Source organism: Colletotrichum fructicola (assembly GCF_000319635.2).
Source record: "Colletotrichum fructicola Nara gc5 chromosome Unknown KSG_Nara_v1_contig05, whole genome shotgun sequence".
Taxonomy (NCBI): Eukaryota; Fungi; Ascomycota; class Sordariomycetes; order Glomerellales; family Glomerellaceae; genus Colletotrichum; species Colletotrichum fructicola.
Window position 1 is genome coordinate 4,813,241 of NW_027094055.1, and position 520,006 is coordinate 5,333,246.

Here is a 520,006-nt window from a genome sequence, read left to right on the forward strand (position 1 = left end):
GATGATGACATCAACTTCGTCCGATATGCGCGACGAAAGGGACATGAATGCCCGCCAAGGTTTCAATAACTCAGCCCAAAAAAAACCTCATAAGCCACACAAACTCAGAGCCCAGCGCGCCGCCCCTGGATCGATCTCGTTATCGCTACGTTACTTGCCGGAGAGCGTAAAGATCTAGATCTAGGCACGCACAATCTCACACACGCCCAGAAAGCCTCGCGAGCCGATGTCTTGAGTTGCCGGATGTGATGTAGCTCAGGAACAAGGGGAGACGTTGCGTTCGTCAGGGAGAAGTCATCCATATCGGACGAAGGAGTCATCGCCATCATCATCATCATCGTCTAGGTTCAGGACACTCGCATGGCGCTATTCAACTCCGTGGAAAGGAAAATGGCATAACCTGCAGTTGACGCTTACCTCCGCGCTCATTATACCCGCGATATCACTCCTATTCCATCAAACTTCAAGCACGCAGCGGCAACTCCAGCCCGTCACGCGATTCCACCCGGCCGGGTCCCCAATTCAGCACGCACGCACGCTCCGTGACAGCTCTGACAGGAAGAAATCCCCCAACCAGAGATCCGGTGCCATGCCATGCATGCAGGATCGCAGGAAGACGCAGTGTCTTCTACTGCGGTAGGATCGGACCGCAAAACAACAGGCAGCGGCATCTCTATCCGGACATTTAGGCCCAAGCCCACTTGGCGACTGACTCCCAACATCCCATACATCCATCCAAAGAAATCCAGGTTGGAGAATGGAACAGGAAAAAAAAAGGGTTTCGAAACATTGGAACCCAAAAATGCACAGACGTCTTCGTGCCCAACACTTGACAGAACCAAGAACTACAAAACCCCAAGGTCCCTGCCGGTATGGGTGTTGCGAGATGCGCCCGACACTGTGTACATGTCAAAAGTCATGTCATCCCACCACTGCTTTCTTGCTTCTTGCGCAAACCCCACAATGTTTAATGAAACTCGAAACGCACCGCGTCGAGGAAACAAGACGGTCGAGATTGGAAGGAAATGCATGAATTTCACCCGTTGATCACCACGAGGGAGAATGGCAACTGTAAACAAAAGACCGGACGAACACCAAATGGTCAGGTTACTCCGGCCAAGTCCAGAACTCTGGGGTAAACACCAACTACTGGCGTGGCAAGTACATCCTTTGCAACCAGCAGACATGCCGCCGCATTGCACATCTCTAGGATTTGGTTTCGCTTTCCGCAGAAGAAAAAGGCAAAATGATCTGCTAGGCCGCAGTAGTCGGTCGCATCTGGCTGGGCATTTCCATGGCGTGGGAGAAAAGAGCGATCTCTCAGGAGAAAAGAAGCTTATTTCCCCCATCGAACTCGATTGACTTGCAGATTTGCAATCGCCAATGTTGCCAATATGCTCCTAGGCGTCTTGGCTGCTCCGAGTCTCCCGACGGTGGTGCAACAGTCGGTTGGCTGTCATGGTTTCGTCGCAGCCGTCCGCAGGGAGGCACGAAGGCGGACAAGATGCGATGATGGTGACTGCGTAGGAAAAAGTGTTGATGAAAGGAGGGAAGACGATGAAGTGTCGTCGCAAAATGACCCCTTCAAGCCAGACGCCGAGCCGACGCCTGCCGCTCACTAACAGCAAGCTAAGTGCTGAAGATGCTATTTCCCCCTTGCGCGCTGTTGCCCTGGGGAAGCCAAGAAAGGGCCAAGACAACAAAAGGGGCCTGGCTTGAGTCAACAGATAAACAAATCAACACAGGCAAACCTGCACAGCAAATAAACACCTCTCACACGCTCCGAGAGTCCAACCGATCTCTAGCGGGTAGTCACCTGCATGACACTGACACTCAATAATTACACTGGGTGCCCACACTGTCCCCAGCGTGAAGCGTCCCGGGACCTGCGGTGTCTGTCGAGAACGGTGCGTAGGTGATCGCAATTAGTGTCCGCAGCGGTCATCCCCCAAGATGACTGAGTTAATCCGCTTCCAAGCTTGCTTCTAGAAGGGCGGAAGCACGAGGAAGACGGCGGAGGAGGCGGACGGGCGGATGGGTTCTGCTTGCATCGCTGTCGTCGCCTGTGGAGAAAAACACTTGACCAATACGCAGTTTTCAATCGAAGTCCATCTGGGCCGTATGGGCGACGGTCGCATACGGTACCGGGAAGGCGCCGGGAGGAGCTGGCTGCATCTCTGGGTACTGGCGCCATCTTGATGTCTGGTCTCTGGATTGCCGCGGCTCGGTCGCTGCAAGATGGAGACCCCAATCAAAATGCCAGATCCATTGCATCCCATCCGTCCAACGCGAGCAAAGCATTCGGCTCCGTACCGCCCTAAAGTGCAAGGTCGGCTCGAAGTGTGGAACATCGGACAGGACTTGCGTGCCAATGGCCTTCCTTCCGTCGAGCGCTACCTCACCGATAGCTGGACGGAGACTTTCCGGGCTTCACTCCCCCAAGGTACGAATACCTCACGGGGTAATATGGGCCAGGCCATCCTCACGATGGGTCCCAACACCGACCGCAAGAGGGAAACCGCGGCACACAAACCGGCCCTATTCCCGGCAGGGAGCAAGAGCTCAGTGCCCACTGACTCGTCCCCTTTCTCGTGCCTTCTCACGGTACGGGGCGGGCGGGATCCCATAAGCCATGCTCCATAGCGACGAACCACAGCAAGATACGGCCCGTAATCGTTAGCCAACGGCAACTCCACGCTGTGAATGTGAATCCTCACCGCTTGATGACGATGTGCCGTATGGAATGTCACCTGGTAACTCCCGGTGCCGTCGCCTCTCGTAAGACAAATCCGGCCCCATCCCAGCCTCGCCTGGGCTGCCCTGCACCGCTGGTCTGTCTGAGCGTGCAAGATCCCGCTAGAAATCCAACGTTGGATGTCCATCTTGGCTATCGAGTCCCGAGTAAATCACATCGACAAAGAATTTCGTTGTCAAGAAACTGTAAACAGGCTTCTTGACCGGGTTTCACTTTCATTGGTGTGTTTCAGGAGCTTGCCTGGCTTGCTCCCCGAAGCTGTCGGTGGTGAGCTGTGCCGTACGCGTGTGGCGCGTATGCGACCTTGCAGGCCGCAGTCAGCCGCCTCGATGCGATGCTGTGCTGCGCGCGTCGTCCTCGACGTTCCATCGCCAAGTAGCGTAGCGAGTCGAGCCGACGAGTCGAGTTGCGCCGTTTTTCCAACGACGGCACAACGTTAGCGGCCGACTCAGAGACTCTAGCAGCATTCCAATTTTTCCTTCCGGAAAGATTCGAAGCGTCTTGGCCGCAGCTGCAGCTAAATTGTCAATTCAGGTACGGTGCAGCGCGTGCTTGGAATGTCTCCATTCAGACTTGATTGCTTGTTGTAGTCAGACGGAGACTCAATCTCGAATTTTGGCTCAACAGCAGTCCACTTCCACACCCCTCCAGGCAGCCCTGCGACGACCTATGACGTCCATCGTGGAGGCATCAGACGCATTGAGCAATTTCAATCGGACGAGATGAAGCGACGTGTCGGCAGACTGGGAGGATCGCCCCTTCTTCTCGTTAAGAGAAATCGAAATTTGACTCCAGACCCAATCGAGCCCTATCAGGTTACGCGCCGGTTCCGTGGTGACTGATGTAAACAAACGCGATGGTATCCATTTCACCCACAGGTTAATGTCCGAAGATGCCAGGGTTCATGGGCGCAAAGACGGTGACATGATGCAAATGAGGAAGCATGCCAACCGTGCCCCCCAATGACAGCACAGTCTGGCACCAGCGATTTAACCCTTTTCGCTTTAAGCGCTTCAAAAGCGTGCCGTATCCGTTGATAATTCAATCCAACAAGAGTAGAGAAGCTGCTGCGTTGATGGGGGATGATCTTGATCCAAGACTTCCCAAGTCCAATATTGACATTATCGATTCTAAGGTTGCTCCGCTGCTCCTCAGCCCATGGTTCTCCACCGACGAGCCCACGTCCGGAGGTGGACGGGGGGATGGATACTGGATCACCTCATCACCCACAAGAATCCAGATGAACGCTGTAAAAGCTGGGTTCAACCCCAGCGGTCGCGCCCAGAAGACCCTGCTGGACGGCGGCATTCAGTGTGCCGTGCGCTGGGGAAGACGGCGTCGCGTGTAACCATGGCCGATAGTCTGGCAGCTGGATCGGGATTCGTGGCGTGGCGGGACCGAGCCTTTATCGTGACTAATCCCTGCGTGTCATTACGTGCAAATGTGCACCAGCAATGCACAAGAGTAAACGAGATGACTGAGAGGCCCGAGTCCTAGAGGCCAGTTGTGCAACGACGATAGGGGTGCTGATCGCATTCACGAGAAGCAGACCGTCTCGCACGCCATTGTTGGAGGTTGGCGATTGAGCATCGCCAAGTCGCCGGCCAAGAATTCGAGGATCAGTTCTTCCCTCGTAAATGGCATCAGTGCGTTTAGATGGCCACAGATTGTTTTGGGGTATTTCTCGCTCAATCCCCTCATTCCCCCACGGTTGAGCGGAAGTTTGCGGATGGGACTCGATAGCCAAGAAGGATCATCTATACTTGGAAATGGCCGTGTCTTAGAAACTTGCAAACGAGGCGGTCGTGAGTTGGAAAAAGGCGCATATCAGAATGCGGAAGAGGCTGTCATCGTGGGCGGCCAAGACTTGTAAAGAGACGATTCGTTACAGGCCCCGACCTTCTCCAACTTCACTAGAGCCGACTGACTCGGAATGGGGGTCATGTAGACCCGAATGACGGCCGAATGAGGCTTCGACCGGCAGGCTCACAGCAGCAAGCGCGGGAGAATCAGGGCCGTCAAATCCCCGCACTCTACAGGATGCGGGAGCCGAGGCACAGTGCAGCCAGGGCGATTCGAGGGACGAAATCGGGGGGAACAAGCAGCCGGGGGGCGTTTCCGACCTGTGGTGGTGGGTAGTGGTGCAGCGGTACAGTGGTGTGCCCCAGGCGGCCAAGACCAGGTGTGTGGACGATATGCAAATCATCCAATCCGGCTGCAAGATTTGAAATGGCTCATCTCTGCCGGCTCAGGCGCTGCGTGCTTCATTGCTAAGAATGGAGATGTGGGAGAGCACAATGACGGCGGTGAGAAAGCGCCGAGAGTCTCCACGAGTCCACGAGGACAATTGCGAGGTAAGGCGAGCGAAGGCGAGAAATCTCCAGGCTCCAGCTGTCCAGGTTCGCAGCAGGTTACCGCCGTTGGATTCTGGAGAACCAGACAGGCCTGGCGAGAACACAAGGGCTCAATGTAGGCCCGGGCGTCGTCCGTGGCCACACGGCAAGGCATGGCAGGCTGGGATAGTGGAAGTAGCCGTGTGTAACGAGAGAGGCGTATCCGTAATTCGTGCCAGTCTCTCGGTGAGCTGTTTCAGTGTCGGCGAATTTGTTCAAAGCTAGGAGTCCCCATCGAAGTGGCTGTCAGCCGGATGAGTAAACGGGCAGGCGGCTCGGTAGTTCCAGCGCGTGCGAAGGCAAAATGGCCAAGCAGACCGAGGACGAGCGTGGAAGACTGGATCCCCCGGCCTCCTTAACGGCGAGACCGAAGGCTGACCGACACGGCTCCGATCACAAGGTTGGCGAGAACTGGTTTCTGGAGATGCGCGCCTCGTACGGAGATAGTTCAAGCGTCGATCGGGTGGAATTCCCAGAAAGCTTAGGTCAGCTGTGTGGTTCGCGAGGCGAGGCAAGAGGCGTTTGTTAGTCACGCTGCTATTGTTTAGTGGTGGGTGCGAAAGCGACCTGTCTAGTGGTGCGGATCGGCCGGAGCGGCGACGGCTGACTGAGTAAAGGAGAGGTTAGGAATTGAAAGCCCTTGTCGGGATGACGTAGAGGCGCGAAACCCTTCCTGATGGACGAGGCTCGGAGAAGGGATTGGGGCCATCGGTGCGATTCCGACTCGGCATATCTGCTGGTTCGTGATCCAATTCTGAGTTGGGCATGCCAGCTCAGCAAAGCACAGGGCAAGGCAGAACGTCTGGCCGGGATCCATTTCTATACTCAGTACAATGGAGGCATCGGTATTCGGTAGTGCCACAGGTACGGAAACACAAGGCCCATGTTTTTCTTGCCTGACGAGCGATAAGCTGGAGCTCGAGGTGGAAAATCAGCGAGGGTTTTTTCCGCAAACAATGGGGGACCCTGTATGCATGCGAGGTGCGGTGAACAGTGGGTAACCGTCCCGTAGCGCGTGCCTGATAGTCGAGAACACAACGTGGATAATGTGTATTAGCTCGCTGAGGTTATTCTCCGCCGGTCCAGATGGCGGATGGTCTATGGACGAGGCCGAGCATCGAGAACAATTCGATACGGGCCATTACGGCTTCAACTGCCTCCTGGAGAGTGTCTTTGAGAGGCATTTTTGGGGTAGCTGCTGCACTTGCTGCAGGACCTAGCCAATGCCGAGAGTCGAATCCCACGTTTCCCCGGGCTGGAGAAGCACCCAGACCAGAGTCGCGCAGCAGGACGAGACCGCGTCGAGTCTTGGCCTTGGGGAAAGCGACGTCGTGGGCATCCCGAGCCTGTCAGGTCATCGTCCTGGCCCATCCACAGCGGGGCGGGCTGGGCGAAAGCTCGGTTTCTCGTTCGCCGGGATCGATGTTAGATGGGCCAGCGGAAGGGATTAGAGGTGGGCGGGCGAGATGGTGGGGATGGCAGCTTTCCGCTTGAGGGGAATACTGGACGGATACGCAGTATGCAGCAGGGTAGGTAGTGTACCTGACCTTCTCTGCCAGCCTCCAACTCCATCATCTCCATGGAGGACAGGGTCTCGGATTGGGGATTTGGGGAAGACCAACAGGGCCTCGGCGATGGACGCGGCTGGCACGTCGTGGCAGGACGAGAGAGGCTTGGGGTCGATAGTGGGATTTGAGGTCGGTGTCGTCGTTCGTGTCGTCCGTACACCGCGGTAGGTATCCGCAGACTGGGGGAGGTCTGTCGAACGACAGGCAACGGTTGTGTGTGGGCGTGAATTGTGGATGGCCCGACTTGATGGATTGACCTGAGCGAGGAGCGGGATGTGTTAGCGGCGACAGCGGTGCTGGCGGCGATTGCCCTAGCACAAAAGCAGACAAGACCAAGTCGTTGCGGAATAGCCGCCCCAAGAGCCTAATGCTAAGCATTTTGCAAGACTGGTGCAGGTGCAGTAGGGCGGGTTTGATAGTGGCGGTTGCCGGTAGCTTCCACCCGCAAGGTAAGGAAGGCCGCCCTTGTGTAGGTTGCTCATGAGGGCACCCACAAGACGGGCACGGGTAGTGCGCGATCTGTCACTGTACGTAACGTCGAGACATCAGAAACATCCGTAGGTGCAGGAATCGAAATGCACGCATGTCCGGAGTGCCTCGCATAGCGCTCTTTTTGTCATTCGTCAGTCCTGTAGTGAGGCGCAATGCAGCCTACGGAGGAAGAAGACACTCCCGTCCACGTCTAGCGCCCAAGGGATGGCCGAGGTGCCGAATTCAGTATACGGAACGTCTGTGGTTGGACAATGAATGCCGTTCATCGGCTGCTGCTGCTGCAGAACCAGAGGAAGAATTCCGTCAGTTGAGAAAGAAAAAATCCATCCGGACATCCAAATGACAGACCAATGAACGACACAGTACGTATCGTCCAACACAGGCCGCCTTACCCGTAGCTGTTAGCCAGCAGGGCGGCCACTGGCCAGTCTCATTCGAGCCAAGACTCAGGAATTGGACAGAAAATGGCGCTCCGACAGTGCGGATACGGTGCACGGTGGTGGAAAAGTTTGAAAGGGCCGTTTCCTGATAAGAGACGGGACGATTGGCAGGTTTCGATTGATTGGGGGTTCGCATTCGCAGGGCGCTGGGCAAGCCAAAGGAAAAAAAAAAAAAGCTGGGCATCCGGCAGGGTTGATGACGGTCGCCTTCGACTCCCAACTCCCATCTTCCCAGCCACCCCAAAGAAAGCCTGTTGTCAAAGCTCAATCACGAGCAGCCAGGGCCCCGGAGTGGTCGACGCTCATGACTGGCAGCGACTCTTGGAGAGCCAAAAGCTTGTTGTGATCCACTTTCCTGGAGTCATGGACAACGACAGCGACGACGACAACGATGGGAAGAAGATGTCGTCTGGACCGTGCTGCTGTCCTATCCTTGAAACTGTGTGGATGCCGTAATATCCCATGTCGAAAGATGTCCAGGGAAGATACGTACTTCAATTTTTTCACAACTTGCACTAGTAGCCGTGTTAGTCTGAGACGACAGAATGGCACGCGGCGTGTAGTCCGCGATGCGTGTGTGTGGTGACTGACTGAAGAAAACAGCGACTGCAGTCCAAAATCTCCATCCACAAAATCCCGGGCGGGACAAGCCTCGTGGGAGCCAGAATGCGCCAATTGGCGTCGCATTGTTTCAATTGAACCGGGTGAGGCACTTAATGACCGTTGGATAGAGACATGGACCGTTGCTGTGCTGATGCTGACCGCCTTCCGTCCGCCCATCGGTTGTCACTGTTATTGTCGTCGTCGTTGTCGACCTGGTCATGTTCCGTCAACCCATGAAACCGTCCAACCAGCCACCCATCGCGGGCGTCAAAGCTCACGGCAGCGGTGCGGTTCCATTCGGGCGGCAAGGGACAGAGTCGGAGGCAAGCTGATGACAGCCACCAGCCGTGGGCGGCGCACGATCCAACGACTTGAGACGAGACGAGGCCGACGACAAAAACTCCACGGTGCAAGGCCTGCGATTGGGAGCAGTGTCGTCATTTGCAGCCACGGTGCAAAAATCGCGCAAGCTGGCCTTCGTCTTCCTACCGGCTGACCTTCGTACCCTTACAGGCGAGCGACAGGCTGCGCAGGCGGCAGAATGTGCCCGTGTGCCTGGGCAGTCCCGGAGACCCCAGGAAGGGAAACAACGCGGAAAGGCCGCCTCGAAGGCGAGTGAAGGATGGTAAGGACGACGGCAAAGACAAAAAAAAAAAAAGACGCAGTAAAAATCGAGCAATCCCGCGGCAGGGCAGAGGCTAGGCAGTCTGGTGTAAAGGTACGGAGAACAGGATGTCAACAGGTACGTGCGATGGAAGAAGAGCTTACCTCAAAATTACCTACAAATTGGTGTTTAACCTTCACTGCTTCTTGGTAGTCAGACCTGGACAAGGTACCGCCGAGACCAGGTAGTGCTGCGTAAGGTGTACGTACCTCTGGCGTTTTACCTCAACCACGCTCACCTTGCCCAGTCGGCGACTCCACAAGCTCGAGGTGAGGAAAGGAACAGCAGCCGCGGGCACACCTTTGCTGGCCGGCTGCTCCCCACGAGTGATGAGCGAGGTATCACCGACAGTCAGCGAGCCAGTCACAAGCCTCGGGACTGTGGGGGTTGCGGCGTCGTGGGCGAGACGGGTGACTGAGCAAAGAAGAAGAAAAACCAAAAAAAAAACCGATACGTAGCCTTGGTCGTGTTAGTGCGGCGAGAAGCCGGTTCGCCCAGTAGAAGAGCATCCATACCTCTTAGGAGGGGAAAAAAAAAAAAAAAAAAAAAAAAAAAAAGGGAATGAGGGACCACCTTCCCACTTCAAGCACACGGCGACTCCACCTGTGCTCCCACTGAGCCCAGGTGCCTACCGCTGTGCTGCATAGTACCTTACCTCTCCCCCCATGCTCTCAGTGACATTGTCCAATGAGCGGTGTTTCTTCCGCTGGGAAACCTGCACCTCACCTGGTCCTGGGAACTCTGGCCCGGCGAGTCCATGTGGGGCGCTGTACTTTGTTTACTCGCGAGATTACCTTGTCCATCCCGCCAGCCGCACTGTGATGCACACTGGCCGGCTTGCAAGTGTGTGCGCGCAAGGGTCCCCAAGGAAAAACAGGCCGTCTGGGTGTTTGCATGGCCCTGCCGACCGCTGGGACTGGGAGCTTTGCCCCAAATGTGCCATCCCATCCGCGTAACCGCAGGGGAATCAGCACGGAAAAAATCCCAAGCACCCTCAAGCTCTGGCGCAAGATGACGGCGTTGTTGGCCCGTGGGTGCTAAGCTTGAGGCGCTGCTCCCTCGCTCACTCATCGTTCGTCGTCACCTCCACCGCCCGCTGCTTCAGCTGGCCCGTAACTAGATGGTTTTCCGCAGTATCTGTCATTCTCATCGGGCGGGCTGTTTGCGGCCTTGACGGTTCTTCTAACGGGAAAAATCCGCCGCCATAGCCAAGCCGGAGATACCCTCAGACACTTACAGCGAAGGGAAAAAAATATCTTGCTTCGTCGTCTCGTACAAACAGGTCCGTCGTCTCAAACTTCAATCCGTACTGTGTTGCAAGCTTGTACCTGGCACCCCCAGGCCATTGTATCCTAATACATTTTCATAGTTTAACTAGGTTCGTTCAAAGAGGTTTCTCTCGCGCTCATCATCAATCAATCCTTCCCTCGTCTGGATGACTGACTGGGCCCCCAGGCGAGGTCAGATCCTGACTGGTCTGGCCAGTCTTGGGTCCTGGGTCCTGCTCAGTCGAATGCTGTCCCTGCCGCGTTGTGCCCGCCGCTGATGGATATCGCGTACCGTGAACCGACCAGGGCGTGTAGCTTCTCCAGCTTCATTTGCCTTCTCCGCGACCTGGCCAACAGGTACCTGCCTACTTTACCTTGTCTGGAGGTGGAGCCTTTATCGTGGACCTGGACCTTACCTCACCTTCCCTGCACCTTTTGTTTCTTCTCCCCTACGGAGGACGTTGCCATGCTGCTACCGTTGCGTTGCTGCCATTGACCTTCCTTACCTTACGGCGCGCGTGTTAAGGTCTGGTCCGGTATTTGGCAGCTCTGCTTGACATTAAACATGCCTCGCGCAATGGAGCCATTGTCTCCTTCCATTTGGCGCTCTGAGCCCTGTGCCTGTCATGTGTAATAATTCTAATCGTCAGCTTTCCAGGGAAGCGAACACGTCCTGTCCTGGCTCTGGCCTGGCCTTGTGGTCCTGCCGAACCGCTGCCGCTGCCGCTGCCGCCGCCGCCGTCCGCGGTCCATGGCCGTCCATCGCGTCGCTCTTTCCTCGCTCCTCCCTCGCTGTTGCTCAGAGTGCCCGAAGGACCTGTGTGAGAGAGAGACACAGAGGAAAAAAGCGGACGAGCTAGCAATACCGTCGGTTGCGGGTACGTAGAGTGGGTACCTCTCTGGGCCGTGGATTCACGGATTGGCTCTTTGGGTTGCTCTTTCCCTTTTCCTTTCGCTCTGCCCTGGGTCAGTGTCGGCCGGATAGCTCGCTCGACATGCTCCACGGCCCACGCCTTGCCTTCCCACACGCCCACCCACCCCAAAAAGGTCCCATCTCATCTCTCAATTCACTCCCCCGACCCACACCTCCCGCCTTGCAGACACACCCTCTACCACGGTTGCACCTGCTGCTTGTTGCTGTTGCTGTTGCTTCCTTCGCAGTGCTGCTGCTGCTGCACCACACACACATGCACATTGATGGCCCAGTCGTCGCCTCTTTCTGGTGTCGCTCGTGTCTCTCCCCCCAAGCCCGCACTTTCTTTAAAGTAGCGAAGCTTCCGCACCTTTACAGCCGTGCTTCCTTTCTCTTCTTTTTTCATCACCCACGAAGGCTGCCTCTAGGTATATAGATCGCCTTTCACATTCGTGTGGTGCTCAACCTCCCCCCCTCTCCACTCTCCCTCTTCTCAATCACCTTTCCTACGCGTATCCTGCGACCAAATCAGTATTTCTTAGGCTTGTCCTAGAAACCAGCAGCGCCTCGCCGTATTACGGAATACCTACCAATCTCAACACCTATTATTTGCGACCTATACCCTATTCGCGCATAATAGCCTGAGCAGAGCTCGTCTGCCTCACACCAGTCGCCATGGCCGAGTCAAACGCCGCGGCGCCGGCCATCAACACGCCCATTGAGGGCCACAGATTCGACGAGAAGGCCCCCGTCGAGGCTCCCGCTGCCTCCAAGGCCAAGGTCGAGGAGGAGGAGGAGGAGGATGAGGACATCGATGCCCTTATTGAGGACCTCGAGAGTCAGGATGGCCATATCGACGAGGAGGAAGAGGGTACGTTGCCATCCCCGTGTAGCTCCCCAAGTTCACAGCACTCGCTGTCAACCTGGCTTGGCCTACACACTCTCGTCAACAACGGCATCAGCTAACCCAATGGCTCGCAGACACCACCCCTGGCACTGGCCGTGTCGTCCCTGAGGACCAGCTCCAGACCGACACCCGCATGGGTCTCACTGAGGCAGAGGTTCTCAACCGCCGCAAGAAGTGGGGTCGCAACGAGATGGCTGAGGCCAAGGAGAACCTTGTCCTGAAGTTTGTATGTCGCCCCGCCCACCTTGTCAGTCTGCCACGAACCATTCGCTAACCTGGCTGCAGTTCATGTTCTTCGTCGGACCTATTCAGTTCGTCATGGAGGCCGCTGCCGTCCTGGCTGCTGGTCTTGAGGACTGGATCGATTTCGGTGTCATTTGCGGTCTTTTGCTGCTTAACGCTGTTGTCGGTTTCGTTCAGGAATTCCAGGCCGGATCTGTAAGTCAACCCGGCCCCACACCTGGCATGCGTTGCCAAGGGTTTCCCAGAGCTGCATTGCTGACCCCCACCCTAGATTGTCGCCGAACTCAAGAAGACTCTCGCCCTGAAGGCTGTCGTTCTCCGTGACGGCACCCTGAAGGAGGTTGAGGCCCCCGAGGTTGTTCCCGGTGATATCCTCCAGGTTGAGGAGGGTACCATTATCCCCGCCGACGGAAAGATCGTGACCGAGGATGCTTTTCTCCAGGTCGACCAGTCCGCCATCACTGGTGAGTCTCTGGCTGTCGACAAGCACCAGAACGACTCTTGCTACGCTTCCTCCGCTATCAAGCGTGGTGAGGCTTTCATCATCGTTACCGCCACTGGTGACAACACCTTCGTCGGTCGCGCTGCCGCCCTCGTCAACGCTGCCAACTCCGGCACTGGTCATTTCACTGAGGTCCTGAACGGCATTGGTACCATTCTCCTGGTCCTTGTCGTCTTCACTCTCCTCATCGTCTGGGTTTCCTCCTTCTACCGCTCCAACGGCATTGTCGACATCCTTCGCTTCACCCTCGCCATTACCATTATCGGTGTCCCCGTCGGTCTTCCTGCCGTCGTCACCACCACCATGGCTGTCGGTGCTGCCTACCTCGCCAAAAAGAAGGCCATTGTCCAGAAGCTTTCCGCTATCGAGTCCCTTGCTGGTGTCGAGATTCTCTGCTCTGACAAGACCGGTACCCTGACCAAGAACAAGCTCTCTCTTGCCGAGCCCTACACCGTCGCCGGTGTCGACCCCGAGGACCTCATGCTCACTGCCTGCTTGGCTGCTTCCCGCAAGAAGAAGGGTATGGACGCCATCGACAAGGCTTTCTTGAAGTCGCTGCGCTACTATCCCCGCGCCAAGTCTGTCCTGTCCAAGTACCAGGTTCTTGAGTTCTTCCCCTTCGACCCCGTCTCCAAGAAGGTTACCGCCATCGTCCAGTCCCCCGCCGGTGAGCAGATTACCTGCGTCAAGGGTGCTCCCCTCTTCGTCCTCAAGACCGTCGAGCAGGACCACGAGATCCCCGAGGAGATCGACCAGGCCTACAAGAACAAGGTTGCCGAGTTCGCTACCCGTGGTTTCCGTTCCCTTGGTGTTGCCCGCAAGCGTGGTGAGCACGGTGCCTGGGAGATCCTCGGCATCATGCCCTGCTCTGACCCCCCTCGCCACGATACCGCCCGCACTGTCAACGAGGCCAAGGTTCTCGGTCTGTCCATCAAGATGCTTACTGGTGACGCCGTCGGTATCGCTCGTGAGACTTCTCGCCAGCTTGGTCTCGGCACCAACATCTACAACGCTGAGCGCCTTGGTCTCGGTGGTGGCGGTGACATGCCCGGTTCTGAGGTTTACGACTTCGTCGAGGCTGCCGATGGTTTCGCCGAGGTCTTCCCCCAGCACAAGTACAACGTCGTCGAGATTCTTCAGCAGCGTGGCTACCTCGTTGCCATGACTGGTGACGGTGTCAACGACGCTCCTTCCCTGAAGAAGGCCGATACTGGTATTGCCGTCGAGGGTGCCTCTGACGCCGCTCGCTCCGCTGCCGACATCGTCTTCCTTGCTCCCGGTCTTGGTGCCATCATCGACGCCCTCAAGACTTCTCGCCAGATTTTCCACCGCATGTACGCCTACGTCGTCTACCGTATCGCCCTGTCCATCCACTTGGAGATCTACCTTGGTCTTTGGATCGCCATTCTCAACCGTTCCCTGAACATCGAGCTTGTCGTGTTCATTGCCATTTTCGCCGATATCGCCACCCTTGCCATCGCCTACGACAACGCCCCCTTCTCCAAGACCCCCGTCAAGTGGAACCTGCCCAAGCTCTGGGGTATGTCCGTTCTCCTCGGTGTCGTCCTCGCTGTCGGTACCTGGATTACTGTCACCACCATGTACGCTCACGGCCCCGACGGCGGTATCGTCCAGAACTTCGGTAACATGGATGAGGTTCTCTTCCTTGAGATCTCCCTTACTGAGAACTGGCTGATCTTCGTCACCCGTGCCAACGGCCCCTTCTGGTCCTCCATCCCCTCGTGGCAGCTGTCTGGTGCCATCCTGGTTGTCGACATCCTCGCCACCCTCTTCTGTATCTTCGGTTGGTTCCAGGGCGGCGAGCAGACCTCTATTGTCGCCGTTGTCCGTATCTGGATCTTCTCCTTCGGTGTCTTCTGCGTCTGCGCCGGAGTTTACTACATGCTCGAGGACAGCAAGGGCTTCGACAACCTCATGCATGGCAAGTCCCCCAAGGGCAGCCAGAAGCAGCGTTCGCTCGAGGACTTTGGTAAGTTTATATATCCCACCCCACAAAAGGTGTCATGTTACAGAACCCTAGCTAACTGTTTCACCAGTCGTTTCCCTGCAGCGTGTCTCTACCCAGCACGAGAAGTCGCAGTAAAGAAGGATGTCTCTTCAGAGTCGTACTTCATCGGCTCTGGGTGCTCTTTCTTGGGCCGCATAGACATTTGGCCTTAATCAACCGGAGGAGGAGTGACATCGCCTTCTCTTTGTTTAAAACAGTTTGATGTCGACCTCATCGGTAATTACTGTGATTCGAGTGGAGGGGGAGAATACCCTAGTAGTGCGCATAGACCTAATACAAATTCGTAAAATTTATGATAACCCTCTTTGCCCTCAAGTGACATTATGTGTTGGCTGGTTGGAAGGATTTCGATATCGGCCACACATGTCTTATTCGATGACATGTCTTATTCAGTGGATTGAGACAAGGTACATTTTTAAGTCAATATGTATCCCATCGAACATCAACGTCTTCAAGGTCCGGGTATTCCATGTGTATTCAATTGTTTTATTCTCTTGTCATTCTAGTCATGTGCATTTTCTATTGAGGAACGACAACGTCCTTAGAAGTATCTAGCTCCTCGTGTCTTCTCAAGTCCATGGGCCGGTCAAGCAGGGGGACGACGTATGGGTCGAAGGTCTTCCAGTAGGGGTTCTCGAGGTGGTACTTTTGGCTCTGTGGTCGGAGTAGACAAGTCAGTCAGGCTGATCATTGACAGCCCAGTGGGCGTGTATTTGGGGAGGAAGGGGAAGAGAGAGGTGGCTTTGACTTACAGCCTCGGTCTCGAATCGCTCGACGATAGTGAAGGACCTGGGGTCGTGGACGTCTTGCATGACGAACCAGCTGACGGTCTCCCTGTCCTTGGAGTAGACGCGGGAGGCCTCGACGAGCTTGGCCTTGAGGCGGTCGACGGAGTCGGGGTGGTCGTTGGCGTGGAGGTGGACGGTGATTGTGTAGACCATTTTGGCGGTTTTCGGGTGGTTGAGGAGAGGTTGGATAGGTGTGGTGAGGAAGAGGTTTTGGGCAGGTAGCTTGGTGAGGTGGAAAGGAAAGGGGAAAAGGGAGCTTGGATAGCTGTCACTGGCCTTGGCGGGAAGTCTGGCGGAGGGGTGGAGGGGCAAGCAAGCAAGCACTCAGCAGAGGCGCCTCAGAGGTGGAGGGGCGGCGGGGTGGGGAGGAGGGGTTTGAGTTTGGATCGGTGTGGATGGGGGTTTCTGCCCGTTTTTTCTCGTGGAACGCGTGGAATGTCTCTTAGGGGCGAGGTGGTGTTGGTCAAGCTTGGCTTCACGGGTAGGTGTCTTGAACATTGTGTGGTTTCTTTTTTCTCACTATGGTACTTGGGGCTGGTTGTGTGTAACTGTTAGGAATGACTGGCTTGGCGATGGTTTCAATTTGGTGTTACGGATGTGAGGAGGCTGAATGGTTGCGAAGGTCACGACGAACGCCCTGGAGGTTGGGAAAGACATTTGGCTGGCGCCTCTTGATCCTCTGGCCATTTTCTTCTATATCTCATTCGCAAGTTCAAGCCGCAAAGTCGACCGTTTGATTCCACTGAGATGCTATGCTAGACGTTTGTCCCGGGAGGTTGGTCACTCACCAGATCGCCGAGAGCCCCGTTCCACGGCGCGGGAAGCCGTCGTCGTTGACCGTCGAAAGCCGTTGTCAGACTTTGGCATGGTTCTAGATGAGCTAATCGGAATTACCAAGATCATCAGTAACGCCGCGCCTCGGAGCCGCCTAGTCCTTTGGTCAGAACTTCAAGACAACGGGGCGTCGGGTGTGTGTGGGAGAAAGATCAAGCCTTCCCTAGCGGGCCTTGCCCGAGTTTGGCCGTTGATGTTGATGGCTGCTTGTTCGAACAAGCGGAGGTTGGGGAAGCTTCTCCAAGTGGACTTTGAGGCTGACCGGGGTAAGAAACTTGTTCTAGTGGAAGAGCGACCGATTATTCCAGCGAGACCGAGGAGATGCCGCGCAGCTGGGTGTAGTGTTGGTTTGGTGATCGATGGTGGTGTGTATTGAGCTAAGTGTTAGTCTCGCTATTTCCCCAGGGAGCGATGGCCGCCGCGGTTCGCAGTCCTGGTGCTGCGCGGGCTGCATTCCGCCTCCACACGCACAGCATTTGGGGCTGTCACACCAGCGGAGGTTTAGAGCAAGGCGGCTTCTAGCTCGCCCACGCCGGGCTTACAGCGCTTCAATGCAGTGTACCACACCCTCTTCAGGGCGTCTCCGAGTGCTGTGTTCCAGGTTGGAGTTGTAGGCCGGCGCCGGTGCCGAAGACTGCCACCACTATCCCCACTTTTCCCTTCCCTTCTTTTTTTCTTCCACCTCTGCTGGTGGTGTCCTCCCCCGGCCATTCCTGCCGCTCATCCAACTTCATCGAAACCCCGTTGCCGTACCACCCTGCCAGCTCGGCGCCACCGACGCCATCTTCTCCCGGGGGTGCTCTACCCTCTGTCAGCTCGTCGACGACATCGTGCCGCAAGGCCCATGCATGGAAAACCCCCAAACCACACGTGCAAGTGACGATCTGCTGGAATCTGCTTTGGTGGTACACACCCTCTTGCACAGGCGGGCAACACACTCACACACTCACATCACCAGATTGGCTCACAGTATTTTTTACTTAGCTTGACAAACTGTGCGCCACCCTGTTTGGATCAAAGGAAGCTAGTTGGATTTTTCTTTCTTTCTTCTTGGTGTTCTTACCTATTGGGGAAGCACACCCTACTCCGCCTCCCAATAACTAGGACTCAAGTCATACCCTGTGCCACTCATCCTGGGGCAGGCACTTACTCACCGACCTTTCACCTTGGGACCGACGTCCCAGTGCTACGATTCTGAATCTCACCAAGCCTCGGAGCCGGAGAGAGCGCGACGCTGATTACGGCGCCGAACACCGACGCCATGGCACCCCAACAACGGATGCAAATCCCTGGATTCTACTATGGTGGGCTACCCGCACACCCACCCCGCCCAATACCCCCGGGGTGACTTACATGGACAAACAAGAAACAAACCGGCTGACACAAGACTTCATAGACGAGGAGAAGGGAAAGTACTTCAAGATCGAAAAGACGCAGTCGGCGCCGCAGAACGCCGCGTGGTCCGCAGAGAGCGTCAAGCGGCGCAAGGTCAAGCATCGCGAGGCCAAGGCCGTCGCGGCGCGCCAGGAGAGGCTTAAGCGGCACATTGTCCGGTCCGCCGTGCTCCGGGACCCGCTCCTCGGCGGATTCCTCGAGGCCGAGCTTGGCGTCGTGAAGAGAGAGAGAAAGATCCGGAGCGGTGGCGGCGGCGGCAGCAGCTTTGGGGTGAATGATGTCCCTGCCGCTGCGTGGGCGAGGGGGTTGACGGACAAGGGGGATGTGCCGTTTGTGCCCAGCTTCGCGACGGGGAGGTTTCCCAACATCCCGTGCTTTTGGGTCAGTGGGCACGACGACAAGACGGGGCTCGGGGTTGCGTATGCGAGTGAGTTGGCCCTCGTGAGGTCTTGGGTTGGTGTGCGTATGCTAAAGTTTTGCAGCTGTTGACGAAGAGACTGTGATCGGGTCGTATATACCCACGAACGAGAACGACGAGTATGTTGGTCTGGTGATCTACGGTGTCGAGATGCTGACATTCGCAGGATATCTTTCAGTACAGATGCTTCCAGTCGTCCGGAGCATCGGCTGTCGCATCGCCATGAGATGATTGGCTGCCCTCAGATCTCATCCATCAACTATCACCCTAACTCACACCGTATGATCATAACATCACGGGAACCGAGCAATAATACGAACCTCTACCTCTTTTCACCGCCACGGTCTGCCCCAAACGACCACCGGCCGCAGTGGTTGCTTGACAGGGGTAACTTGCCCCCTATGTGCCGTTCACAGATCCCATTCACTGACGCACCTACAGCTAACAACCTCCGTCACATCTCCTACCGCAGCGGCCGCCACGAGGGTGTCGTAAACTCAACAACCATAGGACCGCCTTCCTCGTCCAATCTGGTCTGCGTCATCGGCACCAGCTTCGGCCTGCTCAGACTCATGGGCGACGAGCGCGTCAGATGGCTCGGCCCGCCCCGGCCCCGCCCCGGTCCCCCAGAGGGCGACTTCTTCACCTCGTCCTTCCTCCCGGACAACCCCAACGTCCTATTCGCGGGCGGCCGCAACCCCACCATAAAGCTGATGGACATGCGCACGATGTGGGACGCTTGGGAGCTCCTCCCCATCGGGCCCGTCGCGCACCTGGAGGCCGTGAACCCGCACCAGTTCGTCGCGGCGGGGCCGCGGTCGCTGATGGCCGTGTTCGACATACGCTACCGCCGCCTGCTCCCGAACGGCGTGCGGCCGGTGGTCGAGTTCGAGGGGTACAAGAACGACGCGCACATGCACATCGGCTGGGCCGTCGACGCGGACGCCGGGGTCGTGGCGGCGGCGCACGATGACGGGGCCGTGGGGATGTATTCGCTGCTGTCGGGGCGGAGGCTGCGGTGTCCTGCTGTGGACGGGATCAAGGGCCGGACGCCGATTAAGAGTTTGAGGTTTACGGCTATGCCGGGGAAGCGGCACAAGAGTTTGTTTGTTGGGTTGGGGCCGAATTTGAAGATGATTAGTGTCGGGGCTTTGGGGGCGGATGATGAGTGTTGATGGGTTCAAGAGTGTTGTAGGATAACCCGAAACCGGACAGATGATGATGAATGAAACAGATTCTGGAGCCAGTTATTAAAAGATGAGTGCAGGCTTGAGCTAAATACCTTGGGTGGCATGCTGGTGGTGTTTTTGATGCGGAGGTGAGACGTGATGCAACTACGGCGAAGACTATACATATCGGAATCTACTCATGATGGTCTTTGCAGCAAATCCTACGTCTGAGACGTCACCCATTCTTCTCGGTCAGCAAGGCCACGCAATCTGACCTCTTCACAAGACCAAAGTAGTAAGTCCAATCTCTGAAGAATTTCAACCCCTTGCCTCAGGTATCGTTGGATACCTGGGCGAATAGCCGAGCGAGGATGATCAAGGCCAGCGACGAAGACCCGCTATCTATGCAGAGGTCAGCATCAGGCTCGTCTACCCTTTACCTTAGCAGAGTTGTCGTCTTTCACATAGCGAACCACGGCAGCCTGGCACACCGATTGTTTTGGTTGATGGTCTAGAACCTTGAGCATGGCACTGCTTAAGTACCCCCCACATCGGTTGGCGAGTGCGTCTTTCGGACGAGCATGTTCGGGAGTTTTGGTGGCGAGTATAGATATTTAAGTGACATCGGGAGACGATGAAGATGAGCAAGGCAATTCAAGTCTGCGCTGTTAGGTAGGCAGATTGCCACGAAAGACATGTCATGAGGACAGGCTATATCGCCATCCATCCCTCTTCATCTAAGGGGCTATATTATGCCCATGCGACCACGCCTTTTACTGTATGATTTGGTATCTCTACGCGAATACTTGGACAAGGATGAATAGCGTCGACAGAGGCCGAGGTCTTGTTGTCTTTGGGCCATTGTGGTTTTGTTGCTTTACTTCTCGTTCGATGGAAGATGCCTGCTCTGCATTGAAAAGTAGCAACTAAGAGGAGGTATCCATTTTGCTGAGGAAACTCTATACTGGGCATGGATGTAGCTTATAAAGACATCAAGAGAGATTCAGTGTTGTTCTATTAAAGGATACAGCGGCGCGAGATTGTTCGAATGATAATCTCACTTTCAGTCTCAAAAGTCTGGACGGAATCCGGATGTGTCTGTGACCTCTATATGGGGTTGAAACCTGGCCGCGCCTGAACGAGGTGATACCTTTTTCTCGTTGCTATTTATGATGTCAAATTATGTTTTACTCCAAGATCTTCTCTGTCTGATGCTGATTCTACACAATACTCCGAGAGCTATGATGACAAGCAACAGCCGCTGCAGCGACGTCCCTTTTCTAACCGCCGTAACTGTCCCTGATACAGTGGATGTAGGGGCTGCTCCTCGACTTCGGAAATGATTCTGATTCTCTTTGAACATCTTCAGTTACTTCTCGCCAGCGCAGGATTGAAGCAAATCTATCTGGAGAGGTCCACGGATTAGAGCTTAAGATGGGCTTTCGAAGACAGGATCTAGAGCGCTGTCATATTGTTTCCGAGACCTTGGTCAGACTCACCAGTATTTCGAAAGACAGCGACGCCCTTGGTTACCGTGATATATATGCCGTCAAGTCCTGAAATCGCATTTTGCGAGCACAGCATGATTAGGGCTGGCAGTTGCGGCTTTCTGGTGTGAGCCTCGGTCGACAACTGAGAGCGGTATTACTATGATCGTCACGCGCTATTCGTCTACCCACGACCTGCATAGGGATAAGATTTGAACCTCATCTTCTCTGTTGGGCCATTCATGCCCGAATATAGCTGCGGCGAAGTAAGCTGATGATTTCGAATCTGTGTTTAGATAGTGAGGGATAGACTGCTCTTAGTTGTGCTGGTGCCTCGAACTTGAAGAGAACTCCATGGAGATCACAAGTTTGATATGACTGAAAGTCAGTGTGAGACTTCCTAGTCTCATTTTCTTAAATCGAGCGACCGATGTTGTGTTGTCTTGACATCTCCATGCAATTCCGTGTACTCTGCTCGACCTAATTGGCCCGTTATCGTAAGCGATCGATATCACAAAAAGACTTGTCCGCTGGTAGAGGCATGTTCTTCCCGGAATGAGAGCAGATGATCCAGATATGCGGTCTGTCATTGCTTCTCTAAGCCTCGACTGCTGTTGTCTGATGTCTGGAGTCAACTCCTTTTCGAGAGACTATATCTTGCCAGGATTTGTCATTAGAGCTCAAGGGGACAATCGCATGTGTCTCCACGGCTTGCTACACTCTGCCAGCTTCATAATCGCCGACGGCAACATGCCCCATTCGCAACGTTGAGACTTCTCTCAGTTAGATAAGCCAGCGTTCCCGCTACTGTTTGTGGAGTATTCTATGGATGGAACCGAGGACAAGAGAGCCCACTGAAACCAAGCCTGCCGTCTGGGTTCAGCATCACAACATGCAGCGCAGTACTAACATTGGAGACGCGATTCTGCTAGTGAATATAGCATTGATGGATTGACCAGGAGCTCATTTGTGGTCGATTACAACCGGCTTTGCTTGAAGTTGTCTTTTTTATTATGATCCAACAAGCCCGATTCGTTCTTGACGAGGTCAATTTGTGTCTCTGAACTACCAAGCTGGAAGGTTCTTGACAGTTCTATTTGTGTCATTTGAAATGGACGAACCAGACAATACCAACACCGGAAAGCTATTTCCTTGCTTGAGCCAGTCTTTGTATCCAGGAAAAGATCTCAAACATGGACGAATCATCGGTGTATGCATCCACAATCCACAAGAGCTGTTTATCGTATTATATGAAACCATCCTCTGCCACTGTCGGAATTGTCTACGTATTTGAACGGTGTACATGCCCACCGTTCATATCGAAAGGGAGCAAACTATGCTTTCCTGTAGTCATCTGACTTCTAGATCCGCTATTGGAGCGTTTCACTGCCGAAGAAAGCTGTGTTTGAGAGCTTGATATCGTCTCATTAATTCGCGTCTGCTGTCTCTATAGCTTAGCACAGGGGCTAGAAAGACTTACATTTGTCAAAACTTGGCCTGAAAATCTCGGAACAGCTATAAATCTGCGATGCTATTCATTGATCTCAACTGCATAAATGTGCTTTACTTTGCGAAGAGTTCTTAAAGCTTGAGAGCAGATGGATATATGTTCAATATGATCATGGTGTATTGACAGCGCTTATGCAGGGGCCCTTGCTTGCAGCCTTGTGAGATATGTTACGTGTGAAGCAACGCAACACATGAGGAACGACGGAGATGCCAGAGAGAGCCACAGAGTTTGCCTTTGGGTTTGACATATAGAAAAGGGCGCACGCCTGCCGATCCTATGCTGAAACCATATGAACGGGTCTTTTCTGGAACAGCGATAGCGGCTTCACCGGTATTGCGTTTGTTGTTACTTTGTGTACGCAGAAGATGAAAGAGTCTTTATAGTATTTCTAGGATTGTAAACTCACCCTTCCTTGTGATGCAAGTTGCCCATCAGCGGTCGATTTGGCCCCTGACTTGCAGATACGACTCGAATACTGCGCAAAACCATTGATCCCAGTTGCCTTTTTGTCTATCAAATGGCTCCATCTCAAATAACGTCGACTCTATATCCTCACAATAGCAGCCTCCCGAACCAACCTATCCCCAAGCCCACCCACAACAGCCGCATTAACAAGCACCGTCGCCCCTCTCCCCCTCCTACCGCCCCTCCACCAAACGCCAATACACGCCCTCACCATCCTCGCAAACGCCATGAATCCCCTTCCCCCCTTCGACACGTCCAAAACAACATCCTCCCACGCCCCCTGAACCTCGTCAAACCCAACGGCCTCAACCCCATGCCCGCAATGAACGTGCCCAAAGACATGCAACCTGGGCCTCACCCTCCACAACTCTCTCAACAGCATCTCGCACCCCCAGTTCCCCCGCGGATCGTCCATGTGCCCCTTCGGCGGCGCATGCGTGACCAGCACATCCGTCCCCGCAGGAACCCTCCCCGCCCATGGATCCAGCGGCCCGGACCGGGGATACTGGAACGCCCAGTTCCCTACGGGCTGCCGTACACTCTGATCTCTCTCGTCTTGCCCCCGTCGCCGCCTACCGGCACTTTGAGCGTGGCGGACGAGCAGTCGAGGTACACCACATCCCCCCAGTCCACCTCTCCCTCCTCTTCTCCTTCCCGCAACCTCTCGTCGAGACAGAGGTCATGGTTCCCCGCCACCACGGCCTTGAACCGATGCTCCTGCGCCTTGATCCAGTCCACCGTCTCCTTTAGCTCGGCCCGCGTCCCCGAGACGGTGAGGTCGCCCGCGTGGACGAGGATGTCGCCCGGCGGCAGGCGCGGCCGCGTGTTGTGCGTGTCCGAGATGCAGACCACCGTCACCGCGTCGTCTTCGCGCGGCACGATCGGGAAGGAGACGGGGAAGAAGGTGGAGAGGTAGCGTGCGATGGTGGTGATGGGGGAGGCGACGAGGCGGTCCCAGGATGTTTCGGGGGGACGGTTGAGGATTGCGTCGAGGCCCGATGTGGGGTTTCTGAAAACGCGCATTGTGTGTGTATGTGTGTGTTTCTATGGTAGAGTACTGATGCACCTCTTGTAAGATTATATAGTAGATTGGATTGTTGTATTTGAAGTGGTTTTTCTACTTCATGGGTATCCAATGTCAGATGTGTGCTGCCTGGCCTGAAGACAGGCTGGCCGACTAATAAGGCCAACTAAATCCTGACCACGACACACAACCCATTGCAAGATGTGGCTGTGTCATCATGAAAGGACTCAAGAGCAGTCATGTTTTCGGACAAAGTTTTGACTCTTGATATTTTGTTCTGTTCGTGGTGAGCTTTGTGCTCTCACTTTCAAAACCGCGTGGTCGGTGGAGGGATGATACTCATGACATGATTGTGACAAATCACCCGATATAGCGGGAGCACAAGATTTCGTTTTCTTAGAAGACGTCGTCGGCATTGCTTTAACCAGTTGACACAGACGAAGTTGAAATGGAAAAACAACGACAAGCAGTTCCTTTGGATCTGACAAAGATGAGTAGGGTTCTTTTGTGAGGTACTGGCGTAGGGGCTGGGTGGGTAGCACTGCCCCTTGTCAAATCTAAGTGCCGACCCGGATGAAGTATAAAAACAACGAACCATGTGATAACAACAGGAAAAACTGACGAGTTTGTGGTGTGAATTGACGCAAAAGGCAAAAGATTAGGTCCATCCAGGATTCGAACCTGGGCCTACGGAAGAATCTGGGTGTGAATCAGAATCCGACGTCCTAACCAACTAGACTAATAGACCGTTGGAACTAACGGAACAACCTCGTTTGTTGGAAATCCAGGAGCCGCATCGTAGCCTATGTTCTCAACATTCGCACCGCCCAAGTTGACGCCGGAGCCTTCATCCCATTCCAAGCAAGTCGATAACATGCGTTGGTTCAAAGAGGTTGCTGAGTTGAACGGTCGACAAATATCGTGCCGCCATGACGGCAGCACCACAGCATGTCCCCTATCGACCGTCGTTCGCCTTTTTTGAGTAGCCAAGTAAGAGGGCGCCCACCGTCTTATGTAATGCGAGAGCTGAAGAACCCATGATCAAGAGTTGTATGCCGTTGGGTGTCATCCCGAGTAACGAAAGATTCTACAAAGTTGTAAGACTCCCCAAACGCCAAACCATGCTATGCGCCTTGGAATCAAAGACAAGAAAACCAATGATGGCCAGAACGTAATGCCTGGCCCTCAACTCAACGACCCCCCCCCCCCCCCCCCCCAAAAAAACCCCGCCAGACCTTTTTCACAAGGGCCCCCAAGCTCATTTCAAGATAGCAATCAACAGAACCAAGATAATGATGAGCACAATGATAGCAATCATCTGCTTGCTCTCCCCCGCGTCCCTTGCGACCTTGCCCAGCTGCCGCCTCGCGCGGTCCAGCCGTCCCTGGTGCCGGTCCACGACGCCGTCGACCTCGTCCAGCATCGCGACGTGCGAATCCAGCTCGTCGCCGATCTGCATGCTCAGCTCCCGCTGGCGCCCGATAGACTCGCCCAGCCGGTCGAGGTGATCGTCCTGATCGCGCATAATTTGCGAGTGGTACTCGTGGATCTGCTGGTTGTCCATGCCCTCGGCCTGGTCGCGGTACCCCGCCGAGTCCGTCGGGTCGTCGCGGTAGCGGCCCTCGCCGAAGAGGGCGGCCGCATTGGGGTCCTCCGCGGCGGCGGGCGAGTCGGTGAAGCGTACCGTTTTGTTCGCGGAGCCGCCGGCGGGGAGGCCGCGAAGGGAGCCCTTGAGCGGTTTCGTGGACTGCGCGGCGGCGAAATCGGGAGAGAGAGACGGGTCGTTCGGAGATGTGGTAGTGGACGAGGTGGACGGGTTCGAGAAGCCGTGGAATTGGGATGTGAGGTCCGAGAACTGCTTTTGCAGGGCGGGGAGGGAGTCGGTGATGTTCTGAGCGGCGCTGCATTGGATCACATCTCTGGTCAGCGCATTTTTCTTTTTTGCTGATAGTGATGTCGGTGGAGAAGGTCCGGAACATGACGTCGCTTGACGTTTTGGAGATATGAGGGTCTCTATGTCGGAGAAGACGGGAAGGGTTACCTCTCATCGCCGGCGCCTTGGAGGCGCTGGACCTCTGAATCTAGAAACTCCAGGCCATCGTGGAACTGGTCCAGCGAGCGTGAAATATGACCGTCCTGCGTGTCGGCGTCGAGGTTGAGCGACTGGGCGCGCTGGCGCTCGAGGAGGGAGAGCTTGATGTGGTCGGCGAGGAGGTAGAGCTGGTTCAGGCTGGACATGTTTGCCGCTGTGTGCCTGTGCCCTCGGTATATAGTCTAACGGGAAAGGAAGGAAACAAAGAAAGCGGCTTCGATGCCAATTGTACGACTCCAACACTCGACGATGCGGTCTTGCTTTCAATCTGGACTGCGAAACACGACTCGGACGTGGGTAGGGCGGATGTGTTGAAGATTTGGGGTTCTGGAGGTGTTCATGCAGGCGACGCCTGAACGGGGACGGGGGTTGAGACACCAAGCGCTGAGAGGCCATGTGGAGGACAGTCCGCCCGGCGCCCAGCAGGTCGGATTACGTTTGCGGTGCAGGCAGCGGCTTTGCGGTTCCTGCCATTTGCAGGGATGCACTCGCCCGCCTGCGGATTTAGGGTGTCTGGGGCGCCCCGGGGTAGCGCTTCTGGTGAGTTGCGGTCGTCGGGCTTAGCTGGAGGTATGAAATGGGGCAGCCTAGAGTTTCCATTACTCCCGCTCTGGACACAGTCTAGACTCACATATGCTTACAGATGTATCACTGCTCCAACTTCTTTCGTCTTTTCGTCTGCTCACTTCTGCCTTGTCACTGATTTGCGTACGTGTCGCGCTGATACGTAGCGATGAGATGTTAGTAAGTTTTCCTCTTCGTCTTCCACGCCTGCTCCAGCAATGGCGCCGCAATGATTGTTACTTTGCATCTCCGCCTTGACGTTCCCTTTGGACTTCAGTAAGCGGACGTCGAATTGCTCTGTTTCGTCTCGGGATAAACACAGAAAGACCACCTGTCCACCACAAGGCAACTCTGTTAGGAGGCATATTGTCTCATTCTATCAATGCGTCTACTCTCAACTCCTTCACTCCTTCACAAGCATTAACGAATGACGGCCCCCTCCTTGAAAATACCGTCCAGTCCTTCGAGTATATCGCTGCCACTCAACACCCCAACACCACCCATCGGGGCGTTCTTTCTGTCTTGCCAAACATCGTGGAACTTGACGTTCTCATCACTTGTAGCCATGACGATGCTCCCTTCCTTCACGCTCCGACTTCCCTTTTTTGCATCAGCTGGTGCTCCAGGGTACGGAATGGCATATAGGACACGAGCGCCATTGTCCAACGCAACAGCGCCAATTTGTTCGCACGATGGCCAACTGAATACAGCGATTCGATAAGGGTGATCCGGTGTTGCGTACCCAAACGTAGCCACGATCTCGGGTCGTGTCGTGGACCAGATCAACGATGTCACCTGTGCCGATACGGCAATGGTAGCCAAGGCGGTGCCTGTTCCCGTGTGCCAAAAGTGAATGCACTTGTCGCTCGACCCGCCCCCCGTAGCGATGAGAGTCTCTTGCCAGGGGCAAAAGGCGATTGCCTTGACTGCAGCACCATGCCTCCAGCAATGCTTCTCTGATCCGCGAATAAAGGTGGTCTGTTCATCTGCCTGTCCTTGAACAAGGTGGCCGCCGTTGCCTCGGACGTCTGGCTCCGCCATGGCTTCGCTCGCAGATGTGCCGTAAAGAAACGACTCCAAGCTCTTGGGTAACCAAGAAAACCTGCTTTCGGAGCTGTTGCCGGCGATTTCTGGTGACCTCGAGCGGACTTCTGATCTTCGACCTCGGCGGACGGTCTCGTTGGATGATGTGCTGCTGCTGCGCTTGCGTGTTTTCAGCATCTTCTCAATCTCGAAGTAGCATGCCATGTTATCATTGGATCCGGAGACAAATTCACGGCCACTCGGTGCCCAAACAAGACCGCATATCTGCTGAGTATGAACTGCAATAGTCGCCACCAGTGTTGCCGTGCCACCCCAAGAGTCTCGGCCCACTTCCCATGTATGTGGCCACTCGACAACGTAGTAACAGATCTGGCCTTGTTCGTTACTGACGAGAAGGTCTTCCGTGGGCACAAGGCCACCAGAACCGTTTGGGTTTTTGGACGGTCTCATTGTTACTGTTGGCCGCTAGCTGACACAGCTGACTGAGGTTTGTTGCCTGAGCGACATTCGCGGTAGACTCTCGAGTAGGGATATCAGAGTTATTTGACCGCCAGCTCTCCCGATAGCGAGGATGGCTTTGCTCCCTCCCACGGAGGAAAAGGACAACGAAGTGACCCAGCCTTTGTGATGGAAAAAGTCGATGGGAACTGCGCCAAATTGCTCTGTCCATCCGTATAAGGCGCTGCCTAACCCGACAGCCAGAGAACCGCAAGTTGGTGAATACGCCAGCACGGAGCAGTAGTAGTCATCTCGGAGCCCAGGTGCGTCAAGTACTTTGTAAGACGTGGTGGGTAGATTGTGCTGCACTGGCCGTGTAACTGCAGGCGGTAATAAAACGTCAGCAATGCAAAATGCACGCGTAGGCAGGAAAACACTTGCCGGTATTCTTCTCTGGGCTTACCCATTTTGTTCCGGTCCAGTGCGTTCTTGATTCTAGCTGTGCTTGCTGGCTCTTTTGTGTCAATGTTCGACTCAGCGAGGGGACCGGATGCTCAAAATCGAGCAGTCTCTCAACCTGGTTGATTTGCAGAGCATCGGCGACGATCCCTTGGTTTCGCTCATAATCCTCTCTTCGTTTGACACGAGAAGTGGCGAAATTGGTAGTGAACAGCCGCGCGTTCGTGCCACTCTCAAGATAGTGACCACGGCCATCATCTACGGCGGTTCCAGGAGGAGGGGCTGGACCGCCAACGGTCCAGACTGTGCCGTGGCCATCCGGGCTCTGTGGAATGACAGACAGAGCCGTGGGAACTATTCGTTGTTAGTATCTTGAAGAGTCGGCCGTTTTTGCAGCTTACTTGGGTAGATCGAGTTCGATATGGATCGAAAGTTGGATGCTAAAGCAACAACACGTTGTTGTGGCCTCTGGAAGGGATCCGACGTGGCACTTTGATGCCTCAACAATCTCTCTGTTGGCGAAAAAGAGTCGAGATCTTTGGTTACCCGGATCTTTTCGGAGGACGGCGTGGCAGGGTCTCGGCGAGGAACGAAACGGTCCGGACTGTGCAGAGAGCCAACGCTGCGAGGCGATGAGCTGTTACAAACCCGTGGCCTTTGGGATGGCGTTACTGAAGGCGATCTCGGGTGATTGGGAGACACAGAGCCCAACTTCGGTCGTCGTATAGTTGACGGTGACACGTGCGTGCTCTTGTCATCTTCCGACCCTCTGTCTCCAGCTGCTGAGCCGTCTACAGACAGGTGATAGTCGGTGCGATCCAGAAGGCGTCCACTCCTGTGCGGTGTCTCATTCTCAATATTCCAACCATAGTCTTCGGGCGAGTCGTCAGAAAGGTACCCGGAGTCCCGAGAGCTGTTTGGTAGTCTTGACTTGCCCCGAACTTTGGGGCATCGACTCATTGTTCAACTGAGTGGATGCTGGCCGCAATGTTGGTGACTGGGAGAAGGAAGATGCAAGGGAAGTACTAAAAAATTTATCAGAAAAAAAAGAAATTCGTAGTTGAAGAATATGGGGATCGATGCTGCTAGGTGACAGTCGTCAAGGACCACAAGACGAAGCCGTCATACGCACGCCGACGAATATTTGATGGATGAACGATGCCGAGTCGACGACGGTACCTAGGGGAGAGAAGGGTTTTAGGAGCGGAGATGGAGGAGAGAAGGGGAAAATTCTGCATTTTTGGGAATTTCCATCACTAGATAGATGGTCCCTTGGCTCATCCTGCCTAGAAGGTGCCATCTGCATACGTGAGGCAACTTAGGAATGAAAGGCAAGAGGCTTTGTGACGCTGGTCAGGGAGTTGCCGCCTCCCAATCTCCAGCGTGTGTCACATGAAACCCATTTTGATCTGAAGTGTTACTAGAAGTGCAGACAACTACAGGAGTCGCTGCTGGCAGGAGAATCATGAGAGGAGCTTCCACTTTGTCACCACCTGCTGCTGGGAGGGAGATGACGTTGGAAATGGCTGACAGAAGCAGCGCGACACAGCGCAGCACACGCGGGTCGGTGCCTTCTTCACCGGGAGCTCGGGCCAAAGTGGCTAAATGACATGCCTAAACGAGACAACTCTGGGGACCTGTCCACCTGTCTCATCCGCCAAACGCCGCCTGGGTGGTGGGGAATCCCTGTCGGCTCATCCAACGCCCGCATCAGCTTCAACCGCCCAGAGCTCCCTCACCGGGACATCTTTCCGGGCTCTTACACCTCCCCGTCCGCCCTTGTCGTCTCCATTCCCAAGTTTATTCCGCTCTCCTGGAGCATCCAAGAGTTCCCCATGGACACCGTAGGTTTCACCACCTTGCGACCCTCGGCCCCATGCTAGCCAGCTGGCCTTTCCAGCATTTCCATCGCCTCCGTATCTCCCAGGCCATCGTACTGATACCTCATCATCGCAGCACGGCGTAGCCCGCACAGCCCGGAAGCCACGCACCGAAGCACAGCTCCAGGCCGACCTCGCCAAGATCGCGAACCTACGTTCTCTCGAGGACAGCCTCCTCCATGCCGGCCCCGATCCCTCCGACCCCGAAACCTTCTCCCTCACCACCAAGCTCCTCCGCCTCAACCCGGAGCATTACACGGCATGGAACGTCCGCAGGCGCTGCCTAACCTGTGGATCATTATCAAGACCCTCGCCTGGGCCATCGCCGTCGGCGCCGCCCGCGAGTTCATCAGCAGCATGCACTCAGTTTCCGTCCTCCGCCGACTCGTTGCCCTCTTCCTCGACCACGACCCAGCCCGCCCCCGCGTCCCAAGCGGCCCCAGAGAATGGGAAGAGTGGTACAACAGCTGACCAGACACCCGATGCGCCGCCCCAACCCAACAAGGCTACTCCGAGCGAGGACATTATCATCACGCTCAAGAACGAGCTGACGTTTACGATACCCCTCCTACTCGAGTTCCCAAAGAGCTACTGGATCTGGAAGTACCGCTCGTGGCTGCTCCAAAAAGCAATCGAACTCCTGCCGAAACCGACAGCTCGTCGCATATGGGAGGAGGAGCTAGGCTTGGTGTCCAAGATGCTGACCAAGGACCGCCGCAATTTCCACGCCTGGGGCTACCGGCGGACGGTCGTTGCCACCTTGGAAAGCGAGGTCTTGGATGGGAAGAGCATGGTCGAGTCCGAATTCGCATACACCACCAAGATGATCAACGGCGACCTTTCCAACTTTTCAGCATGGCACAACCGCACAAACTTGATACCCCGCCTGTTGGATGAGCGCAGCGCCGATGATAAGGCTAGGCAGAGGTTCCTTGAAGACGGTGCGACACCTGGATTGTATCAAAATGGCTTATTTGGCTAACTCTGGCAGAACTGCATCTCGTACGCGAAGCGCTAAATGTCGGCCCCGAGGACCAGTCCTTGTGGTACTACCACCATTTCCTCATCTTGAACTTGACAGAGTCAGACCGCGGCCCCAAGATTGCCCGGAACCTTTCACAGGAAGAAAGAGCGACTTACGTAAAGCGCGAGATTGAAGATATCAAGGAGCTAGCAGAGGACTACGACGATGTTGTAGGCATCTACAAGGCGCTGTTGGACTACACTAGGACGTTACCGCAGATTGAGGGACGATCTTTGAGTGATGACGAGACTGATGACCTCAAGAACTGGATGGCTAAGGTGAGGAAACTAGACCCCATGCGCTCAGAGCGGTGGAGCGATCTTGAGAAAGAGTGCGGCTTGGTGTAAATCGACAACCAAACGACTGATCAAGTACCATTATGAATTACAACGAACTAGATGTATAAGTACACATGTCATATGTCGATAAATATCATCGTACATCATCCCGTGATTTCATTTTCCCTTACGCAGTGCACTTGCCCTTGATCAGGCTTGCATTCTCTCCAACCAGTCCATCGAAATACGCCAGCAGCGTCTCGACAGGAATCATGTTCATCAAACCCAGCGACGGGTTCGATGACTTGAGAACCTGCCCGCTCCAGAGGACCCTAATGTACCACCCGCTCTCTCCGGCTTTCGCATCCGATCCAGCCGCTCTCTGGGCAACAGCTGCGCCGTCGGAAGAGCTCTTGGCCTTCTTCTTGTACAGCTCAAACACAACCTCGGAGCCCATGCCCGGCCAGACCATCTTATCGAGCTGCAAAATCGACAACAGCCTCGAGACGGAGCCGTCGTGCGCGACGTTGTGGAAGTAGATAGTCTCGCTCTGCCCGGCCACCACAGCGCGCAGATGCGTCGCCAGCTCGGCCACCCACACGCCCCAGTTCGCGACGCTGGCGGCGAGGGCGTCGGGGCCCGCGTCGCGGTACATCTGCGAGTACTCCCAGTGGCCGAGGCGGTACACCGCGTCCGCGAGCTCCTGCGTGACGCACGTCGTGCTGTTCGCGCCGCCGACGAGCTTGCACGGCAGCGGCTTGTCGTGGCACTGCCGGGCGGAGAGGTTGTCGTAGTAGTGGTCGAGGCTGGCGTGGAAGCCGGCGTCGTCGGCGGGGACGCCCGAGATGTCGTCGAGCGTGGCGTAGAGGGGCGCCGCGGCGTCGAGGTGCTGCTGCCAGGGGGCGTTGGCGGACGACTTGATGCGGGAGAAGAGGGCGGCGCCGGCCGGGCAGGAGTACTGCGGCTCGAGGGAGTCGACGCCGGCGGCCTGGATGCTGAGGCCCGTGGAGGCGGCGGTACCCCACATGCCGTTGACGACCATGCCGGCGACCTGGCTAGTGATCTGGTTGTTGGTGACGCGGTACTTGACCTTGGCGAGCCAGTCGGCGGAGCCGGCGGCGTCCTTTGGCGGGAGGAAGCCGAGCAGGTCGTGGTAGACGCCGAAGAGGTCGGCGCCGTGGACCCAGGAGTCGTCGAGCCCCTGGGCGGTGATCTGCGGGAACTGGCAGGTCCCGATCCAGCCGGCGGGGACGAAGGGGTTGACGGGGGAGATGTAGACCTTCCAGTAGGTCTTTGCGGGCTTGTTGGCGGAGGCGAAGGGCTCGCCGTAGTAGAAGAGGCCTTGCTCGTCGCAGTTCCACTGGTAGGATTCTACGGGGAAGGCGTTGGAGGCGTAGGGGGTGCGTTTGTGGTGGCGGTGGATCTGTGGGAAGTGTGAGTATTCTTCGCTTCTGTGAGATTGTTTGTAAGGCAGTGAGAGAGAAGAAACAAACCAGTTCGACGTATTTGAGCTCGTACTCATCGCTCGCCTTGACGTACTCCGTCTTGCGCACGTGGGGCATGTTGCACCAGTTATACTGCCCGTACTTGTCGTCCGGCGTGGCGGAGGTGTCGTAGATGAAGCCCCAGACGCCCTTGCCGCTGATCACGGAGGTGAGGTTGTTGACCTCGGAGCTTGCGGGGGCGTGCCATGTGAGGTCGACGCCGCCGGCGCCCGCGGAGCTGTTGCCGCTGGCGGTAGTGCCGGACCCGCTGAGGGCGCCGGAGCCGGTGCCGAAGACGGCGAGCGCGGCGAGGAGGGAGGAGCCTGCCTTGGGCGCCATGACTTGGGAAAGGGTGTACTCGGCGAAGATGATGAAGCTGGCGACGAGAACGAGGGGCTTGATCCAGGCGGCGGGGGAGGCTAGTGGCCTGCGTGGGAAGCAAGGCGAGGAAGCCATGCCATTATTTATATGTATATATGGTTTTAATTTTTTTCGTCAAGGTCATTTACGATAAAACCATTTGGGATTGGGGAACCTTGAGTGGGCTTGGGTGTATCCCACGTGGGTTCCTCCGGGTGAGGGTGGTGGTGAACGGAGAGATAATGCAGCCAGGCGCTATCGTGCAGGAACCAGGGGTTCACTGGCGTGTCTATCCTGCGGGGGCGGTATTGTCTTGCAGGATTGTAATTCCCGCCGATGGATGTGGACGTATTGTCGACTGTTGGAACCTCGCCTGGAGGTTTGGTGCAGTTCTGACGGTGTTGCATGCGACTAACCTCCGATGAGCGGGAGGCGAGAAAGATGTTGAAGCTTGTGTGGGGAGGTGCGTGCACGTGCGGCAGGGGACGCGCCGAGTGGTTCGCGGAGCTCAGGGGTCGGACAGGGGCGGGCGTGTCCACTGTGACCGTTTATTTCGGCGCCCAGACTGAACCTAATCTCGAATTGGGATGGGATTTCGCAGCGGTCATCACTTGGTGGTCAGATGTGTTCATTGTAGATTTGGAGATATCTCTCGGCTTTCATTTTTTTTGACACGCCGAGTTGGTCAAGCGCCGTGCCGGGCCCCACTCCGGTGATTTCGGTCACACAGACCCACATTCATCCGCATACTCCGGGTATTCCTCCTCATCTGTCTCCGGCTCGTCATCCGGCTTCACAACCGCAGGGACCACCCGCCGCAAATATTCCACCTTATCCTCCGGTAAGTCCACCACCACGCAGCCTCCCCTCCCACCCAATCCCACCAGCATCTTGACAACGTCGTCCCACGTCTCATGGGCGTCGACGAGAGGAAGCTCCGTGTGCCCCAGCAGTCCGCCGCCCAGGTCCCAGCGGATCTTGACCTTGAAGTAGGCCTGGATGACGGCATGCACGGGGCGCAGGTGCTCCACGATGAACGGGACGGTCGTGTCGGGGTTGCACATGAGCATGATGGCGGCCTCGCTGAGCAGGTATAGGAAGTGGTACATGCCGTAGCCGCCGGCGAGGTCTGTGAGGCGCACTGGGATGGTGTTGTTGCTGTCTTTGAGGAAAGAGAAGCGAACGAGGACGCTGCGGTGCGGTGCGGCTGTGCGGCTTTCGGGGTTGGTGGTGCTAGGGGCTGGGGTTGCGCCGCGGAAGATGTTTTCGCTGTCGATGCTCTGGGATTCGTCCAAGGAACAGCCGGAGCATGACGAGGAACAAGACGATGAGCACGACGAGGAGTCATCTAGACGTTCTCTGCGAGAGGAAGATTTCTGAAGACTTTGCGCCAGCTCATGTTGATTTCTAGCTTTGATGTAAAGTTGGTTGTTGATGGTTGATCACTGTGAGTTGAAGGTGGGAATGTGAGTCTTGAACTGACCCTTATAGCTGGAAGCCATGATGTCGAGCGGGAGTGATTCATCAAAAGTTCGTCACATTTCTCCTCTCGATCTAGTCACCAAGACTACCCAGCTCCACGATAAAGGGTTTACTCGGCTGAGCTGTCTTTGAATAAAGCCACACTGTCGGTTTTCTGAAAGAGCGGCGTACCTGAAAAGTGATTGAAGGAGGTTGTCTTTTAGTCTATCATAAATCGATTCTACTAGTCAGAGTGACGTTCCAAATAACTATTGAAGAGGAGCACTCCTCTTCAATAAAGTCCGACGTCTCACTGGCTGAGACTGTCATACTCTTTGAAGACTGCAAACCCTTTGTGGCCTGCAGTTGTGGTCTGAATCCTGAGAAAGATCACGTAGGTAGGTTGGAGAAGCAAGGTTCTTTTTGTACACTCTGCTATATTTCTTAATATGTACAAGAAGGGTAATCGTTTCAAGGCCCAATACTTGCGCCCGACCGTTCCCTCATCATTTCGACGTCTCATATCTCAATACTTCATAAAGGTCGTCATCGCATTACTGCGTCAATTGAGCGCAAATCCTCCTGACTCGCTTGCCCTTGAAAAATAGGAGGACGCCCAACAAACAAAACGCCGCACTGACGGCGGCGTAGATCCCAAACGTCCGGACCGGGCCGAGGTTCGTAATGTACTCCGTGGTATGCTTGCTGAGCCCGAAACCGACCATCCCGCGGGTGACTGGCAGCGCCACCAAGATCGCGCCGGCGAAGCTCGGGTGGCTGTCGATCAGGTACGCCGTGCCCACGGTGTTGACCCCCATCAGCACGATGAGGTAGCCGTCGACGACGGACACGATGGCCATCCAGTGGTAGCTTTCGGGGTTCTTCAGGACGTAGCCGTACAGCACCGTCAGGATCAGGGCCGTCACCATGGGCAGGATCCAGGCGAGGAGTCGCTGCTCCGGCTCGTGGATGCCGTGGTTCCGTCGGGCGGACACGCGGATGACGTAGTCGCTCATCCAGCCGATCACCGGGACGCACAGCAGGGCGATGAAGATTTGGCCCAGCTGGATGAGGGAGACGGAGGTGTTGGCCCAGTTGTAGGGCGGCTTGACGAGCACCTCTGCGTAGGTCATCTGGATGGAAACGTCGATGCCCTGGAAGAGGCCGTTGTTGATGGCAACCCAGAGAACATGGGGAAACAGGAACACCTGCCCGATCTGCTTGAGGCATAGCCAGCAACGAGACCAGGTCGGCTTGTGGACGAAGATAGTCAGATTCGAAGCAAAGGTGCGCTTCTCGAATCGTTCGAGATCCAGACTCGGCCTATCGTCCGCCGTGGTGTACTTCGGCCCCGGCGACCGGCTTCGGTCAAGGAGCCCGGCGCCATTACTGCTGCTCTGCGCGGGCAGCAGGTTGCTCGTATCAGTCGGCTGGGTCCCCATGAAAGACTCAATGGACCGGTCGTACGCCGTCTCGGGGACAAAGAAGTAGGTCAGGACCATGGCGACTCCCGAGAGGCCGGCGAAGAGCCAGTACCACGACCGCCAGCCCAGAGCGTCGGCCATGTACGACGACGCGATCACCAGGCTGGAGTTGAGGAGGACCTCCGCGGACGCATAAACCTGGAAGACGCGCGCGCGCTGGTGGAGAAAGTAGATGTCCTGAGGCGTTTGAAGTTAGCCGACGACCCAATATAGCTCTCAACGCGGACGCTTTATGCCGTGTGTGCCATACCTGTAGGATGAGCAGAGCCAAGGCCTGGCACTGGGCCGCCGCGAAAGCTGCGACCATGCGCCCGCCGAGATGCCAGTAGTAGCTGCGGTTCGTCGCGCAGAGCACGGCGGCGAGGAAGAGCAGGACGTTCGATGCGAGAATCACCGGCCGTCTGCCCACCGCCACGGCGATGGGCATGGAGACGAGGTTGCCGAGCCCCAGGAAAAGGTTTGGGAACGTGAAGAGGTTCGAAATTTGGTCTGGGGTGATGCCCTCGCGGTCGTAATCCGGCATGATGTACACAATCAGCGCGGAGAGGGCGGTGATTAGGCATACGCCAGATATTGCGTCTGTGAGGACCACATTGTGAGTCTAGGCCTCCGGAAATTGAATCACAGTTTGATTTTGGTGCCGGTTGACTTACACAGCACGATGATCGCCACGATGAGTTTCTTGTGCCATCCTGGGAGATTGAGGGGATCTGCGCATCGTCAGTCAAAAAATGTCCGTAACTCACACAAGAGTTTGTCTAGCTTGTCTCTGGGAGATTGCTCAATAAGTCAAAGACGTACCTCTCGGATTCGCGCTCGGAGTTGGAATAAGAATCACACCATCTCCCACAGTCAGCGTCGCCGTCCCGTCAAAATATCTTGGCCGCATCTTCTCCTGCTCCTCAGTCGGTTCAATCGCAATATCTTCGCCAGAAGGGCCCTTTGCGCACTTTTCAACGTCAATGTCACGGTGATGTTTCTGAGCCCCATCGACAACGACCTCAGGAAGGGACCCCGAGGGGTCCGGAACTTTTTCGGAGACCATCCTTTCCAATGAGAGGTCGCCCCCAGCCGAGCCGGGGCGCGGGCCCGAGATCTCAGGACCCCTATAGTTGAGGGGATAGCAGATGGCTGGGCGGAGGGGAAGTGGGCTGGCTTGGCCCAGACCGCGTGCTTTAGGAAATACTCCGAGATTGTCACGACGTCGTGCACAGGCGGCGTCTCGACAGGTGTTTGGCGGTGAACCAGCTGCAACGCATGAGCCAGCACTACTATGCCTACTGGTTGCCACGGCGGGGTTTTCGTGTCATATTTATTCTCTCATTACTCGAGCCGTAATATGAATTGCCGTGGTCTCTTTGGCAAAGGAGGGGTTACTCTTCACGATCTGGCGGGAACTCTACTCTCGTTCGAGGGGAGTCTATAATGCCAAGCCAACATCGTGATACAGGCGAACCGCCGAGTCGGCACCTACGCCAAAAGTCTGTATTCTCGAGACAATGCGTTACGGACGGTAAAGACGAAATGCCATACCATACCGTAGTCCAGTACGAGGTAAGGTGCGGTGGTGCGCGGACGCGCGGGTAGGACGGCAGAATGCCATTGTGCTACCGGACGGCGGTTCCATGAAAGCCAGGACATGGCTGCTTTATCGCCAATGTGTGGTAGCTGTCGGTGTTTGCCTGTATTCGTAGTAACGCGATCACATCAGCAACCTACTGAAAGTCAAAAAAGTGGTCGCTCACCGACAACGCTTAATAGCGTCGCATCGACCACTTTTCAAGCTCGTAAAATAAAGTTTGAAGCGCAACGCTTGCGGGGCGGTCCTGATACGTTTCCTCCACGCCGGGGTCTCCCATGAAGCCGTGCAAGCCGAACGGGCGACGGCCTCGTTCCGAAGCTGTGCTCTTCCGGCTTCATCCTTTCACCCCTTTCTATCGTCTTCCCTCCGTTGACTCGCCATCACGAGAACGACAAACAGCCTGTCAAACAGATCAGAGACGGCCTCTGCGCGCTCTGCAAGCGAGGGAATAAGAAGGAAAAACCTCGGAAACGACGAGAGCTTCCATCCCGTCGGCATCAAGCTTCCCTCTTTGGTTTTGGCCGAACTCCAGTTTACATACCTTTGCTCCCCTCCATCGCCGATTGTCAAATAGAAGGCAGAAAAAAGACAAATCAAAGATCAGCAAGCTTCTTGCGATCCGGACGGACAAGACGTCAAAACTTGGCCGAACCAGGGTTTTGGCAATGCTCACCAAGAACAAGGCGGCAGATGGGGATGATGGGATCCGGTTGTTGGATGAGAAGGACTTTAACACCGCCATCATCGAAACCTCAGAATGGCTTCCATCGGATGACAAGCGTTCCGACGAAGCTACCCGCTTTCTGGACCCTGAGAAGGCGGACGTTGACGCCGCCGGCGCCGATCACCACCCCGCGCCAGAAGCTTCGCCGTCCGAATTAGACGGCCGCGAACCATTCGATCCCATCTTGTGGTCCGCTAGGAAGCGGTGGACTCACATCTTAGTGGTCGCCTTCATTACATGCGTCACGTAAGTCCACACCTCCACCATACATGGCCGACATGCAAGCGGCGGGCGGCAGACCGCCCTCTAGACTTCGCGCCATCCTGCACCGTTGGTGTCAAAAAACGGAACCCCCGCGCTAACCGCGTGTCTTGCTTTTTTCTCCGGGTACAGTCCCTTAGCCTCCGCCGTGTACACGCCGGCGTTAGACCAGGTGATCCGCGACTTCGGCATCGAGGACGACTCCTCGCTGGCGCACCTGACGGTGTCGGCGTACGTGCTGGGGTTCTCGGCCGGGCCGCTGCTGATTGCGCCGCTGAGCGAGGTGTTTGGCAAGAGGCCGGTGTACCAGGTCAGCAATGTGCTTCTTCTCCTCTGTAATCTGGGCTGCATGGTCGCGCCGTCGGCGGAGTGGCTCGTCTTCTTCCGGTTCCTGGCGGGATGTGCCGGGGCGAGCCCGATCACGCAGGGCTCCGGGACAGCGACGGACGTGATGCTGAAGCATGAGCGGGCGCGGGCGTTATCGGTGATGGCGTTCGGGAGCGTCTGCAGTCCTGCGGTCGGGTCTGCGCTCGGAGGCGGGATTGCGCAGGTCTGGGGCTGGAGGGGGTGCTTTGGCTTCTTGGTTTTTATGGTGAGTTGCTCATGACGAGGCGGACTGATGGGCGTCATCTCATGTTCCCCAACTTGATGGAGCCATGCTGACTGGATGAAATAGTGTTTGATGAGTACCATTCTCACGCAGGTGTTCATGCGCGAGACGTACTTGCCGGTGCTTCGGCGAAAGTACGCCGCAATGGGCATTGTTGGTAACGTTGACGGTGAGGTGGACGAGAGCAAGACCGTTGCACCGAAGCCGTTGCGGTCGCTGCTCTACAAGGCGGCCATCCGGCCTTTGACCTTAGCCTTCGAGCCTAGTATACTGCCGGCCATCATGGTTACATCGTTCTTCTACGGCCTCCAGGTTTGGCTGTATATCGATGTGCCGATGACTTACAAGACGGTATATGACTTCAACACCGCCGAGGCCGGTCTGGCATTTGCCGGCATGGGCGTCGGCATGTTCACCGGACTCCTCATCTTCGGCTTTCTTAGCGATGTCGTGGTTTCGAGACTTGCGCGCGGCGGTGATAGGCTTCCAGAGCACCGACTCCCGTTGCTTAGCGCCGCTGCTCTCCTTGTCGTGGCTGGCATGATTATATTTAACATGACTGCTCGGCCGGGCGTGTCCTACTTGGTGCCCCTGTTGGGCGACTATATCATCGGCAGCGGGCTGTTTGCCATCACTGTAAGTTGGTCTCCGTGATGTTGCCTCTTTTGAGGAAATGACGGCTGACTTCTGGCCGCAGATGACATCGGCCGTATACATCATTGACCTTTCACCCCAGCATGCGGTGGCCACCAGCGCCTCGCTTGCTCTTTTGAGATACCCCTCCGGCGCATTGTTTCCGCTGGCGGAGCAAGCCTTGGAAAATTTGACCAGCAACAGCACCGCAAAGTGGTTCATCACAGCCGCTGCGGTTTCGACAGTGCCGCTTGTAATTTGGCTGCAGTACAACTGCGAGGGATTCCGAGCTAGACTTCGGGAGTCCCTCTGAAGGATGACATGTTCTCTTTGCGTTTGTCTGTCTTTTTCGGCATTTCATTTGACTGATACCCACTCGAGTTTCCAGACTTCAGAAGAGCACTGCATTAGAAGGAATCAAGCATGAGAAAGATATCCACAGCATGGGTTTGCGTATAGATAGACAGGACTACTCGCGTATGGAGGAGAAAGAAAGAAAAAGCTTTGCGAAGAAACAGAAGCATGTTTGAATAGGGTGTGGAAATGAGTTGGACAGTACAGGTAGTAATAGCAAGATTCGTCGTTCTCCGACGATTATATAGAGAGAACTCGGAATACGACTTGATTTCCACGGGAAAGCATGATAAGAACGGCTTCGTTCAAGGAGCTCCCCACGATGACTGGCGACTTGGAGGGTCTGGCATTGAATATGCCCTTCAAGGATGAAACTTTATATCGGTGGTGCATCCACATCTACACCTCTTTGGTAAATAAGGTCACGTCACCGTCTTAGGTAATATCCTGATAGATTCATAGATTGCTGGGTCGAGATGGATTTCTGCTCCATCCGAGCGACCTGCAACCAATGGCAACGACACTAATCGCATGGACGTGGCACCCGTGGAGCTGGATTGCGCTAGGCCCAAATGAAACCAATTACATCGTCACGCGGCTCTTTCAACAAGCTGGGAGACAGGACGACCAACGCTTTCCCCACGTGTTGCAGCCACCACGAAAACGCGGGATGCTATTCCAGTAGCTTAAACATCATCCAGCACGCCTAGGTACCCTGATCCGCGCGCATCGCGATACCCCATCCCGATAAGAAGTCGCACGCGACCGCATTCTGCCACCATACCGCCCCAGGCACCCCAAAGCAATCCCTCCTCTACCCATCAACCAGGCTCTGCGCCGCCAGGACTTCTCATTGACCTCGATAACCCATCATCAGGCCTTCGGGAACGGGGAGGGAGTTCCGCCAACAGCCATAGCACCGCCGTTGCGGACACCGAGAGCTTCGAGCTCGACGACTACAAGCCCATTGCCGAGCGCAAGACCGCCGACGACCGAGCCGCCCGGCGCGAACAGAAGAGACTTTGGAAGAAGCAGTGGCTCGAGCAGCAGGACGACATGAAGTTCTCCCACAGCATCCAGTTTAATGCTGTTCCGGACTGGAGCAGTCATTACATTGCCTACAGCAACCTCAAGAAGCTGTGAGATTCCAATGCCTTCCCCAACCGTACCCCGAGGTCTCAGATGACTAATGACTCGCTGTAGGATCTACCAGCTCGAGAAGACCGTCCACCAGACGAGCGCAGGCGACGCGGAATCGAGACCCCTCATCCGAAATGAAGAACCGGAAGACGTCTTCAGCCGCGCTCTCGGCGTAGAGCTGGAGAAGATTTGCTCCTTTTACGTAGCCAAGGAGGGCGAGCTTCTGGATGAGGTCAACCAGCTGCTTGGCGACGTCGGCAACTTCTCTTCGGAAGATGAGGAGGAGAACGGTGGGCCTAGACGGTCGTTCGGCAGCGGACACCGACCGGGCATGTCGGGGACCAACGGCAGAAGATCCGAGTCGATCGATGGCAACATGGACGACAGTGATGACGATGAGGACGACGACGAGACCACCGGTCTGACAAAGAGCCGGTCCAGCCTTGGTGGAGGCAGGCGCAAGACAGCTCCCAACCTCGGCCACTCCACGACTGAGCTGACGGCGTCCACCGAGCTGACGCTGGGAAGATCATTACGACGTTACAGCACCACGCAGGACGAAATTCCGGACCAGTCCTTCCTCTACTCGTCGAGCATCATGCTCAAGAAGCGTATCATCAGCCTCTATGTCCAGCTCTGTGAGCTTAAGTCATACGTGCAGCTTAACAGAACGGGTTTCCGCAAGGTGTTGAAGAAATTCGACAAGATCGTGGACAGGGAGCTGCGCCCCAAGTACATGAGCACCCACGTCGATTCTGCCTACCCCTTCAAGGTGGAGAGCATCAAGACGATCGAGGAGAACATCTCCAAGATGGAAAAGGCATACGCTGAGGTTGTCACTAATGGCGACGAGAACCTCGCCAAGAGAGATCTGCGGTCTCACCTTCGTGAACATGTCGTCTGGGAGCGAAACACTGTCTGGAGAGACATGATCGGTATGGAGCGCCGTGCTGAAGCTGCCAGCTTGGGCAGAACCCTGCTGGGTAGAGACGGTTTGTCCGGCGCTCGACGACTCCAAGGAGATGACGAGCTCGCCCCCGTGACAAAGGAGGTGGTTACTCCCGTGGGACGCTTCGTCGTCCCGACCTGGGTGGCCAGCACGCCCCTGCTTACCCTTCTGATTGCGTTTGTCATCTTCTTCCTGCTCCTCTTCATTCCCATCATGGAGAAGCCTGAGCAGCAAAACTGTTTGGCTCTGATCGTGTTCGTCAGTATCTTGTGGGCTACGGAGGTGAGTCCAATGGTCACAGGATTGAGCGGAACAGAGCTAACACACTTCACAGGCCATTCCATTATTCGTGACTTCACTTATGATTCCCTTCCTCTGCGTCGTTTTGACTGTCGTTCGCTCAGAGGACAAGCCGCACAGGAGGCTGGATTCCAAGGCTGCCACCTCGTACATCTTCTCGGCCATGTGGACACCCGTCATCATGCTTCTCCTGGGTGGTTTCACCTTGGCGGCGGCATTGTCTAAGTGCAAGATTGACAAGCGACTTGCCACGTTTGTTCTGAGCAAGGCGGGAACCACACCCCGGACGGTTCTCATCGCCAACATGCTGGTCGCTGCTTTCGCGAGTATGCTGATTAGCAATGTTGCTGCCCCTGTCCTTTGCTTCTCCATTATCGAGGTTAGTCCAGATTGCCTGATACAGACGTGAATCTTACTGACACTGTTCCCAGCCAATGCTGCGCACATTGCCTTCTGAGTCCAACATGTCCAAGGCGGTCATCATGGGTATTGCGCTTGCCTCCAACATTGGTGGCATGCTGTCGCCCATCGCATCGCCGCAGAACGTGGTTGCTGTTGGAATCATGAAGCCGGCACCTACTTGGATCCAGTGGTTCTTCATTGTCATTCCCGTTGGAGTTGTCTCGCTGCTCGTGATCTGGGTTCTGCTTCTCATCACATTCCAGCCAAGCAAGGGAACCACAATTGCCCCCATTCGTCCTGTGAAGGAGAAGTTCACCGGCATTCAGTACTTTGTCTCCATCGTCACGATTGTCACAATCGGTCTGTGGTGCGCCAGCCATCAGTTGGAAGGCGTCTTCGGAGACATGGGTGTCATTGCCATCATCCCCATCGTTCTGTTCTTTGGTATTGGTATTCTGACCAAGGAAGATTTCAACAACTTCCCGTGGACCATCATTATCTTGGCTGCCGGAGGATTGGCTCTGGGCAAGGCGGTCAAGTCATCTGGCCTGCTGCACACCATCGCCGGCGTGGTGACCAAGGAGGTCGAGGGCATGAGCCTCTACGGAGTTCTTGTTGTGTTCTCGTCCCTGATTCTCATCATTGCCACCTTCATCAGCCACACGGTCGCGGCTCTAATCATCTTGCCTCTGGTATTCGACGTCGGCAGCAACATGGACGAGCCTCACCCCAACCTGCTCGTCATGGGTGGTGTACTAATGTGCAGTGCCGCTATGGGCTTGCCTACCAGTGGATTCCCCAACATGAGTAAGTCATTTCGGAATCCTTGCCTTGGACTAGAGTTAACTCTTCGTAGCTGCCATCATGAAAGAAGACCCGACCGGCCAGAGATATCTCCAAGTGAAGCACTTCATCAGCAGAGGTGTTCCCAGCAGTATCCTCACACTGGCTGTCGTTGTGACCCTTGGATACGGGCTGATGAGGGTCGCTGGACTAGACTAAGGGCTATCCCGTACACATTTCTCACATACACATGCTCGTTCATACACGTGTCACGGTGCATCTGGCATCGTTTTTGTTTTGCGTACACTCGGAAAAGGGGATCATGAACTCGGAGATATCGGTTCTCGGATGAGTTCAGCACATAGATACTGGCATAGATAGCACTGGGCTGGATTTGGTTATTTCCTTGGGACTGCCACGTATGCAGCGCATAGTTTCGAGGGAAAGTTAGAATGGCGTGTCGAGATACTTCCTACGAAGCAGCGTGCAATTTCAATTTATTCATCTATCCAAGCATTTCTTCAATAGTTGGAGCTTCATTCAAGCTGCAGTCGAAAGTAAAGTGCCTTAATGCATGTGACGGATGTACAGCAAATCCCGATGTACCACCGACCAATCAGCAGCTGTTCCCAACAGATGTTGAAGGAGGTGGAGACTCGCTGCTTCAAGTGGAAGGGTAGCAGCGGCGCTAGTCCCAAACGGGCGGCAAAAGAGGTCATCGGCTCCCTTGTGGGGACTTCGTCCTGACGTACGGCCGACGACTACGGCGTACCTTACCTACGTTACCAGCAACAAGCATCCAGCCATACCCGAACCGAAGCTCCAACATCTCTCCCGCGCGCGCCATCATGAACGCTTCTCTGCTGCAGTGACGAACCGGCGCAAACGAGACGAACCTCCCTACTGATGACGGTATACTGAATATTTCACACACTCGCCTTGCGGCCCGGCAGTCGCCATGCTCTCAGCATTTACAGCGCGGCCGATCATAGAGCTAAAGCAGCGGGATAAGTCCAAGATTGAGACAATCCTCGCGCATGGTGCGTCGTTGCCCCAAATGTAGCCCGCCTCCTGCGTGATGACGCCCCCCTCTAACATATTATTTCACAGGCGACCGCGTCTTCGTCGGCCTCAACAGCGGTGCACTCCGCATTTACCGCCTAAACGAGCTGCCCCCTCCGTCACCGACCCAAGCCAATGGCTCCCAGCCCTCCGCGACGAGCCCACCGCCGCCAGCCAACAACAACAACCTCAACACCGCTCAACCGCCGCAGAAACCGACGGACCTGTTGCGTGAGATAGATAGATTCTCGACCAGGGCGATCGAACAGCTTGCTATTCTTAAAGAAGCTACTACCATCGTATCGCTGTCCAACTACTACGTCTCGCTGCACGACCTGCAGACCTACGAGCCGATTGAGCAGCTTCAACGAACGAAGAATGCCACCTGCTTCGCTGTAACCTCGAACATCGTGAAAGATGCCGCTACCGGAATACCAGAGATCATCAGCCGCATGGCTGTTGCCGTCCGTCGGCGGCTGTTGTTATGGAGCTGGCAGGAGAGCGAGCTTAGCCCCGACGTCGGCGAGATCACCCTGCCGGAGTCAATACGAACCGTAACATGGGCCAGCGCGACGAAGATCGTCTGCGGCATGAACGCCGGCTATGTAATGGTCGATGTTATAAGTCAAGAGGTTGAGGATATCATCAGCCCGGGCTCTGCAACGTCGGGTCAACAAGCCAGCCGCTTCGGAGCGGTTAGCAGCGCGGGTATGGGTTACATGGGTCTTGGAGGATACATGCCGAAACCCCTTGCGGCGAAGCTGTCCGAAGGCGAGCTATTGTTGGCCAAGGATATCAACTCAATGTTCATCACCGATGAAGGTAAGCCGGTTGAGAAACGGCAGATACCATGGCAGGCGGCGCCGGAGCAGATTGGATACTCCTATCCCTACATTTTAGCTCTGCAGGCACCCTCGAAAGGGTCTCTTGAAGTGAGGAATCCAGAGACATTGTCGCTGTTGCAGACCATCTCTCTTCCTGGTGCAGCGCAGCTTCACCTTCCACCACCCAATCTCAGTCTGGCGCATGCAGGCAAGGGATTCCACATTTCTAGCGATCGATGTGTGTGGAGGATGGGTGCCACCGATTACGACTCGCAAATCGATGAGCTGGTCGAGAAGGGCAAATATGACGAGGCCGTCAGTATTCTGAACATGCTCGAAGATGCTCTTTTGCGCAATAAGACGGAGACCCTGCGGGAGGTGAAGATGCTCAAAGCAGAGATGCTCTTCAAACAAAAAAAGTACTATGACGCCATGGATCTGTTCAACGAAGAGGACGTCCACGCCCCGCCTGAGCGTGTACTGAAGCTCTTCCCGCCTTCGATCGCGGGTGAGATGTCCGGATGGGCGCACGGTGCTCAGGAAGAGTCGGGCAGTGACGAGAGAGATGGCGAGGAAGAAGTCCATGAAAAAACCAATGGTGACAAGTCGGCCAAGGACGAACCCAGTGAGAGCCCGGCTTCCCCCGCGAGAGGTGGCGGTGTTGGCTTTGCAAAGCTTTTCATGGGACGAAAACAGGCACCCGCACTACCGCAGTCGGACACGGCTTCCATCATATCTAAGAGCAATGCGTTGGACGTCGAAGAGACCGACAGCATCAAGGGAAGGCTAGCGGAGGACAAACCTCTTGAAGGTGACGATCTTCTGGCAGCAGTCAGGACGCTGGCTGGTTACTTGGTTGGAACGAGAACACGCCTACAACGTGTGCTTGACCCCAGCACCGGCAAGCTGAAGCGGTCAAACACCAATGGCTCGACCGAAGACGCGATGAAGGGCTTCATGTCACCAGTCCACGGCGAGGAGACGGGAAGCCAACTGGAGGGAGAGCTACTGAGAACTTCAAGGATGGTTGACACGGCTTTGTTCAGAACGTACATGACGACCAGCCCGTCTCTGGCCGGATCTCTCTTCCGACTGCCCAACTTCTGCGACCCAGACGTGGTGAACGAAGCGCTGCTCGCTCATAATAGGTACAACGAGCTTGTGGACTTCTTCAGCGGCAAGAAGCTTCATTCTCAAGCGCTGGAGCTTCTCAAGCGCTTTGGAACGGCCGAGAAGCCCGACGAGACCGCTCCTGCTCTGCACGGCCCCCAGCGGACGGTGATGTATCTTCAAAACCTGCCGCCGTCAGAGATTGATCTGATTCTCCAGTACTCTGAATGGGTATTGAAGGCGGATCCAAAATTGGCCATGGAGATATTCATCGCTGACTCTGAGAATGCGGAGACCTTGCCCCGTGGCCGGGTAGCCCGCTTCTTGGGCGGCATCAACCCTTCATTGGAGGTCCAGTACTTGGAGCATATCATCAACGAGCTAGATGACACGACCCCAGACTTCCACAATCGTCTAGCGGAGTTGTTCATCAGACAACTGAAGGAGAAGAAGAGGGATGACGAGTGGGATGCAGAAATGGAACGCTTCGTTGCGTTCCTCAGAACAAGTGGGCAATATAGTCTTAGCAAGGCATTTGGTCTCATCCCGCGAGACGGTACGTTTGACCACTGTTTGCCGGACTTGATGGTTACTGACGTGATGCAGATCCGGCCTTTTATGAAGCTCAAGCTGTCGTGCTGAGTAACATGGGTTCGCACAAGCAGGCATTGGAAATTTACGTCTTCAAAATGAAGAATTATGCGAAGGCCGAAGAGTAAGTATTGCCTTATTTAACGTCTTTGCATTGGCTAACCTGCCCAGGTACTGCAACATGGTGCACAAGTCAAAGGAGTCTGCGTCGTCGTCGCCAGACCGATCACGGTCCCCGGATCGATCGCGGAGACCGTCTTCAGCAGGCGACGTCGAGGACTCGACACCATCAATCTACCACACATTACTCTCTTTGTACCTGACGCCGCCGCCACCTCACAAACCCGCCCATGCGCCAGCACTCGAACTTCTCTCAAGGCACGGTTCACGTCTCCCAGCAGCCTCGACCCTCTCGCTGATCCCCGATGACCTTCCCGTCCGAGACCTTGAATCCTACTTCCGAGGCAGGATCAGGTCTGCCAACAGCGTGGTGAACGAGTCGCGCATTGTTGCGCGGTTGCGAGACACGGAGCTGGTATCCACGCAAGCCCTGTTGGTGCTCGGTGACGGAATTCCTGGTGGGCAAGGCGGACGCAATAGAAGGGTGGTGATCACGGAGGAACGCCTTTGCGGTGTGTGTCACAAGAGGCTCGGTGGCAGCACCGTGATTTCGGTATTGCCCGATAACAGCGTCGTCCATTACGGCTGCTCGAACAAGACGGCGTCGCACAGGCCGCAGAGCTCGCGTGCGGGAAGTTGGGCTCGTAGGTTTTCGTAAGGGGTGTGCTGTGGGAGTAGGAGGAGCCGGGTTGATTGGTGCTGGGAGTTGGTTTCCTTCGTACATATTGGTATTTGCATAGCCAGGGCAAATGGGGAAGCGGCAGCATGATACAGCAATACCCCGTATATAAGGTGGCAAAGAATGTACGATGGCGCTCTGAAACGAGGCGTTGCGTTCGTTTTTCGTAGCTTCAAAGTTTTTCTCTCTTGCTCTCTTCCTTTCTCTCAGTCGTCGTTGGGAGGCGCCTCCTCGCCGTAGTTTTCCTCCTCGAGTGCCTCGTCGACGGCGGTCTTGGAGCCGTTCTTGCCGGCCTCACGCGCCTTGTCCTCCTCCATGCGCGCCGTGAGCTCCTTGTTGATGCTCTCTTGGGCGGTGTTGATGGTCTCGCGCAGGGACTTGAGGTAGGCCGTCTTGTCTGAGACGCCGGAGGTTGGCGCAGCGGGGATGGACTCGGAGTGGGTGAAGGGGTCGTTGGCGGGGGACTTGTAGGTCGCCGTGAACTGGAGGGCCGGAGCGGCGGCGGTGCCGTTTGTTTCTGATGCCATGGTTCTGTCGGGTCTATTTGGTTACGGTTGGTACGTCAAAGTTTCGCAGTTTGGACGAGCGACGGGAGTGTCAAGGCAGGAGAGCGTGGACGAGGGCAGGGGGAGGGGTGGTTGGCGAGAAAGGGCGATCGTGATGTGTGTCGTTGGAGGGGGAGGGGTCGGAAAAAGGAAGCATGGGAAAATCAATTATGACGAAAATCTGGCGCTGTGCGGCTTTGCGGGTGCGGCTCCCTCCATTCCAGTGGTGGTGGTCCTCAATGTTCCGCTGAAGATGGGGACTGTCTTTTTTTTTTTTTTTCTTGCGCGCAATGACGCTGCGGGGTTACCTTCACCTGTTGCTGGATTTTAGCACCGAAACGGCAAGGCCCAGACACCCACCAGCCAGGCTAGCGAAGGCCAGGGTCGCAACCCGGCGACGGTGCCAGTGATCCAGCAGCACAAGGGGCTGGGATGAGGTGAGCACCTAAGAGCGGGGGATGCTGTTAGTCGTCGCGGTGCCTTGGTTTTGGGTTGGTTCAGCCGTCCAGGGCGTCGGTCCTTCACCGCAAACGAAAACGTCGGCCGGCTTCCCCTTGGCAACGGGTCGCTTATCCGTACTCTGAGGTGCGTTGGATTGGATCCGGGTTGATATCGATAGGAAGGATAGCCCGCATCTTGCTTGCTTAGACCCGAGCCAGACTTGCTTTAAGGCGCACGCGAGACGACCCAGACGAGGGTTGGCCTGGCCTGGTGTTGTGCAGACGGGATACACTACCTTGTCGATTATCCTGCATCAATTCTCGGAATCGATCCTGTCTATCTCACACGGCCGCCCTTGAGGCCCTTGAAGCCCTTGGACGCAATCAAAATCCACTCGTGGTATTGGATCGCTCATAACCACCACCCTTCCTTCTTTCCTCCCTGACCTCGTATTTTTCGACCCTCTTACATCACCACTTCGCTTCTGCCAGCGCCCTCGCACCTTTCAACTCCTCCCACCTCGCCCACCTCACCTCACCTCACCTCGCCCACCAAGAGACGAACAACCAACACAACCACCCACCACCCCTGCTGTCGACAGCAACTCAGCAAGCAAACCTTCGAGGGCCGCCCGATCTCGAATCGTCCCAATTCTCCCAAGATGTAACAGACCCCTAACACATCCACGACAATGCAACCAGCACGACCCCCGCCCCGAGCGCCGGGCAGCTTCAGCCCTCTGCCGGGCTCGACAGCTTCCTCCTCCAGCGCACCGCCGCCGCAGCAACGTCCACGACCTCCCGCCCGCGCCGACTCCTCGAGCAGCGAAGAGAACCTCGCTATACACTTCGTCAAGCCCCGGAGCCACGCACCGAGCGCGCCCACCGCCCCCTCCTCCGCGACGCCGATATATGCCCAGTTCACTTCCCAGGCCAACTCGAGCACCGCGAGCCTGCAGAACTTCTCGCGCCCGACCGCCCAGCGATCCGGCACCACACCCGGAGGACCAGCAGGTCCCATAGCAGGAGGAGGGGCAAGCGAAGGCAGAAACCATGACCTGAGCGTCAACACCCACATCGCATCCGCCGCCGCCCGTACCGCGAGCCCCTTGACGAAAGGCCACTCGAGGAAACATAGTCAGACGCCCGGCCTCTTCGACTCGACCCTCCCATCCACGAGCACCTCGAACCTCTCCCAGGTGGGCATGTCACAGCCTGCCTCCGTCGCATCGTCGTCTACACACCAGCACCAGGTACATCACCACCACCAGCAATCGAGTCCGGCCCTCTCAGCCAGCCAGATCGCGGCACAAGCCGCCGTCCTGCAGCACCAGGGCAACCAACAGAACCAGCAACAACTACAGCACGCTCGACAGCGGTCGCAGACCGTACCGAACCCCAACGGCGGCGACGCCGTCGACAACGTGAGGAGGGGAAGCGGCGCGAGGGGCCCACTCAGCCCGCCTATGCTAAGCCTGACAGAGGCCAGCGCTCCACGAGAGAGTGGTTTTGGGAACCAAGGATACCACAACGGCCTGCTGGGTACTTCGGCCGCGACGACCGCAGCGAACGCCGCCTTTCCACGGTCGGGGCAGACATCACCGGGTCTATCTCAGTCTCAGCAGCAACAGCCTCAACAACAGCAGCAGCACATCGCCCACCAACAGTCACAGCATAGCCCAGTTCACTCCGTCCATCCTGTTCATCCCCCGCCGCAACTCATCCCCGATCCGAAACCGGCGAAGCCAGAAAAGTCCAAGGTGAAGCTCTTCTCCCGCCCTGTCAAGATCGGCACCAAGGGCGATCCCAAGGACAAACCGCTCCCGAGCCCTAGCAAGATCGGCAGCGCGCTCGCATCATTACAGCGCGGTAATTTCAGCACCAGCAGTCTGATCGATACCAGCGGCCAGTCCATCTACAATCTCAATAACTCGTCTTCTGCAACCATCCGCGCCGTGCCCGAAACGCCCACCATGGAGAAGCCAGAAGGGCGAGAAAAGGAAAAGAAGCATCACTTTCTGTCGCGGCAGAAGCACAAGCTCAAGGACGAATTCCACCTCCCGCTGTCGTCCGCATCGAGCAACTCGAAACCCACAGACCCCAGTGCCCCGTCGAGTTTATACAGTTTCAACTTACCCCCTAGTCCGGCCCCGACTGCAACGTCGTTTGGCAAGGGACGTCGGGACAAAAAGACTGAAAAGGAGAGCAGCGGCCTCGGCGTCGAATCGAGTTCTCTTCCATCAGAATGGCCTGGGCCAAGCAGTCTGCCAAGTCTGACGCACCAGTCGTCGTATCTCTCGGAACCAATTGATGCAGGCAAGTACGGCCTCAACAGCATGGCGCTCGATGATGCATGGCCGTATCTCAAGGCGAAGATGCTCGTCATCTTTGAGGGCGAAGATTTGCGACAGCCCGTGGAAGACTTCAACAAATTGGTGACACTGCACATACAATACTGCATCCAGCGCAGATCGCCGAATATTATCCTGGAGGACCTGCGCGAACTTCTTGCGACCGGCTTTGCCTCATTGGACCATACCCTCAGGCGCACTCAGGAAGACAAGGTCATTCCGGCGCTGGTGGAGATGTGGCTCATCACCTACACATCAATTTTGCCATACATGCAGGCCGTTTTCCTTCCCTTGGATCTCGAATTCTCCGGCTGCGGCGTCCTCATGAACCCGGACCAGGCCCGCGACTTTTGGGGCGGCGTCAAGGCGGCTCCGATGTCTACCGATGCACCGCATGTAAGACCGGCCTCGGCCGTCTTCGACGTTCGCCGCATCGTCCTGACCGCATACCGCGACATTGTCATCCTCCCCCGGTACGAATCACTCAAGACAATATTCTCTCGCCTCTCACTCGAATTCCTACCTTCGTCGTTTGCCTCAATGGCACTCGCTTCTCCCCTCCCGGATCCTGCGCTCTCGTCCAGCCCCGCCGACACCATGAGCATGATGCGTCCAGGGACGGCAATGAGCCTTGACCCGTCTGTGGCAAGTTACAACTCCAACGCGACGACCCTACTTGGCGATGCAAGTTCCGGGGCTGGCGGACGCAGTCGTGGTCTCAGCAACGTCAGCTACGCCAGTGCTGGTAGCGATGGACAACTCCGGCCCTTTACCCGTGAGCAGAACGTCGAGGACTCGAAGCAGGTCACGGAGATGGTCGGTCGCATGCTGCAATGCATGAGCATCCTCGCCAGCCTCGGGGACGTCGCGGGAGACGGCAACGACGAGGGGAACAGGCGGATGGAGGAGCTCTGCCGGCTGCTCAAGCTCAACTGGCTCGGCAGGGGGCGGACGGGTAGGAACCGCCGCGGTATCGTCGGAGGCAGGCGGCGGGATATCCCCGAGTCTGTACGGGAAGGTTTGCGCGTGATTTAGGAGAGGGAATGGACTTGATGGGTTATTGGGGTGGTTCACAGAGGGCGCGCGGTCGCAGCGCGCCTTACTTGTCATTCGTTCTGCTTGGCGTTTTTGATGAAAGTTGCAAAAACAAAACTCACGGTGTATGGCTACGGCCCCCGTGACGGGATATACCTCGCGAAAAGAAAGAGTGTTTGCCTCTTTTTTTTGTTTTATGGGATTTTGCGGGGTGGGCATTGGTAGTGTTTCTTTTTGGGATGCATGGCAGTTGGGGATGGTTGGCATAGATGAATTTGAGATTATTCCACAAAGTGAATGATTGTTTGGTTTTGATGTATAAGATGTCTGTATGATGTGCGAGGTGAAGTGAGGTGAGATGGTGTGTGGTTGGGAAGGTGGCTGCTTGCTGGAGATGAGGTCTTGAATTGAGATCGTGAAGTGAGAAGTGAAGGACGTCCTCTGTTGTGCGGCATGGACGATAAGAACGTCCGTCATCGTAATCGCGAAATGTGAATTGGTCATTCTGCGAAATTTCAAATCGTAAACGTCGACCTCCTTGGGTTAGGTTTTTATACGCCGCGTCACGATGCTGTGTCGCGTGGAGCTTGTGGACGTTGTGACGATCACAGAGGCCTCTATCTCGAAGATGGATCCAGAACGAAAGCAAGGCGTATTGTAGCCGCCCGAAGTTGGCGACGCGTCATCATCATAGTTGGGGAGAACTCTAGGGTCAGCAGTCACATTGGGTCTATCAAGCAAGCATATGGGTCACGATTGAAGCAATCTTGAGTGTGAAATCATGGTTTTTATTTTCTACAGTAGGGGCCACTGATGGTTCCTTGCACGCAAACTATGCGATACAATGTTTTCCTGTTCTTTCCACTTGTCAGCGATATTGCTCAAAAACTGAGATTGCTGAAAAGTGAAGGTGAAGGTGAAAGTGTCAGATAGTGATTACTGGCAAGTAACAGGCTCTCCTGCGACGGAGTGCCCGAGTAGACTAGACTTCTTCATGGTCGATTCGGTTGGGAAAAGAAGACATGTTGATATAATATCATCATTCGGAGTTTGGGGAGATGTGCGTGAAGGGAAATTTTGCTGGTGGCTTACCTGTTAGTAGGAGGCACAGCGCAGGAACCCCGAACGCTCTTTGATCTGCTCTGCATTGAGCTTTTGTCAGGTGGTGTGAGCGATCGAGGCCTGCGCTGGCCGGGTTGGCGTTGGTGAGGAAGTATGGCGTTGGATGATGGGGAAAGGAACGAAGCTTGTGATGCGAGGGAAGAGATTTTATAGATGCGGCTCACGATGGGAATTGTGGGGCCAGGTTCGGTCGAAATTTTTCTGGGGCACGGGCCTTTGGTCTAGAAATCTGCTTCAGGACTGGGTATCACGTGGTCGGCTTGGACCATCAGCTTTAGACCGAAGGTCATGTGATTTCGATCGGAGATTAGCGCCGAGGAGCCGATGTCTGGAACTGGGGACTCAATGGATCCCCCGCTTCCCCCAAAATGAGGTAAGCTGATTGGATCCCGCGCGGCCCCCTCTCTGGGTTCATGTCACCAGACGATGAGAGGACTCGATGAGGGAAGACAGCGAGAGACAGAATGTGCGAATGGTGTGTGTCCGGGTGGTTCGGGGAACACGTGGTTGCCATTGAGGGACGCAAAAGGTAGAAACGGATAGGGCAAGACGACGCGATTCCAGCGGTCTGTTCTGCGAGGGCCATTTGTCATCTAATGAACGGGGAGGATGGGAGGCATTTTTTTCCCCTCCTTGCCTTGCTGCTGCGCTGCTCCCGTCGGTGACCATGACAAGGCAGAACCTCCTGCCTCCTGCTTTGCGACAGATGCTTCAACCCCTTGGGACGCGCGGGTCGCTGAAGAAAGACAAAGCTTGCTTTGCTCTTGATGCATAAGCCGCCTGATCGCCGACCGTTATGGATAGAGGCATATTCCCGCGTTTAAATGGAGCTTCCCGCCACCTAATTCCGGCATATCCATGCATACTGTGCTCGATAGATGCGTAGCGTACCGCTATAATGGAATAGGAGCCCGCTTTTCCCATCCAAAGAGGGCAAAGGGCGGGTTCGGGCTGGGAGGTGCGTCTGGCATTGGCAGTTTGGCATGCTGGCCGCCCGCCCACCTCTCGCGCTTCCTTGCCGTCCCTGCTCTGTTCCTGTTTCCCCAGCCCGAGCAGCCATCCACCCATCTGCTGTGCTCTCTGTCGTCTGCTGTCTGCTGTGTCCTAGCAGCTGTTGTAGGGAGAGCTCTCTGTGACGCTGCAACCTGTCTGCAACACCACGTTGAGCGCCCCCTCCAATCACCGCCCCTGGGCCGAGTGTCTGATTCCTTAATTTAAATTTTTTCTGTCTGTGAATTTTTGATGTGTTTGGCTTCATTTTGTTCTTTCGGGGTTCCGAACGTCAACTTCGTCCCGTGTTGCGTTTTAGACACAAGAGGACGACGTTAGCTTTACACGACACCCACCCAAAAGACGAACGGAAGGCATGGGACTTTCGGTTTCGCTGTCTGCCCGCTGAGCAAGAAAGACGTGGGCAAGGGGAAAAGAAGCTCGGGCAGCCCACTTTGAGTCTTTGCGTCCCTTCTCCAGCCCACCGGCTAGCCAGACAGACAGCGACAGACACAGACGGACAGCCAGCCGACCCCAGCGCGCTGGCACCGCACGCGCTACGGATACGCTGCCACGCTGCTGCCAACCTTACCACGCTACCCAGCCCAACCCACTCAACCCCCCAAAATCCGCAATTCATCAGGTCCAGCTACCTAGTACCTTACCTCTGGACTTGTACCGCATCTCGCTCACTCTCCCGTCTTCCTGGTAAGGCGACGCGCGAAAAAAAGGCTTGTTCCTGCTCGCCAGCGCAGCACATTGCAGTGCTCATCTCTCGCTGTCTCCCGGTCTCTCGACGTGTGCAATAAATATCGGGCTTGTTGGATATCTTACAACATAAACCCGCCGCCGCGGCGAATGTCATCGTCGACGACGTCTGCGCCTGCGTGCTGAAGGAAAAAGAAAAAGGCTCTGGGCCTCGTCGTCTTTTTCCGTCCACCCACTCACTCTCTCACGAGACCTCTCAACCCACTGAGTCTGTCCGCTCGCTTCGCCTCACCTCGCTCCCGCTATCTCGCGACCCTTCGACACCACGTCGTCGTATCTCTGACTCTCGCACACTCTCTTTCTACTGTATCTGCTCTGCCTGTACGGGCCCCGGAAACCTTTACCTTTGCGATAAACCAACAACTCCATTTTACCTTCTCCGTCGCCACGCCACGCTTTTTTTCCGACCCCCCGACTCGCTCGTCGCCCGTCAGTCTGTCTCGCTACCTACCTCTCTGTCTCTCTCGCTCCAGCAGCTCGGGCTCTTCCACTTTCGCACACACGCACACCTATTCCCTCTCTCTCTCTTCCTCCCGCAGGCTTCCCAGTCCCAGGCCCAGCAAGCACCCTTCTCCCCCGTCATCGGGCTGCGTTAGTCGCACCCACCCACTCCCCGAACCCTTTCCCATCCAGCTCTTTTGTTTGTCGTCGCATCCCCGACCAACTTCCCTACCCAAATTATCCTTCTTCCCGCCCCCGTCCTCCGTCCTCCGTCCTCCACGTCGATCATCGATGCCTTCTCGGTTCCCTTTCGCCTGTTGACCCGGCCGCCCAAAACTTGCACCATCACGACGGGCAAAAAACGACTTGCTCTCCTATCGCAAACCCCGATAACGCTAGTCGAAACCCGCCAGCCCACGCAACCCGCATCCGCGCGATTGAGAGACCACTCTCCCGCGTCTCGTAAATCCCGAACGCCAGCTGCCCCCATCGCTTCTTCGCGTCGCGCCATCGCAACCCAAACTCCAACGCTCGCATCCCACCACGCCCGCAACGCCCTCGTGTTTGCTTTGCTTCGCGGCCGCCGATTGCCCATTTCTATTCGAGACGAGAGCCACGTTCGGGTGTTTTCTGCAGGCGCATGAGATAGTGCGGAGGGAAGAGACGTCGATATCCACGCCGTGGATTATCGACACGCTGAAGACATGATGACGAGTATGGGACCATCGTTTGCAGGTCATCCTGCCGGCATGCAACAACATCCAGGCGTCCCAGGCCATCCCATGGGCCCGGGTATGCCTCACAACCCAAATCAGCAAGGCCCGCCGGGCGGTGGAATGCCTCACCAGATGCACATGGCGGTATCAGGGCCTGGTGGTCAGGTCAATCCAAACCAGTTGATGGGCGGCATGCCGCCGGGTGCTGGTGGTCCGAACGCTCACGCTTTGCAGCATCTCAACCCCCAGAACCCAATGTTCCAGCAGAACCAGTTCGCCCAGAATTGTATGTTTGACGGCTCTCCGCGTACCCTTTCGTCCTATGTCCCTCCCCCCGCTGACCTCGACGTACAGTCAACAACCCGGCCGCGATGGCGCATGCCACCCAAATGGCGCAGCAGAGGTTATTCCAGCAGCAGCAGCAGGCTAGGCAGGCGCTCATGGCCCAACAAGCCTTCAACGCGAACATGGGTGTCAATGGCATGCCTATGGGCATGCCCATGAACCCCCAGATGGCGGCCCAGATGGCGGCCATGAGGCAGGGCATGCGGCCGGTATGTATAGCGCGCCCGCGCGGGTGACCAGAATGTTGACAAAAATCTACAGCAGGCGCATACTCCCCAGGCCCAGGCGATGTTGGCACAGCAGATTGCTCTCCAGCAGCAGGCTGTCGCGCAGCAGAACCAGCAGATACAACAAGGCCAGCAGCCCGGCCAGCCGGTCCAGATGAACCCTCAACACATGCAGCTGCAGCAGGCGCAGATGGCTGCCTCGATGCAAGCGCAACAGCAAGCTCAGCAACAGCAGCAGCAGCAGGCCCAGCAGCAACAGCAGCAACAGCAGCAGCAGCAACAACAACAGCAGGCGCAGGCTCAGCAGCAGCAGCAACAGCAGCAACAACAACAACAGGGTCAGCAACCTCCAGGCCAACCTCAGCAGCCGCAACCTCAGCCCCAGCAAACCCCTCAACAGACACCGCAGCAGCAGCCCGCGCAGCCTGTCAACCCGCAATCTGCTGGTCAACCCACTCCCTCGCAAACACCAGGTCCACAACCGAATCAACAGCCGCAGCCTCCCCAGACTCAGCCTCAACCGCAAGGCCCCCCTCAAATGCAACCTCAGCCTGGACAACCTCAGGTGAACCCACAGCAGGCTGCTGCCGCTCAGGCCGCCATGGCCAACAGCATGGCTCTCGCGCAGCAGGCCCAGCAGCAAAGGAGGGAAGGAATGAAGGGACATTGCTTGCTGAAGCTCATGCAGTTCAGCGAACACTTGAGCGGTTTTACTGTACGTCGCATTTGAAAGTTACCGCAGGCATCGTGCTGACTGACTTTTAGGGATCCAAGGGCAAGGACGACCTCACGTACTGGAACATGTTCGTGAACCAATTCTTCTCCACCAAGGGTGTCTTCCGTCACTCTGTCCACATCACCGACATCGAAGATCAAGCCGACAAGCAATACGAAATCACATACCCCGCGCTTCCACGATACTTCCACACGCACTTCGACAGTGGGGTTAAGAACATGCAATTGATCATGGAGAAGGGCACCACGGATCGACCGCTGCCTGGGGATGGCCACTGGATTGAGAACACCAAGTCGAGTCTAGTTTACTGGTTCGATAACGGCTCTCATGTAAGTCTGGTTCCGTCTCTCTGTGATGCCATTACTAACTCGGATAGCTTGTCGCAAACGGTACCGTCCGAGCTCATTTCGACGCGGAGCAGAAGATTGAACTCTTCGAGTTCTTGACAAGCAGCCACGAAGAATACATCTCCCGCAAGGCCGTCATTGAGGCTGCGAAGCCCGTACATAACTGGGTCAAGGAGTGGCACAAGGTGAACTCCCAAGACAGCAAGGCCTCTCCGGAGATGAGCAAGAAGGGCAAGGCCAGGATGATGAAGTCCCCGCAACACCCCCCTCCCGACGCTCTAGTGGACCTGCCAGAATCGGCTGTGAAGAGGGGCATGGGCGTTACGGAAGCTGTCTTCCAATTCCTCGAGGTAAGCGTCGCTCACCCGTGCATGCATACGGATCATCGACACTAATGATGACGTGCAGATTGCTGAAGTGATCGGCCAAATGAACCCTCTGTTCTCCTACTGCCATGCTCACAACAACCTCGGCCCGTACGCCGCCCTCGAGCAGTACGTCAGCCAGATCAACTCCGCGCCGCAAAATATGAACGGCCAGGCCATGCCCGGCCAGGGCCCGCGGACACCCAGCTTTGGGCAGTTCCCAATGGGCGCGAGCCCAGCCCAGCCGCATATGCAGCTTCCTGGGTCGCCTCATGTCACCGGTAGCCCTGCTCCGGGCCATATGCAGGCACCCGGCATGCAGATGCAGCAGAGCCAGCAGGGAACCAGCTCCAGCGGACCTAGTGCGAACACATCTCCAGCTTCCAACAAGCGAAGACGTCCCTCTGGTGTAAAGATGGAAGAGGACGGTTCCTCCGCCCCTACACCTGGCGGCCCTCAGGTGAACGGTGTCCAGAACAAGGGCAAGCCGCCCACGCCGCGGATGCAAAAGAGGCTGAAGGGTAACCCGGCGTAACCTTGAGGATCACGTCGTCATCAAGGTTCTGCTCTAATACGAGCCTGGTTGTCCAGGCTCAGTAATGCCTTTTTTATGTCATCATTATGCAGCATGGCGGCGTCTAGTGCTTGGCTTTTTGGCTCTGGGATTCTCAGGGCTGTTCATATTGCGGGTGTTCGGCAAGCATATCGGTCGTTCGGTGCTGGCTGGCGATCATACCCGACCAAAGGTCCTCGCGCGTTCTCGTTCGATGGCCAGATCTCAATCTCGGGGGGCAGGCAAGTTCCTGCTCGTTCACGAGATGAGACATCACCAATTGTCTGCAGCGCACTTGGAGGTCTAATAACGTTAACGGCGCACTCGTGGTTGTCGAAGGGAGCAAGGGCAGCAAGCTGTCGCCCGTCCCGAACGAGACGCGCAGAGGCTAATCCGAGGTGACATTAAATGTTGTCCGATTTGTGCCTCCACACACACAAAATCAACCTCCCCCTGTACGATATCATGCTCGACCTATTGTCCAGATCGGGCTCACTGTTTCATGTTTATTTTCCCTACCTCTTTAGGTCGCGAAGCTGTTGATCCTTGTTTCCCGCCCAAACCTCGATAAGTCTTACCAAACGTCTCATAGTTGTATTTGGCGAGGAACTAGTTTTGAGAAAGGGGAGGGAAAGATGATGGGTTTTTAAAAAAAAAGAAAGTTTTGTGGAATTTCCTGGCGGAAGTTTTATCAAAGGGCGGCGGAGGGATCTGGTGTTTTGTCGGCGCAGTGTCTCTTGTCTATTGTCTCTCAAACGTGCTTTACTCTTGCTATTGCTCTGCGTACCTCTCTCGTCTTTTTGGTTTTTTTTCAAAGTTCTTATCTCAAATACCTAGTCTCTTGTCGGAAAGGAATATGCATACCCAGATTTTTGACAGGAAAACTTGATTAGTTATTGTCTATACGCGCTTTGGTGATGCGTGAATCTAATTTGGTGATGTAAGTGGTCTGACGGTCGAATCTGCCTGGAAGATTTGGTAAGTTGGAGGCATCCAATATTGAAGGATAAGAGAAGCTCGCAGGGGCAGGCTTCCAGCTTGCAAGCTGCTCTCTGGGGGGTCCCAACGCCGAGAGATGGTTTGGTACTTCAAGAATTGGAATATCTCCTGATATAAATAAATACTTGGGGTTTCCTTCTTGAGGCTGGACACCGACAAATTTGGTCTTTGAACCAGTCGTCGCTTCAAGATGCTCAACGCTCCTCGGGAAGGGTCGAAAGCCAAAGCTTTTCTCGACGTACTCAAATCCGAGGCCGAGGCTACTTGGGGTGGTAGCTCAGGCGATTTAGTTGAATACTCACTCGGTTGTAGAGGGTGATGGAAGACGAAGGGGAGGGGCAGGGAAGGTTGTTTTGGTGCTGGGAGCCCCTCGAGTAGGTTTTGCCCCGGGGATCTGGTTGTACTATAACGGAAACGCAGTTGAGAACGGATCGATTGGTTCAATTTCGCCAACTTCTGCGGTATTGCCGCTGATATTGACAAGAGAAGGAAATGGTAGCAAGGTCTTGTTTATATATCCTAAGTGGGGTTGTTATTTTCAGGTTGTGCTTGGAAGGATTAAGAGAACGTTTGAATGATGGGGATGCGAACGTTTTCCTCTTTAGGCAGAATCAAAGACCTGCTGAGTTGGGTCTTGAATGATGTGTCCTTCGTTCTGCATCGGAGCATCTGAAATCAGCTGTCCATGCTGTGGGATCCTCGCGGTCGCGTCTCTCATGAAGTCTAATCGGTTCAGTGTTGTCTATCTCTTACATCCCGAGAGTATTCTCAGGTACACATGGAGACACTGTTCGTGAAGTTGTCTACGTTGCCGCTCCGGGCGTGGTAGGCAGGCTGACTGGTGTACGAGCAGTACTGCGTTGACTTCAGATTGGTCGTTCCTGCCTTCAGCTTCTCACCATAGCATTCATTGCAGATCGCGGCAGCATTGGTTGGTGGGAGATCTGGGTTTATACATGCCATCTGACGTAGGGCCGGCCGGATTTCATAATGTCTTACTAGGTATATACACATATATAGGTATATATGTATGCAAAATCCTAAAGGGAAGAGGAGAGAAATAAGAACGCAATCCTTGCGAGCGATGGCGTTATCTGCACGGATTTTACTTCAATGTCTCTCTGATAAGTTTCTCACAAGACGTCTCACTTGTGGGGGAGGAAGTAAGGGTATATGCTCGTCGCTGCCGGAATACGAAGATGCGACTGGGGGTGACGGACGAGGGAACAAGATGATGCGCCTTATGGTTTTCTTCGAATAGGAGATGTGGCTGGTTTTGATGGAAAGACAACGAGGTTTGAATCTGAATTAGAGAAGTCTTTGAATCATTGTCATTTCTCTTGTGGGTGCGGTGGTGTCTGACGATGGCAATGCCAATTTATGTACTTCTCATGGAATGTCGGCAGCTGATGACTGACGCGTGGTGATTGAGGACCTGTAGCTATAAATTTCCAGTAAGAAACCCAAATAGCTTTTGAGACAACATGACAAAGATGTCTACCTGGTGTGACTAGGTCCATTGCCAGGAGGCATTTTCGTTGCGCAGCTTGTGAGGATTATTGTACCCCGAATTGTAACTTGCTGACATGTGCCTCTTTTCTCCTAGTGATATTCTTTGAAACAGAACCGAATAAGCCCCTGGAGATAGAAACGAAGAGAAGTTGTGTGCATCTTATGAAAACGCACTATATCTTGGCTGCTGGCTGGTTGCTGCAGCAGTCAGTGCTGATGTCTGTGGAGTTGGGCTGCCACGCTCGTTAAAGACAACAAGCCCACAAGATCTACCTATCCTATCATCATGCAGAATCGAAACGCAATTCGTGAAACCAAGAAAGCTTTTATATTGCAAGACTGTGTTTTCAACAGTCCGCATGGTTGATCGCTCTAGATGTATGTGGTGACGGTGGGCAGTATGAGGCAAGTGGTCGTGATATGGCACCAGTGTAAAAGGGCGTCCAAAGTTCTAAACTGTCTTGATAAGGCCAGCAATGGAGTATGATCAAATGAAAGATGGTGTCTTTTGCTTCTGAAGCTAAGACAAGCGCAAATATACTCCTCACTTTCAACGGTAACTAACTGCATTTTCAGAACGAGTGCCCCCCGAGTGTTCTATTTGCTGTCATCGAATACATAAGTAGTGACGGGAGATAAAAGAGCTTAGAGAGTGCATCTTTATATTTATATTAGATCAGTGAAGGCGCTGAAATGCGTGTGAGGCAAAAAATGGAAGGAATCAACCGAGGCGAAGATGGAAACATTGTCTTGTGCCTTGATAAAAGTAAAGACGCCTGTGTCTTTTATGTTATTTGCGTTTTTCTTTAGATTTAGATCTTAGCTAAGAGAAAAGCACTATGCAATTAGCTAACAGGTCCTCCGCGTATGGAATCACCCCACAGACAAATCAGTTTCGAACGTCCGCGCGTGTAAAGCCGAGCAATTCGGGTGATCCTAACATCCCGCATCCAATACGTCGAGATGCTAGAGATGATAGCGTACTCTTTCATTACTGTAGGTCTCTACAATCCTCAGCAAATACTATCTGTAATTGAAGTTTATTGGTTAAGCATTCCCGTTGGCACGACCGAGCACTTTGTGCGGAGATGAATCGTTTGGGACTTCCTAGGGTGCTCATGTCCAGTCTGCTATGTATGTATCGCTAGGCACTTGGTCGCGCGGCCGATTTTGTATGACAAATGTTCTCTTTGATTGTAAGTCTTGTATATGTAGATTCCACCCGTCATTATGGAAAGGGAGGAGCTCATAGAGTTGATTCGTGTCGTTTTCTGCGCGGCAGGGTTCATGATGCGGTGGATAGTATTAAAGCTCAGGTAGTAAAAGTCCGCCAACTTCCGAGAACACCAGCAATGGGGCATAACTGGACCCTCTTTACGAACGACTAGAGTCTTAGCTGGAGTCAGCTGCAAGGACCTTCTGTCATCGCATGTAACAATAGGCAGTTGGCTTTATCATGGGGACAATGGTTGGCAGAAGTATGGTATTCGCCTTATTGATACCAAAGTGATGACCGACGACGACGATTGACGGGTAATTGCGTATTTTCTTGTCCCCGATTTGCTGAGATCGTGGGCATACGTGTAAGACGGACAGATCTCGACGAATCAGACGTATAAACAGCGTGACCGACACTCTCTATTGCGGTCCAGTATACAAGAACACACCATGCCTCAGGTTGTATGTTCTTGATGCAGCTTAGGAGCAATAAGGCTGACACAGGAGAGAGGGTATTTAATTAAACAATGACCAGTCTTTTAGGATTTTACAACAGACCAATCAGTTGCTGATGATGGTGGATGTGGGGTAGGATCGTTCGTTCGCCATTGTACCTTGCCTAGCCTTCATACTTGATGTGGTCTTGACGTACCACACACATGTCGAAATGCTGGAACTCCCTGTGATCTCACTCAATTCTATTTGTCTCTACGGTCTGCGATGTATTCTGCTTGCGATCAAGGATACTGATCGAGAAAACCCGTCAGCAAGAACCCAGGATGCGTTGCCGATGCACTGCCTATGTCCATCCAGCGACTCTGGAGCTCAATCAGAAGATATCGAGCCGGTTAGATTGTTGGGCCATCTGATCTGGGTTCGCTGCGATCTAAAGGTTTTATACGTGTCGGTACAATTCTTCTTCGCCATGGAAGAGATGTAAAACAGGGGCCTTGGACAGAACGAGTCCGCTGTCTGACAAATCTTGAATGTTGTGGGCGGTGACTGGCTTTCAAATACAAATATATAATGCTTCCCAGACCTACTGGGCGGGCGCGAACTTCCTCACCATGATGCTTCGCAGGCACGAAAAGATGAGTCTTTTGTGGAACAAATCTTGTCTCTTGGTAAGAGGACATCTTAAAAAAAAAAAGGATCTCCTACGAGTTCAAAGTATGGGTTTTAGATCCTCTGGGACAGCTGAAGAGGGCGCCCCGAGATGTCGTTTCATAGCCTCCTCCCAGCACTTTCCGCTGAATATTCCTCGCCCCTGGTGGAAATCATCTCAGAATACTTGAGACGCAACCATACAACGAAAAGAGCAGATAGCAGGTGTGGTATGTGTTCTCGGCGGCATGCCATCTAGCTCTACTCAGCTTTTGTACAGCTATTGCCAATAAAAGAGCGACTAGAAAATTTGGAGCAGCCAGATGAGGGGCCGAGTTCGACATTTATACTTGGTGCAAGCCGAGCATATCTGGGCGGATGGTTGCCTCACGGGGGTTGTCACAGGGATTACCGAGCGTCTTCGAGCTATAGTTTATACTCAATAATCTCTTCGAAACCAGCGTGCTTAATCCTATAACCTAGCTAATAACCTAGCTAGTTAACTTTTACAGCCCAATGTCTTTCTTCCTAACCACAGGCATCAAAGTGTTTACTCGGCCGTAGGCTCGGCGGGGGCATCTTCCGCAGCAGGAGGCGAAGTAGCCGGAGCAGCGGGAGGGGTGACTACGGCAGGCGTCTCCGGCAGGGTTATAACCGCAGGCAGAACATCCCGTCCGTCAACATCCACAATGACGATCAGCTTCAGACCGTTTGGTCCTCCAACCCACTCCAACAGTCCTCCCAAAGCTCCCTCCGCGATTCCATCGAGCCGAGCCTCCCTGACGACGTCACACACAACCGGACGGCCGCCAGAAACGTTGACTGTCGGGACATTGACGTTGATAAAGCCAATCTGACCGCCGACGATGACCTGCTGCTGCTGCTGTCCTCCTCCCATACCCATCATACCTCCGGGGCCGTACGAGTGCAGCCAGTTGACGCCGTTAGCGTAGGTGAGGGCCAGAGGCCAGCCGGGAGCGCCCATCTGCTGCTGCGGCTGCGAGACATAGTAGTTGATCAGCTGGGGAGGCTGGTAAATCGGGATGGCGACGGTGTTGGTGCCGAGGTTGCTGGCTCCGGGGAGGGACGCGACGTGGCCGTTGCGCGTGAAGAAGAGCGTCACCTGCGCTTCCACGACTGGGTCGGCGCGGCCTATGCGGACGACGGAGTTGCGGACGAGGGTGAGGATGTCGGTCTTGGTGGCGGCGGTCGGGCAGAGGCGGAGGTGGAAGCTGCGGATCCAAGGGGGAGCGCCGTTGGGGGGCAAGGAGTAGAGGTGGGTTTCGAGGATGATGTGGGGGTCGGCCATGTTGACCTGCATTTCGGTTTTGTTAGTGAAGCATTCCTTTGTGGAGGGGAAAGAAGAGGATAATACCTACGATTGGTGTGGGATTGCTTTGATGTGGGAGCTGTGGTGATGATTGATGCTTGGTTTGAGGCTACCTCGATATACAAGGCTCTTGGGAGATGCTTTTGGAAACTTCGACGATAATGGATGGTTTTTCAAGAGCGTGACTGCTTTATCTACCTCAGTTATCATTGAAGGCACGTAAACAAAGTCGCCCCAGCGATGGGAAAGAGTTTTCCTTCTTATACGGGGCTAGGGGCTTTGTAGTGATTCAGGCCGCGAGGTATCGACTTGAGATTTATTCACAATCCCGCAATCTGGTGCAGTAGTCGTCCACAGCTTAAAGTAAGGATACAAATGACAGGGTGTCTGAGGCATGTCCCTGAAGAGCGAACCGAACGCATTGCTCTCAATCATCTTGAAAGCTACTGTACCGCCCTCGTGTGGTCTGGCTGTCGACAAAGATGGAGATATCGAATGTTATTTCATTTGTTGGCTCCAGTATAAAAATGAGAGGAACCTCTCTAGATGATTGCCAAAGTGGCTATGATAATGATAGAAGACTCCATGTTGGCCTTGGTAAACTAGACGTGTGAAGCTTAAGCGAAACCAAAGAGAGAGGATATTCTACGCTGCGTGAAAGAATTACTGTGAGTGCTTGATCTAAAGATTTCTTATCTTTACTCCGGTTCATCATTATGGGCCTTTTCATGCCTGCGTGATCTGGGGTGTTGTCTTGCTCCGTATCTTCTTTGATCATGAACCTGGTTCTTATAGCATTGTCTGCAAGTCGAAGAAGAGGTCGAGCAGACTGGCTTTATGTAAGGAGAGGAAACGTCAGTTTGAAGGTATCCCTGCCGAAGCTGCTGTTGTGTTTCCCCACGGATAGGAATGACGCAATATGCATCTCGGTTGGCATGCTCACCTGCAAAGAAAAGCGCTATCTACTTATCCTAAACAATCTCAGTTGTCAATTCGCAAAATATTGTTACCTTGAAACCTCGTCGAAAATCCAGACATGGGGTGAGTACTGCTCTTGCTCCCGCCGGGAAATTTCTCCCAATTGACCGGAGATCAGGAGCCCAAATGAGAGCCCCACGAGCGAGAGCCCTTTGACAGGCCGTTGCGCCTGCTCCCACGTCCGCTACACCCTCTCCTCATCCCCGCTCATCGTCCACGCATGTCATTGCACGTACTGCCAGCGGGAGACGGGCACCTCGTTCGCGCTCAACGCGCTGTACGAGCCGGACCGCGTGCACACGACGCTATCGACTGGTGAAAGCGGCGAGGAGGCAGAGGCGCGGCTCCTGCGCAAAGGCATCCCGACCGCGACGTCGGGGCCGGAGGGGCAGGTCATGGTGCGGTGTCCGGAGTGCTTTACGGTGCTGTGGAGCCATTACTCGGGAACGACGAGGAGTCTATTAAAGATTATCCGGGTGGGCACGATTGATGGACTTGTGGATGGGGAGAAGTTTGTTCCGTCGGGAGGATTGAGACCGCATGCGCATATATTTGCGGGAGATGGGAGCAGGCGGCACAGGTGGTTTGATATTCCAGAGGGGGGTGTGGTGTTTGAGGAGTACGGGCCCATGGAAGAATACTGGCCCAAAGAAAGCTTGGAGAGATACACGGCTTTCTCTGACCGAGTGAGCTCACAGGAGGAGCAAAAATAGCCTTGACGATGCAACTTCCCAATCTCAAGTTTGCGCCCGATTCCGAACAACCGACGCCTCTAAGCATTAGAGCATTTTTGTCATGATAAGTTCACAAAGTCCGGCATGGGACGCCGAAAGCGGGGCCGCGTCCGGACTTGAATCCCGCACATGTTTCCGGACAAGCCGCTCTTGCTTCTACCAGAGAGCGAGCCGAATCGGAAAATAAGTAAGAGAAGAGTAGATAAACCGACCACCCCATGAAGCTGCTTCGACAGCATTCTGCCGGATGATGTTATCCAAGGAGTCTTTTGAACCGGTCAGGGACTGGGTGGATAAGTCAGCAAGAGCGTTAGTCAGCAGCCCTTCTGGCACCTGCCAGATTGTTGACATAGCAACGCGTGACATAAACACCAAAAAATATCCTCCCGCTTCCCAAGCCCACCTAACCCCATTCTTCCGTCACATGCGATTGCGATTGCAGAATGCTGCCAGTCTATCCTCACGTCGCTTCGAAACGATTTAACGATTTGCACAGCATAGCACTATATCTCAGCCACGATGTCGTCGGCATTCGAATCTTCGCTCTCCGCGAGCATCAACCGCCAGTCCCTGATGGCAACCCCATCGGTCGCCGACACCCTCCCGAACGCGAACTTCGGCTTCGACGAGCTGCGCGACCGCATGAACAAATTCTCTTCACGATTCGATGGGTTTATCGAGCAAGGGCGCAAGCGCGTGTTGGAGGAGAGGAACGAATTTCGCATGAACATTGCCGAACTCCAAGGTACGTTGGGCCGCCAGCATTCCCGCAGTGTCGATGCCCGAATGATGCTGACTGACTTGTCTCGCAGAGGACCAGCGCATGAAGAAGAAGGACATTGAGATCCTCCAGCACAAAACGAGCACACACCAACAAACCGTCCAGAAGGAAAAGGCCGAGACGCGCGAGATGCAGGCCGCCATCGCCCAGCTGTCGGAAGAGCGCGACAAGCACCTGGCCACACGAGACGCGCTGAAGAAGCAGATCGAGGAGACGCAGAAGGAGATCGACGCGAAGGTCGCGGCGCAGCGCGCGCACGCCGCGCAGCTGGAGGCGCAGTCGCGATTCAACGTTCCCGAGCTCGAGTTTTGGCAGCAGAACCTCGGCCTGCGTATAGAAGGCGCGGGCCAGGACGACCGGCTCAAGTTCATCTACAGCTACATCGACAGCGAGGACTGGGACAGGGAGGCGTGGTTCGAGCTCTCGACGTCGAGCAGGGACTACGATATCCGGCACTGCAGGCCCAAGCTGGAGCGCGAGCGCGTGGAGAAGGTGCTGGACCAGCTCAACGAGACGAGAGAGCTCGCGGTGCTGCTCAAGGGCATGCGGGAGCTCTTCGTGGAAGCGGTCAAGGCATGATGTTGTGCCGTATGTGTCTTTTGGTGTTTCTGGGGTGGAGGGAGTCTGGAGTAAGATGACGATGTTTGACGATAACGATAATGGCTTTTTGGCTTTGAATGGATACCCAGGTTGGCGGGGGCTGGCTTTGGCTCGAACGCTCGGCGGATTAGCATTAAGGCTGCTGGTCTAGAATAACAATGTTTTTTCCTTTGGCTTCCCGTGCTCCTTTGGTCAGGGTCAGTCATATGCGACACACTATTGCGAGGAGAAGCTTGTGATAGGACGGCCAGTCCGCGCCCTACGACGGAGCTTCCATCCCGACGCCACCCTCCCAGATGTCTCTGACTTGATTTTTCTTTCTAGATGAGTGTCGAAGATGTTTGCATAAAAGCCTGGCTGTCGTCGTGTACAACCCATCTTAACCTGCATAATTCAGATGAAAGTCTGTGCATAATGGTCTCTTGAGTCTTCCCCCCTTTCTTGCTCCATCTTGCGCTGTTGAGTCTTGACCGCCTGTTTCCTCCGCTGCGAAAACGAGGAAACGGACAGGTCAGTCAGTCCGGTCCTGACAGCGAACAAACCGCATGAACCGGCAAGTTCCTGGCACGTTCTGCAGCTATGTGTGTGTCGTTTTCGCGCTATGGGCGTCGAGCTGATGCCGCTTGTACGACTGCGAAGCACACACAAGCTGTTGTAGGTACTGCTAAGGAAGGTCGCGTTGTTCCAGCTGCCTACCTATGCTCTGTCTGTACAAACTCTAACCCAAACCATCTTTTTTGAGTTTTCGTCTCCCCCGCCCTCGAAATTTAGCTGATGTCTGGGAATCACGAGGGTGGAGGGGGGAAGCTGGAAGAGAGCGGAAAGATTAGAAACAAAAAAAATTGAATTTGTTTAAACATCTGGCCAGCTGCATCCGGAGTTCCCAAGAGTTGAGAAAGAAGCAAGGCCCATCTCTCCTTCAAAGATCCGCAAGCCCACCAACCCTTGTCCGCATTTTGCAGTAACGCGAGAAATGCCCGAGGCTAGCGCAAATCAGCACCGTTTACCGAGCTGGGCCATGACTCGGGATCTTGGCCTTCCGTCGCCGTCCCTCGGTTTCTGAATGATTCATTATCACCCCATTCCATTCGCCTGTTCCCGTCCGTCGCGCTGCTGCTGCGCTCAATCCAAGGCTCCCAAGCAAGCAAGCAAGTTGATGTGCAGCTGAGCTGAGAGTGAGTTGAGTGAGTGAGAGCGCACAGCAAGCCAGCTAGCAAACCACCCCCGGAAAACCCGCCCCTCAGATCATACCTTACCACATTTTCCCACCCCCTCGTCGCACCTTGACCAAGTTTTTTTTATTCGTTTCGTTCCGTTCCTGCTGCCCACTGCTCCGCTGCGCTGCACCGCACCGCCGGTCCTAGGGCCTGTTTGTTTGAGTGTGGTGTTTTGTTTGGTTTCCTGCGGCGGCCACCAGAACAAGGGAGCCGCAAAAAAGCCAGGAAGAAAGTATCCAGGGGCCCCGAAATTTCTTTCTTTTGTCAAGCAACCATACCGCCCACACGGCGGTATTCAACCCCTTGACCCCCGTACCAATCGTCGCACTTCCTTTTCTGCTCTGGACTCCACAACTGCGGGATAAGTCCTCTATGCCTCACGGCCGTCGCCGCCGTTGCGCGATCACGGCCAAGACCCGGCTCCCTGACCGAGAGCGGAGCTTGACCTGAGTAGGCTTCGGGTATAGGTACCGCAGGGTGAACCCCCTCCCTATCGGACGCGGCTTACTATTCCCGGGGGACCCACCTGTGCTTGCTTGCACCGGCTCCGTGTCCGACTTCTCATATGGCCCCCGATGCCGTCTCCCACCCCAGTCCCGCCGGCTCCGTGACCTCGTCGGTAACCACCACCGTCCTAAACAGCAATAACAAGCGCAGCGTCCCGGACTCGCATTACAGCCCCGCCGGCGGACATGGAGGACACGCCGCGGACTCGGGCACCCCGACCGGCGGGGCCGGGCCCGGGACCTCGCCGGCGTCGCAACCGCCCGCCGAGACGGGCAAGAAGCGCAAGACCGGGCCCGGGTCCAGGGGCGTCGCGAACCTGACGCCGGAGCAGCTGGCCAAGAAGCGCGCCAACGACAGGGAGGCCCAGCGAGCCATTCGCGAGCGCACGAAGAACCAGATCGAGACGCTGGAGCGCCGCATCCAGGAGCTCACCTCCCAGCAGCCCTATCAGGAACTCCAGGCCGTATTACGCGCCAAGGAGGCTGTTGAGGCGGAGAATGCGGACCTCAAACGCCGCCTGCAGGCCTTCATCACCTCCATCCAACCGCTGATCTCATCCACGCCAGCGGTCCAACGTAAGCCCTCTCTCTCTCCCTGCATATTACGGCACGGTCCTAACCGAGAACCCGCAGAACCGCCAGATCCTGTGGCCTTCCCTTCCCCATCTGGAAGCTACTCCCACCCGGTCCACCACCCAAACGGGCCCATGTCCGCCAACAACGCCTCGACGCCCAACAGCGCCGCCTCGCCCGCCTCCCTGGACCCCACCGCAAACTGGCAGACCTCCGGCGGCGGCGGCGGCATCCCGGACCTCTCGCCCCCAAACCACATGTACGCCGCCGGCAAGATGCTCAACCAGCAACGCCAGGACCTCCGCCACGGCCTCGACCTCGGCCCGGAGCGTCTCGGCCTCGACTTCCTCCTCGACTCCAACGCCCGCCTCGGCAAGATCCAGAGCGGTGCCAACGGCGCCCAGGACTCCCCGCACTACCACCACGTCCCCATGAAGCACGACTGGACCGGCGTCGGCCCCGTCTCCCACTCCCGCAGCCCCTCCCTCTCCGGCCCCTCCACCTCCGCGAACAACGCCAACAACAACGCCAACGCCAACGCCGCCGTCCACACCCCGCGCTCCTCCCAGATGGACTACGGCCCCGCGCAGTCCACCCCGTCCTCCGCGCCGTCCGAGCCCTCCCGCGCCCTCGCGAGCTACTCCGCCGAGGTGAAGAACTGCGGCCCCACCTGCCCGCTCGACTCGCTCCTCCTCGACTTCCTGCACGAGCGCCGCCAGCGCGCCGCCGACGGCCTCTCCGCGCACGAGGTCATCGGCCCGCGCTATCCGTCCGTCCTCTCGCTGCTCAACCCGGCCAACAGCAAGTACTCGCACCCGCTGTCGAAAGTCTTCACCGACATCCTGGCCACCTTCCCGGACCTCTCGGCGCTGCCGCAGCGCGTCGCCGTGCTGTACATCATGTTCCTCATCATGCGCTGGCAAATCTCGCCCACACAAGAAAACTTTGAGCGGCTGCCCGACTGGGTGCGCCCGCGCCCGTCGCAGCTCTTCACGGAGCACCCGGCCTGGATCGACCACGTACCCTTCCCCGCGATGCGCGAGAAGCTGTGCCGCGACTATAACCCGCGCGAGTATCTGTTTGACAACTTCTTCGTGCCCTTCACGACGACGCTGAGTTTGAACTGGGGGTATGAGGACACGGATACGCTGCTGCAGGTGCCGGAGTCGGACGAGGTGGTGATTAACCCCGTGTTTGAGAGGCATTTGAGGAGGATTGAGAATTGGACGCTGGGGCAGGCGTTTCATCAGACGTTTCCCAAGTTGGCGGGGACGTATAACTTGAAGATGTGAGCGTGGGTGGAAGAGGCGGGATTTTGGGGCGTAAGATAGGGGTTATACTGTTTTACCCCTGAATCACACAGCACCTTGTAGGGATATATGGGGATCGCCTGGGAAGCGGGCGGTCATACCCGGCGTTTTGGCATGATGTTTTTTGTTGTCTAATTATACGGGCGTAACCCCATGGCGGCGTCTGGCGACGTTGGGCGGGCGGGTTCGCATTTATGGAGAATGTAGCGTGGGTTATAGGGAGGGGAGCTCAAGCTCTGGCGCAGAGGACGGTAAAAATGGCATTGATTCGAGTGTTGACTGTCACATCTTGAAGAGCGTGTTGCATCGAGACCTGCTTGATGTTGAACCAATTTCTGAGACCTAGCGGGGCCTGACATTACATCTTGGAACGTGTTGAACAATGTTGCGGATCACGGCATTTTGCTTCAACATTCCGCCAGTACCGGGCAAGCCGATTATATAAGTCTACGTGATAGCTGCCTACTTTCTTCAACAGGGGTAAATGGTGTAGAAGCTTTCTCGTTGCGCAATTGGGATACTGAAGACAATCCTGCTGGTCCAGGACGAAATCGCATCGAAACCGGTTGCTTCGCTGGAGTACGTCTCGAATTATTGCTCTCGCCGTCCAGTATCAGGATCTTCTTATTGTTAAGGTATTCACTTATCCTCCACCTCAGATAGCATCTTGTCGGGTGATGGCTAAGGAAACAGGGAGCCAGGGAGTCACTGCGCTTGGTGGCAGATCGAGTGCTGTGGTAAAAGTGTCAGTTGAGTGGAAACACCTCAATGGCGCTTTGACAAAGATACCGTAGAAATCGCTCGGCTTATATGAGGGTTCGATAAAAGGCCTCCTGCACCATGCAGTAACTTCCAGCAGCAACGCGTAGGCTCCGCAAAGACGTATGTTGATGACTTGAGAATGCTTGCGTAGCAACTTGGGCGATCTGGATCAGCCAAACGCAGTCTTTGATATACTGCAGCAAGATAAATACGGCATCATACTTTGTACATGTAGAAACCTGGAGGAGACACACAATGAAAGCCTTATGATTGTCATTGCCCCATATTCAACGATAACTACCCTTCAAGACACCTCTTGGTCTCCTTCCCCTGATCCGTCGTGTTGGATTCTTTCTATTCAAATCTGGCTGGCGTCGTCGACCATCCCTGGGATTTATTTCGATATTTCGTATTCTTATGGGGTTGACTAGTGTGGGCGAGGTTGAGACGTCCCTGAACAGGAGGGTTCTATTGGAATACCATGTTTGTTAATGTGATAGAACCGGCTTTACTCACAAATGAAGATTGAATCGACAACTAAGGCAGGGGGTTACATTGCCTGAAGAGCTGACTGTTCCATGCACTTGAACCAATATATACTCCCACACTAGCGGACGGAGGTTTTGGGTAGAGTGCTTCCATGGTCTATGGCACGAACACGAGAGAGAAGCGGACTCGATGCTTTTGCCAGCCTTGCCGCTGCTCTTTTAAATATGGTAAACAACAATTCATATGCTGGAATCAAAGTTCTCCTAGATGAGAACAGGAACTCATGCTGTGAGCATGGAGTATCTCTGATGGGACGTATGCCGGCGAGTTCAGAAACTCGGATGATTCCTAGAGCTAAATGCAATCTTGGGCGAATATGCGGTTGACATACGAGGAGGATGTCGAGACCGGACAACGGGTGTGGCGCCAAACGCGACTCCTGGCAAAGCAGTCTGGTAAATCATGGGCGGACTTATTGCGCCTATCCTCATGTTGATGCGCTCATGCAGGTTGCGTCCCAGAAAGCATTGTTCAACTAGCTCCGATGGTGCTTTCTATCTCTGCTGATACCTTGTGTGTGGGATGACGAGATTTTTATATATACTTTCTCAAAGGATGAGCTCTGATTGTTTGCATGAAAGCCGTTATTCCTCCTCGGCATGCTGGGGACGCAGAAAGACTCGGAAACTCCATGTATGCCGCGAGCAGCCTGCACTAGCGAAATGACGCCTGAGTACCAGTGTTCGGATTATAAAATAGTGTCAAAATTATTCAATACCTTTCATGACACAATAGTTGTTCAAAAATATCCCCTCTTTGAACTTGTCGTTAAGTCACCAAGACACCAATAGCACCGCTTGTCAGCACCCGGGCGTCCTCGAAATTTCCGTGCCAGGACGGTTTTATGACTTCGAAGCTCATCATGCATTATTCAGTGGAGTAATAGTGACGGACATCTAAAGACGACAGAAAGCAGATCCGCGTTGTCAGAGAAGCTTCATGCGAAATACCCAGCCCATACTAAGCCACTTGCATCTGATAGATGTCCAATCCAGAAGCTATCACCGTTCACAAAAGAGTCCACGAGCATTGCGCTTGTCTTGCAAGAAAAATAGATTGTCCACAAAAGAAGAAGATTTTTATATGTTTGGGAAAAGGCTCATGCCGAAACAAAATCCGGCGTGGTAGTTACTGTGTGCGCATGCTCTATCCCAGCAAGCTTTATAAGTTAGGATCCGCTCGGGAGACAAATGCAAGGCTTAATGTTCTGTAGGGAATCCCGTGATAGCTAGGACGTCTTGCGCGGTACATGATCTCGACACACGACCAAAGCAGAAGTCACATTGAAACATCGTGGCCTATGTACACGTTGTTCTGATACACCGAAGGCGTAATAATGGCTCGATTAAGACGACAATCACGACGGACGGAGCCGCGGTCTCAATTTCGTAGTTGGCCTGTGTCCTGATGCCGCTTGACATGATAACCAAAGTTCAAGTTATCGTCAACTCGCAATCTACAACGTGAAGGACGACATTCGAGTGTCATCTAACTGCAAGAACAAACTCTAGCTTGGAAAACCTCACTTTATAGACTTGACATTGCGAAGAGTAGACACCCGAGGACAGACGCTCAGAATGATTGAGGAGAAACCTCATTGCGCATCTCACATGATGATAGCAGGTCGCGCGTGAGATAGCTATAAATCGGCGATGATACTAGGGTCTTGAGACTCTAAAATGTGTTGCTCTACGTAGCTCTTGTTTCAGCGGACGTCTTAATACAGGACAACTTTTCCCTAACTGAGGAAAACGCGTCACAAGCCCAGCATCGCGGGAAATGGATGGCACAAGAAATACGAGTATACGGGGGCGATAAAAAGAGAAAAAAGGTGACGAAAGCTGCTTCCACGCACCCACTGTCGGGTTTCAGAATCGATCCTGGGATATGGCCCACAGCTGTGCGACGGAGGACTCACTTTCTGTCGAACGCTCTAGACGAAAACTCGATCGGAGGCGTACATTGGTTGCTGAAGGCTTAGCTGGAGACTTTCAGTAAGGCTTTATAGTAACTGAGAAGTGAATCCCAGCTTGTGTGGATTCAGCAAGACCTTTGGACGCATCGAATTGCGAGTTCGAACCGGACAGCAACCCAAGGGCCATGCTGTATAAAAGCGTGCCACGCAGGCATTTTTTTATATTCGAGGCGGCAATGGTGTGCTCTGGGATCCATTCTGCAATCGCTAAGAAAGGACCTTACATATGTGGGTGAGGAAAAGGTCCGTTTCAGATGTTGAACTGTACATGGAGGCTGACGCCTGGCCGGAACTTATACCACAGGATACACGGGGGATACCGCCATCGTCGGACGATGGGATCGAGAAGTTGGGACGGCTGTTGGTTTGTGTGGCTTGACAAGATTCAGAAGTTCAAAGCTTTCGTTCCAAGTTGGAGGAGAGGACAAAAAACATCCAAGGGGTTGCATTTTGTCGTCTGGTCACTCGATCTTCCGCCACGGCATAATACATCCGGAGCAAGAGACCTTCAGAGCCGAGACCACCTCCATAGAAGGAGATATAAAAGTTGCGGATAATCACATCATGATGTACGATCCACGCGAAATACGCCACGTCGAACCCTTCACGTGCTGTGTCAAGAACTAGTGAAACTCCACTGGAGGACGACCAGCATCCTTCCACTTCAAGACTGTCGGTCTGGCTGGACATGGCTGCCGTCAGTCACTGGTCTTGCTGCTTGTGTATTCCAGCTTCATGCACCAGGGCTATGGAGCGGAGAGCCGTCGGAGTTGGGACTCATCCAAGTGGCTTTGGCTATGATCGCCTTTAGCATCCCGGGAAATTTAGTTGGGACTGATAATCAGCAGTCACCCATCTGCCTCCAGAACATTTTTGGTTTTCGAGTTAGCCATTCGTTCCATATGCTGACTTATAAATAGCTAGGTCTCTGTGAGCCCGAGCCGTCGACTATTAAAGTTCAACGCTGGCGAAGGATGAGCTTCGAATTGAGCGTGTCCAGGGCCTTGAAGTACTTGCTGCAAGCGCAAACATCACCAAGCACATCATATAGCGTCGTTCGAACTGATCAATTCCAGACCCAGGCCTAACATGCATACAATTACTCCGGCCCGAGAACCCCGTCCTCATCCGCATGCAATCTTTTCATAACAAGCCCAGCAATCCCAGACAGCCGTCTCTCACACGCGATTCTGTACACTCTATGCGTCTCGTCCTGTTCGCCGTTGCGCGCACATGGCATGGGGTGGGAAGCGTACCAGGCCTTGTCAAGACCATACAAGTTGGCATGTGACAAGGAGGCGTTCAAGCTGGAATCACAAAAAAGCAAATAAGCAAACAAAACATCCATCATCCCCTCGACAACGTGTTTTACAACCCCTCGCGCATGCTCGTACCGGCCTTACTCGTCTCCTCGGCAGCCTTCTTGGTGCGCTCCGCCAGCGTCTTGGGGTCGACGCCCTCGGTGTTGCGGTCCGCCTTGAGGGCCTCCTCGCTGTCGGAGGCAAGCTCGGGCTTCCAGTGGCCCTTGCCCTGCTTCTGCTTGTGCAGGGAGTCTTGCTTGTGCTTCTCGTGGTCGGTCTCTGCGTCTGTTGGTTGGTTAGCTCAGGTTCGTTTCTTGGTGGAGGAGTGGTGAAGGCAGGGCTGATTGGGAATGGGAATGGGGCTTTTGATGCTTTGGGGATGAAGTGATGATGTCGTGAACGGGTGGGACATCATATGCAGTTAGCTTCGTCATGACACCTTCATAGCAGGTAGGGCTTCTCCCTCCCAGTCCTCCAAACGATTGGGGGCGCAAAGAAGAACTTGAAGCAACTTACGGTTCGCAGACTCCTTCAAGCCCATGAATCTCGTCGTCGAGAAGGCGGCGGTCTGTCTGCCGACGACGAAAGCGCCACGGGCGATGGGGGTAGAAGCGAGGACGAAGCGGGAAGCCATTGTGTCTATTTCGTTTTTGTCGTCTTGTTGTGATGTAGTATTACTTTTGCAGGCTTGATTCCTTTCAATTGAACTTATCCAGTAGGTGTTAGAGCAAAAAAAGAAGAAAAAATTGAGGGAATTAGTTTTTGAAAGAGACAGGAATGTGGTTTCCACGATAATGACGATGATGCGCTTTCCGTCAAAGAGCTCTGCTGCTGCTGCTGCATTACCTAGGCAAAGACGAGCTCTTCCCATCGCTTTTACCCGAAAGCACTGACGTCACTATCATCGCAGCTACCCATTCCGTGCAAGTGACATCCATTTGCAGGCAAGAAGGCCAGAGGTGCGCCCCGCAGGCCCAGGCCCGAGCTCCAATGTTGTGCCTTGCTGACCATCGGATGCGGAAAAGGGAAACCATGTGGAGTTGATTTGTCCTCCCACCCTGCCCAACTGCCTCTAAGCAATTTGCAAGCCCCTCCCACCCCCTGGCCTTCGGCGTTAACAGCTCCTGACAGCTGGTCGGAGCCGGTCACGTGATCTGATCATGTGAGCAGTGGCCAGGCCACAGAGGTCCTCGTAACACAAGTCACAGCTGACTTGCAAGAGCGGGGCAGATTCTTCAGCTGAAGCGTCATGTCACGTGATTTCACTGTCCACCGTCAGGGGCAAGCGCAAGCACAAGCACTCCCTCCCCCGCCGCCCCTTGCTTGCCTCACCACGCCCAGCCCCTGCCGGCAGCTTGCAGAGGGCAGAAGAAGCAAAGACGACAGCAGCAGGCTGCGACCTACCTACCTTACAGACCGCCTTACCCAGCCTACCTAGCTAGATATGTGCATACCCAGCCCGTCTCCGTCTCTGTCTCATCCCCGGCGGCTACATTGTTCAAGACGCAAAGCTCGGGGCAACCGGGGAGATTCTCAGTCTCCTTTCATTCTCGCACAAGGAGAGTCAGACAGGGCCGGTCACTCAACTCCCCTTCCGCCTGAGCTTGCTACGCTACCCCTCACTCAGCTGCTCCGCCCCTCTCAACAAACACACTGCCATCCAGAAGGGCCAAAAAAAGGGGGCGGGGTGGGTTGGACGTACAGTTTAGCATATTACGGTAGCAATATTCGATTGTTCAATTTAAACGTCTCATATCACCCGCATATCTGCTCTGCATGAACGGAGGAGTGCTGCCAGATCTCAGGGGGAAAAGATGCGGGTTTCGAGTTACCTCTCAATGTAGCGTAAGCGCGGGGGCCGTGGGGTATCAATGTCTTGACTCTTCTTCCCTTACCTGCTTCTGTGCATGAGTCCCGAGCCAACGAAGGTCGTCAGCCAGCGAAGACAATCCGAACCTCATCGTCCAACAGGGGACCGAACATTTGCTGACATCGCCCGTGTTCCGAATCCTCTACAGCAGATAGCATTTCTCGCAGCTGCATGCACGTTGGGGCGGAGTACGTTATCACTCAGCGCAAGGCTCGATCACATCACCAAGAGAACACCGAGGTTGAGATGAACATATCGTATATTGCATTTGCGCCTTGCTGGCTTCGCGCCATGGGATCCGACACTTCAGGTCTGATCCCCCCGTTGAACACCCTTTCACGTCTTGAGCATTTCCTGTACAACCACCCAAAAAAGGTATCCCTTTCTCCAGACCCAGTAAACCACAAGAGCCATTTATCGTGTCATGCCTGCTCCCCAGAAACAACACAACGTCTCCAAAATATGCTCGCGAAAAAGTGCTCCCAGACAAGGTGCGAGAGAATCCACCGCCCAACACTCCCCGATGTCCCTGGAGATGCCTGTAAACCCCGTGACAAGAGAAAAGACCCTCCCAGGAAGACCAAGCAGTAGATGAGAATGGTCCATCTTCGAATAATGAAAATAATGAGAAGAGGCACAAGAAAGCAAATGGGTGCCGCCCGATCCCCTTCCCGGGAAGGTTCACCGCCAGCAGACCACCCGGACCGAAACCATGACCAACTCCACCTTTTCCCAAAGGTATTTCCCGGACCCCGTTTCCAAGCTTTGGAGATTTGCCGCAAAACAATAGCAACGCATGTCTTTGCCCGCCACCGCCCATTTGATATTTCCCAATGTTGTGAGCCCATAACAGAAACACCCGTTGCCCCCGCTCCGAATAAGTTGCTGTAAAAAGACACTCATTCTATATGTCGAGATAATCTTTTTCGGAATGACTTCGTGACCCGTCGAGCACCATGATGACCAACTGATATTTTTGAAAATCATCTTGAAAATCAAAAAAATGGAAGTCGTCCCCGCTGTCCGTGAAAAAAGATGCCGAGAATTAATTATATCCGAGAACTCCGCCGAGGTGCCATCAGGCACCGATGCAATGTCGTAAAAATGCAAAACCACCCGTGTGGGAACGCCATTCGTGCAAGTCCAGCCTCACCTTGAGAGGTAGGACACCGAATTGATTTTTGTCGAATTTTTTGTAGTCGAAAGTCCAAAAAAAGGAAAATGGTATCGATAACTTCTCGTGTCGCGCCGTGTAAAGCCTCGAAGGAATTTTGCCGGTTAAACAAGGGTATGTCATATGAGGTTGTTTATACAGGAGAAATGTTGAGCCAACAGAAGAGCAAGACCACACCAGCGGCCCGCCCAGAACCTTGAGGTACCCAGCCCGCAAGAGAAGCCATCGATGCCAATTTTTTTTGTTCGGTGCCCACCAAGATGATCAGCAAAAATGCCGAATAAGCAGTAGTTTTACACAACAGCATGCGTCGGTGCAGATGGCAGAAGGCGCACATCCCGACCCTCTGTTACGAGAGCGAGACGCGGCTTCCTTACCACCTGCGCATGCCCTGCTGCATCCTGGCGGGGGATACCGAAGGCGGCGGGCTGGACATCTGGATGCCCGTGGCAGGGTTGACGATGGGGATGGCGTTGCGGGCGCGGGTAGCGGACGGCTGGTGGATCTTCAAGCTCTGGTGCTGGTAGGCGGGAGGAATGAAGGCGGGAGAAGAGGAGTTGAGGGAGAAGCCGGGAGCGACAGTCTGGGGTTGCTGCGTAGGCGACGACTCCGGGGAGTTACTCGCCAGGGAAGAGCGTTCAGAGGCGCTGATGGAGTGCATCTGCAGTAGGCGACCATGATTAGTCACTGGATCAGGAGACCTAGATCCAAGGCTCCGAGTCACTTACGTCGCTGTCGGTCAACAGGCCAGGGCAAAACTCCATGTCGTCCTCGAGGTCGAACGAGCGGCCAGCCTCGAACTTGGTGCGGAAAACGTTGATGGAAGCGGTCTCGGTCAGCTCCTTCATGCTGCGGACGCCGCGGAACTGCTTGTGCGCATTTTGGGAGACGGAGAGCCTGGGCTGTCTGCGATTGCGGCCGCCGTGGTGGTTGTGGGAGGCGCCGGGGACGGCAGGGGTAGGATGCGCGTGCTGGTTGAACTGGTAGTATGAAGACATTATCTATGAATCTGTCGGGGTGTATCGGAGATGTGTAGAGATGTCGTCGTGGTTGGAGGTTGGAGAAGCGGTGCCGTTTTGTTGGTTGGGGGAGGCGGAGTGTGTGCGTGAGTGTGCGGTGTGTGGCGGAAGTGCGGTGGTCTTATGTGGGTGAGCCGAGCTTTGCGGTATTATTGCAGTTTTGAAACACAAACAATGAAACTCGCTGAGTCGATGAACGTTGTGCGAGTAAAAGTGTGTGTGCGTGTTGAAGAGATATAGATTGGTGGTATAAAGCAATGCTTTTTTGTCTTTTTGGGAGGAGTGAAATTGTTGTATGTGTATATCGTGGGTGTTGAGTGAAATGGTTGGTGGTCGAGGTGAGCGGAAAATAGGTACGGTAAAATGGAGGGGGAAGAGAGATGTTGAAAAGTATCGGGAGAGAGGAACCCGGAACAAGCGATGGTTTTGTTGGATCGAGCAGGCAGTCGAAAGGGTGGGAGGAGGGTGGACAGGTGCAGGCAGGCGAGAGGAGCGAGGAGGGCACGGAGGGCAAGGAGACCGGGAAGCACACTGGGCAGTGGGAGGGATGGGGGGGCGGCGGTGGACCCACAGGGTGCCCAATGGGAGATGATCAGAGGACAGTGCTCTGGCGGACGATACTGTGACTCCACAGCTTGACGCCATACGCGATTTCGCCACCCTGTTTCCATTGGCCGGTAGATCTCGAGCTAGAGCCGCCGGGGACTAGCGCGGTCTAGTGCGCTGGTGTAAATTTGGGGCGTGGCGCCGGCTGCCGTCAACCCTACCAGTGCGACGGACAGTATTGGTGGGGCATGGCCTGGCTCTGGCTGTATTTGGACACTGGGACTGGGGGGGGGGAGGACACACCCAGGGCAGCAGCGACTGGGACCAGGACTGTGACCGGGACTGGGAATTGGATCATGGATGGGTGGATGGGTGGACGGTGAGTGAGCAGCGGAAAAGAGCGAGAGGTGGGAGGAAAGCATCGAGTTCACAGTGTTGTTGCGTGTACTCGGCGAGCCTGGGAGGTCCTGGTGAGCCGGCAGTCGCAGCGATGGCAGGAGGACAGGTACTTGCATCTCAGCGACGGTACCTCCCTCCTGCCCACCCACCTTCTTTCCCAGCACCGCCGCTGCGCCGTTGTGTTGCGTTCCAACTTTCCACCGCACTGCACAATGCTGCACCTGCAACTACTGCAACTGCACCCTTCACAGGCAGAGAGAGGCAGACCTGGAGGCAGACGGTACTTCGTTTGCACTACTGCACAGTGTGTGCCTGGCAGTCACCACCGATGTGCCAACTGGGATTTCAGGACCCTCCTTCAGGCACTCTCGCTTTTCCTCAGGTCGGAACATGGACGCAGGGCCAGCTGAGGCGTGGCATGCAGGTACTGAGTCTGCATCTCGCAGACGCACTGTGGGCCTTCACACTTCACAGTGCCTGCCTTAGCCACTTAGTACGTGGGTAGTGTGTCCATGTCTCGCCACGACTTGTGAACCGAGAGCCAGCCGCCCGCCCGCCCGCCTGCTTGTTTTTGTGCTTGTGCTTAGGTTGTGCTTGGTGGTGCTCGTCTTGTTGTTTACCTTCTTCCAGTTCGGTACCGTACAGTTTACCGCTTGCGGCCACTGGAGAAATTGGCTGCCCACACCAGTCATTCCAGAACCCCATGGGAGCCAGCGCGATGGGGATGCTAATGTGCCGTACGAGACGGTGGACGGAGAGCGGGAGATGAAAGACCAGGCGCTGAAGGCGCAGCGCCTCTTTTGGGGTATTCCTCCTCGAGTCCTCTCTCCCTCCCACTGTCCGCACTCCATTCGCCGGTCCCGTCCTTGTCCGCGCCGTCTCGTCTCTTCTGGGCGTGCTTCCCCTCCCACTGGCAGTGCCCGCGGTGCAGCCTTCCTCGCCTTCCTTGTCCCGCCCGTCACCTCAGCGCGGGCTGGTGGTGTGTGTGTTCCCAGCGACATGTCTCTCCTTCGAGATCAACTGACCATGCGCCTTTTGCTCTCGGCCCTATGTGTGGTCCGACCAACGGATGTCTTGCCCTCGTCCAGTCTTCGCTCTTCCGCTTCGGCGTCCCTTTCTTTTCTCATCGTGCCATGCAGCCGGCGACGATCTGGCTGGAGGCGACAGTCAGCCCAGCGTGGAAGAGCAGAACGCCAGAGACCCTCCGACGTCGTCCGGATTCCACGTCTGAGGTGGGACGCCAGAGAACCCAACCCCGGACGGGCTTTGTTGTTGTTCCAGAGCTGGGCCTGCCAGTCAGAGTTCAGCAAACTTGTTCGATGCTGATGGTTCCGCAGTGCTGTGCTGTGCTGTGCTGTGAGGGAAGCGCTGCAGATGCTCTGCTTCGTGCTCGCAGGGCAGCACAGCGCAGCGCACATTCGTTCTCGAACTCGAGTGCCCCAAAAGGCCAAAGGCCGCTGGTCCTTGATACACTAGAAGTCAACTGCGGCCACTGTGACCCCAGGGGCATTAAGCTGGCGCAGTCTGATGTTTGGAAACACGAGAAACGCAGCCTAGTGTTTCCCATTCCATGCTGGCTGGAGTCTCCCCCCAAGGACCTCATACTCGGCTGGCTTCATGTCGTCCGCTCACAGTGTGTGCTGGTTCAGTTGAAACCCTTCCCGACCCTCTCACCTGGGTGACCCCCGGTCGGTCGAATCGAATCCCAACATTTGGGGACGAAAGATGACGGACGAGGGAACTTGGCAACTTGGGAAGCAAAACATTGGCACAAGCACAGGGCATCCCGCTGGTGGCTGATGACTGCGTGTGCAAAGTGGGCAGATGGCACAGTTCATGAATGAACAGTCTGCACTTGGAACAGCGCAGCGGCAGCGGCAGCGGCAGCGGCAGCGGTAAAAAGAGCGGTAGCGCAGGGTGCCAATCCAGCCACGGCTCGCCCAACGAAAGCGAATCGACACTGTCTGTATCAGCCCACCGTTGCACACACTGTGGCTCTCATTGGGTACGTATACATGTGTGTGCCTGCTGCTACTGCTGCCGCTGCTGCTGCTGCTTCTTCTCCTGCTTCCCTCCTGCTGCTGCTCTGCTGTGCTGCAGGTGGTTAGAGCCCGGGGCTGCATAACGAACAACGAGGCAGTGAAGGGAGGGGGGCTGTGAGCCACTGACAGCCAGGCACTGGGTGGGGATCGGGTGCCGCTATGACTGGTGGCTAGACCCTGGTCCGACGGTGCAGTTTGCAGTTGGGAAGGGCAGACAATAATAACAGAGAGAGAGAGAGAGAGAGAGAGAGAGAGATGGAAGGGAAAAACCTGAGAAATGACCCGGTCCTTGGCCAGCGGCCTGGATTCGGAAACGTGGCGGACACTGGCGGCTGGCACGCTTGCTTCAAGCGACAAGGCCCTGGTCCCGACTGGCTGTTGCGGCCTGCCCTGTCACTGTCGTGTTGTGTGTGGTGTGTGAGGTGGGCCTGACTCCTTAGGCATCAGGCAAGTAGCCTCACAGTGTGCGCTTGCCACATGCACCTCCACTGCACCTGCACCTGCCCTGCACCTGCTGCACCTGCGACCCGCCCGACGAGGAAGTCGAAGTCGAAGTCGCCCTCGATCGCGGTACGTACCGAATCTCACCCACCTCCACCTCCTCCTGCCTTCGAAGCTCTCTGGGTCTGGCCACAGACAGCACTAACAGCGGGGCAACCGTCGCCATGTCGCACACACACTCTCACACCGCACACCTCTCTGTCCCTCTCTCACACCACACGGTCGTCACCAGCTCTCTCACTCACCCTCAACTCACTCATCATTCACACGCAGATCTCACTGAAGGTTTCCTGCCGCCCCGTCATATCGTCACTCGCACCTGGCCGGCGCCCGCTCTCCGCCTGCCCCTCCCCCTCCTCACCCCAGCATCATCCGTCAGTGGCTAACTGATAAACATGCCATGATGGACTTCCTATCGATCCATGCTTCGCTTCTGTCCATTCTTGCGACTTTCCATCTCACGGCATACATCATGGGCATGGAGACGGCACATGGCCGAGCAACCGGATTGGCACTCGACTGCCGACCGATGCGCTGATGCAAGCAAGATTCGATAGACATGCAATCCAAAAGATACAGTTAACCTCGACATGCCATGCCTCACGCATCAACCTAATGTTCCGGTTGTCGACGGCGGCTTCCACTCTGGGAATCTTTCCACCCTCGGCGCCAACGTCTTCTAGACCAAATCTGCTCTCCAGGGAACGTCCCATTCCAACAACCGTCCAGCGTGGGATTTGCTGCGGCACCCGTGTCTTCCATCGCATCGAAGGCTGCATGAAGCGGACGGGCCTCCTGCGCGACCATGCCAGTAGCCACCCGGGGCAGACCCTGGAATCTGCGCAATTGGCTGTCTCTCCCACTGTGGCACAGCATCTCCCTCCCTGGAGTCCCTGTTCCCCCTCTCGCTCCTCGTCAATTATCGAGGGCTGTGAAAATCCCTGGCTGGCTGGCTTGCTTGCTGGATGCCCCTGCGCTGCGGAGAGAGGCCAATCTGCCAAGATGGCAATCGGGCAGGGCAAGGCAGGGCAGGCACGGCTGGGGCATGAGGACGGGAAACCATCTTGAGACACCTGACGATGCCTTCGTGATCTCCCACTATGGATCTCGTCAGGGCAGGGAGGGGATTCCAGGTGACGAAAGGGGGGCGAACATTCCCATGCTCCAGCCTGCCTGCGCAGGCGGTTCGCCTCGTCACCCCACGCACGGCGCTCGCCTCTGCCGTCACAGTCTCCGTCTCACCCGTCCCGTCGCCGCCGCCGTCTTCGCCTTGCGTGGTGCGTGCTTGTTCTCCCGCCTCAATCTATCGTCTACACTTTGTGTTCGGTATCAGGCGTCCGCTACAAACATGGGACTTGCCCATGCGACGTAACGAGGCGTCTCTTCCGTTGCCTCTCCGTTTCCATTTCCGCGGGGTAATTCGTCAATGGCTCCCGCGCTTTTGGCGCCTAGGACGGAGGGAGGTTGGTGCTAATCGGTGACACAGTACAGTGCTCGCCAATCACTACTAACTAACCAGCGGTTGACCAGGGCTCAAAAGGTTCCTGGATTCTGTCATCCTCGTGCCTGGGTAGGCGGAGGACCCTTCCAGCAGCAGGCAAGACCGGTCCCGTCCAGTGCTATTCAGGGCTGGTGTTCCTCGATCGAGGTTGGATTGACGCTCTATCCTTGGTGTTGATTCTGCCCGGGCCATGTCTTGCGAAGGAGCGGAGCCTTCACAGCCCAATGCCTGGCAGCCTGCAGCAGGACAATACCACCACAGCGAATCAGCTCTCTCATCGGACAGGGCCTGGACGCTGGGAAAAGAAAGTTGGAGGTGTGGGGATGGTCGTTGTCGACTGCCATTGAGTTCGAACTGCGTTATCACACAGTTCACATCCTGATGGGCGAAGCGTCCAATCCCCTCTCGCCGCCCTACACCTACAAGCACCCAAGCTTCTCTTGGGGAGGTGGGAGAAGCAAACGATGACAACGTCGGGTAACCTAACCTTCTTTTGTTTCCAGCCTCTGGAGGCAGGCCCAGCCTTCTAGCTTGTCGACCGTGCCCGTCATCCACCATCCACCAACCAACCTTGCCGCTACATGCAGTACGGACGCCCGCGTGAAACTACCAGCGTGCCGTGTGCAAGTCGGCGTTGGGGGCGGTTCATTGAGTGTCGGTACGACTGAACGGCAGGCAAGCCGGAGGTTCGAATGTCATCGTTACTTTCTGCGCGGCGGCACGAGACAGGCCTCACCCCACGAAGATCTGTCGTGGGTCATTGTTCTCGTTGGAGGACGGAGCATTGTCTGCCCATTTGCATGCATCAGGGCCCAGGGAAGGGAAAGGGGTGGCAGGGAATCCGAGAGGACGAAAGCCACATGCGTGGCAGCGGCACCCAACAAGGTCGCGGGGGAAGATGTGCTGTGGTTGGTTTTCCCACTGCCACACCGCCATTTTGGCTTCAAGGTTGGACCAGACTTGGATCAATGGATCCAAGACCAGCGAGATTTTGCGCATCGCCTGCTGCGGCGGTTCGTGGGATGGGGATTTGCTGTCTCACCAACATCTTTCCCAGTGTCAAACCCCCGGGTTCTGCGTCTGTGTCTGCCGTCGGTCTGGGGGGGGGGAAGCTTCGACCATCCCGCCGCTCTCACCGTTGCTCGCCTGTCCTCCCCTCCCCTCATCTGTCCATGTGGTGTACAAGAGTCATGACCAAGACAACAGCTGAGGAGCTAGAGGTACGGATAGTTGGAGAAGCTACAGTACGAGGGACTGGTTCTGTTAGACAGCTGGGCGCAGCTGCGTGGAGCGGCGGTTGCCGAAGAGCGTAGCTTAGATGCTACTGTACCAACGAGGAAGAAGCAAAGAAGCAGAGGAATGCGGACGATTTGTTCGGCGCCGCCAGAAGAAGCCCGCCCAGGCGACCGGCGAACAAGCCCCAGAACCACACACAAACCACCCGACGACGCATCTGGCATGCCGGCAGCAAGCAACTTACCTTAAGCTGGTGCATGTGGCAGCAGCCATGCCACGCTTGTGTGGTGGGGCAACCTGCCAGCTGCACAGTGCACCGGCACCAGCATGTCTTTCTCGCAGTTCGACTGGCTGGTGGGCTGCTGAGAGACAGAGAGAGATGGAGGGAACTTGGGAAGGGCGAGCCCAGCCCATGTGTGTCTGCTCTGCCCATCACCGGCTCGCCAGCACCAGCACCAACACCCAACGCTCCCGCTCCGCTTCCATCCGATGCAGCCCCGGCACGATGCAGGCAGTTCGAGGGCGGTGTCGCCTTGGTTCGCATCTGCTTTGGGGGGTTTTCTGTTGCTATCTTCGGAACGCCGAACGAACCTGCCGCCGACTGCGACTCACACGACAGCGCTACTTTTCTTCATTTGCATATTGTCTTTACTGCACCTGCCCGGCAGATCTCTGAGGGCCTGCATTATCGTTCCGAGTCTGGCGCATCGTCCGCCCCTCCTGAAATCTAAATCGGCGGTCGTCCCTCTTCTTTCGTGCGAGTGAGACGGGTTCGGGCCTGCAAGGGGCGCCCCAGGTCCGAACGACGTCACGTTCTTGGGCGCAGCGGAGGAGGGGCCACGCTGCGCTGCGCTGCGCTTCCTGGGCGGCGACGCCGACGAGACTAGGGAGCGACCGACCCGTTGCGATATCTTGAGCTGTTTCCGTGTTTTCCCTTTTGTTTACTCTTGCAAACCCGTGCGATAGTCAATCGAGCGCTGCGTAAGCCCTTTAGGATTCGGCAATATCGAGTTCATTTAGTCATGCCGGGGTCTTTGATGTCGAGTCAGGGAGCTCAGGGTACCTCTACAGAAAGATGCACCGTAGACTACCGAGGTTGGGGGGTTTAGGGCGGGGTCCCATCATCCCGCACCTCCGTGCGGCGACGGGGCCCGACCGTCCCACACCGGCGCAACCGCAACCGCAACCTTGACGTCCTCCCGTGAACATTCTTCCGCAACATTCTCTGTCTCCCAGCCTTGCATTTCCCACTTCGTAGACGGGCACTAGCGACACACTAAAGCTCCCGCCCGCAACAACAACACCAAGAAACATGCGAGACAGGCTCCTCGGGGGCGGAGGCCCAGACCTCCCGCACCTGGGCCTCGGGCTGGCGGGCTTCGCGGCGGCCGTGGCGGCGGCGACGCTGCTCATCCGGAGCCCGGCGGCGTCCAGGACGGTCATCACGCCGTCGCCGGGGCGCGACCGGCGCAAGACGGCGCGGTCGCCGCGGTGGACGGTGCTGCCGCGGCTGTCGACGCTGGCGCGGGACGAGCTGCCGTACCCGCCGGACGTGTTCCCGGGCGCGCGGGACGTGGACACGTCGTACGGGAACCTGCGGGTGTACGAGTGGGGGCCCGAGGACGCGACGGAGAGGGTGCTGCTGCTGCACGGGATCGGGACGCCGTGTCTGGCGCTCGGGGGCGTGGCGGGGGAGTTTGTGAGACGGGGGTGGAGGGTGATGACCTTTGGTGAGTTGCTCGCCCTTTTCTTTTCAGAAACATGTGCTGAATGTTGGATGGGCAGACTTCTTTGGGAGGGGGTACTCTGACGCGCCGACGGATCTGCCGTACGACTCGCGGCTGTACACGACGCAGATCCTCCTGGCGCTGGCGTCGTCGCCGCTGCGCGGGTGGACGGGCGACGACGCGTTCCACCTGCTGGGGTACTCTTTGGGCGGCGCCGTCGCGGCGGCGTTCGCGGCGAGCAGCCCGCACCTCGTGCGCAGCCTGACGCTGGTCGCGCCGGGGGGGCTGATTCGCTCGGCGGCACACGTGGGCTGGCGCAGCCGGTTCCTGTACAACTCGCCGCTGCTGCCGGAGGGTTTCAGGAGGTGGGTTGTCGGGCGGCGGCTGGCGCCGGCGAAGAGGGCGGGGGCGGGGGATGTGCCGGAGGCGGAGGCCGTGGACGGCGTGGAGGAGGCCGGGTGGGATGAGCTGCGGCTTGTGGGCGGGGGGCGGATCGGGGAGGTTGTGGGGTGGCAGCTGGCGGCGCACGAGGGGTTTGTGGGGAGTTATGTGTCGACTATACGGGAGGCGCCGGTGTATGACCGGGCGGACGAGGAGTGGCGGGTGCTGGCGAAGGTGTTGGAGGCAAGGAGGGAGGAGGGGGATGTGGCCGGGGCCGGGTTGAGGAAGGGGAGGGTGTTGTTCGTGCTTGGGGAGCGTGATGAGATTGTGGTGCCTGGGGAGACGGTGTGGGATGCGCGGAGGGTGTTGGGGGAGGACGCGGTGGAGGTGTTGGTGCTGAAGGCGGGGCATGAGGTTGGGGTGACTAAAGGGGAGGAGATCGTGGATGGGGTTTTGGCGGCGTGGACGAGGGAGTGAAGCTAGATTGGATAGACATTTTGGGCGTTGGCATTTAGATCGGGGTTGTGTTTCGTTGGCTAGAGGTTGCGTGCGTATCAAGAGTTGTTTAGATTTTGTTAGAGTACTTAGATTAGAGTCATCAAAGATGCGGCTGAGTTGAGCTGGAGACCCTTTGCGCGTCCCCCACGTGGAGAGGAATGTGGTGTGGTAGGCCGGGAGGATTGCTAGGGTAGGTTTCTTGTAATGCCGTGTCTTGGTCGAGAGATCTGGTGTCTCATCGCCCGGACGGAAGGGAAGGCTCGTCTGGAGGGACCGAGGGACCAAGGGACCTCTCCATTCCACGGCCCGTTCATGGAGCTTTCGGTCCGGGGGTTCAAGTTGTGTGGGACTGTCGATCAGGGTCTGGTGGCATATTGGTGTAGGAGAGCACGCTTTGCAACTCTGCAGTTATGTTGATGTTTCTTTGGGGAGGGTTTCAAGACACAGTATGAAAACAGCTACAGTATTCAGGATTCTTTTGGAAGGCTACACAGTATATTATGCTCAACGGTGGAAGTCAAAGCTCCTGGTCCCGAGACTCCCGACAAATCCATGCGGTTTGGCGACTGAACATGTGAATTGCTATACTGAACCAAATTCCCAGGGGTATAAGCGGAGGGACAACTATCAAAAGACCGTCAAATATATCTGCCCACTGCCCTTTCAGGACTACCACCGTTACGACAACGAAGAAGTCGGAACTGAGGAATACCGCAATAATCACGTCTTGCCAGGGATCGTGGCATCTGGCGCTGCGGAATGAAAATGTCGAGACGGCATATAGAGCGAGGAAGAGCAGGACTAGTAATGCGTCTGGTTCTGACCAGCGAACCGCTGAGACTAGCGGGGCCCAGGTCTAAAGTTGTTAGAGTTCCAAGAGGGCTCGAGTTCACGGCAAAACCAACGTACCAGATTCCGCTCAAAGATGGACTCGTGTCCAGGACGCTCGAGGCTTAACCAGCCGCTGACCAAGGGGAAGATGAGAAGGGATGATGCGAAGGAGGTGAAACCTGCGGATGCGGCCCGGAAGTGACATTGCCTGTGTGCATGGTCTCCATTTTGAGTCTTCGTGCAAGTGGACGAAGTGAGGTTCTCTTCAGCATCACCCGGGGCTTCTGAGGTGGAATGGTCGTGAATGAGTGGCATGACGGTATCCGCAGCGTTGTGCACTTCATGAGCTCGGCTCAGAGAGCTCATAGCAGAGAAATATGTGGTCTTTGAAATGAAGTGTCACAACTATACCACTTTGCTCTCACAATTTCTGGAATTCAGACAGGAAGAAGACGGAAACTTTGCCAGAATTTTCGTATTTCCTGGAGGAGAGCTGAAGGTCAGCTGTGAGAGCCCAATCAGCCATGAGGATATCTGTAAGCGTTGAGTGGAAGTCGTTCAGGCTGACTTTCTACCGATGCGGTCGCTGTTGATTGGAGATCCTTCATCATACTCAGCCGCCAGACGCACCAACGCGGCGCGAGAGCTTGGAAAGCGGAGTCAACTCTCCCAACAGGATTAACTTGCGGACTTGTGGCCTTATCTCGCAAGTCAACCACCAGGGGTCCTCTAGGTTTCCGAGCCTACTGCAATTGTGTCCCTAACCTCCGCGCGGGATATCGTGTGCTGGGGATATCGCGGACTAGTCCGCAGGTCCAGCCGGGTTAGCGCAGAATAAGGAGCCGGTGGACGGGACCGGATACTTTGAAGGAGCCGCGTAGACACGATAATAGGAAGCTACAGAGTATATAGATAAGTTTATGCCATTCAAGTGTAAAGAAGCGCTCTTTCCCCCACCCCGAAAACCTTCTGTCAATATTGCATCTTGCATAACTCTACCCCTCGCGACGGGCCCGTCGTGAAGTATATTTAAGGGACCAACCATCTGATTGGTTGTGGTTGACAACTCTACACGGATGCCTTTCCCCCATAGCTCAACAACAAATTTCCATCAAGCGCATCAAGAAGTCTTGTCCGTGGACCCTGGACAAGCTGGGAAACTCCAACAATCCCATTCGGGCAGCAAGCATGATTCCATCGTCGGCAGTTTCGCTAGCGCCAGACTACGACCCCGCGCTGGTTAAACGCGGGATGCAGCGCGCGAACCCAATACTCTGGAGCGGCGGGTATTTGTGACCCTATCATAGCGACGTCCACCCAGCCGTGGCCTGGCCGGCGATGGCTTCGTTGGAATTCTTTCGGTGGACGCCCCGCGCGAGTCACGTTTGCGCCGACGGAGATGGCTTCCTTTTGGCGCTATGCTGAACTCAACGATATGAACACGCAAGCCATGCTTTTGTCTAGAGGAAAAATACCTCGGAAATCAGTGAAGTTATCCTTTGGCTTACGCAGGCCTCACTCGTTGCGGGCGATGATGGAAGTCAAGTCAGGTATAAGAGAGAAGGTAGTTGCATTTTCCGCAAGTTGTGATGGCATACAAGCAGAAGCACTACCATCATCTAGACGATCTACTGCTGAAACTATCATATTCTCAACGGAACATATCATCAAAATGCTTAGACTCTGGAGTGTCATCCTCTTCTTCCTCCTCATCGGACCCAGCTTGGGTCTTCCTCCCCTGCGCGGGATGGTGCCGAGAGGAAGGACCAGGCCTCACCCGAACACCGCAGGCTCTACGAACGAAAAGTTCCACAACTGCAACGCGTATAAGTGGGATGTCTACCATGGTGCAAGCCCGGGTAGCGGCAAAGGAGTCCAGGAGAACTGCTGCCAAGTAGCTGGGTTCACGCCGCAGAAAGGCTCGAAGATCAAGTGCTAGGCGTGACATACTTGGCTAGCTACTTATTTGGTGGACTTAAGCCACCAATCAAGAGCTCAGGATGAGTTCTCATGTTGATGGAGCCGAGGGGGATATACTTTGGGTGTTTGGTGGCGGCGAGAGGCTTGACAGACGGCTGGAGCTTAGGTCATTGAGCCTGGGGATCCGGACGGAGTGTAAATTGGCTTTCCTTTAGTAGTTGATTTATATGAATCGGGATGAGACTCTGAAGCCTTTATGTTCATTGCAGGCTGAGACAGACCAAGACATTGGTCAAGGACCGGACTTGCCTATGTTCATCATAACGCAGTAGCTTCTCATGATCAAAGTCCCGTTTTCAACCTGCTCAGACAATAACCTGAATTGCCGAAGAGCTCCATCGACGTCGGTCTGCATGCGTAGTGCCTCGGTCTGAAAGCTGAAGCCGTCGCTGGGTTGATAAGTCATGACGCACCAAGCGCGGGGTGAGCACCTCCTGGCTTGACACAGAAAATCGGGCTGTGTTCAGCTTTCTCGAATCTGCTGTTTTCCCTTAGACACTTCTTCTGACTTGGATAGATTTTGATGCCAAAGCTCATCATCAGGTAGAATACTTAGATCATCCGCAAATCACTCATACTTGGGCCGCTCCGCTTATTCCCGGAGTCGCGGCCCCGCATGGCCCCGCACGGCGCCGGCTTCTATCTCGCCGGCGACGGCATCCGGGGCCTCTCTGAAACATTGACTGCAGTTTCAGCTGCGAAGGAGTCTAGGGTGCTGCGTTAGCATGACTGAGTTTTAGAAGAGGTAGTTCTCTAGTGACGGATGTTGCTGAGCTCGGCTGGGGGACGTAGCTTTCGTTGAGTTGCTGCCTTTAGCCCGGGGATAACTCCTATCTCTTAAGCCAATGAAGCTCAGGTGAGCCAACTTACCGCCTCGAATAACGAATCCATCACAAATCTCTTATCTCTTCCCGCCCTTTACGAAACATCATCATGATGAGTCGTCCTTCACAGAGACAATATCATCGTGAGTCATTTAGGATAGTATATATAATTGAGAGTGAAGAGAAGAAGAACAAAACATACCAAACCAAGATCTCCCAAAAGCTTTCCCCAAACATTTCATCGCAATACTCAACACCATGGAATATCCAACAGTTGCTCTTATTACAGGAGCCAATGGCGGGATTGGCCGTGCCGTTGCCGAAATCTTAGCGGCGGACCACCACTACCATGTCGTCATTGGTTCTCGGAGCCTTGCTACCGGTCAAGATGTAGCTGATTCACTGAAGTCTCGTGGTCTGCTCGCGTCAGCTGTACAACTCGATCTCACGGTTGACGCAGACATACTTGCTGCTGCCGCCTACATTTCAGAAACATTTGGCAAGCTCGATGTTTTGGTCAACAACGCCGCTGTACACTTTGACGTGAGGCACAGCCTCTCCGTCCGCGAGCAGTGGACATCCACTTTCGCCACAAACGTCGTCGGCACTGCGGTTTTGACCGAAAAACTCTTATCGCTTCTTCGCAAGTCCGAATTCCCGCGGATCGTCTTCGTCAGCTCTACCAAGGGATCGATGGGCGCAGCGCTAGACACCACCTTGGCGTTCCAAGACCTCGCATTCAATCCGTACGATGCCAGCAAGGCCGCGGTCAACATGTTGACTGTCGGCTATGCTAAGGTACTGAAAGATGTTGGAGGAGTTGCGAATGCTGTCTGCCCAGGATTGGTCGACACCAAGATGACAGCATCTATGGGCGAAGAGATCTTGGCAAGTCATGGGGCTGCCTCGCCCGAGCTGGGCGCTAGGAGAATTGTAGAGATGGCTACGTTGGAGAAGAGAAGTGGGGTGTCAGCGACATTTTCGAGTAGAAATGGGACTATTCCTTGGTAAGACTTGAGCACCAAGACCATCTCATTTTTCATGCCTGCTTTATGTATATATACTTATCAAGATGCTACCCCTCAAACATGCTATGACTCTGCCTGACCGTTGCCCCGCCTAATACTCCCCATCCTCCATTGTCACGAGACCATTGATGTACATATGCTTCACAACAGGATATGTCGCTAATGCGTAGTTGCTCTGACGACTTAGAACATAGTGTGGCGTGACTCCATGAAACCGTTCTACAGGAATGACGTTCCAATCTGGCGTGAAAGCATGTAAGAAATAAGTTGCTGTCCAATCCAGGGGCCACGATGACTTGATGGGAGTCCAGTCAATTTTGACTTCTCCATCATCCGCTGACGCTGTTAATCCGGCGTCCATGTCGAGCTCCAGAGTCTCGTTGTGTAGCCCAAATAACTCAATCGCGTCCTCCGGGTTCCAACCAACTGGCGCAAAAGCTTTACTGTCCAGGATGAGCACCTCGCCTGGTTCGCGAACCAGACTCTCCGCAACTCTGGTCAGGCACCAATTGCTGTGTGTTGTCCACCCGCCGTTGTAGACCTTGTGCATATTTTCCATCCATAGCTTCGTCATCTTGGCACCCTTTTTCGACATGAATGTGCCGCTATTCAAGTTTTGGTCTATCTGTCGCCCCCCGACAGCCGTGAATCTGCTCTTGCGCAGCGCAGCCACATCCCGTAACACCTGTACGTCGAAATCAATGTACACACCGCCATATTCATGGACGGCTTTGACTCTCATAAAGTCTGAAATATGCTCTTTATATGCCAATTTGACTCCTTTATTCGTCTTACGCGGGGCGTCCATCCATTTCACTTGAAGACCGGGCATCGAGAATATTCGCGCAGCCCACTTTCCGGAGGATCCGTTGCGAGCGCGGTCGATTTGAGCTTCCTTGGCGTTTGTATGGAGATATATGGTGTGTGGTTTCAGATAGAACCAGGCTGAGTACATCGATAGGTATTGTTCGAAGGCGAATTCAAGCTCAGAGTCAATGTCGTAGAGTGCCCAGACAAAGTGCACTTGGTTTGGTATCTCGTCCTTGCCTCGGAGGATTTTACTCGTGAAGTTGAGACTGGTGTTCGATCGCATTTTCATTATTATCAACGAGATGCTTATGAATGAAAGTGTAAAGAGTATGGGCAATACTGCACGGGGAATGGGCGGGCCTCTGAATAGGGATGATAACCACATTGTGATTGGAAGTGACAGAGGAAGGATTGAGATGACGGGCCTTGTAAGGGAGGTGTTCGTCGAATTTAAGTCATCACGTAAAGCAGCTCAAAAGTGTCGTGAACCTTCTGAATAAACTTCCAGACTAGGTTTCGGTCATACTTCAGTAGCCACAAAAAGATCTCCGGATGTGCCGTGCGCATTGGCGGTGGTGCGGTATCCCACCGCTAGAAGGGGAACGTTGAAACTCACGGGCGAAGATGACGGGACATGCACTCTGTGGTTCTTTCAGGCTTATAACTTTTGGCATTCTCTGAGGGCTAATCGCACGTTTTCATGGAAAGTTACACTGTGGAAGGAGAAGATCGAGTTCCGGGTGTAGTATGACACTCCGGGTCTCCTACACATTTGCAGTAACGTAGACAGTCTGAATCACCGTGCTTCGTGGAGCGCATCGCGACTTTCTGGAGGTGCTGGTTGCGGAGACGATCGCCGAGCTCGAGGTTGATGTCGTGGACGGTAGCAAAACCGCTTCAGCCGTCTGAACACTTCCACTCAACGTTGAAGAGACAAGTCCTCCAACGGGCTGTTCAAGAGACGTAGAGTTGGAGGCGAGAGTCGTCGTCGCTGCAGGCACCGTATTTCCCGCCTCAAGAGTCGAGGTGATTGCCGGGAGAGTCCAAGGAGTAGCAGTCGGGGCAATGCTGACACCATCAGCCGTGACGTTCGCCGCAAGGGGCTGCGGCCACACGGCAGGGCCGGGCATGGTGTAGTTCACAATCCACGGGCGGTACATGTAGAATTCGATACCAGGCTCGTGGCCGGTGTACAAGCCGGGGATCTTGACCAACGGCCCCGGCACTCCGGAGGCGCCGCTCGCATTCTCGACCTCGATCTGCGCGCAGTTGAAGTAGAACTCAGCCCCACCAAAATCTCCCGCTCCGTGGACGCCGATATGTTCAATACGGAGGAGATACTGTCCTGCTGGAGTCGCTTCGGGCAACTTGAAGGTGAAGTTGCCGACGTCATAGGCACCCCACTGGATGCCCTCGCTGGAGAATGTCTTGGGGCCCAGCTCGAAGATCTTGAACCAGTCGCCGGAGCCGTCGTACTCTCGCACGTCGCCCGGAGCTTTGGAAAGGTATGCCTGCATCGGGCCGGGGTGCTGGATCCGCCCGCCGAAGTTGAGGCCGAACCCAACCTCATCGCCGGCCTTCACCTTGTAGACGCCGGTCTTGCTTGCATACTGCATGGAGTCAGTCCGGCAGCGGAGGTCTGTGCTGTCGTATCCGTTTTTCAGGGGCATGTAGCCCTGGGTATTCTCGCGGACATATTCGTTGTAGCCAGTGAAGTTGCCGTTGACGATGAGGTGGGGGAAGAAGTAATGAGCGGACGCGCTGGAGATGGTAGCGGCTAAGCTAAGGAGGGTGGAAGACCTCATCTTGATGTGAGGTTGGAATGGAAAAGACTGTAAAGGATGGAAATGAATGGATAGCCAATGGCTTGACCGGCACAGGAGAGGATGAGAGACCAGAAGGACGCTGACCTGGCATCTCAGTGGTGTTTCTTGGTTATGTAGTGAGAACACCACTCCATACGACTCTGACTGCCGGCCTCCTAATTGACTGCCATGCAATCATCACCTGTACCTGAAAATGCCGGTTGGTCCTGTCATCACGCAAGCCGCCGACATGTTCATTTGACGTCTATCGTTCCGTTTCAAGAGCAGCCGGGGCTGGAGCGCACCCTTGAAGACGTAGGCGAATGGGCTTCAATGAAGTACGCGCCTCTGAGTGACAGCTCGTTGACCTAAGAAAATTCCCCAGCGAGGCGCACTAGGCTAAGTTCAAAGTGGTTGATTAAGAAGCACATCAATGGGGCATCCCACCGGCTGTCATGGGCGGCCCGCTTGGCTAGTGTATCCTTAATATCAAGAGCCTCTTGTCCTGCATGAGCCACAGCGCCTCTCTGATAGGGCTTCCAGAAGCGCTCTCCGTACATTGGGTCGGATGCGGATAATCGTGAAGGAAGACACGAACATGAGGTCACTCTGCCACTGCCAGTGTAGGCGAGATAGGGGGCATCAGATTTCAAAGCTTACCACGAGGCGCGGCTTTGCCTGTTAATCGTATGTGATCAAGAGGAGTATGTAGCATTGCTGCCATGCCCTGAGGGGTATGTCTGGAAAAGTTCTTTGCGAGCTGAGGAAGAACTAAAAGCGCTCGTAAAGAGTGAGCGAGCATGGGCTTTAATGATGTGCCCGCAAGCGAATTTTTCTTCACTACATCTCTTCTTGACGATCAAGATTTAGGTTGAGTTCTGTCTTCGCAACGACCTTATCTCTTCCTCGTATCCTTCGAGGTCCTTCTCTGCTTTCTCCCTGTCCCATCCAGTACCGTCTCCATCGGTGCCTGGCCATCCAGCATCTCTCATTATCTGTCTCCTCCTCAAGTCGTCCTCGGAGGGGTTGTCATTGTCGTTCGGCTGACATGCGTCGCCCCGAAGAAGATCCGGCGTCCAGTTCATGATTCTGTACTGCTCCTTGCGAAATTCGAAGAAGGTCTCGATGCGGTAGGTCGGCATGCATTTCCATCCCTCAGGCCCGTATTGGTCTGCATCCACATCGTACATATCCGCATCCCAATCCCAGGCCCAACCGGGAAGATCACCGTCGTTCTTCCACAGTATTACAACTCCACGCTTGGTGTCAATTAGGAGAGTCCATCCAACCTGCTCCTCCCAAGCTGATGCAAGGCTCACGATGTAACCCGGAAGTCTACCCTCTTCGTTGTCCAGCTCGGCGGGCTCGAGAGCAGGCCATTTCTTGATTTCCTCACAGAACTGGCTGTCGATATAATCTCTTGGCCTAGTTGACTTTAGGATGCATGGGTCGATAACGAAATAAGGAATGTGCCTCAAGAGATCAATGACCTCCTTCGTCTTACCCAGGCCGGCGAAAGATTCGTACGTGATTTGCGGCCAGCCGGTTGGGGGTGGATATTCCATTAGCGCCGCCTCTTCTCCATGCAAGCGTACCATGAATTCGTAAAAGGATGTGATGGCTTTGACGGTAGCGTCGTGCGAGTATTCAAAAGACTGGGACATGTTCGAGAATTCGGAGCAAGATAGGTATGGAAGGTGTCAAGAAATGAGGCTAACGATGTTGGTAGGGAACTAGCTTGCATCTGCTATAAGTTTAAGGGTCGCGCGAAAGATTTGAACGCGAGCTGAAAGAGAGGAAGTTGTCGAAATGAACAGTTGTTCATTTTTTGGTTGGTTGGGTATGGCCGGCCGAACCAACAGAGAGGGGTGGCTGGAGGCCAGGGGTAAGCTGTTGGTTGTCGTCTGGACAGTTGGAAGGTAATTGATACCGCCTTGGCTTCGAGGGTCACCGATATCCAACACTTTGTGAATGAAGGAAATTATGATGTTGGCACAGATGTGATTAGAGATATGGAATCAAAAAGGTGCCATAGTGCGCAGTTATTTAGCGGCTGTTGGAAACCCAAAGAATGCCCACAGACTTGTTTACAGTAAGTTGACTTATGGTCAGCGGGAGCGAATATGAAGAGACGAGACCCAAATATCCTCCTTGAACCAGTCTTTGTCTCGCACCCTCCCTACCTGCATTAATGAATCCCAACATGAGCCTGGGGTCCGTTCAATTATCAGAAAGTGATTGCTCTGCTTCAATCAACCACAGTCTCTCTGGGACGGTGGTGAGGCTTGTGCGTTGATGACGGCGCCGGGCTACTGCGCCTCCGCCCCGTGACATGGCCACGATCGCTGCCACGATCCACCTCATTCCCTACCACAATGCCGACATCCATCATCTTGTCCCCTGAGATTTACCTAAGCCGTTGCCTCCAATACAAACCCTCAGAATGTGCTCTTGGCCAAGACAAGCTTGGTTCTGCGCCAGATGAAGGGCATGAAGACTTTGCAGCATTTTGAACTCCAGATCAACGCCCAGTGAAACCAACACAATCAACCCGTCTCCCATCTTCCCAAATTCTTGAAGTAGTCTCGGCTGGTCTTGATGACTGCCGAGCAGAATTACAACATCCCAGCCCTACCACTCCAGTTCCTTCTTATCCCCACCACCGCAACCTCCATCGCCATCCACGTTCTGCGGTTTCCGCCACTCGTAAACCCCACCTCTTTTGTCAAGAGCGCTCTTATCCCACGCAACCTGCTGCATGGCCCTCTTCACCCCGACATCCAGCAAAGAATCGCTCTTCTTCACCGGCCCGTCGCCCTTGTCGAGGAAGCGCAGACGCTCGTCCAGGAGAAGGTAGCTCCCGGCCATCGTCTGGTTATCCTCCGGCACGTAGCACGGCAGGTGTTTATGCCTGTCGCAGAAGGTCCTCCACTGCTCCTCGGAGATGAGAAACTTCCGCCCGTCGCGCACCCGCGTGTCGTCCTCGTTCTCGCCCTCGATGATCAGGCACTGGAACACCTTCCAACGGAACGGCGCCAGCTCCGCAATCTGCGCCGCCATGTCCTCGTCCAAGTTGTAGATGTTGACGACCGTGTTGAGCTTGAACATGATGCCGTACTCCCGGCACCACTCCGCGATGCGGAAGACCTGCGCCACGTGGTCTCCGTCCGCCTGGCCGTTCTCCCCGCGCCCGATCGCCTTGTTCGTCTCCCGGACGAACGAGTCGCACGAGATGGCGAGGATGTCCAGGTACCGCCCGTGCTCACGGAGGAACTTCTCCTGGATCTTGCTTCCGTTGCTGACGATGCTCACGCTCTCGAGGTCTAGATCCTCTTTGCAGTACCGGAGAAGCTCTCCTAGGAACTTTGGGTGCAGGAAGGGCTCCCCGCCGGCGATGTTGAGTTTGCGCATGCCGGCCTCCTTGAAGAGACGCAGGCCGCGCTTGGCCTCATCCAAGGGGAGGATATAGCCTGAGGTGTTGGTGTGGAAGCAGAACCCGCAGGCGTAGTTGCATTCGCGGGAGGGGAAGTAGTTCACGGAGACCGGGGCGTCCGGGTCATCGGCCACCTGCGACTTAGACTTCTCTAACGTCTTGTCGCCTTCAGAGGGATAGACTTGGGATGATTCGGCGCCGCGCCGACGTGAGAGATAAGCTACTGTAGCTGCCGGGACCGCAACGACCCAAACGAAGTATGGAATGGCGAAGAAGAGCGCCAGTGCCGCTTCGGCGAATGATGTTGATATCCCCATCCTGCTTAGGCAACCTCGCAACCTCTCAAAGGAGGTGAAGGCTTGGAGATTTAGATAGCTGATCGAAGCTCGTTTGAGCCAGCTCTTGTTTCTGAGCAACTGTCGTCGATGAGTGGAGAAACAAATCACAGCCGATGCGGTTGTCCGAATGTTCTTTTGCGCCCTTGCACTGGAGCTTCAATGGATAGACCAGAACTAGATCATGAGAGTGCCAGGCGATGGCATTGGGGGGCGTTGTGTAGTACGACTATACGTCTGTTATTCATTCCTCGTTGTCTCGTTCAAATCGTTAATTCCGCCTTCTGCATGACCCGTGTTGCACCCATTGCGCCTCGAATTTCGGATGCTGTTCGCTTTGAACCTACTGGTCTGGATCGACTAGCTAGCTTTGCGAACTCATGATTCGCAGCTGCAGGACAGACGCGGCATCCTTCATCCTAACAGGTCATCTGACTTCACCTGGCAAAGCCATACAACAATATTATCTGTGTCGACGTAGCTACCGCGATGCTTACAAGTAACATTCCTGCTTGAGTATCGTACGATTGGTTGTATGGACAACTCTGAGGCTGTGCTCGCTTCACTTGTCAAGCCCCCGTGCTTTGACGAAGCGATTGATCTGCTCGCGAGTGAGCTTGTCGTTGTATTGCTCTTGACATTCGTAGAAAGAAATGAGCTCCTGCGTGCAGTCAACCATGGCGGTGATGTCGACACTACTCTCAGCTAACCAGGCACCATAACGCTGCACCCGGCCAAACCTAAGATCCGGCTGCTTCTCCTTGTCCGCGGAGTTCGGGGTGCCTGGGGTCGGAGGCAGTCCAGGAGCCCTGCCTTGGGCCTGGGCTAGGGCCGCACTCGCAGCAGCAATGCCCGCCGCCGTTGGCTGGTTCGACCCTGACATGCTGGACGACGGCCTGAGGACCAACACGAGAAGGATTGCAGTCAAGGCAATAGTGTGCGGTGGATACAGAAGAGGAAGGTCTGTCATGTAGTGGTCGTTGATGATGGACCAGCCCAGCGCAACGTCATCCTGGGTCAAAGCCAGCTCTTGCTGGTAGTTATTGAGTGTGCGGTATGGTTGGTAGACGATGAGCTGGGAGCTCATCTCGGATATCATGAAGAACTCGCACTCGCCGAGTTTCGAGGTGTCGAGTCCGAGGAAGTCAGGCCACAACGAGCGCGCCTCGCTGACAATCAAACGAATGTGCTGTGGGCACTCCTCCATCTTACAAGCCAGGTAGAGGGCGGTCGCTACGACGAGGTATGGGTTCGTTCGGCGGATTTCGACCTTTGTGTAGAAGCGCTTGATGTAGACCTGGGCGGTGGCCATGGCCTGTTGACGGACAACCATTCGTTTACCGAGGCGATTAACCTCTGTGGTTTGAGTGAGCGAAACAGTCTCGGCGAAAAAACGCGGGAGGGAACAAACGTTGGTTGAAGTAGACGCCTAGGTGCCGCTGCTGCGGGAGGGAGAACATCTGGACGAGGTCGGCATTGTCGTCTTCCAGCTTCTGTCGCACCGCACCGAGGTCGTCTTTCGAGAAGAGCCAGAAGCGACGCTGGGTCGACTCCCAGTAGTTGGCAGCCATGACGACCTGGAGCAGTATCGATTCGAGCCCTATGTCATGATTTGCGTCTCAATTGCACCGTACAGCCGGTTGACAGAGGTGCCCGGTTGGAACGGAGGAATGCAAGGCTGAGGGTTGAAGTTAGAGAATGGCTGCGAGGCTGGTGAACACTAAGAGGTTGTGGCAGTTCCTACGTCTATAGGTAGTGTGGCGGTGCGCGTCATCCGATAACGATAAGATGGAATGTGCCGCGGGACGGGCAGACGGGAATAGAGGAAGCCGCTGTCACTGGACAGGGCAGCCACAGAAGCTTTGGAGCACTGAAAGCTCCGGCAGGACTGCTAATTGGCGGCAGCTGATTGCCTCGTTTGTCTCGCCTGTGGGACCCCGGCACCCTCTGAAGCCCCCCATGTTGCCGAGCTTTTGACGCTGTGGCTTCTGCGCGAACCACTTGCGGCAGGCGGGAGCGGGTTCTACTTTTTCTTGGTCGACGCCGCACCTCACGATCCCTCCTACGTCAGTCCTTGTGACTTGCAGCATGCAAGTGTCGCGACAACACCTTTCCCAACCCGCCATGTCTGAATGAGACAAAACATACATACCGAACCCCCCGCGAGCGACTTACCTTACCGATAACACTAGTCGTCGCCCCATGACTCCCGCGTCGAAACCGAAGCCCCGACTCTACTGCCCTGCGCCCTGATGCCGCTGCTGCCATGGGCGTGACAGAATGGGTTGCCGAGCTCGAGATGGACATGGAAGAATCGCAGAACCAGCGCGATAAGCGCGTGGAGGAGCTCTGGAAGCAATTGGACGTCCAGGGCACCGGCTACCTCGACTTCAAGGGGCTGCAAAAGGGCCTGAACAGGATCGATCACCGTCAGCATCTTTCTTTGTCCGACGCTCCCGTGTGGGATGGTACTGATGTCGCGCTGCAGCTATGAAGAATGCGGAGGACATGTTGCGGCGGATCATGACCGTTGTCGACACCAACGCCGACGGCAAGATTCAATACGAAGGTGAGCTGCGAACGGGAGTTTTGAGCTGAGGCTGGAGCTCGTTGGCTGGGTTCCCCTGTCTTGGGGGTCGAGGAGAGCTGCTAATGGGTGTTGATGCCAGAGTTCCGCACTTTCGTCGAGCAGACCGAGAGGCAGCTCATGATATTGTTCCAGTCAATAGACAAGGATAACAATGGACGGCTGGACAAGACGGAGCTGCAGGAGGCCTTCAGGCGGGCCGGGCTGGTTGTGCCGATGCGCAAGCTCAGTGCCTTCTTCGGAGACATCGACATGAACAACGACGGCTTCATCAGCTTCGAGGAATGGAGGTGAGCCTGATTCCCCTTGCCTCAAGGATTCTCCTTTTCGTGTCAGAGATGATGGGCTGGAAATGACCGAAATTTGGTCCCATGTGATGGCGGGGCCTCAGGGGTTGTGATGTTTTCGGTGTAGTTCGGTGAGGGTGGAGACCGAGATCTCAGGACGCTTCGCCGACACGCCGTACATCGTGGTCCCCTCCAGACCCCATCTGTGCAAAATTGGCAGAGGAGCAATTCACTAATAAGGCATCTCCGATAGGGACTTCCTCCTGTTTATGCCAACGCAGAATGCCCATGCGCCGCTCAAGGCAGTGCTGGACTTTTATTCTTCCATTGTCACTCTCACGGCTGAGGGTGATTCGATGGTGTCGGAGGAGACACTTGAAGGCTTAGGTACGACCGGCTTCCTTCTGCAAACCCTCTTTGGATCCATTTTGAGGATCGCATCACCTTCGGATCGTGAGACTCCGGCCGAGCCCCTCACCGACACGGATGGCCCGATGGTGCCCTCTCAAGAGGACAATCCTGACATTTCGAAAATTCCTACCTCATCAAAACCAGCACAGCAGACTTCACCAAGCAGCTTCAGAGACCCTACCGCGACAATACCGTCAATACCGACATCAAAACACCCGACCATCACCGACAGCGTGGACGTCGACATGGCGGCGGCGGCGGTCCTCCAGGCCGGCGCCAAGGCCGCAGACGAACAGTATACCGGCCTCGCGACCATTCGAAAACTCCCCGGCGTCGGCACCTCCCAAGCGAAACCGGTCACTGGCTCCGAGCAAGGCTCCAGCTGCGATGCAACTGCTGAACGCAAGACCAAGAGACTGACTGACTTCGCTCCTGATCCAGGTTATTTCATCGCGGGTGCCGTCGCCGGAGGACTTTCGCGAACTGCCACCGCCCCTCTCGATCGTCTCAAGGTGTACCTGCTGGTCAACACGCGAGCCACCACCGAGACTGCTGCCACCGCCTTGAAGCAAGGGCGACCAGTAGATGCTCTTCGCAATGCCGTCCGCCCCTTTGGAGATGCCGTCAAAGATCTGTGGAAGGCGGGCGGCATTCGGAGTCTTTTTGCAGGTACGAAATTTGTCAGTCGCGGCGATGCTGCCGGCGTCCGAGTCATCTCTCGGCCCAGGGTATCGCCGTTGAAGCTTGTTTGCCCGATGCATTTACTGACCGAGTCAAGGCAATGGACTCAACGTCATCAAAATCATGCCCGAGAGCGCCATCAAATTCGGATCCTATGAGGCCGCGAAGCGTACTCTCGCTAAGCTCGAGGGCCACAACGACCCCAAGCAGATCAACGGATGCTCGAAATTTGTTTCGGGTGGTGTTGCCGGCATGGTTGCCCAGTAAGTCTAGCCCGTTTCGATCGCGATTGTTGCTGCTCGATCCCTGCCAACTCAAATGTTTCCATCCCATTGGTGCTGGCTTTTGTCGCTGTCACTGTTTCATTGTTATATCCGGCTTTGTTTACTAACTGCAGGCTCTCCCAGATTCTGTGTGTATCCGCTTGACACGTTAAAGTTCCGCCTCCAAACATCAACAGTCCAAGGCGGCCTCACCGGCAATGCACTCGTTCTTGATACCGCCAAGAAGATGTGGCAAGCGGGTGGAATGCGTAGTGCGTACCGCGGTGTCACTATGGGCCTGATGGGCATGTTCCCTTACAGTGCCATTGACATGGGCACATTTGAATTCCTCAAGACTTCGTACAAGAGGTACATGTCAAAGTACCGAGGCATCCATGAGGAAGATGTCAAGCCAGGAAACATCATGACTGGGCTTATCGGAGCCACCAGCGGAGCCTTTGGTGCATCGGTGGTGTACCCACTGAACGTGCTGCGCACCCGTCTCCAGACGCAAGGCACGGTAATGCACCCCGCCACTTACACGGGCATATGGGACGTCGCACACAAGACGTTGAAGAACGAAGGCATGCGAGGCATGTACAAGGGCCTCACTCCCAATCTTCTCAAGGTTGCTCCCGCCTTGAGCATCACTTGGATTGTGTATGAAAACTCAAAGAAGCTCCTCGGATTAGAGTGAGGTACCGGGTAGAAAGGAAAGCATTGGAAACAGGGGGTGGTTGGTTATCACGACAAAGAAACGCTCAACTCCCGCGGCCACGAAAGCTGGGGAGTATTCTAGGAGCGTCATATGGAGAGGGAAGACTATGGGACGGCGTAGGAGGAATGAAATAGCCTGGTCGCCGATTTGAGAGCGGCTCATGATACAATTGCTTGAGGAACATGGCAAGTTGTCATGGCGTTTGGAAGACGTGGAGGCGAGATACCAGAAGACTTTCTATTTAGATTGCCCAGACTTGGGTGGCTACTACCACGGCGTAAGAGTCGGATATACCAAAGATCTGTGCCCAATCCGGTTGAGCGCTAATAGTGCAAAGTGGATGATGACCACGTGGAGACGATGCTTGTTGAGGCTATCGTGACGACGAACGGGTCCTGCATTTTGTGTGCCGACCGGTCGGTGCCTAGATCTAACCTTCTTCTCGCGATCCGCTCATTTCCCCTCCCCCAAGTCTTCAGATGGCAGGCCGGTGACGTGGACATGGACCTCGGCGTCATCGTCTGCCCTACGAGGACCAGAAATCTTCAATTTTAACCCCGACAATGGATAAGCTTCATCAAGAGCTTACGTGCGATCGTCGTCATCCCGCGCGTCGAGCGCTCCGTCCATGAGGAAGCTTGATTGACGACATACCCCATCGAGGTGCAGATGCGGGCACACGACTGTGATTCGTAACACCGTCAGCACTGAGCAGAGAGGGTAACACACATTAAGGTATGTATGGCCGGCCGGCCGACCCCGGCTCGGAGCGATAACCGAAGCGGCCAGCATGGGAACTTTTGTCAGCGTAATATCGGGGTGAAGATGGTCCACCTCCACCACCTTGCGAAGTGATTGCGAAGAAATGTCAACTGTGAGAGAATGAGACAGAAAACAGACGAGTACCAAAAGACATCAGCTTCTTCCTGCCGTAGGCATCCAATCCCAGTCGACCGCTCTCCCAACAATCTGACAGAAGTACCCTCCGTGCCTCTTCACAGTTGCTGTCGGGCGCGGCCCTGCTCCACCCCTCCAACTCTGTCCAATTGAGTTTGATGCTACCGTTAACCAGCTTCCTGTTTCGTTTTGGGCGCACAGGCGTGTATCACGCAAGCCTACCAAACCAGCGTATTCGCAGGCGGCAGGAGTCAAGCATTTTCTGGCGGTGGTGCTACTGCGTAAGTCAAGCATCGCGGGGCCCGTCTTGCTAAGACAAAGAGTCCCCGCCTCCGCCGTCCACCGCTGTGTCGGTACGCGGTCTCATATCTCCCTGATCTGCAGGCTGACGAGTCGCCCCCTCCTTTGCAGCAGTCATGTCGAACATGCTGTCGCCGTATCGGGTACAGGCGCCGGTGGGAAAACCAAACACTGCTGCTATCGTAATTTTTCTGCGAGTCCCAAGGTAAGGTATGCGTAGTGTGTCTTGCGTCTTCGGCGGTCGCGGCTGGATGACCGACCGGGGGTGTTTCTGCATGGCTATCTCTGCTCGTAAATTCGCAATCGCACGGCGGGTGGTTGGGTTTGGGTTGACCGATGTCGACGCCGGTTAGCCGCAGAAGGAACGGGAATGGACTTGCCGCCTCATTCAACGGTCCTGCCCGTGCCGCCGCTGTATCTCTAAGCCGACTCTTTTCCCTTTCTTACATTCTTCCCTCCCGAACTTCCCCTCCTACGTACCTGCCAACGCTGGAACACGCAACTATCGTCGTCTTCCTCTGCTTTCCCATCACCACCAGCAACGAACCCCGCCTTACGACGACAGCTTGCGCGCATTGTTTTCCCTTCTTACACAATTACAATTCGCATTGTAAGCTAAGCCGTCTTCAACAAGAAATTCTCCGAGGAAGTCGAAGCCGTGCCGTTTTGGTCTTGGCAGTCCGTTTTACCCGTCCCTCGACACTGCGCGTATCAGCCAAGCCCGTTGCGATTCAGCACCTGTCAAACCTCTTGTCAAAGGAGGTGTGAGAGACGGGACTGACCGTTCAGACCCTGAGGTTACCGTCGCAGTTTGTTTTGGGACGAATTTCTGAAGTGGGTGTAAGGGGCTGCCGTCTCAAAAGCCCAGCGAAAAAGCTCAAACAGTAGCTGCAATAAGCTGTGACCCCGGCATTGAAGAAACAGGGAGCGTAGTAGTAAAGCAGAAACCATCTGAAGGTAAGGTACACACACAGACACACAGACACACAGGCACAGGCAGTCAGGCAGTCAGGCAGAGGGAGAGAGGCAAGATCGAAACGGTACACAAATAGAAACAGGCCCTGCTCTTGGGCTGTTGCCGTCGCCATGCCGGCCCCGTATTCCGACAACCTGTACTCCGCCGACGACTCCGATTTCGAGGTCCCGGACGACGACCTCGACGTGCACCTGTCGCCCACAGACGGCTACTTCCAGAGCTCATCGTCGTCAGCGGACAACCTCTACCCTCCGCAACAGGAACAGGAGCTGCAGCAACACCAATATCATCGTCGTGACCACACCACCGACAACGTCACCGACGCGACGCTGCCCACCTCCGCCGGCGTCCCGCATGTACCTAACGTCCTCGTCCAAGATCCCTCTCTGCAGCAGCAGCAGCAAAAGTCCTCAAAGAAGGACAGCGAGGCCAGGGAAGAGACGAGATTAAACACCTCACCGCATACGTACGATCGCGGTACCTCGTCGATCGACAACGACGACTACCACTACGACGACGGGTTCTCTTCCATCGGCGACAGCGTAGCCACGCCGTCCCACACGACGACGTACACCTCCCACGCCCAGAGCTCGTCGTCTTATACGCCGTACTCGCCGTCCACCGACACCCCGCTGCGCACTCCCAGGACACACCCAAGAAGGAGCCTCTTCTCCCATACGCCATCCCTCTTCAACAACCCGCGAGAGGCACCGCCGGCTTACACGCCCTCGCCCACGTCGCCGCTATCGTCGTCATCCCCAAGAGAGTTCAGGAATTACCAGACCTTCTCCCCCGTAGTAGCCATGGGGGCCCCAGAGGAAGCGCGGCACCTGCTGGGCCGCGACCCCGAAAGCATGGGGGGCGATGAGCCCTACCAAGACGACGAGAGGCCGCTGCCGTGGAAGGACAGGGTACTTAAGAGGTTCCCGTGGGCGTCGAGAAGGACGCTGAAGATGGTGCTTTTCGCCCTGTTGATGTTTTCCATCTTTGTCGGCTTCTTAAGTATGTTGAGCGGGACCGTGAGCCACTCGGTAGGTGACATTCTTTTCCAAGACTTTTGTTTTCTATTTTCATCGAAAAGTTTGTCTCTCAATCTAACGGACACCTAGTCTCCCTCAAAGGAGCCCGCCAAGAACTTCGACCCTGTCACCGGCCTCCCAATCAAAGATGGGCCCGAAGCTCCTGCCGAGCCTTCCAATCCCACCACGCCGTCGCAGCCCGGCTCCGGCCCAGCCAGACCTCTCCCCTGGCGACCTCAGTCCGCCTGCGCCCAGAACGAGCACCGTTTCGAGACCAGAGTCTTCGACGTCGGCTTCGACTCGTCCAAATCGCTGAGCGTCCTCCAGACCGTCCAAGAAGGCAAGCAGCCCTCCCACGGCGGCTACCGGCCCGACATCACCGGTGACATTGTCGTCCGCCGCCAGCTCTCCGACAGCCCCGGCCCGTCCGTCGAGGTCGAGGTCGTCGGCAACGACGAGCGCCTGGACGTCGAAATTGAGTGGGACGCCAAGATCCAGCAGCTCCGCGTAAAGGCCCCCGTCGCCATCGAATGGAGCCAGACCTCGCAGCCGTGCATGGCCATCCGGGCCACCGTCTGGGTTCCCGCCGACGCCGAGCTCAACCAGCTCACGCTCGCCGCGCTCCACCTCGGCGTGCGCTTCGTCGACGACCTCGCCGTCTCCGTGAAGGACACCCTCGAGATCAGTACATTTGCCGGCGACGTCCGAGTCCCCGGAGGCACCGCCGCTGATACGCCTGCCTACCGCCTCGACGCCCGTAACATCGTCGTGCACACCATCTCGGGCGACATCGCCGGCGGCTGGCCCCTCTTCGACTCGCTCAAGATTCGCTCCGAATCGGGCGACATCGCCGCCGCCGTGCAACCCAAGCCTGTCCTCGAGTCGCGGCCGCTGCCTGCCGTGCTCGAGGTCTCCTCCGTCTCCGGAGACGTCTTCGTCAAGCAGCCCCTCGACGAGGCCGCCAAGAGCGCCAAGCCCGATACCGTCATCCCACCGCGCAACTACATCACCACCATCGAGACGAAATCCGGCATGATCCGCGCCTGGGCTGCCTTCAGTACCGCTGCCGTGATTGAATCCATCTCGGGCGACATCGGCGTCACCCTTCTCCCAGTCTACGACCTCAGCCTGCTCCCGTCCACGACCGCGGCGGAGCCCGAGCTTATGACCAAGACGAAGTCGGCCAACATCGCCGTCACCGTCCTGGAACCCCTCTGGGTCGAAATCACAAAGACGCTCTCCCGCGGCGAGAGGGAGAAAGAGAGGGCGAACCCCAACCTCCCCGTCGACATCCCCACCAACCCGCTCCCCGTCCCTGACATCCCCGCCAAGATGCCCCGCATCCCGCATATCCCCAACATCCCCTTCATCCCCATCGGCGCGCGCGACCCGTACCGCAACTTCCCGGGTTCCGACCGCCGCTGGAGCGACCTCATTCCAAAGAGAAGCAGCCCTCCTCTCACCGAGGTCTCTTCATCATCCGTCAGGCAGGCAGTGGCAGCGCCCCCGCCCATGCGCCACCTCAAATCCGTACACGACACCATTAGCGGCAGCCTCAAGATCGTCTACCCGGCCTCGTGGGAGGGTGCCATCGACGCCACGAGCGTTAGCGGCGACATCAATATCCGCGGGCAAGGGGTCAAGTTTGACAGCCACACGAAGATTCCCAAGTCCGTCAAGGCGCACAAGGGCCAAGCGTGGACGTGTTCCGCAACGCTGAAAAGTGTAAGCGGCAGCGAGGAGCTCATCATCGGTCCGGCGTGAACTGCCTCGAGGAGTTGAGGCTTGTTCCGTAATATTGCATACGAGAAAATGAACGCAAGGAGGGGAGGGGTATCCAGATATGCGGGAAATATGCTGGATGAAGAAGCAGACATGAGAATGCGGCATATCATATGAATAATACCAGTCGTTAACAATTCAGGATTTGGAGTCTTTTTTGGTTGGGGGGTTTGCGAAATACCGGGCAAAATCATGACCCTCAATATCTTTTAGTCTAAATAAATCATTTCATATATACCTATATTCATAAGCCATGTGTCCAGCTACATCCCGCTGAACCAGTCACGCACTCGCGCAAAGGGGGTATCATTTTTTGCAACAGCCTCTCTCCCAAACTCCATATCCATCGGCCCTGACGCCGCCACCCTCTTCCTCCTCCTCGTCGTCCTTCGTCTACGCGGCTTCTCAACCTCCACAAGCCCCCGAAACCGCTCCTCGTCCCCTTTATCCAACAAACCCCACTCCACCCTTCGATACCTCGCCTCGACCTTGACCCAGCGCTCCATCCCCGGCAAGTGCACGCCCAGCGTCGGCAGCGCCAGCATCCTCAACACCTCCTGCCCTGTATCCTCGTCCCTGTTGACCGCATACAGCGCGGGCAGGGTATACCGCACCTTCCCCGGCGCAAATCGCTTCAGCGTGCCCTCCAACCTGACCCTCTCTTCATCACTCCCCAAACTCTCGCGGAAGGCCTTAGCGTGCTGCGCGGAGAAGGGCAGCACCCTGAACACGGAGCGCACGCGGCCGCGCACGCGGACCCAGAAGCGGCCGTCCCAGAGCTGGAAGCGGCGCCATTTGTGCCAGCCCGGCCCGGCGTGCGCGGGGACGGGCAGCGGCTCGCGGTGCAGCTGGTGCAGGAACTCGAGCTGCGTGAGGCCGTTGGCGGGCAGCGTTGTGGCGTGCCCGTTGGCGTCGATCCAGGTGCAGCCCGGGCGAGGGCCGGGCGGGAATTGAGGGAAGTTGCGGTTGACGCCGGCGCTGGTTGTGACTTGGGTCACGGACGGGAGCGGTTGCAGGGAGGGGTAGGGCTCGCGGACGAGGTACCATTTTGAAGGGGAGGAGCCCGGGACGGGGAGGAAGAGGACTGCGGCGTGGTTGAATGCCTTCCGCGGGGAGGGAGATGGGGAGGGGTAGAGGGCGGGGAAGAGGCGCGCGACGACGGTTTGGAGGGAGGAGAGCTGGGCGTATGGTTTGTCTGGGGAGACGAAGGAGAGCAGGCGGCGGACGATGAGCGCGGCGATGGTCCGGCGGTGGGATATCCGCGCCTCGCGCCTCGCCTTGGCAGCATGTCTCCGTCGCGGGGGCGGCACGGCCATGGACGGCAGGCTGACGACGAGGGTGCCCACGTTCGGCTCAAAGTCGCCCTCCACGGCGCGCAGCACCCACCGCTCCGCCTCGGCCTCCTGCGCGCGGATCCGCGCGTCGCATCTTGCCGACAGCCGCAGCACGTTCTCCTTCCGCAGCGCCCGCGGGAGCGCATGCCCCTTGACCATGTGCCGCACCGCGTTGCGCAGCGTCAGCGTCGGGTCGGCGTTCGTGCGGTCCTCGAACCAGCGGATGTTGTGCCGCTCGCACGTCGCGCGCAGCCGGTCCTTGCTGAACCCCAGCAACGGGCGGTAGATCATCACGCCCGCGTCCTCGATGGGTATGCGCGCGAGGTTGCGGATGCTGCTTGCCGCCCTGGCCCTGGCTTTCGCGGAGGCCGTGGCCGCGACAGGGTCCTGCTCCGCGTACGGCGTCTCGTGCCAGCCGAGCTGCAGCCCGGCGCGCAGCTCGGCGGCGGAGAGGGCGAGGTCGAGCTCGGAGTGCAGCTCGGCGCGGACGTGATGCCAGTCGCGCTTCGAGGGGCGGAAAGAGACCATCGGCATGCGCAGCGCCTGGTCGTCGACGTGCCCGGACTCGTGGACGCCGTGGATGTCGCCGCACTCTGGTATGGGCGCCTGCGGTGCAATCCCGCGCAGCCCGCGGGAGCCGTGGCCGGCGAGCAGGCGCATGAGGACAGTCTCGTAGTTGTCGTCCTCGTGGTGCGCCAGGAACACGCTCTCGATGTGGCGGTCGCGGCAGACCTTCCCGATGGCGCGGTAGCGGGCTCTGCGCGCGAGGCTCTCGAGGTTCGGGGCCTGCGCGGGGTCGCCCTCGACGCCGAGCTGTTTCCAGACGACGTTCTCGACGACGGGCTGGATGTGACGCAGGGCGCGGAGCTCCTTGGCCACGGCCTGGGCCTCGTCGGCGGACTCGGGGCGCAGGCCGTGGTCGACGATGACGGCGGTGATTTTGGAGAGGGGGTTGTCCGCGATGCGCATGAGGGGGTTGACCTCGCGCAGCTGGTTGAAGAGCGCGGCGAGGGCCATGGAGTCGAGGCCGCCGGAGACGGCGAGGGCGATGCGGCGGGGCTGGACGACGCGGGCGTGCGGGAAGCGCGGGGGCGCGGTGGCGCGGACGACGTTGAAGAACTCGAGGAAGGTTATGTGTTTCGGGACCGCCGGGTGGAGGAGCTGGGATGGGGTGATGAGGGACGACATTTTGGCAATGACATCGTTGGTGGTGTTTGTATGGGTGCTGGCGTGTGTAGTGAGGTAGGTGGTGGTTCGGAAGTGCGTGGTCGTCGGCGGGGAGTTTCTGATCGCGACGGGATCGTGAAGTTGAAAAATGGCAAAGTGGGATGGTGAAGCTTGACAGTTGCAATTGGCGAATCAACGCTGCGAAGCTAGCGTGGGACGAAAGCTTTCCCGGGCGCTCGAGGCAGCACCCGAGCTGGACCTTGCTCAGAAGGACCCCTGCCGATATTTTTTCCCTTACGTACAGGGGACGAGGCCCGAGGAGGGGACCGATCGAGCTCCGATATCACGGCGATAGCGCAGCAGACAACGAACCCGCCCGCCGCCAGCTTGCACTTACTTCCCCCCCCCTCCTCCCACGAGCGATGAACACGACGCGACCTTGACCTCCAACCAGGCCTCGGGCCTTTTCCTCAACCACCACCCCACGAATCTCCCGTCCTTCTCGACGATCCTGCCGAAAACCAGCTCCCCCGCGCCCGAGCACGCGACACACAGAAAAAACCCCTCCCCCCAAAGAACCTCAACATGTCGTCCGCAAACCCCCCCTTCACAACAGCCCTCCTCGCAGGCGCCCTCGCCGGCACGACCGTCGACCTCTCCCTCTTCCCCCTCGACACCCTCAAGACCCGCCTGCAGTCCTCCGCCGGCTTCTTCCCCTCGGGCGGCTTCACCGGCATCTACCGCGGCATCGGCTCCGCCCTCGTCGGCTCCGCCCCGGGCGCCGCCTTCTTCTTCTGCACCTACGAGGGCTCCAAGGGCGTCATCCAGCGCAAGCTCGCCTCCGCGGGCGACAAGAAGTGGACCGACCCCGTCTCGCACATGCTCGCCGCGTCCCTCGGCGAGGTCGCCGCCTGCGCCATCCGCGTGCCCACCGAGGTGGTCAAGCAGCGCGCGCAGGCGGGCCAGCACGGCGGTAGCAGCGCCGCTGCGCTGCGGGGGATCCTGAGTTTGTACTCGACGAGCGCGGGGCTTGGCGGCGTGTGGCGCGAGCTGTACCGCGGCTGGGGCATCACCGTCCTGAGAGAGGTGCCCTTCACTATCATCCAGTTCCCGCTGTGGGAGCGGCTGAAACGCTGGGGCCGCGAGAGGAAGCAGAACAAGAACTGGAAGCTCGACGGGAAGCAGACCGAATACGAGGTCTCTGCGGTCGAGAGCGCGCTGTACGGCAGTGTCGCCGGTGCGGCCGCGGCGGGAATTACGACGCCGCTGGATGTACTCAAGACGAGGGTCATGCTGAGCAAGGAGAAGGAAAAGGTCGGAGACGTTTTGAGGGGTATTTATCGACAGCACGGCATCCGCCCCTTCTTTGCGGGAATAGGACCGAGAGTCATGTGGATCAGCATCGGAGGTGCCATCTTCTTGGGAAGCTACCAGTTCGCGGCGAATACGCTTACTGGAGCGGTGCTGTGAGGCGGAGGAGACCTGGTGGTTGCGGACCAAGGAATGAATATGCATTGGAGGCCACTCAACGTGCCTCCCGCCTTGTATGATACGAGCACTTTGCCAAAGAGGCCGTGCTTGCCAACTTTTCCGCTATGTACATTACTAAAAACGCCTAATACCCGTGCTGATAGAAGTCATAGAAACGCCGGGCTGCTTATGCCCGAATGAAGCTTGAGCCACAATTCCCTCTCTGCGGATGGCCTCGAGCCTAAGCTGTCGCATTCGGAGGCGTCTCAGTGCCCTGCGAGGGGGCCGGCTCGGGTTCAGGGGCTGCAGCAGGCTCAGGTGGCGGGTTCGGGATCTCCTTGCGCCCGTTCGCCTTGTAGTAAAGCTGGACATCGCTACTCCCTTTCCAGATATGGGCGCGGAGGGTTGCGAGGGTCATGGTAATAGGTAACAACTGCGATTGTTAGTAACATCCAGCCTTAACAAAGGCAAACCAACTTACCTGGTCATTGCAGTAAAGCTCCAAGTACTCGTGCGGCATGAGAGCGTCTGGCTCGGGGTTCTCGACAGGCGTCTCGATGCGTTCAGCGACATATGCCAGGATCTTCTTCACGCGGAGCATCCTGTTGGCGTTAAGGCGATTGTTGCCGTCCGTGGACGCAATATCCGGCAGGCTGTTTTGCCACGGCTGCAAGACGAAGGAAACCTTCACAGGCTCCTTCGGTGGAATCTGATTCTGAAGCAAAACCTCGCCGAGCCACATCGGGCCCCGCTCCTCAAAGAGGTCAGTTCCTTGACCAATCGTTTCCACGGTTCCTTGGTAGATGTTGGCGCTGCCACCGGTCGTCTCCTCCTGAAGGACGACTTTCGTTCCGGGAGGCAGCTTCAACACAGGCGTGTCATTGGGCAGGCTTGGCGTAATCTTGGTCTCAATAAGCTTGTCCGGGTTCTCGGTCAAGGACTTGTCGTAGTCGTTGCGGATCTTCTGGATAGCCCCCAAGAAACTGTCGTCAACCTCCTTCTCGTGTGTCGACGATGCTTCAGACTCCTCTGCCTTCTCGTCAACGACAGCAGGCTTCTCTGGCGCTGTTGTAGAAGCCGAACGTCCAATCTTCTTGCTTCCGAAGGACATCCCCATCCCCATGCGGAATTTCTTGCCAAACGGTGTACTGGGGCCCTTTCCATTAGCATCCTTCTCTTTGTCCTTCTCGTCCTTCTTATCCTTGTCTTTCCCCTTCTCTTTCGAATCTGCGTCGGACTTGGCATCAGCAGCAGGCGGTTGTTCTGTTGCAGGCGTGGCTGGCGCCGCGGTAGGCTTTGAAGCACCTTCTATGGGGCCAATAGCACTAGTGAAGTAGTCTTCTTTCTCCGTAGACGGACGGCTGAACTGGGATGACTTCTTGTCGAGGGGGCTAGCAGGGGTTGCAACTCCTTCGGGAACATCCTGAAGCTTGCCCCCTGCGCCAGGTGTAGCAAGGCCAATAGCCATGCCGGGAGTCATCGGGTACTGCAAGCCATTTGCTCGGGGAGTGCCCGTGTTCTCATCCCACGTTGGAGAGCCAGTGGGAATGGCTATTGACGATGGCGGGTTGGCACGGCTTGCTGCCAGCTTACGTTCTACCACCTCGTTGAGAGTTTGACGATACGCCTCGTCACGCTTGATCTCTTCGTCGATCAAGCCAGCAAAGAGATATCTGAGAACCCATTTACCAAGGTTAACTGCAACTGGTTAGCATCCATCAGTTATCAATGTGGGTGAATCTTACTTCTCTGGTCTTCTCGGAATTCGATAGGCTCCTCCAAAGTCAGCTCATCCGCGTACATCTCAGCATCAAAGCAATTATATGGTTCCAAGACAACCGTAAGACTACCGGAGCTGATGTCAATGGAACACCACGGTGCAACTGCCTCCGTAGTGTTAATCTCAGGTTCGACGTCTTCGAGATGCCTTTTGCCAAAGCTTTGAATAGGCTCGCACTACACAAGTTAGTCGTTGCAGTTAACTTCCTTCCAGCCCACGCACCTTTATCAGGTCCCAGAGAAGAACATCGCCTGCCGTATCCAGCGTCAAGACTCTTCTCCTATCATTCAGAAGCTTATGCTTGACTAGTCCGAATTGGCCCTCGATGGTCTCTTCGGGGTTCTGGTTTATGGGTATGGGCTCCGTTCCCTGCGGAGCATTTGCGCCTGCCACAGGAACGGTCTCGGGGGGAGGATTGGTCGGAATAGGGAAAGCTGCCGTGTTGGAGATTCTCAAAATCGACCTTGGCGAGATTTCCTTCTTCGAGGCATCCGCTGGAGGCGGGCTCGAAGGTTGCCTGGGTCTCGAAGCCGTCGAAGCGGCCCTCTGCCGTCTGAATGCCTCAGGGAGTTGCAGATCTGGGCCAGTATCAACATTAGACCACCTGTTGATGGATGAGGTATTTGTCGCCGTCCAGATGTAGTCTCCCGCAGCGACGACTTTGCTGATAGAGTGAGACTCGTGCGCGACAGCAACCGAAAGGCCCTCGTCAATGTCCTCGAAACTTCCCCGCACGTCCGTCTTGACTACGAAACCTGCGCGATCACTGCTGTAGAAGGTGCCCAGCTCAGGGTCGTCTGAAAAGAGTGACCAGACGCTGTCCTCATGCATTGTGAACGTGTACATGCAACGACCGGCCGTGACACTCCACAGCTTGATGGTGTGGTCAGAACTGGCAGTCAGGACCTTGTCGCCGGCCTCGTTGAGTAAGATGCCGCGAATGGTGCCCGTGTGACCGACAAATTTGGTAACCCTGTGGCCAGATCGGGGGTCCCAAAGGCGCACCACCGACTCGGGTCCGCCGTTGGCCATGATGTTGTGGCCGACACTCAGAGCGTAAATAGAACCCTTCTCAGCGACTTCATCACCCTTGGTATCAATCTCGAGAGTCTTTCCACCGCCGTTGAGATCCCATAGGTATATCTTGCGGTCGAAACCGCCTGAGGCAACCCAGTTGACCGAACCGCCTGGGGGTGTAGCCACACACTTGACGTAGTCGGCATGCTCGCCGATCTTGGCCGCGTTATCGTTCGTTTCGGAATGTGGACGCCATACCTTGACGGTGAGGTCGTTGGAGGCAGTGACGACGGCGGAATTGTTGTTTGCGAGGACAATGTCGTTGATCCAGGACATATGCGCCTGGGTCTGGGAGCGAAATGTGGTCTTGGGCTTCTTCTCGGGCGGGGGTGCGCCGCCCTTCAGGTCGAGGCCGAGGTCCCAGGCGCAGACGACGCCGTCGCGGGCGCCGGAGTATCTACATATCGGAGCGAGCCCGTCAGTGCCTGTCGACGCAAGGTGGGCTTCGAGGCTTTGGAATCGTGTATCGGGTGCTTACAGAATGCCATTGTCCTTGTCGACAGCGAGGCCGTTGACGCCGAGTCTGTGGCCGCCGCCCTGGGAGCCAGCTGGGAGCTCGAGGACTACCGGGACGTCTACGATTAGCACGACTGCCAAGATGTACGGTGGGAGCACGGCAGAGACGACAATCTCGCGATTGCAGAGGTCTGATGCGCTCGACCGCGTGGACGTGCGGGGTTACGTTGTCGGGCTCGGGGCTGATGCGACGACAAGCGCGGCGGCAGCATACGAGCGGCGACAGCGAAACAGCACAGGCGCAGCGGGAGTGGCAGAGAGACATACCGTAGCTGATCCTCTGGCGCGCCTTCTTGGCCATTTCGAGCGGTAGGGCGGGGCCGGATTACTGATTACGCATGCAAGAAGGTGAGGATGCACTGTGATGGCGATAACACGGTTATGGAAAGCAAAACAGGCAGAAGAAGCAATGGTACTGGACTGACGATGGTGATGGTGCAAAGATGGAGGTTTGGCGGTTAAGGGTACGTAGGGTATGATGTATGGGCAGGCGGCGGTTGGATGGGATGGGCACATCAGACGGGGCGGGAGGATGGGGTGGGCGAGGCTAGGCAAGGCGCACCTCCCGTGTGGTGTCGGTGTCGGTGTCACTGCTGGTGGTGGTGCCCATAATCGTGTTGGTGCAGGCGCATGTCGAGTGCTGTTGGTGGTGTTGGGAAGGATCCATCCATCGCTGCGACCTGAGGTCGGGGTAGGTACCAGGGAGGTGCAGCGTGCAGCGTGCTTGCTACCTCTGAGTGTGAGTGCGCGTGGATGAGGAGTGGGCGGGGTGGGTTTGGCCAGATGCAGGAGCTAGGTGAGGTGGGCAGGGGAGGGAAGGTACCGATTTTATCTTTTCCACGGGAAGCGAGACGTGGACTTCGTCATTTGCATCTCTGCTCCTCCCTCCACGCCCCTGGACAATCAATCAATCTACTCGAGCAATTGAGTTTGTCTGCCTGCACCCTCAATGCCCCAGGAACCCACGCATGTGTTATTGGACCCTTCAGATCGCATATCGCTGCTGGCTGGCTGGCATGAACTCGACGGGACGAACATGTCAGCTCTGGTTCTGGTTGCATGCAAGCTTTGCGTTTCCATTCATGCGGTTCGCTAGCCAGGCATGGCAGACAGGCAAGGTATGTACCTTACAGAGAACACCACCACCTCAGCATCAATCAGCATGACATGACCGGGGGCACGTATCATTCATTGGATTCGTGCAAACACGCATGGCTCGCCGCTAGCGCCCCCAATGGTCCCAGGTGTCAGGTGCGGTCCAATGCTGCATCAGCATCAGGACCCTCCCAATGTCTCCCCCTCAGGTCCCCTCTGAAGAACTGTGCAACATGCATCGGTGGCCCAAAACATGGCGCTGGGAACTAGTCCATCTCCATTCGACGAACCATTCAATCACCTAGATCAAGCTCAACCCCAAGACTCCAGTCACGTTCCAGAAGCACAAAGATGCGCATTGTAAGTTCATTAGTGTCCCTCTAGAAGGTGGCAGGTTGCTAGTGTCCGAATGACAGAAATGCCAGTGGCTGGGGAGCAGCCAATAAAGGCTGGAAAAGGGGAAGAGCCACCCGAAAAAAAGCATGGACCGCCGATCCCCCTCCTTCCTTCCTTCTGCTCGGGTCGGTCCAACGCCTACCATGCCTTCAAAGTCTCCAACGGAAGCTGCCCACCGTCGCCGCCGGTCCTGCCTGCCCCGAAAAGCTGGCTCTGCAAATGGAAAGTCCATGTGGGGCTGTCATCCAACCCGCCCCTGCCCCGAGAGGCCGGCCCATAATGCCCCGCGTTTTTCCTCCGTGTCACACTTGCTTCTGCCAACTCCCAACTCCATCGTGAAATCCAATTCTCCTTTTTCGCATCCACTCCAAGGCCATTGAGTTGTCGATATTTCTCGATGCCCCTCGAAACATCACAAGCTTCCGTAATTATCCCGCTAACATGTAAGCGAACGTTGCGGTGTCTATCGTAGACATGGATTTCCGATGTCGACACTGCTGAGGCGACCAACTCAATCGTCCAGATCCATACGCTTCGTAGCCGCAACGAGCTGCTGCAGTCCAAGCACGCTGTTCCGAGCATTTTTCTCGGTGACCGCATCGTCCGGAGCGGCATCCCGGGCACGGCGGGCGTCCTCTGCACCCATCGTTAGCTCCAGCTTCTCCCTCTGCGTCAGCGACATCTCGATAGCCTCTTACCAAGCAACTGCTTCAGCTCCTTTTCCTCGCGAATGCAAGTCTTGCAGCGGCCGGTGACGGGGCGGGTTGCCTTCTTGATGTTGCCATCGCAGAGGGGGTGGGGGATCTGCTTCGGCTGCTGGTCAGGCAGGTGGATCGTACGCTCGAGGGTGAAGTTGCGCGACGACTGGAAGAGGGAGCTTCCCCGGGCCGAGGCGCACTTGAAGGTGTTCTGGTAGTGCTTGTGCATGCACTCCACGTAGAGGGTCGAGATGATGATGCACATCTTAGCGGTTGGAAGGGTCTGAGGAGGTCGGGTGAGGTGGGGAGAGGAAGCGGAGGTCGAGGTGAGTGAGTATCGTGAGGCCTCAAGCTGCTGTCGTTGTTTCCTTGGGCACCTGAGTAGTATGTGATCCAAGGGCAAAGGCAAGCAAAAAGATTTGTTCAAGTGGCAGTGATGGGTTTGTTCCCGTTGCGCTGTTGCCAAATCGGAAGGAGTGACAAGTGGGCAGAATCTCAAGGTGAGCTCGAGGTGAGCCTGGACTGGCAGACCATGCTATTGTGAATACATCCTGCGTATTCGTTCCCATACGACATTCACCACTTTGTCACCTATGAGAGCTTTCCATAGCATATACGAAGGTAACAAGACAGCAATGGCCTCAAAGGAAAGACTGGCTGGGAGTTGCAATTCTCAATCACCTCAGGTCAGGTCTGGTACCTAGAGACACAAGGAAAACATCACAACTCCATTTTGACGAAACTGCTTGATTAGAGCCATTATGATGCTATATGAGTCTTCAACCACACTGACTATAAGATCTTAGGTCCTCTGCTGACCGACTCTCCAACTAAGACCCAACTGAGCATCAGGGGCAGATATATATTTCGACGAAAGTTAGCTCGGCATGCAAGATAAATCACGGGCTAAGCTTCTCTTTTTATGCCCATGTCTAAATCAATATTTTTTGGGCATGATGACATGCCTTACTCTCTCCTCCATGCCATCAGTCCGAACCTGGTCCACCACATCAGAAGCCCGGGGAGTCGTCTCCCTTATTCCGCTAGGCCTCCTCAGCAACGGCCTTTTCCCCGAATCTGAGGGAAATTGATGTCTCGTCGTCGTCTGGAGCAAGATGAGATGGCCGTCTAGGCCCAAATGGCTTTCCGGTCTTGGCTGCAGATGTCGTGATTGCCCGAAATTAAGCTTATATCCTCATGTTTTGGAGAGCTCAAACTCTCGTCTTAGCGTCCGGGACCCCCTTCCCTGCGCCCAATCTAACACCAAAATCGCGACATCTGAAAGAGCCCCGCGGGTACGTGTTCCGCCAAAGAAATTATATACCCTCTGCAACGGCCAAAGAAGTGAAGCTTGGGATATGCGCCAGCGGCGACATTGACAGTCTAAGATGCCATTCCACGATCACGTCCGGGGTCCGAAACCAGCCCCGAAGATCTAGCGGTCCCCGGGTCTCATTCTCCCACAGCATGCTCCCGTCCCCACAACCCGCGGGCTGTCCGCAGAGGCACGAGTCAAGCGGAGCCCGCACCAGCGCCTCGAATACAGTGAGTCCTCGGCATAGCCATTGCCTTATCGCGACTCTACCTCCCTCGATGAGTCGCCAGGAGTCCTGCAAAGATCTCTAGAAAAGTTGCCAAAACGAACGTCAAGTATCGCGACGAGAGCAGAATTTCTAAAGGCAATTTGAAGATTATAGAACCGCTGAGACGTCATCACGTATCCTAGCTCAACCCTGCCAGCCGCCCCTCCGGCGATGTCTTGCAGGGACAATCAGAACCACGACAGATTGTCGCCATCCGATCATCCTTCCCGCTTTCGCACGTCAGATCGGACCTGCCAGGTATCAGGTCCGGCGTCGTCCCATATATTTAGCTTCCGTGTTTAGTGTGGGAGCCGGCCTGCCGTGTGGGAGCCGGACCCCTTTATCGGGACCTACTCCAGCTTTTCGCCGGCCGGGTCGAGAGAGTGGCGCCGCTCGCACGGCAATCACGACGGGGCATGATTTGTTGCTAACAATAGGTAGATTAAGGAGTAACTCAGTTTGCGCTTTTTTGTAAGAATGGGCTTCGATAGTTGGTAGATAAGAGGAGGAGAAGTCGTCTCTTGCGATGCGTAGTTCTCAGCTTCGTTGTCTTCATCCTCTCGTCGCCATCCCAACACTCGTTTCCATTCGTTACTACATTCTTTTGCATCATATCGCCTCACGCAAAACGGCCTCAAAAATACGCCAAAATGAGATCTGCTGCCGTCCTGTTGTTCATCGCCTCCCCCCTCGCCGCATCGGCTTTTATCGTGGGGGCATACGAGAACATCAATGGGTGCCAGGAGGCCTGCCCTGCATCTGTAAGTAACGACACACATCCAGCCGAGCCCAAGATCTCTCTCACGGAATTTGACTGATAATGTTGGCTTTGGGGGAAATTTAGTGTGATAGCTTTACTTATGATTTCCTGAACTGCACCCTCAGCATCTACCCCGACAACCCCCAGTAAGCCTCTCATCTCCTATGCATTGGTGCCTTCGTAGTATGGAGCGTTGTGCTAATTAATTACCTCTGTAGCGCTTACTGCAACTGCAAAGAAAGACCTGCGAAGAAAAGATCTTCAAGAAAATAAGACGAGTCACGGCTTTGATCGACGCCCCCAGCAACGCATCAATCGGATCGCTCGGTGTCGCGTTCGGTATTTCATGTGGGCTTCTTCCCACAAATTTAGCTTCCCGTCATATTGGATGGGATCCGCCCTATTCCCCGAGGAGATGGACTTTCAGTCCTTCTACTATATGGAATTCGTACACCGCTCGGGCTATTGTGAATATGGAAATGGCGAAACGTGGGACGGGGCTGGCGGCATGAATCGTTGTTTTGTTGATACGGGTCATCTTTGCGGAGTTTGGGGAGTTTACGAGATCTCCTCGGGGAAGGGAATTCCGATGGCGTTGATAAATAGGAGTCGTTCGTCGTCGTTGTTCGGACAGATAGTCTTCATCCTGCACGCGCAAATCATATTCTTCCTCCAAATCATATCGAAAACTATTCCATCTGTCACCATGAGATCTTCCGCGCTTCTGCTGTTCATCACCTCGCCCCTTGCCGTCTTGGCTTGGACTGGCCAGGTTTACACCACCCAGACTCAGTGCCAGGCGGAGTGCCCTGCAGCTGTGAGTTTGGACACCTAGAAGGTCTTGCTGGGTGTGTTGCTGATGCTTCGACAGTGCTCGAGCCAAAATGGCGCGTATGACGGATGCTCCGGCCCCGGTGTTGCTCAGTCCAAGTAAGTGTCCTAAGCTGGTGTTGGTGTCTTGGTTTGCTGATTATCTCTAGCGTCTACTGCAACTGCAAATAGAGAGATGTGGTTGACGAAGGGTGTGAAGGAGATGGGGAGGGTGTGACTAGGACCTTCGACTTCGTGAAGCACTTGTACCTAGTCCTCATCTCACACTCAAATGATCTAAGATATTTAAGTCCCGATTTGCACCGCTTCTTTCACTCAAGCCACACGCAAATGAATGGCGTTGTTGGACTTGCTGCTTACATGACCCATACTTATCGCCTGCCGATTTACCTCGTGAAATGCCGCTCCAGGATATCTCAGAGGTTTCCTTTCAACCTTGTTGAGGCGTGGTTTATGTCGTCATGAATACGAGACGGACAAAACTGCCACTGAACGACAATATGAATGGCTGTCTCCTTACACAACGCATGGACAAGGTCCGTTCAGGCAACTTAGTAGAGGTGGCCGAGGTTGGCTCATGACAAGTCACTCGGTCCAAAGATGAAAACGATATCACCAACAGTTTTCCACTCGCAATTGTTGAGGTTTTGGAAGTACAAGGAAATCGGGCATCAATATATACTGCCAGAGGTATAGGAAGCCCTTGCCGAAGATGAGGGTTCGAGGTCTACTTAGCTTCCTTATCGCGGATGCCCTATTTAACAAGAACCTCGCCATATTTTCTGATTTTCCTAAACCAAATGCACGGTTTGCAATCCAGTGCCGCAGAGATTCTGAGCCAAAAACGGTATATGGCCGTGGGTGACGAACAAGAGTACATCTGGGAAGACATAATGCTCAGACTCACACGTCACCATCTGTCGTCTATTAGGTCGATCAGTACACCAAAAGTAGAGTCTGGAGACATTTGATGTGTCACTCGCATGAGATACTGAAGGTTAATCTCCGCACGCGGTCTGCTCCGGTCATGCCGTGGTCACCTCTCGAGCCACCAGCAACAACGTGTATACCGACTTCGTGGGCTCCGCGAGATTCTTGCCAGATTTCTCCAATCACGCTCGAAAGACCAATTGTCCTGCTTCCACCGAAAAGAAGCTTAACAAGAAGCTTTAAATAGGGAGGGGAATCCCCCGGCAGTAATGCCCGTGGTGAGAACAGGTACGAAAAGGACAGTGCAAACTTTACATTCACCTATATTACACTCGAGATCCATTCAAAAGAAATGGGGTTATACAGTGAAATGAAGTTTCAAGCTCGTCAGGGAAGGAAGACGGCAGTCATCAAGACCTCAGATCCAAGCTATCTTGAAGCAACCACGAACTGCGCAATGTCAAATCTACCACGAGCCCGTTCTGAAAGTTATAAATGTAGAAACTAAGAACTTCAAAGAGAAATCAAACCAATGTAATCATATTCCATTCCTGCTTCTCCATCACTCAGTCCTGTGAACCCGCAATTACGTCTCATCAAGTCACGGTCCAATCCCTGCCTGGGTAATGATCAACCTTGCGTCAGTCTCTTACACTCAGTCTTCGTTGATTACCTCCCAAATAAACACAAAGCGGCAGAAATAGACGGATAGGATTGAGAAAGCCAAGAGTATGTCAGAGTGGGACACACGGCTACGACGCAGCGTGCGATGATGGTGAATGGGTATACATGGAACTGGCTTTTAGCTGCCTACCAGACTTCACACCCCAACCAGACAGTTCCATTGTTTGGCTCACAAATTGTAAATGCATAAGAAAGCCTATTTTATACAGAGGAAGCCTGAAAGCTGGAGTTGTTTGCAAACTAAATACTGGTATATCAAGGGCTCTGCGACATCGGTCAGCGGGTTGTTGTTGAAAGAATCATGTGACCATCTGGCATTCTCATTTTCCGAAATGAACTTAGCTAACGCCAGCATCAAGAGATCACAGAGATTCCGGCATGTTGGGCTAAGAGTGTGCCCTGAACCCTTCCTGCAGCGCTGTCTTCGTTGGTATAATCCACTTGACCATATCTGTATACACCCAAGACACCAAAGACTTCCACATGGTCGACTTTTGAGCTATATTTTGAAGATTCCACGCATGAGACATCTGGCAGTAGATGACGACATGGTAACAGAAGCCACAAAGATAGGTTTGCTGAACTAGCGTTGACTGAGTTCGATGGAATTTGGCTGCAGTAACAGCGTTCAGATCTAGACCTTGCCTTTATATTCCTTTGGTAACTGAGGTGGGAGAAGCAAGCACGCTGAAAGATACGCAGGAACCGACTGACTACCTAATCTTGACGTTGAGGACATGATAGTAGGTAGCACGTCAGAATTAATCCATATGACAGCGTACTTGGCTATAGTTTCCCGCACAACTTCAGATCTACTGTCAGGCGATAGCCTGGTCACACAAACAGAACTCTTCTTTGGACATGTTCATCATCTTGATCATCGATGGTCTTTCCTTCACACAGCTTAGAAGCGTACTTGCCACAGCTGTCAAAAACGCTCGTCGGGATTCATCAAACTTGACACTTCAAGCCGAAAGCTTCATTACAATCAAAAAAAGATAGCACCGCGACTCCGGTCTAGAAGCAATCTTCACAAGCTGACAAGGAACTTGTTGTGAGTATCAGTGAACCGACAGCCGTCTTCCCTTATCTCGATCTTGGACGGATGGCACTGCAACAAGCCCATCCGGTTGAAACAAGAATGTCAGGAATGAGAGGAAGATTAGAAATATAGGTCAAATGGTCGTTCCAGACGTAGAGACCAGGCCACGTCTTTCGGTCCACTGGACTAGACGTACACGCGAGGCATACCCTCCCCACCGAACCACTGGCTGTCGATCTCACTCACAATCCGGAGTCTACCACAATCAAAGGAGTGAGAGTTTTTGGCTGGAATAGCAAGGTTCGTGAAAGGAATCCGATCAGCGCCGGCGGTACTCATCAGCAGGATACTGTCGCCACGCAGTGAGTCGGTTTTCATCGTGGCTAATTGCGGGGGTTTAACTGTACGAAAAGATGGAGAAGTTTTATGTTAATTCGACAAAAAAGCGACTTTGTAGCAGCTTACTGACATGTTTCGGGGCATGATCCGGCAGACCGACCACCATCCGGCTCCGGGAGTCGGAGTGGGGCCGACCCGGACGCCCTCCTCAATCACGAGGGTCAAAGGGTTTTACCAATATTATATAAGACCCAGTCGCATGGCAAATGAATTGAAATCTAAGCAATAGGAGTCGGGAACATTTGGTTGTTTGAGCCTTGATTTCTTCCGCGTGGACATAACCAGAGTTGAAGAAGAGGTGCCACTACAATTTCCAAAATCGTCGCTGCCTACGCCTTGTCCCTCGCTCCAGCCGTTTGGCGTGTATTCGAGAGACGCACAATGCGACTACGGAGAGGCTCATAGTCATTTATGGGTTCTAGTAGAACGGTGTTTCTTTCCGGCAGGCTGAGATGAAGAGCAGGTTGCGGACTTTTAACAATCCTCAGTTGAACCTTTCATTTGCGGCGGAGCAGGTGAACTTTTCCGTGCGGATACGCTCTTATACTCCGGAAAAAGATTTATGCTAGACACCAAGCCCTTCAAGATAGCGCCGAGAAGCCTCTCAGATCATCTATAAATGAGTTCAACAGCAGGCCGTTGTCAGCACGAACGCAGCACAATGATCATCGTCTGAGGCTTAAGCTTCACGCACTGCACGGAGAAATCCCATCTCATGCATCATCGCGCTATGCTTCATTCCGAACGTTAAGCGTAACACTTAAGAACTTGAGGTTTTAGCTCTTTCCCCTGGCGTCCGTCATAGGATAGGTATTACAACCAGTATTCAAGCATTCATCACCACGGCTAAGTTGGCCTCGAAAGATGGTGATAGGGCATTGCGAGACAGGGTCACTCTACGGACAAACAAGCAAATAGTGAGATCAGCTTTGATTGCTCAATTTCTTGAGACGGTAGAAAGGAACCGTCTTATATACTATTTCCCCCACGCCTGAGTGGTCCAGGTCAGTCATCGCCACGCCGTTGCTGGAGTACACAGGCTCGCGGCAAAAGCCTGTATCCAGAGTGATATGGATAGTAGCCAAAGTCACACGTAACTAGATGGAGCAAAATATTGGTCGAACCCGTTCTCGTCTGCCAGAGGTAGATGCGAATAGAGGCAGATGCGAACCGCACCGTATGCCCTGTTCTTTCGGGAACGGCTACTAACGATCGTCACATCAAGTCTACCACAGCAGACAAAGGCTGGTATCCAGGACAGTGTTCACGGGGTATTCCTCAACGACACACCACAGAAGCCACTGGCGGACGATGAGAAAGCAAACGGGCTGACATCGTCCTTCCCAAGTCTCAGGAAGCACAAAGCCCTCTCACGCTCACTTCTAGATTTCTTCAGCATACAGAAACGGTCTATCTTCCGAACGTCATTGCGTGGCGTTGTTGAAAGAAGACTCATTGGTGCCCCCCCTTTTATACTCGGCAACAAAGACTCGTCCTCCGCCCTCTAGCACCGGTCATCGAGTTCCCACCCCGAGCTTCCGTATAAAGGTTGAAGCAACAGAACAAACACCACCGGAAGCAACGGCAATATTCTCATCGACTTCGCGTTGCCGAATTCGTGGTCCCGCAGAGCAGACAACGCGCGCTCTCATCCGTACTGACAACCAATCCAAGAGCACCGCAGGAATGGCTTCACCTTATCTGCGCCAAAGTAGGGCCTATATCTGTGTCTCCCGTGTTTTCATGCAAAATACATGTGATATATCGATGGTAAGAGACGCCACCGCCGCTGCGAGCATGCGAGTGAGTGAGTGCGTGAGCGCATTGCTTACAGGGTTCAGTCAGCCATGCTGCTTGCTTTGAGGAGCAACGGTGTCGCGAATTCTATCGATCTGTCCCGTCACCAACGAGAACGCAAGATCGTCGGCTTGGAGACGAAATGATTATGCTGAGCTACTGCCCTTACAAACGTCTTCCAGCCCTCCATCCGCGGGTACCTCTCAAGTCAAACCCGCAGGATCTGTCTCATGAAGAAAAAAAAGTCCCAAATTACCATTTTAAAAAACTCGACGCCGTGCTATTTTCACAGTTGGATGCCTTGCCTTCCTCTTTTCATCTTTCACCCCTTCTCCCCAATCTAACTCCTCTCATCTCACCTCTTCTTATAATACCCCCCACTCCCCTGCTTCGGCTGGCTCCCATACGCCCTCCGTCCCTGCACCTTCTTCTCCCCGCGCCCGCTCGCGCCCACCGTGACGTCCACCCGCGGCGGCACCGCGAACCCGAAGCTCTTGGCCACCTTGGCCAAATCCAGCTTGTTGACGTCGAACACCGTGCGCAGCGAGTGGCTCGCGTACGCGTGCAGGTAGCTGCGGTAGCCGTCCTTGGCGCTCTTGTTGAGGTAGTAGTTCTGCGTGATGAGCTTCTCGAGCAGGCTCTGGATGTTGGCGATCTTGTTGGCGGGGAAGTCGAACTCGACGACCGGCACGCGCGCCTCCTTGAGGTGCGTGAGGAAGCCGACCTCGGAGGGCTGCAGGAACATGAGGCTGCGGCCCTTGGAGTTGGCGCCGCGGGCTGTGCGGCCGACGCGGTGGATGTAGTCGCGCGGGTCGTCGGGGGGGTCGACCTGCACGATCCAGTCGACGGCGGGGATCTGTCGGGCATTTGATTAGCACGTTGTCTCTCAAACCAAGGTTAAGAAGGGGGCAAAAGGAACTCACATCCAATCCACGCGCGGCAACGTCAGTGCAAATCAGCGTCCCCTGCTTCGCATTGCAAAACTCGAAAAACGTATTCGTCCGCTTCTGCTGCTTCTGCTTTCCATGCAAATCCAGCACCGGCAGATCGATATAGTTCAGCAGCTCGGCGTGGTACTTGACCGAGTTGCAACTGCTGAAGAACACAATCACCTTCTTCTTCAAGTTGCGCTTCAAAAAGCTGAACAACAACAAAAACCGCTTGTCCGCGTCGCAGATCACGTAGCCCTGCTCCAGGTTCGCCACCGTGCTGTGCTCCTGCTTCTCGTCGACGTTGACGTACAGCGGCCCCGGGCGCAGCGAGATGCGCGCGAGGTCCTCGACCTTTGTCGTCTGCGTCGCGGAGAAGAGCATCGTCTGGCGGTCGTCCTTGGGCAGGATCTTGACGATCTGGCGCATCTCGTCCTCGAAACCGATCTCGAGGATGCGGTCCGCCTCGTCGATGATGAGCGACTTGAGGTTCTTGAAGACGAAGGGGGTGTTTTGCAGGTGGTCCAGCAATCTGCCGGGTGTGGCGATGAGCAAGTTCACGCCCTTCTGCAGCTTGTCCGCCTCGGCGCGGCGGTTCGCGCCGCCGATGACGATGCCGTACGTCTGCGAGTGGTGCGCCATCAGCTCCCGCGCCACACCAAAGATCTGCAGGGCGAGCTCGCGCGTGGGCGAGACGACGATGACGCCGGTGCCGTTGCGCGGCTTGAAGCGCAGGGCGGAGAGCATCTCGACGGCGGGGATGAGGAAGGCGAGGGTCTTGCCGGAGCCGGTCTTGGCGGCGCCGAGGACGTCCTTGCCGGATAGCAGGGGCGGGATGCCGCGGCGCTGGATCTCGGTCATCTTGGTGAAGCCCATCTCGCCGATGGCCTTCATCGTCTTGTCGGAGAGGTTGAGCTCGGCGAAGTCGTGGGCTTCGGCGCCGACCTGGGGCAGCGTGAGGGCGTCCGCGTTGGGGATGTCGGAGGTGGATTTGGGTGCGGCGGCGGGGGCCTTGACGTCGTCGTCGAGGTCTGAGCCGGCGCCGTCGTCGTCTTCTGCGTCCTTGAAGTTCTCGTCGGTCTCGGCGGCGTCTTCCTCCTCCTCCTCGTCTGACTGCACCTCCTCGGCATCCTCGTTCTCAGAATCGTCGTCGGAGGCGGGCGCGGGCGCGGTGCGCTTCAGCTTCTTCGACTTTGCGGCGGGAGAGGGTGCTGCTCCGGAAGAGGAGCGCTTCTTGGACGGCTTCGAGCCATTGGCGTCGCGGAGCTTGCGCTTCTTGCTGCTGGCGGCGGCGTCCATGGTTGCGGTTGTGTGTGTGGTGGTGGTTTGGGGAAGCTGCGCTTGGGCGGGAGGACTGCAACTTTTGCGAGCCGCTGGTTTGGAGGGTCTCAATGGGAATTTTTTCTTATCGGGGAGAAAATTTAGTGGAGCTCCTTTTGCGATAGCGGATGTGGTTCATCCGGTCCGATGATGTGCGGGGCAGACTGGGGCACGTACCTCAACCAGAGCTCTCCTCTAGCACACTGTCGCTGGTTGTTGAAATTGAACCGGGAATAGGATGAGGAAATTGAAGATTTTTGACTCTTTTGGAAACAAATTTCGAGCCTTTACGGTTCAGCAGAGGGTAGGGCAGAAAACCTTATTGTCGTTATCGACCTGTTTTCCAAGCCCGGTTTTCCACCTTGAGAGCCTCTCAACTGAATAGAGTTATGCAAGTTAAGTATGCAATGGGTAGTAAATCATATTGGATATCTAGCTGGATGCATATATAAGACCACAAAGTCGGCGTTATACGTGAAATCCGGCGCATGCTCCGGCTTTGCACAGTGTACAGGGTCACAGTGCCGGTCTGCAAGCTGCGAATTCCACAACAGATCATCCAATCAAACGCACGGCAATCAAATCCAGTGCTCCACGGCGAGAGTCGCAGGTATTACTACAAAACAAACGACCTGACGTTGCCTCTCGCATCCGATAGAGGCCCGCGTCTCTGATCTTATGACACTGATAGCATTGTGGACTTGAAGGTGAACAAACTAGCCTCTCATTAGGCACGACGCCCATCTCAGATATGCAACGGTCATTGTTACATAGATACAACTCTCGATGAGAAATAAACTGGGTGAAACGAAGGGGATCAACCATAAAAGAAAGCCCTTCGTCAACCTCGGTCCCAAAAGAACCTCTATGCCTATGCCTCCCGCCACTACCAAGAACCATCGATGCATCCGGCGGCCTCGTGCCAGAGACTTTCATGAATCCTAGACTTATCGTAGGATCTCGAGCAAGAAAAGCAGGCATTGACGAGGGCCAATGTCCAGGGGTCACCCAATGTCCGAATCTGCGAGACCATCGCGGAGCACGACGGACGACCCGCCCGGAGGCCAGTAAGCTAACATGATATTTCCATGTGAGAATGATTGTCGGACACGCCCGCCTTTGATATGCCGCCTCCCTGCGTTTTTACCGCCGAAAATGTTCCTATCTGCGTGTGTATTTTTCTTTTCGTCGTTCCTTAAACGCCGTGGGATGAGAGAATGCCGAGTTGGAATGGAAAGGACATTGTCGTCGTCAAGTGAAGAAAAAGGAAATCCGCCGCACGCTCTTTTGGGACCCGATGGCCCCCGTACGCCGATCCGCTCATCGCCTCAACTTATTTTTTCCTGCGTCCAGCCTTAGTCAAACTTGCTCTTTCTCATCATGATTCATGTCCAATTCGCTCTGGTTCACGTACACTCCGCCGTCGGGTTCTCATGCTTGGCCGTGGAGCCCTTGCCGCGCCAGGTGCTAACAGCCGGAATGTTGGCCTCGTAGCGCACCTCCTCGGTTCCATAGGCACGCGGGGTGAGCTTAATGAGAGTGTGTAGCGGCACGTTCATCCACGGGCTGTCCGCCTGAGACTTATTCATGAAGTACGCGTAGATGCAGCGCAGGACGGCCTGGTGGGTTACGATGAGGATGTCCTCGGAGCGCTCGAGCTCCATGATGATGGGCTCGAGGCGGATGACGACGTCGCGGTAGGACTCGCCGCCGCGGTAGCGGTAGTTGTACTTGTCCTCGTCGCGGGCGGCAAAGTCCTCGGGGAAGCGGTCCTTGATCTCCTGGTAGGTCAGTCCGTCGCACACACCAGAGTCGAGCTCGTCGAGAGCCTTCCACTGCAGTTGGTTGTAGTCGGAAGGAAGGAAGCGGGAGGTGGCGATGGTGCGCTTCAGTGTTGAGGTCCAAACGGTGAGGGGACGGTCGTCCTGTAGATGTGAGCGTGGGGTGAGATGCGAGTGCGGGTTTACTTACGCCGACTGATTTCCTGACGAGCTCGGGAAGTTTCCTGGCATATTGCTCACCACGAGGCGAGAGCATTGTGTCGCCGCCAATGCGGCCGTCCAAGTTGTACATGGACTCTCCGTGCTGTTCCATGTCAGCGTAATTCCACTCACCAGTCACAAAAGGCTCACTCTTGATAGCCAGATGGAACGAGGCCGGATGTGAAGGTTCATAAGGTAGTAAACGACACGACTCTGCAGGTAGTCCTGGATGCGGTTGATGATGACCTGCTTGCCGACATCCATGATCTTGAGGTACGTGTACTCATCCTCGTCGCCGTCCTCGTCAAGCGACTTGTACACCTTTTCGTAGTTGCGGATGCGGTTGCGGAAGTCGAGGGCCGCCTCCTCGGGGTCCTGGCCCTGGTAGTCGGGGGAGGTGAGCTTGACGTCGCGGATGTTGGCCATGATGAGGTTCTCGTCATCGCACTTGCTCTCGACAAAGAGGACTTCGATGCCCTCCTTGGTGCAGATGTCGAGAACCCACTTGCGGCGCTCCTTGGTGGAGTTGGTGGCGTCGAGGATGCCGATGACACCGCCTTGGCGGAACCAAGCCAGCATGTCCTCGATGGCCTTCTCGGCGGCGGCGCGACGTCTCCGCTCACCCTCTGCGTTGTGAAAGTCAAAGAAGTCAGCAGAGGGGTGGGCATCCTCCTGGCGGCGGTAGCTGCCGACGTTGAAGGTCTTGGCCTTGATTGAGAGCCATCCCAGATACCGTTGCGCTGGAAAGGTCAGTAACGATTTCCTGAAAGTTGGGGTCCCCGAAGCGCGAGTCGTGCCGAAGCTTGTGTGATGGCATTGGAAACGTACCTTTTTGGGCGATGAAGCTCTTGCCTCTGGCGGGCAGACCGACCATGACGACACATATCTTGAGATCCTCCACCTGGATGCCGATGCCGTTAGTCTTGGCTGATGGCATCTTGACGGCTTGCCGACGTGCACGTTTATTTTGATATATTGCAACGACGAGAGAAACAACAAGGAGCGAGGCGTGAAGAAGACCATGCAGAAGCGAACAGAGACAGCAGAATAAGAAGGCGCGAGGTTGCGGCGGGCACGGAAGGCAGCTCGCGTGATGGTTCCAGCAGAGGCGGTAGCTCTACGCCCAGAAAAGGCGGGACCCCCCGGTGTGAGGTTCGGGGGAGGGTGCGGTGGCCTGGAGCACAGCCGGGGTGGAGGCACTTCTCGACCCGACGACAGCTACAGCTCCCAGGTGCTGAAAGAGCCGCTAGCAGGGGACAGAGGAAAGACAATGTGCGCTGGCGTGAGGCAGGACTCCCAGGACAGCTGGTCAGGGTCCTTGTCTGTTTGCGTATGTATGGCCGTATATGGTATACGTTGGAAGCGTGGGAATGCAAGTGTGGCTGTTTGATGTTGTAGAGAAGTTGAAAGAAGATGCACGGGGTGAGGGGGCAGATTTGAGAGTAAAGTGATCTGATGGCAGCACTGTGATGTGAGGGTGGAGGGAACAGAGTAATGAGTGGGCGAGCAGCGTGCACGAGTCTGGAGAAACGGAAGGGGACTGAGAGAGCGGTACGTAAAAGGAAGCAGGGGACGCCGAGAGGCTATCCCGAGGGTAAGGTAGCGTGAGTGACTGAGTGACTGAGGTAGGGTAAGGTAAGGTAGCTGCGAACCACCGGCCAGAGTCAATACTAGCTGCTGCTGCTGTAGCAGTGACTGGACTGGTTTCTACCTAGACTTGACACCGGGCAAGAGGGAACAGCAGAAAAAGGCAACAGCTGCCGCCATGATAGACGATAGCCCACCTTGTCGCATCAGTCCGGTGTCTCGTCAGGTCAGACAGAGGGCGGAACTGAGAGTCAAACCCACTGGGGCGGATTCACAGACTTAGGCGCACCAGCTACGGACACAGCTGTCGCACTCTGCAGTGCGCTGCTTGCATGTTTCCATGTTTCCTTTCCCTGCAATCGGGATTCCCAGGAGCAGCAGCAGACGCACCAGATCACCACCCTGCAAAGACTGCTGACTATTGGACCATTCCTGCAGTGCAGCATGGCAATCTTTGACATGACCTTACCTTACCTTAGGTAAGGTAGTGAGTGTACGCAGTATGGCAGTCCAAGTCCAGGTCCTGCAAGGTGAAGCCTCGGCGTGGCCTGCCCGCCCCTCCATCATGACCCCATGCCAACTCCAATCCCCCCGTCCGGTGCCCCTCATTTTGGCGTTCCTGTGCCCGCTTCTCTCCGGTCCCTGAACTTTTCCAGCCTGGGGGTGGGCGGGCAGCCACTAAGCAGCCCATCCAGAACCTCTACCGGGCCTCCATCTCCTTGAGAAACATGCACAACGTGACAGCTCCAAGCTTCAGCTCCCCGTCCCCGCATTCAACGGGGACGTCTAGCAGCGCTCATCAGCCAGTGAAGACCAGCTAATTCCTGCACTTTTGCTCAAGTCTCTGGCCCTCACCGAACACAACCGAGGTGGAGATCAGCCCACGGCCAAATACACTCCCATCCGACTCGCCAGTCATAGCCGGTTCGTCAGGAGAGATGTCGGGATGCATTACTGTACGCGTGCTGCAATTGCCTTTGGCGATGACGGAGCCACAGCTGCAAACGAAAACCGAAGGAATCCCCCCGTGTCGCGACAGAAAAAGTAAAACACTGGAATTCCAATCCCACTTCCAGAAACAATAAGAACTTCCCGTTCCTTCGACAACTTTGCCATTTTGCTTCTGCTCCCAGCCAACATGCATTTTTCCCCCGTCCGATCATTCCCGGCCACTACCGAGACAACGCCGGCCGTGCAAACATGTAGCCGGCAGCAGCAGCACTCTGCTAAGAAACTGGGAAAGACCTTCAGACAGCAGCTCAATTGAGCAAGCCAGCCAAGCTTGGCCACTAGCACCTGACACCCCCACGTACAATTCGCCAGGGGAAAAGGTCATCCGGTCCAAAGGGGTCTCCTGACCTAGGCCGAGAAGGAAAAAAATATGGGAATTGGGATTTACACCGCTGCTGCTGCTGCACTTGCGCAGCTGGTAAATTCTCACCACCCACGCGCGTCAGGGGCTTTTCCTTTATCCTCCTGTTGCACCCCCACTCCAGCCCAGCCCAGCCCAGCCCGGGCCTGGGTATGCTGCTGGCTGGCCCTGCTCCGAACCAGCAAGTCCAGCCGGCCGGGACGCGACACGGGGGCGGCCCAGCAAATCGGCACGATTGCCAGATCGTATCAACCAGCAGAGCCTTTTTCTCAGGGGTCGGGTTTTCCTCAGATGCCAGCGAGCCCCCTGCCTGATTGTTCACACCGCCTGAGCGCAATTGAGAAAACAGACTGATTGCTTCAATCGGGGGCGAGAGTGACGGGAAGGATGGAAAATCGAGTCCCTGAATATCGGAGGCTCTGATGCTCTGAGAACCAAGTGGCTGCTGCATAACTCACTGAGCTGCACCTCACTGAGTAATGCCCAGGTAGCAGAACGGGACAAAGATGAAAGACAGACCGGAAAACGGTTGAAACCAAACACTCTCGAAACAAACCAACAGAAGGAAATCAAAGACTCATCGTACCTTGCTAAAGCTCCAGGTGTGCTGCCTCCTGGGCTGTCGCTTGCCGTCCACCAGGGGCGCACCCGCCGGGATTACTCCGATACCCATACTGGCTGAGGTGCTGGTCCGATTTGAAGGCTTCGAAATTTCCGAGGCTCCGGAAACGCTTCGCTCTTGGCCTTGCTGTCAAAAACTCGTGCCCCGTTGTCGAACCTCCAAATGCTGCTGGGCTTTTTTTTTTTGCCGACGAATAGCGGAGGATGTCGGAGGGCACAAAGTGTCGGTCGGTGCAGCGAGTGCCGAATAACCGCAGCACACACCGGGCGGTCAGGGGCGGCTGATCGTGAGGACGAGGAGGCGGGCTACAGAGGAGCTAAAGCGCAAAAGACAGCGGCAGGTGAAGAAGAAGAGGTATTCGTGTCCTTGGAGGGGGGATCTAGGCGTCGCCAGGCAGAGGAAGTCGGTGAGGGCGAAGGGATGCAACAGGCTTGGATCACGAACTGTTGAATGAAGTGGCAGAAATCGGTGCCCATGAACCGGTGAGGTCACACCCGTTATCGATAAGACTACAGTGTCTGCGATAAGCCCACCGTCGCCACTCCGATAAGTCCCGATCCGGCCTCTGGTTTCAGCACTGTCCACTGTGGAACGCCAGTTGCGCTAGGTTTGCTTGCCTCCCGTCTCTATGAATGCATCTGGGAAGCTACACTGCACAGCTGCAAAGCTCTCTACTTGCCCAAAACATTACTGAACCGGGCAAGGCAGCTCCATTCATGGACCATGGATCGAGAGCATCACTCATCAAAGGAAACATGAGGCAAGTGGCATGCTTAGACTGAACTCTACCAACCTAAGGACCTATCTAGCAACCGACAACCACATCTCTGGCAAAGCAATTTTCCTGGTCCCACAGACCCCAGAAGCTTGGAGCAAATCAATCTCTCGACAATTCTGATCCGCGATATTATAACTGATGCATCTCATCCACACCTAGCTCTACTCGTCAGAAAAGAAACCGTGACTCTTGAACTTGTTAGACAGACACACGATCCGGACCAATTGAGGCCTCGGGCGTAGGACCAAAGGTCTGTCGGGAGTAGAAGCGCATCTGGGCAGCGCCGACGTCGAAATAAGCCTCGACGTTGTGCAGGAAGACTGATCCGAGAACATACGGACCAGTAGCTCCAGTGGTGATGGCGATCTGGCAGTATCCAGTGAGCTGATCCTTCATGTTGCGGAAGATGAGGTCTACAGGGTTGATCCAGAAGCTGTTGCCCTCGATGACAACCGCGACACGCGGAGCAACCGCGTCGCAGGGTGCGAAGTAAGAGCCGTACTGAAACATGTAGATGCCGCTGGGGGAGAATGACCTGGCAATGGCCTCTGCGATAGGAGGAGGGACGAACATCATGGTGGTTCCCGTGTCGACGATGTAGGGGAACTTCCTCTCGTCTGTCGTTGTTCCCCACTTGATACCATCGACAAGGATCGTGTAGTACGAGTACTGCCAGGCGGATTCTGGTCGCTCAGTGTTGATTTGTGTCTTTCGGCATGTCAGCTGGGGTTGCAACCATTGAAAGGAAGACGAGGAAGGCGACTTACGATGATGAGGTCCGTGTACGCCGTGGGACTCGAGATGGTGACGCCAGTGCGGCCACCCCAAGCAATGACACCAGAGGAGTTGCGGACGAGAGCAACACTGAAAGAGTCTGCAGAGAGTCCTTGCTGGACCATGCTGGTGAAGAAGGGCTGGTACGGCACCTGGAAGGCAGGACGCTTCTCGGTGGCATCGCCAGTGAAGGCACTCGTGATGGAGGGGTAGGCCATGCCAAGGATGCCGTTGGTGTAGTTGTTGCCGTACCAGTGAGTGAGATTGGCAAGACCAACCTGCTGCTGTTGAACGACGATGCCAGCGACCTCGATATCGCTGTACCCCATGGGGCCCGACGCCTTCTCGCCTGAGCCGTAGCTGAGTGCGAAATGGATATCCTCGACAGGGCCATACTTGAACCCATCAATGAGGTCAGGGCCAAAGGCGCATGCCTCCTGAGGGTAGGCAACGGTGCCCGTCATGCTGACGCAGGAGAGATTGGTGCTGGCAGCCCAGGTGTCGCTGCTGCCGGTGTCGAACAGCATGTTGAGGGGCTTTCCATCCCAGATGACCTCGATAGAGTATTGGGTGCCATAGGGAGTCAGGGCAGTGATGTTCTGGTAGGCATTGGAGAGGTCCTTGGGCTGAGCAGCTTGCAGGGCCGTGGCGGCATTGTGGCCAGCGACCTTGCCGCGGAAGGCCTTGAGGGGCTGGGTTCGGCCGACGACATCCTCAGCAATAGGCTCGCGGTGAGCCTTGATACGCTGGAAGCTGATGCCCTTGAGGGGGCTGATGATTTCGATGCTGTTGGTCTTGTGCTTGTCGATGACAGCAGCGTTGGCGGTTAGTATACCAACTCCCACAAGGGAGGAGAGGATATGGGCGACCCTCATGGCGATGAAGGGCAGAGGGAGTTGGAAGGAATGTACAAGAAATGAGTGTCTGGTGGAACGAGAGAATGAACAAGAGAGTGAACGAAGAAGTGGCTCAACAGCTGGAATCTCTGGATGAGGCAGCTGGAGAGAGGGAAGTGATGGGTTGCGAAAGAGGAGATTCGGAATCTTGGAACGAAGGAGGGAGGTAATAAGGAGGGGTCGAGGGAAGAGAGAGATGGAAGGTACGGCATCTACCCAGTCAGCTCTCGGGCAGTCGCTTCCTCCTGAGTTATTTGTGACGCCGGGAAGGCGTGGCTTGCGAAAGGGGGAAGGGGCCGAGAGGGTGGTTGCCGTCGCGGAAGTCACGATAGGGGCGACCCTGCGCCTGTCTCGTTTGGTAACGTCGTCACATCCGGGAGGAGCTCATGGACACGGCAACTACTTCCCTGCTTGTCGTAATACAGGTCCTTACTGCCTCAGGTAGACCCAGATGTCTCCCTTTCCCGGTTCATCTTCATATGACATAGCTAACCCGTGCCCAGTCTTCCTCCATCAGACGCATCACGACTTAGGAGGCAATCAATCACTACCGAATGTCCGTTTGTTTGTCATTCGACTCCTTTCTGTCGCCGCACTCGTCCCGAGCTCGCGGTCCAAACTCGTCCAAGTCAATCGGGCCTTTGGACTTGGGACCGTGCAAGTCCACTCATCCGTTTGACGGGATCACGGAACGAACGGGGCTGGCCGCGAATATGTACCCGACTCTGGAGTTGCACATGTTCACAACACGAGCTGTGATAGGACTCAAGGTCCAGACCTTTCAATCATTGCCGCTTAGACGACTGGCCGGTCGGGAATGCCGACTTCACTCAACGGCATCTATGTTAATTGCCGCCTCGAAGCAGTCACGAAGTCGGTCGATTTTCAGAAAGCAGCCAACCTAATGTACCATCCTCCAAACAACCCTGGAATTAATTCAAAATGGCATACGCAGCTCTCAATTTCGGTTCAATGTCTACGTCCGACGTCCAGCCGTGGTGCCCACGCTCAACGGGAACCTGCAGCTGCCGTCCGAGGTGTCATCCAGGGGCGAGTGGCACAGGACACGGCTTTCAGGGTATAAGCAATCAAAATTTGGAAATAGCGAAGACTTCCAACGGCGAGGCGTCTGGGGTTTCTGGCTCTTCTAGGGTATTCTGGCACACTGGCAGCTGCAGCCAGGGTGACCGTGGTGCAGACTCATGACCAAGCAAATATCCCTTGCCACCGCTAAGTAAGGTAGAAACCTACCAGACTCCGCGAGGCGTACTTCCACATCCGACGGCTGCGTTCTGCGCGATTTGTTTGTCATTCATGCGGCATGCGAGACGGCGCATCGTCCGCATACCTTTCCCTCTGCCGCGCTAGTAGACACGATGTTCTCCCCAACCTGTCACAACTACTTCCATGTCACCAACGGAGCTTCATCTGAACTGAACTGACTAGTACGGGAAACGAGGCTGACTGATGATTCAAGATGTTGTTAGCTGGGATACCGTTGGTAACTTCGGGTGAAACAATCTGTCCTTCACATGGTTTGAACTGGGCAGCACGACTCCGGGTAGAATTGATGCTATCTTCGTACGAACAGTTGCCATGGAACGACTTGTTATGAGCTGCCACCCTGTACTCAAATTTTGACATTAATTAAACGTCAAATTGTTAACTGGTTCAAGCCTGAACACCGCTCAATCGCCAACTTCATGGTCCTGCAATGACTAGTGGTCGGAGCGTTTACCCCAACTCGCCGAGGCGGCCGTTGCTGTCTTGCCGCCGGCCCGTTGGGTTCAAATTTCCATATCAATCCGAGCCATTCCCCTGCTACGAATTGCGATCAGTGGATGCCTAGAGTCGTAGACCCATTCTCAACAGCGATCCTTCAGAGAATCCTCTAGATTACCGTTGAGGATGGATTCGCAACCCCGCCGACCAGGGGTTTCAAGCCGAAGCAGTTGCCGGAAGGGGTAACCTTGCCAACCTTAACAACCTTGCCATGACTACACGTCCCAAGAAGACACAACTTAAGGCTGAACTTGCAGCGTCTAAATGCAACTAGTGTCTCGTCCATGACCTCAGGTCCACTACTTTATATCCGACCTCACTCCCTCCACATTCCAACTCATCATCATCCCCCATCTCACTCCAGCACATCCGCGGCCGCACATCGAGAGCCAAAGCATCATCCACCATGGCCTCAAACCAATTAAGCACCCAAGGGGCTCTCCCACAGATGAGGGCCCTCTCCCCAAACACATTCCTCTACGAGCCGCCATCGGCAGCCCCGGACCCGGGCTCCCCGCAGCTCATCGCCATCTTCGCCTGGATGTCCGCCCAAGACGTGCACATCGCAAAGTACACCTCGCGCTACATGGCCCTCTACCCGACGGCGCGCATCCTGCTGGTCAAGTGCCCCTTCATCCACACGCTCTCGGTGCGCATCGCCAAGCGCGAGATCAAGCCCGCCGTCTCCGTCGTGCGGGCCCTCGCGGACGCCACGCCGCCCGGCGAGGCGAAGCGGCCCCAGCTGCTGCTGCACGTCTTCTCCAACGGCGGCGCGTCGAACCTCTCGAAATTCTTCGAGCTGTACGCCGCCGCCGACCGCGCGGGCCGGGGGCTCGGCAGCCTGCCGCCGCATGTGAGCGTGTACGACTCGTGCCCGGGCGGGTTCCACTGGATGCGCAGCTACCGCGCGCTGTCGGCGGTGTTCCCGCGGTTCCTGGCGCCGCTGGTGCACGTCTTCATCGGCTGGTTCTGGATCTTCCAGGTGCCGTTCGGCGGGCGGCACGGGTTTCTCGGCAGGATGTGGGCGGCGCTGAAGCAGAAGGCGCTGTTGCAGAGCGAGCAGCGGCGGGTGTATCTGTATAGCCGCGAGGACGAGATGATCTACTGGGGGGATGTTGAGAAGCACGCCAACGAGGCGCGGGAGGTCGGGTTCAGGGTGGGCAGGGAGAGGTTCGAGGGCAGCCAGCATGTGGCGCACGCGAGGACGGACGGGGAGAGGTACTGGGGCGCTGTGAGGGAGTTGTGGGATGGGCGGAGGGATAGCGGGGTTGTGATGGAGCGGGAGGTGAAGACGGAGGCGCCGAAGGTGGAGGAGGCAAAGGCCAAGGTCGTCGAGCCTGATTTTGAGGTTGTTGAGAAGGAGGCTGTGAAGGAGCCGGTGAAGCCTGAGGTCGAGGTCAAGCCTAATATTGTGAAGGCGCCGGAGCCGGCAAAGATCGAAGTGCTTCAGCCCACGCCTGTCAAGCCGGAGGTCAACCAGAATGAGACCGTGAGGAAAATTGAGTTGGCGGAGGAGTCTGACCTTCTCAAGCAGCCCGAGGTTGTCACGGAGGCCGAGATTAAAGAGGCGGAGGTCGCGAAGATGCCGGAGCCGGTCAAGGTGGAGCCGCCGAGACGGAAGAAGCAACCGACGCCGCCTCCGACTATTCAGTGAGCATCTCGTTTGGCCTCATTAACGACATTTTTGCATAGAATTACACACTTTCGTTTTATATATAATTTAGATTGAAAACAACAGTTGTCTATTTGCAGAAGCAGTGTCTCATGTAATCATTCAAGGTGCCGATGGCCTTGGCCGGTTTGACCTTTCTATTGGCTTGGTATGCAACGAAGACGGCTCACTAGCAGAAAGGAATCGCGATGTCACCCCTGCTGAAGCCAACAGCCGTCATCGAATCACACGTCACAGAGGTGGCAGCTTCATGCAGAAACCTGCAGGCAGTTGGTGGCTTAGATGCCTGCGACTCATAAGGCATTCTTGGTGCGCCAGCGTCGCGGGGAATGTTACAAGCGGAATCTCCCGCCCTGAGTAATGCTGATGCTCATCCGCCCCAGCCTGACTTTCCACCCTCCATCAACCAGAATTCCCGCCAGACCCAGCAATGTTTACGAGGCACGACAATGTTGAGATACGCCTAAAAGTTCAGTAACAACGTCTGGGCAGACCCACAGCCATGGCCGAAGTATTCGGGGTTGTCGCGAGCGCTCTCGCTGTAGCAGAGCTGACAGGCAAATTCGGTGTCAGCATCGTCAAGTTGAAGAAGCTATGGGATGAGATCCAGGACGTTTCCGAAGAGATGAACCGACTTATGAGACGACTCGAGGTTTTGAAGCCCGTTCTGGCAGAGATGGAGGCTGAATTCGTACAGCAGCGCCACAAAGTCTACCACAATAGCGCCGCCAATCTCAGCATCGAGTACTGCCGGCAGGCTGTCGATGATTTGGAGAGCTTGGCGGAAGACTTGCAAGCCAGGATCAGTGCTGCAAAACGAACGAGAAGAAAATTGACGAGGCTGAAGGTGTCTTTCAAGAAGGACAATATCCGGGAATTCCAGGAACGAATAGATTTTGCGTTGCAGCTAATCTTGCTATCGCAGCAAACCTATATTATGTGGGTACCAGTAATTTTCGCTGAGATTATGAACAGCTTCTCACAAACTCTTGCGGCCAGTGCTGTTGTAAAGTCTCCGCCTGTAGTAGAGCTGGTTCAAGACCCAGAACGAAAATCATTGAACACTGTTATGGGTGACTCGCAAGAGGTGCAACCCGCCACGAGCAGCTCCGTTTGGTTCGGAGAGAAACGCCCAAGCGGATACGAGATGGGCCCAAAGCCTATTCCATGGCAGAGAGCTTCTTTCTTTGGAGGGTTAAAATACAAGCAATCTCAGAATTCCTTTTACCCATACCGGACCGGTAGACTCGCTGAAGCACAATTTCGAAGGACCACACTAACGCATTTGTAGTGCATCAACTCTGCCTACAGCTCCCCAAGTGGATATCTCAACGAGTTTTTGACTTGCAGACATATCGTTCCAATGTCGGCTGGCAAATCTGTCTCAAAACGTGGGTTAGGAGGCCTACCTATTCCGGGACGTTCCGTGATGTCTATGAGGGCAAGCTCTCGGATGTGGAGAGGGCCCTAGCTGTGGGTGATGCATCATTACTAGATCGTGATGGAGACGGAAGAACACTACTTCATGTGAGTCAATGACAATCTGATATGAATGAACAAAGAAGTAGCTCATAGAGATGTGCAGTATGCAGCTTTGAGTGGGCATCTAGACACGTTCAAAGCATTGCTGAGCTGGGGTTTAAGCTTTACGGAAACCGATGATCTTGGGTTTGCAGTCTCTCAGTGCGTCAAAGTAATGGGAGTTGCTTTTAGCAACGCAGTTTTCACTGAAATTGTTAAATTGATGTTCGACGCGGAAGCTCTTGAAGAAGAGATCGACGCAATATTTTCTGGTTCTTGGAATTGCAAAGGTTATATTTTCCCCCTTTGCATCTGGAGTGTTCCCGGCACTTTCGAAATGATTGTTGGGAACCGGCGCGAAGAATACCTGCAGTTGCCTCCTCAAGTTCGGTTTATACACCTTTCGTGGTGGGATGTCAACCCAGGTGTTCTACCAGAGCAACTAAGTATGGGCGCTGGTGTTAGTCCGGCTGCTTTGAGGGCAGTCGATGGATGTAATGAAAACCACACCTTCGATGCGTATAGCATGGAAGGAAAGAGTCTGCAAAGTTTTGCACAGTCATATTTCGACAAGATACCTATCGGTCTCTGGGATGGCATGGATTCAGGAGGACTTGCGGATGAGGAAAATATCCATCTACGAACGTTTGACGGATTTCGTTCCTGGCGTAAGCTTGCGCGATGGTATCTTGCTGGAATATCTCTGCGGGAACTCACTGAGTTGAGGAGAGTCGAGCGCGACGACTTGACGCCATTTTTCTCCGGCCTTTTCTATGCGCCTTTTAACTGCCTACACATATGGCAAGGTTCACGCCGCGCACGTCTTCGCAGCATCCGCTGGATCATGCAAAGCGTATCTCGAGCCATGAGATTTTGGTTGGAAGACGTGCAGTCTGCGGGCATCAATCTAGAGGAGTACGGCAAACGCGAACTCGACATATATATTTTCATTCGAGCTCTTCTCTCCGACATCGTCGAGGCGCACAGCTGCTGCCAAGATGCCATATATTTGGCTGGAACATGAGGCTGGCCTCGTTTAAGTATGGTCCTCGACCTGAGGACTGGCACCTTATCTGGGATGTCGATTCGGATGAGTTCGCTGGGGAATTCTGGGATCTTATTGAGAATCCGCCACTCCGCATTCCAGGCGGGTGGGTGGATGATGCCTAGACAGAGGAAGTAGTTGAGCAAGACTGTGAAAAATTCTTGTTCCTGTACTTTTAGAGCAGTGGCTGAGTGACATCGCTGCTCTCGTCTCTCGCCTCTACAACGTGTGGAGAAATTACAATAGACAAAATGGGTTGTATTGTCTCTTCCGAATTGATGTAACCAAATGGTGCAATCGCCGTATTCCCAAACATCACGGCTTCTATATGCTGGAGCTTTCCAAGTTTGTAACATCACTCGACGATTTCGAAGCATCTATGAGAGGGGTATTCGCTCGCAGGACGGAGGATCACCAAGAAAACCTGTCGTATCCGGCTGTAAGAAGGCATAGGAATGAAAACAAATGTCTTAGCTGTCGCAAGTCTTCGAGTCCGGAGCAGAAGCCTAAGAAAAGCAGATGATCAACGTGGATGATACATGCAGTTCCTACTAGCAGTTGCAACTAACTAAGATAAGCCGCTGACGTTTCCTCCGGTACTAATCTCGGATGTTTGTAGTCGCTCGTCCCAGCCCTCCCATTGCTGACTTCTAAGCGGAGTCCCCGCTCAGTATCATTCCCACGATCTTTACTGATATCCACCGCATTACAAAGGCCAGTATCATCCGCTTCAATAACCCCAGAGCTGTCCAACATAATAGCTGCAATTACCGGGTTGCTAACTGTCATTCCGTCGGAGCAGTTGTCGAGAACCAACACCAAGAAGCCAGATAAGACGAACAACATACTGATAGACAACCATGAAAGAATTCTCACAGGCGAAACCTCCGCCCTGAGAGCCTCCACTGGCTCCCAAGCTCTGACTTCGAGTCTCCCGATCCCGCCCGGGGAGGTGCTAGTTGAGAAGCCTTCTGTTAGTGCAAGCCATGTTCCTTGGAAGGTCCGAACGAGCGAGTCGCGGAGGGCCTGTTCCAAGTGCCCCATGTAGGTTTCTGGGTCACTCATACGTAGGGATGCCACAACTGTGTGAACCTCTTGCATCATAGCAAATACCTCTTGGGTAAGGTTGTCCGGCAGCACCTCGTCGTTCGTAGAAACAATGATATCTGAGCCGATGATGCATGAGGAATTGGGTGATGCTGGGTCAGCTTGGTTACAGCGTGTGACTCCTGCGCTGATTTGGAGCTTAGCTACAGCCATGCAATCGGAACGGTCTTCGCGACGGCTTTTAACAAGATGGATTCATGGGGCAGGGGGCCATATTCAGTGTGATTGGTGTAGCCGGTGCTCTTATGACAAGCGCACTCCTTCTTCTTGCCTCCGGAAAACAAGTAGATGGCGGCATATTGGACTTCGTGCAAGACCTCGATTGCCTCGGGCAACGCCGCGGTGGATGGCACTTTCCAGGGCTGGTGTTTCAGAAGAGTTGTTGCCCCTATGGCGACTACATTGCAGTCAAGCCTCCAAGTCCTGTCCCTGCAGGGGTGACACCTACCAATCATCTCGGCCGCACGAAGCCCATAAGCGCATATGTCGATTTCAGCATGAGTGAAAAGCAATCAAGTGCGCCTTTGCGCGCAAGACGTTTTTGCGCACATAACAGTCCTATCGTATCCATTTAGCAGTCTGGGGTTGGTTCGCCAATGGGTTGCATACACGGGTGTCTATTCGACACCGCCTCTCCAAGATCTCATTCGCCAGATGTTGGGCAGAAACATGCCGCATCCAGTCATACGTTAGAGACGAAAGATTAAGGCACACATCGAGCGGCAGGCTGCGAATGGTTTACGCGCCCAATGATCAACGAGGCGTATTTGTGTGGCAAGGCACAATCCCCTAAATATTGACGTCCCCGCTTCAGATCTATTGCTGGGCTTTAGTTATGAACTCCTTTCCTCCTCTAGCCCATAATCTTGATCATTCACGCATGTCTTGCACCACCACATCCGCCCAGAAAGTTATAACCTCGAACTGAGAAACGAAAGTCAACGTAATGGCTGAAGCACTTGGATTTCGCTCAGGTTCCGTCACCGCGGTTGAATACCTCCCTAAAGATGCCTGCAGCCTGAGAGATCTACGGGAGCAGTTTCAAGACGTTACTCCGGAGGTCAGGCTCATCCTGCAAACACTTGAAATGTTGGAGAGATCTTTTCCATCGATCTTTGAAGGCGGAGAGGAGGAGGCATCAGACACGATAATCAGTATTCGTAGGCAGTTACATCTTCTTTCAACAGACCTACAGAGGCATACCATCGAAACGAGAGCGCCGAGACAGCCCATTCAGAAGACGAAGATCGAAATTTCGAGAGACTTACTCCTAGGCTACCAAGAGAGACTGAGCCGCATTTACCGAGCCATATGTCTTCGTCTTCAAGCCGCAAATCTCTCAGAAGCAGTTTTCAAGCCACCACTGCAACCTACATACTCAGAAACGCTGGAATGGAGTAAGGATCGTTATGAGGAGATCGTCCATCCAATTGACTGGCAGCCGGTCTCTTTACTGGGGAGAATCTCGTACAGACTCTGTGCTCATCCCCAGCTTGCTGGCACACAAGGTTCGCAAGTACATTCAGTCACATTAAATTGCTGTTGTGATTAACCAGACTTCATACAGTCATTCAAGCTCGAATCCAACTCCCTTTGTGGATGTCAGGCATATCATGGGACTTCGAGGCCTACAGAAATGTCAGTTGGAACATGACACTGAGATCATGGGCCACGCGTCCGATTAACTCCACACTATTTCAATTGGTTTTTAAGGGACAGTGGCCAGGCATTCTTGACTACCTTCAACAGCATCACATATCTCCGATGGATCGTGATGAGAACGGATCGACGTTGCTACATGTATACATAGCCCTTAATCACGTCTTATCAAACAGGTGTTAACATTCTCAGTAGCTCGCTTTATCCATGGGTCATCTTCACGTGGTGATCAAGTTGGTGGGAATGGGATTTCGCCTGACAGAATCCAACTATATCGATGATAACCCTTTGAAAGCAGCAATTCTGAATTGGAGCAGTCTAGAATTGCCGGCAACTGAATTGCTGAAGTTATTCAGTTATGTTCACTCTCTCGGCAATTTTGATGGGTCTGTTCAACATGCCTTCATCCCGAGACAGCAAAGCAAAGAACCAAGCATATTACAGTATTTTTTATGGAAAGTTCCGAACTTCCTACAAGTTCTGGTTGGGGAGAGAATGGACGCATATTACACTCAGCTTCCTTTAAAGGCTCGGTTTGCGTCTCTTGATTGGTCTCATGTCGATCCCCGCGTGCTTTTGAGAGAGATTGCAAGAGCGGAGGGATTCGGCCCAGCAACTTTCAGAAGAGAAGTTATGTTCGGCAATTCATGGGAATCATCTTCCTTTTCCACCTTCGTTACAACATACTTCATGATGGCTTCCGACACAATATGGATGTCTGAAAGTCAAGATATCGAGCATCCTCACCCTGTTGTAAATAAGTTCAGGGCCTGGAGGACACTAACAAGATGGCTGTTGGAGGGCATACCGATATACGATCTATGTGATGAGCACACTTACACTACACCCCTTATGAGAGGATTGAGCTACAGCGTCCGCCATTACGTACCAGCCCTGCGGCCCTTGCCTCGCGAAAAGCGCCGGGGTCGTCGCAACGCATCTCGTGCCATGACTTACTGGCTTGAAGACGTTGAGGCCTCAGGGATAGACCTCATGGAGTACGGCAAACTCGAACACGAAATGCGGTATCGTATTGCCATTTCGGAAGACCATGGCACATCATCGTGCGACGATGCATGGTGGTTATCTGAGCCTCAGCCGGTTTTAAGGTCTTTCGAACCCGAGTCAGAAAACTGGTCGATTTGGTGGGAACCATCTGCGTATCAGTTTGCTGGCGAGTTTTGGTACACGATTGAAAATCCTTACTTGCGTATGCCAGGGGCATGGTTGGCCGATTCCTACGACGAGCCTGATTCTCATTTCTCATACGACGAAGAACATGGCTGGGACAGTCTCCACGTTCGAGAATTGCATTTCCCTGTCGAGAAACTTGCGAAGGCGTTGGATCCGACCGATATACATAAAGCACTTTCGACAGACCACGAAGTCCAGAAAAAGGATTCAGCACTGGTGTCAGAAAGTACAGATCCTGGAAGGATTTCAAGTGGTCCAAGTCGCCAAGAGCCCTACCATGGTACGGAAAGCGAGTCTCAAACAATAGTCGACAAACGCAAAGCTTCCAAGACACTGAGAAAGGAGGGAGAGAAGGCCACATATGCCTCCGGCAATGGCCTCTACAGACTGTCCACTTGGGCTCAGATTACGATCAATGTGGTATCTCAAGCTCATAAACACGAGATCACCAGAAAACACTTCAGTTCAGAGATATGGAGGCTTGTTCACGATTCAGACTTGATCATCGAAGATAACCACCAGAACCTGCTGGGTGTTCTCGTTAGTCTCTGGGTCTACCTTGCTGTCGTCGATAGCAGTATGATTGCAAGTATGGTCTTCGCCAACCTTCTGCTTCACAAACTCAAAGAACGACTGGGCCCAAAAGATTTCGCAGGACGCGTCTTTTCTCGTTTAGCAAAAGCTTCGACTACACGGAGAAATATTTGGGGCCTTGTAGAGGAGTCTCGCCTTGTTTCTAGTCACACTTCGTTCGTGGATCGGAGAATCAATGACACCCGCTTGGGACACGAATTTCTCGAGGACCACCACCGCCGGTACGATGTCGCGAAAAAGACCATTCGAAACATTCGCCAATCATCGCTCAACTCTGGACTTCTTCCGATACATCAAATCCTGTCTTTGCAACTGATCGATCGCGCTCTTTCATCTTGGTCACATTGCGGTGGCTTGCAGGTGCAGCTGGCTCGGCCAGAGCAATCGCGCATGGAAGTGGCCTTGAACATGATAACCAAGTCGCTCCCTATCCACGGATATGAAACTCAAAAATTTTGGAAGCCAGCTTTGGCGCGAGGGCATGGGAACAATTCTTCATGGAGGCCTTTTTGCTTCTATGATGACGCGGCGACTTCTGTCTTGGTGCCTGCGTGGGTCTGTGCAAGGACGATCAAGCAGACCGGGGAACAAATTTGGTTGCCGATGCTGGTCGGGAATCTCAACGAAGCAAAGAAGTCATCAACACACTACATTATTCCTTCAGGCTGGGTTTCCCGAAAGTTCACCTTCATTGCAGCGGCAGGCCACGCTCCTGCTGCTAGAAAACTTCACCTAGAGGGCTATACCGGTAGCCGTTCGGTTGTTGCATCATCGCCAAGTATCGGAGAATCATTTCAAACATACCACGCGGAAGGCGAACTTCTAGCCTTCAGCAGTGACCGAGACTCATCCAGCAGCTCCATCGAATCCGGATTTGACAATCTACCGCGTAGACCTACAATCGAAGATGAGAAAAGCAGAATCGTTGACAACGTAGTCAGCCAAGTTTTACAAAACTTGGATGACTATCTCAAACTAGTCAGCTTGGCAGGCGAGACAGAGAGCTCAAGTGAAATTGTCCTACCAAATAGATCTAGAGTACCTGATGATAGTCGAACATCTCGTTTGACGGATGCTAAAAGAAAACGAAACGCATCACACAACAAGAGAAACGGACTGCAAGACGAGGATGAGGAGGACGAAGAAGGGGACGGTACATCTTTGCCGAAACGGCAAGCCCGTGAGCGTGATTCGTCATCCATAAGATATGCTTGCCAATGCTTCAAACACAACCCGCGCAAGTACAACAGGAGACCTTGTTCGGGGCCCGGTTGGTTAACAGTTCGCCACGTCAAGTAAGTCTAATCAAGCACACTTTGGTACTCGACTGACTTTAGCACAGAGACCATCTGTACCGCCACCATAGAGCTCCAAAATACATATGTCAAAGATGCCAAGGAGTCTTTACATCCGAGCCCGAAGTCGGCGAGCACGCCAGAGCTCAGCCGCCCTGCGAGGCAAAAGATCCTGTGCGCCGAGACGAGTTCAGTAGGGAGCAGGAAGAGCGAATACGATCACGTCCATCACGGAAGGCAGATGAGAGGCGCACTGAGCGTCAGAGATGGGAAGACGATTTTCGAATTCTCTTTGACGTACCTGACGATGATATCCCAACTCCTTGTAAGACCTTCATACCCTTCTTTGGTCGTGAAACTGCTGACCTGTTCAAGATTACGACTTTGACATGGCTATCTTCGAACGCGAAGAAACATTCGATGAATACGTTCGTCATGAAATCATGCCCATGCTCCGGTCTCATCTCGAGACGGAGGTAACCAGGCTGTTATCGGATATCGAACCAAATATTCTACGCAGGGTGGAAGAAATCATCAGGGGTTTACAGGCTCCCCTGAGACGCAGCTATTTGTTCGACCAGCAGCAGACACAAAATGCCCTGGACACGGGAAACACGAATCAGTATGCAGGACCAACCCAAGCGGCACCTTCCAATACTTCAAATGAAGTGCCAAGAGGAGAGCAGACGGTACTCTCATCAACTGCCCTCGCGGGAGCCCGAGAGAACGACAACGGCTTATGGGCCTCTACCCAAGGTGACGGAGTTCTTCCTGACACAACATTCACGGATGAAATGATGTCAGTGAACATGCCTCCAGACTTTTCAAATCTTGATTTGCAGCATCAGCAGTTGGAAGATTGGGATTTCCTTCGTGGGGCAAACAGCACCGGGCAGGAATGGGATTTTGATTTCACTGGTTTGTATGAGAACACTTCGAAGCCGAATGGGTGGTGAACATTTGACTCCCTGCCTGTATATATCGGCTTAAACTCGCGTAGGATTCGAGGCGCATTGAATTTTAGTTTTATCCGGCTATTCACTATCTGTAACCACTCGTAGACTCGACATATATGTGTAGACCTGAGTCTTTCCGTCGGCTTTAGCTAATAATTACGGGCGTCTTTCCGGTTCCAGATCAAAGCCGTCTAGCTCTGTTCTATGGCCAACAAGGTGCAGCTGACTCAGAGGGCTGGCGTGTAATATGTGGAAGTTTTATGTTGGATGGCACAAACATCAACTGGTATCATTACCAGACTGACTTTGGTGGGCGTAATGATGCATTTATTGGGGATGGCGGTTCGTCTAGAGGAACATAAAATTCCACTTGAGACTAGCCGAAGAACAATTAAGTTGCGATCTTGAAGACATGTCTAATTGGGTCGTACATCGTCAACACGAAGTGCGTTGGCTTTGGATCGAACTTTTGATTAAGCTATTCATCAACTGCCGTTACTGCCGCCACACGAGATGCCGTGATACCTCACGTCCATCGAGATGCGCACATCGCGGGGATCACCCGCAAGCCAAGCCGGCCGGCTCCCCTCACTAACAGCCCCTCCCGATCGCCACGCCACTAACGTAGGCTAGGCCTCCTAGACCGCGGCCCTAAGGGTATCCGTCGCTTTGCCCCCAGACACTTTTCTGATCGCATTCAACAGCTCATCAATTCCCTGTTGCATCTTGCTGCTGCCTTGCGAATGAACAAGAAACATCCCGTCTCGCTGCTTATCTTCCGAGATGAGGATTCATGCGTCCCTATCTTCTTGGTATCCATGCGAAATGCCAAAATGCAACATCGCTGCCCAACCGAAAACGCCTTCTTTCACTGCCAATGTACTCCAAATGCTGGTGTCCTTGTACCAGGTCCCTCCAATAAACGCCTTTGCCCAAATCCCGAAATCGTATCCTTTTCTCGGCCATCTTCCATAAAGATCATCATCATTACCTTCCCAATCAAGCTTCTCGTATCCCCCCCAAACCGTCCCAAACTCACGTCCTCGCCTTCTTCTTCCTCCTCCCCTCCCCCTCGTCTCTCGCACCAGACCGCTTATTCGTCGACCCCGGCGCTGTAGTTGTTGAATGTGATGATGCTGACCCAAAACCGTGCTGTTGTCCCTGCTGCTGCTGGAGTTGATATTGGGCGTACTCGTGATATTGCTGGTGGTAGTGGTACTGCGCCGCCTGGTATTGCTGCTCCCCGAAATCCATCCCGGCGACGCCCTCGTCCTCGCCGGCGCAGGCGTCGCACTCCTGGTCGAACGCGTGCGTCTCGACGTCGACGCCGCGGCGGCAGCCCCCGAACTCGTCGGCGTTCTTGGCCTCGAGGCAGGAGAGCTGCTGGGAGAGCTCGGCCCACGTCAGGGACTGGTTGCAGCGGGTGCATGTGCCCGCGAAGAGGATGAGGCGGCACATTGCGCCTGGTGTGTTCTGATTGCTTGACGAAGACTATCCTGGGATTCGTTGTGTGAGGAGAGTGGTGATGGAGAGGTTGAATTTGTCGTCGAGGAGGACAGCTAGGACGACGAGTGCCGGAGGAATCAAGGGGGAGGAATATTAAGAGATGATGAGTATGCCAATTGTACCAATTGACCGTCTCTTGGCCTGAGAATCTCGAAAAGATAAAACAACAACGGCGGAAGAAATGAAGAATCGAGTCAACTTGGGGGCGAAAGGCACCCTTCAAAAGGCGCGACAAGGGCCAGCCAGCTCTGGGATCGACATCAAGGGGGGGGCCTTAGCACCTGGTGCACATCTCGCGGAAAACGGGACGGGAGCAGGGGGTGTGCTGTGGCAGGGGTGAGGGGTGTGTTGCTGCGTGTTGGTGTGTTGGTGTGTTGGTGTGTGGGTGTCGACAAGTGGAGGAGGAGGGAATCGCGCGATCAGCCGCAGAGAGGAATAAGATTGATCGAGCAATATGCAAGACACAAGACACGGAAGCAAGTCGAACAAAAGCAAATCTACGGTTCATAAAAGTAATTATTTTCAATACGATAAATCAGAAGAAAAAGCGCCGGCGCGCGTGCAAGGAGACGGACAGTGGCCGCACATGCAGCAAGGCACATGCACCCGCACCCCATCAACCGTCTTGCAGCAAACGCCCCCGGCACTTGGCCGTAGGAGGGAAAGGATGAAAAAGCTTTTTCTTCTGGTTTGCCCTGTGTGGGATGGTAGGGCCATTTCCCCGTCCAGTTGACTTCCCTGCTCCGGTCATTGACGGATGTACATCAACACTGTCAGTCAGCACAACCATGTAGCTATGTGTGTGTCTGAGTAACGAGAATGTGTGCGGTCGGGGAAAGAAAGGAAGGAAAGGAAGAGAATCACCAAGGGACCTGTCGCTGTCTCTCTTCCAGCTGCTGCCACCACTCGGCGATCCAATGACATCTCCGCGCGGGAGAAGCCACCTCCGTGAAGCCCTACTACCTACCCTCAGACATTGGAGCTAAGGCAAAGACAATGTAGGCCAGGACGGGGTACACTGGCCGAAGTCGATGGCACATTCCGGGCCTAGCTCTGCCTGCCTGTCTGTCCCCCAAAAACTCACTGACATACCATTTCTGAGTCGAGATAAGGTGATTTATGGCCAGAGTGGCAGCGGACGGGGCTTGCCCAACGGCGCTGAGACAATGGGAGCTCCTCCCACGAACGGCCGGAAAACCATTCTTCGAAGCGTTTTCTCTGTTCGTCGATGGAAAAGTCCAACCCCTCTTTTTGCTCTTTCTTCCTTCGGACCTTTGCTCCGTTGTGGCGCCTCTCTCCGGCGGGCGAGTATTGGTTCACCGGGGTTTTCTCCGGTCAGAGTGTTATGTTGCTCGCCAACTCTGTCAGAAGTGTATGCAAAATCAATGCGTACGCCTTCTTGAGAAAAAGACACATCTGACAGCAACAAAAAGGGGTTTGAAAGATGCCTGGACATGTACACAGTAATCACGGATGCGAGCTTAAGAGATCGGACAAGGAACTGTAGGGCGGGCGAAGCGTTCGATGGGGGGGGAGAGGGAAAGGGGGGCCGGATGCCAGGATGAGCATGGATCATGCGGCGAGCAATGCTTCAAACCTTCCTGCATGGCAGATTTGCATGGCTGCTGCGACAAGGATGAAGCTGTCTCGCAAACGGCCGAGAACCTCTCCCACCCGCCTCAGTGCTGCCCCCCTCCCTGTCTGTCTGTCTTTTTGTCCCCCGCCAGAGTGACAGCCAAGCTTGCAACCCCCCCCCCCCAGCTTTTGCCCTCCTGCGCACATCTCAGGCGGCACAGCAATTTGAGAAATAACAATGCTATATTTAATTCCAATCGGTTCGTTCGCTCGTCTTGGCTGGCCGGGGACGCCTGACCAGGATACACAACACCACAACCCTAAATCGACCTGCGTGATGGACCTTCTGCCCAACAGCGTCGCACTGGCGATTGCAACTCACATGCACATCTAGGAGCCCAAAGTGATCTTTTTACCTTTGCGCATTCCCCAATGTCACGAATCTATCTCTCGTCGAAGAAGGTTGAACTTCTCGCTCGACTGTGGTGGGGCGGCGCGGGATCGCCCTTTACACTTCCGGCGCATGGCAAGCAGCAGCAGCAGCAGCAGCTCACTGCGTCGGCCGCCGCACGTGGCATCACGGACATTACCTGTTTCGATCATGTCTTGCGGGGGGGTTGATGAGGTTGTGTCTCTGTTGTCTTCTCGGCCGCTAGCTAGATAGCGGAGGGCCTATTTGTTATTCCCCCAATGCAAATTTGTGCAATGCGATATTGCAAAGTGAGAGGGCGTGTGGCAGGAATTGAGATTGAGAATTGGTGACAAATTGGGGTTGCATGCGGCACACGTCGGAGGATGGCGGGATTTGTGTATGAGAAGTCTAGACCGCAGACGATGATACGACGAAGGGGCAGCTCTCTTATTGGGCGATAGAAAACACCATCAAAGATGAAGGCTAAGCCGTGTCGTGTCGTTCGGCCGTTTGTTACACATAAACGACACCTCGTAGACTGTCGTTCACGTCAAAAAGTTCGTTACTGCTTTTGCCAAGGTCGTGGTGTCATCGAACAGACGCTCGTTCGTCCGCCTTCTCGCTTATCGTGTTCGTGCCGCCGCAGAAACATCAGGCTTGAGATTTGCTTCTTCTGCGGCCAACATCTCGCGTGGTGTTTACGTGCATGTAAGCCAGATGGAGTTCTCACTCTGCCGTGAGTTTGTACGGTGGAGAGGCGGCAGCACCTTTCCACGTCTGGGCGGGCGCTGTTTCTTGCATGTGAGAGAGATGTCTGTGCCGTTCGGGAGCAGGTTCCGTGATGCACGCCAGCCCAGGTCTGAACGGGGCAGGAGTGTCAGAGATGCAGAGGACAAGATGCCTCAATGTCGAGGTGATCAGAGGGGGAGAGAGGATATCATGGGCCATGGCTCTTTGGATTATTCCCGGTGTTCACGCGCATTGGCAGGGCACGTTGAAAGCACACTTTCCCAACTCAAGATGCTGGCGTGCCGCCTTTCGCGTGGTTACATCAGCCAGATCTTCACCTTTATCAATATGATTTCCAGATCCCACCAGTGCGTAAACTTCCACACACAGCAGAGGAGCTGAAGCGTTTGGCATGTGAGAGCTCCTCCTCCTCCCCCAAGTCTGAGCTTCCGTATCACCTCGCTCCTGATTCGCCTCCTCCCCCCGCCGCTATCTTTTGACAGCTGCGGCGCGCCGCGCGCGGATGCCCAAAGTGGATGAAAAGCTACCCTGAAAAAGCCGGTTCATGCGAGACGTGATCCCGGTTTGACAGGTTGTATGGGCCGCGGGCACGATCGTTCGCCCTTGTCACCAAAGTGTATCTCAACAGAACAGACAGAGAGATGGAGGAATAGAAAGGATTGATTAGGTTAAGGTTGTGGAAACGAGCGTGGCTTGACAGATTTACCTTGCAGATGCAGCGATGGGGTGCTAAGGTAGCCGCCGCGCGACGACGAACCGTCCGAGTGTGCTCCTGGTTCAGTACCTTTACCTTTACTCGCAGAAAGATTCACGTCCTTATCTCACTCACTCACAGATGCGTTCCTCGACGAGGAGACGGATGTATCCCACCGGATGTATGACATTGCAGTTCCAGCTGCCAGCTGCAGGTACCTGAGAAACGAAGCACGCACACACAAAACAGAACCAAAGAACAGACGGTGCGTTTTCGCTCGTTTGCCTATCTAATGTATCGAATCGTGCAGCAAACGATGAGCAGTCGATGCAAGGGTCTGGGCAGAGAACGACAAAAGGATCTGGCCCGCCTCGCTATCGCTATCCGCGGATGCCTCGTTGCTCGATCCGCCCGGTTGTCTGTGTTTTTGCGTCGTCGCTTATCGGAGGCCTGCCTATGAGGATGTTCTGTCTGCGCGTGTCCGGATCGTGCTTGCTAGGATTTTTCACATGTGAAAGGGAAAAAAAAGATCAGACCCTCTCAGATCCTGCAGGTGGTCGGTGTTGGTTTTTAATCGCAGTCGTCGATGCTACAGAATGTCATGAATAACCTCTGAGAAGGAATTTTGCGAACGAGTACTGCTGCGCTGGAAGACGCCGCCCGGGCCTGGATCATGTATGAATGTTACGAAGCAATAGCATCAACGAATGCACGCGTCACGAGAGGAATGTTGGGTCTCGCACCGGCAACCCGCCTCGCCGTCTCGGATGCTGCCGAGGAGCCGGACGTGTCGCTCTGCGTTCCACTGGACACTGTGGACGAGTGAGCGAAGCGCGTGTTGACGCGTGAAATCATGAGATTCGATTGAGGCGGAATTACTATTATACAGTGTGCTTTTTCTTTTCCATCGTCAACCCGCCTGTCCTTGCCAACCTCATCTGCCGTAACATGGAAATGGGGAATCAAAAAATTCAGCTGTAGCATGAGAAAGGAAAAAAGACGGTCTGGTATCATGTCCACAAAGACCATGGAGCTGCACTGAACGGAATACGCATCCATACGATGAAGGACGTCATATAGCCTTGCTTGAGGTGTCATTGACGACGCAAACCCACGTAGAGATTCAACCGTGATACGATGCTGGTGTGATGGAATCACTCGGCGAACGAGTTGAACGGCAGTCGAGATGATCGCTTACGCCGATAGTGGCAGTCGCAACTTTCCTCAGGCACCAAAGCCCAAGCGGTATCTTGCATCATGACCAGCAGGAGTGTCTCGGAGCTTCACCATGGCCACCTGCGAAGGGAAATATTCCACGATAAACGAAGAACGCCACCGGTGTCAGATTCTGGAGCGTCCAAGTCCGAAATAGTGTTCCAGCCTTCACACAGGCGAAAAGAGCGTGCATCAAGGACATTTGGCAGGAAACCCATGTCGTCGCAAAGCGTCATTACGCACCGTGTCCATGTCAGGGTCGAGGGTCCCGGTCATGCCAGTCAAGGAACATGTGCAAGCGAAGAAGTGCCATCATCATCGTCAAGTGTCGAGTGAGTTCAGTGCATCGGAAGTCAACGAAGCAGGACCATAGGCAGTCCTTCATCTTCCTCCTTGTTTGCGATTCCCGGTTGTTGATGTGTGTCCAAGTATAACAAGTAGGACGCTGTGCTGTTGCAAGTCCAGCGGATGAAAGTTATCAGTCGTCGAGAATGAGAATGAATCGTAAAATGCGATGCGACACGCCGGAGTCAAGGGCATGTGCACCGCTTCAGTATACGCAACGCGAAAGGAAGCATCATGTCGAGTCCATGGCAAGTGATCAATCACATCACGTAGGCATGGTCTCCACGAAGTGGGCGCACGCTCAGTGCCTCCTCTATGAAGCTCCCGGGGGTGCAGCACCTGGCTGGCCTGCTGCGCCGCCTTGTTGCTGTTGATATACGAGGGACTGGTACCACAAGGCAAGGTAGTTCTGGTAGCCTCCGTCTGTTGATTCATTAGCCACTATCACGGGTGCCGCAACACGTTGACATCACTCACACTGGGCATAGGGGTCCGCGCCATCGGCTCCGGCTGGAGCTTGCGCAGCTGGGGGATTAGTCGATCCTGATGCTGGTGGGTTAGATCCCTGTTGAGAGTAGCTTCTGTCACTGTAATCCTGGTTCTGGCGACCGCGACCACCACCGCCGCCTCCGCCACCGCCTCCGGAGTTCTTCTGACGCTGCGATATGTTAGCATCTGTATGCTCCTTCAGTATCTATGCCAACTTACAACGGCATCAACCTTCTCTTCGATTGCTTGCTTTGCACGGGCGATGCTATCGCGCGAGCCGATGAGAGCAATTTCGCGCTGGACCTCCCCTGGTCCTGAAGATTGGGCAACGTTGATCTTACATCCGGTACCGTTCTGCATGTCCCGAATGGTTTCACCACCTTTGCCGATAATCATACCGACAGCCTCGGAAGGAACGTAAATAGCGTCGTGAATTTTGTCGGGACCTCCAGCCTGCGGGCCAGCATCTCTCTGATGACCACCATCCTGCCTGGGCGGCTTCTTAGCCGGGGCGGCAGGCTGGCCGTCATTTCGACTATCGCTGTCCACAATCTCCATGATGAGATCCTTCGCTTGAGCAGCAGACTCTTGCGAACCAATGAGATTGACAGGTCGAAGGCCGTTAACGCTCTTAGACTCGCCGACAATGTTGATGTGGCAACCAGATCGCTCCTGCAAGTCGCGGATCGTCTCACCGCCACGACCAATAATGAGGCCAACGGTTCTATCGGGCACCATAATCTGCATACAATCTTCGCCGTCTCTCAAAGCAGCGGCGCCTGCGGCTGCTGCTGCTGCACCTGCGCCGCGGTTGTCGCGAGGAGCTCCCTTCGGGTTCGCAGCGCCGCGGTTGATGGCCCCCATGCCGCTGTCTTCAATGATGCGGTTGATGGCGGTCTTCACCTCACTGCGTCGAGCCCTGGGGCCGGTAATCTTGCACTGGCGGAAGGGACCATTGTCGCTGGACGGGAGAAACTGCACCCGGCAGCTGGACTCGGATTCTATTCGGCGCAGATTCTCGCCTTGGCGACCAATGATCAGTCCAACGAGACTGGACTCAATCTGGATAGTCTCGGCGTTGTCATCGCCGCCGCCGCCGCCGCTGGCTCGGAGTGGTGACCGTTCTCTGGCGTTGGAGTTGCGCGGCGAGAAGGCGCGACCACGGGGGCCTGGACTATAGGACCGTTCGCGACCGTAATCGCGAGGACGTTCGTCGCCGCGTCGTTCATCTCTGTACGGGTTGAAGTTGTCGCGGAACTGGTCGCGACGGTTGGGAGGCGAACGAGATCGCGAGCTTCGGTGGTAGCCTCCACGAGAATCCTGGCGCGGAGGCTCGTTGGAGTAGACGAGGGGTCGGTCGTAGGAGGCAACGCCCTTCTCAGCGGCAAAGGCCTTAGCTTGGGCGATGGCGTCGGCGATGCTCACAGTGCCAGAGTTGACGGGCCGGATAGAGCTCAGATCGAGACTGCCGCTCGCGGAGGGCTGAGGCAGCTGGTAACCTCCGCTTGCGCCGTAAGGAGGCGCACTCTGCGGCATTGGAGGGTATGACGGAGGTTGGGCACCGGGAGGAGGAGGGTATCCAGGCGGCATGCCAGGCTGGGATTGGGTGGGTGTCGAGGACGTGCCTCTTTGTGCTGCGCCTATCGAGGCGAGGCGTTAGTTGGGGATGTAGACAAGGCGCGGTTCATGTTTCGGGTACCTACCTAGGGCAGCAAGGATGGACGAGATGTCGCGGGGTGGTTCGGCCATGTTGGCGATTCTTTGATGCTTCACGATCAATAGAGAGGATGGTGAGTTGTCAGGTCAAAGGAAGTCGTGAGGTTGAAGGTCTCGTGGGTGCGCGAGTTGGATTTTCAGTGCGACACGATACGAAATGGGATGTGGATTACGAGTGGGCTTGATCAGGTGATGAAGGACCGCCGCAATCTCTTTATTGTCGCGATATCAGAGGAAGACAAATCAATGCAGTATTCTTCTTGGACGACGCGATGATGACCGTACTGATGTTGGAAACCCGCGACAATGCCCTGATGTTGTCGGTTGGAGAGGAAGAAGGGCAGGGCAAGCTGAGGGTGAGAGTTGCAAGGTTTGACGTCTGAACGAGACCGCCTGCCGAAAACAGAATGCGCCGACCTTCAGCTGCGATGCGCGACAGGAAGGAGGGTCCAGGGGCAGGGCGGGCAGGAGGTTGGAGAGTGGCCCCTAGTGAAAATTTGGAAGAAGCGGACTTATGTTGCTCCTTGCCGTCAGAGAATGAGGTACTGGCCCGTGCATCTGCTTAGCTAAGAAGCGGGAAGGTGCACGTGCCCTCGCCCAAGTCGTCGCTTCTTCAGCGGCGCAGCTGCCTTCCAAGGCCGGCGGTGAGATAATTGCGGCCAAGTTTTTGTGCTCAGGAAGCTATCTACCTACGTCACCTCTGTCCAGAGCTTCCGTGACTGACTGATTTCAGTCAGGCAAGGCGCAGTCAACTCCGGCTCAGAGCATGAGGAGCTAGGATGACTGCCACTCGCACGCCTGAGTGAGCAAGAAACTCCACGTGAGTTTGCGACACTGCAGACGATCCAATTCATGCCTCGCATGCAAGATGCGGCCAGTCAGTCAGTCTCAGGCGACTCAGTCCGCAGCCATGTATGGTGGTGCAGCAGCCCACGCATAGCTGCTGACAGACTGGACCGAACGGCTGAATAGACCATCATCTTACGATACGAGATTGTTTAGACGCGCCGCAGCTAGAGGAGGACCATCCGAATATCTCATCTAAATATTCGTCTTACGGCCCCGTCCCAGAGACCGCAAGCGCCGTCCTCATCGTTGGCGGTTCGTCGTCCGCAGCGTCTGCAGCGAAGCGCCCAACGTCGCAGAGCGCGGGCCACCAGCGGCCAATCATTCTCTCGTAGCGTCAAGACTTGAGACGACCCCACAGAACAAAAGGAAGCACGGGGCACTGGTGAGTTCTTGTTTGGTGGGTCCATCGCCAGTTGCCGCAAGAACCCTCCGATGGAAATGCGCATCGATGGAACACTGAGCAGGCAAGCAAGGTCCATGGAGGAATGCAACTGACTGTGCAACTACCTACCTAGCCGGTGCTTTCGGACACCTTCCATCCTTCCTTCTTCCGATAGGTGATGGTTAGCCGGGGCAGTAGCACTGGAGGAAGAAACTTGGCAGGTACAATGTGAATGAAGTCAAGGTGCCGCTACTGCCTTATCAGAGGTGTACCTGCCGTGCCTGCACCTGGTCCTGCACTTGCCTCGATGGACCTGCCTGCCTAGTCTCTCGTACCTTACCTGCCTTACCTTACCTTAACCCATTTAGACGAACTGCCTGGGCATTTGAAGGGAGGCACGATTTGTGGGATTGCCTTAAACTTTCCTGCCGTCTGACCAAGATCAGCCTCCAAAAGACCGTTCCTGTCGCAAACCGGTTTTTGACCTGCCGTGGTTGTAGTGGCAAATGCTTGGCACTGAACATCAACCATGCCCCATCGCCCACCCGCGCCCATCGCCATCGGCCGACTTGCCTTTTGGTGGAAAGGTCTGCCCAGCAAACACATCCACACTTTTTGCCAAAACACCAAGGGTCCGTTCTCCATTCTTGCCCGTCGCTTGCCCAGCCAGCCAGTCTTTTCTCCTCTTGCCATCTCGTTGCAGGGGTCGTACCTTAGCGGCGTGAGCCGAATGGCGGCATCCGCATGACGATTGGACAAAATGTTTGTTCAGACGATGGGGGCCCCCCTGCAGGCGCCAGCCATCCGCCGCCTCTTTTCGTTCGCTGGCTGACGATCTTTACTCTGTTCCTGCTTTGCTCTTCCCAGTCACCATGACCCTTCGTGCAGAACTCCCCGGAAATCCAGCAAATTCAGAGAATTCCAGACCACCCTAGCCAGGACAACTCACCGTTTCTCTCGCCCGCATCGCACCAAAGCCCATCTTGCAAGGTCCGGCACAGCCACCGGCACCACCTGGCGTGACTCGCGACGGGGATGCGACTGGGCTTGAATCTTGACTGGGCAGCTTGTCCACGAGGTTATCGACGAGGAGGGAGGTCGAGAGGGCGCCCGGCGAGGGTGGCACGGTGGGCAGCGCCGTTGCCCAACAACCTTGCAGATGCCCTGAAGGTGGGCAGCTCTCCGCAGAAATGCCCCCGGCTTGCCAATGGCGTCAGAGTGCATTCTCGCCGGGAGAGCTTTGAACGAACCGGAGCCTACGAACGAGACCGGGTTCTGTTAAAATGCCATTCCCCTCTGCTGGCACCCCCGAATGGCGACTTGTGGAAAGATGGGCACCATTCGTCTGTCGCTCCGTGGTGTCCCCTTGCTCAGTGACTCAAACATCCATTTGTATATCACCCGCGAGTTCGCCCCATTCACGAAGCCGTCGACTGCTGGCTTAGACGAATGCTGGTGCTGCTTTTGCTTCTCGTGATACCACAACACCACCTCACTGCGCAAGTCAAGTTTCAAGCAACGAGCCTTGTCTTTCGACGAGACTCTTGTAGGAGCAACACACTCAACTCGGCACACACCCCGTAGTTATCATTTACCCTTCGCCAAGCGATCTCAACCCAGCTCAACTCTCAACCCGTCTCTCACATCAGCTCCAGCTCGGCCGCCAAGCGGAGCCGCAATACGAGCCTCATCGATCGAGTCAATCTATTCCGTGCGGTCTGATACGGCTACACAACATCGAGAGTCCCGTCCCGTCTCCCGGAAATATCGCTTTGCCTTAGCAGCGTTTGGGCAACCGCTCATCGCGACCCCGGACGGCGTCTTTGGTTGGCTGAGAGCAGCCGTTGAGCGCGCTTAAAAAAGGCTTCACCCAAGTCCTCCACCTCACCTTGCACCCGCACCCGCCTCTCTGCCTTTGCCTGGTGCCGCCAAACGGACGAAACAAAGGCTTGGGCCAAGTCCAATTTCCTCAAGGCCACGGCCAAAAGGGCCTTTGCAGGCTTTATTCCTTCTGCCTCGAGGTGTGAATCAAGTAAGCAGTCTTTCTTCTTTGATTTCGGGACCCATATCCCCGTCCCCCTGCTGCTGCGTGGCTGCTGCGTGATCCCACGGCCTCGACCTCGACCGTGTTAGTCGTGCCTTCCTTTTATTGTACTTCCTTCCCATTCACGACTCCCTTCTCTGCTACACCTCTCCCAACCCAAATTCAGTGTTCTTCACCTGCACCTCAAAGACCCCACAATGGATTCATAGAGAGCTTGTTCAGTACCAGTGCTTGACGAGATTCCTTTGTCAATTTCCTTCTTTCCTCTTTTTTCTGTCTTTGCCTCGACGAGTGATTCACCTAATTCAGTCACCACCACCTTCGACACATAATCCTCTCTACTTGTCGACCACCACCGCCTCCTCTCTTTTGGGACTTTTCACATTTTTTTCTCTCTTCTGCTTCTACTTTTCTGCTGGCCACGAAATTTTTGCATCAAAAATCTTACACCATCGATAGACTCAAGATGTTTACCTCGCGGAAACAACAAGAGGCCTACCCGGCCGTCCCCGACTCCCTGAGGTCGGACTCGCTCGAGATGTCGGAGCTTAGAAAGACCCAACAAGCTCGAGCCGACACCTCACCCTACATCACGCCCTATCTCGGCCTCAGTGCCAGACTTTCGCAAATCTGGATCAACCGCTGGACGATCCTCCTCTTGCTCGTCCTGCTCAGAATCATCATCCTCATCGCCAGCTTGAACGACAATGTCGACGAAGCCAACGCAAAGGCACTGTCTGCCTGTACGAAGGTGGAGGATATCGGCAGCGCCATGGCTTCCATGCCCCACTACCTTTCCGTCGGTGTCAACGAACTGTCCGCCAAGGGCATCGAAAAGACCCTCGATGGCATGGTCGCGGTGCTAGGTCTGGTCATCACCGGTGTCCAGAACCTCATCATCTTCGTCATCAACATGATGACCTCCATGTACACCTGCCTCATCACGGCCTTCGTTCACGGTGGTCTCGACGTGGCTTCCGATGTTACCAAGAAGGTCACCGATGCCATGAACAAGGCTATTGGCTCCATTACCGACACCATCGACGACAAGGCTAAGAGCTTGCAAGACGGTATCAACAAGGCGGCCAGTGCCATCGAAGACTCCGTCCTCGGCAAGGTTCTCCCAGACTTCCCCAAGGTCGACTTCACCGGCCCGGTCAGCGATCTGCGCGATATCAAGATCGACACCAGCGGCTTCGTCAGCGATCTCAACAAGCTCAACAACGACCTTCCCACCTTTGAAGAGGTCCAGAACATGACTGCCGAGGCCATCTCTTTTCCTTTCAACTTGCTGAAGCAGACCGTCAACGACGCCTACGCAGGCTACAAGTTCGATCGTTCTGTCTTTCCTGTTGCGCAGAAGCAGGCACTCACGTTTTGCTCGAACAACAACAACATTTCTGATTTCTTCCGCAATCTAAGGGACAAGATCACCAAGGCTCGCATCGCTTTCATCGTCGTCCTCTCCATCCTGGCCGTGTTGGTCATTGCTCCCATGGCTTGGCTCGAGATTATGCGCTGGAGACGCGAGCGCAAGACGGCCAAGATCATTGCCAACGGCCAGTACGACTCGATGGATGTCGTTTACATTGCTTCTCGCCCCATGACTGCGACTTATGGCGTCAAGATTGCTTCCCACTTCAAGGGCAAGCGCCAGATCATGGTTCGCTGGGCCATTGCCTACGCCACGTCTCTTCCGGCCCTCTTCGTCCTGGCTCTTGCTATCGCTGGCTTTTTCTCCTGCCTGTGCCAATACATCATCCTCAAGGCCGTTCAGAAGGAGGTACCGGCCCTGGCCAACCAGGTCGGCAACTTTGCCGGCGAGGTTGTCAACACACTCGAGGGCGTTTCAAAGGAGTGGGCCGACGATGCCAACGGCGTCATCCTCAACACCCAGAACGAAATCAACAATGACATGCTCGGATACGTCACAAACGCGACGTCAGCGGTCAACGACACCCTGAACACCTTCACAAGCACCATGACGCTCGGCCTTGAAACCGTCTTCAACGGCACCATCCTGATCAACCCCATCAAGGACGTCGTCCGCTGCACGATCGGCCTAAAGGTTGAGGCTGTCCAGAAGGGCCTTACGTGGGTCCACGACCACTCACAGATCTCGTTCCCCACGTTCGACAACGACACCTTCAGCCTCGGCGCTCAAGAGTCAATCTCGGGCGACTCGGACCTCAACACGTTCCTTGCTTCGCCATCGTCCGTGACCACCGACGAAGTCACCGGCGCCGTCACCCACGTCACCGACTGGCTGGAGCGCGGCATCATCCAGGAAGCCCTCATCTCTACTGGTATCCTCCTCATCTACGTCATCATTGTTCTCATCGGTGTCATTCGCGCGCTGGTGGGCATGGTCGTGCCAGACAAGGGCCGTGCTGAGGGTGGATTGAGGTATACTGGAGATGACCGTCCGGCCATGAGCCCGAGAAGCCCGTCGAGATCCCATGGCAACGACTCGCGATTCCCGCAGTTTGGCAGTGATCATTCTGCGGTCGATGACGAGCACTACTCGAGAGACATCCGAGACGAGAAGACGATCAAGAAGACCAGCATGGGGCGCGCGCAGCCCATGGAAGGCCACGAGAGGTCGAGCTCATACGGCCACTTTGACACTGCGTCATCTACAAAGTTTTAAGACGGTATCTATGTCGACAAAGAATATCGAACATGCAGAAAATACAACAAGAAAAAAAAGACAAAGAGGTTGGAGACCTTATACCTCCGGCCTGGCTGGATCTTAGCCGAGAGATACCCCTCATTTTACGACAGGTCTGAATAATACGAAGAGCATGAGATAAAAGGCGTTGGATCATGGTGGAATTTACCCCATGGTGGGGACAGGGAGGGAAGGTCGACTCAGAGATACCAACGGCTCAGTTGCCGCACCGTTTGTTTTCGATTCTACAACGGTTCTCATATTTTGCGTTTTGATTCCGCCGGAACGATTTGGTTCGTGGCAGCTTTGCTAGCTACCAGAATGTCTATTCGGTATATACCACTAGGTAGTTGAAGATTGAATATACTGCTAGCTGCAACCAAAAAATCTCAGGTGTCCTGATGGCCGCTGTGTCGTGATGAAACAGACGTGAAGTTCGCCGGCGGAGTTGGAGCAATAACACTCACCAACCACGACGGAGACGGAGCCGTTCGGGATAGACGTACCGAGGCGTCCTACAGTATTGGATGTGTGGGACATGATTTGGAGTCCGCGGCCATTGCCTGCCGGAGCGGCGACGGGCCAGATGGCAAAGTGATGTCTTTGAACCTCTTTTGGGCATCTCCGCCCCGCCGCCAGGGCGAATTGCGCTGTGGTGGGCTCCGCCGCTGGATGGCGGGGCAGGGGCCTGCAGGCCAATTGAGCCACTCAGGAGGCCAGGATTTGGACAAACAGGCCGCTTGCCGGCATCGGTGCGGTGGCGGGTGTGGGGTGCAGCTGGTCCCTGGGGGCTCTGAGGACGCTGTATCTGCGCAGTATCGTCACTACGGCGGGCAGCGGCCGACTTTCCAGCGGTTTGGGGCAGCCCAAGCAGCCCTGCGCTCAAGTCGGAGCTCCCGTCCGTGTTCCATCGACTCTGGCGCTGGCACCGTCCCGCCTCCCTCCGACCAGTGACTCCCCGATCCCCCTCCCCCCACGCTTGTCGGAATCATTCATAAAACTACCACCGCCTTTCGAACTTCCTCCAATTGACCCTCCACAAAGCGACAGCACCGAGTCAATTTCTTCCGTATACCCCATTGACAGGTTCATATTCAACATGGAAGGTCTTAGGCAAACATTCCAGCGCTGCAAGGCCCAGGGCAGGGTGAGTCTTTGCTGCTTCCCCCGGTCTCGTGCCCCGCGATCGCAATCGAGGGGACCCCGCGGTCGACACCGTCACCGCCGAGACGGAGCACAAGAATACTGAACTGACGATTTGAACAGTCTGCGCTTGTTACCTATGTTACTGCTGGTTACCCCACGCCGCAGGACACGCCCGGCGTCCTGCTGGCCATGGAGAAGGGCGGCGCTGGTAAGTATTGCCCCTTGTGCTGGGCCGTCGAAGAGGACAGTTACTGACACCGCGCAAGACGTGATCGAACTCGGCGCTCCCTTCACCGACCCAATTGCCGATGGCCCCACGATCCAGACATCGAACACTGTGAGTAGCACCCGCCAAGCAGCTTTTGAGGGCGCAGCGAGGACTAACATGCGCAGGTTGCGCTGCAACATGGCGTCACGATCGAGTCCACCCTCCAGATGGTCAAGGACGCAAGGAGTCAGGGCTTGAAGGCGCCCGTGATGCTGATGGGATACTACAACCCCCTCCTCAGCTACGGCGAGGAGCGCCTCCTGAACGACTGCAAGAGCGCCGGCGTCAACGGCTTCATCGTCGTCGACCTGCCCCCCGAGGAGGCCATCTCCTTCCGCAAGCTCTGCACCAAGGGCGGCCTGTCCTACGTGCCCCTGATCGCCCCCGCAACCTCGGACGCCCGCATGAAGATCCTCTGCAAGCTTGCCGACTCCTTCATCTACGTCGTCTCCCGCCAGGGCGTCACTGGCGCTCTCGGCTCCCTGAACGCCAACCTGCCGGACCTCATCGACCGCGTCAAGAAGTACAGCGGCGACAAGCCCGCCGCCGTTGGTTTTGGCGTAAGCACCCGCGAGCACTTCCTCAGCGTCGCCCAGCTCGCCGACGGCGTCGTCGTCGGCTCCCAGATCATCACCACCCTGCAGAAGGCCGCCCCCGGCGAGCTCTTCAACGACGTTGAGAAGTACTGCGCGTACCTCTGCGGCCGCAACATCCCCGAGGGCGCCGAGACCAACCGCGAGGTCGGCATGGTGGAGGCCATGGCCGCCGCCAAGGAGCCTCAGAACCCGACCGTCGACCACATCACCGCCGACCAGGACAGCGAGCTGGTCGCGCAGCTCGCCGCCATGCACGGCAAGATCCCCGAGCGCTTCGGCGAGTTCGGCGGCCAGTACGTCCCCGAGAGTCTCATGGACTGCCTGTCGCAGCTCGAGGAGGGCTTCAACAAGATCAAGGACGACCCGTCCTTCTGGGAGGAGTACCGCTCGTACTACGAGTACATGGGCCGCCCCGGCCACCTGCACCTGGCCGAGCGCCTGACGGAGTACGCCGGCGGCGCAAACATCTGGCTGAAGCGCGAGGACCTCAACCACACCGGCTCGCACAAGATCAACAACGCCCTCGGCCAGCTGCTGCTGGCGAAGCGCCTCGGCAAGACCAAGATCATCGCCGAGACGGGCGCCGGCCAGCACGGCGTCGCGACGGCCACGGTCTGCGCCAAGTTCGGCATGGAGTGCACGGTGTACATGGGCGCCGAGGACGTCCGCCGCCAGGCGCTCAACGTGTTCCGCATGAAGCTCCTGGGCGCCAAGGTCGTCGCCGTCGAGGCCGGCAGCAAGACGCTCCGCGACGCCGTCAACGAGGCCATGCGCGCGTGGGTCGTCGAGCTCGACACGACGCACTACATCATCGGCTCCGCCATCGGGCCGCACCCGTTCCCGACCATCGTGCGCACGTTCCAGTCCGTCATAGGCACCGAGACCAAGGCGCAGATGCTCGAGAAGCGCGGCAAGCTGCCGGACGCGGTCGTCGCCTGCGTCGGCGGCGGCTCCAACGCCGTCGGCATGTTCTACCCCTTCGCCAACGACCCGTCGGTCAAGCTGCTCGGCGTCGAGGCCGGCGGCGACGGCATCGACACGGCGCGGCACAGCGCCACGCTCTCGGGCGGCAGCAAGGGCGTGCTGCACGGCGTCAAGACGTACATCCTGCAGGACAAGCACGGGCAGGTCGCCGAGACGCACTCCGTGTCCGCGGGCCTGGACTACCCGGGCGTCGGCCCCGAGCTGAGCTCGTGGAAGGACAGCGAGCGCGCAAAGTACGTGGCGGCGACGGACGCGGAGGCGTTCATCGGGTTCCGCCTCATGTCGCAGCTGGAGGGCATCATCCCGGCGCTGGAGTCGGCGCACGGCATCTACGGCGCCATCGAGCTGGCCAAGACGATGAAGAAGGGCGAGGATATCGTCATCTGCCTGAGCGGCCGCGGAGACAAGGACGTGCAGAGCGTGGCGGACGAGCTGCCGAAGCTGGGACCCAAGATTGGCTGGGACTTGCGCTTTTAGATGAGGTGTGTTTAAAACGGGGGGCTTTTCACGACGAATGGACACAAAAACATTTGCAGGCGTAACGAGGGGATATCCATTTTACGGGGATGGGTTTTCACGGGCAATTCTGGGAATATAGCATTGTAGACCACAAAAAGACATAAGGGGGAGTTTCCTCCGCAGTTTTCATGAGAAGGTGTTTTGTACATATGATACAATGAGTTCTTTTTAATTCTTCCTCTCTTCGTGACAACTTGCTTCTTCCGCAGGCATACCGAATCATATCGTCCTATCAGACGGCCCGGCGTTCTGCCCCTCAATGTGCACCTCCTCGTACGCCTCGTCAAGCGCCTTCTCCTCCTGCGCCTCCTCGCCGAGCGCGAACCCGCCGGCCTCGGCCCTCCTCAGCGCCTCCTGCATCTCCAGCGAGACGCGGATGTGCTCCACGCGGTCGTGGTACAGCTTGTTCGGGTCCTCGCCCGCCCTGTCGGCGCGGATGGCGGCCCAGCTGCGGATGGGGATCAGGGCGGAGAGGTCCGGCACGGGGGCGCCGTTGCTGGTGGTCAGGGTCTCCTCCGAGACGCCCAGGCGCTCCCTCTCGGGCCCGCCGACGGACTCGCGCCAGGCGGCGGAGTTGATGACCATCCAGCGCAGCTTCCAGCCGCTGGGGCCGAGCTCTTTGACGCGGGCGGTTTTCGTCTTGGTGACGTAGGCGTCGAGGCCGCCCTCCTTGCGGATGGTGCGCAGGACGCGGATGGTGAGGCGGGTGCGGACCCAGGCGCCGAGGGCGTCGGACCAGAGGCGGCGGCGGTGGACGTTGGGGCGCCAGGTGCGCGGGGTGATTTGCTTGTGTTTGGGGGCGACGTTGTTGCCGACGCGGATGCGGGCGGAGCCGTAGAGGCCGGAGTTTGATTGTTTGTAGATGAGGCGGGGGCCGAAGGGGTACGGCGGCAGGGCGTCGGAGGGGAGGTTTTTGATGGGGATCGTTTTTGTGAGGAGGGTTGGTGTGGAGGAGAATTGGCGGAGGGTTTGTGGTGTGAGGGCGGTGGGTGTGGGGAGGGTCCCTGGGCGGAGGAGGGAGAGGCCGCGCATCGTGGGCGAGGGTTGTGAGGTTCGGTTGCGGTGGAGGAGTGCCTCGAGGGCAGGCGGGAGGGAGGGGGGTATCGTCGTCGGTTGGCGGGTGCTTCGTGATGTTCGAGGAATGGAATTTTTGGAGTTGCAGCTTTCCGTTCGGGCGGGCTGATGTTCCGCCCGTTGGTTGGAATTGGGGGGTGTGATTGGTTGGAGGGGCGGCTTGGTGGGGGCAGCGGCGAGGAGCTGGGTTAAAGTGGAATCAGGTGATTGCGTGTGGGTTTCGCGACCTTATCGTTGGGCCGGGAGCCAGTCCGTACTACCTTCGACCCCACGCCAGCCTGACGTAGCGAGCAGAGACTACCTAAGTTTCAGTGACATTCCGACAACCACAAATCAATTACTTTTACTCCGGTCAAGAGCAAGTTGGAAAGTCATAATGCTGCCCCCGGTGGAGGAGTCGGTCCTCCAAAATAACCCCGAGTTCGCGGCGCTGCATCACACCCTCACGACGGCCATCCTCAACCCAGACGGATCGTCAAAGAAGCCGTATACCAAGGAACAGTCCGCAATCCAAAATGTGCGAATGCCCTCAGTTTGAACCATCGCCGAATTCCAGCTGACATCACCCCAGGAACTAGCAGACCACACCTACACAACCGCAAAAGACCACCTCCTCACATCCGCCATCTCGACCACCGCGCCCCCGGACCCGAAACCCGCGCACCGCTCGCTGCGTCCCACATCCACATCCACATCCCAACAACCACCCTCACAGCCTTCACAGCAGCAGCAACAGCTACCAGAGCCCCTCCTCGACCTCCTCCTCCTCCTTCCACCGCTCCTCACCTCTCCGACCCCCCTCGACCCCGCCTCCGCCGCCATCCTGCTCTCCAACCCGCCCTTCTCCCAGCTGCAATCCCTCCTGCCCCAACTCGGCGAGCTCGTCTCCTCCACGCTGCACACCTCCGCCGTCTCCCTCGCGCGCATCGCCAACCCGTCCACGAACCCCTCCTTCCTGCACCGCACCGTGCCCGGGCTAAACGCGACCTACGCCAAACTCGAGACCGACGTCGCAGCGGCGCGGCACGCCCTGGCTTCGGAGCGGCTGCGCGCGGCGGCCGCGCTGACGGAGCTGTTGGACACGCACGCTGGCGCGCTGACGCTGCTTGTGCGCGCGCTGGAGGCGAAGCACGGGCTGGTCGCGCGCAGCCTGGAGATGCGCGCCGCGGAGACGGGGCTGGAGGCGCAGCGGGCAAGGGCGGAGGCGGAGGTGGCGAGGGAGGGGGTCGTGAGGGAGGTGTATTCGCCTGAGATGGTGGTTGCGCTGGGGAACTATGAGGCGCATTTGAGGGATGCGCGGATACGGTTGGAGGGCACGGTGGCGAATTTGAAGGCGGAGCTGGAGGGGTACGGGGTTGGAGAGGAGGGGAGGGGGGATGGGGGGAAGGAGAGGACGTTGAGGGAGATTGCGAGGAAGTATCGTGAGTTGGAGAGGGAGAGGGACGAGGCGTTGAGGGATTTGGAGAGGTTGGGGAAGGCGTGAGGGACATTGACGGGGGAGTTACGGAAAAATCGAACAGATTACAAAAGAAGCAGAGGTCACGGTCTAGGGAGACGGATTATAAAAGACGTCGCTATATTGTTACACAGCTGGGAATGCGTGTGTGGTCTACCTGTGGTGCGCCAACGTTCTATATCCGCCAGCCCGGTTCAGTCCTGGCTTTGCTGAAAGAGAAGGCCTCTCCCCTTTTCGTGTTCGTTACAGTGAAACACACCCTGTTCTTTTGGAAACCGAAGCACCCCATGTCAACAGAACCCCCATGATATCTCTTTTTTTGGTGAAAATTGTGCAAGCTACAAAAGGGCAGCGCTTAGCCCTTGACCTTGTAGATGGCCTCGGCCAGACGGCCGACGTTGCCGCTGGTGATGCCGGCCACGGAAATGCGGCCGTCCTTGGTGGCGTAGACGGAGTGGTCCTTGGCGAGGGCGTCCATCTGCTGGGGGGTCAGGCCGGTGTAGGCGAACATGCCGATCTGGGAGGTGATGTGGGACCAGTCGTGGGCGGAGCCGAGCTTCTCGAGGTTGTCCTTGAGGAGGGCGCGCATGGTAATGATGCGGTCGGCCATGCCCTTGACCTCGCCGAGCCACTGCTTGTTGAGGGCGGCGTCGTTGAGGATGGTGGAGGCGATGCGGGCGCCGTGGACGGGGGGGTTGGAGTAGAGGGGGCGGACGAGGATCTTGACCTGGGAGTCGAGGCGCTTGCGCTCGTCGGGGTCCTGGGCGACGATGGAGAAGGCGCCGACGCGCTCGCCGTAGAGGCCCATGTTCTTGGCGAAGGACTGGGCGAGGGCGATGTTGTGGCCCTCCTTGACGAAGTGGCGGACGGCGAAGGCGTCGGTGTCGGTGTTGCCCGAGGCGAAGCCCTGGTAGGCCATGTCGAAGAAGGAGTAGTGACCCGCGGCCTTGACGGCGTCGGAGATCTCGCGCCACTGCTCGGGGGTGGGGTCGACGCCGGTGGGGTTGTGGGCGCAGGCGTGGAAGAGGAAGATGGAGTTCTTGGGGGCGGCCTTGATGTCGGCGAGCATGCCGGCGAAGTCGAGGCCGATGGTCTTCTGGTCGTAGTAGCGGTACTTGTGGACGGCGAGGCCCGAGTCGGTGAAGACGGCGCCGTGGTTGGCCCAGGAGGGGGTGGGGATGTAGATGTTCTTGGCGCCGGGGAAGTGGCGGGCGAGGAAGGCGCCGCCGATGCGGAGGGCGCCGGTGCCGGAGATGGACTGGGTGATGGCGAGGCGGTCGAGGGCGGAGGAGTCGGGGCCGTAGGCGAGGACGGCGGCGGCCTTTGTGAACTCGGGCACGCCGGTGATGCCGGCGTACTCCTTGTTCAGCTTGGCGGCGACGACCTTCTCCTCGGCGGCGCGGACGGAGGGCAGGACGTAGGGCTTGCCCTGGTCATCGCGGTAGGCACCGACACCTGGGGGTTGTTAGTGAGTAGTTGTTGGAGTGGTTGAGCATCGTGGGGGTTGCGTGTGGAGGTGAAGCTCGTGACAGCTTGTCCAGAGCTCGCCGGCTGAGGTGTGCGTCATGGTGGGGAGGCATTCGTACCGAGGTTGATCTTCTGCTCGAAGGTGTCGGCCTTGAAGGCTTCAGTGATACCTGTTTGGTAGCGTATTAGCTTCAATTGGGTTCGTGGCTGCTTGCGGGACAAAAAAAAAGGTGAAGCCGCGGGAAGGTGCGTCATACCGAGAATGGCCTGTTCGTCGCAGCAAAAATCGGCCAGTCAGCAAACGAGGTCGTTTTTTTCCCACGGGAGAGGCAGCTTTTTCGCAACATGTCGGTGTTCAACTTACATCCTGCAGGAATTCGTTAGCAATCGTGGCGCACTCAATTGGGGCATTTTGGAGTCGGAGCGTATAAGACATACAGGAGGACCTTGGGGGACGTTGGCCCAGGTAGAGCCGGCACGGGCGGCCATGACGGGCAGGGCGGCCGCACGGCGGACGGCGGCTTGCCTGGTGGCGATTCTGGCGGTGGACAGCATCTTGAATCTGGGGTTCTTCTCTTCTTCGGGAGATGAATAGAGAGAAAAAGGGAAGAGGGTTGAAGATGGAGAGGAGGAGGAGGAGTTCGGGAAGAGGTCGAGGTTTTGCTCGGAGGAGGGTGACGAACACAAAAAAAAGACTCCGAGACAGCGAAGTGCCGAAAAAGCAGCTGCAGACGGGACACACTGTCACACTAAGGTACTGGGTACTGGGTACTGGGGGGTGGGAGTCACTCTGAAAGAACTGGACACAATGGAAGCAAGGAACGGGTATGGCGTGGGTGGATAGGTTGGAATGGTCTGACTTGTGACTCTGCGCCTGAACCCGTGGGTGGTGCGTGGTGCTTCCTAGTCGGTCGGGCCACAGCCCACCTACTTTTCTACCTGAGGAGGAGCAGCAACTGCAAGCACCACCGCTGCCAGAGAGCTACGGATACCTAAGGTATGGACTGTTCAGCTGTTGGAGGGGGAACTTCCATCATCCATGACCTCCACTGGAGGAGGAGGGGGCCGGTCCGGTGCGACTCCGGCCCTTGTGACCCCACCTTTTTTGCTGGAGAATCATCGCTGAAGCTTCAGTGTTCTCTCAGATGCACCACTGAAGCAGGCGACTGTGGATCGAGTCATGCGGTGCCCCCACTGAAATCGTGCAATCGCGGGGAAGCGGAGTTTCTGTATCGCCGCCTTCCGCCCTTACTGCCTTCATGGTCTGTGCGCAATCCCACATGGGGGCCCACGAGGAGCCAATTCCGACCACTCTGAGCCGCTGTTTCCTGACTGGAGCGCATCCGGCACCCTCCTCTCTCAGTCTCTCTGGACACATGGTCCGGCTTCGGATCTTTTGACCGTTCTCAGCTGAGGCTCTCGTCTCGAGGTTGCGCTTCGTCATGCCCCCCAGGATCGGGATTGTGCGCCCTCCCCCTGCCGCTGCTTCTCAGATGAGCCACTTCTCATTCGCTCGCTTCAATGGGAGTTTGCATGCTCGGAGTTTGCAACCTTGCTTTTTCGGACTTTGCCATCCGGTCCGCCGACCCAGCACCCGCGAATGCACCGGCTTCCCTCCGTGTGCGCGGCATGAACCCCGAACGCCTCGGTTTCGCTAATGTCACGATGCATATCTCATACAACAGTTCACACTCAAGTCAGCAATTCACGGGGTGTGGGTTTTGGTATGAGAATCTATGTTTACGCCTAAGAATTGCGCGGTTTTGTTCACTCATTTCTGCAAAGGAAGCTGAGAAAGTGCTCATCAAAATGACACCACGCTAGCTGTATTCCATCGCAGTGCCCCGAACACTGGGCACAAGACCAAACGCTGCTTAAGCCGCAGCAGCCGGCGTCTCCTCCTTGGCTTTCTCCGGCTTGCGCGCGTAGACGAGATGTCTGGAAAGGAAAACACATTAGCATGGGCGTTCGTGTGCTCGTCGTGAGGGAATCACTTACAAGTCGATCCTAGGCTGCAGCTTGGAGTCCTTGAGGGCCTTCCGCATCTCAGCCATAAACACCACAATCTCGGCGTACTCCCACCCCATGACCTCCTTGGCGAGGAACGTCCCGAAACCCTCGAGACCTTGGTCCAGAAACTCCAACAGACACGCGCCGACCTGGTTCCGTTAGCATCGGCCATTTCGATCGAACGAGAAGCGCAACGCCCCAGGCTCATGCCTAGGACTGGGACTCAGAACTCACCTCCTTCAGCATGGGATCCTTCGGCCACGGCCCAATCGGGACAGGCCACTTCTTCTCCACGACGTCCACGAACCCCGCGGCCTCGAGGTTCTTCTTGATGCCGTGGTCGCGGTGCTGCTTCGCCGTCTTGCCCAGGCGGTCGAACGCCTCGAAGAACAGCCGGCCCCACCGCTTGAAGACGTGGTCGTCGTCGAGCTCCGGGATCGCCTGCGACTTGAGGTCGATGTCGAACTCCTTGATCTCAATGTACCCGGCGCCGGGCTTCAGGTTCGCCAGGGCCTCCGCGTAGAGCGCTGGCCAGTCCGCGACGCAGCCCTCGAGGTTGCGGATGTGGATGAAGTCGAAGTGCTCCGCCGGCCAGGTCCACGGCAGCTGCTCGATGTCGTCGATCTGGAACTTGCAGTTGGGCGGGACCCATGTGGGCTGCGTCGGGGAGACGTCGACGCCGATTACCTCTGCGGAGGGAAACTCGTCGGCGAAGTCGCTGGCTGTGCTTTAGCTCTGGACTTTCACCGTGATACTTGAAGGTGTTGGAGACTCACATGGCCCAGATGCCGGTACCAGTGCCGAGATCGAGAACTCTCTGGCATTCGACTTCATCAGTATGCTCTTCTTCGAGGGTGATGCATATCCTCAGCTCACCTGCGGCTTGTCGCCAATTGGCGCAAGGAAGAGCTTGTCGTCGAGGAACAGCGTCATCCAGTAGTGGCTGCCCAGGTCAGCAATCGAAGCATCAGCATGGAGAGCTAGGCGACTCACTTGATCTCGAGCGCTTCGCCGTGCTTCTCGTCATTGGGGCCGTAGTAATCAGTCTTCTGGGTGTACGTGCGGCCGTGAAGGCGGCGGTATTCGGTGATACTCTCAGAGAGCGACGCCGTAGATGATGTGACGACACTGCATTAGATGAGCATACGGGAACGTTCTTGCGATCTTTCCAGAGCCATACCTCTCCGCGTCCCCTCTGGTCTCATCCTCAGTCTCAATCGCGGGGTCCTACGCCGACTTGCGGTCAGCCCAGCCTCACCCTCTCACCACCACATCATCATCCGCCTCATCTTGTCTTCACACTCACCGCCGCGATCGTGCCCTCAGCGGCGGGCGGGCCGGTAGCCGCAGCAGGTTGCTCCGCAGAGGCCATCATCTTGTCACAGTTTCGATTTGAGAGTTCCGGTATTCGACTGCGAAAGAAGAAAGCATGAAGAACCTCGCGCGACGGCACAAAAACCCCTCTTTTTGTTGTTGGTTCGCATTCCGGCGTTCTGCATCCTATGGACCGGGGGGTCCAGTCTCGCCAAGAGGAAGGCCGATTCCCCGGACGAATTACACAACCCTGGCCATGCACTCGGCTGGAGCATTTGAGCCGCTTCGGGAAGGCCAGCGGGGAATGAAGCCTTATTGGGTGTTGATTGCAACGCTTGCTGCGTGGATTCCGAGACAACTTTGGCGAGGTGTTGGGTTGATTGGGTACTTTGGCTGTTCCGACACGGTGGTCCGTTGCGTAGCCTGATTGTTTTGCGCAACCACGTCAAAGAATAGCAAAGCACAGCATCGCGCGTGCCATGAGAAGCTGACTGCTACAATAGGGGGCGATTGAGATGGAATGGCCAGATGTACTTCCATACCACCACTTCCTCACCAAGACGACGCTCTCAGGCCTAGGTCAGCCCGCCCGCCCGCACGCCCGCCATGAATCTCACGCGACGATGAAAAAGAGGGAATCACGAATTGATATTCAAACCTGCCACACCCTCCCTACATCACCTATAATGTGAACCCTTGAGTATCATCGCCACCTCCGGGCAGTACATGTCGATATCCTCCTGGTGGTCCTGCTGAAACTTCTGCACCTGGTGATACCCCAACGGCTTCTCGAAGTAGTACGTCTCGACCGAGAACTTGCCCGCGACCTCCGCCTCCGGCACCTTGCCGCCCCTCTCCTTGACCTTGTGGTAGAACCACTGGTCCTCGTAGTTCACCTCGCCCGCCGCGGCCGGGTCCTTGGCCACCCTCGCCTCGAGGTCGCGCGCGATCTCGAGCAGCATGCCCGGGTTGCGCAGCGACAACCCGCCGTTGTACCCGAACCCGAAGCCGGGGCGGATGGGCGCGCCGATGAGGTCCCACTCGAGAAAGTCCTCGAGGCGGTGCGCGGCGTTGGCGCAGACGATGCTGTCGACCTGGAACATGAGCACGCGCGCGTAGGACTGGAGCTGCTCCCACAGCCAGGTGCCGACGAGGAAGGCGGAGACGGACTCGTGCGTCGGGAAGGTGGTGTTGGGCGGGAGGAACTTGACGATGATCTGGTTGGCGTCGACGGCGCGGCGGAAGGCCGGGGGCGCCTCCCAGGCGGCGTAGTTTTCCCAGTCGGTGACGAAGGAGATGGGCCAGTCCGGGCCGATGACGGATGCGAAGTGCATCATGATGGGCACGATGTTGGGCACGTGGGCCGGGTCGGTCTCGACGAGGAGGGCGGTGTATTTGGGTGCCGGGGGGGGAGGAGGTGGCGGCGGCGGCTTCGCGGCTTCGGGGGCCTCGTATGAGAGGGGCTCTGCGTCGAGGTCTGAGATGCGCTGGCTGGTGAGCTGGATTCCGGCGCGAGGGCGGTCATCGCCACTCGAGGGTGCCGCCGTGCCGTCGTGGTGCTGGAGTTCGGGTCAGCTGCTGAGCGTGAGACGAGGGAGGAGAGGGCAAGACAAACACTGAAGAGCAAATCCCATGTTCCTGTCATCAACAGGAACATGAAGAAGACGGCTACGAACACGAGAGGGTTCGGACGGCTACTGCTTCCGACACTCATGGTCGCGGCCGACTGGCGGGATCTCGGGGGAGGATTGAGTTGAGGTATGGGAGAACAAAGAGATCACCAAGGCGGGAACCTTCGCACGCGTGTAGTTGGGTTGAATGGGCTGCCCAGGACGTTAAATAAGTCTTGGTTCCCGGCACATGCCATTCGAGCTCGCCCTTGGAACTGCCTCGACCAAGTGGGCCAGCGCGTGCCATGGTGCCTCTTTTCGAATCATCTCCTTAATCCCTGAGACATGAAGTCCCTGTTCCTGCTAAATAACGTTTGTCTAGTTATGAAGGGCTGATGCAGAGGCTGAAAATCAGAGATCCCATTCGTGACCATCGCCGCCACATAATGCTTCCGGCCTCTGTCCCGCGCTCACTCTCGATACGCTTAATACTTCCCCCAGCCAGTGATTTTGCGCGATGAACATGATTAAAGATCTTCCACTGCCAGCTGTCTCTAGCGGGAACCAAACGTTTCACGTCTTGGGTAGAGGGATACTCGTGGCATTCAGGAGCGGCCGCGTTGGAAAGGCAGAGAGAAACGCCGATGGGGCTGAGAATGTAACCCGAGTTAGCAGTGGGGTACCCTTCCGGATTTCACTCTACTGACTAGGTGGATGGAGCTGGTGAAAGATAAGAGACCTTCTTCAAAGATTTCGTGATGCACCGTTTCATTTATTTTTGATGTCGCTCGGCGCGCATGTCTCATTTTGCCACCTCATCACCGATCTTCGCCAGCCGGTCTAGACCTGTGCGGCTATCGTCGTGCGATATCTTGAGAACTCATGTCTCCCTCGAGCCAAAGAGGCTAGAGTGCTCTAATTCAGATCCGAGGCAGGAATCCTGCGTGTACAACTGCACGTACGTTGACGTTTCTCGAGCGCTGTCCTTACAATGATCGAGGCAAACAACCGCATCGAGTGGTGCCTAGCCTGCCTGCTTGAATATGCTTTCGTGAATGCCCATGGCTCGCAATCCAATCATCATAGCTGTCCGTCATGAATTGATGGAGGACCGTATCCTCTCAGACCCTTCTCCTTAACGAGGGCCAGATATCAGCGCGCCAATTTCGCCAACAACTTTCAGCAAGCCACGATATCCTAAGTCGCAGAGCCTTCACGCGCATCTCCCCAGACAGGAAACTTAATTCGCTGCAGTGCGCGATCGAGTCAAGATGGGGCTAATCCAGACACACAAGCCATCCAAAAGCCACCAGCCATCTAAGACAATAGTTCCCCCCTAGCCACATCCATCCCTGCTTTTGCCCCCACGGCTGCGGCGCTTTTCTCATTCCTGTTGTCTCCCTCAAAACGTGGAACGCCCTCCATTATTGAATATGAGCGCATTCCTGGTCGATTGAACAATTTGACCCCCTTTTTCGAGGCACGAAAGGGGGGGTCTTTGCTGATGTGTAGTCATTACGCGTACGCTGCAGCTGTGTCGCAGGACGTGAATCTGGAACGCTGTTGGCATCTTTGTTCTTGCGCGATAAGCTGTCGAGTAATTTCCGTCGTCATCATGCTGTCGTGAGCGCTTTATGTGCCCCGTTTGCGGCGACGAATGTGCCCTTTCGGCCGCGGTGCTGGAGACATGTACTCTACATCTGCTCATAAATATGTCACCGCCCAGATTTATTGTTCATCTTACTCATTGTTTGACTGATTTTGCGCTCAGAGCTGCCATGCGCACAGGTGTGTACAGACTACAGCCGGGCTCAATGGGCATACAACTACCCAGCTCTACATGAACCTCTCGTCGTTCGATGACAACAGACTGTGTGCCGTTTTCCCCCTGGCCTTGTCTGAGATTGTCGGACTCAATGCTCGCCCACGAGGGAAGACTACAGTGAACCAATGAATCTGATTTGTATTCCGTCCAGATTCACGCAATATCCTATCCCGAAATGTTCTATGTCATCTGTTTTGTCTGTGAGATGTAGTTATGTTGGTGTCTGCAAGCTCGCGCCTGTCGCCGCAGGCTCTACTAGAAACAGCCTTCATGCGCTTGAAGCCAGCCTAGTGACCGCCGCCCTTTCCCGGGAAATTGTGACAGCAAGGCTTGTCGCGAACCTCGAGTTGTTCTCTGCATTTCGGTGTCAGATTCAGTCGATATCGCAAGATATACCTATGGATGAACTGCTTACTCGGTTGGAGTCGGGGCGGCGAGGACCGCAGACACCATCATGGCTGCGACGAGAGTGAAATATTTCATCTGCGAATGATGTTAGACAGACCGCGGTGGAAACAAGAAGAATGGCTGAGAGTCTTGGGCAACTGACGTTGCTGGTTGAGTAAGTCAACGCCGCAAAGTTGTGGTTCAATACCGAATTGGGTGCTTGTTCGTCGAATTGATTGGATCAGGGCTCGAAGTTTGAATGTACATTCGGACTTTAGTCTGGTATTTAAGCCATCACTTTGTACAGATTCTTGAACAAGAATTTACATCTCGGCAACCTGAAAGCCCGATTGCGACCTTCACCAAACTCTAATAGAACCGTTGATAATGCACAATACGGCTATGCGGGTGCCCTCGTGCACATATCCTCATTCCTTGTGCACCGAGAAAACATCGCTTAGGTCTTTGGCGTTTCGACAGGTATAGAATTCTCTTATTTTCATTGGAAAGAGGAACTCTAAGCGATGTTTGTCTGAAGACGCTTATCCCCGGACAAGGACCAGCTTTAGGAGTTAGGTTTTGCAACACGAGTCGGGACGCTTCCGTCCTGTCGAATATGGTAATTTTCTAGGAACGGAAAGCTTGGGGTTCGATTGCTGACTCGACGGCGAACGCCGTCTGTGAGATGGCACGGGGGAGGTGCGCGACTAAAGTCCATGGAACCTTTGGCGGTTCGGTAGAAATTGAGAGTTGGCGGTCCTGGCGTCTTTGGCATTGGGTCCTCGGGGTTGGGGATAGTCGATGAGAAGAGAATGGCGTGGTTTTCTTGAATTTCTAGAAAAGACAACTTTATGTCACGTTTGATGTGACATAGGGAGCCGTGAAGCCGAAGGCATGATGCTTGCATTCCGCGGCACAAAATGTGTGCTGTCCGCGAGTCTTGGCCCGAGTTAGTTGCTTGGAGCTCTTCCGTGTCTTATCAACTTTATTGCCGATGGGACTCATCCTGGCCAGTATAATATCCAAATCAGCCCAGCCAAGCTTATTTGATCGGACTGCCTCAACAAGAACTTGACTTCTGGAGACATCTCGCTGAAACGGAACCTCCGCGTTGAAAGTCAAAGTTTTCCGGACAGCTCGTGATGGAGACACGATCGTGGTTCCTCGCTTGATAGAACAGGGGTTTAATTGGACTTGTATGGATGTGCAATATGCATGATTCAGATACGGGCAACAATACGACTGGTATCAAACGATATGGACTCGCCTAGATTCGTTCACAAACTGAGGGTTTAAGTTAGAGGTTAAGTTAGAGGTGAAAGTTATTTTGAGCAGTGGATCAATCACACGATCAACGCCGGACTAGGTAAGTTGGAAGCCTTCATAGTCGTTATGCAGAACATGGGTATTCTGTCGGGGCGTCTTAGACCACACCTAGTCTTCGTCGCCCGTGAAGCCACCACGAGGCCGGTCAAAAAGCCTGCTAGTTGCTCTCGCTATCGCTTTTTGTATCGCTTTTTGAAGACCCCATTGGGCTCTGTAGCTTTCCAGGCCTGGTAGATAGCTAGCCAGGACACTCTGCTTGGACGCTCACAGCCCTGCCTAAGAGTTGTGCCTGTTATACGGGTCCTCTGGCTGTATCGCGCTTAGGCCAGGGCTCCTTTCTCTGTCTTCTTAGGTCTTGTTCTAGACCAACCTCTGTGATTCAAAAGCCGTGTCGACAAGAAGGCATCGACCTGCAGAAGGCTTCGGAATTTGCTGAGCGCCTCTGGTATCTAGAGCGCGTGTGCGTGGAAGGAAGGGTGCGCTACATAGTAGCCGCGTGCCCCTTTGAGGCTCAAGAAGGATTTGCAAAACACATAGGCGTAGCCAAAGCATTCAAGGTCCCGAGGTTAGCAGGGTGATCGGCAGAGCAAGTTTAGGGGCACCGAGAGATGCCAGAGTATGTGCTGGGGAGTGTATCAGAATTGTGTACTTGGAGAAGATGCTCTTAACAATCATTAAGGCCTTGAGATGGAGTTTGAGGGTGCGGCGGGCGGCTAGTTTGGCACGCCCCATTATACCATCCTGTCGCCGTGGGAGGTCATCGAGTCGGCGAAACGTCAAAGAACCCGCGGACGTCTTCAGTGACACCCAAACCCCCGCGCCCCCTAAAGACCCAGGAGCTGTAAACATCGGACATCTCTGGCGACACCCGTCCGAATTACTCCCGATACTCTCGACCTTGGTTCTCTGACTGGCCTGTAGCTCTTTCGCTAATCTGGCTCTCTCTAGGTCAGGTATAGAGAGCTGATAGGAGACCAAAGACCAGGCGCAAGATGGATACAGCCAGACGGGCTGGATCAGTCAGAAGTTAAAGAGTAGCTAGAAAGCCTGTATGGAACTAAAGAGAAGAAGATGGCCGGACGGTCTACTTTTATCTCTGTGGGAAGAACTGGACAGCTACAGGATCCTGGCGCGGTCTGTAGCGAGTGCCAGAGACAGATGTGTCTCCAGCGACCGGAAGTCCTGGATGCCGGCATCAATGGCTCCAGACGGTTGCCTCAGACGCCCGGACGGAAAAGACACGTAGGAATCTTTTCGGGCGGTCCCTTACGAGTTTGCCCGGTGGGTCGGAGTGGCATGTAAACGGGAGGCCCTAGTTCTGGGACGGACGGTGACTGCTGATGCGGCACTCGTGCTGTGGGACCCGGTGTTGACTTCGGGGAGTGGTCGGCGGGCAGCACAGGAATCAGTGACGAGTCTGGAGTTGATCCAGGTAGATTTGCCCTGCCGGAAATTTATACACCATGCCTCGTGTGCAATCGGGACTCAATTGCGTGGTGGACGGCCTGGCTTCGTGGCGCGCCAGTGCGGCCCCCCGGTGCCCGTACTGCGGGAGAGGCTCCGGATTGTTCGGAAGGGACTTCTTGGCTTCCGGCGGGGCAGGGGGCATCAGGGCGCACGGAAGCACATCAGGGTCCTCAGAGCTGCATCAGGTCATATCTAGATTGGTTAGAATCGGGACTAGGAGACGGAGGCCGGGGCCGGGAGAGGTTCCGGACTGCGGGAGGTGCCCCGACTGACTGGAGCGGGTTTTTTGACCGGAGGTGGGTCGGCGCGCTCCGGCGCATATTGAAGCACATCAGAGCCCCGAGAGCCGTACCGGGACAGGTCGGAGCAGGTCGGGGTCGATACCGGGTGCCGGAGCCTGGAGCGAGACCGGGGGCGGACTGCGGCAGGGGGCCCAGATCGGTCGGAGCGGGTTTCTTCGGGTGCAGTGGGGCAGGGGGCATCAGAACGCATTGGAGCACACTAGGGTCCTAAGAGCCGCATCAGTGCATGTCGGGGCAGGTCGGAGCATCTTGGGGCCGGGGCGGGCGGATGCTGGAGTTAAAGCAGACTGCGGGAGGGGCCCCGAACTGCTCGGCGCAAATCTCTTGGCTTACGGCACGTCAGGACGCACCAGAACGCATCGGGGCACACGAGGGTCCCGAGAGCTGCACTGGTGCACGTCTGTGTCAATCGGGACCATGGCCGGGAGTGGCAGTTGGGGCCGGGAGCGGCTACGGACTCCGGACAGGCCCCAGATCGTTCGGTGCGGGTTTCTTAGAAGGTGGTGGGGCAGGGAGCATCAGGACGTATCGGGGTACATCATATCCCTGAGAGCTATATCGGGGCACGTTGTGGTGAATCTGTGTCGATAGGCGTCGATCGGGGTGGTGGCCGGGACTGAAGCCTGGAGCGGGAGCGGCAGCGCGGTTGGCAGTGGGACAGGGCGCGTGGGGTTGAGACCGGAGTTGGGTGGGCACTGGTGCGGCGAGCGAAGATTGACAATCCACAGCGGAGGAAACCCACAATGCAAAGCCAAAATTGCGGGTGGGTGGCAGGGGTTCCTAGTCCGCATGTGCGCTGACCAATAGGACAACACGCGTCCGACGACGACTTTTGCTCGTGGGGAGGACACTGCGCCAGAGACTGTGGAAGAGTCTGGCTGTTGGACACGCTTCCGTTTGCCTCGGGAAGATGGAGGCTCAGAGGCAGCAGCAGGCTCAGAGGCAGCAGCAGGCTCAGAGGTAGCAGCAGGCTGAGACCAGACCCAGATACACCGGCAGACCTGGAAGAACCAGAGTCAACGTCGCGAGACTGTTCATCCCGCCTCCCATGAGGTCGTAGAGACTTTGCATACGATGGCCAGGCTGGCGGACCAAACTTGGCGCAAGCAAGCAGATGCAGTCGGCGATTCCGGTCCATGCAATTGACAGACTGCGTGCAATGCTCCTCCTTGCAGGCAGCACACCGGGGGACCGTCGAAGTGCAGGCGCCGTGGCCGTGGCCCCGATCGCCACACCATCCACACGTGGGGTCTTCATCCTTGTCTGGGCAGCGCTTCATCATGTGGCCGGCCTTTTTACAGTGGAAGCAGTTCATCCCCACCGATCGGATATCGATAGGCCTGTGAACGTTCGCATTAGCGGTGCCACGTTACGGAGAGGGAGAGGAAGAGAACAAACCGTAAGTGAGCGTACGAGTAATCGATCAGAAGCCCTTCGCCTTGAGTTCCACCTTCGTTTTCATACAGTTCAAGCAGCCTATCGGCCTCTGCCATGTCTGTGAACTTGGCAATAAACCTTTGGCGTTTTTCCCTGAACATCACCGAGAACTTGTCGGAATCCAACCCCAACTCGGCGAGCATCTTCTTAGCGTCACTGGCGTGGGTATGGCGGAAATCGCGACCACGAAAGAAGAGCTCCACGTAGTAGTGCTCATCGGCCCGCTGGAAGCAGCTGACTGGGGTCTCACTACCAAGCGCCTTGAACATATCCTCCTTGTTAGGCGTGAAACTTTTGGCGGCGTCTGGGGGTTTGAAGGTAAAGTTGACGTAATCGTCGTACACAAAGATCTCTCTGACTTGGTGGTAGACGTTGTCAAGCTGCTTCAAGGCTTTCATCCACCCGGTGTAGTAGCCGGTGAACTTTTTCCGGGATTCAGCTGGCTCAAAAGATGTCTTGACAACGCACTCTGGCCTGCGGCTCGCGAGCGGCTTCATGGCAACATCCATGGCGGTGCTGCCATCGCCCTGCGGCATGGTACGATCCAAGAACACTTGGAAGAGACGTCTGAAGGCTGCGAACTCTTGGTGCAGCTGGCCGTAGCCAAACTCTTGCTCATTGGCAGGCCTTCGCTTGGGCTTCTTCTTGTTTGCTCGCCTGGTGGTGGGATTTGGAGCGTTGTTTGCCGGTTTGTTGGCAGAAGCCTCGGGTTGGTCGTCTGGGGTTGCATCTGCCATGGACACGTCGCTCGCTTGATATTCAGATTCGTCGTTGTCGGACTCCGCCGGTGGAGATGCCACGCTCGTCTTCTTACTCCTTTTTGGAGGCATCGTGGTGGAGGAGGTAGGTGTAGCAAGGGTAAAGACCAGGGTTGGTCGAAAAGACAGGTGCGTTGAGTGGAAGCAAGAGTTGAAGGCCACAGAGAGACACAGAGAGGAGGAAGGAAGAAAAAGAAGGAAGAACGGAGGAAGGATGGGAAGGAAGGAAGAACGGAGGATACGGAAGCAAGAGGGGAAGGCCGCAGCCGCAGCTTTCTTTCTTGTCGAACCCTCTGGAGACTTTGTCGCTTGGCCAACAGCAAATGAAGTCCAAGTTGACCCTTGTTGCCGTCCACTCAACCTCCTCCACCTCTTTGCGGTGAGGTATTACACTGTATCGACAGGCGGGGCAAGATTCGCAGCTCTCCCCACCGCAACCCACCGCAGTCTTTGCAGCGGACCGCACACACGCCGCACTGCCTACCAATTGCCAGCGTCACCGCCAGCATCACCGCCAGCATCACCGCCAGCATCACCAACAACATCACCAGCATCATCACCTCCGGGCTTTGGGTGTGCAACGTCCCGCTGAGCATCATATCCTGTCGATTGATTCGGCGTCATCTTCTCGCCCTCTCAGTTTACGCACGCCCTGAAATCTGGCCAAGTCGCGTCGTGCCAATCGTCCCCAGCCGCTGATTTCAGCGGCTGGGGACGACTCCAGAGCTGCTCGCCAAAGCTTGTCGCCGCCCACCACATCGCAGCGTGGCAGTCAACCCTCACGCACACGTCAATCCATCTCCGAGAACATGTCTGAAGTACCGTCAGACGACCAGCCGGAACGCCACGGCTCTGCCGCCCCTGCCGGCGCAGAGTCCGCGCAGTATGACTTGGTGCCCCCCGAGCATTATGAACTACCCAACTTGAGCCACGTCATGGAAGAGGTATACACATACACATCCCATTCCTCTATTTCCGCATGTTTGTCTAACCCGATACCCTCCATAGGACCCCAGGACAGGGACTACTCGGCAAATGCTGGACATCTTCTCTTACAATGTCAACAAGATGGAATCCAAGGTCAGGGACCTGGGCAAATATGCCAAGGGGTTCGAACGTGACATGCGACCAACCATCCTCATGATTCAAGATCCTCCGTACAACGTTGCAAAAATTCATCTGCCAAAATACCACCTCGTAAGCAAAAGTGACTGGATACGACCCAAGTCTGACAAGGACAAAGACCAACAAAAGACTTCTCCGACGGCCAAGAACAAATCCAAGAACTCCCAGGACGAGGAAGACGACGAAACAAAGCCTGTTTCCAGAAGGGTTGCCATTTATGTTTCCACGGCAATACATCCGAAGTCGTGGGAGGTCACTTGGGACGAGGGAGTGAACAAGGGATACGTCGCTTACATGCTCCTCCGCTTGCTCGACGGCTCCGAAGTGTATTTCACAAATTTCTACAACCGCAAGCCGGGAGAGAGCATTGACCTTGAGCACCTTTTCAACACCCCAGCCCCCGGACTCGGTTTCGACGTCCTGGGTAGCAATTCTGCCATCTTTTGCGATTCAAACGCCCACTCCATTTGGGATCCTGGCAGCGAGCCTGACAAATGCGGCAGATACATGTCGCAGGCGTTTCTCGAACGCAGCATGGATATCCTACCAACATACAACAAGAGAAAGTTCACCTACAGGCGCAAAGCGGCAAAACGAAAAGAGGATGTTGCAACCAACATTGACCTGACCGTATTGGGAAACGTGATTCGGCATCAACTGGTCAATTGTAGTGTTGAGAGGCCGCGCGAAATCAAAAACAGTTACACAGACCATGCGGTCATCCACACCAGGTTGAACCTGCAAGTCGACCGACGCCCTCGGAAGATGTACCGGTTTGATAAGGTTAACAAGGAGGATTTCCAGGATAGCGTCAACAAGAAATTGCAGCTTGCTCTCGGTGACCCCGAAGCCATCCCTGAGCTTGTCGACTGCAACGCTGCAGAGGCATTTGCACAGAACCTCTGTGAAGCTTTGATGGAGACTGTCAAGGACATGGTGCCGACCGTTGACCTCAACGCATCAGAGACCAGGAATCAGCATCCTCAGCTTGCCGAACTTATAGAGGCTTTTGACGCAGAGCTGCATGCAAATCGGGCCTTACACGATACGCGTCGAGACAATTTGGCATATGACGAGCGTTACGAGAAGTGGGAGGCTGCGATCGAGGAAACCAACAGGTTTTTGACGATTGCCAATACGGTTGCGTCCCGCAATCGTGCCGCTAATCTGTCTGAAGGCCTGGTGAGTCTTCACAAGATAATGGCTCAGGCTCGCAGGACGGCACTCACACAGATGCCTCCCCGCTTGCAGTATCTCAAGACCGCCGACGGTACCTTCTGTCAGAGCCAAGCAGAGAATGCTCATGTTTTACGTAGCAAACTATTTGACGAAACCAGCGATTCTCTGCCCCCGGCGGGAGAGGCAACAGCCTTGGGTCAGCACATCGAATCTCGCATGGAGGCCTTAGATGCCAAAAGATCAGCAAGGCCCAAGGCAAAGCCAAAATTTCGGCCCTGTACATACAAGAAACGCGAGGGAAAGCAAGAGTCTCGGCATCGTCAATCCTCAACGCCACCACCCCGCTCGACACCTCAACCGTCTCGGCCCTCTCCCGAACCTCTTCATCACCCTTCTCCCTCTGGTGCCGCCAGTCTTCCCGTCGAGAACGATTTTGATCCTCCCGATACCAGTACAATCGTTTGCGCATTTGATACATACTCTTCTGTTTCTATCCCGGGTTCGCTACTCACGCATGAAGAACCTCCGGTTCCTGGATCCCCGCTTTCCAACATCGACATGTCAACCCAGGACGACTGTTCGATGCCCGATGCAGACAGTACCACATGTGGCGAATCTCAACATCCGGAGCCCTCTCCCAGAAAGGGTCAGAAGGGTACAACATCCAGAGCCCAAGGGGGCAAGAAAACCGCAAAGAAAAAACCTCAAAGGCGCGTCAGCATGAATGGCGGCAATCGCTTTGTTCCTCCTGCCAGGGAATCAAGGGTTCTAAGGTCCAACTCAAAGCCTGGTGGCTGGAGGGGAAACGTCAAGCCTTCGCAGCAAAAGCCTCTTGACCACCCAAGTTCAGACAATCTAGCTTCCGACGTCCCTAGCAACCAGATGGCTAACGCATTAGCTGATTCGGTGTCATCCCAATCGATCGACTCTCCCTTCGCTTCCGGCTCTCCCTCCGCTCCCAGCTCTCCCTCCGCTTCCGACCCTCCGCTATCTGCCGGTTCCCCTCCCGTATCCCAAAAGGCCCGGAGCAGACCTAAGAAGAAAAGGATCTCTCCCGAGGAGCGAGAACGGTTGGCTAAGCTGAAATCGGAGCCCCCTCCCAAGCTCAACCGTCAAAAAGTTCGGAAGATCGTGAAGAGACTGCCTGCCCGCAAAGCCCCTGGCCCAGACGAGATTCCAAATCCAGCTCTGAAGATCGCGGTAGACGTCCTGTTGCCCTATTTGTTGCATCTCTTCAATGCCTGCATCAAGTTCCACTACCACCCGGTCTGCTTCAAGGAGTCAATCACTATCGTCATCCCAAAAGAGGGGAAAAGTGACTATACAGATCCGAAGAACTACAGGCCCATTGCGCTGCTTCCCTGTATTGGGAAGGTTCTAGAGCGACTCGTCGCTGATTACATCAAAGAACTTGCTATCAAGTACGACCTGATCCCGTTCAGCCAATACGGCTTCGCTGGAAAGAGCGCTCCCAAGGCAGTTGAGCATCTGGTCAGCGGGATCGTGGACGGGTTCTGCGCGAGAACCACTAAGAAGAAGTGGCGGACTAGCCTGTTGGCTCTTGGCGTGTCTGGCGCTTACGATCACGTTAAACACCTTGAGCTAATCGACATTCTCATCGACGTGGGCGTGCCCAAATGGCTTGTGCACTACATCAAGTCTTTCGTCTCTGACCGTTCCACCTCGGTTGTGCTTCCAGGCTTCACCTCGCCCAAGTTCTGGGTCCGCATTGGCATTCCTCAGGGGAGCCCACTGTCTCCGATTCTCTTTGTCCTGTTCACGGCACCGATGCTGCGGATACTTGACAACGAGGCAAAGCTGGGTCGTTCCAAGTACATCCTCACCAGTGCCTCTTACGTCGATGATACTTGCATCATGGTCACGTCTACGTGTTCCACGTTCAATTGCAAGAAGCTGGCCGTGGTGCACAACAAGCTGATATCCTGGGCACAACCACGTGGGCTACTATTCGATCCCGCCAAGTACAAAGTCATGCACTTCCGCCCACGGAGGGGAGGTAATGGATGTCTTCCTCTCTGCACAGAGCTGCCTGAAATCGAGCACTTGGACGAGAGAACGGCTCTTGTGCGGGAAGCCAAGGAACCAGCAACGAACAAGGACGGCAACCTCCGTGTCCTAGGCGTCTGGTTGGACCACCAATTGTCATGGAAGTATCACGTCCACCAGGTAAGTTATTTTCCAAGACACCGACATGAGCCCAGGAGGTCTGTGTAATATGTGCATTGCTGACCTCACTGTCAACAGATAAAGGAAAAGGTCAACCGGAAGATGGACTACATGAAGCGGAAGATCAGCAGCGTTTCGAGCCCGTCATTGCTGAAGATGTGCCAACTTTACGCGACTAGCATCCGTCCAATCATTGCGTACGCCTGCCCAGTCTGGTTTGTCGTCCCCAGCATAGAGGCAAAAGGTTACGGCCTGAACCAAACGTTGATCGACAAGCTCGATGCCATTCAGACCGGCTGCCTCCGGGTCTTTGCCGGCGTGTTTTCCAAGACATCAAGCCTTCCCCTCCACAAAGAAGTCAACATGGAGCCGATTGCTGTCTATCTCCAACGTATGGCAATGAGTCATCGTGCCTGCAACTCCATGGCCGAAGATGGCAAGCTTCTAATCGGAAAGACAACCAAATTCCCTTTCAAAAGCACCAGGAGCCCATGCTTCCAAAAGCAGCCGTACTTTAAGCTGTATCAAGCAGCCTCCCGGCTCGCAGAAAAAGCCAAGGATCAATACCTGAGCAAGAACCTTCCCGACGTGTGGGATAATGCAGTCGATCGGCGCATCGCTATCAACGAGTACCTCGAAGCGCAATATGATACTCTCTGCAGGTACATCTGGTGGTGGTTCAAAGAAAAACGAAAACGACGCTCAACCCGGCAGTCGTGGTACGGGACTCATTGCCACCCACTCGCAACCAGGGGGGACTGGGGCGCTTCCAACCTCAAGCGCCACCAACACTTGACCCGAGTTGAGAGCACTATCATCCTTCATTGCAGGACCGGTTTCATCGGCCTCAACTCCTACCTGTATAAGAGGACGGTATGTAGAACATTTTCATTCTTCTTTGCCCTTTCACTCTTCTCCCTCTGTTTTCCCGCGCGTCGCGCGTCCAAACCTCGTTGTCGGAGCCTCGATCATTGCCTGGCTAACCGTTTTCTTCTGCGTTGTAGCTCGCCGACTCACCCATGTGTCCCTGTGGCACCAACACCCACACCGTCGAACACCTCTTCTTCGAATGTCCCCTGCTGGCCAACGCCAGACGCAACTTGCCCGTCACGAAGTGGACAGTAAAGTTGATCGAAGGCCGGTTTGGTCGTTGGGCCTCCCGAAAACGCACCCTCGAACAGCTGACCGACGAGCACCCCCGCACCATGGCGCAATGGGCCATCAAAACCTTCGGGCTCGGTCAGTTTGAGTGGACAAGCCGATACATGGAGACTGGTCCATCCATCTCCAACCCGTATCTTTAACGCGCAATCACTTACATTCCTTCTTTTTCCCTTCTTTCTTTCATGTACGCTTTTGCAAATCACCGCGTCACCGGCACCTGTTTCGAGGTCGCCAGAACCTCTTTCGAGGTACTGCAGATTTGGGATCTCTATCGAGATCACTTCTGTCTCCAGATCGGAGACCAATCAGTTTGTGAAGAATTTTTTTGTGAATTTTTGTATGGTCAGTTGAATCTTTCTTCCCTTCTAACTTTCCTTCCGCAGTTGTATGGTCAGTTGGATCTTGTGCTATGAGGTATCCTTGGTTCGTTGCGAATAGCTACAGCTAACGCTCAGTTCTCTCCAGACCAGGGATACATGAGAGGTCCCCCTTACTCCAACCACCCCCTACATGTCTAGCAAGTGAGTGCCGTATCCTTCCGCCATCAAGCCAAAAGACTGATCTCTGTCACATACAGACCACCCTCATCAACTACTGCTCCATCGAGCTACAGTGCTGCCTTGAGTTCCGCCAACAGGCTCTCTTGGTGAGTAAAGACTTTGCAAATATGCTCGCTGCGACAAAATGTTAACATGTCCAAGCTTTGGATGGTTCAACCGGTTTACTTCGCGATACTGGTCGTCGGTCATCTCGTTGTTTTCGAATGCTTTGGCGATGTCTTCGAACTCGTTGAATATTTTGAGAAGAGATGGATCATTACGGCCGTATCGGCGGAGGATGACGTATGCCAGTAGGCGACAGAAGAGTAAGAATATATATCTAAGGTATATTATCTTTAAGCTTACACAATCTAGACAATGCTTCTTCAAATTTGTTGCGGTTCTGAGGGAAAGGGCGTTTGCTTCGAAACTTGCAGACATCATCCTCTTTTTCTCTGATGAGCTGGGTGAGGCTGTCACCGCTCTTGAGGGTAAGTCAAGCTACCCTTATTACTATATACCTATTAATTTCTGGATGATAGTAGCGGTCACAGAGGTAGTGAATGTAGTATTGCTTCGGCATTTTGGTGTAATGGGTTGTGGCAGCGTGAAGAGGGAGATGCCTGCCCCCTGGTGAGTTTGAGAGTCTGTTTTCCCCCTCCCTCTGCTAAGCTAATCATAGTAATCGAGGCGATTCGCGCTCTCTTCATATACCCCCCATAGGTGGCCATAGAGGTTTCTCTGTGAGTGAGTTTCCCCAATCTTTGTTTGCTTCGCCATCTGACTCACACAGAGCCCAGGCCATCCTGGCCCTCGAATATTTCCCCGTGAGAGTCATACGGCAGTCAACAAGGTGCGCCTCCAGGCGGCAAACTGCGAAGAAGAAAACTTAGAAGGGAAGAAAGATTCATATACGTTGCCGCGTACATTTCTCTTGGTTTGGAGCGCCGTAAAGTCTATGGTTTTGAACGCCGTAGAACTCCCGGAATGGTTCACCCGTTACAGTGGCCACTTTTTTTTTTAAGTCCTGTTTCACACAGTGCGAGACACTGTTGGCCACGACTGTCTGAGTCAGGCTCCTGGAACGGCGTGGGCGATGGCACAGCCACGAAAGGGTGTGACAAGGTCCTTCGGCAAACAGCCATTGCGCGAACCTTGAGGTCGTTCTTTGGTGGCTGGTCTCTGGGGCTACAAAACACTGCTGCACGCACCCAATTCTCCGCAGCGACAAGCTGGCTCTGACCGCAAACCACTCTCTCAACTGCTGTTATCCAGTCGACCAAAATGACAGCCCCGTCTCCCTTCCTCGCTCTCCCGCGAGAAATCAGAGATGCGATATACGAGCACTACGTCGCAATCCCGAGCGGATACGTCTGCGATCCTGGTCGATTCGCCGCAAGCGCGCGAAAGATCAATATCGCCGGTCTGTTGAAGGGCGCCAACGACCAGCCCATCGACCTAAACCTCTCCTACACCTGCCGCCTCATCGCAACCGAAATGCATGGAGTGGCACTGCGTATCAATCCTATTACTTTCACGACCGTCTACTCTGACGACCTTCGCATGCTCGCTTTGCGTTTTGACATGTTGCTAGGGGAGCTGGAATGGCATCAAAAGCATCTGTTCTATTCTGCCTGCCATACTATTGCCGAGAAAGAATCCTACAAAGAACTGAAGTTAACATATCCGCAGTTCGCTTTCCTGCTGAATGCGATCGGAGATGAAGGCGATGAATTTCGTGACGGCGATCTATATCAACTTGAGTCGTTTGGCGAAGCACCTTCGGCACTGTCAAAATTACTCAAGCAAGGACTTCGACATGTCGTATGCTTAGACACCGGTCGCGACGCTCTTCGCGGCGTCTACGCCCGCGTCGAATCATACAGACGCGATACGAAGATCCATGACATTGACGGTATGGCTAAAGATGCGTCAGAGTTCTAGGACATTCCACAAGACAGCAGACTCCAGGCCATGGCTGCTTACTGGCCCCATGGGGAGAAGACTGGTTATATCGAGGACGTGATTACAAAGAGAGATCGAGTCAAGCACCGCTTCTCAGCAGCTGCAGCTGCGATTCTTTTCATGGAGTCTTGCGATCGAACGTTGCGAATGCAGCTGCGTAAGATTGTTGTGCGCGAAGATCGCAAGGCGGTTGGTCATCCTGCGCGTCACGCACAGGGCCTCATTCCGTTCTGCCAGGAAAATCCTCTGCTTATCGTGGAGCGCCGGGTTGACCTGTGGAGGAATGCTATCCGATCTGAATCTCACTACCGGCCAAACCGCCATCACCCGATGAGCGACTACACTACCAACAGACGCGACTGGGTTATCGAATCCGACGTCGTCAGCGACAACATACTGGTTTGGATCCTGGAAGCTTTGGCGCTTGCGCCTGCAGGCATGCCAGGCAAGTCCTTCTCCCTCGTTCTGGACGCTGAGCCAGCACCCCATCTGATGACCCAAATGTTCCAGGCAATTGTCCAGCGCGACGCTGCCTGGCAACAAGCCTGGGACGAATCAGTAAAAAGGGGCATAATCAAGGAACCATCTTGGTTGGACGGTGATCCGTGGGATGAATATTATCCGAGCTACACCTTCAAGCATCTTCCACAGGCACTGCGAGACATCGCCGAAGAAAAGTCGGTCGTGCGGTGCAACTTCGACATTGGCGAGCCGTGGGACTTTGAGAGATTGGTTCGAGAGCACAAGGGCTGGAGTCACGCCAACTGGGCTAAGGGTTGGGCAGATGAACGTGAGCGCAAGATCTGGGAAACCGAGTCTCCGTTGCTGTCGTGGAAAAGTATATTGGAGGAGAACCTGCTCCCGGTACCTGACGATCATGTTCACTTCAGCTATTCTGACAGAGGACTCGATCTCTGATGGCAATGAAACATTTCGCAGACGGCACTGAGATGACTAAGATCATGCCATATCAAGAACCAGAAATTGAACATTCAACATACCAGTCTAGATGTGTGGCTTCTGAGATTGAAGTTGGACTTTTGGAACTCACATCGGCTGCGTAATGCGGAATGCCGAACAAGATCTGAGATATCGTCAAGCGAACGGCGTTGGTACCCATGCACACCAGACCCTTCGGCCGTGAATGTCTATGCATGATGACCTTGGGCGTCTCGACGCCGGCGGCCGGTGGGATGATGGAATGATTTTCAGCCTGCCCCTTGCGGTGTAAGGATCTAGATGATCGTCCCGCGAGAGGAAGCCAGCCAGCTCCCACAGTCGACCAGTCTCCAGCAGAAGAAGCCCACCCCCCTCGACGTGCCAGCTGGCCGCAACCGAGCCGCGCTCCGTTCTTCGCTGGTACGTCTGCTGGGGCGCAACTTGGCGGAGCGCTTGTGCCGCATGCGTGGTGTTGTGCGCGCTTGGGTTCGTCGACTCTGGTTGTCTTTGCATCGCGAGCGGATTCAGTGAGAGGGGGTGGTGTATGCGTGTTTCTTCTTCTTACGGGACAAGTACGCAACGGGAACTAGTGTTCAAGTCCGCGAGATGGGAAGCCCGCCTGCGCGCGACAACCGTACACGTATGCACGCGCGCGTCTTCTCGGTCTTGCGCTGGTATCGTGCCGGTCGAGACTCGTGCGGCCTAGCATTTTGCGCGCCTTTGGGCTTCTTTGCGGGTTGCATTGCCCTTTGCCTTCGTCTGCGGACGTGAGGTGGGTTGAAACTGGAGGAGGGGGGGTGTCGGTGACTTGGCCGCTCAGAGATGTTGACGTTGGAACTCCTCTCTACGGGCCCATCCCCCTCAGCCCACCACATCGGGCGTTGTGCTTGGCCCCAAGACGCTCCACGAAGAGTTGGGCCGCAGTGAAGCTTCTCCTAGGGTTGGAAGGAGAGCTCGGACAACGCGCCTTCTCCGAGCTCGGCATAGACTGGCGTGCCTTTTTATCCGGGGCCGTCCGGCGCGGTTTGCGGGCCTCGGTGCCTCCCTCACCCCACTCGGCCGCGCAACCCCGAGGAAGCGTCCTGGATAGAGGTCATCGACCGGCTTTAATAGGTACACTTAATCCAGTGGTGTAATTGGTAGCAGGGTCGCTTTGTATTTACAAAGGTCAGGCGGTGCGGGTTCGAATCCCGTCTGGGGAGCGAGATTGCTTTTCAAATATCCCTCTTTTCAGATAACGTCCCTGAGCGAAAGCCCGGACGAGGCGGAAAGCCTGCTGAGTATAAGTGGGAGGCTCGCTGTTTTACCCTTTTTTTCTAATGCTTTCTTAAAAGTTCTAAAATAATTAATCTATTTAAGTAGGGGTGTTTAATCTAAGTTTCGTAATAGTCTTAAGTAGCCTAAATAGGGGTAGTCTCTAAGGAGCGCTTTACTTTATATAATAAAGATAATAACCTAAATAGTATAAATAGCAATTAGATATTAATACTAACTAAAATAACGTTTTGCTTTATAATAGCATGACGGACTCTTCTGATAATATCACTGCCGTTAGCGTTCCTAATAATGCTTCTTTTACTCGCATAGAAGTTGTGCGGCTTGATGAGAGAGCTCTTAAGGCTTGCGACGACGCGGTTCGTCGTACGAAGCAAAACCATTTCATAGCTCTAATCAGATGATGTGACCCAATGCTACAGTACAAAAACGAATGTATCAAGCCGTGGGGAGGCATCACCTACTGGGACCTGGACAAGGGCGTCTCGCACCTGAAGACGGTCAGCAGATGTGTCGTGCAGGCCAGGCAGTGCATCAGGACCACCTGTGACGGGACGTCGGCTTCAGTCTTCTGCAATGATAACACGTACGCCATTGATATGGCCTGCAGTCACCTCGCGAGCATGATCCGGGACGTCGTGTTTGGCTGCGAGACGACTACGGTCAGCGGTATCTTCCAGCCGTCTGCTCAGCGGTTCAACGTGAACCAGTGGAGAGGTACAACGTCATCACTGCCACATGCCGCTTTTGCAGTTCCAGAGGTCAGCCTGTTTGAACGTTTTGGCGGGACTGAATTTGATGTGAAGGATGAATGGAGGGGTTTGTTGCGGTTACTTTAGGGCTCAGCTCGTTAACATAGTACAGCCTGTCTCATATAGAAGAATGTGGATGTAGGATGCCGTTGGGAATGCTATTGATGAGAACTGAAACTTTAGCGAGTTGACTAAATACAGTTGAGAGAGACTACTTTATGGGGAAGCCCTCTGCTATGACATAACTCTGCGTTTCCCAACATGACCAATTCTTTAACATCCTTTGTTTGGCTACGAATTCGGGGACTCTCTCTTGATATGGATGGATAGAAATCATGATAATTCAACTTTTGCGTCTAAAGGAAAGCAGCTCAAAAGACTCGTTCGTTGGACATCCGTTGTTAAGGCACTTCTCTTCGCTCTTGCTTAGGTAGGCAGAAGGCCAGATTTGAAAGGTTTGGCGAGTTGCTACTACTTCAGCAGTCCCTCGAGTTTCATTGCAGACATATATTAGTGGCGGCTCAATGAAACATCCACAGTGACAGCCAGCGGTGAGGCAGTTCCAGACCTGGCTTGCCTACGCTGTTCAGGTTCGTGGGCCACGTTCCCAGGACCGGACATCCACACGGTCTTTGTTCCGGAAATAATTCAGATGTGTTGCCTTACTGCTATGGTCATGTGATTGACTTCGACAACACCAAACTCTGCTTGATTTGGGCCGGGGATCCTCCTGGAAGGTTTCGATCGTCAGATGAGCATGCGGTCAGGTACCCATAAGGGGCGTCCAGCGCGCCGTGCTTCGTCATCGTTAACTCAACAAATAGGTATTCTCATCTTCGAGACGATAAGATACAATGAAATCATATTGATCTAAAGTGATGTCACTTTCTTCCGACTGATTTAATATTCGGATTCTGACAGAACTCACCAGGACGGGATGGCATTGCCCGAAACCGGTCGGAGTCCCAGCGAGGGGGTAGATTTCAGTCCGAAGCACAGAGCCTCTCCCCTAACCGGATCAAGGGCAGAGTCCCATGTCAGCTTGATCGACAGAAGCCAATCCTCTTACTTTTTCAGCTCCCTGCTAATGTGGAGGTGGATCCTGTTGCTTTGCATCGTCCCTGACTAACGAAAAACCGTTTTACTCCTCCGCAATTGAGGCTCCGCGCGTGCCGCACACACCAGCGCGTCCTTACTCATACCTCATACCCCAAATTCTGCCCAGCTCCTGACCGGGCGAGCCTCAAGAGCCTCGCGTTTCTCGGGATACGTTATTCGCGTCTGGTACGCAAGGTTCTCTGGGGTGTCCCGCCCCCGCGCTTGAAACACCGCCTCGCCAAGTTCAGCCCCTCCAAGTGCCGAAGTCGGTGCTACTCCGGCTGCCTTTGGAAACCGATCCACTTGTTCTAGACCTTGGATAAGTAAACTGAGGTCGTTTAGGTGCTCGTTTTCGACAATCTTCTGTTCAAGGCGCTGAAAGTATCAGCTGGACACGATTCGTGAGCCCGGAACTTCAGATAAGGGTAGCCTTGGAGAAGCTCTCAGGGCGAAAGACAAAAACGAGGCCGCACAGCTGAATCTCGGCCAGATGCCTAATTGGGATTTCGTCAAATTCTGATTGTAATCTTCCAAGATGTCGGTAGTAGCTGCCGAGCATGGAAGTGCGCGTTGGTCACTATTGACAATACGAACCCGAGAGCGCGAGGAATGCATGCCAGTTTTTGTCGGCGAGACGCAAATGCATATTGTCTCCCGCATGAATGCAAACGATCACGATCCAAAGCTGATTGCTATCTCATGTTCTACTGGTCGTTCAACGCGTCTCCCCATTCAATCAATTCTGAAGACATCGTCGACCAGGGCACCGGGTGGGATGTCTCATAGTTTACGAGCGGAGCAAAAGGGAGAGATGCGATAGGTGAAGTTCTCCCCCCCAAAATACCCCCTTCGTCTGGAATTTTCCAACCCGCATCAAACAATCAGCTTGGGCCAAGGGTCCAATGGCATCGGCCATTTTTCATTTGAATGACTTCACTCCAACCCGAGCCTGCGGACATGATGGGAACGCCGGCTGCGATGTTTGCTTAGTCTTTCTCCGGATGAGCCCTGATTTAAGCAATAGCGTGAACTCCTCCGCACTCGTCGGCCAGCAACAACCTTGGCAAAGTTGGTCTAGACACCAGCAAAGATATCGATGCCCCTCTTTCGACCGATGCATGGCAGAAGCTTCTGAATATCTGGTGCCTTGTCTCTCCTCTTCAGTGACGTAGAGAGGAACGTCGAATTGGAGGGTACACCCGGTACTTCACGAACATTCCAATGCGAAAGCGACATCTTCTTTCATCACAACCCTTCACATATCACCTCCTTCTTCTCAAGATGGAGGGTTGCGGCGCAGGTAAGTATGTCGAGGGCCCCCGACAACATATAAGACCTGTGCCACGGCTCTTGCTACCCAGCACACCCATTATATGAGTGGTTCCCGAGGGCAGCATCGTAGTGACGAAGACCTCCCCTGCAGGTGACGATTCAAAAAGTCTAAAGTTGCGAATCTGCCAGGAATTTCCAGACACCTCATGGATTCATGACGACCCAAACCGTGGTCACCTCTCGCTCCGATAGGCCGCGTTTCATGATGGTGGCCTCAGCACCTACCAGTTCGTGGAGAGCAGAGTTTCCCCACGGGGCGCCCCATCGATATGCCTGTTATATACACATGGGCATGGGTTTGATCAGAAACTTTTGTGCCACCATACTGAACCCCGCGTGGCATCATGCCCGACCCCGGTCGTGGATGGGTTGAGAGAAAGTCCCCGCCGAACCCTGGTGGAATCGGCGCGCGCAAACACGCCGACTTTTTGCGCTGTCGATTTCGGCTCTTTTGTCAATTTGCGGGCTGTATGGCCGTTTCTCTCATTCTGCCCATGCCCCCTTGTTCGATCAACAGTTTACCGATGCAGTTGTAGTTGCCTCGGCGTCACGGCTTGTGAAAGTTTCTGACTTGACTATTTACGTGATGGCCCGTCCCACGACCTTCCGCGCTTCCGACGTGGGAAAATCGTAAGGAGTCCAGATTATCAGCGTTTTCGGATACCCAACACTACCGTAGTACCTCGCTATACGTTTTCCTTAATCGTTTCTCACATTTGCCACCATGAGGCTCTCGGTCATCATCCCATTCTTCCTCTGCCTCTTTGACGTGGTCTCTGCCGAGATGGCAATGCCCGTCGAGGCGGCAAGAGGCGGTCGCGGTAGAGACGACAAAGCGGACAAGTGCGGCAAGAAAGGATGCAAAGGGAAGGGCGACAAGGAGCCCGTCAAGGGCGGATCGGCGGCTCTGCAAACACGCATTGGAGATCTCCAGCAAAAGGTCGCCAACGCTAACGACAGCGTCGTACCATTCAAGGGTGGCAGCCTCAAGGGTCTTGTGGGGCTGCTGAAGGTTAATGAGGCTGTTGTCGAGCTTGGTAGAACCATCGATCTCGGAACCAAGACCGCAGAGAACACCGATGTATTGCCGGCAAATGAGTCGTAAGTCCCAGACAACACCCGAACACCGCCGCGAAGCCTTGTGACTGACGAATGGTTCTCTTACTTGCAGTACCACTATTGGCACGCGTTTCTTGGCCCTTCAACCGGACATCAACAACCTCCTCACCACACTTGAGGGGAAGCGTCCTCAGTTTGACAAAGCTGGCTTCAAGATCCTTGATGTCAGAAGTCTCATCCGCGATGACTTGAAGATTCAGTCAGATAAAGCCACCGACCTCGGCGGTGCCGTAAGTTTTCTGTTGCTTTGTTGATTGTGCCAGTGCTAACCATCATAAAGTTGACGAAGATCCTGGACCGTAGCCTCCAACCTATTGCACAGGGGGTCATTGACCAGATTCAAGGCAACTTCACCGGTGCCATAGATGAGTACAAGGGTCGCGGAGGCAAGATCAAGATCCCAGCCAAAGCCGTTCCCGCGTTGTCGGACCTACTTGCGGGCGTTGCTAGAGCTCTCGGCATCGGCGACAGGGACAGGTCGGTGATGATGGTGGCCGGCTTGGAGGCTGAAGCTCTCCCGTTCCCGGCAACCAACTTCCCCAACGCCGACGCTGCAGCCATGGACATCAACACCTTAGACACTGCCCAGGCCAACAAGGAAATCGAAACATTTCAAGCTAGCGTCTCGGAGGAGTCGCTCTCGCGCCTCGGCGACGACGAGAACGACCTCCGTGGTATCCCGCCGCTGGTACTGGCAGTCTTGCGCCGCTACGAGGTTATCTGATATGGAACCATGAAGCGCCTGAGCGAGGATCACTTTTTTAATGTTTGGTATGATTGAAAGCGAGATAATTATAGTGCGACTCTATGATGAACGCAGTAATGAAATCACGAACTGTTTTACTTGTCCATGATGGTGTCACCTCATGTTCGCAGTACTGTCACTGAAAGTCTTCTAAACCGTCACTGGACATGCCTGTGGCACAATCCAGAGGATTCGTCGTGATATCTCACCGCATCCGTAGCTTCGGATGACCATCTATTCACCAACGCAAGACCGATCGGGTCCGTGGAAAGCCGCAGAAGTTGCAGGCACTTGGTGGTTGTGGAAGCCTCAAACCTACGTGTGTCCGCCAAGGAGACGATTAATACTAGACCACCGCATCTTGGCAAAATATACTTGTAGCTGTCTCTGAATCCCCGCACGCGGACCCGTCGTCCGGCAATGAAGGTGTTGAGTCAGACGTCATGAAAGTTTCCGCCAGCCAGGAACCGACTGACTTTTCCAAGATCCCCTCACGCGGAGCGAATCCAGATCAGCCAGTCACAGTCGCCGGCGTCAAATTGTGTTCACCTGACCCTCCCATGCGCCTGCGGAAGCAGCCTGAGCTAGACCACGTTTAAACTGGAATTAGAGTTGCTAGCGTGGCTCTAGACGGTGCCGATGGAGAGAGATCTCGGATGAAAAAGAGGGGTAATGAGATGGAGGCGGCTGAGAATGGCCAGAAAGAGGGAGTGATATTTCTCCTATTCTGCCGGTCTGTCGATCGGAATGGAATAATGACGTTAGCATCCCACCACAACCCGGCCAAACCGTCTGAAACTCAGGACGCTGGTGGTGCGTTTTAGACTTCTCGTCACCGCTTTTTCTTCCCTTTTTCTCCCTCTGCCGTCCGCGTGACAGATTCTTCCGCCAGCTCGGTTCGGTCTTCGGTGTCCGTTCACCCAGCCCGTCTGATCTCGGGGCTCTTCGCAGAACAGCTGCAGTGCATAAGTCAACGTGGAAGCCGGCCTGGTCCGTGAGGCCAAGGTAGACCCTGGAGACCGCACAGCCGAGTGCTACCACGGATACTGATAATTACCCCAGAAGAGAATTGGGTAAACTTGTCCGCTGCCCTCCCTCCACATGGAGCCTTGCCAAATGGACGCAGAAGGTATCGGCTCGGCCTGGAAGATCATCCCGGCGCTTGATTCGCGGGACATCGCAGCCACGGTCAAGTTCTACACACGCGAGCTGGGGTTCACCCTGGGCGGAATGCAGTCCGACAGCGAGGGCGATCCCGATGGCCGGCCCAACTTTTGCTCGGTTTACGCAGGCGACAAGGCAGCCGCGAACCTTTATTTCTTCCGGTGCGAACCAACCAAGTTCGTGCCTGGACGAGCATTGATAGCTTTGGGAACGGTTGGTCTGGACGCTTTTTACGAGTTCGTGATCGCCAGGGGCACGGCGGAGGTGGTCGAACCGATCCGCGATACACCGTGGGGATACCGGCAGTTTGCCATCAAAGACTTGGACGGGAATCGCTTGACCTTTTTCAAATTCTTAGAGGGTGGGAACCCGGGAACCGACTGATCTCCAGCAGCAATGCCTAGAGGTCTTTCTAATCTGACTGGATAGTTTACATGTCTGTTCTTGGTCTCTCTCAATGCCAAGACAACTAAGATTACATTCGTAGGTGTGTTGGAAGCTGGTCTCAAGGCTGATGCGCATCAAGCTGGTCATCTGGATAAGTTGAAGCGGGAATGTCGTGTTGGCTCGTCTGTCCTGGGTAAACCAAGGGTTCCCAGTCGGGCACAAAGTACCCAAAGAGGTTCATTACGTCAGTTCCCATGAAGGTGTTGGGTCCCATGGGGAGCCCCTCGATGTCCATGGGACCTCCCACCCCAGGTGGCCCTGATCCAACAGCCAGATTCATCTGTAGTATCCCAGATTAGCATGAGGAGTGTTGTGGGATGACGGAGAAGCTATGACGTACCTCCGAGAGATCAGCAGCAACATCCATGGCTGCGAATTCCTCAATATCATCATGCGGCAGAGACCAGTGAGGTTGAGAAAACAGCGTCTGTCCGGTGTCTGGAAGCGGCTGCTGCGTTGCGCCGCCGGCTATGCTCTGGCCGTTGACATCGCCAACATACGTTCTTGCGATGTGTGCGAACTCGCCAATTATCGAGCCCGGAATGACACCCTGGGACACATACTCCAGTTGGCTGGCGTGACCAACGACCATATCGAGCAAAGCGAGGTTGGATGCAACCTGTTGCCCTTTAGGGTTGTGGATGACAAGGTCGAATAGAACGAAGAAGCCCGTAATCGGAATACCTACAAGCATCCTGTACAAAACGAGGGTGTAAGCTTGAATAGATTCTCAAGAAGAGATTACGTACCACATGGGTGTATAAGGTGCCACCTCAATAAGCGACGTGAGTTCTAGAAGACATCGAGAAGTCTTCTCCACCGTCTTGAAGACAGTTTCTCTCCTATCATGGTTTGATGGTGGCAGGTGACGAAGGGCCATCCTCGAGATGGTCTGAAGAAAGCTGTTGTAGAAGAAGTGCATGACAAGAGCTACTGCCTGCGTCTCGGAGGAAACGGGCAAGGCAGCAGGCTTGATTGAACCCCCTGGTCTGAAGCCATTATCTGGCAAGGCAGCCCTCCAGTCTTCGATTTCCTCGGTCAACTGGTCCACAATGTCCAGAAAGTATTCGTCTGCATTGTCCGAGACGCCAACCGAGAATAGTGAGGTATATGCTCGAGATAGGAGGCGAGCGTAGCGAATGAAGGCGACAAACCAGTTGAAGTCTCCAAAATAGGATTCGGGCGTGCTGGGAATAGGACAGGAAATATCGCAGTCGCTGAAGCCCTTCTGACCGTTAGCCCAGGGGCCGATTGCGGAAGAACATTCTGGGTCCAAGTACTCACCGAGCTCCGACCATGATGAAAGCTGGTGACCTTTTCTAGGCCATATAGGACCCAGAAAGTCTTTCTATACGCCTGCGTTGCATAGTTGCTGAACCTCGCTTCCGCCAGGTTCTGCGCTCTTCTCACCGCCTCTGATATAATAATGTGATCGAGTCCCATCGAAGACATCCCCAGAGAGTATATTGTCATGGCTGTGAGAGCCTGCAGTGTGGTGAGAGAGTCTGGGAGAAGCATCAGATCAGTGAAGTTGGCCAGAGCGGCCGAGAATAGTTCCCACGACTCTCCCCTCCCTGGCTCGTAACTGCCTCCCCCATCGTACTGGCTTCCGAGGGCGAGGACTGTGTAATATAACGAAGTCCATGATTTGCTCCTAGGTATGGTGTTGGGTTGGCCCTGAGCAGCTGCCGTGGCTTCAAAAGCCGCGCGGTCCAAGAAGGGGAAGCGCGGATGGACGCGTTCGAAGTACACTATGCTCAGTCAGCTCGCATTCCAAATTTGAAAACTCTGAAGAATCGAAAAAAAAGTCGCACGTTTTATGCATTGCAGCACTCGGGCTCTGTCGTTTAGACATGCGGGTGGTTGCTTATGGTGGGCTGACAGATCGGTGCTGAAGTTGGAAGCACTTCTCAAATGATGCTGGACGGTGCTGGATATTCGTGCAACCAGTTCGCTCACTCTGTCGTGGCCGAGGCATTGGGACAGGGACTTCAGTCGAGCTTCCGAGAAGAACGTGAGGCTGCTGTCACCGCCGACTGAAGGTGGCATAAGCGATGATCCTGTATTTCGATTCGGGTTGAACGCCCATGGCGGACGGCACTCACCGAAGACGCCGTTCCCCTTGGTTTTGTCTTCGCATCAGAAAAATCGCATCTTATTTTGGGGGGATCTCGGGTGTCTCACTTTGACAAAATGCGATCTGCTAGGGTTTGTCCTGGTGGATGTGGACTCCTCCGCGCGTTCAATGACACGATCCACCAACAGATCCGGGATCCGGTGCGGTCCGGCCCGCCCAGCATCGGAGGATGCGGACGGCGGAGTGGGGTCCGCATCCGAGTTGCTCGCATTCGGTGGCTTCGGTGATGGTGGAGTTGCGAAGTCTATGACGGAGACGGTGCAGTTTTGGGCACCATCACCAGAACCCTCAGCACCATTACTGATAGTCATGAACTGTCGAACTACTATATGCGGCATCACGGTCAGCACCGTATAGGGGCGTAACAAGGGTATATGCAAGCTGGACAACCCGTAATTGGTAGAGGTATCTTACCATTCGGTCGGCGGCCTAGCTTCCTCACACTGAAGATGCACTCGGTTTTCCGGCGCTTGAGTTCCCAAATAGTCAACATCTCCCGAACCCCATACCGAATCAGATCTCGCGACAGAACTTACGACGCAGTTGGCACATGGGCCCGGCGATCCTAGTCATCGATGATGTCAGCTTTGGTTCACCGAGAATTCGAGAAATGGCAGAGTCAACCGTACCGGAACAACGGACTTTGCGATTAGTACACGCATCGCAGGACTTGTGAGTTCTCGAGTTGGCGACTTCGGTGGTCATGCTCGGTAGATCGCGAACCCTTTGGGATGAACCTCAACGGGAAGCGTACGGGGGAATCGAAACCTCGGGTTTTGTGGCGTGGGGATACTGGTGGCTTTAGACTGGGAGGCCGGGCCACAAAGCCACGCGAGTCGGACGCGGCCTCGGGACCGATTTTCCCAATCCGGAAGTGGGTCCCGAGCTTCGGGTTCTCTAGCAGAAACTCACCGACCCCTATGTCACGACGCCAAGCGTTCTACAGGTGGCTCGGGTCCAAAGCGACGAATCAAATCTTGAGAATACGATTATTGACTTTGAATATTCAATGCTAGGCTAGTTCTTTACAGTTGACTTTTCCAGTAGCCACCCATTCGTCCGTCTGTTACCCACAAGCCCCTAGTAGATCGCTTCAGCAATCGTGTAGACTGGGTACGGCCAAAACAACACGACTGAGAAAACGCCAACGTACCTGGTCAAAAAAGTCAATATTTCCTGATCTCTCGTTTCAGAATATCCACGGGTAAACCTACTGTGCGACTCGCACTCCAGCTTTCTTGATTAATTTTGGCCAATCTCCCGGCTGAGACTGAGTCCTCTGAGGAAAAAGCTCGCGAGAAAGTGGCTGTGTCGAGGCAAAACGTGCTTGAAGTACTGGAAATGGTCTGTGCGAGAGCTGTCGCGCGAACCTAGCAGCATGAAGACTCATTTTGAGATTGATCCGAGTCGATTTAGATGATAGACTTTGTGTAGTTGAAGCGCAATCGAGGTTGTAGATTGATTTCTTGCCAGCGTTTCATTTTGAAAGTTCCACGGCCGCATTGCTCTTGAACATTTATATTCAAATCGTCCATAGATGCCAGATGCCGACAGAACGTCTTGGTCACGCGAACTAGCACCTGGCGTTGTTCGGCGTCTGATTGTTCGACAACCGATGGGGAACAGTCATCTTTGGGTCGCCCAGCCGAAGCAAATGATTCTAAGGCACGCTGAAATTTCAGAGCAGATGCCGAACACTCATACGCGAAGCCAAAAAGAGTTTGCCCGGGGACTTACAATTTGATTTCGGGATGCGGAAGCCGGGATTCACGGTGGTACGATTCTCTCGGTGATGTGGGTCCAACGGTGTTTGCCATCACCGGACTGTCCGGAGGAATCGGGGTCTGTCCGGAGGTTGACTGAGATAAAACAAGCATTTTCAACCCGAAGGTCAGCTTAGCAGGGTGTCATTCCTATTTTTAGACGCGCTTGCGGTGCTGGATTCATTTCCGTGACCCGGCCGGCCTTGCGGCTCTTCATGGCATACATCATCAATCACCCAGCTAAAGCTCGCCAAGCTCAGTGATGTCGGGGCAATGATGCCTGCTTACAGATGCCCGGAGTTTATCTGCTAAAGGACGGATAATAGTTTTCTACATAAAAAAATGAAGTTTTCTTTATGGGCAATCTTTTTCTTTATTTTTTTCAAAGGGTTGTACCGTATGCTGATGGCCGCCCTGTCAGTCGCAGTGGCCAACAAGAGGCCGCCAGACACAGGGGTGCGCAAGGCACAGGCACCTGCACAGGTTGGCTTTGACTGAGTGAATGATTTGAGACCCAAGGTATTTATTTCTCTGCGATGAATCGATTTTGCAGATCGAAACCGGACCACCCAGGAACACGTACCACCCTCTTTTTGCTTTCTATGCCATCTCGACGTTCATGCTTCCTCGTTAGGGCGGAGGCGTAGAGTCGTGAGTGAAGGATTGAAATCCATGTTCATGAGCCCCATCGGCTTAGGCGCTTTCACTGAAGATGTTCGCCACAGTCCACTTCCAATACAACGCTGACCGCAGCCTGCTTCTTGCGAGCATTGTCACCTCCAATAGCTTCAGTTTCCCATCATCTTCAAAAGTTCTACGAGGAAGGACCATCATGTTGTGAGTTTCCAGGTACTCGTTTGCCTGAGATCTTCGAGTAAAGTACAATATCAACTGTTTCTTTCTTGTCGCGAATACAAGTGGTCGTGACTTCAACGCCGACGTGCAGGAGAGGAAGTTGGGGTCCCCGCAGAATACGTGCATGTTCTCCACAAACCTCTGAAGGCCCAAGGACGTCAAAAGATCTCCAGACATTCACATGTTACTGTGTGTTTGCGTGTATTCTGCAAAGAAGTCCCAACTATCAGAAATATGAAATACCGTCGAACCTCAAACAATTCCGTGATACGATATGGTTATCGGTAATTATGCACCGCCGAGAAATAACATAACAGCGTGAAAAACACGTCCCTTGAACATGAGATTGTTCAGTTGGTTGGACCCATAACCTTGCGGATTTCTCCACTGGAAACGGTTAGACTCATGCATCCCGCTCATGATATTCCACCGAGCCCTTGTGAATACGCAGTCTGATCATGGCTGCAGGCTAACGCTTACGCAAGTGAGGTTGCTCAACAAAAGTCTCGTCTGAAGTCGAGAACCCCCTCCCTCCCCTCACTGCTTTCGTCGCCGCTGGACTGTTGTGGCTTTATCCCTGCAGCGCCGAACTATCATCGAAAATGTCATCTTTGCAGGATCTCGACGATGCTTTCAACTACGTTATCGTCGGTGGCGGTACTGCCGGCCTGGTCGTCGCCTCAAGGCTCACTGAGGATCCTGAGGTCCGCGTCCTGGTAGTGGAAGCTGGGTCCGATCAGAGTGCGAACCCTTTGGTACTGACACCCGGCCTTGTGGCTGGCTTGTATGGAAAGGAGGAGTATGACTGGAACTTCACCTCGGTCCCTCAGGTATGTTCGCTGAGACGTTCTGCCGCTCAAATACTCTTGGGTGGTGCTGACTCTTAACAGGCAGGACTGAATAATCGTCGGATCAATCAGTCTCGTGGCAAGATGCTCGGCGGAAGTTCGGGTCTGAATTTCATGCTGATGCTCTACCCGACTAGGGGTATTCTTGATGCTTGGGGTGCTCTGGGAAATGACGGCTGGGACTTTGATTCTCTTGCGCCGTATTTTCGAAAGTTTGCCACCGATCATCCGCCTCCACAGTCGGCGAAAGACATTGTCGGGTTGGGCTACCACGACGACGCCTTGAACGGAAATGGTCCTCTGCAAGTTTCCTTTGGCGAGGGATACGGCGCTATGAACACGGCCTGGATGAGCACCTTTGAGAAGCTCGGGCTGGGCATGACTGGAGATCCGCGCGGTGGCAAGGCTTTTGGGGCTTTCCAGAACCCTTGCAGCATTGATCCGGAGACCAAGACTCGAAGCTATGCGGCAAACGCCTATTATACAACTGAAGTTTCACGCAGGCCGAATATTGTTGTATTGACGGAGGCTTTGGTGAAGAAAATCAACTTCAATACAACAAGCGGCGATGCTGTAGCCACTGGAGTCCAGGTGGTTGCAAAGAACGGAGAAGAGAAGGAAATCTCAGCCAAGACCGAAGTCATTTTGGCAGCAGGAGCGCTTCAGACTCCCCAACTCCTAGAATTGTCCGGTATTGGAGGCAGGCAACATCTTGAACGCCACGGAATCCCCGTCATTGTGGACAATCCCAACGTGGGCGAGAGCATGCAAGATCACCCTGTCGTCTGCCAAAGCTTCGAGGTCGGCGACGGCGTGCCCTCGGGCGATGTTCTGCGTGATGCCAACATTCTGAATGCCCTCGTTGGTCAATACCAGGCGACCCGAGAGGGTCCATTGGGTCAAAGCACAATCAGTTCAGCGTATACACCACTCGCTGATGGCAGCGGCCTCGTCCAAAAGGAAGGGAAGACAAATCTCTTCGAATCTCACAAGGATCAAATTGAGACCTCGGCAGCTAAGCTTGTGCGCTCTCTGGTTGAATCTCCGGACGAGCCGACCTGCCAGTACCTCCTATTCCCATCCCAAATCACGATCAATGACCACCCTGCGAACATGGCCGAGTACATTCTGCCGTCTCATCCGGACAACTACATTACGATCATGACGGTGCTGAACCACCCTTTCTCGCGCGGCTGCGTGCACATCACGAGCCCTGATTTCAAGGACTTGCCGGCATGGGACCCGCGATACAACGCGAATCCCCTGGACCTGGAGCTGCTTGCACGCATTGTGCAATTTGTTGAGAAGATCGTGGGAACGGAGCCATTTGGCGGTCTCATCAAAGCTGGGGGCAAACGCTTGCCTGAAATCAAGGGGAGTGACCTGGAAAGTGCGAAGGAGATTGTGAGGCAGCGGCAGATCTCCATTTTCCACGTTTCGGGAAGCTGCGCCATGATGCCGCGCGAGCAGGGTGGTGTCGTTGACGAGAGGCTGCGTGTCTATGGCACGAAGAAGCTTCGCATCGTGGATGCTAGCATCTTCCCCATCGAGCCTTCAGGAAACATACAGAGTACTGTATATGCTGTCGCGGAGAGGGCAGCCGACCTAATCAAGCAGGACAGGAATAGTGCGAAGAACTAAACACTTTGGGGTAGATGTTTTCCATCTGTAGTGGATCAAAATATAGAAACCTGACCATGAATACGTGAAGTCTATTATTCAATTCGTAGGCTAGAAGCTTAATCTTAGAGACATTGAAGAGATTGATGAGAGTCAGCTCGGGGGAAAATGACGGACGGTAGCACGTGCATCAATGCGGCAGTTGTGTAGCTTGGTGGTGTGTGATGTAGAATTTCCGAGAGCACGGTCAAGGTTCTCAATAGATATCATTTTATCATTCTAAAGTAGGCTAAAATCGCTCTCAAGCCGCTAAGTTGTCATCGTCGCGTCGTCAAATGAAGGTGGTGTGTACCTTGCAAATATGACCAAGTAAGTCTGTCTAAATTCCATCCAGAATTGAATGGTCATACCCCAAATCCAGTTTTCCAAATTGCGGACCTCAGAAGTTTAAATGTTGCCAATCTTCCCGATGAGAAAGTCGACGGCTTCGGGAACCCGTTTCACGTAGTCCAGATGAGAGGGCTCTACCTCCAAGGTGCCTTTGCAGACTTCGTCGGCATCATTACAAATAATCTTGACCCTATCTTTCGGAAACTTGGGAATCTGCCCCTTGTCCTGGGTGTTCTGCGTATCGCCATAAGTGATGACGCCAAGTATTCTGTTCTTGGTCGAGTCCGAAAGACTCTCGATTGATCGATGGGCCACAGCGGCTCCCTGACTGCAAATGCTTGTGTTATTACCTTTTCATGCACTAGAATACCATTAAGAATACGAATAAGAAGGAGGCTTACCTATATCCTCCAGCCACCAGCTTCGCATTCGGACACTTTGAGGCGGCATCGTTCAGAAGCTTCCTCATCGTTGCGACGCCGTCAGGATCGGCGCCGCCAGGGAGGAAATTGGGAGTAAGTGCTGCAGCATAATCAACTCCTTCGGTCGCTACTCTGTTATCCCCGTACTTTTTCTTCAAGCCGTCTGAAGTTGGGGGTCCAACGGTCGAGCCCTGGTGGAACGCTTTGACGTCAGCTCCGTCTGATGTTGTCGAGCTATGCGAATACGGACGCCTCAAAGCGGTCGCGCATCCGAGTCGGGACGGGCAACTCACCATGTTTCCGGTCTCCACAGATCCACGGGCGAAGATGAAAATGACATCACGGCAGCCGCCTCTGGTGAATTCTTTTGCTATTGTGCCAGTCTCGCGTGTGTCGAGCTTGGGTGCGGTTTCGATCTCTTTGCTGCTGATGGGATAGATAGGGCTGGAGAAGGCGACGGAGGCGAGAATCAGAGGGATGAAGGCCTTCATAGCGGTTCCTGACAACTTGGAATCTTTCTGAGACTTTGGTCCGTGGTTGGATGTATGCCGACGTTTTGTCCAGTTCGGAAACTTGAAGATGTCTAAAAGACACAAGTATTTGCTTCACAAAAACATACCACAGCGTCCGTGGTCAGACGCTTTGCCTTTATACTTGAATCTTTTGTATTGGTGTACGATGTCTCGCCGCAACGTTAGGTCATGATGGCAAAGTTGCGGGGCCGGCATTGTACGCTTCACCGAACATCATTCAAGATTGGCTCCAGGAAGGCTATGCATCAAGCTCCCGACGGGAGAGCATGGACGGAACGAACATTCTAGCGGTGACCATCTCAACATAATGGCCACACATGGAAAAGGCGGCTTCGACTGACAGGAGGAAGCACATGGGACGGGTCCTTCCGTCATTAAGGCCACCTTCCAGGGATCCCGGACGAGCGGGAACTCGGTTGTCCGAGCCTCCAAATACCGCCTTTTGCGTCGCATGAGAATCTGTTTTAGGAGACGTATTCGCGGAGAACAGGCTAGAACCAAGGCAAGATTTGTTTTTGAAGAACGCTGGGTCGTTCTGCCCTTGTCTTGGTCGCGGTGATGTCAGTGCCCTCTACCAGCCACGACCTCCATCTGACTTCGACATCCAATGACAACAGCCAACAGCCCTAGAACTCTAATGCCATGGAGCATTAAAGCCCAGTCAAACCACGGACTACAGTCGTTTCCGACCCGACTAACTGCATGCAGCACGATTGCAGGGTCCTGTTGTGGTGCTTGCTTGTTGATGTGTTGAGCATAGACGGTGTTCGTCATGTTCGTGGTGTCAGCTAAAGAAAAATTTAAGAAACAACATGTATCCGATATCCTTTTGTTTCGTAATCATGTGGATTGTCAGAATGACTACCTGGACAATTTGCCAAATCTTGTCAATACGAGCGTGCCACGTACAATTCAAGCTAAGTTGAAGCCGTGTGGTAGGCGCACGCTAACCTTGAGGAATAGCAGACCAGTTGCAAGCAGGGGGGTAACTCAAGACTGATTTCAATGTCGAGAAGTCAAAGGTTTTATGACCTTCGCAAAGCAGAATGGTTGATGTAATTGATCTGGCAGCCCCGGCGCTCGGGATAGTCTCAGACTCGTGGTTGATATTCATGCTTCTTTCTATCACCCTCGCCTTTTCTGAAACACTACTGGAACTTTTCGACTTAATAGCTGAAAAATAGCGCTCATCGTTTGAATTGATATCCATTATGATGATAGTCTAGGTATCCGCGGAGGTTTGGGTTCTGAGAGGTGCTAGTTCTGTACGCTGAACAACACTAAGCAATTGGTCGGAATCGTCAGAACTTCTTCGTAAGTTCCCTTCGTTTCCATTGGGAATCGACTTCAAGGTTCTTCAATTCTGCAAATTTGACGCCCTAGGCAAGTTTACCTTTTACGATTATCACGTCAACCCTTATCAAAAAGCTCATAATACCGAGGATGTACTCTACTACCAAACAACCGGGTCTCATTGATGCAGGCACTGCAAGCCAAGAGGAGCACATCTAAACAGGTGTGAATCGTCGTCTCAACTTTCGGTTCAATCAGCGCTCATCAAACAGATCCTTCCTTTTTCCCAGACAAGAAACGCTGGCTTAGAGACAAGAGGAATATTCAGGTCTTGAAGTCCGGACCAAGCACGGTCGAATTAGCACCGCTGTGGGAAATGGCTTCCACAGTCGACAGCAGAACACCTCACGGCGGGAGTTAAGTATTGTGAGTAGTCGAAAGATATCATCAGCATATATAGTTCTGCATGTCTAATTAAATTGCGACCGACATGGTATGTTGGGCTGTAAAGGCGTTTGAAAGCGGCAAGGAACCTGAGTCAATCCGCTCGGTTGTCTCCGTCTCGCCAACTTCCGAGCACATCGTATTCAATAAAACCTCCTGTTATCCGTCGCAAACACGGGGACTTAAGAGAACGTATCGCTTTTTCCCGCAGCAGAATCCGCAGGACCACCACAGTCCTGAAAATTAGCGCAGTTTGATTTGGTTTCAATAGCTGAACCTTCACCCCTTGATGCGTCAGACCTATCACGATCATACAAGCGCGCTTACATGGCTGAAGGTATATAAAAGGAGTGATTGTGACCGACTGAGTATCTGCGATTTTCTCTGGCGCAAACACATCAAAACCATCGCCATCATGAAGTTCACTGCTGTCGCGTCGGCCATTTTCCTCTTCTTGGGGGCCGCAGCTGCTGGTCCAGCTGAAGCATCAAACAAACTGGTTCGTTTTGGTTCTTGTATGGACTGTTTAGCACAAGCTGACTTGATGCTTTCGAGTACTCAGACGGAACGACAAAACTGTTCATGCTGCGTCAACGGCGTGAGCACGTTTGCTAGCTGCAATGGCTGTTGTGTTACCTCGTCAGCTTTGGGAACCTCCTGCGCAGGCAAGGCTTGCGGAACGTAAGAGGGAGATCCGCGACTGGTTGAGGAGGAATTCACGCCCGGACTGTTCAATGTGCACATACCGAAAGCAGCGCGTAAAAGTTCGCTACCATGGACTTTTAGCTTTTGTCTTTCAATTAGAATCCAGAATCAAGTCTCGCGGCCTGAAACCTTAAGCACTGTCAAATATGCTTGATTCGAAGCAGAATAAACGGTTCTATCTTGGCCAACTACCCAGCCATTACCTGCCAACGCCCCGCGAAGCGGAGGTGGTCATTTGCCTCAAGTGTAGTCATTGGCTAGACACCCTTGAACGCTGCTTATTGAATTGATAAAGGCAATGAGCGATTCTTTACTTTGTTAGGCAGCCTGATTGGGTTGAAAATCTGCCTGATGAAGGCGCAGATGCAGGTGCATACCAGTTTTGACTACACTGAATGGGATCCCATTCTTGTCCTGCAACACATATCTCTGAAATTCAACACAAGGCCGTTCTACTACTATTCTACCTACACGATCTGCGGCTCATCATTCACCAACAACTTGGAGCACGATATTATTTGGGCCAGTATCGAGGGGTCTGCATACCTTGAATCATTAGAGGCTCTTTTCCGTCCTGAACGCCGGGGAAATCTCCTACAACTTTTGCTGGGAATATTTTTCAGGGTGTGTAAAGTCTCCCCAGCAGATCTCAATCGAGATTTCTGGGATAGCTTTGAAGGGAGCTGTGATGACAAGTTCTTCGTTCATGCCTTGCAACTTCTTGAATTTGCAATGTCTGGTGCAGTTACACCTCTCAAGCTAGCAGCAGCGCTGGGGGTTCCTGACTTATGCAGGGCGATTGCTAGCAGGATGGGTGATGTCACTGATTCGCATATCCAAGTCTGTCTTTGCTGTGCAATCCAGGGCATGGGGATCTTCACAAGCCAAGGGGACTTGGAACAAAGGTTCCTCCCAAGCTTTGCGGTAATTACTGAGCGAAGGCGCAGGACCGTCAATTATTTCTTGTCATTCAAGAGAAAGACTACTGGTGTCATCCAACCGGAGTGGCCACTGTCATGTGGAAACACACCTCTACACCATGCGGTCTTCGTCGGAGATGAGGGTGTTGTCTTGACGTTGCTCGAGTATGGATTCGATGCAAGCACAAAGCAGACAAGTCCTCCTTACCGCGATGCGATAGACCAAGCCATATGGTTGAAGCGGACTCAGATCTACGCATTGCTCCTGCGGTACCAGACGAACCAAGATTCGGTGATGCAACAATTTGGGAATGACGGCAAACATGTCATAGCAAGCAGCATGAGCGAAGACGTTACTTCCAGCCCAGCAATCCACCCGTCCCCGACTCTTCTGGCAAGGGCCATTTCACAAAACAACGGGGAGCTCTGCATCAAAATCATAAATTCGGGTATTTCTATAAATGTAGACCTTCCGGGTTGTACCAGCTGCCCGCTAAGGCCGATATTCAGGGCCATAGAGTGTGGTCATTCGAACCTCGTTGAGTTGTTTCTGAGGAAAGGGGCAAACTTGGAGGATTCTGCATGTCTTGAGCACCCACTTGGCCTTCAAAACATCCTTCTTCTCACAATATTCCACGGATCGAATAGGAGAGTTCTGCAAATCTTGCTGGATGCCCTGTTAACACAAGGATCTCATGTGCTAGATGCAGCTCTCAATCCTTTCCACGTTGCAGCGTTGACAAATAATGCCGAGGCATTGGACTGTGTACAGAAACACATTCAAGAGAAATTTCACGCATATTGGTACGTTAGAATTCGTATGAAACTGCCGTTGAATGGTGCTTTCAGAATTTCGTGGGGAAAGGCTATGTCGCATTGCTTCACCAAACTGACAACAGGGACACATGTAGGACATCTTATCAACATGTTCCTTGGATCCGGGTGAGGTCCATGAGATCTTTTCTTTCAGCCGCAGTCAATGCAAACTGCTTCTTTACATCAGAAATGAGTGATTGCTGGCTACTTGACCAGAGGTTCTCTGGAACACCCTTGCACTACGCAGCAGCCCGCGGATTTGACGAAGGCATCGTACGAAGGCATCGTACTTCTCATTTCCTATGGAGGGGACATCAATGCACTGGATTACCATAACAGATCTCCCCTGATCATTGCAGCGGAGGGTGGTCAAGATAACGTCGCCATTAAACTGCTTGATGCTGGCGCTGACACACATCTTTTTGATAGCATGTCGCGCACAGCACTCATGTGGGCTGTAAAGAACGGCAATAGGGACCTCATTGACTTCCTTGGCAAGGATAAGCTAGCTTTGAAGGCTACTGACGACTACGGATTTACAGTTTTGCACTTTGCAGCAGGACTAAGCACCACGGCAACGAAGATGTTCCACCATTTTGTCGCTCAAGGTGTTGACCCGTTGTACCGCCTCCATCCAGGAGCCCCGAATGCTGTCAGCCATGCGTTCGACATCGCCTCTGGGAATCCGAGTCTCATGGCTTTCATTCTTAATTCTGGCCTTCTCGCAGGAACGGAAGCAGATGATCCCATACAACTGCTCTCGTGTGCTGTGAAGGAGAATCACCCTCGATTGTTGCGAAAGCTTTTGCGAATTATGTGCCGGTACGGAATGCTTCAAATACAGATCAATCTGATGACACACCGAGACCACAGCCCGCTGTGTGTCGCCGCAATGGCAGGCAACATATCCTGTCTGAAAGAGTTGATCAATGCGGGCGCGGATATCAATGCGGAGGGCTGCTATCAAGGGAGCGCTTTGATGGCAGCGGCAGCGCACGGCAGGCTTGAATCTATAAAACGTCTTGTGCGGGCGGGAGCATCTATTGAACATGTCGATGACCAAGGTATTCGTCGTCATGCTCTAGACGTTGCTTGGCGATATCGTCATGCCATATCATGGCTTCTTGTAGGAAGATTACGAGACCAAATCCGGCTGACAGCCCAATCCTATTGGCAAGATGACCAGAATGCTGCTGATATCGTCAAGCCTTGGAGTGGGCCTTGCAAGGCTGAATGGCGCTTGACGGGAGATAAACGACGGCGAAGAGATGAATCGAGGCTGGACTATCTTTGTTTGACTGAGCAATTCAAATACGATGCGAGAGGGTTGATCATGGTGTAGCATACGGTGTAATCTTTTCCCCCGACATCTCTGCAAGTATCTTTTTGTGTAGCCAGTTTAGTATCAAGCCTAACTCACCTTCTCCCTTTTTGTTCGAGGGGCTTAGACCGAATTAGTTTTACTTATGCTCACAAAGAGATATCGAAACATGTAGTCTAATTCACCTAAGGGACGATTGTGGGGAAATACTCTTGGGTTTTTAGTTCCGAATACCACAGCAGAAGCCGGCATCGTAAACATCCGCCCTCGCTTGGAAGACACGGCTCATCTCATACATCGTCGGACTTCAGTTTAAGCTTAGATGTCGAAATTGAAGGCCACGTTGAAGATCGAAATTACTTTCGGCGCTAGAGGGAGCAAGGAGTCAGGACCCCAGCACTTCGCCAGCCAAGATGGGATTGACTCGCGGGAGCATTTAGAGTTGTCGCTGCTGTAAATTAATCGTGTCCCACTCTTTGGTGCCGAGCCCCCTTTCCTTCGCGGCCAAGCTTTTCTCCGGCGGCGCAGCATCCACAGGGGCAGTGCGTCAGAGATATTGCAAAACGCCAGCCCGAGGGAGGAAGCGAAGAGGCCTTGACTCTTGAGTCCGAGGGCGTTGTCGCTTGTGACTCGAATAAATGATGGCCCGAGGCTTGTGCATATCCTTCTGAGAGAGCCTCACATGTGGCAAAGCCTTACCGTTATTGGCATCCCGCCCCCTTTCATTTGATGGTTGCACGCACACCAGATCACGAAGTTGCATCCACTGGATGCCAAGGAACGGATGGGCAGGCATCACCGGAGGTTCGGCACCAACTTCAAACGGGCTTGAACGGGGTGTGACGTCGTAACATTTCACCTGATGTTGGCGGCACCGCACGGAGGATGGGTGTCTGCGTCGAACAAACACAAGATTTCAGCCACGGAGGCGCAAAAAGGAAGCACTGCTACCGTTCTCGAACAGGAGAAGGGAGGAAAGAAAAGCCCAGGGGACGGTTCGTTCGAATTTAATTGGGCGGGGACTGTGCGTGTGGGCAGATACAACATTGATTGAAGGCTGGTTTGAGCTTTTTTGCACCGGGCGGCGAAAAAGATGCGATTGTCCGATTGAGGGCCTGTCAAAGTAAACCTTGGCGTTCAGTAGAGTTTGGAACGAATGGCAGGAGAGCATTTGTAGTAGCATTCCGCCCGTTTTGGTCTCTGGGTCTCTGCTTTCCTCTCATCTTATCCCCATTCAAATTCTAGTCGTTTGAGAAGAGCGAATGGACTCTGTTTTGAGAGGATGGCTGCTGAGACTGATTGGCGGAAAGGATCAGAACCGTTGGCTCCCCCGTACTCGCGTAGTGCATTTCGCAGTGTACGTGCTCTCTCGTACAGGACGAACCCCGGCAGCCCCGTCACCAAGAAAAGATCAATACGGGACAGCCGATCTGATCTTCTCAGGCACTGGCGGCGACGGCGTGGGCGGGGAGAGGACATTCTGAAACTGTGCGCCTCTCACGACTTTTGGTGGCTGGCGGCGATGAGCCCTGGAGTGAAGAGTACAGCTGCCAGCTCTGCGAAGAGGTGGACCCTTGTTCCGGCCGGGCCGCCCACATCGGCACCAGGGCTGCAGGATTGCAGCGAATCGGGGGTCCGGGACCGCGGCAACAGCGGGGCGGCTTGGCGGAGAAGGGATCCACTGTTCAACGTATGGACCCATTTAAAGACCCGCTTAACACTTGGTGTGGACCGGGGCTTTATTGGGTCCCCAGCAAAAAAGGTGTCGCACCAGCGTCTTTTGGGACTTCTTGGCACCAGGTCTGAAACGGTGAAACACCAACAACACTGCAGGGCCTCGCGTCTTCTTGCCCTCTTGCCGCCGCCGCTGTCTTGGACCCTCCCATTCAGTGCCATTCTCCCCTTCAACACCCCCGACGACCTCGCGTCCTGTAACCCTTCTTTGGCTCCTCCTCGCGCTCCGGACTTCCTCTCGTTTCCGCTTGCCCACCCGGAGTGGGCACTGAAGAACTGCAGTCCACCACCAGTCCAATGTTCGAAGGGGATGGATGGATGGTTCGCAGCAGCGCTTCCTGATGCAATGACAGACAGCGGCTGCACGGGCGCAGCAACCACCACCACAAGAAACCTTAGACCACTTTAACGACAGGACGTTGCAGGGGAGGGGCTTCGAGAGACGAGACCAACCGGCGGTTTTGGGCCACGCAAGGAACACTCCTCCCCTGGTCACCTTGTCACCTTGCGATGTGACGGCGCCCTCACTTGGTACCATGCCTCACCTTGGTCTTTCTTACGTTATACATACGGCCACTTAGCACCTCGCCTCCTGGCCCTCGTTCCCGTTCCTCGATCTCTGCATCGAAACAAAGGGACGTCACCCCCCTCTCACTCCCTTCCCTCCCCCCATCTTCGATCCCCTCCTGTCGACACATGGCCAAGATGAGGTGAAAGCTTCCAAGTCGACATCAAGCTTTCACTTTTCTTCATTCTTCGCCTTTCCCTTCTTCACGGGCGGTGCCCACTAACTTTCTTTCATTCTGTCTCTACAGCTGGGCTGCTTTCTGTCCGTCCCAACACGACGACCTACATATCTCATTTTTCACCCTTTATTTTTGATCACGCGACCATCGAAACAGCTTCACTATCAGTTCTCGGGTTGGATACTCAGGTCATTTGAAACTCGAGCTTGGCACTACGACACCATGGAGGCTGTGGCGAGAAACATTGTGAGAAGGTAGGACTTCATGGCATCACAACGACATCTCATATGACCGGCGTGACTAAATTTTCACAAGGCGTATCCCCCGCCGCCGGCCACGCTACCAGAGAGATGACTTGCGCATCGAGATCCGCGACGACTCTTCCGATGGCGAGGACTCACCCTCACCAGACCACTCGAGCTTCCCGCCGGGCGTGAGCAAGACTCACTCACCAAAGACAAAGACCCATTCGCCAAAGACCACGGACCCGCCACCGCCGCCGCCGCCTCCCGTCCTGGCCCCGGCCAATCCCACCGGCACCGACGAGACGACGACCACCTCCGAGTCCATCACGCCGTCCAGCGCGCCCTCCCGTGAGCCCTCGCGCGAACAGCCCCGGCCCACGTCTTTCCCTGCCGCTTCTGCCACCCCGCCGTCCAGGACTAGCAGTGTTCCTACCGCCCTTCCCGAGAGCCAGTTCACGACGACCAAGCCGACTCTCGCACCGACGGGAGGCACCACGAGGGGAGGAAACGAGATTGGGCTTGGCGACGATAGATCTTCAGATGCAGGATGGACGCCAACTGCCATCGCGTTCGGGACCATTGGTATGTCACCAAGATGAAGCAATCATCCGTGTCCCTCATGAGTACCAACTAACATCCTCACCAGCCATCGCCGCACTGTTCCTCGTGATAGGCTGGGGCCTCTGGTGGTTCCTCAAATACCGCAAACGCCGCGACGCCCGCCGCATGTACGAACGCTCCATGTCCCCCGACGGCCACTACTGGAACCCCGAATCGACCTTCTCGCCCTCCCAGCAACAGCCCGCCCGCCGCGCCCCATCCAGCATCATGGCCGAGCTCATGGGCGCCGCCTACGCCGCCGAAAACGGCTCCGCCGGCGGCGGCTACCACCCGGACGACCGCAACTCGCTCACCCCGCAGGGCTACCTCGACGAGAAGAAGTATGCCTCCGGCCGCCAGCTGCCCATCCTCGAGCCCGCCCCCGTCCACCAACCCAACGTCCGCAACTCCATCGCCAGCTGGATCCGCCGCCACCACCCGCTCAAGCTGAACCCCCTCTCCGGCCGCAGCAGCGTCTACTCCTCCCGCACCATGGGCGCGAGCGCCCAGAGCGTGAACGCGCCGCCTGTGCCGAACGTGCCTGATGCGTACCGCCCCGACAGCCAGCAGGCCGGCAACGCGAACAGGTACACCGCGTCGAGCAGGTACGGCACCGAGAACCAGTCCGACACGAACTCCATTCTCTCCCTGTACGAGAACCGCCAGCCACCGGCGGCGGCTGGGGGACAACAGGGCCGACCGCCGCAGCCGCTGTGGCTGGAGACGCCGCCGCCGCTGATGCACGGCGACCGCGGCGTCTCGATGGCGCCGACGGAGGCGACGGAGAGCACCTGGCGCAGCTGGGGCGGGGGGGTCAACCACCCGCGCGAACAGGCGCCGCCCCCGCAGACGCCGCGCCGCGGATGGATCGAGAAGTGCATCAAGTTCGGAGGACTTAAATAATGGCTGCTGCTGTCTGTACAACAAGGGACCTCCACTGTCCGGTGAATTCGAAGGACGGTCCGCCGGGTGTATCATACGGGAAAAGGTGTCCCTCATCGTCTGCACATACTACCGCTGCGATACCACACAAGCTTCATCCCATCCTTCATACCATAGTGTTAAATGCTGTTTTCCCGTGTGCATATTGAGACAAAATCAAACAAAACGTATATATAGATCGGTTATGGGAATAATCGAAATTTTCCAAACACAGTCCCTTTTGCTGCACCGTCCATGCCGTGATTGACGTTACACAGCGACGTCGTGCCACACCATTTCAACTTCACATCTTCCAGACCCACCCACGACCTCATTTGGTATTCGCAATACACGCCGCCATAGTCGACCCCCGCTGCCCGTTCAACGCCGCTCTCAACTCCGTCTCAAAGTCCTTCTCCCACGCCTCCTCCAGATACACCGGCGCCCACCCCAGCCTCTCCCTCGCCACAGTCCCCTTCGTCTTGCGATGCCCCGCGTACCCCGTCTCCGCGACCGCCACATTCCCCGCCGTCGTAGCCGCCGCGTCCTCAATGCTCCACTCGCGTATCTCCGGCGCCTGCGGGCCGTCCTCGAGCGGCAGGTTGCCCGTCGCGAACGCCACGTCGAGACACTTCTTCGGGATCTCCGCGGTCAGCGTGCGCCCGACGGCGGGGAAGATGATGCCGCCCATGCCGGAGGGGACGTTGGCGCCGCTGTTGTGGACGATGTCGCGCACGCAGAGGACGTAGAGGTCCGCGAGGTCGGAGACGTGCACGGTGTCGATGCAGCCGGTGCCGTCGCCGACGCGGATGCCGAAGCCGTGCGTCAGGACGAAGGACATCATCACGGGGACCATGAGGCCTGCGCGGTTGAAGAGGCCGGAGCCCGTGCCGAAGATGCAGGGGGCCTGGATGGAGGCGGCGGAGACGCCGGTCTCGGAGGCGGTGCGGAGGACGACGAGTTCGGCGGCGCGCTGGGGGTACCACTCGCGCCGGTTTTCCGCTTCTTCGAAGGCGAAGACGGATTGGGAGTTGGCGTCGTCGTGTTCGACGTCGGGGCGGGGGACGCCGCTGAGGGGCCGGTCGGCGATGTTGGAGGTGCCGGAGGTGTGGATCATCCACGGGGTCGTGCCGGGGCGGTGGTGGGTCTTGCGGCGCTGGGCGAGGCCGAGGACTAGGGCTTCGGCGGAGGAGGGGTGGAAGCCGGAGGCGGCGTTGATGACGAGGTCGTGTTGGGAGGCGAGGCGGGTGAGGGTTTGGGCGTCGTCGAGGGAGGTGATGTGGACGGGGCGGACGCGGGGGCCGTAGGTTGCGGTGAGGAGCTCGGCACGGGACGGGGAGGAGGAGGGGCGGTTGCCCGGGCGGATGGGGAGGGTGATTGGGTTGGAGGGGGTGATTGTGGTGGTGAGGTCCGGGTGGGCGAGGAGGTGGTGGAGGACGGAGCCGCCGACGTAGCCGGTGGCGCCCATGAGGAGGATCTTTGGCTTTTGGGAGGGCATTTTGGTGCAGAGGATGTGCTGGGCAGAGAAAAGGAGACTGACTCGAGCCGGTAGCGGTGCGGTCTTCCCAGGGGCGAGGTGAGCGGTTTTTTATCATCTCTCCCGGCTACCTAGCCCTCGTCGCTGGGAATCCTCGAGGGTTCAACCAACACCTACCGCCTCCACCATATCACCAGACATGCCGCCCGACGCTGTTGGCGCTAAGCGGGCGCGGGCGATGGGTGTATGCACCGGGACATGGGCCGCGACCCGCCGTGTGGCTCCCGGTGGCCGGTGTTTGGGCGTTGAGCGTTCGTGATGGACCGGGGCGCTGAGTCGTCGCATGGGCCAGAGGAGCGGAAGGACCCCGGTCTGCTGTCACATTGAGGGCGACCCTGGTGAGAGATCCACTTTCTGCAGCGGATACCCGAGGCCCCCTTTGCGCGCAGTTGGATGGAGGGGGGGAGGTGATGGATCGCCGGTGGGAAGGACGGGTGATGGCAGGTGGGTTTGGCAATAGTGCGCGCGAGGGGGGATGGTGGTTGCGGCCGTAGGAGGATGGAGTTGGGGGTGGAGGCGGGTGATGAGGATGCTGGGTGCCGGTGATGGGACTCGTATTTGGGGGATATTGTTCTTGATAGACGGTCTTGGTTGTTAGTGTGCAGTTTGCGAGGACGTTGGGGCTGGGGGTGGCTCAGGTCGGGGTCGGGGTGAGGCATAACCGGAAGTGAGTGGCCGTCCGGCCGGTTGAAGTTGTTGGGTGAGTGTGGAAGTGAGTGCCCAGCCAATCACAGGCGATGAATGGAACTTCCAACCTTGGTACGGATATCTCATTATGAAATCATGTCTGACGCCGGTGTTGTCAACTCGCTGATTATTTAAATTAAACATTACCAAATACACCAGTTCACAACCCAATCTTGGCAGCCAGATAATGCACCGCGACCTTGGTCGTCAGCGCCAGAATGCCCGTAGCCGGGATCTTATCATCGTCAGACCGTCTAGCCCATCCAAGCTCGAACGGCAGCCTCTCATTCTCTGTTCATCCTGTCAGCTCTCACATTCTCATCTCAACCCAGGGCACAGCAAACTCACCAAAAAAGTACACCGCCCAATCCGTCCGCGCATTTCCATCCTCATAGTCCCCAAACAGGCCCAAGTACATCGCCGTCTGGCCCAGACTATTCGTATACCCGTCCAGCGGCAGGTTAAACTCGGGGTTCACCGCCTTGGCCGTCTTCTGCCGCGCCACCAACGCCTTCGCCGCGTCGCTGATGCTGATCAGGTCCGCGGGCCAGTACGACTTGGTCTCGTCGAAGATGGTCTGATTGAAGGACCAGTTGTCGCCGAAGTGGATGTCGGCGCGGCTGAGGGAGGCGTCGTGCTCGATGAGGTCGTGCGTGATGAGGTCGCTGAGGTGGAAGGTCTGCGCGTCGCCGGTGGAGGAGGCCGTCAGCGCCTTGTTGCCCTGCAGCCGGAAGAAGAGCTTGGCGTCGTCGCGAAGGTTGAGGCCGGCGTGCATGCCCTCGATGAGGGCGTCGACGGAGATGTTGCGCCCTGTGCGGGGGAGGTAGCCGTGGTTTGCGAGGGAGTTGAGCAGCGGGCAGGGGGAGCGGACTGTGTGGTGGGAGTGTTAGTTGAGGGGTGCATGGGAAAGAAGGGGACGGGGGACGGACGGTCGTTGGCGCCGGCTGCTTGCCATTGGTGTGCCGCATCTTGGCCGAGCACGGCGGCTGTGAAGAGAGCGAAGGACAGGAGTGAGACGCGCATTGTGATGGTTTGAGGTGAAAGAGTGACTGGTAGTTGGATCAAACGAGAGAGACTGTGTCCTGCACCCAGCAGGATCGACATCAGCCCAGCGGGACGCGGGAACCGGAAGCAAGATATGCTTTTTCTCGTTTCCCCCTGCGTGCTCCTGCTCCAGGGCTGATTTCTGATCGGCGGACTCTCCGATCTGGGGAGGCCGGGGGGCACATGCCTAATTGGGTGCGGGGCCCGCCCCGGGATGCCCGAACCGCCGCGGCGCGACGGCCGAATTCACAGTGGTCTGTGGGTCCGGACCCCGTATTCTGGAAAGCTGGGAAATTGCTTCAACTTAAATTGAGTGCGCCGCGACCAAACAACGACCGCGCATTTGCAATGCCTTGACTCGGGAAGTGGTTCCACCACCTTCTTATTTTAGAGGTTTATGCTTGTGTGCTTTTTTCCTCTTTCCTATTTCAACGATGAAATTGCTGGGCTGAGCCGATGGGATCGTGTTTCTCGGCGTTTGTGTCCGTTGTGGAGATGGTGTGGGTACGGCAAAAGTGTTTGCTTCTTATGTGGTGTCGTTAAGAGTCTTGGCCAGCTGAGTTCGGGCCCGAACGCGGTGCTGAAGAGTCCGTCGCTGAAATTCCGCCCCTGAGCTTATATTAACATAGCTTGGATGTTGATGCACGAATGTGCATCTTTATTCAACGATCTCTTTGTTCACCTCATCCAATGCTCTCAAGTGAGTGACCGTGTACGATCAAAATAGACGGCTTCAACTTTTCCTACTGTAGTATAACATAAGCTATCAGCATTCTACAGGAGCCAACGGTTTGTATGGACGCGACCTCGCAAGTGTATCCCGCGTTGAAAAGGCGGGGTGAAACTGAGTTCGGGACGTTGGAGTCGGCGAGCTGGGTCACCGGTAAGCAAACGCCCGTTGTGCCGTGAACCGCGGCAGCTTCGGCAAAGTGGGTGCTCCACCGGACCCCGGGTCGGGCTCGGGGCAGGCCAATTGCACACGCTGATTTCGGCGACGATAACGTCGCTTAGGTGTTCGCGATTCCATCGAACCAATACTCTAGATAAGAAGTCGCAAGTTGCTGACTGGCTGAGAGCTAATGCAAAGATGGCGCACATCAGACAGGGGGCAAATGCACCGTCATTGTAGTGAGTTGCCTTGCTCCGCCACCTTTCCAGCCAGAAGTCGCTGTCAGCCTGAATGATCCCATTGGGGGCGGGGTTGGAGGGGAGAACATTGGTTCGCCACGGCACGAAAGAACCGAACATGGCATTGCATGGCCCGGATAATTAGATGCAAGTAAGAAACTGCAACACGCGCCAACCAACCAACAACCCCCATGTGATGTCTCATGCAGGAGGCGTTTCTGGGCACATAAGGCTTTCCAAAGGGCTTAGTACGAATTCCATATACTTAACAGTAGCCCCGAGCCCTCTTTGAACCAACCTTATCGGTATTCCCTCCTCATGCTTCGAGATTACAACGCCCCACATTCGGTTGGTCGCACCCCGACCACGATTCTCAATCATGGCAGATCCGCTGTCAGTTGCCGCTAGCATTGCTGGTCTTATTTCTGTCGCCGATGTCGTCTTTACTCGTCTAGTGAAATACGGAAAAGCAGTGAATAATGCCGAAAAGGAGCTCAAAGAGCTTACTAAAGACGTCAATCTGCTTGGTGGTTCGCTTGACAGCCTTTCTCGCCTGGCCAGAGCCCTTGAAGATGGCTCCTTCAGCAAGAACCTTCACATGGACTATATTGACGACTGTAACGAGATGTTGGAGGAAATGAAAGAGAAGTTGGGTAAGGTCGAAGCGGACTCTGCCAAAGGGAAGCTATTCTGGCCCGGGAGATCCAGCCGTCTCAAGGCGTGGCGCGAAGATATTTCCCGTCATCAGCGGTTGATCAACGCCGCACTGTCTTCAGATACGCTTCAAGCATTGTTGCAAATACTATCGCACGAGGACCGCCAACTGGAAGAGATTCATTCAGAGATCAGAGGCATAAGAAACATCGTCAGCCGAGTTGACAAAGATTCGAGGCATTCAAGGGAGGAGTCGAGACGTTCAAAGGTGCAGGCTTTCTTTCTCAAATGTAACCCACAGGAAAGCTATGAGATGAGCCTGCGCCTACGGCATCCGCGAACTGGTCTCTGGCTCATCAACCGTCTTCCTCAGTTCCAACGCTGGCTCTCGGCACCAAAATCGAATTTATGGCTGAAAGGAATACCAGGCGCTGGTAAGACGGTCCTGGCTGCAGCTATCATTGAAGCAGTACTAGACAGGAGCACTGGCTCGATCGCCACGGCATTTTTCTTTTGTGATTACAAAAACCCAATTACGCACTCTCCTGAAACAATCCTCGGTGTTCTCGCCTTCCAGCTTTCTATACAGAACGACGACGCCTTCACTGTCCTTTTGCAATATTACGATGAATTGAATCCGAAACAGGGGCTCCCCAAAAGTCCTGATGTGCCATCGCTGAAAGTGCTGCTGCAAAGCGTACTTAAAATTTACGATCACGCATACCTCATCATTGATGGACTCGACGAGTGCGGAAATATGACTGAGGATGTGGTTGACGTGCTGGTTGATACATTCGAGGAAGCGGACAACGTTTCTGTCGCCCTACTGAGTCGTGACGAGGACGGCATCCGAGATCGTCTCAGCGACTGTTGTGTTCCGATAGACGTTGCTGCTCATAAACACGACATCATGGAATACGTTACAGCGCAGGTGCAAGAGAGGATACGAGTTGGGAAGTTGTCGGCGTACGACCCTGAGTTGAAAGCCGAGATAATTCAAGGACTGGTGGATGGAGCTAAAGGAATGTGAGTTGACAAGGGATCCTCGTTTCTTCCTCTCGCCTCAGTGGGTTTTACGTTGCTCACAATCACACACAGGTTTCGCTGGGTATCTTGCCAGCTAGATCACCTCAAAGATTGTGTTTCCGACCAGGACTGTCGAGATGCACTTCTTGCACTCCCGCCGACTCTTGACGAGACTTATGCACGAATTTTGAGGAGGATACCCAAGGGCAAGCGACGGCTCTTGCAGCTAGCCTTACAATTCATTGCATATGCGTCACCTAAACTGACAATCCGTCAATTGAGAGAGGCTCTCTCTGTGCCTGAAAGGGATACGTTGCTCGAGTCGCGCCAAATCATTCACCTGAACGCCATCACAAAGCACTGCAGCAGTCTCGTGCGAGAGTCAAGTGATGGGCAATACTTGGAGTTCTCTCATTTTTCTGTCCAAGAATTTCTGAAGACACTATTGTCACAGGACCCCGATCTGGTTGGCTTTTGTGTTTCGGAAAGTCTATCGCATCGTCTGTTGGCAGTTGAGTGCCTGAGATTCCTGCAGCTCCGCAACTTCCATCGCCTACGTTTCGACCCGGAGACCGAAGAAGAAGAGATTCAAGACCGAGAGGATGATTTCCCATTTTACTCATATGCTGCCGAACACTGGCCGAGCTATGCAAGGCATTCATGGGATGACGCACAAGTCCTGGATTTGGCGAAATTGCTTTTTCATCCAAACAAATCGCCATACTTCACCTCATGGGCAATTGCTTTTGCTAATGCCATTGGCGATATCGCCGTCGATGTGGTAACCGCCGATTTCGTCAACCCTAGTTTCACACCTCTTCACATGGCTTCGGCACTGTCTTTGGAGGAGATTTGCTCTTTCCTCATAGAACAGGGCGCGAGTGTGAACATAAAAAGCGAAGCTGGTTGTCCTTTGCAATGCGCCGTTCAAGGTTTACTGTTCATGTCAGCTAGCCGGGATGATTGTGACGGCCGCATAGCAAAGATAATGGATAGGTATCATGGGACAATGGCCTCGGAAAAGACACTCAAGCGTTTATACCACGCAGGGGCTTCTTTGGATACTACCTCTACTCAGATCTACGCCGGGGAGAGCCTGCTTGAAGTTGCATTCCGTTCAACGCCGTTGAGCGGTAGACTATGTGTCGCGACTATGCTGATAAACCTCGGTATCCCTATTCGCGACAAGGACCTTGGTCGAGCAAACGAGATGTTTCGAAGGTTCAATGGCCGGTGTCCTGACGAGTACGAAGAGAAATACATGTTGAGCCTGCAGCCATTCATTGAGTCCCTTGATCAGCGAAGCGAAAAGTCGTCGGCCACTCTCCGCTTATGCTCCTTAGCATGGGAGGCGGCAATACGCGCAAAACTGGCATTCACGTTTGATGTCATGGCCATTGACACACGGGTAACTTTGACATTGGAAGAGCTGGAGAAGCAAGCAATTGCAGCAATCGCCGGCTTCAGTCCGCAGGCTTTGCAAAAGATCATGTCGGACCCTCGGTTCCAAGCGCCAAACGTTTCAGATAAGGGCGGAAATACTCTGTTGCATTTGGCTCTAAAGGATTTCGGCTATAACCCTGAAAAAGCCATCGAGATCACGAGACTATTGCTGAGTGCTGGTTGCGACATTCTTAGGACCAATGACTACGAGCAACAACCTCTCCATGTTTGGGACAACAATATGATTGAGGAAGAGCAAGTGACGTGGCCATCAGATTCGTCTCGGCAAGTCTTCCGAGAGTTAATGCAAATGATCACGGAAATGGGCGCCACCTGTACCTCACGCGATGCAAGAGGAAAGAATGCTTTACATTACCACATCATTTCTCCCTATCATCTTCAGGCGGTTTTAGACGCCCAACCCATCAAAAACATCACGGCAGCTTCAGAAGCCATTAATGGAGACGGATACACCCCCTTGACCCTATCACTCAAACTAGGCTTCTTGGTATCCGCTTCAATTCTTATAAAGACGCTAGAGATGACTCCCCTTGTTATGGCCAGTCCGATCCCGATCCTTGCTCTTGCTGTCAACGCCAATGCCTCCGAGATTCTTGACCTTCTCATTCCGTTGGCCTCCAAGTCGGATCTTGAGTCCGAGAGCCCACTCCATCATGTGGGCCCAGGTGCAACGGCGAGCAATATCCGTCGGTTGAAAACCCTGTACTCTGATGCCTGCAACTGCCGCCTGCATGGCAAAACTCCGTTGGAAGCTTACATTGAGAGGTGCCTCAAGCAAAGTGTGGCCGATGGAGTCGACCAAGATGTGGTGAACGAACTTTCGCTATTGGAGTCTGACAACGCTGACATTTCTGACGACTCAAAAGTTTGGGAACGATTTGCGCAAAGTGCTGCAAGTAGCGAAAGCCAGGAAACCGTAACATCTGCTGGGATGTCGCTATTACGAGTCGGCTACATGAGAACTTTCGAAAGGAAGAGCGGAATTTCCGGGATCGTTCCAATACTCTCGTCGTTCAATGGTTTCGAAACCACTGTTGACCTACAGCCGATTTCAACGGAGTTGATTTGCCTGATTCTTCACCAGACTGAGAGAAAGACTCACGTTCGAGAAGAACCACAAATGTCACGGCTACTTGGCGCCGCGGCTCAGTCTTTAGATTTTGAACTCGCTACTCTGCTTCTCACTAGCGGAGTGAGCGTGCATCGACGTGTTGACGGCCTTTCTGTGTTGGAGACTTATTGCAACAGTCCGCCTGACGTCTCAGACACCCAAAGAGCCAAAAGAATGTTTGACTTGCTCTTGGATCATGCAGAAAAGGAAAAGCTGAACGAGTGCGATCCCAGAGGAAATGGCATGGCAGCGATACATCTTCTTGCAAAGCCAGGGACCGAGTGGATGGTTGAGAAGTTGGTTCAACGGGGGGCCGATCCAAACCTTCGAATCAAAAGCCTACAGCCCAACACCCCGCTGGTGCATCACTTGTGGAAAAGAAGGCCAGATCATGCTTTAGCACTTTTAAGCAACGGAGCAGACCCAAGTATTGAAGGATTTTGTGGCTTGGAGGCAACTATTGCCTCTGCTGCGATGGGTTACGTGCAGGTGCTGGCTGAAATTCTTGCGAGAGACAACGCCAAGGATAGATCACTCCTGAAATGGGGAAGAACTTGCATAATGGGACATAAGGACAGCCTCGGCACAGCTACTTTGGCTCATGAAGAGTTCAATGGCCTTCATGCTGGGGCTTGTATGGGAAGCAGTGACGTCATCAAATTCTACCTCGACAACAACCTCATTGGAAATATCGATGCAAAAACAAGCCAGGGTTGGACACCTTTACATTTCGCAGCCCATAGAGGACATCTCAGTGTTATCAAAGCGTTGTGTAGTTATGGCGCTAATGTTAATGCCCGATGCAAGACCGGAAGGTCACCTCTTCATCTTGCCGCAGAGAAGTCACGGCTGGCATCGGCGAAAGCGCTGGTTGATGCGGGAGCCAAGCCTTTTGCAGACTTTGGCGGCTGTAAGCCGTCTTTTTACGTCGATGCGACCAACAGCCAAACTTTAAATGAATGGATTCTTTCGATCGAGAAGGAAGACACCGATGAAGGAGCTTCGGATCATTTGGTTGGCTTGGAAGCAACAAGCGGTCCTGCGCTTTCAGCCATATGTGCGACTGCCATATTGGAGAACCATACGCTCAAGCTAGAATTGTTAGCAGCAAGAGCTTTTGACTTCGAATCACCCCTCAGTGCATGCGGAGGTTGCTCTGCGCTTATATATGCCATCCAGCTAGGCAAGGTTGACAGCATTCGATGGCTCTTACAACATGGAGCAGTCATTACACAGCCTGTTTTTTGTGGGCCACAGGGACGTACCGGGTTGCATGTGGCTCTAGGAAAGGCCGCATTGGCAGAAATCCTTCCCGACTGTCTCACAAACTTTTCTGTCAATGGAGGGCGATTTCTGGGTCAGTCTCTCAGCCTGATTCATGCGGCTGTGATGGGAGATAATGTGGAGGGACTAGAGCACCTTCTCCAATATCTGACGAAAATAGCACGCACGAATGATAGGCAAGTCCCGAAGAACGGTGAACACGAAGCATAGACTAATTCTAGCGTCTAGGGGAAATCAAAAAGCCTCGGAAAATTCCCAAAACTTATTAGCGGCTATTCTTGGCGAATCTGATGTCCAAGGGCTCACACCGCTCATACGTACGGTTCGTCACAACAACCTTGAAGCTGTCCAAAAGCTCCTCTACTTCGGTGCTGATGTCAATGGCACGGCATTGAGATCATTTGAAACCGCAATACATGAAGCAGTTCGTGTTGGAAACATTGAAATCATTTCGCTTTTGATTGAGAAAGGCTCCAATTTGGAGTCGCGCAACGTAGATGGGCTCACCCCCTTGCTGGTTGCAGCATCACATGTCGACCGATCGGGCCTGGGGATTATTCACGCCTTGCTTGACAGCAAAGCCAACAGAGATGTATTGGACCACCGCGGTGGATCGGTCCTAGATAACCTTCAACTTTCCTACCATCATGCGGAAGCTTGTGCCATTTTTGCGGAATTTGTGAGAGCTGGTGTGAACCCTCACAAATCGATGAAATCTGGCATTTCGGCGTTCCACGTGGCATCAAAGTGGCCTAGTTTTGCTTCTTACATTCTAAACTCGGAATTTCGCCTTGAAGAAAGTATACCGTATAGCTGGGGCTTCTACGATTTCCCGCCTATGTGGATTCACACTGCTCATCGATTCTTCCGGAAGAAGTATGGGATTCAGGCATTGCAGACATTTGCCAACATGACACCCCCTGGTAGTTGGAGCCCCTTGTGCTTATTCGCATCTCAGGAGAATGTTAAGGCCATGCAAAACTTGCTTGACTTGAAATGTTCCTTGAACTACGAAGGATGCCCATTCGGATCGGCTTTGATGGCTGCCTGCTCCCACGGACGAATAAAATCTGTCGCATTTCTGGTTCGGCGCGGGGCATTTCTGACGTACAATGGACCGAACGGGTATTGTTCTGCATATATCGCCGCCAAACATCATAAGAAGATACTGAGCTGGCTGTTGGTTTGGAGATTCGTTGACCAAAACAAGTTGGATAGTCCATGTGACTTTCCGGATGCTGGGGAGGGTTGTCAGCCTGCCACTTGGAGAGGTCCAATCGAGGTGGAAGTTGTCATCAGCGGAGACTTGGAAAGGTGGCCGTGGGAGTCGTCTCGAGCTTATTGGTCGCGGCTCCAGAGAAAAAAGCTATATTGGAGAGGGAAGGTGCCACCGCTGGACCGAAAATGCCACACGAAACGACTGTCAAAGCTCATCCCACTCGAGAAGGTCCGGACACATCCCGACGGCTATGACAGCCCGAGGGCCCCGCAAATTCACGGAAATGGCGACTCAACTCAGGACGACAAAGGAGATATGATATCCCAGACGATCCCTAAAATGGTGTTCGACGGTTTGCTCTGGTACACACCGTGGACTGCGTAAAACTCACTAGGTTCCTCACACATTCTCGGATTGTATTCTTGCAAGCTGAAAACTTCGTCAATGGCTGGTTTTGCTCGCTGGAATATTCATATATAGTTAGACATGATAATAAAACCCTCAAAAAGGTAAAGTCATCTCCCAGCCGTCTGGCATGTTCTGTACTTTTGTTAATTATTACATTAAGTACACATTGCTCTCAATATCTGACGAAGCATTAAATCTCACGTCACAAACCTCAACAGAACGTTTCTGATTTTGTAAAAAAACAGATCGTAAAACATTTGTCACTGATCTGCGCCATGTATCGTCCACGGTGGATACTGATTCGTTTGATAGATTAGCAAGTGGAGAGTAACGATTATAGCCCAACACTTGCGTCCGTGAGTTTCGGCATCCAAGCGAAAGACCGGTGCCTTATGAGTTCAAGATTCTTGCGCGAAACACTGAGAACAAGGGTAGTTAACATTTACACAGATATTTTAAGAAACTGGCAGCGTTGATGGGAATGAGACACGTCAGAGAATAACACATTTTGAACAACATGATATACCCAAGAGCTAACAAAGAAATGCGTCGCCACTAGTTCAAATTGTTTTTACTATTGACACAGTCCAGCTCTGGGCAGCTCACCTGAATTGATGATCTTGAAGTGGGACCCCTTGACAGGCCGGAATCTGAACTGTTCTCGTTCCGCCTGTAAGGGCGTGGGCAGCTCTGGTATGATACTGACACACTCTAGCCTTGCGAATGGGGTATGGCCGTTTGAGGATATGTCCTCCAACTCGTCAAGAAAATCCAGTTGATCAATCCTATACAACTCTTGAGATACTGGATCATGCGGTCTATCAGATCTCGCATCGTCCAAATCCCACAGCTTTATGTCCAATATCCTCAGATTTTTGAAATGATCCCTGAGAAGCCCAAAGACCAGTCGCCAAGGACCCTTCTTTGAATCATCTTCGAAGGCCGCTTTGCGGGCATCAATGACCACGTGCTGTATTCTTTCACATAGATCTCGTGGCATGGGCCATTCTTTCTCTGTGACGTTCCGTTTTCGAGTGACGAGGACTGGTCCTGGGCCCTTGTGGTCGCCAGTCCAGCTGCGCTCGGCTTGCATCGACCCGTTCCAGTCAACCTCCACAAAGTCCTGCGAAGAATTGAACGGAATAGAATCTGGCTGCGGTTCTCCATAGTAGGTGATTGCCAACGCTCTCGTCTCTCGGCTGACTGAGTAGAGAGGCACGCTCGACCACGATCTGTACGGTTGAAAGTGAATTTGCGGCCCTTCTCTCCATTCCAGGTCGATAACGACCTTGCCCTGCATGACGGTAGGAGTCTGCGACATGAGCATGATCTTGTCTCTGAGCTCTTTTGGCAGGTCCATGAACACTGGAAATGTCGTTAAAGCGGGTCGGCTTGGTCCATCATTGGTTTCGTGGCTTTCATCGCTCGGCGGGTCTACGACCATCTGGAACGGTCGATAAGATTTTGGTAGTCGTTTGGGATGGTAGGGGTGGCATCGCATATGTCTTCGTGCCTTGAGAATGACGTCGGGCCATCTCTCGCGATTTGTCGAGTTAATTGCGATTTCAAGGTTGCCCTTAATCTGTGGTTCAATTGCATCGTATAATTCTTCCGATGACGCTTGTGTCGCAGGTTTGCTCTCTCGCGGAGCAATAAACTTGGAGAAAAATGACTTCATTTTCAAGCAGATGGAGTTCAGTATCGGCGGTGAGGGAATGGTCGGCATGGGCCGGTCTCGAAGGCAGGCGGGGTGTCGTCCTTTTATTGTCCCATTCTTGTCGACCCTTCAGCTGAAGACACGTTGACTTGAGTCAAGTCCTGCCAAGGCAGCACTTGAGGCGACATTCGGGCAGGATTACTCATCCTCTATTGAGGTAAACTGTGGTTTCAAAGCCTGTGGGCCGTGGCAGTGTACCTGGGCGTGATCTTCGCCATTGTAATGCGCCCACCGGCAGCCCCATTCAAGAGGCATGGTAGCGAGAAAAACGCCTTACCTGGCCCTTTGATAGCGATAGGCAGTTTTGTCTTTGCACTCATGCAGGCGAGGCATCAAGCAGGCCTCCGCAATGACCGATCAGACGATGAGTGTTCATGAGCGAAGTGATGTTGACTTGAAGCCTCTTCCACAGCATCAGTCGCTCTCAACATGGGTATAACGAATTGGCAAGAGAAAATGATTGACTATTGTACGAACTCAAACGTGAACCCAACGTAAAGTACTTAAATGTCGAAAACGCCAATATACATCCTCCGATTATCTACAAGTTCCCAATGGTCTTGGTCTTGTATCCAACTACGGGTAGCGGAAGCCGCAACAGCAGACTGCTTGTAATGACGCTGAGGCTACTCAAAGCCATTGCAAGTGCCGCCCAAACTGGATCCAATCTCGTGTTACTTCCGTTCGTCTTGATCGGGTACAGGACACCTGCGGCGATAGGCAGAGCAACGAGGTTGTAGACCAAAGCCCATGCAAAGTTGAACTTGACACGTCTGAACACCGCTCGACTGAGACTCGTGAGTGTGAGAAGCGTCGCAAGGCTAGAGTTGATGAGAACAAAATCGGCAGCAGAGATAGCGACGTCGGAACCTGAGCCAATGGCAATGCCAACGTCTGCGACAGTCAATGCAGGAGAGTCATTGATGCCATCTCCAACCATGGCCACGGTCGGCCGCCGGTACCTGGAGTTCCCAATGCCCAGAAAGGATTCGACCTTGATCTGGCTCTTCTGCAGGTACTCAATCTTCTCTGCCTTCTGCTCAGGAAGCACGCCGGCGATGATGTGGTCCTCCGGGATGCCGACCATAGCACCAACAGCTCTTGCGGTCTTGGCGTTGTCTCCAGAGAGCATCCACACGTCGATACCCTGCTCTCGTAGAGCATCCAAAACCGGCTTCGCCTCTGGGCGAATAGCATCCGAAACAGCGAAAATGGCTAGAGGATTCCATCTAACACCGTCGTCGGACGAGACGAATTTGCCAGCAGCGAGAACCACGGACTTGGCTTGGCTCTTCCAACTGTCTAGTTTCTCCAACGTTTGCTCATCAAAAAAGGCTCCGTGATCAGCCATCAGGGCTTCATTTCCAACAATGATCTCGAACGGAGCCGAGAAAGAAGCGCCTGTAAAGGTGCCCTTGATACCCTTTCCAGGAACCTCTGTAATGCTTGTTGACTTGAAGCTATTCCGGCGTTGAGGTCCGCAGAAAGTGGTGATAGCTTTGGCGATTGGGTGGCTGCTGTTGCTCTCAAGCTCCACCAGGCAGCCGAGGATGATGTTCTCATCCCAAGCACCCTTTTGGGCGTCGTCGATAGCGAGGATACGGTGGTCAGTGAGCGTGGGTTCTCCACCCTCGGTCAAGGTGCCAGTCTTGTCGAAAACGATGATGTCCAGGTTACTGGCTTCCTGAAAGGCTTCACCTCCGCCCTTGGCCAGAATGCCATGCTTCGCAGCAAGCCCGCCACCGACAAAAAGTGCAGTCGGAGCAGCAAGACCAATACCGCATGGGCAAGCGATAACAAACACGGCTATGGCGAATTGAAGAGACCAGAATGGCCAACCTCCAACAACGACATCTTTGTAGTCTGCTGGCAGGCGACCCGCAAGTCCAAGACCAAGCCAGATTAGCCAGGTTGCAATGGCGATGAGTGTGACGACTGGGACGAAGTAGCCAGTGATAGAGTCAGCCACACGCTCAATCGGAGCGCGTCGAGCCTGGCCATCCCGTACGACTTTGATGATCTGATCGAGGAGGGAATCCCCAGAAGCGCCGGTAATCTGCATGGTGATCGGGCCACCGTTGTTGACGGTGCCAGAGTAAATGTAATCGCCCAGTCGCTTCTCCACAGGTTTTGACTCGCCTGTTAGGCTGGACTCGACAAATTCGGCGTTAAAGCCATCGATGAGGACACCGTCCCATGGCGGTGAGCCACCATGGACAACTCTCACTCGATCGCCGCAGTCAAGTAGGTCGACGCCGATGGTCTTGACCTGACTCTCCCCGTTCTGATCATCTAGAAGCAGCAGCGCGTCCTTGGGTCTCAAGGTCCCCAACTTTGACACTGCTTCACCAGTCTTTGCCTTGCTGTAGGCTTCGATCATGCGACCCACTAATAAGAACAGAGTCAAGAAGACGACGGCATCCATGTGCGAAGGTCTGGACTGCATCTCCATATGATGATTGTTAGTCGCCGCGATGACAATCTCTGCGATCGAGCTGAAGTAGGCGATGGTTGTGGCGAAGCTAACAAGCATGTCCATGCTACCAAAGCGGTAAAGACGGCGCAGAATGGGAACAGGGCTGCCAGGTCGCCAGAGGGAGTACAGTTCCTTGATCGCCCGTCGATGAAAGACATCGGCAGCAAAGAAGTAAACAGGTGTCGCCATTATCAACAGAGACCACTCGGCTCGCGAGACACCATTGAGCGGCTGCATCAGATAGTGTCTCCCGTGGTTCTCTGGTGACACGAGATTCATGTAGACGATGCCGATGATCAGGGTTGGAATCGCGGCAACGAAGCAAAGCAAAACGCGAAGCATCAGACGAAATCGTGTGCGGTGCATCATCTGCTGTGACCTCTCCTCCATGGTGGGTGGATGGTAGACCGTGGGTACGAAGGCGCCGTCAGTGCCCATGATGGACTCGAGGATAGCCCTGACGGTGAAGTCTGGAGCCTGAGGTACGTATGTGACTGTGAATATGGGGTTTTCGAGTGTTCCCTGTTCTTTGACCGACAGCCTATCCCCGAAAGGTGAGAATGCGGCCAAGACGCGTCCTGGGCAGTGTGCACAGTACATGCCGGTGACTCTGATGGAGAGTACTCTGTGGGAATCTTTCGACTGATCACTAGTGACCTCTATAAGATTATTCGGAGTGGCTTCGTATCCAAGATCCTCAATTGTAGAGACGATGTTGTTCAGGTGGCTCTTATCGTGGAAGTTTACCACTGCGCTGCTCGTGACGAGATTAACATTGACAGACTCTGTATAGGGCAGCTTCTCTAGGGCGCCGGTCACCGTTCCAACACAAGAGCTACAAGTCATACCCATGATGGAAAGCGAAGCTTGCCAGAGATTATCCGTAGAGCTCTCAGCAACCTCTTCCACCCGTTCAAGTGTAGGATCGTATCCGAGAGACTCGATGATGTTGACTAACTCGTTCGTTTTGTTCTCGTCGAAGAACTCGATGGTAGCCGCGCGTGTGATAAGACCGACATTGACGGATTGGACCCATGTCTGTGCTTCGAGGGCACTCGTAACATTGCCGACACAGGAGCTGCAAGTCATTCCGTCGATCGATATGATGGCTCGGTGCAGCTTCAAAGATTGGTCGTTCCCAATAGCCACTCCGGATATGGCTTCTCCATGACCTTCGAGTTCCTCCTCGCGGCATTGCATGCAATGCTCAGCATGTCGCCTTTGCTTTTCGTCTTCGTTGATTTGTGTGCCTATGCAACCGAGGGCTTCGTAAAGACGACGCAGTAGGGACACGGGGACTACAGCATTAGGAGGCTGAGGCACACGGCCTGACTCGGGCTCCTGAACTTGGGGCCCGATGATGATGCTGTCAACTTCATACCCAGCGTCTGCCAGGACTCGGGAGACTTTCTTCGCGGACAGAGCTTTGTCGTGTTCAACGGTGACACTGTGATTGATGATGGAGGTAATGATGGACTTAGGCGAAGGGGTGAGCTCCCGAAGCAGCGGCTCGATAAAGCCGGTGCATGTTGGACAGTGGATGTTTGGCACGAGGAAAGTTGTCTCCTGGACAGCCGCCGAACGGCTTGTCTTCTTGGAAACCATACTAAGATGGTTAAAAGAAAGTCCCAGATTGCCTTGTAAGGGAAACAAAAATGATTCAATGATGAATGGGAAGGAACAATTTGATGCTGAAATTTCACGAGAACGAAGTTGAGGACAGTCAAAGGATTGTATTGTAGAGGATATGTTTGAAACCAGGCCCACGTATCTATAATACGCAAGCCGGATGGCATGCTGTCTGTGGCACTTGACACTCATTCACTGATACGTGGACACAACGAATCAGCCATTGCATGTGCCATTTTGCGGAGTGAAAGACAAATCGATGTGATTGACTGAAGATTTGGTTGCCTGCAGCAAGCCGTCCAAACTGTGACCACGCCGCAAAATGGCCTGTTCCTGGCACCCTCTGGGAATAGATACAGCCATGAGGGCTTTGTGCGTCCAGTACAGCAGTATGTTGATGATACGAATGACACCTCGGGCGACCAATAGCAGAAAGCCACCTCATGAGCCATTTGTGCGGGATCATTCTACTGTTGGGACCAAATGACGGTCAGTTCCACATTGCGTCAAAGGACCTGGAACCGGTGGGTCTTTGAGCGTTTTGTGCTTCCAATCGTTGAGGTTGCCGATATTTAGCGTCGCAGCTAAGGCTTGCTTACCTGCATAGGCAGCAGGGGTCACATTCCCCGAATGGCAGGCGGGATTTGGCTTGCATGAAACGATATCTTAGTGGGCGGAGGATTCTTTGGGTGCAGCGTATGCGAAGATCACATGAACGTCACGGAACAAGGAGAGGCACCGGGGGTGATACCTCTAAGTCCAGCCGGACTGCGGAGTCGTGTGCACCGGAGCGGGAAGAACTCGAATTTCGTTACAGCAGAAGCACTCAGTATGAGATTCTCAAGCATTAAAATAAGGTAGTATTCGGCAGCCAATAAGCACCAATAGTTGATTCACACAGACAGCAAAAAGCTATGCTGTGGGCGGTGATGGGCAAGGGTCTCTGTGATTGGGTACATGCATCCTGATCGTCTTGCGATTTCCATGTTTCACGAGCCACTAAGCTTCTACTATCCAGTTTGTTTTAGAGTTCTGAGAGTTCCAGCAACCACTCTGGTTGCACAGCACCTTTTGTTTCGAGAAGCGATTGTCCTGATACGTATTCGTATCAAGCAGACGTATTATCTTGTTTGCATATATTTTGTCCATGTCCGGGCGCGTTCGGACGAAACTGGGTCCTCTCGAAGTTGGAAATGACCAAAAACACCCAAGAGTTGGCAACTTGTGAAGTCTGCGAAGAAAAACCAGCCTCCCTATCAGTGTCCACTCATAATCCGACAAACAACAAATGCAAAGGAAGTGGTGCAGCAAATCGCTACAGCCGCTTGGGTGCAAGAACACAGCCGTTGTCTCCGGGCGGCCGCGACGAGCACAGCATGCATCGTGGCTTCTGGATGTATCGCGGCATGCAGGGCGCCTCGTTGTTTCTTCTCGGAAGCAGACACAGTGTCTGTGGTCAAATCGTCATGAGTTGACCGTCATCGAACGAAATGTGTGGGCAGAGAAGCCCATCTCCGTGTTGCTTCTCGAGGTCCCTTAAGCGGCTCCTCAAAAGGTCTTTGGTGATCAGCTGGTTCTGTTCAAGCTCGCATGTTTCGATTATCCACTCCAGCTGAGCCGTCTCAAGCGCATCAACAGTTATCCGCGGTGGAACCTCACCTCTAGTTGCGCTGAATCGCTGTACGCACTTGGGACAAGCCGGCACAATCGTCCGTGGCATCCAGTTGTTTGGCAAGGTCAATGTCTCGCATGACGGCATATTTTTGTCCAATAACGGCATATAGCGATGCGGGCAGATTTGTAATTTCCCCTCCCAGGCCATACAACTGGGTCGAGCTGACTTTGCCTGGGCCTCGGAGTAGCACGCCAGTGAATGTTCTGTGTTACACCCATTGCAGAAGACCGGCGTCCAAGAGCGTCGTTGAATATAATCGTCTGGCAAACATCGGTGTCGAAGAATCGAACTTTGGTTGGCGCGGCAATCTTGACAGAGATGGTCCTTCATGAGCAACCTTGCCGCTTGCCGCCACTCAGGCGAACCGTTTCTTTGGTTGAATTCGATCATAGACCCCCGAACATCCACTGGAATACGCTCGTCTGGCTCAAGATCCGTTGGCAATCATACGAGTTCCTTGTGCAAGTATGCCAGCTTTCTATCCGTGAAGAGCCGCCATAACATCCGACAAGTTTGCCTAAAGAGATACAGCTGAGGTGGACCGGGGCATCCCATTATTTCCAGGGTCATTTCGGTTAGAAGTCGACAAACAGCGCTGTGCTGCTAGTTCAGGACTTCTTTCTCTGGATTATACGGTACGTATCCAGTATAGACCAGCGTAGGGTCTTGGGGGGTGAGGGGTTGCCGATATGGTATAAGCAAGCCTCCTGGTGCGTAGGGCGCGTGAGATTCATCGTGCGTCTTGCCTCGTCGTCTATTTGACCTCAGTTTCTTTAATAGGAAAGTCAAGTACTTGCGCATCAACATCATGTGGTTTGGAAGAACTCTGAGAAAAGAGAATGAAGGGGGGACTAGAAAAACGCTGCAGACAGGAAAATAGTCTTGGCCCGTGCCACAGCGCTGCTTTATACTACCTACCCTACTATCCCTAGACCTTGATGATGGAGTCTCAATTCTGTGGCGAATCAGGGATGAGTTCAGGTGCTTTAGAAATCTGATGTATTGAGTCTAAGAAGTACTATCGGCTGGCGAATCACCTTTTGAGTATCTGTAGACTTGCAGCCTCCTGGCGAAGTCCGCGAATTTGTAAAACACACTCTCTAGGACAAACCGGCAATTCCCATGGCTCCAGGGAAATATAGGAGACATTGTAACTGCGGCCGTGTATTCCATCATATTCAGCATCCATACCAAGTGAATTTCCTGTTCATTGGGCCGCCACCTACTGAGTCTGGAGGTTTTAGCCGGATTGCGAAGTCCAATGTTTGGTAGCAATAATCGTCTAAGCATTGATCCTTACCACAGTGCGCGATCTCGATGTCCTTAGTTGTACATCGATACAACACTTTTATCGAGGTAAGCATAGAATCACAATCTTCCTTGAGCGAACTCCCGCAATTAATTGCCATTAACTTCAACTTGGCGTTGAATTATGCAGAATTGGTCTTCGCCTTTTTCAAATCCTCAATGCAGTCGCTCCTAGGAAATGGTTTTCCAAGAGAGCGCGGCCGTCAAGCCAGTGAACCGTGCAGAGAGACGTTCAGCATCTAAAACCGAAAGTCCGGTTCCGACTCTTCCGCAGTTGAGGCTAGCCTTCGGCTCCGGGTGACGAGTTGCATGCTACTTTGACGGCAGGCATGGCGGCGTTCAGGTTAGGTGGAGAATGTGGGAAAGCCATTTTTCCACATTCGCTCGACGCCAAGCCGCTGGTGGGAGCACTTTTCCCACATGCGCCCACTCCATCTCTGTGAAGGGTCATCAGAGACGAGCGAAATCCATTCTGATCGCAACTTCATTAATAGTAGTCGAGAACTTGACTTGTTTCTATTCAATTATGGTAGTATGTCGTGTAAAATGCGGGGTTGCGCATGGCGATCGATACAACCTTATCCTCGGCGCAATTCGTCAGGGGCATCTCTCCGATCCGTGTCCCCCGGTTTGTTGACAGCAAATCTCCGAAGGTTTCGTCAAGGCTTAATGTTTAACCAGGAAACATGAATCGTTTATATAGCGGGCGGTCAAACTCATGTTCGACGCCGGGGACTTGGTGCATTGTTGGCCGCCCATTTCGATAAGTTGAGCACGACAACTTACTGCAAACATGAGGACCGTCGCTTTTCTTGGGCTTGTTGCCGCTGCTGTTGCTACTGACCATGGCCCATCAGTAAGTCCACCGTTACTCGACCCCTTGGGCTCATGAAGACTGACAACACGCTTTCTTGATAGTACGGCGGCACTGGCCCTTACAAGTCGGTATGCACGCGGTGGCCTTTATCTTGTGCCTTGATGTCGACTAACATGAATGAAAGTACTACTTCGAGGTTGAATCACTGGCCAATCATAGCTTCTACCAGCCGCTAGAATCCGCAATTGGTTCAAACCTCAAGCTGCCCGTCATTGTCTGGGGTAATGGCGGCTGCAAGCCTTGGTAAGAGCGTCCGAAGACTTTCAATAGAATTCGTGCTAACATCGACGTAGTATGTCCGAAGTAACACTCTTCTCTGTCGAATATGCCAAGTACTAACTTGGCGAAGTCGGTCTTACCTTCAGAGGATTTCTCGGCGAGGTAGCGTCCCACGGTGCACTCGCCATTGCTACAGGACCAGCATATGTCGACCCAGAAACCTACGTAGAACCTCCGAGTGACCCTTCAGTCAACGCATCCGGCCAGAATCCAGCTGCTCTTACTGCCGCTATTGACTGGGTTCAGGCCAACGCTGGCAAAGGCGATTGGAAGCACATCGACGCCTCTCGCATTGGTGTGTGGGGACAGAGCTGTGGAGGTCTCGAGTCCTACGGCGCCGGCCTGAATGATTCTCGTGTCAGCCATATCGGCATCTTCAATAGCGGTCTTCTGAACGAGACCTCGAGTAAGGAGATTGCAGGCAGCCTCAAGAAGCCTGTATTCTACACGCTTGGGGGACCGACTGATATTGCCTACACAAATGTTGGTTGCCTTGACAATGGTTTCATGGGCATTCGAATGCTGACTTCTTACCAGGGTGAGCGAGACTACGCAGATGTTCCTGCGGGAACCCCCGCTTGGAAAGGAAACCACGATCTCGGCCACAGTGCTGCCTTTGATGCTCCTAATGGCGGAATCCCAGCCATGGTTGGTACCCAAATCTTGCAGTGGATGCTGCGTGGGAACGAGTCGGCGAAGGCATGGTTCACCGGTGAGGGTCCTAAGACTATTGGTATCAACGATGTCGTCTTCAAAGACTTGGACAACATCAAGGTCACTCCTATTCAGTAAATACTGGCCGCCCGTTTCCGCAAATATCAAATGACGGATTAATCGTCAAGTCCGTGTATAATCTTCTGATATCCGTGCATAACTTAGCAATCAAATTCTTTCCAGTTATCATGCACCTTTGGATCAATAATTCCGTTCGCATCTCGAAAGTAATGATGTCACACAAATACTAGAGGCGTTTTCTGCTGAAAACCCCAATTCACAGCCAATGTGCCCTTTCAAGGACATCAAACGACAACGTCCCTCAAGTGATCACTGGTTTGTGTAGGTCAGGACTTGTGAATTGCCCAAATACTTCCGTCAGCTTCTCGGTGAATAGCCCCTGATGATTGCTTAGCCCATGTCCCGAGCATCTATGCCGATTTCGATAATATCGCTGCCCCACTGCCAAGATACGTTGGTCTTTTCCCACTTTGTGGGAAGGACCCGATCATCCGGTAGTGGGAAACCACTACCACACTACCCCATGCATGAATGGGATCTCCGCATTTCTCAAGGTCAGCTAATGTCGTCAAATCCGTGCTAGATTATGTTGATCACGCAGGTGCTACTAGATGTTTGGCTTTTCGAAGTGCTCGTAATATGTGGGTGATAAATCTCAACAGGTGAGAGACGCAGGAATCGAAAATGATGGCCAGTCACTCTTTCTTGACATGTTTTGTCTTTACGTTCTTACTACTCGTTATTGTTCAGCCATCGATTGCCGTTCCAGTATCGACCACTAATGGCACAGTTATTGGCGTGGACGATGCTGTCAACGGTGTCCAGAGATTTCTGGGTATCCCCTTTGCGGAGCCACCTGTCGGAGACCTGCGGCTGCGACAAGCTGTATCTCTGAGAAGGTCTTTCGGCAATTTACGAGCATACATATTCGGACCTTCTTGCTACTCTGCGAGGGATCAAGGCAATTCGAGTGAAGACTGCTTGACGCTCAACATATGGAGACCAACGAATGCGACGTCGAGCAGCAGCCAGTTGCCTGTGTTGGTCTGGTTATACGGAGGCGGGCTGACAAATGGTTACACCGTATGTCATTGTTCTAATGTGATGCACACGCATGAACATATTTCTTACGCAGAAATGTTTGTTAGGCCGATCCCAGATTTGAAGGAACTTCTGTGGCACGTATTTCTCAGGATATTGGCAAGCCTATCATTCTCGTATCAGTAGTAAGTTTGTAGTAGACTATCACCAAGTCCTCTGCAGCGGGAGAGAGGCTGACCTGATGCTAGAACTACAGACTAGGCCCCTTCGGTTTCTTGAATGGAAAGGAGATGGCCGAACTTGGTTTGCTCAATATTGGTACTGAAACGTCAAGTTACTGCATATCATCTTCTACTATTGTATCGTAGTCTGACATACATCCAAATCACAGGCATGCTTGACCAACGAAGGGCGTTGAGTTGGATCCAAGAGAACATCGCTGCCTTTGGGGGCGACCCCAAGAAGGTCACCCTAGCAGGTGAATCGTAGGTTCTGGCAGAGTGGTTACTCTTGATCGATCGACTAACATCAAACAGAGCCGGTGCGGTGTCTATCTACTCCCATATGATGGCATATGGTGGAAGGAATGACGGTCTCTTTCGCGGGGCTATACTGCAAAGCGGCGGAGCATTTCCATTGACGCCACCAAATACGACTGCGTTTCAGAGCACATTTGATTCACTGATAAATGAAACTAACTGCTCTTCTGTTGTCAACGGAAGTGCTTCAGACAAACTGGATTGCATTCGCAAGCTGCCTGTTGAAGAGTTCAGGGCAAAGGTGGGATCGTCGACTGGACAGTCGGTTGATGGTGACTTCACCCGCACATCTATTCAGCGAGCCCTCCCCGCTGGACAATACATCAAGATACCCACAGTTGTTGGAAGTAAGCTTGACTACCCTAATAGGTTATGTCGAGAGTAGTATCTGACAATGCTCAGCAAACACCGACGAAGGTACCACATCGGCGCCGACCGGCATCAACACAACTGAACAGCTCTTTGGTTCAGTAGGTGAGTAATGACGACACCATGGGGCGCGCAATCCTATCATAGTGCATCTAACGCGAATCCAGCTCAGGGCTACTTCCGCCCGAGGTTATTACCGAACGAGACGGTCTCAAAACTCATCAGCCTGTACCCCACAAGTCCCCAGTTAGGATGTCCGTACAACACTGGAAGCACTCAGTTCACATCTGGGCTTCTCGACAAAATGGCATGCTCTATCTTCGGTGACATAGTCCAGATTGGTCCAGCGCGGATGATTGCGCAGACATTGGCTCGAGATGGCGTTCCCGTTTACAGATATCGCTTCAACCACTTACAGTCGAACACCTCATTAATGACGAAAGGTATCGGAACTGGGGTGGAGCAGCAATACGTGTTCTCAAACTTGATTCCAGACCAGCCTTGGGACCAGAGCATGGCATATCAGATGTCAGCCTCGTGGATCAGCTTTGCTCATGATCTTGACCCGAACACGGGGGTCTCCGGTATGTACTCCTCATACTGATATGTGCCATTGAATGGACGCTGAGAAAAACAGGAACTGGACTGCCTCTTTGGCCACAATACGGCAATGAAGGAAACAGTATTGTGTTCAATGGATATGGCTCATGGATCGAAGCGGACACATATCGAGAACCTGGTGTTCAGTTCATCATTGACAATGTCCTGACCGATGGCGCATCGTAGACACGGCGACAAGCGAACTCCTTAATCACCATACGGAATGTCGCAACTTTTGTAGATATTACAATCGGTCGCTTCATAGAGGTTGTCCCCCGTCAACTACACCGGGCTTCCCATGCTCCAACCACCTCTTCCATCTCTCGCGTGACGCCCCAGTGTTGAGAAAGACTGTGCAGCAAAATCCGAATCGCGCTCAGCTCATATACCAAGTTCCGAGCAATCCATCCTGGGGATTGAGGATTGACGTTGTTCGTGAGAAACGCCAGCGTGTCTTTCGATACATCAGCCGTCGCAGACGTCGTATTTTGTCCCGTGTCATCTAGGCCTTGTAGAATAACCATGCTCCAGTCCACGGAGGGAGGAACTAGGACCTTTGACAGCCCAGGAAGGGCGAATGAGCTGAACGTCGTGGCCGCCGCAAACAATGCCCCCGGTAGACATGTGTCGTGAATAATTCCAAGAGGAATCTCAGACGCAATCTTGTGGATCTCCATGGCATGAAGCAAACACTTCCGTGCCCGAAGACCCTGCGTCCAGGCATTAGGGTCTATCCTGCTCGGCTCTTCGCGCTTCTTCCCTCCAAAGATGTGCTGCGTGATGTTGTAGTGGTAACACATTCTTCTTGCTCCACGAGCGGTACTGACAACTAGGTCGAGGCAGACCGCGTGCCATCGCAGTAAGCCAATAGTCTTGTCTGATGCCGACAATGTCGTGCTCTGGGCAAGATGGGTTCGCAGAGTTACCAATGCTTTCACGGCTCCAAGCTTCTGAGCAATCTGTGCCTGCGAACCCTTGTTCAATCTTTCGAAGTCATTTGTAAGTGACGCCAGTATTTCGAGGAGAATCCTGATGTTGAGTAGGCCCGGCAAGCAGTAGACTGGGCCCATGTGTGTTCCGTCAGGAACGAGCGAGTGATAGAGGTCTGAGAACCGATCTGGCCCACTACCCGTGTTGTGGCCGCGAGATACCATCACCTCGATCCACTCGTCTACTGTCTCAGCAGCAAAGGCGTCTTCGTCCGCAGATAGCGGCAGCGAGTTTGTCGCTGACCAGGTGTTGACAAGATTCCCACTGAATTGCGAGACCACGCCGTCAATGATACACAGGCCAAGCAGCGTTCTCAATTGCGTCTCCCTCGCCGCCCATGATCTCCAAGCGTGCATCTTCGTCTCGATGGAGTCATGAGTCTGTGGCAAGGTCTGTCGGTAAGGCACGAGGTCGTACATCCCACAGTACTGCGCCCAATGCATACTGAGGCCATAGAAAGTCTGGCTAGTCATTCTCAACGTCCGGTTCTAGACAAGTGATTAGTCATGGCGGTGTTTATGCAATGGTTTGAAAGTAATCCACTCACTCTGGACAGAGCTGCATAGATCTGACTCAATAACGCCGTGAGAACGAGCTCAACTCCACTGCACGCATCGTGCTCTCTCTTATGACCGGTCATTTCGGGCCATGAGGTCGCAATTGCTGTGTATGCAAGCCTCCACAGTGCTTCACCCTGATCACACGCTGGTCAGAATCAGAATATCACAGAGATACTACTGAGTTGCTTACTTTTACTGTAGCATCTTCTGTCCCGAGGAACAGAGAACCAAGAGCGATTGCGTTCAAGAGGAGTGGAGCCGAACAGTCCCGGTACACGAATGTAGGGCGGTGAATGATCGGAAGTATGGGTACGAACTTGGTAAAGAACATATGGAGGCTGCTGTCGAGGAATCGAGGGGTTAAATCAGAGAGTTCTACATGAGAGGTAACATTGAATAGCTTGAGGGCGACGAACCTCAGTCAGCAGGCCTACTTTCAACATCGAAGACTCAGTGACCTGGGTCATCAGGAAGACTATCTTACCGTGTTCGTGAGTATTCCATTGATAGTCTGCACCGCACGGTGCCCATCCTCTGCGAGAGCAAGCTCATCGCCATCGGCAGTACTACTGAGTCCAGCAGACTGCACATCTTGGGGCTGATAGGCTGAGGGTATCAATCCAGGCATAGACTGGTCCCACGTCATCCCATCCGCTGACATCAGACTTTGGAAGAGTTCTTCAGAATCAGGCCAAAGAAGAGACGAAGATGCGACATGATGGTTGTTGCCCTCATGGTCTGAAGCAGACGCTACGCTGGCATGTATTGCCTGAGAAACTTGAGGCGTCACATTGTGTAGCGCAACGTTCCCGGCTGGGGGCTGAAAAGGATGAACTGAGGATGAGGCACCGCTTGCAACTCCGCTCAGAGTGGGTTGTGGCTGGGCTTCCTGCTTGTGTCCTTTGACGTGTCTGTTGAGCACATCTCCACGGGAAAAGCACCTATCACATATTGTGCATTTGAAAGGTCTTGATCCGGTATCTGAAGTGGAGGTCAGAATCTGGAAGACTGGGCAGAAAATCCCCTACGCGTAGTGGATGTTCCTAACGTGCTCGACTTACGGGCTCTTTCGTGTCTCTGAGGGAAAGTTCAGCTGAGGGACGTCATTGGCCGGCAACAGTTGCTAAGAGCCTCTCACCTTGAGGTGTTCCTTCTTTGTGAACCTCCTTCGGCAAAAGGAACATTCGAAATTGGTAACCGGGGCCGTCTCTCGGGATTCGTCGGCCATGGCGGTTGCGTCACATATGCATTTCCCACATGTGCGGTGGCTATTACGAATGTGTTGATGGAGAGAAGAAGAGCTTTTTCCCCAACTTCCCCGCAGCCCCCGCGACAATTGTGCAGACTGCAGCAAATGCCGAAAATCACGCTAAAGAGCCGATGGTGACAAGGGTACCCCTTTCCCACATTCACCCACGGCAACTCACCCACCCAGGAGTGTGGTCTTTCCCACTTCTCCCACACGGGTGAACTCCACATTTCCCACCATCGAGCTGGGTTACTGAACCTATGGGGCACAATAACACGAACAGCCGATTTGCGACGGTCTTCATCTAAGCAATATTGATATGATTGTGCCTTGATGAAGTTCAGGCCGAGGTGCTGAAAAGTCCGTGCTGAGAGCGACCGCCTTTGTGGACTGAGTCAGGGGAACTTTGATATCGGTATCTAGACTTCGGATATCTTGAACCTTCTGCTCAAACAAGTTAATCACGAGACATGACCATGCGGAAAATGAAATTCAAGCGTGGTTAAAATTCGTACGGTTGGTATGATTGCTCTGTATATCATTTACTGAGACGAGACGGAGTGTTGCGTACTTCCCGTCCGACTGGTTTAAAACTATTGGACGGATTTGTCTCCCTCAGTGTCGCCGAATACTTCGCAACCACCGTCATTGAACAAATCTCATGGGACAGCTAATAATCCCCAACTCCGGCATCCTTGAGTACTGCAACTCACCGTCCACCTCAAAGTCTTTCGTGCTTCGAAGTATCACGCGGAGGACAATGTCAAGAGCCCTAGTACACAATCAATACGAACTCCTCAAATTCCGTGATGGCTGATAGACTCACAATCTTGCAAGTGGCATGCCTGCACATCTGTGTCTTCCCCTTCCGAATCCCATGTGCGATGCAATGTTCTTTCTATGGAGAATAAACTCGTCGGGATTCTCAAATACTTCTGGATCACGATTGGCCGCTGTATAGCACAGGGTGATTGGCTCTTTGGGATGTATTGTCTTGCCATGAAGACAGACTTCCTTTGAAGTCGTCCTCGCAAAGCCTCGATATGGGCTGTAGAGTCGCAAGAACTCCTCAAGTGCGGCTGGTATGAGGGACTCATCCTCCCTTAGTCTTTTCTGCAAGCCTTTGTCCTTGGAAAGGTGGTTGCATATGGAGCCGATGAGAATAGGGGGCGCGACAACACCCACCACCAAAGATTGTCGGAGGCACCCGCTGGAAGACGGTAAGAAATGCAATGCGTTGGTATAGCATGGGCCTTACATGAGATGTTCCTCCTTCAAAGGATGACCCTCAGCATCTCGCTCTAGGAGTAGTGAAGACGCTGGGTCTTCTTCTGGGTCCCTTGGATGTATCCGTCGGTCGGCAAGGAGTTCTTGTGCGATTTGATACATTTTCTGTGAATTTGTCGTGACCGTCTCACTGTCCTGCATTCTCCAAGCATTCAGCCAACTTGCGGCAGTGACAGCCAGCTTTGGAGCAACATCGGGCTCGAGATTCAACCATTCGGATTCCATGCGAGCAACAAAGTTCGCTGCAAACTCAGCACTGATGTCTCCACGGCCCCGGGCTATTAGAGGCGCGAGCTCCGCTTCCGCATGCTTCTGCAATGGCTCCCGTAGTCTTCTCAGTCGAGCTGGCTTCACTGTGCGTTCAAGCGCAGTTCGGAAGGGGGTATGAGCTGGTGCGTCAAAGTTCAAAGGCGGTCTTCGGATGCCTCTAGGATCGCTTGGTACAACTGCCCTGACACTCGATATATACGTTTCTGAATCCAAAGCTGCTCGTTTAACGTCATCATACCGCGTGAGAAGCCAGTATCCCCCATACTGACTGGTGTGAATCAGGGGACACTCTTTTCGAAGATATCGGTACTCTTCATAGATCTTGGCGGGGTCGTTGCTGATCACTGCAGCTGACTTATCGATGTCAAAGGGTATGCTGCCCCCTTGGGCCTGCTCTGAGATGCTAATTGCAGCCATACCAATCGTTGGAATCTCGTGACCAAAAGATGAGAGGATGTTTGGTTTATAAAAGCTTGTCGTTGGTTTCTGTATGGTTGGAATGGCCCGGAGACGTGATCGAGCAAAAGCTGAACGCCCAGCGGCACAGGTCATGTCTTGCAGCACGGCCTAAGATCAGACAAAACCTATTGACAGACCTTCACTATAACATCCGGGACTGTCTGAATCGCATTCCACTGCAAGCTTTCGGGTCGTCGAATAGCGAAGTCATCCTCGGCTTCGATGTAGGTGGCCTAGTGGGTGGGAAAGTGGGGTGGTTGTGCTGGCCGATGTGGGAAAACGATAGCCAAGAAATCTGAACAACCTACTGAACAGCACAGCAAGAACGTAGACGCAGATGATTTATTCTTTCTAAGATCGGGTTAAATCTAATAGGTAATCCGGGGAAAATCTGGGGTTGGTGTGGAGGCAATGTGTGATCAACCTGGCACAGCTTTATGCCCAGGCCTCTCAGTACAAAAGGAAACAGCCCCATAGACCAGTGCTGTAGCTCAAACCACAGAACTATCTACTTGCCTCGAGACATCATGAGCCGTGTGTTACCTCATGATAAAGGGGATATTGACCCTGAGCATCTCGAAATTGTACAGAATGATGTCGCCCGACAGCACCAGACCCACTATCGCCCCGTGGATGACGAGGAGAAAAGGATCGACAGAAGGGTCAACCTCAAACTTGACTTGATCGTCGTGAGTCTTTTGGCGGTTGAATTTATCGTGAGTAAAATAGCGAATACATCTAACGCATTCTTTCTTGGGCTCACCCAAACCAGTTCTGCGGCATCGACAAAACCAACATTGGCTTCGTCGCGACCAGCTCATTTGTCAAAGATGCGAACGTTTCTCCTGACGATATCCCAAACTCCCTGTCACTTTTCTCGGCTACTTACGTGCCACTTCAGCCATTCATGGTGATCCTGGCACGTCGCGTTGGCGTCAAGTACTTTTTGGGACTTCAGCTCATTGCATGGGGTGGACTTTGCATGTGTCACGCCGCCATCAGAGGCAGTGGCACGCTTATTGCCCTTCGACTTTTGATCGGTGCTGCTGAGTCTGGATTCACCCAGATCGGTATGTTTTACATGTCCACGTTGTATCCCAAGTATGATGTCGGCTTCCGAGTCGGGATGTTCACGGGTATGTACTCCGTCGCGGGAGCATTCGCCGGAGTCTTGGCGTATGGACTTCTGAAAATCAGCTCGCCTAGCATACACGGATGGCAGGTGGTCTTCTTGTTTGAAGGCGCTATAACGGTTTTCCTTGGTATCTTGACGTTCTTTATTCTGCCTAAAAACCTTTCAACCGCCTGGTTTCTCACGGCCGAGGAGCGTGCTCACGCTATACGACGAATGGAAATTGACTTAGCAGGAACTCAAGAGGAGGGCGACATTGGTAGCACTTCTGTCGTCAAGCGGGACTTCATTGACGTGGCGAAAGACTGGAAGAAGCTTCTCGTTGTGGTTTGCAATATCACGACTGTCCTCCCAGTAACGGCTTTCACGACATTTCTGCCCTTGATAGTCCAGGGCATGGGATACTCTGGCATCCAGGCAACTCTCATGAGTGTTCCCCCATTTGTAGTGTGAGTCACTTTCCTAACCCACAATGGTTCTTCTAGAAATGCACTAACTTGCATTCTAGTGGCACTGTCGGTCTTCTTGTCATCGTTTGGCTGAGTGACCATTTCAAAGAACGATCTATGCACTCTGTCGGTGGCATGTGTCTTGGTATCATCAGTTGCATCGTCATGGCCACCTCAACCAACACTCAGCTTCGATACGGTTTCGCTCATGTCTGCATGGCAGGCGTTTTCGTTGGTGGTCCGCTGCTAGCAGTGTGGCTGGCCGGCAACACGCCGTGGAAAGGCACCAGAAGCGTCATGATGGGGATCAATGGATGGTCCAACATTGCCGGCGTCATCGCGGGACAGATTTTCAAGAGCAAGTACGCACCAAGATGTATGTCAATCGATCATACCACGTACTCAAGGTTTTCCAGACTGACAAAATGCTAGATGAGGTACCTCTGATTATAACGATGGTCATCATGGCTTGCGGCATTTGCGGTCTGGTGTTCCTGAAATACGCGTACAAAACGGAGAACAGAAAGCGCGCAATTGAGATTGAAACGTGGGATGAAACTCAATTTGCCGCTGAAGCCAGATCTGAGATACGGAGAGGGGACCAAAGACGCACCTTCATGTACGGAACGTAGCGTGCGCTTGAAGCTGAGGAGTTACATACCACGAATAATGATATTCCCAAATCAGCACCCCAGAGATGTTCTCTGAGAACAGTTGAAGCTCGATTTGGTAGACACATCGTGGTTCAATTAAACTTATTCAATCAATATCGCAATCAACCTTCAGGCTTTGGATGCATTTTAAGGTTCAAGAGGTCCTTACTAAGGTTGTCCCCGTTCGCTGCTAATCGGTGGCCCTAGAACCCTGACCCGAAGCTTGGCATCGTGCTGTCTATTCCGCATCTAAACATGGAAGCGTTTTCTACATAAGAAAGTTGGTGATGCTTCGCATTTCCATGAAAAACTTCTGCCTCTAACACCAGTCAAGTCCTCGCAATGATCACGTTGAGGTGGAGCACCAGCGAGAGGTGCAATCACATCTCACAATCCTTACGAAGCTCCTGGAGCTCTTGGATTATCACACTTGCGAGTCAGGCGTCTGAGCGCGGAAAGCGTGGCTCGTCTACAACGGGCGTCTTCGACGACGAGCAGTGCGCAGACAACGGGTTCGTCCGCGTGGGATCAGATGTTTGTCGGCAACACCCAAACAGAATATGGGGCCAAGGGGGCACTAAATTACAGTGAGTTAATATGATACAATGAATGGCAACTGAGCGAAACTCGCGGGGTTCCGCTGACGAGCAAACGCGACGGCACCCCACATATTTGAGTTCAGCATGGAGACAGTTGACCCCTGACCAGCTCAGAACATAGGCGACAACTAGCTGAAGACGATTCACTTGAGTAATGTAGCCCGTGTGCACAACTCCAGGTCGCGGCTTGATGTTCTCGGCAACATGATCAACAGGGTGATTACTATCAATTCCAATCAAGGAGCCAAGCGACCCAGAAAGGCAATGTAACGGTGGCAAGGCGAGCGACTGAGTATATATAGGCTTGTATGTTTCGCCCAAGATACCGGATGATATAGTTTCATAATCATTCTCTTTCATCTCACCATTTTTTAACATGAAGTTCACTCTCGCATTTGTGCTTACCCTCGTTGCCGCTGCCTCTGCTGCATCTGTTGATGTCGGCCTGGTCCAGAGGCAGGACAACTGCGCTTCCAAGGGTGGTAAGTCTCAATTACATCTCAGACTTTTGCTGTGCAACTAAGACTGACCATTGGAAGCCAACTGTGGTGGTCCTGGAGACCGCGGATGCTGCTCTGGCACAACTTGCAAGAGTACTTACGCGCCTGTTGGCGGCGTCGGTATGATTTGCCAGTAAGCTGGGCAATCTTCAACGCGTATGTGTCACTCAGAATTATGGAAACCTTCATAAGAACATCGTAGCTAACTCTGGGGGTGACTTCAGACATTTGTTGGAAATTTGGGTCTTAGCGTGAATATTTGATGGCGGTGTAATAGCGCAAGTGGCAAGCCAACACATGAGGGTTGCGTCGAATATATCCAATACTCAATATTTGTGACCCACATGGCCACAACTATCACATCCAGAGCGAGCATAGCATCCAGAATCTCGTGAAAGGTGCAGAAGAAACGTGAACATTAATATAGTGTGTCGATGCATGTGTTTGCAAAAGCAGGCAAGCCACGCAAGCAAACAAGTTCGTGGGGATGTCGAAGTTTTCACGGGACCAATTTCATTTCTCGATGATAGATGTACCTAGTTCTATCCTGTTGGCGGGATTATTTTCTATGACGTTGCCTCGTTAGGTGGAATACAGCTACTTAGTGAACAACTTGATATTTGGGCCATGGTCAAGTCATAAAATTACTTGTCGGATAAAATCAGCACAAATTTGTTTACCGCAGAAGAGCGAAAATAGAAAGAAAGTAACATTAAATAACATTGAGCGAAAGAGCTCCTACGAAAGTCTTCTGCTATAAATCACCCTCGAATACTAGTCGTAAGCTGCTAGCCTCCATTCTTGTGAGGGGTCGATAGCTGTCGTCTCCGGATTCCCGTCCCAGTAACCTCGTTTCCCGTCCTGATAAAGACCAGATCGAATTATCCAAGAACGTTCTTCTGATCGAAGTGAAGGGGCGTTCTTGAAGATTTCATCCCCAATGTCAAGGTCGAGATCATGCACACTTTGGTCGAACCATCCGATACGTGTCAATCTGCTTTCGTCCCAGAACACATATCCACACGACCTCAGTGATCTGAAAAGGTCCTCCATAGCCATATTGCACCTAAAGCTCTGCTCGCCCCAGCCTTCGTAGTGTTTCACATGGGACCACTCCCAAAGCCTCTCGACGGTAGAAAGGAAGTCATTTTCCTTCAGATCGCCTGGTTTGGTGACACGTCCTATGCCGGATGCCTGACCTTTTTGTCTTAACAGAAAGAGGTTCTTGTACGTCTGGAAAGTCTCGTACAGCCAATTGCATTCGTGATGGATAGCCTCACGGCCGCCCATGAGTACCCAGCGATCGTGAAAATTTGCGGTACTCAGGATTTTGTTGACGTATCTTAAGCCGCCAGACAATAGCCACTCCACGTGGCCATCATCATAATCGCGCGCGTACCTCACTTCATCCCAGGCCCAGGATATATCGTGCTGGGCACAGTCATTAAAGACTGTAATCTATGTTAATATAAGGTACTCCTCAAAATTCCGGAGAATCCGGATGTAAAATCAGCGACCACGTACCAGGTGCAAGAAGGCGAAAGAGCGCCTCATGGACACTTCCGAGTTGCTCAATTTCCCAGGGCTGGTAGATGTCGAAAAAGGTGGTCCATTCTTCTCGAACGTCGTCATTTGGCCAAAGGTGTTCACCTAGAGGTGGAAAGGTGTTGCAGTAAGTTTCGAATCGAAACAGAGACTGTTGGATGCGACGTAACTCATCGTCGGAAGGTGGCCATTCGTGTCCATTGCCAATGTGAGACTCGAGATTATTCAAGTATTCCCTACAAATCGCAAGCGAAAGGTCTGCGACGCTGTTGCCTAGCTGTATGGCGGCAATTCCTTCTGGGACTGCCCAATCCAGGGATTTCTCTGGCTCGCGCTGAAGAAGTTTCTTCCTAGCTTCTGACAGTTCCTGCTTCGAAAGGCTTGAGTTGCAAAGCCGACGTGCTCGGGTAGCTCGAATGATCTCGGGGAGTAAGGACCCATCTAGCTCTCGGTGCAAGACGGAGTCAATCAAGGGACTTGGAAACGAGTGAAATGCGCCATAGAATGCGCGACAAGACGCAACGGTATGTAAAAGGCTGTGAATATCGGATGAATGCGACAAAATCAATCTCAACAGTTCTTGCGGAAGAGACGACAGGTCAGACGGGTTGTGCGATCTGCCAAAGTCCGCCATTGCGATGAGTGGCTAGCCAAAACGCGGATTATTGCTGGTTGTTGGTGTTGGAATCGTGAAGCTGACAGCTTTCTGATTTTAATTTCGCTGGGTACATGCAATTAGCAGGCTTTCTCTGTTGTGGATTATCCTCCGCTGGCGGCTATTTGGTCTCAATGCCGCCGACCCAACCAACGACATGTGGACTGCGCCTCACAGTACGCGCGCGTTGCAATAGTACCTAGTACCCATGTCAATCTATCTGCATGATCAGCTCCCAACGTGACAACTTTCCCCACGCGCTTAGCCGACTTCCGCAGGGTTTGTCAGGGTATGATATATGTAAACAATGCCTGCAATTCAGCGCGTCTTTCTTGCCAAAGGCACAGCCAGCACGATGTTGTGGCGGCGGCTTCCAAACGGCCGGGTGGCCTCCATTCCCGGCCGGCGAACCATTTGGAAACCGGCGCTTGCCTGAACTACGACCAAACCAACAATGGAAAGATGATACATGGAGTGTTGGATCATTTGAAGAGTAGACTGAATGCGCAACGATGGTCAAAGTAGAAAAAGCCCCAATATCCGGGTTCAAATGGATCACTTGGATAACAAACACATCAACCATCTTTGTCTTTTTTTATCTACAATCTCCATTGCCTTTCTATACCTTTACTTCGAACAAGATGGGTTCCTCAAGCTCCAAACAGAAGCATCCCACCTGGGGTCCTGGCGGAAACCCTTCCAAGGCTCAGCAGCCTGGAGGATTCCCCCCAGCCAGCTCCATTGCTGTAGCTCCGGTCACCCATACCGGTTCGGCACCCATGTGGAACGACAAAGGCTCTTCACGCCACAACGACTTCTATCGCAACAATACGCAGCACTTGAGAACAGATGGGGCCTTGAACGGGCAGAAAATGCCCCCAACGGCACCATTCAATGTGCAGTATGAGCACGGGAAGGCTCTCGACAAACGAGCCGAGCGCCTGGACAACGACGTCAAGTTATATAAGGCGACAGCCAACCCGCAAGGAAGGATGGAAAAGAAGCGCGGTAACCCGGACTTTCGTGGCAATCCTCCGGAAAGTCATGAGTGGCACGATGGGGCGGCTGAACGCTTAGACGAGGCCGGTCGGACATGGAAGGCGTAAGTTGATGGCCATTATTCATCACTTATTTGACGCATAACTCTGACTTGACTTGTTACTAGGGCTGGAGATGCCAGGCAGAAAATGGCACATGATTTCATTGGTTATGACAGTCTTCAGGGGCACAAAGGGCATCAGAAGCGCATCCAAAGATGCTACCAGTCGGGCGGCAAAAGGGCTCTAGCCGCAGAGAGTCATAGAAAAGCGTTTGCGTAGGTACCGCCGGAAGCTTTGTACATCATACTATTTGTTTATTACGCGACATCTGAGTCAAACCTGTCCACAGCGGGCGACCACAAAAGTTCATGAGCAGGTGTAATTCGTGATTTGACGCAGACCGGGAGGTTACCATATGGGTCAGATGAATTTGACTTTCCGAGCTGCCCACCTCTTTCTGCCTAATATGCTTAATACCTACTCGTGTGATACCCAAGGTGACTTAGCAAACTGCTTGAGTCGTACGAGCACGTACACCGTTTTAGGACTGCGCTTGAGACAGACCAACACCTCGCAGACACATTTGTGTTGATGGAAAAGCACATCACGAATCACGATTGAACCGAGGTAGCTTTTGTAATTGATTTGTGTGTATTGGTAAGCTTGGCTTTCATTATTGGACAGTTATTGGACTGAGGTATGGTAAGGTATCTACAGAATTGAAGCGCTTATCCAACAGAAAGGAAAAATGGTATGTGAGAAGAAGAAACGCGATTCCTATCGCTATGATGATCTAAGAGATTGGGGTGGCAGCAATGTAGTTGCAGTTCTGGTTGTCAAAGGGGCTGCCGCAGCCAACCTTGGTATCCTTGTCGATGAACACTGCTGGCAGATTGAAGTAGCACGTAGGAACCTTGCCCCAAGCCAAGTTGCTCAGGTCAACCTTATCCTTGTCATCTCCACCGTTGAGCGCGCAGTCAATGATGGCGCGGTAGTATGGGTCACGGTTTCCAAGTCCGTACGAAGCCATCTTATCGTAAATCTCGGCCTCGACCTCAACCCAGTCGTTGTCACGGTTCGGGTTGGGGCTGTTGCGCATGATGTAGAAGCAGTACTCCTCACCATCCCGGAGCGCCATCCACTGGCGCCCAGGAGCATATCCGCAGTCCTCGCGCGACTTGACGTTGTCGCGCCTGTCGGCGACGAGGTGGAGTTTGGCGGCACTCATGACGTCGTTGGCGACCTTTGGCTTGATGTTGTTGCTGATGGATTGCAGGGCGACGGTGACGGCCTGCTCGTCGTCGTCGACGAGGAACCAGCCTCCGTTGTAGAACTTTGTGATCTTGCTCTGGAAGGTGTCCCACTTAGGGGCCGGGAGCGAGTCGTATTCGGCCTGGCTGGTGCCGCCACCGGTGGCGATGCGGAGGGTGTTCTCGAGGGCGCCCGTGGCTGCCTTGAAGGCGTCGGCCAGGGCGGCGGAGATTGAGCCTTGGTCGATCTCGTCGGCGCTGTTGGAGGAGGCGAGGCCAGAAAAGATGCCGCTGAGCATGCCGAAGCCACCAGCAATGGCAGTTCCCTGTTGTGGCAATGTGTTAGCAAGGGTACTGAAAACCTCACGGGCTCATCAGAGTTTCGCAGACTTACAGCTCCAGGAACCAGACCTCCAATCGCACCACCCATCGAAGCAGCGGCAGAAAGCCATCCAAGGACGTCACCAGGGTCATCCTGGTTTCCTTGGAAGTCGGTCACCATCTGACCAATCTGCAGTCCGCTGATGAGAGTCTCCTTGGTGAGCTGTCGGTTCAGCTCGTTGAACTTGGCATGCATGCCCTTGACCGCTTGGAAGATCCAGTAGGAGTTCTTGCCAATAGGGGTCTTGCCGTATGCGTCGTATTGGTCATCGCATGTCATGTCATTCAAGGGCTTACACTCGTTTCCAAGAGCCGAGCAGCCGGCGGCACCAGATTTGCCCGATGTGCCACCTGAGACGAAGTCTTCGAGGTTCTTCACCCAAGAGTTCTCGTGTTCTGTTCATTATACATTGATTAACATGATGGTTCATATCAAGATAGAGAACCTGACGCTTACCCCACTGAGTCTTGATGAAGAGGTCAAGTGATGCTCCAGAGTAGGTATCTTCCCAGAGCTTGTCGGCGCCCTCGGGGGTTGTGAGATCCCATCCTTTGCACATGGCATCCTTGCTATCGAAGGCATCCCGCTTGACGGAGACACCAAGCGGCGAGGCATTGGAAGCGGCCACAATGGCCAAAAGAGTGGCAGAAGTCTTCATGATCGAGGACTGATCTTTGGCGTATCAGGCTAATGAAAGAGTGAAAGCAAGGATTATGGTCCTGAGAAAGAATGGGATGGTTGCTGGAGCTTGAAGCTGTGTTGATCTGTGAGAGTTAAGGATGAGGAGTGGCAACATTGAATCTTATTTAACTTAACAACATTGACGTGGAGGGGACTTTGGTGGTGAGATCACAATGGCTGCTTGAGTCTCGAACCCGGTAAGGCTGCCGGCCATAATCGCGATGCCTAGCAGATTAATTAATGTCGAGATGAATTTTGGGGGCTGATGTGGATCGAACGTCGAAGGATCGAGCTTCTTTGGTAAAGAACAGGGACTTTGGTAGAATATTTGGTGCTGTGCCTGGCGAAGGATCCTCAACTTAGATTTTAGCCGCCTAGAGCACCCATGTCAAAGTCTAAAATCAATCCACGGCTACTTTATTGAGGGGGATGGCACTGCCTTTGGGAGCGGCCATCAATGCAACCCGTAAGCATCAAGGGGCCCCATAAGCTAATTTTAAAGGCGTGAAACATGTCAGCTTGCTCCACCGTCGTGGGGGCTATGCAGGGAAACCTTTAGCTGTGTTTTCAGGCAGTCAGAATAAGGGACTTTGGGATGCTTGTATGTGGCTTCATGAGTGTTGCCTGCCACTGCCGAGATTTAATCGCAGTGCACGATAGGGTGACAGGAACGCTCGCTTGGCGACGGGAGGCGGCAATTGAATAGGCGAGCTCTTATTTCCCGAGCTCTTTGCGGAGCCAAGCACAACCTTTTTAGGGCCGCTATCCCCTGACGCCGTACAGGGAGGAGCACTCCGCATTATTAGGCAGCTCAGAAGAGAGTAACATTGATTCCTGGGCGGGCAATAAGCGAAACCGACATGCTCGATGTCGAGGACAGTGTTGATTCACTTTGTACGCCGTCTAGCCCCCAACAGTCTTCCAGAAGGTGCGACAGTGTGTGCTGACGGAACTTCAGTGCGACTTAGACGCGGGCGTCGGATGGGCTAAGGCCAACAAGAATGGATAGAAGGATCGAAGGCGCGCGCCTAACCCTGTCAACGCGAATCAAGTAACCAAGTAAGCATAAGGAACTGGATCGCATGCGAGTTGTCCATGTCAATTCTTTGCGTTAATGTCAAAGACGCGAAAGATTGAACCATACCGATGGACCTATTTGGGTGAACATCTCTTGACCCTCCTCCAGCTGACCCGTTTCGGTACCACTCTACCCAATGGAGGCAGATAAGACTGTGAGCCGCATTTACGCATGGAAATCCCTGTTGCCCTCGAATAATGATGGTTTGAGGTTCTTCTGCTTTCAACCACAGTCTTGGCCATGCATCCCTCTTTCCCCACATGGGATTCACATGGCCTACTCCATCGCTCTAGTGCCCACGGAGCCCTTTGTCAAAAGGTGCTGACAGAACTTCCCCCAAATCAACCTCGTCGAAACTCATGCTATGTTGACGGGTTGTCAATGAATCTGAGCGCGTCGCTGTGCCAGTCCATTGATGTGGGATTCATCCAACCGAGCTCAACCATTCGTTCTTCATCCCAAAAGACGTAGCCGCAGGCTCTGAGACGAGCTGTCTCCATTACCAGGACGATTCGCTTGCGAGCTTCAAAGTTGGGTTGCCCTGACCATCTTTGGGTCACCCAGTCCCAGGTCCTACGTGGCCCGTCTTCAGTTGTATCCCGGCCGACTGGATCGTGAGTATCTTTATGGGCCCCCGTCATTTGAGAGTACTCGATCAAACAGTGGCCTTCGTAGTATTCAAATGTTTCGCGTAAGAAGCCGCCGAAGTCGCAGACAGGTTCGTCAGGTCGGTCAAATCCCAGTAGATCATATCGTTCCGCCCAGGTATTGCAAAGTGAAATCTCATTTATCTCTGTTAGCCCTCGTGCTAGTAGATATTCAATGCGTGCGTCCCCATAGTAAAGAGCAGTGCGACGGCCTTTGATGCTGTGTAGAGCCAGGTCGTTATACACTATTCATAGATTGTACCTTGGTTAGCAACAATGAAACGAATGGGGCTCTGTCGAACATAGGGTTCCACCTATGAACTTCAAAACGAGAACTTTAGTTTCAATGGGGCTCAAGCCTACCTTGGGCAATAAGGCGCCAAAGTGACTCGTAAATACAGCCAAGCTGTTCATTCTCCCATGGAGGGCTGCCAGCAAGGAACTGCATTTGCGCCTTCATCCCACCATCTAGATCGTCCACATAGTCTGGGTCTTCGTGTTAAAGATCCTGATGCTGAGGAAACAAGATTCGATAGGTCTCAAATCGATACAGCGCCCGCTGAATGCGGAGGAGCTCTGTGCTGGAGGCGGGCTTTATCTCCACGTGGGGGTGGATGGATTGAATACGTGCGAATATCTCTGATTCGATCCTCAATGATAAAGATTTCACGATCTCATGCAGTTGGATTACAGAGTAGGCCTCATCCAGAGTCCAGCGGAAATGATGCGGTGTTTCTTGGTCCCGACGTAGGAACTCGGCGAATGAGACGTTGGCTACCACCACGCAATCCTGAGACCGCAAGAGATCTAAGGCTCTTGTGAGACGCGCAGCTTCAAAGATCAAGTCCTTCCCGATCTCTCGCTGGACAATCGCTGTGCCGATGGGCGCTGGGAAGGCGTAAAACGCGTGAAACAAGGTGCCGCAGGAGTGGACTGTCGAATCCAGACTGCCAATATCGGCTGAGTGAGACAAAATAATTCTCAAAATCTCTGCAGGCAGCTCGGTAACTCGCAAGCGGCCGCTGTTGTTATGCTTTTCCATCTTGCCAGTATATCTTTGAGGGTTGCTTTATTCAAGGTAGTCTCATGTGTTGTTGACGATGCGGAGGATTTGTTTTCGGAGCGCACCGGCCATTCGGCTTATGATGTTCGCTTCGCGGACCAATCAATAGCGTTACGAGGAATCAGATTCACGCCTGTCTTAATATGAACAGCTGGCGCAAGCTGGCGACAGCTGAGTTCAGCCAATGTTTTTATAAACGTGAATGCGTTAATCGGGCACGACAATAATATCTGCCGCGTGGCAGCACGCCGGGGCTATCGGAGCTACGGCGTAGACCGTCATTGAGACCCACTTATCCCGGGTCTGAACAGTCCGCAAGGGCCTTCAAATCGGAGGACTGGGCCTCATTCGCCGAACAGTTCAATTGATTAGAGTAAGAAGAGACCGTCTGCCTATTCTTCTAACGGATGGAGAAAGTCGAAAGATGTCAAAAAGAGGACGTACGTTATCTTGGCAACCTGCGATTGCCTTGGAAGGTCATGCTGCGCTGTTCCTGGGAAAACGACTTGGCAGACGGCCAGCCTGATGAAATAACATGAACAACGCAGGGTGGCACCACTTGCCAGACATGAGTCTGGATTCCCGAACCGCCATGACGACTTTCGCTTGAACCCCTGTTCGCCCAATCTCCTGTCGGCGTTAGGGGTCTTGCGGTGTGGCTGACCAGGGGGTTAACCTTGGCCAACTCATCACCAACCAAGAACTCCTCCGGCCAAGGGAGCATGACGTCATGTTTCTCACGTCCCCGCCAAGAGTGTGATGGCATCGAATGAGGTCAATGACTGAAGCGCCTGCAAAGCAATGGCCTTGGAATTTTGACCTGCGCTGGCCTTGATGGTGTTTCTGTGGCTTTGGAAAAAATTGATTATATCTGCATGAAGGGTCCCAGACTTCTGTCGGCTGCATCCGATCCCGTGTGTGTACCTACGTTAATCACACAAGGATCATCCCCCGCAACCACCATCTGCGAGATCCAGCAATTGACGAAACACTGAAAGAAAAATGAGACGAACTACACAGACACTGCTAGCTTCGCTAGCTGCTTCATCAGCACTTGCACAGTCAGACCTATCATCAAAACGAGGTCTCGCATACAAGGGCGACGACCACGCATCCGACAACCAACTTCTGACTTCAGAGAAGTCATTGATCAGCTGGTACTACACTTGGTCAACATGGCCAGCCACCAACCTCAACAACTCAATTCCATTTGTACCCCTCATCCACGGTGTCGATGAAGCCGAGGACTCGTCACTCACAACAAGACTCAACAACCTCCCCTCATCGTCCACCCACCTCCTCACCTTCAACGAGCCAGACGGTACCACCGGATCAGGTGGCAGCAGTATCGACCCCGAAGATGCCGCCAAAGCCTACATTGAGCACATCCTCCCGCTCCGCGACTCGGATTCCCGCAAGTGGAATATCAGCCACCCCGTGGTGACCGGTTCTCCGCAAGGCCTGGAGTGGCTGCGCAAGTTCAATGAGTCGTGTTACGACATTGACGACAACGGTTGCCCGACTGACTTCATCGCTGTGCACTGGTACGGTGATTATGTTGGTCTTCAGAACTGGCTCGGATCGCTGCGCGATTTCTACAACGAAACCTCGCCGGACTTGAAGTACTGGATCACCGAAATGGCATTGCCACAGCAAGACACGGATGCCACTTTCGCGATGATGAACCAGAGTTTGTCGTTCCTCGACGACGCTGACTACGTCGACGGTTACGCGTGGTTTGGCGCCTTCCGCAAGGATGAAGCCAACGCGTGGACTGGCAACAAGGTCTCGCTCTTCGACGACGACGGCGGCCTCACCGAGCTTGGAGCTTATTACTTGGGTGGAGATGAGCGAGGCTTTGAAGAGGGCCAGAAGGGCAATTTCGCCAGCTCTCTGTCCCCGACGAGAATGCTTCTTTGGTCTGCGATCCTGGCTGCTGTGGCGACTGTCTGGTAAAGCCGGCAGCTTGATCTTTGACGCAGCGACAACAACACATACTATGCGAACACGACTTTGACGGACATGACATACCTTTCTTGCATATTCATGTGCGGGTCACATGAATGTTGACGTATGAAGACGAAGAATGATACCTACTAGAGTTTTCCTTCTGTTTCCGGATTATGAGCGAGCATTATACCACAGAGATTAGCATCAAACGAATTGAAATCATTCAACAGACAGTGCGTTCGTCCTCCATGATCTGACCTATGATATCCGCTGGCGGACATTGCTGTCACAGCCAAAGTCCGCCATCGTGGCTGTCTGTGCGTGGCTTTCATAGTCCGCTCGCAATTGCTGTTCCGTGATTGGCTGTAGGGAGACTAGGTTTGACTTCAATGGTCTCCGCCCATCTGCTACCGGGGTTAAGCAAGACAGGTAATCCGTATTCGGGTTCTGTAGAGCAACGGAAAATGAAGTCTATACACAGCACGCAGTTTACTGATATATGTATCGGTCAACCTGCCGCCACTTAGAAGTCTCCTGTAGCACATACTTCAATTTGCATTCCTCTCCTCCCGATCAACCCCAAAGTCTTGCCAACCGTCTCTGCAGAATGCCGCACAGCAACACCACATGGTCACCGGAAAAGGACATCAAGTCTTTGAAGGGCAAGTCAATCCTCATCACTGGTGGCAACAACGGCCTAGGAAGACAATCTGCTTTGGACCTTGCGAAACACCAACCCACAGAAATTTGGCTTGCAGCCCGTAGTGCGTCCAGAGCCGAAACCGTCATCGATGAAATCAAGCGACTGGATCCTTCTGTGTCCGTCAAATTTCTTCCACTCGACTTGACTTCCTTCTCATCTATCCGAGAGGCCGCTCGCATCTTCTTGGCATCCGCCACTCGTCTCGACATCCTCCTCTTGAACGCCGGCGTCATGAATGTGCCTATCGGCAGTGTGACCAAGGAGGGATACGAGATGCACTTCGGTACGAATCACGTCGGCCATGCCCTCCTCGTCAAGCTTCTGACTCCCCTATTGCGCCAAACTGCACTGAGCAGTGAGGTCCGAGTTGTCCTGGTCAGCTCTGCGGCGCACAAGTTTGGTCCGTCGGGAGGGCTGCAGTTCGATAGCTTCAAGCCAAAGACAGGTAACACCGGACTCTCTCCCAACGCTCTCTATGGCCAAAGTAAACTTGCGAACCTGCTGTTCGCGCGTGAGATGGCCCGCCGATGCCCCGAGTGGACTACTGTCTCGATCCATCCAGGAACCGTCAAGACGGATCTGCAACGTTCAGAGAGTGGGCCATTTCTGATCAAGGCGTTCCAGGCAGTTGTGGTTCCTCTGATCGGAGTTAGTGTAGAAGAAGGGGCGAAGAACCAGTTGTGGGCGGCCACCGCAGATGGCGTTCTGAATGGGGAGTACTATGTACCTGTTGGTGTTCCAGGGGAAGGCAGCGCACTTTCAAAAGACGAGGATCTCGCGAGAAAGTTGTGGGATTGGACGGAAGCAGAGCTTAGAGGTATTGAGCCTTGAAGCGGCTAGGTATGTTGTAATATCCTTACGGATAAATAGTACGTACGCCTATTTGATAGACAATGACTCTTGCACCATACGCCCAAAGAGAACATGAAGTGTTTTAAAGATGTTTCGAAAATCATTAAAAGAAATCAAGGCCAATATCAAGGCTGTATGACGCCTTCGAAGAATCAGAAGAAGGGGACAGTTGTGAAGATGCTGAAGTAGGCCACCCAAATCCAGACTGCCAAATTTTATCCTTCACGTTGAAACGTCTTGTAAAAGACTCGAGACTGCCGTTGGAGCGCATGGACTTGCCGCTCATTACTAAATCATCGGCAGCCCCGTCTGGCAAGTGTACCTGAATGTCACGAACTCTGCAATTTTCTGGCAGGATTGGCGGCACGGGTGTCCCGCTCTTGCACTTCTTTGGCGCTGTCGAGGCGGCGTCCCAGCTCTTGGAAAAGAGATCGTCGTAAAAGTTGGCTTCTTCCAGCCGCATGACTTCTGAAGCAATTGCAGCGGCTAATGGCGCGTCCCATATTCCCTCCTGATGTTCATCTGTCGCCAGAACTCCGATAGCCTGGCGCCTGATGTAAGGGTTTCTGCATTTCAGGCCAACGAAGTAGAGAGGAGGGATGATGCCCATATCGGCCGTGAAATTGAAACCAGGATGGAGTCCGTATGCCATCTCTTCAACCATCATTGGCAGAGCGAAGGTCAGTAGGCTTTGCGACAGGCTTATGATGGACTCAAATTGCCGGAGATGCTTGTCATATATCGACTCGTCTGGTGGCTGAAGAGTCGTACCAACAATGATTTGAGCCATGGTGTGGTAAATCGGGATTAGGTGGTAGGCAACCTTTTCTTTGGATGATAAATTCGTCCACCAGCTGCCTTTGACGCGATTAAAAGTCTGGAGCCAGACGCTGAGGTCATTCTTCAGTCGCTGCTGGGCACTGAGGAGCTCGAAAGCGTTCGAAACGTTGTCTTCCGGGGTTTGGCGCCGAGCACGCTCTTGTAGTTCGTAGACTGCTGAGAGAATGGTGTCCAACTGCTGTCTCGCCCCGTCAAGTGAAACGAAAGAAGTCAAGACTGTGATATCTAGGCGTGGTATCTGTGCAGAAAGCTTCGCGTTCTGGAGCGCGGCGGTCTTGACGAGCCTTGTTTGGACATCGAGGCGCAGGAGCGCTTCGACTAGGGCATCTGGTGGGGGGCAAATTTCGGAGTTGGGGTCCTTCGATGGACGCGGTAATTGTTCAAGTAACTTGAGTCCGCTTCTGAGATGGGCATATCCGGTTTCGAAGCGTCGTCGTACGAACTCTACACAGACGAACAGGATGCAAGACGCGATGGCGACGCGGATAGACGTCGGATTTTGCGAAGACAGGTTTGTGTTCAACAAGGTAATGGACTTGTTGTAATGGCGTAGTATGTTGCATTCTCGAACGCCTTGGTCTAGAGGCCTGTGTTCATCGGCCTTGGAGCCATTGAGCTCAATCTCGTGCGCGGACGCTAGCGCCAGCATGGCATGCAACACGGCCGGCTCGGTTGAGCTCATCTGCAGGACGAGACTGTGCCAAAAGCCGGAGTGGAAAACCCCGGTCAATTTGATTGTGGTCCGTCTCATAAACCACTCGAATTGTCTCTTTTCAAAGTCCGATAGCTGGCTGATGGCTCCAGTCTGGGTGTTGTAGATGGAGATGGATAGGCCTGGTGCTGTGGATCTTGTCCGGTTTCCCCGGTCCCAGATCCCGTATCCATCGCAGGTTCTGCCAGTGAGGATACATTTCCGACAGGCAGGCTTCGTTTCGTCGCATTTGATCTTGCGGGCTCTGCTCTACGTTAGAAATACTGGTAACAGCTGTAAAGAGGATGGCTAGGCAGGGTTTACCTGCAGGTTTTGCAACCCGTCTTCACTCGGACAATTGCCCGCGACTTAGGCTTTGGACCGCCCCGCACGCGGGTCTCGTCCACCATGACAAATCAACGCTTTCTAGGAATTTTCAGGAGATGCAGTACGTACGTGACTCAGAGATGAGTCGGATTAGCACTCAACTAGGCCAAACACTTCGAAGCTGGTATGTTGAAAAGCAAGGTTCAAAGAGGGAATGGTGACGGCCAGATCTTCGTGGGACAAGCCGGAAGACACTTGATCGCATTCGGATTTAAGAAGTTATTGGCGATTGGCCGGCTCGCAATTGAACAAATGTGATTGGCTCGGGCTTTATGGAGAATACGACCGATCATTAACGAGAAACAGGGGGCTCACCAATTAGACAACAAACCTTCTCGGCCGGGCTATCGGCCGAGAGGCCTTTGTAACCAAGTAACCCTCGGCACTGTCCCCGACTCAGACAGTACGTGCTTTGCTTACTCGACAGGTTGTCGCCCACGCCAGGAAAGCAAAATGGTAGCGAGCATGCAAATTGTGAAAGTCTTGGGTCTAATCGCCGTGAATCCAGAACATTATTAATGCTGCTGAGTCGGCACCGGCGACGTCATCTGTTGGGCCATTGCCTGCAGCCAAGCCCAATTCGCGTGCGCTTACAGTTGCCGAAAGACATCATCTGATTCTCACACATCGAGAATATTGAAAGGCATGGAAGGCAATTTACTTTGAAGCTCCGTATCTGTCATAGACATCACAAACTTCAACATATGCCTTATCCTGCCCTTACGAAGGCTGTTCCCACTGATAACATGATGAAAGCTGCCGTGGTGAAACAAGTAAAGAGCTCTGATCTACTAGGTACCCTCTGCTATTTTAAGACCTGAATTTACTGACCCTAGTGTGAAGTTCGGTGTTCCGTGGTCGATAGAAGATGTTCCCGCTCCCACCTCCGAATCTCTCGACGATCATGATATCCTCATCAAAGTCGCGGTCGCTTCGTTCTGCCATACCGACATCATGGTATTGAATGGCGTCTTCCACGACAAGCCGAGCGGGCTCCCGGGATCCCACGAGCCATCTGGCACCATTGTCGCCCTTGGCTCGGAAGCCGCGAAGAGCTTTGCCGTCGGTGACAGAATTATTGCTATTGGGATTAGAGGTCCTTGTGGCGATTGCATGGACTGCAATGGTCCAGAAGAGTTCCAACTAAGCTGCAAGTTCAACAAAGGCTACGCCGGCATTTCTTCACCCGGAGCCTTTGCAGAATACACCGTGCTGGACGACCGCTTTGCCGTCAAAATACCGGATGAGTTGAGCTTCATCAAGGCGGCTCCGCTAACCTGTGCCGGGTGCACCAGCTGGCGCGCTGTAAAGAGAGCAGCAGTCAAGCCAGGGGGATGGCTCGGGATCGTTGGCAGCGGAGGTGGTCTGGGCCATCTTGCAATTCAGATTGCGAAGAAGCAGGGCATCAACGTCGTGGGCATTGAAGCACGAGATGTTGCTTTGGATTTGACAAGAAAAGCTGGTGCCTCGGCCGTGGATGTCAGACCTGGGAAAGACGTGATGGTGCAGCAAGTTCGAAGTTTGATAGGGTCACGGGGTGCCGGTAAGGGCGACGACTTGTGCGATGCAACAATCGTACTTAGCGATGTCGAGCCGGCTCTTGAGACGGGCATGATCATTACCAAAGGGCACGGCCAAGTGGTTGAAGTGGCGCAGCCAAAGCGAGTCAACTTTCCGTTTGAACAGATGATATTTAGAGACATTAGGGTGATGGGGTCTAATCTTTCTAGTAGAGCAGAGCTTGCTGATCTAGTGAGGTTTGTTGTCGAACAAGATGTGGAAGTTGAGACAACCGTTTTCCACGGGCTACAGAGTTTGCGTCAAGTTTATGAGTTGTCAGAATCTGGAGCCTCGGCGGGAAAGGTCGTGGTCGTTATAGACGATACCCAGGTTTAGGGTTCATCCAAAATTCTACTGCTGTGCAGAAAGGATTAAAACCCCACCTTACAAGATCTACAACAATTCCACAAGGCGCCATGAATAATTGCTCTTGATTCAGGCTGCTTTCAGAGGCCGCGATCAGTCGTGATGGGTATGTGGCAAAGACATGTCTCGATGGGTCGCGGATCACGATGTCTGTGGTCATAGAACGCCACCATCATGTTCCGGAATATCGGGCGGAAAATCGGGAAAATGCTACGATGAATCAGAATAACACTATCACCAAGCCGCACATCTTTCAAACCATTGCGCGGGATACAGAAATTGTAGACTCAACAGAGATGAAGATTATCATTCTACAGATTGCCTCTATCATACCTACCGATGAGAGACGTGCTACCGCAACTTTATCATGGAACTTTTGGGATCTTGTCTCCGATTGCACAGAGTCAATCACACCTCGCGCCCAAGACTGCATTGTAGCGGCAACAGTTCCACATAACTGCTACATTGGAGCTCTGGCAGAACACAGAAAGATTTCTAATATGGAGCAAGATTGAGTCACACCGAGGAACTTGCTGAGCCGCTCGAATTGGGGATCATCCCGAACCCAATCGGCATGCCGAACCTGCCTCTTGTGGACTCTTACTGGGGAACACCGCCCACTTCACGAGGCAAAAAGACCTTACGTTTGCCTTGTAGGCGAGCACTGGCCAAGCCTCGGCCGAACTATCGCTGCCGACTGATGAAAATAACACTTTTTACATTACAGGCAAGACCTCCGATTGGCCAGGGCCACATAGACTCTAGCGAGAACGAGTGTAAGAGATCGCCAAGCCCACTACGACCTCCGCCTGTACGGTAAACACCGCTCGCCTAGGGCAAAGGTCCTCGTGCACAAAGCGTCATGAGCGGGCGCAGAGCTGTATACTCCAGTCGTCTTGATGTAAAGATCGCTTGGAAATCTGAAACCATGCGGCCTCAGCACAGGGCAAGCTCCCCGATCCCCAACACGATCCCCATTCCGCATACGTATACTAAGTTGCTGTAGGCCTAGGCAAATTAGTCAGATAGCGTAGATAGCTAAGACCGTGGCGTTCATCTGGACCATTAAAAAGCTCGGGCGATTTCCCGATTTCCCACTGATTATTGAGCTGCTGTGAGACGCCCTCATTGACAATGATCACGAAAGCAACGAAGATGAACTCAACAGCATCGACGGAAAAACACGGAAAATCAGGAGTTCCACGACGAGAGTCGAATTCTAGCCCTAGCGACAATGAGGCAGTAAATGAGCCAAGACCTGAAGCTGTCAAGTTGGCTCCGGGACGTAGAGTGGGTTCTGGCCCTGGAAGAAAGCCCAAGGCGTGTAAGTACGCCTATTCAAAGATACCGAGTGATGACTTTAATCATCATGTTAGGCCTCGAATGCAAGAAGTTGAAGATGAAATGCGAAATATTCCCTGGCGATAGAAAATGCAGGCATTGTCTTCGACGAAAGGTTGACTGCATCATCAAAAGAACATACATGGCCCAGGCCGACTCGGATGAGTCACGAGCTCAGAGCTCGCCAAATTACGAGTGAGCTATCAAGAGAAAGCACCGTGTATACTCCAATACTAACAACCCAAAGAGAAAAGATCGATGCGATGCGAGAGGAAATCCAGCAAATGAGGCATTCATTGGATGCTGTACTGGGCAGAGGACAAAATCACAATTCCACTGAGAATCTCCAGCTCAGGAAACAATCAGAGAATAAAGAGAAAGCCGACAATCAGTATGCATTACATGTTGGGGCGACGCCGAACATTTTGAGTCCGCCCAAATCGTTGTCCGCGCGGGATAGCTCCGCGCGGGGAATAGGGGGCCAGGATGCCAATACGCGATTGGCCATGACCCGCGAGGATTCGCCCAACCCAGTTTCTGATGATGATCAACAATACGGCCCTGAGACATTGGAGGAACCAATGGGTAGTCTTTACGAGGTGACGCGACTTAGGAATGTCCGAAGTAACCAAGCCAACACCCCTCAACCAATACCCCCCGACGACAGCCACTTGGACGATTTCATATCCCGCGGAGCCATATCTGAAGAGAAGGCCGAGGAGTTGTACAACATGTAAGAAGTGCCCTGGCTCTCTTTCTCAAGGTCTTCCGCATTGTATTCACGGTCACTGCTTCAAGCCAACTTGCTGACCGCCATTCGTCCCAGCTTCCTCAGGACTCTAAACCACTACCTTTGGGTTGGTCTCGAACAGGTTCATCCATCATGGACATCAGTACGAAGATCGTCCGAACTCCTCGCGGCCACCATCCTGACAGTCACTGCACTACACATACCAACATCGTCTGACATCTTCGACGTCTGCTACAACGAATTCCTCTCGCTTGTGTCATCCTCCATGTTTTCTCGCTATCACTCGGTCGATGATGTTCGTGGCTTATGCATATCAGCGTTCTGGCTATCAGAGCACTCGTGGAAGCTGACAGGCCATGCTATACGTATTGCAACTGAGCTCGGCATCCACCAATCCTTTATACACGCACTCGAGGGCGACAAGGAACACTTCCTGAGGGCAAGGCTCTGGTATATGCTTTACGTTTGCGACCGTCACTTTAGTATTGCTTATGGTCGACCTCCCACTGTCGCGGAAAGCATACAATTACGGGAGTATGAACTGTTCCTAGCCAGCCCCTTCTCTGATGTGCTCGACGTCCGGATCCTGAGTCAAGTCAACCTGATGCAGATTCTAACCCGTGTCTACGAGCGATTTTCTGAACGCCCTCTTTCGACCATCGAAGGGACTTATACAGCAAATGGGAAAGAGATTAAGGTCAACGAGTCAGTAGGAGTTAAAGGGCCACCGAAGATCTCTGCGGCAATGCTTGCCGAATCTGACTTTGACACCCTCCGAAGCTTTAACGTCGAAGTTGATCACTGGCGTATGCGATGGTACCCTCGACAACCACCCAGCCCTTTCATCGGACAGTTCACAAACAAGGGAGTGATTCTCTACTCATACTTCGCCAAGCTTCAGATCAACTCCCTCGCGATCCGCGGTGTATCGATCAACTCCGACAAGTTGTCGACCGAGCGCAAAGAGTTCGCCAATATGGCAATCTCAGCTGCATCGAGCATTCTGACACTGGTTCAAGAAGAGGAGGACTTGAGGAGAGCCCTAGTCGGAACGCCTCTATACGTCCACACCATGATTGCCTTCGCGAGCGTCTTCCTGATGAAGGTTGCCGCTAAGTGGGGCAGCATAATGGGACTCAACATCGATTACGCCAATGCTTTACGGCTCCTGAACAAGATGATAGCTGTCCTAAAAGAGGCAGTGGCTTCCGAAAAGCACATGCTGAAGCATATCGGACAAGGACTGGAGAAGATGTTGCAACGCATGAGAACGGCTCGAGTGCGCCAGGATAACAGGAGAGAAGGCGTCAGGGAGATTACTAACGGCGACGCTCGTCTGGAATCATGTGATTGGAGCCTCGGCTCTTCTTATGGTGTTGGTGCGGCTGGCCCCAACGGCCTAGATATCAGGGATTTTGAACAAGGTCTATTCAGCCCACCCGGGCTAGGGGCTCAAGATACAACACAGAGTTGGAATACTGAAACATTCCCTGAGCCGCGACAGGAATCAACCATAGCGCTTGCAGATTTCGGGGATGACGTTACTGGCATGAACGAAACTCTGGTATATCAAGCATTCGGGAATGGGTCCGCTAGCGATGTGTACAACATGCTGTCTAGCCAGTTCTTGTATTAAGGCAAGATGTCGGCTGTGTCGAATGTAAAACATCAGGAGCAGAAAACATAGACCTCGGACAACAATATGGCTTCATTTAGGAAACGTTACACTAAGGCCGAAATCGAAACTATGAAGAACACTGTGAACAAGCCAACTCAATCATGAAGGGCGCTGTTCTAGTTGAATCATATCCGTGCAGGCGATGAGGGAATAGGACCCAGTTCTGCGGCGCAGCGCCGTGCGCAATTGACGATGGGCAGTGTATCAATCTCCGTCCGAACTGGGTCAACCAGCGCTCCTCATAGCTGTAACTGACCATCATGATATTGCAAGGAATTTGTTTCCTTGCGACGTCGACGTTTGAAAACCAGTTGACTTCACTGACAACAAACTCATCCCCTAGGGCGTATACAATCTGTCCAGAGCCAGCGCTTGTTTCTAAATGTAATCCTTGGCTCAAAGGGTCCACGTGTCTTCCGTTCGCGACACGAGTAACAAACAGGCGTGTATATGAATTATAACCAACCATTTCCTCTGTGTCTGTAGGTGATTTGTCAAAGCCCTTCTGCTCAGAATTGACTGATGGTTCCGAGCCAGTCTCAAGTCTCAGCAATTCAGGACTGTTCAACAACGCCTTGATCGCCATTAAGGCACCGGACGAGTTGAACGCCAAAGATTCAATACGTCTCACGTTGATAGACGCAAAGCTTTGAGTCCATACCACGGCACCGGTATTGGAATCTATGAGCCTTGCATAGTAGTCATGTGAAACAGCCAGTTGCGCTCCATCGCGACTGAATTCAATCCTCCCCGTATATTTACAATCCTTCGGATCCTGAGATGCTTGTAGCCAACGGCAGTTGCAAGACGGGAAGTTCCATAAGGAAACGCTCTTAGTATTTCTACTGGTTATGGCAAGAGACGAGCCACAAGATGAGAAACATAATTGTCTCAAATCACCATCCAGACTTGAATGCTCGTTTTCGTAGCTCACGGACTGTAATATAACCGGATGGTGGGCTGAGCAATCGTAGATGACAAACCCGGCAGACGACGCAACCGCAAGAAAAGCACCACTCGAGCTCCAGGCAATCGCAAAGTCATCGTCTACCTTGATTGGGACCTCCCATGGTGTGTCAATAATCGCAACTTCAGATCCCGTTTTATGATTCTCGTTACCAGTGTGCCACAATGTAACTTTGCCGTGCGATGATACGACGGCTAGACGCAGACCATCTGGGGACAGAGACTGGCGACTCATATCAACCTTATCAGCTCTATTCGTGGTACAAAGTGGAGCATGCTTGACAAAGCCCAGGATGCTGGTGTGGATGATCTTTACTGGCTCGAAATCTGCAATAATGTGCTGTCCATCCGGAGAAAAGGAGACACGTGTGCCATAATCCAGTATGTGGACCAATTCTGGTGGATCTTTCAAAATGTTCCAAATTTTGAGATACGAATACTCGCCAGTGTATGCTAAAAGACCGTGTTGGTTAATTTTCGGTCTTTTGCAGGGGACTGAGTTAATGATATGTGGCGAAGAAGGCGATGATGAAGCGTTCGTCCCGTTCAAATCCCAAATGAAGACCTCCATTATGACATCATCCCAGTCGAGCTGGTCTTCTACAGGTGAATCTGAACCAACTGTCGCCAATAGAAGGCCTTCGTCCGATGCTGTGACCTCGAAGAAAACCTGCCCTTCTGGAGCTGAAAGACTTTGGATGAGCGCGCCTGACTCCGCATCGTAAACATGAATAGAATTTGACTGCTCATTGTCGATTATGACCATAATCTTCCCGTTGTGTGTGAAATGAACCCGATCCAGGAGATGAAGGCGATAATTCAAGTTCGTTTCTTTTGTATCTCCCGTAGAGGGTTGCCAGCAGGTATACCAAGTATGAATGATATCAAAGGTCTCGCTCATCAGATAAACATTCCCATCGGATCGTACACACGCAACATTGCCAGTTGTTGCCGCCGACACCAAAAGAACTTGAGAGAGTCCATTTCCAACGGCAAGCGTGGTCTCTAGGCCCGCCATCCAGTCCCATAGGATGATGCCATCAAATCTGTAACCGATGATAAGCATGCCACGATTTGTGAAAGTGATGCAACTGGAGTGCTTCTGGATGTCATCATTTCTTTCCAATAAGACTCCAGAGGTCGCATTCCAGATGTCAATCTCATCATGCGTGGCGATAGCAATGTATTGTCCGTCACGAGACCATACCACATTTTCGACGAATGACGTGTACTGATGAAGAGTTCGGCTCGTCAAGTCCCAGTCTTCGGCAACTTCTGGCAGCTTGACAATCCAGCCTGGAATCTCGCATCGAAACTTTTGTTTAACCAACGAAGCCTTGGGTGCGAAGATCAAAGCGGACACATAAACTTGGTAGGGCGCGAGACTAATCCCGTGCTCGTTTTCGGCAAGGAAACGGCGGGCATCTCTCAGTAATGGCAAGGCTTCTGACTGCATTCTACTGCCTTGGCTGGAGAACATGTCTTCGAGAGTTAGCAAATCTCGGGGTGCCTGGTGAAGGAGATTCATCCAACTCATTGCTTCAAACCAATAGAGCAGATATCGTGTAAGGAACTCGTGGGCATCCCGGACATGTATTCCACCACCAGACTCTCTGAGGTGCATGACCCAGTAGCGACATGCGTATTCGAGAGACCGAGGGATGTGCTGGTATATCCTTTCGCGAGGAATCTCGTCTCTTCGAACTCCCGGGTCATCCAGTCGGCAAAGGTCGTTTCTCAACCCAAAGCCGGATTGGTCGCCCATAACTTGCAAGCAGCAGGCGAAAAGGTCCTTGTGTGTAGACTTTTGGTCGACCCAGAAAGTTTGATCGCCGCTGGAGTGGGGCTGTAACAAATACTCTCGGAGTGACAAATGGAGGAGCCTGACTGAGTGTTCTGGCTGGTCATCCTCAGGCACATCCAGGACGGAGTGGAGGCTGTTCAACAGGTAGCGGATCTCGTCATTCTCGATACCCAAGAGCTCTTCAAGGGAAGTGATTGAGAGTGGATCCGCTAACAATATGATGGCGCCCACGACCTTGCGAAACCGCGTGAGTAGCTCCTTGCGTTCGATTTCTTCCAGATCCTCTACAAGTTGATCCAGAATTGGCCTGTATGTGATTTCAACACCAGCTCGGAAGCCTTCACTTTGACGCAGGGCTTTTTCTAATTGTGCTTGGGGCCTAAACCTTCGTCTTCTGTCGTCGATGAATTTACAAATGGTAGATGCGTAGATGAAAAGTGGAACAGAGGCTTTGACGAGACGTGTCACCACATCGTCACCGGGCCAATCTTGATCAATTGCATGAGACACACGGATAGCCCCTAGTTCACTTTCTATGAATGCGCGGATGTCGTGTTCGATGATGGGCTCGGGTATGTCGTGTAGTGCCACGTCTTGATGAGAACCGGTCGGCACATCTTCGAGGAACCCCAGCCGAATGGGGACCTCGGGGCGACTAGTTAAGAAGATTCTAGCATCAATGTTGCATACTGTAGCTAGTTTGGAAAGTATTTTGATGATGAGTCGGCTGCTTTCTAGACTCTCATCGACTTGTGAACGATGCTCGAAACCGCACTCGTCCAAAGCATCGACGACCAGAATCAGGGTAGGAAAGGTGACGCCGGATAGCTCGACACGGCTGAGCGGCTCCAGTATCAGCTTGGAGAACTGAGCCTCCAGAGACTTATCCGGCAAGTCCTGGTCTTCATTGATGGCTCTTAGGATAAGATTCTTGAGAGTTGGGACCCTTCCAGCGATTTGTCTTGCGACTGTGGTAACGAACAGTTTGGCCGTGTTGCGGCCCTCTCGGGTTCTGTTGAAGAAGAAGCTTGCAGCAAGTTGACCTCTGTCGGCAAACATCTGTGCAACTGTCTTTGATATGGTGGATTTGCCAGTGCCTGCTGGGCCGCGCAACCAGAAAATGCACCTGCCGTCCGGGTCGTCCGCCCACTCCAAAACGTCGCGAAGGAGGTCTTTTCTTGTATCGTGATGGCAAACTCGCGTTGACTCATTATCGTAAGAATCGAAAGCGGCGCCCGGGGCACTGGGAAGACTTTTGATGTCCTGTATGTCTTCACGCTGAAGCGCGAGATGCCTGGCAGGGTTAGAACTTCGCTTGAGCGCATAGTTACGACCTCACATACATGGGATCCACCTGCAAGGCTGCTAAGAAAGAGTCCCTCCAGTGGCGTAAACTGTCAATGTTCTGAGATACTTCAGTGCTTGTAAGCGGCCATTTGAGGGATTTTCCGATCATTCTCATCCGGCTGGGATTCTTGCCCGGGTCAAGTCTCTCTGTCAACTCGAGTAGCATCTTCTCGCATCGTTCTACATCCTGACGAAACATTGCAGAGGCGTTGAGCTGCCTTCTGTGGTTTTTTTCCGTGCTTTTATCCCCCAGAAGATCTTGGATCTGGCCAACAATCCGAGCAAGAGCATCGCTCTCCTCCTTCAGCTTTCGAATGTCCTCTTTCGCATTGCGTGCTTTGCTAATGTATTCGCCACAGACAATCTCGAGTTTGACGGAGAGATCAACGACGGCTATGACGTTTGCGAGGACGCCAACAGCCTCCATAGTCGTGGTTGAAGATTCACTTTGCCCGCTAGGAACCAGACTTTGTCTGTGCCCGGGAGCAGAAGAGGGTAGTCGCAAAGAGCCTCGAATTGAACCAGAGATTGGCTTTCCCAAAGAATTCGAAGTACTGTACGCTAAAAGTAGCTGGTGGTGTTGCGTTTCAGCAGAAGAGTGAAGAGATTGCCATTCTGTGTGATGCCCGCCCGAGGTTGATGAGGGGAAAACGAGGGCATGGCGAAGAAGGGTTGGCAAGTCGTGCCCAATCAAGATCGATTAAGACGGGCGTGAGATTTCGAAACCTCAGGCATTGTTACAGAAAACTGCAGCACGTTTGATCTTATCCTCTGCTACGAGCCGCAGCCTGATTATGGATGTCTGGTTACACTCAGGGACATCCACCAATGAGGGAAGATTGCCAAGGAATCGTATTACGCGTGTTGTCAGATAGACAGCGTGGCTACCAGCGAGTAACGGCATAACTGTGTATTGATTGATGATGATAAGTATAAGTGGCCAGTTGGCCAGATCCATCGAGATGTGCTACACTACATGAAACAGATGCAAATAGGCCATATTGGGGTTAGGAAGCAGTACCGGATTGCATAGTTGAGATGCTTGACTCGGTTATGCAATGTGGGCCTGACACGTGTCATACGGGCCAGAACTCCCTTATAGACGAAAGGTTCCAGAGCTGTACGGATGTCAAGAATGATGGATGTCGTTTCTTTCAAATTAATATGTATTGTGGTGTGACTGGTATCAATGCTCCGTCTGACTACTCCGCTCTGCCCTTGTGCTTTCCTCCCTTGCTATCCAAATCTCTAGGTGGTTGTACTGAGCCAAACTGATGCATGACGCCATTGCCATCCCGTGATATCCAAAACTTAATCATGAAATAACGCCCAGTAAATGTGTTGTATCGCGAAACTCCGTCTCCTCTAATCATCGAAGAGTCACCAGCCAAGGACGTTGAACCAGCTCTTGCGGGGGTCTTCGACGGCGCCGTCAAAGACCTTTTGGCGGGCGGCTTCGCTCTGGGGGTCCCTGTACTTGGCGAAGAAGCGGTCCATTTGTCGTGACTCGGTCATGAGTTGCGAGCGGACGTTCATGGCGATGGCAGAAACTGTGACAAACGCCGTTAGTAAGGTGCTTTGAAGTTATTGACGTTGACTGGGAGACTCACTAATGCCGACGGTGATGGCAGCAGGCAGAAACCTGGCAACAGCCGGGGAGGTGGTGGGAATTCTGGTGGGTTGGTTGACCATTTTGAAGGTTGTTTAGTGGGTTGAGGTTGAGGTGTTGTGGGTTGGTGGTGGTGTCTGTGTAAGACTGGAGAGAGATTGCCGAATGCTGTGTAATTGAAACACTGGAGATGTTTGCTTTTTGTGTGGTCGATGTGGACTGGAGTGCATCTAAGATCCGGTTCTCTGATCGCAGTCATGGTGGAAGCATTTATAAAATCAATCATACCTGCTTCTCCCGAGCGTGGTGTGGTTGGCTTCTTTGGGTTTTCTTGCGTTGTTCGTTGATAGTTCGAGGGTGGTGCGGTGTCCGGCCGAGTCTGGTGGTGCGGTGGTGTGATTGCGTCCCGATGGCGCGGTCCAGTCATTGTCTTTCTGCGGGTGGCTCTTCAGCAGCTGTCAAATTTGGTCTTGGGGACGCCCAAACCCCCTGTCTGTAAGGCTCCTTCGGGCCATATGGGGATAAGATCCGACCCTAACTCGTTTGCCCTTCGCACTATTCCCCGTTGGTTCGTCCTGTGTCGACAGCCTTGGAAGTGGAAGGATTTGGGCCAGATCGGAATCTTTGGGCCTGTACTGGCCAGCGTGACTCTGTCGGTGGAACGATTTCTGCCCGGCTGGCGGCGACCCTGTTCGTAAGCATGCATCCTGATTCGTTGGGGTCCAGCGGCGCAGCATATTGCAGCTTGAAAAGCGGCCTGTCCAGTCCCCCGGAGCAGATCAAGTGGTACGTTGAGCAATTACGGTCGGCACGATGCATTGATGGATGGAATCATGGACTTCGCCGTGCATGAGTTGCCTTGGCCAGCGCGACGTCATGAGGACTAGTAGACGCTTCCGCGTCTTTCTCTTGTGGTTCTCTTGATTCTGCCTTTTCTTGTGTTTGTGGTGTTTTCCGGAGCCGACACCCTGATTGCAAAATTTGCGGGCGTGGCTGATCAGTTGGTTCGGCGGACCCGATCAGGAGATTTCGGGCCTTGCCGGCCCCTTTGCGTTCACGTGCCTGCTGACAGCCCATCAGGCACTTCGATTCAATCAATCACTGTATTTTGTTCAGTCTCTAATGGTATCTTCGACATAATTCAATGCTTCATGTTGATAACTCCGTGCTCCTTGCCTGGTCCACGTTGGTGTTCTTCTTCCAACATCGGTCTTTGCCAGGATAAGCTGTGACGCATGATGATCCAGGCAATCACTGTATTCGGCTGCCGTCTGCGGCACTTATCGACGAAGATGCGTTTTCCAGATATGGTTCACTAAACGTGTTTTGCGCTTCTTACACGAAGCAGTCAACGTCCTAGACATTGGATGTCAGACGTTAGATATTTCTCCAGCAATGGGGTTTGACGTGAAACTTGACAGCTATGCAGTGTTCATCCCATGCCAATCGGTTGAAGATTGTGGAACTTTTCCAGACACAAGCGAGGTCCAGCACAGTGGTTGAGCTAGAGCAACGCTGCAACGTCCCGACAGCGCATTGTTACAGTGACGCCCGTGTCAACGGTCCACTGCATGTCTCATTCGCTACGAGAGCCAATTAACGCCACTCAGTCTATTGAGTTACCTAGGCAGTCGTTGCATCGCATGAAAACATTGACTTTTGGCAGGTAGTTATATTTCTGTCTATCTATATATTATTTTCTAACAGTATCGTTCACTTATGCTTGCACTTAGTGGGAGGGTATTCCACTGATTCAAGCATCTTAGAACACAAGCAGCAAACCTAGCCACAAGAGGCAACTTTGAAGCCTATGGGGGCTTTTGCCCTCCTGGCAAGTAGCGGAAAGTGGGCATCATGAGCTTACATTCGCCGTGGTCTCTCTTTCTTTCATTTGCTGTATTATTATACCTGTTTTTGTCTTACTTTACCCTCTTTGGTGTACCTGTCGTCTCTGTCAGCGACCGATAGACTGCTTGTCACACTTATCCCATCGAGATATTATTTTACGGTACCGATGATTGCCTCGTGATTTCTTATTCATTTCACATTTCCATCAATTGAAAAGGCACATTGTGGTCTCAGAGCAATGATACCTTAGTTCTCAGTTGCGCATGCTCACCAACGAAAACCCAAAGGTGTGTGTAGGAATCAAATGTTGGTAATTAACATTATGTACAAGAAGAAGAATGGTTTCGACCTTGCGGCATACTAATGCTGCTATTCGTCTTGTTGACCTGGCATCAGTTAGGAATTATCTGTGTCCATGGATGCGAAGTGCCAATGGCGTTGAAACAACGATGGCGGTGCCTCAGCTTAGCCAGCCTGAACAGTGCCAGACCAACTTTGCTGGGTCAAAGCAGGGTGTGTTGTAGCAGGGCTAATAGTTCTCTTACTGCACCCCTGCTTCACCGGAACCTTGTTGAAGCGATCAGCAAGCCAGGGCAGGTAGTCCACCTGCGCAGCCTGGAACGCAGGATCATGGTCAAGTTCAGGGTAGAGGAGCAGCTCGGAGGAAGACTCTGGGAAGCTCTTGCAAGTGGCATCAAAGTCCTCTTCCATGGTGTGAGAGTAAGTCAAGGTGTCATTGACACCTTGGACGACAAGCATAGGAGCGGCTAGTGCATGCGGTCCAGCTCCGTTGTAGCGGGTCTGCCAGTCCACCAAATCGGGGTGTGTGAGCCAACTCGTGTTCTTGTAAAGTTGCTCCACTGTCAGCTGACCAAAGACGGTACCGCCAGTGGGGAGGCAGCCTTTGTCTGATATGGGAATGAGGCTTGCGACGATGTCGCTGACGTAGTCTTCGACCTTGATGGAGCTGTACAGCTTGGAGACGGACTGGAGGCAGTAGACAGACACAACGTCGCCGACTGGGCCCCCGTTGGCACGTTCGAATGACTCGGGAATGAGACTGAGAGGGCGGAGGGCCGGAGCAACCGAGACCGCACCGAGAAAGCCGCCACTTGCCTTGCCATCTCGGGCTTCACGCTCGTTAGTGCGCCAAGCCGTCAAACCGCCCTCGCTGTGTCCGATGACGGCCCACTCTTTGGAAAGACGGTCGCCGAGGGCAACACGCGCGGCTTTGAGGGCATGGGAAACATCGGCTGCGTGGAGGGCCCCGGCCTCGTACATGAAGCCTTGCGGGATATCGCTACCGAGTCCTGCGTAGTCCGGGGCGATGACGGCATATCCCGCCTGGGCCAATGGAAAGACCCCTTCCCACTCGTAATAGAGGGCCTTATGGTTCGTAGGGGCGCATTGCCGCTGAATTCCTGCGGTACCGTGTGCCCATGCCAAGGTACGGAAAGGCTTGTCATTTCCGAGAGGGTTTGCCCATGGGAGTAGGGCAAACGCTGTTGCCGGAATAGGCTTGCCATTGATGTCCTCGCTCATATAGAAAAAGCGAGAAAGGGACATCCCTGCGGGGATAGTCCATATCTTGGAGACCTGTGTCGCGGTGATGTCTTGCCATTTGACGAGGTCACCAACGGCGTAGTCCGAGAGGTTGGGAGGATTGGAGTAGAAAGAGTCGAGTTTGACATCGACGTTGACCCAGTTGCTCGTGTCGTAGACCAACGACTTCCGGATGGCAGATTCGCAGTCTGCATCACAGACGTCGCGGAAATCGGCGGTAGCGACTCCGGAGAAGAGAAGAAGATAGCCTATCGAGGCTAACGCTCGGCTGGACAAGACCATGATCAAGTTTGGAACGTACTGACTGTTGCCCGATAGTGATGATGGAGTGATGTGGATGGCAAGAAGTCAGAAATTAGAAGAAAAAGAAGCTTACTTATAGTTCATCGTGGGCTTGGCCATCAGCTGAGTCCAAGTCTTTATTGTTCCAATAACTCCACCAAGATAGGAACGAAATATCAAGAGATAGGGATGACCCAGTACCGATGCCACTGCCGACGTGATAGCCCCTCCCAACAAGGTTAAATATTGAGACCCTGGAAGACGATCCACGATGGATGGCATTCCTTTTTGAGGAAGCTGCAGCTGATGTGGAGATGCAATATCTAAGTCTAGAAGCAAATAGGACCTCATTGGGCAAGATGACTCGAGGCTTGTGAAGCCGATATCGTTCCTCAGTCAAAAGGAATCTTCCTCCTGGAAACGAGAAAACATCTAATTGCCTATCGGCTTGTACTTAACGCGACGTCTGCTTTCTATCGTTGAGGCGTGCATCACGGAAGAAAATAAACTTGGAAAGAAAATAACAGAGATGAAAAGCGAAAAACAAATAAAATGAGAATGTTTTCGATATCTTCAAGGCTTGGCATGTGCGTGGCAGAGAATCGGTGAAAAGCTCGTGGGACCATATTCAATTTCACCCGCTAACCCAATCCGGTAGGTCGAGCCGCGGCAAGGGGTTCGGGTGATCGTCGTAAGAGGCATGCGGGTGCGCGATGCAACCCCCCGCAGCGAGGTTTGCGGCGGCCGAGGTGTCCGTTGACAAACCAGTTCATACAGCCGATTCAGGTCAGTTACCATGTCTCGCTGTCGTGCGGGGAAAAGGCTGTTGATGAAGGTGTTGTCCAAGCGTAGAAGCCGGCCGAGGAACGGGAGGGGAGCGGGGCCGGGCGGGGTCCGCGTTGTTCACGATCACCGGAGGGGGTCTGTGATGGTGGGTCGGATCTGTCGGGACTTGGGGTAAGACAAGCAACAGTCGTTTGGTTTTGTCTCGGATATGCATAACTGTATTTTATGAGTATGCTTATATCTTGCTCTGGGTTCCAGGTAGTTCATAAGCAGTCATCTTGGCGATGATCTCATAACATGACTCCATGCTCATCACATGCACCCTATTGCGTCCCCGTTGAGGGACGCCTAAGTTTTCAAGCCCATTGTACAGACATCATAGTCCGAACTTCAACTTTCGAATTTGCCGAGGCGAGAATGCCTCAATTGGATTTTTTTCGGTTTCGCGTTCGCCGCAGCGGTTTGTTCCAAGTCCGGTAACTCAAAAGGAGCACAAGATCAGACGGATAACATCAACCGTGTGACTGATATAAGAACCGATGTGTTTCCCCAAATGATCTGCAGAACCCGACTCCCTTCTCGACGAATACTACTTTTGAACAAACCCAATCTTTTCATGGTCATCAATACTAACCTACCTTACCTATCATCATCGTCAGCATCGCCATATTCACCCAAGCAAGATGAAGTCAGTACGGGTAATTGGGCCAGGGTCAATCGGCTGGGTCGATATCCCCCAACCCAAAGCCGGACCAAAAGACATCCTCTTAAAAATGAAGGCTTGCGGCATCTGCGGCTCCGACGCCTTTTTCGAGGCTGTGGGCGGTGTTCCGCCCCGCCAAAACTGCACCCCTCTGGGCCACGAGCCGGCAGCCGAGGTAGTCGCCGTGGGGAAAGACATTGTCGGGCGCGATGTTGACGTCGGTGATCACGTCGTGATAGACACAATGGTCTTCACAGACGGGTATCTAGGGTCTGGCGGTGCGCAGGGTGCGCTGAGCGAGTATGTCGTCGTCCGGGACTACGAGCCTCGGAAACAGTTGCGCAAGATCCCTAGTCATATTCCGTGGCATGTTGCTGCGCTCAACGAGCCGATGGCGGTTGCACTGCGGGCGGTCAAGAAGACGAAGCCTGAGCCTGGGTGTAAAGTTGTCATCTTCGGTGCCGGACCGATTGGCTTGGGTTCCATAATGGCTTACCGCAGGCAAGGTGCAGGTCACATTGTGGTGGTGGACATTGTCGATAACCGGCTAGAGAAGGCGACGCAGCTCGGCGCAGATGAAGTTATCAACTCAACCACAGTCGGCGATTTAGCAGCAAAGCTGGTCGAATTACATGGCAGCGGGGCGTTTCCGTGGAGTCAGGGAATTCGCACAGGTACCGACATCTACCTCGACGCAGCCGGAGCGCCGCCCGTGCCCAAGCAGGTTGCCAGCATGGCAAAGTACGGGGCCACATTCTGTGTTGTTGGTGTTCACAAGCAGCCGACCGAGCTGCATTTCGGGGAGCTTGTCATGACTGAGATGACCATCGTTTTCAGTGTAGGGTATGTCAGATACGAATCACCCGCCGTGCTGGGCTTATCAGTGGCTTGCTAACACTTCGGAACAGATATCCCGAGGAGATTTTCGAGGTCACGGACGACATCATCGAGAACTGGGAGAAGTATGCAGAGATTGTGAGCGACCAGGTGCCGTTTGAAAAGGCGACGGAAGCGCTGGAGCTGGCTAAGACTGGCAAGGCAAATAAGGTTGTTGTAGTTTTTGACTAAGTGATCGGAGATGTCCCCAAATGCACCTTTAGGATGGACGGTTGACGCCCTTGGCCAGTGGAAGAAACAAAACATTGCGTCCGCAAAGCATAAAATTCTCTAGTCAAGTCATTGACAACTCACGAATATGTGCACAAGATGTGATTGGTAACTAAGAGCTGGGTCTCATGCTAGCATGGCGTTAAGATAAGCGGCTAGATAACGCGTAGCGATCTGCGTCGACCTAGCGGCAGGGCTGACCGTTACCGCAATCCTTCCCAGCTCAAAAATGACCTTGTTTTACCCTTCTTAGCTAGCTAGCTCAGCTGTGCCGCTGCAGCTTCAGCCGCGGCAAGACATCTCGGGCGTTGATGTTCAGTGACATCATGCAAGTAAGACAGGGCAATCAAGCACTGCGCCTCGTGTATGCAAGTATCAGCATCCTCCGAGACAGTGTGACTAGGTTGGACGATCGTGTGTAGCACGGCACAGTTGGAATTCGTGGTCTTGGCTTGTATTTAGGAAACTGGTGTCCCACAACACTAGCCTTCCTGTCAAAAGTTGCCTTCTCATGGTGTTACTGTTGGTGCTACTCAATTTGGCAAGATGAAGTGTTTTGCGATTTTCAACTACAGCGTCACCGTGTTTCTCGCGGGGAGTGTGGCCGCGACGAGCTCGAGGTCGAAGATTGATACTCATGTTCATTTTCTGCCCGACTTTTACAGGCAAGCGCTGATGGACGCCGGACACAATCCAGGTCCTGACGGGATGCCAAGTATCCCGGTGAGTACCGCAGTTACCCGCTGGCTGAAGTTGTCTAACATTTCCCAGGAATGGAGCGCAGAACGGCACATTCAGTTCATGGACGAAAACCACATTGCGAAGTCAATCCTGTCCATATCCAGCCCTGGCGTGTACCTCTCCCCGCCTTCGAAAGCTGCAACCGAGAACGCAACAAAGCTCGCTCGCCAGGTCAACGACTATGCATCGGAGGTCAAGGCCAAGTACCCAGACCGTTTCGGATTCTTCGCGTCTCTCCCTCTTCCAGACATCGCGGCATCATTGAAAGAGATTGAGTATGTATTTAAAGAGCTGGACCCCAAGCCGGATGGAATCGTTTTCATGTCCAACTTCTATGGCATGTACTTCGGCGACCCAGCACTCGACCCGGTTTTCAAGGCTCTGGACGAACTCAATGTGACGATATTCGAGCATCCAACCACACCATGCACCGAGGCCAATCATTTCACGTATAATATTGACGGAGAAACCGCCGAGATCACCCAAGCAGAGTGGCAGGCCCTGAACCGGCCAGTCTCGACTCGCTTACCGAGGGCACCGACACTGGACTTCCCATTCGACACAGCCCGGACCTTCCAAGACATGTTCTACTCACAAGTACCGAGCCGGTTCACCAAGATCAAGTGGATCCTGTCCCACGCTGGTGGCGGTCTCATCACGACGATGGACAGGATCATCAGCTACAGCTTGCCGGAGCATAATCTGACAGAGGACGGGATGAAGGAGACGCTTGCTCGGAGCTTCTACTTTGATCTTGCGGGGCCGTGGCCGGTGACGGAGGCCATTCCACCGTTGATGCGATGGGTTAGCTACGAAAAGCTGCTATTTGGTTCGGATACACCGTTTACGCCGTGGGCCGTTGCAGCTGTTAGTGCTGTGAAGTTTGACAAGGGCCTTCATGAGTTGTATGGGGATTCGGCAGAAGCGACGGCTGTGAGAAGGGGGAATGCCGAGACTTTATTCGGCTGAGAATTATTGTAGCTTCGTATTCTCACGGCACTTGGAATACATTGCAACTGCAGAGAAATCCCCCATCCATAATGGGACGAGCTGTATGTACAACACACAAGCATAACAACTTTGTACAAAGAAAGAAAGCCTAGCTCAAGCAGCACCCCATTCACCTCTCCTGTTGCAACCTGATATCTCATAAAATAAGCCTAAGCAGTTGCCCCCGAAAGAGTGAAGGAATAGTCCACACCCGTGTTGACCTCCGAGGTCAGCGCGAACGGATCATACAACACCAAATTGGCCGGCGTATTCGCCACAACCAAGCTCGCCTCTTCGCCGCTTGCAACACTGACACTACCCTGTCCGCCGCTCAGCTCAATATACCGCACCGCGCCGCTGCCAGTGTTCCTTACAACCAGATGCGAGGTCAGCTGCCCGCTCGTCGTGATCCGCACCGTCACCGTGCCAGACGGGCTCTTCAGCGGGATGATGTTCGCCCCCATGTACCGCGGCTGCCGCGCCGCCTTCACCCGGTAGCTCCCGCTGCCCGTCGAGTCGACGTTGGCGTAGTTGATCCTGCTCCGCTGGCTCAGGAACACGCTCTGCGCCTGGCGGTGGCCGACGTCAACGTACGCCATCCGCGCCCAGTACTTCCCAACAACCTTCGCAACCGTGGCACCTGTGCTCACACGCTGCAGCGTGTGCAGAGGTGTCTCGTTCGAGTTGGCTGAGTATCGCACCTGCAATTGCCGAACCACGTCGCTGCCCAAGCCGGCGAAGCCATCGGGGTTGTTCGTGAGGTACGTCAGGAACGGCCACGCCTGGTAGTAATTCCCCGTGTTCACGCTTCCGTCCACGATGACCTGGAACGAGTCCCCAATCGTCTTGATAACATCGATCTCGCTCGTCTCGGGCGTCGCCTGGCCCGCACCGCTCCGCGCGCTCGCGCACAGCGGGCTCGTAAGGTACGTGTCTGCAACCCAGTTCGCAAGCGTCTCCCACCACGCCCCCGTGCGGCCCTGGTTCACCCACGTCTTCTGGTGGTAGTGCAGCCCGTGGCCGAATTCGTGAACCGTCACGCCCGGGACGGTGAGGTACGCGTTCTGCACCTCGAGCCAGGCCATCCCCGCGGCGCCGTCGGAGTGCATCACACCCGCGGCGCCGGGGAGCGAGGCGACGCTGTAGACGCTGACCTTCTGCCACGGCCCGTCGTCGTCGGTGGCGTCGTTGTAGGAGAGGCCTGTGGAGCGCCAGCCGAGAGAGGTCACGAAGCAGGCGTAGACGCCCTCGAGCATGGACAGCGCGCGGTCGGCGGCGGAGAGGTCGGCGGCGTAGACGCGGAAGTGGGCCGAGTCGCGGTAGGAGGAGCCGCCGGGCCCGACGGAGGGATTGGCGGTGAAGGAGGCGGGCGGGGCGCGCGCGGCCAGGGTGCGGGTGGAGCGGTCTGTGAGGGTGATGGAGGGGTTGGGGGTTGTGGTGTCGAGGTCGATACCGCGGCAGATGGGCTGGGATGAGGCTGGGAAGGCGTGGGCTCCGTGGAGGAGCAGGGCCGCGAGGCTGAGTGAGGTGAGCTTCGTCATTGTGGCGTTTGGGTAGGGAGGGAGGGGAGGAGGATGCGGATATGGAAGATGCTGATCAAGAGCTATGAAGTCGTGGAGGTCGGTGGATCAAATGCTTTATATGTTTCGACAAGATGGTAGCTTCTAGAGGAGTGCCGTCCCTCACAATGGAATAGTCTCGTTGCTCAGGAGGTGTTGCTGCCATCGACTCAAACACCCGGCAACAACAAATTACGGAGCACTTGGCGCAATGACACAACCCAAATAATAGTCGTTCATCCGATGGCTTCCTGGCATAGCCGGGTCCAGGTCGATCGCAAATGATCGACCAGTAGGGCTACTGGTGGAAATCTGTTTGATGTTCGGTACGATAACACCCCTCGTGGATATCTCGACTCCGTTAAGGGGTGGAAACCAGGATCCGTCGAGATAGTGGTGGGGACTAGGATCCTAAAGGAAAGCTCACTTGTGGCCATCACGTTATGATACGACTGATATCACGGCTCAAGTCACATATTGATCTCGTTTCAGTAGCTCCGGAAACGATCCCGATCACATACCATCGAGGTAACCATCACAAGTGACGGTTTCCAAGGAGCACCCAGAAGCAGACATACCAACAAGATGCTATTCCATGTGTTCCTTGATTCCGTACGAGCCAGCCACCAGTAGTATCAACAAGTGATGGAGAATTTGAAAATCATGAGCTCAGTGCTCACACATCCCGCCGGAGCCCACGGCCACATATCCCTGCCTCACCAAGAGCCCTAGTCTGGGGTATGCAGTCCCTCCTCTGTCCCGGATTAAGTCCAGAATAACCTTAAAACACTCGCCCCCATGATCCAAGCCACTGGTAATAATCCTCCTAGCTCTGCAGCCGTTTAAGCTTACACGCCTTGGCCTGTTTTTCCCAGCCAAAGTCGTGGCTCACATGATGAACGCCAACGTGCAGGGAACGTCACCTCGCAGCGCCTGCTTTCCTCAACTGCCGACAAAAGGAAAGTTGCATCTGGGTCGTTGGGCCATGATTGAAAAGGGATCTGATTGAAAGGGGATTTTGCGCGCCAATTGGGACTCATCAAGGGATGAATACGAAGAAAGCGGTTCGTTCTGGTTAGAGTATGGCGTGTGTCGGCAGACGCACCAAAGTCACCTTCCCAATTCGCGTCGACTTGGCTCTTGGCAGAACACCCCTTCATATCCCGAAATGAGAGACGCACCGTTGAGCTCCGCTGGGAGTGACCGGCATGCTGTCCGACCTTGCAGGAGTGCGGGAAATAACACCGGTGCTTTTTTTTCTAACCGTGTCGGAATTTAGTTGCTTTCGCATCCTCGATCAGATATTTGAGCGTGACTTGTCTGTCTTTTGGCCTCCCGATAGACCGGCCGGGGTTGTGGGGCGATTTCGGCCGGAGGTCGGTAGGAAACCTATCTGCCCCAGAGCCGAAAGCACCGTCCCAAGTTTCTCATGCTTAAGGAGAATTGGAAACTTGATATTGCTCCCTAAGATAGCTGCCTGTACGTAACTTCCTGCACAGGGAAAATTGCACAAGTCGTCACCGTAAGCTTTGGCCCAAACAACCCAAACAAGCGGCCTTGCTCGTCGATCCGCGACGACCGAAAGGGGGGTGTGACTCGGGATCCAGTCCGAAGTTGCATGATCCCGGGACCCGTCCCCGGTTGCAATTTTCGTATCGTCGTATCGTTTTTATCAGAAGCTCTTGGCCGCAACAAAGCACGAATCTTCCATTGGCGGCGTTTTTTGGTCTTTTAAATAACAGGAGCAACCGAGCTCAGTATTACCCCGCGCGTTCTAACGGTGAATCTTCAAAGCCACCAAACGCAGATGATCGGCGGAAGTTGCAGTTCCGCCTGAAGCTTACCGAGGCGGAGGCTTTGGGGGCCGTCCATTTGCTTGTAGTGGCTCCACCCCAGACACACGGGGTTGTTGGAACATCTCTGGTCAAGACGTCGATCTATGCCGGTATTTTGCGCTGGTAAGCCAGACTAAGTTATGAATGAAGACGTTTAAGCGTTCGAATCGGGCTGTATGTAGTTGAGCACCTTCCTGTGTGAGAAGCGCATGCATGCATATAGCTGCGCCAACTCAATCTTGGAACTGGCTCAGCAACTTGGACATTTCAGACACCCACTGCCATTGGTCTATATAGCTTGTGTTCAACCTCCAACAACCTCCAGTCTGCGGGTGATCAAGCGTCCACACCGGTTTCTTGACGTTCAATTTAACATCTGTCACGATGTGGTCTTTCACCTCTGTTGTCACCCTCCTCCTCCAAGGGTTGCTTGTAGCAGCCCAGACAACCATCACATCCACCGGCAACCCCATCATCGCCGATGGCTCCTACTACTCAGCCGACCCAGCCCCGTTGGTGGTGAACAACACCGTCTACATCCTCAGCGGTCGTGACCAGGCACCGGCGAACCAGAACACGTTCGCGATCAATGAGTGGCAGATGCTCAGCAGCAGCAACCCCAATCCCGCCGGTGCCCAGTGGCAGTTCCGCTCCAACATCGCCCGTCCGGAGTCCATCTTCTCATGGGCTGCCGCCGGGACCGCCTACGCGGCACAGGTAGTACAAGGGCCAAACGGGCGATTCTATCTCTACGCACCCGTCACGCAGAGATCGACGTCCAGCTCCGACCGCTTCGCTATTGGCGTAGCCGTGTCGAGCAACCCATGGGGCCCCTTCACAGATGCGCACCCCAGCGGCCCAATTGTGTCGCAGACAATCCCACAGGCGAACAACATCCAGAACATCGACCCTACGGTCCTGCTCGATGATACCGGTCGCGTGTATCTCTACTGGGGCACGTTCGGCGCCCTTCGCGGCATCGAACTTGCGACGGATATGGTGACCACCATCGGCTCAGCCGTGTCCGTCAACAGCCTCACAGGCTTCTTCGAGGCCCCTTGGCTGCTCAAGCGGCGCGGAACATACTACATGCTATACGCCGCCAACAACGCCGGCGCCAACTCGCCGTGCACGCCCACATCCTACCACGCCTGCATCGCGTACGGCACATCCTCCTCCCCCCTGGGCCCGTGGACGTTCCGCGGCGTGATGCTCGACATCGTCTCCTCAACCACATCCCACCCCGGCGCCTTCGAGCTCAACGGGCAGTGGTACCTCGTCTACCACACCCGAGACGCCTCCGGGGGCGGCCACTTCCGCCGCAGCGTCGCGCTCGACTACATGACCTGGAACGACAACGCCTCCCCGCCGAGCATCAACAAAGTCGTCCAAACCCGCCGCGCCCAGCCTGCCGCGCCCGCAACGCGCAACATCGCCCCGCGCGCCGTGGCGAGCTCGGTCAACCAGACCCCGATCCAGTACTGGACGAAGTCCCTCAACGACGGCTGGATCCCGAGTAACCCGCTGCCGCCGGACTACTGGAGCTCGTACAACGGCAATGCCTCGCCGCAGACGAACACGCTTGTGCTGACGTGGAGTTCGGCTGTGACGCTGAACGGGGCGCGGATGGTGTTCTTCGCGGACCAGCCGGCGGGGTCGAACATCGGCGTGCCGCCCCCGGCGAGCTGGCGGTTGGAGTATTTGAATGGGAGCGGTGCGTGGGTTGCTGTTAGTGCGAGCACGGGGTATCCGACGGCGGTTACTGATAACCCGTCGATTGTGAGCTTCACGCAGATTAGTACTACGGCTCTGAGGGCGATTTTGACTGCGTCGGGGGGTAATGGGCAGTTTGGCGGTGTTGGGGTGAAGGAGTTTGAGGCGCTTGCTCCGAACCCCCAGTGACGCGACATCGAAGTGTAAAGTATGCCTAGGCTTGAGTTACTTGATTCCTGAACTTTTAGCCAGTTGAAGATGCCACTGATCACAAAGTCTAAGCCGCTATGTGTAGTGACAGTTTTCTTGCTAAACTACTAGATGCTGTTACTGATTACTCGTATCCTAGGGATTTTCATGTACCATGTCCATGTCTTCCGCTCAAATCCAATACCGGGACAAACATTAAGAATCTCACTCCTTCTTTTCCACCGTGCTCCCGACCTCCTTTGGCTCTGATCCAGGTTGAACACCACTTTCGTCCTTGGGCTTTTCAGTATCGACAGTCGTATCCGCAGCCTTCGACTCTTCGGCCTTTGCCTCTTCAGCCTTTGAATCTTCGATCTTCGCCTCTCCAGTCTTCGACTCTACAGCTTCACCAGACTTGGTAGCTTCATCAGACTTGGGAGCTTCGCCAGTCTTCTCCGCCGCGTCTTTGCCATCCTGCGCTTGTGACGGTGTGCCCCTTCTCCAGATGTTCACACTCGGCATCGAAACCTGGCCGAGTGAAGAAACTGATGTGGGAACCTTTGGCATTGACGGCATGCCGGGCATACCTGGCATACCCGGCATACTAGGCATGTTGGGCATATTCGGCATGTTCGGCATCTTGCTCGGCCACAAACCTCTGACACCGGTGCCTGTCTGCTGGGCAACTTGGAACAGATGCTGCATGTACGTCCGCTTCTGCTCGGTGTCGACATTCTCCGGGCTCGCGTCTCCAACGAGATCTCCATCCCCGTCCTCCGACAGGGGCACAACCGACGCAGCGGCGGCGATGTCGATGGGCGACTCGTCCGGAAGCTCGTCCGTAGACTTGGATGCCTCTTTCACGTCTAGCTTCTCATCCGACTTCTCTGCCTCCTCGTTCGACTTTGCCTTCTCCAGCGTCTCTTCCACCTCGTGGTCCTCCTGGGCCTCCTCCGGCGGCGGCTCGCGGAACTTCGGGTCGTCGACGACGCGCTCCTCGCTGTTGAACCATTCGATAACTAGGTCTGCGGCCTTGTCCGTCATTTTCTCGTAGTCTTCGTTCTTCTCTGGGTCAAAGAGGCTCATGTGGGCCTGCACCTCATCGTCGACCTTGCGCAGCACTTGGCGCGAGAAGAGAGGATACGCGGCGTGGCTCTCCTCAGGCACGGCGCAGAACGTCCTCTCGGGGACGAAGTAGCCTCCCTGCCAGTACCCATTCTCACCCAAGGAAGCGTAAAAGTCATGAATACCCACGCCCTTGAGAGCGCCCATACGTTCCAGCCGTCGGTTGAGCTCCTTCTGCTTCAAAAGCGCACCGACAAAGGTGAAGTGATCCGATAACCACGCAAACGAGCGGCCAACATTGCCGCGGTTGATGTATGCCAGACCCTGCCCCAGAGCATCAATACTCTGGCGGTAGCCCTCCTTTACGGATTCCTTGTTGAGGTTCTTCAGCCCGTTCATGATGGCCTCCCGATTAACATACGCAGCCACACCGCCAGCCGCGATCGCGCCTACGGTCCCCGTCCGCACGGCGACGAGCTGCCACGTCTTCCAGCCGGGGTTGCGCGCGGTCGAGGCCACGGCGGAGGTGGCGGCGCGCCTGGTGCCGAGGCGGGCGAGGCTCGCGGGCGCGGCGGCGGAGAGGGCGGTCATGACGTTGAAGACGCTGCTGACCTTCTGGTAGTTTGAGAAGGCGCCGTAGACAAACATGGAGCGGGCGAGGCCGTTGTAGGGGGTGTCGAAGGTGAGAATGCCCTGGATCGGGGGGAAGATGGGGTCGTCTTCAGAGGGGTTGGCGTGGGCGCGCTCGTTGACGGCAAGGAAGAGTGCATCTGCGGCGACGAAGCCTCTGTCTTGTGTTAGTGCTTGAGTGTGATGGAGTGTGATGGAGTGGTGAAGGATGCTTGCCCCATAGAGTGAGCGACGAGGATGACGCCGACTTCTCTGTCCTTCGGCGGCCATGGCTTCTCGACAGTGGATTTCCTCACTTCCATGACCTGTTCTTTGAGCCTGGAGATGTATTAGGTTAAGGCCTTTCATTGCTGATGAATGGAGGTGAGATACCATGCGAGGAAAGCCTCGGTGGCTTCAGCCAGCTCGCCCTTGGTCTCATACTTGGGGTAGACGATGGACTCGACGCGGTGGTCCGGCAATTGCTTGGTGACTACTCGTTTGAGGTCCTGCAGAAACGTGAGCGGGTGCCCACGGGACCTCTTGGCGATATGTTCACTTACATCAGGGAATTCGCGAAAGGTATCATCGTTGCCCTGTGGTGGTGATTAGATTGGCGTTGCATGCACCGGACAGGGGGCCTCTCACCTTGAAGCCGTGGATGAAACACAGCAGTAATGTGCGTGACATGATGAGTGAGATTACTAACAACCTAGAGATGCAATAAGGTACAGACGGAATAGAATGATTATTCGAGTAAAAGGGATAGTAGGACCTTAGGATATTCCTAGGAAGGGTATCGTGGAGCTTTGTTGTAGGGATGAGAGAGACGAAGTCCAAGTCCATGCAAAGACTGACGAAAGAATATGCCGCAACACCACCTTCTGCATCTCCTCCTCTTCCTTCACTTTCTCAAGCAGTGACGACCTATTGACCGAGCACACTCACTCATCGCCTTCCCATGTTCCAGGCTTTTCCCAACCCAGCCACACCTTCTGCGCTGCGTTCCAGGCCTCTGCTTCGCTGGTGCGTGGCGAGTGCGTCCCAAGACGAAGCCTGCAGCCAATGACACGGCGGCCAAGACGTCACCGATAACGTCATTGCGATGATTTCCGCGCACCTCCAAAACACCAGACATCCCAGCGCACTTTTTTCTTCCCTCACACTACTGCGGACTGACTGCACTTTAAGCCGACGCGACCCTGTTGGATGTCAGACCCCTGGCCTGTCGGATCGCCTGTCAAAACACACACACCATCGATCTGATCTTCGCTTCCTCTCTCCAATCTTCTGCACGTCGCGGCACGTCACATGCAAACTCAAATAGACGAGCTGCCGATGCATCGAGCTGAGGCTTCGCGGCCGGGGTCGTGGTCGGGGTTGGATTGGGTGGCCTCCCACCACGTGCGATCCAAGATCTGACGATCGAGTGCATCTGAAGGATTTCCAAGATTTTACTCATTTTTTATCATTGACTCTATCATTCCCAGTTACCTGGTTTGTTCTGCTGCCCAGTCATCCTGTGCCATCACCCAACCCACACGTATGATCATCTGCCTCCCCATCACGCCTTGGCCTTGATCTTGCCAAACGACAGCTTCGGGTCAAACTTGGAAATGTCCGTCTCGTTCGCCGCGGCCCCAAAGTCCCAGACGGTGTAAAAGTTGCGCAGGAACGGCGTGCCAATCAGCGTGAACCCGCTCGTCTCGCCGCCCTCGAACGGCGGCCAGCACGCGTCGTCCCGGTTCGCGAAGCCGGGCCGCTTCAGCTGCTCGCCCGTGATCTCGACGACCTGCGGCGTGCGGTAGTCGCCGAAGCTGAACTTGAAGGACCACGACGAGTTGAACTCGCTGCAGAGCGGGATGTGCTCGCCGGCCAGGATCGCCGTGTAGTTCATCCCGATGGACTCGTACACCTTAAGGTTCTGCGCCTCGGGCAGTGTGATGGAGCCCGCGCCCGTGTCGAAGACGACGGTGCCGAAGCTGAAGTCCACCGCGGTCTCGAGGCTGCCGTTGGAGGTGGCCCGCGTGCCGTTGACGCTGAGCATGGTGGAGCGCCATACGTCGTAGTAGTCGGGGAAGACGCGCGTGATGGGGACCGTAATCAGATCGCCATCAACGAAGTCGGCCTCGCGCGAGCCGCCAAGGGTGAGCACGCCGTCGCCGGGCACGCCGCCCGTGTTGGTGAACTCGGTGCCGTAGTAAATGCCGAACTTGGCGGCGTCAAGGTGCCCCTCGGCCATGAGGGTCTCCATGACGGTGTTGGCGCCGCCGTCGATGATGGAGCTGAAGCCGAGCCCCATGAAGCCGTCGGCGGCGAGGGCAGCCCAGTTGGACTCGTTGGCGGCGATGAAGGCCTGGTCCCAGGTCACACCGCCGGCGGACCACACCTCGTCGACGGCGGGGCCCGCGACGCGCCCGCCGAGGTAGGGGATGTCGGCCGAGTTGCCGGTGAGGTTGCCCGTGCTGGAGGCGGCGATGTCGTAGCCGGTGCGGTTGTACCCGCTCACGTTGGCGCACTCGGTCTTGCAGGTGCTGTCGACGGCCCAGGACGACGAGCTGCCTGTGTCGAAGAGGAGGCGGTAGGTCTTGGCGGGCGTGCCGATGTTGAACTCGACGGTTTTCTGACAATCGTCAGTATTCAGGTCGGCAGTACTAGTTTAGATAGTAACTCACGTAGCCGTTGTCCACTATGATGGGCAATTCCATCACAGCCGCCGTCGCGACGGACGCGACCGCTGCCGCCGAGAAGAAACGAGTGACGGGCGACATTGTTGCAGTATTAGCACAAGCAAACAGGTCAAAAGTATTGAGAACCAACAACTCAGGCTGGATGAAGAAATCCCAAGACAGATCTCCCACCGGCCCGGGACGACCACCTTAAATTCCTTCCAGAACCCAAGCTTCCTGCGCCCCCCTCGCCCGCATTGTGACCATCACCTCGTAAAAGGGGAGCGGGCTGTGGGGCGAGGTAATCTCGACTGCGCTGGGATGCTTGAGCCGGCCAACCCGTGTCGACGGAGCAGTCCTGGGGTCCTGGCTTGTGCATACGGGAATGCTCGGTTACCCGGTTAAGCTTCTATTTTCAGACGCAACTTTTCCAGTGCCGTCTCCAAGTTTTTTGTCACTTGCTTCTTTTACCTTTGGACTCCCGTGAAAGGCAGGTGGTTTGACATGGCGCCATTTCTCCCAAGCTGCCGACGGCGTGGGGTTAGTGCGAGAGAACACGAAGTTTGCGAACAAGACACAGCATTTAGGGAAATAACTCTGCGATCGGGAGGATGGACTGTTCAGCCCTACAAACCGGTTGTAGCTGCGTTGATGGGCTCCCTATCTAGCGGGGATTTAGGGAGGAAAGCATAAGTGCAGGTTTGACTCGTGTTTAGCGCTGCGGTTCGTCTCATGTCAAGCGACGATGGGGACGGCGAGATCAAGCAATCCCGGGGATGCTGTGGTTGATTGCATTGCCCATCAGATCGCCTGACTCTCTTGTGTCTTTTCTTATTCCCGTCTCGGGCGAGTCTTCGGACTTGATTCAGACAACACATCGTCACCGCTGACAAAGCGGCATCACATGTGAAGTCCACACAATAAACACTCTCACAACAATGAACTGTTCAACGCTTCATTAATAGGTATCTACAACTTGTCTACAGCGTCTTGATAGTAACAACACCGTCGCTCAACCCCGGCCCCGACGCCGTAACCACAACCTCCCCCGTCGCCCCCTCGTCAAACTTGACAATCGCCAGCGCCAACCCGCTAAACGCCTTGCGCGTCAACGACGGGAACGCAACCAGATCCGCAGGATCACCATTGTCCGTCGCGACAATCTGCCCCGGCCCACTGATACTGAACGTGATCTCGTCTTCTGCAAATCGCACCAGGTCCCCCTCCGCGTCCCGCACCTCCACCGTGACGAACGCCAGATCGGCCCCGTCGGAAGCGATGGCCGCCCGGTCCGCCGACGCGGCGAGCTGCGTCGCCGCTCCGACGGTGCGCACAACGGATGTCGCCCACTCGGCGCCGTCTTTGTAGGTCACCACCTTGATCTCGCCGGGGGCGTAGAGGACCTCGTCCCAGCGGAAGCGGTACTCCCCCTCCGCGCGGGTGAGTTTTCCCTGGGACTCCCCGTTGACGAAGAGCTCGGCAGTATCGGCGGAGGTGAAGACGTGCACCGGCGTGACCTCGCCGACGCGGTCGGGCCAGTTCCAGTGCGGGAGCACATGTGCAAACTTCAAATCGGGCCGCCAGCGCGCCTGGTATAAGAAGAACCTATCCTTCCTGAATCCCGCGAGATCGATGATGCCGGAATACGAAGAACGCGCGGTGTAATACGGCGTCGGCTCGCCGAGGTAGTCCCACCCCGTCCAGACGAACTCGCCCGCCACAAACGGGTGCGCGTCCTGCGCCGCAAACACCTTGTCCGGCGCGGCGCCGAAGTTGGCCGAGTACAGCTCGTACCCGCTCACCCGCATCGACGTCGAATTCCCGCCGGACGTGTCGTTGACGGGGGCGCCCCCAGAGTCCGCGACGGGGAAGATGTAGCTCCCGCGCGTGGAGAGCGCCGACGCCGTCTCGGAGGAGAGGATCATCTTGTCGGGGAAGGCGGCGTGGAAGTCCGCGTAGAGCGGGTGCGTGCGCACGCCCGGGAGGTACGAGTACGCGGGCGTGTCGCGGATGCCCTCGCCCTGGTAGTTGAGGCTGAGCACGTCCATCGCCGTCGGGAAGGACATGTTGGGCTTGGCGAAGTTCATGCTGGCCGTCGAGGGGCGGGTGGGGTCTTCGTCGTTGACCATGGCGTGCAGCTCGAGGGCCGGGACGGTGCCCGGGTCGCCGATCTGTTGTTCGGAGACTTCGTTGCCGAAGGACCACATGACGACGGAGGGGTGGTTGCGGTCGCGGCGCATCATGGCGCGCAGGTCGGCCTCGTGCCAGTCGGCGAAGATGAGGTGGAAGTCGTTGGCGGTCTTGTTGCGGTACCAGGAATCAAAGACCTCGTCCATGACGACGAAGCCCATGGCGTCGGTGAGCTCGAGGAGTTCCGGGGCCGGCGGGTTGTGCGACATGCGGATGGCGTTGCAGCCGAGCTCGGCGAGGATGTCGAGCTGGCGCTGGGCGGCGCGGGTGTTGAAGGCGGCGCCGAGGGCGCCGAGGTCGTGGTGGTTGTTGACGCCTTGGAGGCGGACGTGGGCGCCGTTGACGAGGAGGCCGGCATCGGCGGAGTAGGTCACGGAGCGGATGCCGAAGCGCGTGGTGTAGGTGTCTGCGGTTTGGCCGTTGACGGTGACGGTTGTGACGGCGAGGTAGCGGTGCGGTTGCTGGGACGGGGGAGGGCCCCAGAGGAGCGGGTTCGTCACGGTGGTGGAGGATGGGGCAGAGGATTTGCTGCCCGCGGGGACGGTGAGCGAGGAGGGTTCGAAGGAGGACACCTTGTCGCCTGCTTCACCCGCGGCGGTGAGAGTGTAGACGTCAGTAGTGACCTGGATCTCCTGGTCTGCGGAGCCCGTGTTCTCGACTTCAACAACGAGGTCGAGTGTCGCAGACGACGAGGAGACATCCTTGGTGGTGATATACGTGCCCCATTGGCTGACAGCCACGGGACTGACCTTGGTGAGCCAGACGTTGCGGTAGATGCCGCCGCCGGGGTACCAGCGCGCCGAGTCGGGCGGGTTGTCGAGGCGGATGGCGAGGACGTTCTCGTCGCCCTGCGTCAGGTGCGGCGTCAGATCGAGGCGGAACGAGTTGTACGGGTACGGCCAGCCGCCGACGAGGTGGCCGTTGAGCCAGACCATCGCGTACGACATGGCGCCGTCGACGTCGAGGTAGACCGACTTGCCCGCGTCCTCGGGGTTCAGCGTGAGACTGCGCCGGTACCAGCCCACGCCGTGGACGGGCAGCCGGCCCATGCCGCCGCCGATGATGGGGTCCTCCTCGGTGTAGAACGGGCCCTTGATGGCCCAGTCGTGCGGGAGGTCCACCGTCTCCCACGCGCCGTCGTCGAAGTCCGCGGACGCGTAGGACACATTGCGCATGGGCTCGCCGGCGGGGCGCTCGTGGTGCTTCGCGGCGTCGTTGATGAAGGTGTTGGCCGAAGGCAGGATCCAGTCCTTCAGCACGTAGATGTCGGTGAGGTTCTCGAGGTCCGGGCGGATGTCGTAGGCGATGCCGTCCGGGTTGAACTCGGAGCGCCAGAAGCGCCAGCCCTTGTTGATGCTGACGCGCTCGCGGCCGGCGGAGATGGTGGAGTTGTCCTGGCGCCTGATGCTCAGCGCCGCGGCAGGGCGGGAGAGCAGCAGGACGAGGAGGCTCAGGAGGAGCAGCCCGTGGGCGTGTGGCCGGGGGGAAGACATCTTGCAAGAGGCCGATGCCGGGTTTGGGGTGGTAGAGGTGGCCGTTATTGGTGAGAGAACGCCTTAAGGCGCGGTCTTATATGTCAACCACATCTTAGCCATGGAATGGATCCCGCCGGCTCGTCTCCATTGACGTAAACGCAGGTATGTAATGCCGTCGGATTCTTCCAGAAATCCGGCATCATCACCCCGAGAAAAAGTGATTTACGCAGCAGCACCTCGGCTTTTCGATGCCCTTGTTGATGGGGTAATTTCGGGTGAACAGCATCCCAGGCCCTCCGCACCCCGCGTTTCTCCGCACGGCAGCTGCTACGGTTCAGGGATGCCGCCGGCAGCTATTTAGCCTGAATGTCACGCTCAATCTCGCGATTGGGCCGCGTGAGCCCGCTGAGGGGGCTTTTTTCTTGGAGATTGGATGATCTGTACGTCAAAGTCTGTTTAAAGAGGCCTTTGCAGAGTTGGAGAAGCGGGGGAAGAAAGGGGCTGGGGGCGCACGCAGTAGAATGCCCACATCACGAGTGATGCCAGAGTGAGAAAGCGATGGCGAGCTCGCCTGGGGAAACCTTCTGCAAACGCTTTCTTTCACTGTAACTTACGTGGTCAAAATCGCGTCATTCGGTGCGGTGTTGACCAGCGTTCGAGACGTCTTGACTTGTGTGGCCAGTGGGAAAACTGTCGTGATACAGCAAAGCAGGCACGGTTTCCTCCCTCATGACAAGCACTAGTGTGGAGGTCGTAATCGGTTTACGGGTTTTCCTTTAGTGACCGCCAGAGTCGCCCCTGAAAGGAGAAGACCTTCACGGGGGCGTCATCGTCAATGACTGACTGCTTTACTTCGACTTCATTCATCTGTGACGGAATGAATACGGCTTACGTTAATGACAGTTATCAGAGGGGAGGGCCTATGCGTAGCTCCGTGCATCTATTATCGACGGGACAGACTCAGCATTCCGTAGTCGGGCGAATCACCAAGATGGCATTTAGAGCTTCTTGGGAATTACGACTTTCTACTTCGGGCCTACGATACCCCCTATTCACGGCTATGTACGAGTACCAGGTAATTTCTAAAGATCATCAAGCCATACAGTACTCGCCACTAGTGAAGTCCACGCCCACGAGTGGGTGGTAGACAAACTCGTCACACTCAGTGTCGTAGCCGAGTACATGAAATATGTACCAATCGTTCTGAGCATACATAAATCGACCATTGGGAACATGAGGGGGCGGCCGTCCGTTTTCCTCATTATGCATCCACATGACCTCCTTCGGCGGGTAATCCCTTACGATCCAAGGGAGCCGTGTTCGTCTTTGAAGCTGGAACTCAGGACTTACGTGGACAAAATAATCATCCTCTATGCCACGCGGTTTGGAAAGTAACTGAGGTAAGTTGACGTTGACTTGGACGTCGCGACTTCTCAGCATAGGCATGATACCTGATAGACCCTGCAGTATCTGTGTTTCGGAGACATCTTCCCAGCAGAATTCCGTGTCGTGGTCGAGCCACAGACCAACCCGTAGTAGCGAGTTCATTGCTGCTAGGCTGGGCCAAATTCGCATCCACTGCTCGTACTCTCTTCGGCAGCCGCTGCCTTCCGGTGTGCCGCCGGGTCTTGGGAGCGTCTTCAGCTCCTCCATCTTTGAGAAGAAGGGAACGAAAAGAGTATTGACAAGGGCCATGGGAAGTCGTAATGTCAGATTGACGTTGCGCAGGGACTTGAAGAGGTGGCACTGCTTGAGCTCACGCGACGGTTGTGTCTCCGGAAGCTTGGACACTGTCTGCTGAATCGTTGTTGACAGAGCCAAGTCAATGGTGTCGAGGTCTGTAAGGTGGACGTGATGTGTCGGCTGGGAAATGAAGCCTATTACATCCGAGCATCTATCTCTGTGATTAGTCCACGAAGCGGACCATACAAATCAAGCAACAATTTCGAAAACGTACAGCCACTTCGATGAGAGTAGCAGAGGAAGCAGCGACATATGAATAGCAGTAGCTTGGCCCTCGGCGCCATCGAGGTATCTCTCCTCGCACCTCCAGTGACACCCCCAAGTTGAATCTACCCGCCGAATCCATTTAGGATTCTCATACTCCGGTTCATCTGCGGGGTATCGAGATGAATCATCTGCGCCTTGGCATTCCATGATCTGTAAATCGCCGTCAAGTAAAAACAGATGCGTTGCTGTTCCCCATAGCGTTCGATAAATATGATGTCGCACCTCTAGCGGCAAATCGAACAGAGGCGATTTCGGTGCTTCGCTAGTAGGAGGAGGCTGCTGCATATTGACCGGAAAAGGGATTTTGGCGAGCGTCTGCAGAGTAAGGAGTAAGTCGACACAAGTAGAATTTACTTAGTTGATATATGAAGGACGCGGTTAGCTTCGTGTCATCTGAGATGCCTGGAAATAATCAAGACGAGGAGAGGGGAGGGCACAGAGAGAGTATTGATGTTGGAAGGAGGGGAAGTGCACAAAGTGGGAACCTACATATTCATATTCCTTATGAGACCAACGCCGAGATGCCGCATCATGCAGGAGGGTGGCGTAGCACAACCTGTTTCTTGACCGCCAAAATAACGGCCATGAACCAACGAGATAATTGCAGCTAGGGGTCTTTATAAAAAGCCCAATTTTAGAGGAACCCACCAGCTATAGGGACAGCGCCTGTCCAAGCGGTTCAGCGAGGCGCATGGCCCTTGAGATTATCGATTGTGCGTGCATATTAGCATATCGGCATAAACGCACTGGCATTTACAGAGAACGGTTCATCCATGAATTTTCCCAGAGTTTTGAATTTTCCCCGTTCTCAAAGATGTCGACCGACTCAAAGTGCTGTCGTAAGTAACCTGCAGCGAATAATCTACCTTTCACTATGCTGAATTGTGCTTCTATCCCAGGCGATGACGGTAAGCCTGCATTATCAACAACTGACAGTCTAAACGATCGCAAATTTGGGGCTTGTATATTTTCCCGGATGTTCTCAAAGCCCTAAAGCAGGGATGGACAGGCTACGCTCCCACGAACCATCTGGTCCCTAGGCCCTGTTCAGGTTGTAATTGCCCCCTAATGCTTTGAGAAGCGCCTTACTTGACATTGGCGAAGTAACACCAATCAAATTATACCATCCTACATGTAGTTTCCCCCATGTATTATTTGGTTACCTATGTGAGACCTTTCAAATTCTTTACTGTCCATGTCCCATCCCATCGCATCAAACATCATCCAGTCAAAATTTGGTTCTGAAATTTGGTCCTTCGGGTACTCAGGAGGAATTTCTCCATTCTCGTTGTTGACCGCCCACTTAACCCCGGGTTCTCCCTCATGCATCACGTTCTTATCTGCGTACATCCACGGCAGACGCGTTCGCCTTAGGAGACAGAACTCGGGCTCTTCTCCAACGAAATATTCTTCCTCCCTATAACTAGACCTTTTGTCAAGGGGAAGCCGCGGGAGGTTTACACATACCTCCACTCCGTGTTTGGTCAAGCCAGACATGACATCGGACAGGTCCTGCAAGATCTCCCTTTCATTTACGAGATCCCAACCATAGTACTCGTTGTGGTCGAGCCAGAACGAGAACCGCTGTAGATGCGGGAGCTCCAGCAATGACGGCCAAAGCCGCTTCCATTGCTCGTACTGCCTCAAACAGCCGCTTCCTTCTGGCGTAGCAAATTGCCTCGGTGGCGTGCCCCGCTCACGTTCCATATGCGGCTTCGAAAGGTAAGGCACATATAGTGTGCCCAAGAGACGCAAGGACGCACGCAATGTGAGGCCAATGTTATGTATCGATCTAAAAATTGACCATCTGCCCCTGTCACTGGTGCTTCGAGCAACCGAGGAGGCACTTGCAGACAGAAGGCAGTCGATTGTCTCCAAGTCCGTAAAATGAACGTACTGAGTCGGATGCGAGAAAAATTGGACGACGTCAAAGTACCTGTGAGACACATTCGAATGTGAGCCTTTTCCACAACCGAAGGCTGTTATGTTTTCGATGACTTACATTGTTTTCGAAGTAAGCAAGAGCGAAAGCAAAGGCATGTGTGAGATTCGATCGTCCCCTTCAGCACCATTCAGGTAAATTTCTTCGCATTTCCAGTGGCATCCCCAGCTCGATTCAACTCGACGAATCCAGACTGGGTCGTCGAACTTGCACATCTTGTCCCATTTTGGCATCCTATGTGACACATCGTCTGTGCCCTGGCATGGAACCATTTGAAGGTGTCCCTTGTCAAGGAATACATGCGTTTCCGCGCCCAAGAGCTGTTGATAAATTCGATGCCGGATCTCCAAAGGAGCTGCGAACAAAAGTGATCCATGAGCCTGGGTCATTTTCGGATGATTGTGTCAAACAGTGTAAGTTTCTGAAGTTTTGTGTTGTTGAAGCGGCGCTGTGATTGCTGCAAAGGTGGGTTGGGAAGTAGGATGGTCAGGCTGTTTTAGTCGTGGGGATCAGGTATTAATAGGAGATCGCTGTTGGTAGGCCAAGGGGAAACATCCATGGGCAATGGACCAACAGCGGAATATCGCCGCTGTTGGTGTGTTTGATTGGCCGCAAAGTAGCCTGCTGCCGTCTAGGTCGTACGTGTGTTGGGCCCCATCGTCCATTCTTCAGTCATACAGGCTTTCTTGGCAGAATACCCCCAAAACAAAACCGTTCGAAGTGAATCAGGGCTCCAACGCGAGATGCACGCACGAGATGCACGCACGAGATGCACGCATCATGCAGTCGAACTAACAGGCTTTATTCAGTGGGTAAATCAGGTTCAGAAGTTTGCTAGCAACATGGAAATAATTACACACTACGCCCATTCCTCCATTCTGAGCCCGGTAATATTGCCGTCATAGTGCTTCAACTAAACCACCACAGAACGGTCCAAAACATCATTGGATACAGTATCGTCCTCAGTTCCCAGTTTTTGAGACTTTTTATTCCGTATAACGATACTCTGTAGATGCAAAACTCTCATGACTTTTCAGCCCCAGAAAAGACAATAAGCGTATGCGCCTGGCCATGAGTGCGCTAATGACCTGACGAGTCGTACTAATTGGGGACGCTTGTCGTCGCAAGATCCCAATTGGATCTTTTATCTGCTACATGCCATAACTATGCTTCTGTAGGTCCCTGTTGATTGTCGTCTCTGTGAAGCCAACAGTACTTGATATCTGCAGCAAACGTGTACAGCATCCTGAACAAGGACGCCAACCTGAAGGGGACAAATTTGAACGATACGCATTGATAGTAAGCTAGATGAGATGCACAAAGACATCATCAGACTTGCGGGATCTCGTGAATGACACCCTTTTCATCCACGTAATGATGCATCGTCCAAACCTTGAGCGCAATTGCCAACATAGAAATTGAATCTATGGATACCAGTGAGATAGAATCGCAATAAACATCGAATAGGGGTATATAATTCGTGTGACCGGGGGCAAAGGAAACGTCGGCAGCATATTATGAAAACGTGAACACACCTGCGTTGAACTCAGCTCGAATGGATGGTTCCGCACCCAGCTTCAAAACGCATTCCCACTCGTAGCAGCTGGGGATCGATTCCGCCAATCGCCCAGAGACAGAAACATCATCCAGCTTTCCCCCCTGCGATGTGTGAGTCACCTGCAAGAAGAGTTAGATCAATTTGTCAATATGAGCCGAGGAAGTTTCTGACCTCGTGGAGAAACGTAGAGCCTATTGTTTTCAGACCATCCACCGGCAGTGATCTGGTAGACCTGGCTCTATATTGGTCTGACTTGACCGTGGCAAGACGTGCATCGTTGATGCGAGGCCAGCCTTCTGTAACCGCGTCGTCGATGAACCATGTGCAAATATCTGTTGAGCAAGCGTCGTCGCTTTCCCGGACATAATCCTTTGCTCGGGCGTCAGCATCAGTCTCCTGAGCTTTGAACCATTCAGGAGTGTTCAATCTGTCTGAGTCCATGGTGATCATTTTCGCAGCTTGATGCCCTGATCCTGGTCGATAGTCAGTTGAGTAACATATTTCCATTCCAGGCCATTTCTTCGGGGAAATGGCCTTGCTCGTTGTCCAGGCATGACTTCGATATTTTCCCTCTGTATTGTAGAACCTGTCCCTGTCGCAGTAAATCTCCTATGAAGTAGCAGAGATGTCCGTGTCAGCAAGAAGCCCACCATATTAGTACAGACATGCTCCATACTCGAATTTTCCGTCACTAATGATTCGAGGCAGAAACATGTATTAAAATTCATAAGCTTACCCAATCCTTGTTGCTTTTTCCGGCTCGATATGCCCATTCAGGTGATAGAGGCTGGAGAGGACTCGGTTCGCGTTCGAAAGCAGCGACACGTTCGAAAATGCCTATTCACAGATGCATCAATAAGCTTGTTCCGGACCAAAAGTATGATGCTTATGTGTGTTGCAGTACCTCTTACGAATTCAAAACGAGTTTGAAAGGTGTCTCTATCTCCCAGCACCAACCTGCTCATCTTCTGAACCCAGGGGTCGTCGGCGTGGTTTCGCATAACGCTGGCTGCTGTTTCAGCCAGCTCAAGACCCTCAACAACCGATTGCTTTAGGTTTTCCCGTATGTTCTGACCCTTGAACATATCTGTAGCCCAAAAGTTTGGTCAGACCTCGCCTTGTACAAGTGCATCGCCAGAAGAAAGACATTGGGGGGAATTTCTCACCGCAGCCCTTGTGGATGGTCCATTTCGGTGTGGTTTGAGCCAGACCAAGTGTGATCAATGTCATTACAAATATCTGAGCGGGAATCATGTTGATCTTGTGGCAAGAAAGCGAAAATAAGTTGGATGCTGAAGTGTGTTCAAGTGATCGATGTGGATGGCTGTGTCGACAGTTGGGTGAATACCCGTGGGTGGTGCTTCTGAGTCTCTTATACATCATCGTCTACACAAAAGGGGGTCTTGCATGTTCTCAGTCCTTTCCTAAGACATGGGCCTCTCAGAGGACTCAATTTCCACCTCCCGCCGACCCCAATGATCCAATGCAATTGAGTTCGACATCTCAAAGGCCCGTCTGAAGGTCTTTGGAGCCAGCATTCGCATCCGGTACTTGATCACACCACGGGGGCTACCGCCGTACCTCCATTGAGCTCTGTTGGAACTACGTTACATTGATTACAACCGAAAGGCCTCATTCTGTCCCTTAATATGGACACTGTCGTTGAATGTTGGTTGGTTGGAGGAAAGCCTTGAAGAAATATACGGCGGTGACGGCGTTGGTGGGCTGTGTGCATCGAACTTGGTTTCTCCAGCCAAATGCAGTTGGTTCGAGAGTAGCTCTGAAGTCTATTTCAAGGATTCATCAGCCCCCATCCCCTTCTTCCGAATGAGAAAATGCAGATGGGGGCTGGTTGGGATCGACCGGCGGAATCAGTTGTGACTTTCACAGGGGGGAAGAAGTGGTGGAGGAAATAAACAACCTGGAACGAAATGACCTGACGTTGGTCTCTCAGGCCGTCCGCACGAAGGACTGGAAGTAAACCAACTGGCCCCCTAAGTGCACACCCAGGTGGAGCAGCGGAGATCAGGTGGTGAGGGATTTCTCCAATCTGGGGGCCTATGCGGCCGCCTCTGGGCGTGCCGGAATGCTTCGTTGTTCGTTATTTCAGGGCAGAAAGTCGCATGAGCGTGGACCAACAGTCGAAAATTCATCCAACAGCCAGCTTTGTGGCTCAGCCCAGCAGCGCTTAAACATACATATCGCCCCAACACACATCAGCCCTGGGGGCTGGTGCCCCTTCTCCAGGTTCACCCAACAGGAACAATACCACATGTATCGATCTTGACTGTTGTTTAGATGAGAATGAAAGACAGAAATAGGACTAATCGTGTATCTTTCTCGTGTCATGATGATGTATCTGCAACCCACACCTTTCCTGACTCAATGCTGTCCAACATCCAACGCACTTATCACAGTTCCAACCCTTGGTCGCAGCTTTGGGGGCTGGGCGCGAACGAAGATGCTTCAATGTATGGAACTTGCCTGACGACGCAACAAGTGGTCATGCAGGGGGGCATTTCGTAAGTTGACAGCCCCGACGCTCCGAGTGAGTGCTTTTCTCTACATGTACCTTTACATTGCCAACGAATTCGATCAAGATTCTCGAAGACCCTCGTACTATACAATGTCCGGTCGCACTGTCTGTGAGACTGTCATTGTTTCTCGACCAAGAAGAGAATCAAACTTGTATTCGCTACTTGTTCATCATTGTCGAGGTTTAGCCTATCTCCGTGCTACTCGTGTTCATCCAACATTTCATCACCTACTTGGTACATCATGAAATCTCACAAAGCCGTTCAATGTCGATTTGCGTTTCTTTCCGTATTATTGTCACATCATGTTGCTGCCATGAGCACTGTCACACCAGCAGTCCAAGTCGGCGCAGTGGTCCCTACCGCAACTGGCCAAGTGGGAGTCAACCCGGTCAGCATTCTTCCTCCAGCTTCAGTCTTGTAAGTCAAAATACTGCGTCAACCAACTATTCGTGGAGGAGAATTGACCGCAATCTTCACACCAGCCAAGGTACTGTAACTCCAGATCTTGCGCGCGGTACCATCAGAACGATCACACGAGGACCGAGCTCTCGACCGGCCACCACAACACGAGAAGCTTTTTTCTCCGCGACTACCAATGCTGCCGGCGACATCGACATCAGCATCATTAACCCGGCCCTGGAGGCCTTTCTCGAGGATGCCGCACAGAATGTGCCGGCTTGTGGCCTCAAGCGCCGGGCATACTGCGGTGCTAGGGCCTTCGTTGACCATTTCGAGACGCAATTCGACAAGTCGGTTCAAGTCGTCGAAGACCTTGAAGAAGCAATATTTGAAGGAGCGCCCAAGCATCCTATCAAGATTTAAGTGGAAAAGGCAATTGATCTGACTAATGCTGAGGGTGAGGCTGAGGCAGTTCCCGATGTGGCTTTTAGCATAATGTCGGAAGGCGAGGTCACTGCAGTCGAGGCTGGTGCCCCTGCAGCTATCGGAGCCCTCGGTGTTGGCTTTCTTGCGTATGCTTTTCATGTTTACGGCGCAACGAAGAACTCTGGCAGTACAAAGCCGTTGATCACTGGGATTCATGTTCCCTCAGCCTCCCTCAAAGCTGTCAAACAGACCAAACGGCCAACGAAGACTGCCACGGTCTCGACGAGATCATCGACGACCACAAGATCATGCCCCGACCCAACAAAAACCCCAGTGAGCTTATTACCTATAGCACCTTATGAAAAAGTCTGCTTTTCTAACAATCAGACTTAGTTATTGTGCAATTATGATGACGAAAAGTTGGATTGCGATTCGAAGGTGTCTGGTAAGGAGTTGGTGTGCGAATCGGTAAGAAAACCTATTCAAGAAACAGCCAGTCTTTGCAAACTGATCTCTGAGGCACAGGGTGAACATGAAGGGTGCGAGTGTTTTGCGCCCATGATTTTCAAGGGCGCAGGAGCTTCCGAGGAGGAACGGGCAGCTATGGCTGAAATTGCCGAACTATTCAGGACTTTGCCAAAGGAGTTTCCAAAACTTCCTAGACACGGTGAATGTTCCAAAAAGATGGAGAACATGAGTCCCAAGGTCTTCAAGACGTAAGTGCTCCTGCCGTTTCCCAAAGAAATAGTACAGCAGGTTTGGCTCCTTCTTGAACTAACTTGTGTATTATATCCAGTCTTGCCGATAGATTCTGCACTGACAATTTCAGACTTGATAAAGACGCATCAGGTTATTACACTCCAGCAGATGCTTACAGCGATGCATACAACCGATACAGCTTCACCCTGGATTGGAAGAAAACCGGCAAACAAGAGTGTTCGAACCAATGCAGGCAGATCTTTGAAGGTTTTACAACCAACACCGCGTGTGAGTAAAATTCATCTTTTTCAGTGATCTGGACTCTGACAATAGCCTAGGCTCCTATGATTCCCATACAATGGCCCACAACGGTACCTTGGCCTTGGACTGTGGAGTGGCCAGCTTCGAGATCTTCAACCCAGACACGGCATCCAGCGGCCCAACTTGCAAGAACGACGCCAGCCCAATCCCTTACAATGTCTTCTCTGGCTCTGATGGCATCATTTACAAGGAGTTCTGCCAGAAATGGGACGCCAAGTCAGGTCTGCGCATGGTTGTGGACTCCAAGGGGACTTCGAAGATCCCCAAGCCGCAGCTGGGAAGACGCACCCCACCTGCGAGTCAAGACACCTGGCTGAAATACAACTTCGAGCTCAACTACAAGCCTGAGACTGGTGCGCAAGCTGGCGCGCAGTGCAAAGTTACCTGCAAGGACGCCTTCACTGCCTTTGCCAACTCCAAGTGCGGCCAGAAGGGAGGTCAAGGAAACACCATGGCCAATTATGCCGAGTATGACGCGGGGTGTGGAAAGTTCAGTTACCAAATCACCAAGCCGGTTCCAAAGACCCTTCGTGAGCCTAAGTGCTTTGGAACCGACGAGTTCGGTGACCACGAGGACATAAATCCGTCTTTCCAGGAGCAGTATGTTGGACACGTATGCACCGGCTCGGCATTGCGGAACATTACCAAGGGCGACTCGAGCACCTTTACTCACTTTGACACAATTACCAACAAAGCACCGTACCAGCTGAACGTTTATTGGGCTGACGGATGCTCTTTGGAGACAACGGAGGAAAACATCCTCTTGTGGAAGCCTCTTGGGGACCTGAATGCGGCCAACTGCGCGAGTCTTCTCCTGGACAGTTACAAAAAGTGCAACAACGAGGGAGCAGGCGGGCGAATTCAGGCAGGTTGCCTTGTGTATGAGTTCAAAGCGTCGACAGGGAGGCCATCGTGGTACATCCCAAAGTAAGCGGCTGCGTGCGCACGAAATTGTCGCTGTTATGAGAGGAAGCTCCATCCGCCATTGCTGATGGGCGGTTTGGGGGTTTCGGTGGGTGAATTCGAGTGCTTCAGCTTCTAGTGGAACCTATAGTCAGCTTGTACGATTGATATCATAGAGTGTCGATGGATGTAGCGGAGAAGTGAATAAACGGAAATGAAATGTTTCTGTTTGTTTTTGGCATGAGTTGTCGTTGAATGGGAGAGTCAGTGGCAGTCATATCCAGATCGGCAGTGTGAAGCATCGGGTCGCCGTTTAATATGATCTGTGCATATTGGTTGAGGTTGCTTTCAAGGTGCATTCAATCCATGTTTCGTCTTCCGCAATCTCTCTTGCATCTCCAGCTAGATCTTCCTGTCACCTGTGGAGGGGTGAAGCACGCAATTATGTAGGCCAACTTCATTACATAAGGGCACGGGGCCGTCATTTACGCCCGATACGCCCGCTAAGTTTAGGTCTGTCGTAAACCAAATGGCGCCTCGGTTGTGCCAATCAGAGACAGCTTTTAGCTCCGGCTCAAAACACCACGACCCGCCAAGCATGGCACATCTGTGTGATGCGAGTATTCGCTCGGTTTCGCGTGGTTGAGTCAGAGATACCATGGTTACCTACGCTGAGTCACCTTGTAAAAGAAAATCTATTAAAGCCGTATGAGACAATCGGACTCTCAAGTTTCTCGATTATGTTTGGCAATTGAGTCTTGAGGAGAAAAGCCTACACACTCTGCGTCAGCACTCTTCCATATGCCGCAATCACACTAAAGCAAAGATGGAATCCACTGCATCCCAACTACGCAGTCGGAGATGGACGCGGGACTCCTACCTCATCTCCACCGACACCAGCCTCGTTCCTATCCCCGAGCTTAATGCAGCTTTCGCTTCTGAGGAGTTCTACTGGGGCAAGCCGCTTTCCGCACCAGTCATGAGAGAGACTCTCCAGAACTCGCTCTGTTTCGCTCTCTATGATATCAAAAGCCATCCCGTCAAAGAAGCCGAGACGCTTCTCAGAGCACAAGCCGCCAGCTCAGACGAGGTCTCAACCCCAAAGGCCGAAAACGCACCAACACTGCTCGGCTTCGGCCGCATCATCACCGACTACACCACCATCGCATTCGTAACGGATGTTTGGGTTCATCCTTCGACGCAGGGAAAGGGCCTGGGCACTTGGTTGGTGCAGTGCTTGCAAGAGGTGATTGAGTCGATGCCGCACCTGCGCAGGAGCATGCTGCTCACGGGTAGCTGGGACAAGTCGGTGCCGTTCTACCAAAAGTTGATGAAGATGGACTTGATGAATGAGAACACCGGGAAGAATGAGCTTGCTGTTATGACTATGATATGGAAGGGGAACAGCCATTGGGTTGAGCCGGAGGCGTAATGACATTTTAGCATGTAGCTTAGGGGCGTATGACATGATGATTAGAAGAACATGATGCGCATGAGAAAATCCTTTTGTAAAGAACGCTGTGAAGTTCCTTGAGATCTAGCAAATTTCTAGATTTCTATTAGTCTATAGAAGGTCTCTGCGCATGAAGACGGTGTGTCTGCCCAAGGGGTTTCCGTCCTTGTCAAAGTCAGGGTAAAAGTTCAACTCCCTCCAGATGACTTTGTAACCTCGTCTCGCATACCACAGCTCGGTGGACATCTTCACACACCTTGTTAGCATTTAAGCAACATTGGATCTCATGTTTGGAGATTACTCACAGCGGGAGGCCGCCCATCCAGATGTTGGAACAGCTCCTCTCTATGCTGGTCCTCCTTTGCTACGGTGTCCAGCATCAGGACTTTGGCGCAAAGCGGCTCGCTGGTAGCCATGACCTCAACCTCATCCATCGCGGCTCGGCCGATGCCCGCACTCTGCAGCGCATACGAGACGTAGAGGCTCTTGATCCAATACAAGTTTTCTGAGGGAATGGGGAGTTGAAGTCGCTTTGCGGCGGGGTTGTCAACGTCTAGTGAGATGTGCCCCACGGGGTGAAAAGTGATGCCGGCGGGACTGCGGGGAGTTGCGCGGAGGGAAGTTGCCGTATCTTTCAGAGGCTCTTTCTCCTGTCATATTCTGTGAATATTGTGGTCAAGAACAATAGATTAAAGGTCGGGGGCGAACCTTCGGGAAACGAGTTGTGTGTTTTGAGAGCTTAACCTCAGCGTCAGGGTCATCCGGGGCAAATGCCTGCGGGAATGTCAGCCGGCTTGCTTCCTGAGAGCTGCCATATGATTCCAATTTTGCCGCTCTTATGGGCGTCAAAACTTACGATCCAGTAGATGCACTTCTGGCCAGATCGTTGGTCCTCTTGCCATTCGGGAACTTTGTCAAAATGCCAACCGCACTCCGTTCGTTGATCCACCATCCGAGTCGCGTGCGCAGGTGAGTCTGGATCGAAAGGGACTAACTGAACCTTTGATTTCGACATTTCGATGGTGTTTTTCCGTGATGAAAATTCAACAACTAAAACTGGAGATGATGGGAAGCTTTTGCATCCTAGACGATGAGTACTCCTGATGAGTTCCGAGGGGCTTTTGTACAGATAGTCAATGATGCAGTGACTCAATCCCACATCTCGGCTTGACCCACCACGACAGACTTACTATCTGTTAGTGTTTAGCGGGCGACTTAACCAAGTTACTAACATTTCGTGTCGGCTCAGCTCAAACACCCTGAATCTCTCGCCCTATCGGCCTCGGCCCCAATCAGCGTGCCGAACAGTGACATTAGCATGTCGTCTCAGGGCGCGCTCAGGGCGTACAAGGCATCTCCAGTGGACATGACAACTCATCCAGGGACAGGTCTCCTCTGTCCTGACTATCTACGCAACACGGCATAGCACATAAGATAAGCACATTAAATTTGCAAAGCCACGGCTATCCCAGCATTTGATCTGATTGATATGATGGTATTACGTGCATGAAAAGACAAAATGTCGCTATCGCTCCTACTCCGAACATGAACAAGACCCAACCCAATCTAAAATAATGCCTTCTAAAATGCGTGCTGGTCCAGCGGATGTCTACTGCGGCGGCATCAAAAACGTGCCGTTCGCAAGCCACGTCCCCGCCGGTGTGTAGTCTAACGTGACGCCGTCTTTCATGTATGCAAATCTAAAATACTCTGGCAGGGCCAGCTTCGGCTTCCTCATCCAGATGAACTGGTTGTCGCTGTCTCCGTCCGCAAAGTAGTACCGATACCGCTCCACGTCGTTGACCAGAGCGCTGATGCCGTCAAAGCGGGTGCCGTTCGGCGGGAAGAGCCAGCTGAAGGTGATGCTGGGCTCGAACGAGCCCGTCGAGAGGATGGGCTTGGCGATCTCGGGCAGCAGCGAGTTGAATGGGCCGTCCTCGCGGAGCGCGTCGGGCGTCTGGAGGATGGAGTCGAAGCCCCAGCGGGCGATGCCGTTCACGAACAGCCCGAGAACCATGCCTTGGTAGAATAGCGATGACCGCGTCTGCATGCTGGTGCCAGGGATGAGTAGGAAAGTCATGATGTAGTGGTGAATGCGAAGGTCGACGCCGGGTATCGAAAGGCCAATGATGATGCCGAGAAGGAACAGGGCGTAGAGAGCGAGGAACTTGGGAAGCCTGCCCTCCAGCCAGAAGAAGTAAACTTGTTTCGCCATGACGAAGGCGAGGATGGTGAGGATGAGGGCCAGGGCGGGCTTGGCTCCGGGCTGTGACTCGATGTCGTGGGCAGTGAGGCGCTGGATTGGCATCCAGGCGAAGGTGTAGTTCGACAAGGCGCCGAACCAGAAACCTCCCAGCCAGAGGACGGTCTTCTCAAACTGGGCCTTGAGGCCGGTGAGGGTCCGTCTCACAGCGATCCAGTACATGACGACGGCGCAGAAAGCCGCCGGGAGAAGCCGGCCAGTGAACATTGAGATCCGGTCCGGGAGGACGGTGGCGACGTGCCGGGAAGTCGTCGGGGGGTCGGAGCCGAAGCTGACGTGGGCGAAGATGCCGAAGAAACTGACGAAGAATTGCCATTCGGGCGATGTCGTGAAAATGGAAAAGATTGTGGTGAAAAATAGTGATGTCGGGAGGAGGATCTGTCGCGGATCTCTCTTGCCGCACTGAAGACTCGGGTCCGCCGTCAAGTTGAATGAGAGCGGGAAGTACGAATCGAATGAGATGGACTCAACGCCATTCTTCGTGGAGCTGTTGAACCTCTCATGCTGTCCAATCCGGTGAATGCGCCCGCATCCTCCGCTCAAGTCAGTGACAATCCCCGCGTGGATAGCCGCCGCGCAAATCATCGAGTCGCCGCGGTAGACCCCGTCGCCGACAACCAGATGCTTGTACACAATCTCCTGAGGCCCGACATTATGCGGGTTCAGAAGCTTGTGAGCCATGCAGTTGGCCGGGCATTTGAATGAGAAGGACGAGTTCGTGAACGGCCGGCAGTCGGCGCCGTCAAGCCCGCAGTCGTTCTTGAACTCCCACAACGCGTCCGAGCAGTCGAGGTTCATCACGTCCTGGCCGAAGCTGTCCTTGATCGCGCGGGATGAGCTGAGCGGGATCGAGAAGGCGACGACCCATAGAGCGAGGAACACGGCGACGATGCCGGCCTTTCGGCGCGGCGTCGGGGCGATGCGGTCGAGTAACCGCGGGGGGATTTCCTGGACCCACGGCAGGATCGGCTTGATGGTGTGCACCCGCGGCGGCTGAGGGCCGTAGAAGCAGTGTCGCTTCTTTGTCGCGGGGAACTTTTGCTGCATGATCGACGACGCGCTGGAGCCGCTGTTCCTCGGCTCGAGCTCGAATTCCTCGGCGTCGAGTAGCTGGGCCTCCTCGTCCACGCTCCCGCGTCTCGTCGGCGCGTCGGGCTCCGGGTCGTCGGTGAAGGGCACATCGTGGTGAGAGCCTCGTCGGCCTGCATCGCCTGGGGCGCCCATTTTCGGTCCTCCGGTCTCTTTCTCACTCTCACTCTCACTCACTCGCTCTCTCGCTCTCTCTCTCTCTCCACGCCAAGCCCTTTCACAATTCAATCCGCCGTACAGTGAAGCTTCCCAGTCTCACAGTGTCGCTTTCATGTGTGAATTATCCTCTTAGCTGGTTGTCAGAATTGGCCGTCTGCCGTTCTTCTGCTGACAAGGCTCCTCGACGGTCGATGGTCTTGGGTGTGTGTTCAGGGATGGTGAAGAGAAAGCGCCACGAGATTTGCGGCGACGTGGTCGAATTTAGGCTTTCTTGGAAGGCAGGACGCCGCCGACGTGGAAATTAGCACGGTGATCGGAAGGATCAGAGGGGCGTCCAGTAATAATACCATTTGCTTCCAGCGGGTGGGCTGCAAATGGACGAAAGATGACCGCCCGCCCCTCGCCCCCCTTCCTTGGCTTTTGTTGTGTTGGTCTCAGGGGGTACGAGCTGTTTTGAGACACGAGCGTCTGAGCTTTTTTCTCTTCCCTTGTGCGGATAATGGGCGACTGAGACAGTTAGTGGAGACGGACTATTGCGGTAAGCGGCACGTTCGGCCTGCGTCGATCATCTCTTCGGGTTTCCTCTTTCGCCCTGTCACGTTGCGGGCTGTTGTTTTCGTGTTGGTTGGCGGTTGAAAGACGCGTCCAGACCGACTAAACGAACGTGGCCTCGAGATGCAGCAAGACACAAAGAGCGTGAATGGCCAAACGGCTGGCTTCGTGCATCACAAAGTTGCTTTCATTGGTGTTTGTCTCTCGCTGCCCAACTTTGGGGCGGTTTGGCTCACTTAATATGAAACTGCAAGGGGCCCTGGCCAATAGCGCTGAAGATAAAATTTCAGTTCGAGGCCTGAAACTAAGATTGGACAGTGACACATGACACAGGCGGTGAAGAGGCTTTTCAAATCAATTGAGAACACCAAATGTCCGCTGCTTGTCGCCATCGCGATATGCAGGTCTGAATGGGAGATTGGTGCATTCAAGATGCTCAATGACTGTAACGTTTCTTCAACAGTGCAGTTCGTTGCAGCAGCCGTTTTCGAGAACGCCAGATCAGCGCACTCAGTGCGGCTAGTCATTGAGCGGTGTGCAGTCTTACCGATCGGGAAACCGGAAGTCGGCAGTGTCATTAATGCACTCTTCAGACGCAGGTTCCCATGTCGCCACCATGGTGCAACTACTCTGTGCGAAGCGAAAATGCTAAATGTTATCATCGATAGCGAAGTTGCATCGATGCGAAGCGGCCAAGATGCCAAGATGGTGAAAATAGTTTCTCAGGAGCTCGATGGCTGCCGTTGAAACAAAACCTCCAGTGTGCAGGGTATCATGACGTCTCACTGCAACCTTCGGTCTCTCTAACGTATTTCCGTGATGAATCACACTCAAGCCCAAGCTTTCACCTTGAAGTCCATAGCAAAAGCCTCTGCAACCAGCTTTACAGGGGCTCGTGCCAGCTAAGTATGCGGTTGACAATGCTGGGTCAAAGAAAATCATCTGGGCATGATCAGGAAAACGGCCCAGGACAGCACCACTTTCGTTTCTGCAATAGCAATACACGTGAGGTAGAGTGATCATGGTGTATCAACTTGTGCAACCAATTGTATGTGACTCTATCCTGGCTAGCCCAGGGACAGCAGTCTTATCTTACCACTGCCTAAGAGCAAACCACCAGATACGTAGTTTCGGGGGAATTACAACTTGTTCGACTCAGCGGCAGCATCGAACAACTTAACTGAATTGGCGAAGCTACGAACCTTGAAGGTATGCGCAGACCATGTTCCCAATTACAATGCGTCACGAACGACCTGGTCACAGGTTCTATCAGTTGCAGGAATGCACAAGTTTGACGTTTGTCTCATTTTGGGTTGAGGCGTGCATTGGGTGGGACGCAAAAAGAGTTGCTAGATTTACCTACGCTATGACGAGATCAAGAAGCCCTGCAGTCTTAATATCCAACCCTCAAGTCCTACGAGAGGTTAATCTGATTTCCAATGACAAGCGTCTCTCCGAACAAGCTCATGTCAATATGCGAGCCTCATATTTACAGCAAGAATGGAAGCTCGGGCAGATCGACAAAGTCCTCGCTCATTCCGATTACTTGTTTCCTATACGCTACCGTGAATTCCCGCGGGTACCTAGTCCTCAATATTCTCATCCACAATCTCCTTGTTGTCAACGAAAACCTTCTCATATCTAACCATAAGCTCACCCACAGTATATTCGGTCCGGCCTTCATCTCACTTTCGGCCAATTTCATGATACCCCGGGTTGCTTGCGGGTACCATTTACCATACCCAATCGATGAGGACTGCACACGAGTTGATAATAGCCTATCCCAGGCGGAACTTTTTCCCCATCGCGGCAAGAGCCCCGAAGACATTGCTAGGGTAGAAGGTCTGACGACTAATAAATCACACACACCGTGAAAAGCTTTGGCGACTGGTGACAGCCTTGACACCGCTTAAAATCGAGTACTTCACAGCTTTATGTTGCTTGAAAAGGTTTACCGATGCTTGATATTGTCACACACGTGCTTCTCAAACTCCCCATTGGTCTTAGAAGCATCCTTGGATTGCAGAGCATAGACTTTCAGAACGCCGCGAGAAGACGTTTTAAAAACTCTTAGGGTATCAACCAATAAGAGCGGTATGTTCCTGAGGAGACGCTGCTTATGTCGTTCTTACGGGAATGGAATCAATTCCTTTTGCTGTGATTTCGAAAACTATGGAAATGATTAACAACCAGGGTCTGATGTGTACCTTTGCTTTCTGTTTTAACTCTCGCCATTCGACCGCCAGCAAAGAATTCACCAAAGAGCCCTGATTTAGGCAGCAAACTCCGCACCTCGAGGGTTGGGACTTTGGTAAGTCGGCGGAAGAACAACAGCCAAGGCTTCTGCTTACGGACCCATTTCGGTGGCCATTTCCAGAAAGACACAACTCGCATAAGCTGTACGCCACATTGGCGCATGTAAGTCAGACAGTTTTGCAGCCGTTGTGAATTATTTGCATCAACTTGCGGAGTTGGGTTTACAGCCACGTTCGCCGCTACTAGTGACCAGAAACAAGACAGTCGATAAATGCAATTTCACTCATTTATCATCAGATCAAGTTTTGTATGGCGCAGTCAAAATCGAACTCCAAAGTCTCAATTTGCACTTCATCTATACTTGCTACGCTTATCCGTTCGGCAATGCCTCGGGTCATGTCATACCTGCACCTCATAACAGTGGTTGCTTCCACCGTGTCCTTACGGTCTGCCTTTGAGCGATACTTTTCCTCAGCATCTTTATGAACAAAGACGTCGAGCCGGGCGCCAAGCATGTTCTCACCCCTTACTTGAATACGACGATCAAGGCTCGTCTCACATACGGCAACGCTCCCCTCTTCGGCACCATGGCTTCCACCGTCGCTATCGTCGCTAGCACCTCTATCGAAGTGTTACACCGGAATGACCCCCACTAATGGTATGTTTTCAGCGGATTACTCGCCGCTGGCCACTTCGCTTTCGTGGGGGTTGTCCTTCCGAAGATCAAGGGCCTGGCGAACGGCGGGCTGACGCCCACTCTCCAACAATGGATGCGGATCCATGCTACTCGCTCTGTCACCGTGGATCTTTTCTGCTGGGTCGCTGCAATTACAACTTGTGCAAAGACTCTCTCGTCTTGAATCGAGACGGCTGGAAATGGGGCTTGAGGGGTTGTGGAGTTTTATGAATACTCAGATGCCAGGCTGATATGGACCAGAATCCAGAGGAAACTGAAGCAGATCTTGGCTAGTTCTATCAAGACCACCCACGCTACACTTTCATCAAGAACGGCGAAGTAGTCTCGGATTGGGAGGAAACTCTCTCATTATTTACCAACGCCAGCATCAGATTCCTCAGAATGATCCCATCTACCTTATAATTCGAAGGCCTGTTATAATTTGACTTCAGCCACCCAGGTCAAATGCCATAATTACGTTGTGACTGATGTGGAATTGAACTTCTCGTACGGTTCTGAGTCAGGGCTTGGGCGTTGGTCCCTTCGTTGGACGCTTTCAGCAAACTTCCTTCTTGGTCTCCCCTGTTACGGGCATCCCACGAAATACCTCGATTCAGAAATGTCTACTACTTGTTACATTCTCAATTTCATTCTCAGCGACGGGAGGGTCCCAAACTCTTTTCTGTCGAATTTCATTCCACGGCCTTGCCTGAATCTGCCTCGGAGTTCTCACGCTTCACTGGTCTGCCTTGCGCCGCACCGCACTGTTCAAATCAAGGCAGATGCGATGGTGTCATGGGGCCTATAGACCCCAATCGCCCTCATGGACACCTCTTCTTGAGGCGTAGAATTGGAGGATTGATGAAGAGGGGGCGAGGCAGAGAGCATGTTCGCTGATGGTTTGAATTCGGGAGGTTCTCACGTAGTGGGGACGGCTGTAGGGAACCAACTGCCAAGTGTCGCGTTTACGAAAGGAATATCACGATCGTGACATCTCAAGTGGAGCAAAATGGGTAATTTGAGGCTTTGAATACTTGGCAAAGGGCTCGCCGCAGTCGATACGGTAGCAACCGGATCCGTTGGGGGCTGTTGGTAGATGCTGTTGGACGCTGTTGTATACTGTTGGCGGGCCATTCCTCTGGGCGCGGGTTGATGTCGCCGAAGGATCGTGTGTCTGGGAATTTGACTACATCATTTGATCAAAGATGAGTCTTCATTGAGCATTTACAGTATCCATGGATGTTTAATGGTTCGGGGGCTAGCTTAGGCAAACTGTCAATCTCTGAACGATGGAGTCTCCTGAGATACCATCGCCATCACCTAACGGCCCCAGGAACAACCAACGGACCCCAGATCTACAAGGAGCTTCACGCTCTTGGGCTATCCGCTTCGTCGGCACTCGGATGAGGCAGTATGAGGCAGTGTAGGCTGTGATCAGTCTTTGGCATCAATGTGTTCGAGACCCCGTGTTTCCCTAGTTGGATGATATAAAAGATAAACAACGAATCGCAAAAAGATCATGTATTCAATCTTCAACGACACAATCAACTCATCTATTAACACATCATACTTGTCTACTCGTCAGTCTTTGACCCGCACCAGAGCGCATAGCTTCTTCAGAGCCATGAAGCTTCTCTCCATCTTGGGGCTGCTATGCAGCACTGCCTCGGTAGTCTCTGGGTCTCAACTTACACCTCGAGCGTCCAAGTGTCCCAAGCCTGAGGGTACTACGGATGCTCAGATAATTGCAGCGTACAAGTCCTCTGGACAATGCTTCAGCTACACTGGCGCTGGCAATCGCGAGAAGAGTATTGCTCCCTGTGCCGGCGCTGATGGCTATTGCCAGAAGGTCAAAGGGGTAGAGAACGCCGCAGCAGGTGTAAGTCAATATGATTTCATGTTCCATTCACAATATCCCGTCAAACAGATTGGTGATCGTCATAGTTTTGCTGACACGAGTGTCTTAGTGTGAGCTCTTCGTTCCTGAGGGCGTCAAACTTGATAAGAGTCTCGCCAACAAGGACGAAGATTGCAACGAATGGTACGCCGGGCAATGCACATGTGAGTGTGAGTTCTGTGAAGAGATCGCAGACATCGTCATCGAGGGCCTCGAACAGCTTGACAATGTCATTTGCGCTGTAATGCTTTCTTCCTTAACCTCCATCGCCGACGCCGGTCTCACGTTCATCCCCGGCGGCCAAGCACCCAAGGCTATCAAAGGTATAGTCCAGGGCGCCAAGTCTTTCTACGAGAATGGGGCAGAAGCGGCGTCATTCTTTGGGAGCTGGATCGGCCCTGCATGCGGGATACCGGACTTCAACTTCGATATCACAATGGTGTTTGGGTCTCTACTCGGCGCCCCTGACTCCATGTCGCGTGGAAAACCTGTCGGCTGCAAGAAGAAGAACAAGAACGGATGCCGCGATGTTAAGCCAGTCCCCGATCCCACGACGAAGCCAGACCAGCCCACGGTCAAGCCTACCGACAAGCCGCAGCCTACAACGACACCAAAGCCCGCGACGACACCGAAGCCGGAGACAACATCAGCGCATACAACATCCTCGCCTGCCTCATCCACGACTGAAGCCGGCGCCGGATGTGCCTACTGCGGCGAGTTCGGAAAGACAAAGGCAGCTCGTGATGAGAAGTATCAACTCATGTACGCCCGTGCAGGCAACTCTGCCGATGCCCCGGCCTGCGTCTTACCTCCTGCGGACGGATCGATGAGCAAGAGGAGCCTTTTCGGTTTTCTCCCAGACAAACTGTCGTCGCGATCATTGCTTTTGCAGGGACGTGGCCTTGCCGAGAAGGACACCAAGTTCGATGGGTTTTTGCTCGGCGGTACGTACGAGGTAACGTTATCCATGGGAAAGTATATGCAGGGAGCCGATGCCGAAAAGATTCCGGAAATCAGCAAGTTTTGGGCGTACAAAGATCCACAGAATACGAATCAGTGCAGCGTGGAGGTGGTGAAAGATGCCAACAAGGCAAATGGAAAGAAATACGACAGTAAGTGGTCCCTCGTCAGTGATGATGGCATATCGTGTACTAACAAGGGCGCAGCCGAACACGTCTTTGAAGCCCAAACTGTCATGCGGTTTCTGTCCTGGCTGAGCAGTGATTCTGGCGGAAAGCTTGGGACTACATACAAGATGCCATCAGCTGCATGGGTCGTTGACACGTTTTTGTCATCCGAAGACAGCAAGACCGAATTCCTTATCGTTTCGCCTGGCAAGACCAATGCTGGCGATCTCTTCACCCCATCTTCCGGCGAACGAGGGGGTGCCCTGATTGCCTACGGATTCGGAAGATCCGACGGGGTCAAGTCAATTTCGGGAGGCCAGAACGTTGAGCGTATTCCAGCCACTCGAGGCAACAAGAACCTCGCCTTACTCGAGAAAGAGATCAATATGGCCAAGGGGAAGTGGTTTGGCATGAACAGGGTAGCCAGTGACTACTCCAAAATGAACACACAGTCTATGTTTCGAACAGAAATGCGAAGGGTAAGAAAGATCAAACAACAACTCCGCATGCTTACTCTCACAGACGCAACTAACCAGAGACAACACAGGGTGTGGCCCCGTTTCAATTTTTGGGCGCCAGCGACGGCCAGACGGACACCATCTGGAAGAAATGGGCCCGTGTTGCGAACTGGATAGACCTTGTCATGTACACTTTCGATCAACAGTATAAATGGGGTACGCGCGCTGGCGAGCCCAAAAACTCGAAGGGGGATCCCTCGATGCGGTCTCTTTGGGCGTACTGGATCGACAAGGAGCTTGGCGACATTGAGGCCCTCGCCGCCGCCTGGGCGACACAGTCCGCAACAGTCTTCGACCAAAAGTTCCCGAAGAACAAGCGGTCCGCGGCCGAGGAGAAGTGGAGGAACGATGCTTTCGGCACCAATGGCTTTGCCACTGCAGCCAAGCTCAAGTTTCCTCGCCCGGCCGGTCTCCCAGCCGGCGCCTCGATTTATGGTGCCTATGGCTGGAAAGATGTCACATTTGATGCTTCCAACCAGAACCCGAACATCGGCGTCCCGGACCAGATCGTTTAGGTAATGTCTTGGATGGTGGCCATGTTGGAAGATTTGAGGTTCAGAAGGCGGACAGGTGGACGGGATGGGTTTTGTGTGTGGGAGCACACCGGCCGTGGACATATTGTCATGTTGCTTGTTTGCTTGGACTGTTCTGTTGGCTCTGCTTATCACTTTTGAAGTTGCAACTGTCTCTACCGATATCTAGATTTTCATTTGATTCAAGTTCACTGATTACTGCTTGTCTCTTGCGTTATTTACCCGCAGGAAGCCTTACAAACACCTCAGAAAATCAGTCCTCAAAGTCCTGGAAAGCCTCTCTAATTTCCCCCATCACCTTTCCCACGCCATCATAAGTGCAACGCACAACTTCCATATCCGGTGCCTGCTGGCCTTCATCTTGGCCGCTTTGGAGCCCCTCAACTTCCCCTGAAGTTGTTGCAGGATGCTCGATTGACAGATCCCAGAAGACCACCAGGAAGCCTCCCTCATTCTCGTTCCAGAGCTCTGGTGGCCGGTCAATGATGATGATGACTCGACGCCAGTCACTTCGAGGCCAATCCACGTGGTTGATGAGTCGCGAAATGTGCAAAGTATCATCGGCGTGCTCCCGTGACGCAATTTCAGCACGGGCATGTGCTCTGCACTTCTCGATTCTCTCCTCGGTAGATGCGTCCACGGCAAGCGGCATGGCCCAGAGGTCAATGCGATCGTGGAAATCAAATCCAATTCTCCAGCGCGCTCTGAATGTCTCTTCGTGGACCTTCTTAGCTCGGGTTTTCAGATGGTCCGGGTTGGCAGACACAGGCGTTGTGTCGTATATCTGATAAGACATTTTCGGGCGCGTTTGTCCATCCTCATCGTCCGAATCGGAGTCTGAGAGCGGTCGCGCATATTTTTCGGGTACTGGCAGCCTCACAGCACGTCGCCAGGCGGTAATGCAGGGCGTGTTATCATGGCTGGGCATTTCCTCAATGACGTATTGCAAAAGAGCTTTGCGGGGCGCCTTGCCGCCTGTGGATGCTCTTCTGGTGGGAGTTTGGGGCATGTTTGTTGATGAATGGAAGTTTCAAGATGCTCTTCAAGAAGAACTGAGGCAAAAGAAAAAAAGGGCGGAGTTGTTTGAGGAGAGAATTGGGAGACGCGAGTATTTCGTTTGATCGATGAGAAAAAGGAGGGGCCTTGTTGGTGCTGTGCCTCATTGTTTTGGGCGTGTGTTCAAGGTACCTGGTACTGATGGTAAAAATAGACAAGGCACCTTGCCCACCTTTTAATAGTTGAGTATTGTCGAAAGGTCCCAACAGCAATAACACGGGCTGTGCATTGTGTTTACCTGCCCTCCGAATGACTACTTAGTACCCTATTCTTGGATTGAGTTAATTCTTTGAGATTTGCGCAACCGCTGATGACGTGCATCACTGCCCCCAACCAAAAGCTTTACTAGCTCCACATTACAGTGATTCGTCGCCACGAAGTCCGCCAATCAATAAGTTCATCACGACCCATGATGCTCAAGAGCACAACATAGTAGTTGCCACAAATGTGGAACTTAGAAATTGCTCTTAGACTAGCGTCTAAACCAACGGGTAACAACCTTTGGGGACAATTTTCCAAGGATTTAGTCAAAGTATTAGATCTCAATGTCCAACGTTACGTGCACACATTTTCTAAGACTAGATAGCTCACTAGATACTTGCGGAAGGCTCAATCATCTACTCGAGTCATATCAATGTGCTAGGACTGATTTTTCTCGGAAGGCTTTCGTCCGTAGATGTTGTACCTGAATCGATTAGCAATGATCACTAAGAATAGGCGAGCAACTGACATTGGCCAGTACGCGTGAATTGATCTGTTCCCCAGATCTTTTTGCACTTCCACGAGAAAGACTTGGACCTCCTCCTTTGTCCAGCCATGAGCTCTGGTCAAGGGTGCCATAGTGAAGGATTCAAATCCAGCAATGAAGTTTTCGTTAGCCCATATGCCCAGCTCCTTATACTCGGGATACTTCGGCCAATCGTTGGTCGGCCACTTATGCACCTCCATCTTGACGTCCACGAAGCCGGCATCCTCAAGAACCTTCACAAGAGGCGGAATCTCCTGGTAAGGACGTCCGAAAATGCCGGCAGCTTCTCCAAGCAATTCAGTGCATCTGGAAATAGCAGAGTCCGACTTCAATGTTCCATCGTCGGAGCGTGCATGCAGGTCTAATTCAACTAATTCGACATATCCACCTGGGGTGAGGTGACTAAGAAGTTGGGAACACAAAAATTAGTATCGCGCAGAACGTTGACCATATGATGTGTTTGGAAGAGTCGAGGTTGCATAACCTACTTAAAAACCTTGGTTGCAAAGGTTTTCCAATTGCCAATTGATGCGTTCATAAACCGGCTGTGAATGTAGTCGAACGGTTGCGACCAGTTCCACTCCTCGTCTAAATCATCCACTTCAAACTTCACGTTGGGTGGCACACTTCCGCGAATTAGCCTTGTCAAAGATATGTGTTTTGGTGTCTCAATAGTGTGGATGTTAAATCGACGGAAGGGAGCACTCACAAATCTGACATGGTTGGGGAAAGATCAAACCCAATAACCTAGAGCTCAAATCAATGATTACAAACTTCATTAATCATGTTGAATAGACATTGTTACCTCGGCATTCGGGTGTTCCTCCCCAAAGTCCTCGGCCCAAATACCGGTACCTGTACCGACATCGAGGACGCGCGTGACCTTTGAGTCGGGATCGTTGGCGGGCGCGAGTCCCAGGCGGTTGTCGAGGGTAAGAAGACAAAGATGGTGTTGCAAGTCTAAAGCCCGTGTCAGCGCACCTCGCAGATGAGGCGATTATGAAGCTTACCTAGTCGCTCGTTTTCCCTCTCATCATTGGGAGCATGGTATCCTAAAAACATTAGAAACCAGACAACAATCAAGATGTTACTTAGAAAATCATCACATACGTCCGTCCTTGTACTTGTGGTACGTACGGCCGTTCTCGACACGGAAGTCGCGAATTGAGTCACTCAGACTAGCGGTCGAAGATGCGACACTCTAGATCGAATTGATTGATTAGAGCAAGTCAGTGGGATAAAGAGGACTTCTGCGTACACCACCAATCTCTGAGGAGGTGTCATTCGTCGCCTTTGGCCATCAAGGATTAGCATCAACAGGGTCAAGAGGCTAGGCGTGGGATGCGATTTACCTCATCGGCTGCCAAGTTGATTGGGTTATTGGCCTGAACAGGGACTTCAGCGGTGCCAGTTGCGCCGCTCGTGGCGTTGTTGGCACTCATGACTGACATCAAGAGCGAGAATGATGAATGCAGTAGAACAGAAACATCAATCGTAGCCAAATCATTCGGACCAGGTCCTTTTATGGGTGATGATCTCTTTTATTACCCCTCTTCTTGACTGAAGCGAGTTATGCATGTTCCCTGCCAACAAACCATCACATCCCCAGTGATAAAGCCTGCCCTGTTGGTTGTCCTGCATGTCACCCTTGGCGAATGTAATTCCGCCCGCGGCCTCCCAAAAGATACCTCAAAGTCCGCAAATACTCCGCTAATCCACTGACATTAGAAGTAGATACATAAGAAGCGCCAATTCACCAACCTCGCTTCGGACCAGGGTCCTGGAACCAGAGTTGCAAGTCCTTTCTTCAACTCCTAATCGCCTCCACCAACAGCACTCGTACCCCATTTCGCCGAGAAGTCACCGCAGCCGACCAAAAGACCAAACTACTGGTCCAACAAAGTTATGGCGGTGCTTAACCCGGCTCCGCTAAAATACGGCATTGTCGTGCTCGGAGCCTCTGGCTTCACCGGGACGATGGTATGCACACACATCGCGGCCCATTTTCCAACCAACCTCAAATGGTCAGTTGCCGGCCGGTCACAAGAGCGTCTCGAAAGGCTGGCAGCTAAATTGAGAAAAGAATATCCCGATCGAGTGCAGCCAGGTGAGGCACCCGGGTGTCCTGATTTTGCTAGACTGGTCGGAATGCTAATTCGCAACTAGACCTTGAAATTGTCGCGCCAGACGACGCTAAGACCCTCGGGGAGGTGATCGGAAGAGCCAAGGTGTGCATCAGCAATGTCGTCTATGCGGTTGACGGAGATCTGATCATTGAGGCGTGCATCTACCAGCGGACCGACTATGTTGACTGGTTTGTGATGTCCGTTGCTTCGTCAAATGATATCTAACAGCGAACACTAGCGCGGGTGTTCCCACTCTTGTCCACGACTGGGTCACCAAATATCATGAGCAAGCTGAGGCAAACGGCGTTGCGGTAGGTCGCGTCCCCACCTGACTTTTCATGATTAACATCAACGTATCGACTGACCGGTATCGCAAATAGCTGATTCATTCGTGCGGCGCCATGACAGGAGAAATGGACCTTTTTGCCATCCATGCCTGCCGCGAACTGAAACAGAAATGGTCGGCACAAATGGGGAAGATGACGTTGCGAGTTGATGATCTTGAGTAAGCACACAGTTTGATGCAATCTGGTTGATGGGGTCTTCTGCTAATTGAGCGTAACTTACAGCCCTAATGTAAGCGGCGGCACCATGCGAACGATGCTGTCATTCGCGAGCGGAGGCCCGAAAGCAATCGCGGCGGCTGGTCACCCGTCGCTGCTGACGCCGATTCCTTACACGAAACCCATCGAGGCGGTCCGCGGAATCCACACGCATCCCGTGCTTGGATTACTGACACTCTCTTCGCCGCCGGGCGACCAAGCGCGCACCCTCATCAATAGATCTTGGGGTCTCCTGGGCGGCCCCGAAGGTAGCTGGGGTCCCAACTTCCAGTACAACGAGTACGAGAGGGCGCAATCTTACGTGGGCGCCGTTTTCAACTTGGTCCGCTGCTATATCATTCTCACCATGTTCTCGTGGGTGCAGTATCCCTGGGTCTACAATTTGCTAATGCGCTCCGCACCGGACTTGGGTGTCGGCCCGTCTGAAGAGCAGATCAAGAGTTTGCCTTTCACTGCGGCAGCTTTCGTTGAGGCCGACCCCGTAGAGGAGAATAATCGTGGGAAGGGGTGTCTCATCGAGTCGAGGTACAACGAGGGAAACTACCCCTTCGCTGCCATGCTCATGGCTCAGGCGGGCGCCACGCTGTTGTACGATAGGAACTTATCAGCGGGTATCAAAGGCGGATGTCTGACGGCTGGGGTGCTGGGGCCGGACTTCGTGGAGAGGGCGAGGCAGGGAGGTCTCGAGATCGAGACCACCATGGTTGAAAATCTCAAGCTCTGCGACAGCTCTCCATGATCTACCGCGTCTGTACATGTAGCAATAGTATCTGCAATTCATGTGTTACCATACACTCTTTTTTAGCTGTTTACTCCGCTGCAGCATGAAATAGATGCGTTGTCATTGATATATGCTCATCGCTACGTGTGCTACTTCGGCGTCAACATTACCAGCCTGTAATGTCACTTGGTCTGGTAGGGATTCAATAGGGCTTTTGCGATCTGAGATCTGCAGAAAGAATTCAATAAGTCTTTGGAAAAGACACTGCTGTACGCGCTACCTGTTTTATATGTACATGAAAAATGGTCAATGTCAACCTAGGCTACGGTCCGCCTCCATTCACTCTAAATTTCGCAGGCGTACTCCATCGTCAAGTTCACCTGCGGGACACCCTCAAAGTCTGCAGGCACCGCATACGAAATATTGTAGTACCAGTGATTTCTCAGCTGATCACCATACGAGATAGGCAATTTCTCCAATCCAGGCGCAGAGACGTTAACGTTCAAGCATGGCAGTTCCTCCAAGCCAGTGATGGACTTGCCTCCCAGAGTCCAGGATGGGGGGATTCCGGACAGGGCAAAGGTGAAAATATCCGAGCCTTCCTGCGTTTTGTTCGGGTATGAGATGCTCAAGAAGTTCTCAGTCGCAATGGCCTTAATCGTCGAAGCAGAAGGATAGAGCAGGAAGAAGCCAACCAGGGGCCACGGCTTATGCGAAGGGTCCGAAGCCCAATGCGCAATGGCCGGCACAAATTGATCTCCTCGGTTCTCTGTCTCAGCGAGCTGCTGTCCGCCGATCATGAGAGGTCCACTGATCCAGGATGTGGTGGTGCGAGTGACGTTGGTGTCCAGCTCTTCCTTGATATGTCGTGTGAGGCTTCGTGACCCCGTCCAGGAGCCTTTGGACTTGAGAGCAGCTACGGTACTGTTTGAAATGTGCTTCGCGACCGTCTCTGCAACCAGGGAGATTGCCGCACCCTGTGCAGCGTCGTACATCAAGTCTCCTTCTCCCAAAAGAGGCTGTGGACCGTACTCGCGACCGAATACAGACCACCAGTACATGGGGAGAATGGACGAATACTTTGTCATGTCGCGGGTGTATGCGCGGTCATACGGACCGACGAGATTGCCCAGATACGGGTTGTAGTGCTCCGCAACATCTTTCCACAACTCCGTCAAAATGAACTCGGCGTTCTTAGTCAAGGTGGCGTTGCGAGGACCATAGGCGATGTTTGCAGCCAGAGCCCAGACGTCCATGCCGTAGTAATTAGGCGCGTTGTACTCGCCGAGGGTGTTAGACCCGTTGGACTTGAATAGCTCTAGAAGCTCGCTCCCTTGAGTGTTGGCGAAGTTGATGAAGGCAGAATTTTGGCGACGGGCGCCGATCCAGCCGACTGTAAGAGCGCGCATGAGACCTGGGTTGGAGTAGCCAAGGATGAGGTTGTCCCCATCAGGGTAGCTGCCATTACGTCTCATGGCGCCGACGGCTTGGATTTCGAGAGCATCTTCAATTTTCTTGACGAGATCCGCGCCAAGCAGGTCGGAATAGAGCTCCACATCTTGCACAAGTTGTGTTCTACATTGCTCTTAGCTGCCGTTGGCATCGTGGCATTCGTGATTTTATAGAACTTACCCAATAAACTCTCTCCAGTTCGGATCGTATGTAGTCTAGAACCAGGTGAGCAGATACGCCGTCAATGGCTCCACGGACCCAACTTACATAGATCTTTGGTGGATAGAGTGTGGAGTTGGGAGTTGGGTCCGGCTCATCAGGCGAGAGCTTAAATGTTCCATACCACGCTGACTCAAAATCCGACGTCATTTGGCACTGAAGACTGCGCTCGTAATCAGACAAAAGGGTAATAAGAAAAAGTCAAATGAGCTTCTTACATGTTCTCAATTGCTGTCTTTGCGTTTTCTACGTCGTTTCCCTCGTTGCGATGCAGCAAACCCGCCGTGTACCAGGCAGTAAACCTGTTGGACCACGGTCCCTTGTCGGGGTAGAAGATCGCAGCGTACGACTGGTCCCATCTAGCGTCCTGGACCCCCATGGAGTAGTCAAACAAACTTTGAGCACCTGTGGTAGTCTAAGTCAAATTGAACGTCTTTCACCATTTGCGCAATCCTTACTGGCTGACAACTTGGGCTTGCTGGCGGCGTTGACCCCCAGCGTCGCGCCGGAGGTCAAGAGTGAAGCGACGGCCAATTTGAGATGCATCGTGCCCAACAAACCGTACTTTTGCGAGGATAATTCTTGGCAAGGAATCCCATTACGTCCAGGTCGCTTTCTCTAGCTATATATGCCCATACTGACAACCCCCCTTGCCATACTCGCCATGAGGACCACGCGTTCGATGCCGCTATATCCCCTAGTCTGGGGAATCAACAAGGCCATCGTCATGAACCCCTCACGCCAACCTCCGCACTGCTATGCTGTCTTCTCTCACAGAAAGGTCCGCCAATCAAAGATACCAATCCCAGCTTGCCCAGACCCCGGTCCGAACCGGGCCGGAGACCGGTGGACCATCTCCGGCCCCCGGGCAAGGTAACATACCCCAACTTGGGAGAGAAGCCGCTGCACTAGTGAGCTGAGCTCAAGCGGGGCCACGAGTGACCATTTTGCGGGGGAGAGACCGCATGCTGGCCGGGGATAGTGGCACCATGAAGGATAAACAGGATAAACGTCGAACTGGGGCTTTTCCCACAGGCGGGCCAGTGGTTGTTGGTGATATCTGGCCGTATCAGGTGCTGATAGATATCATTGCCGGACGATATTTCCGCACCCCTGAGAGGTCACGTTACGCATGGCATATCGCCCGCGATACCTGATTCGGAAGGCTTTCGCCCGATAAACTGCCCTCGGCACCGATAGCTATTGCCGACAACGTGAGGGATTCCCCAACCCCGCTGGTATCTCCTGACCACTGTTGGCTCGATCTGGCGCGTAAGAGCAAAATCCCCCGAGCGGCCTGAGCCCGACAGATTGGATCGTGTGAGAGCCGGCCCGGAGGTTGGCCGGGCTTGTTGGTGCTGATATCGGTACCCGAGGAAAGCGTGATTGTTTCTTGGGTTGTTATCTCTTCGGGTCCGTCGAATATTAACATCGCCATTCCCGGGTACTCGGAGCTCGCGTGAGTCGCGTGCTAATTCTGTTCATTTATGGAAAATTGCAACCATGGCGAAGGGTCCAACATCGTCAGTAGAGCCGGGCGGCATCCCCGTAACTGTCGATGCGGCGATTGCGAAAAATAGAGGGTCGCTAAAATGGCTTTCCAACCCGGGCATCGTCAAGCTGAATTGCATTCTTGCCTTATCATTGGTGTCAAGTTACGCGACCGGTTATGATGGATCAATGATGAATGGATTGCAGTCCTTGGACACATGGCAGCAGTCTTTCAACAACCCGGATGCTCAACAATTAGGATTGTAAGTTTGCTCGATATGTGCGTCTTAGAGTACCTGCTGATAAGCTGTCATCAGGTTGAATGCGATCCAGAACGTTGGACAACTGGTGGCCCTTCCCTTCTGCGCTTGGTTCTGCGATCGCTTCGGCCGCAAGCCTGCCCTCCTCTTCAGTGCTTCCATTCTCCTCATTGGTGTGGCATTGCAAGGCGCATCACAAAATGTCGGCATGTTCATCGCAGCCCGTGGAGTTCTCGGATTTGGTCTGGCGCTCAACATCACCGCCGCACCTCTCATGATCATGGAATTGGCCTACCCATCCCAACGTGCCCCTCTCGTCAGTATCTACAACTCTCTATGGGGTCTCGGTGCCCTATCGGCGGCATGGATCACCTTTGGCACCTTCAGAATCGGCAACACATGGGCATGGCGGATTCCTTCGATCCTGCAGGGAGTGTCTAGCATCGTTCAGTTGGGTCTGTGCTTCTTCATCGAAGAGTCACCGAGATGGCTGATCTCGAAGGAGCGAGATGCCGAGGCCGAGGCTTTGATTATCAAATATCATGCAAATGGCGACCCAACAGATCTGGTTGTTCCGTTGGAGATGGAGGAGATTAGAACGGCCTTGAGACTTGAAGCTGAGGCCTCGCGATCGACGTCGTACATGTCTTTTTTCCAGACGCCCGGAAACCGTCGGCGCTTTTTCATCATCCTGGCAGTTGGATTCTTCTCTCAGTGGTATGCGCCTTTTCTTCTCAAGCTCCGCAGAGGAATGAGAACGACTTGACTGACGGATTGAAATTTAGGTCCGGCAATGGTCTCATTTCGTACTATCTCAGTCTCATCCTCAACTCCATCGGTTATACCTCCCAAGATACCCAGACTCTCATCAACGCACTCATGACTCTTTGGGGTATGATCTGGGGTCTCATCGCGTCGTTCCTCGTCAACCGCTTCCGCCGTCGCACAATGTTCCTCGCCTCGACTCTGGGCGCTTTGGCCTGCTACGTTACCTGGACAGCTCTGCAGGCCACCTACGAACAACAAACCGACCTTACGGGCAGTGGGTCACCAGGCCTCGCCAAGGGCGTCTTGGCCATGATCTTCTTGTACAACGTCGTGTTCAACATGGGCTGGGGCGCTTTGCAGGTAACTTATGTCGTCGAGATTCTGCCCTTCAATCTCCGAGCAAAGGGCCTGGTTCTTTACAACCTGTTCGTTGCCTTGGCCCTCATCTTTAACCAGTACGCCAACCCAGTGGGTGTCACGAACTCGAAGTGGAAGTACTACATCACTTACGATGTCTGGCTGGCGTTCGAGGCCGTGGTGGTGTACTTCCTGTTCGTCGAGACGGGCAAGATGAGCTTGGAGGAGACGGCTGTCATCTTGGATGGCAATGAGGATAGGTTAACGGATGAGGTCGCCCGTAAGACGGAGAAGCTTGTGATCGAAGCTCACGAGAACGTCGCGGAGCATGATGCTCGAAGTGAGATTAAGGCTTGAATTTGGGCAGCACGCGATGGTAGCTAAGCTGGTTTTTGATTGTATTGAGTACTGCGTCTTCGATGCTGTGTCTAAAGAAACGACATCGTTTGCTGTTAAAACGATATGACCGCAATCGTGCTTCTCATCCTCTCTCCCGTCATTTCTCTTGTCGCCTGTGTTGTCACCCCTCTCGACACTTTCGGCCATCAATGTTGTCGACGTAACTGGGTCCGCATGGCGTGGCTCTTTGTATTTGTTTGAGAATCTGCGTTACTTATACTTGGGTAATCACTCTGTTCCCCGCTCGTCGCAAGCAGCTGGGGGCGGTTCTTCGTACTCATTGAAGGGTTAGCGTTGTTGATATTTAGGTTGTTGTGCTTTTCCGGTTCAGCACAAGCAGCTGGGAAGTTAGTGGTTTTTGAGATGACTATGCCTCGGTACCTTCGGCCATTGTTCTAATCAACGTAACTACATCAGCTGGTGGTGATTCTTTGCATTCTGACAATGTCCGGGACATAGCCGCCAGTGAAGCTCAGATGATCGTCATCTGATCTTGGTATTTTCCAGCCCTACGCCTCTCTTGTTCGGCGCAGATAGTAGCCCCTAAAAGTTGCATCAAAAACAATTAAAGGTTGCATCCGAGACAATTGACTTCAGGGCAGAAAATGGTTGCCTTTCGATCGACGATAGTCGGGCCAAGGTGTGGGTGCAATGAGGTAGAGGGGCAGACGGGAGGTTGAGAGGACACTGGGTAGTGGATGCTGCAGCCAGCGTCTAGTGGAATCCCCAGAGCGAAAGCCCGCGCCTTCTTCTGCTTGTACTGCTCTTATTTCTCTTGCTATTTATACTACTCTTGCCAGTCCTACTAATCTTACTAGTCTTACTGTTCTTGTTGCCCTTGCTTCCCTAGGTATACTATTCGAGGGCCCTTTACCTGCTAATTTACTGTTCTTACCCACGCCTAGAGGGAAGACCGTTTTGTTATCTCTTTCATCTCCTGCAGTCCGTCGACAGAGCACAGATGAGCACGAAGTCACGGATCCGTTCGTTAGCTTTTCCAAGACCCCGAAGCGGAAACGAATCTCGCGCGCCTGTACGTCAGGGGTTCGCTCCGCATGAAGCCTATTCCATCCTGACCCTCGAGAAATTATCCTTCTCATACGGCAGTCAAGAAGGTCTGCCTGCAGGTGGTGACCCGCTGTGCGAAAGCATAAGCAAAAGCTTAGAAAAGTAGAAGGTAGCATACCCGTAACCTCTGTAGTCTAAGGCTCTTGTACAAAACTATGCTCCCTGTATGAGTGAGCTCATGGTGTGGCTCTACGGCACTTCCTATCCCTTGGACTTTCAAGGTGTCATTCCGGCTGCCGGAGATCTCTTGGTGTGGGACTCGCTCGTTGTGACAGCACCACATGGCGGACCGGCATTAGCTGACAGAAAATCAACGATGACGGCCCGCGCCGATCAGACAGTCAACGTTTTGGGTGCATGCTCAATCGCTCTACTTGCTGATATGTATGAATTGCTCCGATGGCCAATATCCATTGTTTACTGATCAAGTCAAAGTCGGATCATGACCCCGTCTTTGTCAATACCATGAGGACAATTAGAAGCTCGACGAATGAGATGGTAGCCATGGCATGTTCTCGTCGTAAGATGGGTCTGAGTGATAATCTATGGTTTATGTGATGAAAATCGTACTGACTGAAAGACGATGCGAGCAATCGGGGCGGTGGGGTGAATAAGGATGACACTGGCGACGAGGATGTATTGCGTCTTCCTGATAATCTTGAGTAGAGGTTCTAACGCCATTCGAGGCTTTTCGACATCATTGATAACAGCGCACAGGTTCATCTCATCATTCGTTTCAACCTGTCAAGCTTTGCGATGGCCCGATGGTGGTCCATGTCTGTTCCGGAGATCCGGCGCGTTCCTGCATCGGTGTCTCCGCCAAGCTCGCAATCTCCAAGGGTCAGCAGTGCTCGATGCAAGGCATCTATTGCAACTTTTATCTTTTTTACCGCGATAAGAGCTTTGCAGCGCCCAATCTTCTCTATCAGTTCTCAATGGCGCGATATTGCGTGATTGAAGCTGCCATCAAAGACCAGCTTCCGTCAAGGGCAGTCCCCGTTCGACCCTGGTCCCTTCATGTGAGCAATATGCATATTTTCATGTCTAATTTCGCTCCTCGAACCTCTTTCGCCGCCAAGCTCTATCCATGGTTTACCCCGCATGCTTTTCGGCTCTTCCCCATTGGATCGCACTCCAATGACACCTTGAGCTCACCTCGGTTCTTCGGTGGAACATCTGCGGGACCTGCAGTCCGGCTCAATTGCCCCGTCAGGGAGGTGGTCAACATTGGACGGTTGGACCCTTTCCCCGTCTCCTTTCCTCCGCCATCGGTGCAATTGTACCGAACCGGCCAAGCCTTTGGGGAAAGCTCCCCTCTTGCACCCAAATTCACGTCGAAGCTGGGTGCTGTTCGTGCCTAGCTTCAGGTTGGTCAACGGCGAATCGAGGAGGAACGACTCAGTGACCCTCTTGACCGCAATCTAAGCTGCAGAACTAGTGGCAGGGCAGCGTAGCATCTAGCACCTGCACGGGCGGCTTGCCGAGAAAGATGGAGCGGATAGATGGCATCATCAGATTGGGAAGTCGCGTCGGGCCAAGTCCTGGGCGCAATGGTCCGTCCCAGGCGTGACTTCGAGATCACCGTGCCGGATGATGCGATCTCGAGGCAGTGCTGCGGGCCAAGACCTGACCACGGTGACGGATGACATATAATTCGCACCCCATTGTCCCGATGCTCGAGTCGTGTCTTTGAAAAGGGACGCGACAGCCGCACCTCTTCGTTCCAGAGGCAGCGGCATCCAGTCACTCGTTCGCTGTTGCAGTCTCAAAACCAAGGATGTCTCGCTTCGTCCTTGGCCTCGTGGCCCTCACCGGCCTCCTCGGCTCGGCAGACGCCCAGAACAGCACCGGGAGCAGCGCCAACGTCATGTGGCTCGGTCGCACGCCCTCATACAACTCCGGCACGACGTTCGGTCTTCCCTGGGCCAAGGGCAAGCACTACCCCAACTCGACTGAGTTCACCATCTCCAGCGGCGGCCCGTTGCAGTCGTGGGTGACGGCCTACTGGCCCGACGGCTCCATCAAGTGGTCCGCCCACGCGATCCCCGAGTCCGACACTATCCTCGACGAGTACACCGTCAGCGCGTCATCCGCAAACTCGACGGCTCGATTCTCCCGTGCCAAGCGACAGACCAACAGCGGTCTGACCGTGACGGACTCATCCGATGTCGTGCGCGTCGACACCGGCAAGCTTGCCATCACCTTCCCAAAGTCAGGTAATGCAGTCGTCAGCGAGATCAAGACTGCCTCCGGCAAGGTCATCGGCCAGAACGGGAAGCTAGTGTTGCACTCGCAGTCTGGTGTTGAGGATTATGCCAAGGCGAAGGGTCAATCCGGAATCAACTACTTCAACTTCGAGAGCAATATCGAAGAGGTCACCGTCAGCAAGGACAATACCGCGCGAGCTCTTGTCACTGTCCGCGGCAAGCACCAGGCGGCCGACGGCGGTCACGATGATTGGCTTCCCTTCATTCTGCGCTTTTACACCTACGCCAACTCGGAGGCCGTGCGCATTGTCCACACGGTAGTCTACGACGGCAAGGCGGAGGAGGACTTCATCTCCGGCCTCGGTATCCGATTCGAGGTTCCTCTTGAGGGAGAAGAACAATACAACCGCCACGTCAGAATCTCTGGTGTTGATGGAGGGTTGCTCAGCGAGGCCGTCCAGGGTATTACTGGACTGCGCAGAGACCCCGGTGCCCAGGTCCGAACTGATCAGTTTGAGGGCACTGAGCTCGCTGACCCTGCGACCTGGGACCAGAGAGTCACGACTAGACTTCACTGGATCCCCACCTGGAGCGACTACAGCTTGACCCAGCTGTCTCCCGACGGCTTCACCTTGAAGAAGCGCACCAAGGCTGGCCAAGGATGGATCAACATCCCCGGTGGCACTCGTGCCGGCGGTCTCGCATATCTTGGTGGTGCTACTAAGGGTGGTCTTGCCGTGGGCCTGCGCAACTTCTGGAAGCGCTACCCTACTGGCATCGACATCACCAACGCCGCTACCGAGAAGGGCGAGATCACTATCTGGATCTACAGCCCTAACGCCCCTCCTCTGGATCTTCGTCCCTTCCACGATGGTCTCGGGCAGGAGGACTACGCCGATCAGCTCGATGCTCTCGAGATTACCTACGAGGACTACGAGCCCGGCTTCAACAACCCATACGGCATCGCCCGTACCAACGAGATATTCCTCTACGGCTTCGAGCAGACCCCCAACCGAACCCTTCTGTCCGACTTGAGCGACCACACCAACAACCCTCCCGTCCTCTTTGGCGAATCCGAGTATCTCGCCGAGACCAAGGCCATCGGCACGTACTGGGCTCCTCCTGCCGCCAACCCCAATGCCCAGGCTGCCAAGATCGAAGACCATCTCGACTTCCTTTTCAAGTTCTACGAGGGTCAGGTCGAGCAGCGCAAGTGGTACGGCTTCTGGGACCACGGCGACTTCATCCACGCTTACGACACCGACCGTCACCAGTGGCGATACGACGTCGGTGGCTACGCCTGGGACAACTCCGAGCTTTCTCCTGATCTGTTCTTCTGGAACTTCTTCCTGCGCACAGGGCGCGAGGACGTTTACCGTTTTGCTGAGGCTCAGGTCCGCCACACCGGCGAGGTTGACGTCTACCACCTGGGCGACCTCAAGGGTCTCGGTACTCGCCACGGTGTGCAGCACTGGGGTGACAGCGCCAAACAAGCCCGTATCTCAACTCCTCAGTATCGCAAGGTTTTCTACTACGTCTCTGGAGGTGATGAGCGCGTTGGCGAACTCATCGAGGAGCTTCTCGACACCGACAAGACTTACGGTGTCCTCGACCCTAACCGTAAGGTCCGCACCGACGGCTGGGTTCCCACCCCGAACGCCTCTGTTGCTGTTGGGCTCGGAACTGACTGGTCCGCCCTTGCGGCTGGTTGGCTCATTGAATGGGAGCGTCGTGGTCCTCGCTGGGAGGAAGCCCGCACCAAGCTTGTCAACACCGCCGCAAGTATCGCCAAGCTCAAGAACGGCTTCGTCACCGGCTCTGGTCTGTACAGCATCGCGAACGGCACTCTCGGCCCGCCCCCCGCGGACCCCAACAATGAGGGTCTTGTCGCTGTCTCCCACTTGTCCGCTGTCTTCGGTCTCCTCGAGGTCGTCGCCGAATTCATCGAGCATGCCGGCGAAGAAGTCCCCGAGGGTTTCGAGGCTGCTTGGTATGACTACTCGTACTACTACGGCGCCGGCGCAGCTGAGCAGACGGCCCGCTACGGCAAGTCTTTCGGCAGCCTCAACCTCAAGCAGGGTCACTCTCGTCTCACTGCTTACGCTGCGCATCGCCACGACAACGCGACGTTGGCGGCTCGCGCATGGAACGAGTTCTTCAACACTGACGGTTTCAAGGAGTCGTCGCCTTGGAGCACTGTCCACTTCAACGGTAGCGCAGTTCTGACTCCTATTGATGAGGCTGCTTGGGTTTCTACCAATGATGCTGCGTTATATGGGTTGGCCTCGATTATCAACCTTGCTCTTGTGGGAGAGTACCTTAGTTAGAGCATATAAGCTTTTCATTGAAGCTTTTCAAAATTGCTTCACATTTCATGTACAAATTACCTTTACTTCAGTTACATACAACAATACCATGGTTCGCAAAGCCCTTTTGTCAAGTGTCGTTACCTAGGTATGTAGTGTGAACATAGATTTCCTTGTGGTACTCTTCATGGTATACCAGTGATGAACTTCGGGTTCGGAACATTGATGGTATCTCAATTGAAGAGTCCTTCACAATTGTCTGGTTCTGCGACTGATGTGGACTTGAGGTCTCACACTGATGGTTTGGTCCCGCTTCTCGACTCAACCTTGACTCACTCAGGAGCTCAATTCAGACCTTCGCCACTCCCAAGGTATCTCCGTTCGCTCTCTCCCTCCTTTATCATCGGAAAAGATGTCCTGTTCAAGATTTCTCCAGCACTTGACGCAGCTTTTGGTAATTTGGAAACTTCGCGCTTTTTTCCTGCCTCAGAAGGCAATCAACTTTCACAATAATACAACAACGCCTTGCGTAGGCACCCATCGCGAAATCATGGACGACTTAGATATTCTTGCCGAGCTGGAGGAGATGGCCAGGGCCTCACTGGTTCTGGACGAGCCAGAGAATGCCGAACCTCTCCCCGCCGATGTCACGCATCACCAACGCGACATGGACCTCGAGGTCCCTCCTGAGATACTCAACCACGTCCCTCAGCCCCCAAAGTTTGGTAAAGTGAAGTATCTCGTCAAGCTCGAGAATCCTATTCATTCATCCGAGATTGTTCATCGTTTGGGATGTATTACCATGCCACACGAGGTGTTCACAGCGACCGACGAAGATGGAGACACCACCAAGTTCTGCAAGATTGGAGAGGAGGCGAAGTTCCACATATTGCAGCACTTCCGCCAGAACAAGTCCAGATTTCAACCTACCGTCATCAGATACAACGTGGCCGACAAGGACCTGTTCAAAACCTCAATCTACCCAACTCTTGGATGCGACGCCACGCTCCCGCAGAACCGCATCACCGGCGACGACGACAAGAGGCTCCTGTCTGCTCGGAACGAGTATCCGGTATGGTACTTCTTCTACGGAACGCTCGCGGACCCCGATGTTCTTCGGGAGCAACTGGGCGTAGAGGTCGACTATCGCGAGGCATCAATCAAGGGCGGTGTTTTGAAGACGTGGGGTGGAAAGTACAAGGCGCTTGTCGATGCGCCGGATGGCAAGGCGCCGCCTGTAAAGGGGAAGGCTTTTCTGGTCAAGGACAAGAAGGTAGAGGAAACGCTTCGGACTTATGAGACGGACAAGTATGAGGTTACGAGATGCTTGATTGAGATGGCGGATTTTGGTGAGGAGGTCAGAGGTTTGACGTTCCGGTTTGCTGGGGAGGCCGATGAGGCGAAGGATTGAAAGCGTAACAAATGAAACCTAAAATTAGCGTGTTTCTAGGCAATGGATGTATTCTATCACGGAATAACTCTTGCGCGCGTCAATTATCATGAGCTACGTGCGTAACTTTGCGTGTATTATCTTACTGTAAGATTCAATGCTATTTCCAGAGACTTTCGAGTATTTAACAATGCTAATGCACTAGTAATACATCTTATCACTCCTTTGGGATTCTGGCCGGGGCACAAACGGAGCGCTTAGGGATGTGTGAGATCCTTTGCATGGTGATCTAATACCATTCATATCTCCGCTAAGCTGGAGAAAAAGCCGATTGTAGGTCCTGTTTAATGGGAAGTTTCCAGTCCCATGGCCGACACGATAAAGTCAAGTCGTGTTATTTTGCACGGTGAGAAACATATTTGTTAGCTATGGATGCTCAAAGAGGGCTCCAGAGGAAGCACCTTGTCTATGGACGATAAAGTGCCAGACACAAAACATCTAAGATCTCCACTGCTTGTTGACAGGTTGAACTGATGGAGAACGTTTGCTTTCTTAGATGATGCGTGCTTGCGGTCGCTGTGTATGAACTTCAGCCATTGTAAGCTTTTGTCCTTGGGGATGGAGGATACTTGATGATTCTCGCAGAAGTCCTCGTATATTACCAATAGATTATCATATCGAATGCAATATCTTCCTTGATAATGCATGAGAACTTGCAAGACATACCCCGAAGATGACTTCTCACATCTATGGATGGCTGGAGTGCCAGCCAGCAGGTCCATACGAATATTAGACATCTGGGCCTGGGATGCGAAAGCAACAAAATGCAAGCGGATCTGAAGAAGAGGTTGTTCGGGGGCTGGCCGAACATCAATTTGGAAATTACATCGTAACACGACGAGGAGAGGACGGTGATTTAGTCATTAGATAGGTATTAAATGACTGCTGTACCTCGTTCATACCTTACCTAATGGAACGAAGCAATGTGAACATGGGAAACACCAGCCTCGAGATTGAAGACAAGGTTCATAAAGAGGTTTCAAGCATTCTCTATGTGTTATGTACTTCGCTGTCGTCCCAAGGGACCCGAAGGGTATGTTGCATACCAGTCTCTTGGTAATGGATGCTCAATTGAGAACATTGACGGACGCAAGTGTTACGGTCAGCTATCCGACAGTAGGGTCTGCTAACAGAAGCTGGGGATTGAGACGTAATAACAGTACACTTAGGTCGTGGTCTGGGTAGTAGGTCGTAGGCTGATAGTAGATCGATCGTCAGAGGCTAAGGTGATCAGTCTTAGGCTCAACAAGTAATTCGCAGTGAAGGTAAGCTGAGAGTATCCGTGAGGATGAATACTAAGTTGATTGCTGAAGAGCTATGGAGGTCTGACCATGAGCCAGGCTCAGGGTCATACTATATACAGGTTCCGAACAGTTCCTTACGATGCTGGATAGCTGGGATAGCTCATATCCAACATATCCATGGATAGCTAGGATAGCTCATATCCAACATATCCATCCTTGTCTTGTGTCCGTACTGTTCCCGAAGTCACGTGACCTGTACCATAGTTCTTCCTTTTCCGATGGTTTCTGGTTACACCTGTGTCACTGCTTACATATGTTCCGCGTTAGCCGCCGAGATCCCAGGCGGGGTTGTTCCAACGTGTTGTGCCTAACGGGTCGTAACAGCAAGGTTCACTCAACGTTCTGACAGTACCCCTTCCGTTACCAAGGTAAAATTTCATCACGTTCAGTCTCCAGTAATCAAGCAACATTCGTACTGCAGGGCTTCCCAGGAAAGCTTGGGAACGTAGCCTACACTCTGGCTTAGGCACTCAGTGTTATGCTAGCTTTAGATAATGCGCAGATGAGCCTGAAACCCAATTTTTGAGGGGTCATGCGATAAATCTAGCCCGGCAGCATTCTTAATCCGCATGATTTCAAGGGCACGATAACCATGGCCCGGCAGCAAAGCCTGCTTTTCTATCACCAATCGGGTAGATGACAACTCCACACTAATGTATAACCCCTGTCAATGCATCGCAATTGACTTCTCACGGGCTCAGCACGCTGCACAGTACTTCTCGAGATTCGAAATCCAAAATCGATGGCGGTTGCCCTTTCTTGGATTCCAATTGGATGCATACGCACTTGGGAAATCCACTTTCGTTAAGAAAGCGTCAAATTAAGGTAGCAAAAGGGATGCGGGCTCGCTTAATTGCTGCACAATGACCAACAGAGCAAGCTCTCCCTTCCTGACTCCTTCCCCCCCTACCACACCCATCCTCTCGTAATAAGCTCACATTAGCTCCAGTTCGCTTAACTAATCTGCGAAGGGCCCTGAGGCTGCAACTAATAAATGAGTATTTCTGTAGATCAGATTGATTTCAATTTCTGAGCTCTGCTAATATTTTAGCCTAACTTATAAAAACGCTAGTTATAACTTCCTCTCCTCACTTCGCGCAAAGAGCCATGTTCCGGTTTGCATGTATCGACACAAGAAAATGCAGCTTAATTCTAAGGCTACAGAAGTTTATAGCAAGGCAGATCTCAACCGCTCTGACAATCTATTTGAAGCTCCATGAAATCATTAGATTGAGCTAAGAACTGCCTAGGTTTGTGTCTGCAAGACGGATGTGGGTCCCCTGCCCGAGGCTGAAATGCCGCGCCGATGGACGTGCTCAGTCAAGAGATCTGCCACCACTCTGTGGCCAGGCGCGTCCGGACGCTCTTGGCTACGTGTAGATTTACCAACCTAGCCCCGTAAGGCAGTATCTCAAGTATGACCCAGGAACAGTGGAGGTGATCTAAAAGACGTACAACTACGAATGTTGCACGTTGAGATACTCATAGATAGCAAGATGCTTCGAGATTATCCTTTTCCTCAACTAGAAGCTGACACTCTGAAGTCGGCGCACATTCAGAGTGATGCCTTGGTAACTAGGCTGCGTTTGAGATCTTGTCTCTGTAGAATATTATCCTATAGTTTATTAATACAAACATGTGCTTAGATGAGATGCAATGTACAATAAATTACCTGCTCAATGGTGTCTTTAGTGATATAGTTGATTATAGTAACTTGGTTGGCCTGCCCAAGACGAATGGCACGGCTGAGCGCCTGGTGCTCAATATACGGGTTCCACTGAGGCTCGAGTAGATAGATTTTGGTTGCCACAGCCAAATTGAGCCTATCCTGTTTTAGCAAATGTCTCGAACACTCGGTTGGCTCAGAGTTTGGTACCCAACCGCGCCCGTTCCCAGCGTGATCAGCAGAAGATCTGCACCATGAGCCGCCGGTGAACGAAAATGCTCGAGCACTTCTAACCGCTTGGAAGGGGAAAGGCCCCCATGTATGCAACAAAATCTAATTCCCTCAGCCTTTAAAAGTGAAGCGGCAATGTCGAGTGTTCTCTTCCATGATGAAAAAGCAATACTACGCAATGATTGTTAGTCAATGTACACCGTTGGCGCAATATATTAAACTCGCCTTTTGCGTCTGACAGGACTTCGGCTATCGCAACGAACATCCTGCAAAAACGCTAGAAGTTTCGTCGGGTATTCTTGCTTGTCAAGGCTACTCAGCTGATTTGTTAAGGTGTGCTCCAGATCCATGGTTGAATAGCACAAATCACTAGTGGATTCGTTGGACGCGCATTCTGGACACTTTTCGCCTTGCGCAGTGTGTTGAGGCATACACTGTTGACAGACAAGGTGCATGCATTTCATGAGGTGACCCCCGTCCGCCTCTTTCGCATCGTCAATCGTGAATATCTCCGTGCCGCAATAAACACAGTGAGCCCGGTCATCTTGTTGCAGAAAGGAAAGGACAACATCTGGGTCATTTGGAAGACCGTTTTCGTCCAGTTTTCCCGCTTGATACAACACGCCGTGGTTGCAGAACAGCCGTAATTTCAATATACCCTGAAGGACAGCTGAACTCATCTTTGTGGAACCGCGCTTACTGACAGCCATCTGAGACGCATATCCCGTAGAGCTAAGGATCGCCATGTATTGCTCACGCTCAACCGTGTTCAGTTCGAGCAACCTCTGTTGCAATGATGGCTGTGGCAGTTTGACTGATTCACGGGTTCGTCTTAAACATATGGAGGCAAGGAGAACCCTGAGTGGCTTGGGATTCCAAATCTGCATGAAAGATGAGTCGATTCGACTCGAAATGAGCTGTTTGAAAGTGGCTGGATGTTCGAAAACCGGTATCTTCAGAAAGCTCAGGAGTGAGCCAAGATCGTCGAGGCCGTTCTGGATGGGGGTTCCTGTGAGACACCATCGATGTTCTGAGACAAGACTATTGATGGCTTCAAAAGATTTGGTGCGGGAGTTGCGAACATAATGTGCTAGGGGTTTTTAGCTAGGCACTCGGTGAATTGACTTTGTGGTATGATGGTTTACGTACCTTCGTCTAAGACAATTCTAAACCAATTAATATTTTGGAGTATTCTTGACTTAGAGACAGCGTCAGACGCTACTGTGGCGTATGTTGTGATCACAATGTTGGATGTGCTTAGCAGCTTTGCATCTGACTTTCTTTTGTCTCCGTGAAACCTGAAAACATCCAGAGAGCCTTGCAGAATGTGCCTATCATTTGCTCAATGAGCCAATGACCTTATCGTGGAAGAAATTAGAGCCATACTCACCTCGAAATCTCTTCCATCCAGCTGTCGATGAGCACTGTTGAATAAGTTAGGGCCACTGACAAACCACTCATGCATTTGGTGAAACTCACTTGACGATGGGACGATAATCAATGTTGCATGTGAAGGGCTCGGAGGATTGGAGATTTGGGCGGATACACGTGCATATGATTCATGCATCCGTTCCAGATATCTGAAGGATCTGTCGATAGATCCAGCAATACTGGAAAGTACAACCAAAGACTTCCCAAGGCCCATCTCGTCAGCTATGATCCCTCCCTTGATCTCATGTGGATCCAGCTCTTGCGCTCCAGTTATTTTGTGTTCCCAACTGTAACCAACATCAGCATCCATTGGTAGAAATATTAACCTTGTCTTCTTACAATTTTGCGCTGTCATCGTCATCGTTGAACCTCCATAGCATTAGTTCTGGGGGAAGCTGGCCCGTCTCTCTCTTGAAGATATAGTCGATAGCATGCTTTTGATGCCTGCGACTTCGGTCAGCACAACACAGGACGATTGTGGTCATAATGCATTCGCTTCACTGCACCGGCTTACATATACAGTTCGCTCCGGACCTTGCCATCCACTGGCTCTGCATGCAGAATTTCATTATGTGACAAGGAATTCAAAATGGACTGAACATCGGTGTCAAAGCTACTGGAGTCCGATGGCTTTCGTCCCAAGTCTGTACCGCCAGGTCTCATAGAGGACCTGACTCTGAGGGACTTCACATCCTCCGAGGAAGAATGGAATATTGGTAAGTAGTGCGGATTAACATATCGCATTCCGTCGATGTCTGTGAGTGGTCGCTGGAGATTAATCTTGGCCGTGCACAAAATGTCTCCAACTTGCGCGGCGTCGGTCTCGATCCCGTAAATGTATAAATCCACTTTCGAAAAGGTGGATTTTGGCTCCTTGCGTAGATTCTTGACTTTCAAGCTCCACCGATGGGATGAAATGATGGCTTTAAGAGTGATCTGTCGATTGTCCGTCAAACTGCGGATTAGCTCACTCATTTTCCTGGTGAGTACCGCAACGCAGGTTTCACTGTCAAACAAGCCAAAGTATCCTCCTACCGCTTGGATGTGGAAGTGCTTGGTGAGGCGCTCATCTGGGACGACAGATTTCTCTGCCCCCGGTTTCAGAAGCGCAATGGCATCAACAATCTATGACACAGTCAGCCACATTGGTCTCATAATACAACTTGAACATCATCTCGAGACACTGACGCTGCCAAAGCAAACATAGTTCTTGGGTATCGCTGATACGGTCTCATTTCGGGTATCGGCGCCAGAAGTAGATTGCGATGTATCCATGTCGCTACTTGGTAACGGTCCTCCATGGCTGTTCCCCCGACTGCTGCTGGTGTCTCCTTCAAGACTTTTCCTCTGATTATCGGTGCTTTGCAGATCGCTCTGCTCGAATTGATCGAAGTTTCTCTTGGGTGGCGCCATGCCTGCCGCATCGTCGCTGATCGGGGGAGAGCGGCATTTGGCAAACTGGAAGCTTTCGATCTCCTGCCTGCAGGAGAAATGCTGCCGCCAACTTCACGTGAGCAGTTGTGGGCAAAATTCACCGCAAATGACTGGATAGAAAAGAAATGCGCCCAACATGGCGATGCACCCAACGCCGAGCCACTTTCAGGCATGACTGCGTCATGTAGGGTGACACGGCCCAATCAAAGTCGTGAGGCAGACAACGGGCAGATTCGTATGCCCATTGTCACGAAGCATTTCAATCACCATAAACTCCAAGCAACCGCGGAAACAGAGCATAGGTACAGGACGGAGATACCTTCGTTCGTTTGGACTCCCGTTCCATGGTCGCAGCTATTGCCCAAGTCAGAGTAACTCGGCAACATGGAACCGGCCGACGCTCCATCAGATCCCTTCGAAGTGTCGCTTACTACTTTTAAGGCCACTTTGAAAAAGAGCGAGGTGGAAAACTTCCGATTTGCGACCGGTGATGAGTTTAAAACAGCGATTGATCAGATCCAAACAAAACTCCACCATAAGCGTCGACAACTCAATTTAACCAAGCTGAGGTCATTTGTCGAGGCAATGACTCAATTTGGTAAGGTTCTTGACGTCTTTTGTCAAACGTCCGAGACGATCGCATTCATTTGGGTGAGTAGTGCTGATGATGCGCTGTGACCGAGCGACGGCTTAGCATTGACCCAACTAACGAACGTCCGCGGTGAAGGGACCATGGAAATTCCTTCTCCAAAATGTCGACTCACTATTTACCGCTTTCGACGAAATACTCGACACGTATGACCAGCTGGGACAGACGCTCTCTCTGGTGCTCCAAGCTACTGAACTTTTTCCCGAAGACAAGCAAATGGTAAAGGTCGTTGCTAGTATATATGACGACATCTTAGCATTTCATCGAGAGGCTTTCAGGTATTTCCAGAAATCGAGTGAGTGAGTCGATTAAATCTCAATTTTGTTCAGTACTGATCCCCAAGTTTAAGATGCTAAACGATTCATCCACGCCATATTCCAAACCTACCAAAAGACATTCGAGGACTTGATCCAAGCAATCAAGCGTCATCAACAAATTCTTCTTGGTCAAAGCACATTCTCCGAAGCGCGCAGAGCTAGGGCGAATGATGAAAGGATGCGCCTTCAAATTTTAGAGACTGGCCAGAGTCGTGTCCGACGAGAACTGGTCCTTTGGTTGAAAGGGGCCAACACACAAAATGACCATGATCGACTGCTTCGGATTCGAGAGGAATTCCCCACAACGGGAGTGTGGCTCTTATCAAAGCCGGAATTCAAGGGATGGTTTGAACGGTACACCTCGCGGCCTCCTATGCTCTGGTTAAACGGCGTCCCTGGCGCAGGAAAGACCGTCCTATCCTCTATCGTCATAGAGAACTGCAAAGCTCTGGCCCATCAACCCCACGTACTGTACTTCTACTGCAAAGGAGGTGACCCAGACAGAGATAACCTTTCAGCAATTGGCCGCAGTTTACTACTTCAACTTCTGAAGGAGGACTCTGATGTCATGCAATGGATCTATCAAGAGTACAAAGATAGCACAGAAGTAACTCTCAACACTCTGTCTCAAATCACAAGACTTCTTGAGACAGCGATGAAAAACTGCGCCAGCGTATACCTTATATTGGATGGTATCGACGAATGTGAGAGAGAGCAACGGAAATCACTGGTTCGCTGGTTTAGAGACCTGATCCAGGGACTATCTTTGGAGAATCAAGGACAAATACGTTGTTTGTTTGTGAGCCAAGACGACGGGTACGCTCGGAAGGACTTCGCTGGACTGGTCACCATCAAGATTAGTCCAAAAGACAATCGCGACGACATTCAACGATTTTTGAGAAAACGCTCAATCAATCTCCAAGGCAAATTCTCTCTCGATGACCGGAAAAGGAATTTCATATTGGAAATGACACTGAGGTCATGCGACGGTGTGTTAATATCAAATCGAAGAGAATCGCGACGATGATGAGCTGACTTCTGACATGTTACATCGGGCAGGGATGTTCCTCCTCGTAAGCCTGATCGTCGAGAACTTAATGGAACAACCGACTGTGGAGGACTTGGAGAATGAATTGAAGCCACACACCTTCCCCAAAAGCATGAATGATGCGTATGGCATATCTCCAGGCCATTCTTTGCTATTATCCTGCTAATGGAGACTAAATGCAGTTATGAACGCTACATGACCAGAATACTAAGCGAGCGCAGCGGCTTCAACGTTCGAAGATATTGTCTCTTGCTCTTCGGGTGGCTCGTGAGCGTGAAAAGGCCACTTACATGGCAAGAAATTCAGGCAGCGAAATCAATTGATCTGGACAGCCAAACTGTAGATTCAAGCAATCTCCAGTTTCTGGACAATGCCAAGGACCTTTGTGGGTCATTAGTGGAAGAACGGGGCGACGGTACTGTGGACTTGGTTCATCCAACGGCAAAGAGGTAAGTCAGAATCACTACTTATCGACTCTCCCAAGGGTTTGGTCCTTGTCTAGCCCATCTGTGAGATCGAAGCGATGATCCTTCCACTAATCGCAGCTTGTTTTCGAACAGGTTCTTCATTGAAAGAAAGTATGTTGATGCTGTGTCAGAAGACCTTGCGATGTTTCTACTTTGCATCAATTATCTGAACTTTCCGGCTTTTCAGTCGTCAACTGCGGACATCATGGGATTACTGATGTCGGGACACTATACCTTCATGGAGTATTCTGCTCTTCATTGGCTGCGACACTTTGAGTCAGCCATGTCAGCCATGCCGCTGGTGGATGAGAGCGCTCATGACATCACTCACGTGGCCGAATCGCTTGGGGTTTTTTTGGATCTTCACTGGGCGAATCCAACAGCAACGCTTCCAGTCCCGAAAAGCACTAAAGACAAGATGCGCATTTTTCGTGACTATCCATTCTACGATAGGCTCCTTCAGGCTGTCACTTCAACCAGGAAGCAACTCAGCTTTTTTGGGGAACTCAAACCAGCGATAACCGCCTTAGATATCTTTGATACTCTACGAAGCATTCGGCAAGCAATGGAGACATCAACGCTCAACGACGATCAGGAGACACAGGACCGTGTTAAGGTGATGTTCGGTGTCAATTTCTTCAAGTGCCCACGGCCTAGTTGTCACTTCTTTTCTAATGGTTTTGAATCATTTCAACTTCGAGACGTGCACGTTCGGAAGCATTTTCGATCGATTCCCTGTCCATTCGAAGGATGTCCTCACTTAAAGATAGGGTTCTCCAACGACAAGGACCTTCAAAAGCATTTGGAGCAGACACACCCCATGGGGTTCAATATCGTGGACTTTCCCACTGATGCAGAGTTACTCAACGACGTGGATCCAGAACAGGTGGACGAAGCTTTTGTGAATCCCTTCGATTTTGCGGGGCCCAGGGAACCAGAACCAGCAAGTTCACGAAAGAGACGCAAAGTCATGGAATACATCTGCCCCGTCTGTTCTAAGGTGTTTTCGAAGAATTACAACCTCAAGTCCCATATGATCACGCATTCGCCCGACAAACCTTTCAATTGCGAACATTGCGATCTGCAGTTCGCGCGCCCAAGCGATCTGAAACGGCACCAAACATCCCACGTTGAAGGGATATATCGCTGCCATGGCATCGCAACAGACGGTGCATCATGGGGATGTAACGAGGTTTTCAAAAGAGCAGATGGGCTGAAGGATCACTGGAGATCACTGAAGTCATGTCGGCCGGTTTCTGCGAGTACACCGACCGATTTGCCATTTCGATCTGTAGGATCAGATCAGCCCGAGAACCGCCTAACAGAATCTTAAGGAATTGTCAAGTCGACGGTCAGATCTTGCAACAGGCCTTCCAGTTCATCCAGACGAAGGCTTAAGTTGTGCGAAGCATCAATGGCACATGTTTACTGCTTCGAAAATATTCACGCTCTTGGGGTCCCAAAGCACGGACGGAGGGTTGATCATCACTTGGATTATGGATGTTTGCGCACAGCGGCACACTTGGTCAGGTTCTGTCGGGGCTGCTTCCCGCAGCACGATTGATTCCAGCGTAAATTCCGCCTCCCAAACCATACTCAGCGCAACAAAGCCGGTCCGCAGACTTATCATACCGAAATGAAAGTTTCTTCTAGACAAGTCCGCAGACAAGGATGTCGGTCTAGAGTCCGTGAACCCGACGAGCAGCAAGATTCATGATTCGTGATCTCTCCACCACCCATCCTAGGGAGTTACCATAATCAGACGTCTCGGCGCATCAACTGACTTTCCAAGATGACGGCTTCGTCTCACCTAATTCGCGGTGCAGATCAGCGATCGATATGATAGACCCCATTTTCACTGGGATCCCAACTTCCTCGAATTGTGAGGATTCATTTCGCGTCGTGGAGCCAACGAGCAACTGGGGCTGCAACGAGATATTTTGCTTGGCGACGGGTTACTCCAGGACTTCGTCAAGATTACGTAGGCATCCATGGATATTTAAGAGTACTGGTGCTGCCCTTTCTTCCGAATTCACTGTGGTTGTCGTTGTGATTCGCTTTTGTCAACAGCGCAGTCAACAACTCGACATCATGAAGCTCACCATCATTCCTTTCGCCCTCTTCTTGGCCCGAGTCTCGGCGGAGTGCAACTTCAGCGGCGGCTTTGGCGCGTGTCTCAATTGGTGCTATGACACAAACCCAGGTGCCGAGAGATACATTATTGAGGGATGCTACAGGGCCGTTTGCTCTGATTGCAGGCCCAATTGAGCGGGCGCAAGTAGGTTAATTGCACCTAGATGACCGCGCCTAAGCTGACTTGCCACTGAAGACGCGCTCTACGCAGCACAAAGTCATGGATTGACTTCAAGAAAATGTATTACGTTCATATTAGAGGCCAGGCATCAACCCGTCGGATGCCTTCTTGGGATCCTCCCTCTCTATGACTCTAATGTCAAGGGTCTTATTCATCTTCTTCCATCATGATACTCAAATAAATCAATTGCCCCTTCGATGCTCTTGCGCCCACATTGCCATTAAGTCCTGTGCTCACTGCATTTTAGTATAAGTACTACTCGGGTATGGTCCTTTCTTTCGCTCACTCCTGGCTTTTCCGCCGTCACGACTTCATGTCGCCGCCAACAGCTGATGATCCCTCCCCATTACCATTGACCTCATTCGACGCCTGACCTCCTGCTACCTTTTCGTATGCTGGCGCCGCCGTACTCGGGCCTTCATAGGCTGGGACTGCTTCATCAACTGGTGGTGGAGGGGGTTCTAATGACAACGTCGCCATACCTGCCGACGCCGCTCCAACACCCCCGCTCAGCGCTTCTTCGACCGGAGGATGCACAGCGATTCTGTTCTGCCATCCGCACTCCCATGATTCACCCCCGATGGAGACCTTCACCTCCCAGTGCAACACGTGAGATAGTCTCACGCAGTATGTCGTATACGTTGGTGACATGGTCTCGAGTGTCCCGCCGCCGAATTTCGAGGCGCCAACAACCGCACTCCTGGCGTCAATCTGCAGACCCAACACTGCCCCAAGATCAAGCATATCTTCCTTAGGAGCGCAAGGAATTTCAAATCCGTCGACCTCGTTGACAAACTTGGAAGTTCTGCCGATGCACAGCTTCCTTGTCTTGCTGCCTTCATGCGAGTCGAAAGTTCCCGGGCAGATGACACCAACCGTGCTGTGCACTTCAAGCTTGGAGCTCTTGATATATGCCTTTTGAGGGACATCTTGAATGACTTCGGAACTCTTCTCTCTGTTCGGTGTGATGCGCAATCTGAAGGGTATTGTGTACGGATTCCCCAGCTGTATTTGCGTGGGGTACTCGACTCTCATTGAAAAATGAAAATTTGGCACCTTCGAAGATCCAAAGAACTTTTGCGACTTCTGTTTGAAACTCAGTTTCGCATCTTCCATTCCAGGGATCAGTCGCTGCGTCGAGACGAGTCCGTTCATCATTCTCCCCGTCAATCCAAAATCTGTCATCGGCGGCGACGGCGATGGTACCGACCACACTCTCAGTGGCATCGTTGCCTCAATGATCTTGCTCTTCCCCTCCACTCGCAACTCGGCTTCGAGCCAGTACTCAACAAATCCATGCCAGCTCTTACCGAACCCAGAGTGTTCAAAGAAGAAGCTTCCTGGCAGAGGCTGCTCTGGCACACCCAGCTTTCCTTGTGGATCGCCGGGCGCATGCAAGAAGCACGCGGCCCTCTCATTCTCAGATAACCCCGCATTTACGGCGGCGGCATCCGTGTGAGTCGGAAGTGCCAACGCAAAAGGCCACGACTGCTCTTCTCCTGCCCCTTGGGCAACGTGTATCGGCCCATGATGGACGACATCGGCAATGGCTCCCTCGCGCCAGAAGTTGAAGCGGGAGCGGTAGTAGCTTTTTGAGTTATTCCCACGGTCAATCACGAGTTTTGCTTTGGCACGGCCGAGGAGACGGACACGGATGGTGGCGTTCGGTGCGACGATGTGAGACTTGCGGACGATGTGGCCTAGGACGACGCTCCCTGGGTACAGCGGCGTCGCAGGGTTGACAAGCTGGATAGAGAGGTCGTTGGATCTTTTGATGTGTGTCGGCGGCATGTCGATGAATGTTACGGCGCAATCAATGTGTTGAAGATGGCGCCGTCGATGCGAAGTGACGATCAGATATGGATGTCAGATGAGTTGATGTTCGCGAACGGACCTCAACTAGTAAGGCGCTAAGGGACGGTGGCGTTGTCAGCACCTTGGCGCTAGGCACCAACCAGAAGTTGTTTCTCCCCATTCTCCGGAATGTGTTCACTACGGAAGATCTGACCATGAGTAATCGCATCTCTCGTGGATGTTGGCGGACTTGTGCAATTTATGCACGTGTTGTGCAACTGAAGCCATTGTCAATAAGCTTTTTCGTATCATCGTGACGATTGATTCGTGCCTGTCCGCATAGGTAATTGCCATACACACAAGAAAATCCAGACATAAATCAGTATGGCGAAAATGATATCAATGTTTTCAAATTAATGTCTTTCTTCTTTTCAGTCCACTCCCAAAAATACCTTCTCTCTGTTGATCATATTTTCTATACTACAACTATATTTTACAAGGTCCTCGGACTACGCCAATCATCATGGAGGTTGGGCCGTCCTGATCCTCTTGAAAGTGTGATCCAAGTCTCGGTGCAGGTTTTCCAGCAGAACGCCACGTCAATCAAACAATATATATACCAAACAATAGTTTCCTTCCCATTCTCAATGAAATCGCTGTCCAGAGAGGTACATCCCGCATAAGGACTCGTTGATCCCAACTTTCGCAACGTCCAACTTTGGCATCTGTTGCGGAGCTTCAGTTCAACCTGCGAGAAGTGTTCTTCCAACTTCAACGATGCGCCAGGCTGAACGCGTCGATATGGATGGCAATGAACAGTGTCTTATGTATCATCCGCGCAGTGTCAAAACTCGGTGGTTCTGAAATGTCTCAACTTGTCTTCGACTTTCTTAGCGCAACAACGATAGTAGCCTTCAAAGCTTGTGACCTTTCAAGCCATCCAAATAGCTTTCCTGCCACCTTGTACTTGGCAAGAGAAATTCCATACGGCTTGAGGATGGCTTCCTGTCTATTGATGTGATTGACAAGCCCCGAGAACACATGACCTGTAACGTCTTGCATCCGAATCTCTCGCTCATCATATCCGGCCTCCACGAGCTGGGTCCTGTATTCTGCCTCTGTCATGAACGTGCCGATGGGGCATTTCATTGCTATGCTGATGAGTTTGACCCATAAGCGATTCAGGGGTGACGCGTTCCCATTCAAGGTCAAGTCGAACGCCATGAACGAGGCATCAAGATCTCTTGCCGCGTAGGTCAAGATTGGTATCCTCGATGGATAGAAGTGGTATAAGCTGTCGAGACCAAGAACCCATCTCTCACAATCTCCATACTTATTGTCCCTGAGAGTCTTGATGGCAGCCTTTATGTCCAGCGACCACTTATCGGGCCTTGCCGCATCGGCTTGGAACACTTGTATGGATTTGGGAGGGGAATTCGGTTTTTGGAACTTGGCGTATGGTTGTTGTGCGGCTAGTCGGAACTGAGTCTCGTTGAGAGTAAGCCCCACGTATTCATACTCATTCCAGGCGCTTTCGTGGATGAGCCGCGCAAGCTCCAGGGACTGGTCGCCGCAGCCGATACCGAGGTCGAGAATGGCCAGTTTGGAAGAGGTATTATCCTTATTATGAAGACCCGACGCCAGCAGAACTTGATGGAGAATAGATTGGCAGGCCAGCTCAAAGTCGTGGATAGGCTGACCGTCTGCCGTTGTCCTGTAGGGCTGTAAGTGGCGTGAAGAGGCGGGTAGAAATATTCCACGTAAGTGTGAAATGCAATAGAATGATCAAGAATGAGGCCCAAAAAAAAAAAAAAAAAAAAAAACGGAAATGGCCTACCAATATCCCATATTCATCCAAGTGGTGGTAAAAGGGACTTTGACGTTGAGCTTCCAGTGGTCAACATCGTAGATGTCATTCCTCTGAAAGAATTTCACAGCGACAAGTGATGCGATAAATATGATGGCAACTACACCGGCCATGAAACCAAAAAGTGCGCCTGACCAAAAGTCTGAATAAGGCCCTGAGTTGGAAGACATATCTAGAGTAACATTCCAGCGGTATTTGTTGACATGCTGAAGATGGCGGTGCCAGAGGTCTGGAGGTAAATGTGTGAGAATATCACCGGTCGCTCACAAATACAAATGAGCACAGCGCCTGAAGGATTGGATCACGTGGTGCCAAGACCCACTTGCTTTTCACAGTTCCAGCGTCGAACAGGGTTCGGAACTCCGGCGTTGTTCTGGGGGCCAAAGTCCCTGGTTCGAAGGATTGTTTGTTGGTTCCAACAGACGTGTATTTCAACGTCACTTTCTCATCGTCCTTCGATTCAGCTATGTTGTATTTCCCAACACCGTCATCTCCTCGCTTCATCACCCCGCCAAGGCACACTCACACCGAAGTCATCCGCTATCCGCATGGCAGAGATGAGACATCCTTCAAGCAGGACCATTCCGTCCCAGCACCAGGCACCCGTCAACCAAACATTATCTTCTCCATTCTTCCATCCCATGTCATCCGCATCCTCATCTGTCTTCTTGTCCGTCGTCCCACTACCGCGAATAATCCGCTGAATCACAGCTCGACTCTGCGTCGTCCTCAACGTTCGCGTAAACCTGGCTGTTCGGAGCACCCTCTTCGCCTCAGCCGCAGGATCTAGCGGGCAAGTGCTCACTACCGTCCCTCCAGGCATGGTATGCAGAGCCTCAGTCCTCGTCTCCCGTCCGAAGTCGGTCCGCAGGCAGATGACTTGGGATGGCATGCTGCTTCCTTGGTGATGGGCGCAGGCCTTCGGATGACTCGTCTCATCGTCGATAACGGAGAAAATGTCGGTCGCGTTCGAACTGGCTGGGCGCAGGATTGAGCTTTCTACGCGGATTGTCGGAATCTTGTCGAGAGTCTTCCGCAGCGGTGTGAAAATCCTCGCTGCCACGTCTGGGGAGACAGCAAGAATCACCCGGTCAAAATCCTCCTCTACCATCGATCCTGCTCCGTCGCATGTCGATTGCCAGCCAATCTTCACCCTCCCGTTCGCAATTGTCGTTACCTGCATCACGCGAGCCCCCAGTCGCACATCCTTCATCTCCTCCGCAAGCCTCGATTCCACCTGATGAACGCCTCCGCAAACAGTGTAGTGCTGTTGACCATGCGACTTCTTCTTATAGTTGACCACATCGCTCGCTGGGAACGCCAGCATCTCGGCGTGAGTACACGTGGACACGCTGCTGATGAGAGGAAGCAGGTAATGTGTCGTGTACCGGCGCGGGAGCCAGATTCTCTCAAGATACTCCTCCAGTGATTCTCCACCATCAGGCCCCTCCGTCCTGGGGTGCACCCAAAAGCACGCGACCGTGAACCAGAACTGGCATACGACGAGGTACAGAATCTCAACAAGATGGGCAATGACCCCGCGATTCCCAGGCCATGGGGGAACCTGGTGCAAATTCGAAGCATGGACGAAGTACTCTCCAGGCGCTCTGCCCGCCTCCTGAAAATCCCCTTTAGCCTTCGCGGGTGTCCCCTCACCCTTTCGACCTGGCAAAACTTTGGCGAATGAAAACAAAAATCGGATCGGGTGGTATGGGATGCCTAGATGGTCGTACATGTGCATCACGTTGGTGTAGTAGCCTCCCGCAAGCGCGCGCATCGGCAGATCAATCCGCTCGACGGCGCCGGATTTTTCATCTCGAATCGCAACCGATGCTGAGTCGAATGACAGTCTCTCAGCCTAGTGGTGTTCAGCTCTCGACGCGACGATCTCATGCGCGACGCCTCTTACCTGTTCGAACAGTGTGACAGCATACCGTTGCTCTTCAGCATTCTGAAGAAGATATGCGGCTGTGAGACCAGCGAGGCCGGTTCCAACAACGGCTACCCGTTGAGGAGCCTCTCGACCCATGTTGCAGCGAAGGAAGCAGAAGGCCTCACGATCTGGGGGGCATGCTATTTTGGGTGGGTTCAGCGGTGGTCAGGTCTTCTCTGCGTGGAGTAGACCTCCAAACTCGGTTTCGGTCTGCAAACTTTGCCGGGCTCAGAAAGTCGCGAAACAAGCTTGACAGCTCTGTACAGACGATTCAACTGAATGTTCGGCACTGAGTTTGCGAAATTCATCACGTTTTCATCCCACCCGTTAACGCTAAGCTACGACATCCGGAAACGCAATTTCATTTATGCACATCAATTCGGCGTGTCCAGTCCGCCTCCTTGACTGACATGGAAATCCCCCCCAGAACGGGTCAGAAGAGCGCAAGGCTCATAAATGTGTGCGCTTCTTCAGTGGATACGGTCCCTCCACAGGTGCGTGAGCCGAGGTCGAGGCCACTCGGATCGGCTCAATTCCACTCCTCGCCCACACAATTATCATCCCTGTCCACGCCTTGAGCTCCCGTTCCATAGGGAAGCACCAAACATGTGCTGAGACATGAGTCGCGTCGAAGAAAGCCGTTATGATTGAGGTTGCTAAGGTATCGACATCCAAAAGTTGAGCTCGATGATGGTACCCAACTTCTATTAGTGAAAGTCCAATTTTCAAGCATCCCACATTTTGAACTGGCAGGCTCTGAATTTCCCGTCACGTTTTGTACCTCTCGGATTCGTTTCATCGGATAGAAAGTTGCGCCGACTCGACCGGCGGGTTTTGTTGCGCCCAAAGGTTCTCTCCCGTCGCCCCCACTAACCACACCTTAATCCCCGGGAACCTCCAAGGCCCCGGGACACTCGGTGACGGCCTTTATTGGAGGGTGTCGTTCATTGACATCATATGAAGAGAGCATTTACACCAATGCATTGACATGGTCAGAGTAATCAGCCAAACTATTTCCAAATAGAAGCTATCGAATTGGCGCAACTTTCGATCGGCCCATGTACCACAACGAGACAGCAATCAGCAGTAAACGCGCTGAGAATTGGCTAATATACCAAGTAGCCTATCAAATGTTCATCCCAAATCTTGCCTTGGGGTTCGATGTGTGAAAGCCCAGGTGGTTTTACTTGGCAACGAACGCTGGAAAGAATGAGAAGGACTTCGACGGTCGCTTATATGAGACTAACTGAGTTCGGTAGTGCTAGTAATCAAACGTCGGGGGTCCTTGTTTGATGTGGTACCCCTCAAGGCTTGGGATTTTCGGCACAGAATCATAAAAAAGGCACAGAGCATTCGATGTCTTTTTAGCTGACACAAGATTGTCAGCCAACAGGACGATGGCTGTTTCCAACTTTCGGCCTTGGGCCATCTTTACAGGCTATATGATCCTGGCTGCCGCCCTTACCATCAAGTCCATCGCTATCATTCGCAGCCAGCGCAAGAGCAGCCTTGCAAGGTCTGCACAAGATGATCCCGGTCATTCCGTCCGGCGCCGCGCCGTTCCTGTTTTCTGCATTCTCGCCGTCGTGAGTCTCGCCACGACTTGGTATCACATGTTTCGATTTTTCGAGTGGTCATATCAGCAATGGGCAATTTCGCATGTTTTTGCAGGAGTCGGAGCTACTGGTGGCGAGCAGGGGCTCAGACTGGGTGAATGGTTGAGGGATACATCGCTGTTTAAGCAGGCGTGGGCATCGACTCTGGAGACGGGGCCGAGGGCATGGTGGTCTTTGCAGATTTTCGGATTTTGCGCAAACTGGAGTGTTCTTCTTGCTGTTCAAGGTGAGCTTTTCCAATGGTGGTCATGTCGGATGGTGATGGCGGCCAGATGATGGGATGTGCTAACTTTGCGTGGTCAGCCCAGAAGAGGAAAATTCCGCAAGCTTGGATATTCGTCTTGCTCGGCCAGTTGGTAGCCATATCTTTTGCAGCCAACCTGTCTTTTCTCGCCATACTTTGCAGCAATGCTTCCAATCGGCCATCATCTAAAGACGGTAAAGGGCGTGGCGCAACTCGGAAGGCCGTGCCGGGCTCATCATCAATGTCCTGGTACACGGTGGTTCTTGCTATCAACCTGCTCTGGGCCACATCAATTCCTTCTGCTACAGGATCGCCTGGCTTTCTCGCCTTGCTTCTGGGACCTCATCTACTGGCATTCGCGCCATTGGTTCTGAAAGGCATCCTGCCGGCGCATATGCTTGGCGATCCGACCTGGTTCTTCAAGCTGGCGTCTATGGCCTGGGTGTTGGCAGTCGCTTTCAGGGGCATTGTTGGCATAGATAAGGGTATGACCATCGTCATTAAAACACTCTATGAGCACCCAGCTGTGAGCAGTGTTGGCTGGGATGTCAGTTGCTGCTGGGTCAGTTTTGGAACTTGGTATCTCATCGGGGCTGATTGATAGCGCCGGTGCTTTTCGCGAAAATTATAGGGATCTCGGTTGATGAGAATTATTCAATGCTAGTAAAAACATAGTACCAATCTCACACCAGAAATATGTCTTGTTCTTCCAGCTCTAGTTGTTCCCAATCCCTTGCAAAGCCTGCTCCCAAGACCATTGGAATTCTGACGGAACAGTTGCCACCTAGTCTGCGAGTGATTCTGTGTCTGCTTCCGACGTAAGCTTCGCCGACGATTCGGTAAGACGTCCGTCTAAGGTCCGAGCCGGGGTCTTCTGAGCTCTGCTCTCGCAATACGACAGGTGAACGCGTGCCGGAAATGGCAACGATCCAGTCACCTTCCTTGGCAATTCCCGAACCAGACCGTAGTATCCTCGCTCAGTGACAGCAAACTTTCGGTTGTGAACTGACTCAGCTATGAAATCTGTAATTTTGCTGGGATTCCCCGCCGTTTCGTTCACCAAAGACACCAGGTCTTTGGGAATTCCAGGTTCCTTACTTCGGAGAAATAGCTGATACAGATAATGGGAGTAGTGTCCATACCAGGCATCTATTCCGCCACGCACGTTCCCGATTGTCAGGCAATTTAGAAATGCCACGATATTTCCGTCTGTAGGGTAGATGGACGAGCTTCGGTTTATCCTGCAGCTTTGCCAAAGCAGGCTAATGTCGTCAATAGTTGTCTCTCTCGATAGCAACGCCGATGTCCCCGCGATAGAGTCGATAATCACACCACGGACTTGTAGTATATCTGCGGGAAGAATGTTGACTGAAACAGACGTGGTCTTAGAGATTCGAATGATAGCGCTCGACGGAGTTGATATGTAGTTGTCGAACAGATTCAAATCCCACCTAGGGCACCATGAAGGTAGGTCATCGGTGATTGAATCTGCATCATGATGAACGTAGTTCAGGAGTGTGAGATCTGACTTATCCAGAAGATAATTCCGCGCGAAATCGAGATATGTGTCGTTTATGCTGAGTTCATAGTTGGGGGTGTAAGATTGAAATGTGGATGGCGTAGTTCTTTGTGCCAGGGCGTGAAATGCGTAGACTCGGTCTCTTTGATCGGCGAGTAGTAGATCATGGCTATCTCTCATGATTTCCAGATGGTTGGTGGTCAGAGCGAGACTGGAAGTAGGGTACCAAGCCACACTCTCTTGTCGATGTGTTGCCAGGAAGACGTCCCTGTGTATCATGTTGAGAGCTTTCCGTATTTTATCAAACGTGGGCAGCAGAGGATTGCTAGGAAATGTGAAAACATTCAGCCTATCAGCCAGAAACCATGTTCTCATAAATGAATCCCACGGAATCTGCCAATTACCCCATAGAATGATGGCTTGTTTTGCGAACCCGGACTCTTGAACAACCCATCCACGCCGGAACCACGAAGTCTCAAGCATCGTCGCAAAAGACCTCCATCTTGGGTCCGTTCCAAACATTCCGTCACCTTCTGGGTAAGGGAAGCTGCCAGGAGAGTAACCAACGGTCTCGAAAGTCTCGAGAATCATGGTACTGACGTCATTCCCAAGGGCGCTTGCGTTTTGGGCATTGTTTTCATGGTCAGGTCCAATGCACAACAAGACCTTCTGGGCTTTGCTGTAGATCTGACCCATGATGGCGACTTGATGATTTCTCTCCTTAAAGTCGCTCTGGTTGACACATATGGAGTCTGCCCACAAAGCTCGGGGAGCATCTGACCGCCGAACCTGTCGCAAAGCATTCTGTAGATTGTGGGTAATTAGGAGGGTTTTTCCATTTCAAAGAATGGAACAGTCTCGGAAGACCGTTCCCCACACGTACGATATTGCTTCGAAGGTGGCAGAGTTGACATCCGACTCATGAAGACTGCAGACTAAGGGATCATCCTCTCCCCCGGGCTTTAGAACCATGTATCGGATAGATTGCCCTGGTCCAAGTGGCTCGTATTGGTAGGTTTCCATTGGAATCAGAGCGCATGCGGCTTGTATGAAGCTATTTTGAGAAACAAATATCAATCAATACCTTAGCAATAAAAGAGAACTCTCGGAGTCGGCTATGCCAATGGTGCAGCTTGACGATTGCGATGTGTGCAAAAGTGCGGCCAAAGCGGGGATAAGGTCAGGCATTCACACCAGGTGTGTGTTCTTCTCCCCAGGCTTACGGCATAGCGTTGGGTGCTGCGTATTGCATCTCTTCCAATCATTTCGAGGGTTGACGTCACACGACATTATCGTGCGTTATCATTCTCTCGCTTATGGGTCAGTCCTTGGTGAGGATTGGCATTAGAAGCTTCACAACTGCGCACAGCTGGCTGCTCAAAATATCTGGACAGTCACGATGTTTTCCACCGCAGACTGGGCCAACGTATTGCTCTGGGGACTTCACAACGTGGTGACGGCGTATATCTTATGCGGTAGCTGTAAATAATGGGCGTTGTTTTAGATACCCTCTCGGCATGAGAAGTGGTCTGAGCCGGCATGCGTAAAGGTCTCCCATGAAAGTTAGAGAACATGCTTGATTGAATGCGACTAAACATAGCCTGTAATCGATGAAAAGAAGCACAAGCTACTATAACCGACAATCTTTCACAGCAGATAAGCCAGATCGAGGAACACTAACATTGAAAGTTTCCTATAGTGCTGGCCACGTCTACGATGGATACCCTGTTGCGTTGGCGACTTTTCGTTGAGACTTAGGAAACTCTGAGGAATCTTTGCTGTCTTCTTTTTTCGTCTAGCAGGTTACTATCTGCGGGCCCAACTTGCTAACTTATCCGTCAGCATCCGTGAAAGAAAGACTTCTCACGCCGTCTTCAAGACCGATATGAGAGAGTCTAGAGTTGAGCTGAGGTAGAACTTGGAACCATGAAGCACCTACATCGTGTATCTTTATGACTGGCTGAGACTAGTAAGACGGGTTTCGTGGGTTTCAACTGTCCATAAAGACGGCTGAAAGTATGAAAAAGGAAATATTGAATTTCAGTGTGCTCAGTATTGGCTAATACTGAGGGCATCACAAGCCATACACCATGTCGATTTTCTTTTCGATGCCCCAATAAGACACGCTTCCTTCCTCAATTTACAGTGAGAGAAGCACCTTCGGGAAGAGTTATAGCAACTGAATGGTGGCTCTACTTGAAGATCTCTCTGTTGGCTTCCCAAACAATAGCGAACCTTCCTCAATCAGCATCATGTGTCCCACGCAGGATCTTGTTTCTCATTAATCACCTACGTCAATATGACGACCTCACACTTTTGTGAAATTTATTATGCTTTTCAACCTTCCAATTTTGTATTTGACTTTGCGGCTATTGCAAGTATAGCTCACAAGTCATTTCCAGCTGGTTTCGTGGCAAACTTTGCTAGTTTCACTCTGGAGATTAATCACCCACAAACGGATGAGAGAGGCTTGCGTTATTTCCAACTCCGAAAAGGCGAGAGTTTCTCCTTTGGCGGCCTGGACCATCGTGAACCATTTCCGACGTTTAGCCACAGCTTGGCATCAACTCGGAGTTGCGAGTCATGATGCTGGTCAAACACTGGGTCGCAACTGCCCCATCCAGCTCATCGACTGATGCTCAGCCAACGCCAGGGGCGGCAGCGCCCGACGGCAACCGTCGGACAGCAGAAAATCTCCCAAAATGGTGAGCCTGTCCCTCAAGCTTCGCGTCCCAGCTGTGTGGAATGGGATGGTAGCAATAGCAGACAGGAGGTAACCTCGACGAAATCCTACATCAAACGGATGGCAAGGACGAGGAAACTTCGAGGTCGCAACTTTTCCGACCAACGTCGGATACTGACCGAGTAGGTTGACAGGCATAGAACCTGTCACATTGAATAACGGACTTTGGTTTTTATTGGTTAAGTCGCATTTGACAGAGGGTCCATATGTCGTTTGGCAGACGCTTGGATCGTCAGATCACTTGCCTCAGCCCCTGAACGCTGCACACGGCCGTGTTTTTGACAACTGACCGTTTTCGCTCAATCCGTGAGATTTCAGAGTGCAATGCAAGCAATAGTTACCCGCCCGGAATTTCCCCGGGTGGAGGTCAGACGTGGTCACTGATGAATCTCAAGTTCTTTTGGGTATTTCCTTCAGATTTAGATTATGTACTTGTCAGCCGCACATACAACTTGGGGGCCGATGTTCCATGTTCAATGTCCCTCGCGTATCGCTTTCCACGACTCATGATCATAACGCCATCGCACGGCCCATCCCAAAAATACAACAAGGCCTGACCCTTTAAGCATACTTCTTGACCATGGTGAGCAGAGCCTCCTCAACCTCCTTGGGGCTCGTGGCGTTGAGGTAGTGACCGCCGCCCTCAACCATCGTAAGAGTTGCCTCCGGCGACGCGGTGAAGAGCTTGATCTGCTCGACAGGAATGTTGACGCCAAAGACGGGGTCGGCAGTACCCTAAACATGATTAGCGCACAGTTCGCTCGCTTACGCTCAACCTGGAGCCGAATGCCTCGCATCCTCGTTCCCCATTGTTGATCCTGCATGCACATACCTGGAGCCAGTAGACAGGGCACTTGATATCCCTGAGTCTCAACAAGAGACCATCGCGGGACAGAAGGTTACCAAGGGCAATCTTAAGCTTCTTGCGGCCCTCGTCGCCCTTGTAGACGGACTTGAGGGTGTTGGTCCAGAAAGCCAGGGTCTCAGGAGGCACGGTGCCAGAGAATCCCAGGCTGCCGACCATACCGCACCAGATGTCGTCGACGAGGAAGTCAGACGTCGGGACGGGGCTGGACCAGGCGTCGTAGAAGGCCAGCAGCTGAGCCTTGGGGTCCCAGCACCCCTTGCCGCGAGAGTCGGCCGACTCGTAGTCCATCGATGTGCCCAAGGGCAAGAGACCCAGGATCTATCATTGTAAAACAACGTTAGCTGAGGAGTCCAAAGTATGCATCGATCAACAGTGATGGACACTGGAAAGCAACATCATGTTGCAGCATCTGTGGTCAAATGCAAATGACAATGTGACAACAGAAGATCACGTGGGTGGTAAGCTACGTACTCTCTCGGGAGCCAAAAGCGCCATGCGGGTGACCATCCAGCCGCCCTGCGAAGTGCCGAGAGCGAAGGCCTTCTCGACACCGAGCTTGTCCATCACCTGCAGGGCCATGATGGCTGTGTCCCAGTAGGTGAAGTGCTCGGCCGGGCAGCTGGTGGAGCCGTGACCGAGAGGCTCAATAGCCAGCAGGTTGACGGCATCGGTCAACGTCCTGCTGTTGAACTGAGCATCGTAGAGGGAGACGGTGGTGCACATGGAGTTGATGAGCACGACGGTGGGCTTGGCGGGGTCGACCTTGTCCCCGGACAGACGGTAGCCGGCCGTGATGCCGCCGAGGTGGGGGACCTGGATCGTAGTCGTAGCGGCCATGTTTGATTCGGTCTCTGCTGACAGGTGCTGCGGGCTTATTTGGCGCGGTTTGGGATTGGATTCCTTTGGGGAAGGGATGGGATGTTCGATTCAGGAAACAAAACTCGCAGCTTGGCTGGGGTACAGGCAAAGAAGGTTTGGTTTAGTAGTAAGTTTGAAAGAGAATGCGGGTTTCTTTCTTGTATTTCCCACCGCAAAGACGCTCGTGGCACCTCGTGCGGCCTGCCGACTGGACATGGCAGACATGGCAGCGGTGTATTCCAAACGACCGGCTCCGCCGAAACCCTTCGAGTTGTAACCTCCGCGCAGTAGCTACCGGGAGGGTTTCCCAATAGAGCCATTTCACGGCGAGGCATGTCCCTGCATTCAAAGCGAGTGGAGGAGGGCAGAAAAAAAATGTCCTGTGAATCTCCAGCGACCATCCGATTCGATTCGCCAGCGCCAGTCCCAAGGAGGGGGGATTTGGTCAATGCCTCTGTGACGTTTCCATGGCATGTGGGTAACGGGGAGCTTTGTTGGACGCGAGGAAAAGATCAACAGCACGCGTATCGGCTCTTGGGGATTGTCAGGGGACTCCCATCACTCCTATCCGTGTTATCGCCGAAGCACTGGCCGCAGACATTCTATGGCACATGGGCAGATGTGGACACGAGTCAGGTCCGCCCAACCGAGGGGCGAAATGAGAACAGTCCACGTTCTCCCTGCCTAGCGCCGAGTCTTTGGCGCTATTGATACCGAAGTGTCCGAGGTGACAGCAGCGGCGTAGCGTCCTGAAGGTTTGCATCTCATTGCCTAAGAAGAGCTAGAGTAAGGGGCCCATGGCCCAGACGATAGCCAGCGGGTCTTTACGAACGAGACGGCGTTGCGAACTTTCGATGATGGTCGTGAGAGGTTCATCCAATGCCGTTTTGGGTGGTGTCAATTGTGTGCCATCCCCGGTTGAGGAAGACGCCGTCGTTTTGGACTGAGTGAGCCGTTGAAAGTCAAAATTCATCCCGCCCGTTCTAAGAGAAACGAACCGTCGGGAGGGACGGGAATATCCTTCCTCTAGTTTCAGTCTTGCTGATTTTCTGCTCGCAGAAATGGTCTGGCGTCCTTTTTGGCGTCAAGTCTGTGTGGTTGTTGACATGCAAGCAGTGCCCGACTCTAATCGCACAACATGTTGTCTCTCAATCAAAGTCTGGAATCCTTCTGGTCGGATTCTTCAGCGGAAAGCCGGCTGGGTCCGAGATCGCCACACGCACGCATGCCTTCAACAGCTACCGAACAACCGGTGTACCCCCCAATACGACCGACTTCAGAGTGCTAAATCCTTCCGCGGCCACTGACGACGCGCTGCGTGGTGACGCATGTAGCCGCCGAGACACTCGCAGGCTCGGTTAGAGTGCCCCCCCCCCCCCTGTCGATTCTTTTTGCTCCTGGGCGGCGCAAAACCGCATGCGGAATTCATATGTGTAACGAAATAAAACCACACTCAAATATCTACCGACGGCGAGAACCCCGGCCCGACCAACAGGCACCAGACAGTGACACCACTGCTGGAGGCTAGAAGTCTTGGAAACACCACCCGATACCCAATCGAGTGGTTTTCAAGGAGGCTGCCCGGCACCGGAATCCTGCGTCCGGGATGATCCCCATTAAGGCCTGCCATTTGCCCCCAAATTTCTTGACCAATGCTGTGGAGAACGAGTCCGAAATCATCAACCTCGTTCGACCTTCAAAAGGCCTGACGCTTAACTGCGCTAGTAACCTTGGTCCACAAGGCGTCGAGGAAAAAAGAGGAAAAGCCCGCCCGTATTGTGGACGGTCATATTCCAAAATCAAAACAAATATGATAGGAAGACTGGAATGAGGCGAAAAGACCCCTACGAATCACAGAAATGCCTGGGTATTAATGCGGCTTGTGCTTTGGAGCTGAGCTCATCGAGCCAGGGTTGATGTCCGTGATGCCCGACTTTGCCTCGTGGCATCGATGAAATTCTGTCAGTCATCCATCATCAAACCTTGTCTGCCCTGTCCTTCGCGTCCACCAACCCCTCTCAGTTCACTCCCTCTTGCTGATCAACTTGCCCTTTTTGTCGACCGGCACGTTTGATATATAAACTGATTCCCCTCTCACAACCGCTTTGGGAATGATCCAGCTTGCGGTCGACCGGAGAGTTGCATTACACACAACTGAGTTAAGCACGGAAAGCAAGAGGGCAGTGAACCGAAGTTCTCTCTTTCCCCAGTTTTCGTACCATCATTACCACGTTGTCCAGGGGTTCGCACTCTTGTCAAAGCCGTCCAAGGTTCCTGCGCCGCCCAGGGGTAGGGGCACCAAAACCGGCACTTCGCGTGCAGTGTCGAGGGATCGTGCCTGCAGAATAAAGCGACCGAGTGGCCCTGTCCATATGAGCCTCCGGCGAAGGATAGTCTCCTCCCCCGGGTTGATGAGCGACCGTTTGAAGCGAATTGCGCCGCCAACCCCTTTGCTTTTGTCCTTCGGTTGAGAGCTATCAGGCTGGGTCCTCCCCTCACTCCCGAAGGAGCCTTTTCTCTTGTTCCTTTCTCCTCCCCCGCGATCGAGTCCAACTTTATTTTCTGCCCATCGTCGAAGCGAGTGAAGGAAAGGGGCGTGAGAGAGCACGTACGAGCCGAGTCACAATGTCGTCCTCCGATGCCTCGCCATTACCCGGGCTTCCTGGTTACGATTCACAGAACATCCAGCCATGGACTATCGAAGTCGTCGTCTCAGTGACCGTTCTCGCCCTGCTATCCGTTGGTCTGCGTCTATGGAGTCGTCATCTCAAGGCACAGAAGCTGTGGTGGGATGATTACCTGATCATCTGGTCGATGGTGCGTCCCTATCCTCGAAGTTGACGTTTATAGCGTCATTATGTAGAGTGCTGGGCCTTGGACTAACTATGACGCAGTTATGGAATATCGTCGTCGTAGGATTCATCTTTGCCATGCACTCAGTAGTAAGTACAGCCCCCAATTCGAAGATGAACCGCACATTCTAACCTCTCAAAGGGCATGGGCGTCCACGCCGACAAAGTCGAGATGGACAACATCGTTTTGATGGCCAAATTCCTTGTCGTAGCAGAGATCCTTTACGCATGGAACCTGGGCTGGACGAAGCTGAGCTTGCTGCTCATGTACTACCGCATCTTCCACATCCCCTTCTTCAAGAAGATGACCTGGGGTGTTGGAGCATTTGTCTTTGCCTGGGTTATCTGCATCACGTTCCTGTTCATCTTCATCTGCGTCCCCGTCGAAAAGTTGTGGTACCCCGATCTTCCCGGCCGCTGCATCAACCAGGTCGCGACATGGATTGCGAATGCCGCCTCAACCATCTTCACCGATCTCCTGATCCTTCTCATGCCTATTCCTCAGGTTTGGAAGCTGCAGCTGCAGAAGGCTGAGAAGATTGCCCTGACCTTCGCCTTTGGCCTTGGTTTCTTGTGAGCCCCCCCTATTTGTTACCCCTGACCTTCGAGGATTGGAGTACTCCCCGTCATGCGATGCTAATCAGTTGCTAGTGTCGTCTTCACCTCTGCCTACCGAACGAGCGTTCTCTTCACCTACAGCAACCTCGACCCAACCTACACCCTCGCCCCGACCGTCGGCTGGACCGCCATCGAGATGTCTGCCGGCATTGTCTCTGCCTGCCTTCCCACCCTTCGACCCGCCATGCAGAAGGTCGCCCGAGCCTGCGGTATCAAGGGCAGCATGGGTGGTATGTTCAGAGTTGGAACGGCGATGGGATTCGGCTCCAAGAACAAGTCAAACTTCAGCAACGGAATGTCGTCGCAAGACCCAAACGGCACAAACGTCAACCGCAGCCAGTCGACCACGAAGCACTCAGCCGGCGGTGACCCTTTTTATCGACTCTCTGACGAGAACGGATCCGACGGCCGGAGCGGCGACCGCACGCCACCCCTGAATGACCGGAAGCTGCGTCCCGACGCTGACGGACTTGGGTTCGGATATACTGTGACGAGCTACCCTACCAAGCCGGACGACAAGAGCGAGGATGAGATCCCATTGCACTCGATCCGTGTTCAGAAGGATTTCAAGCAGACAACTACATGATGACCTGCTGTTGGTGGTAGCTACATCATATCTACTTGTGGGAAGGTGTCTACGGGGCAGTGGCAGAGTTGTCGTCAAAGAGGCGACTACAATCACGCTTAACCGAAGCACACTACCTATGCTGGATGAAACAAGTCACCAAACTATTTTACGAAGTCAAGGAAACAATCAATCGGCCGGGAAGATGGCAACAATTCGGCGATGGTACACACCAAGGGGGATCAAGGCGCAGATAGGGTTGAAAATCGGGTCTGGATGCTGACGATATGTCACAGAAGCGAATCGTTAACTATGTAATCACTGTACAACTACACGCTTGTATAATACGAGGTGGAATACTACCATATGAGATGACTTACGTGTAGCTGTCAGGGCTTATCTTGCCCATATCGCTTCTACTGCTGAAAACTTGCGGCGCAACTCGTCAGAGCTATCGTAACTTAGTGATACGTTTGTTCTCTACTGCATGAGAAGTAATCCTAGCTGATCACTCTGATGATGTGAACCAGTGCTTGTTTCGGCGTCAAGTCTGACCTGAGGGCGGAATCAGGATCGGAAGCATTTTTGCAGCTTTCACAAACACCTGATCATCAACGCTCTTGAATTCATGCTACGCTGGCCGTTTTCAAGGAGGCTTGAACTCGAGTGACAAGAATTATTCTTCAGTCAACGCAACTCTTTTGCCATTTGCCAGCATGACCTACGTATTCATGTGGGAGGCCCATGCTTGCAGTTTTGCTACGCGGGCGTAGTCACATGATGCCTTCTTGTGGCCCATGAGTTATCTGTCTTCTCCATCGTCGTCGCCATACGAGGAATCTAAAATATCATTTGATTTCCTTGTTCGTCAACATCGGATAATCATGTCAGCAAATGTCTTCCTTTGCAATGTCGCTTTCCTCGACGCATGAATTTACGAAATCCAGACGAACAGGACTTTCAAGGTCTCTTATGGAACGTCAATCTCGAATTACGGAAATCCGAATATTCAGGCTTCTGAGAAAAGCACCAGTCAACGTATGTTCATTGCGACTCAACGTGTCTGCTCCCCCGTGCCGCCTCCATCATTACTTGGAGTGACGCTGTCTATCATCGGCGACCTTCATGGACATAGCCATTCAACCAGCTCGGGTTACTCAGCATAATTAGGATCAGTAAACCCCCAAGCCTGGAGGTCTCCTGACGATGACAATTGGCGCAGCACCCCGGACCCGATCTTCCAATTTTGGGTCCAGCGCCACGTCATGGTGGAGAGATCAGCAGACGTTCGTGAAAGAAACTACTCCACCGAGACGTCTCAGTCCCGAAAGTATCTCACCGATATTGTCAGATCACACGCCTTTATCCCTGCATTCCTATATTTTTTCTCGGTCGACGACTCACCAAGCGTCGCTGGAGGTACTTCTGAAAAGCACTGAGGTGGGCTCTGGTAGTCTATCCATCCATAATCGTGGGTTGACGTCTGGTCCATCAATTGCGCGGTCAGGCAGCCCAGCATGCGAAGGTCGACAGAGAATACAACCTGGGAATCGATTGAGCGTCGTGATCAAAATTTAAGCCTCCGCAGTGCAAGTTGATTCCAGTGAGGAAATGTTCATGCACATCATATGAGTGCATATCATATGTGCACAGATGATCTCATTCTTTCATTTCCTCCTGACTTCCGTAAATTACATGCCAAGGCACACTATCATACTGGCCGCCAATTTTGCACTTGTGAAGGTTTAAAGAATCACAACGAAGGCTATGGCTCTGACTTTTATGCCTCGAAAATGGCTAACACTGGTTTGAGGCTTCGCAGATAATCTTCTGTTCCGACACACGTCACTCTGGGTTGAAATGTTGAGAAGCTTTACACCTACACACAGGAGATTAAGTGCTCTTCATGGTCCCGTAAATGGTCTTGATGAGTTCTCATGGATACGACTTCGACAGTAAACAGGTTTCATGCGCTCTGCATTAGTTGAGGTCAAATAATCGTATCAGTCAGCCGTCCTCAGTGAACATTTTGTTTTTCATGGTCACCCTATTTCAGAGCACCTTGTCTTATATGGTATGATAAACTTTACACCATAGGATAATGTTCAAGCTGTCTATTGATTCAGAACACGTGCCACTTGCAAGCAATACCGACCGTTACCGGCCGTTCACTGTGTCACCAGATCAGTTCTGGGTCTTCGCCGAAGCTTCGGTTACAGTGAAACTTTGCATACTCACCCGGAACACGTCCTATACTGGACTTTGCGAGAATCTGATGAGCCAGCATGCTAACACTGAACACTACCTCAGCTACATCACTCTATGGAGCTCACTTGAAAAGGGATCCTCAGCATAGTGTGCTTCTAACTACACAACCTCCAACGAATATAGGTACGACGCGTGCAAGTTGAGGGTAATCACATTACGATTTGAAGCAAAGTCTGTGATGAAGTAGATTAGAATGATTATGGGAATACATGATTCACAGTCGAACACGAAGCATTAGGATCCCGCGCATATCAGCCTTCATTCATCTCATAATTCCAAACTCAATGCCATGCTGTTTTTGGCAGAGTCAGGATCACCTTCAAGATATTCTTAGAAGGGCTGGATTCACTTGCTGCAGGCATTCAGCTGACCATGAGTGTTGCTGATAAAGTACATACGCATGAAGAATTTTAGACAATGAGCCGGGGCGGCACGTTTCGCAACACAGGAAATCATGTGTACCTAGTACGCCAAGTGTCTCTTTTGCCTTCTACTTTCATCTGGCTCTACTGCAAGGGTCTCAGTTCAGCTCGAGATCATCCAATACGCAAGTCAGCACCAACACAAAATTGCAGAACCCCACCACGATATTGGTCCCTGGCATTTTCCTATTTAGTCCAGCGCTTAGGATCGGGAATGACGTTTAATTCTACAACCAGATTGGAGCTAGGAAGCCCTCCCCTGGCCGATCTCGAGGGAAGATGGTGTGCAGGCACCAACAAATACAGGATTGGGAATCCCTTGCGCGCCTCACTAGTCCGCCTCGAAACTAACTTCCTCTCACCGGTATGGACACACATACAGCTGAATCATGGTTTGCCACCCAATGAACACCGACTCTGACTGATAGAACATAGGGCGGTCACCGAATCCTCGGGAATTAGCGCGGGGTGTCGTGTCGGTGTTTAGATTGCGACCCCTGCAACTTGGCGTTGCAGTTGTTGGTTCCAGCCGCCATACCGAAGTGGGCAGGGAGGGATTCAGCTCCTTCATCCAAACATCAACGTTCAGCTCGCAGCCTGATGTGTGATTCCGGGTGGGCCGTACCTTCGGAATCGACGGCAGGAAGGTGGCATTGGCTCACAGACTGGCGGTTAACCCCAAGCTCGGCATGACTCTATTTCTTACGGGCAGTGTCAGGCTCGTCTTAAATCCTGGTATTGGCATGTATCCTACTGGTTGTTACCCAAATTTGGACGAGACCCAGTTTGTCAAGTCGAAAATGTGATGATTGTTCCTCTCATTCGTGGTGATAAGCTAGCAGTCAACTGAGAGCACGCAAGACTCTTGTATGAAGCCCGCATGTACGAATTTGAATGGGGGTAGCCCCCGAGTTCATGTCAATCCTTCAATGTTGCCGCCCAATTGTGTTGGCGTGATATGTGAGCTTGTCCAGTGCCTTTGTCCATTATTTAGAACTCCAGTGGCGATGAAGCCGGCTACATCGTGACTTCAACTTGCGATCATTAATTCTGCCCGCCCCCGCAAACAAGCAAGGGCAATGGATGATGGATTGTCACTTCCTGCGTTGGAACATGCCCGGAAGGATTTAGCTGCTGCCTGGGATGATGGGTACCTCAGCCGAGAGACCCACCATGCTTTGCTGCGTGCTCTTGTCCAACCCCTCCTGTTGGTGCTTAATATGCAAACCCCCTTATCAAGCAAACATCAGTAATATTGTCGAGTTTCAAACATCGCATCGTGCTCATGAAAAGGAAGGGTAGGTGCAGCACGTAGCACAATGGTTCGGAGTTTGCCAAGCTTCGGGGTAAACAAATGTCACTGTGTCTCCGCGGAACGCACGCTCTCCGTGGGAGAGCCAACACGTCTAAGTTCAAGACTCGCGGAATGACGGACAGCAAAGGACACCGCGCTTGCTGTCAAAAACAACGGGATGAACGGGAGAATAGCAGCAAGCAAACTGAGACATTGAACAATTGAACCGCTTACCTATCCCAAAAACCGCGCAATCCCTCGTTCGCCCGTAAACCCAACACCGAATTTCCTTTCTTGTTATTACCTCACCATAACCCAACTCACTTGGCGAGCCTAGCCGCACTATCGTCATGCTGCTCTGCCGCAAAAGTGCAGCATTGCAAAAGGTCCCCAAACCAAATGCATCGTCGTGGCGTCTCCAATCAATATTGCCTGCACCCAACCGGTTTCACCACAAGTACTCGACTCTGAAGCGGACTCAGCCCCCAGATGTAGTTGTCGTCGGCGGTGGGGTAGCCGGGGTGTGCGCGAGTATCGCGGCGGCGGAAAAAGGCGCAAAGGTGCTCCTTCTCGACGATGCCCACGGGGGCGGCGCATCCGCGCTTTCGGGCGGCGTCGTGTACGCTGGAGGTGGAACTAGGCAGCAGAAGGAGGCAGGCTATGGGCACGACTCACCGGACAACATGTTTGCCTACCTGAAAGAGGAAACGGGGGACGCAGTCGACGACAAGACCTTGCGCAGGTTCTGCGACGAGAGCGTCCAGCGAAACGAGTGGTTGGAGAAACACGGCGCACGATTCGAGGCATCCTTGTGTCCGTACAAGACGAGCTATCCGACAAATCAACACTATCTGTACTTCTCTGGCAATGAGAAGTCGCATCCTTTCAACAAGATGGCGGAACCGGCTCCGAGAGGACATCGGATGGTTCAACCAGGGTTCTCGGGCGGGGAGCTCTGGCGTGTTCTATTAGAGTCGGCCTTGGGACTTGGGGTCGACTTCCAGCCTGCCACGAAAGTCCAAAAAGTCCTGTTCGATGGCCAGGGAAAGACAAGTGGAGTAGAGATCAGGACAATGTCCAATACGAACTCTCTCTTTGCCAAGCACGAGAGCCTGGTCAAGAAGACCAAGAAGTATCAGCTGATGGCTTCACAGTTGGCGGACAAGTATCACCGAAAAGCTGATAAAATCTGGCAGGAACATGCTGTGTCAGAAACGATCCACTCGCGTGCTGTCGTGCTGTCAGCCGGCGGGTTCGCCTTCAATCACGAAATGCGGCAAGTTTATCTCCCCGAGTTCTCCACCGTCGCACCCCTTGGAACACAGGGCGATGACGGGTCTGGAATCAACATCGGCGTCGAGGCCGGGGGTTCAGTGTCCAACATGAACAAGATGTCCGCCTGGCGTTTTCTGTACCCACCAACAGCCCTGGTTGAGGGTGTTGTCGTGGCCCAAGACGGCAAGCGATTTGCAGCCGAGGACATTTACGGGGCGACTCTAAGCGACATCATGATTCGGGATCACGACGCGAAAGGATTTCTGATTCTTGACTCAAATCAGTGGGCTAAGGCCAGGGGCCAGTTGTTTAAGCAAACAAACTTTCCTCTGTTGGTTCAACGACTCCACTGGCTTTACTGGGATTACAAAAAAGCAAGTTCGCTCGAGGCGCTGGGCAGCAAACTCGGCGTATCGGCCGAGGGGTTGAAAAGTACGGTGGAGGGGTATAACCGGGACATTTCTAGCCGGAATGAAGATCGCATGCATAAGGCCTCAGAGTACTGCACACCGCTGTTGAAGCCCCCCTTCTACGGCGTTGACATCTCGTGCCGCGTGGGAGGCATTCAAGCTGTCAATGGCCTCACTCTTGGCGGCCTGCGCGTCGATGGAGACACGGGGCTGGTCCTGACAGGGGAAGATAAGACCATCCCCGGTTTATATGCAGCTGGGAGAACTGCCGTCGGAGTTTGCGCCAACGGGTACGTGAGTGGGTTGTCAATCGCTGATGGGGTCTTTTCTGGCAAGCGAGCCGGGGAACATGCGGCGCGAGAAAACAAGTGACGAAGACACAAGGCGGACGAAAGAGCAAAAGAAGGGATACATGATCTCTAGGATAAACCACATCAATAAAAACATTGCAATTTGGTATCTTTGCAACCCCATGAATGTCTATAAGGAAAAATCAGAAAGCCTCCACCCAAAACCATAAGCAGGACACGATGTCCGGTATCTCGTCTAAACTATTCCAACTCCTTCGTAAACGCTGATAAACGGCCACCAAGCATCATCAAGCAAATAATTGACTCGGCTTTTGTGAAATCCAAGACGCCATAAGCACGCAGAACTTTTTAAACACCCGGAGAAGGAAGGCGCATAATGCGAGTTTGTCGCACTTCAGCCCCCTCTGCACCCAGGTAACGGCCGCTCTCGTAACTGCAATTCATGTTCAGGGGTTGCATGATTCAAGCGTCGGCCAGAACGACTCACCTCCAGTGCAAATTGCCAAGCGCAATGTTGCGGCAGCCGTCGAGGTACCTGAGGACCTCCCGATCGATCTTCTCGCCCCAGAGGGGCATTCTCGCCATCGCGCCGTACCATCTCTTGTAGCACTCATCGATCATGTCACCAATCTTATCCACAGCAGCCTGGGTTGAGTAGCCCTGCGCCTTAAGAAGCGAGATGAGGTTGTGGTCAACTCCTTGCTCCTACATACGGACGTAAGCGATGCGAGCATGGAGATTGGCTGGTTGGTTGTGTACTTACTAAGTCTTTGCGATATGAGAGGATGTCGTTGACACTGCACTGGTGTAAGCGAACTGCAAGTAGCTGCAGGCTGTCATACTAGGCAACTTACAGAATGACGAGATCAGATGCAGTTTGCATGCAGGTTTGGACCGACTCGTGGTCAACCTGCTCCTGCGAGATGCTAATTCCGTGCGCATACCTGGAGGGAAGATCTGTTAGCCACGGAACGAAAGAAAAGGCTTCATCTGGCACCCACTCAACGAGGGCGTAGCATGGCTCGCAGGCAATTGTCGCCCTTCTGAAGTCCATGTACTGCTTGACTGAGATCTTCAACGCCTTTTGTGATTCCTGCACCTTGACTTGACCAATCAGGCCTTCAAAGTAGCCCTTCATGGATGCCCTGTAGCGAGCTTGTAACTCTGGTGATGTTCTCTGGGAAGAGTAAGTCTTCGTGAAGCGTACGAAACTTGAAGCAATTGAAATCTGACCTTCTTGAAACGATCCCAAGTTGTCTGGAATACGTAGTGAATGGGGTTGTCGTCACGCTGCACTGGCGGGTTCTTGTCTTCCAAGATTGCCATGTGAGCATCAAGCTCCTTCTGCGCCTTGATGGGGTCGTCCTTCAAATGGCCTTCATCGAATTCTACAATTTCCTGATTAGTCACCAATAGAGGCGAGGGTGTACCATGCCCACATACGATCATCGAAAGCAAAGACCTTGATACGGGTGTTAGTCGGAATATTTGAAACTTTATTGCGTCGTCTGATAACTCACCCAGTTGTTCCAATCCAGCATCACCCGGAAAGACTCCTCGTCGGCGTACGGAATCCACATGGCGTTCATGAACGCAAAATTGGCTCGTGAATGCTTCATCGCCTGTGCATCGCTGAGGTGGTAGATGCTGGCCGTTCGTTAGCGTGATTTCGTGCAGATGATCACCGGGCCTGTCTCAAATCACGTACTCCTTGATCCATGCGTTGGCCTCCTCCTTGAGCCGCTCCCAGTTGACATTCATGGCGGGCTCGACGGACATGATGGACGAGAAACAGTCCGGAATCCGGACGTATTGGGCGTCGGCCGCCATGATGTCACGCAGGTTGCCGTCGCATGCCGCGCTGCCATGATCCGAAGGCGAGGTCTGAGTTGCAGTTGCTTGGTACTCGGAAACTGGGGTAGCTGGCGGCGATGAAGATTCTGAGGGACTAATATCCGACGCGGTGGTAATCGAGGGGCGTCTTCCAAGCATGATCCTTTTCGAGGGAACCACATCGTTAGACGAGGGGTCCATGTCTGTGGAGGCCCTCTTGCAAGAGACCCTGTACCTGTCGCCTGAGCTCATGTTCGGCGTGGAAGTTGGTTGAGTTTGGGAGCGAGATTGGGATCTCTCAGAAAGTAAAAAAGGGTTGAAAAGAAGGCGGGAGATGGCGGCGTTCTTCAATTTGTGTCTTTTGGTTCGTCCGTCCAGGGAATATGTAGCTTCGCGCCATTTATGAGTATGACAAGTGCAGCCCTATGCGGCCACACCTTATAATTGAGAGAACAGACCTGGAGCCACACAGCTAAGTGACCAAACGTCATCCTCCACCCCGACTTCCCATCTTGTCTCGTCGGTTGGCTAACGCCGAGCGGACTCACCTGTCGGCGCAAGCCCCCAAAGGTCTGGACGTTCCTGCAGCAGGCAAACCTGCACACCAAGCCATTGACAAACAGGACTCCGCCTCGACAGAGATGTTGACCCCAAGGACACCGGTCAGGCTGCCCTTGTGACTAACTAGGAAGCCTAGGACGACCGGGAGAAGAGACCCACCCCCTTCTGCGAGGGTTTCGTCACCGCAAGCGAAAGAGGCGGCGATTATTGTCCGAACCACAGAAGGGCGAGTCAAGGAGTTGATCTTAGCTCCGCTAGGAGGGTCAGGGACTTGGACACATCACCATAGACATGGATGTCCCAGTCCCGAGGCAAGGCCAAACTCTGATTTTCCCAAGTTGACAATTCTGGGGGCGTAAGAGTCCATAGAAGCTGACAGGCATTTACTCAAAAGAGACATAACTGTGGCCGTCGGTGACTCGGTGTCAGCAATGTCAGCCTTCGCCTTGCTGCACCGCCATTGGCGTGCATTGGAGCCTACACATTTCCGGCGGCCGCTATCCACGTAAAAGTCCCCTCAAGAAGTTATCTCCTCTCACTGGGGACCCTAAGGTGCACCATGTGACAGCATCGCGGCACTTGGAGCCCGTGGAGCTAGGTATTGTGTGTAATAATGCGCGACTGCGCGTCGAGGTTCCGCTTGTAATGCCTAGGATACCCCTTTCGGGGGTACCGATTACAGACTTGTACCTAGCACACAGAGCAAGATCCGTTCTGTCTGCAGGTTTCCCTTTTGTACCTACTTGGGGGAACTGATGCAACCCTGCTATCACATTGGGAAGAGTGGAAATCCCCAAGAAAAGACCAGATTCGGTCTGGTATTACCCGGACTAGAGTTAGGACGCCGAAGTCTGAACTTTGCTCAATTGGAAAATCGAAAAAACACGTTGTTGTGGTTAGGATTGCTTGCTTGCCGGTCGCAGATACTGGGATTTCCCTGCCTTACAGCCTGCTAGATTCACCGAAGGAGAGGATAGCCAATCGTCCCGAGCCGCTAAATGTTGGCGGCGCTGCAGGTTCGCGGCGCAGACAGCCAGACACAGTCCACATTCCGTCGGAGTGTTTTCATAGGCCCCGCGGTCTTCAGGTCACTAGCCTATGAGAGAGTAGCCATATGAGATGCCGGGATGGTTCGCAGTGTGTGGGCTCGGCTCTTGGTCTTGAGGGGTCCGCAGGTGCCTCCAGACTCCAGAGGCCAAAACCGTGGTGCCAAGGAGAAGAAACCCCCCCGGAAGACATGGAAAGACTCGTGGTCCCGTTGGATTGATCCCGCCAGAAGGGGTCGGAACTCGAACATCAGGGGCTGGTTACATCGCATCGCACAAGAATAGCCAATGAGACACGACATGTTGACTTGTCAACAGTTGTCAGATGTTCTCATGCAATGTTTGTCCGATGTTCGTGTGCAATCCGGCGAGGATCTCGTTCGCTGAAGAACTCCACGGAGCACTGCAAGTGGATCGTGTCACGGAGAGGACTATCAGACGATGCCGCTTCCGGCAGTGGAGAGTTGCCACAAAAGGATCACAACCAAGTTCCGCCTGGAAGGAACAGCGACCGCGCCTCTTGACAGGTCCTGTTTCAGTGACATCTCATGTAAAGGATGCCCGGGCAGCCACCCAAATGAATCAACGGGTCTCAGCACTCAGGCACTTCAGCCCTAACCCGAACATTTCGGGAAGCAAGATGCGAGAAATCGGCCCCCAAACCAGTGGCGCCCCAAATCCATAAGGCGGCAACACCGAAAGTGATGTAAGCCATTGTCTGCTGCCTTGCAGCCTCGACTGCTGCCTTGACTGTCAGCCCGTGATCCGTTGAATGACCAATTCAGCCTCTCTGTATCCAGGCAAACATACCAAATAACGCCCTTGTTTTGTTTGTCTGAGTAACACGGCAGCGCTGCTTCAGGGCCAGAGGCATCGAACGGCACAGTAGGCCCACGCTAATTTAGCGGTGAGGGCCATAGCGACGTGCGATTGATGAGTTGATGGGGTCCCGCAGATGTCCTGCATACTTACATATAGGTTCAACCCCCAATGGAGAAAATGATCAACGATTGGTTCGATCAGGGATTCTCGACGCTGTTGCCGCCTGCTGCCTTTCCTCGAAATAGCGAGAGTGCCTTGGTCGAACATTTCCAACTTGGGCGACACTATCTTTGAGTGCAGAATCGTGCAGCGCGGCGACGGCGAAAAGACCATAAGGGAAGCGAGATTCGCCAAATCTCATCCCGTTGGCTCAGACCTCTTCGTTCTATGCGAGTCAATTGCATTACTTCTACCTCTCTCTTTTCTCCACGCACCCAAGGCGATCGCTTCTGAAGTCGACCGACTTCACCCACATCGAAACATGGCCCTGAAGCTTCTGGGCCAGCAGAGTCTCCTGAGCGACGCCCCGCGAATTTTTGTCGTGGGGCTTGTGCTCTATGCCGTCGGACTCGTGGCCTACAGGCTACTGTTCCACCCCCTCAGAAACATCCCTGGCCCATGGTACGCTGCAGCAACTTATTGGTATGAGTTCTACCAGGATGTCATCCTGGACGGCCATTACATCAAGGATTACCCCAAATTTCACGCTAAGTATGGTGAGTGAGATCCCGATGCCCGAACGCGACTTCACGGACTGATCCGAAGCAGGACCTGTTGTGAGAGTATCACCAAGCAGAGTGCATGTCTATAACCCAGAATATTTCAAAGAGTATGTTAGCAATTGAGTCTTCAGTGGGAAAAGTGTAAACTAACATCGTCATCAAGGGTTTACGGAAATGGCACCAAGTACACCAAGGACCCTGACTTCTTCCAGAGCGGAGGCGGTATCAAGTATTCCATCATCATGTTGATTGATCCTGAGGCGCACAAGCAGCGCAGGAACACTGTGAAGTCAATTTTCTCGCCAAAACAGATGGATCAATTGGCCCCCGTCGTTCTTGACGTCGTCAAGAGGGCCATGGCAAGGGCCCAGAGGTCATTCGAGAAGGGAGAAGCTATCAGCATGCAGCCCTTCTGGCAGGCCGTGACAGTAAGTTTTACCGTTGTTATTGATTCTAATCTGTGACTTTTGCTGGAAAGGTTGCTAATTTATGTTCTTTGCTGAAGGTCGATACCATTATGCCTGTCCTATTCGACAGAAACATGAACTTGGTTGACCAGGATGAGGAGTTTCCCCCCTTCTTGGACATCATGGAAAAGTTTGCAGAGAACTTCCTGATTACGAAGCACTTCCCGTTTCTCATTCATCTTGCCATGGCTATTCCTATGAGCATCGCTCAAAAGCTACTGCCGGGATATGCTCAGTTCCGCCACGTAAGTAAATCCTCCGGTGACCCACGTCCTGAAGTTGCATTGCATATCGCCTAACACAACTCCCGCAGCAATGTTCCGAGTGGATTCAGGAGATTGAAAACAAGCAAAACGCTGGAATCGACACCGCTTCCGATGGCCGAAGCACATATTTTGATACTTTGCTGAGCACCAAAAACACAAAGATGTACCACAAGCTGAGCCGCGAGGCGCTTGTTGACGAAGCTCTGGCTTTGTGTTTTGCAGGCACCGACACAACCAGCTTTGGCCTAACCTTCGGCACTTACTACTTGCTCAGGCTTCCTGACAAGTTGGATAAGGTGCTTGAAGAGTTGAAGACTGTTGACACCAACTCAGAGGGTCTTTATGAGTACCGTGACATCAGCAGCCTACCTTATTTGGTGCGTGGCTCATTCAGCGCGTGGTTTTGAGGATGTGCTACTGACCTTTAACATGTAGAGCGCGACTATCAAGGAGATTTTGCGTCTCTCCTCTCCAGTACCTGGCATCATCCCGAGAAGAGTCCCCAAAGGCGGCGCCACTGTTGACGGCTACTATCTTCCGGAAGGAGTAAGTATTGCGCCTTTTCCGATATTGCGTGCGGTATGCTGACTCTACTTGCCTCACAGACAACTGTCTCGCAGACTCTCCGCACTATTCATGACAACCCTGATCTATTCGCCGAGCCTGAGAAATTCATTCCAGAACGTTGGCTCGGAGAACAGGGATGGGCGTTGGAGAAGTATTTCGTTCCATTCAGCAAGGGACCGCGATCCTGTTTGGGCATGAAGTAAGTTTCAATACGGTAGTCTGGTCAAATCTGAACAAAGAGCTAATCATCCATAGCGTTGCTTATGTTGAGATGTACCTCAGCATCGCAAACTTCTTCAGCCGGTTCGACATGAGTCTTTACAAGACAGATGAGACGACAGCAATTTGGATTGACAGTGCTGCAGCCAGGATCTGGAAACCTATCAGAGTCAAGATTGACTCCATCAAATAACATCCGTAAAATTGAATATGCACTTCCATTGAATAGCGTGGACAGGTTTGAATCTGCTAGGTATGCGACAGCGTCCCGGCTTGGCATGAGGAATTATTCACTAGGCGCATGGAATCTGGGAGAAACCGTCTTCGTTTATAAGTAATGTTCTATTCTAAACTGCAAATCGTTCGAATGTGAACCGCTGTATGCCTTGCGAACCGCTGTCTACCCTACGAACCGCTGTCTACCCGACGAACCGCTGTCTACCCTACGAACCGCTGTCTACTCTGTCATGATCCTCCAAGAGCAGGCCCCGCGTCTCTCACATCTTTTCCAAGCCTCTCGAAGAATGCGAGACTGGTTGAGGCTGGTCCAGACGTGTGGGTGAGAATACAAAGTCTCCGCACCCCTAGCCCTGGAATTTGCGATTCGATAATCTTTGAAGATGAAGAAGTTGCTTTGCATTGTTCCTTGTCGAAACCGCTGTGTCATGGATGCCATAGAGCGCGGATAGAAGCGGTCGTCTCGAAAAACGCCGTAACCCCTCTGTCTTTGCAACCGAACCAGACCAGCCAAAAACCAGTGTTGTGTTTCGTTGATATAGTTTGCGTAGTCTGGATCGTTTGTATCTAGACCCGGGATTGAATCAACCCGGCCAAACCTGTGAAAGTTGCGTTCACATTCTCGCCAGAGCCCCCGATACAGAACGCGCATTGTTGCTGGTTGTGCCGTCAGAACGCCCACGAGCATATCAAGACCGCCGCTGGCTAACACAGCAAACCCATCGATATCACGACTTCGGCTACGTGCTACCACGTATCTCCGGTTGGGTGGAAAATCATACTGTCCCACGCGAGGCGCATGTTCACACTCCTCCGGCATGTATCGTGGAGGTTGTTGGCGAAACGTCTGAAGAGGACTCATTTCATGTTGGGCAAGCACCGCGCGGTGTGTCATGATGTAATACTCGCGAACGCTCCCAAAGAGCTTGTGGTCGGAGGCTGGTGTGGAGTTGTGGAAGAGATCATTCCAGTCAAACGTATGAAACCTGGGTTGAGGACCGGCAGGCGCTCTTGCCGCTGTCAAGGGGCCGTAGATCTTGCTGAGAATTTCGTATTGTAGAAAGGCGCGATAAACACGGCACCGCTCATCAGTTTCCATGTTGTTAATGTTGAAACTGTTCGAGTGATGTTGGCGGAGATCTCTCTGGGTGGTCATCTGAGAATAATGTGGGTTTGACCACGTTGGCAACGTTCGATACGCAAACGGCAGTCGAACACTGGTGGCCTTGGACAAATAGTCGGTGATGACACGTCGCAAGCATCCACAGAGGTTATCCAACCTTTCTATGTGGATCTTGTTGTTGGGATGTTTAGGATCAGAGAATGGGTTCGTAAGCCTGTTATTTCTCCAGTCGTCCAAGTGACGGGATATTGACGCTTCATCCGAACCCGGACCTGGAAACAACATGACAGCCATCGCGGCTTGGAGAAGATCTCCGCTGAGATCTTTCTGGACTTGCAAGAGGCGGATCTGGTTGCGTGATGAGATGGCTGCGGCACGAAAGGCGTTGGACGCTTGAGTCGCAGCAGCAACATCGGAGCGGCTCGCCATGCTCTCGAGTATCATCATGACGATTTCAGAAGGGATGTGTTCGAACCGAACGGCTGCGTTACGAAAGGCTTTGGACGCTTGAGTCGCAGCAGCAATATCGGAGCGGCTCGCCAGGATCTCGAGTATCATCCGGAGGACTCTAGACGGGACGGGTTCGAACGGATCAGCTGCGTTACGAAAGGCTTTGGACGCTTCAGTCGCAGCAGTAAAATCGGAGCGGCTCGGCAGGATCTCGAGTATCATCCGGAGGATTCCAGACGGGATGGGTTTGAACGGATCCATGGCTGCTGTCGTAGAGAAATCAGGGAAATAAAGCCTCTCAAGTCAAGTAGTCCAATCGACGAGAAATCTGAACAATCTGAATTCGAGTAGTCAAAAACAGCGTGCAATCTGGACAATTTGGAATGGCGCTGGCGTACACGGGGACCAAGGTATATATAGAGATACGCGCCCAGTGAACTGTAAGTGCTGATTCCGTGATTTCACCCAAACCCTCACCGGAAAACCATCGAAGCTAAAACTCAATTCCAATCTCGTTATGGTAAGTCGTCGGGATGTGCACCTGGATGCGAGAATTGAGGCTCCGTGGGGAGCCGCACGGGTTCTCCAAAACCACAAAACCCGGTATCAGGGTGTATTTCTGCAGTTCACACAATAGAGGATGGCCGTCTAAGTCCGCACGAGACCGTGATTTCAATTGGAAGAATTATCCACGCCGTCACTCACACCGACTTTCGCTGAGGGCATTCCCAAGTGGTTCAATTCGACATGAAATCAGGCCATTCAGGACTTGTTTTGCAGTGCATATGCCCTAAGGGTCATCAAGTATAGATGGCCATACATAGCGAAACCAGATGATCTGTCATTCAGGGGTTAGCCGGTCCGCACAGGATTTATTTTCCGAGATGTGACTTACAGGCCAACAAACAAATGACCAGCAGGAAGCACACCATGTAGATTGGCACTCCGGGAGACCCTGATGAAATGGCGATGATCGGAACCTGTCGTCTGACTAATCTTTCCGTTGCCGGTAAGTTTGAGAAGGGGGTGTTGACGCGGCCAAGCGTGATCGTCCCATCGGTAGGAAAATCGGGATACGTGTATTCGGGTGGCGGATCTTGACTGTCTGATTCGTGTCGGACGTGCACACCGGGAGTCGAAAGTCCATTTTGATAGATGGTTATCCTCTCTGAAGTCATAATTTCGAGTAACCTGATAGAACGGAGATCGCTGGATGAAGCAGCTTTTCTATTTGGTATGGCTTCGTGTGTCTCCACCCAGGGGAAGTTTGTGAGCTTTATATGTTTAGTTCCGACGTGTGACAGCCCCTGAGCGCCTTCCTGATTTCTAATGCCCTGGGCGAATGACACGCTGAATTGAGGCAACACTCATCGCGGCTAGTGGCATCTACCTCTCCTGCTCGGGTGCCACAGAGGTTGTTGCACTTCACGACTTTTCGCCGTCAAATTGCGATGCTCCAAGCAGAATACACGGCTTGCTTTTCCAAAGAAGATTTGATGCTATCTTGACGCGGGACTCTGCAGTCTTGCGTGAAAGGCGTTAGCTTGAGCACTAAGGTTGAGACCACGTTTACGCTGGCGTTCCTTCGCAAACTACATAGATTCTATCGAGGGCACATATGCAGCGACCCGTCCGATTGGTGCAACCCTTCCTGTTGCCACGCGGATGGCTGGGTCTGGGCAAAAGCGTGGCCTGGACAGAGATACCTGAGAACCGGGTGTGCTTTGAGAGACATCATACTCCTAGATTGGGGCAAACTCACCTCGTCATACTAAACATAGCCTCAATGCTTGAAGAAAACATGAGATGTGTTGTTCTATCACCGAACTACGTGCACATGAAGGTCGTCGTATGTCAAGTTTGATTGGGGATTTGTCCCCTATAATTCGAGTCCCAGGTTGCCAAATGTGTAACCTTATTGTAGTAGGGTGTTGTCCATTTGGTCAACTATCCTTGAACCGCATCCATCTTAGCAGACTCGCTTATTTGGCTGAATCTGTTCAACCGTTGGACTAGTGTAAGGGGCTGGCCCCTAGGCTTGTTCAACGTAGAGGTGCCGTCGATTGACTATTCTAAGCTGAAGAAGGAGGAAAGGACTTTACAGGGATAGGCGCCTAGCAGCAGTGATGCAGACCGGGGCTAGGCGGTGTGCTACAGCAGAATAGTGGATCCGGCGGAGCCGGATCTCGGTAGCTGCTCCGGCAAAGCCGGAGATCTCGGCCGGGCTCTAGCCCGTTACATTACCTCCCCGCTCCCCTCCGGCGGCGCGTCCGTGGCGCTAGAGCTGGGTCTCCGTCGTGCTTCATCGCAGGGCCGTAACGTTGTTCGTAAGCCTCCATCGCTTCCGTCCCCTGGAGCGTCTCGATAGGCTCCCAGGTTCTCTCTGCGTATCCTTCCCACTTAACCAGCACTTCACGGCGTCTCCCACGCCCTCGACGCTTCCAGGCGGCGGCGTCGATACTCTCTACATTCCAGGTCTCCTCGCCTTCGTCATCTATAATTGGGGGCGGCTGCTCGTCGTCTAGCGTTTGCCCAGGTAAAGGGTCGTTACCTGCACGCTTCAGGGTATCCACGTGGAAGCGTGGGTATATAGCCGTTGGCACGTTAAGCTCTACCACGTATGGTGAGATAACCTTCGTAACGGTATACTTATGGTGCAACCAATCCAGTTTCTTGCATGGCCTAGGAGACCTGTAGTGGCCCATGTGAAGCCAGACTTTGTCGCCTGCTTCTAGTCTCTCCGTAGGCTGGCGCTTCCTGTTAGCCAGCTCCTCATAGCGTTGCTGCGTTGAGGCAAGGGTCGACCGTGCCATATCCATCACGTCCTGGAGCCTTGTTACCAACTTGCGTGCCAGGTCCTCGCGACGGCCCCCATGGTCTTCTGGGTCTGCCTCTTGAACCCGGACAGGCTCTGGGTGGTATCCGTGTTCTAAGAAGAAGCTGCTCATGCCTATAGCGCTGCTATCGCGGCTGCAGAGCGCTAGTTGAGCTGCTGGGAGGTTATTCGCCCAATCCTTCTGCGAGTAGGTAATGTAATTGCGTAGGTAGGCCTGGATCTCTTGGTTCATCCTTTCTGGGCCGCCATCAGTCTGTGGGTGATAGGCAGTACTGAGCCGCTGTTCTATTCCTAAAAGCTTGCAGAATTGCCGCCAGAAGCGGCTCGTCCAGTTGCTTCCTCTGTCGCTCACGATTGAAGTAGGGACGCCGTGGAAGCGGAAGTGGCAGCTCAGGAATCGTTCAGCGCAGGCTTCAGCTTCCATACTTTCCATAGCTTCAAGGGTTACGCCTTTTCCTAGCCGGTCGATAATTACCCAAAGGTATCGCTCACCCTTATCCGTAAGGGGAAGGTCGGTAATGAAATCCATAGCGAGGTCGCTTCGTATACGCTGCGGTATTGGTAGAGGTTTCAGAAGTCCTTTTCGATGCTCTCTCCAGATGTGGCTTCGCCCGCAGCCATCGCAATTGCGGCAGAAGCGTCGTACTAGCTGTGACTGGCCAGGCCAGTAGAAGCGCCTACTGACTAACGCGAGGGTATTATCTCTACCAGGGTGGCCACTAAGTACTGAGTCGTGGCTGCTTTGAACGATACGAGTACGTAGTGTGTTCGCCTCGCTATCTAGGTCTTCGCTACCTGGTACCCAGATCCGGTCTCTGAATAGTAGTCGGTTGCCATTATCGATCTCACACTCAGCAATCTGGACCTTTAGCTTGAGGCTAGGAGGGAAGCTTCTTTCTCGTTGTTTCACAGCATTATATGCCTGCTGGTAGACTTGGTCTTGCCCTTGGGTCTGGTCCCAGAGTTGCTGTAGTTCCTTATCGTCGGTGAACACAAGCACTGATGGGGCTGCCTCTACGCGTCGTGTACGCGTTGAGGTAAGGGCTACTTCGGGAAGAAGCTGGAGAATCCGGCCTTGTTCGCGCTCGTCCTCTAGAGACGTAGGTACGTCTTGTTCGCGTCTAGAGAGTGCGTCTGGCACTACTGCTTCACTTCCTGGCCGGTACTGTATCTCGAAGTTGTACTGAGACAGCTCCTCTGCCCATCGGCTTTGTCGTTCTGTGAGCCTCTGCTTTGTCATGAAGTACTTCAGGTTCTTATGATCAGATAGAACCTTGAACTTATTGACGCTCTGCAGTTCCGCTCTCCATGCTCGTAGGCAGCTAATAATAGCTAGCATCTCCTTATCGTGGATTGGGTAGTTGAACTGGGCGGCATTCAGCCGCTGCGAGTGGTATGCTACTGCGTGACGTCTCCCATGCTCATCTTCTTGTGACAGTACTCCTCCAAGGGCGAAGCCTGAGCAGTCAGCCTCAACGTAGGTTGTACGCTCAGGGTCTAGTTGATGTAGGATAGGCTTGGCTGCAAAGATCCTCTTAAGCTCCTGGAATGCTACTTCCTGCTCTTTACCCCAGTGGAATAGGACGCCCTTCTTTGTAAGAGATATAAGGGGTCCAGCAATCTCTGAGTATGCTGGGATGAAGATCCGATAGTAGTTTGCAAACCCTAGGAAGCTTCTAACTCCCTTAACCGTCTTTGGCGCAGCCCATTCCTTGATTGCCTTCAGCTTCTCAGGATCGCAGGAGATGCCTACTCCTGCGGTGATAATGAACCCTAGGTACTTGACTGTCTTCACAGAGAACGCACACTTATGAGGGTCTAGCCGGAGCCCTGCAAGAGCAAGCTTCCGTAGTACTAGCTTAACCTTTGCTTCGTGGTCTTGCCGTGAGCCGTTTGAGTAGATCAGTACGTCGTCCATATATGCCGTAGCGAAATCGTCTAGGTACTCTCGAAGCACTCCGTTGATATATCGTTGAAATGTAGCGGGGGCTCCTGTAAGCCCAAAGGGTACAACTAGCCATTCGAATAGCCCATATCTTGTCCTGAAGGCCGTCTTATGCTCCTCTCCTTCAGCAATTCGTATCTTATGGAACGCTGCAACCACATCCAGTTTCGTGAACCACTTAGCAGCACTAACAGTGCGTAGTGTCTCTTGGATTAAGGGGAGAGGGTATCGGTCGCGCTTAGTGAGTTCATTAAGGGCGCGGTAGTCAACACAAAAGCGTATCCCTCCCCCTGGTTTACGTACGAACAGTACTGGTGCTGATGCCTCTGAGCTGCTGGCGCGGATAAAGCCTTTATCCAGTAGGTCTCGTAGGGTCTTACGGAGGACGAGGAGTTCTTCTCGTGACATGCTATAGAGCGGCCCCCATGGTAGTACAGTCTCATTACCACTACTATCCTGTTTGATAGGGATCTTATGGTCGACCCCAGGACGATGTGGTGGAAGGTTGGCGGCTTCGTCAGGTTGGAACAGCTTGTGGAACTCAGCTAGTATAGCTGGCGGAAGGAGGGCCTTTAGATCTGCCTTCTCAGTCTTCTTCGTAAGGGCCTTCTGTATATCTGCTAGGCTGATGGCTCGGACTTCGTATCCTGCAGTTCGTTTGGTGTCTCGTTGTGCTCTCCTATAGAGTGCAGTGAAAGGAGCTCCTGGAAGGAGACGCGCGGCTCTGATCTCCCTTACTCGATCTGGTTCTTCTTCGCCTTTTAAGCGTAGGTCTACGCCACCCCTCCTATGCCGTATCCGTTGTGCAGCGGCATCGTATAGAATACGGTTCCTCTCCATCCAAGGCTTCCCTAGGAACAGGTCGTCACCAAGGCTACGTACGGTATATGCAAAGATCTTCTCATCATAACCACACAGCTCTAGGTTGAAGACAACTACACCTGTTGCTTTTGTAGCGCCTGTAGCGTCGCTAAAGCTGCCTAGCAGCCGCTCAGAGCGGTCTACTACCGGTAGGCGGAGCTTACGGGCGAGGTCGTGGTCGATAAGGGAGTATAGATCGCACCCAGTGTCTACTAGGGCGTCTGCTTGAGTGCCCTTGTGTATGCGGGTAGTGATCACTGCTGATTTGCTGCTCATGTGATGCTTGAACTGCTTCCATTCTGTAATGTCACTAGGCTTGGCCTCTAACGCCCGACTTCGCGTTAGAGTTACTCTTTTCCCGAGCTCTCTTCAGCTTCAGAGCTTCCTAGCTCCTCTATAGCATTACTATCGCTGCTCTCCTCTCGCCTCTTAGCTTTCTCAACCTTCTTGACCTTCTTAGGCCCTGAACGTCTTGGCTTAGGGCACCGTGTAGCAATATGGCCGATCTTATTGCAGTTATAGCATTTACGGTTATCTTTCTGGGGCCTTATGTTGTCTTCTGATGAGGAAGAGTCGCTGCGGTAGCGCTGTGACTTTGCGGCTCTTCTGGGCTCCTTAGTCCGGCTGACTCCAGCCATGAGGGTGTCCCCATCGGCATCTCGGTATCGTCGTCGTTCGTGACGTTCCTGGTAGGTCCTACTATCTAGCCCTGACCCTATTATCATAAGGACCCGGGCGTATTCTGGGTAGGTTTTCGGGGGATCGATTACACTAATTAGACGGTCCCGCAGAGTGGAGTTCAGGGCTCCTTTCAGATAGTTGATTCTGACTGCGTCTGCCCAGTGTCCTCCTCCACCTTCTGCTAACTCCTTCTCAAACTTTGGGAGGAATGTAGCAAAGCTTTCGTTTTCCTTCTGTCGGATAGTACGTAGCCTATCCAGTGCCCTGGCTTCTGCATTGGGATCTCCATAGCGAGTCTCAAGGTATTGCATAAACTGATCGGAGGATTCCGCTCCATCTGCTCCGCCTTGAGCGTAGTAGGGTGACGCCATGGTTTGAGCTGTGCCTTCCAGCCTTGCGTAGATGTATGCGAATATATCGGCATCACAGTCGAAAGCTTCCCTATCTCTTCGTATCTTTCCCTTCATCTCTAGGAACCAACGTTGGAAATCTTTACGTATGCCGCTAAACTTTGGTGGGTTTGGTATTTGATGTTTCCTCCGCCCTCTAGCTGCCATCGTTATACCGTCGCTCGTTGCCTGTATAGTTGTATCGGCTGTGGACGGGGTCGTTACGCTGCTCGCAAGCGGCGTAGGGGTTGCTCTATCCGTTGACATAAGCCCATTCAGAGCTGTCAAGAGCTGCGTCATCTGGGCCGTCTGCTGGGCCATCTGGTCCTGAAGAGGACGGACGCTTGCGTTGACCGCTTCGTTGATCCGGCGATCAATCTCAGCATTCATCGCGTCGTTTACGCTACCCTCTGGCGGATCCATCGTGCCGCTCTCGTGAGGTTCCATATAGCGTCTTCTCGTTGCGCTACCCTCTAGCGAATCGTCGTGTCGCTCTCGTGAGGTTCCGTATAGCGTCTTCTCGTTTGCACTACCCTCTAGCGAATCGTCATATCGCTCTCGTGAGGTTTCGTATAGCGTCTTTTGTTGTCGAGCTTAGAATATGTAAGGGGCTGGCCCCTAGGCTTGTTCAACGTAGAGGTGCCGTCGATTGACTATTCTAAGCTGAAGAAGGAGGAAAGGACTTTACAGGGATAGGCGCCTAGCAGCAGTGATGCAGACCGGGGCTAGGCGGTGTGCTACAGCAGAATAGTGGATCCGGCGGAGCCGGATCTCGGTAGCTGCTCCGGCAAAGCCGGAGATCTCGGCCGGGCTCTAGCCCGTTACAACTAGTAACTGAGGCGGGCCCGTTTTGAAGTTGGTTCAAAATGGGTCATGTGACGTGGACGTAAGCAGTGACTCACGGGTTGGTACTTCGGTTCAGTCCCGAACATTTGATTCGGTCCAGTCCCGAAGGCGACATTTAAAGAGGGGATGCTAGATGTCAGGCCTACATTGCATAACCGAGTCAAGCATCTCAACTATGCAATCCGGTACTGCTTCCTAACCTCAATATGGCCTATTTGCATCTGTTTCATGTAGTGTAGCACATCTCGATGGATCTGGCCAACTGGCCACTTATCCTTTACAACAAGATAGTCAATCAATCAATACACAGTTATGCCGTTACTCGCTGGTAGCCACGCTGTCTATCTGACAGTTATGAGCCCAGTTGATTTCTGGTAACTGGCTCTTGATCGCGAGATTCATTCAATCAATTCAAGAAGTACGCTAAAGGACAGGCACAGCGATCAGGATCGTTACAGCCCCATATCCTAGATGGCAGCAAAGTAAAGCCAGCAAAAGCGACGGCAAAGACTGTCCTAATCGTCCAGAGTCAACTGGGCGTAGAACACAAAAGTCCTCCATCTTTGAGGCATATTTTACGGACGGAAGCCGCAATATCAGGCGGAAAGACCGATCCAAGCGACGCCGAACGAGACCGGCCGACCCTGCAGAACAACTACAAGTAACTACTTGTTAAGAATCACTATCAGAGGATCTGGGAATTCCTTTGAAATCATCACTAGACTGGCTTAAGTGAAGCTATCACTATGGACACCTCTAAGACAACTCAGAGGTTAGAGAGCGATGCGGATTGGGTCAAATGGTATAATCTCTTCAGGATGACGGCAACCTTCCATGAGGTTTGGCCATATGTCAACCCTGATGGAACTGAGGTTCTAGTTGAGCCGAGGATCAGATTTCCAGATGTTGACGCTGAGAACTATGACAGACTGCTCAAGGTTGCGGCACTGGAGCACCAGGACGCAGCAAGGATTCATGAAAAGCATCGGAAGGGAGTCCTGGAGGTACTCAAATGGATCAACTCTTCAGTCAACCAGGTCTACCTCAACCAGACAACAAACCAGCAATCAGTCAGAGGCATCATAGTGGCTCTCAGAGAACAACTGAGCCCTGATAGTTACGCCAGACAACAGCAAGTCCTTCACAGATACAACATCCATCGCAGAACGATCAAGAGGACTCGTCTTACTGAATGGCTTATTGTCTACCAGGAGATTATGGAGGAGGCAGCCTCAGCAGGAGTCCCAGCGCTTGCAGACTCAACCACACAAGTGGCAGACTTCCTGAATACGGTCAAGGAGATCGCCCCAGAGTATTACACTGGAGCCTCATTCAACTTCTCAAGGATTGCTCAACCTATTCAGGCTCAAGCCACCCAGGCTCAGCCTGGCCAGGCCCAGGATGGGGTACAGCAACCACCACAGGTTCCATCTGGAGTCACACAAGCCCTGGAGTTCAAGAGATGGGTTCGAACCTTTCACCCAGACTGGCTTACTGCAAGCAAACCTCCAGTCAGTTCAACCAGCTTTGCAACCTGGCAAGGGGAAAATGAGGATAACAACTCCTCATCCTCACAGAACAACAGTTCAAAGAAGAAGGAGAAAAGGAAGCCAGATTGCCCAGCCTGTTTTGGACAGCAAAAACACTATATTGTTGACTGCTGGCATATGAATCCAGCTAAGAGACATTCTCACTACGATCCAGAGAAGGATTCGAACAAGAAGGCTATTGAGGCAGGCAGGAAATTCCTTAAAGACCATCCCAGAATACAAGAGAGACTAGACAAAGTCCTCAAGGAGGGATCATCAGGATCATCCTCAACCAACTGGAGACAAAGGTCTAGGTCACAATCCAGAGAAAGGAGCAACAACACTTCATATGTTGGCCACTCAGATGATGCTTCTATTATGTCATCAGCAGATTCATCTTCAGACTCATCCTTCTGTACTGTGGATTCATCCCTCCCATCACCATCCAGCTTTACTTCAGGTTTCTGCCTTAAGGACAGTGTCATCATTGACTGTGGAACAGCCTTTCATGTCTGTAACGATATCACCAGGATGAAGGATCTTGATTACTCCTGGCAGAAGGCTATCCTCACAGGTGGAGGAGCAGTTCAGGCTGTCGCAAGAGGTACTATGGTAGTCCGCCCTAATATGGGGGGCAAGGGGAAGAAGGGGATTAGAGTCAGAGATGTGTGGTACACACCTGACTACCCTGTGACGCTCGTAGCCACAGAGCCACTCAGGAAGAAGGGTCTCTTCTTCACTTCCAAATCGTAGCCACAGAGCCACTCAGGAAGAAGGGTCTCTTCTTCACTTCCAAACACCCAGGGATGGAAAACTCTCAGGGAGAATTACTATTCAAGACCCCTCATCAGTATGGGCAATACCTTCTTGAGTATCATGCCCCACAGGCAACAGAGACTCCACCGCTATCCAAGCAAGTTACCTTTCAGCCTACAGGTCGGGATAAAGAAGAAACGTCCTTTTCAGGATTCAAGAAGTCCTCAGACCCTGTTGTATCTAAGGCTGAAGCCTGGCTGTGGCATGAACGACTTGGCCACCCAGGTGCAAAAGGGCTTGAGGAGCTGCTCAACCACTCAATGGGCATGAAAGTGACAGGCATCACTAAAGATGAGTGTGTAGCCTGTTCAACAGCAAAGGCAATGAGGAGAGTTTCCAGAAGACCTTCAGATCATAGGCCAACAGCTCCGGGCGACTACATTGTTATCGACTTCTTCACTATGAGCAACACATATAACGACGAAAAGTATGCTCTGATCATGGGAGATAGATGGTCCCACTTCAACTGGATCCGAACTCTTCGAACCCGGAAGGAAGGTCTTGATGCGATACAGAGGCTTGTGAACCTCCTTGAAAAGCAATACTTTATCACAGTTCGGGTTATCAGACTTGACTGGGAGACAGCACTCCGGAATGCCTTCGACCTATGGGCTGCTATGGAAGGTATCTTAGTTGAAAGATCAGCAGATTACACTGGCGCCCAGAACCCAGCAGAGAGGCTTGGAGGAATGCTCTTTATGATCGCAAGAGCCTTGAGATTTCAGTCAAGATTTCCAGAGTCTATGGCCCCGGAACTCATCAGAGCCGCTGTATATCTCTGCAACAGGATAGGACATAAGATCCTTGGATGGAAGACCCCTGAAGGAGTGATCAACGAATGGCTCAATCAACAGCCAGGCTCAACGCATCAAAGGTCAGAAAAGCCTCAACTTGGACATCTCAAGAGATATGGCTGCAGAGCCTATCCTCTCACCAAGGAATACAAGAGAGGCGAGCAAAAGTCGAACAAGACTTTGCCAAGAGCCTGTATCGGTTATCTCTGTGGCTATGACAGCACTACCATCTATAGGATCTGGGTGCCAGCCCTGAACAAGGTCCTCAGAACAAGAGACGTCTCCTTTGACGAATCATCTATGTATGACCCAAGGGTTGAGGATACAAGTCTTCTCCACCGTCAGGAACTACAGTTCAAGTTCGAAGAGCTTGAGATGAAGTTCCCAGATCCACAAGATGAAGACCTCCCTATGGACTCGGTCCTATGGGATGGGGATGAACTCCTCCATGAGGCATCCAAGCATATCTACCTCCTGCAGAGGAATGACCATACAGATGGACCTAGCAGTACGCTGACTCCAGATCAATCCCTAGAGCCAGAAGGCACTCAGCCTGGTCCATCTGAGGGGGTGGATGAACAGGAACAAGGACAATCGTCACCAGAATCAACTCCAGTCCTCACTCCACCTACCCCAGACTCTACAGGGCAGTCAGCTATCACACAGACAGCTGTCACAATTGAACCTGAGATTATTGTATCTCTATCGCCTTCTCCACAGCCTACCCCTCAAGGGCCAACATCAAGACGAGGTCGCCCTATAGGCAGTAGAAACGCAGATATCTACAACAGGGAAACACCAATTGGTCAGGTGAACCGCCAGCCTCCTAACGCCACCAGATCTTCAGGAAGGCGCCGAAACCAAAGAGGATCATCTGGTACATCCAACTTCACCCTGTCAACCGACACAAGCAAAGATAAGGACACTATGGACGCCTCTGCCTATGATCTTGGCATTATATACAGGAAGGATCTTCCTCCTGAGCCAACCACATATGCTGAAGCCAAACAACACCAATACTGGCCAAAGTGGCTAGCAGCAATGAACGTTGAGAACAAGATAGTGTGGAAAAAGGGCACCTTCGAAGCTATCAGACTTCAAGATGTGGACCAAGAGGAGCATAGGATCCTACCCCTCAGATGGGTGTTCACATACAAATTCGATAAGCATGGACGACTGCTTAAGTTCAAAGCAAGGATCTGCGTTAGAGGAGATCTCCAACCTATGAATGGAATGGAGACCTACGCCTCTACCCTTGCTGGAAGATCATTCAGAAGTCTTATGGCTGTTGTAGCAAGGTTTAACCTGGATACAATTCAGCTTGACGCTGTGAATGCTTTCACTAATGCTAATCTAGATGAGATTGTCTACGTATGGTTTCCACCAGGCTTCAACCGTTCAGGCTACTGCCTCATACTTCGCAAGGCTCTCTATGGGCTAAGAAGAAGTCCACTGCTATGGCAGAAGAGTCTCAAGACCACTCTTATGCTTTTAGGAGTCACACCTCTAGATGAGGATGACTGCATCTTCATCAGCAGACATCTAGTTATCTTCATCTTTGTGGACGACATTGCAATTGCTTATCGCTCTCGAGATAAAGCAGAAGCAAGGAAGCTTATTAATGGTCTCAAATCTAAGTATGAGATGAAAGAGATGGGAGAACTCAACATCTTCCTAGGCGTTCGAATCACTAGAGACCGAAGGCAAAAGAAACTTTGGCTATGCCTGGATAACTATATCACCAAGATCTGTGATGAATTCAAAGTTGATAGAGGGAGGAGAGGTCCTATGACACCTATAGGATCTGACAAGCTTGTCCCAAACCCAGGTCAAGCCTCACCCCAAGAGATTCATCACTATCAGCGCATATCTGGATCAATTAACTACGCTGCTATCATAGCAAGACCAGACGCCTGTTACACTTCATCCAGACTTTCAGAGTTCAGCACAAACCCTTCCCACCAGCATCAGCAAGCGGCCAACAGTTGTCTCAGCTATCTCTGGAACACCAGATACTTCGCTATTGAGTTCAACTGTGAAGGTAAAGGCACACTCTTCTGTGCCTCAGATGCTTCATTTGCAGATGATACAGTCACCAGAAAGAGTACTCAGGGATATGTGATGATGCTCTTTGGAGGTCCTATCGCCTGGAAGTCTTCTAAGCAGCGAAGAGTTGTCACATCTAGCACTGAAGCAGAGCTTGTGGCCCTCACTCAGGCTACGAAAGAATACCTAGCCACCATACGTCTAGTCAAGGAACTTCAACTTGAATTTGATGACGACTTCAAGATGCAATGCGACAATCAGCAGACTCTCAGATTGCTTACAGCTGAGAGACCTCAAGCAACAAGCAAACTTCGTCACATCAACATCAATAACCTATGGTTACGACAGGAACTTCGTACTGGTATCATTAAGTACGAGTGGGTTAAGACCAACGAGATGGTTGCAGATGGAACCACAAAAGCTTTGCCACCTCAGAAACACAGTTTATTCCTAGCTCAGCTTGGGATGACAGATGTTCAGAAGTACATCGAAACTGCAGATCCCACAGTATAAAAGGGTGTCACTCTCAGATCCATTCAACTGGAAAGTTAGAGACCTATCGCACTGTCTTCTTGAGGGGTTGTCAGCAGGCTGAAAACACCACTCACATCAACAGATTCAACATCACCAACTTCATGATCGTTTATACTGATTTCTATCTTTTGAGTACATGGAATACTGATAGTTGAAAAGCTCTCTATTCAGGGAACAGCCGCTCTTTTTATACTGATCTATTCTTCGATCACAGCAAAACGGGCATAACGGCCACTCTTTTAGTTATGTCGTATAACAGAGATTCATTCTATTTTAGAATTATCTCTGAGGGGGTGTGTCAGGCCTACATTGCATAACCGAGTCAAGCATCTCAACTATGCAATCCGGTACTGCTTCCTAACCTCAATATGGCCTATTTGCATCTGTTTCATGTAGTGTAGCACATCTCGATGGATCTGGCCAACTGGCCACTTATCCTTTACAACAAGATAGTCAATCAATCAATACACAGTTATGCCGTTACTCGCTGGTAGCCACGCTGTCTATCTGACACTAGACGAGGCGACGCTAAGGAGACACGTTTAACAACAAAATATCGTCAGAGCCTAACCAGCGTTGCAACAACAAGCGAAATCAACCATGGCGTCCAACATTATGGACCATCCGGCAGTGGGCCTTTTGAAATCACTGATGTCAATTGTCAGCACTAGCGAGCTTGAACACAGTATTGGCGTGTTTCTGGAACAGCATCTTCAAAGCTTGGGTTACACTGTTGAGCGCATTCCAATTGCGCCCGGATCCAATCGACATAATGTCTACGCCTATCTCGGCTCGGAGAGGACTACGCGGGTGCTTCTAACGGCTCACATGGATACCGTGCCGCCTCACATTCCCCTCACAATCGACGGCGACATTATCAGGGGAAGGGGCTCTTCTGATGATCTGGGCCCATTGGCGGCTCAAATCCTAGCAGCTGAGGAGCTGAGAAAAGAAGGAAAGGTTCGCGAGGAAGGTGACATTGGGCTATTATTCGTGGTCGGCGAGGAAAATGGAGGGCATGGAATGATTGCGGCCAACGATATGGGAGTCACGTGGGAATCAGGCATCTTTGCCGAACCGACTGAAAGCAAGCTTGCGAAGGGACATAAGGGTCAAGTTGCTTTTGAACTTATAGCCAATGGCGTCGCCTGGTAAGTCTACTTTTCATCTTGCATTGATATGCCACAGAGATGCTCATAGTTGGAAAACCAGCCATTCAGGATACCCGCACCTCGGTAAAAGTGCAACGTCTGCACTGCTTGCAGTTCTGAATGATCTATCAGCTGCAAGTTGGCCTGAGTCCGAGCTTCTGGGCCCTTCTACCTTCAACATTGGAACTCTCGAGGGAGGAGAGAAGCACAATATCGTCGCTCCTTCTGCTAAAGCTCTCTGCGAAGTCCGCATGGTCTGTGACTTACCCGGAATCAAGATCAAGGTTGCGGACATTGTCTCGCGCCACCCGGATATCGAGCTGAAGTGGGTGTTTGAATACCCAGAAGCCTTGCTGGACTGGGAGATAGGCGGATTTGAAGCTGCTCCGGTCGCTTTTGGTACGGACGTGCCTCGTCTGCGGGCCGAGTTCTGTAAGAACAGAGTTCTCTACGGGCCAGGTTCGATATTGGTTGCTCACGGTCCTAATGAATACATCCGCGTACCAGAGTTGATTAGCAGCATAGATGGATACAAGAAGCTTGTCCTTCACTTCCTCTAGTTAGCATAATGCATTAGTATTTCTTGAAATGATTCCTCCAACGAAAATTTTACGTTTACTTAGTATCAGATCGTTGTTCTTATGCAGGTGGTTGTGACAAAGCACACTCGAAGACTCGATTCAACAACACTGATCCTGAAATGACAGCACTTCTTCTCGTGCCCGGCCAGTTTGATAGTACCTCACAGCATCTGGAGTGACGATGAACTTACAACGATTCCTGGTCGAGTGGAAGAAGCATGCGCTTAATATTTAGCTACTATCTTGGCCCACTGAAACAGCAAAGGTAGGCCATGACATATTTCCAAGTCAACCCTATCGCACGGTTTGGAACGGCCTTAGAACCAGCTTTCTCCTGGTTTGGGCCCGGATTTGGCCTGAATCGGGATCGGATTGATCCCATATATATGAATTTAGAGCAACTGACACCTGACAGATTACGTAACCTAGAAAAAAATTACAATCTGTCCTAGAAACGGAGGACTCCTTGCAGCTATTCCCACCCCCCTTTTTTGTTCCCACCACTCTCACTGGTCCCCGACACAACCTGCATCAACAAACAACACAACCCGCACTGATAATCAACCTTATTCCAAGAAGAAACATCCAAGAGTCTTCTTCTCATTTATTCCCCTTACGTTCTTTTCTCGAAGATGGATTCGATGGACATGATGCAGGGGGTAGGAAAATTTCTTCGCGCCCTAATTCCATTCTCGAAACTTCAACACTTGCGCGTCGCTGACCATCTTTGTGAACTAGATGCATATCCAGTCTCTTGCCCCAAGTCGAAAGGACATAGCCGCCGCCCTCGGCAACTGCAAAGGCTGCTCCAAGCCCGGCTTGCACGCCTTCACAGACGGCATCCCCTACGAGTGTTTTATCTACGAGCAGCTCTGCACAGAAAGACAAATGGAGATTCTTGCGAGTTTTACGATTCATGGGGTCCACAACTGGCTGCACACCCTCAATATCCGGCGCGAGAAGCACAGCCGAGTGGTCATCGCGATAGAGAATTGCCTCCGTGACAACACGATAATGCCCACGAGTCGAGCGGCAGCCCTCCGAACCGTGAACACACGCAGGAAAGCCATTGCACACTTGGAAGCCAGGATTCAATAGGACCACCGATCTTTGGCGATCAGGCACAACGAGTTCGCCGAAAGTCGAGCCGCGATCACTCGCATCCAGAACAGCATCGAAAAGTCGGAAAGGGCGAAGGATCCCGTCGATAAAGAAGCATGGGTGATGGAAATAACCGAAAGATTTCATGAGGAATTGAGGGCCGAGATAAGGGAGGCGGATGAACGAGCATATGAGGCCGAGGCGCGTTTGGGGAGGTCACGACACGAGGGCGCTGCCCCCGACACGTTCCCAATGTCCTTTGAGCAGGTCCCAGACAGGGCACAGGAAGATGTCCGACGCATTGGTATGCGCGGGATGATGGGATGGGGACTTTTGCGTTACTCCGAAGAAGCGGCTATCAAGACGGAAGAAGAAGAGCTTGACCTCGGCGATTCGTGGACGACGTGGATGAGGTCATACCATGATGTCTCATTCGCAGGTCTTCCTCTTGAATGGAGATCAGGCCAGGCCACTTTGCCTATCAATCCACGTCCAGAATCGGCACAAATGATGCCGTCAGTTACTCACTCATCGGGACCGCAACGCGGTAGTTCGACAAGGTCATCAAGACACCACCCCTACACCACGCCGAGGTAACGCCCGGTTTGGGCGCGCACTCCTTGGAGAGTCACATTACACCAGAAACGTTGTTTGCCATGAGCTCAGCACCAGGCGTCTCGTGAAGCGGCCGCCGTAACCAGAAGATATAATCAACATTTGCATAAGTGCAACGATCCAATTGAGAGAGATTAGTGGATTAGTCGGCGCTTGGCTCTGCACGGCATCGAGCGATGTGTCTCTTGATGCAGCAGCGACTAAAGTTCTTGCTTGAATCCTGTCTTTCATGGGAGAAACAGCATTGACGACAATGAGTTCTGAATACATTCAAAATCGATTCATCACGAGATTCAATTTACTCACATAATCATCAAGTGCCTATAAAAATACCACATTTTCCGCGTCACAATCTCGCGTCACTGCTCCAGCTCTTTGTCAACTGCCATCCAGAACGCTACGACCCGTGACCCAGCACAGCACACGTCGCCGTTGCGTAGAGGCCGCCAGCTCAAAGTGATTCTCACCTTTGGCCAACCGACTCGGCAGTAAACAATAAGTTGACCCGCGAACTTTCTTCATAGGAACTAGTTGATTGACATGGTGTCTCCCACACAGATGATCAGACCCCCCGTTTTCCGCAACGAGAAACCCACAACCGTGGAGTTCGGAACCTGCCGAGGCTGTTACCGACGTGAGCCATATGGAACCCGACGCCTGTACTCGTTCGAATGCTTCCTCTCCGAAAGGTTGTGGGCCGAGAAACACAAAGAGCTTGCCGCCCAAATCGAGATGGACGAGTTGTTCTATGAAAATATTCGTGTCTTACAAGCCGTGCGTGACATTGAACGGCCAAAGACGCCAATCTACAGCTATGAGCGGCCAGCCGTGGGACCAAACGATGCGGATTTATCAGAACACGCGCGGATTCAACTCGAAATGGACGCTCTTGAGGCGGAATCCTGAGCTCTCGACCAGTGGAGCCAAGAGCTTAAGGAGCAATCCGAAGCTATTGAACGCAGGAAGCAAGCATTCCAACGATTGAGCCAAGAGCTGGATGTGCTTTCAAAGGAAGCGGACGTCCGGAGAGAGAAATATGACAAAATCGAGTTCGAAATCAGCCGACTTGAGGCGAACATGGATAAGCTGGAGAAGGCGAAAGATGCCGGCGACCGAAAACTCTGGATTCAACAACTTCTGCAAGAAACAAGCGAGGAAGCGAGGGATCTGCACCAGGCTTGCGAAGAACGAGAACGACGAGAAAGGCCCCCGTGCGAAAACAACAACGACGATGAAGATGAAGTCGCCTCCATCGAAGGGAAAGGTTCGCAAAACGAACACAATGATCACGTCGGTGGCTCGGCGCCGACTACCACTCCGAACGTTGTACGTCAAGTTGGAGATGCAGCCATCAAGACAGAGGACGACGGTGACTCTGTCCAATCATTAGCGGCACCTTGGACAAACATTTTGCCCGTTACAACCTCGAAACAACCTGAGAGATCTCTGGAGGGAACCTGTTCAGGTACAGCGGCAATAGCATCGCCAGGCGCTGTTCTTTCTGGACCTAGACGCACGTACAAGACCGAGGAGAAATCGTCAAGATACCAGCCGTATCCATCTCATAGATGAGGTTAATCGCCAGCAGTGTTGACGATCATGCGGTTGTGCTGCCATTTGGTTGGAGCGTACTTGACAGTTTATTGTCTTTCTCAGCTTTCCCCCTTTAGTTTGAATTTTCCTGAATTAATACTCACAAGATTGTTCAACTTGCATCAATGGTTTTTGCCGAGTTATCCATCGTATCGCTATTGATAATGGGTCAACGCTACGTTGGCTTCTAACAGCAAGATCGCACATGACTCCCCCGATCTCGTCGCCGAGATTGATCTAGATCAGAACGATTATCAGTCAAAAAATCGACCCGAAAGATTTCACGTCGCCCAATGGACATTGCATGTTGGAAACTAAGAAAGAAAAAGCAACTAATTGGGATGCAATCAACCCCTGAGCTGCCGTGGGTGCACGACCACGTGTAACAGCGCAGGCCAATCCCACAGCGAATCAGCCCCTGAAGCGTGGCGTCACACGGGGCGCAAGACTCAATCAGAGCCACTAGGAATTTGAACCACAGACGCGTCTCCCATCCAACAGCTTCGGGCGTGTTTCAACCGCGTCATTTTCTTTGTGCCTCGCCCACTCTGACAACTTCATCGTCGACTCCCCCGCCTATATTTGACCGAGCAAGAACCCAACGTCGCAGCATCTTGTCACCTGACATACGGCTGCACACATAAAACTACGACCCGGCAAGGGAATTTCGTAACCCGCACCATCCGCCAAAGAACAGCGCAGCCCAAGCCGGCGACGACTCCAAAGATGGACCCCCTGTGGTTGGCCCCGCACGACCGGGACGAGCGCTCCTGCAAAGGCTGCGGCAACTACGGCAAGCACATCGACATGTTCGGCTACTACTGCGCCGTCTGGGACCGCAACATGGCCGTCGCGGGGCGCACCATGGCCGAGCGGGCCTTCGCGCGTGCGGAGCGCATGCTCGCCGCCGCGCAGGAGGGCGTCGACGCCTGGGAGGAGCAGATTGAGGCGCAGGACGCGCTGGTCGACTCGCTGCGCGAGGCCCTCGACGCCGCGGAGGCGCGCCGCGAGGACCTCGACGAGAAGCTGGCGGCGCAGCAGGCGCTGTGCGAGCGTGCGGAGCGGCAGAAGATGGCGCTCATCGACATGATGCGGGCGGCGGAGTATCGCGAGGACGCGGAGGCTGCGGCGATGGAGAACGCAGGCGAGGAGGCGGGGAATTTCGACGCGGAGATGGAGGGGGCGGAGCGCGTGCAGGCGCTGGATCCGCATTTCTGGGAGGCGGGGACGGAGTGGTGGGATGAGGAGACGGATGACGAGCCGGAGGAGCTGAGCTTTGAGCAGTCGACGGCGTATTATGCATGGGAGCTGGCGTACAAGCGGAGGATCGCTGGGCGTAGGACGCATGAGGCGGAGCGGCAGCATGGGCGGCGGAAGCGGGCTGAGCGGCAGCTGTACGTGGAGAGGAGGGTTCGCGAGGCCGAGGCAGCTGGGGGGATGATCGATGCAGATCACTGTGATCACCTTGTGCGCTCGCATATCCGGGCGAGGGAGCAGCAGGGCAGGCAGCACGCAGCTCGGGAGTACGCCCAGGAGCAAAGACAGCGGCTGAGCCGGGTGGAGGCGTGGGCTGCCGGCGTGCAGACGCCTACGCCGGGCCCGTCGGTGAAGCAAGAGGACGAGCTGTCGGAGCTGCATTCGCCGGCCATGTTGTCGCGGGTTTCGGTCAAGCGGGAGGGCACGGGCGAGGATCTGTGGCGGGTCGCTTCGGCTGTGCCGGATCGGACGGACGTGAAGCAGGAGATGAAGGTGGAAGAGGACATGGGGGAGGATCCGGAGGAAGAAGAAGAGGAGGAGGGGGAGGAGGAGGAGGAAGTAGAAGTGATGACGAGAGTGCCGGAAAAGGAGGAGCCGGAGCCAGAGTCGGAGCCGCAGCCCGGGCCAAGCCGGAGTATCCCCGCGACTCCCCGTGCCCCGGCTTCTCCAGCTGCCTCCGGCCGGCCGCAGCGAACGACCCGGCGGACACGGAGGACGCAGCCGTACCCGAGTTGAGGGGAGGATAAGACGCAAAAGTGATGAGACCCATGTTTTACGCGAAATTTCACTTCACACTTTCGAGCGAGAATACCACAATACAATCAATATCAGTCATATTCCTCCGGTCGGTCATCCGTCAAATGTTCAAGCGCTATTACTGTATCGTTCTTCATTCAATACCCAGCGTCGATGATGGCCGAACTAGTGTACAAACAACCAAGGAGGAGCATGGTTCAGTTCGATCGATTGGCGTGCTTCCAAAAGCACAGGCGCCCAGCAAAAGAAAGCACAATCCCGGCTCTTTAGCTTCCAACCACGCACCATCCGCTCGCATGGCCCGAGTCTCACTCGGGAGCGGGAGCGGGCCGGCGGGGCCACATATGCACCGTCACATCCGTGGCCGGCGCCGGGAATGCACACGCAAACCGCAGAACGAAACGAACACTGTGCGCACAGTTTGCAAACCCTCCTGAATCATTGCACAAGACTTATCAAACATATGTTCTTTATGAATTCCACCTTGCGGAGCTTCAGACCCAAGAAAACCCCGTTGGAGCGGACCTCCTGACCCCCTTCTCGCCTCGGAGCTATCCCTGTCACGGGACCCTGCCAAAACCCAGGGTCGTCGGACCAGGTAGGGGTGCTCTGCTCCAGGAGCTCGTTTCCTGGACGCCGCAGCCGAAAGTGCGAGTTTCTTCACCCCAGCAGGAACCCGCCGTATCCGTAAAACGGGGCTCACCTGAAGACGCCTTGCCGCTTTGGGAAGCAATCTCGGTGGAGAGCTACCCAAAACCTAACAGATTTTATGTAAATTCTGGGGCCTCGTCTTATGGAGATCATCAAAAATATCCTTTTGTTTTCTTCTTCTGACGGAGCAACGGCCGCGCTGCAAGTTGCAACGGGTGTGCGTCCCCCCCCATGCAACTTGTGCAACGAATCGGCACAGAAGGCGGCCCCAATGAAACGGTGGAGGTTCTAGAAGTTCTCTGGTCCGTCACTCGCTCGCTCTGTGTCTTGAACATGCCCACCCGGAATGTCAGGGTCGTATGCGTTCCGGCAGGCCGCGCAGTAGTGTTGGGAGTTTATTACCAGGCCGCTGGGAGCGAGGAGCTACCGGGTGACATGGCTTGCGAGTCGTGTGTGCTTGGGCGTACATACGTATGCAGCATGCATCATCGCGTGACGTGACGGATTTGTGAAAGATGTCGGTGAGGATGAAGAGGCATTACTCGTCATCACTGCGGCTACGGATACAGCATGCACAGCTGGAGTCAATTGCAAAGAGTCGGTCAAGCACAAATCCCTCAAACTCGTATCACCAGAGCATCACAGGTTTATTCGGGTGCGAAATGTGCTTCTTTCATACGCAGCAGGGACCAAACCTTTTGAACCCAAGGTTCCGGTAAATCTGGCATATATACTAGATGGAGCTCCAATGTCCGTCATCGCTAACTCGTAACGAGCCCAAGCTATCCACACTTTGGCTGGCTCTGCCCAACCCCTGGCCTGCTTGCACAAGAACCCACCGCAAATCTTTCGAAGCGGGCACGGCAAAGGAAAAAAAAGAGGATCGTGACCCTTTTTTCCTCTTCTGCTGTTGGTGGGCAGACGTCAGAACCCCGGCCTCGTTGCCAATGAAGCTGCGCCGTTTCGCGAGGTTCGATTGCTTTTTGAACCTGACACCATCCCCATCCATTCCCATGGGCCCCCTTCCCCTCCCCCATTTACCACGTTTTTCCCGCCGTCCACCTTTGATCCCTACATTCTCTTTTGCATTCTGGACTATCTCGTGATAAACCCATCTCCACCGCAGAGGCAAGATCGATCTTGGAGATTCGCAAAAAGCAACAGAGAGGTGAGGCAGATTGTCAATCTTCCGGATCCCCTCCCCTGCCTAGCTCTCTTAGGGCTGGACATGGGAATGGGAGATGGTTCCCGTCATTGAGAAGCTTGATTGCTTACACTACAATGCCACAGCCACACCGGGTCCCCTCCTCCCCCGACGGACAGGGACGGAAAGCATTGAAGCAAGCTCGAGCAAAGCACGAACATACGCCTGATCCGACCAGACCGGAAGATCGAGATTGGAACCAACAGTATACCGGAAAGTGCGGGACGGGCAAGCACGGGACAACATACAACCACCGACCCGAGACACAAGCCAGTCCGGCCTCAAAGCCGGCCATGGACCCCGACGCCTGTCGCAACTGCGGCCACTCGGGCAAACACACCACCTTCCTCGACCACCGCTGCGCGATCCACGAGCGCGACGACGCCGAGCGCGACAAACTACAAGCCGACGCCGCCCTCGAGCGCGCGCGCTCCCTCTGCGAGACGTCCCTCACCCTGATGAAGCGGCAGATGCAGGAGCTCGAGGACGCCAACGAGGCCATCGAGGCGCTCGCGGCTGCGCTCGCGGCAGCCGAGGACCGCCGCGAGAGGGTGCGCCGCGACCTCGGCGCGCACGGCGACGTGTGCCTGACGGCGCGGTCGAATCTTGAGGCCGCGGAGGAGATGGCCATCGCGGCGGCGGGGCGGTACTTTGAGGCGGGCCGGGCGGTTAGCGCGCTGGAGGAACAGGAGGCGTTGGAGGCGAAGAGCAGTGAGCCGAGCTGGGAGCGGGAGCAGCAGCAGCCAGAGGAGGAGGGTGAGGAGGAAGAGGGGGATGCGAGGAGGTGGCAGCGGAGTAACGAGCGGTTCTGCAAGTGGTTGAGGCAGAGCGAGGCACAGCGGCAGATTATGAAGTCGTCGTGGACGAAGCTGCGCGTCGCGGAGCGGCTGGCGGGCGAGGGCGCAGATGTAGACGAGGAGCAGGTTGCGAGGGAGAGAAGGGTGCAGGAGTGGGCGGCGGCGCGGCGGAGCGATCTGCCGCCGGACGAGGACCCGACGCTGGTCACGGAGGAGGGCGCCGAGTCGGAGCCGGCAGCGCCGGTCGTAGCTGTAGCAGTGGCCGTGCCGCCTACGCCTGCGGCGACGAGGTCCGGGGCCGCGAGACGGGCTGCTGCGCCGGCGCCGCTGAAGACGCGCGGCCGGAGCGGGAGGACTGCCGCTGCTGCTGCGCCGGTGACTGCGCCGCCGTCGCCGACGAAGACGACGACCACGACGACAGGGAGGGCGCTAAGGACGGCGAGGAGGGTGGAGAGCCAGACGCGGAGTGAGCCGAGCAGGCCTACGACGGCGACGAGGGCGAAGAAGGAGCCGGTGACGGCGAATCAGAAGGCTGCCGCGACGAGGGTGACGAGGGCGGCGCGGACGGGGAAAACGGCAGCGGCAGCCGCGGAGGCGCCGGCGACCCACGGAGCGAGTGCCGGGAGCTCCGGGGCGCTTTCGGCGTCGGGGAGGCCGCAGAGGGTTACGAGGAGGAGGAGTAGAGTGCAGCCGTACCCGACGCCGGCGGCGCAGCCGAGGTGGAAATAGAGATTTGTGGTTGTTGATGTAGATTGTGTTGTCTTTATATACCCAGTTCGTTCGACCGGGGCAGGGTTGGGGGGCACCGGAGTTGAGGGATTGAATGATACACGCGGAGTTTAGATACCAAAACTTTAGACTGAATATTCTCTCTTTTATTCCATGACATCTATACTGCTTTAAATCACTGAGTGAGATAAAGATAAGCCCAAAACATGGCGATGGTATCTAATCAGCTTCATCATGATAAGCAAACACATAGGACGGATTACTTAAACCCCCATGGCGTCATCCAACCCACCCATCGCGACATGCAACTCTAAAAGAACCTCCACACCGAGTCCGCGCCTCTCTTCTTCTTGAAGCCGCTGTACCACCTGCACAGCGGGTACATCACGCTCATCACAAACGCCCAGTTGAGTGCCCACACCCACACATTGTCCACCCCCGTCGCGGGCCGTCCGTCCGGCGGCGGCGGCAGCCCCGTGTCGCGCCCGATGAGCGCCACCAGCAACAAACACATGCTCATGAGAATAACCATGTGCACCACGTAAAAGAACAGCGCCGACGTCCCGAAGGCGAGCAGCACGCCCAGCCACCGCGTCGCGAACTTGGGCGGCACGGCCGAGAAGGCGGCCAGCAGGAAGAAGGTGCCCGCCAGGGTGAAGCAGTAGAAGGCGACGTCGGGCGGGTACTTTACAATGTAGAAGAAGGACGCCGAGGACGCGAGATACGGGTTTGTCGCGGGGTGGGCGAGGTGCTCGGGCGCGCGGAGGCAGTGCTCGGAGAGGTTGCCGACGCGCAGCAGGCGGGTGAGGACGAAGGCGGCGAGGAAGAGGAGCCCGGCGGCGATGTTGGCGCAGACTTGGGACGGCACGGGGAGGTGCGGGCGGGCGGTGACGAGGCGGGCGTAGAGGAGGCCGAGGATGGCGAAGGAGAGCCAGGCGAGGGGCGGGAAGGGGGAGACGACGTGCGGGGAGATGACTTGGAAGAACCAGAAGCGCCAGAAGTCGTTGGCGGAGGAGGAGGTGGCGGTGGTGGTGCAGGTACCGTGGGTGGGGGAGAGCCAGATGTTCCACCAGATGGTGATGAGGGAGAGGGCGAGGAGGAGGGCGTTGTGGGCGTGCCAGGAGATGGCGGTCGCTTTGGAGGAGGGTTTGGTGCCGGAGGGGGTGTGGTGGCCTGCGTGTTCGAGCAGAGGTTCTCTCTCGCGGCCGCCGTCATCTGTGAAGATGTACCGGTCGAGGAGGGTGGTGAGGCTCGGCTCTGTGATCGCGATAACGAGCCAGAGCAGCCCAGCTAGGACATAGTCCACCCCCAGCGCGACGAGGACGACGTTCATGAACCAGAACCTGCCACCCGTGAGCACGAGCCCGAGGACGACGGAGACCAGCGTCAGCACGGCGCCGCGAACGGCGAAGTGGCGGGCCATGCGCGCGGCGGACCAGCCGAGCTTGCTGCGGGAGCGGCCGAAGTAGACGACGCCCATGCCGAGGAGGAAGGTGAAGCCGGGGGCGCAGAGGTGGGAGAGGGTGCGGACGAGGTAGCCGAACCACCAGTTCCAGGAGTCGACGGGGACGGAGTCGCGCTCGCCGTCGGGTGGGCCCGTGGAGTGGCGCCAGGCGTTGAGGCCGACGGTGTTGTGGTCGAAGGCCATGAAGAGCATCAGCAGGCCGCGGAGGAGGTCCGGGGCGAGGGCGCGCTGGAGCGCCGGGACGACGGGTTTGGGTGGTGGTGATGGTGTGGTGTTGTATGCGTAGCCGTTGGAGGCCGTCTCTGCGCCGGAATCATGGCCGTTGGACTGGGCCTCGTGCCCTGGTGCGGACTCTGGAGGCGGCGGCATCGCGGTGTTCGGATGTTGGACTATCGTGGGAACATCACGAAAGGGAGGTGAAGGTGAGAAGAAGAAAACGGTGCTTATTTATGGAGAATGGGCTCCGAGGGAATGGAAACTGGGGACGTTGCCCAAAGGTCCAAAAAGTCCGAGCCGCGCGCGGTGTCTTAGCGTGGGCGCGGTGGACTTTGGGCGGCGGACTGTTGAATGGATGACGTTCGCTTTATTCAGCACATCTGGGGAAACGCGGTTTTCAGTGTCTCAGGGGTGGGCGGCCGAATGTATTTCGAGTCATCCCAAGTCCACCCTGAGAGGAACATAGGGCTGCATTGTTGATGGCCTTTGGGGTTTACAATTTCAATGTTCCACATCTAGCCCTCGTTCTTGTCAACTGGTCCTGTCTTAACCCTGTTCGTGGTCTTCCTCGGAGACTTTTAGCTTCTGTCATCTCGTTCAAAGACGCGCTCGGTGCGTCAGACGGAGCTACCGGAGCGTCCGGCCGACTGGGAGAAATTTGCCGCTGACCAATTGAATTCCGCCTCGCCGGCGCAGAGGCATTCAGGGGGCTGCTTACTGCGGACTTTGGTGTGAGAAATCCTTTGTGATTTTACATTGACTCGTTCCTTGGTCGAGGAAGATTTCTTCGATAAGACGGCGTATCCCATTTCGCCTAATACTTTATCAGTGTACGTGTCGAAACCTCTTCTTGTAGAAGATCATGTTCAGCTGTGGGTGGGTGCTATTTCCTACTATGTCTCTTGGACAGAGCATAAATAATGGAAGCTTGACATGCTGGCCCACATGTCTCAACTGAAGACGAGAGTACAGTGATTCAATGAGTCATGGACGCCCTTCCATCTCTTCGGCAGAGTTCGTTGTTCAACAGAGACAACGTTCGTGAAGATGTCAAACGCCCGGCCCGAGATAAACCTTGCCGCTCCACGCTCTTATCGGCCCTCACCTTACCCTCCGGCCTCCCCCCTCCCGGCCTCTCTTCCGAACAGCGGGGCCCCGGCCAGCCCATATCTCCCGATTAAGCAATCTTTAGCACCCCATTGGTGAAGCCATCCGGAGAACATCTTAGCTCCAAAGTCGTCATCGCCTGGCGCTGTCACCCCTCACTGCCAAAATGCGGAGGGCCCCGCCAACACCAGCCGTTCCGAGTTCCGACCTCCGCGATGGTCCCCCACTCGGATCTTCAACAGCTTGAATCGCGGGGTGATAAATGAGCCCCATGAACCGCAGATGTTCACGATGAGCTGCCTCTACAATTGAACTCTCTTCACATCAACCCGTCAAAATGGCTGAAAAAACAGACACCGAAGCAATCCTAAAGAGCCTCACGCTCGAGGAGAAAGTATCTCTCTCTGTAACATCCCTCTCACACAAAACATCTCACTAACCGTTCACCAGATCCGCCTCCTCGCCGGCCGCAACTTCGTCGAAACAGGCGACGTCCCCTCCAAAGTCCCCGCCATCAAGACCACCGACGGGCCCAACGGCACCCGCGGCGCCGCCATCGACGGCAGCACCAAGGCCGCCTGCTTCCCCGCCGCCTGCAGCATCGCCGCCACCTTCGACCGCCGCCTCGCCCGCGCCGTCGGCGCCGCTCTCGCCCAGGAGTCCCGCGCCAAGGGCGCCCGCTGCCTGCTCGCGCCCACCGTCTGCATCCACCGCCACCCGCTCGGCGGGCGTAACTTCGAGTCCTACAGCGAGGATCCGTTTCTGGCCGGCAAGCTCGCCGCGGAGATGATCACGGGCTGTCAGGGGTTGGGTGTCTCGGCGACGATTAAGCACTTTGTGGCGAACGAGCAGGAGACGGCACGTACGACGGTCGACGAGACGATTTCGGAGCGCGCGTTAAGGGAGATTTATCTACGCCCGTTTGAGATTGCCGTGAAGGAGGCGAAGCCGTGGGCGGTTATGTCGGCGTATAATCTGGTCAACGGGGTGCACTGCGACTCGAGCGAGTGGCTGCTGAAGGAGGTGTTGAGGGGGGAGTGGGGGTGGAAAGGGCTGGTGATGAGCGACTGGGGCGGGACGAACTCCGTCGCGGAGGGGATCAAGGCCGGCTTGGACATTGAGATGCCCGGCCCGCCGAGGATACGCAAGCCTGCTGCGGTGCTGGCGGCGGTCGAGAAGGGGGAGCTCACGGAGGATGTGATTGACGAGCGGGTGCGGACGATCCTGGAATGGACGGAGCAGTTGAACGGGTTCCGCGATCCGACTATCACCGTTGAGAAGGCGATCGACCGGCCGGAGCACCGGGCCCTCATCCGCGATGCCGGGGCGCGGGGCATCGTGCTGCTGAAGAACGAGGGCGGCATCCTGCCCCTGACGAAGGAGAAGGTCAGGGGCAAGAAGATCGCCTTGATCGGGTACGCCAAGGATGGTCTCGCGCACGGCGGTGGGAGCGCGAGTGTGAATGCGCATTACCGCCTCCCGCCGTGGGACGCACTCCACGCCGCTCTTGGGGAGGACGTCGAGTTCAGCTACGCCAAGGGCGCGCACAAAGAGCGCCTCCTCCCGCCCATCAGCGCGGACGGCCGGGTCGGCAAGATTGTCGGCCTCGACGGCCAGCCCGGGTTCAGCAGGCTGTTCTACGACTTCCACGGCCAAGCGGGCGACGAGCCCGTCTCGGTGCTGCACAGCTACCCGAACTCGGCGTACTCGCCGCTCGGATCGCAGGAGTCGATGTGGAAGACGCTTGATATTGTCGGCGACTTCACGCCGGCGGAGTCGGGGACGCATTACATCGCCTGCTCCGGCATCGGGCCCACGCAGGTGTTTGTCGATGACGAGGTTGTGTTTGAGCAGACGGGCAACTGCGCGGATCCCATGGGTGCGCTGTTCCTCGCAGCCAACGAGCCAGAGATCAAGCACGCTTTCGAGGCGGGCAGGACGTACCGCCTGCGCATCCACAGCAAGCCGCCGACGAAGATCGGTCTGGAGATTCTGGAGGGCAGGACGGGTGTGCGGATGGGCTTCGCGCTTGAGTCGGATCACGATGCCGATCTGCAGGGCGAGGCGGCGAAGGTAGCCGCCGCCGCGGACCTGGCGATCGTGTTCACAGGCCACGATCCGCAGTGGGAGACCGAAGGACGCGACCAAGAATCCTTCCACCTCCCCTGCGACCAAGACGGGCTGATCAGCGTCGTGGCGAAAGCGAACAAGAACACGATCGTAGTCAACTCCACCGGCGTCGCGGTAGCCATGCCCTGGCTGGGCAGAATCTCCGCGCTGGCCCAGTCCTGGTTCCCGGGGCAGGAGTGCGGCAACGCCATCGCGGACGTCCTCACGGGCGCGGTGAACCCCGAGGGCAAGCTGCCCGTCAGCTTCCCGGCGCGGGTTGAGGACGCGCCGGCGCACGGGAACTTCCCTGGTGAACGTGTCGACGGGCAGTTGAGGGTTACGTATGAGGAGGGCGTGTTTGTGGGGTACAGGCACTACGACCGCGTTGGAAAGTCCAAGGTGAACTTTCCCTTTGGCTTTGGGTTGTCCTACACGAGCTTCGAGTACGCCAACTTTGCTGTGGCCAAGAAGGGCGGTGATGAGTTTGATATCACGGTGGAAGTTACTAATACCGGCAAGCTTGAGGGCGGCGCTGTGGTGCAGGTTTATGCTGGCAAGGCGGCTCCGTCGCCGGATACACCAGTGAAGGTGCTTGTTGCGTTCGACAAGGTTCGACTTGCGCCGGGTGAGACGACATCTGTGCAGCTGTCTGTAGCGGCGAAGGACGTTGCGTCGTTTGACGAGGCGGGAAGGGAATGGGTTGTTGAGGCTGGAGAGTACAACTTCACTCTCGGAGAGTCTGCAGCCGAGACAATTTCTGTGGTCGCAATGGCTCTAGATCGGCTGACATATCAGCGCTAGAATGGAATATTGCAAAGCTTATGAGACAGAGTTATGAAATACCTCATAGAAAATGTAACTGCTTCATCATAGTCGAGATGGCGGCCTCAATCTAAGATCGAATACTCACGTGCCACGAATGTGTAGCAAATGGCCATTGCAACCTACCTATGCTCACAATTGACGTGTCTCGGACGCCTGCATCATAGTCATAGTAGCACGAAAACCCACAGCCACGACTGCGCCCTGTCCAAGAAATTAGAATGAAATGGGAAGTGTTTTCTAAGGAGACATGCGCCGGCCAAAAAAAGAGCGGACACTCTCTAATCGATACCACTACTTCAACGTCAGCTACGCTACTGAACAGGCCCAAAAATTCGCAAAATAATATTCTTAAAATAGCCTGAAGGTTAAGGAACCTTATGAATTTAATGTTTAGATAATTCGGCGTTCTAAATCGTGGGTAGCTGACTGTGAGTGGAGACTGGGAAGCTGGACACTGCGCTGAATTTTGAAACCCCCCCCCCCCCCCCGGGGAAAGTCCCAGGACAGGGCCATTTTCGCGGCTCTTGGCTAAGACAGCGAATGTCATTAACAAATCTGCCAGCTTGAGTTCGCCGGAGATTACACACATTTGAGCGGCTGCCTGAGCAAATGGCGAACCATCAGTCCGAATGCGGCCATTTGGGGTCAATGTTGTAGGCACCGAGAGACATCAAGACGCCTCTGATCCGACTTCGCCTGGGCTTCGCCCCTACGAGAAGAAAACTAGAAATTGGCGTCGGATCCTGGCCCCGACATTAATGTCCGTCATGTATTCGTCCAGCATAGAATCCAAAAAAAAAAAATGGGCTTCCATTTCAACCCAAACATGTTCAACACCATTCGATGGTCTGTCTGGGGCCAGCAGATTTGGGCTCTTGTGGGTGCCGTAGCTGCACTTACTACGATGGCGATCCTCCTCGGCAAATTCAACAACCGGCCTGTTTTCAACCAGATGGGAGTTACGCTCAATGCCATTATCTCTGTGCTTTCGGTAGCAGTAAAAGCTGCTGTGGCTTTCGTTCTCTCAGAATGTATGGCTCAATGGAAATGGATTCTGTACGCTAGGGAAGACAGGCTCATGATCGATTTCGATCGACTCGACGGGGCTGCACGTGGTCCTTTGGGCAGCCTGAGGGTGCTGTCGAGAACGAAAGGAGCGTACGTATCAAAGAATGCCCATGCGCTTCGTAATACATGGGCGCTAATATCGACCACTAGGTCTATTGCCCAATTTGGGGCTATCCTGACCATAGTTGCCCTCGCCCTAGATCCTTTTGCCCAGCAGCTACTTAGACTTCGCGAAGCTATCGTGTACGACAAATCAAATAACGACACCTCGGCACTTATTTCACGAGCAGCAGAGTACTCCTTGGGCGTTGCACACACGGAGAAGACTCATTTCACCAATTTGACTTGGGATTGGGAACGCAATGCATCTATCACAACAGCAGAATTCGACTTCTGGAATATCACTACTAGCATTCCACCCTCAATGGAAGGGGCAATCATGAGTGGCTTTTACAAATCGCCGGAAGAATTGCAACGGGAAACTCTTTTCCGGTGCTCCTCGGGAAACTGCACCTTCGAGCCATTCGTAACCCTTGGCGTATGTCATAGATGCACAGATCTCTCCGCCAATCTCACCCGAATGCCCGGCAACTACGACGAATTGCTGAACACAATCAAGCCGTATCATACTGCTAATACACCTGGAATCATCGTCAACGGGTCAACCATGTACGCCACTGGATTCAGCCTTCCCAACGGCCACTACATCGCCAACACCGAAGGCTGCCAACCTTACCACCGCCAAAAGTGTAACAGTGAATCATATACTACTACATCTTTCGGTACCGGGAATCCAAACAACACAGTCACCATGACGGACATTGACACTCTATTATGGTCTATGAGTATTATATACGCAGATATCAAGGCGTTGAATGCGTCTGGAGCGTTGAAGGATTTAGATCCGTGGTCGGAAGAACCTCAACCGCCTGAGGTGACTTGGCCAAACGTGTCACTGAAGGCGTTAGAGTGCGGCCTCTGCTACTGCGCCAAACGCATCACCTCAAATGTCGAAAATGGTCGCCTAGAAGAAACCGTCGCAGAAATTGCCAATACTAAGCGGTCAGAGTTTTCATGGGACTTACCAAAAAATATTTACATGAATATTAACGACAAATATGACCGAATACCGCCAGAGTACCGCGCCCCCCCAGACGAGTTGCGAAGTCTGGAATTCCACAAGCTTTGGTCCGTCGTCACCAAGAACCCTCTCGAGATCGTAAAAGCCTCAAAGGAAGACGATTGGCAGATGCAGTCCTCAAGAAACCAGGTGACGATCCAGTCGGAATCTGTCAAATCAATTAGCGCCTACATCCAAACTCTGTTTCGATGGGAGCCCTGGTTCAACGATACTAAAGTTCGCGCTCAGCTTAGCCGTCTTGAGGGCATGGAAAATGCTGTCGGCTTCAACGGCGCATCGTTTGGACCAGTCACGTCCCTCTATGCCGCAGCCCAGCCACCGGCGTTGAACAGGCTGGTGTCACTTAGCCGGTCCGACTTTGCGGGCGTCTCCGCAGTCTTCGAATCCATGGCTATGAGCATGACGAATGAGATCAGGCGGACCCACGAGGACGCCGACGTCGCTCGCAATGGAATGAACACCATGACCTATGAAGGGCTGGTGGGCAGCACTGTTGTGTTGTACGAGGTCAAGTGGCAGTGGATAGCATTGCATGTTACTGTACTGACATTGGCCTGCACGTTGATGTTGATGACGATCATCAACACGAGAAGCAACGTAGATGTGCCGTTGTGGAAGAGTAGCTCACTGGCGGCCCTTCGGCGTGGAAACGACATCGGCGGGTTGCTAAAGGACTCTGGCAAGTCTGTGGCCGACATGGAGGACGCAGCGAGGAAGATGTACATGAGTGGACGCCGCATTGACGTCGAGGAGACTAAGTATCAGGGAAAGCAGTATTCGAATCTCGTGGAGAGCGAGAGAGCCTGGCAAATCGATCTGAGTGAGGGATTAGCTGAGACGTCGACAACAGATACTGTCGAAGAGCGGTTTGAACCCCCAAGCCCAGCGTCGTTCCATGACCAAGGGTTGGAGATGGCTCCTAAAACATATTCCCACACATTCTAGCAATAGTTCATCTTCGATTGACAGATTGTTACCTAAATTGAGGTTGTCCCTAATAACAGCTTGTTCAAACAAGACTCGACTGATTTTGTTCGGGGACCATATGCTGTACCGATGTGCCGGATGGTATCACCTGACTATTTTTCAGATACAATAGAAAATGCATCAGAATCGCAGAAACAGCAACTTTCCCAGTAACCACAATATCAAACGCCTGCTTCCAGTTCAGCAATGCGCTCCTCCCAGTTCGGACCGAACAGTTCCTCGGCCTTTGCTCTATCCTCCCTCACCTCTTCGACGTGTCTCTCCAAACGCAGACGAATCCACTGATCCTTCTCATCCCGACCGCTTATCCTATGCAATGCTCGGATATCGCCTTCGATCTCAGCGGCCCCCAGTATTGCCACCTCTCGGTTGACTTCCCCTGTCCTCAAGGCTTTTTTGATCTCCTCGCGCAACTTCTCCAACTCCTCCTGTTCGCATTTGAGCTCGTCCCGGCGTCTCTGGGCTGCGGCGCGTCCGCGGGTCTCGCTTTCAATCTTTCGCTCCAAGATCAGGACATCGGTGCGGATTTGACCCAATCGTAACGAGAGAGAAATACCTCGGTCTTTAAGAAATGTCATCTGGCCTTCGGCTTCAAAGTCTGCCTGCATGTGGGCACTGAGCCGCTCGAAGAGGGAGCATTCGAATGTGGCAATGTCGGTGTGCGTCTGTGACGTGCCGCATCCATGGCAAGGTCCGAGTATTGCGAACGCGCTCGTGCGCTTTGGAAACAGGCTTTGGATGGTTGTCATCTGTGAGGCAGAGGGCATTAGTAGGGTGGTTCGACGGTAGAATAAAGAAATTCGGGGTTGGAGGGAACATACACTTTGATAGGTGAGGTCGAAAAGAGTTCAAATTTGTTTTGTTACGAAGGCAGCGGGGTGGTGGCGATGTCGGGAAAAATGTCGGGCGTGGGCGACAATGAGGCGGTGAGAAGAGGCTGGGATTGATGCATGACGCGAAAAGGAGACGTGACGGGCTATCCTTATTTATGAACATCAATTGCTTATGTAACTGGGAAATCATGTTTAAAGTAGTAATCATCTCGCCTACCTAGAAACGATTCGGGAACGATTCAATTCAGTGCATATGGGTTCGAGGCCTCGTAAAAGGACGCCCCTAATTTATTCATATCAGGACCTCAAGCCCGCATAGATAACTTCAGATTCAGCTTCATGAGGTAAATTGATGTTCAATAAAAGCATGGGGAGGTAGGTTTTAAGTGGACGTTCCATATTTGCTAGGTATGCTTTCGTCAGTACGCGTATCAGCAAATGAACCAATATCGACGCTCACTAATACCTAGGTAGTGGGAATGATAACGTTAGTGATGGGTAAAAGCCAAAATAAGAGCTTAGATATTGAGGTAAAGACATAATATGAAACTATCTTGATTTTACTCTGTCTCTAGATTGCTTTCTTGAAATAAAGGCAAAGCAAAACTGCAGTCGATAGCTACTTGGTCTTAGTTCTCGCAAGCGCCGGTGAGTAGGAACGTTACGTTGGACACGCATTAGACTTTGGATGTCTCCATTGACACAGATACAAGATCAGGTTTTGCTCAACCTGTAGAGCGACCCAGTACAGCAAAAAGAAAATACGCGGAACGAAACGTCTTGGGCAACGACTCGAAAACAGCATACAAAAATATGAAATCGATACAGGTGCTGGATATCTTGTAGCGACTGGATCCCGCGAGCAAAAGACACACAGCAGGCACTCTCAACAATCTGTATACAGGTTGGTTTAGCTGATCCGAATCTTGCGAGCCACTTCTGCTTAGGTCCGCTACTAGCGACAAGATGTCTGCGGCAAAAACAACGTCCCCATTTTTGTAATTTAAGCCAGCAGCCGTTAGAAATAGCGAACTCTATCGCAAGACTTTGTAAATAGTCTCGGAGAGACGACTTTTGCCCCTTTGACTGACGGATATGTTACTTACCCACGGATTTTACTATCAATTTTGATACTCGTACTACTGGCGATGAGCGCTTTGAAAGGTATTTAATGCCTGTTCTATTTTTGAGACTGTCTTCTTCGGGGTGTGAACGCCATTATGCAATCCAAGACAAGCTGAGGAAGCTCTGGTCGATATTTTGGTGATTGTATTTTGTGCCACACTTTGGATTTCGAAGCCGACATCAAGAATCTCTGCGAATAGTCACATAACCACCTGAAGAGTGATGTGAGACATCCGCCGAGTTGACGCCGCCAGGTTGTGTGCAACTATATGGAAGGGCGGACTGAAGCTGAACCTGAATGTTTCCTGCTCCCTTCAGACTTTGTATACAAAATGTGTTGGTGCTCAGGTTAATTGCTCTGGAAGCAAGATATATCCCCTCATTAACTTACCTTCTCACAATCATGATATCTTTTCTCCTCTCGTCCACAATGCGTACATACATCCATACTCTTTGGGGAACCACGGCGTTGGTGGATGCATGCACCATTCATCCTTGTCGTACTCCAGTGTACGGTGCGCATCTTGTCCACGGCCTCCTTCTATCTTTCAATCAGTAGCTATGACGGATGGTCTCCTGAATGGAAAGCGGATATCACGCACATCTTCGCGGAGAACCAGAACTGCGGTTCAAACCTCGAACGCTATCGGCAAGACCAAAGAAGCATCGCCTAAGGCACGTTTGGTTGCATTCTGGAGAATTATCCCGAGTTCCTGAAGGTTGGGCAGGCTGCCGCGACTCTCGGGCTCGGGCTCGCGCCGCCGCTCTTGCAGCAACTAAGTCCCACGACGGCTGACACGGCCGTGCTGGCAATGCGGCGACCATTCCTGGCCTTCCTGGTCACCTTAGCCGCCCCAGGTATCAGAGTCCTGTCTGCGACGGAAAATTGCTTGGGTCTTCATCTTCCGACGTATCAATACAAATCAGAACCCTTCTCAGAGAACGAGGTGTCTCGAGAGATGTATTAAGTCGGAGCTCCAGTTATCCAGCCAGAATGGCCGCGTGAGCGTATAGAGCGTATACAGATGCGAAACTCCCGAGAAAGACGTCGCTTCAAGTAAGCTCCCACATTTGTCCTTGGCGCACTTTACGTTGTGAGTGATGTACAAGTTCTGTTTCACGTTGCCTGTCTATCTAGCATCGTCTTCGTGGGTGTCAAAGATGCCATGTGGGTTGTGGGCCGATATCTCATCTGTAGTCTCGTCTGTCGGGGCGTCTGGTTGTTCGAGTTTGCCGGAATGAGGTCTGAGAAGCTGGAGGTAGACCGCAGAGCAAAGGCTGTGAACCATCCCTCTTGCAAGTCACCAGAATAGACGTTGCTTTCTAAACCGAGCGTATGAGCGTGGTCTCACCGGGGAGAGGAGGCGGACCGTGGGAAACAGCACGAACCCTCTATGGCGAGCAGACGCAAGGTTAGTCTGGGCTTTCTTCATTGCCAATTGTCATGATGAGTATCGATGGTAAATTCTTGCTATTTGCCAAAACGACGAAGTGCAAAAACGTTCAGACAAAGGCCAAAGTATCAACCAACGGGTCGAGTTAGCGGTAGTTGCAATGCGCTCAAACAGACGGAGACTCGTACGTAGCCGACGAAGGGGTCTCGCACAAGCTTTTGGTCGGTAACTAGCCGCCCGACAAGGACGCGTCACACTTTTCGCTGGTGACTTGTTGGCTGGTTGGTGAAAAGATCGCAAACATTGCGAACCGACAGGCATTAAATCCCACCCGGGTCCGCGATCCCTGTTCAAACACATTTTGGGGGAAATCGTTTAATTGAGCCTGCGGATACGGGGGAGATTATGACTTTCTCCGATGATAATTGGTCAGGTGAGCGATGTTTGCTGCCGGTTCCAACAGCTTGCACCAACAGCTTGTCACATTCGCCGAGCACCAACAAGTGTGATAGCTCACCGCGCTCTGTGAGCCATACTCCAAATGCGATTAATGGTAAGAGCAGATTTCCCTGATGGGGAAAACGCTATTGTGAGTTCAACAGTTTCAATAGTTGCGCATTGAGTCTATGATGCACACGTTGTCATTCGTGTTGCTTGTGTGATTCCACGTCCCAACAGCTAGTGCAGCTCTTTGCAACGACTGCGAAGATCCACTCGCACCCCGGTCAACGACAAGCCCAGGCACGCCCGGCGCAGCCGTTACAACGTTCCAACAAACACCGTAAACCGATTATCCGCCAGCCTGCGGGGTTCGTCCCTTTCCAAATCAATCACCCCACGAATCCGCGGCCATCTTCTCTCGTCCTGCGAAACTCTATTTCTCACTCAACCTTCCAGCCTCAGCAGCAGCGAACGATCTGTCAGTTGTCCCAAGACTTGGCTCGCTTGACGCAAGATGTACAACCCATCGGCAGGCCGCGCGACGGGCTATGCACCAGATCAGATGGAGCTAGACCCACCGACGAATGCCGAGGAGTCGGACGCGGTGGAGGTCGATGACATTGACAGTGTTCGTGTACCAATAGAACTCGCGACTAGCGATCGAGATGCACAGACTAACGGTTGCGCAGCTAGCCGATTCCACCATGGACTTTGACGACCGCATGTAGGTACCCTTCATCCCGCCGGAGACTGAAGCTGCAAGACCCAAGCTCGATGTAGGCAGCCGCTGATGACTTAATGCAGCTCCTCGTACACGAAGTCCATGACGGAGAGCGTGAAAAACTTCAAGAAAGAATACGGTCGGCGATATCACGCATACCGAGAAGGATGTAAGTTCTCATTCTGAGCCGGCCGTGATCATTGTCAATGTCGTGGGCGAGTGGTTGACCAGGGACAGCATACAATTTCCCCAATGATGAGGTCCGTTTCCGTGGCCCCCTAACCTGCCACAACCCCCCTCCCCCCCCCTCCCCTTCACTGACTTGAGGCTACGGCAAATTTACTCCAGGGAGAGATCAAACGACTAGATCTCATGCATACTCTGATTTCGAAAACCATCGGGTGGCGGTGGTTTTTGGCTCCAGTGAATCACAACAAAATGCACCGCATTCTCGATGTGGGAACCGGAACCGGCACCTGTATGTATCACAATAAGTCGTGGCACTACGCGCATGTAAAGGAACTCTTATGTTCATACGAAGGCTAACATAAACTGAAGGGGCCATCGAGGTTGCCGACGTCTTTCCACACGCACAGGTTATTGGGAACGACCTCAGTCCGATTCAACCAGAATGGTACTCATGCCGTATCTTGTCATTCAATAAGGGAGGCTGACTGGCGAACAGGGTTCCGCAGAACTGCAAGTTCGAGATCGACGACGTCGAAAGTGCATGGTACATGGATGCACCTTTTGACTTCATCCACGTCCGCTACATGGCATGCTCTCTGCGCGACTGGCCGACATTCGTAGGGAGAGTTTACGAGTAAGTCATGACATCCGAGCCGATGACCACATGTCCATGGCACAACGAATATCTAACACAACTCACCATGAAAGTAATCTTGAGCCTAACGGCTGGGCCGAGTTCTCCGACATGAGCGTGCTCTACGCATGCGACGATGGCACGTTGACAGAGGAGCATGCACTCATGCCGTGGGACCGGCTTTTCATGCAAGCCTGTGATATGCTCGGTCGCGAACACTCCCCAGGCCCGAAATTGGAGGGCTGGATAAGACAGGCACCCTTCACTAACGTCAGATGCCATCATTTCAAGATCCCCCTCGGGCCTTGGCCCAAAGACCTTCATATGAAAGACCTTGGGTGGTGTAATCTAATTCAGACGCTCGAAGGTCTCGACGCGTTCACGCTGAAGCTCTTCCGAAGTGTTCTCGGGTGGACCGAAGAAGCAGTTCAGGATCTTCTGGATGAAGTTCGCCAAGAACTTGAGAAGAAAACTTACCATGCCTATCTCAACTAGTAAGTAGCTTTTCCTTCAGTCTTCGTCACCAACCTCAGGGCTAATCATCATTCAAGCTATGTGGTGTATGGACAGAAGCCTTCATATTAGGCAAGACGAGAAATCCAACTTCTTTTGGCAGGTGTACAAACATGGGTGAAGATGCATTCTTTTAGATATTTAATACAGAAGTTTATATAGTTTCAAGAGCGACTGTGGGTATGATGAAACTCTTCCTAAGTATGTACAGTGATAGAAACCGGATTCCTGCAATGACTCTGTATCCAGAGACACACCGGAAACCTAAGAAAATGCCACACTGGATGCAAAGAAAGCAAGCTAAGGAAAGCGATGAAACTCGTTCGATATCCCCCTACCATAGACAGAAAACCAGTCCTCAGCCCCCAGGCACTCCCGCGCGGATGTTGTCATACTTGCTATTCGGGTAGCTCAACTGGTTCTCACTCGAATCCTGCGCGGCACTGCCCCCCAGAGCATCAAAGCTGGTCTTCATCAGACTAGCGTCATCGGTCCTGTCCCCGCTGGCCTCCCAGAACATTGACCCTCCAAGGCCCTTGCTTTGCAGGTATGAGACCTTGGTCCTCACCACAGCCGGCGTGTCGTAGGAGATGAGCTCCTTGGCGCTGGAGTCGTAGCTGTAGGACGCCACTGCGGTCGCATCGTACAGCTCTGTGGCACCCGCACGAGGAAGTGCCTTGTAGTCCCACACGCCGTTCTCCCATGATCCGCTGCCGATGCCGGTGAACGGCTGACCGATGCCGTTCGTCTGCTCAAAAGAACGACCGTAGATGGGCATCCCGAGGACGATTTTGGAGGCGGGGACACCGGCGGCGAGGTAGTCACTCACGGCTTTGTCGGTCGAAAAGGGGGTGGCGGTGGGGTTCGCTGGGTTCGGGAAAAGGTTCGCTTGGTGGCCGCTGTTCGCATCCCAGGATCCGGCATAGTCGTAGGCCATAAGGTTGAAGGCGTCGATGATATCCGACATGGCCTTTAGCTGCATGACGTTGTAGTGGTCAGGCCCCGCGGGCGATGCGACAGTAAGGAGATAGTGGTAGCCCGGGGTGTACTGCGCAGCATAGGCATCCAGCTGGCTTCTGATCTCTTGAAGAAGCAAGACGAAGTTGGCTGCATCGCCCGCCGTGGCGGGGTACTCCCAGTCCACGTCAATTCCATCAAATCCCCAGTCTGTCATCGTATGTTAATCACTGTCATGTCGATGTGGCGCACTATGTGCATACCTTTCATAAGCGTGATCGATGACGACGCGAAGAGAGATCGGCCTGCTGCAGTGCTGGCAGCAGCCGGGAAGTTGGTAGACCAGGTCCAGCCACCGATGCTGAGCATGACTTTCATCCGGCGATTGGCTTTCTTCAGGAGATAGAGCTGCTTGACGCAGCCGTACGCGTTTGTGCCGACATCGTTCCAGGCTAGTGAGTAGTAGTGAGATAACCTGTCCGGTAGGTTTCAAGACACATGAGGGCTTACAGTCGGAGGCATAATGCTTCTCCAAATCAGAGTATGTGTCTGCGGTGTAACTGTAACATGTGAGATAAACAGATCTCAAAGATGCCACAGACCGGCGATGAATCATCGGTACTTCTCGAGATCAAAGAAACTTACACCTCTCCAGTGTCCCGTAGGTTCATGAACGCGTACAGCACATTCGTGATCTGAGATGCAGGAAGATCCTGCGGCTGATAGTTGCGTCCATAAATGGCCCTGAATCCAAGTTAGGATACAACAAGTCGTCTCAATAATAGAAGGCAACATACCAGTTGGTGAAGTAGACAGCGTTGGTGTAGCCATTCAGGCCTCGGGTGGTGAGGTTGACCGGTGAGGCCTCGGTGAGACGGATTGCGGGAGACATGATGCTAGCGATAGCAACTAAGGAGCGGAAGAACCTCATCTTGACCGAAATTAAGAGGAAACTATTAAATAGTCTATAGAAGGAGTGTAAGAAGAAGGCTGTGCCGCACCTCAGCTAAACGTCACTGGACTTGAGGTGATCAACTGATCATATTATACTAATTCTGTCCGGTGAAGTTAGACAATGCGCTACCCAAGATCTCACCCACGAAACAATGAGAGAACTAGGGACACAAAGCCATTGTTGCCTCCGACCACATCTGTCATCTGAAAATCGTGCGTGCTCGAGTTGCATGCGAAACGTTACGTTTTCTGCCAATCAAACTCTCAACTCCCCTGAGCCAATCCTGCCAGCTTTTTGGCTTGTGAAGAATTCGCAGCGCAATTTCCACGAGGCGCGTGAAGGCATCGTGGTCTTGTCGCTCGCGTCACGCTTAGATGGTTACAACCAATTTGACAGTGATCCGTTAAGCGTGTGGTCTAGCGTGCCATCAACCCACCAAAGGATGACATGCCTCGCGCGCCCATATTGGCTGCATCAGCACACTGCGAATCTCGCGTGGAATTTCGCTTGTATGTGTGTGTGTGTACGCGCGTGTGTGTGCATGGTGGAGCGCCGCCAACACCATAGGTGAGGACTTGGTGATGGTGCCCGGTGAGTGGTTGGCGCAAGGTGAAGCGACGGAGCTAATGCAGGTGTAGCCGGTCTTTTCCTCTGCTAGCATGTCCAGCGACGCCGCCAGATTGGCTGAACGTCTTGCATTCTTCAAGAGCTACCCTTGAAGGGCCATGTGCCCCGAATTTGGTGAGTTGACAGCGAATGACCGAGTCGGGGCCGAATGTGACCCTCCATCCCTGGCCCTTATCGCTCTTTTCGGACAGGACTAACGTGAGCACATGCTGCCATTTTGACGAATCTGCTGGGACCGTATGTCGGCTTATCGCGGCAGTTGTCCTTCCAGAAGTCTGACGTAAATTGGATTTCTCTTCTTTACTGCAGAGTTGCTGAGACAGGTATTATGTTGACTAGAGCCAACAAGGCGGTACTTGGAAAGTAGCGCAACAACGGCATTCAACAACACTTCCAACAAATCCTCATTCGGCATCGGGGTTACCCCGTCTTTCACCCACCTCCAACAATCCTACGGAACTTATTATCCTTCCGGAAGGTGGAGATCTGATAAGACGGGCACCGGTGCATCACCCGCCCCGCCCCCTGATCTCCAAAAGGGTTGCCCTCCAGGGGCCCCTTTCGCCAGATGAGCTGCTGCCATATGATAGTGTGCATATTACAGAGTGGCATCCGCGACTGCTTTTGCAACTTTGAGTCCATCCGTACGGTTCATGAGGGTATGAGAGATCTGCAACGTTGCAAATGGCGACGACAGATGGACATCCCGAGTAGATTAGGATCTTCCCTCGTCGACGGACCAAGTTGGTAGCCCTCACTGACCGGATCTCGGCGAGTGTTCGATACTACCTTGCTGCACATGGCGAGTTCAGACGGTTACCACCGCTTCCATGACTGGCTGCGGGCAAGGTTCCGGATCGGTCCGCACGTTACGTGCTAACCGACTGACGCCAGTCCCCTGACTCCGGCAATCTGGCATCGACGTCGGAGACTGGCAATTGGGCAGAGGCAAGATTACCGTAAAGTATGACTACACCCCATGCTACAAAGCACGGGGGTATTAAATGTTGCATTAAGATATTCTACCATAACTCAAGTGGTCCTCACTGAGGCCTTGATGGGTCGATTTTGTTCCCCTCGACGTTACCTGTTGTCGTCACATCCTGCACTCACTCACTCATCGATGTGCTTTCCTTGACTACAACGGGCGATTGTTGTGACATTGCAGGATTCAAATCCTTATCAATGCCAGTATCGGCAGCTGCTCCCGTGCCCTCTTCCACGCGTTTCTGTTTCTCAGCCAGCTCCGCTTCTGCACGCCTGATCCTCCGACACCTCATGACGGCCCATACCGTCAACGCCAGCACGATGAGCGAGAACCCGCCGACGCCGACGCCAATGCCAATCTTGGCACCCCTGGAAAGCCCAACGGAGTCGTAATAGCCATAGCCATCGCCCGATCCAGATCCATTAGGGTCGCACTCGTCAGACGTCGCGCCCACAGGACAATAGACTGAAACGACGACGCTGACCGAGGTAGAGTCGGGGACCTCTGCGGCGTAGCTGGGGAAAGGGATGACGTCTTCAGTCATGCCGCCGCCGAACTTAGTTTTCGCGATGGCAATCTCTTCGTTGGCGAGGTCGAAGACCATGTACGCGCGCTTTAGCATCATGCCGCCGAGGCTGTACGTCGAGCTTGAGCTTCCTGATGTGGTGGAAGTTGAGGATGTTGATGAGTTGTCTGACTGGACTCCAAAGAGGCAGTATTGTGTTGCGGTCTCGGTGTCCCAAGACCACTTGCTCGACGACCAAAAGTCAGCTGGAATGACGAGGTCGGAAACCGGCACGTTCAGAACCGGTCCATCGAAGCCGTGAAGCTGGATAGCCAGCTGTGCAGTTGAGGTGTTGGCAGAACAAGGGACTATATAGTTTGATTGCGACTCAAGCCACGTCGCCCCTGCGATGGCGTAGATATCTTGGGCAATGTCATCGGGAAGCCAGGACGCGATGTTGTGGGGACTGATCCGGACGAAAGGTTTGTCGTTGTAGGACGGCCCGAGACTGCCCAAGGGCTCCAAGACGTCCGATGATGACTTGCTGCCGTTGATAGAGTGGATCCGAGTGTTGAAGACCTTTGACGTGGAGAAGCTAGTCACGATCGGGAAGCGGGTGAGCGGACTCTCAAACTTCGACTTGTCGACTGCACCCAAGAGCAGACTCCCAGACTCAGTAGAGAGATCGTCCACCCATAGACTGTACGCGGTGGAGTTGATCATGCCATCAGTGAGCAGGCGGTCGGGAACGGTAGGCAGACTTTCGCTGCTTGTATTACTTGAGCTGGAGCTGTAGGGACTAGGCGTGTACGCGCTCGTGTTGAAGCCCAGGGCCAGTACGCCAATGTATGTATCTGCTGTGTCAACGATGCCCATGTTGAGTTTGCCCAACTGAACGTCGCCGATGCTCAGTGTTTCGCTCATGATCTCCCCATATGCGTAGCCTTCTGTGTAGCTCGTCATGAAAGTCTCAGTTCCGGGGTTGACATATGTAGATGACTCGTTCGGCATGAAGGAGCCGTATTTGCACCACCCGTACTTGAGAGAATATCCGTCCTCGTCGCAGTTGTTGGCGTTGACCACCCAAGTCTCACCGGCTTGGACGGTGAGCATCATCGACATGTTCTGTGGCGGCGTGCCGACGGTGACGTTTACGAGATAGACCGTGTCCGCGCTAAGAAAGTCGACTGTTGAGGTGGAGCGACGTTCATCATCGCGACGTCTGGAATTCCTGCTCAATGGCTGGTGAGACTGCCGGGTGAATGGTAGACGGACTTGAGCTGTTACCGCTGCGGCCCATAGAGCGACCGCAGACACGACGGACAACTTCATGGCAGGGTGAGCATGGAAGAAGCGAGTGACTGTGATGCATGCATGGCTAGAAGAGAAGAAAGGGGGAAAACATTTGGAAGGATTCACGAGAATTTTTAGGCTTCAAGAGCGTGCGGCACAGAATGCGGCACAGGAGTCATAATCCATTGGTACTAGGCAGCAGAGCAGAACAATACTAAAACGAAGGATCAAGATGCTGTTGACAGGGGTTAAGCGACATTACGAGGTGGGTCTCCGCCCTTCGCTGGGTAAGGTGATCAACATTCCTCAAGACAGAAAACAAAATCAGGCTCTGAAAGAGAACATGGAGGATGTACAACATCTTCCAGGAAATCAAATAGCAAGCGGAGCTTTACGCGCTGGAGGCTCGCTCAAGAGCTGCTTCAGCTCCCCAAATGCCTTGAGGATATCCTCCGACTTGGCCTCCCAATCCTTGCGCGAGTCTTCTCCAACCTCGCCCTTGATGGCTGCCACCAGATCTGGACCGGCGCCGCCCGCAAATGACAGCGCTGGGCGGGTCGCCGCAACACGGAGTTTCATGCCCTCCAACGTGCCCTTGACCTGCTCCGACGCCCGGTTGCCGCCCGCGATGCCGTAGCTTACCACAGCCGCCGGCTTGCCAATCCACTCGTTGTACAGGTAGTCGATGGCGTTTTTCGTACCACCGGCCATGCCGTAGTTGTATTCCGGAACGACAAGGATGTACCCGTCGTACTTGGCGATCTCTTCACTCCAGGCGATGGAGTGAGCATGCTCGAACTTGGCAATAGCAGGCACCTGCGCGGGAAGGGGGACTTCATCATGGACGGGTAGGTTGAATTTGGCGACTTCGACGAGCGCAAGGTCAATCTTGTTGGTGGAGGCGTCTTGGCTGATGGTGTTTTTGACGATTTCTGCGACTTTGGGGCCGATTCTGACTTTGCGGGTGCTGGTAGCGATGACAGCGACTTTCTTGGCGGCGGCCATGTTGGAAGTTGATGCTTTAATGAGTTCTGAGGAATGAAAGAAGTTCTTATGAGTTTCAAAGACAAGGCGTTGAATGACTGACCTTCTTGAGTCTTCAACAGGGCACGAAGAACTCTGATTTCATACTCGCAACTAATGTTCGAGGACAACAACGAGCACTGCATTGCCCGTGGTACAACTCGCTCCCTCAGCAGGCGACCGGTGTCTATTGCAACCTACTCTCCGTACCAAAGTCCCTTCCCAAGCCCCAAGTCGGCATCGGCTTGGCTTGCTGGCCGGTAAGTGACACAAGTTCTGTACACTTCTTTCCGGCGTGTCGCTGATTATCAATACCAGCTTGTGAGTTGAGGGCAGCTAGAGTTGATGTCGCTGCATGCAAAGACTCGCGCGCGCGCGCTGTCTGCAGCTTGACCACCGACATCCAAACTAATATGCAAGGTGTGTAAGTTGACGCAAACCATTGGCGTTGTCTTTGCGATGAGCCAACAGTTGTGGCTTAAGGTGTGTCCCTGCCGCCTTGGCTGCTTACGGTGGCGCCCGCGCGGTATCAGCACATCGGTCGGAGTTGGGCGCAGAAGCCCACATGCAATCCCGGCGTTGTGAGACGGAGAGCAAGGGATGAACCGCGCGGTCGTTGACTAATAAGTCAAACGGCTTTTCCAACGAATGACGGGCGTTTCCTCACACAACTTGCACAATCAACAACATCCAGAGGTTTTCGCTTACAATAATCACTACATCGCAATTCTGCACCCCTTAGCTTGGTTGCATCCGCCCCAGCTCGCATCTGTGGCCCACCAACCACGATCTGGTTTCTAAATGCCTCGGTGGCTCAGTGGTAAAGCGTCTCACTCGTAATGAGAAGATCGGGCGTTCGATTCGCCCTCGAGGCAATACCTTCCTTTTGCGCTCTTTTTGGCGGAGTGCAATAGGCGTTTTGCAGGTTTTGGTATAATACATCGCGGACTTACGTGGTGTGAAAGCAAGTCATGTATGAGATGAAGTTTCAATAGCCCCGCAGACGTATGGTCTAAGCTGAACAGATTGGGGTGTTTTTTAACAGAACAGTATAAAACGTTCTGAATGGGATCCGCAGAATGCGAAGGAAACACATGCATTCTAACCGTTGGTCGTCGACCGAAGGACTTGAATTTGTTTAGCACTGTAACAGGAGCCTCTTTTTGTTCCGAAGGTCGTATCCATTTCAGTTCTGTGAGACGAAGTCCCTCCTGTTAATTCTACATCCAGACTCTTCCCCAACAGTTCTCCAAAAGTTAAGATACACAGTTAGAACTACGTCGGCGCTTGATCGCGCTCAGTTGCAAGTAATGTAAGCAGTTAATAATACCACTCAAGCTTGACTCACGACGCCGCACGACGACGCACAACAATTAATTGCTGACGGCTCGGAGGTAGTGGGGCAGAAGACCGATGAGTGGACCTTCCGGCGCGGACATTAAGCGTTGACCGAACGTCGCCGTCGCCGGAAATGCCGAAGCCGGAATTCCGGGCATCTACGTCATGGTCTCGATAGAGTTGCCGATGATGGGATCAGGCCCTCACTCATTAGCACCCCGTGGGCCGTCGTCGGTACCGAATGAGAAACCGAGCTGCGCTAGCTTCAGCGTTTGCTGAGGAAGAATAAAAGTCTCCGTGATCCCCGACCATTCGACGGCCTTTGAACGTCGAGATTAATTCCACTGAAATCCTTGCATAACGAGAATTGAACAACATGAGAATTGTCGCGGCTGAAGAACACTTCAGCTCAACGGCCTTCGATGGCCAGCTCCCTGCGCATCATCCGGGTTTTGAATGGCCTGTGTCGCAGTTGCGGGACATCGGGTTAGGCCGCATCGCCGATATGGACAAACATGGAATCAGTACACAGGTAATAGTCTCTTGGTCACAGCCGCGTGTGCAATCGCTGATGGAATTCCAGGTACTCTCTCAGACGGTCTATAACGTGAAAGACATTGAAAGATGTCACGAAACAAACGACCAGCTGTACGAAGCTGTCAAAGCACACCCCGCGCGGTTTGCAGCTTTTGCCTGCTTACCAACCGCGCATCCGGAGAAGGCGGTAGCGGAGTTCAAGCGATGCATTAGGGAACTTGGGTTCAAGGGAGCTCTCATCAACAACACGGTTAACGGGGAGTTCCTTGATAACCGAAAGTACTTCCCAATCTTTGAGGCAGCAGCGAATCTTGGGGTCCCCATTTACATCCATCCCAGCTTCCCGAGTCCAAAGGCCCACGACGTCTTATTCAGCGGAGACACCATCTCGCCAGAAGCTGCCTTCATGGTATCCACCGGAGCCTGGGGATGGCATTCGGAGGTCGGTCTCAACGTAGTCAGACTCATCTCAATCGGGCTGTTTGACAAGCTGCCCAACCTCCAGATCATCATTGGCCACGGTGGCGAGATGGTCCCGGTGATGATTGGCCGCATTGAGGATACCCTCGGAAAGGTGATGAAGAAGGCAGGGCATAAGAAGGGACCTCTTCAGTGCTTGCGAGAGAACTTCTACATTACCACTAGTGGAATGTTCACCACGACGCCGCTCAAGACGTTGGTCGATGTTATGCCGATGGGCCGGATATGCTTTTCTGTGGACTATCCGTATGCCTCAAATGAGGACGGGAAACGACTCATTGACAGTATTGACTTTTTGGATGCGGAACAGACGAGATTGTTCACTCATGGGAACCTCGACAGACTATTTGGACTGGGCTGGAACCAAAACACAAAGGCCAAGATATAATAACAATTCGAATTATTTTGCCTCATACTCCGTACCTTATCTAATTTCTGATATGTTTTGCCGGTGAAAAGGCTCATAATCCCGTTTTTGTCTTGTGATTACCGCAATGTCGAGGAGACAGGACATGAGAAGGTCGAATCGGACCTGGGAGTCCGGCTTAAGCTGTGGTCCACGAAGTTCCGAACCTCTTTTGCCTGGCCCCAGCAGGGATGATGGGCGGGACAAACTCCACTTGATCCGCCCGGAGCTAACACCCGATACAGTCCAACAAGAACTACCTCTGCTGAGTAAAAGAAGTATTTAATAGGCACCAACAAGCCCATGGCGCCATTCGTTTGCGCGAAATTCCTTTCTCCATCTTTCTTGGCAGCCTTCATGATGAATCCTCAACCCGACCTGCCCTCGGCGTCGGCTGTTGTCGACTTCCTTACGAAGTCGCCCTTCGAAATAGCTGCGCTCATTTTCTCCTGTATTGATGATATCGACATCAAAAACCTTCGATTGAGTTGCATGAAGATTGCCAATCTCGCTAGCCCTCATCTCCGCTTCAAGCGCGTCTTCATAGACGCTAGCCCCTTGAACGTGGAGGTGTTCCGCGCGGTCGCAGAGAACGAGACTTTCCGCCACGACGTCCACGAGATTGTTTGGGATGAATCTCGCTACGAAACACCATCGGATCGGGACCACAGGTATGATGGCGAATGGGACAGATTTGATGAAGGTTCCGACAATTGAAGCGATGAAGGAGACGATGAAGATAGCCCATGGATCAAGCGTCCACGTGGTGTTCCTTTCTGGTTTTACAGATGTTATCATGCCGCCATCGAAAGCTTGGAAGACAGACGCCAGCACGATGTCGAGACTTTGCCGCAGTATGTCGAGGCATCGAAGCAGCTTGCCGCAAAGATGCCTATCCGAGACGCCTACGCACATTATCTGAAGCTACTTGAAGAGCAAGAACAAGTGCTGTCCGATACTTCAGCTGATGCAGTTGCTTTCGAATGGGCTCTGAAAAATGACAGATTCCCTAACCTGAAGAGAGTCACTCTCACACCCGCAGCACACGGCATGCTTTTCAGCCCGTTGTATCCAACTCCTGCTCTTCGTGCTCTTCCGGACGGCTTTATCTATCCGCTTCCTCGTGACCTTTGCACGGAGAGGAGTTCAACGGCTGGGATTGGAACGAAAAGATTGTTAAGACATCCCCACTGGGGCACCCAACAGAGACGTACATGGAGGTGAAGGACAAATGGCGTGGCTTTCGCCATGTCGTCAGAGTTCTCGCACAGCCGACAAGCACGGGTGTCACGGAACTCATTTTTGACGGCAACCAGATCAGCACTGGGCTTCCGTGTGCTATCTTCAATGCACCAGAATTTGGAGTCGAGGCCGTTGAATACGAAAACCTCGTTGCCGTTATCAAAAAGCCAGGCTTCACCACGCTTAAGCTTAACCTCATGATGGACGATCAGGAGTACAATGGCTACGGTGCTTTCCGCAATGGGCGCCTGAAGAAAGCTTTGGAGGCTGCTAGTGATTTGCGATACTTTACTTTGGAGACCGACCAAGAAGATAACCCTGACGATCCGTGGCGCGTCCAAAGTTCGACAGCCGATCACTTCATACCCTTGCGATCTATTTTCCCTGTCGAGACGTGGAAGAATCTATCACATTTTGGACTTTCGCGCTTTCTAGTTAAGCAGAAAGACTTGCTAGACTTTCTTGCTGCCCTCCCGCAAACCTTACGGTCGGTCGAGCTCAGCTTCCTCTGGTTCTTGAAAGACAGTGGCGATTATAGAGAGAACCGGATAGTCGTCAATCTAAGATGATACACATCAAAAGCCCATGTCTCGTTCGTAGCCATCCACCAGCGGAGCCGTTCCAATTTCAATGATTGACACGAAACCGCCCTTGGGTCTATGTTATATCAACGTCAGTTACTCAACTTGGTTGCTGATTATTTCTTAAATCTTTTACCCCGGGGCCAAAGGACTCGGTCCAGTCGCCATATCCTCAGCACATGACCGCAAGGTGTGAGGTTTCCAGCATAGCCAAGAAAGTTGAGATCCGCCCGAGATGTATGTAACGATTGGCAATGGCCTATCAGCACCTGGTCAAAATCAAATTACATCAATTCCAGAAAGGATCGACTCGCCGTCGAGAGAGTCTTAGTAAAGCCGAGCTGGGCATTTCGGGCTCGGTGCAATGGGGCATACCGATGGCGCAGCACGAATCGGGGTTGTCGTGGCGCCCATAATCCCCGTGCGATCCACGGCTTGCGCGGGATAATAAAACACAATAGTAACAGTTACCAACAGAACAAGGAACAATTGCAACCAATCACAAAATTGCGGCCTTTGGCCATCAAGCGATCATCAAATGTAACATTAGTGAAGTTGGAAGAGGAAACTACTCTGCTTATTTGGGGTGACCTGTCGTGAAGCCTTGCCGACTTTGTCACTTGCAGATGCTTTAGGCAAGTGAAATGGTGACCTGCTGTTCTTTACTCTAGAAAGCTGTGGGTCAAAGAACATGGCAGACAAGTCCTGGCTGAGAGGGCAAGCCAGGCGATTTCCCATCTCGGGATCCCCTGCTGCTTTGGATTCGTGCTGGTCGGCGGGGACTCCGTTGACCGCCGAGACAGTATACTCAAACCACTCTTGACGGAGACGCACATGCCAAAGCAAACGAGAAATACTCAGGTAAGGTCCTAAACCTGAGATGAGTTGGCTCGCCAGACTCTCAATTCCAAGTAACTATTCTTGAAGAGATTATTGCGCAATCGAATGGGCTTCAAATTAGGCTTATCACAGAATTGAAAAATCAATGTGCTGATGCTTTCCATTCGGTCTGTGGGCATGATGCAAAACTCTGGGAGACATATGTAGTGTTGGTAGGAGCTAAAGTACAACGCATTTTGCTTTGGTAAGGCAAGTTGGTCTTGTGCTTTGGTCGGTGGCCAATGACCATGCGACCGATTCATCCGGCTCGAAAGCTGACAATATCTAGGCCACGACAGGGCCATACAACTACGAGAACTACTTGATATTTTCCTTCCAATCGTTGAACTGGGTAACGATTGACCCCACAAGATCTTCGTGTACTAACGGAATTACTACCATTTCTACAGTGTTTCTAGCGTCGAATTAGACAGAGAACCACCCACGGGATCATCTCAACCTACCTAAGAAAGCCCGTGCGCTTTACGAGTATTCCCACTTTTCAGACATCTATCCGCGCATTCATGTTCGGCCACCCCCAAGGAATCCTCCATTGGAAAGAGGCCGGGCTGTGTCCACAAAAGCCGGCCCACGTCGGCGCTGCTCCTTGCTCTGAAACTAACAGGAAAACGTTCAGAGGCATTGTGTTCTGGATCAGAGAAATGGAAAAAAGGGCATGGCTGGCTTAGGAGAACGGGTGCGCAACAAAACGGGAAAGAAGCATTACTACATTGAGGATTCCTTGGTAGCAAATGGCAAGGGCTCGGCAAAGATCTGACAACGAGAAGGACTTCATTCCACTACTCCGGCCTGCAGGTGGCGGGCCTTCGGGTAACATCTCGAACCCGACAAGAACAGTGCAGTTATTTGACGACGCTACAAATCGGAACTAGCCTAAATGGAATGAACAGATCGAACCCACATCATGGGTTTACCATAGAATTATAAAGATGCCCCAGATGATCGGTTGATGCCCTCTCAGTACTTCATGTTATATTCAAATTTGCTTACCCCTTTCCATTCCCTCACTCCTAAATTTCGAAGAGAACCATGTTGAAGGTCATCACAGCCCGTTTTCACCCACCCAAGCCATCATCTAGACGTTTTGATGGGCTCACCATTCTCATCGTGGGGGCCTCCACAGGCATCGGTCTGGAGGCAGCCAAGAAGCTAGCAGCACAGGGAACATCTACCCTCATCATCACAGCCCGAGACGAAGCCAAGGCAGCTACAACCAAAGCGACCATCGAAGAGCACTTAGCATCAAGTTCGGCATTTTCGGGGCCCTTACCCGTCATCGTTCCTCTCGTCGTTGAGATGACTTCCCCTGACTCAATCTACAACTTGGTCAATAGACTGAAGCAGACGACAAACCACTTGGACCACGCCATCATCAGTGCCGGGTTGCTGGCAGGATCGTACAATCAGGCGGAAACAGGATACGAGAGCAGCCTGCAAGTCAACGCCATTTCGCCAACACTGCTTTCAACGCACCTTCTCCCTATGCTACTCGCCTCTCCTTTGGTGCAGAAGGCCTCGGTCGCCGAAAGACCGCATCTCACTTTGGTCAGCTCCGGCGCGGCTTGGCTTGCCAGTCGTTCGACCATAGAACCTATCCTCAATTCGACGGCCCCTCTTCGTGACCTGTCAAGACCGGAGGCCTTCACACCGGGAGTCATGGGAGGCCAAAGGCACTACTGCCTCACCAAGCTTATGCTTGAATATTCCATGCGGCACCTTGCGTTCCTCCCAGGTATCGAGGACACTGAAAAGAAACCCAAGGTTCTTGTTGCTTCCGTTTGCCCTGGTGCGGTCAACTCGGACCTCTCGCGGCACTCAGCCAACGGCGGAGTCGTCGGAATGATGGCGAAGATCGTCAACAACACGGTTGCGCGGACGGTGGAGCAAGGGGCAAATATCTACATTTCAAGCCTTGGACTGGGTGAGGAAGGTCGCGGTCAGATGTGGACGGACGACCACATCTCCAAGGACCACAAGATTTTCCTTTCTACCCCGGAAGGCAAACAGCTCGGAGATCGAGTCGTGAAAGAGCTTCAGAGCTTTGTGAAAGAGATGGATATCAAAAGAGGCATATGATCAGCTCGTTTCTATATGACATAAATATCGTAAGACTGCGGTGTCAATCCAGCTCACAGCTAGGGTGCTGGACTATTTAATAGAATACCACGATCGTACAGGAAATATATCTTAGATCCCATTTTCGCGGATGACCCGAGACGCGAGATTGACTGTTTTCACATGTTTGAGGGGCCATTTCCCCCAGCATTACATCACTACGTAGCCGCTTACGGTGCAATACCAGACATGTCTGTCAATTTCGCGATAAAAGTTCCGAGTCTGGTGTGTAAATGTAGAAAATCATTGGGTCCTGTCTTCAAGAATTCAGTACATACTGGTGCGATAAAATTCTTCTACCTTCGCATCATCCTTCTTAACATGACACTTGCCAATGTAAAAACTCACATTTTTCTGACCTTCAAAAGTCATTGCTAGACATTCACAACATCTTTGAGATTTACCTCTGATCACACTAGACAAGAGTGGTAATCATTGACAATCTTTGAAACTTGAGGCCAGACAAATGCTCCGTCAGTGAAGCTCGTGATTACCGGACTTGATTCAACCCTGCTTTTGCCTTGTGAATGGGAACAAGTCAAAGAAAGAGAAAACATTGTTACATAGGTAGCGATTGGCTTCCAGTGACTTGCTGTAGGAAAATATGCTTCAACCCAGTTTTGTCCCTGGCTTGAAGCTGAGAAACAGTGCGTATGTGGACTGTGAGTATGTTGGTGGCAGCCTTCGTATGTTAGCAATTAGCGTACGAAGTATGCTTCAAAGACTCCCGGCTTCGATCGGCCGAGTCCTTAAGATCGACGGAATATGTGTAAAACTAGACAAAGAACCGAGAAGAAGTTGTAGTTTGGCCCCCAAATTAGGTATCGCGTGGAGCTCTGCACATCAGACGATTGCGTGACTCAAAGTCAGTGAGTCGCCCGAACAGCGATGGCCGGTCTGTCGGAATCAAAGGCGGCTTAAGGATAGCGGCGTTGCCGAGAGTTACGACATCCGTCAAAACATCATGTCAAAACCGCGGACTGACAACCAATACTCTTGGCATGGGCCGAATAGCGAGGGCATCATGTCGAACGGCGGATGTTGCCGTGTCACTACACAACTGCCGGCCCCGAAAGAGACTCCGCTGCCTTGGTTTAAGCTTGTTTGTGTCAACGGCACACTTGGCACGAACACAGATCTCGCCGCGATTATTTCTCTCCGGCGAAGCAACCCTGATCTCGCGCTAGAGAAGTTTGGTTTATCTAGGGACCGTTTGGGCCTCCATATTAAACATTGCCTTTTCTTTTGGGTTAGCTAATAGTCAACGCGTGAAGTATGCAGCTGGACCTTGGAAGTCTCTGGGATGGCATGGAACGTAATCGAAGTTGCGACGAGGGGTAGGAACACGAAAGGTACGAAGATCCCGACTTTGGACGCCGACCCAACGGTGTGGACTTCAGCGTGATGAAAGGCAGACGTGTGATGAACGTCACAAACAAGCGGGGACCTACTTCAACTGTTGCTTCACAACTCCCTCGGATGGCTCGGCGCAGCCTTGCCAGATACGGATTATACGAAACTTGTGGCCAGAGTGTTTGATGACATCGCATTGGCCTTCATAATAAGCTCGGAATGCTCTTGGAGCTTGACACTTGACGCCAAGACCCCGGCAAACAGCGAGCGAGCCAATGGGAATTCTTCACTCTTCACCTGTCCCACGAATTCCGAACTCCAGTCAAATAGGTAGACACAATCCCGATCATGGTTCCATCGGAGTTAAACTCTTTTCGTGTATATCGTTGTGCTCCAAATACAGAAAGATGCGACGAAGCATTTTCAAAAAGTCCAAACCTAGAGAGACGGGATGGGAGGTCGTGTCTATCTGTCGGCGCCGACAAAAAATCTCACCACGCTATCGCAACTGCAACGGACATCTGATCATACATGGACCACCGGGACCTTCGCTGAATACTAGACTTGCGCTAGTCTCCCTACAAACAGTTGAAAGCAGAAAATCAAGATCAGTAAAATCTGCCCAACGTCAAGTACTGGCAGACACGACGGTTACACGTCAATAGTGGATGCACTGTCCACAGCCTCCAGATGATGGCCCGACACTAAGATACAACGACGGGTTTACAGCCGCATCGCGCAGGCCTGATATGGTCTGAGCTTCCTTGAAACAAACAAGGGTATGCTTGATGGCCATGACGGAGAGGCTCGACCCGGGGACATATCGGCGGTCGGGGCCGGTCCAAAATGACTCTGTGATCACATTAACCACGGGCGGAGCAGTTCGTCCTGGTCGGAACTGCACAAATCCTTCTCTCCAACTCAATTTTTGCAAATCTTCCGCCAGTCTGGTTAGTGACAGGTTGGATGCGTCGAGCGTTGTTCAAAGGGATCGCTGTCCACGCGCTCCACTCATCGGAAGATGGGGCGATGATCGCGGCTCGGATTTCGTAATATCGTACCTAATAATTCCCCGTTTAAGGAAACAAAGCCTGTGCGGGAATTGAAACGAAAACGAGAAAAGATGAGACGGCGTGGAAGCAGTCAAGGTTGTATCACCGTTGAATCGGGAAATTCATTCGATGTGACTTGGGGGAGTCCGATCCGATGGCCTGCATGCCCAACGACTGACTCAACGACATTCCCTCGCAATGCGCAGGCTTCTATTCCTTCATTACGTTGACCTCTGGACAGGTAATCACTGTGCCAATTGATGTTACAGTGATTTCAACTGCATGACATTGATCTTCCTGTTGAAAACAATGGAACTTGGCAATGGAGAGACCATCATCTTCTTTACGACCACCTGTCGACCCGGTGGGCGGGCTTAAAGGCAAAATGCTGGATGCCAAACTATGCACTCAGATTCGTCTGGACTTTCGGGACATGAAACAGGGATTCTACGAGAGTTACCTTTCTAGGGAATTTGCATGGTGGTTCAAATCCACCAAATCGCGTAGCTCGCCGACTAGGTGAACGTCGTACTATGGATTCAAGTCGCCTGCCGTAGGTGGCCCGGCTCGCGGGACCATGGAGGCAGCAGTCTCACGGCAGAGGGCAATACTCCCACACAAAATCAAGGCCGTCTCAACTTTGCCTCATGAAAGCCAGCACCACCCAAAGATCAGGCTAGATTCACTAGTGACATCGGGACCTGCGGCAGCCAAGTCTCTGGCCCTCGCCTTGTGATAGCCTTGGCCGTGTGCCATGATCCTGTCCTTGCTCCCCGCATTCGCATTATATGGACCCTCGTAGTCAAGGTCCTTTTCAGCTGGCGTTACACTCCCCTCTTCAGCTGCCTACATCCACCGCAACATAGCCTACTGCGCAACGCTGTGATGGTCTGAAGTTGCTCCTCCTTTATTATTTCCGCACCCACACTCTCTTTTAATCCGAAGGAGGCAGCAGTTCAATCCTTTCAGGGCCACGATACTCAAGTAACCGGCAGGCAGGCAGGCAGGTCACGATGTTACTCCGCTCTCTCTTGTCCTTCACCCTTGTCGCGGCCACGGTCCTCGGCGCTCCCGTCATTACAACCAAGTACAAGCGCGATCTTGCCACGATCCAAGCCGCTCTGAACACCATCAACTCTGCGCTGCAAGGACTCGATAATTCGGTGAAAAACACGCAAACCGTGACACTGGGCGGTGGAATCCAGCTGCTCGGCGCCGTCGGCAACGTCAAAACCTCAATCGAGGACGCGACGACACAAGTTCAAGCCTCTGAGGTCCTCAACAGAAAGGACGCGCTGAATCTCAAGGCTGCGACCGACGCGCTTACGAATAACGTCAAGGTCACCATCAACGATGTTGTGGCAAAGAAATCACTAGTCGACTCGCTCGGCGCAACGCCACTGGTTGCCGTTGCGCTCCAAGATCAAAAGTCTGCAAGCGTCGCCCTCGCCCAGGCTCTCGTCAGCAAAGTCCCCCAGGAGCTGAACGCCGACGCGCAAAAGAGTGCCGGCGCCCTCAGCACCGTCCTGGATCAAGGCATCGCAGTCTTTGGCGGCACATCTGTCCCGGCTCTCCCGGGAGCACCCGGCGCACCACCCCCGGCTGGCGCCGCAGCTGCCGGCTCTACCGTTTGTCAAGCAGTCGCTGCTCCCCCACAGGCCGAAGCTGATGCTGCCGCTGCCCAGGACGCGGGCGCTGGTGGGGGTGGAGGTCTTTTGGCAGGGCTCATGAGCATGTTTCCGTTCAAGAAACACTAAAGTCGGAGATAATTTTCATGTATGATATGTTGGCATACGAGCATGGGCGCGAGGGTACACTACGGCCGGGTCCGTACTGGAATGGTGTTCAACGGCTATACACAAATTGGAGATTCTCTCTCAGTCTTAACACATCTTGATTTGAGAGGGGCAATAATATTACCACGACTGCATCGCTATCGTGATCCAGTGACATGTCTGTCGTCATCCTGCCGTGAAGTAGCATCAAGGAGTTTGCCCTGGTCTGCGAGAAAAAGCAGACCCCTAAGCGCAAACCATAGAGCCTGGAACGCTAACGACACATGTGACGAACGAACAATTTTGAAGCTGGAGTTGTCCTCACATGCTAAGCAAATTGAGTTACAAAAGTCTCCTTGCAGCGCGAAACTGTCGTGAATCTTGAATTACTATTCACAGCATGGCCAACAATTATGTACAAAAAATATCAATATGAATGCGGATACCCTTACGAGCAGCCCGGCTTTGTAAAAACACTACCTTAAATCATGTCGCTTATTAACAGTCTATTTCAAAGGACCGCCTTCCCTTTCCATCGCTGTAAACTTTTGTATCGAAGACCGCCGCGCTACTCTCGACCGTCCTTCTTCGAATCCGAGACCATCCCGGTCAAACGTCAAGGGGATTTCGCCAGATGTTGCCTGACTTTCAGGACGCAAGGCGGATCTCTCATCGTCAGGATCCGTATATCTGCTAAACCTGGACTGGATAAAAAGCGGTTGCGCCACACCATACTGGCTCCGATGATCGTTACCGAACGGATTTTCGTTGAATGCCGGTTGTGCGACATCAACCTGATTCAGGTACGGAGCCGGAGTCATGCGACCGGACATCATTCGCGAGATACCGCCGCGGGCTGACCTAAGCGAGCCACGAACAGACCGGACAGAGCCCCTGATCGACTGCACACGACTGTATGCTTGTGGTCGAGGAGGCAAGACAACAGGCTTCTCGCCGTTCATGCGGCGGGTACTGAATGCGACGATGGTTCGTCCAGATCCATCTCTACCCAGACCCGATGAGTCCACAATCTCATATGGATGACCCATTGCTGCGAGTTCGTCCTCGATCTCCTCCTTGGTGAGAAGGGCAGCTTCGTAGTCGTCTTCTCCTGGCTTGGGCTTCCTCGAGTAGTCACCTGGCTGGCTTGAACCATTGGGAACATGGAAGAGTAAGTCGATTCGGATGACAGCGTAGAAGACCACGACGAGGATTTCCAACATGAATCCCGTGGTGTAGAAGACCTCTTTACTCAAAAGTTTATCCGTCGAATCGGGCGGCTCGGGGTTCAGAATAGACGTCAGACGGACAGCGTGACCCGCAATGAGAAGGATGGCGCCGATTAGCAAAACTGCAATCTTCTGATGAGTGTCCCCAACACCAAACCTCTCGGGCTTAGGTCCTGGAATCACGGCGGCAAAGAGAACCGCAACGACAGGAAGGATTGCAAGCAACATGATCCAAGATACTCCAGCTTTGAGCACGTTGAGAGCAGTGTCGACGCGGTCCTGGTCTTCAATGTGATAGAACGAGACTCCCAGTGCCGTACTGTTGTTGAAGATGACAGCCGGAACCGAGAAAATGAAGAAGAGAGTCGCAACTCTGAAGAAAGGATGCCACCCAAAGTTGGGGTGAATTGACCGGATGATTCTTTGGGCAAAGAATATGTTGACCACCATGACAACCACAGCACTAGTATGTGTAAGTTTCAATCAATCATCTCAAATGCGGCGGAAAACTCACCCTCCGAATTGCACAATCAAAGCAATGAGAATCACTACACGAGCCTTCTCGAAAGCCCAGATGATTCTCATGATGCAAGTGACGTTTCGGACCATGCAAAAGTCGAACATGAGATCTGAGAGCAGGAATTTGTGACCCCGCTTCGCGTTGGCTCTGTAAATCCTGATGTGCGTGTACGCTCCGGCGCTGAATAACAGCAAAAACAAAAATGTCACGGGGACATCGATGTTAGTCGTCGGAACACCTCCGATGAATGCACCCTCAGCTGGGTCAACGAGTCTCTGCTGCGGTGGCTGCCCATTCTGAGCCCCTCCCTGGGCCGGTTGCGGCTGCAGTGCGGCACTGGTAGTAACAGCTGGAAGCGCAGTCGGCGGTGCTGATGCTCGGGGTTGCGTGGTTGACTGTGGTGGAGGGTTCGATGGCGTAAATACCGGTGCCGGGACAGTTGACGGCTGAGCTGAAGTTGTCGGAGCGGTAGGCGGGGGAGGCGGTGGTGATGTTGACGCCGGTGGTGGAGGTGGTGGAGGCGGGGCTGCCGAAGAAGTTGTTCTTACGGCCGAAGATGTCGCCCGTGAAGTTGTCGTCGGCGGAGGTGGTGGAGGGGGCGGCGAGCTAGACGATGTTGTTGATGTTGTGGTAGGCGGCGGTGGCGGCGGAGGAGGTGGAGGCGGAGGGGGAGTCGTGGGTGCAGCAGATGATGTTGATGGAGACGGATCTGCTGCCTGCCCTGTTGGCAATTCTGCGATGAAGGACGTGGCATCTCCCAGTTGCCTCTTTGCATATTCCACTTCTGCCAGTTGAAGAGGCTCAATTTGCAGCCCTGCTGCAACCGCCGCCGCTATCGTAGCGACTTTGAGCAGCCACATGTTGGATGTGGTATGGTTGAGGGCGTCGTGTGCCTCTCAAAGAGTGTGTTCTCGGTTTGCGTTGAAATTAGTCTGAAGCCATGCCAGCACGCGATGAGAAAGGAAGACACTGTGAGGCCTGGATGGCGATCCGAAGTATTAGAAGTTGATGAAAGAACGCTGCACAAGAGAGTGAATGACAACAACAGACGTATCGCCGTATACCACCTCAATGATATTTGATGTGATCGATGGTGGACGTTGGGGAGGGAGGGGCGGCGGAACGAGGGTGGGTTGATGGAAGGTTAAACAATGCCAGGCATTCGAGCAAGCCAGGACCTGGTCGGAAGAGTCGGCCGGGGACGTTGACGACTTGATTGCCCTGTGAGGTGGTGTGCAAGTGCCATCTCCAAGGAGGCTGACTGTCTGGTCATCCCGGAAACACAACATTGCCGTGTCAAGACCATTCGTGGCGTGCGTCACTCGGATCTGTGTGTAAGTTGATAGAGTTAGAGGAGAGGTTTCAGCGACAGGGTCTGCCCGCCACCCGCGCGGATACATGCACGATCCCTGCCACGCAGCAGTAGTCGTCTTTGCAGGTTTGCACCGCTATGGCGCCTTGTTGTCCGATCTCGAGCTGCAAAACTAATTGACGGAAAAGCGAAATCCACACCACCTTCACGGCCCCAATCCAGCCACTTCCTACTGGATGCGACCTATCACGCCCCAGACGGTCAATGGGTTTTGACGTTCTGAGGCAGCTCCGTGACAGCGTCCGGGACTTGAGATGGTCGTCCGACGTACCCGGTCTCTACGGCTATCATCTTATTCGTAGTTGGCAGCAATTTTGCCCAATGAAACGTCAAGTAGCACAGCAGCAGAGCTGGGCGGAGGGATTGGGGGGTGCTTATCGCCGAACTTGTGCTGCGCGAGCTGCGGCACGGCAGAGAGGTGACAACACACACCAACTGAATCGTTGGCATCGTCCGAAGGCAGAAATAGGAAAGCAGTAAGCAGTGAGCAAAGCTGGATGTGTTTGGGCACGTTACTAGCCGGTCAACTCCCGTCCAGCCAACGGATACGGATACGGGGTTCGTCCCTTGGGATTCAGGATTCCCGTAGGGAAAGTCTACCGACCACCCTCAGCCCAACTAAAGGTGCAGGGCACCACAAGGGATGGCGCCGTAGCCTGCAACGTGACACATGCTGAGGATTTCGCTTAGGGCGTCAACTTGGCCATTCTCACCAAGCAGACTTTCAGGTGTTGAGTGAGAAGGTGTGTATGCAACTGAGTTCAGACGGGCTAAACACTCTGCATGTGATCACGATGGATGCTGATGCTGCTTCTGCCAGGAAGCGGAAGGTGCACTTTGAGTTACCAAGACGTTGGCTCGGTACGTTGTGAATACCGACATATCCAATCATCAAAACTTCAGGCCGAGCCGTCGAGGGGTCGCACACTTCCCTGAATTTGGATCTGGGCCTGTAGTTGACGTGATGGCATAGGAGAGCTGACATCAGTTGTCCGTCCAATGTGCCGGACAACAGAATGATCCTTGCCTCTCTAGTGGGGATTTGAGATCATGAGTCCATCCTCGATCGATGTATGTCAGAAGAGGCTCAAATGGGTAGTGGAGGGTAGCAACTCGGGATAAAAGGCACGCGGGATATCTCCCATTGGCCACATCGTTTAATCTACAACGTCCCGCATCTTTTTCTAGAATGAGCACAGCATATGCTTGCGACTTTCCTTAATCGGGATACTATTTTTATGTTGGATTGCCTCTCTAGTGCTGACGGCTGCCATTTAAGCTTGATGAAGCCCAATTTCGGAGGGCAGGGCATGGCCGTTTTCTCGTCGAAGGCTTTCTGTGATCCTCCGCGAACCAGAAAGCCCCGTAAAGATGGGTTGTGCTGACCGGGCATTAGAATTCAGCCTCTGCTCCCAAAAGACCTTCCGCCGGTGGAAGGCAATGCTGACAGGATGGGCAGAAGGGCAGTGTGTGGTTGCACTGCAGAAGGAAGGCATCTCGCCTCCAACGGCCATGCTTTCGGCGCACTGCTATGCGATCTGAACCTATCCATGGCAAATTTGCGCCATCGGCATGCATCACAACGGCGATCTTATTTTACGAAATGGTTCTAGCTCCGGCACAGGTCAGTGCTAGAACTCCACCTGAACCGATAAGGCTGCAGCTTGTGCTTGCAAAACTTAGGCCGATTGGTAGATTATAGTTGAGGTTACATCGTTTCTTTATCATACCTTCGGTCTGGCCCGCTTCAGCTTCCCAAATGGTCCCGAATAAACCTGCTTTCATGTGTCCAAGTGATGCCAAGTTTCGCCCGCTATCTTGAACCACTGCAACCTTTCTCACTCGCACTCGCCAGTCTACCCACGTTCAGAGGTGTTAGTAGAAGAAAATGAAGATCATACCTGTATGCTGCAAGATAGCCATTGAAAGCCCGAAAGACCGCCATTCTTTGCCTTTTGGTGATCGAAGTATAATTTTGACAAGAAGCACGGTCTCGGGTGGCGGACGTTGGCAGACTGCGTGGCAGTTGCACTGACGACAGATTGCCACGCTGGCTTTCGGTGTAATTCCATGGACGTGCCCATTCTCTACACCTAGATGTGCAATTTTCTTTTCTTTCGCGGATTGCAACATCGCCGATGTCAAAAAGTCTTGGAACTTCAAACGGCGATGTCCCAAGTTGATCAACCGAGGCCTAGATAACCCAGCTTTTCTCATTGGACAGTAAACAAGCCTGCCTACCACTGAAGTTTGCCTTGTTTCATCGCAACTGCCGTCACGCAATCATGGTTCGTTCATTAATTACTAAGGCTGAGTCGCGGCCTCTTGAGGTCCGTCTCAAAGATCTTTCTTGGCTTGACGGACTCGGCCCATTGGACCTTCTACGCTCGGAACCGAGGCAATGCGGTCTTGACAGCAAAGCCAAAATCTTTTTGAGTTTTTCCACACAAGAAATTGTTGGCTTTCGAGTTGAGTCTCGGGCCATCGCCTCAAAACCGCCCACAGACATTTGGGAAATCTTACCTCTTGTCAACCTCACAGAACGAACCATATGAGCCGCCGTTGTGCCCAAGTCACTTGCCCCCTGATCCCAAAAGAACGGTCCAAGGCCCAAAGCAGCGGTTTTCTCGGGCCGGCAGCCCAACTTTCGCTGAAATTTCCCGTTCGGTTTCTGCTCTATTGAAATGCGAGAACGCGATACCGCCGGACTCTCGGTGTGGGAGACTGTCCTAGTCTGTAAACATTAAAGGACTCCATGTCGGCCGAAAGGATACGGAGGCGGTAATTTAGCAAAATACTTGCTGGGCGACTCACGGACCGATCCCGTGAGTGATGTCAACAATATTCGTACGGAAGCCGCGGGCTAGACGCTCATGATAATGCTCTTGGAACAGGGCCTCAACGGCACCGTTTGGACTCTGGATACAACGCATAATTAGGTATGAGTGAAAAGGTAGGTCTGTTGACCTCAAGTACGTCATCGCACATCATTGCTCTCGCCGCGTAAGGGACCAAATAGCAAGTGGTAAAGCATTTCGACCGTGAGCTTGGAGTTATTCGTGGTTCATAAAATTAATGCCCATACCAACGACATGGTGATCGAAGCAGGCCAAATTGAGACACTTGCGGTGGCTGCATTGTGTATTCTTGGTCATCGTCCAACATGCGCCATTATCCTTTTAGCAACGTGCACGCGTGCCACGTTTTCGCGACTGCGGAAAATAAGCCTCGGAGATGCTATTTCCTCCCACGTCCTCAGCTTTGAAGAAAAGGCTTACAAGATGCACTGTTGTGCAATAATAATGCGCCACTGTTTTGTCCGAAGGATTGGGAAGTCCGAAGGTTTCTGGCGACATGATTCGCTGTGGCTTAGACGCGGTTTGCATACACAGACGGTCAACAAATGCGATTGCCGAGACTTGCATACTGCTGAATGATGAACACCTCCTCATGACCAGACAAATCATCAAATTTAGAAAACATAGCCCGTTTGTGAATGAAATCAGGCAATGTGATGATAGTGGTACGCCATGTTCACCTAGTCGTTGTTGTACTGGTCAGTCTTATCACGATTGTAAGCAAGCGTCCTGAGGAGAGTCAATCATTGATTTTAAATCTGACCGCGTTTTATTTTGAGCTATTGAACCATACCGCGACTTGGAAGCATTGATAGCTCAAGAAAGGATGCATTGTTTGCGTTATGATCATTGCTCTCCACCACGACTTCTTGCTCACCCTCCGAATCTTTGCTTCCCAAACACGCAGTACGTTAGTCATCCGGAGCGCACAGGAGTATCCCAAAGTAGACAGTCCATCGAAGGCACCATTCGACAGAGGCAGGTTTGTAATGGTTCGCAAGGGCGTCAATGCTTTGCGGGGTATACGGACTCGAGAGGTAAGACGCGATGAGAGGAACTAGTCGAGCCCACGGAGATAGATCCCGTTCGCCTTTCTGACTCCCAAAAGCATAAGCGGTCATGGACCAAGAAATTTGCGTCGCGGGGATAAAGGCATTATTAGCGTGAACATAGGCGGAGATAGCGTCCGGCCAGAGGAAAGCCGAGAATGCTAGCAAAACATCGTAAGACAAAGGATTCGAAGCGAAGGCGCGAAACGGTAAGCAATCAGGCCCAGGGCTGGTATTTTGTCAGCAAAGGATGTCGCGGCCATCCATTATTGAGGATCGAGACACTGAGTTATCAACATCAAAAATCGCCGAGAACCGTAGTCATTGTCACATTGTAAACCAAGAAATTTCTTGGCGATCTGTATTATCCCTCCCAGTCGGCAAATATCGACTGATGAGACGTTGTTCATAATGACACAACCAGCCGAAAATCAGCTCCCGCGACCTCCTTTTGATTCACAGCTCGCCACTGTGATCGGAAAGACACCGCCGTATCCTCTTTCGAAAGATGAAGTCGTCGCGGGGCGGGAGCTCAGGGCGAAAAACATGGCACCCCTGCAAGCGTCCATTCGCAACGACAAGGATCTCATCATTGAAGACCGCAGGATCCCCGGACCGGAATGCGACATTCCTTTGGTAATCATGCAACCCAAGAATCCGAAAATGCCATACGGGAAGCGGCCAGGTGTTTTCTTCATCCATGGCGGCGGCATGGTCGTCGGCGACGCTTTTCTCGGACTGCCATTTTTCGTGGACGTCACCAAGGAACTGGACGCAGTTGTGGTCAGCGTCGAATACCGTCTCGCACCAGAACACCCGGCACCAGCTCCGCAAGATGATTGCTTTGCCGCGCTGCAATGGACCAGTGAGCATGCGGCAGACATCGGCATCGATCCCGCCCGCCTCATGATTGCAGGCGCATCGGCAGGCGGCGGGCTAGCGGCCGGCGCGGCTCTGAGGGCTAGAGACGCCGGGGGGCCGCGGCTCTGCGCCCAGTTACTGGTGTACCCCATGCTCGATGACCGCAACCTGACGGTCTCTAAGAGGCAGTTTTCAAAGGACCATGGAGTGTATGACAGCACCGACAACGACTTTGCATGGTCGTGCGTGCTTGGCGACAAGCGAGGGGCGACCGAGGGGGTAAGCCCGTACGTAGCGCCGGGAAGGGCAATGGACCTCTCTGGGCTGCCGCCGGCATATATTGATGTCGGTTCGGCGGAGCCATTTAGAGACGAAGACGTGGTGTATGCGACGCGGCTATGGGAATGCGGTGTTCAAGCTGATCTGCATGTGTGGAGTGGCGGCTTTCATGGCTTCGAAATCCTAGGGCTGCCTGTTGGGGCTAGGGTCTCCAAGGCTGCTATTGAGACGAGAATGGGATGGGTGAGGAGAACATTTGCCTTGGAAGGGAGTGCTTAATTCCAACTTCATTTCAGATAGACTAGGGTAGATGCAATGCCCTCGTGGAAAACTCATGGGCCAACCTCTCGCTGTTGCCAAGATTCATCTTATTAGACATTTCCTGCAGCTTTCAGATTTCTGTAAGGGGCTTCTTCATATCCCATCCGGACCACCGGTTGAGTTCTTTGATACAGCATCGAGTAGTGCACTTGATGATCTTTTGCCTAATTGTGAGACGAGAAAGACGGGCTGATCGGCAGGGGACAGCTCGACGGGAAACAGCTGTTAGTTGAAACATTTTTACACAGCCACCTCTCTGATTTCTGTTGAAACGATCTGACCGACTTCAGATATCAATAGCAGATTTTACCTGCAAGTGATCAGATATCTCGTGTACGCCTCCCGCGTTAGCTGCGTGCCAAGCCATGCATGTCAATCTCAATAAGACGGGTGGTCGCAGGTGTCACGGAAACCAATTTGCGATCGTAGCCGCAACTTGCATGTCAAAGTCGCTTTAGTCTCGGCCGGCGCGCGGCTCACTGGCGAACAGATCCATCAGGAGGCCCTCCATGCCCGTGCCTTCGCGTGTCCATCTTCTCGTGTGTCGAGGCGCTAAACACGGAGGTCAGTGTCCCCTACATCATTTCGGATGATGACTACGTCGACCAGTTGAACCAGAAACAGACATCCAGACAGTGAAACAGAACGAATCTCCACAGGGAGCGAGCAGAAAGCCCAATCAGTTGTTCCCTGTTCCTGCGTCTGGGAGATGCCGGCAACTGCATCGAGGTTGAGCCGTGGCCACACACCTTTTCACGGGTTGGGCGGGGTTCATCGTGGTTTACGCGGTCCGTCCAAGCGGGGAGTTTAAACGGGACGAGGGGTAATGAGGAGTATGATGATCAGAGACTCGACAGCAAGAAAGGGGAACTACGGGGAACAACCTGAAAACACTTCGAGACGTCTTCCGCGCCTTGACCAGCCGGGGCCACGGGCTGCCGCCCTTAGCCTGGCGGCCCTGGCCGCCGTGTGGTAGATCGAGGCGATCGGAGTTGGTGTCAGTCTCAGGGGCAAGAGTTTGGGCAGAAGGGTCGTCGAAGAATCATACGAACGGGTCCGAACTCCATGTCAGGTTCGTATTCGGGGGTGATGCTGTTAAGAGAGGGGTTGCAATCAGAACCATCACGATTTCTCATCAATTCATGGCAATGATGATGATGATCAACTGCTAACTAGTCCTTATTCAACGATGTTCAGGATGCAAAAGGCTTGAATTGAACTCTTGTATCGATCACGATCGATCTTTGAGAATGCACTAACTTATGCTTTCATGTTCTCCCAGAAGTTATCTCAACCACAGCCAAGCACGAATGCCGTCGGGGCCTTATTGAATGCCGTGTCGGAAACCAAGTCTGCCAATTGGTCCCTGCGGTTGAGAGGAGACCTTTTGCCTCCAAGGACTCTGCAACCTATCAAAGACAAAATCTGCTCGATCGTTACATGCCATCCCTCCGCGCTTGGCGATGGCAGATTGCGAAATCGTTGGCAAGATTGGATGTTCTTGGCAACTCGTTATCGTTGCCGGTGCCTCCCGAGTGCGAGTGCGCGCATTGCAGCGGGGGAGCTAATACAGACGACCAACTTCCAGGATTGTTGATTAAAGCGTTGCCCGCACTTCTGACGTTGATCGAATCATTCACTCAAAGTCTGGACAGTTTCCCACCGGCACGTCGGCATCCGGCGGATGCGGTGGCCGACCTGTCGCGGAGGATCGGCGCTATCGCTGCCGTCGCCGAACGCTGGCCTATCTGGGTGAATTAGTCTCGGCAAAGGTGCCGACACAAGCTTAACCTGAAAGGATTTGGGGTGCGATGGCTCGTCATTTGTGAGCTGTCTATGGCCGTCGACCCATCCCGTCGGGAAGGCTTGTTCAATTCAGGCACTCGTAGCCTCGGGCCGGAGAAACACTCCGTTGGCCTAGGTGCCGTTGTCTAAGCATCCCTAGTCGCATCCAAGAAGCAACTAATTTAGATGCATTTGAGTATTTTATCAGTTCACCATACAAACAGCATCGTGTTCCGTCACTTTGACAGACCTAACTGATGCCGCTAATTGGGAGAACTACGTCTCACTGATAAGACCAGAATAGCCTGCGGCCAAGACCTGCGGCCCCCGGCTTGACGGCGAAGTGTGTCAGAACACCACAAACGTTTAGTGCCAAGGTTTTCTGACTTTGAAAGTGTTCGAGACGTCCGCATCCGGATATACTACCTCGTCAGCGATGTGGCCGGGGAGGTCATTGTCGGCGGCGGGCTCATCTCCCGCAGCAGGCGGGGTGCCGCGCAGGCAAGATGCACAGAAGCCAACGTCTAGATCAACCAAGCTGTCGGAAAAAGCACCCAGTTGCGTGGGCGAGCTTCTCCTCCCTGACAAAGAATGAGTCCCAGGCTCTATTTGGGTTGGTGATCACTCATCTGCTCCGTGGCGCACCTGAACTATGCTGCATCCGGCGGCTGATTGCCACCAGTCTTGGTCCCTAGGCGAGATGCGGCCCAATATGGGTTTCAGAGAGCACAGAGAAGACAGAGAATCATAGTCAGATATGCTACCACGACCTGATGGAGAAAAGCGCTGATAGCCAGACATGAGAGTGGCGTTTCCCTCTTTGGGACTGTGGACTGATCGAGACAATACTGGCTGGTGTTGAGACAAAAAAGGCCCTCGAGCCCGGTGAACCTTCCAACAGCCGCAGCTCCTTTGTAGAGGCCAACGGACGGGCGTAGACTAGAACCCAGATCTCAAAGACCTCGCATTGTCTCTGGAAAACGATGAATTCCACAGCCTACTTGTATGGGCGTTTCCTAACTCTGATGATGACCTGCCATCGTGAATATCTTCCATCACTCGCCTCCTCGCCAAGAACGTTTCGGATCGTCTTTCGGTAATTGTCCAGATCTTGCATGCGTTCTTTCTAGCTGAAGGATCATGCAACTTTGCAAATCGCCGGCCATTGGATATTTCCTGTCAGTGGTGGATCGTTGGGAATAGCTGGTGTCAATTCGCCTCCACAAATACCGCCGCGATGATGGTCGACACGGATTGGCAGTTTGCCACGACGCTCCAGCGCGAGAGCTGGATTCTGTACTCCATTGGTATGGCGCTGGTCGTTATGAGATTGTAAGTTTCCTGCATTTTCTCACTGTTGAATGGGAGACTGACTTCAGTATTATAGATATAGCAGAGCAAGACGACTTGGCGGGGTACAACATTACCAGATCGACGATTATCTACAATTAGTAGCAATAGTGAGTCTTCCCAACGGACATATCACGACACAAGCCGGGGATGTTGCTAATATCAGCTCGGATTCAGTGTCTATTTACCGCTCTAATAGCATTGCTAAACATCATCACCGAAAACGGTGGCTCGAATCTGTTCCCCATCGAGGACTATGCCACCTTCTCCCCTCAGGACATCCAAGCAAGAATTGCGAACTCGAAGCTGGTTCTCATCTCGGAACAATGCATGCTTAACCTAATCTACGTCCTCAAGGCATGCGTTCTCATCCTCTACACCCGCCTCACGCTCAACCTCTCCACGAGGCGCTTCGTCCGCTGGCTGGCATTGTACGTCGTCATCGGCTGGACTGCGACGCAGATCACAATGTTCTCGGCATGCCACCCGTTCACCGACTACTGGGCCGTGCCGCCTTCTAACCCTCAATGCGCGACCTTCGAGACCTACGCGATTCTACAAGCATGGTTCAACATCTCATCGGACATGTTGATGTTGATGGTCCCGCTGCCTCTGATCATCAGGATGACGGTATCATGGAGGCAGAAGGTGGTGCTCGTCTTCATCTTCAGCCTCGGCATCTGCGTCATCGTCGCAGCGTTCTTGACCAAGGTCTACAACCTCAGCGACCCGTACAGCCCCAGGTACATGCTATGGTACATTCGGGAGGCGAGCGTCGCGGTTTACGTGTCCAACCTACCTCTTCTCTGGCCGCTCCTGAGAGAATGGTTCCCTTGGCTGAAGAACCTGAAGACCGTCGGCGTCCTGCCAACACCTCACCCTGCCGGGGCCTCAGGGCCGAGAGGGAAGGAGACAAACGTGAAGGCGTCCACAGCGGTGGGCGAGAGGAGCCAGGTCGGACCCGCAGGATGGCCTGTCGGGACAGCGGCGGTCATGAAAAGGGACACGTTTCTCGAGTTTGGCGCCTGGATACGCGCCGGGGATCTGGAGCTGCAGAAGCCGGCGCGGGCGAAGCTTGCGAGCCCCAGCACCGAGCTCTTCCTCGAAAGCGGCAGCGAGACGCCCATGAGCTCGCTGACGCCGGAGAAGAACCGCAAGAGCGCGTCGTCGGCGTCGCCGTCGCAGAATTCAGGGGCTACGATCGAGGAGACTTACGTGGGGCAGTCGACTGCCGGGGGCGTGATGCTGGGCCCGGATCTGGAGAGGGGCGACTTTGTCTGGGAGACTCCTCGGGGGCCGGGCAGAGTGTGGGCGGGGGCGGCGAGTTCAAAGTTCTCTTTGTCGTGATCGAGGGGTCAATGTTATTATGGAGACGGCTTTTTGGTTTAGGATGAGCGCTTTCTTTTGTATGTTTAGGGATACCCTGGGTCTGCTAGATGGCGTTGCGAACATGTCCAGAGAAATGAAACAAAATATTCCCGTACGCTGTGGTTCCCATGACCGTCGCTGGGCTGTCAATGTTGTCAATTTCGGGTATGACTTGCGGGCGGAGACAATGTGACAGTTCGTGTCGGCACTGTCAGAAAGTGACAGATCGAGAACCTGGCGTTCGAATGCGCGTCCGAATGCAGCAGAACTGTATTCTTTGCAACTGTGGCGGTCGATCATGTTTGATAGTGCCCAACAGGTTCATGTCACGACTGGTTCTTCTCGGCAGATTCATGTCGTACTCGCGCGATTCGACCACTGTGGAAGTGCGACAGGGATATCTAACCAACTCCAAACACTAAGATAGGAACTTCGCTCGATCTCCGACACTCCTCGGGTACTTCGCGTTAGACAGGTCACATCTGTCTCGATGGGGAGCGCTGCAGGTTGCAAGACCAAGTCAAAGACTTGCTTTCCATTTTCAGTTTTCGGGCAGAAGATGTGAGGTATTCATTGGCACGGTAAGATATTTCTCCTGTCTCGTGACTTCTTCTTTCTCTAGTATCTCAATATCTCGATGATGACTTCTACGAGTGAAGATGATGTTGAAAACTGAGAGGCAAATCAAGATGTGGTTGGTATTACTCGTATCGATTCCGAATAATTCTTCAAGTCTGACGCTTCCACTCTCATCGTCTTGGCTGTAAATTACCCCTCGCATCCAAACCCGTGTCATTCTGAATTTTCACCCGCCGCGTGTTCGCCAATTCGACCACCGGACGTCCGAATGCTTCACCCTGGAAGTCAGAAGCCACGGTGGCTGGTGAATATACATGACATATATGTGGCTAGGTAGGTGGTTAGGAGTGTGGACCTCTCCGTGTCTGTTTCGGTAAGCCCTCGGTGAACAAAACACCGCTTGCCACCATCATGAGGCAATCAGCCACCACCGCTCAGGCTGAATTGTCTTGATGCCCGGGACAGACGCATTTCAAAAGAGGCGCAACTGTCACACACAATGGAAAAGAAATACAATTGGTCTAGCATGCGAATCGTGCCATCTGTTGGAAACAAAGAATTAAGACAAAGCTTTGGGACCTGCATGAGCGATAGACATCCATGGTTTCCAACAAAGGCAGGATCTTTCCAGAATCATCCCCTATGTTGCGCCACAAAGGGATCTAGGGTCAACTTGATGCAGCCCCCTCAATTCCATTGACAATGATTCTCCCAAAGTCTTGGTTGATAGCCGTTGTGGATCTAGACATGTTACGCAGCTAGGCACCTAGCCAACCGATTGCTACAACCACGACTATTATGAGGTCCATGAGACATTTACATGCATTGAAACTGAACCAACATTCGTTATCCCGAAAGTCAACAGAAGTTTCAACAGTGGTTGAGGGGGAAGAAACCCGTACTCAACCCCTTCGGACAATATTCAGCCCCTGAGCAAGCCTGACCTCCTCACCTGCCTGGATATGGTGAGGGTCTCGCATGCAAGATGCCGAAATCTCAGTCCTTCATCAATGCCATTTTCATCGTAACAATCATGGTCATGGAAAAATACGTCTGCACCATCGGCGGAGTTGAGTCCAGGCATCGCGCCCACATCATCTTCCAGTCAAACATCACAACTTCCAGCCTACATCAAGAAGACCATGATGCAATACTGTCTCTCGACGTCGTCCCTTTGTCACCCAACATTATATCATCCCGCCGAACATGACAATCTTCATGTCGCCGTCCTCTCTCCTGTCTGCATTCCCCCGGCAAATCTGCAAGGCGACCATAACCCACACCCGTTCACTCGTTCAATCAACACCGATTCCAAGCAAACCTCCCGCTTCCACGATGCTCTTCAATTGCCGTGCCAAACCACAGCCACCTCCTCCTCCTGCCGCTTCCCCGCCGGAGCCGCGATTCCGGTGCATGTATCCAAACTGCACCCGCAAAGCAGTCAAGTGCGAGCAGAAGGCCAAGGGCCACCAAGCCATGCAGTCCCTATACTGCAAAGATCGTGGGTCTCCTCCCCTTTGCTCTGTCTTCTTCCGGTGTTGTTCTTGGTTTGCTGACAGCCTCTCCCCAAGATGCATGCCGCCAGCGCCTCGACGACATGATGTGTCCGAGCCCGAAGGAATCCAGCATGGCCAAATATTGCAACGACCGTAGGCTCTCTCTTCATACCTTCCTCATCGAACATCTTCACTAACAAACATGCCCATCAGATCGCCGGTGTCAGTCTGAGGGCTGCTCCCAAAACCGGCTCCTGGCAGACGTCAACTCCGACTGGCCCTACTGTGAGAAGCGTACGTCTCCTTCACGATCACCATTCATCCTCCCTTCCTCTTATCCCTCTCTTCTCGACCCCTATATTCATATCAGACAGCCTGGACTGACGCCTTGCCCCAGACACCTGCACCTCCAACGGCTGCCGCCAGAAATGCTCTGCCACCTCCAAGATGTGCGCCTCCCACACGCCGCTCTGCCTCATCCCCGGCTGCGACACGCCGCGCACCGATCACGGCCTCTACTGCCCCTGCCACAGCTGCTCCGACGCCGACTGCACCGCCGTCATCAACGGCGGCCACTGGTGCAAGCAGCACCGGCTCTGCAAGACGGACGGCTGCGAGCAGGGCAGGGCCGTCACCGCGGGCGGACGTTTCGAGGACTTCTGCTGGAACCGTGAGTCCCAACTCCTTTCTCACAATATCCCACGCATGATACTCACAAAACCTCACCCCAGATCTTCCCAAGGCTTGTCTCACAGCAGGTTGCAAAGCCATCATCAGCGGCAGCGTGCGCTTCTGTCCCCAGCACGAGTGCATGTACACCCCCTGCCACGAAGCCAAAGACAACGCCCACGACCAATCGCGTCTCTACTGCGCAAGCCGTACGTCTCTCCTTCCCTTATCCTCCTCCCTCAGCTAACAAGACCACAGACACATGCCACCACACCTCCTGCCCGCAACCAACCTCCAACCCCTCCTCACCCTCGCTCGCGCGGTACTGCATCACGCACACCTGCGCCTCGCCCTCCTGCTACCACCCCTCCAAGCCCTCCTCCCGGCACTGCGCGCTTCACGCCTGCCTGTCCCCTTCCTGCCCATCCCCGCGCACCGCAGATCCCCTCGCCGTGCCCGCCGCCCAGTTCTGCTCTTCTCATGAGTGCATCGCCCGCTCCTGCTTCGAGGCCGCGGGGATGAACGACAGCGGCTACTGCGATGCCGCGCACGCCTGCGCCTCCCCGGGATGTCCCGTCCCGCGCGGTCCTGAGGGTGGTTGCTGCGTGATGCACGCGGTCATCATGGCCCGCCCGGCGCCGCCGCTTTCGAGCACCGGCGCGACTGTCGGCGTTGGCGTCAGGGAGAGGGAGCGGGAGGGGAAGTACTACAGCCACATGGAGGAGACGCTGGGCCAGCGGCTGCGCGCGGAGAGGGAGCGGCACGTGGCGGAGATGCGGCTGCAGGAGGGCGCGTGGCAGGCGGCTGGGTTCGAGAGGCGGCGGAGACCCAGGGAGAGGGTGAGGAGCTGCGATAGCGGGTATGTGGGCAGTCCGAGTGTGTCTGATGGGAGCAACTGCACTTTTGTGAGTTAGATGTGTGATGAGATGGGTGGGTGATGAGATTTGTGAGAGCGGTATCTGGATGACATGAGAGGCAATGTTTGGGATAGACTTGGGATGGTCATTTGTTTCATGATTCTGCCAGGAAGTTTGAATTTTATTTGACTATTTAATGAGTGACATCTGGCATTTCTTCTACAGGTGTAATGAGTGGACGGTCATGTGTAGACCCACAAACGAATTCCAACCAAACAAACTGACTGCTCAAAATCGGTAGCCCTTTCAAGCCGTGAGCGAGCAACGAACAAAAGCAACAAACTCGAAACCAATGAGACAGACGCAATAGCATCCACAAGAAAGAAAACATGCTCGAAAGCGGTCGCGATGCGACGGGGGGTTGACACATGTCATCCCCTGACGAGGTCCCATCGAGGTCCTTACGGATGCCTCACCGCATCCTCTCAGACGTGATGAGACCGCGGGCTTTGCTAAGGCGACACCGGCAGACGCGAGTGGGCGGGATCAGTTCACCAACCAGGCCAGACTTCGACATCCAATCCAACATGGATTCCACGACATCCCAGCCGTGAGCAAAATATGCGTCTGCCAGCTGAACGCGCCTAAGCCCACGCCCCGACGAGACTCATGCCGAACGCGCCGAAAAAGACGAGCAGGCAGGCGTACACGCGCTTCCGGCCGCGGAGGATGCGCCAGCTCTCGTCGGACAGGAAGTCCTCGGCGAGCAGCTCAATAAGAGCAGCAAACACGAGCAGGCCCGAGGAGATGGCGTTCATTGTGCCCACGAGGATAAGACCGAACTCGGAGTCCGGGCTGTAGAGGCGGTGGGTGGCGAGGCCGATGGCCTGGCCGATGGGGGTGGTGCAGCCGTAGGCGAGGGCCATCATCCAGGGCTGCAGGCTGCCGTCCGGCCAGGAGATGGAGGCGATGCGGGAGCCGAGGGCGAGGCCCTCGAAGGTCTGGTGGAAGGCGATGGCGATGAGCAGAATGACAAACTCGTGGCCGACGGAGACGCTGAGGGTCATGCCGATGAAGACGGAGTGGAAGAGGATGCCGACCTCGAGCATCATGCACTGGAGGATGTCCTTCTGGTGCTGCTGGGCGGGGGTGAGGACGATGCCGTGGGTGACACCGACGGTGACGGCGCGGGACTCCTCGTCGACGCGCTTGGCAAGCCTGTCACCGGCTTGCTCGTGCGCCTGGTCGTCGCGGCCGATGCGGGAGAGAGTGCGGCCGATGCTGTTCCGGCGGGCGCCGCGGCTCGGGGCCATCTCGAGCGGATAGGAGCCCGGGTCGCGGTGGTCGTCTTCGTCGGCGGACTCGGGGCGGTGCGGGCCGAGGACGGAGGCGTCCGGGGTGTGGGACATGTGGCGGGCGGGCGAGAAGGCCATCTCGATGAGGGTGACGAGGAAGATGCCGGCCAGGGCGATTGCGCCCGGCATGGCGGGGTAGTCCTCGACCCAGAAGGAGCTGAGGCACGGGTTGCCGAGAAGGGTGAAGGCGGTCGGGAGGAGGTGGACGAAGGCGGTGGCGAGAAGGACGCCGGTGCCGAAGTGGCGGACGGCGAAGAAGAAGGGGCGGGGGATGCGGACGCCCGGGATGCGGGAGGCGATGAGAGGAAACGCGCAGGCGAGGAAGGAAACGCCGAGGATGATGAAGAGAGCGCCGACGTGGAGGGGGGTGTTGTACTTGTCTTCGTCGCCGAGTCCGCCGGTTGGGCAGGTCGAGCGGCGGGTGACGCGAGCGGAGCGCTTGAAGGTAGCTGAGTGTGTTAGTGTTGTCACTCATGGTGCTGGCGATGGCGAGGTGAGGTTGAAGGCAGTGAACCTCTGGTTGGGATGATGAAAACACTCACATTGGGCGGTTTCCTTGGTTGCAAAAATGAACGAGGCGACGGCCTCGGGACTCTTGAGAGCCGAGATGATGGCTGAGCAGCCCACGACGGAAAGGGTCCAGCTCAGCCAGCCCCAGATGCTGGAGCGGGATGGGTCGGAACCCTTGAGAAGACGTGTATGGTCATCACCACCATGCACGCATTTGTTTCGGGGGTGGAATCCTTTGGATAGACGTCAGTTTGGCTCACGTTGTAAAGTAGAGAATGAACATCAACTTCACGATGTTGTGAATAAGTCAGAGACAGAGGCACTGGAGGTGACTCACCGTGGTTCCACCCTCCCGAAACGGGCGCCCGTCGATCGGGCTGCAGACGCGGTAGGGTCTGGTAATTCATGTCATCACCCCGACCGTCGGATCCGTCGCCGGTGCCGTCGGTGCCGCGGCGGTGCTCGCGGGCGTTGGCGATGCCGTTCAGGTCCTCGCAGGTCGTCAGGTCCGGCGCGAGGAAGGGCGGGTTCTGGTTCCAGTCGGGATGCTCCAGCGTGCATTCGTCGGTGCGCGAGGGACAGTTCATCGTGGCGGTGGGCGGGTGTGCCGTGGGACACCTTTTGCTTCCTTCAAGTCTCTGTCTCCTAGCAATCGGGCTCAATTCAACTCGTGTGTTGTACGGTTATCGAGTGTTTGTGTGTTTGTACGTAGGTGATGACAGTACTGCTTCAGCGTGTTGATCGTAAGAGCATTCAACGACTTCGATGCTTCAGTCACGGGCTCAAGGGGGTGATGTCGGACGATGATGTCAGGTACCCGCGTACCTAATATATGGGAACATAAATAAATCAGTGGCCGTCTTCGGGATCTAGAATTTTTAGGGGCAGGGGGTGTCCAGAAGCTGCTTCGGCCAAATGCGGAAGCGAGTCACACAGCCTCAGCTCCCTCCGCCCTCCCTGTTATCGCACCTCGCGCACCTCTCTGGCTCTGGCAGCCACTGAGAACCTCTTCGGAACAGGGGTGGATCCTGCATCTTCGATATCAGCTCAGTTCATCACGACTGCAGGCACGGTTCGTGAGGTTTCTTTCCGTCTCCAATGCCCTGGTTTGATGGCCCTTGCTTCATGTACATGGCTCGGGTGTCAAAACACTGATTCATGTCCATCGCCACGCCTTCAAAACTCTTCATGCGATTGCAGTTCATCGGAATCGAGCGGCTATGAACATCACTCAAAATGATTGAGAAGTCCCGACACATTCAAGATGCAAGTGTCCTGTTTGATGATCGGGTACTCGGGGCCGCGGTCCACAGGAAGGGTCTCGGCTGTCACTTGGCGCCTGGGGGAAGAGAACCTTGCCGGGGCCCGGTAGGCGTCTTCTGGGTCCTGGGATTGCCGGTCGAGCAACGGAACGGGCCTAAATGTCATTCAACACGAAGAATTTGATGGAATATTTCTGGCAATTTCAAGAATCGCATCATTGAGTCGCTCACTCTGGAAGATGAATGTTCTTCGCCTGCTCTGGCTCTACAAACTGATTCATCTTCATGTTTGCTGAATCCCTACCTAAGCTGACACTGCAGCTGACACCGAACAACTCTCAACACATCCCGCATCTCACACATCGCCCTCCTTTGCGCCGAGGATAACCACAACACGAAAAGCGATAACATCCAAGTGCCCCTCTCGCTGCAACCTCCAAACGTCACTGCATATGCTTTACGCCCTCCCCGCACCCGGTTCTTCCCATCGCTGCCTTGGTCACATCGCGCCGCGGTCGTATATCCCATCTCCCGTCCACTGATGGGCCTCCCACTTACCCCATGGGGCTCAGCGCTCCCGCTCTATTCCGAAGGCTTGCACCCAAGAACAAGATAGCCGACCCAGAGCCAGCGATAGCTGCGATAAGTCAGTTTCAACTTCCGACCTGCTGTCCGTAGTCTGGATAGACTGTTGTTTGTTTATTTATCCGGGGAAAAGACATCAATCAGGTGGCCGCGCAAGATCGAGAACCCGATTCTCGTCGTTCGTGACCACGGCGTCCTGCGACAGCGCCCAGTCATGCCCTGCAAATGCCCAGGCCCCAAGACGGCTGGCGCCACCCCTTACTGACGCGTCACTTGAGCCATCCGCGGCTGGGCACTTGGCCGGGCGAGCAAAACCACGAGCTTCAATTTGCTGCAATTTGTTTTGTATGCGGTGTAGAGTTCATCCCTTCCAACCTCAGAATTAACAGGATGCTGGGCACGCTTTGCCCCGTTATCATTGGCGACGGCGTCCGATGGTTGAAATGCGCGCCGTAAACCGAGCGGCTCAGAGCCCATGTGCCCTCGCATCGCATGGGACTCTCAACTCGGACGACAAGAATGAAGGAAGGGCAGCACCTAGCAAACACAGTCCTGTAGATACGTTTCTCTCCGCCCGCCTTCGACGATATAAGCACTCCATCCCGAAGCTGAGAGTGAGCGCTTGACGGCTGTCAGCTGGAAGGTTGCCAAGATCCGGCTTCGAGCGCTGCGATGAATCGGTGCAAACCCATCTTTACGTAAGATGCCAAGACACGTCTCGTATGGATGACTTTTGCGGTGTGGGCCAATCACGCCTTTTCCGTTTGTCATCTGGTCAGGGTCGCACGATCACCATCCCAGACCGATTCACCGCTCGACAGCCACGAGGGTGAAGCTCAGACGATAGTCGCGAGACCTCTAGAGAAAATACAGGCGTTGCAGAATGCGGCACGACTGAAGAATACTTGCAGTTTGGGGGCAGAGACGAGCGTCTTCCTCACGGGATTTATGCAGGAACACCCAATGGCTGGAGCTCATGTCGTCCGCTCCACTAGACCTCTGAGTGTGTTTCCGCGCCGTACTATCACCGCCATCATGAACATTCATCCTCGGTGAAAGGAAGACATTGGGGGGAGCCTTGAAAAGGCTGTGTTTGCCTACGCCACATACCGACAAGTGCTCCTCACTTGTGGCTAAGGAACCATTATTGAAGTCCTGAAGCTTCGGTCTGCCGTCCTCCAAGCGCCAAAAACTCAACGATGTCATCTCAACATACACATAACAAAGATATGATGGCATTTTCCGAACATCTGTATGACAAATTTACTCTTTTTTCTTGTCTTAATTGAAGACAGAGCCTCATGTTTCAGAACGAAAGCCTGGTAACGCCTTCGCGTTGTGTCGGCCGGATGCGGGTTGGTTCTGCCACGCTGAGGCTGCACCACCATCGAAGCCGCCGTAGAGATCACCGATGAGGGCTGAAAGTTCTCTCTCAAAGCATTCGGAGTTCATATACCCTATATTGAACTCGCAATTCACTACGACACATGCTATTCCATCGACTACTGCATAACGCCAGCACATTGAATCCCCAGACTTCAACAGTATCACAGTACTCAGTAGGTATCTATCCAAGTATAACTGGAATTTTCGCAGTGTAATGTAAACCTCTATAAATTGGATGTAGCTGCGTTCAAAAGGTAGAAGGTGAATCCTTATACTTCTCTAAATTTACGGTTATTGAAGTTGGCGATTTGCGAGGGCAAAAAAAGTGTCGGTTAAGCGGAACACCACTTGATTAGTCCTACCCCGTACACACTTGCACTGACGTCATGCAGTAGTCGGTGGGATACCAAACGGCGAACGACATGCAGCGAAGCGTCGACGTCCATGACCTTGGTAGTGACAAGACATTTTGGTGCTCAAGTGCGATTGTCTCGGCCTTCTGCTCACCTCGGTGTGGCCGCTTTTGACTTGACTTGAAGAAAGTGACGACTGAGGTAAGGTCAGGGCGAGCAGAGTGAAGGAAGCTGCTCAGCGTCTGCGTACTGCGATAGCGGCGAGCCCGAGGATGGGAAATTAAGCATAGGCAAACTTAAAGCACTACGCAGTGAATAATTCATTTCAATTTATTTAGGTGTTCTTCCTGCCCCTTGAATTTGACTCAGTTTAAAATGTTAGCAGGGTATGGCACCCTTTTTTAGGTGCAGTTTGCTGCTAAATGAATCGCGTGGCACCCCTGGATGCCAGTGTACGTTCAGTACATATACACAGATGATAGGCAGCAACATCATGGAAAAAGCACATTTCGAATTGCCTTGTTTCTCTCGCGCCCGGCTTCTACAACGCTCCCCAAGATGGAGTTGTTCTCTGTTTTGTTCGCTCTGATCGCTCTTGTAGGCTTTTCTTCCGCTCATCCGGCCGAGACTCACAGCATACACTCCAGCCTCCATCGCAAGCGAGCTTTGGACGGCTACTTCGTTGTAGACCAGGCGGAGGGAGACGAGTTAGGCTGCAGCGACAAACAAATCGACACGCTTTACACGGCTGTGATTGAGGCTAAGACCTTGGCCCGCAGTGCTTCAGATGCACTCGCAAAGCCAGAGTCTACGGGCTCTAAGTCATTCCTCAAGTGGTTTGGCAGTACGTTAATTGAAGTTCATCACCAGCAACCAATACGCTAACTCGCCAAAGAGGAAAACGCCAACGATGCCATGAGAACAGCAATCAAAGCCAACAACTACGACCCCGTCGCAAACGTACAGCCGCCATGGGAAAAGAACCGGATCCACGACGCCAACCTGGCCGCACTCAGCCCGACGGGGCTCACCTTCGTGTGCATCCCCTACGACTTCGCGCTCTGCGGGCCGGGGGCTGCTGCCATCGCCTTCCAGACCGGATCCATCTCAGACAACACGGGTCCCTTAGTCACGTTGTGTCCTCCATTTTTCAGCAGACCGACATGGCAGAACATGGCCGACGATTGGCGGACGTCTGGGTGGGATAAGACTGGGAAGGTTCTGCTCACGTCGGGATTTACCTTACTACATGAGCTACAACACATTCCTCAAATCACCGGGGATCAGAGAAGGTGTACCGACGTCGACAACTATGCTCCCGCACCAAATGATGTTACCAAGGCGTGCTATCATCCTTACTGGTATGTATTCTGTGCACGAGCATAGTGGTTGAATGTCTTGCTAACACGACAACAGCTGTGAACACATTGATGATAAGGACAAAGTGCAAAACGCCCAGAATATGGCGTACTATGCATTAGATACTGTTGTAAACCCTTGAGACCTTTTCTAAAGAGATACCCCTGAATAAGAATACAAAGCGACGTTAAGGTTATGTAATGATACCCAGCTCACCCTGCTCATCTCGGTCGCAAGTAGTGGCTCATGAAGTGTTGCCTAAAGTTGAGATCCTAGATAATGTGCTACTTGCAGTCTGACATCATAGCATGAAGCCCAGTGTTGTCGACTTTGAGCTCAATCATGCCTCTTTCGTTTGATTGCGGGAAACCGCGAGAGAGTTGTGTGTCTGATGACAGAGTCGTCCGGCCGCCCTGGCCGCAAGAACCCAAGCATGTCGAGTAGCCCTTGACACGGAGACTGACCTATCTCCAGTGCACTTTGAACTTAGACTCACCCGCTCTGGGAAGACTCTGATTGGTTGGATCAGATCAGCAAATATATTGATTACGAGAAAGTGCCCAACTCAGAGTCGCTGGGTCCATCACCGAGATGGTTCCTGCCGCACGTTACACCAGCTGTAAGATCGGAATCTGGTTCCCGATTGTCAACACGGGTAGTGACGTCGTTTCCCCATTGCTTGCTGTCTCTTCTGTGGGGTAGTTCGGATTAAGCCAGGAGAGCCGCGTATGGCTTCTTGTCGTCTTTGGTGATCCCTGGATAGACCAATCAGGGCCTTCCGTGTCCGAACCTCATTCCGCGTTCTCGCTTTAGGAGTTGCGGGCATCTCGGCAGAACACAAAGATCATCATTGTAATTGCGATAAGTTGCACTATTCAAAAAAAGTAGAAATACGATGTCTGCCCATCGCAAATCCTGTGAGTTGTAAAATCAGCCAACCACTTCCTCATCACTTACTCAAACCTCCACCGACGACTCAACATGTCGTATCCAGTCGTTCCCGTCTCTGCGTGCGCCGACGCCAACATCCCCATACCATCGCTCTACGGGGCCGAGATTCTCTCCTTGACGGCAGTCCCAGTGCTGAACTACACCCAGACTGCATCGCAGGACTACAACTACAACCACCCGACCATCAAAGCCGAGGGCGTCGACTTCTGCAACATCACGATCACGTACACCCACCCCGGCCAGGATGACAGTCTCGGTGTCGAGACTTGGCTGCCTTTGAGCACCTGGAACGGCCGCATTCAGTCCGTCGGCGGCGGGGGCTGGATCGCGGGCCGCTTCTTCCTTTCGTACCAGGCCATGACTGGCGCCGTTGCCGAGGGCTATGTTGCCTCAAGCATTGATGCCGGGCTTCAGGACAAAAGTGGCCAAGTTGCATACACCCCGGACGACTGGGCGATGGTCTCAGAGGGGAACGTCAACTTGTACAACCTCCAAAACTTCGGGTCCGTGGCCCTCCATGACCAGGTGAGTTGTAACTGAGTTCCAGTCGCACGACAAACATTGACACTCTCGGGTGTGTGGACGTGTCTTGCTAATCTTCTGCCAGTCTATCATCGTGAAGGCTGTCACCGAGAACTTCTACGGCCAGAAACACGAGTACGCGTACTGGAGCGGCTGCTCGCAAGGTGGCCGACAGGGCATGATGCTAGCCCAGAGATACCCCGACGCGTACGACGGCATCGCTGCCTCGGCGCCTGCAATCTACTGGAACGAGTTCTTCTCGGCGTCCATCTGGGCACAGACGCTTATGAACTCCCGCGGAGAGTTTCCCGAAGGCTGCGAATTCGACTACATCACTGCCGCCGCCATCGCAGAGTGCGATCCCATCGATGGCCTTGTCGATGGTCTCGTCTCTGATGAATCGGCCTGCGAATTTGACCCGATGACTCTAGTGGGACAGCAGTTCAACTGCTCCGGCAAGACATCCACTATCAGCGAGACGGCTGCGGTGGTCGCTGCGTCGACCTGGGCAGGCCCGCGCACCCCGGAGGGAGACTTCCTCTGGTATGGCCCGAACCTCGACGCTCGCCTCTCCGGCGATGCGTCCGGAGGAGCGCAGACTTCGGATCTGGGTTATGCCCAGACCGCCTGCAGCAACGGCACCTACGAGGGCGCGCCCGCTGGATTTGGCGACAAATGGATCCCCCTCTTTGTGCAGAAGAACTCATCTGCATCCTGGAAAGACTTGACCCCCGAGAACCTCCCCGTCTTCTTCAAAGAGTCCATCCGCGAGTTCAACTCTATCATTGGGACTGCTGATGCAGACTTGTCTGGATTCCGTGCGTCTGGTGGGAAACTCATGACCTACCATGGCACTGTAAGTCGATCTTCTCAACGTCGTTCAAATGCATACTAACTGTCTCCGATCCAGGCCGACGGCCTCATTCCCCTGAAGCAGACGACGCACTATTACAATGAAATCCTGAAGCTGGACCCCAAGGCTCAGGACTTTTACCGTGTCTTCGAGGTTCCTGGGTTGGCCCATTGCGTTGGGGGTGTGGGAGGGCAGCCAACTGCCATGTGGGATGCTCTCGTTGCCTGGGTAGAGCAGGGAAAGGCTCCAGACTCACTTCCTTTGCAACGGAAGGATGAGAAGGGCGGCAATGAGGAGCGCTTGCTCTGCCCGTACCCTCAGCGTTCCCGCCTGGCCTCGGCTTCGGGGGGCAACACCACAGCCGGTGCTCAGTGGCAGTGTGTTGAGGCCTAAGCAGTCTCATATCCCGGCCCTCATCCGCGCATTTTCATTTGATTCTTGTATTTGTCATCGGCCTTTGTTGACGAGAAAGTGATGAAGATCAAGTGCTGGATCTTCAGGTACAGATCGAAATTAATCCACCAAAGTGTTCGCGTTCAAGAACGGCTCTTTTATTACTGTAGACCACTTAAGGCCCACATCAAGTGAGAGTGACTTTGGCAATAGGATCAAGACTTTTACCATCGAGCTTGTTGGCTGAGCGCAGATTTCGCCACCCTCGGCATCGTGGGTCAACTAGGGCTTGATCCGCTGACACGGTCAGCGTGACCTATATGATTCAACAGGACAAACCCGCAATGCTTCCTCTGCGGCAGCTTATACGGGGCTGTCCTCGTATGAACACGGATGGCTCCCGTTGACGCCATCCTGTGAAGGGATGTGATCAGATAAGGCCAGCTACTGTTGTCCTGGTGTGATTGGGTGGGAGTTGCAACTTATTGTGAAGTCGGAGATCTGACGGGGTTCAGCCGTCGTCTCGGAATCTTTGTCGTCGAGATATTAATACCTCAACTCATCTTGTCGCGGCTGACCCGGGTCTTCGGTAGAGGATTGTGCCGTTGGCTGTACATTAACCCGATCACCTGACATGAATGGAGTCTTCAAAGAAGGCATTGAATCATGCTTTGTTAGTCAACTTCATACAGAAGAGAGGAGAACCACGATGTAAAAGCCCACACACCACGTATTCTTCAGCAGGTCGGAGCCTTTTACCTTAAATGCGGAGGCTTTTACTTGAAATGGAGACCCTCCAACTCAACCTTGGCTTGGGGCTAAAACGTGACGATGCAGAACCCAATCGCGAGCGAGCGACAGGCATGTTTTATCCTCGGGATTCACCCCGCATTCAACCCCGCATCGCGTCGATCCCGAGCCCCGACCAATGCCCTGTTTGCCCGCCATGTCTTCAAAAGGCCATGTATCCCGCGGGATTCACCTCTGCTTCCCCCGCAACACACCCAAAATCGTACGTTTGTCTGTCCATCCTCACCCCGACCCCCGGGCGGCCAGATTGATTGTGGCAACCCCCCACCACTCACGGCAATGGTGATTACTCTCCGGTGGAAGGAGACAAGACAGTGAGTACCGAATGCGGCAGGTTTCGGATGACACTCGGACACTCTTGAGAGAGAGGCAGAGAGAGACACGAACAGATCGGGGGCCCGCCGGTGGTTAGAGCTACATGAAGCCCCGACGCTGCTGCGACGCCTGCCGGCGGCGTCACCGCAAATGCGTCGTGCAACCCGGCGCAACGGGCTGCGGCGCCTGCGTCGAGGCGGACTTGGAGTGTCACTTTGATACCACATTACGCTTTAAGCATGCACCCGGCAGCTCGAGGAAAAGTGCCTCTGTCGGCGATAAGGTCCAGAAGCTGGAGCAGCAGAGAGGTGTGACTTGACTTTCCTTTCCTGGACAACTTTCCCATCACAGACATTCTGTTGCAATTTATACACATTGTCAATCCCTCGGCTTCCTTCTCAAACCTTCACATCGCTCCATTTCGTTACACCAGGGGCTTATTCTGTGTTCAGCCAGACGTAAGAGCGAGGCAAGTCGAGGAGTAGAGGAGACCGGGACCGAAGCCTCCTCGTCACCAGCCACTCAGTCCACCCAGGCGGCCGCGAGGAGTGGTAGCGTCGGATCTCACGCGTCACCGCACGGCTCAGCGTCCTTCGAGAGCCAGCAACTTACTTTTGCCTTCTCTCCTCCTGCGGGATCGAGGCCTGGCGAGGCGCCTGCTCAGAGGTTCACCGGCCACGGATCGCACGGTGATGGGAATGCACCCATCGGGTTCATGTTGAACAGGGGCCCGCCGGCTGAGCCTCCAAATCGATCAAGCTTTGCCTCTAGCCCCGGTTATCTCGATTCCATCCGCGATGGCCTGGCCTCCGAGTCTGGGGGATGGAATCCCGGGGAGGTCCAACCCCAGCTTCAGATATCGTATCTCCTAGGGGATTCTCCGTCGACTCAAGGCGGATCAGCACCGCGTGAACGGACTGAGAGTCTTATATCAGATGTCGAGGTACGACCACAGCCTACGGATCCCGAACACTGCGGCTTTACCGGACGTCAAGCATATCTGTTCCGCACATACATCATGAGGATAGCTCCTTCGGTAGGCTTCACTTACGTGGTCTCTGATGATTAATCATCCCGTCTAATCTCACTCCACACAGATTGATGCATGTCACGATGCCCGTCCGTTCACCCTCGACGTCCCTCGCCTAGCTCTCAGCACACCAATCCTCCTCAACGGCATTTTCGCCCTCGCGAGCCGTTTTGACACACAAGCTGACGACAACGCCGAAAAGACTGATCTTGAGAGCACCTACTACCACAATCGATGCATCGAGCTGCTCATCGAAGCCTTCTCGCAACCACCCGAGACCTGGGACTCTACCCTCCTGACGGCCGTCGTCATCATGCGCCTATACGAGGAGTACGACAACGAGACGGACTCACATTACCACCATCTGCGCGGGACCCGCAACTTGCTGAACCATGACGCGATTGCAAGGTTCGTCACTCAAGGCGGGCTTGCTGAGGCGGCCAGCTGGGTGCATTTGAGGCAGGCGCTATATGTATTCTTGGTACGCCGAACACCGATCGAGATCTGCCTGGAGAACTTCGAAAGGTCTTCCACCTTCAGGATGAACGATGACACGGCGCACGCGAACCGGATAGTCTACCTGTTCGCGAAGGTGTTGAAGCTCTTCTTCCCCGATGATGGCACGGGATTTCTGGCAAGCAGCACCGCCGCCTGGGAGGAGCTTCAGGGTGAAGTCGAGGCTTGGTATCGAGACAAGCCGGTGTCATTCCGTCCGCTGTTTTATGACCGGCCGGATCTGGCGAGGGGGAAGCCGTTTCCGGTGTTGTGGATGAGTGCATGCCCAGGTGATTGCATCTTGAGGCCCTGGTCGCAAGACCTGGAAGCATTTGACGATAAGAACGATCGCTGATATCGTCGTTTAGCAACCGTTGGTCTGGGATACTACTATGCCTCAAAAGCCATTTTCAGGTTTCAAGATTACAACAGCTCAAACTCAATGGTTGGTTTCGAGGGCACGAAGAAGCGGTTCGACAGCGAGGTAAGCCACATGTGCTGAAGTCTGGCAGGATCTTCAAGCTAACTTTTCGAAATCTCCAGCGCGAGATAACATTCTACTTGTGTATTCTAATGGGTTTGGCACTTTCAAACGAGGCTGTGAATGCGTATTATCTCCCAGCGCATATGCTGTCTCTTTGTAAGTCCCATCAAGACGAGTCATTGCACGTTGCTATGACATGCTAACAGTGGTACAGGCGGACATCTCATACGACATCCGCTGGAGAGAGAACACACGATAAAGTACTTGGCACAGGTGAGGAACATTGTGCAATGGAAAACAGGGGCGTTGGTCAAGACATTGAAAGAGCAATGGGCTGAGCTTGACAGCTTCTAATCAATGATTCAAATTCATCCGCGTGGCTATGCAATTTGTTCGTGGCATCATCCCGAAAAGACACTGTGACACCTATGCTTTACAGTCTCATACTGCCTTGACGAATCAAATACCGTCATTGAAGCTGTAGTGCTTGTCCCAGCGCTGTTTCTCGTCAGCACCAGCTCGTAGCGATGGGTTGAATAAAAGAACTCACCGTGTCCCAGGGCCGGCTCTTATCGACGAATCGGAGATCTGTGCCGAGCCTAATGCGCCCTTCAGGGTCAAAGTTCTTCGTTGAAGCGTGGATCTAAGGTTTTGGTCAGCAAATGATAAAAAGAATGAGTGCTGCAAGCCGACTGACCATATGCGCCGTGTGGAAAACAACATCACCAGCCTCGTAAGCAGAGACAAGCCACTTCTTCCCATACCTGCGCCCAAAGTCCGCAGGTCCGTCGCAGAGGAATCCCGTGGTCATCATGTTCGCATTGAAGGCATTCCTCGTCTCCTCATCACTCATGCCCTTCGCCTTGGCCTGGGCTGTGAACTCATTCTCAATCTCCTCGCCGAGCTTCTCGCCGTCTTGCATATAAATCAAGCCTCCACCCTGGAGCCGGACATCGCCCATGGGAACCCACGCAGTGACGGAGGTAGGCTCGCCGTAGCGCATGAACGACTGGTCATAGTGGACTCCGATAGCCTTATTCCCGGGGGTGTTGTTCCTCAACAGTGACCTCTTGACAGGGAGTGTGTTGTCTCCCCAGCCCGTGAACTTCGCCACAAAGTCGCGTAGGGCGGGGTGATTGCAGAAGCCCTGCACCTTTCCGTCTTCGGACCCCGCATACCAGTCTTCCGTGTGTGCCTTCAAGGCCTGGTCGGCGAAGATGGCGGACCGGTCCGTCTCTCCGGGCCGAGAGTTCTTCACGCTGCCGGCGCCGATGCCGGGGTAGTCGCCGGGTGATTTCGCATCGTCAAAGATGCCGTCGCGTGGTGATGTGCCGGGCTTGATAACCCCTGATGGCTCGAGAGACTTGAAGTAGGCTTCGCGAGCGGCGAGAACGTCCTCCCGAGGGAGAATGCCCTTGAGAAGAAGGTAGCCATTTTCACGGTAGCGTTTACGTAGGACCTCGAGGTCTTCTGTTGGGTATGAGGGGATGAGCTGCTCTACTTCGTTGGGTGAGAGGAGGTCGTCGTTGACATGGAGCTGGACGCCGGCGATCGTGGGAGGACCGGCTGGCGTGGGAGACTCTGCATGCGGCATGGTGAGTGTCTGTTGTTATCCGTTGGTTGCTCTCAATGAACGGTGGTGTGTTATACGATATTCTGGTAGAGAAAGAGGCAAGTGAGTATGCGATCGATGATGTGAGTAAAGAGAATTGGATAAAAGCAGGCACTCACAATGAACCCATCGTGAGAAGACCCTTTAAATAAGTATCCTACCAGCCGCCGGGCATCAACACCCGGCGAATTCAAGAATAGCCATTCCCGCCCGAAATTGGCGCCGCGTGCCTTTCTTGGCCATAGGGCGCGGTCCACGAATCTCCTTGAAGAGAAAAGTAATCCGCGGGGTAAAAGCAGAGCATCCGCCTCCTACCCGGCGAATAATTGCCTAATCGGGATAGCTCTGACAGCTGTGGCTTGGAATTCTCCCCATATATCCCCCGCATTTTCAGGCATTTTGCGGCGAATGTCCCACGCTTGACGTTATCTGATCCCCACCCCTATTGTTTTGCGATCAGCTACGCGGGATGGCAAATGTCAGATTGCCGAGAGGGACGAATAGTTTTCCAGGGTCATGCGGGTGTGCTAGGTCAGTAAGCGGCTTGGGAATGTGTCTGATCTCCACTGGTTCGGAAGGGGGCTGGAACGTGTGCCGTGCCGGCGGGATTGCCGGGACGGATTGGGAAGGCACTCGCCGGGTGACGGAAATCATGGCCACTCTTCCGGCGGAATTGATAACTATTCATCGTCACGTCGCCGTAGACTACCAAGATCAATCATCGACGTTGAAGAGAGAGCCTGTTTGAAGAGAGAATCTGTTACGGCATGAATCTTGGCACTGCTCATGACCTTGTAGGAATATGATTGATGGGGTAAGTCACGTCGGACAGAAGTCCGAGCATACGCATTGCGCTGAATCGGAGGAAAGTGGTAAATTTGAGGATAGGCCCAGCCGAGGACCATACGTTCGAGCTCTTACTCAGACTACGCGTTGCGAGACATGTAACACGGTTCTTCAGATGTTCATCCCATCCGTTAGCACAACCTCCTGCCTGATTGACAGAAATCTCAAGAGATGAAAATTCATTGATCCTCCAACTTCTCCAAAACACCGACACTGACGTCGGTGTTCGAGACTATTCAGCGGGTCATTTACAATCCTTCTACGGAGGGAAATTCCAATTTCAGCGTTCCATCATTCGTCTTCATAACCAAGAACGACACAGAGCATAAGCACTGGTCTAGAGACTTTGCTTGTTTGGATGCCGGACAGTACCACCGGATGTGTCTCATTATATTATTGGTTGAGACTGATATCGGAGCTCCGTCTGATCTTTTTCATGAATTCAACTAATGTCAATCGCAAAATCAACTAGCGGGGTTCGCGTTGTCATCTCACAATTGAAGTAGGAGAGAAAAAAATACCGCAAGCCGCACGGAGAGCTTATGAGCAAGGACGGGAACCAATGACCTTTCTGTCATCCTGCTATTGAGCCTTGTGTCCTTGGTTTGTAGAAGCCAACAGCGTCAGCATAGATCCCTGCTATCTAGATTGGCGTCAGGTGCTGAGATTACTTGAAGCATACAAATGCTTCAAACACGACAAATCCAGACGGTAACCTGTTGTACAAAGAAAACTTTAAAAGGCGGAAAAGAAGAGACGTGTAGAGGCTGCGACTCAATCAATGTCGTATCCCATCGGCTGGCATATGACTGCGACAGCCGATGGGATAAGCATGACTAGACACCCTTTCGCAACCCTGGGTTAGGGTCATTGTCCCTCCGTCGCATGCAAAAGTATAAAGCAAAGGGTTGAGCACGAAAAGGCAAGAGATTAAATGATATCTGACATATTACTTTCTAATGAAAAACAGCCACACATCTCTCATCTTGCTTTCATCATGCAAATCAACGCATACCTAGTTGTGCTTGCTTCTTTGGCCATCACATTAGCCGCAGAGCTGCCGTCAAAGGTCGTACAATCGGCGCCTAATCCTGTTCTGGCTGCACGCGAGGTTTGCTGTACATTACCGCCTGCAGGCGGTCGTTGCGTGAGTTGTGTAGTCCAACTATGAGTCATTTAATAACTAATACATCATAGACCTGCAAAGCCAATAGCCGCTCAGTTAGTTGATAAGCTAACACTCTACCACTGCCGAATGGGAATGCTAATTTTGCCGCAGGACTGCGATAAAGGAATTTGCATCTAAATGTGTGCAAATGACACCGGTCTGGAAGCCTTGCGTTGTGAGGGTTAAGGCTTCCGCGTGCAAAATTAGTGAATTTAAATGATGGACTGGATTGATTCAATGGATAAAGCGTACGCATGAGACGCAGCAAGAAGGACAAGCAGTCAACTTCTCTCCGGCAACTAAGAAAAGGTGCCGACCTGAAATGCGAGGCACTCAGGGCTATACAAGGACAAGGTTTCTCAGCAAATAACGCGATGCGAGGTGGGATAGAGTTCAGTTATGCTCGGCTTTGCTTGCCGAAGGGTGACAAACGGGGGATCGAATACACATAAATGAAACTGGAATAATTTACCACCACCTTTCTCGCATCTATTAGGCTTTCATTAGCGTGCTTTCTTTTTTGATATCAAAGCGAGCTGCGCGGGTGCGTCCGACTCTAGGCCTGGCTCATGATGATCTAGCTCGGCCGTTGAAATCATTACGGATGTCGCCATCCTCGCCCCGGACTCATTGCACAATTTGAGAGTCTATCCTAAGGCGCACGCCCTTACTAATTTCATCTTCACATCTATTAATTCTTTGATGCCGTCTGGAGTTACAGCACCGGACATAAAAGGGGATACACGCAACAGACTTGCCATTTCCGAAGCCCTCACGTTGTGGTGCCGTTAGCTGCTCTTACCTCGTCACGATGGCGCTATCATCATAACAGTAAGACTCGGTCAAATCAGAACGCTGGAGCGTGAGAGTTCCATAAATTAGTTGCTTTCCACGGGCTTGCGACAACTGACACTACGCTTCTGGTGTCTCTGGAACCGATCAACACAACTTCATCCGAGGTTCGTTCATGTCTTGTCGCGCTTTGCTACTGAACTTTAACTGAATATTCTAAGCCCATCAACCGCCGTTGGGCTCGGCCTCCTTTGATAATGGAAAACCTTCGTTTTCATTCTTATTCTAGTAACGATGTTGCAAATCACTGTCACGGCATCAAACTGTTCTGAAACACAACTCTCTGAAATCATTCTTGAAACTGGTACTGTTGAGTTCGATGGCAAGTAGGATTCCAAGTCCGATTTTGTCGGTGAGGACCTGTGGAATGCACGCCCCTTCGGTGGTACCAATAAGGGCCTTCCAAGGCTTGCGAATATTCGGACGAGCGTCACATCATCTGCATCAACAACGACGATCTTTAAATTCGCTTCCGGACCAATGCGGGAGACGAATGCACAAAGAGGCTAGGGCTCACACAAGTCACACGTTACTCTGTATTCGGAGTATCTCCTGGTCACAACATATGCAACTAATAGCTGTCGATGGATTTAATACGACAGAGGTGTCATGATAGGGAATGCTAGAGTCCCCGGGCGGAATTGATACAATGAAGGCTAGCAATCAGTTTGACATTGATCGGAAGTCAATTGCTCGGTGAGCTACGGGACATCGAAAGTTCTCTGTGGCTATGTAGTTTGTATCTTGAGCACAATTGCTGCTCGCCGGATTAGCTCATTTGTTCTAATTACTAGACATGGTAAATTATTGGACTGTTTCTTGTCGAACTGACGCTAACTCGTCTTGCAGACCATTGCAAAACTTGATAGAATCATTGTTGTATAAAATTATAAGTCGTCTTAGGTGTTGTCTTCCGGCAACCTGGAATATTGAGCCTAAGGCGGACAATTCGCGCTTATCGCAATGAAACAACGTACTTATATATCCTCCATTGACAAAACAGTATAATTGCAGTTAAAATGAAAAGGTTTAGTAAGGTTTTTGATGTAGGGTGGCGGGACATCAAGCAACTACTTACATGATAAGGGTAAGAAACATAACACAGATTTTGGAATGTGTGGATAACGGTACTCCAAAGGCAACTAATAAAAACTAAGGTAATGATGTTCTTCTTCTCAACAGAGTTATGCATACTATTATGCAGCGGCGTTGGCTGGCGTTAGGCACTTGTGCCTTAAACATACACACATGTATCCGTATCGCCCACATTCCGGGGGTTGCGTTACAGCACAGGAATTAGCAGCTGCTAACGTGCATATCCTCCCGTCTTCCATCACAAGCGAACCCCCACGAATTCCCAAGCGGCAGTTATCGTCGGTATGCATCTTTGGGCCTATCCGGTCGATACCATTGGCCTTCCTAGGATGATTACGAATCCTACCACGCAGTGTACGTCTCCCCAGGCTCACTAAAGCACTGCAACCCCCCGGATTCTCATTTCAACTACCTCTGGCCTGTATTAGAAGCTCTCGCGACGACTTTACGCAGAGCCTCATGTTCAAAATCAACAACACACGATCCGAAGTCATTGTCCTGCCTCACGTGCCAACAAAGTTCGTCCTGCGGATACGAGAACCTCGGTGCCAAGTCGGGATGTGTTCCTATCTGCCCCACTGAGTTGAAGTCTTGGCAATACGACTGAATGGAGACGCTGGAGCCTTCACATGCTGGGAATTTCCCGCTCTCCCTCGTGTCTCCCAGAACCTAAAAACAGTTGAGCTCAAATATCAAAAAGGAAGGACTTCAGTTGAGAGCTATCTGCTTCCTGCTGACAAGTGTGATCGTAGGAAAAGATGACATGCGCAACAAATTGCGCAATTGCGCTCAATGATTCCTTCTGAGCTAACCCTGCCGCCAAGCACGGCGCACATTTCCTCTCCCGCAAACCTCGGCCAGCGAGACACGCCAGGATTCTTTATCTCCTTCCTAATCCCTTCCCCGTCGGCTCGGCCCCAGAATCGTTGCGATCTCTTCTCGCCCAGTCTGCCGAGAGGCGATTTCCCACCTGATCCGTCATTCTCAAGCAGGTGTGCGGCACGCAGGACGCCTCGCCCCTTATTTTTCCTTCTTCGGTCTCAGTTCTTAGAGGACCTACTGTATTTGACTGCCGCCGCCATCGGCGCCTCCCTCCCGACTCCTTGCAGCAGGATGTCCAACCTTGGAATTTCCCTACGAAGCACAGCCCAATGATCAAAACCAATCCAATTCGTGAACCCTCGCCAAGCTGGAGTTCGCCTTTTCGTGATATCAGTGCGCGAGTCACGCGACCGGCCGGGCCCGGACTCCGCCGTTCTCCAATCCCCCAATGAAGCTTTCCCGAAGCCTGTCTCTGGCCGGTCACTCGAATTCGCCCCGTCCATGTTTCTCTCAAGCTTGTTCCTTGGCTTCGCGACGGCCCCCCTATCGCTTGACGGCAGTTGCCCAAGACATCCGAGCTCCCCTCGTGGCGGCTTGGCGGGACCCCACAAGCCTATCTGCCATCTACAAGGGAGTTTGCGTCACTCGCAGTTGACTGGGTCAGCTCGGGCGAAGAGTTCATGGCATCATTTGGGCTGCACGAGGATCGATTGGCATCCGTTCGAACAGCCTGAATCGGAATGGTAAATCCGAAAGACAACTCCACAGGTCAGCACGGAAAAGCGATGTGCGAGAACGAACATGCGACGGTGACTCGATTGACTATTCAGGAAGCTCGATATCTTCAATCGCGGGTTGTCAACGAAATTCAAACAGGAATTCTGACCTTGATGTCTGCATGGACGCTCGAATCTGTACAAACAGCCGCCGCAGCATGCGCTCGAGTGACAACATGATGAATACGAGTATCCATCTGCACCAACTGACAGAAAACCAATTGCCGCGGTACCTGGATGCCAATCCTTCCACGCATCAGCGTTCACACGCATCAGCAGCGCGTCCCGATTTCCCCAGACCATTCACCCTCCTTCATGTAATGCTCCTTCATCTCAACTGCGCCGTCAGCTGTGCCGTGTCTTCGCCTCCAGACGTTCAGCTGTCCAATTGCCCCTTGCGGTACCTGCGCTTCCAGGGCCAAGACAAATCGGGGCACCCTTTTCTTTTGGATCCGGACGACGGTGAGCGCCTTGGCCGGCAATTGGCCCGTCTGGGGATCTCCCGTCTCCATTTGGAGTTTATTCAACCCCCGATTTTCTCGGATATCACTACGGAATTGGCAGGCGGGAAAGATGTGGGTTCGCGCCACCTTTAATTAAGTGCTGGTCCGCCTACATCGGCTCTGACCAATGCCCTACGCGACCTTCCATTTTAAGCATAATTGGGTGTGTTAAGGCTCCTCAACTAAGGCAACGTCCAACGGTCTGCTGTCAGCCAAATCGAGGATGACTTGTTTGCCAAGAAGCCAGTGCAACAAACCATGAATCGACACGCTTGGATGTCCCATTGAAGGGCACAGCGGTCCCCTCTAAGCCTCTTGAAGGTCCCCGCCAGCGCGGAATTGCTTTGTGGAGCTAGATCGGACGTTTATTCACAATATTGACAATGATAGAGTATGGTCAATGCCCGGCATGCTTCCCGCTTGGCTTTCTCGAACCGCGGAGCTGGTTTCCGCGCATCAGCGGAAGAACCAAGCTTATGGATAGATTAACTGCTGGGGAATAGAGGGCATTGCTGCCAATGATGCACGCTTACCCCTTGCAATTGCGGATAAGTGTGTCAATTGCTTCTCAGCCTTCGGAGGCAACAGTTCCCACCCGCAGACAACTCGCTCTCGTATACAGCTCACGGAGCCCACAGATTCCTTGCTCCATCACCACGATCTAGGTCCAGTTTAGGAAGCTTGACAGCCTGTAGCTGGAGACCATAGACTTGGCAAACTATCACGCAAGATACCACGCCGATAGGCGCAATGAGATGTCGGATTGACAACATCCAATGTCTACTCCTCCTACTCACGCATCGTGAGAACCATATATAAAGCTGGCCATCCTCCCCGCCATCTTCTCAGCTTTTGTTCTTCAGCCTCAGCCTCATCCTTCAAGCTCAGTCGTCTCTCTGATCTAATCCTCAAGGTTTCCCCTCATCGGCCAAAATGACCAACTTCCGCCGCCTCGCCCTCGCCGTCGGAGCCCTGCTCCCGGTCGTCCTTGCCGCTCCCGCCGCTATCAAGCGCGATGAGCCCAAGTTCGCCCCCGGCAAGTACATCGTCACCCTCAAGGAGGATGCCGCTGCCAACGTCGACTCCCACTTGACCTGGGTTGCCGATGTCCACCGCCGCTCCCTCGGCAAGCGTGACACCGTCGGTGTTGAGAACAAGTTCAACATCAGCAACTGGAACGCTTACTCTGGCGAGTTCGATGAGGCCACCATTGAGGAGATCAAGAAGAGCCCCGAGGTAAGCCTTCTCGCCAATCGTCTCATCCTGGATGGGCAGCAGACTGACATCATCATCACAGGTCGCCCTGGTCGAGCCTGACTACTACATGTACCTCTCCGACTTCGTCGTTGAGGAGGTCAACCCCAAGCGCGCCCTGACTACCCAGTCCGGCGCCACCTGGGGTCTCGGCACCATCTCCCACCGCACCTCTGGCTCTACCCAGTACGTCTACGACACCTCGGCTGGTGCCAACACCTACGCCTACGTCGTCGACTCTGGTGTTCTGTCCACCCACAGCCAGTTCGGCGGCCGTGCCACTCTCGGCTACAACGTCTTCTCCTCCGCCCACGTCGACTCCATCGGCCACGGCACCCACGTCGCCGGTACCATCGGTGGCTCTACCTACGGTGTTGCTAAGCAGGTAAGTTGAGCCTCAAGCCCACATCAGTTCCATCAGCCGGGCGATCCCGCTTCCGCAACTGAGGGCAAACCCCCACTCTTCCTTGACCCATCCACTAACACCACCCAGACCAATATCATCTCCGTCAAGGTCTTCGAGGGCCGCCAGTCCACCACCTCCGCCATTCTCGCTGGCTTCAACTGGGCTGTGAACGACATCGTCTCCAAGTCCCGCGCTTCCCGCTCCGTCATCAACATGTCCCTCGGCGGTGAGGCCACCACCACCTGGACCACTGCCATCAACGCTGCCTACAACCAGGGCGTCCTCTCCGTCGTTGCTGCCGGCAACGGTGACGAGAACGGCAACCCCCTCCCCGTCTCCAGCCAGTCTCCCGCCAACGCCCCCAACGCCCTGACCGTCGCCGCCATCGACTCCAGCTGGCGCCCGGCCTCTTTCACTAACTACGGTGCCGGCGTTGACATCTTCGGACCCGGTGTCTCTATCCTGTCCTCCTACATCGGCGGCAACTCTGCCACTGCCTCCCTCAGCGGTACCTCCATGGCTGCCCCCCACCTTGCTGGTCTCGCCGTCTACCTCCAGGCTCTTGAGGGTCTCTCCACCCCCGCTGCCGTCACCAACCGCATCAAGGCCCTCGGCACCACCGGCCGCGTTACCGGTACCCTGAGCGGCAGCCCCAACCTGGTTTCCTTCAACGGTGCCAGCGCTTAATTGCCACTACCTCAGCAAACTTCCTAGACAGTAGAAAGAGGAGGGTTGAAAACATTGGTTGTCTATGAACAATAGTCTTTGTCTGACCATATTTCCTTCTCTAAAACTTTGGTTTAGAAGAGTTGTGGGGTTATGAAGATATGTACGACATGAGCATGTAATCGAAGTAGCTGAATAATATTCAATCCCACCATGCTACCTCTAACTTACAGAGTGATCTTGTCGAAATGAGGTTGCCTGCCTTAACCCCTTCTCCGCTCTCATGCTCATTTAGGGTAGCTACCCCACGCCAGATAGGTACCTGTCTTCTCTGCCTGCCTCACCAAAACCTCACATTGGTCCTCTCGCATTTCTCCTCGCAGACCTTGTCCATTTGCATAGCCCCATCCCACAAAACCTTGGCGATGGATTTCTCACACTCTGGGTGTAAAGCGAAGATCTTGCTTTCTCGCAGTATTCTTCGAAATTTTCTGGGGCTGTGACGGAACGCATCCTCTCCGCAAATGGTCTCGAGCGACAATCCCTCATGAGCAAGGATCTTGACCAACGATCCCAGAATCGTACAGCAGCAGCGATGGTTTTCTGCTGACTGTGTTTGTACCAGATACCGGCATTCGTATACAATCGAGGATCCCGTACGGATGTTCAGGCCTGTGGTCAGCGTCCACAACGCCACTCCTATCAAGGACTGTCGTCCTTCCTCAATCATCTCTGCGATGGCTATGGTCAGTTTTGAACTGTGACACGAAGTTGTTGTTCGCATACCAATGAGTCTCGTCGGTCTCAGATAGACGAAATCTTCGAGTGGAAATGGATGGGGTCCAAGGCCGTGATCAAAATGCAACTGATCATCTGAGCCAACGACCGAATTTTCAATCATCGCCCGCATCATCTTCGAAAACACTATTGAGTCACCGAGTTCCCAAGCGACTCCCAGCAGCCGATAATCCTGCACAAAGTTCTGCAGCGGGGCGATCCACGAGCGCCCGAATCCTCGCACAATGGCGGAGGCATCGTACTTGTTGGTGAGAGTGAGCAGTGCGTATAAACTTGCAAGCGGCAAGGGTCTCGGTATTCTATCGAACTGCACATGAACCATTGCCAGAAACAGCCCCATCGCTCGAGTGTCATCTTCAGGCAAGTCGACCACCCAATCACCAACAGCGGGGCGAGACTCTGCAAACTTGCCAAAGAGCATCCTCTCGAAAACTGGCGATTTCCGAGCGAGACTGCGAGAACAGGTTTGATAGAGTGTCTCCGTGGGTCCTACGCGAAGGATCAGGTCGCCATCCTTGTCGTAGACTTTGACTTCAGTGGGTGTCGTCATCTTCGGAGTTGCGCAGTGGCCGACCATGTTGGACCCTGAAAAGTTGAGTTCGGATGATGGGTGATTGAATAAAATGGCAGTCTTAGATACTTATAGAAAGCATTTTAGGCAAAAGTAGAGCGCTAGGCAAACGTCAACGCTCACTTTCGGTCTACTTCTATGCCTAGGTTTGATGAATTCATAATCACAGGCCTTGAGACAGCCATGAAAGACCATTTGGTAACATTCCACCATTGTAATGTACTCTGGCGAGACATCCTTTGTGGGGGTCCCACAGTTTATCTTCTACTCAGACATTGTAGTTCTATCTAGAATTTATACGGCTTCTGAATCTTTCAGAGCTGAGACTACGTTCAAGCATGTCTATGTTGTGTCTCTGGGTGACCATCCCAAAGCTTACCACCAAGAAGAATTGGCATGTTGTCCCTGCCCCCAGGGCGCTGCAGGTTGCTCCATGCGCCTTGCCTGCCCCCAGAACACCTCCTCTTTCGCTTTTCTATCGAAATTCCTCGTCAGAAAGCCCATCACTTCATCGTCCGCTTTTATTTCAGAATTCCTTGTGGGAAAGCCCATCTTCACAGCTTGCTTATTGAGATAGCGAAGTTGGCTCGGTGTAATGAAGCCCAATTGTTTGCACTTCTCCCCTGCTCTCTGATCGCCCTGTCTCAACTCGACAGCAAAGCTTTTTATGCAATCGAAATGGTGTGATAAGATTTTGATCCGAGGTAGGACACAGAACAGGTCTGTGAAACTCCCGTTATACCGTTGTACAATGCCCGGTAACGTGATGTTGTGGCCGAGGCTTTGGAAGGCTTTGAAAAGAGACCCGAAGGCCATTGCGTCGCATGCCGAGTGCTCCTCAATCGAAGTCAAGTGTTCTCGGCGACCCAAATCCACAGTGCATCTGCCCCTGGCCAGAGTGTCGTAGAGTTTTAGATAGGGCTTCAGGTATTCCTGGACTAGTACCATACGGTTCTTCTTGATTATTTCTAGTTCACTTCTATTAGTGTCCGAAGGCTGTTATGGGTGTAGCTTCTGTCTGGCTTACCGATCATATTGTCGGGCTGCAGATGGAGGATCGAGTCTAATGGGAAGGTCCAGGAGTTATCCAGGTGTGTGACACGCCGAGACATGGAGTTCACGTCAAATGAGCAAGAAATTTCTAGCTCCTTGTCTGGGTCAAGACATGCAATCGCATCTGATATACAGCTTGACAGCTCGTTCGTCGGCCTTCCGTATAGAAGCATGCCATCTTCATGAACGGTACAGTCTCGAGTGATGGTGACCATCATCTTCTCGAAAAGCTCAATGTGACCCAGTTCCCACACCACACACAAAAGGTACGGATCATCCGTTTGGGACCCGACAGCATCGATCCATCGATGTGCATAAGGTCTAAGAAGGGCGGTGGCATCGTACTTCTCGGTGAGCGTTAGAAGATCGTAAAGGTCTCGGACGGACAGTGTTTCCGGCGTGACGTGGAACTTTCCGTGGATGATGCTTAGAAATATTGCCATCGCCCTGGCCCCATCCTCGGGTAGCCTAACGACCCAGTTTGCGCCAACTGAGGGTTTTGATTCGGCGAAATTTCCATACAGCATTCTTTTGAAGACCGGAGATGATCGTGCGAGTGTTTTGGAACACACCCTGAATCGTGCCATTTCTGGGCCGACGTGGACCATCAAGTCGCCATCGCTGTCATAAACTCCATTTTCTGCTGTCAATGGCAGGCTCTGAGAAGCCGGCGTAGATCCCATTGTGATACGGTTTTTTTTTCTAGCCAATTGAGCGTCGGTGAGCGAATGATGTGGTTGCTGGAGGTGCGTCTGCTGGTTGCGAAGTTCAAGGTTTGAGTAGAAAAAAAAGCACCTGATGAGTCTGAGTCGCTGCGCGACACTTTATGTGGGGCAGTTTCACGCATTACACGTGTCTTCAGAGCATTACTTGGATCCCTTGATATAGAATCTGGGTGTTTTTGCCATTGAATTGCGAAAGTAGCCATAAATTTCGACTCAAGCTTTCAATGTCTAATCAAACTTTCCCTGAGATGAAGGTGTGGCAAGAAGCCATTTCATCACTTGAGCAAGTTGAGCTTGCTTCTGTCATCCATTAAGGTTCAAACCCTGAATTTGTCCGTCGCTGCTTAATTTGCCGTCGCACCATGCAATAGTTGACCGAAATAATGACCAAGAACATAGTGACTGCTTTCTATTCGCGTCTCTCATCAGGCTTCTGGTGTGAGATATCGGTGCTTGACACTACCAGCCTGATTATGTTCGTCCAGACCAGTCTTCTTCGCCTGCTTCTGAAGGTGTTCCAAATGTTCCAGTCGTACGAAAACAGCCTCAGTAATCAACCGTTCCTCTTCCAGACGACCTTTATCTATATATTGCGAAACAAGAGACGCGCATTCATCGTGATTGCTGTCGGTCTGAATTCGCATATTGTCAATTTCCTTCTTGAGATCCTTCAGGTCTTCATTGTACTTGAACTCTTTCTGCGTAATATCCAGGCCCCTGCGAGTAAAGCTGATCATTAAGGAACCTAGCAATAAGCTCTCGCAGTCGAACTGCTCGGCTTCATCCGGGTGAACACAGGTTCGAGCCACCGGAGACTCTGTCGACCTTTTATCGACCGTGAGTTGATAGTAAAGATCAAGAAAAGGTCTCATGATAGCCCGGAGGACATCTTCTCTGAGTTTCGCTAGATACTCTATAAATTACTAGTCAGAACATTATTGTTCCTGGGTGGACTTCCACGTGAAGGTGGTACTCACCAAACAGCCCCGGCGGGTGCAAGGCCTCCTGGTCGAAGAATTGAAAGTCGTGAAACAGCTCCTGTTCATTACCATAACAGGTGTAGATGACGTTTCGCACGTTGTTCTCGAATATAGCACGATGTCCGGTGACCCAAGCAAGACACACCAGGTGAGAGGAGTATCCAATGCCGGACCATTCGGCTGCTTGTTCCATCCATTCTTTCACCCAGGGTCGTATGATGGGCAAAGCGTCGTACTTTTCAACGATGACGACCAACGCGCACAGTTCTTGGATATGAAGCTTCGTCGGCACATCTTTGAAACAGCCGTGAACGATGTTGAGAAAAATTGGGAACATCTCGTGGTTGTCCTCTGATACCTCGACTACCCACTGACGTCCGTCTGTGGGCCGAGCCTCCGCAAAGTCCCCGAAGAGCATAGCCTTGAACACGGGCGAGTGGCGAGCAAGGGCCCTGGAACAGACGACGTAGGTAGTGAGCTCGCCCCCCTCGTGGCCCACATCCAGATGCAGGTCACCATCCTCCTCCACGATGACTGTCTGCGGGTCGACGCCGATGTCGTCAAGCTTCGTTCTTTTGGCGCGGTGACTTGCCATTATTGCCGCCGAATTGCTGTCGAGGTTGCGAACCCAAAGAGAGGGAGAGACGTAAACATAGCTTGTCAGTTACCCTTGGAGACGGTACGAGTCACGAGCAGTTCTGCTTAAGTAATGTTGAGCTCAGCGAGTTTGGCGCAGCACTTTCGGCCGAAATTCCTATCGGCCGAAGACAAACTGATTCACCGACAAACAGCAATAGCAACGACGATTAAGTGAATTGGGTGTGTAGCTCGAATCTGCCTGAAATAGGTAAGCTTTTTGACGTTCGTAGAAACAGATCTGTACGCATTTACTGCAATCCCGACTTGACTGCCTGCCGGCCCAAACGTTCCTCTTGCCCGGGAAGAAGGACGATGGTGTCGCCTTTCTTTGCCTTCTCCAGAAGTTGCGACCTTTGTCCCTTCTCTAGTCTCTTTTCGACATCCAAGCGACAAGCCCTCAGAAAATCATTATGGTGGCTCGTACCCAGGAGACTTCTTCCCCGAAGTTCCACGCTATCAAGGCTTTGCTGGAGATCAGGAATGGTGCCACGATATCGCCGGGCTGCGTCTCTTGTAGCCTCTTCTATGACTATCTTTCGGAAGCTTCTGATCAGAGACCCCAGTAGCATTTTGTCACACTCTTCTTGGTGGGCGGGTATGGGACAGCGTTCCCGACTGTTTGCGAGGTCGTCATGGAGGGTGATGAAGGGCTCCATGGTAGCATTGATGAGCTTGGCGCGTTCGTCCCTGATTTGGTCTGCTCGAAAAAAAAAAATCAGTATGACAAGTATCTCGCACCGTTGATGGCGACAGCGATGTTCTCATGAGAGCGAAGGAAGTAATCCTAGAGTAGAGCAGTAATGGTACTCACCAACAATTTCCGTAGGGACCAGGTCGCCCAGATACTTGCAAAGGTCTTGTGGTTCCGCGTCAGACGCCTCTTCATCCTCGTCCCAAGCCTTCGGCATAATGGAGATCCGGCCATCCCCAGAGATAAAAGATTGATCAACAATGACCGCCATGGCTGCCTTGAATTTGCGGGTGCTCCCAAGCTGCCATGCAATATGGAGGGCGATGCGAATTTGGGGGGAAATCTGTGACCGAAGTGGGCATGAGGCATGCAGGACGTAACCCATAGCTTGAAGATTCCGATGCAGTCGTACTTGTCTGCAATTACTATCATGCCGGAGAAGATAGGAGGTGTGAAGCGCCGAGGAATTTCCTTGAAGTTGAAATGCAGGATGTTCAACACCGCCTCCATATGGTCAGGATCGTCTTCGGGGAGGTGCACGACCCAGGCGGGCTCTTGCTTTGACGACTCGGGAGACGAACGGGACTCGGCAAAGGGACCGAAGAGCATCTTTTCAAAGACTGGCGACGCGCGTGCGAGGGCTTTGGAGCAGACGAGGAAGGTTGACGGGTCGCGGTCACGGACGTCGCTGCCAACCACAAGGTGCAAGTCGCCCTTGCTGTCGAATATCGTGGTCGGCGTCGGCGTTGGCGTTGGCATGACTGCCTTGTCGAGGCGGATGCGCTTGGCCACCGGCTCGTCGTCATCTACTATCACCACTGGTCGGCGTCGTCCGTTGTCGTCCATGGCGAGGTTGTTGTTCTTTTGTCGTTGTCGTCTTTCGGGTGTGAAGGTGGGAGATTTTGTGGCAGGGAAAGAGGGAAAGCAACATCCCCCTTCAAAGATTCGGAAGGAAAAACCCGAAAGAGAAAGCGCGCGAGGCATCAGAAGGGCAGGAGCGTGTCTACCTTACAAGGAGGCAGGCTCCTGCCAGAAAAGACTTGGTAAGGAGAGGTCAGACGGAAGGAGGTCCCCACGGCAAAAGAGTAGAATTTGACAGGACTTTTAGTCGACAGCTTCAAATGACCAGTGAAATCATGACCAGGGTTCAATAATAGTGGTAAGTGTTTCTTAGATTTCCGTGGCGCTATCTATGCTGCTGAATCTTTGTGTTCTCCGGCCTAAAAGAGTTTGATCCGCCTTTGCGATTCACAATTAGATGCTGTGTCTTTTCAGATCAAACTGCAGAAGCAAATTGCGCAGTTGAAATCCCAATGCAACGCCAATCTTCCCCATCTTCTCTTCGCCAGACTTTCGCGGGGAATAGTCCAATCCAGCCTCCTGGGCTGGGGCTTCCAAACGAATTCCATGTTCCGCCTTCACTGTGCAGAACACGTTTGTTCCCTTCTACCCCCCAATTATTTCGTCCCCCAAAGGTCAAGTTGCTCATCAAATGAATTAGTAGCTCGCAGTACCTGTGATGATGGCCATTATCGCATATTCGCGAAAGCTGTTCCATTTTTTCCTGAATGGCTTCTTCGTAGTATTTCCGCGATTTTCTGATGCGCTTTGGCTGCGTCTTCGCTGCTGATTTTCACCCTTGCTGACGAGCAACCATGACTGATAGGTGGTAGGGCAAGTAAATCGAATTCAAAGAGCATTATGGATACCCAACTTCATCGCCTGCGCCTTCATCCGAGCTTGGTATTGAGGCTTCAACACGAGCGCCTCTTGTGTCTTCTGTTCGATGTCCGCCCTGGCCTTCTTACGATAATCGTCAAGTCCTATCCGGCAGGGGCTATGATCAAGCTTGTCATAGCTCTCTTCCGCGAGGATTTGCAGCTGAGATAAGTCCAAACCCAAACTCGGCACCGTTTCGTGGAATGATTCTACCGGGTCTTTGGCCGTGATGTCAATGTCAACGAGCGAGCACTCTCTGATCATGGATCCGAGAGCTATTGAATCGCACCGGACTCCGACTTTCTGGAGGTGCTCCCTTTTCTTTGATCGGTAGCGACATTGACCATATTCTGAGATGAGGGACTTGTAGAGCTTAAGGTATGGCTCAAACTCAATGCTCACCAATCTTTGGCGCAATTCGTAAATGGTGTCTGAATGTCAAATTAGCAAATCTCCAATGCATGCCGCGAGCCTTCAAACTCACCACACAGATCTGCAGGGCCCACATTATCGAGACAATGTGCAAGCTTCTGAGGTTTGATGATATCTTCAGGCCATCTCGGAAGTAACCTCTCATAGTATGACAGTTCACCCTCTTCGTCGACAAAGGCTTTCTGAACGAGGACTGTCATAAAATGATGGAATGCGTTTTCAAGGCCAAGCTCCCATGCAATATGAAGCGCCATGGGATACTCTGTACTGTCCTTGATGTCCCGCAACCAGGAACTGGCCCATGGACGAATGAGAGCGATGCTGTCATACTTGTCAAGTACAACCACGAGTTGGAACAAGCTTTCGAGGCTGATTTCCTGAGGTACTTGGCTGAAGTTTCTGTGCATGATGTGAAGTAAGAGCTTGAAGGAGGATGGCTCGTCGTCTGGAAGATCGACAACCCAGTCCTCCTTCTTTTCCTGGGCGCTCAAGGACTCCGCAAAACCTCCATAGAGCATTTTCTTCAGCACCGGTGACGATCTTGCCAGTGTTTTGGAGCAGACAAGAAAGATGGTAGGGTGGCCGGCATGATCAGAGCCGACTCTGAGCTGCAGGTCTCCAAGTTCCTCAAGGATAATTGGCGTCTTCGGCTGAGAGTCTTCAAGCTTCTGGCGCTTTGCCGCAGGCTCGCTCGTTGGGGTCTCTGAGTCACCCATGATGGGTGGCGGGCGATAAGTGAGGTTGTTTTCCACTGTTGACGTTGTAAATTGAGGTTGTGGCTGGTGAAGTTAAAGTAGGTTTAAGTTTGTTATGGGAAGTGCGGAATAGGTTTGAGTTGAATGGAGGAAGTACCTAGTACTGATAGAGATGCCCTTTTATAATACTATCCTGTCTGGAGAGAGGACAATACGGAAGGAACCTCCACCTGAAGTAGAGCAATAGGGATCTTTTCGGAAGGAGTGGCTTAAGAGTTGACAACTTGGGGCAGGAGTCGAAGTAGAGCGTGCCTTCATCTACGTAGACAAACCACAAATAGTCACGCTTCGTTAGAAGATGTCAAGGATTTCGTCTTGGGTTGCTAGAATTATCTTGTATATGAATTCCTCAGTTTCATCTTGACTTTTCTAATCTCTCATTCCTCATGATTTTGGCAACCCTGTCTTACCTGCCTGTTTCGTCAAATACTCCTTATGCTTAGGCTGCGCAAACGACATATTGCCTCTCAGCATCAGCGACCTCTCAACTCCTTCCCGCAGCCCAGATTGCAAGACGTGCTCGCATGCGCTCATGCTAAATCCGAATCTGGAAGGCGCGGTCTGCCCAAAGCTGAATGACGAAGTAGTCGGGTGAGCGTAGCCTGAGTGGATTGTGTACAGCTCCAGCTTCAGCATCACCGACTGAAGGTGCGACGCGCTCCCGCGGTACGCCTTGACGGGGTCATTTGCTGTGAGGTCCAGATTCTGCGTAGCGAAGGATTTGATGAGAGAACCCAAGAGCAAGCTGTCGCACCTCTTTCCGCCGGATGGATCTCCTGGCGAGGACATGCATCGGTCTCCGCCTTTCAGAGCGCCGTAGAGGTTGAGATACGGATCCAGCATGGCGATAAGTAACGTCTTTCGTATTGATGCGGCATCGTCTGCGCATAATATCAGCTTCTCGCTCTTTTGTTAGGCGTGAGATAATTACCAAGCAGCCCATCTGGTATTAAGCAGTCCAAATTCTTGAGCTTGTATGTGTAACTCTCCCTGTTCTCTCCCGCAAACCCAAACACCAAGTCCTCCTCATGATCCAAATGGCATTCAGTCGCAATCTTCATAGCCATGGCGTTGAATGTTTGGTAATCTCCCAACTCATACGCCACCCCAAGCAACAACGGGTTTTGCATGCTCGTCTTTACGCCCTCCATCCAACCCTTCGCCCATGGTCGCGTGATATTAGTCGCGTCGTATTTCTCCGTAACAACAAGAAACGTGTACAACTCTGTGAGCTCGATCTTCTCAGGCACTTTTTCGAAAGCGCCGTGAACGATGTTCAGCATCATCTCCATGGGCTGTTGCCGATCCTCGGGCAAGTCAACCGTCCATCCGTGGTCAGCATCCGAATGCCCAGATTCAGCGAAGCCGCCGTAAAGCATCTTTCTGAACACTGTTGACGCGCGGGCGAGCGCTTTTGAGCACACAAAGTAAGTCTTTGTCTTTTTTTCGACACCCGCGCCAACGTGTAAATAAAGGTCGCCATTCGGGTCGAAGCTGACGAGTTCTCCTGAAATTGGTGATGGCGGGTCATGGTCGGTGCACCCATCTTCGTCCATGATCGCCATGCTTGGTTCTCGGCAACAACTTCATTCGGCAGTTCAGAGTCGTTTTGTTGATAAGTGAAATGACAGGAACCAATAAGCCCGAACTCGTTCCTCTGAAGACAGATACTCGGAACGGTCAGGTGAAAGTTTGGGACAACACCAGGTCTGGCCTGGTTCCGCTTCCGAGGGGTGAAAGAGTGGTCAGATTGTGGCCCGTGCACGTCGCAGGAACCTGTGTAACCGGGGAGATTTTCCCTCGCGAATTTGAAACTGGCGAGGTGGATGACCTGATCGAACTTACAATTGGTGAAGTGACTGTGTTGCTCTGTTTGGACACTAAGGCAGCTATCGCGAAGGTGATGTGTGAGAATGGATCGCATCGACGTCCAACATCAGCTGAACTAGACAGGAAAGGGCTGAGATTCAGCTCAAGATATAAAAAGATTCAGCATGATCCCGGCCCCCGAGGCCCCCGCGTTCGCGCGCCGGGCCCCGCTTAAAATCCCATTGGCCTCTCGTATTCCGGGGTTTCCCAGCCCCCGAGTCGGCATCCCACAGCTCCGCGGGCCGGGACGCGTCTTGCGCGCGTGGCTTGCCGACCCGATGCGCCTTGGGAGCCGCTGGGCTGAGCGACTTTTAGAAGTGTGCCTCACATCAGTCATTCGAATTTTTTTTTTTTATCTCGAGTTGGGGCCGCAGCTTCAAATGGATTCCGCCATGACTCGGAAAGTGGGAAATAGCCAAGTTGTGTGCTTGGCAAAGTCATGACATGTTCACAAATCAGCTGCGACCACAACTCTTGAACTTGCTGGTCGTTGATAAAAAGTAAGTTCAACTTGTCAAAACTTTGAACACAGCGAGATCAGTGAAAATATAGGCTGGATTGTTTGATGCAGGAGTTTCAAATCATGATTGGGGGCTCCGTGGAACGTGTTGAACTCCCTGTTTGAGGATAGTATCTCTGCCGGCCATGCCTGCAACAGTGTTTAGCCAATTGAATGCGACATGTTATCTATCAGCACCGAGAGCTCTATGAAGGCCCGAAAACTGATTTGCCAAGTTCAGGACTGACTTAGATAGAGCAGAAGCAAGCAAAGCAAAGAATAATCGTGATAAAAAGCCAAATTTTCCAGGTATAGACATCTGTCGGTGAACGAATGCAAGACTGGTCTAATCATATCTCTTGGGGCGCAATCGGACTGGGGACTACTTGTCGCCAGTCCCACCCCCACTGAAATTACATCAGGTTCTTGTCATGTATCTGCCATGTATAATCCTACAGCGACAATGATGGCTGTATTCAATATCATGGACCAATATCTCATTCAGATATTGTCAATACTTCCAGCGACAATCTCTTCGTAACGCCTGTCGTCCAATTGTTGCGTCAAGCGAGTAGTTCTTGTCCCTTTTGTCAGCAAAGTCGATTGGTTGCTTAGGGACACACGCGATAACACCAATGCTTGAAAGTGATCATCAAAGATCTCGTTGAGCTTCGCCACCATTTCAATTAAGTGGCTATATTTGCATGTCCTCAGTTTAGCGATCTGACCTTTGTAAACGAATAGGGCGTTTGCAGCTTTCTCTTTGCTATGGAACCATGTAGCTAATGGATGGCCAACCTCGACTCCAAAGTCCAGTAGGCGAACATGAATGTGACGTTACCGGGGGCTTTCCCATCAGTCCCCGTCATCCATCATCGTCCATGGCTAGTGACTAATCATACACCAGACGAAAGATGATCTACAAAAGGATTTCATTCTCCGTATCAGAGTTGAACATACAAAAACGCGATTCTCAGGTATGCAAACTTTGCGCCGTCGAATTCACCAGATCTTGTGAGTACGGCGTTGTGACTCATGTTTCGTTATGCGCGACTTGCATTCAATTGCTAGCACCGCTTGTCAGAAGGGCCCTTAGAAGCTTACGGCAGACCGAACCTGTGGTCGAAGCCCCGTCACTTATTACGCAACGGCTATCTTGTGTCGGGCGACATCCAAGCAGTCCTGCATGGTAAGACACTTGGATATATAAACATATCGATAATTCTGTCAATTCACTTCTTGAACAAATGGAAATCCTGCCAGATGGAACTGGCACATTCTTCTCCGTACCAGGTATTGACCAGGCTAGTGGAAATTGAAAGCCATCTATCCACGAAGCCCTGAACGACAACTAGAGATGCTGACGTTGCAGTGGGATCAAATAATCGTCCGTCTTCCTAGGTATATTGATGGGAATAGTACGAAAGAAATGCCGAATACCACTTCGTAGTTGGGTCGATCGTTGCTAATGGGAGGCTATTTATTTGGCGCGCATTCAGCTCATGCCAGAGATCAAAATCCTCTTGCTACAGCGATTGAGAGCAACTTGATTCGGCTGTCCTGAGGCCAGATTAGGATCTTGACACAATCGTTTTATATATGTCCAGTAGCATCCCAGGCCGCTGCATGTTCTTTCATATTTGGACTGGCTAGGCGTATAAAAATGGGCACCCTGAACCATTTTCACATCCGTCAAGCCCCAGGCAATGGCACTTGGCTAAGCTGCGTTGGTAATGCATATGATCAATCTAGGGCCTTGATAGGCAGTCGCCATTGTCAGCCCAAAACATGCAGTCAGGGGTTTGGCTCGATGTTAATGGATATGTGAGTGAGGGCGTATTCAATTCCCACGTATTCATAACAGTTAAAACTAAGGATGTCAGTATTGCCAGATGAGTCCATAGCATTGATCACCGGATGACGGCTAATCCAAAAGATTTACACACCGGGTTCATCTCGTCATTGTGACATCAAGATCAACTTATATTCAAGTCTTGCGTACTGAGGTCAGTCGCTCTTCATCGTCCGCTCTAGCCGTCGTTAAGAATGTATTTGTCATTTCAACGCCACGAGAGAAGCACCGCACAATATATTCTTCCTGCCAGAAGCATAGCATGGGTGGTAGCTGGGGCACACAATGCTGACACAGAACATTGTATCGTGTGATATGAGACTTCTGAAATGGCATTCATATTTCTCGCTTGTGTTCCAAAACAGAAAGACGTGCCCGGTCCGATTGTCGATTTTAAAGGACACATCAATGCACCCTACATATGCTCAAAAGCCGCGCCGTCGGTACCTAGCTAAGGCCCCTTAGGCAAGTCTTCGGGCTGACAAGTACCCCGGTATAAGGGCTCAGAATGGCTGTGATGGTCAACATTGCATTAAGCTACAAATTGCCGCTATTCTTGCCCCTTGAAAGCATTTCTTTATGTCATAACGCAACTCAGCTAGCACTCATGTTGTTGAGTAGAATTGAATTTCCAACTTTGAAGACACACCACATCCAGCATTCATATGATTGGGACAGCTGAATACTCCGCTAACTAGAGTTAATAACAGGAGACCTGGCCGTCCAACCTCAAATCAATGGCCAGTCCCCAGACAACGAATACCCAAGAAGTGCACCAACGCGGTACGTTGCGAAGGGAGCTACCCACTGCTACACCCATGCTTGCGTTTAGCCCAACATTGTTGCACGATTGTGAGGATGCAGACTTTAGTCACTCTTATACTAAGGTCATCCTTTTTCGGATGTTGAGACTGCAATCATGCTCCACGAAGCTGTATATAAAGATGATTTGAGACAACGGTCATCCAGCGTCACCGCTTACTTTTTCATGTATAATACACCAAAAGAGAGAAATCCAGACACGGACAGCTCTATCCCAGCCAGTTGGCCTTTTGTCACTCACCATGCCCACTGATAACAGAGTTGCGAATCCCAGATTTAAACTCGGACGCGACCAGTACACGCATCGGTCTTTAAGAATCCAGAGGGTGCACCCACGGCCCATAGATTGCCGCAGAGGCAACATCTCTCTAGTCCAATAGGCCGTAAGATATACCTGAGATCTTGTCTGCTCATATTTGACTGATCCTTGCAGTACTTCAAATCTTCCACCGAGGCTAGGTCCGCCCGTAGTCTCCTACTATTTAGTCCGCGTCAGTTTGATAAAGTGACGTTTCCGGATTCAAAAATCAGGGCGCTCTCTTCTCTGAATCTGGACTCCCATCTCGGTCCGGCCAGCAGGAAGGGAACTAGGTCTTCCAATCAGTTCATATTATCTAGTAAACCATAACATAAAGACCTAACATACTAATACTCCTGAATCCTCATAAATTCCCCTCAGATCACATCAATACTCGAGGGAAAACACCTAAGGAATGTTTGAGGCTTTAAAAGAGATACTTTTACTGACATAGTCTGCATTGAGGGGCAACGTAGGAAATGTTAGCTCCAAGTACTGCTAAATTGCCCAGGCGTTCATCTGGCTTGATCCCTGTCAGCTGAATGTGACGGAGCCTCCTTTCACATTTCGCTGCAAGACGGCAATCAAAGACCTTAGCTAACATACAGAGATACTACGAGGCCTTAAGCTCCAACGCTCATGGCTCCTTCTCACCCCCTAATATACGGAGATTGTGGAAGGATGGCAGAGAAACATAAACATTCCAACTGACTCTGCATCCACCCATAACCAAAATTGCAAACGTCAACACTAACGAGCAGGACTCAGTCTCAATGATGGGGCACTGGGAGGTGCGCGTAGCCCGCAAGCATTGATGATCACAGAACATTTGGCTCCACAGGAATGACATCTGTCTTGGACATAGAGACTCTAATATATACCCCGAATCTCGCAGCCTCCAGAACAACGAATATTCGCAGTGCCCACAATCTCCAGCTGAAACCACCTTAACCCAAACCGTTTTTGGTATTTAAACCCCATCAAAACAATGGGACTTCCTCTCCAGCGCCAAATTCGGCGGTGGCCGCTGCGGTCAACCCATGGTTTAGGACTGACTTCGAAAGACATATGCAAGTGGGAACCTTGAACACCTTGACTGCTTGTGTCTGCTCCCGCCGTCTCATGAGACGCGGCCCTAAGCCATCCATGTTTTCTTTTAGTAACGCCAGGAATACCCCAGAAGAAACGAAGACGAGAATTTAGGATGTGAATAAGTTACCTTTAACCATCCTCGCCGCAAGGATGGATTATTAGATGATAGCAACAATGTCGCCCTTGTCTCTCACAAAGCATCCAAGTCAGAGACAACCTAGAAAAACATTATCCCGCGACTCAGTTTCATACCCACCACTGCTTCTAGGACTGGTGAAGCCGCGATCTCGCCCATCGCAACCGTCTACATTTCATTTGGGTGGAGCTTACACCTTAAAGGCTCTTGATTATAGCGCCTTCAACCCTTCGCCGAAGCCATCTTAGCCCAGAGCATCTTACCATTTAGCTCACATCTACTCCCAAAATGGGTAGTTCCTTGCGAACGGGCAATGTGTGTTAGTATTGGCTGTCTGTATCAAGCTTCATACCAGCCGACCAAGGTCTCTCACCAATAGTGGGTGGCCAACTATCACAGCAAGTCACAACGACAATGCCGGGGAGACGTGTATTCTATCATCGAGCAACCCAAATACTCGAGCAATAATACCAGCGGACGTTTTGAGGTTTCAGAGGGACGTCTTTCCAGACATTTGAGTCCACAGGCAACATCGGCATCGTCTGGGGGTGGTGAATTGAAAACCGCAATACCAATCGACCGTCAGCTGGAACTGGGAGGCTGATTTGGCCTGTCCTCATCATCTCTTTGGTACTCTAACATCCTTTTATACGTCCATGAGAATCTACACTCACACCTACGCCAGAACCTCCGCTACGTCCTTTTCACACCCTCTCCCTCCTCCACCTCCTGACCCGCCCCATCACAAGCCCCCATCCAAACACTCCCCCAACCAGACCAATCCACCACCCAACCAACACCATATCACACATCTGCAGCCCGATAAAGTACTTATTCGAGTACCGCGCCACAAACCCCGTTGCCCAAGCCCACCCCGCAATCAGCACCGCCAGCCACGGACTTATCCCAACCCACCTCCATCCCGTTCCCCGAACCCATGCCACCCCAAGCGCCCTCGTCAACGCCAGCTTTAGCAACGGGTAGACCCCAAAGACCATGTACAGCACCAACTCGGCATGGAAGAAGAGGATCCGGAAGCGGTGCTCGTTCGCCCAGAATCCCTGTGCAAACGTCCACCAAATGGCACCATACCCTTCTTCCTTAATGACGGCCATCAACGACGGGCCCTCGGGGCAAAACACCCTCCACAATGCTTCCCAATATACCTCCCCACCATTGACCATCCTCCAATACGCAATCCCCACGGCAACGAGATGCGCAACCCTAGCATGGACATACTCCGCGGCTCCAAGCATCCATACAACCATCACAACAGCCGCAACAACCTTACCCTTCTCCTCCCTCCTCACCATCTCTCTCTCACCCTTTCTCCTATTCTCAAACCTCACCAGCACCTCCCCCGCCATCATGCCCAACAAATCTCCCACCACCTTCCCCCATCCACCCCATCCCTTCTCAACCTCCTCTTTCAAAAAGATATCCGGACTCCCAACCGCCATCTTCACCCCCGCCACCACCCCCCCAAACCCACCCACCACACTCCCCTTGACCACCATCCTCCGAACATGATTCACCAACACCGCAAACACCACAACGCCCGCCCTCCCCTCCGCAAGAAACCTCTCCAGCGCCGTGCACTTCCGTCCCCACTCCACCCTCGGCACACCACAGCCATACACCCCCCTCCAAAGAGCTCGGTCCACAGCCCGCGGGAGTATCAGCCACGTCGCGATGCGAAGCTGGGCGAGGGGTGTCGTCGCCGCAAGGGGGACCTGCGCCAACACACTCGGACACCCCGTCTCGACCGCCTTCACCTCATCTACCTTCTCCCGAGTCAAGGGCTCCTTCTCATCCATCGGAACCGAACCACCCAGAAAAGTCTTGGTCATTGATATGGTTGGTGGCCGGACAAGCCAGGCTCTTCGTCGGGACAAACCTGGCGCTGTTCCCGAACGAGGCCGCGAGAACTAAACGGCCTTCAGCAAGAAGACGATGAAAAATCTTGATGAGAGTGACAGATGGAAAGATCGATGATAGTGGGATGTTGAACAGATAAAACCCACGACATGAGCAGCGCATATGCGCGTGGAAGAGATGACGAAGTGAAGTCAGCTCATGCAGGGGGAAGTTGAGGTTAGTAGTGTCCCCACATTTCCGTCGTTGGCGCCGGGGCGGGATAAAGTTCGGCTGCCGCCGCCGACTGCATGTCCAGGGCCGGGTTCACCAAGTTCTACACCCTCACGGAAGACACGCGCGAAAAAAAACTTGCAAATATTTCATTGTTTAAGACTCAAAAACACACTTCTTTCAAAGGATACTGTGATCCATTCGTTGCTGTCCTCGCGGTGCTGTCACTACACCCAACCATTAACGCCGTCTTGTTGGGCGTCACGCACCCGTGGTGACGCCCCTAAGCCTAAACCCCATCTATTCATGCCTCATTAAGACCACCCGCATCATGATCAACCTTCTCGGAATCATAGAAATACGCTTTTCCAGGCCTTACCAGTTGGGTATCTGTGTCCCGCGATGCCATAAACCCAAAAAGGAAGCTCCTCAGGAGCTGTTAAAATACAGTGGGCTATCGACCCCTTAAAGGCCTAACCAGGCCCTGCCGTCCACTACGGAAGCGGCATTGTTCTGTCCTCAACGACACTGGAAAACAGCTCCGCAAACGACCGGCCTCTTCAGCCAGCACGGTTCCTAAGACTGCTAGTCCTACTGAAGCCCGGCAGCCACTTTCGCTTGTTCAATGGCGCCCCTCCACTGGCATTGTTGCTCGTAGGGGTCGTCTCGCCAGAAGCTGATCCCTTAGACACAGGCGTGAGAGTCGTGTGGTGAGGAGCAGGTGTCGTTGGTGTCATCGGAGGTCGATCGTGGATCGGCGCGCCCTCGTCAACGCTCACCGCGCGGCCTTGCCTGGGGTTACGCATAATCGGAGGTGGAGTCGCGCTGGTTCTTTCGCCGTCCGCCAAATTACCGCGCTGTACCCACGACGGAACACCCATCGGGGCTGCCGATGCTGATTGAGGAACCTCGTCAACCTCGACCATCGGAAGCGCCGATCCTCCACCAATTGAACGACGGAAGAAGTTCAGCCTATGCCCCCGCGGTGTTGACCCAGATGCAGGTGGATAATGGTTGTCTTTCGACCGCGAGGCAGCCTTCGACTCTGATTGTTGGGGGGTGTGAGCCCCGGACTGGGATACTTGGAGCGTCTGCGCATCAACACTGCTGTTACGTCGCGATCCGCTACGAGAGGGCGACTTCCGAAGCTTGCCGTGGACGGGCGAATCCCTCGAAGTAGGCCCAGTCTTCGCGCCCAGACTGGACCGCCTGTTAGGAGCGGGCGGAGGATGGACGGCATCTGGGAACAAGGCTTCTTGAGCGGACATGAGGTCCTCGACTGGGTTAGTAGCCTGCTGTGCGAGCCGGGGAACACTATAGGTCCCCCCAGACGACCCGAACATGGTTTGCGGCGCCCATCCTCCTCCAGAGGGAGGGAAGTTGAAGAGGTCGGGAGAATCGTTCCGATCGTATCCTTTGGGTTCCTTGCCCTGCTGCAGCCAAATGTCGAGACTCGAGTCTAGTGAATGGACGGATTCGCTGTCGGATTCCCAGTCAGGTCCCCTGCGAGAGACGGTGCTCTCACCTGCAGACCTGGGGCGGGAGATCAACGGCGGGCGGGTATCAAAGGCGCTGCTGAGAGCGGCACTGACAGGTCCATTCCCGAATGCGGACACCAGCGGTGACTCGAAGACCGGGGCGCCTCCCATGTGGTCGGCATCATCGCCCCTAGACGTGCCATCCGAAACAGAAGGGTAGCTGCTCTGCCCCGAGACGTTGCGTTGACGCGATAACGTGTCGTTGGAATTCTTAAAGCGGCGCAGTGTCGACGTTGAGATTGTATCAGGTGTCGGCGGGAGGGTATGCTCGCTAGACCTGGCCATGGGATCGTCCGTCACGACTCTACGCATAGTCTCACGCTTCGCGTCCTTAACATACTTGTGCGTTTGGCCTCGGTTGGCAAACGAGAAATGCTCCTGGGTGGGAGATTTGTCCAAGCATGATGGATCGAGTCTCGCCAACTTTTGCAGAGGCGACGAGTGGCCGATTATGTCGTGGATGGACTGGAACTGGCCGGGACCCGGTACCCGGCTGAGAGAGCTAGACCGACTGGATCTGTCTGGCCTCATCGGCGCCATGGCTACGGGTCTGTGGAGTTGGGTGAGGTCACCACCAAGAGAAAGCTTGCGTGGCTCAGAGTGGAGTGAGGTACCATCCATCGTGGGTGGCTCCTCCGGGTCCGCCACGATGGTCTCGTCCTGGTCCTCCCGCTCTCCGTAGACGCTTGTAAAGGAGCTTTCGCTGAGAACGCTGAGACTCGGGCTCGTCAGGCTGTTCATCCGACGACCATCGTTATCCTCCACGCCCTCTGTCGTGATGCGTGGTAAGCTGAGTATGCTGCCGCGGGAACTAAGATAGACCTTTCGCAAGTTCTCCGTATTTTCAGTGCGATCCGACATGAAGCTGGGCATACGGTTAAGTGCCTTGGCGTCCTCCTCAAGCTGAGCCAAGTCTGCAATCTTCGGCTTGGGTGTAGGCCCATTAAGTCTCGACTCGATATCGTTCGGCGGAGGATAACCAGCAGCATCGACCTGTCGCACCATCTCGCGCTCTTGCAACAGTGTTTCGACCTGTGCCTCGAGAGCCACAATCATTTGAACGGCCTCTTGGACGGCCTTGTCTCTTTTCTCCAGCTCATCGAGTAACTTGTCGTTCACGTCATCAACCTGCGCCTTTTCTACTTCGAGGGCTTCGATTCGATCTTCTAGAACGCTTTGCCTCTCTCGTCGGTGGAAGAGCTCGAGCTTTAAGTCAAAGTTTTGTTTGTGCAGCGTAGAAACAGTCTGTGTAAATTGGTGTTAGTCAAGTCATGTGGCAGAGAGAGGCCAACTCACAGCCTCCATCTCTTTCAGGCCGAATCCCTTCTTCTTTGCCGAGTCAGGGTTTCCTCCGCTTGACCTCGGTCGATCGACAGAGCTTCCCTTCGCAGGCGAACTCTGATTTCTAGCGGGGAGCTCCATGGAAGCGCTCATCTCTGGGGTTGACTCTAAAGCAGATAACCGTTCTGTCTCCTCCCTCCTCTTTTGGAGCTTCTCCTGCAAGTAGCTGGAAGCCGCGCTTTGCCTGCCAGACTCTGAACCTCGATCTCTCGATAGCACCGAAGATGGCCGTGAACTGGTGGATGGGGCGCAGGATGCGTGGTGGAATCTGTGTGAAGGATGGCCACTCGACGGTCGTGGCGAAGATGCGAGGTGTGAAGTCGAGCTATGAGCACTTAAGGGGGTGCGTCGGGTTGCGCCGGTACTTGTACTCGACCTGGAAGCCGCACGGGGATAGGTGGGAGAGGGATGCGACCTCTCGCGTTCGCGCGATTGTGTTTGGATCTCCATTTTGTCGGCGAAAAAGCAATGAGAAGTTCAGCTCCGCGATCCGATTGCCCACAGATACGTTGAAGCACGGTTTCTTCTAGGATGCGCAATACGGGACGATTCTTGGACGAAGGATCAAGCCGGCATTCGGATTGAGGTGTTGGACGCCCAAATTGGTCGATAGTCAATGGCGATAATTAGGTTGATGCCTGCTTGGAGGTGCAGAAGCGCGGATGGCAGCTGCGTGTGCTAGCGTGGCTCGAGCCGGTGAGGGTGGCCAGAGACTTGGATAGGAGACGAATCCTTGAATTAAGGCGCCGACGAGGATCGAACGGCAGACGCCGACTCGTGGTGGTGGATGCGCTTTGAAGGTATATCTGCGGCTGTTATTGCGAAACAACAGGCCAGAACCTGGTATTCTGCAGTGGTGGACTAACTACGCAACTGGTGATCGCGGCAAGTGGTGGGCGTGCCGCAGCAGGTGCGAAGCTAAATCTCTGCGCGCGGTTTGAAAGCACCGAGGAGACGTTTAAACACGAGGGTTGCGTTGCGTCGGATGGCTCGCCATGGACCGATGGAAACGTGAGAGCAAGGCAGTCGACTGAACTTTGGGATCGGGCGGTTTTCAGGACGTTGGATCGGCAGTTGGGGTCAGCGTTGAGCAGCGGTGGTTGGTGTATCCCGCTACGGGGTTTCGGTGGTGGCAGCACAGGAATGTCTCAATTGACGACGGGTGTGATGGTGGGATGTCTCGGATGGCGGAGAAACGGCTGGGGACTGCGCGAACTGGCAAATGAGGCTGGAAAAGCAGAGAAAAGAATGCTGGGTATCTGGAAGTGCAAATGCAGGATACGCGGTTGTTAGCAAGTGCCGGTCCGGGTGTCGCGTGCTTGATATTGTCGTTGGAGTCGCGCTCGGTGGCGGTCAAGACGGACAATATTGATGTTGATGTTGCGGTGACAGTCGTCGGCGGCGTCGTCTAAGAAACGACAAGCTCGACAGGGCCTTCTCGTGGTCGACTCCGTTGAAAGCTGGGCCTCGCTTCGACGGGACCCTTGGACCCCGGGAAATCGGACGGCGAGTGGTCGAATGGTGGCCAGGGCTGTCGCGGGGTTCGTCCAATTGAGGCCAGGCGATGGGATAAGATGGGAGGGATTCGTCAGAGTAGCGCGGCGACAGTCAGCGGCGCAAATGCGAAGGTGAGTCTGACGACAGCGACTGGCGAGAGAAAAGAAGGAGGATGACGAGAATGACAGAGGAGCAAGAAACACATTTCTCAGGGTCGCCAGTCGGAAAGAGACGACGGGAGTCAAGCAAGGACGAGAGGGCAAGCGACGTCTCATGCAGCGAGACAGAAGTGACGAGGGTTCGGCAAGGCGCAGGCAAGGAGCAGGGGTCGCGGGGGTGAAGGCTCCTCTTCTTACTCCTGACCCATGCCTGTGAAGCCTGGCGGAGGCGAGTACTAGCAAAAAAGGGCGGCCAATCGAAGGTTTGTCGCAAGAGTGTGATGGGGCCCAGTTAAGCTGCGAATGCGATGGGAAGCGGACGACAGGCCGGCCGGGGAGGGAGACTGTCACTGCAGGTGGGAACTGTGATGTGTGATGCGAAGCTGGCAGGGATTGCAGTGGGGGGATGTCGGGAGATTTTAGAAAGCCCACTTGATGTTGGTGATGTTGGTTGGTTGGAGGAAGGCAGCTGGCAGAGCTGGCAAAATGTGCAATGGAAAGAACGTTGGAGATGTGTGACGAAAGCAAAGGAAGGTCCAGGTTTGAGGTCGCGCCTGCCAGGCAGGTCCAGGCAGGCCGAGGAAAGGAAAGAGTGGCCAAAGGAAGGAAAGAGCAGAGCAGCAGCAGCAGTTGCGCTAAGAAGCTAAGCAGGAGCTATCAGAAAGCAGGAGCAGTTCGTTGTTGTTGCTTCTTTCCGTCCGGCGACGCGTCTCTTCGTCCCTTGTTGCTTTCTTTCCCGTTCCTTTGCTGCCAGAGCTCCAAAAGCCATACAAGCCAGGCCAACTCAATCGAAGGAACCAACCAACGCGCCAGCCAAAGCACCCTCAAAAAGATCCCGCCAACCCGGTGCGCCTCACTCTGGGTGTGTGGTGCTTGGCCGCCCTCAAAGCGCCAGCCAGGCCTGAGGTCCAAGGCCAGGCACAGGCACAGAAACAGGAACAGGAATAGCAGTGGAGGGGAGATTGCCGGCGCGAGGTCGTCGCTGTTAGTGCCCCCGGCTGACACCCGTCAGTCGCTAGTCGTCCTCTAGCGGGTGGCTCTGGAGGACAACAGCTCACTAATGGCCTGTTGAGATGCAGCGATAAACCTAGGGAATTCATCATTTTCCATGATTACTGCGCAGTGGCTGGTGTCAATTGGTGTTGGCGATCCCCTTCTTGCAACGCAATAAACTCGGTCACTGTTGGAGGTTCAAGGTGCTGGAGCTTGGACAGCTTGTTCGTCCCGTCTGCCCACAGACACTGGAGGGTCCCTCAGGGCAGGTGGCCCGCCTGTCAAGATCCTTGGTTCCCTCAGGTGGTCGTCGCTATGACACTGGGCAACACTGTCAATCTTGCATTTCTTTGCGGCGCAGATGAAATTGGATGCTCCAAATCTGCAAATATCGACCGTGGAAGCTTAAACAGAGCTCGGGCATTTCTTTCCCATCGCTCTTTCCTTATTCTCCAGCCAGGCGTTGCGCTAACATTTAGTACACTCGACCAGCAGGAAGGCCCAAGCTTCCCCTCCCTTACCCGTAGCTTCCCATCCTGCAGCTGCACAAAACATATCCATTAGCCAAGGCAGCTAGCTCACTTATGCAAGGGATTATGCAGTCATCCATCAACCCACCGCGGGCGCCATCCAATTGCTCCGAGCTGTCATCCCTGCTTTTGCTTCTTTTCTCCTGCATCTTCCTCGCGACACACATCCAATGGCACACCGTTCCAGCGTGACGGGAGCAAGGTCTGCCCCGGTTTCCGGCTGCAACCCAACTCTGCCGCGCACCCTTTGAGGGCGCCGTCACACCCGCAAAAGGGGTCGAAGCTGAGGGAGGTCTTTTTCGACAGACCAAGCCGACATTCGGTGCCATCCAGAGGCGAGGCGTTGCTTTTCTCGCGGGAAGAGAGGCTGGCGTTGAAGACATGTCCCAGAAACGAACAAATTGTCGTACGAACTCGTCGCACACTACGCCCGTACGCGACGACATCCCTTCGCCCAACATCATCGCAATCGACACCGAGTCGCAATCGCCTCCTCGTCCATCACCGTCATAGCGCACGAAATCTCCGTCTGCCACTACCCGGAGGTGGTGGTCGCATTGGTACCTGATATTGGCCACCATCGACTCCCAATCGAGACGGACGCGATATTAGCCCGCGGGCTACCGCTAGCACAACGGGATTTTCTGCACCATTGCGATTCGCCATTTCCTACGACCAAGAGAGCCGCAGCCTTTTTGACTCGGCGCCGTCGCCGTCTTCCCCGTCGCTGCCGCCTAGCTGCTCATGAGTCTCCCCTAACCTCGCGCCGCCGAACCCTCGACTCCATCTCATCGCAGCCCAACGGACGCGTGGAACGATTCATCCTCGCAGTCGCAAAGCCACCCGTCGTGTCTCTGACTGCGTGTTCCAGAAATCACATCATGTCTCAATCCTGAACACCCACCGCTGAGAACATCTCGCTTCCAACTGACTTCAGCCCCAAGAGCAAACGCCAGCGGCCATCGTCCAGAAGCCGGAAGTCCCCGCCGCGGCCGTACCTCGAGGCCACCACCACAGCCCAGATAGCGTCCCCGGAATCTGGTTAACGTTCCGCTGGTGGAGTGGGTCTTTCCAACTCTGCCCAAGGTCCCCGGTTTTCCCTGTTTTCTTAGAAGCAAGTGCCGCCAAGCAGGACTCTTCTCTCGATGAGTCTGACCCGGGCATAGCATTGTCAATCGCCTACGCAATAGAAGCCCCGTTGGATTGGGTTTCTACCCTATGCGACCTCCTGTTTCGTCATGACTCGGATGTCGTGTGACGGACAAACGCACACAGCCAGCCGGCGCTCCCGCTGCGTCGCCTACTGCGTAATCTGGCTGGCGCCGTGGGGGCGGCCCGCGATGTGACTGAAGCCAAGCCGCCCGCCCGTTACCTGCAGAGCCGGTTGAGGGCACTTATGCAGTGTCCAGTGAGACTCGGGGCGGTCTGGCCATAATTTCGAACTGTTGGGCAGCTTCTGTAGTTCGTAGCGCTACAGTCGTTTGCGCCGATACGTCGTCAGAAGCACCGTCGACATCTTGATGCCGAGGATGTTATTAGGAGGGGAACTGCGGTTTTGGCCGAACGGACAAGAACTTCGGCGCGCAAGATCACTCAACCTGAAGCGCCGTCGGCGGCCAGCCTCTCAACATCCCTGTAACATGCAACTCTACCGGGATACGCGAACGCGACAACGTGTACCCCTTCAATTTACCTGCGTGGTGACAACGACTCAGACGTTTGTCACGGGGGCGCGTTTTTAAGACAAACGGCGAAAACAGGCGGCAGACGTTTGCACTCGCAATGCCGGGCGTTGATCTGGACGATGACGCCTGGGTGGGTGGCTCTCGGCGGAGCTCGCTCATGCAAGCACTTAACGTCCGTCAAGGATATCGTCACTGTTTGCCGTTACCCTCATCCATGGGCAAGGGACTCGGTCTTGAACGCATGGCCCGAGCTTTTCGGCAGTGCGAAGCCGGTTTCCTCATGCTCCATCGTTGTGCATCACAGTGGCATTGCCTGGGACAGGCTGAGGAGCTGAATTGCTATTGACACAATTGATTATCACGCCGGAACACCGGCATCTATACGAAGGGCAGAACGACACGGCTAGCATACTCCCCTCCCAAGTGCACCACATGTCGGCCTCGGTTCAGGGTATGATCAAGCCCAAAGTTGTTCACCGCGAAGCTCTTTCCACTGACAACGACCCTCACTCCTTCTCCCGCCTCGAACTCAACGCCGAGGGCCCAGATCCCAATGTCTAACCTCACCACCTCTCCGGGCGTAATCTTCTCCTCCTTCTCATGCGGATGGTACGGCCAGTGAGGGTGCATACTCTTGCTCTCGTCGATGGCCCGATGCGACGCCCTCAAGATGCCCACAGGCCCCTTGTAAAGCACAACCTCCGTCTCCTCCTCTGGCTTGAACTCCTCAAAGCTCTTGATCGGAATACCCTTCCACGGGATGTTGAGGTTCTTCATCTGCGTCCCATCCTTGTCCAGCTTCTGTATCATGACATACACATCCATATCATCGTGATCAGGACATGACATGAACAGCACCGCCTTGGGCAAGCCCATCACCCGCGTCGTCTCAGTAAACGTAAACGTAAACCCAATACTCTCCCCATCCGCCGACGCGTAGCCCACACTTGTAGACTCACTCGGCGCCTCCGCCAACAACTTCCCTTCCGCTCCGAAGAACATCTCCCTGTACTCCGTCCTCTTCGGCGGGAACTCCTCCTCCACAATGTCCTCAATCGCCTGCGGCACCTTATTTCCAAACCGCAACAGCGCCATCCTGCACTTCGGCGTTCCCTTCCACCCGTTCTCCTCCCCCTTCAAGAAACAATCAAAAAACGCAAACAACTCCTCCTTCGCCTTCTCGTTCCCCCAGAGGTCGTACCACTCCTGCCACGGGTGCCACCTCAACCACTTATCCTCGCTCTCCACCTCCATCCACGCCCGGATCGCGCCCATCCCGTGCATCGTGTTCGTCCACGTCCCCGTGATATACGTCGGCACATTGATCCTCTTCATATCCGGCCTCTTATCGTTCCACCACGCGTTCGCAAGCGGCCGCTCCTTGAACATCTCCCGGAAGCTCTCCAGCCCGCCGCGGCCCTTGAGCATATGCTGCACAATCAGCCGGTCAAACAGGTCCCCCGCGTAAATCCCCCCGCGCGCGAACTGCTCGCGGTACAAGTCCCCGCAGCCCTCCCACGGCGCGATGGCCGCGAGCGACGGCGGCCGCAGCGCGGCGATGAACCACTGCGCGATCGCGAGATGCGAGTTGCCCGCGAGCCCCACCTTGCCCGAGCACCACGGCATTGCGGCCACGGCTTCGACCGCGTCGTACCCGTCCTCGGCCTCCTGCGTGCCCATGATGGCCATCACGCCGCCGGAGTCGAAGGCGCCGCGCGAGTCGACATTGACGATGGCGTACCCGCGCGGCACCCAGTCCGCGGGGTCGGGGGCCTCGAACTTTTCCAGCCCGGAGAGCGTGCCGGCGGGGATGCCGAGGGACCAGGGCGTCATGTAGGAGAGGGAGGCGAGGCCGTTGAAGGACTTGCCGAAGGGAGACCAGCAGATCAGCGCGGGGACTTTGGAGGTGGAGTTGGAGGTGGGAGGGCGGAGGACGTCGGCGTAGAGGGTTGTGCCGTCGCGGACTGTGATGGCGACGTCGCGCTCGACGAGGATGGGCGAGGGGAGGGGGCGGGCGGATGGGTGTGGGTGTTTCCAGCCTGCCGGGAGGGTTTCGGTGCGCGGGTTGAGGCCGGTGTAGCCATCGCGGCCTGGGATCGGGGCCTCGAGAGGCTCGATGGGGACGGGGACCCCGCGGAAGGTTGTTGATGTCATTGGAGGGGTGGAATGTCTGCTTGTGAAGTGTCTGCTCAGGAGGAATCAAGAGACGGAGGAGGTGGGTGTCAGGGGGAGATTTGCGTGTGGCGAGGGATTGTACATTGTGTTTTTGGTGTCTCTTTATGAAAAGAGTTTGTATCTGGAGAAAAGGACGATACCCCACGATCTCACGAGCCGCGAATCTCATCCGGGACGAAGATCCGGAAGTCAATTGATGACCTGCCTTCGTCGAGCGGGATGCGATATCAGATCCGGGGCCGCGGGTGGGTTGGGACCCACCAACTCCCGAACCGACACTTACACGCACCAAAACCGCTTCCGAGCCGACACTTTCCGTGCCGACAACATAGCTGCTGTCCCTCTCCCCCACCACTTCCGTGCCGGACCGAGCAGACGACACGCAGGGCCTGGCGGAAATGTCCCGAAGATGTGTTTCCTCGGGAGAATTAGTGATGTAAGTTTCGAAGGTGGCGTGGTTATCCAGATATTGCGGAAGAGTTGCTGAGGCTGAAAGTTGTCCAACAGTCAACCGCGAGAGAGTGTCGAGTATAAACACATCTCACGAACCTCGTCCAAGCTTTCTGGCGTCTTCATCAATCCAACAGATCAAACCAGTCAGAAGTTTAAAGGAGAGCAGGACTGAAGAATTACAACAGCCTTTCACACAGACAATTAACCCCGCAACCCCTACTGCGCCCAAGATGGTCGTTGCAACAGATTACAACTCCCCCGCCGCGGCCGCAACCATCACGGTCCCGGCACCCAAAAAGCCAGAGGCATCATCATCCTCCGCAGCCCCCATCGTCCCCAAGCCCGCCGGGCCCAACAAGCTCTTCGCCAAAGAAGGCGTCACGTACGGCGACTTCCGCGATGACCTCGTCCGCGACGGCTACGTCGTCGTCAAAGGCGCCATCCCCCGCGAACGCGCAGACAAGTACGCCGACGACATGATGTCCTACCTCGAGAACTTGTAAGTTCCTCCCCTCCCATCCCGTCACCCACTACCTTCCCCCCGCTAACCACCCCCACCAGCGCCGGCGGCCTCGGCTTCGACCGCAAAGACCCCTCCACCATCAAAGAAGCCAACCTGCCCATCATCACCGAGAAGGGCATGTGCCTCGGCTACGGCATCGCGCACGAGTCCTTCACCTGGGCCGTCCGCCAGGAGCCCGGGCTCGTCTCCGCCTTCGAGCGCGTCTACGACACGCCCGACCTCATCGTCTCCTTCGACGCCGTCAACATGGCCTTCCCCAACCGCGCCGACGTGCAGCCCAACAAGCCCTGGCCGCACCAGGACCAGGACCCGCAGAAGCCGGGCTTCCGCTGCCTGCAGGGGCTGGTCAACCTGCTGCCCAACGGCCCGCGCGACGGCGGGCTGATTGTGTGCAAGGGCGCGCACCGCCTGTCGGAGGAGTTCCACGAGGCGTTCAAGGACGAGAAGGACAAGATCTGGGCGTGGACGAAGGAGTGGTACGGGTTTACGGATGCGGGGATGAAGTGGCTTGAGGAGAGGGGGTGCGTGTGGGAGAAGATTGATGCGGAGCCGGGGGATTTGTTGCTCTGGGACAGCCGCACGCCGCACTACAATTTGAGTCCCGAGGGGGAGCGGCCGCGGTTCTGTGTGTATACGTGTTATATGCCGGTGGCGGACGCGAGCCAGGAGGATTTGGTAAGGAAGAAAGGCGCGTTTGAGAGCTTGCAGAGCACGACGCACTGGCCGAATGCGATGCACGTGGGCGGGATTCCGGTGAAGAGGGGCGGGGAGCCGTGTCCGTATAACACGGGCCAACCGAGGGAGGTGCCGAGGTTGAGTGAGAGGGGATTCAAGCTGACGGGGATTCCGTATATCCAGGGGGCGCCGATTGAGGCGAGGGACACGTTTGGAGCTTAGAGAGTTGGAGGTTTTGGCTTGAGAGTGTGCTTAGAATATCCTATATCAGACTGTGAGTTGCATTCTTACTGTCGTTAAAACTGAATTGAATAACGAATCCATATTCCGATTATGTGTCAGGAGAAGCTGTAGTCCAGGCAAAGAACAGATGTTGGGAATCATGTATGATTCAGCAAAGCCCTGCAGATCAAATAGGCAATCCCAAATACATCTTTCTAGATGAGCAGAGATCTTCGTACTCCGCCTCGAGGACATTAGCTATCGTGATGCACTGCTGTCTGGCATCATCCACCAGTTCTTTGGCCTTGTTGGTCTTGGATGCACGAGGTTACTATGTCTGGGCTGCGTCTGCTGTGGCCTCAGAAAGATGACTCAGTATGGATGTGAGAGATGTTCAGTAGCGGGAGGTAATGTGTGTATTCCAGGCGTTGGCGCGGAAACGAGGATTTAAACCCTGCAATAGCGATGCTGCGATGGCTGAGGATGATATGTGGATGGGAAGCTTTTAGTGTTCGAATCTTTGTTCCCATCCAACTTTCTTCTTCGCATTTTCTAGCCATCTAGGAAACACAATTGGTAAGCTACAGAATACAGAGCAAAACAGCAAATTCACTTACTTTTCGATTCCACTGATTGGGCCACCTATCATTCTCTCTATGTTCTTTTGCCTTTCGTCCAACTTTGCCATCCTCTCAACTCTCCACGTCGGCCTCTCCGGGTTCTTTAAATTCCATCAGTCCCCCGTCGTCGATGCCATTGCTCGTTTGATTTGTTCCTCCAGCAATGCGCCATAGGTGGCTCTCATCAGCCCTCTGGAACTCCGACTCGCATGAGAGGGTGCTTGAACCCATTCCTTCCAAGGGCTGCGCCCTCATCTCGGTCTTGAATGGTATCTGGTCAAGCGGGGCGTCTTCTTGCTTGACCGACGTTTGGAGATGTTGCACAGGCCTGCTGTCTGTTTGTTACGACCCGTTATGCATGGATAACAGTTAACCGCGACCCACTCGGGCGTCGGGCGGCTAGGACAGGACATTTGTACTCTGCAGGATCACGGGAACAACAGGGACTCACTCAGGAACGGAAGAACTATGGTATAGGTCACGTGATGATAAGGAATGAGCATAGATAAGGGACCCACAATGAGCGCTCAGTGGAGACTAGAATGAGCGCTCATCCCACTCTAGAATGAGCGCTCATAGTGACAAGGGGCACAGCGCTCATGAACAAGCAGAACTGTTCATATAAGACTTATATATATAGTATGACCCTGAGCCTGGCTCATGGTCAGACTTCCATAGCTCTTCAGCAATCAACTTAGTATTCATCCTCAGGATACTCTCAGCTTACCTTCACTGCGAATTACTTGTTGAATCTAAGACTGATCACCTTAGCCTCTGAAGATCTGATCTACTGTTAGCCTACGACCTATGACCCAGACCACGACCAAGTGTACTGTTATTACGTCTCAATCTCCAGCTTCTGTTAGCAGACCCTACTGTCGGATAGCTGACCGTAACACTGTTATACTAGGTTTACTTTGATTGCTAACGGATGTCGTTAGCTTTTCTTAGGCTTCAAATTACCTATGTTATAGATACCCATAGGTACCTACCTAAATGAGTTGGGTTATAGGTACACCTAGAATATAGGTATATAGGTTTGCTAGGTATATAGGTGGAAATAAAGCTAGGTATAGTGTTACGACCCGACAGGCATGACACGTTGGAACAGCCCCGCCTGGCATCTCGGCGGCTAACGCAGAACATATGTAAGCAGTAACACAGGTGTAACCAGGAACCATCGGGAAAGGAAGAACTATGGTACAGGTCACGTGACTTCGGGAACAGCACGGATACAGGGCAACGATGGATATGTTGGATATGTCCGCTATCCCAGCTATCCATGGATATGTTGGATAGCACGGATATCCTACATAGCCACCACAAGAGATACTGTGCAGAACTTGTATATAGTATGACCTGAGCCTGGCTCATGGTCAGACTTCCATAGCTCTTCAGCAATCAACTTAGTATTCATCCTCACGGATACTCTCAGCTTACCTTCACTGCGAATTACTTGTTGAGCCTAAGACTGATCACCTTAGCCTCTGACGACCGATCTACTACCAGCCTACGACCTACTACCGAGACCACGACCTCAGTGTACTGTTATAACGTGTCAATCCCCAGCTTCTGTTAGCAGACCCTACTGTCGGATAGCTGACCGTAACATATAGGTTAAAACTATATGTTACGGTCAGCTATCCGACAGTAGGGTCTGCTAACAGAAGCTGGGGATTGAGACGTAATAACAGTACACTTGGTCGTGGTCTGGGTCATAGGTCGTAGGCTAACAATAGATCAGATCTTCAGAGGCTAAGGTGATCAGTCTTAGACTCAACAAGTAATTCGCAGTGAAGGTAAGCTGAGAGTATCCTGAGGATGAATACTAAGTTGATTGCTGAAGAGCTATGGAAGTCTGACCATGAGCCAGGCTCAGGGTCATACTATATATATAAGTCTTATATGAACAGTTCTGCTTGTTCATGAGCGCTGTGCCCCTTGTCACTATGAGCGCTCATTCTAGAGTGGGATGAGCGCTCATTCTAGTCTCCACTGAGCGCTCATTGTGGGTCCCTTATCTATGCTCATTCCTTATCATCACGTGACCTATACCATAGTTCTTCCGTTCCTGAGTGAGTCCCTGTTGTTCCCGTGATCCTGCAGAGTACAAATGTCCTGTCCTAGCCGCCCGACGCCCGAGTGGGTCGCGGTTAACTGTTATCCATGCATAACGGGTCGTAACACTTTACTTATACTTATAGGTTATAGGTAGTGAAGTCTAATAGTAAAGTACTTAGTAGGTAGATAGTTAACTTAACTTATAATAATCTACTTATAATAATTAAGTAAGTTATATTGAAATTTTATGCTTATCTTTTATCTATTATTACTATATTTATTTCCTATATAAAGTAAAGACTAGTTTTCTTATTAAAGCTATTTTATTTTTAGTATTCTACTATTCTCCTTAAGCTATAATTATTAAGTATATCTTTAAGTTTTCTCTTAGAAGGAGAAATATACTTCTATTATAAAGTAATAGCTATATTTTTATTATAATTATTATCTATAGAATTATATAGGATATTCCTAGAGGTAGATTCCTATAAACTGTTATTCTTAATAGAGGTATTAGTATAGTTATTAACCTTAAGAGTATTATCCTCTTAGTCTAAATCCTCTAGGATAGTATTCTTAAGGTTGCTATTCTAAAAAAATAGTATCCTTTTAATTGCTTATTGTTACGACCGCTGCAGTTGGTCACTGTAGGCTCGTAACTATATAGTGCAGAACAGGGGACAATGACAACGGATTTGTCATTATCGAAGCTTTTGCTTTGTGCCACAGTTGGTTGCCCTGACCCGCTCGTAACACTTATCTATTAGTTAAGGTCTTTTAGGATAGTATTTTAGAAGGTTATATCCTAAAGGTTTATAGCCTAAAAGTTAATACTCTACTAGTCTAAATCCTTTAGGATAGTATTACTTATATTACTATCCTAAAGGATAATATTCTTATAGTTATACTTAATAAGGTAATATCCTCTTCTAAAGAGTTTCTTATAGCTTTAATAAGAGAAAGGTTTTTAAAATCTATCCCCTTTAAACTAAAAACACTTTTAATAGTATTATTAATATAAAGATTTCTTATAATACTAAGTAAGAGTTTTAGATAGAGGGTATCTCTAGCTAAATTAGAATTAATACTAACTATAGCTTATAACCCTTCTAGAAAAAGCTTAGAAGCTCTATATAATTAAGTGAAATATTATTTACTCTATCTTAGATTTTTGTAAGGGTCTAGGACAAGGTCGATGCCATTGGTCTAGCCTACTACTACGAGTACAATAAATCTTCTTGAAGAACAGGAAACAGAACCGTATCCTCCCTATTTCCTGGGCATTCTTATAACCTTGCCATTGACCTTGTCGATATTCCTGGAACCTTCTAGCAAATGCGCCATTGGATTTTGGTGGGTCCAATGAGTCGTGGCTGAGGGTCTTGCCGAAGGCCGAACACCGGTCCATAGACCGTGACAATTTTAATAAGACTAAAGAGTTTAACTTAGTTTATATCTTTTCTAGTACTAACTACCTTAATAATATCTTAAATCTATTTATAAACTAAAATACTCTATAAGTATTAGTAGGTCTAAGTTAAGTTGCTAATTATATATCTTAGTAGATTCTTAATTTAAGCTTAAGTTATATTAAAAATTCTAACCTATATTAGCTTAACTTTTACATAAGTTAATACTAATATACCTAATTACTTTATATACTAAAAAGAGGCTCTTAAAGTCTTAAAGTATAGCCTTCTTAAGGTTAGCATTCTAAAACTACTATAAAATATAGATAAGAAGGATTTCCTTATTTATAAGAAAGTTTTAAGCTAAGAGGAGCTGTACTCTAAATTAAGTAACACCTTTAGTTTTAAAAACTTCTTTAGTTCTGATAAGAAAGTAATAGAAAGCAGACAGCTTATTATATAAACCTTCTAAAGTGTTCAGCTGGTTTAAGTAGAATATCAGGAAGCTATATATTATCTTTACCTAAATAATATATTAGTATTAAAAAGCTGTAAATAAAAAAGAGAAACTGCATATATATTTCTGCACTACTTTATCTAGGATCACTTATTATATTAGCAACAGCTTTAGCTTTAAAATTAGCTAGTAAAATTATATTAATTATTATTATATTTATTACTCTACTCTGGAGGTTATAGTTAATATTATATATTCTGATATCTAAATCCTTAGTGTTAATATCTTAAGATACTACAGATAGGTCTAAAGAGAGAGCTATAATACTATATAAGTTAGTAAAATAAAGAAGACTTATAATAGAATAAATAGTAAGTATAACTAATAGTAGTTAGTCTCTATTATAAACACCTTAAGGCTTAATATATACCTAAGAAAGTAAGGATAGAAGTAATACTTAATACTATAAGAATTATAGCTATAAGCTTAGTAGTTATAAATAAAGTTAAGATAGGTAGTAACTTAAATATTTCTAAGTTAAATAGTAAAAATTGCTATTATTAGGAAATACTAAAGCTTTATTAGAATATTATATAAATTATTTAAGTAAATAAACTTACGCTTCAGCATATACCTACTCCACTATAAGCTTTATATATACTTCTCTCTTAAGTTAAAATAAGGAATCCTAATTAGAAGTATCCTTCTTAACTTTACCTCTAATATATAACAACCTTATTACTAGCTGCTTCTGCTTTTATATAAAATCAGCTTTAGCTAAGCTAGTATCTTATAGGCGCTTCTATACTTTTTAAGTATATAGATTTTAAGAGTAGTCTGCTATTACCTTCTTTTTCTCACCTATATTAAACCTAACTAGCTAACCTAAAAAATAATTATTATAAATACTTAAAAATTTATTAGAATAATATTCTAGATATAAACCTTACTACTTAAGTTAATCTGCTATCTTTCTAGATATATCTAATATTATAGTAAATATATAGTATTTATGAATAGTAAATCATTCAGAGTTATTAATATTATAAGTAAGAGAAAGTAGTAATAAAAGAGAAGAAAGGTATTTAAATATATTAACTTAATATAACTAGTGCTAAATATATTAAATAATAATTTAAGATTTTATAATGTTTAGGAAGCTTATTCTAGCCTATTAAAAAAGGCTACTAGAGTAGAGTTTATTTAGATCTATATTTAGAATTACTATAAGGATATTTTATAAAACTTAAAAGCTAACTTAGATAGTAATTATAGATTTATTAATAGTTTAATAGCTTTAATATTTTAAAGCTTTAAGAAATATATATATTATTAACTATGCCTCTTATATTATTATGATAACCTATTATAATAATCCTAATTATAATAAATAATTAATATAATAACTTTATTATACTTATTATACTAATATACTTCTTTAGAGGTAAATAGAATCTTTGTTTTAGAATAGATATAATATTACTTATAATTTCTTAATAAAGCATAAATATTATACTATCTTTCTTTCCAGAAGTACTATTAAATCTATATAAAGCTTATCTACTAAGTAATTAATCTATAATTTCTAGAAAAAGCTAAAAGGGGATCTAAAGTATTATAACCTCCATAATATAGCTTATAACTATCTTTATATTATCTTAAGTTCTACCCCCCTTAAATAAGTATTTAGCTTTAGCTAATATATTTATTACTGTATACGCTTTAATATAAAACTTAAGATAATTTTCTGTTAACTTCTTTTTATAATTTATAATAAGTTTTAAGACTAGCTTTTATTCTCCTATTTAGAGCTTATTGTTTCTAAGGACTTTATACTTTATAAACTAAATAAAGACTAAAGCATATTAATCTATTAAATATTTAAATATAAGGTTCTTAACATTAAGGATTCTTATACTATTATCTATAAACTTATTACTTAGTATACTTAAAATATTATTAACGTGGTTTACCAGTCAGCCGCGCATATCAGTCAGCCGCGCACTTTTTCCACAACGCGCTTTGTTCCCAGCCACTTAAACCTTTGACGCGTAATTTCTCAACAACAGCAATGCCAATTTACACCCAAGAAGATAAGATTATTTTTGCTATTGAGGCGATCCGATCGACACGCGCTGCAGGTCATAAGTTCAGTACGCGAAGCGCTGCGAAGATATACAGTATCCCCGAAAGTACCTTATGCGACAGAATGAACAATCGACTACGCCGCGACCGTATCCAGCCTCAACGACATAAACTCGATCCGATCGAAGAGAAAACACTTCTCCGATACGTTATTGAGCAGGATTCTAGAGGGTTTCCCCTGCGACTCGCTAGTGTGGAAGATATGGCGAATCTCCTGCTGCGGACGCGGAATGGGACACCCGTTGGGAAGCATTGGGCCAAGAGGTTTATCGACTCGCAGCCGACTCTGAAGACTAAATTTAATCGTCCATATGATTATCAAAGGGCACTTCAAGAGGATCCAGGGGTCATTTCGAAGTGGTTCGCGTTGTTGGGCAATATGATGGTCAAATACGGCATCCAAGAGGGGGACCTATACAATTTCGACGAAACTGGCTTCATGATGGGCATGATCACCGCGTCAATGGTGGTAACACGCGCTGATCGACGCGGCAAAGCAAAGTCTGTCCAGCCTAGCAATCGTGAATGGGCTACAGTCATTGAATGTATTAATTCAGGCGGCTGGTGCATCCCTCCGTTCGTGATTGTCAAGGGCGCATATCACCTTGCAAGTTGGACCACGGAATCAGGTTTTCCTAGCGACTGGGTTATCAAACCTACTGCTAATGGATGGACGGATAATCAGACAGGTCTTGACTGGATTAAACACTTCGATAAGCATACTCAGGCCCACGCAAAAGGTGTCTATCGGATGCTAATAATCGATGGGCACGAGAGCCATTTATCGGCCGATTTCGACGAATACTGCAAGCAGAATAATATTATAACCGTCAGTATGCCTCCGCATTCATCCCATTTACTCCAGCCATTGGATATTGCACTTTACTCGCCTTTAAAGCGCGCATACGGGGATGAAATCAACCTATTCATCAAATCCTCCGTGAACCACATCACGAAATCTGAGTTCTTTGTTGCCTTCTGCAAGGCCCACAACAAGATCTTTACGAGTGAAAATATCAAATCCGCCTTCCGCGGAGCTGGTATTTTACCGTGGGACCCAAACTATGTGATTGGGAAGCTCGATGTGCATATAAGGACGCCAACACCTCCTGTGACCGACCCCTCAACACACCACCAGCCTGGCAATCGCAAACGCCCTCCAACCGCCACGAAGCGCTTTCACAGTCTAACTTTATTAAAAGTCGGATCTCAGCCCATCAGGGAAGCTCTCCAACACCAATAATTGAGGCAGTTGACCGGCTAGCAAAGGGTGCGCAGGCAATGGCACACTCGATCACGATTTTGACGGATCAGGTGCGCACACTTCAGGATGCCAATGTGGCGCTTGCTAAGCGCCGGAGAGCGAAAAAGACGCGCGTCCAGCTTGGAGGAGCACTTAGTATAGCAGAATCTCAGGTTATCCTAGAAGAAAAGGGCAAAGGGAAACGTCCAGCGCCTCAAGAAGGTGAAGAAGGGGGTCCGTCGAAGAAGGGTCGGTCGGCTCAACGGCGTTGCGGTGTGTGCGGCAAGACAGGCCATAATGCGCGAACATGTTCTAAAGATGTAGAATCGTCTAGCAATTCATGTACTGACGAGAGCTAATTGATTTTATACGTTGTGGTTGTATAAACTTATAAAATGTTTGAAAGGTTGGAAAAAGTGCGCGGCTGACTGATATGCGCGGCTGACTGGTAAACCACGTTAATACTTTAGGTAATTATAATAATACTTAAGATTTAATAAAATTAAAGTTTTTAGATTTAAAACTTATTAAACTATCTAGCTAAGTTTTAAACCTTATAGATAAGCTAAATTAAGCCTCTTAGATATTATTATTTAGCTTATAGGTATTATAGTGAGGTTTATAAGCTTATAGAAGCTTCCTACTATTATCAAATTAGAGAAGTAGTAAGATAATAAGAAAGTAATTAAGTAGCTAAAGGATTATAGAGGAAATAGATTATAGTGATTTCCTATTATTAGAAATTAGTAATATACTATAATAGTATAATTTATTTCCTATAGTTATAGTTTTAATATTTTGATTTAGATTTTAACTCCTCTTTAAACTTCTCTTAATATATTATATTTATAAAATAGATTATTACTTAAAACCTAAATTATAGTTTCTACCCTACCTATATATCTAGTACCTAAATAAGAAAGCTTTACTTATTACTTATACCTACTTAGTATCTACCTAGGTACCCCTCTATACCTATGGATTATATGGGTATATATCTATATAGATATCTATGGATAGTTTGAAGCCTAGCTTTTCCACAACCTCTTGCTTGACGTTTGTTGTATGCTCCGCCTGTTTGGGCAGCTCCGAGCGCATCGCAGCGCCTTTTTTGGTGCCACGGTGTTGCTTCGCCGGCGTTGGGTAAGGCTGTGCTCTGGAGTCGTTGCGACGCTTTTTATTGTTCTTGCCCTTCCCCCTCCTCCTATCCTGGTTGTTTCCAGAGTTCTTCTCAGACGGCGTAGGTGTTCGTATGTTCGATTGCTCTGCGGTGACGGTCGAGGACTCGGTTGCAGCGACCGCCGGTCTCGACAACTGAGGAGCATCGGCTGGATACTCATAAGACTTTCCAGTAATGTGTGTCGTCGACTGCAACGTATCAAACACATCATGCAACCGTTTATCGATTCTGTCGATCATCTTGTACGGCATTCCTGTGGGACAAGATCCCCAGAGGTTGTACAAGTCGATGCCGCCAGATGTCATTTCTGCAAACCTTTTCTTCAGGCGCCCGCTGTCGCTTGCGACCGTCCCGACAACCTTCTCAAGGTAATCATCGGCTCCCTTCAAGCATTCAAGAGCGCATTCCCTCTTGCTCCTTGCAATCTCCAGGGCCTTGGTAAGTTCTTCAACGTGGGCTTCGGCCCTCACAACTTCCGCGTCCGCCGCGTCCCTCGCGGCTTTGATCCGGTCCCAAGGTCCGATGCCCCCTTTGACGATGATCTCCTCCCAGGACGCGCTGGACTCGACCTCCTCGAATTTCCTCCATGCGCGTTGGATCGCGGGGATGTCGTTGTGCGCAGTCGAGGCATTGCAGCCGCGACAGAAGCTGGGGATCGTCGTTGCGATGGCGTCGACCCCGGCGTCGGGGTCGTACGCGCTGGCGCCATCGATTCTTATTGAGATCACGACGGATTCCGAAGGTTGGTGCATGGTGGCGGGTATCCGTAACAAGTTGCCTCCCAAAGCTTGAGGCTCTCCTAAAGGATTGAAGAGTGGTTTCAATACGGATGAGCTGGAAAATTGAAGTGACTTCTCCAACGAAATTACGCAGGCCTGTGCTGTGGGGTGTCGCGAAAATTGATTAAGACGCGTCGCGTCGCCGTACCAAGCCTGAGTATTGACACTGTCATGACAATTTGATTGTGAGAAGCGTTCTGATTTGAACTGAAATCACTTTTTTGATGATCTCTTACCAAATTTCGGCCACTTGACATTAAAGGCTCTGGTTTAAACTTGACCCATTTCACGACGTGAGCGGCGTCGAAAGACCAATTCCAGCTCATGATAGCTTGTGGGTCCAGATCTGGGTCCGTTTTTCGCTGTGACGCTCAACTCTCCAAGCTCTATGGAGATAACTTGACACGTTGTCCATCACCCAGCAGCTCACGTATTGCATTTTGAAATGAAACTTGGACGCTGATACTGCATTTTTCGGGAAATAATTTATGATCACTCTGCAGGCTACACTGACGTACATAGTGGGTGAGTCTCTGGATTATGGAGGAGTGAAGGTCGCTCACGCGCAGCGGCTAGCTGAGGTTCGTTTGATGTTACAGATAAAACCGGGACACAGAGGTGAAGTTGCAATCATCTTTTGAACAAAAGGTGATACCGCAGCTGAATTGACTACCTCTCGGCGCGTATCCTCGTGTCAATTTGTGTGCTCGGCATGAGAAAATGAGCGAAGTGCCGACATGGTCGGTGTCAAGCGATCGACAATCTGATGTGCACCAGAAATGGCTCCCTTGAAAGCGGTTGTCGTCGTGCAACCAACCGGACCCAGCTACATACCGGCATCATAGTAAGGCACAGTAGTAGTCAGCGGCGATGGACTCGGAAAAAGGCCAGCAGCAAAATACCGGGAGCTCCGTTCATGTCCACTAGGATCAGCGCATTTATGGCGCGCCAAAGCAATAAGGCGTTTGTCGTCGAGCTTATATGACACTGTTGAGAACATACACCGCTACTCCGTGACACCGAGCACCTTATCGAACTGACCTTACGATTTTGCCAGAGTTATTGTTCTTCTTGTTAGAGCTCAACCGGAACTCCAGATGACTTTTCCGACGTTGTCACCTGCCTGCTCGACTTACCCAAAGGCTTCTAGTGCAGAGTCTTGAGTTACGAGATCAGCAAAAACCGGCCTCCGACCTTGACCGGCCCCACTGCAGTAATGACCGGCTTCCCCTTTCCCATGATGAAAACATCGGGGATTCTGACTCCACTTGCTGAGAAATTCGCAGAATTTAGGAGCCTGACTTGCAAGTCACGCTAGCAATTGCTATCTTAACGTGCGCGGCTTTGACGGTTGGAAACCCGGGAAACTCGGTGCTCGCGAACTCCGAAAGTTCAACGTGGAAG

At 53.3% G+C, this 520,006-nt stretch overlaps 159 protein-coding genes across 159 annotated transcripts; 77 read left to right on the forward strand and 82 right to left on the reverse strand.

Moving 5' to 3' along the window:
• Positions 1–11,771: 11,771 nt before the first annotated feature.
• On the forward strand, positions 11,772–14,852 carry pma-1-1 (Plasma membrane ATPase; the record flags this gene model as incomplete). Its single annotated transcript, XM_032021118.1, has 5 exons — positions 11,772–11,967; positions 12,078–12,229; positions 12,289–12,441; positions 12,518–14,738; positions 14,806–14,852. The coding sequence occupies 5 exons, from the start codon at positions 11,772–11,774 to the stop codon at positions 14,850–14,852; spliced, it is 2,769 nt and encodes a 922-aa protein (XP_031881775.1).
• Positions 14,853–15,296: 444 nt separating this feature from the next.
• Positions 15,297–15,718, reverse strand: CGGC5_v010087 (uncharacterized protein; the record flags this gene model as incomplete). Its single annotated transcript, XM_032021119.1, has 2 exons — positions 15,297–15,431; positions 15,530–15,718. The coding sequence occupies 2 exons, from the start codon at positions 15,716–15,718 to the stop codon at positions 15,297–15,299; spliced, it is 324 nt and encodes a 107-aa protein (XP_031881776.1).
• Positions 15,719–17,660: 1,942 nt separating this feature from the next.
• Positions 17,661–19,387, forward strand: CGGC5_v010088 (uncharacterized protein; the record flags this gene model as incomplete). The annotated part of the gene is made up of 5 exons (XM_032021121.1): positions 17,661–17,703; positions 17,796–18,221; positions 18,277–18,331; positions 18,379–18,599; positions 18,654–19,387. 5 exons carry the CDS (start codon positions 17,661–17,663, stop codon positions 19,385–19,387), a joined length of 1,479 nt encoding a protein of 492 aa, XP_031881887.1.
• Positions 19,388–23,365: 3,978 nt separating this feature from the next.
• Positions 23,366–23,866, reverse strand: rglC-3 (putative rhamnogalacturonate lyase C; the record flags this gene model as incomplete). Its single annotated transcript, XM_032021122.1, has 1 exon — positions 23,366–23,866. One exon carries the CDS (start codon positions 23,864–23,866, stop codon positions 23,366–23,368), a length of 501 nt encoding a protein of 166 aa, XP_031881886.1.
• Positions 23,867–24,094: 228 nt separating this feature from the next.
• CGGC5_v010090 (uncharacterized protein) lies at positions 24,095–24,465 on the reverse strand (the record flags this gene model as incomplete). The annotated part of the gene is made up of 3 exons (XM_066152260.1): positions 24,095–24,144; positions 24,207–24,408; positions 24,463–24,465. The coding sequence occupies 3 exons, from the start codon at positions 24,463–24,465 to the stop codon at positions 24,095–24,097; spliced, it is 255 nt and encodes an 84-aa protein (XP_066008481.1).
• Positions 24,466–25,125: 660 nt separating this feature from the next.
• syn8B (putative syntaxin-8B) lies at positions 25,126–26,105 on the reverse strand (the record flags this gene model as incomplete). The annotated part of the gene is made up of 2 exons (XM_032021123.1): positions 25,126–25,768; positions 25,909–26,105. The coding sequence occupies 2 exons, from the start codon at positions 26,103–26,105 to the stop codon at positions 25,126–25,128; spliced, it is 840 nt and encodes a 279-aa protein (XP_031881885.1).
• Positions 26,106–26,943: 838 nt separating this feature from the next.
• On the reverse strand, positions 26,944–28,017 carry AMA1 (Meiosis-specific APC/C activator protein AMA1; the record flags this gene model as incomplete). Its single annotated transcript, XM_032021124.1, has 1 exon — positions 26,944–28,017. One exon carries the CDS (start codon positions 28,015–28,017, stop codon positions 26,944–26,946), a length of 1,074 nt encoding a protein of 357 aa, XP_031881884.1.
• A 236-nt stretch (positions 28,018–28,253) lies between these two features.
• CGGC5_v010093 (uncharacterized protein) lies at positions 28,254–29,424 on the reverse strand (the record flags this gene model as incomplete). The annotated part of the gene is made up of 3 exons (XM_066152261.1): positions 28,254–28,385; positions 28,469–28,818; positions 28,866–29,424. The coding sequence occupies 3 exons, from the start codon at positions 29,422–29,424 to the stop codon at positions 28,254–28,256; spliced, it is 1,041 nt and encodes a 346-aa protein (XP_066008482.1).
• Positions 29,425–30,074: 650 nt separating this feature from the next.
• On the forward strand, positions 30,075–31,715 carry bet4 (Geranylgeranyl transferase type-2 subunit alpha; the record flags this gene model as incomplete). The annotated part of the gene is made up of 3 exons (XM_032021126.1): positions 30,075–30,308; positions 30,421–31,285; positions 31,336–31,715. 3 exons carry the CDS (start codon positions 30,075–30,077, stop codon positions 31,713–31,715), a joined length of 1,479 nt encoding a protein of 492 aa, XP_031881889.1.
• Positions 31,716–31,833: 118 nt separating this feature from the next.
• CGGC5_v010095 (uncharacterized protein) lies at positions 31,834–34,992 on the reverse strand (the record flags this gene model as incomplete). Its single annotated transcript, XM_066152262.1, has 4 exons — positions 31,834–33,069; positions 33,140–33,557; positions 34,223–34,838; positions 34,974–34,992. The coding sequence occupies 4 exons, from the start codon at positions 34,990–34,992 to the stop codon at positions 31,834–31,836; spliced, it is 2,289 nt and encodes a 762-aa protein (XP_066008479.1).
• Positions 34,993–35,505: 513 nt separating this feature from the next.
• Positions 35,506–37,480, reverse strand: CGGC5_v010096 (putative MFS-type transporter; the record flags this gene model as incomplete). The annotated part of the gene is made up of 4 exons (XM_032021128.1): positions 35,506–36,612; positions 36,686–37,014; positions 37,089–37,145; positions 37,237–37,480. 4 exons carry the CDS (start codon positions 37,478–37,480, stop codon positions 35,506–35,508), a joined length of 1,737 nt encoding a protein of 578 aa, XP_031881888.1.
• Positions 37,481–38,682: 1,202 nt separating this feature from the next.
• Positions 38,683–40,558, forward strand: CGGC5_v010097 (Efflux pump rdc3; the record flags this gene model as incomplete). The annotated part of the gene is made up of 4 exons (XM_066152263.1): positions 38,683–38,987; positions 39,135–39,594; positions 39,679–40,248; positions 40,310–40,558. The coding sequence occupies 4 exons, from the start codon at positions 38,683–38,685 to the stop codon at positions 40,556–40,558; spliced, it is 1,584 nt and encodes a 527-aa protein (XP_066008480.1).
• Positions 40,559–40,921: 363 nt separating this feature from the next.
• On the forward strand, positions 40,922–44,392 carry CGGC5_v010098 (putative transporter; the record flags this gene model as incomplete). Its single annotated transcript, XM_066152264.1, has 6 exons — positions 40,922–41,011; positions 41,392–41,738; positions 41,803–42,970; positions 43,023–43,367; positions 43,420–44,197; positions 44,247–44,392. 6 exons carry the CDS (start codon positions 40,922–40,924, stop codon positions 44,390–44,392), a joined length of 2,874 nt encoding a protein of 957 aa, XP_066008470.1.
• Positions 44,393–45,131: 739 nt separating this feature from the next.
• Positions 45,132–48,538, forward strand: vam6 (Vacuolar morphogenesis protein 6; the record flags this gene model as incomplete). The annotated part of the gene is made up of 4 exons (XM_032021130.1): positions 45,132–45,213; positions 45,284–47,725; positions 47,776–47,884; positions 47,932–48,538. 4 exons carry the CDS (start codon positions 45,132–45,134, stop codon positions 48,536–48,538), a joined length of 3,240 nt encoding a protein of 1,079 aa, XP_031881882.1.
• Positions 48,539–48,765: 227 nt separating this feature from the next.
• On the reverse strand, positions 48,766–49,086 carry CGGC5_v010100 (uncharacterized protein; the record flags this gene model as incomplete). Its single annotated transcript, XM_032021133.1, has 1 exon — positions 48,766–49,086. The coding sequence occupies one exon, from the start codon at positions 49,084–49,086 to the stop codon at positions 48,766–48,768; it is 321 nt and encodes a 106-aa protein (XP_031881732.1).
• A 1,150-nt stretch (positions 49,087–50,236) lies between these two features.
• bit61 (Target of rapamycin complex 2 subunit bit61) lies at positions 50,237–52,930 on the forward strand (the record flags this gene model as incomplete). The annotated part of the gene is made up of 1 exon (XM_032021134.1): positions 50,237–52,930. One exon carries the CDS (start codon positions 50,237–50,239, stop codon positions 52,928–52,930), a length of 2,694 nt encoding a protein of 897 aa, XP_031881731.1.
• Positions 52,931–57,033: 4,103 nt separating this feature from the next.
• adn1 (Adhesion defective protein 1) lies at positions 57,034–59,522 on the forward strand (the record flags this gene model as incomplete). Its single annotated transcript, XM_066152265.1, has 7 exons — positions 57,034–57,132; positions 57,202–57,253; positions 57,322–57,521; positions 57,574–58,254; positions 58,305–58,604; positions 58,652–58,972; positions 59,031–59,522. The coding sequence occupies 7 exons, from the start codon at positions 57,034–57,036 to the stop codon at positions 59,520–59,522; spliced, it is 2,145 nt and encodes a 714-aa protein (XP_066008328.1).
• A 5,401-nt stretch (positions 59,523–64,923) lies between these two features.
• CGGC5_v010103 (uncharacterized protein) lies at positions 64,924–66,138 on the reverse strand (the record flags this gene model as incomplete). The annotated part of the gene is made up of 3 exons (XM_032021136.2): positions 64,924–65,688; positions 65,753–65,782; positions 66,028–66,138. The coding sequence occupies 3 exons, from the start codon at positions 66,136–66,138 to the stop codon at positions 64,924–64,926; spliced, it is 906 nt and encodes a 301-aa protein (XP_031881801.2).
• A 1,796-nt stretch (positions 66,139–67,934) lies between these two features.
• Positions 67,935–68,775, forward strand: kpr-4 (putative kinetochore protein spc25; the record flags this gene model as incomplete). Its single annotated transcript, XM_032021138.1, has 2 exons — positions 67,935–68,160; positions 68,228–68,775. The coding sequence occupies 2 exons, from the start codon at positions 67,935–67,937 to the stop codon at positions 68,773–68,775; spliced, it is 774 nt and encodes a 257-aa protein (XP_031881800.1).
• Positions 68,776–70,578: 1,803 nt separating this feature from the next.
• Positions 70,579–72,384, forward strand: CGGC5_v010105 (uncharacterized protein; the record flags this gene model as incomplete). The annotated part of the gene is made up of 2 exons (XM_032021139.1): positions 70,579–71,095; positions 71,153–72,384. The coding sequence occupies 2 exons, from the start codon at positions 70,579–70,581 to the stop codon at positions 72,382–72,384; spliced, it is 1,749 nt and encodes a 582-aa protein (XP_031881730.1).
• A 4,606-nt stretch (positions 72,385–76,990) lies between these two features.
• On the reverse strand, positions 76,991–77,623 carry CGGC5_v010106 (uncharacterized protein; the record flags this gene model as incomplete). Its single annotated transcript, XM_032021140.1, has 3 exons — positions 76,991–76,995; positions 77,083–77,274; positions 77,506–77,623. 3 exons carry the CDS (start codon positions 77,621–77,623, stop codon positions 76,991–76,993), a joined length of 315 nt encoding a protein of 104 aa, XP_031881806.1.
• A 2,783-nt stretch (positions 77,624–80,406) lies between these two features.
• Positions 80,407–81,031, reverse strand: CGGC5_v010107 (Uncharacterized protein; the record flags this gene model as incomplete). Its single annotated transcript, XM_032021141.1, has 2 exons — positions 80,407–80,694; positions 80,762–81,031. The coding sequence occupies 2 exons, from the start codon at positions 81,029–81,031 to the stop codon at positions 80,407–80,409; spliced, it is 558 nt and encodes a 185-aa protein (XP_031881729.1).
• Positions 81,032–88,589: 7,558 nt separating this feature from the next.
• On the forward strand, positions 88,590–89,862 carry CGGC5_v010108 (Serine hydrolase-like protein; the record flags this gene model as incomplete). Its single annotated transcript, XM_032021142.2, has 2 exons — positions 88,590–89,007; positions 89,063–89,862. 2 exons carry the CDS (start codon positions 88,590–88,592, stop codon positions 89,860–89,862), a joined length of 1,218 nt encoding a protein of 405 aa, XP_031881717.2.
• A 3,914-nt stretch (positions 89,863–93,776) lies between these two features.
• Positions 93,777–94,529, forward strand: CGGC5_v010109 (Short-chain dehydrogenase/reductase ATR10; the record flags this gene model as incomplete). Its single annotated transcript, XM_032021145.1, has 1 exon — positions 93,777–94,529. One exon carries the CDS (start codon positions 93,777–93,779, stop codon positions 94,527–94,529), a length of 753 nt encoding a protein of 250 aa, XP_031881897.1.
• A 108-nt stretch (positions 94,530–94,637) lies between these two features.
• Positions 94,638–95,639, reverse strand: CGGC5_v010110 (uncharacterized protein; the record flags this gene model as incomplete). The annotated part of the gene is made up of 2 exons (XM_066152266.1): positions 94,638–95,275; positions 95,342–95,639. The coding sequence occupies 2 exons, from the start codon at positions 95,637–95,639 to the stop codon at positions 94,638–94,640; spliced, it is 936 nt and encodes a 311-aa protein (XP_066008467.1).
• A 481-nt stretch (positions 95,640–96,120) lies between these two features.
• Positions 96,121–97,161, reverse strand: eglD-15 (putative endo-beta-1,4-glucanase D; the record flags this gene model as incomplete). The annotated part of the gene is made up of 1 exon (XM_032021147.1): positions 96,121–97,161. One exon carries the CDS (start codon positions 97,159–97,161, stop codon positions 96,121–96,123), a length of 1,041 nt encoding a protein of 346 aa, XP_031881797.1.
• Positions 97,162–98,027: 866 nt separating this feature from the next.
• CGGC5_v010112 (uncharacterized protein) lies at positions 98,028–98,825 on the reverse strand (the record flags this gene model as incomplete). The annotated part of the gene is made up of 1 exon (XM_032021148.1): positions 98,028–98,825. The coding sequence occupies one exon, from the start codon at positions 98,823–98,825 to the stop codon at positions 98,028–98,030; it is 798 nt and encodes a 265-aa protein (XP_031881798.1).
• Positions 98,826–99,792: 967 nt separating this feature from the next.
• Positions 99,793–100,911, reverse strand: rsad2 (Radical S-adenosyl methionine domain-containing protein 2; the record flags this gene model as incomplete). Its single annotated transcript, XM_032021149.1, has 1 exon — positions 99,793–100,911. The coding sequence occupies one exon, from the start codon at positions 100,909–100,911 to the stop codon at positions 99,793–99,795; it is 1,119 nt and encodes a 372-aa protein (XP_031881799.1).
• Positions 100,912–101,491: 580 nt separating this feature from the next.
• Positions 101,492–102,500, reverse strand: SSN8 (RNA polymerase II holoenzyme cyclin-like subunit; the record flags this gene model as incomplete). Its single annotated transcript, XM_032021150.1, has 2 exons — positions 101,492–102,285; positions 102,341–102,500. The coding sequence occupies 2 exons, from the start codon at positions 102,498–102,500 to the stop codon at positions 101,492–101,494; spliced, it is 954 nt and encodes a 317-aa protein (XP_031881898.1).
• Positions 102,501–103,195: 695 nt separating this feature from the next.
• Positions 103,196–105,855, forward strand: SAL1 (Calcium-binding mitochondrial carrier SAL1; the record flags this gene model as incomplete). The annotated part of the gene is made up of 7 exons (XM_032021151.1): positions 103,196–103,358; positions 103,418–103,498; positions 103,599–103,806; positions 104,057–104,190; positions 104,656–104,883; positions 104,993–105,158; positions 105,303–105,855. 7 exons carry the CDS (start codon positions 103,196–103,198, stop codon positions 105,853–105,855), a joined length of 1,533 nt encoding a protein of 510 aa, XP_031881899.1.
• A 2,304-nt stretch (positions 105,856–108,159) lies between these two features.
• Positions 108,160–110,832, forward strand: CGGC5_v010116 (uncharacterized protein; the record flags this gene model as incomplete). The annotated part of the gene is made up of 2 exons (XM_032021152.1): positions 108,160–109,080; positions 109,159–110,832. The coding sequence occupies 2 exons, from the start codon at positions 108,160–108,162 to the stop codon at positions 110,830–110,832; spliced, it is 2,595 nt and encodes an 864-aa protein (XP_031881733.1).
• A 281-nt stretch (positions 110,833–111,113) lies between these two features.
• On the reverse strand, positions 111,114–113,372 carry tilS (tRNA(Ile)-lysidine synthase; the record flags this gene model as incomplete). The annotated part of the gene is made up of 1 exon (XM_032021153.1): positions 111,114–113,372. One exon carries the CDS (start codon positions 113,370–113,372, stop codon positions 111,114–111,116), a length of 2,259 nt encoding a protein of 752 aa, XP_031881734.1.
• A 564-nt stretch (positions 113,373–113,936) lies between these two features.
• Positions 113,937–114,821, forward strand: CGGC5_v010118 (putative mitochondrial carrier; the record flags this gene model as incomplete). The annotated part of the gene is made up of 2 exons (XM_032021155.1): positions 113,937–114,684; positions 114,730–114,821. 2 exons carry the CDS (start codon positions 113,937–113,939, stop codon positions 114,819–114,821), a joined length of 840 nt encoding a protein of 279 aa, XP_031881862.1.
• Positions 114,822–115,062: 241 nt separating this feature from the next.
• Positions 115,063–118,495, reverse strand: bun107 (UBP9-binding protein bun107; the record flags this gene model as incomplete). The annotated part of the gene is made up of 6 exons (XM_032021156.1): positions 115,063–115,254; positions 115,303–116,519; positions 116,567–116,777; positions 116,824–118,075; positions 118,157–118,241; positions 118,462–118,495. 6 exons carry the CDS (start codon positions 118,493–118,495, stop codon positions 115,063–115,065), a joined length of 2,991 nt encoding a protein of 996 aa, XP_031881861.1.
• A 1,701-nt stretch (positions 118,496–120,196) lies between these two features.
• On the reverse strand, positions 120,197–120,648 carry CGGC5_v010120 (uncharacterized protein; the record flags this gene model as incomplete). Its single annotated transcript, XM_032021157.1, has 2 exons — positions 120,197–120,321; positions 120,384–120,648. The coding sequence occupies 2 exons, from the start codon at positions 120,646–120,648 to the stop codon at positions 120,197–120,199; spliced, it is 390 nt and encodes a 129-aa protein (XP_031881864.1).
• A 1,968-nt stretch (positions 120,649–122,616) lies between these two features.
• Positions 122,617–122,999, forward strand: CGGC5_v010121 (uncharacterized protein; the record flags this gene model as incomplete). Its single annotated transcript, XM_032021158.1, has 3 exons — positions 122,617–122,727; positions 122,811–122,872; positions 122,945–122,999. The coding sequence occupies 3 exons, from the start codon at positions 122,617–122,619 to the stop codon at positions 122,997–122,999; spliced, it is 228 nt and encodes a 75-aa protein (XP_031881863.1).
• Positions 123,000–128,764: 5,765 nt separating this feature from the next.
• On the reverse strand, positions 128,765–130,637 carry HAS1 (ATP-dependent RNA helicase HAS1; the record flags this gene model as incomplete). Its single annotated transcript, XM_032021160.1, has 2 exons — positions 128,765–129,265; positions 129,333–130,637. 2 exons carry the CDS (start codon positions 130,635–130,637, stop codon positions 128,765–128,767), a joined length of 1,806 nt encoding a protein of 601 aa, XP_031881807.1.
• A 1,349-nt stretch (positions 130,638–131,986) lies between these two features.
• On the reverse strand, positions 131,987–133,577 carry FBP26 (Fructose-2,6-bisphosphatase; the record flags this gene model as incomplete). The annotated part of the gene is made up of 6 exons (XM_066152267.1): positions 131,987–132,001; positions 132,073–132,125; positions 132,178–132,583; positions 132,630–132,743; positions 132,791–133,380; positions 133,469–133,577. 6 exons carry the CDS (start codon positions 133,575–133,577, stop codon positions 131,987–131,989), a joined length of 1,287 nt encoding a protein of 428 aa, XP_066008574.1.
• Positions 133,578–137,197: 3,620 nt separating this feature from the next.
• CGGC5_v010124 (putative aspartic-type endopeptidase) lies at positions 137,198–138,648 on the reverse strand (the record flags this gene model as incomplete). The annotated part of the gene is made up of 2 exons (XM_032021162.1): positions 137,198–137,707; positions 137,767–138,648. The coding sequence occupies 2 exons, from the start codon at positions 138,646–138,648 to the stop codon at positions 137,198–137,200; spliced, it is 1,392 nt and encodes a 463-aa protein (XP_031881901.1).
• A 407-nt stretch (positions 138,649–139,055) lies between these two features.
• CGGC5_v010125 (uncharacterized protein) lies at positions 139,056–139,348 on the forward strand (the record flags this gene model as incomplete). Its single annotated transcript, XM_066152268.1, has 2 exons — positions 139,056–139,110; positions 139,173–139,348. 2 exons carry the CDS (start codon positions 139,056–139,058, stop codon positions 139,346–139,348), a joined length of 231 nt encoding a protein of 76 aa, XP_066008575.1.
• Positions 139,349–140,857: 1,509 nt separating this feature from the next.
• Positions 140,858–142,105, forward strand: tmem53-b-0 (Transmembrane protein 53-B; the record flags this gene model as incomplete). The annotated part of the gene is made up of 1 exon (XM_032021163.1): positions 140,858–142,105. One exon carries the CDS (start codon positions 140,858–140,860, stop codon positions 142,103–142,105), a length of 1,248 nt encoding a protein of 415 aa, XP_031881815.1.
• Positions 142,106–142,625: 520 nt separating this feature from the next.
• CGGC5_v010127 (uncharacterized protein) lies at positions 142,626–144,668 on the forward strand (the record flags this gene model as incomplete). The annotated part of the gene is made up of 4 exons (XM_032021164.1): positions 142,626–143,062; positions 143,123–143,364; positions 143,415–143,650; positions 143,709–144,668. 4 exons carry the CDS (start codon positions 142,626–142,628, stop codon positions 144,666–144,668), a joined length of 1,875 nt encoding a protein of 624 aa, XP_031881823.1.
• Positions 144,669–147,560: 2,892 nt separating this feature from the next.
• On the forward strand, positions 147,561–151,494 carry CGGC5_v010128 (uncharacterized protein; the record flags this gene model as incomplete). Its single annotated transcript, XM_032021167.2, has 4 exons — positions 147,561–147,596; positions 147,651–150,538; positions 150,586–150,863; positions 150,914–151,494. 4 exons carry the CDS (start codon positions 147,561–147,563, stop codon positions 151,492–151,494), a joined length of 3,783 nt encoding a protein of 1,260 aa, XP_031881845.2.
• A 1,035-nt stretch (positions 151,495–152,529) lies between these two features.
• Positions 152,530–152,952, reverse strand: CGGC5_v010129 (uncharacterized protein; the record flags this gene model as incomplete). The annotated part of the gene is made up of 1 exon (XM_066152269.1): positions 152,530–152,952. One exon carries the CDS (start codon positions 152,950–152,952, stop codon positions 152,530–152,532), a length of 423 nt encoding a protein of 140 aa, XP_066008576.1.
• A 5,352-nt stretch (positions 152,953–158,304) lies between these two features.
• On the reverse strand, positions 158,305–160,229 carry Khsrp (Far upstream element-binding protein 2; the record flags this gene model as incomplete). Its single annotated transcript, XM_032021169.1, has 4 exons — positions 158,305–158,414; positions 158,469–158,649; positions 158,700–160,120; positions 160,184–160,229. The coding sequence occupies 4 exons, from the start codon at positions 160,227–160,229 to the stop codon at positions 158,305–158,307; spliced, it is 1,758 nt and encodes a 585-aa protein (XP_031881765.1).
• Positions 160,230–163,937: 3,708 nt separating this feature from the next.
• Positions 163,938–166,121, forward strand: PRM1 (Plasma membrane fusion protein PRM1; the record flags this gene model as incomplete). The annotated part of the gene is made up of 1 exon (XM_032021170.1): positions 163,938–166,121. One exon carries the CDS (start codon positions 163,938–163,940, stop codon positions 166,119–166,121), a length of 2,184 nt encoding a protein of 727 aa, XP_031881760.1.
• Positions 166,122–167,241: 1,120 nt separating this feature from the next.
• Positions 167,242–169,613, forward strand: trp-3 (Tryptophan synthase; the record flags this gene model as incomplete). The annotated part of the gene is made up of 4 exons (XM_032021171.1): positions 167,242–167,289; positions 167,409–167,496; positions 167,555–167,625; positions 167,682–169,613. The coding sequence occupies 4 exons, from the start codon at positions 167,242–167,244 to the stop codon at positions 169,611–169,613; spliced, it is 2,139 nt and encodes a 712-aa protein (XP_031881763.1).
• Positions 169,614–169,874: 261 nt separating this feature from the next.
• Positions 169,875–170,687, reverse strand: CGGC5_v010133 (mitochondrial 54S ribosomal protein bL28m; the record flags this gene model as incomplete). The annotated part of the gene is made up of 1 exon (XM_032021172.1): positions 169,875–170,687. One exon carries the CDS (start codon positions 170,685–170,687, stop codon positions 169,875–169,877), a length of 813 nt encoding a protein of 270 aa, XP_031881720.1.
• A 418-nt stretch (positions 170,688–171,105) lies between these two features.
• Positions 171,106–172,212, forward strand: CGGC5_v010134 (Uncharacterized protein; the record flags this gene model as incomplete). The annotated part of the gene is made up of 2 exons (XM_032021173.1): positions 171,106–171,246; positions 171,301–172,212. The coding sequence occupies 2 exons, from the start codon at positions 171,106–171,108 to the stop codon at positions 172,210–172,212; spliced, it is 1,053 nt and encodes a 350-aa protein (XP_031881748.1).
• Positions 172,213–172,540: 328 nt separating this feature from the next.
• On the reverse strand, positions 172,541–174,207 carry CGGC5_v010135 (Aspartate aminotransferase; the record flags this gene model as incomplete). The annotated part of the gene is made up of 6 exons (XM_066152270.1): positions 172,541–173,640; positions 173,772–173,822; positions 173,910–173,919; positions 173,975–173,985; positions 174,013–174,019; positions 174,091–174,207. The coding sequence occupies 6 exons, from the start codon at positions 174,205–174,207 to the stop codon at positions 172,541–172,543; spliced, it is 1,296 nt and encodes a 431-aa protein (XP_066008453.1).
• Positions 174,208–175,526: 1,319 nt separating this feature from the next.
• Positions 175,527–177,037, reverse strand: CGGC5_v010136 (Secondary metabolism regulator LAE1; the record flags this gene model as incomplete). The annotated part of the gene is made up of 8 exons (XM_032021175.1): positions 175,527–175,590; positions 175,651–175,811; positions 175,897–176,380; positions 176,439–176,479; positions 176,539–176,605; positions 176,656–176,790; positions 176,843–176,889; positions 176,969–177,037. 8 exons carry the CDS (start codon positions 177,035–177,037, stop codon positions 175,527–175,529), a joined length of 1,068 nt encoding a protein of 355 aa, XP_031881790.1.
• A 616-nt stretch (positions 177,038–177,653) lies between these two features.
• CGGC5_v010137 (uncharacterized protein) lies at positions 177,654–178,690 on the reverse strand (the record flags this gene model as incomplete). The annotated part of the gene is made up of 2 exons (XM_032021177.1): positions 177,654–178,535; positions 178,592–178,690. 2 exons carry the CDS (start codon positions 178,688–178,690, stop codon positions 177,654–177,656), a joined length of 981 nt encoding a protein of 326 aa, XP_031881793.1.
• Positions 178,691–185,248: 6,558 nt separating this feature from the next.
• CGGC5_v010138 (uncharacterized protein) lies at positions 185,249–186,160 on the reverse strand (the record flags this gene model as incomplete). The annotated part of the gene is made up of 1 exon (XM_032021178.1): positions 185,249–186,160. The coding sequence occupies one exon, from the start codon at positions 186,158–186,160 to the stop codon at positions 185,249–185,251; it is 912 nt and encodes a 303-aa protein (XP_031881792.1).
• A 737-nt stretch (positions 186,161–186,897) lies between these two features.
• On the forward strand, positions 186,898–191,883 carry jockey\pol (RNA-directed DNA polymerase from mobile element jockey; the record flags this gene model as incomplete). The annotated part of the gene is made up of 5 exons (XM_066152271.1): positions 186,898–187,032; positions 187,097–190,579; positions 190,658–191,241; positions 191,410–191,452; positions 191,584–191,883. 5 exons carry the CDS (start codon positions 186,898–186,900, stop codon positions 191,881–191,883), a joined length of 4,545 nt encoding a protein of 1,514 aa, XP_066008454.1.
• Positions 191,884–192,435: 552 nt separating this feature from the next.
• On the forward strand, positions 192,436–193,175 carry CGGC5_v010140 (uncharacterized protein; the record flags this gene model as incomplete). The annotated part of the gene is made up of 5 exons (XM_066152272.1): positions 192,436–192,593; positions 192,658–192,773; positions 192,828–192,838; positions 193,006–193,025; positions 193,076–193,175. 5 exons carry the CDS (start codon positions 192,436–192,438, stop codon positions 193,173–193,175), a joined length of 405 nt encoding a protein of 134 aa, XP_066008566.1.
• Positions 193,176–193,566: 391 nt separating this feature from the next.
• Positions 193,567–194,226, forward strand: CGGC5_v010141 (uncharacterized protein; the record flags this gene model as incomplete). The annotated part of the gene is made up of 1 exon (XM_032021180.1): positions 193,567–194,226. One exon carries the CDS (start codon positions 193,567–193,569, stop codon positions 194,224–194,226), a length of 660 nt encoding a protein of 219 aa, XP_031881758.1.
• Positions 194,227–194,256: 30 nt separating this feature from the next.
• Positions 194,257–195,165, forward strand: CGGC5_v010142 (uncharacterized protein; the record flags this gene model as incomplete). Its single annotated transcript, XM_032021181.1, has 1 exon — positions 194,257–195,165. One exon carries the CDS (start codon positions 194,257–194,259, stop codon positions 195,163–195,165), a length of 909 nt encoding a protein of 302 aa, XP_031881787.1.
• A 5,202-nt stretch (positions 195,166–200,367) lies between these two features.
• Positions 200,368–201,486, forward strand: CGGC5_v010143 (uncharacterized protein; the record flags this gene model as incomplete). The annotated part of the gene is made up of 3 exons (XM_032021182.1): positions 200,368–200,744; positions 200,815–200,992; positions 201,043–201,486. The coding sequence occupies 3 exons, from the start codon at positions 200,368–200,370 to the stop codon at positions 201,484–201,486; spliced, it is 999 nt and encodes a 332-aa protein (XP_031881786.1).
• Positions 201,487–202,623: 1,137 nt separating this feature from the next.
• CGGC5_v010144 (uncharacterized protein) lies at positions 202,624–203,055 on the forward strand (the record flags this gene model as incomplete). The annotated part of the gene is made up of 1 exon (XM_032021183.2): positions 202,624–203,055. One exon carries the CDS (start codon positions 202,624–202,626, stop codon positions 203,053–203,055), a length of 432 nt encoding a protein of 143 aa, XP_031881785.2.
• A 121-nt stretch (positions 203,056–203,176) lies between these two features.
• CGGC5_v010145 (putative transcriptional regulatory protein) lies at positions 203,177–205,960 on the reverse strand (the record flags this gene model as incomplete). Its single annotated transcript, XM_066152273.1, has 10 exons — positions 203,177–203,398; positions 203,459–203,813; positions 203,868–204,343; positions 204,403–204,869; positions 204,933–205,154; positions 205,224–205,239; positions 205,303–205,580; positions 205,670–205,724; positions 205,792–205,820; positions 205,885–205,960. 10 exons carry the CDS (start codon positions 205,958–205,960, stop codon positions 203,177–203,179), a joined length of 2,196 nt encoding a protein of 731 aa, XP_066008568.1.
• Positions 205,961–206,335: 375 nt separating this feature from the next.
• CGGC5_v010146 (uncharacterized protein) lies at positions 206,336–206,645 on the reverse strand (the record flags this gene model as incomplete). Its single annotated transcript, XM_066152274.1, has 2 exons — positions 206,336–206,408; positions 206,470–206,645. 2 exons carry the CDS (start codon positions 206,643–206,645, stop codon positions 206,336–206,338), a joined length of 249 nt encoding a protein of 82 aa, XP_066008567.1.
• Positions 206,646–208,475: 1,830 nt separating this feature from the next.
• On the forward strand, positions 208,476–210,362 carry citC-0 (Dehydrogenase citC; the record flags this gene model as incomplete). Its single annotated transcript, XM_032021185.1, has 2 exons — positions 208,476–208,703; positions 208,764–210,362. 2 exons carry the CDS (start codon positions 208,476–208,478, stop codon positions 210,360–210,362), a joined length of 1,827 nt encoding a protein of 608 aa, XP_031881795.1.
• A 426-nt stretch (positions 210,363–210,788) lies between these two features.
• Positions 210,789–211,644, reverse strand: CGGC5_v010148 (putative cutinase 1; the record flags this gene model as incomplete). The annotated part of the gene is made up of 2 exons (XM_066152275.1): positions 210,789–211,059; positions 211,133–211,644. 2 exons carry the CDS (start codon positions 211,642–211,644, stop codon positions 210,789–210,791), a joined length of 783 nt encoding a protein of 260 aa, XP_066008565.1.
• An 8,243-nt stretch (positions 211,645–219,887) lies between these two features.
• Positions 219,888–221,413, forward strand: CGGC5_v010149 (uncharacterized protein; the record flags this gene model as incomplete). The annotated part of the gene is made up of 3 exons (XM_032021189.1): positions 219,888–219,919; positions 219,981–220,492; positions 220,557–221,413. The coding sequence occupies 3 exons, from the start codon at positions 219,888–219,890 to the stop codon at positions 221,411–221,413; spliced, it is 1,401 nt and encodes a 466-aa protein (XP_031881846.1).
• A 349-nt stretch (positions 221,414–221,762) lies between these two features.
• Positions 221,763–222,929, reverse strand: CGGC5_v010150 (uncharacterized protein; the record flags this gene model as incomplete). The annotated part of the gene is made up of 1 exon (XM_032021190.1): positions 221,763–222,929. One exon carries the CDS (start codon positions 222,927–222,929, stop codon positions 221,763–221,765), a length of 1,167 nt encoding a protein of 388 aa, XP_031881895.1.
• Positions 222,930–223,815: 886 nt separating this feature from the next.
• CGGC5_v010151 (putative sterigmatocystin biosynthesis peroxidase stcC) lies at positions 223,816–224,678 on the reverse strand (the record flags this gene model as incomplete). Its single annotated transcript, XM_032021191.1, has 3 exons — positions 223,816–223,946; positions 224,004–224,525; positions 224,585–224,678. 3 exons carry the CDS (start codon positions 224,676–224,678, stop codon positions 223,816–223,818), a joined length of 747 nt encoding a protein of 248 aa, XP_031881896.1.
• Positions 224,679–228,660: 3,982 nt separating this feature from the next.
• On the forward strand, positions 228,661–230,228 carry CGGC5_v010152 (uncharacterized protein; the record flags this gene model as incomplete). The annotated part of the gene is made up of 2 exons (XM_032021192.2): positions 228,661–230,163; positions 230,220–230,228. The coding sequence occupies 2 exons, from the start codon at positions 228,661–228,663 to the stop codon at positions 230,226–230,228; spliced, it is 1,512 nt and encodes a 503-aa protein (XP_031881891.2).
• A 3,339-nt stretch (positions 230,229–233,567) lies between these two features.
• CGGC5_v010153 (uncharacterized protein) lies at positions 233,568–234,671 on the reverse strand (the record flags this gene model as incomplete). The annotated part of the gene is made up of 1 exon (XM_032021193.1): positions 233,568–234,671. One exon carries the CDS (start codon positions 234,669–234,671, stop codon positions 233,568–233,570), a length of 1,104 nt encoding a protein of 367 aa, XP_031881892.1.
• Positions 234,672–235,251: 580 nt separating this feature from the next.
• Positions 235,252–238,791, reverse strand: HMA5-1 (putative copper-transporting ATPase HMA5; the record flags this gene model as incomplete). The annotated part of the gene is made up of 1 exon (XM_032021194.1): positions 235,252–238,791. The coding sequence occupies one exon, from the start codon at positions 238,789–238,791 to the stop codon at positions 235,252–235,254; it is 3,540 nt and encodes a 1,179-aa protein (XP_031881893.1).
• A 3,800-nt stretch (positions 238,792–242,591) lies between these two features.
• Positions 242,592–243,746, forward strand: CGGC5_v010155 (uncharacterized protein; the record flags this gene model as incomplete). Its single annotated transcript, XM_032021195.1, has 5 exons — positions 242,592–242,654; positions 242,717–242,743; positions 242,800–242,896; positions 243,025–243,437; positions 243,492–243,746. The coding sequence occupies 5 exons, from the start codon at positions 242,592–242,594 to the stop codon at positions 243,744–243,746; spliced, it is 855 nt and encodes a 284-aa protein (XP_031881894.1).
• A 1,377-nt stretch (positions 243,747–245,123) lies between these two features.
• Positions 245,124–246,424, forward strand: LIP4-6 (Lipase 4; the record flags this gene model as incomplete). Its single annotated transcript, XM_032021196.1, has 5 exons — positions 245,124–245,215; positions 245,267–245,616; positions 245,672–245,743; positions 245,806–246,222; positions 246,276–246,424. 5 exons carry the CDS (start codon positions 245,124–245,126, stop codon positions 246,422–246,424), a joined length of 1,080 nt encoding a protein of 359 aa, XP_031881821.1.
• A 92-nt stretch (positions 246,425–246,516) lies between these two features.
• Positions 246,517–248,119, reverse strand: CGGC5_v010157 (uncharacterized protein; the record flags this gene model as incomplete). Its single annotated transcript, XM_032021197.2, has 3 exons — positions 246,517–247,716; positions 247,776–247,922; positions 247,979–248,119. 3 exons carry the CDS (start codon positions 248,117–248,119, stop codon positions 246,517–246,519), a joined length of 1,488 nt encoding a protein of 495 aa, XP_031881822.2.
• A 3,461-nt stretch (positions 248,120–251,580) lies between these two features.
• Positions 251,581–253,266, forward strand: CGGC5_v010158 (putative transporter; the record flags this gene model as incomplete). The annotated part of the gene is made up of 4 exons (XM_032021199.1): positions 251,581–251,769; positions 251,826–252,634; positions 252,694–253,010; positions 253,067–253,266. The coding sequence occupies 4 exons, from the start codon at positions 251,581–251,583 to the stop codon at positions 253,264–253,266; spliced, it is 1,515 nt and encodes a 504-aa protein (XP_031881736.1).
• Positions 253,267–254,262: 996 nt separating this feature from the next.
• Positions 254,263–254,641, forward strand: CGGC5_v010159 (uncharacterized protein; the record flags this gene model as incomplete). Its single annotated transcript, XM_066152276.1, has 4 exons — positions 254,263–254,368; positions 254,426–254,479; positions 254,521–254,542; positions 254,611–254,641. The coding sequence occupies 4 exons, from the start codon at positions 254,263–254,265 to the stop codon at positions 254,639–254,641; spliced, it is 213 nt and encodes a 70-aa protein (XP_066008442.1).
• A 519-nt stretch (positions 254,642–255,160) lies between these two features.
• CGGC5_v010160 (uncharacterized protein) lies at positions 255,161–256,565 on the reverse strand (the record flags this gene model as incomplete). Its single annotated transcript, XM_032021201.1, has 2 exons — positions 255,161–255,837; positions 255,911–256,565. 2 exons carry the CDS (start codon positions 256,563–256,565, stop codon positions 255,161–255,163), a joined length of 1,332 nt encoding a protein of 443 aa, XP_031881725.1.
• A 662-nt stretch (positions 256,566–257,227) lies between these two features.
• CGGC5_v010161 (uncharacterized protein) lies at positions 257,228–257,905 on the forward strand (the record flags this gene model as incomplete). Its single annotated transcript, XM_032021202.1, has 2 exons — positions 257,228–257,688; positions 257,752–257,905. 2 exons carry the CDS (start codon positions 257,228–257,230, stop codon positions 257,903–257,905), a joined length of 615 nt encoding a protein of 204 aa, XP_031881724.1.
• Positions 257,906–258,419: 514 nt separating this feature from the next.
• Positions 258,420–259,916, reverse strand: CGGC5_v010162 (uncharacterized protein; the record flags this gene model as incomplete). The annotated part of the gene is made up of 3 exons (XM_032021203.1): positions 258,420–259,202; positions 259,271–259,653; positions 259,715–259,916. 3 exons carry the CDS (start codon positions 259,914–259,916, stop codon positions 258,420–258,422), a joined length of 1,368 nt encoding a protein of 455 aa, XP_031881727.1.
• Positions 259,917–261,379: 1,463 nt separating this feature from the next.
• On the reverse strand, positions 261,380–262,112 carry CGGC5_v010163 (uncharacterized protein; the record flags this gene model as incomplete). The annotated part of the gene is made up of 2 exons (XM_066152277.1): positions 261,380–261,909; positions 262,028–262,112. 2 exons carry the CDS (start codon positions 262,110–262,112, stop codon positions 261,380–261,382), a joined length of 615 nt encoding a protein of 204 aa, XP_066008558.1.
• Positions 262,113–263,729: 1,617 nt separating this feature from the next.
• On the forward strand, positions 263,730–264,683 carry asl1-0 (Alkali-sensitive linkage protein 1; the record flags this gene model as incomplete). Its single annotated transcript, XM_032021205.1, has 1 exon — positions 263,730–264,683. One exon carries the CDS (start codon positions 263,730–263,732, stop codon positions 264,681–264,683), a length of 954 nt encoding a protein of 317 aa, XP_031881767.1.
• A 601-nt stretch (positions 264,684–265,284) lies between these two features.
• Positions 265,285–266,211, forward strand: CGGC5_v010165 (putative oxidoreductase; the record flags this gene model as incomplete). The annotated part of the gene is made up of 1 exon (XM_032021206.1): positions 265,285–266,211. The coding sequence occupies one exon, from the start codon at positions 265,285–265,287 to the stop codon at positions 266,209–266,211; it is 927 nt and encodes a 308-aa protein (XP_031881728.1).
• A 124-nt stretch (positions 266,212–266,335) lies between these two features.
• Positions 266,336–268,173, reverse strand: atnN-0 (Aspercryptin biosynthesis cluster-specific transcription regulator atnN; the record flags this gene model as incomplete). The annotated part of the gene is made up of 2 exons (XM_032021207.1): positions 266,336–268,028; positions 268,088–268,173. The coding sequence occupies 2 exons, from the start codon at positions 268,171–268,173 to the stop codon at positions 266,336–266,338; spliced, it is 1,779 nt and encodes a 592-aa protein (XP_031881722.1).
• Positions 268,174–269,104: 931 nt separating this feature from the next.
• adhT-0 (alcohol dehydrogenase) lies at positions 269,105–270,046 on the forward strand (the record flags this gene model as incomplete). The annotated part of the gene is made up of 1 exon (XM_032021208.1): positions 269,105–270,046. One exon carries the CDS (start codon positions 269,105–269,107, stop codon positions 270,044–270,046), a length of 942 nt encoding a protein of 313 aa, XP_031881721.1.
• A 1,877-nt stretch (positions 270,047–271,923) lies between these two features.
• On the forward strand, positions 271,924–273,804 carry prtT-1 (Transcriptional activator of proteases prtT; the record flags this gene model as incomplete). The annotated part of the gene is made up of 2 exons (XM_032021210.2): positions 271,924–272,150; positions 272,244–273,804. The coding sequence occupies 2 exons, from the start codon at positions 271,924–271,926 to the stop codon at positions 273,802–273,804; spliced, it is 1,788 nt and encodes a 595-aa protein (XP_031881810.2).
• Positions 273,805–275,412: 1,608 nt separating this feature from the next.
• On the reverse strand, positions 275,413–278,390 carry CGGC5_v010169 (Vegetative incompatibility protein HET-E-1; the record flags this gene model as incomplete). Its single annotated transcript, XM_066152278.1, has 3 exons — positions 275,413–275,463; positions 275,741–277,910; positions 277,960–278,390. 3 exons carry the CDS (start codon positions 278,388–278,390, stop codon positions 275,413–275,415), a joined length of 2,652 nt encoding a protein of 883 aa, XP_066008443.1.
• Positions 278,391–279,343: 953 nt separating this feature from the next.
• On the reverse strand, positions 279,344–279,655 carry CGGC5_v010170 (uncharacterized protein; the record flags this gene model as incomplete). Its single annotated transcript, XM_032021212.1, has 2 exons — positions 279,344–279,513; positions 279,574–279,655. 2 exons carry the CDS (start codon positions 279,653–279,655, stop codon positions 279,344–279,346), a joined length of 252 nt encoding a protein of 83 aa, XP_031881809.1.
• Positions 279,656–281,885: 2,230 nt separating this feature from the next.
• On the reverse strand, positions 281,886–283,265 carry CGGC5_v010171 (uncharacterized protein; the record flags this gene model as incomplete). The annotated part of the gene is made up of 1 exon (XM_032021213.1): positions 281,886–283,265. One exon carries the CDS (start codon positions 283,263–283,265, stop codon positions 281,886–281,888), a length of 1,380 nt encoding a protein of 459 aa, XP_031881761.1.
• A 1,559-nt stretch (positions 283,266–284,824) lies between these two features.
• Positions 284,825–285,822, forward strand: SDH-4 (Sorbitol dehydrogenase; the record flags this gene model as incomplete). Its single annotated transcript, XM_032021214.1, has 2 exons — positions 284,825–285,597; positions 285,663–285,822. The coding sequence occupies 2 exons, from the start codon at positions 284,825–284,827 to the stop codon at positions 285,820–285,822; spliced, it is 933 nt and encodes a 310-aa protein (XP_031881814.1).
• Positions 285,823–286,407: 585 nt separating this feature from the next.
• Positions 286,408–287,571, forward strand: yanB-1 (Decarboxylase yanB; the record flags this gene model as incomplete). Its single annotated transcript, XM_032021215.1, has 2 exons — positions 286,408–286,584; positions 286,633–287,571. The coding sequence occupies 2 exons, from the start codon at positions 286,408–286,410 to the stop codon at positions 287,569–287,571; spliced, it is 1,116 nt and encodes a 371-aa protein (XP_031881762.1).
• Positions 287,572–287,762: 191 nt separating this feature from the next.
• CGGC5_v010174 (uncharacterized protein) lies at positions 287,763–289,133 on the reverse strand (the record flags this gene model as incomplete). Its single annotated transcript, XM_032021216.1, has 1 exon — positions 287,763–289,133. The coding sequence occupies one exon, from the start codon at positions 289,131–289,133 to the stop codon at positions 287,763–287,765; it is 1,371 nt and encodes a 456-aa protein (XP_031881812.1).
• A 2,237-nt stretch (positions 289,134–291,370) lies between these two features.
• Positions 291,371–292,888, forward strand: xynD-0 (Arabinoxylan arabinofuranohydrolase; the record flags this gene model as incomplete). Its single annotated transcript, XM_032021217.1, has 1 exon — positions 291,371–292,888. One exon carries the CDS (start codon positions 291,371–291,373, stop codon positions 292,886–292,888), a length of 1,518 nt encoding a protein of 505 aa, XP_031881813.1.
• Positions 292,889–293,113: 225 nt separating this feature from the next.
• Positions 293,114–295,252, reverse strand: SRP54 (Signal recognition particle subunit SRP54; the record flags this gene model as incomplete). Its single annotated transcript, XM_066152279.1, has 5 exons — positions 293,114–294,835; positions 294,880–294,901; positions 294,956–295,071; positions 295,126–295,158; positions 295,211–295,252. The coding sequence occupies 5 exons, from the start codon at positions 295,250–295,252 to the stop codon at positions 293,114–293,116; spliced, it is 1,935 nt and encodes a 644-aa protein (XP_066008436.1).
• An 874-nt stretch (positions 295,253–296,126) lies between these two features.
• On the reverse strand, positions 296,127–297,333 carry NAPSA (Napsin-A; the record flags this gene model as incomplete). Its single annotated transcript, XM_032021219.1, has 2 exons — positions 296,127–297,185; positions 297,238–297,333. The coding sequence occupies 2 exons, from the start codon at positions 297,331–297,333 to the stop codon at positions 296,127–296,129; spliced, it is 1,155 nt and encodes a 384-aa protein (XP_031881759.1).
• An 878-nt stretch (positions 297,334–298,211) lies between these two features.
• CGGC5_v010178 (Beta-galactosidase BoGH2A) lies at positions 298,212–300,914 on the reverse strand (the record flags this gene model as incomplete). Its single annotated transcript, XM_032021221.1, has 1 exon — positions 298,212–300,914. The coding sequence occupies one exon, from the start codon at positions 300,912–300,914 to the stop codon at positions 298,212–298,214; it is 2,703 nt and encodes a 900-aa protein (XP_031881881.1).
• Positions 300,915–301,988: 1,074 nt separating this feature from the next.
• Positions 301,989–303,053, reverse strand: CGGC5_v010179 (uncharacterized protein; the record flags this gene model as incomplete). The annotated part of the gene is made up of 2 exons (XM_032021222.2): positions 301,989–302,790; positions 302,854–303,053. 2 exons carry the CDS (start codon positions 303,051–303,053, stop codon positions 301,989–301,991), a joined length of 1,002 nt encoding a protein of 333 aa, XP_031881755.2.
• Positions 303,054–304,323: 1,270 nt separating this feature from the next.
• CGGC5_v010180 (uncharacterized protein) lies at positions 304,324–305,063 on the reverse strand (the record flags this gene model as incomplete). Its single annotated transcript, XM_066152280.1, has 3 exons — positions 304,324–304,329; positions 304,374–304,842; positions 304,909–305,063. The coding sequence occupies 3 exons, from the start codon at positions 305,061–305,063 to the stop codon at positions 304,324–304,326; spliced, it is 630 nt and encodes a 209-aa protein (XP_066008356.1).
• A 1,300-nt stretch (positions 305,064–306,363) lies between these two features.
• Positions 306,364–307,660, reverse strand: CGGC5_v010181 (uncharacterized protein; the record flags this gene model as incomplete). Its single annotated transcript, XM_032021223.2, has 5 exons — positions 306,364–306,525; positions 306,578–307,015; positions 307,143–307,243; positions 307,311–307,493; positions 307,573–307,660. The coding sequence occupies 5 exons, from the start codon at positions 307,658–307,660 to the stop codon at positions 306,364–306,366; spliced, it is 972 nt and encodes a 323-aa protein (XP_031881754.2).
• Positions 307,661–309,256: 1,596 nt separating this feature from the next.
• Positions 309,257–309,765, forward strand: CGGC5_v010182 (uncharacterized protein; the record flags this gene model as incomplete). The annotated part of the gene is made up of 2 exons (XM_032021224.1): positions 309,257–309,360; positions 309,426–309,765. The coding sequence occupies 2 exons, from the start codon at positions 309,257–309,259 to the stop codon at positions 309,763–309,765; spliced, it is 444 nt and encodes a 147-aa protein (XP_031881753.1).
• A 72-nt stretch (positions 309,766–309,837) lies between these two features.
• On the forward strand, positions 309,838–311,719 carry CGGC5_v010183 (uncharacterized protein; the record flags this gene model as incomplete). Its single annotated transcript, XM_032021225.1, has 5 exons — positions 309,838–310,101; positions 310,162–310,236; positions 310,294–310,484; positions 310,598–310,755; positions 310,806–311,719. 5 exons carry the CDS (start codon positions 309,838–309,840, stop codon positions 311,717–311,719), a joined length of 1,602 nt encoding a protein of 533 aa, XP_031881752.1.
• A 798-nt stretch (positions 311,720–312,517) lies between these two features.
• CGGC5_v010184 (uncharacterized protein) lies at positions 312,518–313,123 on the forward strand (the record flags this gene model as incomplete). The annotated part of the gene is made up of 1 exon (XM_032021226.1): positions 312,518–313,123. The coding sequence occupies one exon, from the start codon at positions 312,518–312,520 to the stop codon at positions 313,121–313,123; it is 606 nt and encodes a 201-aa protein (XP_031881751.1).
• A 132-nt stretch (positions 313,124–313,255) lies between these two features.
• Positions 313,256–314,159, reverse strand: CGGC5_v010185 (uncharacterized protein; the record flags this gene model as incomplete). Its single annotated transcript, XM_032021227.1, has 4 exons — positions 313,256–313,390; positions 313,450–313,794; positions 313,853–313,918; positions 314,001–314,159. The coding sequence occupies 4 exons, from the start codon at positions 314,157–314,159 to the stop codon at positions 313,256–313,258; spliced, it is 705 nt and encodes a 234-aa protein (XP_031881750.1).
• Positions 314,160–314,753: 594 nt separating this feature from the next.
• Positions 314,754–316,631, reverse strand: CGGC5_v010186 (Uncharacterized protein; the record flags this gene model as incomplete). Its single annotated transcript, XM_032021228.1, has 1 exon — positions 314,754–316,631. The coding sequence occupies one exon, from the start codon at positions 316,629–316,631 to the stop codon at positions 314,754–314,756; it is 1,878 nt and encodes a 625-aa protein (XP_031881749.1).
• Positions 316,632–321,763: 5,132 nt separating this feature from the next.
• On the forward strand, positions 321,764–324,196 carry CGGC5_v010187 (uncharacterized protein; the record flags this gene model as incomplete). The annotated part of the gene is made up of 4 exons (XM_032021230.1): positions 321,764–322,018; positions 322,107–323,148; positions 323,203–323,642; positions 323,711–324,196. The coding sequence occupies 4 exons, from the start codon at positions 321,764–321,766 to the stop codon at positions 324,194–324,196; spliced, it is 2,223 nt and encodes a 740-aa protein (XP_031881756.1).
• Positions 324,197–324,467: 271 nt separating this feature from the next.
• On the reverse strand, positions 324,468–325,223 carry CGGC5_v010188 (uncharacterized protein; the record flags this gene model as incomplete). Its single annotated transcript, XM_032021232.1, has 1 exon — positions 324,468–325,223. One exon carries the CDS (start codon positions 325,221–325,223, stop codon positions 324,468–324,470), a length of 756 nt encoding a protein of 251 aa, XP_031881764.1.
• A 686-nt stretch (positions 325,224–325,909) lies between these two features.
• CGGC5_v010189 (Secondary metabolism regulator LAE1) lies at positions 325,910–327,460 on the reverse strand (the record flags this gene model as incomplete). The annotated part of the gene is made up of 9 exons (XM_066152281.1): positions 325,910–325,955; positions 326,001–326,420; positions 326,507–326,644; positions 326,728–326,765; positions 326,824–326,978; positions 327,029–327,070; positions 327,129–327,219; positions 327,277–327,309; positions 327,371–327,460. The coding sequence occupies 9 exons, from the start codon at positions 327,458–327,460 to the stop codon at positions 325,910–325,912; spliced, it is 1,053 nt and encodes a 350-aa protein (XP_066008357.1).
• A 463-nt stretch (positions 327,461–327,923) lies between these two features.
• Positions 327,924–329,446, forward strand: CGGC5_v010190 (putative trans-acting enoyl reductase; the record flags this gene model as incomplete). The annotated part of the gene is made up of 5 exons (XM_032021234.1): positions 327,924–328,125; positions 328,185–328,332; positions 328,383–328,455; positions 328,525–328,649; positions 328,714–329,446. The coding sequence occupies 5 exons, from the start codon at positions 327,924–327,926 to the stop codon at positions 329,444–329,446; spliced, it is 1,281 nt and encodes a 426-aa protein (XP_031881803.1).
• Positions 329,447–329,772: 326 nt separating this feature from the next.
• CGGC5_v010191 (uncharacterized protein) lies at positions 329,773–331,645 on the reverse strand (the record flags this gene model as incomplete). Its single annotated transcript, XM_032021235.1, has 5 exons — positions 329,773–331,003; positions 331,061–331,095; positions 331,148–331,262; positions 331,318–331,504; positions 331,558–331,645. The coding sequence occupies 5 exons, from the start codon at positions 331,643–331,645 to the stop codon at positions 329,773–329,775; spliced, it is 1,656 nt and encodes a 551-aa protein (XP_031881804.1).
• Positions 331,646–332,602: 957 nt separating this feature from the next.
• Positions 332,603–334,332, forward strand: CGGC5_v010192 (Lactose permease; the record flags this gene model as incomplete). The annotated part of the gene is made up of 3 exons (XM_032021236.1): positions 332,603–332,853; positions 332,908–333,567; positions 333,636–334,332. The coding sequence occupies 3 exons, from the start codon at positions 332,603–332,605 to the stop codon at positions 334,330–334,332; spliced, it is 1,608 nt and encodes a 535-aa protein (XP_031881805.1).
• A 2,887-nt stretch (positions 334,333–337,219) lies between these two features.
• yetA-1 (Uncharacterized protein) lies at positions 337,220–339,976 on the forward strand (the record flags this gene model as incomplete). The annotated part of the gene is made up of 1 exon (XM_032021237.1): positions 337,220–339,976. One exon carries the CDS (start codon positions 337,220–337,222, stop codon positions 339,974–339,976), a length of 2,757 nt encoding a protein of 918 aa, XP_031881865.1.
• Positions 339,977–340,505: 529 nt separating this feature from the next.
• On the forward strand, positions 340,506–341,366 carry CGGC5_v010194 (uncharacterized protein; the record flags this gene model as incomplete). The annotated part of the gene is made up of 1 exon (XM_032021238.1): positions 340,506–341,366. The coding sequence occupies one exon, from the start codon at positions 340,506–340,508 to the stop codon at positions 341,364–341,366; it is 861 nt and encodes a 286-aa protein (XP_031881855.1).
• Positions 341,367–344,264: 2,898 nt separating this feature from the next.
• Positions 344,265–347,312, reverse strand: rad8 (DNA repair protein rad8; the record flags this gene model as incomplete). The annotated part of the gene is made up of 10 exons (XM_066152282.1): positions 344,265–344,324; positions 344,382–344,532; positions 344,586–344,622; positions 345,307–345,696; positions 345,756–345,772; positions 345,997–346,030; positions 346,086–346,324; positions 346,377–346,481; positions 346,552–347,162; positions 347,226–347,312. 10 exons carry the CDS (start codon positions 347,310–347,312, stop codon positions 344,265–344,267), a joined length of 1,731 nt encoding a protein of 576 aa, XP_066008495.1.
• A 543-nt stretch (positions 347,313–347,855) lies between these two features.
• On the forward strand, positions 347,856–349,938 carry CGGC5_v010196 (Vegetative incompatibility protein HET-E-1; the record flags this gene model as incomplete). Its single annotated transcript, XM_032021240.1, has 5 exons — positions 347,856–348,122; positions 348,199–348,415; positions 348,470–349,426; positions 349,497–349,608; positions 349,668–349,938. The coding sequence occupies 5 exons, from the start codon at positions 347,856–347,858 to the stop codon at positions 349,936–349,938; spliced, it is 1,824 nt and encodes a 607-aa protein (XP_031881853.1).
• Positions 349,939–352,413: 2,475 nt separating this feature from the next.
• On the reverse strand, positions 352,414–354,057 carry CGGC5_v010197 (uncharacterized protein; the record flags this gene model as incomplete). The annotated part of the gene is made up of 3 exons (XM_032021244.1): positions 352,414–352,493; positions 352,553–352,558; positions 352,617–354,057. 3 exons carry the CDS (start codon positions 354,055–354,057, stop codon positions 352,414–352,416), a joined length of 1,527 nt encoding a protein of 508 aa, XP_031881838.1.
• Positions 354,058–354,930: 873 nt separating this feature from the next.
• On the reverse strand, positions 354,931–357,956 carry CGGC5_v010198 (uncharacterized protein; the record flags this gene model as incomplete). Its single annotated transcript, XM_032021245.1, has 4 exons — positions 354,931–355,774; positions 355,898–355,980; positions 356,454–357,785; positions 357,837–357,956. The coding sequence occupies 4 exons, from the start codon at positions 357,954–357,956 to the stop codon at positions 354,931–354,933; spliced, it is 2,379 nt and encodes a 792-aa protein (XP_031881839.1).
• Positions 357,957–359,257: 1,301 nt separating this feature from the next.
• Positions 359,258–360,321, forward strand: CGGC5_v010199 (uncharacterized protein; the record flags this gene model as incomplete). Its single annotated transcript, XM_032021246.1, has 2 exons — positions 359,258–359,702; positions 359,780–360,321. 2 exons carry the CDS (start codon positions 359,258–359,260, stop codon positions 360,319–360,321), a joined length of 987 nt encoding a protein of 328 aa, XP_031881817.1.
• A 4,222-nt stretch (positions 360,322–364,543) lies between these two features.
• CGGC5_v010200 (uncharacterized protein) lies at positions 364,544–365,687 on the reverse strand (the record flags this gene model as incomplete). The annotated part of the gene is made up of 3 exons (XM_032021248.1): positions 364,544–364,717; positions 364,815–365,168; positions 365,322–365,687. 3 exons carry the CDS (start codon positions 365,685–365,687, stop codon positions 364,544–364,546), a joined length of 894 nt encoding a protein of 297 aa, XP_031881837.1.
• A 2,646-nt stretch (positions 365,688–368,333) lies between these two features.
• On the forward strand, positions 368,334–369,764 carry CGGC5_v010201 (Satratoxin biosynthesis SC1 cluster protein 4; the record flags this gene model as incomplete). Its single annotated transcript, XM_032021249.1, has 4 exons — positions 368,334–368,525; positions 368,603–368,650; positions 368,703–369,133; positions 369,212–369,764. The coding sequence occupies 4 exons, from the start codon at positions 368,334–368,336 to the stop codon at positions 369,762–369,764; spliced, it is 1,224 nt and encodes a 407-aa protein (XP_031881816.1).
• A 4,313-nt stretch (positions 369,765–374,077) lies between these two features.
• On the forward strand, positions 374,078–375,784 carry OASD (3-oxo-5-alpha-steroid 4-dehydrogenase; the record flags this gene model as incomplete). Its single annotated transcript, XM_032021250.1, has 1 exon — positions 374,078–375,784. One exon carries the CDS (start codon positions 374,078–374,080, stop codon positions 375,782–375,784), a length of 1,707 nt encoding a protein of 568 aa, XP_031881835.1.
• A 287-nt stretch (positions 375,785–376,071) lies between these two features.
• BOT2-0 (Presilphiperfolan-8-beta-ol synthase) lies at positions 376,072–377,808 on the reverse strand (the record flags this gene model as incomplete). The annotated part of the gene is made up of 9 exons (XM_032021251.1): positions 376,072–376,156; positions 376,211–376,428; positions 376,487–376,520; positions 376,578–376,667; positions 376,725–376,900; positions 376,957–377,111; positions 377,167–377,185; positions 377,244–377,370; positions 377,432–377,808. 9 exons carry the CDS (start codon positions 377,806–377,808, stop codon positions 376,072–376,074), a joined length of 1,281 nt encoding a protein of 426 aa, XP_031881836.1.
• A 2,658-nt stretch (positions 377,809–380,466) lies between these two features.
• On the forward strand, positions 380,467–382,419 carry BOT1-0 (Cytochrome P450 monooxygenase BOT1; the record flags this gene model as incomplete). The annotated part of the gene is made up of 8 exons (XM_032021252.1): positions 380,467–380,701; positions 380,754–380,814; positions 380,871–381,135; positions 381,213–381,419; positions 381,488–381,817; positions 381,876–381,986; positions 382,046–382,206; positions 382,263–382,419. 8 exons carry the CDS (start codon positions 380,467–380,469, stop codon positions 382,417–382,419), a joined length of 1,527 nt encoding a protein of 508 aa, XP_031881851.1.
• A 264-nt stretch (positions 382,420–382,683) lies between these two features.
• CGGC5_v010205 (uncharacterized protein) lies at positions 382,684–384,297 on the reverse strand (the record flags this gene model as incomplete). The annotated part of the gene is made up of 1 exon (XM_032021253.1): positions 382,684–384,297. One exon carries the CDS (start codon positions 384,295–384,297, stop codon positions 382,684–382,686), a length of 1,614 nt encoding a protein of 537 aa, XP_031881852.1.
• A 539-nt stretch (positions 384,298–384,836) lies between these two features.
• On the reverse strand, positions 384,837–385,214 carry CGGC5_v010206 (uncharacterized protein; the record flags this gene model as incomplete). The annotated part of the gene is made up of 2 exons (XM_032021255.1): positions 384,837–384,874; positions 384,932–385,214. The coding sequence occupies 2 exons, from the start codon at positions 385,212–385,214 to the stop codon at positions 384,837–384,839; spliced, it is 321 nt and encodes a 106-aa protein (XP_031881849.1).
• Positions 385,215–386,276: 1,062 nt separating this feature from the next.
• On the reverse strand, positions 386,277–391,171 carry TY3B-I (Transposon Ty3-I Gag-Pol polyprotein; the record flags this gene model as incomplete). Its single annotated transcript, XM_066152283.1, has 1 exon — positions 386,277–387,401. The coding sequence occupies one exon, from the start codon at positions 387,399–387,401 to the stop codon at positions 386,277–386,279; it is 1,125 nt and encodes a 374-aa protein (XP_066008529.1).
• A 1,169-nt stretch (positions 391,172–392,340) lies between these two features.
• CGGC5_v010208 (uncharacterized protein) lies at positions 392,341–393,876 on the forward strand (the record flags this gene model as incomplete). Its single annotated transcript, XM_066152284.1, has 1 exon — positions 392,341–393,876. The coding sequence occupies one exon, from the start codon at positions 392,341–392,343 to the stop codon at positions 393,874–393,876; it is 1,536 nt and encodes a 511-aa protein (XP_066008530.1).
• Positions 393,877–394,340: 464 nt separating this feature from the next.
• CGGC5_v010209 (Retrovirus-related Pol polyprotein from transposon TNT) lies at positions 394,341–397,292 on the forward strand (the record flags this gene model as incomplete). The annotated part of the gene is made up of 1 exon (XM_066152285.1): positions 394,341–397,292. The coding sequence occupies one exon, from the start codon at positions 394,341–394,343 to the stop codon at positions 397,290–397,292; it is 2,952 nt and encodes a 983-aa protein (XP_066008531.1).
• Positions 397,293–397,913: 621 nt separating this feature from the next.
• Positions 397,914–399,024, forward strand: CGGC5_v010210 (Peptidase M20 domain-containing protein; the record flags this gene model as incomplete). The annotated part of the gene is made up of 2 exons (XM_032021257.1): positions 397,914–398,464; positions 398,526–399,024. The coding sequence occupies 2 exons, from the start codon at positions 397,914–397,916 to the stop codon at positions 399,022–399,024; spliced, it is 1,050 nt and encodes a 349-aa protein (XP_031881772.1).
• A 2,742-nt stretch (positions 399,025–401,766) lies between these two features.
• On the reverse strand, positions 401,767–402,244 carry CGGC5_v010211 (uncharacterized protein; the record flags this gene model as incomplete). Its single annotated transcript, XM_066152286.1, has 2 exons — positions 401,767–402,136; positions 402,186–402,244. 2 exons carry the CDS (start codon positions 402,242–402,244, stop codon positions 401,767–401,769), a joined length of 429 nt encoding a protein of 142 aa, XP_066008383.1.
• An 836-nt stretch (positions 402,245–403,080) lies between these two features.
• CGGC5_v010212 (uncharacterized protein) lies at positions 403,081–404,346 on the forward strand (the record flags this gene model as incomplete). Its single annotated transcript, XM_032021259.1, has 1 exon — positions 403,081–404,346. The coding sequence occupies one exon, from the start codon at positions 403,081–403,083 to the stop codon at positions 404,344–404,346; it is 1,266 nt and encodes a 421-aa protein (XP_031881834.1).
• A 1,619-nt stretch (positions 404,347–405,965) lies between these two features.
• On the forward strand, positions 405,966–407,748 carry CGGC5_v010213 (uncharacterized protein; the record flags this gene model as incomplete). The annotated part of the gene is made up of 3 exons (XM_032021260.2): positions 405,966–405,988; positions 406,177–406,186; positions 406,309–407,748. The coding sequence occupies 3 exons, from the start codon at positions 405,966–405,968 to the stop codon at positions 407,746–407,748; spliced, it is 1,473 nt and encodes a 490-aa protein (XP_031881769.2).
• Positions 407,749–408,058: 310 nt separating this feature from the next.
• On the reverse strand, positions 408,059–409,582 carry CGGC5_v010214 (uncharacterized protein; the record flags this gene model as incomplete). The annotated part of the gene is made up of 1 exon (XM_032021261.1): positions 408,059–409,582. One exon carries the CDS (start codon positions 409,580–409,582, stop codon positions 408,059–408,061), a length of 1,524 nt encoding a protein of 507 aa, XP_031881771.1.
• Positions 409,583–410,873: 1,291 nt separating this feature from the next.
• bglB-5 (Beta-glucosidase B) lies at positions 410,874–413,446 on the forward strand (the record flags this gene model as incomplete). The annotated part of the gene is made up of 2 exons (XM_032021262.1): positions 410,874–410,930; positions 410,987–413,446. The coding sequence occupies 2 exons, from the start codon at positions 410,874–410,876 to the stop codon at positions 413,444–413,446; spliced, it is 2,517 nt and encodes an 838-aa protein (XP_031881770.1).
• An 850-nt stretch (positions 413,447–414,296) lies between these two features.
• On the forward strand, positions 414,297–416,624 carry CGGC5_v010216 (uncharacterized protein; the record flags this gene model as incomplete). The annotated part of the gene is made up of 2 exons (XM_032021263.2): positions 414,297–414,628; positions 414,689–416,624. The coding sequence occupies 2 exons, from the start codon at positions 414,297–414,299 to the stop codon at positions 416,622–416,624; spliced, it is 2,268 nt and encodes a 755-aa protein (XP_031881719.2).
• Positions 416,625–416,688: 64 nt separating this feature from the next.
• On the reverse strand, positions 416,689–417,689 carry CGGC5_v010217 (uncharacterized protein; the record flags this gene model as incomplete). Its single annotated transcript, XM_066152287.1, has 5 exons — positions 416,689–416,835; positions 416,912–417,160; positions 417,223–417,228; positions 417,375–417,415; positions 417,488–417,689. The coding sequence occupies 5 exons, from the start codon at positions 417,687–417,689 to the stop codon at positions 416,689–416,691; spliced, it is 645 nt and encodes a 214-aa protein (XP_066008384.1).
• A 3,284-nt stretch (positions 417,690–420,973) lies between these two features.
• On the forward strand, positions 420,974–422,588 carry CGGC5_v010218 (Secondary metabolism regulator LAE1; the record flags this gene model as incomplete). Its single annotated transcript, XM_066152288.1, has 9 exons — positions 420,974–421,087; positions 421,149–421,183; positions 421,264–421,349; positions 421,418–421,440; positions 421,529–421,658; positions 421,739–421,814; positions 421,866–422,003; positions 422,078–422,497; positions 422,555–422,588. The coding sequence occupies 9 exons, from the start codon at positions 420,974–420,976 to the stop codon at positions 422,586–422,588; spliced, it is 1,056 nt and encodes a 351-aa protein (XP_066008382.1).
• Positions 422,589–422,874: 286 nt separating this feature from the next.
• CHI1-4 (Chitinase 1) lies at positions 422,875–424,404 on the reverse strand (the record flags this gene model as incomplete). The annotated part of the gene is made up of 5 exons (XM_032021269.1): positions 422,875–423,683; positions 423,737–423,925; positions 423,984–424,033; positions 424,119–424,217; positions 424,271–424,404. 5 exons carry the CDS (start codon positions 424,402–424,404, stop codon positions 422,875–422,877), a joined length of 1,281 nt encoding a protein of 426 aa, XP_031881858.1.
• A 1,760-nt stretch (positions 424,405–426,164) lies between these two features.
• OPSB-1 (putative aspartic-type endopeptidase OPSB) lies at positions 426,165–427,880 on the reverse strand (the record flags this gene model as incomplete). Its single annotated transcript, XM_032021270.1, has 1 exon — positions 426,165–427,880. One exon carries the CDS (start codon positions 427,878–427,880, stop codon positions 426,165–426,167), a length of 1,716 nt encoding a protein of 571 aa, XP_031881859.1.
• Positions 427,881–428,213: 333 nt separating this feature from the next.
• On the reverse strand, positions 428,214–428,846 carry CGGC5_v010221 (NAD(P)H-dependent FMN reductase; the record flags this gene model as incomplete). The annotated part of the gene is made up of 1 exon (XM_032021271.1): positions 428,214–428,846. One exon carries the CDS (start codon positions 428,844–428,846, stop codon positions 428,214–428,216), a length of 633 nt encoding a protein of 210 aa, XP_031881860.1.
• Positions 428,847–430,578: 1,732 nt separating this feature from the next.
• Positions 430,579–431,607, forward strand: orsB-4 (Decarboxylase orsB; the record flags this gene model as incomplete). The annotated part of the gene is made up of 2 exons (XM_032021272.1): positions 430,579–430,734; positions 430,786–431,607. 2 exons carry the CDS (start codon positions 430,579–430,581, stop codon positions 431,605–431,607), a joined length of 978 nt encoding a protein of 325 aa, XP_031881879.1.
• A 378-nt stretch (positions 431,608–431,985) lies between these two features.
• CGGC5_v010223 (uncharacterized protein) lies at positions 431,986–433,436 on the forward strand (the record flags this gene model as incomplete). Its single annotated transcript, XM_066152289.1, has 3 exons — positions 431,986–432,296; positions 432,345–432,712; positions 432,766–433,436. The coding sequence occupies 3 exons, from the start codon at positions 431,986–431,988 to the stop codon at positions 433,434–433,436; spliced, it is 1,350 nt and encodes a 449-aa protein (XP_066008521.1).
• A 1,941-nt stretch (positions 433,437–435,377) lies between these two features.
• Positions 435,378–436,424, forward strand: sdnK (Short-chain dehydrogenase sdnK; the record flags this gene model as incomplete). Its single annotated transcript, XM_032021274.1, has 1 exon — positions 435,378–436,424. One exon carries the CDS (start codon positions 435,378–435,380, stop codon positions 436,422–436,424), a length of 1,047 nt encoding a protein of 348 aa, XP_031881735.1.
• Positions 436,425–439,881: 3,457 nt separating this feature from the next.
• On the forward strand, positions 439,882–440,625 carry mp1-3 (Cell wall mannoprotein 1; the record flags this gene model as incomplete). The annotated part of the gene is made up of 1 exon (XM_032021275.1): positions 439,882–440,625. One exon carries the CDS (start codon positions 439,882–439,884, stop codon positions 440,623–440,625), a length of 744 nt encoding a protein of 247 aa, XP_031881820.1.
• A 524-nt stretch (positions 440,626–441,149) lies between these two features.
• On the reverse strand, positions 441,150–443,252 carry CGGC5_v010226 (uncharacterized protein; the record flags this gene model as incomplete). Its single annotated transcript, XM_032021277.1, has 4 exons — positions 441,150–442,335; positions 442,387–442,651; positions 442,740–442,998; positions 443,238–443,252. 4 exons carry the CDS (start codon positions 443,250–443,252, stop codon positions 441,150–441,152), a joined length of 1,725 nt encoding a protein of 574 aa, XP_031881876.1.
• A 4,830-nt stretch (positions 443,253–448,082) lies between these two features.
• Positions 448,083–449,090, forward strand: nlhH-3 (Carboxylesterase NlhH; the record flags this gene model as incomplete). Its single annotated transcript, XM_032021278.1, has 1 exon — positions 448,083–449,090. The coding sequence occupies one exon, from the start codon at positions 448,083–448,085 to the stop codon at positions 449,088–449,090; it is 1,008 nt and encodes a 335-aa protein (XP_031881903.1).
• A 3,064-nt stretch (positions 449,091–452,154) lies between these two features.
• CGGC5_v010228 (uncharacterized protein) lies at positions 452,155–453,614 on the forward strand (the record flags this gene model as incomplete). The annotated part of the gene is made up of 3 exons (XM_032021279.1): positions 452,155–452,249; positions 452,305–452,377; positions 452,445–453,614. 3 exons carry the CDS (start codon positions 452,155–452,157, stop codon positions 453,612–453,614), a joined length of 1,338 nt encoding a protein of 445 aa, XP_031881911.1.
• Positions 453,615–455,549: 1,935 nt separating this feature from the next.
• Positions 455,550–457,293, forward strand: WRKY19 (putative WRKY transcription factor 19; the record flags this gene model as incomplete). The annotated part of the gene is made up of 6 exons (XM_032021280.1): positions 455,550–455,715; positions 455,786–455,863; positions 455,924–456,004; positions 456,108–456,380; positions 456,442–456,588; positions 456,638–457,293. The coding sequence occupies 6 exons, from the start codon at positions 455,550–455,552 to the stop codon at positions 457,291–457,293; spliced, it is 1,401 nt and encodes a 466-aa protein (XP_031881910.1).
• Positions 457,294–457,880: 587 nt separating this feature from the next.
• Positions 457,881–459,688, reverse strand: ZRT2-3 (Zinc-regulated transporter 2; the record flags this gene model as incomplete). Its single annotated transcript, XM_032021281.1, has 3 exons — positions 457,881–459,040; positions 459,134–459,334; positions 459,439–459,688. 3 exons carry the CDS (start codon positions 459,686–459,688, stop codon positions 457,881–457,883), a joined length of 1,611 nt encoding a protein of 536 aa, XP_031881909.1.
• Positions 459,689–463,245: 3,557 nt separating this feature from the next.
• Positions 463,246–464,188, forward strand: CGGC5_v010231 (uncharacterized protein; the record flags this gene model as incomplete). Its single annotated transcript, XM_032021282.1, has 3 exons — positions 463,246–463,531; positions 463,583–464,048; positions 464,104–464,188. 3 exons carry the CDS (start codon positions 463,246–463,248, stop codon positions 464,186–464,188), a joined length of 837 nt encoding a protein of 278 aa, XP_031881908.1.
• An 839-nt stretch (positions 464,189–465,027) lies between these two features.
• Positions 465,028–466,765, forward strand: CGGC5_v010232 (putative feruloyl esterase; the record flags this gene model as incomplete). Its single annotated transcript, XM_032021284.1, has 3 exons — positions 465,028–465,522; positions 465,605–466,375; positions 466,430–466,765. The coding sequence occupies 3 exons, from the start codon at positions 465,028–465,030 to the stop codon at positions 466,763–466,765; spliced, it is 1,602 nt and encodes a 533-aa protein (XP_031881907.1).
• Positions 466,766–467,993: 1,228 nt separating this feature from the next.
• Positions 467,994–470,253, forward strand: CGGC5_v010233 (uncharacterized protein; the record flags this gene model as incomplete). Its single annotated transcript, XM_032021285.1, has 6 exons — positions 467,994–468,198; positions 468,343–468,926; positions 468,988–469,705; positions 469,784–469,899; positions 469,959–470,055; positions 470,114–470,253. The coding sequence occupies 6 exons, from the start codon at positions 467,994–467,996 to the stop codon at positions 470,251–470,253; spliced, it is 1,860 nt and encodes a 619-aa protein (XP_031881905.1).
• A 105-nt stretch (positions 470,254–470,358) lies between these two features.
• On the reverse strand, positions 470,359–471,493 carry CGGC5_v010234 (uncharacterized protein; the record flags this gene model as incomplete). The annotated part of the gene is made up of 3 exons (XM_066152290.1): positions 470,359–470,397; positions 470,450–470,542; positions 470,597–471,493. The coding sequence occupies 3 exons, from the start codon at positions 471,491–471,493 to the stop codon at positions 470,359–470,361; spliced, it is 1,029 nt and encodes a 342-aa protein (XP_066008372.1).
• Positions 471,494–478,506: 7,013 nt separating this feature from the next.
• prb1-1 (Alkaline proteinase) lies at positions 478,507–479,920 on the forward strand (the record flags this gene model as incomplete). The annotated part of the gene is made up of 3 exons (XM_032021289.1): positions 478,507–478,809; positions 478,871–479,212; positions 479,321–479,920. 3 exons carry the CDS (start codon positions 478,507–478,509, stop codon positions 479,918–479,920), a joined length of 1,245 nt encoding a protein of 414 aa, XP_031881870.1.
• Positions 479,921–480,239: 319 nt separating this feature from the next.
• CGGC5_v010236 (uncharacterized protein) lies at positions 480,240–481,274 on the reverse strand (the record flags this gene model as incomplete). Its single annotated transcript, XM_032021290.1, has 2 exons — positions 480,240–480,631; positions 480,686–481,274. 2 exons carry the CDS (start codon positions 481,272–481,274, stop codon positions 480,240–480,242), a joined length of 981 nt encoding a protein of 326 aa, XP_031881871.1.
• Positions 481,275–481,643: 369 nt separating this feature from the next.
• Positions 481,644–483,004, reverse strand: CGGC5_v010237 (uncharacterized protein; the record flags this gene model as incomplete). The annotated part of the gene is made up of 3 exons (XM_066152291.1): positions 481,644–481,743; positions 482,011–482,236; positions 482,296–483,004. The coding sequence occupies 3 exons, from the start codon at positions 483,002–483,004 to the stop codon at positions 481,644–481,646; spliced, it is 1,035 nt and encodes a 344-aa protein (XP_066008373.1).
• A 467-nt stretch (positions 483,005–483,471) lies between these two features.
• On the reverse strand, positions 483,472–484,621 carry CGGC5_v010238 (uncharacterized protein; the record flags this gene model as incomplete). Its single annotated transcript, XM_032021292.1, has 2 exons — positions 483,472–483,959; positions 484,024–484,621. 2 exons carry the CDS (start codon positions 484,619–484,621, stop codon positions 483,472–483,474), a joined length of 1,086 nt encoding a protein of 361 aa, XP_031881869.1.
• A 292-nt stretch (positions 484,622–484,913) lies between these two features.
• Positions 484,914–486,202, reverse strand: CGGC5_v010239 (uncharacterized protein; the record flags this gene model as incomplete). The annotated part of the gene is made up of 3 exons (XM_032021293.1): positions 484,914–485,362; positions 485,477–485,699; positions 485,783–486,202. The coding sequence occupies 3 exons, from the start codon at positions 486,200–486,202 to the stop codon at positions 484,914–484,916; spliced, it is 1,092 nt and encodes a 363-aa protein (XP_031881874.1).
• An 843-nt stretch (positions 486,203–487,045) lies between these two features.
• Positions 487,046–489,818, reverse strand: CGGC5_v010240 (uncharacterized protein; the record flags this gene model as incomplete). Its single annotated transcript, XM_032021294.1, has 4 exons — positions 487,046–487,506; positions 487,560–488,258; positions 488,673–489,143; positions 489,194–489,818. 4 exons carry the CDS (start codon positions 489,816–489,818, stop codon positions 487,046–487,048), a joined length of 2,256 nt encoding a protein of 751 aa, XP_031881875.1.
• Positions 489,819–497,478: 7,660 nt separating this feature from the next.
• CGGC5_v010241 (uncharacterized protein) lies at positions 497,479–499,890 on the reverse strand (the record flags this gene model as incomplete). Its single annotated transcript, XM_032021296.1, has 2 exons — positions 497,479–499,701; positions 499,753–499,890. The coding sequence occupies 2 exons, from the start codon at positions 499,888–499,890 to the stop codon at positions 497,479–497,481; spliced, it is 2,361 nt and encodes a 786-aa protein (XP_031881873.1).
• A 5,148-nt stretch (positions 499,891–505,038) lies between these two features.
• Positions 505,039–506,814, reverse strand: cocE-13 (Cocaine esterase; the record flags this gene model as incomplete). The annotated part of the gene is made up of 1 exon (XM_032021298.1): positions 505,039–506,814. One exon carries the CDS (start codon positions 506,812–506,814, stop codon positions 505,039–505,041), a length of 1,776 nt encoding a protein of 591 aa, XP_031881867.1.
• Positions 506,815–507,518: 704 nt separating this feature from the next.
• Positions 507,519–508,708, forward strand: CGGC5_v010243 (putative phytanoyl-CoA dioxygenase; the record flags this gene model as incomplete). Its single annotated transcript, XM_032021300.1, has 2 exons — positions 507,519–507,787; positions 507,850–508,708. The coding sequence occupies 2 exons, from the start codon at positions 507,519–507,521 to the stop codon at positions 508,706–508,708; spliced, it is 1,128 nt and encodes a 375-aa protein (XP_031881774.1).
• An 8,910-nt stretch (positions 508,709–517,618) lies between these two features.
• On the reverse strand, positions 517,619–518,575 carry CGGC5_v010244 (uncharacterized protein; the record flags this gene model as incomplete). The annotated part of the gene is made up of 1 exon (XM_032035090.1): positions 517,619–518,575. The coding sequence occupies one exon, from the start codon at positions 518,573–518,575 to the stop codon at positions 517,619–517,621; it is 957 nt and encodes a 318-aa protein (XP_031885725.1).
• Positions 518,576–520,006: the final 1,431 nt, after the last annotated feature.